Source organism: Ctenopharyngodon idella, chromosome 19 (assembly GCF_019924925.1).
Source record: "Ctenopharyngodon idella isolate HZGC_01 chromosome 19, HZGC01, whole genome shotgun sequence".
In the NCBI taxonomy this organism is placed as follows: Eukaryota; Metazoa; Chordata; class Actinopteri; order Cypriniformes; family Xenocyprididae; genus Ctenopharyngodon; species Ctenopharyngodon idella.
In genome coordinates, this window is record NC_067238.1 from 31,971,749 (window position 1) to 32,449,248 (window position 477,500).

Consider the following 477,500-nt stretch of genomic DNA (forward strand, 5'->3'; position numbering starts at 1 on the left):
CTTCTGAAAAGCACAATGTGCTCTGATTGGTCGGCTGGAGCGGCGTGTTGTGATTGGTGTTTGGGAAATGTCCCGCCCCTTACCATAACAGCCAGTTTCAACACACTACTAACTAACTCAACCAGGCCCCGCCCCTTTATTCTGCATATGAATTATTTAAATGAGGAATATTGTGTCAACCACAGTTACAATGATGTGATTTAACATTATGAAGGAATTACAACTTCACGCTCTCGTCCTGCATGGCCCATTTGCACGTAGTCTGGATGCTTCTGGGCCAGAACAACAGTCTCTCACATCAAAACTTGGCCATGGGGCGCCGATTGCCTCATTCCAAACAGTGGGTACGGGTGAGGCATGCATCACTGTTGCCATGGCGCCTCTGTCCTGGTCCTTAAAAAAAGACATCACCAAAGCACACAGCAGAACCGGTCCCAGTGGGGAATTACACAGACAGCCAGTGCAGAACTCAAACAGCGAGCGAGCAGTGTTGTTGGGCACAAATTGGATGGAAGGCATTTTATCTGCCTTGTTGAACTTGGCATGGTGTGTCTGCTCTATAACAGATGTGTTTGCTGTGGAAATACTGTATGTTTGTCCTCACTGCAATTTATCACGTAAACTAGGAAATTTACAGAATTTTAACACAATGTACTGGCAGTTCTGTGAGGCTTTATATGGCTGCCAAGGTTTTTAGGCAAATGTGAAAGAAGACAAGCTGAACTTGGTTTTCTGATTGTAATTCCAAACATAATTGAGCTGATCACAAGTAGAAATAGAAAAATCTTTTTCTGGGCAAATCACACAGAAACAACATGTACTTTTGGATTTTATTTTTAGCAGAAAGGAAGATTCTGAAGACTGTAAAAAAAAATAAAAAAAAAATAAAAAAATAAAAAAATAAATAGTATAATATTTATTTATTATTGACTTATTTTACTTTAATTAATATGATTGATATTATATTAAAATATATTAGTCTTTTATTTATTTATTTTACTTTAAATTAATATATTAATATAATACCAATTAATTAAAGTAAAATAAATAAGTTGATAATAAATAAATATTATACTGTTTATTTATTTATTTTCTTTTTTTTTAAAGTCTTCAGAATTATCCTTTCTGCTTAAAATTATATACTTATTTATTTATGGAAGCTTGTTTCCGCTGTGAAATAATAAATAAATAAATAAATAAATAAATAAAATTGCAATTGTGAGATATAAAGTCAGAATTGCTTGATATAAAGTCAGAATTGCGAGTTATATAGTCAGAATTGCAAGATATAAAGTCAGAATTGCGAGATTTAAAGTCAGAATTGTGAGTTAAAAAGTCAGAATTGCTTGATATAAAGTCAGAATTGCTTGATATAAAGTCAGAATTGTGAAATTTAAAGTCAGAATTGCAAGACATAAAGTCAGAATTGCTTGATATAAAGTCAGAATTGTGTGATATAAAGTCAGATTTGCGAGATATAAAGTCAGAATTGCGAGATTTAAAGTCAGAATTGTGAGTTATATAGTCAGAATTGCAAGTTATAAAGTCAGAATTGCAAGTTATAAAGTCAGAATTGCTTGATATAAAGTCAGAATTGCGAGTTATAAAGTCAGAATTGTGTGATATAAAGTCAGATTTGCGAGATTTAAAGTCAGAATTGCGAGATATAAAGCCAGAATTGTGAGTTATATAGTCAGAATTGCAAGATATAAAGTCAGAATTGCGAGATATAAAGCCAGAATTGTGAGTTATATAGTCAGAATTGCAAGATATAAAGTCAGAATTGCGAGATATAAAGCCAGAATTGTGAGTTATATAGTCAGAATTGCAAGATATAAAGTCAGAATTGCGAGATATAAAGCCAGAATTGTGAGTTATATAGTCAGAATTGCAAGATATAAAGTCAGAATTGCGAGATATAAAGTCAGAATTGCGAGATATAAAGCCAGAATTGTGAGTTATATAGTCAGAATTGCGAGATATAAAGTCAGAATTGCGAGATATAAAGTCAGAATTGCGAGATTTAAAGCCAGAATTGTGAGTTATATAGTCAGAATTGCAAGATATAAAGTCAGATTTGCGAGATATAAAGTCAGAATTGCGAGATATATAGTCAGATTTGCGAGATATAAAGTCAGAATTGCGTGATAAAAAGTTGCATACATTTTTCCCCTCCCCTTTCACCAGGTTTTTTCCCTTTAATTTTTGACAAATAGTACGTCTCCCATAGCAATTGTCTGATAACTCATTTATTAGTTTATAATCTATAAAAGTGCATAAAATTGTGCATGCATATACATTGAATATATAGAGAACTTCATCAAAAAAGAGAAAACAGGCCAGAGATGACAGGCTCTAACATCCTTTCTGAACTCTACACGGACGGCCCGGCACAGACTTGCTGCCTCACTCGTGGCATTGTGCTGTCACACTATTCAACACTGTATAATTCAGAGGCCCCTTTTGTGTCTGTGCAAGTTGTTTTGTGGTCGAGCAGTGAGAGGGAAGAGAGGAGAAGAAAGGATACAAAAATAGAGTGATGGGAGGAGAGCGTGAGGGAGTGAGAGAAAGATTTCTGCATTGGTAGACAAGACCATAAATAAGTCGTATAAGAGAAAACGATTAAAAACCAGACCTATCCACGCAAGCCTCACGCTCTTAAACAGCTATTAGTGCGGCTCTGTGCATGAGCTCGTATCTCACCTCTCAGATGAGCACAGGAACAGATCTGTAAATGACATGCTTGTGTCAGAGCGCTGATACACAGAAAATCAGTCTTACAGACACAAGCCAGAGATCCTTTCACACACACATTCACTCAGTAATGCATTCCCCTCAGGCATTCTCTCAGCTTTTTAAGAGGAGTGCGGAACAAGATGTGGCTTCCTGCCAATGTCTGATGGTTGACATCTACGCTCTTAATATTCCTTTATCTGGACTGACTTTTAGGTTTATGTTGAATTACAGACATCATGAAATGGTCTGACTAACGCGGTTTTCTCTTGACATTTCCTGTTGACGTATTTCCTGTTGGGTGAGACGTATTGAAAAAGGTTGTCCCCTTTTTAAACAGGCTTTACACTAGGACCGGGCAATATGGTATAAATAAAGGATATTTACCATTAATGGTGAAGGTAATGCTTTCCACATGTTTGTTAGACCTTGAGAATGAATGTAAACATGTAAACTTGTTTGTTTACAATTAAAGTACACAGAGTAGCTATATTTTACCCATGAAATTTATTTTATTTTTCCCTAAATTCTGTGTTTTCCATTGCATTTTTGTTGTTGTTGTTAAATTTAACAATTTAATCAAGCATTTAAAATGTAATCAAACGAAAATTAAACAATTAATTTACAACAAAACATTGCATTTTTATTTTTTGTCAAATAAGATGGCGCACAACAGAACTGTATAAAGGGGCAGAGGCCCTATTGTTTTCCTAAAGATTATTTTTATTATTATTATTATTATTATTCCGACTTCTCGGGCACTTTTGAGGCCTTTATCATGCTCGAAAACTCTTGAAACTTTGCACACACATCGGAATCATTAACAATTCACTTCAAACTTTATCAGTATAATGGCAAAACACAGCAGATGTAGACCGCCGAAAGATTCTTGATGTCTTAAATACTGTCGCCATGGCAACGAATCAAATATTCTTGGGTGTTTTTGTGGCTTTTAGCATGCTTCAAATTACATGAAATTCGACACACACATCAGAGTTGTCAGCCAGTAGAAATGGGCAAAGCCTTAGAAACAGGCGTGGAGAGGGAGCTCTGTAGCGCCACCTTTTGACAAAAGAATGGTTTAAAATCATTTGCATGAATAAGAGCATGATCATATAATATAACGCTTGTCAAATTATTATGGAAAAAACGGATGCTGCGTTAATTGCGTTAAATATTTTTAACGCATTAAACTGAAAAACTTAGTTGCATGTGTTAACGCACTAATATTTTCACGAAAAGTTACATTGTAAAGTAATTTTCTAACAAGGCACCGAATTGAATACTTGCAAAGAAGTTAGGGTTAGCCCATGTATGGCTTTGCTGCGTAATGATATGATTATTGCATATTAACGGCATCAAACTGACAAAAACAACCAGCCAAACCCTGATCCCCTGATGTTAGCTAATCAGAAACCTTGGAGATGCTTCTCTCAACCTCAACCAATGGCGTTTGCTGCAGCAGTGTTTTGGAAGCAAATCATTACTTTGGATTGCAGAAATCACCACTAATAGCGGCGTCCCAATTCAGAGGGTGCATCCAAAGTGCGAATGCACCACAGCGGCTCAACGAAGCCTGTCCCAATTCGAAGCCTCCTTCAAATACGGCCTATAAATGCATCCTTCTTTCCCTGCAGCCTGTCCTATCCCAAGATTCATTGTGCACGATCTTGTCACAAATGCCAGATTACACTTTTAAATGCAAGTATTGGGTTTCAGCTTACTTGAATATCTAATGATACAAATGCAGTTAAAGCTGTTCAAAAGTTGACTTGTATCTTACCGAAATGTGATTTTATAGATAGTTTATATCTTTACTGTGTACATAAATGGACCAAGGTGAATATTTAGACAGGTTGTGAACCCTCTTTTGTTTTCAAAAAAGTCCAGTACAAATGTTATTGCAGCTAGGTGACAAGAGTAATCCTTTATAGGCTAGACCGTACCATTTGACAACACTCGGTTCCATCTTCGTGGACTGTAGCCTATGAAGTCTGCAGCCTCTGAATTGCGATGTGGCTAATATCTATTTCGTCCCAAGAGGTGATTAAAACACACTGTGAACTTCTGAGTCAAGACCTTACCTGTGCAGTTAATGCTTTAAAGTGCCTCCATCACAAGGGTAATTGAACGTAAATTACACACAGTTACTACTTATTGAAGCCATAGCCGTTTTCTACCTCTGATGGCATAATGTGGAACGATCTTTGACCTGCTACTATTAACCACCAGTTCAGGTTGCTTTCAGATTGATGAGAGTGAGGGAGGCTTTATATCGCTGTCTTCAGCAATTATACGCAGCCCTTCCTGACAGACACACCCCTGGTTCGAGGTGGAATGTGAGAAGCCTGGACGAGGGCCCAGACGAGGCAAACATGATGCTGGCCAGGGTTCAGATGAGCCCCAGAGGGGCATAAGGGGGGTGTCACGCTGTTTGTGGCCGAAAACCGCTAAACCACAATGCAGACATAATATCCAACCACATGTCGCTTAGATATGAAGCACACGATTGTTTCTTGTGCCTCCGTTAAAACCTAAGAAAACAGTTATTGAAAATCAGGACATGACGACAAAGTCTCCTCTAATGAAAAACGTCTGCAAACGTGCTGCTGCTAAGGTATACAACAATTTTTTTTAAAGGATTAGTTCAACCAAAAATGAAAATGATGTTATCAGCTAATCAACCTTTATGTCGGTCTTTTGTGGGACACAAAAAGAAAAATTTAAAGAATTCTGCTGGTCACTTTTTTCCATGCAAACGCACTGAATGGGAACTGAAGCTTCAAAAAGGACACATCTCCTTGTTTTCCAGTACAAATATCTAATCATTCTTAAATACATTTACTTGAGAAGCAAAATGACTTGAGATATGATTATGAAGTCTTGTTTTCTGAAAAATAAATAAATAAAATGAAGTGAGTTTGTACTTAAAACAAGAACAAATATCTGTCAGTGGAGTCGGAAAAATCATATTTTCCCTTTGAATGAAGTTTATTTTTTCTGACTCCACTGGCAGATATTTGATCTTGTTTTAAGTACAAACTCACTTCATTTTGATGATTTTTTTAAGTCTTTTTTGCTTCTCAAGTAAATGTATCTTGGTTTAAGAATTTTAAGATATTTTAAAAGAAAAGCAAGACAAAGTACTTAGCAAGAATAACATTTTTGCAGTGTGTCAGGAACATACTAAAATGTAAGTTTATACAGTATAACTCTCATTTACACATTCATTATAAAAGTAGAGATGTCTGATTCACGAACAGAGTCAGATTTTTTCAATGAATCAGTTGATTCAGTTCATAAAACCGATCTGAATGATTCATTTATGAATTGAACTGATTCAGCTCTGAATAAATGGTTCAGTCAGGTTAGTCAGTCAAGGTTATTGGCGAATAACAGCTTAAATTTCAGTGTGTTTCTCATACAGTAATTTGATATGATTTCAGAAAGCTTGGAATACAGCAAACAAGTCATATGGACAACTTTTTTATGACACTTCTGTTTCAAAGTCCATTTTCCCATGGGCATGACAAAAAACTACTTTTGTGATTCACAGAAAAAAAGAAAGTCATACAGGTTTAAAATATAAAAAATAATATGATCAATAAGTCATGACAACATGTGTTTGTAACTCATCAAAATTCAGGTTATACAACATTCAACTATGCAAGATTTAAAAATAATGAGTTGAAATGACTTGAACAGCCAATTTGATTATACTTAATTTAAAGCAACTTCTAAACTGAACTGAAGATTTTAAGTTGAATTTTTTTACAGTGCAAAAAATGACAGATTTTCCATTTTTTGGTGAAGTATCCCTTTAAGGTTTGAAAACAAGTTCTCTGCAACTATCTTGCACCGTCACTAAGGTTAAGCTTACAGACCAATATATCGTTTTAATGGAGATCATAATGCAAGATTGGCGTCAGATAACTTCATGTGCGCTTTAGCCCCACTGTGCAGAACGTTAACAATATCAGTGGAAAAAACCTGATAAAACAAACTACTCCCCGAGATCTGGCAGGGAGAAGCAAGACCTGTGGCTTGCATACAGCACAAGTGTTACAAAAACCATAATGTGAGAATGATAAGAGAAAACATAACTCATCCAAATACTCTAATCCACACAATTACGCACACACATTTTTGATTTCCCGTTCTTTCTCGACTCGCTCCTCTTCGGTTTCCCACAGGGAGGGAAACATTATTGCTCATTACTTATCTGCCTCTCTTTATTCAACAATTTTGCAGTTCGGCCCAAGAGTCATTCAGAGCACTTTTGATGCTTTGATTTGATTTCTTGGAATAGTTGATGTATTTTAAGCTGAAATATTGGCTAACAAGGACAGATGAAGACTTCTCTCTTGGGTTTATTCATGTTAGAAGGTTCTGTTTGTAATGAACGAGAGGAGTAAATAGATATGGACTTAGTATTAGTGTGTATTTAGTCAAGATATTATCATCTGCTGTGAGGATCACGGGTATATTTATGCTTTATTAGAACATTTTCAATTATTCAAACGGTTGAATTGCATTTCTAAAACTGGATGAGGAGCCAAAGCAATATCCTGAAATATAGAAAAACATCTGACAATCTCTGAAATCAATGGCACACTTGCATATCAAAATGTTATGTTAAAAGACACTTTAACAAGCCAATATAATAAAAAGTTAAACCCAAGTTAAAAATAAGAAAATCCCACTTAGATTAAGAAAAGGCTCGGATTTGAAAAATGTCCATGTCAATTTCTGGTCCAAAACAATTTGAACATAAGGTACCATATTTTAATAAAAAAATTAAAGGGATATTTTTAATGCCAACAGTAACACCATTTTCCAAAGAAAATACTCCAGGGCAACACAAACGCCAAAAGATATAACAAAATATTCTCATTTTTATTCAGCGCACATTAACTTTTAGCCTGAGGCACTTTTCCCCCCTGCAAAAACATGGAGAACCAAAAGCCCAAAACACCTAACGTAAATAAAATGACAATTAAATTCACATTAATCCTAAAGCGAGCTGCACCAGTGGACAATTTATTAAAGTCACAGATGGAAATCTGAGCTCATAAATACATTAAGCCGCCTACTATGAGGTGGGATAGTTTACAAAATTAGACGTTAAATGGCGTATTTAAGTTTTGGGGTATAGATTTCAGGAGGTTTCTCTGCCCTTTATCAAGCAGACATGGCACAGTTAGCTTAACGACCCAGATGAGATACAGCTTGGGGAAAATTGCTTCAAAAAAGTAGCAAGGAACATCAAGTCAGACTAAATTATTTTTTGCTGGAGCCAGGTTGAGTTAGTTAGTAGTGTGTTGACAAACTGTCCAATCGCAACACCAATCACAACACACTGCTCCAGCCGACCAATCAGAGCACATTGTGCTTTTCAGAAGGAGGAGCTTCATAGAGACAGGAACTAAACAGAGCGTTACTGACAGACTGGGAAGAGAGGAGCTGCAACATTCAAGCATGAAATCCTGCAGTAGAGCCCAAAAACACAATCAAGACTTTGAGAAAATGGCACAATAAGTCCTCTTTAAAACTGAAGCAGTGACGTCTCTCTGTGGCGCTCAGATAAATGTGGCACTGTTGCGTGTAAAAGCTATAAAACAGGAAGGAAGATCTTTTTAGTGAATGTTCACTTCGCTTCATCCAGCTTGTTGCTTTTGGCAGCTTCTATCAGCAAAACAAACTCTGATACAAAGGAAGTCACCCTTAAAATAGCTCAGCCCTGCTTTGGCTTCATAGACGTGCTGTGTGGCCGAGTGAGGGTCCGGTCTTCATGAATACCATCAGTGAAGGAAACCCTCTTGAGCGTCGGGATTAACCTTTCCGTTTTACTCTAGTCACTGATGTACAAATGGGGTCGAGCAGAACAATGGTGAATTTCACAGGGCCAGGGTTCGAATGTGTGCTTTTAAATCTAAAGTGCTGCTTGGCAAGACGCTCTATCCTCAGAAACATGAGCTCGGAAAAAGTTCTCTTTGAACGCGGAGTGTGAAGATCCATCACTTCCAGTCCCCTGACGACTCACACATGTGACACGGAGCTTGAGCTTTGCTCAAAATGGACCTCGAGCCCTACTGACAGAATGAATATTATGCCCTTTAAGTCTACATTCATGCTTGAATGTTCATTATTTTCCTCATATTCTTCATTGTTGCAGCTCTTCTCTTCCCAGTCTGTCAGTAGCCGCATTACCCTTTAAAATTGCGCAAATTGAAAATACGCCCAATGGAAATGCGTCAATTTTGCAAAAACTCCCATAAAAGTTTGCTCACATGTGGTGGATTTTCAGGCAATTCGAAAAAGGAATATTTCACAAAACTGCAATGGAAACAGTTTTTTCGCATTTACAGGACACCTGCTGTATGTAAAATTCGATTATTCTTTAAAGAGGGCACGGTATGTTTGGACGAGAGTTCTTCATTAAACTCATAAAAGAAAAGCATTACGGGACTACTTGATTCTAAACAACAAAGAAATGCCACAATTTGAATTTATCAAGCATTTATTAAGCAAAAACACCCAGAAACTCCTCATACGAGGTCGCTTCCAAGTATAAGGGGCCATAAATGCTTGGATGACATTCCTACATCTTCTTTGATTACAAATAATGGCTAGTGGAATGGCTGGGATATACGTAAACCTACTAACATCCGTTGCTAAGATGATTTTTAAAATGACTTACCGTGAGAGGAAAAAAAGACGTTTTAGTCACATAACATTGGTTAATGGAAACCGCGTTTTTTTTAATCATTATTTAGAAAATATCACAAAAGTTTTGCGCAAATCTGTAATGGAAACACGGCTACTAACGCTCTTATTTCCTGTCTCTATGAAGCCCCTCCTTCTGAAAAATGTGCTTTGATTGGTGTTTGGGAAATGTCCCGCCCCCTTACCATAACCGCCAGTTTCAACACACTACTAACTAACTCGACCAGGCCCCGCCCCTTTATTCTGCATATTAATTATTTAAATGAGGAATATTGTGAAGAAAACTCAAGACTACAATGGAGCTCAGAAACAGTGACACTGATATAGTTATAAATGTCTTCATTGAACAATTTAATGCGTCCTTGCTGAATAAAAGTATTATTTTCTTTTAAAACAAAGTTGGACTCCTTTCACCTTGAGCGGCCAGAAGGAAAGTCAAATGGGATTTGAATGACATGAGGTTGAGTAAGTGATTAGATATCCAAGGAACTGAATAATACCTTTCTTTGCCCTTCTCTCAAATTTAAAAGCATCCCTTCATTAAACAGATGATAGTTTAAGCATTTGAGATTAGCTCTACGTCCACAAGAGGCCAGTTTCCTGTAACAAATGATAAAAGATCAACAGTCTCCCTCTTCGGACCGTGCCTGCTTCTGGGATAATCCCTGGACAAACAGAAGCCACCTTTGACTGGACAAGAATGTTATCGGGATACTCTCTTCCCCCGTCCCAGCAGAATTCCTCAGCGAACGTATACCGACCCCACACAGACCCCTCCGCACCTCAGTCACTATCTGCAGTCTTTCATCAGCCTGCGGCTTGAGTGGTATTAAGAGTTACTCCGCAGTCACGGCTCACTTGATTAAGACAGATAGACCGGCGCAGGACACTTCATCTTCTGTCCGATGAAATATGTTAACTGCATCCTCATGTTCCTCCAGCACAATTAGCCTGAATGAGGACTGAATCCACTAAAACAAGCTTCTCTTGTGCTATCCGTCCTGTTGCATTTCAAACGTTAAGTAGAGCTACCGAACAAGACATGATGTATTAACATCGACTGTGCAGGTATGTTTTTTCCTGCATAAAGTATATCAGTGAGGAGGAAACTAGCTTATACTCCTTTCGCTATATTTTATGATAAGCCCGTTACTCACTGGTGTAGAATTCAGACCGCATGTACTGCCAAACTGCTTTTTTATGAACTCTGACATACTAAAAACGTTGTACGTCTTCTGATAGCATGCATGTCCTGGTAAAAAGGCTTTTTATTTTTCCTTCTTTCATGCTCTTTGTTTTTAACCATTGCACCATAATATTATTTCAGCCGACTCTGTCTAAAATGCAGCCAAAAGAGATTTTGTAAAGGGATCATACAAGTGTCTGCAAATACTAATCTGTAGCTGTTTTATATCCATCAGTGTAATTAAGTTGGACGGCACTGCGAAATGAAGAAGAGAATGGAAATGCTGAGAAAAGCACGAGGGATTTGACCGTTTGGAAGGAATGATTTAGATCAATTAGAGATCCGTTCATGTTGCAGCCATGACTTCTGCTTAAAAACATCATGCTAGATTATTTTTTTTAGAAAAGGACTGGGCCACCCATTCTATCACGTCAATTCAACAAAAATTAACAGAGCATGAACAGGTTAAACTGTGGGACCAACCAGTTTACATGTAGCGTGCATTATACTTGAGTTAAAAAAAAAAAAAAAAAAAAATGACATATATATATATTTTTTCTTCACACACCCTCCCTGTAATCCATCATATTTTAAATGTGCATGTTATATTTCATGAAGATAAACAGATGGATTTAAGTAATTAATCTCATACAACTCACCAAGATCACAATATTGATAAATAACAGTGTGTTTTAGATATGGTTTGTTTGTGTAATGAAACCGACGAAGTCAATGTTAGATTAGTTTGCCATGCCAAGAAACTTCTGGTTGTTTCTGTAGGTGTTTCTGTTTTAGAAGCAATTTAATGACTGACCGCTACAGTAAACCCATTATAATTGAACTACAATTATAATTATAGTGAAATAAAAACTGAATAATGTAGTCATGTAAATTATCATAAGCATTTTTTTCTATTATACATGAATGTATAAAATTACTACACAAATGCATGCAGCTATCTAAACAAATTACACTATATATATATATATATATATATATATATATATAAAGTGTCTATATACAATTGAGGTCCAAATGTCTGAGACCACTAATAAAACAAATATTTTTAAAATACCTTTTGTGTTTTAATCATTTAAATATTTAATATTTATTTTAATACATTTCATAACATATCAGTTTGGGCTCAGATTTTTGGACATTTAATAAATATTATTATTATGTTTTAATCAAATATAACAAGTCATTTACTGCATGTCAAAATATTTTTGTCTGTGATATAAATTTAATTCCCATCAACTTTGCTTAAAGGTTATGAAAAACAAACTCTCAATCATATATTGCGGAGTGTTGCTCAGGGAACAAGCTGATGCTTTTAGAAACCATTAAAGCCGTGCTGTTATCTCTGCCAGGACAGTTAAAGTTTAGCCCATAATAGACGGGCAGATCCTCCTCGCTCTTCCTTCAAGCACTCCCGGGGGTCTGCCTGACTTCCTGTCATTAAAGAGACAGCGCACCCGACTACCATCTGGGTGACTGACAACCCGCCATCAGCACAACGTGTGGAGTCCACCTGAACATCTGCGAAATCAGCCAGACGCTGGCCGAGCGAGACACCCCTGCCAGGCGCTGACGTCGTGCGGCGTGAGCAGACAGCGGCTGAACAGAGCGATCGGTGTTGATGTAAATCAGGTTTCTGACAGCTAAAGTGGCCAGCGTAATGCTTTTAATAAGACAGGTCTGTTATTGTAAAGCTCGTTCTCTGCCTTGTTGCAAAACTCGCAGTGCAGTGACCATAAAACACGTCCTTACAATCTGCCATCTGAACATCAGCCAAGAACACAGTTGAGAAAAAAAAAAAAAAAAACATCTGAGAAGTTTCACTGTTGTCTAAACAATTTTAGACGACAATCGAACGGCTGAAGTGCTCAGCGTCAGGAACAGCACTGATCCCTGTCGGCTTTAGACTCGTAAACACTTCTAACATGTACACACAAGTCTTTCTTTCACAGATTGAGAGACAGATAGAATGATAAAATGATAAATAGAATGACAGAATGATAGATAGAACGATAGATAGAACGATAGATAGAACGATAGATAGATAGAACGATAGATAGATAGAACGATAGATAGAACAATGGATGGATGGATAGATAGATAGATAGATAGATAGATAGATAGATAGATAGATAGATAGATAGATAGATAGATAGATAGATAGATAGATAGATAGATAGATAGATAGATAGATAGATAGATAGATAGATAGATAGATAGAATGCTCAAAAATTTTAAAATTTAAACTAAAAATATCTGGGTGAACTATGCCTTTAAAACTTTATTGTCTCTTAGCTGCTTTATACGGAAGCTTGTTTCCACCACTAAATAAAAAAATAAAAAAATAAGTTTAGAGATTTAAACTCGCAATTGCAAGTTATAAAGTCAGACTTTATATCTCGCAATTTGGACTTTATATCTCGCAATTCTTACTTTGTATCTCGCAATTCGGACTTTATATCTCGCATTTCAGACTTTATTACTCGCAATTCTGACTTTATAACTCGCAATTCTGACTTTATAACTCGCAATTCGGACTTTATATCTCGCAATTTGGACTTTATATCTCGCATTTCGGACTTTATTACTCGCAATTCAGACTTCATAACTCGCAATTCGGACTTTATAACTCGCAATTCGGACTTTATAACTCACAATTCAGACTTCATAACTCGCAATTCTGACTTTATAACTCACAATTCAGACTTTATAACTCACAATTCAGACTTCATAACTCGCAATTCTGACTTTATAACTCGCAATTCTGACTTTATATCTCGCAATTCTGACTTTATATCTCGCAATTCTGACTTTATAACTCGCAATTCGGACTTTATAACTCACAATTCAGACTTTATAACTCGCAATTTGGACTTTATATCTCGCATTTCGGACTTTATTACTCGCAATTCAGACTTCATAACTCGCAATTTGGACTTTATATCTCGCAATTTGGACTTTGTATCTCGCAATTCGGACTTTATATCTCGCAATTCGGACTTTATAACTCCCAATTCGGACTTTATATCTCGCAATTCGGACTTTATATCTCGCAATTCTGAGAAAAAAAGTCACAATTACCTTTTTATTTTTTATATTTCATAGCAGAAACAAGCTTCCATAGCTTTAGACTCAGTTTTGCACATCCAAGTCTTAGTTTTCACACACCAAGCTTTGCACTTCAGTTCAGACTTTAAAAGCATGTAATCTTTCCTCTCTGCTGCTCTACTGACTCCATTCACTCCTCTCAGCTCACAAAACTATGATAATTGCAATAATTATGCGATCATCCATTGCACAACCTTGCAGAACTCACCTTTTGTAACCACTGTGTGTAGTTCTCCATGACGTTCTCCAGCTGCTGGATCTTCTGGTTGGAGAAGTCAGCTTCAGGTTGAGGTGCGTCCCGCTGAAGTGTGTTGGCATTGTACGTCGTGCCCGCTTTAAACTCTCGACAAGCTCCTCCATCGCCCTCCGGAAGGATAAAAGTGTAGCTGCACTGTCCGTGTTGGATCCGGTGATATTTCCGACCGCTGCTGCTGTTGCCGGTGGATTTCGCCGTGGAGCTTCTGAGTCCTTCTTCTGCTGTTCTTCTTTGCTCAGCTCCTCCACAGTCTGCTACCACCAGCAGCGCCGCCAGGGACGCGCAGCGCCACACAAACCACATGGCAGGAGCTGGAGGAGGTCGCAAATATCAAAGTTCGTTCAAGGGTTCAGTTGGTTCCTTTAGTCCGGAGTCAGGTGGAATCAGTGCAAGCAGAGATGTTGGGACGGCGTGATCACGTCCAGACTGGACCGGTGCCTGGAGGTCATTATCGATCCTGTCACCTGCTCACAAAACACTAATATCTACTTGGTCTTTTGGGGAAGACCTGAAGCCTTGAGAAACTGCATGTGAAACACAGCTAGGCAGTTATGAAGAAAGCAAGACAGCGTCCATGAAGATGTAGTCTGGAGTGTTGTCAGACCTCCCCTGGCGCGCTCTCTCTCTATGTTTCCTCTGTGTGTGACCGTGCGACTGAATGACTTTGCTCTGGGCTTCTAGCATGCTCTGCGCCGGCCCCTCGCAGTGACTGGAGAGGAATGTGTGCGTGAACGTGTGTGTGTGTGGGTGTGAGAGAGAGAGGGAGAAAAGGAAAGTGAAGCGTAGCGGGACCCCAGCAAAGAGGATGTTCTTAGTGCTTGAGGATCGTTTTACAAGCCTTCTGACCCTGTGTTTGTGTAGTAGCCCTGCCTCCCGTACACTGAACCTTCAGTAACATACACACACATTTAATGGACAGCTGATCAGCTTCTAAACTACATTTGATTGCATTAAAGGGAGAGTTCACACGAAATTGTCATCATTTACTGTATGCATTCTCATGTTTTCCATAGTAATCCATATGACTTTCTTTTCTTTATGAAGCACAGAAAGAGATGTTTAGCAGAATGTCCTTGCTGTACTTTGCCTTAAAATAAAAGCGAATGACCATTGCTGTCAAAGTATTTTCAGAGAATAGGTAACATGAATTGTTTTTTTTATATGGTGCTTTTATGTTTTTTTATAACTTGACATCATCCACTTTTATTGTATTGAGGAAATGCAGCATTTTTCAAAACATTCATTTTGTGTTTTATAGAAGTCAGGTTTTCATAAAAACGAATTGAAAAAATCCTGTAAAAATAAATGACATACAGATGGATGGATGGATGGATGGATGACAGACAGATAGATAAATAGACAGACAGACAGGTAGATAGAACAATAGAACGATAGATAGAATGATAGATAGAACGATAGATAGATAGAACGATAGATAGATAGATAAAAAAATAGAATGATAGATAGATAGAATGATAGAATGATAGATGATAGATTGATAGATAGAACAATAGAACAATAGCTAGATAGATAGAACGATATATAGACAGATAGAACAATAGAATGATAGATAGATAGACAGACAGACAGACAGACAGACAGACAGATAGATAGATAGATAGATAGATGGACAGAACAACAGAACGAACGATAGATAGAACGACTGAACGATGGACAGACAGACAGACAGACAGACAGACAGACAGACAGACAGACAGATAGATAGATAGATAGATAGATAGATAGATAGACAGAACAACAGAACGAACGATAGATAGAATGATAGAACGATAGATAGATAGATAGATAGATAGATAGATAGATAGATAGATAGATGTAATGATGGAACGATAGAATGATAGAACGATAGAACGATAGATAGAACGATGGATGGATGGATGGATGGATGGATGGATGGATAGTGTAGATGATGGATGGATAGATAGAACAACAGAACGATAGATAAAAGGAACGATAGAACCACTGAACGGTAGAACGATAGACAGAACCATAGAACGATAAAATGATAGATAGATAGATAGATAGATAGATAGATAGAACGATATATAGACAGATAGAATGATAGAACAATGGATAGAACGATTGAACGATTGAACGATAGATAGATAAAAAAATAGAATGATAGATAGATAGAATGATAGAATGATAGATGGATAGATAGATAGATAGATAGATATTAAACTCTTTTTCAATGTCCTCATAACTGTATGAATCAGCACATGGAATGTGACATTGTGCAACTCTTCTATCAGAAACACGAGCCTCACAGCATCTCCTACTGTTTTCATAAAAACAAAGCTGAAATCCAGCTCTGGCCTGATGGAGCAGCTGCATCATCATCGTCATCGTCATCATCATCATCATCATCATCGTCATCATCATCGTCAGACACCACAGCGGAGCAGGAGTTCTATTCATACTGATCTTGAACCAGTTTTCCCCACTCAGAATCCAACCAGCTATTGTGAGATAAAAACAAAGAGCTGCTCTCAAACCACAACCCAACAGTTGGCAGGGTACTGTGCTTGGAGACAGGAGGTCAAAGGTCAAGTTCCAATTAAAGTCCCTCACCCCCTACTATGGCAACGTAGCTGGCAGATAAAGACTGAACGATTCTTAGTAAACTGACTATGAGACAATGACTCAGTAATACTCATAACAGCCCTCCTCCTCCTCCTCCTCGCGGTTTCTAACTTAGATGTAGGCGCTCCAAGATAACGAGCCCAGAATAACTCTGAGCCGTCTTAACTTAAAAGCATGAGTAAACATTTCTCTGAAATCTGACGCCACACCCCCGTATCTAAACTATAGGCGTCTGTCTCAGTACCATATAAGCAGCAAAATACATGAATTTCGGATTAGATGATAACTGTTGAAAATGATCAAATATAGTAAATTTAGACAATTTTTATCTGGTGGGTTGTGACCCAAAAATGAGCTGCAAGTCACAGACAGCAGAGAAAAACAAGGCTAAATGAGATAAATAATAATAATAATAATATTAAATATTAATATTAAATAAATATATATATATGTTTAAATAAATAAAGGGAGGAGAAAACGTGCATAATAAATAATAATAATAATATACAAAAAATAATGTCCATCCTTAGTTAATTATTTTAATACTTATTAATAATTATAATAATTAAATAATAGTTTAATAATTGTTGAGTCTATGTCAATATCAATGAATCCTGAAGTAAAGCCGGTTGAAAACCACAGATTTAGAAGAAAAGCGACTCCAGCTTTAGTTTCCCACTGAATCTGAGTCTCTATATCATGTTTACAGTGTAGTAGGTCAGAACTTCAAAGACCAACATGATGAACACTATGTGATTTGGCGTTTACTCAAGTTTTCGGGGAAATGCACAAACCGTGCATATTTACACCGTCATAATTGATTTGTGTAATCTACACACCAAAGTCTAGGCTGGAATGTAAACATAGAACATGCTGCGAGAAAACAAACATCTTATTCATGCTGCCGGTTTTAACTGCTTAGACTCCCAACATCTTCATCACAGACCACAAAATATATAACATCCCAGCTAACAGAAGTATACGTTCTAAAAACGTTCTCATTAAGTTATGAAAACGTTATTTCTCTACATTTTAAATGTTTTATAAATGTTTATTCTTGGTTATACGAACGTTAAAGGAACATTCCATTTTATCATTCTTCAAACATTATGGGAATGTTACGGTAACACTTTCTATGAAGACCGTGCTTATAATGAATTATAAGCAAGTATTACTATTTTATAAACATATAAGAACAGTTATAAGAACAGTTATGGTTACATTTATATTATTTATATAATTAATTATAAGTCATGCATTTGCTTTTTCAATGCTCATGCTCATAATCTATTATACACTGATTTATAAGTATTAATTAGTCAGTTGTATGGTTCCATGAATGTATTTATAAAGATGCAGCCTGCATTGCTATAATGTTTTTACATTATAGTTTCAATGACTTTTTATTCACATTTATTTCTGTTAAATTAGTAAATATATTGTTAATAGCTGTGTTGTGTTCTTATAAATACTTATTGTGAGTAATAATAGTTGCTAATCTCTATAAATGCATCACTGATGGCTTTAAGTGAAGTGAAAACACATTTTCCTAAACCAAATGTTAAGAAATCGTGAAGATGTGCTCATTATACATTTTAAGTTGCTTACTTGTAAATGTAACTAATGAACAATAATTCCTGTAATAAAATAATGAACTTTGATTATGATTATGAGCATGTGCATTGAAAAAGCAAATGCATGGCTTATAAGTAATTATAAAAATAATATAAATGTATCTATAACTGTTCTTATAATGCAGTATAGGTCTTAATGAGGCTTTATAAATATATTTATAGAATAGTAATACTTATAAATAAGTATAAATTATAAGCATGGTCTTCATAGAAAGTGTTACCAATGTTAGTTTTGAATGTTCTTTGAACATTCCGAAACAAGTAGTTACATTTATAAAACGTTAGATGAACGACCTACAAAACGTTTCAGGAAAAAAACATGCTGTTTTTGTGTGTGTCCCTTTAAATGCAAATTAGCTGCTGCTCCCGGCCCCCTTTCCAGAAGAGGGCGGAGCTTTAACAGCTCGCGCTTCGGTCGCTCAACAACAACAAAGCTGGAGAATCTCACGCAGCCAAAATGACGACGGTGTTCAACCTTACATTGTTCAAACCGGAGTCGACACTGATGGAGAGACTCAGGAAAAAGTTATAATTTTTAGACATTTCTGAATGGTTAGTGGATAAATTTATGTAGTTGCTGTGGAGTTGATTCAACTCATCGACTAGCATGTGCCGTCACGTTAATCTTTTGTGCAAATCCAGCGTTGAATTGACCCTCGTTTGTGAAGCAGTCCAGCGTAAAATGAACAACACTCTACAACAACAACTCTTCCTCTTCTCTAAAGCAGCCCAACATGGCCCCGCCCCCTTTGTTGTGTGTTCTCGGGGGCGGGGATTATGTACATTTTAGGGTTTGTGATGTCACCAACCCAGGGGAAGAAGCTTGTTGTAGTCCTTAAACAGCGATTTCTGTAAAAGAAAATATCTCCCTTTACATTGAACTTTGAATGTCGTAAGTTTGCAGATGTTGTTTATGCTCAAACAGCAACATTACACACTAACTAAAGTTAAAAAAGTGAGATCATAATCTCACTTTAAAGACCAGATAACTTTGAATTAACTTTACTGGAAGAGCGTTTGTTCATAACTTTGAGAGAACCTTGCCAGAACATTCCCTGTTAGCTGAGATTGTTCTTTAAGCTTTTATTACACACTGAAGACGTTTTAAATGCTAAAGGTCATGTGTGTTCAAGAAAACAAATAAGTGCTTAATCATAAAAAATTGCAACTGTAGCAATTTTTACAGTAAAAAAAGAATTATAATTCTGTAGCTTGAAGACAACTCCAGCATAACGGCATAAAGAAGCCGGTGCACAAAACGCCAAAGATAACAATGACAATCTGAATGTGACGAGCTCTTCATTGTCTCAACTGCTCTCCTGCGGATAGAGTCTGGCAAAACATTTACTCACAGGGGGCTTCTCAGTCGATGACGGAGCTGAACTGATGCCAGCGGACTTATTCATCCATTTCACTGGATAATTACCAAGCACTAATATGTCACACAGCCGCATTCTTCCGTCTTCAATGGACCAGTTCATCCCATCCATAACCGAGGCCTCTCAGTTCATCAGCTCCCCAAGGGGGAAAACAGCCTCATTGAAATGTGTCACACTAAAGGCTCTCGACATCTCATTTGACAGCATATCAAGCCCGGCAAGCTCAACACATCCAATTGAAAGTGGCGTTTCAATGGCTGGTGCACATTCGAATGTTTTGTGGTGAATATGCAACCATCTTCTTTCACAAATCCGGTGACGATTAAACATGCACAAGTGGCTTTCTCACAAAGAAACGATTTGGCCTGCAAAAAGAATAAAAGACAGAAATAAAAGAGGAGGGAAAATAGCACTCATGACGTGTCCGAAAGAGAAGAGAAAGACATGTTTAGTCTGCTTTCTTGCACCTCAGTCTAATTCTATAGGACAGACGGTTTGATTGGTTCTTTAAACAGCTCGGCGTGGCACATGCCGACCGGGATGATGTCATGAATGACAGGCTCAAGCTCCTGCTCGTCTCAGGCCGGATCTCTTGGGCAAAACCAGCAGAGATCTAGGTATGTCAAAGCAACCCTCTGTCTTCCTCACTGATGGGAAAGTTCATGTCAAGTTTACGGAATGTGCGCTCTTGTACCTGCCAATCAAATGCTGTACAGCACATCGATGTTTATAGTTGTGATTATAGTGTGCAGATGTGCCGATGTGCAAACGACGGCATCACCAACTGCAGCATTATTACTGGCATTACGGGGCCAAGCACAAAGAAACAAGCAAATCATCAGTAAAATATAGCATTTTATTTCATTTACTTTATTGTAGTTAGTGGCAATTTAATATTTTGTTCAGTTATAGCGCCACCAACAGGCGCAATCCCACCACTTTTATATGCGTCCTCAGAGTGTGCCCATAAATAAGTGTGTCAAATTTGGTGAAAATATCTCATTTCGTTTAGAAGCTACAGACATGTATGTGTATATATATATATATATATATATATATATATATATATATATATACATAAAAAATGACCCGTACACAACTTTAATTGCATTTTTTTTGCCACTTACTACCAACATTTGGGCTTTAATGTATGGCCAACGACCTTTGTTTCCGAATTTCCTACAGTGGTTTCGTCTTGATTGGATTAACGGTTTCAAAGATATTCGCAAACATTGTTTTAATGCTAAATCACAACGTTGCACAAACCATAAGGCGAAACCTAGCATGTTAGGAATTGTTGGACTCGGCAAGGATTTAGGAATCTAGGGAGCCCCAGACATGACATGCAGGAAAAAAATAGTAGGCTAAATCGTGTTAAAAAAAAAATACAGCATTTTGCTACAAAATGCAAATGGCCGATGCCCAAAATGGCCGACATGGTAAAATTGGATATCATTCAACTCGGCATGCTGCCCTAAATCTAACAAGGCCCGCGAAACCGTTCGGATGTTATTAGCAAACAAAGCCATTTTTGCTATCTCTGGACCAGTAGGCGGCGCTGTGCTGGAACACACCATGTAGCCTCATGTCATGCTTGTAATGACATGTACCAAGTTTGGTCAGAATATGTTAAAGCGTTGCAAAGATATACTGTAGCCTTGTGTCAAATTTGGCATGCTCTTCTTCAAATTAGTTTGACCGTTATTCGTGAATGGTTGGGTTTATCAAAAAGCTTTTGATAACTTTTTGCCAGCATAGTCTGAAGATGATCTAATTTGATTTTCCTGAAAATTGGAGCAACCGTCTAGGAGGAGTTTGAAAAAGTAGGTTTTTTGGTGGGAAAATTTGGCGGGAAAAGTTTCATGACGGAAAATGATGGACTAGGGTGCAATTGAATCGAACTGAGCCAAGGAATCAGCAAATTTTGATTCTAACCCTTATTGTTCAAAAGTTATTAGCATAAACATGAGAGTGAAACTTTGAACAAGTGGTGGCGCTACAGAGTTTGATCTAGAGACACCAAATTTGCTGTAGTTAATGTTGGGACTGTCCTCTACCAGTGTGCCAAACTTTCCCACAAGCGGTTCTATTGGCCGCAGTAGACTCCCTGAGCAGAAGAAGAAGAATAAGAACACCAACAGATGCGACAGGTGCATAGGACCATTTGATTTAAAATGGTCTTATCAAGTCATTTAAAGGTACAGTTAAAGCCCCGCCCACTTCCAGCTTCATCCAAATACAGATACGAATAATTTTGAGATTGTTACAGACACATCTAGTAATCAGTAGCATGGCACAAATGTTTATGAAGTGAGTAGGAAGCAAATGTGCCACCCAAACAACTTCAAAAGCCCTTCATTTCCAATGGCAGATTTTATTTATCTTCATGTTTAGCACTGCTGCCGTTTTCCGTGAATTTCCCTTCTTTTAAAACCGGACTTATCTGGCTACTATTTCACCCAAGGAGATTTATTTCTCATTACCTTTATAGTTTTGTGAAATGCAAGCTGACAAATGAAAGTTTATAGGATTCCCATCTTCACTGCAGCAATAAAACTTGACATCTCCCCAAAACATGCTTGTACAGTGCACTGCGTGTGTATCTTCATCCCAGGTGCTCGCTGATGTACGATCTCTGAGCTGAATGTTTGGGTTCTCAGATCTGTTAGCGCTCGTAATCTCTCTGATCAAGGCTGCTCTTGCTGCTATCGGTCTCTTTATCTCTCCAGGCCACGGGAGGAGCTGCTCCTCATAAGAGTGTTTACAAAGAATCTGGAACCATACTTCATCTGTCTCCCTCCCTGAGGTCAACACGCATTTCCCGTTCCTCCACAGAACCGGCACGCTACAGAGACGTGGACTGGGAAAGAGGAAAGACCTCTAGAGATAAAGTTTGCACTGAGGTAAAGTTGTTCGAGGAGAAGGTGAAGGTCATAATATCATTCTTGCATCGCAATTTAAACCATTAATCTTTTAGTTCCAACTGGTCACATTTAATTTTAATACATTTTTAAACTTATTTGAAACTTGCAAGTGTTAATTTTGGACTCTGTGTGAATCTAATCAGTGGAAAAGCAACAGGTAAATGTCCTCATACTCAAAATTGCTACTAAAAAAACTATCAATCTGTTAACAGTAAGTTCCCTTATAGAGTGAAAAAACTAACAGAGCTCATGGGACATTTCATGTCATTTTACAGTAAAATCCTGTTAAATATACAGTTTTTGAAAGTAAAAAGAACACAAAGTAAACAAAATGAATAAAATCCGAGAGGTATATGACTCGTCCATAGACAGCAATATAATCAACACTTTCAAGGTTCAGAAAGGTACTAAAGACATTGTTAAAACAGTCATGTGACTGCAGTGGTTCAACCTTAATGTTATGAAGAGACGAGAATACTTTTTGTGTTCAAAAACAAAACAAAAATAACGACTTTATTCAACAATCTCTGTCATTATCTTATGCAGGTGATGCACAGTGAAGGCTTCAGTGTTTACATCCGAATGCCGGCTCAGTATTGGCCAAAGCTGATCACGTGATCAGCACGACGCATGCATGTGAGCCGGCCAATAACGAGTCGCCATTCTGACGTAGAACCTGGAAGCGCTGGACGTAAACAACATATGAGAATGACACAGAAGAGAAGAGATTGTTGAATAAAGTCGTTATTTTTTTGCGCACAAAAAGTATTCTCGTCTCTTCATAACATTAAGGTTGAACCACTGCAGTCACATGACCGTTTTAACGATGTCTTTAGTACCTTTCTGGACCTTGAAAGTGTTGATTATATTGCCGTCTATGGACAAGTCATATACCTCTCGGATTTCATCAAATATATCTTAATGTCTTACAGGTGTGGAATGACATGAGGGTGAGTAATTAATGACAGAATTTTCATTTTGGGGTGAACTAACCCTTTAAACGTGGTGCATCAGAAAACAACACTTTTAATGTTGAAGTTTCTTTCATTTTATTAACAGTAAAACTAGAGATATGACAGGAAATGATGAGGTGAACAGAATCAGGCTGGATTCAAACCTGCATGAGCGCAAAAAACTCAAGCTGTTTGGATCATATGTGCTAACCTCCGCACTACAAATCAGGCCAGCAGTGAATGGTGGTGTGACCTGGAGAAACCACCTCGCCGTCTCCCTTCCCACAGAATTTACTTGTGTAATTATGGAAACATGCTGTACTGTCTTCTGCGGTTTGAGGCAGTTCCATTCATCGGGTTTCCCTGATTACACACATTATCCGCTAATCAGAGCGCTCAGATCCCTGTGTGTGATACTCTGCTGCTGGATGGAGGTCTGTCACTTCTACACTTCACCGCCAAAGTAATTTGATCTCTTTGAGGACAGAGCTGCACATTTAAATGGCTCTGAACGACACACATTTGTCTCCAAACACACTAACTGAAGACATTTCTAAAGTTATCCTGTATGGAATCAGCTGAGATCATACACGGGTTTGACGTCTTAAGAATCCCGGCTATCTTCTTACCCAACTAATTTCGCGTTGGCTTGTGTTTTTGCATTCGGTTTGGTTGCTACTCCAAACATGATGCCATTTGTCAAGGTGGATTTTCTGCGGCTGGAAGGCTGCTTGCCATCTTATGGGTCATGACATCATGCTGAAATGGGTTTAAATACTTTTCCTGGTATTTGAAAACTGCATGCACAGCATTTTCAATATCAGATCACACACATGTGGTTGTTGAGAGCACAATGACTTCAGGTCACACACACTCTGTGGATATTACTCATGCAATATGAAACACCCCAAACTGATACACCCTTTCATCAGAAACCTCACAAGGCAGCAGGTCAAGTCTTCACAAGTACCAATGTGTACCACCATGACTGTTAGGGCTGTGCGATTAATCAATTGATTTTCGACTTCGTTTTTGTCTTCCACTGATTATGAAACAAGATAAAAAAGGTAATATCATTTCGTCCAGCGCACCTTTCTTTCCTTCACAGCGGTGCGCTTTCGTTTCTCCCTAAAAGCCCAAACTTAACATCTAAATCAGCCAAATAAGAGAGTGTTGTAAAATGCAGTCTACTCTTGCTAAACTGAGGGATGCGTTTGATATTTAGGGGTTCAAGTGCGTAGCTCTGAAACCCTATTGTAATTGTTAAATTTTCCAAGAAACATCATTCTCCCCTAAAATTGTTTGGGCAGACCAAAGCGTAAGTCATAGAGACTTGAAACTATGAGGGCTGGTAGTACTCACACCGTCTACAACGTCACCAAGGCTCGCTCTGATTGGCCAGACGGGGGCGCTACAGCCGTCAAAGGAACGAAATGGTCCATCACTCTTAAACCGGCTCAAGTGTCTTATATCGTTGGATTCCTTGGATCAAGATGCATGCCTTGGATTCGCTTGGCAAAATTTTCGGGTATTTTGGATTTTTTGGAAAACCTACTTTTGCGAACTAGTCCTAGGTTTCTGACCTGATCGGAACAAAACCAGTGCAGCAAGATTCTCTGGAGTCTGATTGTCAATAATTAAAAAAGTTGACATTTCAATTCACGGTCCGTAAGGGCCGCCAAAACTTCAACTTGAAGTAGGTAAAGCCACTTTTACTAAAATGGCTATAACTCGTGAACAGAATGAGATATTTTCACCAAACTCAACACACCTATGTAAGAGTTCATTCTGTGGTCGTGTGCAAAAGGACACAGTGACTGGCCACTTGGTGGTGCTATAACAGGAAAAAGAACATGAAAGCAGCTATATCTACTTAACCATTAGTCCAATCGACTTTTTGTCATGCACTGTCTTCGTTGTCGAAATTGACACATCTAAAAAAAAAACTCTACCTAGAGGCCTGTGAGAAATTAGAAAGAAATAGGCCACTGGAGGGCACCGTTGTGTTTTTTAAGTGTGTTTTTTCACGATTTTTTGCATACGTACCACATGGTAGAACTCCTCATTCTGAGCAACTTTGCCTCTAGGACCGCCTCTATCCATCGAATTGTTCATTAAATATTGGAGATTATTTAAAAAAACAACTTTGGTGAACTAGTCCTAGATTTTTGGCTCAACCTTGATAAATGTTAAAAAGCTTTAAAACCCCAAAAATCTCCTATGGTAAATTACCTGTATTGGCTGTAAATGCTCTTTTCCATGTATGATTGAGACAGTTACAGGCTTGCTAAATAAAACAAAAAATCTTTTTACGCATATGCTTAAAGGCCTTAAAATGCTTGAATCCCGTTAATTGCTGCTTGCAGCTATATTAAACAGTGTTATTAAAAGCGCATTAAGCCGTAAAAGAGACACTGTTCCCCGGGCGTCTTTCTGAGCGCACTCCGAGTCGGAGCCGAACGCAGCTAAACAAATAGGCTTCGGAGACGCGTCTAAAAGTGTGCACACAAAGTCAAAATGCCTTATTGGAGAGTATTCACGTAAACAGTGGGTTATGTCTTAAGCAAACGTACACAGTTGAGAAACGCGTGTGTATCAGCATATTGGATCCGTGCATTCACTCTTAAAGTGACAGCAGCCTAATAAACCTTCTGCTGCTGTCTGTCATTAATGATAATCAAACAACAAATGACAAAGGAAAATCAATCACTGATCTTGACCGAATAACTTAAGTAGCTTTAATTTATATTTAATGTGTATAGTAAGACTATGCAGTGTTATTTTACATTTGATTATTAAATGTTTTTGTTATAGTCTATTACTTACAGTATCTGAATAGTATACATCTTCCTGAAAAAACTTAAAACACTGTTTATTTAATTTGTATTTCCGTTCTGTTGTATTTATTTCTCCGTTTTGTTTGTAATTCATTGTAATGTCATTTGTAATGACTTTTTACTTGCATCTTGGAATTATTTTGAGGAACTTTTTCTTACATTAGTCAACCTAGTATTAGTTTTTGCTGAAGTATCGATAATCGTGATTTCAATATTGACCGAAAATAATCGTGATTGTGATTTTTGCCATAATCGAGCAGCCCTAGTGTGTGTTATTAAGAATCAAACTGAGAATAAGTTTTAAATTCATGCAACTTTCAGTGGGTGTGGCCAATTGATTCAAATTCTATCTCAAAAACTGAAAATGGAGCTCTTTCTTAATTTCCTAATTTTGCCTAAACCTGCTGTTTGACCTCGTCACAGATGATGTGCTGATTGTACAGTAAAAGTGTGTTTTGTCACATTAGGAAAACTAATGCTAAGGTCATCTCATACTAACAAGAACATAAATGTAGAGTCTCTTTTCCTCTCTCACATGAAAAATAGACATAAACAGTCTGATAAATCTCTCCCATCCCTGCATCATTGAGAATTACAGACCCCACAGAAGTCAGGACAGGGTTTTGTCAGTTCTGTCACTACTGTGATCCTTTATTGGTCCTTTAATAGCAGTTCAGACGGACAAAAATGATGTAGAGCATCAGGCTTCGCTCATCAACAGAAAACTGTGGAATAGAAAGCAACTGACCACTTCAACTTTCTAAGTCTCTTTTGCTCACCAAGACTACATTTATTTGATTAAAAATACAGAAAAATTGTGAAATATTATTACAATTTAAAATAATAGTTTTCTATTTTAATATACTTTAAAATATAATTTATTTCTTTGATGCAAAGCTGAATTTTCAGCATCATTACTCCAGTCTTCAGTGTCACATGATCCTTCAGAAATCAATATGCTTCATATTTTTGCCGAAACTGATACATTTTCAGATTTTTTTTAATGAATTTTGATCAAAAGAACAGCATTTATTTGAAACAGAAACATTGTGTATGTCTTTACTGTCATTTTTATCTATTTATTTCTGAATAAAAGTATTCATTTCTTTAGAAAAAAAGGTTTTGAACAGTAGTGTACATTTACAAATCGTCAGTCCCAGAGTAGCAGTGTGTGTTTTTACTGTGTATACAATGCATGCCTTTTTATATACATATATAATTTGTCAAGTCATTCAGTCAAATGTGATTGTTGTAAATTGCGGTAATTATCTGGCAAGGTTTTGAAAACTACGAGGTTGTGTTTCACTGAAACAGGCCCAAACACTCATTATACTATAGAATATGAATGGAGACAAATGAAAAACAGTGGAAAGTCAATAAACACACTCAAGTTAAACGTTATAAAACATACTTTTAAGAGTCTCACCTACTCTAAAAATCATTAAGCAAGGATCATTTCAAACCCAAACACCTGGACTGTCAGAGCTTCGAAACAGACAAGACGAATGATCTCCTAAATCCTTAAGCTTCCATTACATGGATCTGGACTGCAGCATGAAAGCTACTCTGCCACAGACACAAACAGTGACTGGATCAAACATTGATAACAATCACATTCACTCATTCACCATACCTGATATTTGTTACCTAACAGAAAGTGAGGCATCATGGGAACAGGGAACATGGCGAGATGTCCAGGTCAGATCCTGCATTTGGTTTCCTGCAACGTCCGTTTCTTCCCATTTCATTGGATTCCAAAGAGCGAAAAGTTCGGAGCAAAATCTCACTCAATATAGGGGTTCAATATAGAACTCTAAGGTTCTTGACTCAATTTTATGTCAATTATGTCAGTTTCTATATAAAGAGAAATTATTTAAATGATTGCATAAGTGGATAAAGCAAAGCTCAACTGGGACTTATATCTGATTGTAATAAAATAAAATGTCACAACTTCAAATTCTATGCTTACTGATATATGCTCTCTGTGAAAATGATCTCAGATTGTTTTGTGCTGAAGTATGACCATATCGCAGTATCATTCTCTAACATTTAATTGAACAGGAATTATTTCATTTGATTCCAGATGAAAAGTCCGATTGTTTTTAACTCCATGCCCTGGAATGTCAAGCAACAGTAAGTCATTGGACACGTCACACAAATCACTTTCACACAGTCTCTCTGTATTTTGACGTGTCCTTGACACGGTAAGCTCTTATTGTGCATTCTTTCAGGGAACTAAGATGATTTAATAGTTTTGTTTTTGGTTTCATCATTACCCCACCCAGATATCGACCCCATTCATAGAACGGGAAGGCTAAAGTTTGAGTTAAAGGAATTTGTTTCATTTGCATGTTGTTGCCAATTGAAATTTCCACTGACCCCAACAGCAGCACATAAAATAAACTCCACATAGATAGGTTGTGTTAACCTGAAGATTTTATGTATTTATGTATTTTTATGCCCTTTTACGAAGTCTTGATGTTGTTTTTGTGCTCTACTAGAACAGGTTGATTATTTTCCTCATATCCTCCATTGTTGCAGCTCCTCTCTTCCCAGTCTGTCAGTAACGCTCTGTTTAGTTCCTGTCTCTATGAAGCCCCTCCTTCTGAAAAGCACAATGTGTTCTGATAGGCCGGCTGGAGCAGTGTGTTGTGATTGATGCCAAGACCGGGATTGAGAACCACTGAATTAAAAGGTTCCATGGATGTTAAAGGGTCTTCTAATTAATTAAAATAACTAATAAACATGTAAGTATTATGCTATCTAATATCTAATATAGAGGCCTCCAGAAGATCTCTCTGACCCTTAACTCTTTAATCTATTGGAGTGTGATTCCTGTATAAAACATGGCGCTAGCAACACCAAGATCACGAGTTTGAAGGAATGCATGAGCTGATAAATGTATACAATATAAGTGGCTCTGGATAAATAATGCATTAAAAAATGTAAATAAAATCAGAAGGAATGTCCATGGTGCATGCAGTATATCTGCCCTTATTATGAGGTAGAATGGGGAAATGTACTGATGAGAACACAAATAAAAGAAATTCTCTTACATGACATCCAGCAAAACTGTAGTGTCTAAAGCTGCTTTTCCAACGTCAGGCCAAACCGTTCTCGATTAGCCAACTGCGATGAGAATTATGGGCTGAGAATGGTTTGTAATCAGAAATATAACTGAAACCATTCCTCAACGTTCTTAGAACCGTTCGGCCCGCCGGTGGAAAAGCGGCTTAAGTTCCTCAGATATCCAACATTACATGTCAAGGCCACCCGCTCCACATCGCTGAGATTTCATCCCTTTTATCCAAGAATCCACAGACAGAAATGGGACAAAGCCAAGCAAACCTTTCAAATACAATCCAACACAAAAGCTGTTAATCAAAAAGACATTTTATGAAGGGGCGGCCATACATTATGCTCTGCATTACACAGCATTTCACTTCAAGGCATTCTCAGAAAGAAAACAAAAAAGAGTAAGACCCAAGAAAGCATGCTTTGTTTCTGGTCAAAAGGTGAAATCTCCGTAACAAATGCTATGACTAACATCAGTGGGAAAATAAATAAATTTTCCAGTGAACGCTGCGTTGAGAGCTGGTTCATCCCTTGAGCCGTCTTTCTTATTACTGTAGACATTTATAGACCCTAGCAAACTTGATGGAGATGAATGATTATGAAATTGAGCCCAAGTGAATTCTGAGCACCAAGTCGTGGGGCATATTCTCCTCAGAGCATGATGGCGATCTATTAAATAAGTCATTGCGTCAGTGTTGCTTTTTATTGCTCAAACACAATGGGGTCGGATAACTGTGACTCCTCTTTGTGAGGCCATTCTAACACATTGGGGACTTAAAACCATTAACCTCAATGCAAAACATGCATTGCATGACAGATCGACACATCTTTGCTAGAAGGCTAAGAATTTGTTTTATGACTTTAGCCATATATCAGCCATCACACATTCAAAATATTAATACTGCTAAAAAACAGAGCTGCTTGACGAAAAGGAGGGTCTTGTTGCGCTTCCAAATGAACTCTGGAGTTCAATTTGGTTCGACTGAAATATGAACACAACACGGACCAAAGACATCTAAACGAACCAAAAACGGGACATGATGTCACAAGATGCAACCCTAAAAAGACAGAATTCTCAAGCATATCTGGAGTTATGGTTGACAAACCTAGCTGAATGGAGAAGTTGCGATGAAGTGTTGTATTGGCTGAGACCACAAGCAGTTCTGTCTTCGCAAGGTTGAGTTGAAGGTGGTGGTCCTTCATCCAGCAAGAAATGTCTGTCAGGCAGGCCGAGACGGAAGCAGCTACCATCAGATCAACTGGCTGGAATTAGAGGTAGAGTTGTGTGTCATCAGCATAGCAGTGATAGGAAAAACCATGTTTCTGAATGACAGATCCTTGTGATGACATGTAGATGGAGAAAAGAAGCGGTCCCAGCACTGAGCCCTGAGGTACCCCAGTAGCTAGATGTTGCTTTGTATCCTTTTCTTTTTTGATTATAAGCTTTATAAGCTTGCATTAGTTAGTGTTAACTTAATTTATTTTATATTCAACTGATTGAAACATTCATATATGCCACTAAAAACTCAGTACAACACCGTTCAGCATATTTGTTTTACAAAACAAGTTGTAAATAATTTAATGTAGAGAGTGTTGCCTCCAGGTTAAATGTCCATCTGTGGTTACTCACAAAAGATGTCATATCATACTCTATGTATGCAAAGACTTTTAGCATGAAAAAATAAATAAAATCTAATTTGTGAGGAGAAAAAGCACAAATGCCCCAACACATGGTGTATAACCCCGTGACCTCAGGTCAGGCAATCAAACTGGCTTGTATTTGTTGATCTTAGTTTTCTGACAGTTTACCAAACTAGGAGCTTGTTAGAAAGAACATTTCCTAGTTTGCACAGATGGGTGACTATGTTACTTGTTTAAAAAAATCAAATTGACAGGCTCTCAAAACTAGCTGCAGCCCAAATGTTTACTTATACTGTCCGACAAAAGGGAAGACTTTTATTGCTTTATTTGTGCCGGGACAACTATTTTGTTAATTAGTTATGGTAGTAAGCACACATTACTAAGTTATAGCTTGAATAATGTACTAAATTACTTAAAAAAAAAAATTGAGAGAAATACCTCTCAGGGCAATTTTCAAAATACAAATTCCACTTTATCCAGAGTTCTAAGAACAATTTTCTAAACACCCTTTTTAAACATTTGTGTGTGATCACGAATATTAGATACGCTCTAATAAATGAATTTGCACACAATCTCCACTTCTGAATCAAGGGTCAAAGATTGCAGTGAAAAAGAGCAGAAAAGTCTTTCAAAATCATTCATTTGACATTCTTTCAAAACTTGAAACAGATCATATCCTGCAAGAGGAAATAAAACAAAGCATAGAATTCCTATTTTCCAGAAAGAGGTTTGGATCTGATCACTGACATTTTAAAAACATCAATCTCTAACAGGAAAGAAAAGATGATTGATAGAAACATTATGCGGACTGATGATGGAGATCATGGTTTTGACCCATTGTGATCAGACTGAATGCCAAGAACCAGGTAAAGAAGAACAGACAAGCAAAGGAAGTGCAATCATAATTCCGATATTTCCGGCCAAAAGCAAAGTGTGTTATCAATACAGTCCAGATATGCTTTATTAATATTCCCCAAAGCAACAATGTATTTGCACAGTCCAACATTTAAAACCTTTGTTTCCAATTTTTATGAAGTCAAGCTCAAACTTTCATTATTCACTTTCATTATAAAGCTCACGCAGGCCTTTTAGTTACTAATAACCCTGCTGTACAACACAATAATCAGAGTTTGAAAATTATTTGAATTCAAATTGATTTATGGAAGCATGATATTATGTCAAACAGCCAGAGATCTCAAAATAATGTGTCTGTGGGTCAGAGAGGGAACATCACTCGCACATTAAAAGCCTGGATGAGACAAGAGGTCACGACTACTGTCCCTTTCTGTTTATTACTCAGCATCAGTTTCGGAAACTCTCAGACGTCTTTGATGTGCGGGAAACACTCGAGTCGGCCTGGAATCTGAAATATGCCAGACAAGACACTCTCTCTGTTTTTCCTCACTGAGCCACAGTTGATAGGTTTTGTTTTTTCTTGCCTTGACTCATATGCAAATATGTGTGCACATAGTCAGTGAGCAGAGACCAGCAATGGTTTAATGGATCCATTACATGTAGTAAAAGAAATCATGTGAAGGACAAGTAAAGAAGTGAGCCAAAACCTTGAACTCAGTTAGCACTGGCTAACTGAAGTGACCGTGCCAGAGTCCCAGATCATATTCAGATTCACTTAATGTAAGGAAATCAGGTTATCATGCAACCAAGGAGAACATATCTCTCTTAAAAGACCTTAAAGGGGCAGTTCACCTAAAAATAAAAAATCTGCCATCATTTGCTCATCTTCATGTCTTCACAAACCTGTAAAGGCAAGCTCACACTTCACGACTTTTGGCTGGATTTTACTACCAAGGTCTGCGACAAACACCCCGGATCGCGGGGAAAAACGAATTGTTTTAACCCAGCGGTTGGGTTAAATGCTTGCGTAACTTGACTATTATTTAAAAATTACTGTATTTCTTGCTTAAAATGAAACCAAAATATGCTGGAAATTAACATTTATTATAATATGTTTAATGAATAATAATTAAACAATAAACATTTATTAAATTGCTTAAATGTTCACCTTTTGATTATTATTGTTGCCTCTAGTAATTATGTGTCTGATTTTTAATTTCCAACATATTTTGGGTTCATTTTAAGCCAGACATGCAATCATTTTTAAACAATAGTTGGGTTAAATAACACTGCCCAGCAAACATTTAACCCAACCGCTGGGTTAAAACAACTCAGATGCTGGGTTTGTCCATTTGCAACCCAACTTGGGTTGTTTTTAACCCAGCATTTTTTAGAATGCATGATGGGAACCTCTAAAGATTCTATATATGAAGCGCCTGATGGAACCCGTTAAGCTTCTTGACAGAACCTATCAAGTGCAGACTTATGCTCTTTATGCGTTGCCAGGAAAGGCTGTTGGCCCACAAAGATGAGATCCTTGGGACCAGGCCTAGCCTGTTTGTCACTGCCACTTTGGGCAAAGTCGCACAACTGAGTTGCTCATTAGCACAGGCCAATGGTTAGAGATACACCTGTCCGACCCGTCGCATGCTGCAGTCTTCATGGGAACAGCGAGAGGAGCCAAACCGATCTTCCACAACTTCGGCCAGGCAGAGAGACATCACACGGCATGATGAATCACTGCTTCTCTGGCATATGCTGTGAAAGGCTTTTGATTACAGCAGTAAAGTGCTCTCTGGGGAATTACAGCACTAAATAGCCATAAATTCGAAGGGAACATACTGTCAGCGATGGCTAAAACTGGTCCTAATGATTCCCTGACTTGCCGTGTACCTTCGATGGCATACTAGTCCAGAAAGGAACAGTGAGCGCAGATGCCTGGTTGGTACATCAACAGATGGAAAGTGTTCACCATGACCCTTGACACACATGAGACAATTCATGATATGCCTTCAATCAATCAATCAATCAATCAAATGTAAAAGAGTGCAAAAATTATGAATATTCTAATAATAATAATAATTAATAATAATGGTTTATGCATGTAGTAAATGCTTTATCCAAACAAAATAAAATATAATAAAATAAAAAAATAAAATGAAATAAAAAATAAAATAAAATAGAATAAAAAAATAAATAAATTAAAATAAAACCAAATAAAAATGTAGTAGATGTTTTATCCAAAGCAACAAAAAAAAAAAAAAAAAAAAAAAATGAAATAAAAAAAAAATAAAATAAATAAAATAAAATAAAATAAAATAAAATAAAATAAAATAAAATAAAATAAAATAAAAAGGTTGAATAGGTTCCCTTGCTATATTCAATGCCAAGATCAGTCAAACACATTGTGGGACATTTACTGTATAGATTATCCACAATCAAACTCCCCCTAGTGGTTATAGTGGCATTCACACCACAAACTCTTCTCTCTTTCTCTTTCTCTTATATATATATATATATATATATATATATATATATATATATATATATATATATATATATATATATATATATATTAAACTGTGAAAGGTGGGGTCCAAAAGTCTGAGACTATATTGAAAACAAATTTAAAATCATTTTATATCATCATTTTATAAATTTAATATCATTTAAATCTTTAAGATTATCTGGTGCTTAACGAAAAAGAAATATTAATAAGATTAATAAGATATCTGCCTTATTTCTAGGTCACTAATCAAGCAAGGAAATTTGTGACACTGATCATGCAAATCAGATGAGATGACAAAAGAGGGACAAACCAAAAACTAAGACATTTTTTGTTTTTGTTGATTTTTTTTAAAAATTTAAATTTTTAGCTAAAACTGTTATTTAGATATATTATTAGCAATAAAATGAGATTTTTAAAAATAATAATAATAATAAAATAAAATAAAAAATAATCAAATGAGAAAAATACAGTACATTGTATTAAATTATTATACTGATCATATAAAAAAAACTTTATTAAGTTATATTATTCTTCTCAGTGATCGCAGACTGGACTTCAGATATTTGTGTGCCGATGTCTGTCCTGTGAGGACGTAAGTGTGTCTTTCTTTGAATGTCAGGTCAGTGGAGTCATTTGACCTTTGTAAATTTATGACAGCATAAGTTTCACGCACAATCATAGACTTGCAGGCATTTCCTGACCGGCACTAACAGATATCTATAGACATACTGCTTCACTTATAGACGCACACGCCAATCAGCTTCAACAGAATTAAACAGAGCGCATTTATGACATCAGATGACTGTTTGCAAACATACTAGTGAAGATGTACACTACTGTTCAAAAGTCTGGGGTCAGGAGTTCTTTTGTTTTTTGAAAGAAATGAATGCTTGTATTCAGGAGGGATGCATTAATTTGGTTAAAAGTGACAGTAAAGACATTTATAATGTTACAAATGATTCTATTTCAAATAAATGCTGTTCTTTTGATCTTATATTCATCAAAGAATCCTGGAAAAAAAAAATGTATGATGGTTTCCACAAATATATTAAGCTGTTTTCAACACTGATAATGATCAGAAATGTTTCTTGAGCAGCAAATCATCATATTAGAATGATTTCTGAAGGGTCATGTGACACTGAAGACTGGAGAAATGATGCTGAAAATTCAGCTTTCATCACTGGAAATAAATTACATTTTTCTATATATTCACATAGAAAACAGCTGATTTACATTGTAAAAATATTTCACTGTTTTTCCAGTATTTTTAATCAAATAAACGCAGCCTTGGTGAGCAGAAGAGACTTCTTTATAAAAAATTAAATAATCTTACCGACCCCAAACGTTTGAACAGCTGTGTGTTAATATAACCGATTGTAACAATGTATCATATGGTTTCGATTATTCTAAAACATACAAATATGCAACAAATGTGTTCTTTTGTATCCAGCTGTCATCACACTGTTGCTATGAGGTGAAGGGCAGATAAATACCACAGACAGTAATACGTTACAAGAGTAAAGGGTCACAGGTCTATTAATAGAGATATGAAATGTTTGGCATCAATAGTGCACATAGTTCATGCGATGTCAATCAAATATGCATTACAGTAGAGTGTATTTTTCTTGTCTAATTATCAAGACGGCATGGGGTTAAATCAGAGACGATGGCTGAAAAGCGGGGGTTGCTGGGAGCCCGTGTTTATCTGCTCTTTTGTGTCGGGTCATGAGGCCTTATGGACGCTCACCCAGTTGGCAGTGAACCCTAGCTGTAATTCCCAGCATCCAGTGTGGCTCGTCCATTCAAACAAGAGCTGGAATGAAGGAAGCTCCAACAGGCCGCTGGGAGTCGTGCGCTGCTCTGAATTTAGATGACTGGAACAAAAGCCTAGATTCTCCATTAGAGCTTTGAAACTGGTTCATCACAACGATGTGCGTGCAGAGAGCAACTACAACTTGATTTATAAAGATTTGTGGGCTTTATTCAGCTTCAGCATCTGCACAAATATAGCATTAAAACATTTTTCATTGCTTGCCGATTGCATAAAAATTAAGATTCATTTGCTGATAGTCTGGCAAATTGTCATTGGTGTCAATCATTAATCACTGAAGTACAGGATGTAGTGCATTTTTATTTTGATCTGTGCGTTTTATCACACAAAGTGACCAATATCAGGTTTCCTGCCAATCATTCTCAAAGAAATCGGAGTCTGGAACCAAATATCTTGGACCAAGCCAGTTCAACATGCTTGCAGATAATAAAGATGATGATAAAGTGACTGCAATGGTTTTATCCACATTTCCTAATCATATGAACCTGGCATACATTTATCAAAACAAATCCCATTAAGAAGTTGGCACTAAAATTACTTTTATTTTTACTTTTAACTGCTGGACCCGTCCTGTGTCTAAAGCCATGGCTCATCTATAGGTTTGGGGTTTTGCAAAAAAATATATTCTAAGCAAAATTGTGGAAAACTGAGAACAAAGATCATGCTGGTATGCAAACCAATCAATACGACAACCCTTTTTCCCCCAGTGGCCATGGTTTCAGAACTGATTTTCATTGTAGACGTTTACAAAATTAAACAGAGTTTTAAGCTATAAAACCACAACGCTGATTTATAAATTTTCTTTAGTTCTTTGCTGATTAATAATACATAACTACACTCTAAAAAATGCTGGGTTAAAAACAACCCAAGTTGGGTTGTTTTAACCCAGCAATTGGGTTGTTTTAACCCTGTGAATGGGTTGTTTTAACCCAGCTATTGGGTTGTTTTAACTCAACGAATTGGTTGTTTTAACCCAAAGAATAGGTTGTTTTAACCCAGCTATTGGGTTGTTTTATCCCAGCTATTGGGCTGTTTTAACCCAGCGAATGTGTTGTTTTAACCCAGCAATTGGGTTGTTTTAACCCTGCGAATGGGTTATTTTAACCCAACTATTGGGTTGTTTTAACCCAGCGATTGGGTTGTGTTTAACCCAGCTATTGGGCTGTGTTTAACCCAGCTATTGGGCTGTGTTTAACCCAGCTATTGGGTTGTGTTTAACCCAGCGAATGGGTTGTGTTTAACCCAGCGAATGGGCTGTTTTAACCCAGCAATTGGGTTGTGTTTAACCCAGCAATTGGGTTGTTTTAACCCAGCGAATGGGCTGTTTTAACCCAGCAATTGGGTTGTTTTAACCCAGCGAATGGGTTGTTTTAACCCAGCGAATGGGTTGTTTTAACCCAGTGATTGGGTTGTTTTAACCCAGTGGTTGGGTTAAATGTTTGCCCAAACTGCTGGGTAGTTTTATTTAACTCAACTATTGTTTAAAAATTACTGTATTTCTTGCTTAAAATGAACCCAATGTTGGAAATGAACATTTATTAATAAGTTTAATGAATAATAATTAAACAATAAACATTTATTAAATTGCTTATTAATAAATGTTCACCTTTTGATTATTATTGTTGCCTCTAGTAATTATGTGTCTGATTTTTAATTTCAAGCCTATCTTGGGTTCATTTTAAGCCAGACATATAGCCATTTTTAAACAATAGTTGAGTTAAATTAAACTACCCAGCAGGTTGGTCAAACATTTAACCCAATCGCTGGGTTTGTCCATTTTCAACCCAGCTTGGGATGTTTTTAACCCAGCATTTTTAGAGTGTACAATATATTTAAGATATATTACAAAATATTAAATGCACAAAAGCTTTTTGCAAACTCAGTATTGCAAATTTTGATTTAACAATGTCATTCCCAATACTGGTGGGATCTCCAGACAGTTCAGGGGTATGAAAGAGTTAAAAAGAAACTGTGAAACTCATCTCTAGGACTGGATAGGAACATGTCCGTCATTTTTCAAAGACATGAACTTCAAATGCACATGTGCTAGATAACATTATTCAGCTCAATTTAGAGAAAACAAAAGCCTTGAATAACATCAAGGGCACGATTGAGTGAGAGAAACGGACCCAAAGACAGCGATAAGATAAATCAAGAATAGGTTTACAGTGTGTGGACAGAGATTACCAGTAAAACATCCACTTTAAAGCCAATAAAACAGTTTAATAAAGGTTAATTCCAATATCGACAGAACACTCTTTTAAATGAGTGTCACATAGTAGCTTAAAGGTGTTGGATAAGTGTCTTTTTCTCCTTTTCTTTCCCTCTTTTGGCCCAGGGACATTTTTACACCCTCTATTTCTGTCACATGTACTGCACAGGACCTTTATTCAACAGGCTGGAATGACGGTAATCTGAAACCCCCAAATTATTTTCAAATATTGGTAGAGTCAGATTGATTCTGCCAGGCGTTAACCACTTTTCCGATTTGCTGTGATTCCTGATTGGACCCCTGGGAGCTGAACCTGTTTACTATATAAAATATAATTGCGTTCACAGTGAATGAGGTGTGATCGAGTCCCGCCTTCTAACGAAAATTCAATAACCGATTTATTGCAATTAATGGGCGACTGTGTTAACAAAACTTGAGTCGGACAAGCGCTGTGCAAATCCAGGAAATGATACATCCTCATTTATTTGTAATTATGCTGTATTGCTCCCAGATGCAGTGCATTATGGGCAATCCATCAGGGCTTCACCAATTGAGCTGGGGTTTGTTGTCCAGCGCTGACACGTTCACCTTCGGTTACTCGCTGTTTACATTGGCCTTGGTGAGCGCACAACTGTCTGTGTGACATCACTAATGCGGGACAAATCCTGAGCGGTTGCTATGAGTGTCAGTGTATGTCTTTCTGCGATGTCCTCTTGGGAATCTAAACTCAGCTTTCAACAAATAATCTGTTAACTTTTTACTCGCCATTGACGAGAATTTCCGTCATAGACGAGTGTTTGTGTTTCCACTGGTATATGGTAGGGGGCGCTGTTGAACATCTTCTGAAAGGGTACACAGTGCTGGGGAGATTACTTACCAACTGTATACAAATTACAAGTTGAAAATTGTAGTTAGTAATTTATTACATTACACGTTTTATAGGTAATATAATCGGATTACTTTTGACTTTACTTTTCACGTTAGCTTGTTCATCACATAGATTTGAATAGGATAATCTTGTACTACAATGATATAAAAATGCAAAGACTCTAAAATACATTAAACTACATTATGTCAGGGTTTCTCAAACTTGGGTGGGTGAAGAATCAGCAGGGGTTAAAATTAAATCATAAAAATACAAAATTTTAAAATAAAAACAATCAAAATGAAAAAAAAAAAAAAAAATTATATATATTTGTTATGCTGTTTGGCCTCTGACTTGTGTAATTCCACAAAACTGGAAGACTTTCTAAACATACATATGCAATAGACTGTTTTAGAAAGGATGATTTAAAAGAAAAAAATTTAAGAACTAGTGCGAATCATACTTTTCTGCCATTTTGTGAATATTAAGTAACCATGTAATCGATACAAAATGTCACTGTAGTCTGATTATGAATATTTTAAAATGTAATATAATCTAATTTCAAATTTGGTAACACTTTATTTTAGTGTCATTTTTACATGTAGTTACTATATTAATAACTATAAATTATGCATAATTACATGCAACTAACCCTAAACAAACTAAACCCTACTCCTAACCCTATAGTAAGTACATGTAGTTCATTAATATTACTTAGTACTCAAATGTCACGTGATTTCAGTAAACGAGGCTTCGTTACATCATAAGTGTTTCGAAACATTTCTAAATTTCAATAGTTCACGTGACTTTGGCAGTTTGATACACGCTCCAGACCACTGATTCAAAACAAAAGATTCGTAAATCTTCAAAGCTTCATGAAGCAGTGCTTTGAAATAGATATTGTTGAATAAATTCGTTATTTTGTTTTTTTGGCGCACAAAAAGTATTCTCGTCGCTTCATAACATTAAGGTTGAACCACTGCAGTCACATGACTTTTAAATATGTCTTTAGTAGCTTTCTGAGCATTGAAAGTGTTAATTATCTTGCTGTCAATAGAGGCCTCACTGAGTCATCAGATTTTATCAAAAATATCTTAATTTGTGTTCCGAAGATGAACGAAGGTCTTACGGGTGTGGAACGACATGAGGGTGAGTGATTAATGACAGAATTTTCACTTTTTGGGTGAACTAGCCCTTTGATGTTTGATGATCGCGTTATTTTACATCTGCATCAGAAATGCTTCTATCACTTGTTTCTGCTTCTTCTTCACCTGTGTTTTGATCCGAAGATTCAGAAGATGCGTAATAGCACCTCCTACCACATAACAGAGAAAAAAAATGGATTGCCGGAAAAACTTGTCAATAGCAGGGGAAGCATTGTGTCATAAATAACGGAAAATCAAGTCAATGGTGGGGAAAGAGTTAAAGTACAAATTACAAACTATCATGTAACCGCTCTTCGAAATATGCCAATCAACATTCAGAGCATCTTCAGGGACTTTTTTACCAATCCAGCGCTCTTTTGTCCTCTAACTGGCGCTGATGGCATCTGCTCAGAATCTGTATTTTCATTCCAGCTGTGAATGGAGGCTTTGTGTGGTATGAGGGAAACCTGCTCTCTGGGAAGTGTCAGAAGGGTAGTACTTACATTGTTATCTGAAGATAGAGGCCAGAAATGGTTTCCAGACTCCTGCAGTTCTTTAGCAGAAACACTGGACTGATCTGCGGGCACGTGCAGCACTCCAGAAGTTTATATGTTCATAAAGACTTTCCAATTGTTTGGCACCATTTTGAACTTTAGGCATGTCGTTTCTCGAATTGAAATGAAACTTATATTGGCATGTTCGTGTCAGCCAAGTTCGTTCTATTAACTGTTTGTTTGATTCTAACCTGGTTCAGAATGTCACTCTAATAGACTGTGTTCAGATTGCCAGCATATGTTAGCAGCCCTGGCACATGTTCAGTTCTTTTAACCTTTACCTTTGGAGCACAATTGCTCTCAGAGCACTTAGTTGAGCAAGCAAATACTTTCCCTCCAGTTTGAGACAAACGCAGCTGAGATCGGCAATGATAGCGAGCTGTTTCTTACATATCCTCCAGTAAAGTGCATTATTTCTCATTGAAAACACCTCAGGAAAAAATAATAATGTGTGGGTATGAAATCCATGAAAATACTACACTCTAAAAAATGCTGGTTTAAAAACAACCCAAGTTGGGTTGAAAATGGACAAACCCAGTGGTTGGGTTAAATGTTTTCCCAAACTGTTGGGTAGTTTTATTTAACTCAACTATTGTTTAAAAATGACTATATGTCTGGCTTAAAATAAACCCAAAATAGGTTGGAAATTAAAAATCAGACACATAATTACTAGAGGCAACAATAATAATCAAAAGGTGAACATTTATTAATAAGCAATTTAATAAATGTTTATTGTTTAATTATAATTCATTAAACTTATTAATAAATGTTCTTCCATTAAACATACTTTTGGTTCATTTTAAGCAAGAAATACAGTCATTTTTAAACAATGGTTGAGTTAAATAAAACTGCCCAGCACGTTGGGCAAACATTTAACCCAATCGCTGGGTTAAAAAAAAATCCAATCGCTGGGTTAAAACAATTCATTTGCGGGTTAAAACAACCCAATCGCAGGGTTAAAACAACCCAGTCGCTGGGTTAAAACAACCCAGTCACTGATTTTATCCATTTTCAACCCAACTTGGGTTGTTTTTAACCCAGCATTTTTTAGACCATTTAAAAGTTTGGGGTCAGTATTTTTTTTTAAAGAAATTAATTATATAATAAAGCAAGGATGCATTAAACTGATCTAAAGTGTCAGTAAAGACGTATATAGTTATTGGTGAGCAGAAGAGGCTCTCAAAAACATAAAAAAAAATCCCACTTGAACAGTAGAGCACATATATATTTGTTTGAGACAAACTAAGCAGTCTGAGCACTTCTGCAACAGGAAACTAGTGTTAGTCTTACATGTAAACTGTTCCAGAGTGTTTTTGTTAAGTTTGGTTTAGTTTTCTTTTCAGGTGTAGAATACTAAACCCTTTAAAACAAATCGACAAGGCCTAAACTCTCCAAAACAGTTGCAGTAGCTAAAAAAAATAAAGTTGTGTATAACTTTTCACAAACAAAAGTGAAAATGACGTCTGTGAACGGTCCCTACAGACAGCTCGGATGTTCTTCTAGTCCCAGGAAGAAGCTTGAAATGGTTTTCGCAGAATTTCTTCAGGCGAGACCCATAGGGACTTCTTCAAAACATTCAAAGACACTTTTCATCACTGGCCAGTTAATGACCTTCAAAAGGGAATTTCTAGCCGAACAAGCTTGTTCTTCATTCCTGTATGGCCATCACCAACATTTCAATACGAATCTAATTTCTAAGTCATGGATGTTAGGTATTATGTATGGAAACAATGGGTGACTTTTCCCTTGCCATGGTTGTTTTCTTGCAATTTGATGAGAATGTAATAAAGTTTTGTGACGTTAACGATACAGTCCATCTGTCTTCTGTCACTGATAGCAGTCGTGCTATCAAAAAAAAATATATAAAAAAAGAAGCAAAAAAAAAGTTGCTTTTCATTAATAATCTGCAAAAATAAAGTTGCTTATTATTAAAAATCTTACATAAATATTTGTGCTTAAAACAAGAACAAATATCTGTCAGTAGAGTCAAAATTAAACTTCATTCAAAGGGAAAACAATCTTTTTTTTATCTTTTACAAAGCCTTTATTTGCAGGGCAGGGCTACATATTAAAAAACACAGAGGAATAAAAGTTTGTTTTACTTCATCGGCCTGATATTTGTTTCCGCTACGGAATAAAAAATAAAAAAGGTAACTGCGATTTTATATCTCGCAATTCTGAAAAAAAGAAGTTAGAATTGCAAGATGTAAACTTGCAATTGTGAGATAAAAAGTCACAATTATCTATTAAATTGTTTTATTTCATGGCTTCCATAATTTAAAAGATCTAACCAGTCAAAATGATGTGGTTTTGACCCCTGAATTCACCCTTTGCCGGGGGTTTGATTGACAGGTGATCTGACCAATCATAACACAGAATCCACCATTTTGTCCAACAAACAAACCAGACAGGAGAGTTAATAAATTAATGTCAGTGGACTTGAACTTTAAAAATGAAGTGTATTAACATCTTTCTGCAGTTGAAACCACATACCTTCTAATGTTCATTCATGTTTATTTGGTTCTGTAACTAGTAGTAAAGAGGAAGAGATGATCGTTCACACTACAGCAATCTGTCACGAGACATTAAAGAGCCACAAAATGGTATTTACTGTTTAAATCTCTTAAAAAAAAAGTGACAAAAAGTCTCAGCTTTCAAATTGTTTCATACAAATTGTCGGCACGTTTTCAGTGTCCTCTTTGCGCCGCAATGTACTTTTTACTGCGTGAGAACATGATGTGTGGCATGAGAGCGTCATGGCCTGTCAGACGTAGCAACAGTAACTAATGTGGATGGGTCTTTGCGAAGGGTCAATTGAAGCAGATTCACGTTCTTGTTATCTGGCGTGTCACAGAAATGTCAGATTTGATCCCAACGCCAGACACCACAGGTTTGAATTAGAGCTGAGAATGCAAAACACTCCGGTCTAGACTTACAGTGATGGAATGTCTCTTGACTCACACACACAGTCTTTACAAACACACACACACACACACGGACAAAAAGAGAGAGCAAACAGTGAGCTGATGCTGTGGTGAATCCACATGTCTGTCTTCAACTAACGAATCTCCACAGAATATACGGCCCAGTCGAGATCGTTTAATGCTCCACAGTCAAGATGTCTTTCCTACGTGTAGAAAAAAAGTCAACATTAAATGCTTTGACACTAATTCTTGCTCAACTGCAGGGAAATTCAAAACCGATTCCTCAGAGAAACGTTACCAAGTGGGAAACTCATACATTTAACCCCAAACTCCAGCTTTCAGATAACCTTTGCTGTCTCAGTCACAGAGGATCTTCACGACCACAAATGAGCTCCAGTATCGATACGCCAGCATCAAACTGACTCTGATTAAAGACTCTTGAGATTAGGGATTAAGGCTTTGTGTTTTAGGCCTGACGTAATGGGCCAGACAATCTTCTTTATCAGTGGTGCGGTGTCCAACTCATCTTGAGGGGTAATTTAAACCTGCGGCTTTGAAAGCCCATTCATCAGAGAGGCACGCGAGCGGTCCGGAGCAGGGCCAGATAGAGGGCCTGAATGTTAAAGAGGAACTATTACGCTCGTTTCCATCTTTCTTTAGTGTGTAAAGTTGCTGTTTGAGCATGAAAAAGCTTATTATTATTCTCTATATCAGTGTCAGTGTTTCTGAACTCCCTGAAACACCTCCATTGTAGTCTTGAGTTTTCTTCACAATATTCCTCATTTAAATAATTCATACGCAGAATAAAGGGGCGGGGCCTGGTTGAGTTAGTTAGTAGTGTGTTGAAACTGGCGGTTATGGTAAGGGGCGGGACATTTCCCAAACGCCAATCACAACACACTGCTCCAGCCGACCAATCAGAGCACATTGTGCTTTTCAGAAGGAGGGGCTTCATAGAGACAGGAACTAAACAGAGCGTTACTGACAGACTGGGAAGAGAGGAGCTGCAACAATGGAGAATATGAGGAAAATAATCAACATTCAAGCAGGAAAACCTGTTCTAGTAGAGCCCAAAAACAACATTAAGGCTTAATAGGACTCTCTCAAATGCCACCGGATCACTCTGCAAATAGTTTGACTAAATTATGCAAATGGAAGGGGTATCTAATCTCTATGCAGAAGTGCTGTGGTGGGATGATCAAAGTTGAGAGTGTATTCCTCTCTTCTCCAGACAGTGATTGGCTAAGGAAGGCAGATAGCCTCCTTTGACCCCACAGGAGAACAATCGATCAGCCGCTGCTTTATCTGGGCCGAGGTGACGGTGAAGATGAGCAAGACAGACAGTCCCTAAGAGGCTGATAATAAGAACAAGATATTCAGAGTGTCAAGACTGAACCCAGACCAGCTATTATTTGGAGGGGGGGAAATATGGTACATATTTTTCTCAGAAAAGGGATTCTTGACTCAATTTTAAAGAAACTGAGTTCTACATAAAGAAAAATGTCTTAAAGGGTTAGTTCACCCCAAAATCATTAATTACTCCCCCTCATGTCGTTCCACACCCGTAAGACCTTCGTTCATCTTCAGAACACAAATTAAGATATTTTTGATGAAATCCGAGAGGTATATGACTCGTCCATAGACAGCAATATAATCAACACTTTGAAGGTCCAGAAAGGTACTAAAGACATCGTTAAAACAGTCATGTGACTGCAGTGGTTCAACCTTAATGTTATGAAGAGACGAGAATACTTTGTGCGCAAAAACAAAACAAAAATAACTTTATTCATCAATCTCTTCTCTTCTGTGTCATTTCATACGTTGTTTACGTCCAGCGCTTCCAGGTTCAACGTCAGAATGCTGACTCATTATTGGCCGGCTCCTGTGTCAGAATCACACTCCTGCGTCGTGCTGATCACATGATCAGCTTTGGCCAATACTGAGCCGGCATTCGGATGTAAACACGGAAGCCTTCACTGCGTCACCTGCGTAAGATAATGACAGGGAAGAAAAGAGATTGTTCAATGAAGTCCTTATTTTTGTTTTGTTTTTGTGCACAAAAAGTATTCCCGTCTCTTCATAACATTAAGGTTGAACCACTGCAGTCACATGACTGTTTTAACGATGTCTTTAGTACCTTTCTGGACCTTCAAAGTGTTGATTATATTGCTGTCTATGGACGAGTCATAAACCTCTCGGATTTCATCAAAAATAGCTTAATTTGTGTTCTGAAGATGAACGAAGGTCTTACAGGTGTGGAACGACATGAGGGGGAGGAATTAATGACAGAAATTTCATTTTTGGGTGAACTAACCCTTTAAAGTATTGCATAATACTTTCATGTTTAATGGGTTATATGTAAAGTATGTTTACAAGCTTTTTAACTTTAAGATTTAATGAAAATAAAAAATGAATTCATTAATTAATTAAAACTAAATCCATAACACACTCTTAGAAGAAAAGGTTCTTTATAGAAGGGTTCCATCATGGGATCATTTTATGGATTTAGTTTTAATTAATTTATTTTTAATTCATAGTTTTGATTAAATTTTACGAATTAAACAGCTCATAAACATACTTTATCAGCAGAAAAAAAAGATGAAACCTGTTAAACAAGTATTATGCAATCATTTAAGACATTTCTCCTTATATAAAACCTTTATGGAATAAAGAGTCTTTAAAATTGGGCCAAGAACCTATAGAACTATATAGAACCCCACTGAACTATATATATTTTTATATTTTATTTATATATATTTTTAAGAAAGCTTTAAAATATGTTATATTTTGTCTTCGCTAGTTCATTTTAAAAGGTCCTGCAGTGTGAGAGACAAAAGATGTTTTAAAAGTCCAAATAGTCCATGTTGCCTCTCAATTAATATGAGGTTATAAAACTGCATGCATAATAATTATACAAAAAAATTGCAAAATGCTTCTTGAAATAGTTTTAGTTGGAGATTAAAAAGTCACACTGCTGGACATCAACTTCCAAAATGTGAAAAATACAGTAAAAACTTCTAAATATTCACAAAGATAATGTTTTAAATATCATACAATTACTAGAACAGTAGTTTTAATAAAGAAAATTATTAAATTAATTGTTCACTGAAGACAGGTATATTTTTTCCCCAAAGATCCTCTCTAATTTCCAGCTCTAAGAGAAGTGATTCAATCCCACTGACACTCTCTTTCTGTCGTCTCCGTCTTCACTAACAGCTGCATTACAGACAAATCCCGCTCTCTCTGTGTGAAGAGGTAATGGATTGCGGCGTTGGGAATAGTAGAATAGAAGGATAAAATGTAATAGAAGGGGACAAGGTTCTGACATGTGCTTGGGAAAAGGATTTCAGAAACAGGCTTTGAGGAAAAATCAGTTTTACACTCGAGACGAAATTGCAAACAGGTTAAAATCTAAATAAATGTTAAACATATCAATTAGATGTGAATAAATGAGTGAAACCTGATACACAACTGCCCTCTACTGGTAAAATAAGAAAGCACATCATCCATACTTCAGTCACAGGTTTTGCTTTTTCCACTTGTTTTAAGATTGTGAAAACAAAACAATGCACAATTATCACATTAAAACACTTTATAGTGTCAAGATCAAATCAATCAGAAAACTAAACCCATCACTTCTGAGAGATAATGACAGCAGTGGAGTCGTGATGGTGTGTTTGTGTTGTAAAGATGAGCTATGTGTGGCCCTTAAGGGCCCTAAAGGCCTGTGGGATACGGATGCAGACGTCCTGTCTGCAGGAGGAGTCACTGACAGTCAGTCTCAAACCCCGAGGGGCTCTGAAAGTTTGGGGGTTCGTCCACTGAGCCCAGTGTTTGCATCTAATTCTTCTCTCCTTAGCTTCGGAAAGGATGTGGAACTGGCATAATGAATTATCTTCTGAATATTTAAAGTGACTTGATGTGTTTTCCCTGCGGAAATCCACAGCTTGAAAAAAAAAAAAAAAGAACTAAAATAATCCATCAACATTTGATGGGATGAACTCCAGCAGCTCCGAGCTTCAGCCTCCAGGCCTTCAGAGGCATTACGGCTCGGCATGAGTCACTCTTAATGCTGTTAATACCATTAAACACTTTCTGTTCCTCTGAGTCATACAGGTTTATTTATTTATTTATTTATTTATTTATTTAAATGAGTGGATGTTTTAGAGCAGCAGTTCTCAACTGGTTTTGCATCAGGATCTCGATGTGTTTGGGTACATTTAAAAAAAAAAAAAAAAAAAAAAAAATTATATACATATATATATATATATATATATATATATATATATATATATATATATATATATATATATATATATATATATATATATATATATTTTTTTTTTTTTTTTTTTTTTTTTTACTTTTTTAATTACATTTTACCAATGAAAAAATATATATTTTTGTGCCAAAATTATTAAAATTATAGTAGATGCACAGCCTTTAAAGTTAAAAATTAAATAAATATTTAATATTATATATATATATATATATATATATATATATATATATATATATATATATATATATATATTATATACACACATATATATATATTATATAAAAATTGTCCTCCCAAAATATAAAACAAATTGTTATAACATCCATTCTGCAGTTTTATTTTTTATTTTTTATTTTTTTTCTTGCAATCCTTAAAACCCATTTCTGGACCATGACCCTCCAGCAATTTTATTATAGTTTTATTAATATTTTGAATTAGCTTTTATTTTTTACATTTTTAGTTTTCATGTTAATTTTAGTAAAATTTTTAGTCATTTAGTTATGTGCTTTTGTCATTTTATACGTCAGTTTTTTAAAATTTTTTATTTAGTTCCAATTAATAATTTTAGTGCTTCAAGTTAAACTAAACAAAAATTATAAATGTTCCCTTGGTATTTAAACAAATATTTATGTTTATTATTATTATTATTTCAGCTTTACTTCAATTAGCAGAAATCTTTTTACTACTTTCAACAATATTAACCCTGCCCACCAGTGACAGAATGACTGCTAAAATCACAGTACTGGTCATTTACCAGCAGATGGCGTCATTGTGATGTTGTTTCTCAAACTCCTCCACATTTTTCTCTGTGTGGCGACTGGGACAAACACCTGGCAACCTATCAGTGCAGCTCCTTTTTCAGCATAATCGAGTGAGAAGTGAGAACACGCGGGTACTAGCTGCAAACAATTAAGAAAACACCAGGCCATTTACTCTCTGTTTCCTTAAAAATGCTGTGAGTGGGAAGACAGAGGTGCTTGATCATATCATAGACCAGGTTTGCGTAGAGCAGAGAGTATATGACGGTGTGGATACAGTATGTATGTAAGCAGGTAATCTTGTGTTGCGGAGACCCTGAAGATCCACTTAAATGAATCTCTAATGTGCATAACATCATCAATGTATTAACAACCTTGAGTGGATGTTTCATCGGTCTAATACAGAATGAGATGGAACAAAGAAAACAGCACGCTTTAATGAATTACTGCTTTATTAATAACTAAAAAGAACCTATGCACTGGTGTTATGATGCCCCGTGCCTTTGTTGTTTAATGAAAGTGCATGTTTCATTATGAATATCAGTTCCCCCTCTGGCTTGTGCCTGGAGACAGTATGGTGATGATATTATTCCAGAAGACTGGCTTCAAATGAGACGAGATGAAAGGAAAAAGAACCATTAAACAAAAGCTCAGCACTCTATTGTTTTAAGCGAGGATGAGGTAAGCGGCAAGCTATTCCATTGTTCCTTCAGAGAATAAAACACACCTAAAACAGATCCAGAAGCCATCAGTTCAATCAGGTTTGACAGAGGAAAATTCCTAAACATTCCAAAAATGAATCATGAAATGTGTGTGTGTGTGTGTGGGTGTGTGCGGCTGGTGGTTGTGTATTGTGGCCGAGCCAGTAGAAGCTCCATGTTGAAAATGTTCTCTGAAAATATTTGTGCTCAGTTGCTGCCAGGCTGATTTAGCCCAGAGCCCAGACAGAATTCCCAGAGTTCTGTTTGGGCTCCACGAGCTGGAATTTCATTGGCTTGAGGCTGAATCTGACGTCTATGAGAGACGTTCTTCGTTCTTCTCTGTTCTGATCGAGGATTAGAAGAAACCTTCTCCTCACTGCCCAGTCAATGTTTGCGTCACAACATCGCTTCTAATAATCTAATTAAAGCGATAACCAATGTGTCTTGTGACTAGTGTTTATTTAAAGGCACAATATGTAAAGTTTCACCACTAGAGGTCGCCTGTTCAAAACAAAGGCATAGTTTGACGACGCCGAGATTGAGCGTGGAATCATGGGAGATGTTGTCTTCAACTCACAGCCTCTGGAAAAGAATCCGACGGGACTCATGAAATCATGTTCATGGATGAGATTATTAACGTTGCTGTAGTATGAAGCAGAGCAGGGCGAGTGCTATTGGAGCTGAACGAGGCCGCTGGAGCGATTGCTAATGAGAGACGAGCGCGACACGCCTCGAGAGCAGCGGGACTTTTATTATGCCACAGTCGTCGCTTCAGCTTCTTCCGCTCATGCGTATGTGGGGTAAATCAGCACTGTTTATCATTAGATACATTTGAGAGTGTTGAAAATGATGTTATAACGTTACTCTGAGCATTCGCTCAGCGGCTGCTGTGAGACACTTGTTGCACACTTCAGTAAATTAGATCGATTTTAGAAAATCATATTAATACAAACAAGAAAATAAGAAATCGAGAGTAACGCGGGTATGGTCAAGTCAACAAAATATATAACACTGTTCTAGTGGTTTTTGGATATTTGAATCCAAAAATCATACATATTGTGCCTTTAATGGAGGCCTGTTAAATTAAAATAATAATAAAAAAATAATAATTTAACATTTATTTTAAAGTATTTTAATGTATTATTATTTCATTTCATATGTATTTAAAAAAAAAAAAATTAAATTATTTAAAATAACTATTAATAGTAATAATACATTAAACTATTTTTAAAGTAATAATTAACATTTATTTATTAATTTATGAATTCTACTGCTGCTTCAGATGTCATATTTATTCTTTTAACCAATAATAAAAAAAAAAATGCACAGTATTTTATTGTATAATCAGTGAAGGAAAACTGACCAAAATGAAGGCATCTTAGTAGACAGGATGTTACACAGACATTGGATTTGGATGGATCTTGTTGCCTTCCTACCGCCATATTTTACAGCTTTTGGATACAAAGCTTACCTACCAACATCTGCCTTACATCAGGCTGGATTATTAAATTATTATACTACGGGGCTGTTGAATGCTTGAATCTGATTGGCTAATAAACATTCTAAGGTTTGCACTTCTTTTCAGGGAACCGCACAGATAAAGTAGTTCCAGGCAGGTCTTGACCGCATTACATGTTCATATCACTTCGCCAAATGATTTCAGTTTTTACAGCCTACAACAGCAAAAGAACCAAAACCCACAACGACACTGACCAAGAAAATAAATATAGTAAACAATAGGATAAAAACGACCAATTATTTCCATGTTTTTTGCCACAAAATTACATTAAAATTATGTACGGAAAGCATGTACTCTCTTTCTCCCGCACTTTCAAACACACACAAACAGTACAGACGCACACTCAGCGCTGCTCTGACGATTAAAAATAGTAAGATAGTTTAGCTATTTAAAAGCTACAAGACATTTCTCACTAGTGAGGAAAATAACGACGCTGTTCTTGAAGCAGATAAACTTACAGTTTCGCTATTAGTAGAGACGCTGCTGCCGAACACTGTTGAGAGACGCACAGACTCAGGTAATTCACACAAGCTTAATCTCTCTCTATAACTGCATTAATAACTGCATTATTCTGCTATCAGTGGCTCAAGCCTCTGTCACTAGCTCTAAAATGACGTTTTGGAATTAGCAACAGAGGCGTAGGATGAGATGCGGAAAAAATTAATCCTACACAAGAGCATTTTAAGGACAAAAATAAATTATCTGAACAATGTCTTGAGGTGTGGTACCCGTAGTATAAGTGGAATAAGTGATTCCAGTACTGCCACAATTATGTAAAGAAAACTAACAATCTACAGCTTTGTGTATCATCAGACCACCCGGTACCTTCTCTTTATCGTTACCTCATCTTCATCAGCTGCTATCTTTTTAATGAGAAACATTTCCTTGCAAATGTGATCAAATGAAGGTCAGCCAAAGGCCACAACTGCTGCTCTTCCTTGAGCAAAAGAAGGTTCTGCAGTTTCCAGCTGCTTCTGAGAGCTGTGATCTAGAGATGAAACCAACAAAAGGAAGAGGTTTTGGCGGGGGAAAACGACAGCAGGGATCCATATTGCGCATTCCAGCTTTATGTTTGTCTATAAAATCTCCTGGAGCGTTTGAAGAGGATGGGAGACTGAGCGAGCAACAGGGGAATTTCCTATACAGTGTCACAGAGCAGAAAAAGAAAGGGGAAAAGATTCTTCCTCTCACACACACTTTGTTCTCTCTTCTGTTAAACCACAAATCTAAATACTAACTCATATGCAGGAAAAACACAAATACTCTAAAGCCCTATTCGGACGGGACTAGTTTTCCCAGAGGATGTTAGCGAAATTCTCAGGCATACTTTGTGATTTTATGCTGCATTCACGTGAAGTTGTGATTATTCAAGTGCTTTGTAGTCGGAAAGAATGGGAATCATGGAGGACACCAGGTTTATTCTTGCCTATTTAAGAGCGATTGGAGAGCAAACGGCTCCTAATGCTTTTGAATCGCTCTCGTGGCACTTTGGTGTCATTCGCCGATCGCTCTGCGCAGCGCAGATGCATCTCGAACAAGCCTATTGGCTTTCTTAATGAATGAGTCATTGAATCATTCATTCAACCGAGCTGTTCAAATGGATTGATTCATTCAGTAATGGAACTATTTTCGTTGACGAAATAGAGCAAAACAGGTAATACTGTGTCTAAAATGTGAGTCACTTCATTGTTTTTTAAACTGTTGTATAAAAACAATATATGTAAATATGCACTACTTTAATGACAAGACAAGGAGATGTAGTTGCAGAAACAAACTAATAAACATAACCAGTCACAAAAGCAATTGTTGTTTAAAGTTTGTGGCCTGTCCATCTCAGTAACTTGGGTATCGAAATTATCCGCAAACATCCCAGTGGTAAATACGACTTGAGAGGGTGTTCATGTCCAGTTTTTAACAAGGAAACTATAGTTACATGTGAAGGCAGCATTAATCCGGTCCAAATCTGCCATGTCTGTGTTTTTCTCACAAAACCTCAGTAAATCTTCCAGAGCAAATCAACTCAACGGTCCTCTGAGAAATCGAATCCCATCTAAAAGCAAATGTCTGATGTTGTATTATATCGTAACACTTCTCCTCGTGTGTTTTTTGACCTACCTGAGCTACCGTTTGCCCACCAATCTAGCAAATTAGCAGCTAACTGAAGTTTCTGTGGCACAATTGAGTTGCTACAGTATTTTAATTAGTTTGCAACGGTCTAGAACTCTCGAGACCTAGAAGAAGGTCAAGCAATCCATCACAGTGAGGACAAAAAAACACATTTGCCAATAACAGTTCTCAATTTCACTTAGACATGACTTCATCAAACCAAAACATCAGCACAAATGTCCCCGAGGAGGCATTTAAACGTGAGCGTCTGACCCAATTGGCCAAAATGAAACTTTTTTCCAAGTGTTTTTCTCTTGTCTCAATCCCTGAGGCTGGTCCACCCCTCCTTCTCCGTCCCCACTGCTATCTTCCTCTCTGTTTTACTGTCTAGACGCTGATTGGAGCCCTTGGCTATGACAAAGATGATGTATTACAAGTGATACTTATTGGCCAAACTTTGGATGTCGGTTTAGCCCACTACATTTTACACCTTTCTTTCAAGGATGAAGCTCAGCCGTTCAGTCAGTTTTGATGCTGTTCCTCCATGAGCAGGTCAGTGTCACTCTGTCAGAGCTTTCAGTTTAAATGAGACGAGAACAGAAGGTGTTACATTGCCTCTGTGCCTCTCTTCTTACAATCTTACAATCTTTATGACAGCATTTTGACAGTTAGCAACTAAAGCTTTAAACAAAAACTAAATATTTCATTGGGAGGAAAAAGTCTTGTGCTTAAAACAAGAAAAAATATCTGTAGCTAAAGTCAAAAGAGTCTCTCCAAGAGTCTATGATAGTCTGGTCACGGAATCATTGCTTCAATATATGAGATTGTATACCCACCAAGTCTGATCGTTTAAAAATGTAAAATGACACCACTACGAGATGCAAAAAAATTCAGAAGAGCGTGTGGGCGGAGTCTCTCTGCAACCGCACTGCACTCGCAGCCAAATAAATTCAAACTCACAGCCAATCAGAAGAACGTGTGGGCGGAGTCTCTCTGCAAGCGCACTGCACTCGCAACCAAATAAATTCAAAATCACAGCCAATCAGAAGAGTGTGTGGGCGGAGTCTCTCTGCAAACGTTTAGCACTCACATCCAAATCAATCCAAAATCACAGCCAATCAGAAGAGTGTGTGGGCGGAGTCTCTCTGCAAACGTTTAGCACTCACATCCAAATCAATCCAAAATCACAGCCAATCAGAAGAGTGTGTGGGCGGAGTCTCTCTGCAAACGTTTAGCACTCACATCCAAATCAATCCAAAATCACAGCCAATCAGAAGAGTGTGTGGGCGGAGTCTCTCTGCAAACGTTTAGCACTCGCAGCCAAATAAATCCAAAATCACAGCCAATCAGAAGAGCGTGTGGGCAGAGTCTCTCTGCAAGCGCACTGCACTCGCAACCAAATAAATTCAAAATCACAGCCAATCAGAAGAGTGTGTGGGCGGAGTCTCTCTGCAAACGTTTAGCACTCACATCCAAATCAATCCAAAATCACAGACAATCAGAAGAGTGTGTGGGCGGAGTCTCTCTGCAAACGTTTAGCACTCACATCCAAATCAATCCAAAATTACAGCCAATCAGAAGAGTGTGTGGGCGGAGTCTCTCTGCAAGCGCACTGCACTCGCAACCAAATAAATTCAAAATCACAGCCAATCAGAAGAGTGTGTGGGCGGAGTCTCTCTGCAAACGTTTAGCACTCACATCCAAATCAATCCAAAATTACAGCCAATCAGAAGAGTGTGTGGGCGGAGTCTCTCTGCAAGCGCACTGCACTCGCAACCAAATAAATTCAAAATCACAGCCAATCAGAAGAGTGTGTGGGCGGAGTCTCTCTGCAAACGTTTAGCACTCACATCCAAATCAATCCAAAATTACAGCCAATCAGAAGAGTGTGTGGGCGGAGTCTCTCTGCAAGCGCACTGCACTCGCAACCAAATAAATTCAAAATCACAGCCAATCAGAAGAGCGTGTGGGCGGAGTCTCTCTGCAAGCGCACTGCACTCGCAACCAAATGGATAAGCACATAATCAAAAATCATAAATATTACACCATTTTAGTATTAATAATAAATTCATACTCAGTGAGTAAAACAATTTGTCATAGAATACACTTGTTTGTTCACAGTTTGAATGTTCTTGTTTCATATTCAAACTCACAATACAATCTTTTAACATTAAATAAAGCACATAATCAGTACCTAAGATTATCAATGTCATACTTTGTATGTTGTTGTTCCAGCCGTGACGTCACAGAAATGGAAACCGTTTCTAAAATAGAATCGTCACGTTTTGCCATCACAGCTGGTCAGGACAAAAACTTTAATTAAAATGTATGATGCAACATTGCATCGCGTCTGGTTAGGACAGGGTGGAAGACACGGCGTCATTGTCTTGTCCAAACCTTAAATATGAGCAATTTTAACAGTTGCTCATGCATCTGTACCTGTCTTACTATTGATGCATTGTGGATAGCTCAAATGCAATTAATAGAACACTGTTAATGACTTGCATGGCTAGATGTGTCTTAATGGTTCGATGCTAACAGCATCTTGTGCAAGGATTATGTTTGCTAGATATATGAAGCTCATTGACCATCTGCTTTATGAGGGCTTTTAATCCTTGTGTGGCTGATTACATTGATTTGTGAAAATGGCAGTATAGGATGCAGGGAGCTGAATGTTATTAATGAATTTCAGGAAGCCTCCTATTAAAGGGGACATATCATCAAAATTGGAATTTTTCCATGTTTAAGTGCTATAATCGGGTCCCCGGTGCATCCAAACTTTGTTTTGGCAAGCCTTTCTCTGCAAACATGTGAAAAAATGAGCCACTCAGATTTCGCTCCCCTTGTGACGTAGGAAGGAGATCTTATTATAATATTACCACCCCTTGATCTGCACGTTTCCACCCACGGCGCCACCATTTTGTTTTTGCAAGCAACAACAGTGTACTAGTTCTAATGGCATGGTAAAAGTTGGAGCAAAGTATGCTAACTGTTCTGTCGTTGGCTGCACAGACGAGCACTGAACACTATTTAGAGTCTCATTAGCTTGGATAGCCTGCAAGTTGACCCTGGCAAGATCAATTGCTAAAAAAGGAGCGTTTCTGTCTGAGCGATATTTTGGAAAAATATTAGACCATTCACAGCATTTGATAGCAATCATAAACGTTAGTCTGGCTCTGTTTGGCAAACAGGTGCGCTATGTATAGAGGGCGTCCATATGGGTTTTGCACAAAAGATTAACATGACGGCACATGCTAGTGGATGAGTTGAATCAACTCCACAGCAACTACATAAATTTATCCACTAACCATTCAGAAACGTCTAAAAGTTGTAACTTCTTCCTGAGTCTCTCCATCAGTGTCGACTCCGGTTTGAACAATGTAAGGCTGAACACCGTCGTCATTTTGGCTGCGTGAGATTCTCCAGCTTTGTTGTTGTTGAGCAACCGAAGCGTGAGCTGTTAAAGCTCCGCCCTCTTCTGGAAAGGGGGCCGGGAGCAGCAGCTTATTTGCATTTAAAGGGACGCACACAAAAACGGCGTGTTTTTGCTCACACCCAAATAGGGGCAAATTTGACAAGCTATAATAAATGATCTGTGGGGTATTTTGAGCTGAAACTTCACATTCTAGTGACACCAGAGACTGATATTATGAAAAGGAGCATAATAAGTCTCCTTTAAAGCAACAGAAAGAGAGGACTGTTCTTCTGCAGTGTCTTACATGGCTTGCTTTCAAATTTCAAATTAAACATCCTCCAATGTCAAGGTCTTTTCCAAGCTTTCATGCATTCTTATACAGATTCATAAAGTATTATAATAGATGCTTAAATTCTGTAGGATTTCTAACCCAGAAACTCACACACAGCTCGGCTCCCTTGAGAATTCAGCCTTCAAAACAACCTCTGAAAGCAGCACCTTTAGAAACTTGATTTAGTGGCTCGGTTAAACAAACCTGTCATGTACAAACAAAAATGTCACACACACACACACACACACACACACACACACAATTACCCAACTTACACCACTGTTAGATGCCACTGCATTTGTAGCATTCAGGGGGATATTATTTTTTGGTGGTGAAGAACATACTTTATTGAAGATTGTTTATCAAATGTAGTATATTTCAGACACACTGGTACCAATGCAAAATAATAATCTTCATTCATGCAACAGATGGAAAAGCTCCAAAACAAGCCATCCAATCACATGTCTCCAGCGATTGAATGATTGCCCAGAATGATGCTCAGCGACCAAAAACACCTCGCCATCAAAACCAGCTGGACGCTTCTCCTCATGGAGCTATTTTTGATCAACGGCTCTTTTGATCCTGCTATTATATACGAGTAAGGTAGCGTATCTCTTGAAGCGAGATGGACCACAGGTGTGAAGAGGCCATTTGCTTTCAGCTCCAGTGCTTTGGAGAGTCTGTAGAAGCACCTGGACCTTCTCACCGGAGCTTTCTAAACAACCATTTCTCAAACCACACAGCAATTACCAGTGCAACAGCAGGGTTTAGAAAAACGACAAATAGGAGCGTATACAGACATGCACGTGTACACACACACGCACACACACACACACACACCCACCTCTCCAACAACTGAAAACAGGCTGAGAGGATACAGTAATCGAAGTTTAGTCTTGGCAGGTGGGTATGTTTGGACGACCTTTGTGTGAGTGAGGGTCTGCTTACCATCCGAGCCAGCTGTGTTGTTATTTTATCATTCACGAAGGTGACCGGTTGCTTTCATAACTTACCATGTTGCCATAGACACGGCTGTTTGCTTTTTAAGGTGCACCTGCAGGAAAAGTTTTGCTCGTAAGTCAGCAACATTTTCCTGGCTTAAGGCGAACACAAATATTTGGAAAGAATATTTTGACCTTCTGTCACTTTTTTTTTAAATGAATACAAAAACTGTGTTTCGTATTTTATTTATTTATTTATTTTTTTTCTAATTTAACAAAAAAGTGAAAGAAAAAATATTGACCATCTGAAGATCCATATTTATGTATGTGGATTTATGAGCGTGATTGGGAACAAGGAGACAAAAACATTGACACACACACACACACACACACAGCTTACCTAATTTTCTATGAATTTTATATCAGTTAACGGTGGGATCTAATTCTATCCATTTTCTTCTGCATTGATTTACTGAAATTCATAATAAAGTTGTCTCTTGAGCTGTGCCAAATCGATAAAACCCTATTAGATGCAGTTGTGATCACTGGAGAAAGAAAATTGTCATTAGTTCTTGATGAAAAAGGACCTTGAAAATTGGATTAGATGTTTCACAAGTTCACAGTGTGAAAGAGCAGCGAGGAAAAACGACAGACAGCTGTAGATTCCTGTCTGTAATATAGAGGAAGAGGAGAAGCTTGTGGGAGAGAACTGGGAATTATGGGTAAACATTATTCAAGATTTATCATTAAAACTAACTCAAATTTATTTTTACCAAATAAAAACATTACTTTTATCGGTTACTATCTATCTATCTATCTGTCTATCTATCTATCTATCGTTCTAACGTTCTATCTATCTATTGTTCTATCATTCTTTGTCTCTATCTATCTATCCATCTATCGTTCTTTCTCTCCATCTATCGTTCTTTCGCTCTCTATCTCTCTATCTATCTATCTATCGTTCTATCTATCATTCTGTCTCTATCTATCTATCCATCTATCATTCTTTCTCTCCATCTATCGTTCTTTCGCTCTCTATCTCTCTATCTATCTATCGTTCTATCTATCATTCTTTCTCTCCATCCATCCATCCAGCCGTTGTTCCATAAATTGTTCCATTATTCCATTGTTTCATCGTTCCATATATCGATCTATCTATCGATATATCTATCTATCATTATTTCTCACCATCCATCCATCAATCTGTCGTTCCATCAACCGTTCCACCGTTCCATCTATCCATCCGTCATTCCATTGTTCCATCGTGCCATCTATCTATCTGTCTATCTATCTGTCTATCTATCTGTCTATCTATCTGTCTATCTATCTGTCTGTCGTTCCATCCATCCATGTATCTTTAAGTTAGATATTGTAAAATCATTAAAAGATAAATGTCAAAGTCACATATTTTGTGGCTTGACATTGTAATCATTTAGACCTTGAAAATATAGACCGCAGTGAAAACGACCATTTGTCTGTACATATTTTAATTGATGTTTTGGGCTTTTAAATCAGAGGGTTTTGCAGAAGCATGTGTTTTTGTGTGATTGAGTTAGGCGGCAGTGTAATTAAGGCTGATTGTGGCTGAAAAGCAGAGATGTGGTTTCATCCCTGTGTTTAGTGTTGATTTGATTATGGAAATGAGGCAGCGTCTTGCACTCGGCGCAGTGTGATGTGGAAAAAAAAATGAACTGATAATATGACCAAGTTTTTAGAAATCAGTTTCTGTTTCTCAAAGATAACTTGTCAGACATATTCCTCCGTCACGTATTTGTAAAACTTAATACATGTCATTTCAAGGTCCTATATGCTTTGAGAGTTGTACATTGTGTTTTAATGAGGGAAGCTCATTAATATTCATTGAAATATTGCTATATCCCTACACCCACTAAGTGACCTGAGCATAATGTTAATATAACTGTATCCACTGTTGCAAGTTGCATTCTTTAGACCACTAGAAATCTTTGCTGATGTTTCCGGTATAATTTCAGGACTCAGAATGGCACCTAAATAATGAAGAGGAACCACACAAGAGCCAACTTTCCACATAAATATATATTAGAAATGAAATGAACATGGAGGAAGCGAAAGCAGTGGAACTGATGGGATGATTACATCCCTCCACCCCCAACTCACTTCCTCTCAGTGGAAAAAAGTCGTTGTTGTAAAGAGATGACTTCCTGTATTAGCTTCTTCCTGTCTCTATTCATTTCCTGGTGACTACATCAGAAGCTGAGAGTCTAAACTTAAAATTCACCTTCTGTTGAGGTGAGGGAACTAGATCAAGGTTGTGTGGGTTACAATTTACACTATAATCTGCAGTGTAATAAAATAAAATAAAATAATGCTTCTGCCATAGATAAACTGTAACCATTAATAAAATCAAACAAAAAGCATTCTCAGAAATGTGTTAATGTTAATAGAATATTTGTTCAAAGTTGTCAGATCGTTAATAACATTTTAGTTGGATGTTCATCTAACATTTTTAAATGTTACTACTTGTATCAGAAAGTTCAGAAAAGATTCAAAAGTAACGTTCCCATACTGTTTGAGGAATGATAAGACAGAATGTTTCCTAAACATTCGCATAACATTGTAACATTTTTAAAAATGGACGTTTGGAATGTTCAGAGAACATTCAGAAATAAAACGTTCTTAGAACATATTTTTCTTACCTGGGTACATGCATGAAAAATGATATGAAAAGCCCAAAGCGCTAACATAATATAAATCTGATTCAAAGTAGCAGTTCAGAAGCTGAATGCTGTAGAGCTGCATCATCTCAGCCGGGGTGCAAAGCTTTCAGCACAGAAATGACATGACATCCAGCAAACCACAAATCACCTGCCAAAACAACATGCTGCCACTTCTGAAACAAAGACACACACCTGTGACTCCGGCAGCTCTGGGTTCTTATGGAAAAGAGGCTCCAAATTGCACATTCATCACACTTATTCATGCAAGTCACACATTTTTTTCCCACCATAATAAAAAAGAAGTGCCTCTATATATGAGAGGTCTTTCCAGCCATGCGATATTCTACCAATATCACCAGAATCACTCCTCTGTCAACATTCTCACAGTGAGTGTCATGGCGGACGAGCAAACCCACCATGTTTTTATAGATACTACTGTTATTTTGGCATGTAGTTTTAAGAGTTTTTTTTTAGGCGAGGATATAGTTGTTTAGACCTCAGATATGCAAATATATGTAAACATAGCACCTATTTGAAAATTTGTTTAGACGCTTTCGGAGATGAGAGCTCAAGGCCGTCAGCAACCGCTCAGTGCTCGAGTACCCGCAGAGAACAGCTTCATCTCGGACAGTCCTTCGGGAATTTGCCACTCCTTTGTACAGATAGATAGTGTTTAAACATGAGGTATAATTCGTTTTGGGTATATCAAACGGGCAATCTTATTAATCTATTACTTGTTCCAGAGCTAATATATTTGGCTTAAGGACTATATTAAGTTTCATAACTTTATATTTACATTGAAATTAAATCCTGTACTAACTAGAGCACTGCTTTTGTATATTTGACTGAACTGTTTGCTTGTGTTTATTTCCTATTTTACTTCTTATACTGTTATCATAGCTATTGTTGTTAATTTAAATATCATTGTTCAATAAATAATATTTTATATAAATAACATCCTGTATTAAGAGTCCGTTAGTGATTTTGGCTTCAGTGAAAGTTACATTACAAAGACTGTCTTTATGAGTGAGTGAGTCAGTCAGTCGCAGAGACTTTTATATTGAAATGGACTGAAACAAGGAAACAAGGATGTTGTTTTTACTTTAAACAACATCTTATGAGACGCAACTGACAAATGCATTGACTAGCGCTGTCATGGGAAATCTTCTTAAATGGTAAAAAGACAAAGACAAAGATTTTGATTTCCTCAGCGGACATATTATGAATATAAGGCGATCTGTCTCTCATAATACTCTCATATACAGTGAGTTTCAATAAAGCGACTAAACGTTCCTTCGTTACTAGTTCTAAAGTGACGTTTTAGAATTAGTAACGAAGGCTTGAGCTCAACTGTTAAACTGTCAACTTGAGATTTGAATCCGTGGCGGAAGGAAGTAGTTCCTCACAAAAGAGGCTTTTAAAAGACACTTCATCGTTGTTCTTTATTTATACACTCATGCCGTCGAACTGTTGTATAAACGCAATACCACACTTGTAACCGTGCGATATGGCTGTATATCAGCACGCTGTGATTACCTACAGCCAAAATATACAACTATATCGCACGGCTACAAGTGTGATATTGCTCTCTCTCTCTCTCTCTCTCTTATATATATATATCTTATCTATATATATCTTATCTATATATATCTTATCTATATATATATATATATATATATATATATATATATATATATATATATATATCTCTAAAGGCAGAAAATGATTGAGCGCAACAGAAATAAAACTGAATTCAGAATTCATTGTGAATGTGAGAAGGTAAATATTTGATTATCTCGTTCCTGTATATTCTCTGAATATTCCCTGTCCTCAATTTAGCACTGCTCATAAATGACTCTTGGAAAAACAAAATACTAACAAGAGTTTGGTCAAAAGCTAACAGGCTCTTCATGGTTTTACCGCCCGAGTTCTGATGGATGAAATTAGACTGTGCAAAAAGCCTCTGTAGCAATGAGAGAATTTAACAGTGAGCCCTAAAACAGACACTCATTTCACCCTCTGAGCGCACGTGTCTGTCCTCATATGACTAATAGTTCTCCAAATCAATATTGATGGGCCAAATAGAGGTCTTCTCCTTCTGGGAAACCCTCCACAACTGAAGGACACTGAAAATGTTCATTAAAGTCCTGCCAAAGACTCGTGAAGATCTTGAGATCTTTTGAGGACACAAGAACTTCCCCCATTTCCCCAATCCACCCACATGCCATTATTGCTCAGAAGGAGTCATAAATAAATGCTGAGAGAGTGATACACATGTGAAAGGAAGGGTCAGTGAGCTTGTGGGTGTGGGAGTGTACGCTGAGATCAGATATAAACAGCAGTTCACACGAAATGAAGCTTCTAAGAGCTATTTTATCATGTGTGCAATCTCTGTGTGTATGTATGTCATGATAATCACAATATTGTAATACTGCGATACTGCTGCAACCGTTATGTTCATGTTTTTTTTCTTGTTTTACACTTCATGCATGTGCATTGAATGTTAAATAAGTTAATAATAAGAGTGAAGAATGTATTTTTCCAGCCAACTGGCTCTTTTTTATTTAATTAAGATTGTGTACCATTGTGATTTGTACAGAGGCTCCATAGATGTACACTAAACAAGCCTAAATAAGATGAGAGAGAGAGAGAGATCAACTGAGCACAGGCAATTACCTGCGTTTGTCCTTCTTCAGGTCAAGTCATATATTATATGAAAAAATAAATTTGCCATGTCCGAAGAGGAAAGCGATAACTTTGTCGTAGCATCCTTTCAATGTTAACCCTTGTGCGACCTTATGGACATTTTTGTCTTTTTCAGTTTTTTTTTTTTTTGTTTTTGATCATTTTGCCTGTTAATGTCAACTGCATAAATTTTGGCATAGGTGTGTATTTCTATTGGAATTTCACCCCCATTTCCTTTAATAAATCTATGTTGCACTAGGTACACAAAATAGTTCCACTCAGGACCTTATAGGACAAAAATGTCCCCATTGGAACCCATTAAAACTGCAATTTTTAATTCCAGGGCCATTTAACGATAAAATGATGCAGTCTTTGTTGATAGGCTTTCATTCTGTTGGCAAGGCTTCAAAATTTTAATTTTTACTATTCTTTTTTTACCAGATGGTGCCATTTTCTCGGGTTTGGCCTATAAAGCAAATGCCTCATTACTGTTTTCTGCTTATGCATATTATAAAGCCATTTAGATAAATTATGCAACTATAATCGTGTGGCTGTGTTGATATGGATGTCAGAGTAGGGTTTGTATGCGTGTAATAAATTGTGCTTGTAATATTTGAGAGAAAAACTCTACTGCAAATCACAAATCCAACCACTGTGTGTACCAGTGGAGTTTTGCTGGCATCTAATGGGGGAAATTTGGTACAGCACCCAAACAAACTCTTACTGAAAGCTCATTTTTTGAGATATCAACTTCAAATTTGGAACACAACTTGTTTAGATTTATGGCTTTGGTTTTCTAGCAGTTTTCAGTTCAACATTTTTTATAAAATATGCATTTTATATAAAACAATGTTCATAAATCATTTTCATAAAGTTAAACCTTTTTTTTGCTTTCACTTTTTAAGCTTTTTTTACTTCAACAATAATCGGCCAAGGGTCTTCTTTAAAATGAGACCAATCTTAAGTCTGTGCTCCCAAGCTTAAAATTTTTATGACAGTTTTTTGACACAGACATTTTTGTCCTCTATGGATCTATGAGTAACTTTTTTTAATTGATGCACAAGGGTTAAAATAATTTCAAAACCTTGTTTCATTAACAACTGAATCAGCGTTTTTGAATATATTAGTTGAATGAACAGTTTAATGACTCACTCAAAGACAGTCCCTTGCCGCTTGCACTGACTGACAGCCTGTCTGGAATGACAAGCAGTGCTGATACTGGTGAAATATCCGCAATCTTAAGACAGCCTCTCATCCAGTTAGAGTCGAGGATAGGAACTAACTGTTATACATATAATAATAGCCCAACAAGCTTATTGTCAGTATTATGTTCTGCTACGTGGACCCTTATTTTTACATTCTGTTGTGTTTCCTTTAGTTCCTGTTTCCCCGCTCTGTTTAGTTCCAGTTACTTTCCTTTGTTCTATCCCAGTTCTCTGCAGTGGTCAGTATCTATCAAAAGCGGTCCAAGGAAGGAACAGTGGTGAACCGGCGACAGGGTCATGGGCGACCAAGTCTCACTGATGCACGTGTCGAGCGAAGGCAGGCCTGTGTGGTCTGATCCAACAGACGAGCTACTGTAGCTCAAATTGCTCAAGAAGTTAATGCTGGTTCTGATAGAAAGGTGTCAGAATACACAGTGCATCACAGTTTGTTGCGTATGGGGCTGCATAGCTGCAGACCAGTCAGGGCTGTTTTGGCAGCAAAAGGGGGACCAACACAACATTAGGAAGGTGGTCATAATGTTATGCCTGATTGGTGTATATACACATTTATTGCACTGTATTCTGTTTAATTCATAAATAGAAAGAGGAATGAGAGGTGTTTAAACAGCTGCAACTTCTCTCACCGCACTAATGCAGTTCACATACTCCAGTCAACACTAACACCTTCACCGCTGCCACACGACGTTCAGAAACATTTCTCAGACCACGTCCCCCTTTTGCGGCTGCTTTCATAGGTGAAAAGAAACTTTGAGATGATCCATAAACAGCATACCAGCATACATGAAACATCAACTTGCAAATCAGTGTAGATATTTGCATAATAACCCCAGTATAGACTCACATTATACAGTACATCCTGAAATGTGGAGAGTTATTATTAGTAACAACAACCTCAAAGCACAATAGATCTGTGTGTACTGTATATATTCCTCTTTAGTGGCACATTCATGTGCTTTATTGTTGCTAAAACACCATTTTATGACAGAAGTGCTGTCTTAATGTAATCTTTATGCTGTTAAGCGGTAAAATTTATTCATGGGCCTTTAGAGAAAAGGCCGTGAACAGCAATACAGAGTCTTAATGAGAATACTCATATCAGCGGTGCCGTTCACGTATTCTCACTTCGGGAACAGACGACTACTGTAAATTAGTTCTCAACTGCAGCAGAGTCACATACATTGGATTGGAAGAACTAGTACTTTGTGTTTGAAGACAATTGCTGTGGTCAAAATAGCACACTAACATTTAGCAATGTCGTTAGCTGGCAATTTTATCTGAAGCATCTACTATAGGGCCAGTCCCACTTTATCAAATCACAATGGTGATCATAGGTTATCAACATGGTTTTTGAAGTCCACAGTATGCGACTGAATTGGTGATTCAATCCTCCCATCAGCCTGAGCTTCTCCTTTTAGCTTGCAGCTAATATACAGTCACTCTGGGCTTCTTCGTTGCAAACCACAAAAGTCTCTAAGGACCGTTTAATATTAGTTATTAAGGCACAGCAGGAGCTCTGATGGTCGAGTAATGGCTGCTGGAAATGGAGTGAGATTAGTGACAAAACACTCAACACTTGAACTACAATCAGGGCCTGATGGCCTACAATACTATACGTCTAATCATAATGAGATAAGTCTCAAGCACTGTACAGTCTAGTTGTTTGTGACAGTGCTGAGGTCATATGAAACATTTTCCAAAATAGGAAGCATGTGATTTTCCGTGCCTCCGAGAGCCTTACAGAAATAAATCTGTCCAAAATTATGCACAGATGGTCAAATTGCTCTTAGTGTAATTCTCAGTCTACCGTGATAGCAATAAATGCAGTGCAGGTAAATTGCAATGTTTTCTATGGAAGCTTGTTTCTGCCACTAAATAAAATAAAATAAAAAAGTAATTGTGACTTTTTAATCACAATTCTGACTTTTTTTTCTCGGAATTGCGAGATATAAAGTCAGAATTGTGAGTTATAAAGTCAGAATTGCAATATAAAGTCAGGATTGTGATATAAAGTCAGAATTGTGGGTTATAAAGTCAGAATTGCGATATAAAGTCAGAATTGCGAGATATAAAGTCAGAATTGCGAGTTATAAAGTCAGAATTGCGATATAAAGTCAGAATTGCGAGTTATAAAGTCAGAATTGCGATATAAAGTCAGAATTGAGAGTTATAAAGTCAGAATTGCGATATAAAGTCAGAATTGCGAGATATAAAGTCAGAATTGCGAGTTATAAAGTCAGAATTGTGAGATATAAAGTCAGAATTGCGATATAAAGTCAGAATTGTGAGATATAAAGTCAGAATTGTGAGTTATAAAGTCAGAACTGCGAGAAAAAAAGAATTCTGACTTTATAACTCGCAATTCTGACTTTTTTCTCAGAATTGTGAGATATGAACTCGCAATTGCATGTTATAATGTCAAGTTGTGAGGCAAAAAAGACTGATGTTTTTTCTCAGAATTGAGAGTTTATATAATGCAATTCTGACTTTATAACTCGCAATTGTGACTTCATATGACGCAATTCTGAGGAAAAAAAGGCAGAATTTACGTAATTCACGCAATTACCTATTTATTTTTTATTTAGTGGTGGAAACAAGCTTCCATAGTTATCAGATCAGTAAGAGCTACACTGCAAAAAAAAAAAAAAAAATCGAGATTAAATCGAGATACATTTACTTGAGAAGCAACATGTCTTCAGATATTAAGTCTTGTTTCATGAAAAAAGTATCAAAATGAGCAAATATCTCTCAGTGGGGTCCGAAAAAAAAAACTTTACAGTATCTACAGTCAAAATCTATAAACATGCTTTACACTCCAGTTTACACTGTCTGCACTTCTTCTACTGCACCAAAACTTACTATCTAAAGTATTAAGGATTAATCCACCCTTTTTATCTCTGTGTCCAATCTCAACGGGATCCCTTTTGTTGTCATCGCAAACAACAGAAGTGGTAAAATATAGTCAATAAAACCCCAGCAGGCTGATGTGGGAACAGTTCAGACAGATTTATAGACTGATACATCACACAAACTAACCTCTGGATTTACGGTTTTGTTCCTTGTCTTTTAGCTTGGGACACCCACTAGGCCTATGGCTATTTCTATTAGGCTCAGTAGAAGCTACATTTATGGGCCTAAATGAGTCCGTCAGGTACCTTAAATGCACAAAGCCAAAACATACCGCAGGAATGTTAAATGCTGATTCAAAGAGTTCATAGTGGGTTTTGATGGGGACAGAGAGAGAGACGCACAGTTTGACCGAACGTCTTTCGGCATGCGCTCACAAATGTTCCAAATTCCTTGTGGGCAGTTAATGGTCGACAACATAAACTCCACTGGAGTTGCTCTGTAGCTCCTAAAATGTCTCGGTCGCTCCTTCGCTGCAGGAGACGATTCATAGGTCTCCGTTACCTTTTTTTTCCCCCTCCGTGTAAACTCAAACTGAGGCCTGCAAACCTCCGTCTCACAAACTCTAATGATGACCATCTTAATGCTAACTACAGTGATCCAGACGTCTTAAAGAGGAACTATTACACCTTTTTTTTTAGTGTGTAATGTTGCTGTTTGATCATAAAAAAAGCTCTGCAAAGTTCCAGTTATTCTCTATATCAGTGTCATTGTAGTCTTGAGTTTTCTTCACAATATTCCTCATTTAAATAATTCATATGCAGAATAAAGGGGCGGGGCCTGGATGAGTTAGGGGCGGGACATTTCCCAAACACCAATCACAACACACTGCCCCAGCCGACCAATCAGAGCACATTGTGCTTTTCAGAAGGAGGGGCTTCATAGAGACAGGAACTAAACAGAGCGTTACTGACAGACTGGGAAGAGAGGAGCTGCAAAAATGGAGAAATAAGGTGTTTTCTGAACATTATTCTTGCAAAACCAAGACTGTAAATAGGGCATAATAGGTTCTCTTTAACTATACTTAGTCATGTCGAAAAATTAGAGCTTATTTAATATAGGGTAAATGACTGGGCAGTCCATTTGTTTTTACACGTGCCTCACTGTAAATAGTGCCTCGCTTGCATAAAGTCAACAGCCTCACCGCTTGTGGCCTTGCGATTGTAGCTTTTTTACAGTACGGTAATGGCTGAATAGACAAATGACAGTGATTATCTGGGGCTAGGCTGAGGCTTTGGCTCCCCACTATATAATTAGACCTCAGCTCAACTTGTTTTTTGACATTCTACTGGAACTGGATGGTAGACGGGCACACGGCGGCCAAAGAAAACGTCCACCGTCTAATTTAGGAGCAATCCGAGCCGCTAATGTCAGCTTCTATGCTGGGACTTTTCATGGAAGATTTTTCTTGATGTTTCAAGTGTGTATGTCTATATTTTTTTCCTCTTTTGTCCGTGGTGTGACCGTCCCAGAAACCCCGACCACAATGACATGGCAGGCCTAAAGGAAGCTGAAGTCATTGCTCTGAGGTAGTTGTGAATGATTGGATACCTTCCTCGTTACTCACTCGGGAAAGAAAGAGCACTCAAAAAAAATAAGGAAAGACGTGCACAGAGGTCTGTTTACTTAGTTAGTAAAAGGATATTTGCACAGCAGAATTTGTACACCTGTTGAAATGGAATGTGTGCCTGAATATGCACGTTTCATCAGGCTTTCAGCACCATAAGTAAAGACTCTGTAATCCACCTCCCCTCCTATCATCATTGCCCTCGCCCTCCTACTACTACTGAGTACACTAAGTAGTGTTGACAGCGTATGATGATGCCTGCAGTACGAAGCCAGCCACCACGACCTCTTTTCACACTATATACACCTTTATTGATCTGTAAAATAAAAAACGTGAAATGAAAAAGCCTTACCATATATCCTACTGTGTCTCAAAGATGACGCAAATTTACAAACCCAGTTGACATATTTCAGCAGCCAAGTCGTTTGCCCCGTATTTTCTGCTGTTTAGAATCAGAACTGATGCCCGAAATGTGAATGAATCACTCTTTGGAGTTGATTCTTTTCAGTGGTTCAGCCAAACGAATTAGCAAAGCAATTGGAATTCGGTTCGCGATTCACGATTCCATATTTAACAAGTTATAAAGTAAAATACGTAGCTTCCATTAGACCGCCTTCCGTATTCAACTTAGGAAGAAAGTGTAACTACTTTCGCAGTTCAAATCACTTACGCTACATCCTACGCCTTCCCTATTCAACTAACAAAAAAAGTAAGTTGAATACGGAAGGTGGTCTGGTGGAAGCTACATATTTTACTTTATGACTTGTTAGATATGGATATTTTTCTTACACAAACCAAACGCATCGCTTCATTTCAGAAGGCCTTTATTAACCCCCCGGAGCAGTGTGGAGTATGTTTATGATGGATGGATGCACTTTTTTGAGCTTCATACTCGTTGGTCCCGTTCGCTGCCATTATAAAGCTTGGATGCGTCAGGATATTTATTAATATAACTTTGATTGTGTTCACCAGAAAGAAGAAAGTCATATACACCTAGGATGGCTTGAGGGTGAATAAAGCTTGGGGTAATTTTCATATTAAAGTGAACTAAACCCGCTGGTTTTGATTTGGATCACTAATGCCGAAAACGTGCATTTTGTTCACATATTTTGTCTTTTAAGATGGAAAATTGACTGGCCTGTAATGCAGTTCTGTGGATGTTTTGCCCGCCAGCCAGTCACATGACTGAAAACAATGATGAAGTTGATATTTACCTACAATCCGTTGAAATCAAACCTGAAATCACGCTATCGGCTGTCAGCAATAAAGAAGTTTTACCTGCATGTGAAGCATGTGAATAAATCTGTATTTCAGGTAAATATTCTAACAAAACAACAGTGCGCAAAATCTCTTTAAAAGAACCTTGATACCCCTACCATGTATGACTTTACAAATGCATCAGTTTAACTGATGCATATTATAGTTTTCTATATATAAAATTTGTGAATATTGAAGCATAGCAAAGACTTTATATATAGAAAGACGGTGCATTCGTATTATTATGAATGGGAGAAAGTGCAACGCACAATATGGCGGAATAAGTCCCGCCTTCTAAATAAGAGCCAATCGGCGATTGGTAAAGTCATTGCCGTTAGAAGCTCCGGTTCCTATAGTCAGGTGTTTTCTTCCTATAGAGACGCGCACTTAGGACTGCGCATGCGCATTATCTTTAACCAAACTGAAAAATTTCGTTTTTTGTCATGATTCGAGCATTTAAAAACAAAATTTATGAGACAAGTTATTGTCAGATTCCAATGGTGATATCAAACATGAAATTTAATCGAAAGCTTGGCGAACAGCTTTGGAGAATTTGATGTTTCCCCATTCAAAGAGATAGGAGCTGCGCTCGCATGCCCGAGAGGCGTTTCTAAGATGGCCGCTGAGTGAAATAAATTGTCTTAAAGGGACTTTGAGCATAGGCATGTGATACTGCTGTGGGCGAAATGAGCTTAGTAACTCTGCTGAAATTACTTCTTTGTGAATCACGGAGTAATTTGTATTGCATGAACAATATAACAGAATGGAGTATGCAGGAATATTGTTCCTCTATTTTCGCCTCCCAGCATTAGATTAATGTTGTTGTGGTTTTTCTTTCTCCCTCATGTGAAGTTGTATCTCCACTGGTTCAAAACTCTTCCGACAGCCAGAAATAATTACACATATTTCCTTGTTAAAGTATTTGAACACCTGACCATGTCAAAGATCTAAACATCTTCTGTCCCTTAAATATTTTGTCAAATTTAATTATGTTTATACTGCCAATAAAAGTGTCACATGCTACTCTCATCTTTTAACTCTAATATTTCCCCAAATCAGCGCAGAAAATGCAAAACAACTGTGTGTTTCATCTTGGTCTGCTGTAAGATCTTTCTATATGCAGCAATTGAAAAAGTTATAAGTAATGAAAATAAACAAATAAAATGATTAATCATTTTCAGCTTGAGAAAGAAAGGGCCGTGAGTCAGTGCTTCAGCAGAATCCAGTCTGGATCTTCAGTCCAAAGTCTGAGGGGGAATTGATTTGTTTGTTGCTAGTTTTTGACCCATTACGTCTGGCGCTTTGTCTCCTCAAACGCCTGCTTCTTACGGGACATTAGTCTTGTTCAGGGGGGATTTGCTCACTTATCTGACTGATCTAGCACATCTCATCCATCTTTTGTTAGAAGAAATTATCTAGCAGAATGGCCCTCGGAATAGAAAAAGAATATAATTGACAAATGAATGATGCAGTGTGGTTTCGATTGGCTTTTTCAGCAAACTGAATTCATTGCGAGCTTCTGAGTGGATTTGTTGTTTTGAAGTCGCCACGATGAGATAACCTGAGGTCGGCTCTGATACTCGGATGAAACCGCTTTCAAACGGCAGAGTTGCGAAAACGCAAACAATTATTTTGGATTCCATCTAAAATGTTTTCGAAAAGCATCGGCCTTGTGAAATATGCCTCTGAAAGCTGAGTTTGGTCTGTGTTGGCCTTCAGCACAGTGAAAGGGAATCTTAATGGACAAAAGACTTGAAGTATTAACAAAAGGCCAGTCCTTGAGTTTTGTGGCATTGCGATGCTTGTGTAAATTCGGTTAGGTCAAAATAATGTTAAAGATGCAGATAAGCTTCTTGTCCGTTGTGGTCCTTAGAGATTTTGCATTTGTGGTGTTTAAAGTAATGGTTTCACTTGCTACATGGAAAATAGAAGAAGCTTTTTAATAGTACCTCCATAGTGTGCTCTTGGTAATATTGCTACTGTAATATTCCAGGGTAGTTCAGTCTCTGCTGCATCTTCATAGGGTTTAATTTACTTTGGTACTTTAATTAGTCAGAGTGAGTCAAACTTCTTAAAGCCATGTAAGAATGAGCGAATCCCCAAACAACATCCCTCAAACTTTGGGTAGCAAGAACAAACAACATTCTCAACTTTCATAACACTGGATTACTTTAAAGTACAGCTACTTTCCCGAACCCAAAATGAATGGAAACCTTTTAAGTGGAGCAGCCCCTGATGGTAATGTATTCCAATAAAAGGAGAGAAAATAGAAAGCTAATGAACATTGCTCCTCACACCACAGACTAACATTGGAAGTAGGGAACATAATGATATACACTAGAGATGACTCCAAGATGATGTGTCTATATAGACTGCTTGTGTTAATTGGCATGAAAAGCAACTCACCTTCGGAAGACACTTTTGATCCCCACAAAAAATACACCAGAAGAGCTTCTCCCATATTCAATATTACACAAGGTGGATTCTAGTTTTGAGATCCATATAATGCGCATTTCTGTACTATAAAAAGAAAGTTCCCACAACTTATGATCAACTGTCATTGTCCTTTGAGAATGTAAATAACAAATAACTATTATAAATATAGCTGCAAGCAGCAATTAAGGCACAAGTCATGCTGGAATGGCTGGGAGCATCACACTGACTGCAATTAAAGCCATAATATTAAGATGATTTTATGCAAAATGACTGAAAAATCAAACAGTCACTAGTAAAGATTTAATGGTTTATCACTTTCGACCAACAGGTGGCACTGTGGCCAAATTGATGTGGTATACAAAAATTATTTCATCTATAAACACAAAATCTATAACTTTTTGTCGGCACAGTTTGAAGATGATACGATTCGATTTTGGAGAAAATTGGACAAATGGTTTAGGAGGAGTTCGAAAAAGTAGGTTTTGAAAGAAAATCAAAATGGCGGACAGGAAGTTTAGCCAAATATGGCAAAATTGGTATCCATGTTCTCGGCATGACCCAAGGAATCTATCAAGACCTGTTCATTACAATAGGCTAATTTATTCAAAAGTTATTCGCATTTTTGTAAATTTTATTATAACTTTTGAACACAAGGTGGCGCTGCCCCAAAACTTTCTGTACTGTCAGGGCATTGTGCCAAACAAACATATCGAGTTTTGTAACGATATGCCAATGCGCTTGAAAAATACAGCATTTTACTACAAAATTCTAATTGCCGATGCCCAAAATGGCAATATGGGAAAATTGTATATCATTCAAATCTGCATGACACCCCAGATCTAATGAGACGAACTCATTCTCCTGCCTGCCTTTTCTTTATTTTGCTTTCTTTTGTCAACCTGTTGAAGACTTTTTCCTTTCATAATTTTTGCACAAACAGTTCAGAAGTTATAAGCAAAAATAGCCATTTTTCGTATCTCTGGACCAGTAGGTGGCGCTGCGCCAAAACGCAGCATGTAACCTCAGGTCATGCTTATGATGACATGGGCCAAGTTTGGTTTGAACATGATAAAGCGTTGAGGATATACAGCCTTACATCTATTTTCGCAAACGCTACGCAATATTTGTTCGCAAGTTTTTTTAGAAAATGGTTTGAATAATCGACTTGAATTCCATAACTTTTTGTCGTCATGGTCTGAAGATGATCTGGTTCAATTTTTGTGAAAATCGGAGCAACTGCCCTGAGGAGTTCGAAAAAGTAGGTTTTTCGAAAAATTCAAAATGGCGGGAAAATTTGGGTGCAATCGAATCGTATCGAGCCAAGGAATCAGAGGGAAAAAAAGAATGCTTCAAATTTCTTTAATGGTTCAATTTCTTATGGTTCAAAAGTTATTAGCATAAACATGAGTGAAACTTTGGACAGGTGGTGGCGCTAGAGGCATTGATTTAGAGACTACAAAATCGTTGTGGTTAATGTTGAGACTGACCTCTATCAGTGTGCCAAATTTCAACTAATAACTTTCCCACAAGAGGTTCTATGGGCTGCCGTAGACTTCCAGAGCAGAGACGGAAGAAGAAGAATAAGAACGCCAATGATCACCTTCGAGGCTTGGCCCCTAATTAGGAAATTATTCAAAAAATGTAAATAGATGAAAGTTTGAGGTAAAAGCAAGTTTTATAAAACCCCTGAACACATCACAGCAACTCGACTAAGAGTCTCAAAAATTTGAAAAGCGAATCCCGTGATGATTTTTCACATGCCTTCAATTAGGCTTCAAATTGCAAAAAGGAAACAGCTGATTAGGTGCATTACTCCAGAATGACTCCAGTTAGCAAACAGCATGTGAACTTTGTGTTTCTACAGCAATGACAGACTGTGCAGCATGTGAATGTCACTTTGAGTCAGTCCTCCACCATCTCATTTAAAAGGCAAATTAAAAGTGCAAGATGTTATCCAATGTAGTAAATGTCAAAAATCTGCCTGTGACTCTGAACATTCATTTTTGAAGGACTGGCATCACATATTTGTTATGAGAGTGTTTAAATTGCTCATCTTTAAATTGGCTGGCATATATAATGTGCTTTGGAGTTTTATGTAATGAAGCTCACATGTGCTCACACATGATAAAAAAATAAACATACGGAGATCGAAAGAGACACAATGCTGTGTGTGTAAGTATGTAATGTTGCTGTTTGAGCATGAAAAAGTCCCTCCAGCGAGAGTTCTTCTATATATAAGTGTCACTGTTTCTGAACTCCCTGAAACGCCTCCATTGTAGTCTTGAGTTTTCTTCCAGGAACACACACATCACAATATTCCTCATTTGAATAATTCATACGCAGAATAAAGGGGCGGGGCCTGGTTGAGTTAGTTAGTAGTGTGTTGAAACTGGCGGTTATAGTAAGGGGCGGGACATTTCCCAAACACCAATCACAACACACTGCTCCAGCCGACCAATCAGAGCACATTGTGCTTTTCAGAAGGAGGGGCTTCATAGAGACAGGAACTAAACAGAGCGTTACTGACAGACTGGGAAGAGAGGAGCTGAACAATGGAGAATATGAGGAAAATAATCAACATTCAAGCAGGAAAACCTGTTCTAGTAGAGCCTAAAAACACAATCAACAATATTGCTTCTTTAAATATATTACACAATCTGCATAACAATGCTTTCAAATAAGAATATAATGCTCTGTTTATCTCACGTTTAAATCCAATTCTGATGCATTCCACAGAAATCAGCGCAGAAAATAAGTCTGCAGATTCCATATAGCTATGAGGTTATACATTATGCATTTAATTCAATAAATATATAATTATACAAGTAAAACATGTCAAATAAGATGATGGAAGTGAAATTTCATGCTGCAAGGCTTGATGCAGCTTAACGTCAGTCATATTTGTGATTTGTGCGCCGCAATGAAGCAATTAAAAAACCCTGACAGCTTAATTAATTAATTGATCTGACTATCAAGGGTCTCTGTGGGCGACAGTGAGAGAAGGTGTGTGTGTGTGTGTGTGTGTGTGAGAGAGACAGAGAAGGTTGTGTAACGTGGACGGTGGATGTCATGTTGTCCCTATGGGGACACGCTGTCTTTTGCCCTGTGTGAGAACTGGATGAGAACAGCTAGTTAATGAGTGTCACAATGTTAAAATGTCATCTGTGTGCTATCTGATAATGAGGCCTGTCACATTGTTGGTGCTTGTATCCGGTCTGTGTGTGTGTGTGTGTGTGTGTGTCTATGTGTCTGTGTGTGGGTGTGTGGAAAAGGATGTCAACAAAGGGGACATATGTGTGTCGCACATTGTGTCTTTATTTGATCTCACATGCACCAATGACTTTATAATAACCTGCATCTTTCATTTCTCTAGTAATAGTTCCACATAAATGATCTCAGGGGTTTAGACCCCATGTCAACATATTGCAGAGAGACAGATCATTCTATCACAGAGAGAGAGAGAGAGAGAGAGAGAGAGAGAGAGAGAGAGAGAGAGAGAGAGAGAGAGAGATTCTTTCAAAACCAATAAGAAAAGGAGGATTTTTCTTAAAGGGACAGGCACTCAGCAACTCTAGATGCTAAAAACAAGTGTGTTGTGGATCATTGCATTAGTTTAGTCTAGATTCACCCATGGTTCAATTTGGTTTCCCAGCGGTTAGTCACATGCTTTTGTCAATCAATACATCCAGTTACATTTCTTGACCTTTTAAAGGGGCAATGGCACTTATCGGAAACATTTTTCTAACAGTCTGTCCTTCTGTACTGCGTCAATATACAGAAAAGAACAAATTTCCTCTTATCTGATACTGGCCTTTTTCTTTGAGCTAAAGTAGTGACACTGATCCAAAATACACAGAAGCTATCTAAATACGAGTCGTGTGTTTGTTATTGCAATATCAGTATCAAAAACTCCCATGAAGCATTATGGGTAAGTATTACGGTCCTGCAAGTCTAATATTTATATTAGACTGAGGAATTAATACATTTCAGCAAGGAAGCATTATATTGATCAAGTTGAAAGTATCACAGTTTCCAGGAAAGTATAAAGCAGCACAACTGTTTTGAACATTAATAATAATAACAATAATAAATGTTTTCCAAATCAGCATATGAGAATGATTTCTGAAGGATCAATTTAGCATTGATCACTGGGAATAAATTATATTTAAAATGCAATATTAAGTAAAATTATATAAATAATGAATATTTAAAAAGTTTTCTATGCATCGTCATTCTGATTTGATGACATCATTTGCAAAGCTTCATGTGATTCATGTGATATATCAAACTTAAAAAAAAAGGACAAAAGTGCAATTTTGTCCTTTTTCTAAGTTTGATATACTTTTTGCTTCAAAGTGTCAAGTTTATTGAATATATTTTATGATTCAACTGTGAGCTCTTGGAACTCATAGAAAACTTTGAAAGACTGTTATGAAGAAAATGAATGCGAAGAGCACTTCCTGAACCAAGGCCACTGAAAACGTCTCTCTATGGCATGCTATATTAACAGTTTTGAGTGTAAAACAATGAAAGTATTTCAGATGCAGGCTAACAGGAAAACAATTTTCTTGTTAAAGTGTGAATTCTCTCGTTTCATTCTTTGTTTGTCTAATGTTTGTCTAACTTTGCTACTTTCAAGTGGCCGGTTGTTGGGCAGAATAAGCTGCAGCATGTCCAGACCTTTTTGTCGTCTAGTCAAAGAAGTCAAAGAAGCTAAAATATTTGATTTTGATAATTTCTCGCATAAATGAAGAAAACCAAAACATTAAATGCCATGGATGTATATTTACTGAGTAATCCACTATTTTGTAGAGGGGGTCCAAATGACAATTTTCACCTGACATTTGGAGCCAAATTACAGGGGTGTAAGAATGACTTTAGAAAGATGGCAGCACCATTATTTTATATTTGCACAGAGATTGGTAGGTCTATATGTAAAATATGTTGACTTTAGCAATCTTTGTTACTTTATATGCCAATGTTGATAGTTCAAAAATAGAAGAAAAGCAGTTTTCATGGTTTCTTTCCCAAAGTTTGCATACCTGTAACTCAAGAAGTATTACAAATATCTTAATATCCTTTTAGATTTTGGTTCTCGACAAACTTTTCTTTTGGTATCTCCATTTTGAAGGCCCTATAATGTTTAATTCCTGAGATATTGGGATCTCAATATGGCTGCAAGAATAAATTTGCACACATTTTCAATGGTCAAAAACCAAATGTGGTACAAAATAGTGGATTACTCAATAATTGTTCACCCAAGACAATATAATATTTTGGCTTTCATCGCTATTTATGTTTGTCTTCAGAAAAAAATTTCTACAAAATAAAAAATTTTAGCTGGGGAAGTTTCCGAAATGTGGTTTATTTCACACAGAAAAACCCATTTATTTTAATACTTCAATTACCAAAATTGTTTTATGCAGTTCATTTCTTTCTCAGTGAGTGTTCAATGAAAAAAACATGACAAAGTAACTTTTAATAGAGTCTGATTACTGTTTTTGATTTCGATTAAACCACTGTCATCTTTTAGATGTGGAAAACCTCTCATTCCAAAAGACGATTAACAGATGGTAAATAAAAGACACGGGTTGCCCTTTCAGAGACCCAGAAGAGTCATAAAGAACCGAAAACTCTTTGTACATGTTGGAAAGACATCTTAGGATCATATTCTGAAGTACAAACAGCTTCGACAGATGCATCAAACAAGCATAAAAACTACAGTGACAGTTGCTGTACACTTTTCATGGACGTGTTTACGCATTCTTCACTTACAAGACAGGCGACGCATTGTTTTTAAGAACATGCTATTCATTTAGCATAATGACAAATGCAAAATTTACAACTGTACATTTAAACATTAATATAAAACATTTCTCAAACAATAGCTTGAGGCTTTTTTTGGCAGGAAAGGGTTGGTTTGGCTTGTAGGGAGTGTGTAATGTACCACTGCATTTGTGTAAGTAAGACCTTATCCAGACTATCTGAACCAAGCCAAGACAAACAGGCCAACTTGTACTAGTGGCAACCAGCATATCTGCATCTTCAAATGCCACCATCTTGATCTGCTATAAGCTTCTTTACCCAGCATCCACCCACATGCACGTTATCATACTTTAGGGAAAGGCAATTACAGCACCTCAGAGCTCAGGGTACTTAGATGAAAAACAAAAGACCGTCTGGAGGAGGTACGACAGGGATTTTGAGGTGGAGAGATATTAGGCATGAATTTGTCTGGCACTTAAACCTCCGGCAGTCTCTTTGCGTACAGTTTGGCTTTACTGGGCTTCTGATAAAAGTAGGGGAAAACCAGACAGGAGAAATGAGCCCATTATAATGGGCGAACGATTGCTTAAATGGAGTCGCAGACATGTTAAACTGAAAATATGCCTGTCTCCTTGGCAACCCAGCTAAGGGCAAAGAGACTTCTTGTCAAGCACAAATATCAGACGTGGAGATTTGTGTTATTGAAGGCAAAGGGGGAATTACTCGCCAGCATTGTTTGACTTGCTGGAGCAGGTCCCGTGTGTAAGAGCAACATATCAACAAGATGTAAGATCTTAACTGCCGAAATAACAAGCCTGAGTCGCTGTAAACAGCCAAAATAGAGCTTCGACAGGAATTAAATGTACTTCCCCCCCTAATTCAACATTAAAAAGTTCAGTTGCTGCCTTATTTTTAAGTATAACCAAATCAGTCATTTAAATCTTGCCTAGTTGAAACTTGTAATTGCTTAAGATATTCTGATGAGTTAGTAACATGTCATGATGTAGGTGTAGGTTTGTAACTAATTTGCATAATGCCAGCCTGTGGTCTTCATTGGCTGAACAGTGTCTCCTTTGCCCCGCCCTCAAACACTGTAGTTGTCTGAGACTGGAAGAGTTTGGTTTGTGTTGAGAAGATGCTGTTTTCAGCGCTGCGAATCAACTTTGATGCACTTCAGAAGGATGATTCTCGTGCTGGAATTGATATGGAAAAATCGACACCAACGTTCATATCACTATGTATTAAGCGCTGATATGAAAAGCCTCCAGAGCTGAAATTCACATATGGGAATGGGCGTTTTGTTTCCGACACGTGCTGTAAACGGTCGACCGATCACAACAGACTGGGCCGGCTGACCAATCAGAGCAGAGCAGGCTCTCGGAAAGGAGGAGTTTTGAGAGACTGAATCTTTGAACGAACCGTTTTCAGACTCGGAGAAATGAGTTGATGTGTAATGTGTATAATGAAAAAATTAAAGTGTTTTTTAACCTTGAATGCATAATTCCCTGTTTCTGGTTTTGTCTTGATGAGCTTTCAGTACACTTATCTTAAAAGGGTTAGTTCACCCAAAAATGAAAATTCTGTCATTAATTACTCACCCACATGTTGTTCCACACCCGTAAGACCTTCGTTCATCTTCAGAACACAAATTAAGCTATTTTTGATGAAATCCAAGAGGTTTATGACTCGTCCATAGACAGCAATATAATCAACACTTTCAAGGTCCAGAAAGGTACTAAAGACATCGTTAAAACAGTCATGTGACTGCAGTGGTTCAACCTTAATGTTATGAAGAGACGAGAATACTTTTTGTGTGCAAAAACAAAACAAAAATAACAACTTTATTCAACAATCTCTTCTCTTCCCTGTCATTATCCTTACGGAGGTGATGCAGTAACACAGTGAAGGCTTCCGTGTTTACGTCTGAATGCCGGCTCAGTATTAGCCCACACTGATCATGTGATCAGCATGATGCATGTGTGTGATACTGACACAGGAGCCGGCCAATAAGCAATAAGAGTCAGCATTCTGACATTGAACCTGGAAGCGCTGGACGTAAACAACATATGAGAATGACACAGAAGAAGAGATTGTTGAATAAAGTCGTTATTTTTGTTTTGTTTTTGCACACAAAAAGTATTCTCGTCTCTTCATCACATTAAGGTTGAACCACTGCAGTCACATGACTGTTTTAACGATGTCTTTAGTACCTTTCTGGACCTTGAAAGTGTTGATTATATTGCGGTCTATGGACGAGTCATAAACCTCTCGGATTTCATCAAAAATATCTTAATTTGTGTTCCGAAGATGAACGAAGGTCTTACGGGTGTGGAACGACATGAGGGGGAGTAATTAATGACAGAAATTTTTGGGTGAACTAACCCTTTAAGACTAGTTTTAGTCAATGTGTGAATTGAAGAAGTTAGAAGAGATTTCCTGTTCGAACGCTTCCTACAGTATCTGAGAACACTTTGCTCTTCTCTTTCTCTGTGTTCTGAAGCAGACGGTGGTGTGTGGGCCAGAACAAGCGGCCTCCTTGTGCACCTCTGTTTGCTTGAAGAGGTGTTTTCTCACATTGCTGCATTTCACTGGCTGTCTTAGCGAAATCACACCTCCCTCATGTTCCCTGGACACTGCGTGCATGTGTGCGTGTGTGTGTGTGTGTGTGTGTGTGTGTGTGTGTGTGTGTGTGTCTTTTATGGACCTCACTGGCTTCTCTGAGGGCAACTAATGGACCAAGGTATGCAATGATTTCCTGTTTTCTGTATCAAACTGCGCAAAGGAAATGTTGTGACTCTGGCAGCTTTATTGGAAAGTAAGGTTTCACTTTGCCAGCACAATTTATTTATACACCATACTGAGCATTTGTTGTGTTTTAATTACACGCCTCCATATATGCATTGTCATTTTATTATCACAGCTTTAAATAATGACAATGAACATATTTAAGTTATTTTTATGGAACTAAAAGCCTCAGCAGGAGTTATATTGGCATGAACGCATGTTTCAGCACCTACCAACAGTTAATGTAACTGATAGTTATGAATCTAGCAATGTAGCAAGAAAATTTTCTGTTCATTTGTGCAAGTAGGATGTTGTATAACGCCTCCTAATGAGAACTGAGTTCTTCAGGTCAATGATCCACCACCTGAACCACTGTGCTAAAGTAACTAAAATGCCAAAAATACATTCAAGAATGAAAGAAACTATCTGACCGACATTCCGAAGATATTTCTGTTTCCCCAAATTAAGCATGTTTACCTCCAAACAACTTGTTTATTCCAGTGTTTGGTGTGTCCTGCGGTGCAGCGGTTCTCTTTAACGCAGTGCCGCTGATTAACTAGCAGCAGGTGAGTGTAACAGGCCAATTAACTTGCTGCCAACTCACCACCGACTTCATCCAAATCACACACAGCACAACAGGAATCTGTTTCGGATAAATTATTACACAGGCCACCCGGTTGCTCATCTTCCGAAAGGTCTAAACGGGTTTATAAAGCATCTGCACAAAAATGTTAAATGATGTTTAAAATGCCTGAGATGTTTTAAATGCTGTTTGGCTTCAGAGCTGGAGCTTCCATCAGGAGTTCACTGGCTCATGAGCTGGCCATCATTTTATCCAGTGTCTACTGTATTTGAGATTTATTACAGTAAGTCTGTGGATGACGCCATGTCTTGTCTGAGCTGTCTCTAAAATAGCTGTGTCTGCTGTACCGTTTTCTTTCACATGTTTGGCCACTATATGGTGCTTTTCAAGAACCAGAGAGCCGTCCAGTTTGGTGGTTAGAGTCCACATTTTAGACCTACAATTATGCTGTTTTAAACCTCCTCCATAAAGTTCAAGTTTGTTGTTATATGCATGAAAATACAATAATGAAATACTGGCTATCTGCTATGCTAAGTAGTGCAAATAACAGTGAGATTATATTAAAAGAGACAAAAGGGAGTCTTAGACATGTACATTTACAAAATTTCTGCTTTTACAATTCAGTTCAAGTTGTGTGACATTTTTATTTCTGAGTACTGACCCACATTTTATATAAAACCCTCACAGTTAAGAAATTGCTATTCAAGAGAATACAAAGGACACCTCAGAAATGGCATCTAAAATGGATATAATATTTTAAATAATTATATATATTATAATTATAAATAGTAAAATTAAAAATGAATTAAATTATTTAAGTTACATATTAATATATATATATATATATATATATATATATATATATATATATAGTTAAAAAAAAAAAATATATATATATATATATTTATAATTGTAATTACATATATAAATTAAAATTACAAATATTCAAAGTAAAAATAAATTATCTAATTTAAAAATTATATATATATATATATATATATATATATATATATATATATATAAATAAATAACTAATATTTATAATTGTAATTATATATATTACAAATATTCAAATTAAAAAAAATATATTTTATTTAAAAATAAAATAATTTAAACAAATTTAAATAAAATAATAAAATAATTTTAAATAACATTTAATTTTTATATATAAAAATTAAGAATAAATTTAAAATTTATTATATATATATATATATATATATATTTATTACAATTTTAATAATTATTTTATATTATATAATAACAATAATAAACAATATTATTATTATTTTCAAATAAAATATACTGCTAAAAGATCTGTTTCAATTAAACAGTTCACAATTTTCAGTTCACAATTAAAATTGTGGATAAAGAACTAAATGTCACCAATATAAATATTACAAAATAAATACATTTTTCAATTTTTTTTTTTTTTATATTAAAGTCATCTATATTAAAATTCATTTTAACAGTTATTTTTACTTTTTTTTTTTTTTACTAGTTATTTCTACTAATTTTACTTTTTTGTCAAGTATATTGAAATATATGTTGCATTTCAGTGCTTTGAAATAAAATCACATTTTTGTGTGATTCTGTGTAGTAATCCAGTCAAATGAGAGGTTTGGTTAAGGGTTTGGCTGCTTTTGAAATATGTTTCCGTGACCTTGCATGTTTTGAATGAATGAAGGCACTGCTGAGAGACGTAGGGAGTGTTCTGGTTTGATAGTCTGGGATCCAGTAGTTTTGAACACCATCTCCAGATGTTAAAGGGTCGGTTGCTGTGTTGTGCGGGTGGTCTTTGATGATGCTTCTATCATGAACTTCCTAATCAGATGAGACAGCCATCTCAGCTAGTAACTAGTTAGTTTTCTGTATGGCTCTACGGTCAGTCACCACACCACGCTGTGATGCAACCTGTCGGTGTGTCTCCAGCATAGAGTCTGCTCAAATTAATAAGGTTCTGAGGAAATGTCATAGTCCCCTTCAATCATCTTGAGTATAGGAGCTGATGCGCTTTTTAAAATCACACAAGGGGTTCTCTGTGAGATGAATGCAAATCATTTTGAAGATACTGATCTTTTTCATGTTGATGCTGATAAGGGCATGGTGGTAACCTAGCACAACAGTTGTTATCTTTCTCTCAAATAATGGTATTAAAAAATCCCTGCATATTTGTTTGTTATTCAGAGGTGACAGGACAGGACTGTGTGTATTGCAATGAAGAAGTGTCATCTGAGGATCTGTTGGTTCAGTACTTTGTCTGGAATGGTGAACTTAACCCTTAAAAGCATACCTTGGGGGGCTTTATCGACCTGGGACATCATTCGCTACCCTCCTTTTTTAAACTTAGACATCAACATTCTTAGTATTCCTCAACATATTTATTAGAGGTTAACTGATTGATCGGTTTTGCTGGAATAATCGGTTATCAGTGATCAATCGGTCGAACTCTAGTGAATGACATTCCAGGTTGATAAAGAAATGAGGTATACATTTAAGGCTTAAGGTCACCATTCTAGACAAAGTATTGGACCAACAGATCCAATGTTCCATTGTCCCATTGTTCCACCAATCAGTTATCGGTGCAGATTAATAAAAAAAAAAAAACAATCAGCATAACTGATCAATCGGTCGACCTCTAGTGAATGAAGTCCTGGGTCGATAAAGAAAGAGGTATGCGTTTAAAGCTTAAGATCACCATTCTAGACACAGTACTGGACCAACAGATCCAATGTTCCATTGTCCCATTGTTCCAGCAACACAGTACTGGACCAACAGATCCAATGTTCCATTGTCCCATTGTTCCAGCAATCGGTTATCGGTGCAGATTAATCGGCAAAACTGATCAATCCAAAATCCATACAGATAGTTTTTCCAGGTTACATCCATTGCTGGAATGACTGAGAAGAGTCCACTGTCATTATATAGTTCGAGAGTGAATATAAAAATTAAATAAATGTGTTTGTTTTCATTCAGCATCCATTTTAAAAACTATCGGTTGGTTAATCGGTTATCGGCCAGCGAGGTTCATTATCTTTATTGGTAAAATCCACTATCAGTCGACTTCTAATATTCATTATAAACAATATAACAAGAAAAAAATATTTAAAAATATTCTTTTTTTTTTTTTTTTTAAAAAGAAGTATATATATTTATATTATATAATGAATGTTCCTTTAATATGACTAGTTAAGAAGGTTATTGTGTTGGTGATTTATATACTGTAGGTTAGTCCCTTTTGCTTAACCATGAGTTGATTCCACCATTTTTCTGATGTTCATATTTTCAGCTCTCATTTTAAATGACATTTACAATCCATGACCGGAAGATGAACTGCTGCTTCATTATTTTGCTGTATTTATCAACTCTTTAGAAATGTTATTAATATCACACTGTCATCTCTGATTGGACGACTGACCATATGTGGTTTCTGATTAAAACATCTTAACATGCTCGACTTCAGGATATAATTGTGAAGGGTTTTTTTCTCAGAGCTGATTGCTTACACAATTGTCATTTTGCTGCTATAAACAGCAGCCACAATATACTCTTTAAAGAGGACCTATTATGCTTTTTTCCCATGTTCATCTTTCTTTCAACTCCCGATCAATTCCACCTCCACTGTAGTCTTGAGTTTTCTTCCGGGAACAAACACGACACAATATTCCTTATTTAAATAATTAATATGCAGAATAAAGGGGCGGGGCCTGGTTGAGTTAGTTAGTAGTGTGTTGAAACTGGCGGTTATGGTAAGGGGCGGGACATTTCCCAAACACCAATCACAACACGCTGCTCCAGCCGACCAATCAGAGCACACTGTGCTTTTCAGAAGGAGGGGCTTCATAGAGACAGGAACTAAACAGAGCGTTACTGACAGACTGGGAAGAGAGGAGCTGAACAATGGAGAATATGAGGAGAATAATCAACATTCAAGCAGGAAAACCTGTTCTAGTGGAGCTTAAAAACAAGACTTTGTAAAAGGACATAAAACGACCTTCTCTTTAAGCCTGGAGGATTGTGCACATATTTTAGGCACAATTTTTCATCAGTAGCACATCATAGATTTTAAATACCTGGTGTGTAAAATGAAACAACATGCTCCCAAAGCACATACTGTACATGCTCTGCAAAACATTTCCCAGAGGAACTGCATGGCCAGATTCATTACACTGTGGCAGATGATGAAAACATATTGAGCTCGATGTAATGCGGCGCTGGAAAATTCAATGTGATTTGGCCAAAATAGAGTCTGTTGGTTTGGAACTATTAAAAAAATATTTTATATGCTTTCTGACTATACTTTTAAAGTGTTAAGGATAGTAAGAGGCCACTTGTATTTTTAAAAAGGGTATTTCTTATTTTATATACAGTATATGAAGTCATATATTAGCTGTTATGGTTTTAAAGATTCAGTGCAGGCATATAATGATAGGAAACATGTGAGAGCTTATTTCCTCTCTTTTCCTCCACGCCTCAGGCCTCGGTTACAAAAAGTCAGCGAAGGCTATTTTGTTAGGGCAAAGATTGTCTGGTTGGGAAAATAGCTATGTTGAGATAAATATTATAGGGGGGAAAAGAAAATTAATTTTTAATTGATTACATTCCTGGTGGATTAACAAAAAATTCCGACTGCAACCTCCCCTTTCCATGAAATGTCACAATGCTGGAACAATTATGGAGCCTCACATTCCCAGACTCAAATGAATCCGAAAGCTATTTCTCGTAAAATTACCTGAGGCCCAGTTCCTGAGAAGGGCATTTCCTCCAGACGAGTCTGATATGAACAATAACACAGTATATTGTCGTTTAATAGTGTGATTAGAGTAAAAACAAATGTTTAAACAGGAGTGGAACGTTTTCCCCTCCTTCAAATGATATTCCGATAAAAGCACGATCACTTTCATTGTTCCCACAGAATAAAGGTGAGAGAGAGAGGGGATGTTTCATAAACAAGGATGAACTGGGTCTCACAAAGGGACATTTCTCATTTCAGAACTAATAAAGTGTCTCTCCACCTTTTTGTTTTTGAATGCTGCACCAGAGCATCCAATATTGCTCTATTCACACAGCTGGAGGCAGGAACAATATGTCTCCTCGATTGATCCTTTCTGTAAAATTTGATGTGAACATAAGAATCTGGTGCTTATGAAACTGCATTCATACCAGCAGACTGAACAAGAAGTTACAGAGCACGAACAGGAAGTTATTTCTGCGTACCCAGACTAAACCTCATAAGGTCGGTCCATCGCAGTTTATTCTGGCCAAGAACCACCACACTCTTCAAATAAAGGTTTTTACCATGAAAAAAATGGTTCTTTTCAGAATTGATCCCTGAAAGGTTCTTTGGGGAACCAGAAATGGTTCTTCTGACATCATTGCAAAAACCCTCTTTTGGACTCTTTATTTTTACGAGTGTTTAGACTGGAAGAAACAGTTTGATTGACAACACTCATGGATATCTAGTAGTTAACTTGCTACTAAGTGCTTCAAACTAACCTTTTTCAAATATTTGATACCAGTAATAAGCCAAACTTTGGCAAATCCAGTGATAATGTTTTCTTCAACTAGTCAGCAACTATGCTAATTTAAGTCTCACAATTTTTAAAGGTATAGTTTACTGCGAAAAAGTTTTTCTTGCTTAGTATTTTTGTCTTGCTTTTCATTAAAAATATCTAAAAATTCTTAAATCATGATGCATTTACTTGAGAAGCAAAATGACTGAAGATATTAAGTGTAGTTTTTTTAAAAAAAAAAATCAGAAAAATCAATTTAATTCAAAGGGAAAATAAGATTCCACTGACAGATATTTGTTCTTGTTTTAAGCACAAACTTGCTTCATTTTGATGATTTTTTTCAGAAAACAAGACTTCATATCTTCAGTCATTTTGCTTCTTCAGTAAATGTATCCTGATTTAAGAATGTTTAGATATTTGTGTTGGAAAAAAAGACAAAAAATGACATTTCTGTCACCTTCATGTGAAGATCAGAAGAAATCTTGAAGAATGTTTTTTGTCCATAAAATGAAAGTCAGTTTCATCCAATGTTGTTTGCACCCCATTATGAAAAAATATCTTCCTTTGTTTCTGCAGGAGAAAGATAAACCAGATTGGAACGACATGAGGGTGAATAAGTGACTGTATTGTCAGTAACAATAACATTAAGTAACTACATTAGAAATATTTTTAATTGTTAGTTCATGTTAACTAAAGCATTTATTCATCTTTTCAGTTGTTCGTTTCAACATTTACTAATACATTATTAAAATCAAAAGTTGTCGCATGAGGTTTCTCTTTCACCTGTGTTAGTTCTTGTTTCCTTTGCTCATTAGTTGTCATGGTTTCTAGGCATGTTCCCATTTGTTCCCATGGTTACTCATTTGTTAATTGATTAATCTCACCTGTTCCTTGTTTTCTCCCTTGTTTGAGTCAGTGTATTTTCAGTTGTTTCTTTCCTCCTGTTCTCGTGTTTTGATTATTTTTTGAATTACTGTGACAATGAAAAGTTGTATTTTTATTAAGTAACGTTAACAAAGATAAATACAGTAAAAAATGCATTGCTCATTGTTAGTTATGCATTAACCAATGTTAACTAATGGGACCTTTTTGTAAAGTGTTACTGATTTTTTTTTTTCTTCTATGAACCATATCTTCAAATTAGAGTTCAATATAGAGTATAATATATAACAATTTATATATACTGTAAGCTGAATGTTTTTGATTCAATAAAAATAATTGTTTCATAAGAGTCATTCATTCAGAAATCAGGCTGCGTCCGAAATTGCACACTTCCCTACCATATAGTAGACAAAAGACAGTATGTAACAAAAGAATATCTGAATTCACAGTACTCATAAAAGACTAGGTGAAAAGTACCTGGATGATACACTACTTCCGAACATATGATGGATGCTTTACTATCCCATGAGGCCACGGGAGACGATTTGTGAATGGCAGTGAAGCGACACTAGTAGGTCACATGATCATGGCGAATGATTACATTCATACTACACACATTCATACTATTTAGAATGTACCACAAAGTAATTACATATTCAAGACCTACCTAAGAGAGTATGCGATTTCAGTTGTTGTTGATTCACTAAAGAACCGACTCATATGAATCATTTGGGAATCGGACTGTACATACAGCACAGATTCACTGCAGAATTAGTGCAGAAAACTCAGAATATTTTAGTATGCTGCATTTTCAGAAATATGTGTGCATAAATTATTAGCAGAACATCATTCTTTTTACATCATTCTTTTTATTTTGAAACTGGTTGTGAATAAGAACCGGTTCTAGGTTACAAATACTATAAAGAACCGAAATATACTTCAAGAATGAACATTAGCTTTTAAGTTAAGCACAAGTTACAACAAATTTCCAAATGCGCAGACAAATGCTACATTAAATGCACTTTTTTAATCTCTGAGAGGATTTAGAGTGAGAGAATGAGAGGATTCTGATGTGCACCACGTTCCACAGATGTCGTTTATGTAACTGAGTGTGTGATGAAATGATTCAGTGAAATCCACTTCACCTTAGAGTAAAAAGATTCTTCTCATTCCATTAATGTCTCAGGTATTGAGAGGTTTTTTTTTTTTTTTTTTTTTTTTTTTTTTTTTTTTTTTACACACACACACACAAATCCATCACCGCTATTTAAATTTAAAGTTCAGACACTACTTTGGTCTACACTTTTCATTCTCAATGAATTGAAAAACAGTCAGTATCTACTCCTGTGATGACTTTAAGACAGGCTCATGCATTAAATGACAGTCTGCCTTGTGGACAGAACAGAGATGCCATTTTGTTCGCAGTTCAAGCTCGCCAAGGCCCTTTAAATATTCATTCATAAACTCCTGAAGCCATCAGTCCACATCAAACACTCAGCCCACAGAAAAAGCACTGAGCAAACGTGGGCATGCAGAGCAAACAAGACCATATGCACACAGAAATATGCCTAAATATTTATGCTCTTAAAATACCAAAGTCCTTCTCAGTTCGTGAGCTACAATATGCATTCTAACAATATTTACATATTTATTTTTACCTTTTAATGCAGAAATGCAGTAAAACCTGTTAATTGATGAAGTCTAAGATAGTTTGCTATATATGGTACACATTGGTGTTGTAATTTTACAGTATTTTTTAAATAATTGATCATCAAATCATCATATTAGAATGATTTCTGAAGGATCATGTGACACTGAAGACTGGAGTAATGATGCTGAAAATTCAGCTTTGATTGATTTTAAATATATTCACATAGAAAACAACTATTTTAAATTGTAATAATATTTCACTGTTTTTACTGTATTTTTGAGTTTTTACTGTATTTTAACTACATAAAAAAAATCTTAATTATTCCAAATGGTAGATTTACTTTTTTTTTTTTTTTTTTTTTTATCTATTTAATGCACGCTTGCTTAATAAAAGTATTAATTTCTTAAATCGAAATGACTAAAATAAATTAACATGTTAATTAATAAAAAAAAAATAAGCCAATTGAATATATTAATAAAACTATAATTAAACTAAAATAAAAATAAGACTGGGACAAGGGCTGTCGAATGGCAGAAAATCATATGGCGGAGGTTTTTCTTAAAATAATTATTTAAATTTTATTCCATTTCTGACTTTGAATATAGCATATGAACTATTTCCTGGTACTTTTATGGTGTAAGAGGAAAAAAAAAACGAAAAATAAAATTGATCCAAACTGGTAAAAACACGTCACAATATTCCTCATTTAAATAATTCATATGCAGAATAAAGGGGCGGGGCCTGGTTGAGTTAGTTAGTAGTGTGTTGAAACTGGCGGTTATGGTAAGGGGCGGGACATTTCCCAAACACCAATCACAACACACTGCTCCAGCCGACCAATCAGAGCACACTGTGCTTTTCAGAAGGAGGGGCTTCATAGAGACAGGAACTAAACAGAGCGTTACTGACAGACTGGGAAGAGAGGAGCTGAACAATGGAGAATATGAGGAAAACCTGAAAACCTGTTCTAGTAGAGCCCAACTGGCTGCATCACCAAGGCATTTGCTGTATTCGACTCGTATACCTGTGTATTTATGCCTATAGCTGTCTGGGATATTTTTACCACTAATAAAGTCTTGTAATGCTTTTAATAGAGTTCTGCTGCTGATGTTAGTGATGGCAGGTGGAGTTATAAGGTCAGTCGGGAACTGCTCACAGCCTCTTATTTCACACCTCCAAATTGTTCAAGAAGCGTGTGAGAGAGTCTGTCAGCTCGGTAACCTGTGCAAATCCTTCTCCCACACAAGTGCTTATACCTGCACGGGCTAAAAGGGAAAACAGCCAGTCTGCAGTCTAATGGGTTAGAGGCAGGGTGTAATTTTCGCATTTAGATTCAGTGATGTGGATGAACCTGGCCAATCAACAAACAACAAACCCCCGAACACAAACACTGGGCTGCCATGGTGGTCCGGCAGGCTTTCAAAACGGCTGGCATCTGGTGTGCTGCCTACACCTTTCCTTTATCTTCTTTTTCTCCGTCTCGTTCAGTCGTTTTTGGTGTGGAGTGCCCCAGTTAATGCACTTTGGCATGACAGATTTATGCTTTTAATTAGAGGGACATTAATAAGAGTGTCAGGTGGTGATGAAGGAATGAAATGAAGAAGGATATATGCGACTAAAATGCAGACATCAGGGCTGTGGAGGATGAAAAGAGCAGCGAGCTCACAGAGATCCTGTCTCGCTGTGCTTTAAAATAAACTGGAGCACAAAACAGAGCAAGAAGACACTCAGTATAGTGTCACGCTTAATCTTGTTCTGGCTTTGATTTCAAACATTTAACATACAGATTCCACAGACTTTCTTTTGTGGATGATTCTACTTTTTGTTTTATAAACTTTATACTATAAGAAATGTAACTTATTTTGATTTGGGCTTGCTTAGTTGGGGAAACTGCATTCAAATCAATAATATTGATGAATATTAACTGATACTATTTAATGAGATATACAGTATACCATTACATTATATTGGAAAGAATGGTAATTTTTATTTTTGTGTTAAGTATTTAACTTGCACAGCTGAAACAAAAGTGCAAAGCAGCTCTTCTTGCACACCAAAAGTTCAACTTTACCTATAACGTTAACACTATTCCCTTTCTCTAATGTTAAAAACAGCGGTTTCTTAGCATGGAGGGATATTCTGGAGCAGGTCTAGTGGAGGTTAAAGCATGCTTATCCACAAGCTAATATCTTGACACAGTAGTTTTACAATATACCTCCACCACACAACCAGGGTAAGCATTTCTCTCTTTTTTCCATCTTTTCTCTATCTTTATCTCTCCCATGGGTGGACTGAATAAATTTCCCACTGTCTTTGCCGCCCTGACCCTCTGCTGATCCATCTTCTTTGAGAGCAGTTTAAATAGTGAAGGCAAACACTACACCGCAGCAGCAGGCTGCCATCTGTAATATTAATGTCACTTACCTCTGCACAGCAATACGTGACAGACAGAGACTGAGAAGAAATCATCATCTCTTATGAAACATGAAGACGCTGACATTAAAACCCTCAGTACTTGTCTTGACTGTCTGATTGGTTTTATTTGTCCTAAATGTGTGTTTCTGTGTAACTTTTTTTCTCAGCTAATCAAAATAAGCAGTATTTATATACTTGTGGTGCAATCAGCCAATCAGCATTGTCATGACATCATCAGCTCCCAGATAATGATTCCCATGGCATTTACAGCTTATCTGATCAAAAACTTCCATGTCTTCAACTGAACGAACATGAGCAAACATTTCAAATCACATTCTTTCGAAACACAAACAGATAGTTTCCTGGTAATATTGACCTCCTTGGTAAACAAAGAGAGACAACTGCTCAGTTTAATGCAGTGCTTCTCAACTAGGGAACATCAACTATTTTAACTGGATGCTAGATGGCTTCAAAACATCAGACAAAGACGAAACATGCTTTAAAATAAATCAGTCAATTGCTCTATGTAAGTAAAAAGTATGTTTTTAAAAATCCCCCCACAAACTCCTGGGAAATTCAGTCATTGAAATCTCTGGAATTAATTATTATCTATTATTTTATTATATTAAGTATGTTAATATATTAATATTTATCTGAAATTAAAAAAAAGTTTGAAAGCGAGCAGCTTTGTTATTCATTTTTAAGAGTGTAGTTCTATTATGACTTTTGGAAGAGTTTAGCATGGTAACGGATATGACAATGTAAATGTATTTGGCTTTGGCGGAAAAGATCTGCTAAGCTGCTACTGATATCTGCTGCTGCTGCTGATTGTTGCTGCTGTTGTTGAGTATTGCTGCTGATGATGATTGTTGCTGCTACTGCTACTGATATTGCTGCTGCTATTGATTATTGCTGATATTGATGCTGATATTGCTGCTGATGATGATTATTGCTGCTGCTGCTACTGCTGCTCATATTTGCTGCTGGTGTTGATTATTGCTGCTACTGTTGCTGATTATTGCTGCTACTGCTGATTGTTGCTGCTGCTGATGATGATTATAGCTGCTGCTGCTGCTGCTACTGCTGATATTTGCTGCTGCTGTTGAGTATTGCTGCTGATGATGATTGTTGCTGCTGCTGTTGATATTGCTACTGCTGACTGTTGCTGCTGCTGATTATTGCTGCTATTGATGCTGATATTGTTGCTGCTGTGGATTATTGCTGCTACTGCTGCTGATTATTGCTGTTGCTACTGCTCATATTTGCTGCTGGTGTTGATTATTGCTGCTGCTGATGATTGTTGCTGCTGTTGATATTGCTACTGCTGATTGTTGCTGCTGTTGTTGAGTATTGCTGCTACTGCTGATTTCTGCTACTGCTGCTGCTGATTATTGCTGATATTGCTACTGATATTGCTGCTGCTGCTGTTGATTATTGCTGCTATTGATGCTGATATTGTTGCTGCTGTGGATTATTGCTGCTGCTGCTGCTGATATTTGCTGCTGCTGTTGAGTATTGCTGTTGCTGCTGCTGATTATTGCCAATATTGCTGCTGCTGTTTATTATTGCTGCTATTGATGCTGATGTTGTTGCTGCTGTGGATTATTGCTGCTGCTGCTGCGGATTATTGCTGCTGCTGCTGCTGATAATGCTGCTGCTGTTGAGTATTGTTTTTGCTGCTGATGATGATTGTTGTTGTTGCTGCTGATATTGTTGCTTCCACTGCTGATTGTTGCTGCTGTTGATTATTTGCTGATATTGTTGCTGCTGCAGAGCAAGTACAGAGACTTGCTACTGCCAGTACATAGACACGCTGTTGTGAGCATGCAAGACATACTGCTGCTACACAAATAGAATATAAGAAATTACCCGTAGCAGATCTATACAGGTGGAGCTGGGGAAGGTGGAGGGTTTCAGAGGAACTCCACTCTGCTACAGCAAACACTGACTAATTAAATGTTGAGCAGCAAGCTGATTGGCTGCAGATGCAACAGGAACTAATCAGCTTGTGCCATGCAGTGAACGATATGATAGCTGCATTAAGAAATCATCAGCCTGCGCCATCTACAGCTTCATGACAGAACTTGGTATTTAAATAATATGAGTAATCTGAAGAAGTAGAGGAGAGAAAGCAGATAATCCTATGGATTAATGTGGAGCAGAGAGTAGGAAATGGAATGAACAGTGCCTGAAGGAGGAAAAATGCAACGGGAAGGACAGCAGAAAGCGAATAACTGTAACAGCTGTGCACCAACACCGCCCAGAAAGAAACAAAGGGAGACGTATCATCTGATGGAAACAGCTCTCTGGAATGAAAACGTCACCTTGAATAAAGCTTGAATTCCTCAAACAGAAACCTCCCTAAGCCAGACAAGACCATAAGAGCCACAAACCAATTAAAGCTAGTCACATTTTACCCTTTCTGGAGCAGTAAAGTCAAGTCTATGAGCATACGAGTCACATGCAGGAGAAACAAACCATACAGATGTCAAAACATCGGGACCAAGACAGATACTTCTACAGTAATTCCAGAAAAGACACGTATTAGACAAGCATTAAAATCTATTTTGGTGAATGTAGGTGCATATAAAAGCTAAAAAAAGGCATTGTGGTGTAGTTGAAAGCGTTGAGCTGGGAAAGACTTGTGGAAGGATTTATTATCTAATCTGAAGTTATACATATATACATAAATTCCTTCTTGATTTAAGCATTTTCATGTATCTGCATCAACAGTTATAAAGAATATATAACAAAAACACCCTTAAGCTGCTTCATAGTGAACACATAACAGACTAAATATTGTGTCTGAAAAAAATATCAAGATTCTGCTGGTGTATCACCCTGCCGTACCTAGAGATCAGACATGTTTAGTAAGCAGGGGATGATAATCAGATCTAGTAAGATCTGCAAGTCTGTCTGAAGAGGTTTTATTTAGTCGCAGTTTCTTTATCGCAACTCTCTCGTGTGCGAGATGCTTTTAGAAAGTGCTCTGCAATTTTGTTCTGTGTCAAATGTTTTGTTGTTTGTCATTTTAAGTCCCTCTAACCTTTTTGGCACGCTTAGCATGAGAGCTTTTAAACACGTTTCTGTTTATGCTTTCTTTCCTTATCCATTCTTTTATTTACTGGAGTGCTCGAGGAGAAGTGTGGGGAATAAATTCATTTATTTCTCCAATGCTGAAATGAGATAAAATCTTTTGTCTCAGAGGCAGTGAATGCAAAAGGGAAAAAGCTGTTATGAAGGAAAATAGTTTCCACTAATATAAATGCATTGGTGTCGAGGCTTATTGGGTTCTCCAGTGGATCTGTTTATCAGAGCAATTATTCTCACAGTAATGCTGTCAGTTTCATGCAGTGTAGATGAATCTTTATGGCAGAATATGAAGCAGAAGTTTTGGATTTACTTATTCATGTGATTTAGAAACTTCACAATCACTTAATTTTGTAAATTATCATTCTGTTAAGGTGCATTTAAAGCCATTTCTCCTTATATAGAACCTTTCAAGAATTGTCTCGTTTTTTTCCTCTCTCAAACTTCTCTCTCTCTCTCTCTCTCTCTCACACACACACACACACACACACACACTCTTTCTCTCTCCTTTCATCTCGTCAACCGAAATACCTGTCAGTTCTGCATTTAAAAACAGCAGCTGTCTTTATGTGCAATCAGATGAGGAAGACGACACTGTCAGAATAACAGGGACACAAACACACACATTCACAGTAACAGCAAACAGTCTATCAGGAGCCAAAACTTTGACATATTTGTTGGACTTTTCTGACGTATTGGTTGATTTGATGCGCATATGATATGCCCATAGTTGCTTATTTGCAACTTCTTTACTTTATTTGCTCGTCATGGATTTGAGGCTATACGTGGAGTCTTATCTATAGACATAGAGAGTTTAGTGCTTTTAAATAGCGCTGTTTGGTATGGAAAATTATCATTTATTTATTATTATAAATTATTAAATTTAGAATCATTTATTCTAATTTATAATGCCAAGTATTGAAATTAAACATGTAAATGACAGTGCATGAACTAGTAAAATGTCTTGAATTTAATTAAAGGTTGTAGTATTATTTGGTGGATTCTTTAGCATGATTTTTAGGAATAAAAATACATACATTTTTAACCGAAATATCTGTAATTATTCTTTTTATTTATTTAACCTCACATCTGTGCTGTATAGCTTCATAGTTCATGTATTTTTCTCTCTGTTATTAAGATCTATTTACATTTATATTACATATAAAACTTTATAAAATATATAAATTTTTTTTTTTTTTTTTTTTTTTTTTTTTTTTTTTTTTACACAAAAAAATATTAGACCGTTTTTCCACATCATAAATGTTTCTTGAGCAGCAAATCATCATATTAGAATGATTTCTGAAGGATCATGTGACACTGAAGACTGGAGTAATGATACTGAAAATTCAGCTTTGATCACAGGAATAAATTACACTTTACTATATATTCACATAGAAAACAGATATTATAACTTATAAAAATATTTCACATTTTTTACTGTATTTTTGATCTAATAAATGCAGCCTCAGTGAGCAGAAAATACTTTTTTCAAAGACATTAAAAAAAAAAAAATCTTACTGACCCCAAGCCTTTGAACAATACTATATTTTTGAAAATTCAGATTTGCGAACTATAATGTGTAAAAAGAATAAAAATGTGTATCATTACATGTCATGTAATGATGGATTAAAGTAATACAACAAGTAACATAAGCATAGTCTCTGAGAGAAAATTATTTGTATAATAAAGTATAAACATTAATCGCACACACTCACTCTTTATTTATGCATAATGCTATGTATAATTGTAACGAATACACATGCAGTTGTATGTATGCGCATTAAAAACTCACACAAAGGAAGGTTTTGGAAACCTGTTTGAAACTCATATTTTTTCAGTTCTCTTTGGTGCCACTAGGGGTGCTGCTGCGTATCTATAACAGGCTCAACAGGAACATGGAGACTATGTAGGCCACATTTTCAAAAACGTGGCAATTCTTTGTTGATTTATGACGTAGGCAGTATCTTGGTTACAATAACATCTTGTGTACTCTTGTGGCCCTCAGCTTTCTCTGCCCATAAAGCTGCCCTCATTCCAGCACGTAATAAAAGAGGAAACACTATACAAATGACTGTCACCTCCCAGCGGCCTCAGGAAATCAGACAACCTCATGGTGTCTGGAGGCCGCGGAGGGAGACGTGGCTTTATGTGTGTGTATGATGTTTCACGTCAATGATTTGTGTCTAGAATTTATGCCAGAGTCATTGCAGTCAAAGTGTCCGGTAAATCACAGCCACAGCTGGAGCTTTAATCCTGATCCAGTTAAAAGAAACCTCACAAAACATGAAGAAAGCCCAGGGACACTTATAACAAGACCGAACGAAACACTGTCCTTGATGGACTAGATGACACAACAAAAGAAACTTCTGAAATGTGTTGGGTTTCATTTACTGTATTTGACATCATAATGTTTTATAATATGGGGGAGTTTAATGAGGATAACGTTCGAGTGCTTGCTTGTCGGATTTTGCTAAATAAGCTATATTAAGCCTTCTAACGGCCTAGTAAAAAAACCTGAAAATGCGCACAGCAGTCAGTCATCAATATACTGGATTAATTCCTCAGGCGCTGTAGAGATTTGACAGGCATTGGGAGCTAGAGATGAGCTCTTACACACACACATATTCAATGTTCAAATACGCACGGTCATGACCTTTCGTTGCCTCCAGAACCATTTTTGTCATCAGTCTTTGATGAATGACATCGGGCGCATAAAGAGTAGGAAGAGAAGACGGGATTCAGGAGTGAAGTTCAGGGAGTGAAATTTAACTCCAGCTGCAGTCCGTCAGAATTTAAGCAGCTTTATGAGGTTCCTTCAGAAATCTGTCTTGTATTCAGATTGGCTGGTTAGCTCAGTTTCACTTTTATGAGGTCAGTTTTTTTTCTTCATCTCTCTGCCTGATTAACGAAGTTTTCTTTAAGTACGTTAAAAAGAGAGTCCATAAGGAGACACGGTGATGGGGAAAAAATAGCATGAGAATTATATTTTAATGCTGTTCTTTTGCAAAAGTATTGCGTTCCCCTGAGAAACTGAATATTTTCCTCTCACCTCATTAACATTTTGTGAATGAACTTATTATTCGGGTCCTATTATGCCTCTTTTCACAAGATGTAATATAAGTCTCTAGTGTCCCCAGAATGTGTCTGTGAAGTTTCAGCTCAAAATACCCCACAGATCATTTATTATAGCTTGTTAAATTTGCCCCTATTTGGGTGTGAGCAAAAACACGCCGTTTTTGTGCGTGTCCCTTTAAATGCAAATGAGCTGCTGCTCCCGGCCCCCTTTCCAGAAGAGGGCGGAGCTTTAACAGCTTGCGCTTCAGTCGCTCAACAACAACAACAAAGCTGGAGAATCTCACGCAGACAAAATGACGACGTGTTCAGCCTTACATTGTTCAAACCGGAGTCGACACTGATGGAGAGACTCAGGAAGAAGTTACAACTTTTAGACGTTTCTGAATGGTTAGTGGATAAATTTATGTAGTTGCTGTGGAGTTGATTCAACTCATCCACTAGCATGTGCCGTCATGTTAATCTTTTGTGCAAATCCAGCATTGAATTGACCCTCGTTTGTGAAGCAGTCCGGCGTAAAATGAACAACACTCTACTACAACAACTCTTCCTCTTCTCTAAAGCAGCCCAACATGGCCCCGCCCCCTTTGTTGTGTGTTCTCGGGGGCGGGGTTTATGTAAATTTTGGGCTTTGTGATGTCATTAACCCAGGAAGAAGCTCATTGTAGTTCCTACCAGCCGTTTGTTGTAGTCCTTAAAAAGTGATTTCTGTAAAAGAAAATATCTCCCTTTGCATTGAACTTTGAGCGTCGTAACTTTGCAGATGTTGTTTATGCTCAAACAGCAACATTACACTAACTAAAGTCAAGGCCCATATTTATGTTTTAATGTACAGTAAATATCCTGAATGCAGTCAGGATCTCAAACACATACAGCCCAGCTCCACACTTTTTACGAAAGTTTCTTCCTCCTCAAGGTCAGTGATGCATTTAGCCAACGTGTTCATTTCCTTTCTGCCGCCGCAGCATGTTCTGGCTAAACGCAGCAGTTTTCATACACCCCAAGTAATGAGTGATGGAGTTGGATCACGACGGACGAGAGATGTAAAGGTGGGAGGTTAAAGCACAGAATTTTTCAAGCATTAGCCCATAATTCATCCCATTGTGAACCCAGTGATTTCTGATGATACTATGACATTTACCAGCCAACCACAAGCCAGGCTTTAGTATAAATAGACACACAAAAATCTTGCAGTGATGTAAGTCACAACCACTAAATTATCAGCCTTATTCAAAAAAGCCACAATGTCTGGCGTCAAGCTTTTAGTCACAGAAAATGTGAGGATTTTGCCTTGTTGTGCCAACTAGTTCTTAACGACGCATGTTAGAGCCATAAACATTAAGATTTTTTTTTTACATTAAGAGTGATTTTGTGTTTTTTGTATTGTATCACATGACATCGGCTAGTTTTATGCATGGTACTTATGCATAAATAATTTGAAGAAGAATAAGGAAGAAGGAAGCGGTTAAATAGTTTAGTAAAAGTAAACTACAAGTTATGGTTTCATGCGTCAAACCCCTGTGGAAATGGAGAAGAACAGAAAATGGTTCAGATCGCCATTAAAATGCATTTAAATGTGTATCGGAGATGTTTCTCTAAGAAGACCACAGGGAAAGCGGTGCGAGCCTCCATTCGTATTGCCAGATCTTTCTAGAAAAAACAGCAAACTAAAACAAGCCCATCATAAACCGACATAAATCTAAATGCTTCAAACAGGACCAAAATATTGCAACCCACACCTGTCCACTTTAATAACTCCAAAAACTTGATTTGATTTACAAGCCAAGGCCCAAAACACTTATAATAAGTGGACATGGCAACACTTCAAGAGCGTGAATCAGCCTTCCAATACAAAAAAAAAAAAAAATGTCTCCGTCAACCAAATACATTTTTTTGACAACAAATGAGAATTAAGACACTTCGGCTCAGACTCTTTTGTGTTTCGGCTCTTCTGACATATAAAATAATTATGCCCAACTTTATTGCTGTACAATATTTAACTGGCACAAATCCCAGAGGCTCGTGTCCTGAAGCGCTGCTGGCGGCAGAAGAGTGTTTCCTGCTGGAAGATGGAGATGCTGAGATTGTCTTTGATTTCCTGTGTGAATGTGGAACCAGACGCCATCACAGGGTCGTCTGTCGTCAGCGCACCTTATAAAACCCTAATGAAAGGTGGCAGGGACAAGGCGAGTGTGTGTGCGTGTGTGTGTGTGTGTGTGTGTGTGTGTGTGTGTGTGTGTGTGTGTGTGTGTGTGTGTGTGTGTGTGTGTGTGTGTGTGTGTGTGTGTGTGTGTGTGTGTGTTTACGACAACAAAGGGGAAATGAAAGCCCACCAAATGCCCTCTTTCTCTAATCTCAACATAGACAGTGAAAACCAACAAAAACACACCTCTGGAATAATGGAACTAAACATGGGATTTTCTTTTTTAATGTTGTAAATGTTGCATTCATAAAGTTTTGATGAAATACAGATGAGGACAGCATCTGTATTATCAAATGGGATTCCACAGATCATACCTTAAAACACACAAACATTAAAAATTGAGGGTTGGGAAGATTTTTTTTTTTTTTTATGTTTTTGAAAGAAATCACTTACCAAGGCTGCATTTATTTGATCAAAAATACAGTAAAAATAGTGAAATATTATTACGACTTAAATTAGCTGTTTTCTATGTGAATATATAGTAAAGTGTAATTTATTTCTGTGATCAAATCTGAATTTTCAGCATCATTACTCCAGTCTTCAGTGTCACATGATCCTTCAGAAATCATTCTAATATGATGATTTGCTGCTCAAGAAACATTTATGATTATTATCAATGTTGAAAACAGTTTTGCTGTGAAATATATATGTCATACGTTTTATTTTTCAGGATCCTTTAATGAATAAATTTCAAAATAATAGCATTTATTTGAAATATAGAAACTTTTAGAACATTATAAATGTCTTTACTGTCATTTTTAATCAATTTAACACATACTCGCTGAATAAAAGTATTCATTTCTTTTTTTTTTAAACTTTTGAATGATAGTATACTGTAAAAAAAATATATAGTACAGTTGATTATTATTTTCCAGTTTAACCCTGTAAAGCTCATTTGAAACAATTTGTATTGTATAAAGCACTATAAAAATAAAGCAGACTTGACTTCAAGTTTGTTCATAATATATTATAATGTAAACTTACAGCTTGAAATGTAAAAGTTTTTTAATAAATGTACAAATAATCTTTAAACAAAATTCATAATATGGTGATGAATGATACCTCAGCTTATAGAGGAAGATATGTGCTATTACTTTTCTAGGAATTTGACGTATGATTTTTTTTTATCTAGAAGATGATAAGTGTTATAAATGACAGAAAATCTGAGTTAACATTGTTCTAGCGAGTTATACAGGGTTCTGCTTCAGAAAAAAAAAAAATCTAGTTTGTCATAAGCTCATAAAGTGACTTAATTTCTGACATCTAACATCTTTCCCAGATCTTATTACTGCACAGAAACTGAACGGAAAAGGTCAAGCATTGCCCGCTAAACGTTCACCCTCTGTGTCCGAGAGCTATGTTTAGAAGTTAACTCGAGGTCACGGTGAGGTCACGACCAGCCAGCCTGTGTTTACCGCTACACCAGCTATTATGCAGGTTTGAAGGGTCAGATCAAGTTACTGCCAAACACTCATTTATCACAGAGCCACGATAAACAGAAGACACCATTTGTCAAATACAATACTGGATCTCAAATCGTTTCCTGATGCTGGGTGAACTTCCTACCTCAGCATACATGTCATTCTGTGTTTAAAAATAAATGAATAAATGTCTGACACAGACACCCCTGTCAGAAAATATTTGGAAATACGTGATGTGTGTACTTTTTATGCACTGAATGAAAAAGGATAGTCTAATGGTCCAGTGGCATGAATTCAAATTTCATTAAATCTTGTTTTGGAGAAAATTACCTAAAACATTTTTTGACATCCTTCGACATAATTAGTATATTTATTCAAATAACTAAGACATTGCTAACAGGGCAAGTAAAAATATAATACATAATAATTAAAGTCACCATGAAATCTATTCTTATTGTAATTATAAATGATTTATCGGTGCACATCATTTTTTTTTAATTCATGTCCCTCATAATCTTGAAACAGAATATCTTCCCCTCCCTCTTGTGTCATCATCTCTTCTCTGATGATGGGGGCGGGGCAACCTACATTTGTTCTTGTTTGAGAAGCCATTTCCCTCGTATAGACGTCACAACTGGTAAAAAATGGGCCAAGCCCAAGTCTTTTAAAAGTAATTTTAATCAAATCACTGGACAGGAAATTAGCAAGAATTGCAAAAATACTGTAGATAAAGTAACTTAGCACGGAAAAGCCATCCCCAATTTGCTGACAGCTTTTTACAGTGTTGTTCCACTCATGTTAATGGCTTCAAACAGTTTATGAGTAGTTGAAAAATGTCTCCAGTTCGTTTGAGTTTAATGTGAGACCAGAGTTACGACGCTCATTGCAAAGAGAGATATTTTCTTTTACAGAATTCTCTGTTTAAGGACTACAACGAGCTTCTTCCCGGGTTGGTGACATCACTAACCCTAAAATTTACATAAACCCCGCCCCCAAGAACACGCAACAAAGGGGGCGGGGCCATGTTGGGCTGCTTTAGAGAAGAGGAAGAGTTGTTGTAGTAAAGTGTTGTTGACATGCCGTCATTTTACACCGGACTGCTTCACAAACTTAACGCTGGATTTGCACAAAAGATTAACATGACAGCACATGCTAGTCGATGAGTTGAATCAACTCCACAGCAACTACATAAATTTATCCACTAACCATTCAGAAACGTCTAAAAGTTGTAACTTCTTCCTGAGTCTCTCCATCAGTGTCGACTCCGGTTTGAACAATGTAAGGCTGAACACCGTCGTCATTTTGGCTGCGTGAGATTCTCCAGCTTTGTTGTTGTTGAGCAACCGAAGCGCGAGCTGTTAAAGCTCCGCCCTCTTCTGGAAGCAGCAGCTCATTTGCATTTAAAGGGACACACACAAAAACGTTGTGTTTTTGCTCACACCCAAAAAGGGTCAAATTTGACAAGCTATAATAAATGATCTGTGGGGTATTTTGAGCTGAAACGTCACAGACACATTCTAGGGACACCAGAGACTTATATTACATCTTGTGAAAAGAGGCATAATAGGACCCGTATAATAGGTTCATTCACAAAATGTTAATGAGGTGAGAGGAAAAAATTCAGTTTCTCAGGGGAACGCAATACTTTTGCAAGAGAACTAACCATTCAGAAACGTACAGTTTCATTCTAAAAGTTGTAACTTCTTCCTGAGTCTCTCCATCAGTGTCGACTCCGGTTTGAACAATGTAAGGCTGAACACCGTCATCATTTTGGCTGCGTGAGATTCTCCAGCTTTGTTGTTGTTGAGCAACCGAAGCGTGAGCTGTTAAAGCTCTGCCCTCTTCTGGAAAGGGGGCCGGGAGCAGCAGCTCATTTACATTTAAAGGGACACACACAAAAACGGCGTGTTTTTACCCCCAAAATTGTGCTTCTCCAAAGACAGCTCACTGCGACTTCTGACTCCAAATGACGTCACATATAGTCAGCAATGCAAATATCTAGGCTAATATCTGCTGTACTTTGGGAATGATGGCCGTGCGAGACACATTCCTAAAGTCTGAGGTGTTAGAAAGGGTAAAGGTAATCTTTTACTGGCCTCACGGCTCTGTGAGCCTTAAAAATACCGTACAACAGCCAGACTGCTTTGACTTTTATGAGGGTGCGATGAATGGTTCGGGTCTCGCAACGTAAACACAGACTGCCGAGAGAATGTAATGTTTACATGTAACAAGTCAGCCCTACTTCTGCCCTTTGAATGAGGCTGAGACTTTAATTCATCATGCAAGAATCCTTGTTCATAAAGAGCCGTGTGGATTTTAGATGATTCTTCAGTGCTTTGTAAAGAGGAAAACGAATGAAACTGTGGCACACGAGTATTTCTGGCAAGGCAAAATGTTTTTTTTCTCCCTTTTTACAGGATAATGGGCAGATTTACACACTTGCTTTTTGTCCAAATGCTCACTGCAGCATGACCTGACAAAATGAATTCAGCTCCAGTGCTAAAGGACAGAGAAAGCGAGAGATAGTGTAAATGGGGTGGGAAACAAGAGCCAATCACATCTCTGGGAGGGAGAGGGACTTTTTTTAGGCCGAGCTGCTGCGTTTACGCAAACAGAAAGTGCCACACACACACACACTATGTAAGACTATGTACACTAATATTGAAATCAACACTACTCAGATTTTCTGGAAGCATGTCAATGGCTTTACAACTGTACAGTTCACATAAGCAAACACTCACTCTACTGATCCTCCAGCCAGCTGTCCTTCTGTGTTAAACTATCTGCTCTGTATTCCTACAGGAACCAAGTGTGTTTAAGTGTTTAAATATATGTGGTTTCACTCTGTATTGATACGAATGATCTCTCTACCTCACTGTCAGTTATATTTGAGTGTGTGCAGAGCTACTGAAGCCAATTTCCACCTGAAGCCAATCTCACAATATGCATTTATATCTTGCGATTGCATGTTTATAGTGTAATACAGTGTTCCCAAAAAGTATTTAGATACTTTAGGACACTTAAAGGTCATTCACACAGAATGTTTTTGTGTTTAAAGAGACCATATGCTGCTATTTTAAAAGGCCAATGTTTTGTTATTTGGTGTGCTAGAATAGATTAACATGTTTTAATGTTAAAAAAACACATTATTTTTCACGTACTGTGCATTATTGCAGCACCTCTATTCCCAGTCTGTCTGAAACGCTCTGATTGAGATCCGGTTTCAACAAAGCCCCTCCTTCTGAAAAGCCCAGAGTGCTCTGATTGGCCAGTTGACCCACTGTGTTGTTGTGATTGGCACATTTTCTCTTTGGTTGCAATCATGACTCACTGGTTTGCGTTAAGAAAAACAAGCGCATCGTATGGTTATATAGCATGCTTGAGTACTCAATAGCTTCCGACAGCGCCAACTAGTGGTTGAAGTAGTCGACTACCTCCCTAGTCCATGCAAGCCCTAGTTTACAATCGCTTTAGAAGCCTTAAAAGCTGAAGCTCGATATTATGTTAAGAAGCGTTACATTTCCATCACGCGCTTGAGGTGTTTGTCCAATCACAGCACACTGGGTCAGCTGGCCAATCAGAGCACTCTGGGATTCAGGAAAGAGGAGCTTTGTAGAAACCAGAAGTCAGTTCTCAGTAAAATTGGAGGGATGCGTTTTTTAAAAGCTGAACTTTTAACTTGAACGTACATTTTTTAGGACACCATGTAATGAGTGAGATGCTGTGAAAGATGCAAGGTCAAAGATGTCCGTCTAGCGCACAGAAAAATCAATGGAAAAGCAGCACTGTGGGATGCAAAAACGCGATCTTTGTAAACAGCCATCAGATTTCAAACTTGGAAACTCTGATTTCGCCCTAGTTGCAGGTATGACGTCACACAAAAATTGAGATGTACATGATTAATGAACAACACGCACTTTAAAACAAATGCAAAGCTTAAAGAAGTCAAAAAAAAAAATTATTTGTACAACAGCAAAACTAATTTTAGTATTGCAGAGCATTACGTTTCTTCCTCAACTTTGCTGGGAAATTCCTTTTTAACAGTTAAACACATGCAAAACTTTAGGGTTTTAGCCATTTGCTTTGTTACATGTCATGTTCTGAGCATCATGCAATGAAATGACTTTATGGTTGCAGGTCAGAGATGGCAAATCGATATATCCCACATCCAACCTGTGAGTGCGAATGAGGGTTTGATTTTGCATGTTGCTCAGATGACTTTCTCTAGCTTGATTTGTAGCCCTACTGTAGTCTGCAGGTGTAAGGTTTCCGCTCTGGTTCCATACTTGACTGTGGCTGATCTTATAACCTAATTCTGGCTTTTTCCCAATTATATACACCCAGACTCCAATAACATACGACCATACACAAGCCAACTCTCTTTAATTTTACAATGTGTAACTCATTTTTATAGCATCCCCCCAACCCCAGCCCACACATGCACCTTATCAGATTACACCATAATCACTAAACCCACATTTATATTCACAATTAAATCACACACAAACTCTTGTGTTGACATAAGCACACACACATACCCTCATACATATATCAAGTCAAAATCTGCTAAGGGGTTATAATGGAACAGTTTTAAAAGGTTATTTTTCACTAATATTTACAACAGGATCTGCATTTCCACGGGTTTAAATAAAAGATTTTGGTTATAAGACAATAAAAACAACTTTGTGCATCAAAGACACCACTTTTCTTGGACTTTCCAAAATTCCAAAATCCTGATTTGACTATTTTCAATAATTTTCTATTCCTGAGTGATCTTGAGACGAATCAGTCATCCAATTTGACTCTCATGCTGATGATGTAATATATATTATTATAAACTTAACACGTGATTTTTAAAATGTTTTTATAAAGTTTGATCACTATCTTCTCAGTTGTTTAAAAGATTAAGGCAATTATCAATCTTTGACAAAAATGTTTAATTTTCCAATAAAATATGATACATTTTTACATGATTTGTTACATTTAATTACCCCTTAGCAGATTTGGACTATATGTGGCCAAAAGAGATGTCTGGCCTTGGAAAAATGACATCTTCACCCTTTATTCAAATATTCTTAAATAATAGTTAAAGATTTTGTAAGCATATTGCATAGATGTGCTTGTTTTATTTGTGATAATAATGCAGTGAAACATGACAAATTGTGCGCCATAATATTTGTCCAGGCTGTCAAAGAAATTATGAACACATGCAAAAACAAGAAACAACGAACTATTAATAACTGATTATGTTGTAGTCAATGTATGGTTTTTCCTGTGAGCTCATATATATATGTGTGTGTGTGTGTGTGTGTGTGTGTGTGTGTGTGTGTGTGTATTTCAAGATCAAAAGATAAAGACAAAAGATTGAGCTTTTTTTTCTAATATAAATTTAGCTTTCAATCTCCCTCTGCCCCACCTGGTAATGCTTTTTTTTTTATGGCAGCCTTATAAAATCGCAAGGATGGAAGAAAGTTGATGATGTGCTGTGAAAAGCAAGGCTAAAAGAGTGAATTTAAGGGTTCTAGGTGAGGTTTTGTGAGGCAGAGGATTTAATGTGCTATTTCAGATAAACCATGAGTGACAAAGCACTTAGCGGCAAAAGCCACCAAACAACATTTTATAGAGAAGCCGCGGATTAGACACGGATTAAATTAAATAACAGAGTTCTGATGAAGCGTCTTTATTTAAATAGCTCATGGTTATTCATAAAACAATTACTGCATACTGAACCTTAAAAGCCACACTGACAAAACACCACAGCAGAGCCAACGTCGCAACAGATTATAGAACGGCATTTGTCGTCCACGTCTTGGGAATGCAAATCAAGATAAAGAGCCGGGATGAGAAAAGGCAGAGTGAAACTCAGAGGAGGAGAAAGAGTCAGAGGGAAGACATGTCAAATCATTGGCAGTGTTTGTTGTTCATTTCAAGCCCATCGCGAGGAATCGAGTTGGTCAGAATCCCTTTGATGAAGTGAGAGCTACGGCGCCTCGATTTATTTGATGCTGCTTTGATAGTGTCATTCGGCCCCTCTTTTATCCAGGAACATATTCCGAATCTTTAGAAGAGCAGCAGAAAATCAGGAGGGATGATGAGAGGTGAAGGAAAGAGGCTATACATAATCCATAACTAAAATGTTCAACTTCATTTTTTTATATAGTAGGGGGTCTTTTTTTAGCGATGGATGGATGGATGGATGGATGGATGGATGGATGGATGGATGGATGGATGGATGGATGGATGGATGGATGGATGGATGGATGGATGGATGGATGGATGGATGGATGGATGGATGGATGGATGGATGGATGGATGGATGGATGGATGGATGGATGGATGGATGGATGGATGGATGGATGGATGGATGGATGGATGGATGGATGGATGGATGGATGGATGGATGGAGTTAATCTGTTGGGGAAGCTACTTTAACATGCAGTAAACAATCACACACTGTTAATTAACACAAAACGAGTCTAAATCTGCATTCAGGAAAGCAGCTCTTGGGGTAATTTCCGTTTGCGTAACAGGGGCTTTGTTGTTTGTGTGACACTGGAGTGGACTGTGGTTTAGAGTGAAGTGAAGTGAAGTGAAGGAGTTCAGGGTCAATCCTACTTGAGCATGGTGATCCCACGACATAAACAAGCAGCAAACAACAAGAGCTGAGAGCCAGAACTGAGAGCCAGAAGCCAGCAGTCCGTCCACTGCAACCCATAAACCCACGCTTGCACAGACATTTTGGGGGAAAGGTGCTCAAGTGAAAAAAGGGCACCCTTTCATAATTATGTATTAAAATTAAGTTACACTGTTGAACATCTTACACTAATTAACACGATACACGATATGGCTATATGAAATCAGTATCAACATTATCAAAATCCATTTACACTTCAATTACAATTGCCTAAATAATGTTATGAGATTAATGTTCTAAATATAACATTTTGAATATAGAAATATGAAATGTTGGGAAAAATGAAATGAACTATTATAGATGAAACTAAAACCGCCAGTAGGTGGCAGCAAGTTTTAGAGCCCTATCATACACCCGGCGCAATGCGATGCCAGGCGCAACGCAAGTGTTTTTTGCTAGTTTCAGTCAGACGCAGTTATCATTTTCATTTCCTGCGCCACGTTGTTTAAACAGCAAATGCACGGCCATTTGTTCGCCCATGGGCGTGCTGGTCTGAAAACGAGGTTCAGGTGTATTGTTGGCGCGTTGCTATTTTGAGGCAACTGAAAACGATTGTGCCATTAACCAACAAAAACCTGCTCTAAAGTCAATGGCGCAGTATTTATTTATTTTTTGTTATTTAAAGAGCATGTTAGTAATATGTGCCTATAGGTAGGTGAACAATCGAAGGGTGAATCTGCCATTGGTGCAAGCGCAACTGGCTTTTAAAGGGAATGGGAGATGAGACTCTGATTGGTTTGTTACACCCGAAACACACCCATGACTCATTAAGAGACTGGGTACAACCCTTTTGGACCATGCGCCTGGCGCGCTGACTGTTTTTTCCCTCGTTAAACTAGCAAAAGAGGATTTGGACACTCCATAAGTGCACCTGCACCATGCGCTTCAGACCATGAGCTTAGATCGTTAAAATAGGGCCCTTAATGTAAATAACAAAAGTGAAACATTCAAAGTGAATAATCGAATGAATCAATCAACTGATTCATTCATTCTTTATGATGGAGTCATTGAATCATTGACTCACCTGATTCATTCAAAAACGTTGAATCATTCAAGAACGAAACACCACTGTAGCTGCGTCCCAATTCAGAGGCTGCATCCTTTGAAGGGTGAATGTGTCACAGCGGTGCGACGAAGGCTGTCACAATTCGAAGGCACCTTTAAATGTGGCCTCGAAATGCATCCTTAATTTACCGCGCAATGAAGGATACAACAGATCCTTCACAGCCAAGCCTCCCCCAGAATTCATTGTGCACCAGGGACGAATGGGATTTTTTTTTGAGAGAAATTGCTGGATTACACGTTTAAATGTGCGTGGACTTTGAAGTCTGCGTCCTTTGAAGGATGCAGCTTTTGAATTGGGACACTTTGGGACACATTTCTGCTTTGTTTGAAACTATTTTGATGGCAAAATAGAGCAAAAACAGGCAATGTTGCTCTTGCTTGTATGATACTGCTTAACTCAATGTTATGAAAAACAAAACAAACTCAGATCGGGGCAATTCATATCTTGAAGTTTTTGGTTATTTATATTAATTTTGATGACATTTCCGACCTTGCACAACACCATTTTACATCAATGTCAGACTAGCATGCTTAGCCTAATTGGAAAGTTTTAAATCTTAAAAAAAAAAAAAAGCACAGTTTTATACATTTGACCCTGAATAATGAATCCGGCCAATCAGCATTTAGTCAGCTGAGATGAGTTAAGGGGGGGTTTGTAAAGTTTAATATCACAGCTGCATTTCAGACTGCAAATAAACACTCCTGCTATAACTCAAAACAGCATAACAGCCTTTCGGCAAGTGAAAATGACCCGTTTAAATGCAATCCTTGTTTTTAATTAAACATCCATTTAGAACAGGCCATTGTTTGTCTGTATACAGTAGATTTTCCAACAGCTGAATGATTTAAGGCCTCAGTCGCTGCACGGGAAATGGAAGTAAACTTTGGGCTACGGCTAATGCGGAGCAAAGAATAAAAGATTAATGTTGTCATTACTTTTGAGCTTTGGCTCATTAGCCCTTCGACGCTGATGCATGTAATCCAGTACAGTGCTAATTAAGTCATAATTATTTTGATTGCTTGTTTTTAATTAGTCAGATGAAACAAAGCTAGTCCAAAGTAGTCTGCTGTCTGAATCCGTATTGGGCCATGAATCAATTCTGTGACAGTCTTTCTCTTATTTGCTAGACTGACCACACTCTACAAACTTAAACTATATGATGTACTCAAGTTATTTACTGAAACATTTAAAAGCATCAAGTGCAAATAGCCCACCTTGTTGGCAGAGGATATTTACACTAACTCCGCCCACCGTCGTCTGGTTAAGCCAGACAAAATTACAAAAGAAACCTGCCTGATAACAGGGTCATGTGGAGAGCGAGGCGGGTATCTTTAGTTTTTGACGTGACCGACCAGAGTTCGAATTCACCTTTTACCAAGCTCTTTTTGTTATTATTGCATATCATAGTTATTTATTATTGTGATATTTACAAAGCCACTGTATTGTTTTTAGAGTGTATAAAGAGAGAGATGGCGGTGGCAGGAGAGTGAGAGAGATGTTGAGATAAAGCAAATGAGAAAAAGAGAGGGAATGTTTGGACGAAACAGCCACAAGCCAGAACGGGGGGATGGTCACATGTTGGAAAGCCCTCATGGGGCGGCCATCTTGAGAGAGCGTGTTTGAATGTCCCTTATTGAAGAGATGCAGGCACACATGTGTGCTTCTGATAAGAGCAAGAGAGAGAGAGACAAGGAAGGAGCGAATTTCACGGTTCAGCTCTCTATCTCCACATCACTTTGCCACAGCTGTTATCCTCTCATAGAGTCGTCTGTCATGTGCCACAGCAGCCTGTGAGAGATGGTGATGTTATGAGCGTCTGTTGGCATCGGACGCACTGGTCAGCGGAGGATTATGGGCCGGGCGTCGAGCTGAGGGGCTCGCAAGTGTAAACTTGATACACACTGGAAAAAAAGATTCAGTGTGGTTCAATATAGAACTCTTCTTGACTCAATTTTAAAGACTCTTTATGCCAAAAAGGTTCTATATAAGGAAAAATGATTGCATATACTTTCATGTTTAATGGGTTACTTCGATTTTTTTCTAGTGAAAGTATGTTTACAAGCTGTTTGAATCATATCATTTAATTAAATTAAAAAAAAAAAAAAAAAAAAAAGAATGACAAAATGAATTAATTAAAACGAAAAGCATAAAATGATCCCATGATCGGAACCCCTAAAAGGTTCTAAGTGCCTGATGGAACACTTTACAGTTCTATATGGAGCCATGTGAAATTTCATTAAAAATTATAATGATCTATATCACAAATATGCTTGAATATAAACTAGAAGTAGTGTGTAATCTTACATGTTTACTCTTCATTTTACATCATAACTAAAAAAAATTTAAATATAATGAATTTATTTTAATTTATTTAAATACTTACAAACAGTAAATTATTTTAAAATTATTTTAATATTTATTTGTAAATTATTTAAACTATTCTAAATATTATTGTAAAAAAAAATTAAGCCCACTGTTAATTGACAAACAGTGCCTGAACGCATCCCATTAATATAATTAAAAAAATGCATACAAACAGCACAATAAAGTTAACATGCACACGCACTCACACACACGCACTCACTCACACACACACGCTCACGCACACGCACACGCACACACACACGCGCACACACACGCGCGCACACACACACACACACAATGTATTATGGGCAGGTTATCCTGTGTTCGAATCCCGGTTTTAATTTTATTTTTTTTAAAGCAATAAATAAATAAATAAATAAATACCATATGTCTATCCAAGTACCATAATATAATACTGATGTTTCAATGTGCAAAGAAAGGTTCTTTTTTTATTAAAAAGGTATTAAAATGTTCTTTACACTGAGGGGAAAAAAAAAAAAAAAAAAAAAAAAAAAAAAGTTTATTTTTCGAACAGATCACTGACATTTTCCTTGGGGAACCAAAATGGTTCTTCTATGGCACTGCTGTGAAAACCACCTTTTCCAGTCTTTATTTTTACCATGGTACCACTGCAGGGACATTAATCAAACTATGTCAGAGTTACACATTAATACCTGAATTTCGTAATCCCTATTAAAAGAGTTGTTCAAAGACCATGAAAAGAAAAACACTTTCTTTCCCAATAAATGTGTCCGTGTACATCAGGCAGGTGTGTGTTGGTGTTATTCCACGAGCTCCTGCTGTCACTGAACACACGCCTCTCTGGACTGGATTAACAGCCTGACAAACCACCGCTCTCGGTTCCTCCCTGCGATGGGATGGTCAGTCAAACCACCTGTAGTGACCTGAAATCACTGCTACCACACCAGCTAACCGTCCACTTTCCCTTCAAGCGATTCACACAAACAGTCAGCAGTAATTGTCCCCGACTGTGTGAATCACACTCAAATCACCACCTGTCCCTGAAAACAGCGCCATATTAACCAGCGAGTGCATTTGTAAAGGGTTGGAAGGGATCATAAATGTTAAGGATCACGTCACAGTGTTTGTCCAGAAACTAGCAATTTTCAGAGACCTTCAAAATAGCTCTTAGCCAGTAAACTGTGATTTGAAGGTGACTGTGGCGGTCAGATGTGCTGAAAATGGTGTTTGCGTGTGTGTGTGTGTGTGTGTGCGTGTGTGTTTGCGTGTGTTGATTGTGTTTAAAAGCAGAGCTAAAGCTGAAGAGTCTCTTATAAATGTAGTGAGGTGAATATGAGAGCATCATGTAATCAGATTAGCTGACTTATGTAATGTGTTTCTGAGACCCTTTAATTTTCACTTCTCTCTCTCTCTCTCTCTAGCTCTATTTCTTATTCATCTCTCTATCTCTTTCAATCATCAACAGGTTCAGACATAATTGGCATGACTGATTCACAGACTCTACTGTTCAAAAGTCTGGGGTCAGTACTTTTCTTTTGGAAGGAATTAATACTTTTATTCAGCAAGAATGCATTAAATTGATCAAAAGTGACTTTAAAGACACTTATAATGTTGCAAATATGTTCTCTTTTAAAGAAATTCTGTTTTCCCCCCTTTCTATTCATTAAAGAATCCTGAAAAAATATATCACAGTTTCCACAATAAATAAATAAATAAATAAATAAATAAATAAATAAACAGTTTTCAACATTGATAATAATCATAAATGTTTCTTGATCATCAAATCATCATATTAGAATGATTTCTGAAGGATCATGTGACACTGAAGACTGGAGTAATGATACTGAAAATTCAGCTTTGATCACAGGAATAAATTACACTTTACTATATATTCACATAGAAAACAGCTGATTTAAGTCGTAATAATATTTCACTATTTTTACTGTATTTTTGATTAAATAAATGCAGCTTTGGTGAGCAGAAGAGACTCTTTCAAAAACATTAAAATAGAAATCTTAACGACTTTTGAGTGTATAATATTGCTAAAATATAAATAAGCAAACAAAAACAATGATTATATATATATATATATATATATATATATATATATATATATAAATATAAATATAAATAATCATTGTTTTTGTTTGCTTATTTATATTTTAGCAATATAGTATATGCCAGAATAATTCTAAGAGTACAGAGAGAGAGAATCATAATTATATTTATTCAGTTTTAAGTAACATAGAAACACGTGATTTTCCCAAAATGTTTCTCTTGCATTTTGAAATTTATGAAGGAAAAATGTGCCTGAGTTTCAGTCTCACCTTGTGGTGACTGTAAATTCATTCTTCTACTCATGTCTGTTTCTTCTGTGGCTAGACTGTGGTGAATCTGTCACACATACAGTGAAACATTAATCACACGAATTACTCTGTATTTGAGTTCACAGCACGTTTATATGTGTGAGTCAGAGTGTGTGAGATAAGAGAAACAAAAAGAGCATCATATTAATGAAAAGAAATCCCTTTAGATTAGATGCATTCGGACAGAGTATGTGATAATCTGTCCAATTCCTGAGAAACCTTGTTAATTCTTTAGAGAGTGTGAATCTAATCTGAATCTCTCTCACACACACGCGCACACACACACACACACACACACACACACACACACACACACACACACACACACACACACACACACACACACATTCACATCAATATCATTAGGGCGTAAAAACACCCATGTACTTTTGGACCCCATTGACATTAATTATATGTGCAAAAAACATTTTTCAAAATATCTTCATGTTCCACAAGACAAAGAGAAAAGGAAATTTGGATAAATGACACAATTTTCATTTTTAGGTGAACTATATTTAAATCTACATGCTCATTTCTCACCTTTGCATCATTTAACTTTAATAACTCTGTTACATGTAACCTTTAGCAAATCTCAAAATCAATATCCATTTTCATACTGAACATTATAATGTTATTGTGCCTGCATTCACACAAACAAATTTATATACAGGCACTTTACACAAAAACATGCGATGCAAATACAAACTACTATTAATATATTCAGAAAACAAAACTAATAAGCAAGCAAAAGCGGACCTAAAAAAAAAAAAAAAAGCATCTTAATTTGAGATTTAACAGCGGTGCATAACCAGCAGCAGTTCATCTTTCTTTGCACCATCAGTGGAGCAGAATAACCTGATTTATATTTACTACATGTCCAACCATTTACCTGCTTCACGTCTAAATGAATCATTTGCTTTACACACACAAATCAGGTAAAATGAATTCAATCCACCCACTCATGAAGCATCGTCTCCCACAGATACACAGATGAGAGGATTTCAGTCTTGTTACGAAAAGAACTATTATGTAAATCCAAAGCAATTACAGTTTTTCTCTATCAAAATTGCAATAATACGACACATTATGCGGTTGTGATTGTCGGGGCGCTTCAGGTGACTCTGTAATGCCACATTCAGCCGCCGACATTTAATTGCATGGGTTTGATTTTCTCTCCAGCAGGGCGTTGGCGAGCTCTTCATTAAACAGCGCTTCGTTCTGAGAGAACGGATAAAGATGAATTAAAGGACAAAAACACGGATGAAAGACAGATAGAGAGAGATGACAAAGAGAGACGGCGGGATGAGAGAGTGAGAAGGAAATCGCGAGGAACGATGGAGAACTTCTTCTAAAATCAAGCAGCATCGAAGCAAATCAGAGAGAAAGAGAGTAATAAAGGTGTGTGTGTCTTCTGAGCTGAGTGTGTGTGGCTTTTGTATATGAAATCCCAAGAATCCTTGAGGTTTGACTTTGAACTAGTAGTACTGTTGAAGTCTGTGCAGAGGTTCTGCATTTACTTATTTCACAATACAGTCTTTTCACCCTCTCTTACATGCCAGACTTGAACCTGTGTCATCAATATGAGCACCATGACTCAACATGTCTGAGCGATCCGCTGCACTGGACTGACATTTTTGGTTAAAAATATATATATATATATATATATATATATATATATATATATATATGTTTATTATATACTATAAAAATATATTTAAGAATATATATTATATAATTTTTATTTTATATATATATATATATATATAAATAAAATAAAAATTATATAATATATATTCTTAAATATATTTTTATAGTATATAATATTATATATATATATATATAAAAAATATATATATATATATTTTACAATGTATATGTAATACACACACATATTAGATATACATTGTGAAAATATATTTAAAAATAACACTTATATTTCTTAATTAAATATATTAATAAAAAATATATTTAATAAAAATTTAATATATATTAATAAAAAATATATTTAATAAAATAATATATAATATATATTTTTACAGTATATATATATATATATATATATATATATATATATATATATATATATATAAATATATTTTACAATGTATATGTAACACACATATTAGATACACATTGTGAAAATATATTTAAAAATAACATACTTATATTTAATTATTTTTAAGAAATATATATTAATAAAAAATATATTTAATATATAATATATATTATTAAAAAATATATTATATATTATTTTATTAAATATATATTATTAAATATATTTTTACAGATATATTATATATATATATACACACACACACACACACAAATATTTAATAAAAAAAATGTGTGTTTAGAGCTGCTCTTAATATATATCCACAATATATAAGTGTGTATATATACACATATGTATATATTTATATACATACATACATACATGCATACATGTCATACATGACACAGGTTCAAATATGACCTTTAATTTTTTAAACCACATTTATTCCACGTACAAAACATTATACACAATTTGATTTCTTATAGTTCAGTTGATCCATGACCAGATTTCTCAATTTATAATCACTTTCACTTGAATGTGTGACATTATGAATCTGGTGTGACGAAGCCTTTATTCCCATGTCTGATGATCAGAAAACGACGGGATGAAGCGCTCTGCACTCTCACGATCATCTCAGACTGAGAAAATAACATCAAACCAACGTCAAAATTAATGACACAATCCCACGACAATCCCTCTCTCGCTCTGCAGCACTAAGTGTTTTAGATCCTGACAGTGATGTCATCGCTTAAGCCACTTGAAAGCCGACTGTGCCGACTGTTTATGTGCATATCTGAGGAAATGAGACCTCTGTGTTGTAAAACCTCAAGAAAGGCCCATCAGCTCCCAGACTTTACTCTAATGACTTCACATAGATGTGCTATGTATAGTCCGAGAGAGCGAGAGAAAAACGTGCAGGAACAGCAGGATTTTGTTTGGGTTTCCCTAATGTGTTTCCTGTTCTCCGAGTCTCAGACGGTCTGCTGGAGCGGTGAGGGGGGGCCGGTTCTCCCACAACTCTCTTACTGCGTAATTTGGTGCTAATGACCAAGTGTCTTTTTATAGGCTGCTACAAACAGCCACTTGAATTTTACTACACACAATTGTGTGTGTCTTATGAGCGCTAATGGCGAATGCTGACCTTTGACCAGTTTAGTTCACATCCAGATTAAAAATGAAAACCGATCCTGGACGAAAGTTCATTAGCAAAATGCATCTAGTGTTTATCATTTCAATGACACAGCCACATCTATTTGTGTGCTACAGACATTTATTGTGCTGAATAACTGTAACAAGAATTAAACTTTAATCTCTACATGACAGTGATGTCAAATTCAGAAGAAAAAACTGTGAAAAATACTATTTAAAAAGGACCAGTGATTGTGTAACACCTCAGTTGAGATGGTACAGATTATAAGGTCAGCTATTAAATATATTAAATTCTGTGCAGCGACCCACGGCATCGCTTTATACCAGATAATCGCTCTAGAAATATATAATACTGTACTAGGAACACAAGTACAACTTATGCAATAAGAGCAATTCGTTTCTTCTATTTTTTTTTTTTGGTATTGCAGTTCTCATAATTACCAAATGATTTGAATAGGTATTTTTAATGAAAAGAAATGCAATTTTTAACGTTTATTTTACCCACAAAAGAATATAACTGGGTGCTTTAAAGGGATTTAAAGTGATAATATATATATATATATATATATATATATATTTTTTTTTTTTTTTTTTATAATTTTATAATTTAATTTTTTTCCCCACATGCACGCACAAAAAGGGTCAATGACGTGACGGGTAATTTTTTTGTCCAAAGGCCTTAATAATAATAAAAAACAAAGATATGACATCCAAAGTATGTAAGGTAGTACAACTAGATCTCTTTTACTGAATCCAAAAGGTTTTAATTATATTTTGCTACATATAATTGTATTTTAAAGATTCTGAAGTGTCAAAAGGTCATTCGGTTTAACCGTCCAAAGGCCAATACAGCCATTTCATTTGTGATTAAAATATCTTAAAATGTTATAAATGTATATATTTTTTATTCTTTCATGATTTTATAACATCATATATCAACATAGTGCAAAATGGTATTAAAATTATGTGTAGAAGTCGTTGCTTTGTTATGAGAAAGAATGTACGGAAAAATGAATTTCATTGATGTCATTTGGAGTAACCAATATAAAGGGGCCATTTTGGATCAAGTCATGCGGTCAGTATCATGTGACAGGATGTGACATCATTCAGACACCTGCAAAGGACCACATGGTCATGAAGCAAAGTAACTAACTCTCTTTTAACTATTTGAAAAATTCATGTTTTCACTTGTTCATACGCATGTCCCGAAACATCAGGTCATTTGGTACAACCGCTATAAAACATGGAAAATGTTGTAATATTTTAAAAACTTGTACTAAATATAAAATGTTTGATTGTCCTTTTGCTAGATATCAGCCTGTTAGCATTGTTTGAAAATATCGTCATTCAATATAACCAAAAGTGTCATTCGGTAAAACTGAAATTTTGGTTAAACCGAATGACTTTTTTAGTGACAATTTTTGTCCATCTTGTAAAAAATGACAAAAGCAGTGTTAATTGATTATAAAAACCACATAATCTAATTATTAACACTTAATAAAACTTCAAAATGAATTATATCTCCATTATGTTTTTTTTTTTTTTTTTACACTTTCAAAAACCTTATTCGACAATTACCCACATCCATATATATACATATACATATACATATTATATATATATATATATATATATATATATATTACTGTGTAAATACTCATCTGCCTTTGAGGTAATAAAAAATTCTGATTCATCTGGAGTAAAAGGCTGATATCTGATGCTCACAAACAGGTTCAATATTACAGACTCAAAGGCATCAATAACATCTAACGACGTTCTTCAAAAGCAATGTGCCATATCAGCATGAGACGTCGAAGGTGTTGATGCATTTTTTTGATTATGCTCAAAGGTGCGAGAAGCTTTCTTGAAGAAAGGCATGGAAAATACAAAGCAACCTGGAGCGTTATTCACTTCAGCGGTGAGGAACAAGATTGAGGAGATACTGACGCTCTCTGAGGATTCCTGAAGAGGACAGGGTTTCTCACTTCTTTCAAAACAACTTCCACCGCCTTGGATATTATGTACTGCATATCATTTTAATGTGTGGGAAGAAGGGGCTTTTGAGAAAAATCACCATGATACACAAAATCCTTGGCTACATACGGGCGTCATAATGCCAACGAGACGTAACAATGTCTAATACATGTAAAAGAGAATGTAATATCTTTTTATAAATAAGTTAAAATGCATTATAATATTTTCAGACACGTTTTTTAATACATTATACTTTCTAAAGGTGTTCAATGGATAATTATAACTATGGTTAATCATTTTATTTTTGATGAAACTGACAGGTATGAATGCTGTTGGCTTTGTGAACTATAACAAGATTCATTTGCAATATTTGTTTAATCCATACAGGAAGAGGAAAAAGTTTCAGTGCTGCGCCTGAGATGATCTCATCAACGGCTGACTTCAACCCAAAGCTGTGAAACACGCTTACAACGTCCAACTTCCCACATTCTTCAAACTGTTCTGTGTGACTGTACACACGTCGGGAACGTGTCTGCACTTGTTAGAATGTGTAAATGAGACACTCCCAAACGTTGATTAGACGTCGTCATCTACAATGAATGGAGAGGAGCAGACAATTCACAAAGAGAGAAGCTGATTGGATGAGGTTCACTTTAGAGTCCAAGCACATCAAAAACAGCTCATTTATTTAGATAGTGAAGAAAATCAAAAGTAGAGACAGATAAGCAAATCCATCCTCAGGGTTTTCAGGGTCATCTGAAGGAAAGGTACAGGAGGACTAGAGGCCCCGAGGGCATTTCAAACACTCGAAAAACACATTTCACATTTAAGGATTACTTCATGACTTTTCATAACCTCGTGAGAACTGACTATGAACGTAATTTCAACTTGATAACAGACATCAAACTTCCTGCATAAAAATTGTTACATTACTTTTGTTTGGAATCTCAGGCACAAAATATGAATAAATGCAATACATTTTTACGTGTTAAGATTTTCTGATTGTCCTACGCACTGCAGAATTATTCCTGTCAGTTACTGACATACATTTATATTATTGTTTTTTATTCTACAGTGTTTCACAAATGTGAACATAAAAATATATTAACAATTCCATTAATAATAAAAACATTTACGTGTAACCGATGGCGATATAATTTCTATACCTGTTACATTCATGTATGCATTTATAATTTCTATACCTGTTAAATATGCATTTATAATTTCTATACCTGTTACATATGCATGTATGCATTTATAATTTCTATACGTTACATATGCATTTATAATTTCTACACCGTCACATATGCATTTATGCATTTATAATTTCTATATGTTACATATGCATGTATAATTTCTATACCTGTTAAATATGCATTTATTCTATCTATCTATCTATCTATCTATCTATCTATCTATCTATCTATCTATCTATGTGTGTGTGTGTGTGTGTGTGTGTGTGTTCTATTATTTAATAATAGTACACTGGCATAATTTACTGAATTATCCTTAAACTTGTTTGTAACAGCTAGTGAGTTAACAATGGAGTTACTCATTTAGGATTGTGTCCATTAAACAAACATTGTGAATCCAATTTTTAACGGGGAAAGACTGGAATTCATCTTTGAATACATGATTACTTGGAAACCTCTCTGGATAAATAATTCTCATTCTCATCCGTGCTTCAGTCACGACAGGATCCAGACCTCTTGAATTGCTTCATGAAGCCACACAATAACAGCTGAGACTGAAGGAGGGAAAATCATTGAGGCTGGATTTTATCTGGTCTGAAAACACTTCGAGACAGCTCTCTCTCTCTCTCTCTCGCTCTCTCTCTCTCTCTCTACATGCCGTCCGCAGCAGAGAAGACGCTGATCCCTGCTGTTATTGATGCACCGTTCTGTGACCTGCTTTTTTTCCACTAGCATTATCCACACAAATGATCACTGCTACCTGCGGCTTAGGGTTAGAGGACAATACCTACTGCAATCATAGCCAGACAGATCAATGCGGCACACCGAAACACACCTGATAGTTAACAGATAGTGTTACTCATGCCTGAGGCTAGAGAGTTTATTGTCAACAGCTACTGACATCATGGAAATTGTCTTAAATCTTCATTTCACCCAAGAGTATCGTCTGAAAATCTGATAGCAGAGGTTAAAGTTTAAATGTGCAGTTTTAAAGTGCCCCTATTATGCTTTTTCATGCAGTGTGTAAAAAAAGATGTTTGTGAACATAAAAGGTCTGCAAAGTGCTTGACAAAAAAATAAAGTTATTGTCTCCTAAAAGAAAGCAGCAATTCTGAACTGCTGAAACGAGTCGTCATTAATTCCAGTCTCACTTCCTGCTGAACCAACGTAGGCTTATAACTAATGTGCATAATGCCAGCCCATTGGCTGAACGAGAACAATGTCTCCTTTGCCCCACCCTCAAACACTGCAGCTGTATCTGAACCTGGAAGAGTTTGGTTCGTGTTCACGTCAAGAAGACGCTGTTTTCTGCGCTGCGAACACACTTTGATGCACTTCAAAACGATGATTTGAATTGATACAGAAAGATAGACGCCACCGTTCGTATCACTGTGTATCAAGCACTGAGGAAGATCCGGAGCTGAAATTCAGATATGCTAATGTGCGTTTAATTTCTGAGACGCACTGTAAGCAGTCGACCAATCACAACAGATCGGGCCGGCTGACCAATCAGAGCTCATAAAAGGAGGGGTTTAGAGAGACTGAAACTTCAAAATAACTGATGTAAATAACCCAATTGTTGGGGTTTTTACTCATAATCACTGTTTTTATTGATTGAAAAGTATCCAAGTAAGACCAAGTGTAAATGCCCTCCATGACACACCTGTGAAGGTGATTCAAAACGCACACAAGAAACTACAAATGGAAGGAACATTTGAGCGAGTGAACATGGATGAGACCAATGAATGAAGCAACCGCAAAACTCAAACAACAACTGCCATGTAAGTATATGAGTCAATGACATATACTTCAAGCGAAATCGAAGACGAACTGGTGTGACGTCATTTCAAAGAAAATCAGGCCAAAACAAAGTTTGTTTGGTGGTCGTTTCGGGAGAAAACTAGATTTTTGCTGCCGTTTTTTTGAAATTCTGGGACTTTTATCTATTCTCAGACAAAATAAATGTAAAATTGGCACTTTAAATGAGCTAAACTGAAACTTCAAGTTGGCCTGTTTAAAATGATATATGGCATCAACACATCTCAAAAAAGTTGGGACAAGGCCATGTTTACCACTGTGTGGCATCCCCTCTTCTTTTTATAACAGTCTGCAAACGTCTGGGGACTGAGGAGACAAGTTGCTCAAGTTTAGGAATAGGAATGTTGTCCCATTCTTGTCTAATACAGGCTTCTAGTTGCTCGACTGTCTTAGGTCTTCTTTGTCGCATCTTCCTCTTTATGATGCGCCAAATGTTTTCTATGGGTGAAAGATCTGGACTGCAGGCTGGCCATTTCAGCACCCGGATCCTTCTTCTACGCAGCCATGATGTTGTAATTGATGCAGTATGTGGTCTGGCATTGTCATGTTGGAAAATGCAAGGTCTTCCCTGAAAGAGACGACGTCTGGATGGGAGCATATGTCGTTCTAGAACTTGGATATACCTTTCAGCATTGATGGTGCCTTTCCAGATGTGTAAGCTGCCCATGCCACATGCACTCATGCAACCCCATACCATCAGAGATGCAGGCTTCTGAACTGAGCGCTGATAACAACATGGGTTGTCCTTGTCCTCTTTAGTCCGGATGACATGGCGTCCCAGTTTTCCAAAAAGAACTTCAAATTTTGATTCGTCTGACCACAGAACAGTTTTCCACTTTGCCACAGTCCATTTTAAATGAGCCTTGGCCCAGAGAAAACGCCTGCTCTTCTGGATCATGTTTAGATATGGCTTCTTTTTTGACCTATAGAGTTTTAGCCGGCAACGGCGAATGGCACGGTGGATTGTGTTCACCGACAATGTTTTCTGGAAGTATTCCTGAGCCCATGTTGTGATTTCCATTACAGTAGCATTCCTGTATGTGATGCAGTGCCGTCTAAGGGCCCGAAGATCACGGGCATCCAGTATGGTTTTCCGGCCTTGACCCTTACGCACAGAGATTGTTCCAGATTCTCTGAATCTTTGGATGATATTATGCACTGTAGATGATGATAACTTCAAACTCTTTGCAATTTTTCTCTGAGAAACTCCTTTCTGATATTGCTCCACTATTTTTCGCCGCAGCATTGGGGGAATTGGTGATCCTCTGCCCATCTTGACTTCTGAGAGACACTGCCACTCTGAGAGGCTCTTTTTATACCCAATCATGTTGCCAATTGACCTAATAAGTTGCAAATTGGTCCTCCAGCTGTTCCTTATATGTACATTTAACTTTTCCGGCCTCTTATTGCTACCTGTCCCAACTTTTTTGGAATGTGTAGCTCTCATGAAATCCAAAATGAGCCAATATTTGGCATGACGTTTCAAAATGTCTCACTTTCAACATTTGATATGTTATCTATATTCTATTGTGAATATAATATAAGTTTATGAGATTTGTAAATTATTGCATTCCTTTTTTATTCACAATTTGTACAGTGTCCCAACTTTTTTGGAATCGGGTTTGTACATATTTATCTAATGTGGACGGAGTCAGGATGTTCGACTCAACGTATATCAAACTAGACTTAATGATCCATAAATAAAATTTTAAGATCATAATTATATCTTGATTTCAAATGGTATATATATAGCGATTAAATGCATGGTGACTGAGAACATTTAAAAGGAATGCGAGAACGAGGGAGGTTTGATAGGGTTCACGGTCTCTGAAAATTCCCCTCAGGCTCACTTTGTTGAGATAACAGAATGCTGTCACCGGGGGCAACGACGGCCACGGAAGTCGGATTACAGTGTTGATTGTGAGTGAATCCGTGTGGGTGTTTGCATGTGCGCATGGAGAATTCCCGGTTCCCCTTCTCACCTGCAATCTGTGCCACAGGCATCAAAGACGCGCTGGTGACCAGATGAGACCATCATGCTCAGTTAAATCAAGGCACGATTCATATTGCAGACGGCAGCGCCGGAGATGCTGTGCATCTGAAGAGAACAAGCGCTACACAATCAAAGTACACTTTAAAGGGATGTCAAATCTCAAATGAGAACACCCCGACTGATTTCTCCACCCTTTCAAACAGCAGGTAAAGAAAGATGAGATGCATCTTGGTTATACTACAAAAAAAGAAATTCAAAGGAACTTTGTTTATATTATTTTTCTTATATATATATATATATATATAAAAATAAAACACACACACACACAATTTATTAAACAAAATATTGTATTTATAAATACATTTGAAATATTTATATTTAATATTATATATATTATTATTATTATAATATTATATATTTATATTTTATATTTATAAAAATATTAATTAATTAATTAATTAAAGTAGTTAAATATAAATATTTCAAATGTATTTATAAATACAATTTTTTTTTTTTTTAATAAATGGTGTGTGTGTGTATATATATATATTCAGATTAAATAATAATAAATATAATTAAATTTAGAAATATTTAAAATACATTTATTTATTAATGCTAAATCAATTTATATATTTATTTTAATATATTAATTATTATACACAAACCATTTATTAAATATATATTGCATTTATAAATATATTTTATATATTTATATTATATTAATATAATTTAAAGAATTATAAATTTAAAATATATGTATTTAATAAATACATAAATATATTAATAAAGTGTGTGTGTGTGTGTGTGTGTGTGTGTGTGTGTGTGTATGTATGTATGTATGTATATATATATATTATATATATATACACACACATATACATACACACACACACACACACACAAACCATTTATTAAATAAATGTATTGTATTTATAAATATTTTCTAAATATTTATATTATATTAATATATTAATTAATATTACTTTACATATTTTATATATATATATATATATATATATATATATATATATATATAAAAAATAAATTAATACATCAATTAATTTAATAATTTTATATTGAAATATTTATAAAGATTTTTATAAAATATATTTATTTAATGGTATATAAAATATTTATTTAATAAATAAATATTATTAATAAAATGTGTATAATATTATATACATTTATTAGATACACCATTTATTAAATAAATATATTTAATTTATTTATAAAAATATTTTGAATATTTATTTATATTAATATTTTCCCCCTAAAATACATTTTAGGGTGAAAATACATTTTCTGGGAGCTTTTTGTTTTTCGATGCCAGATAATTTTAAGTTTAGAGTTTTGTTCAAAAAAAAATATTGTCCTCATATTTTGATGGTTTAATCGAATTTGTAATCGAACATGGTCATTAAAAACAAAAATCCCCTCTGGACATCACTTTGACACTAAAAAATGATCACAGTTCAAAAAATGTATTTAAAATATAAAAAAAAAATATTGCAAAAATAATATTGGCTGAATAAATTGTAAATCTGTCAACCCTGTTACTATACAAAAGCAGAGCTGGATAACATCTTCCCCTATCCTTTACAAGGCACCAGCAGCCATTCAAGCACCATCTTCTCTCTCTCTGAGTTTTTGTGTTTGCAAGAACACAGAACATCAGCAGCAGGTTTGACTGGACTGTAGCATCGTGGATGGCTGAAGGACGGTATCAGGAATGCTTTTGAAGAGGAGAGGAATGCATGAACAGAGGCTGTTGTGCTGAACTTCCTAAAGCCCTCAGAGATTCATGACCACGGGGTGTTTCGCCTCGTCTTGTGTTTATCCAGTCACACTCAGTGAAAACAGTTGGTTGGTTGTACTTTTCTGCCCACTCAGCGCTGCACATACTGCACTCTTTATACTCAGACACTGTGATCCATAAGACCATGTGTAATCGCTCTGTCATTTATCAATACAACAGCAGATGAGTGGATTTTTGTGTGTCCTTTGAGTACAAATACTGGAAAGGCCAAATTACAGAATTACAAAAAGAACATTGCCGTCATTAACTCAGACGCACCTAAGAGAATAACGCCGCCAGACAGCGAATATGACAAATTACTGCAAATATACTCGTGAAAAGGCTAGTCGAAGGGAATCGAAGACACAGAGGAGCAAATCTTCGGCTGATTGCTTAATTTGTCAGTATATCTGACAGAAAAATAAAAGGATGAGAGTTGAGGCTAGTTTCTGTCAGTAGTCATTGATCTGTGGTGACAGAACATGAGAGATCGAGCGCTACACGAGTTTGATTGTGGAGAGACAGGTTTTGTCAGATGATTCATTTAAAGAGACCATCATGCATTTCTATTATTATTATTATTATTATTATTGAACTTTTTTGGTCGAGTTGCACTTTATAAGCAATTTTGTTGCTACAAAGATATTCATTAATTTGTGTTTCACTTTAATTTTCCATTTCTCAGACTATTAAATAATACATTTAATCTGCCAATGCGTCTTCAAGAAATTTGGGTCCCATATTGTTTTTAAGTGCTCCATCTTGACTTTCTTCTTCAGTGTGAACGAATGACCACTGTAAACATTGTAAACATGGACAGTCATTCATTACGTCTGAAATCACATACTCTCAAGTAGGGTTTTTTTTTTTTTTTTTTTTTTAATAATTTGAGCACCAAAAGTATGTTCTATATAGTATGAATGAGTGTAGTATGAATGTAATCTGGATGTACTACATTCAACACAACGTCATTATCATGTGACCTACCAGCCAACTCAGGGTTGCCAGGTTTTCACAACAAAACCCGCCCAATTTCTATTTTAACCTAGCCCAAAACTAAAACAATCGCGTTTTGGTTACCCAGTTTCCCAGTAAAAATCGCGTTCCAGAGGGTAAAATCTGCATTTTTGCCTACTATATAGTGGGGAAGTATGTGATTTCAGACTAGGGCTGCACAATTAACCGAATTTCTAATCGCGATTAAGAACACAGATGGCACGATTTCGTAATCGTTCAAAGGCGAGAGTACAAAAAAAAAAAAAACTTTCAGAACGTTTTTTTTCCAGCTGTTGAACGATAAAACACTGACAGCCAATCAGAATCTATTTTAATTTAAGTGCTCGCGCATTTGAAATGGCCGACGACATTACGGAGAAGTGAATTGCGAAGGTCCAGAAAAAGCTACCACTGTTTAACAAGACTTTTCAAGGATACTTTAAAGAAAATGGATATATGGAAAACAATCGGTCATACCCTCGGAATAAACGGTGAGAAGTATTAACGATGAGATCATTATGCCAGGCTAGCAAACAGTGTAACATAAAATGACCTCAGGTATCCAGCGCTAGTTTCGACAACATTGTCTATCTTCCTATGAAGTTTCAGTGAAAAAGACTAGGTGTTGTTTTTATTCCAATATATTGACTTCGTCAGCTAAATTCACTGTTAGATTAGATCGATTACACTAGCTATTCACACTGAGGACATCTGCTGGTTAAAGCGTGTAAATGCAACAAGAACAGCAAAAAACATGTTGTACTCAGACCATTATCATTCAACAGACCGTTTTCGTTCAACAGACCGTTATCATTCATTGGTGTGAACGCAAATATAGTTATCATTATATTTATAGTTATCATTCTTGTGTGAACAGGCCTTAACCCAACACAAAAGGAACTACCAGTGATGCAAGCGTACGCTGATTGGTCGAACAAACGTGAAACACCAGCACATGCCATTTTTAAAAAGCCGTGTACACAGCCTATATATTTACTCCATGAACTAACTCTACAAACATGGAAAACAGTGATAGATGGACCTCTCGACCTTACGCTAAGGAGAAAATCCAGCGCGGAGCAGACCAAGCGAAACATGATCATGTATTTCATTGGGTATCAGCCACACAGCAAAAGCTAATACTTTTTCATATACCATCTACTTTCTTTGTATAACAGTTCATAACATATTAGACTGTTAAACAGATCGTAAACTAATGAAGATGGAGAATGCGAGCACTGTCAAAATAAAAGTCACAACAACATGCGCAGTTTATGTCTCCTCAGAGTTCCTACTGGCGGTGCGAATGCAACCAGGAAAACGGCCCTAGGGGAACATTAGTTTACGGGGAACCGCCCTGGTGGCTAGTTCCTAGAACAACAGGTTTGAAAGCCCCTATTATTATTACATGCATGTGTTTAATTTTTATTTTAAGAAGAAAATAAACCAATGTATAGTTGACATGAGGCTTAATGCTACAGAAAAGCAATAAAAAAAAAAAATCAAAAAAAAAAAAAAAATAATCAGGAACAGTGTTTTATTTTTACATAAAAATATGGCATGCAGTTGCTTCAAACAATAGTATAAAGCTATTCAAAACATCATTCAATGTAATTGTGATGATCGTAATCAATAATCGCAATTACAATTTTAAGGGAATAATCGACAATTAAGATTTTTGTCATAATCGTGCAGCCCTATTTCGGATAAAGTTTTATCGAAACTACTGTAGATGAACTAGTCATTTTATATTGTCTTACATTTGATGTGGTTCAAATAATGTAGTTTTTTTTTACTATTTATTTTAGTTTAGTTTTAGTTGTTTTCTGTGTTTTATTTAGTGTGTAGTGTTAGGGGCCGTTCACATACAGTAGTGGCCAAAACTGATCTCTGGCCTGGGAAAATTGACATTTTCACCCTTTAATCAAATATTATTCAAATATTTTGTAAGCATATTGTGCAGTTGTGCTTGTTTTATTTGTGATAACGCAATGAAACATTGACAAATTATATAATTTTCTTTTTCCTCATATTTTGTTGGTTTAATATCCCATCAAATATCTCCTCCAGACATCACTTTTGGACACTACTGTACTGTAGAACACATTTCTCTATTCTACTGCACTACTTTTCCATTGTTTTTCAATGTAAACAATGGACGACTTTAACCGTTGCGCTCACATCTAGTGTCAGCATCTCGCGCGTGACACGGCATTCCAAAGTGCCATTTCCTGTTTAATGAAAGTGATTTGAAAATTAGAAACCTTTTTTTAAAATTACTTTTTGACCAACATAAAACCTGAATATTCATGATGAACGTCTTGAAGCAGCTAATCAAGCTCCCATGAAAATGACAGGCAGGTGTGTTGTGCTAGACGAAGGTAAATCTCCAGGATTGAACACCTTCACCATAAAGGTTAACAAAACAGCTCTAAACATGACATCGCCTCGATCCTAAATTACCGGCTCATTTACTGACGAGCTGTGCAGGGCTCATTTGCCAGATGTCATCGACACAAACTGCTTTGAGTTCAGCGGCTTCAGCATAACCATCTCAAGTGCACTTCAATACATTTGTATTATTTTTACTCCACAGCTTTGCTTTTAATTAAAATTTAATCATCATAAACGGACCCATCAGAGGGTCTTAATCACAACAAACTTTAATTTGCATCGAGGCCACGGCGAGCTTTGCGTATTAAAATTAAACCACGCTATCATGTTGCTGCATAGACGGGCTCAAAACGCCAGAGAGCTTGAGTTCATAAGAAATGATTTTCCAAATCCTATCAAGAGGAACCAAGGTGCCATATTGGCATTCATTACCAGTGTGTGTTTAATCAAGAGCGGGAATGATTAAGTGGCAAACTGAGAAGTTTGTCATTTCTATAAATTGAGTTTGTTGTCAGGGATCTTCTTCAAGTAATTTCACTTTCAAACTTAAAACTCCTCCTCACTTGAGAGTCGAGGATTATGCAGGGTTTGGTGAAAAGCACCTGCGCCGCAGATTAGAAAAGGCTTAAATTCGACCCTTCCTCCAACAGAAGCGCCATTAAATCCGCGCAGGTATTTGTTGTTTGAAGTTTCGCTGACATTCCTGACCTCTGCTTTAACACCTCATTTAAAGAGCCCTCGAGGGTTGAGTGGAATAGTTTTCATTAAAACATCTGTACCAAAGTCTTTCCATAATAATATCCATTATTTAAAAAAACGACATACTTCTTTCCTTACGGGTTACTGCAGTCCTTTAATAGGTCCTGACATCTGTTCTCCACTGAGATGAGATTGGGTTTAACATGATAATGAACGACCTCTTATAGAGAGAAATGTCAGCTGCTTGATTAAATCGCATTGTAAAGGTTCGAGCTCCCGACGCGACACTCCCCGAACCTCCGCGAGATCCGCAATGCCCTACCAGAACACTCCCACCCACAGGGACCAATTATTCTGGCATCAAGCCATTTTGCGGGGGAGTGTGTTTTTCTCTCAACCTGTCAAAACTTTAATCCGGGAGAGTGGATCCTTCCACAAATGAACATTGAATGGAAATATCCCTAGTGCGACAGCTTTCAGACAGAGCCGGTGTGTGCATTCAAGAGTCTAAAGGCCCATTCACCCCAAGAACCATAACTGTAACACAGACATCCCATCATTCCCAGAAATACCTCCCTTAAATGAGTTTGTCTGATAATAATAAAGATATAGTTCTAAAAGAATAGCAGAGTCCTCACCACAACTATAACGATAACGGCACAGGGAAAAGATGTTGGAATTTTTCCAGTTCATGAACGGCAAAAACTTTGACAGCCAATCAGAATCCACTCTACTTTAAAAGCTCAAGCATTTTAAAGTGGCAGAAGACAAAAATGAGTTACCGTTCTTAAGGCCCGTTCACACCAAGAACGATAAATATAAGGATAATGATAAAGATATAGTTCTAAAAATTGTTCTAAATATTAAAGAATAGCACTGTCCACACCACAGCTGAAGATGTAGAGAAAAGATGTCATTGGGATCACTTTCAGAATGATTTTTTTTCCAGCTGTTGAACGATAAAACACTGACAGCCAATCAGAATCCATTCTAATTTAAGGGCTCGCGCATTTAAAATGGCCGACGACATTGTGGAGAAGTTAATCGCGGAGGTCCAGAAAAATCCACCACTGTTTGACAAGTCAAACCCCTTTTCAAGAAAACGGATATATGGAAAACATTGTCATACCCTCAGAATAAACGGTAAGAAGTATTAACGATTATGCTAGGCTAGCAAACAGTGTAACATAAAATTACCTCAGATATCCAGCGCTTGTTTCGACAACATTGTCTTGCTTTCTTTGCAGTTGCAGTGAAAAAGACTAGGTGTGGTTTTTATTTCAATAAATTGACTTTGTCAACTAAATTTACTGTTAGATTAGATCGATTACACTAGCTATTCACTCGAAACATAGCATGCTGAGGACATCTGCTGGTTAGAGCCGTGTAAATGCAACAAGAACGGCAAAAACATGTTGTTCACACTTTGAAACCGCAGCGCATGAGCTCAGAATAAACAGACCCTAATCGTTCGTTGGTGTGAATGCAAATATAGTTACCGTTCTTCGTGTGAACGGGCCTTAAAGGGTTAGTTCACCCAAAAATTAAAATTATGTCATTAATTGCTCACCCTCATGTCGTTCTACGGAACACAAATTAAGATATTTTTGATAAAATCCGATGGCTTAGTGAGGCCTCCATTGACTGCAAGATCATTTACACTTTCAATGCCCAGAAAGCTACTAAAGATGTATTTAAAACAGTTCATGTGACTACAGTGGTTCAACCTTAATCTTATGAAGCGACGAGAATACTTTTTGTGCACCAGAAAAACAAAATAACGACTTTATTCAACAATATCTAGTGATGGGCGATTTCAAAACACTGCTTCATGAAGCTTCGAAGCTTTACGAATCTTTTGTTTCAAATCAGTGGTTCGGAGTGCGTTTCGAAACACTTATGATGTAACAAATCCTCGTTTACTGAAATCACGTGACTTTGGTAGTTTGATAAACATGGATCCAATATAAAATATTGAACTTTTAATTATATTAAAATGTTCCTTGTGTTACACTTATCACTCATAATATACACTCTTATATAATAACTTATATAATCACAATGTTATTGTCATTGCATAGGAAAACGTGAGTATTTTGTAAGTATTTTGAAAACATTATCCATATAAAACCCTCCTTTACTAAGTATTATGAGATTGTTTACTTACGGTTAGCTGCTGTCAGATACAAAAAATGTGGAGCTCCCTCTTTCAACAAGTTTCTTTGCGAACTCTCCATTACACTGTGCCTCGTTTACATAACGATCTTCAGTCACATGCTTCGAACAAACATATAATCCTTCAACGCCATTAAAAACAAACCATCCACCTGTTCCTGTCGCGGGTGTCTTTCTGAAGTCTGTACAGACACAAGAGCTGTTTAAACTGGACGCTCAAAGCGAACACTCTTTTAATCTTATATTTAAGCACGTGGAGCACATCAGATTGAACGCGTATCTGTATAGAATGCGTTCTGTTTGCTTTTGACGCGACGCTCACGACACGTCCGGTGCAGTCAAGTGGGCGGGGCCTATGGTGCGATGACGTAAAACTATCTTGCTCATAGAGGCTGACTGAGAATTCAGCTTTGCCATCATATGAATAAATTAAATTTAAAATATATTAAAATAGAAAATACATATTTTAAATATAGTTTTGAAAATATTGAATATTCTCTCTCTCTCAAGGTTGTGACCAATATAAATATCATCATGCTTTTTTATTTGATATTTTAGTACAGTGAAGTACAGTATTGTTTGGAATGCCACATGATCTAAATGAAATGTTTGCCAAGAAATTACACCTGCTGTCTCCAAAATACACACTGAAGGGAACTTTTGTTTATGCATCAGAATAAAGCCTCAACATTAGGGCATCAGAATGGAAAGAAACTGAACTTTTGAGGTACACCAGCTTTTGACTTATGGATTTTCTTCTGCCCTTCAGTCATAAGCTCTTATGAAGCCTGAAAGTATGTTTACTTTGGATGGCATTTCCTTGAAGTTTCTGCATGGTTTGGCATCCATGGTTGGCCTCTTTACTGAATCAGCCCTGTTTCTCAAAGAAAAGCCCCGGTGGCCTTTTGTGCTCCATATGCACTCCCTCTTTCTGCCCCTATTGAGAGAAACCCCTATAAATTAAAGGGACACTGTGACACAGACACACACAGACACTGGGCACTGATCAGGCAGCCGTAAATTCAGGACTCATAATCTGCACAGCTGAATGGATGAGAAAGAAGGCTGAAATGTTCTGATGAGACTGGCTCAGAGGCAGATGCTACAGATCACGGTGTACCCATGTACATCTGCCAAGGCTAAGGCCAGGCTTGACCCCTCGATTATATGGGAAAACAGCGTCATTGAAAGCAAACACAGAGAAAAGAGAGTTGAGGAGCATACTAATGTTTACAGGAGCAAGAGCAGGATGGATTTCATTATTTCAGAGTTTCTCTCTCAAGGATTATACTTACGCTACAATACCCTCCCAGTAAATAATAATAAAAAAAGATACAGCAATTTGGTTGCTTTTAGTGTAATATTCAGAAGTATGTTTCCACAGTGTCAGTAATTTATATTCCACCAGACCTTGACACTGATCTAAATAAGAGAAGCACTGCGATCAAGCACCGGTACAGTAATCCCAGAGGAGAACCAATAAAGATTAATAAATACAGAGGTAATCTGCACTGCTGAGCCCATGTGTAAACACTCTCCGCACAAATCCCTTCAGTTCCCATTTTACTGTCCCTGCGAGATTTTCCAGACACATTTATTCATACATGTCACTCCAACTGTTTGCTTTTAACACACTGAAATAATTAGATGGATGGATGGATGGACAGACAGATAAAATGGATAGACAGATCGAACAATAGACAGATAGAACGAGAGACAGATCGAACGAACGACACAGATTTAACGAAAGAGACAGATCGAATGAACGACCGATCGAACCACAGAGATCGAATGAACGACCGATCGAACCACAGAGATCGAACGACAGAACAAACGACAGACAGATCGAACGATAGACAAGGTTAAATCTGTCATTTATTCTGTCTATCGCAGAACGAATGACAGACAAAATAGAAAAAAAAACGACAGAACGACAGATTGATTGAATGAACAGACAGATCAAACGAATGACAGACAGATCGAATTAACTAATGACAGACCAAACGACAGACAGAACGAATGACAGACATTGAACAAACGACAGACAGAATGATAGACAAATCAAACAATAGACAGATCGAACGACAGACAGATAGAACGAACGACAGACCAAACGACAGACAGATCGAATGATAGACAAAGCAAACGACAGTTCGAACGACAGACAGATCGAATGACAGAACAAACGAGACAGATCGACTGATAGATCAAATGACAGATAGAACGAATGACAGACATATAGAATGAACGACAGATAGAACGGACGAGAGACAGATTGAACGATAGACAGAACGACCGACAGATTGAAAGACAGATAGATCAAAATGAACAACAGATCGAACGATAGAACGAATGAACAACAGACAGATTGAATGAAAGAGACAGATCGAATGAACGACAGACAACGAACAACAGACAGAAAGAACGACAGATAGAACGAACGACAGACAGAATGAACGACAGACAGAATGAACGACAGACCGAACGAAAGACAGACAGATCGAACGATAGAAAGACAGACCGACATAATGACAGATTGAACGAACGACAGACAGAACAAACAACAGATAGACAGATCGAACGATACAGATTGAACGAACAACAGACCGAACGATACAGATCGAACGACAGACAGATCGATGACAGAACATACGAGACAGATCGAACGACAGACAGAACCATACAGATCGAACGAACGACAGACAGAACCGTACAGATCGAACGAACGACAGACAGATCGAACGACAGACAGAATGACAGACCGACCGAACGACAGACAGATCGAATGACAGACAGAATGACAGACCGAATGAACAACAGACAGAATGACAGACCGAACGAGACAGATCGAACGACAGAAATCGAACAATACAGATCGAACAAACGACAGACAGATCAAAAGACAGACAGATCTGACAATATATAGAATGACAAACAGGACCAACAATAGATAGATTGAACGATAGACAGATTGAACGACAAATCGAACAACAGACTGAACGATATATAGATAGATAAATAGAATAGATAGAATGATAGATGGATGGATGGATGACAAACAGATGGATGAATGGATGCACAGGCAGATAAAAATGACAAGCAGCAAGTTTAGGCCACAATGTTTATTCAGTAGTGTTGTTTTAACTTATAGGTACAATACTGTCTGCTTTTGTACAACTAAAAAAAGTCACCATTTCATTCTGCTGTGCTAACACAAGAACCGTCACTCCAGCCACTCACGACGTACACATCGCGTCTAAATGACAGACATCTGCACGTTTTCAAATGGTAGGCACTTTTAAGGCAAGGTTTAAAACATTTGTGAATATACATTTATATATAATTCTATATAGATTTTTTTTTCCCCATACATGAATAAGTAATTGGATGCAAAGGTCAGATGTATACTCGAAAACAAAACTAACAGCTAACAATGAAACAAAACAAAACTCAAATGTGGCCAAAGGAATACACAGCAATGTGAAAATCAAACGAGTCTTTGGGTTTGCAGATGTTTTCTCAGTACCTTGCTTTGTTCAGCTCCAGCTTACATCAGGTGAGGGTCTGTACAGTCACTTCGGGGTGTTGGTCACAGTCAAGATACACAGGGATTCACGCTTCTCAAGGCAACTTCACAGCCTTTATATGGATCTAAAGAGCGTGAGTTGAATAGGGGACGTTACTGGCCTCCGTAATGGTTTCTGATGAGCATTTAACACCACGGATGAACCTCATTTCAAACTAGTTCACTGGAAACGGTTGATTTCAATGGTGATTCCAAGATGCCAGTTTGGAAAACGGCCCCTGTAACAGTAAAAATCAGATCTACTCTCTCCACGAACTAATAAAACAGATCACTGCAGTGTGACGTGAGGATAAATGTGGGCTTTTCATCAGTGAAACATCAGAACGGCGCTCTGATCAAAGGAAATACGTGTCTGGAGGAGGGCAGGCCGCGTCCGTTCGCCAGGATGAGGCTGTCGAGAATTGACGTATGCGAGGGTTCAAATGGCACTGGTCGTTTCTCTTAACCTACAAACACTCAAGCGGCGATGAAACTCAAATCAAACGGGTCTTTTATCGTATTTTCAGTTCTAAGCACCAAAGTTAATGTGAGCTGCAGGGAAACATTTACACTGAAGAGTTATTAGACTACAGAAAGGCATTTTTCAAACATCCGAGAAAATGATAAATTAATGAAACACTTATGATCAACATCAGACATGCTAGGACAAAAAAAGAAGATGATGAGAAATGAAATCAGGACTGATACAGAACAATTATATTCAATTATTCCACTTTAAAATTTTTCTTTACAAATACATACTGCTACAGTTAAAAAGTAGTCAGCGACTAAAAACAGCTCCTTTGACAGAAGACGGATGCGGATATCCTCGCCTTTTTTTTTTTACAGCTTTTTCAAATACACAGAAAATAATGTTTAAATACAGAGAGATTTGCCAAAAAAAAAAAAAAAAAAAAAAGAAGAAGCAATGTTTGCTTTTTCATTCTTTTTAAAAAAAAAAAAAAAAAAAAGAGGAAAGAAAAGCTCTTAATTACAATACTCTATGCAAAAGCTTTCCTTGCGTTATTTATTTTTTTCCTCAATCATGTCATATGATTTTTTTAATGCAGAAGGAGTTTGTCGTAGTCACTGATATTAGACCATCACTCTGGCTGATGAAGCGAGTCTATGCGTAAAACTCCTTGGTCGGAGCTTTCTGATAGGCCGCTCCGGACGGCTTCCTCTCCCCGAGGTCGTAGCTGCCTTCGTCCTTCTTTCTCATGCGGTACACCAAGAGGAGGATGAGGAAGATGGCAAAGAGGAAGCCGATAACTCCACCCGCAATGACAGCTGCAACAGAGGATTTAGGAAGGCCTTAATTTCAATTATGATAAGCACTGGTTTCTCACAGTATATGTCAAATATCATTCCTGTCGGACTACGTGACTAAAGCGTCATCTGGGAGTCTACGGCTCATACAAAGCAGATCCAGATTATGTCGATAATTAAATAAGGAACCCCTCGACAATGCTGGAGGGCTGAGAGATTGAGCGAGAGGAAGTGTGTCGACCCAAAACAGGCAGACACTATTTCTTTTCTCATTGTGGTTCACAGGATATTAAAGCTGAGTGTGCTTAAATTAAGAATTTGACCTTTGCACATCAAGAAATTGATCTGTTATTTTGAGCGAGTTGTATGGTAACATGTTTTTTATGCGTCTCTCCTAAGACAAAAGATTAAGTGGCCGTTCTGTCTGAAATGTGCAGCGAACTCTTCAAACTCCCAGTGAGAGATGCAACGAGAGTTTAAGAAATCATGAATTTTAAGCAAGTATTCTTCAATGACATCACCTAATATAGTAGCAAAATCATTATAAAAATATTTATGTTCACTACCGTTCATAAGTTTGGGGTCAGTAAGATTTATTTTATTTAATTTTTTTGGAAAGAAATTAAAGAAATTAATACTTTTATTCAGCAAGGATGCATTAAATTGATCAAAAGTGACAGTATAGACATTTATAATGTTGCAAAAGCTTTATATTTCAGATAACTGTCTATTCATCAAACAATCCTGAAAAAAATTGTACACAACTGTTTTCAACATTGATAATAATCATAAATGTTTCTTGAGCAGCAAATCATCATATTAGAATGATTTCTGAAGGATCATGTGACACTGAAGACTGGAGTAAGGATGCTGAAAATTCAGCTTTGATCACAGAAATAAATTACATTTTAAAATATATTTAAATAGAAAACAGTTATGTTAAATGGTACAAATATTTCACAATATTACTGTTTTTTCTGGTCAGCCTTGGTGAACATATGAGACTTCTTTCAAAAACATAAAAAAAGTTGTTCTGACCCCAAACGTTTAAACAGTATGTATATATATATATATATATATATATATGTGTGTGTGTGTGTGTGTGTGTATTATATATATATATATATATATATATATATATATATATATATAAAAAATATACACACACACACACACAGTATGCTGGCAAAATGAGTCGGAATGCACACGGGTTAATTTTGAGCTACAGGCAAAACAAGTGAAAAATTTTGTTTGAAATTGAGGTTTTCACAAAAATAAGTTCATTAAGCCCTCGTCTAGTGATCCCAAAGCGCCAAATAGCAATTAAACATCTAAAAGTATCTTTATTTGTACGTTTTCTGAGAGGAGTACCTTTCCTTTGTCCATGAAAAATGCGTTTTTCTCCGCTCGCTTCTTCCTCTCAGCACAAGTTTGGTATCGACGTAAAGCACAGCATTCCAACTTTGAGAATACTCATAGCGAATTCTCGATGGCATGAGTCTGAACCAATGAAATGTGGTTTTCAAACTCATGCTGATGTAAAGAAAACGATCTTCCTCGCGCTGACTGACAGATCCGAAGCGCTCACACAAAGATCCTGATATACTCACAGAATTACAGTATTTCAAAAAATCTGTTTTGGCGAGTATTCACACAAACATTATCTGTTATGTTTTAAGTGAACGTTTGGGGAAAAACATCTGATGTGTAACATAGTAGATCCGTTTTAATATATAGGCTGTCTGTTTCATTAATGTTAATCAAACAATTGTGGAATCATGGAAAAACAAACGTTGAATATATATATTTTTTTCCTATAGAAATGGGTTTTGACTTCGTTTGTGCCATATTTGGTGATATTACCAGGGATTTTAAGGCTAGATGATTTTGTTTAGGAACCTTCAGAAAACTTTAACTAAATTTTTCAATGTGCGAATAACAATAACTCATTTTTGAAAATTTGCTCATTGCGACTCATTTTGCCAGCACGGGTCACATATATATACTTTTTTGTCAAAAAGTGTTCAAAAGTGTCTTGCAGTGCTGCTGTAACTAATTAATAGGAGTATTTATCAGTTATAATTTACAGACCTGCCAAAACCTCTGTCCTCTGGAAGAGATTTTCCGACTGGACCTCCTGGGAGGCTCCAGGGAGGCTGGTGGTGCTCGTGACGGGGTTTCTACGTGAGTCTTCTGTGGCAGGAACTGGAGACTAAAGGGAGGGAAGAGGAGGATGTGTTACAAGACTTTATGACAGCACTGGACTCTCTCCTGGCTGCATGACTGCACATTTATGTGATTTACACTCAGAGATCCCACTGTGACCAAGAGACCCCATTTACACCTGGTTTGAAGATGGTTTCGGGTGATCGGATACATCTCAAATAACATAAAGGACTCTCTAATACCCTGTCAGTCAACCACTGCACTGAAACCATTGTTCATTTTTACACTTTTTTTTCCCAAAGATAAAAAGGGCTCCACTAGAACAGGTTTTCCTGCTTGAATGTTGATTATTTTCCTCATATTCTCCATTGTTGCAGCTCCGCTCTTCCCAGTCTGTCAGTAACGCTCTGTTTAGTTCCTGTCTCTGTGAAGCCCCTCCTTCTGAAAAGCACAATGTGCTCTGATTGGTCGGCTGGAGCAGCGTGTGTTGTGATTGGTGTTTGGAAATGTCCCGCCCCTTACCATAACCACCAGTTTCAACACACTACTAACTAACTCAACCAGGCCCCGCCCCTTTATTCTGCGCATGAATTATTTAAATGAGGAGCATTGTGAAGAAAACTCAAGACTACAATGGAGGTGTTTCAGGGAGTTCAGAAACTGTGATCAAGTTTTTATAGCTGGCACCCACCTCTATCCTGATTCGTTTCTTTGTGTCTTTGGGAGCATCGCGTGCTGTCGATGTCTCCACTTTCGGCGTGAAGTCTTTGGTGGAGTCCTGTGTGGGCTCTGCTTTAGGCACGATGAACAGTGTGTTTACTGTGGCAACTTCCACAATATCCTCTCCAGCTCCTGAAAGACAAACACATGCTGCGACATCCAACATGAAGGGATCAGACTGTGCACCTAGAATCGATGAGACACTCCTTACCCGATCCTGATCCGGAGCTGAAGTCGTCGTCATCTTCAGGGTAACCTCCTGACCCGGCGTCCTCCAGGTATAAGTCATCGGTCAAGGAGGGCGATTTGGCCGCAGAGACTGCTATCTGCAGAGGTAAAAGTTAATAAGGAGTCATAAAAATGGAGATTAAGATGTTTTTCGGCTTTCACTGCCTGTCTCTTATTGCTCAAACCCCTCGACTCAGAGGACCAGAGGCTATGAAATCGATTTTTTTCTCCCAGTAATGTGTTTGAAACTACTAAACTGCCCATCTTGCCATGCGATGAATGAGTATTCCCTTTCTGCTCTGCTTACTGCTGAAATCTGAAAGTCAATGTTTTCTGCCTTAACACGTATTATACATGGCCTAACCTTCTCATCAAAGACTCAAGCCCAGCAGACACAAGTAAAATCTGCTCCATAACCGAGAGTTCAGAATGAACTGCAAGCTCAGCCGTTTCTTTATAACCACTTTATGACATTTTAAAGCACAGAAGAAACTTTCTAAACCGGTTGATTCTCAGGAGCACAAGTTACCGCACCACCTGCGGAAGTGGCGAATTTACTAAATATTTGCACCACTTTTGCAAGTGGTATTTGAGTGGAAAAACACAACTAACCCTTCATGTGAATGTGCTGAAAGGGCAGTTGAATTATGTCATTGCCATTCATTTCAATGCAAACACTCCTATTTTCTGCCAAATAGGCTCATTGTTCTGTATTTACTAAACTCACTCGTTTGCTTAGTGCAATTAACGCTGTGTGATTAAACAGGATTTTATTAAGAGAGGCATTTGTGTGCATATTCTAGCAATCATGGCAGCAGTTATTCATCAAATGATGAACAAATAATGGAGAAGAACGTTATAATCGTGCATATATTCAGACATGCACACTTTATGCATTTAAAGAGCGTATTCAGGTGTATATTATATATATATAAAAACATAAAATAATCAAATATATAAAATATATAAATATTTAAATAAATATAAATTTAATGCAATGTCTTATATTTATATATTTTATATATTTGATTGTGTTTATATATATATATATATATATATATATATATATATATATATATATATACACCTGAAAAATATTAACTTTAAGTTGATCTTTTTTTAATCAACTAATTGATTATAAATAAAATGTAATAAAATAGAAATATAAAGTAAAATATTACCTGAATATACAATATATACCTGAAAAAAGCTACTTTAGGCACATAGTTTTTTATACCCACCATAAGAGTACTATTAGATGTATAGAGCTGAAGAGAAGCATAAAACTAAATAAAAAAAAATTAATAAAAAAATTAAATAAAATAATAAAATTGGATGATCCTCTTGTGAGGGACTTCCTTTCTAAAATATAAATACAGCCATATATCTTAATGTATGCATATTTACACTGTGAAAAACAAATATATTATCTATATATATATATATATATATATATATATATTATATATATATATATATATATAAAATATTCACTATAAGTTGATCTTTTTTCTACCCATGATAAGAGTACTATTACATGTATAAACCTGAAGTGAAACAAAAACTATAAAATAAATGATTATGTAATAGAGTAATATAATAAATACAACAAAAGAAAATAAAATAAAAAAACTAAAAATAAATAAATAAATAAAATTAAATAAAATTTAATTATAATAAAAAAATAATGAAATGAAATGAAATGAAATGAAATGAAATTAAATTAAATAAAAAAATTAATAAAATAAAATAAAATAAAAAATAGTCTGAAAACCCTGAGCTGGCAAAAATTGCACTGTACATACAGGGTTTAGCACAGATTTGTAGCCGCTTTTATTGTGGTTTTGTGAACAGCGTCCCAGAATGCTCTGCTGAAATACTTGGTTGGACAGCTGACATTGTGCTTTTTAACTAAATAAATACATTTCAAATATCCGTGCCAAATTTTAATTGCACTGTTCCAGTGTAACACAGATTGGGATACAGCATCAATCCTCATGACTGTGCATTAACTATCAGAAGAGGTTTTTGTGGTAGTGCTAATCATGTTCCTTTGTGTTATTTGGTCTTTGTGGAGTGGTTTACAGGCCCCGTGACAACCAGCACTGAGCCTCAGCCCAACCCTGTCCGTGACGGTCTGTCCATACGGATGCGGCCCATAATGTGGTCACCATAAATCACACTTGAGCCCGGGAATGAAGCACAGAGAGTCTGCAGCACATGCTGGAGTCTTTCTTTTAAGGGCCGTCCCTGTTCTCAGCTGATAGAGACACAGAGTCACGTAACATTATTTTTTGAGAAAGAAAATATCTGTTGTCAACGAATGTATGTAAAACTCAGTAATGTTACACATGTTTGTAAGACCTACTATCTTCTTTAAAAAGAGCCTGAGCTGTTTCACAAAGAGGTAGAGCTGCAGAGAAGATGCTGAAAGGACACAATGATGAAACAGAACAATAACTGGCTCATTCAAAAGCAGCGGTGACGTCCCACAGAAAAGCATTCAAGCCAAAGTCCTGATCAAAGGAGGAATTTGTTCAAAGCAACTTTATCTTAACCTCTCTAACCCAGCATGGCTATTCTCTCGGTGGACAATTGACTCGGCCGGCCCACACGACACTGCTGTTGATCTGGTCAAACTCTTTCTCCACTGATTGAAATGCAAAGTACAAAGGACACAATTATCTGGGCCACACACACGGCGCATCAGCTGTGCTCGATATCTTGAGTCAATTCTTTCTGTCAATGTGATTCTAGTCAAAGTTCTGCAGTGAGGTGTCTAATGTGTCTTCGGACAATAAACAGCCCACGCAGCTCTTAAGATGTTTTCAAGACCTTTTGAAGGAATGCATTTTACTTGAGTGCTCTTGAACGATTAGTGTCTATCTTTAAAAAACACAAACAAATTGCAGCGGATCGATGAGATGCTTTTGTGCATGAGTTGTGTATTTATATTCTGTGATCAGCATGAGAAATGGAAATGTACAACACAATTAGTGATGATTGCTTAGTCAAGAATCACCATTACTATCTACTGCTTATATTACGAGTTATTAAACTGTAACTCAGTTTACATATATGATATATTATTATTTATAATACATATTATATATGCCTTAATTTATAGTACTTAGTAAAAAGATGGCATTAAAAAAAAAAATTAAAATATACTTGCTTTACATTGTTCCTACATGTTTTTGGTGATTTAATGGAAAAATTACAATATAAAATATTACACATTTTAATGTTAGATGTTTATATATATATATATATATATATATATATATATATATATATATATGTATATATATATATATTATTAAATATTTATATATATATATATATATATATATATATATATATATATATATATATATATATATATATATATATATATATATATTATTAAATATTTATATATATAAATTATATATAATACACACAAACATGTATAAGAAATAAATAGTTGAATATATATAGGTATTTAAATAAATATGAATTCACTGGAATATTTATATTTGATATGTGTATAACATATTAACATATAAAATAAATTAAATTATGTAATAAATTATTTAATATTTAATAGCACAAACACATATTATATTATATATATAAAATAGCATAAATAAATAATCGAATATATAAATATTTAAATAAATATAAATTCAATTAAATATTTATATTTTATATAATATATGTATAACATATTAACATTAAAGAAAATTATGTAATAAATTATTTAATATTCAATAACACACATATATATATATAATTGAAAATATAAATATTTAAATAAATGTAAATTCAATTAAATATATTTTGCAAAATGTATGTATAACATTTAATTTAATATATACACATACATATATACACACACACACACACATATATATATATATATAAAATAAAATATATATTTATTTAATTTAATGCAATATTGATATTTTATATATGTGTAACATACATTATATAAATACAATTATTTAATAAATTATTTAATATATAATAAAATGTATTGTATATTATAATATTTTATCTTGCACAGTTTTGCTTAAATAAACACATGCAGTCTAATGTTTTTGGCCCGCTGCTTCTCCCTGTTTTGAGCGTCCTGTCATGATTGCAGCATGTTAAGAAAAAAAAAACAAATGATTGGGGTCACGTTCACCGCCCTAATTATACAGGACATCCCTAAGACTGATTAGTCGACTAGCCGTTTGTCCCTAATATATATGCACATCCCAACCTGACACACATTTGTTGTGGTTTACTTCTTCCAGCCGGGTCAATGGCGTCACGTACCACGTGTAAATAAGTTGATCAGCGAGGACAGTGACGCGGGGCGGTAACGAGCGCTGGAGAGTGACCTCATCAGACAGGAATCGCAGTAATGAAGGGGCCAGCAGTTTGTGGCCCCCGTTATGAAACAGTCACAGCATTTACTTTTGTGTGTCTCTAATGAACAGGCAACCAGCAGGAGGCTGCTCTGTTTCCATAGTGAGACCGAGACGGAGAAACCAGGGAGGGATGAGCGAGAGGACATTGACGATAAATGGAGCGGCTGAGGGAGGGAATGGGGACGTGAGGAAGCGAGAGATTACCGCTGCTAAGGACAATCTGCTGCCCTCAGGTTACATTGCTAAAAGCCTGTCAAACTGCACATCTATGCCTAGCAACCTCTGAAAGGCAAGAAAGGCTCCTGCTGTCTGACATACGCTTTAAGCCATGTTATTGTTAAAGAGGGGGAAATGGAGAGAAGGACAAATGTGGCAGAGCTTTACGTGGCCCGGCTGTCGCTTGAATGTTCAAATAACCTTATTTTCCTCATATTCTCCATTGTTCAGCTCCTCTCTTCCGAGTCTGTCAGTAACGCTCTGTTTAGTTCCTGTCTCTATGAAGCCCCTCCTTCTGAAAAGCACAATGTGCTCTGATTGGTGTTTGGGAAATGTCCCGCCCCTTACCATAACTGCCAGTTTCAACACACTACTAACTAACTCAACCAGGCCCCGCCCCTTTATTCTGCGTATGAATTATTTAAATGAGGAATATTGTGACGTGTTTGGAAAAAAGCATCATAGGGCCCCTTTAAAAGACAATATTTTGGACTCTATTTTGTTACTTTTATCCCTCAAAAGTGATGAAGCCTGTAAGCTTATCTATCAAAACAGCGAGGAACAGATCTACACCACAATCAATACTGAAGTCTTGTGCAGCGTTCATGAGGGGGTTTGAGGATTAATCACGACTGGGTGGAAACAGCTCTCATGTCACGGCCCAAAGACAGAACGAGAGCAGAGTAAAGAAGCCAAGTCTGTAATGGAGATTAGAAATGTGCATTGTGAACGCTCGAATACTCGAAAGATAAATCAACCGAATAACACTTTCTGTGTTAGAAAAGTTCTACTTGTGGTACTGTATGATTATTTTGCTTTACCTTTCAATAGTCTCTTCTGCTCACCAAGACTGCATTTATTTTAATCAAAAATACAGTAAAAATTGTGAAATATTATTCCAATTTAAATCAGCTGTTTTCTATGTGAATATATAGTAAAGTGTAATTTATTCCTGTGATCAAAGCTGAATTTTCAGCATCATTACTCCAGTCTTCAGTGTCACATGATCCTTCAGAAATCATTCTAATATGCTGGTATAGTCTTTACTGTCACTTTTGATTAATTTGATGCATCCTTGCTGATTAAAAAGATTAATTTCTTTCCAAAACAACAACAAAATCTTACTTGACCCACACTTTCGAACAGTAGCATTTACTGACAATTATCTTTTCAACAATAAAATGTAGTAATCTTAGTTAAATGTATATTCCCTGAATGCTTCTTTATACACACATTTTAATAAAGTAAAAAATTAATTTAATAAAAATTAAATATGATTAAAATAAAATATAATTTTACATTCCATATATGTCTTAATTAAATATTAAAATAAAGAACCACATTTAATAAAAAAAATATGAATAAATTAAAATATAATTTTATATTTTATTATAATGTCTTCATTAAAAAATTAAAATAAAGTACCATATTTTTTTATAAAAAATAAATAAATGCAATAAAAAATAAATATGAATAAAATAAAGTATAATTATATATAAAAAATAAATATACAAAATATAAAAAAATATAAAATATAAGTGTCTTCATTAAAAAGTAATGAATTTAATAAAAAATAAATATGAATAAAATATTATTTTACATTCTATTATATACAATGTCCTCATTAAAAAGTTAAAATAAGGACCATAATTTTTTTAAATAAAAAAATTAATTAATAAATAATATTTAATAAAATAAATATGAATAAAATAAAATTATATAACAATTTATATATATATAAATTGTATGTATATGTATATATATATATATATATATATATATATATATATATATATATATATATACATATATATACACACACACACATACATACACACACACACGTCTTCATTAAAAAGTTTTAAAAAAGTACCATAACTTATTTTTTTTTTTTTTTTTTCATTCAAGATGGAGAAGCCAAATTCTAACTTGTTTTCAGAGAACATACAGATTTTTTTTTTGTGTGTGTGTGTGTGTGTGTGTGTGTATGCATTTCTATTATATTAATTGCAAAGACATTTTTTGTGCGCTCAGTGTATAGTTCACAGTATACAGTTGTTTGGTTTCCCAACTCAAACCAAATAAAACTTCACACAATTAGTGTATTTTCATGATTATTGCCGTCACTTCTGAGTACTTGTGATGATCCCTAATGAAGAATGAACCACCAAAATACTGAATGCATAAGATTTAGCAACTGTTGTATCTTCTAAGTCACCAGAAACACACATTAGTGATATCTGAAGCTGCATCAACTCAAAGACACATATGGTTAATCAAACGGCCTTTTCAAGCATCGATTTAATCAGGAAATGCTGCACTGTGGAAGAAGAATATAGGGGTATGATCTCTCTGAGGTTTTATTGCCTTCCTCAGGTTCATAATCAGGAACTAATTAACAGTCTTTCAGGAAAAAGAGCAGAGGGGAGCTTCTCCAGGAAGTGGACACCAATCAAAGTCAAGCCCAAACCCGAGCGGGTCTGGAACGCGTCCAGGAGGAACGTTTGTGAGCTGACATCATTCACGGTCTGATCTACAAACCAGAATCTCCTCATCGGTCCTGCGAGACACATGAGGCCTTTCCTCTTTCTCTGCGGGGAGGGTTAAGAAATGCTTTGAAGCCGACTTTGACTGATCAAGGGATAGGAGCTACATAAACGTCTAGAAGTTTTAGGGAAGTGCTCATTGAGCTCTAATCCTCAGTCTAACAGCACACAATGAAGAATTAACCGTAGACCTCCAACATATAAGCCTCCACAGCTCTGTGCTCCAGAGGTGACTGTATTAATCAAAAAGAAAGCCACGGATTCATTCCAGGCTCTTCATTCACACAAAGAAAGACTCCATGGTGAAGTTTATAGTACTTCATCGCCATATTTCAAGGCCTGTCTTCATGCAGAATTCAAAAAATGAAGCATTTTTTAAAAACTGAATAGAAAACGGAGACAGCTGCCGCTGAGAGTGCTGAAAAAGGACCATTTATTACCGGCAAATCTGGGATCCAGAGAAGTAAACAGGGGAACCGAAGATCTCAGCAGGTCTACGCTGGCAGCCGTTCATCCACAACCTGCTCTCATCGTTCGTCAAAAGTGCTCGTGAAAGCATGTTGGGCAGAGAAGCAAGTGCACTGGCCCAGCACAGATTAATACGCTCTCAGATTCCAAAACAAACGGCTGTCTGACATACGCAGGCCGGCGCCACATTCCTGGGCTAGTGCCCCATGTAAGGATACGAAGGGTCTCCTTGCCGTAGCTGCAGGGGCAAACACTTTTGCAACAACAGAGGAAGCACTCTGACAGACCTTGTGCAAAACATGAGGGTCTAATTGGGCTTTCAAAGGACAAAATGTACTTTAAAGTAGTGCTGGAACCAACAATTATTTTGCTAATTGATTATTCCATCGATTAATCAAATGAAAAGTTCAAAAAAATACTCCAAACAATGTGCAATTGTAAAGCCGATGAAAACAAATAAAAGCTCCCAATTCAGAGGCGGCGTTCTTTGAAGGCTATATTTAGCTATATTTTATCCATGAAATCCATTTTATTTTTCCCTGAATTCTGTGTTTTCCTTTTTATTTTTAGGGGAATCTGTGTTTTATGATTTAATACTGAACACAGAACAACTGCATTTTTATTTTTTTGTCAAATAAGATGCTGCACAACAGAATTGTATAAATTCAAAACATGGATGAAAAAATATCTTAGTTGTATGATATTCCTTAGAAATATTATTATTAATAATGAAAAATAATAATTATTAAATAAATAACTATTGTTATTATTATCACTTTGAGAAGTACATTTTAGTATACAGTAGTGATATATTTCTGTCATAATTTCTTCAAATTAAACCCTTTTTCTTTTTTTTTTTTTTTGATGGTTTGTCGTGATCTTAGTTTCAGTTTCAGTGTGTTTGACGGTAGTTTTTCTCAAATGAAATGGTGAAAAGCTTGTGAAGTGACTCTCAGAGCAGCTCTGGACATGTTTCATGTGTTCATATCTTCATATATTGAGACGGATATCTATATATTAAACAAAATCATGTCAAAATGCCCGCCTTGGCACGTATCTTCGTAAACATAGTCAGTTATGTCTTAAGTGAATGTAAACCGTTGAGAAAGAAAACGCATGTGTATCAGTATATTTGATCCGTGCATCAGCTCTTAAAGTGACAGCAGCCTAATATTTCTGCTGTCTGTGTCATTATTGTTAATCAAACAACAAAACACAAAGAACAAACACTCGCTGCTCTTTACTGAATAACTTTTGTAACTTAAGGATTAATCGGTTTCATTGCTGGTAAAAAAAATATTTTTCTTAAGTCAACCGGTCATTGGGAGGTGTGGCAAAAAGTTAGATTTAGGCCTTGGATATAACTATAAAATCTAAGTTATGCACTTAGAAAAACACGCTTTGAAAGCAACATCACACATGTCTGTCAAAGCACATGAAAGGGCAAGCCACGATAAACATTTATGCTTTTTGTTTCGGACATGTTTGCGTCATGCATCTTTCCCGCAGCTGGTCAAACTAAGGTTATGCATCAAATACAGACATTAATATTCATTTTAGGCAGATCATAGCTAAAGCTTTCATGTGCAAGCTTATATATGGCTTCTTGGCCACATGTCTACTGCCTGTAACCTGGCCTAACACCTCATAAAGGGCCGGACAGCCAGGCCAGAGAGATGCCGGCCCCTGAAACTGACCGGGGCCATTAATACCTGATCCTGTGATGGATCAAATATGTAGAGGCATTCTGACAATATCTGACAGCATTCTGCCACCGCTTCACATTAAAAGGAAAGACTGCATATCATAATTATCATGTATGTAAAGGTCATCTAAGTAAATTCTCATCTTTTTGATTAGATTGAAAGACTCCATTAAAAGGTCTGAAATAGTGTTAAAAGATCTCTAGTAATTATGTGACTGATTTTTAATTTCCAACCTATTTTGGGTTTATTTTAAGCCAGACATATAGTCATTTTTAAACAATAGTTGGGTTAAATAAAACTGCCCAGCAAACATTTAACCCAATCGCTGGGTTTGTCCATTTTCAACCCAACTTGGTTTGTTTTTACCTCATCATTTTTTTAGAGTGTGTGTGACTTAATTTCTTCTGGGGAACATAAAAGAAAATATTTTGAAAAATTGCTCATAGAATGAAAGCCAATAATAGGGTGCAATGTTGTTTTGGACTCCACTGATTTTCATTCTCTGAACTAAAACAATTCAAACACTTCCAAAAGGAGCAAACAGCAACTTCAATGAATGATCTCAGCTTTGCAAAAATAAAAATAAAAAATTGTTTTCCGCCCCCCCTCCAGATACATCATACTACAGCTATGACTTCCTGTCTTGCTCCCCTGAGAGGATGAATAACAATTTCATGGTTTCCAGGCCAAACCGAAACAAATGACAATCTGCCCGGAGGTGTACAGCCTCTAGATTATTATCTGATCTATAATAAAGCACAATACAACTTCAAGATTGCCAATATACACTCCAAGGTCATATTTGTTCAAGCAATTATCCATATCACCATTGTTTAGTTTGCCCGTACAAACTTCAGAAATGCAAACTTCATGGGAGCCTCTCAATAATTAACTCTTAAAGTGTATTTTAAAGGATTTTCTGATCTAAGATTGCGATCATGGTGGTTTGCTCTCATCTCCAAGTCTTCTTATAGCTCCACGGCGACGCCTGACCGGTGATTCCTCGACCCAGTTAAACAGCTTTTGATACTCACTAGAATTTTTTTTGTGAGCCGTGAAATGCTATATGCTGGGAAATGGGCTTCGCCCTCCCAGTCATGTTTTGAATAAAGATTAGCAGTTAAAGTTAAAGCAGATAAAGTTATGGATTTGCAGCAGCGCAGCAGTTCTGTCCCCTCTGGTTAAAGAAGAAATGGGACAAGTGTGCAAACCTCGGAGGGTTTTGATTTCATAAAACACCTCGCATGCATCTGCATTTCTTCCCAGCATGAGGGATGAATACAAATCAAGTATCAGAGACTGATAAAAAAATATATTATTAAATCAGCGTATGCCTCCAGGAGAAAGAATCAACAACTTAAAGCCTTACTTTATATCTCTTGTGTTGAGGTTTAACATACAAAAATTATTAACAACATATATATATATATATATATATATATATATATATATATATATATATATATATATATATATATATATGAACAATGGCAGAGATTTCATTCATGCATGATATGGTCTGGATGAAATACCAAATATTTATAAAATGTTTACAATATTTTTGCTGATATAAAAATCTACAGATATAGCAAAAATGGCAATGTTTTTGATGCACTTTAAGTACTTATAAATTTTTTAACTGTGTCCCTTATTTAAACCTCAGAGGTTTGAACTGTGGAAAATAGTTTGAATAAGTTATGGAAATATCTTCTTTAAAAGTGAACAAATCTGTTGAATGAATGATTCAGTGACTCGCTCATAAAGGCTTCACTTGTTTCATTGCTTTCTTTGCCGTTTTTGCACTTCTGTCTATCTTGTATATTTGTATATTATTCATTTCTTCTTTTTATTATCTGTGTCTTGTCGCTGTCACTCTGTTGCACTGTGGAGCTTCTGTCACTAAAACAAATTACTAGTATGTGTAAACATACCTGGCAATAAAGCTCTTTCTGATTCTGATTACCGGATGAATCAGTGTTTTTGAATGAATCTGTTGAGTGAATGATTCAATGACTCACTCATAAAGACTTCACTTGTTTCATTACTGGATGAATCAGCGTTTTTGAAACAAATCTGTTGAATGAATGATTCAATGACAAACATTTTTTAACAGTCTCTTGTCGCCACCTACTGGTGTAACGATGTAATTGATACAATCTTTATTTGAAGCATCAAGTTACATTCAAAAGGCGATTTACTCTATTTTGATCGCTACAGTAGACATTGTTTATATTCAAAATATAAACTTTTATCCCACTACTTCTGTGATCATTTCAATTATTATAACAGAAATAAATGATACTGTGTGGTTGAAAAGACTGTCTGCGAATCTGTTTCATATATAGGAATAAGATTGCAAGAGTGTTTGAATCGAGATCGCAACGTTTTACTGTTCGTGCAGCTCTACTAAAAACTGTTTAAATGTAAATTCTTTGCTTTGTCTAGTTGGGTTCGCAGCACATTGACATTTGACCTCAATGTGACAAACAGCGTGTTTCCCTGAACCGCTCTTCAAGATGTTGTAACAACTCAGGTTTGCACCGACACAGACATGAATCTGCCAAGACAGGAAATGAAAGCTCAGTACAGCTGGCAGCTTCTCTCACAGGAGCCCAGAAAACGCAAGGATCAAGGTGGATGTTTTAGGAAACAGATGCTTCGGCTGTACAGGGTCCATTCTGAAGCTCCTCAGAGAGAACAGCAGCTAAACGGCATTAGTCAGAATGAGCAGAGCTGGACCGGCTGGCGTGAAGCACCTCACCGCTCTGCTCCGTCAGCGTTTGATAGACATTCGAATGCTTGTGAGGAACATGCCAGATCTTTAAGAACAAGAGAGGCTGCTAGACTCTTTTAAAGGAGTGATTTTAAAGCTGACAGGAAAAAGCAAACACTGACTACAACATAATCAGTTACTAATATTTCGTTGGTTCTCTCTTGTTTTTGCATGTGTTCATAATAAGCCTGGACAAAAATTATGTCGCACAATTTGTCATGTTTCATTGCATTATTATCACAAAGAAAACAAGCACAACTATGCAATATGCTTACAAAATTGTTTAATAATATTTGAATAAAGCAAAAAGATGTCAATTTTCCCAGGCCGGACATCACTGCAAGTAATTATAAAATGTATAAAATAATAACAGGTATTTCAAGAACTTCAACTTACCGAACAGGTTGGTTCTTACAGTACAAAAATGAATCACATACCGAATACTTAACACTTTAATACCTGGAGAAGCAGAAGGGACGCACATGTGGCCACATGAATATGTAACAAAGGATAAAACACACATGTTCCTGAGCAGACCTTTGCTCGGGCTGCTCAGTGTTGGCACTGCATCATGAGATGGATAAATGCCGCCTTTCAAGCCAGAACATGTCTGGCAAATCCCCCAGGTTTCTAGAAACACAGGTGGTGTCTTGGGAGGAACCCGGGAGGATGGCATCTCTACAGCATATGTCATGCGGACAAGCAGGGTCAAGAAGCAGGATGGCCTGCAGTGTGAGAGAGTTTCAGGCCACTAGACCGAATGGGCCCATGCTGCACTGCCACTGAAAATCTTACATTCATTCATCTTAATTGCTTTTATATTGTTTTGTTTTTTTTTATGAATGTATGGAGGTACATTTTTGTAAAGAAACATTTTTGTAAAGAAAATATACCTACACTATAGTTAAGATTTTTTAATGTTTTTGAAAGAAGTCTCTTCTGCTCACCAAAGCTGAATTTATTTTATTAAAAAATACAGTAAAAATTGTGAAATATTATTATGATTTAAAGTAGCCATTTTCTATGTGAATATATAGTAAAAATGTAATTTATTTCTGTGATCAAAGCTGGATTTTCTACATCATTACTCCAGTCTTCAGTGTCACATGATCCTTCAGAAATCATTCTGATTTGCTGCTCAAGAAACATAATATTTGTGGAAATTGATACTTTTTTGTCTGGATTCATTGATGAATAGAACTCTTCTTACTGTTGAGTCCTGCCATTTATTTTACTGCAAATTGTTATGTGGAAAGTGTCACACCCTTTCAACACACCGACTGAAAAGGCCTTGACAAAGGTAAAACTGTCAGTTACATATTATCCAAGATAAAAAGGCCTATTGAATTCGATCCATCTCTGATGTAATATTAACGCCACTGACATGAGGGCATCACAACAACAATCTCACTTCTTCTTCTTCTTCAAAAAAAAGGAAGATCTGGCATGATTTGTTTAATCATACAAAGCTCCTTCCTATAATGCACTGGGACTGAGGGTCAAAATGTGGCATTGTGAGATTAAAAGATAACACAAACCCCAGCCTCTCTCACAGAGTTTCCCTGAGTCTGCATTGATAAAGGCTTGTCTTCCATCAGCATTAGGCCGGGGCTTTGTGCTCAAACTACCCCACACAACCCCTAAAAACTTCAAGCTTCCTGAGGGACAATGATGTATAAATTAGCTGCCAGTTCAAAGTTTAATTTAATCCAGATTTCAGCCGCTGCTGAAGTGGAGCAGAATAGCTTGGGATGCTTTGTCCAGTCTCACGCCTGCTTCCCCGCCTCCCCTTCTCCGACAGGAAGCTCTGGAAGGCTTCTTTAGTTTCAGCTCATTAACCTCTCAGTGGTTAGAGAACCCCGAGCATGCAATAGTCTGAAACAGAAAAGCAACAAAGGGCAGGACACGACAATGCCACAATGTCTTCCTGAGAACATTAAGGAGACGAGCACTGCCTGTTTTCTAACACTCTCTGGACTCCTGCGGTGTAGCAAAAGGTGACCTATTATGTTTTTTACATCTTCAACTTTCTTTAGTGTGTAATGTTGCTGTTTGAGCCTGAAAAAGGTCTGCGTTTACAAGGTTATTCTCTATATCAGTGTGAGTGTTTCTGAACTCCCTGAAACGCCTCCATTGTGGTCTTGAGTTTTCTTGCAGGAACGAACACGTCACAATATTCCTCATTTAAATAATTCATATGCAGAATAAAGAGGCGGGGCCTGGTTGAGTTAGTTTGTTGAAACTGCCGGTTATGGTAAGGGGCAGGACATTTTCCAAACACGCACTAAGCACTTGACCAATCACAACACACTGCTCCAGCTGACCAATCAGAGCACATTGTGCTTTTCAGAAGGAGGGGCTTCATACACTAAAAAATCTTGGGTTATTTTTTCTACCCAAGTCCTAAGGTGAGCCTTTTGGCTCATTTTTTGGGTTATTTTTTCAGCGTTTGGGTAGTTTTTGTGTTACCCAGATCCTGGGTCAGACGTAACAACCCAGCGTTTGGGTAGTTTTTGTGTTACCCAGATCCTGGGTCAGACGTAACAACCCAGTGTTTGGGTAGTTTTTGTGTTACTCAGATCCTGGATCAGACATAATAACCCTGTGGTTGAGTTATTTATCTCGGGCTTTTTGCGCCCTCTTCAGGAGAGAGCAGTGCAGCTCCGTCAAATTGGTGCGTGTCTTCGGTAAAATACAGGTTTGTGTACATTTAATTTTATCTATAAATTCGTTTATTGTTCTGTATATTGTTTAATTTTATGCAAAGCAACATACAGGGGCGCGATGTGAGTCACCTAAACGAGTGTTGCGTCGGTCTTTTTCGCGTCATGGAAACACCTGATGCCTTACATAAAATGTTATGATTTTATTCAAAAAAAAGGATGTTCAAATATGTTCTCAGAATTTTACAATGATTATTTATGGACAGGTTATGGAGTCAGTCACAGCATTTTTCGGCTGTGAAATGCAGATCATTCGAGTGAAATGCAGGCGGCGGTCTGAAGTTAGCAGTTCCCCCGCCGAACGCGAGCCATCTCCAGCACAAGATCTCAGTATTACAGTACAAATGAATCAACCCATTATGCTGGGTTAAATAAACAACCCAATTTGTTGGGTAAAATTAACCCAACATGTGTTCTGTCCTATATTACCCAGCCCTTCGGTCCAAATTGGGTTGTTTTAACCCAGTGTTTTTTAGAGTGTAAAGACAGAAACTAAACTGAGCGTTTCTGACAGAACGGGAAGAGAGGTGCCGCAACAATGTCATTCAATCCGTTTTTTCATGAAAACCTATTCTAGTAGACCCCAAAAGCAAAATCAAGACTTTAAAAACTAGCTGGCCTCTAAGTGCCGGTTAGTAAGATTTCACTAATAGCATAGGAATCTAAAAGTGGGAGTTCTTTCCTGAAAGTTTGTGCTGACGCAAACTGTTTTTCGCCCATCCGTTTACATAGGCATCAAAAATGATGACCTGCCAGAGTTGTTCATCACTTGGCACTGCAAATAGGCCCTTATCTGCCGAGATAAAAGCTGGAGGCGATTTCGACGCTTCAGTGGCTGATCTGTTCCAATCCTCACTCTGTCGCAATTGAATTCCCATCCAACCTTTGCCTTAAGAGGATTTGTCCTCAAGGGAGTCAGGAGGCCATGGCATTTGGGAAGAGGGGGGATGGGGAAAAAAAACTTTTTTCCCCAAAATTGAGAGAGGTGAAAAAGAACAGACCTTAAAAGTAATGAAATGTGAAAGGGTTGTCTCTTTGTCCCATTTCAAACAAGTTCAATGGAAAGCCGAACAGCAGGATATTAGATTGCAGGGTGAAGTGATGTTTTGCTGGCGCAGACATCCATCTGGTTTGCTCGTGTTGTTTTGGCGGAGAGAAAAGATGTAGCACATATTAATAAAGTGAAAGAGGGATGCAGGCCACAGGAGAAAGCAGCAGGTGGTGATTTCTGATCCCATTATGTGGGGCTAATCCACAAACTAAAGCACAGTCTTGTTACAACCTACAATTTCTGTTCCAGAAACAGCAACACCTTCGCTTGAAGTGGCCTCGCTCTCGTCTACAGCGAGAACATCTGTTGTTTCGCTTCATCCATCAATCAACTAAGAGATGCAGTGGATTCTGGTAGCCTATGATCATAAAGTGCAGGTCATTTTTTCAAACCGTGCTGTAGATAAAACACCATGCTGCTCTTTCACACACGTGCAAAGTTGCATTAGGGATTAAAGCTTTGCGAAGGCATCAGGGTTATAGTGGCACATGCAAGAGCTTAGTTGGATTGCTAGGGTTCACAAATCAGGCCACATGCTAAAGGAGCAACAAACAAACCTATATATGTCTTTCAGTAGAACAGTACTGAAACAATACGGTCAAGAAACATGCAGGATAATGCAATAATCAAACCAAACATAGCCTTTACTGACTTTGAATCAATTCACTATGAAAGTAAATGCCTCAATGATACTTCTTTTGAATATCAGCCAATAACTGATACAGAATGTTTCCAACACATCCTTATTAGGGGTTCCTAAATAAGAGATTCCTAGCATAGTCTTTACTTTTTAATGTACTTTAATTCAAATAAAATTCACATGACAATTTCTGTAAATTTAGCAGCATTTTTCCATCTAGTGCTCATGTGTGAACAAGATTCATCAAATACGAAAAAAAAATCAGCTGCAGAAACAGGACAGAAACTGAAACGAAAGAACTTTGTGTGTGAACAGCAGATGTAGAGCATCTTGAATGATCACAGAAGCACTAGCATAAAAGTTTGTAGTTCGGATATAAACACTGATGTCTACAGCAGCAGTAAATCACCTTTTGAAAATAACTTTACGCTTCAAATCAAGATTGTATCAATTACATCATTACACCAGTAGGTGGCAACAAGTGACTGTTAAAAAAATATTTGTCACCGAATCATTCATTCAACAGATTCGTTCAAAAAGCGGATTCATCCAGTAATGAAACAAGTGAAGTCTTTGAGTGAGTCATTGAATCATTCATTCAACAGATTCGTTCAAAAATGCTGATTCATCCAGTAATGAAACAAGTGAAGTCTTTGAGTGAGTCATTGAATCATACATTCAACAGATTCGTTCAAAAACGCTGATTTATCCAGTAATGAAACAAGTGAAGCCTTTATGAGTGAGTCATTGAATCATTCATTCAACAGATTCGTTCAAAAACGCTGATTCATCCAGTAATGAAACAAGTGAAGGCTTGTTCGAGATGCACTGGCGCTGCACAGACCAATTGACGTATAACATCAAAGTACCGCGAGAGCAATTGGAGACCAAACGTCTCCTTGTGCTTTTGAATCGCGGTACATTGATGTAATATATATGCCAATCGGTCTGTGCAGCGCAGATGCAACTCGAACAAGCCTGAAGTCTTCATGAGTGAGTCACTGAATCATTCATTCAACAGATTTGTTTCAAAAATGCTGATTTATCCAGTAATGAAACAAGTGAAGTCTTTATGAGTGAGTCATTGAATCATTCATTCAAACTTATTTTTTTCTTCAAATAGACTGCAGCAATTCACATTTTGTCAGAACATCTAGTAAATTACATGTTATTTTGTTTAGTTCTCTATTCAGAATCGTGGAAGAAAAATTGTTTTTCTTAATTTATCCAGAGTCATGCAACTCCAGTTTGGACCATATTTCATAAAGAAAACTGATTCTACATATATCTAGTCTTCCTGACAAAAGAAACGGGAGGATTCTCAAAGCATTTGGCCAAATTTAAATTTATATTTCATTCTATGTAAATAATTCAGCTTTGGCAAACAGAAATAGGTCCTGTCCCAGAGCTTGTCTGTGCTTTAAATCTTTGATGATGAGCAATAGGAGGAAGAGGAGGCGATGGTTCATCCCGTCAGACCGCCAACGCTGCAGAGTTTATCAGGACATGCGAGACTGTTGACAACTGCACCACAAGAAACAAGCTTCGAATCTCGGCCAAACCTCACACGCTGTTCTGCCCTGCTCGCCTTGCTGTAATTCAAAAGGAATGTGTGTGGTTTGAACCAGTCGCCTTTTCCAGTCCCAGATGCATTGAAAACCCCTTTCGCCATATGACTAACCTTCAAACCAGCACTGAGAGCCAGTCTGCTCTAATGTTTGCTGATAAGGCTCATTTTGGTTGTTGTATGGAAACACAGACACTTTAAAGGCACAATTGAACAGTAAAGCTAGATGTTTGTCAGGCTAAACGGTAACAGAAAGAAGTCTAGTGCGACCAAAGAGGAACCACCATGTGACGTTTATTAGTGTACACAACGTATAGTCAACACTTAGTTAATTATACCTTGTAATACAAGCCATCTTCACATTTAGTCAGTTTTTCCATGAAAGGAGCCACAACTACGCAGAAATATGTTTGTGATCTCAGTATTGAATGTGTCAGATTTGTTCTGTCAGTGCAGCGTGAAAAAAGAAAACAAAGCGATATAGACTGAGGAGTTTGACGACGGTGATATAAAGCAGAAACAGATTCGGAAAACAACAAAAGGAAGCTCACAGTGCCAGAAAGCAACGTTTAATGTCCTACGGGGCCTATATGCAATAACAAGGGACACATGCAAGTTATCCCGAATGTGATGGATGGGTCAATAACAAATTAAGAGAGTCCACAATAAAGGAAATGAAAAACAAATCTATAGTTTGAAACACATGTGCCTAGCAACATACTCTGTGTATTCATGTTGGTTTTGAAAACTTTTGCATCTTTTTTCAAACGCTTAAAAATAAATAAATGAAAGTACACATGATTTCTTAAAATGTTTGTAAATACATTGCATATATATTTTTATTGTAAATAACGTGCATATGTAATTTATTTATTAGAAGTATAAGAAAAATTTTATTAATTTAAACTGAATCCATAAAATGATCCCACAATGGGAACCTCTAAATGGTTCTACACATGAAGCGCCTGACGGAACCTTTAAGATTCTATACAGAACCTTTTCTTCTTCGGCAGAACAGCACCATTTTCCACAGTCAGGTTCTCGACGGCCGGTTCAGTGCGGAGCGTGTCAATTTCATCCGTGCGAACAATGACAACGCACTCGTTTGGACCGGCTCATTTAAACAGTGTGACGGAAGGCTACCAGACGAGAAAGAGCTCAGAATGCAGTTTTCAGCACATAAACGGGTGTTAACAGACTGCATTAGGCCAGATTAACGGTGGCGCGTGGGGCTGTCGAATTAATGTATCCGAGCACATCAAAACTCCCGAAGGGTCAGTATGCTTTCTGAACCACAATGATTAAAGATCAACAAAACCTCCTCTTGGGCCGCTTGTCTCACTGCCGCAATCGCTTTCCATTCGATGTACCCACTCGAGGTCTGATCAGGTGGACACAGCTGAAGAAGAAATTGGATATAGTTGCAGCCACAGTATCAGTGGGTGAAATCGATGAAGGGACCAGATTTCAGAAAGTTCAGAAGTTATATAGTCTCTTCAACATAACCTCAAAAACCTCCCAGGATGCTTGAGTGTGTTTTAAGCAAGGCCACATGTCATGCACTAAAACAATGCAGAGAAAATGTGTGTAAAATACTCTGCAGATACGGTTTATAACACTTCCCATAATAACCACTTGTCAGTGAGATGTGGAAATTAAAGAAACGCTTGAATACACGCTGGGAAAATATCACCTTCACCTATGGTTAAATGGTGAAATGATTTGTGCATTTTAATTTGGTGCATTCATAGAAGTTAAAGAACGCTCACATATATTAGCAGAAGCAATCTGGAGGTATCTGTGGTTCACAGGTTCATCAAAACAGTGTGTGACCTGCTGACAGCATGTCTAACTACTTTGAGTCTAAAAGGATCCTGCTTATTTTCAAAGAAAAATTTAATGCTTACCATGAATAAAAAAAAAAATATATATATATAAAATAAAATTCCTGTACAGAGAAAAGAAACTGCAAATGCATAAAAAAAAATGAGTTAAAAAGGCAAATGTAGAAAATGTAACCATTAACATAAAATAATTATTAAAATATATTAATAAAATAAAAATTAAAAGTGTGTTTTTAGGCTTAAAGTTAATGTTAATAATTAAAACAAGCAAAAACAAATTAATATTAATGACAATTAATAATTTAAATTAATTAATTTTATATAGAAGAAAATATAATAAAATGACTGTACAGAGGAAAAGAAAATGCAAATGCATAAAAAAAAAATTAGTTAAAAAGGCAAATACTTATGTCACAAGTCTGTGGCATATATATTCCAGAAAATGTAATCATTAACATGAAATAATTATTAAAATAAAATTAAATAAAATTAAAAGTGTGTTTTTTTTAGGCTAAATGTTAATGTTAATAATTAAAATAAGCAAAAATAAATTAATATTAATGACAATTAAAGTAAAGAATAAAATGCAAACGCATTAAAAAATGTATGAATTAAATGCAAATATACAAATACTTCTGTAACACAAGTCTGTGGCATATATATTTCTGGAAAATGTACTCTTTAACAAAACAATTAGCATACAAATTAAAAGTGTGGTTTTTTTTAGGCTAAAAGGATCTTGTTTTGTGGCCCCTGATCTTTATAAAGTTGAATATTGCTGTTTGTTTACTCAAGCAAAAGAACAGAAAGCACCAAATTCAGTCACAATCACGACTGACTCAGGTGAGGCAAGCTGTTTATTTCTTGCAGAATCAGATCTATTACAGACGCACAACTTCAGACTATGAGAAACACACACTACAGCACACAGATGGCGTCTCACACTGTTCCTACATTTAACCTGCAGTGGCGGTTTCTACACTCATCAACTCACTTCATCTTTTCCCATTATAAAAGACAGGAAAGAGCCACGACAAGACTTATGAATCTCACACGTTCCCTTCAGGCACAGCGTCTCACTAGACTGCCTGTCTTTTTATATTGTACTTTTGAGTCTCAACCACAGTAAAAGCTGAATTTTCAGCATCATTACTACAGTCTTCAGTGTCACATGGTCCTTCAGAAATCATTCTAATATGATGATTTGCAGCTCAGATTTTTATCAATGCTGTTTTCAGGAGTCAGAAAGTTCAAAAGAACACCATTTATTTAAAATAAAAACATTTGTAACATTATAAAAGTCACTTTTGATCAATTTAATGCATCCTTGCTGAACATATGCACAATAATAATGTGAACATGAACATGTAAAGAAGCATTTAAACACAATTCACTTCAGTGATTTAGGTTGGCATGTGTTTATAACAACTGCAAGAGTTCACATGAACCTCAGACTGCTTTTCACGTGAATTCAGTGTGGTTAACCGGTGTGCAGAAACCCACTTTCACACCAACCAAACTCTGACGTCAAACAGATTCGCGTCTGTCCCAAAAGCTGCAGTGTGAAAGCAGTTAAAGCAAACCCCCTTGCATTTCAGCCGCTGTTCTTAAACCACAATCCTCCAAAGGAACTTTCCATTTGCTAAGCTAATAAAGAGCAAGAACAGTCAGAGTGGGAGCAAAAGGAGCGCGCTTTAAATGGCAGCGTGTGCTGAGGGTTTTTTCCCCCACAAGTCTGTGTGTTCACATTGGGGGGGCTCTGGGTCACTGCTTTGCACCCTTGAGGCTCCTTACAGTCTACAGTAACCGGGCCAAAGCAGCAGCACTTTCAGCACTCGCTCTTCCACCGCTTCCTCGGCTTGCGCTGTTTGTCGATTCCCACTGGTATGCATGACTTTATCCCTGTGAAAGAACTGCCTCCAACTCTCGGAGGAAAAAAAACACCCTGAACAGAGCGGCTTTGAAGCGAACGCACATACGTGATGCAGATGTTTGCGGTGCCGACGTAAACAAGCACAAGGCATGTGCCATCGGAGCACAGCGAGGCATATCTGCTTTTTTCCCCTCCCCTACTCTGCCTCTTCATTCTTTCCATCTGCTGGGAAAGAAGATAAAGAATAATGCCACTGTTCTTTGGAGTAACCGAAGACAGGGTAATAATAATGACGAGCTTAGCTGCAGGGAGAGAAGAAGTCGGCTGATGACAAAACAAGAGCACTCTGGGATTCCTTTACAGGCCTGGCGGCCCAATGCCTGCTGAGACCATTAAGGATTATGCAATGTGGAACAGTTAAAAAAAGAGCCCCTCCAGGGAAGAGAGGTGGGATGCAAGATTTTCTCCCACGTGTCCACTTTAAATGCACGCTGGAGAAGGGAAAAAAATGCCTCATTTACACTGCCGTTCGGAGATTTTTAAATGCCTTTAAAGGTCTCTTCCGCTCACCAAGGCTGCATTTAGGTGATCAAAAATACAGTAAAAACAGTGATATTGTGAAATATTATCATTTAAAATAACCATTTTTACATTTTAAAATGTAATTTATTCCTGCACTCTTAAAAATGCTGGGTTAAAAACAACCCAAGTTGGGTTGAAAATGGACAAACCCAGCGGTTGGGTTGTTTTAACCCAACAATTGGGTTGTTCGTTAAATTTTTTAATAAATGTTCATTTCCAACATACTTTGGGTTCATTTTAAGCAAGAAATACAGTAATTTTTAAACAATAGAGTTAAATAAAACTACCAGCAGGTTGGGCAAACATTTAACCCAACCGCTGGGGTAAAACAGCCCGTTCGCCAGGTTAAAACAGCCCATTCGCCGGGTTAAAACAACCCAACTGCTGGGTTAAAACAGCTCAACTGCTGGGTTAAAACAGCCCAACTGCTGGGTTAAAACAATAGGGCTGGGTAAAAAAAATATCGAAAAGCGCTATATAAATAAATGAAGATATGTACTGTTCCTTATATATATCCAAAATAATCGATATTGAATCAAAACGAATTTAATCGAAACGAATTGCAAGCTTGTAAATCGAAATCAAATCGAATTTTGAAATTTGTGCCAATACCCAGCCCTATAAAACAACCAATTCGCTGGGTTAAAACAACCCAACTGCTGGGTTAAACCAGCCAGTTCGCTGTGTTTGTCCATTTTCAACCGAACTTGGGTTGTTTTTTAACCCAGCATTTTTTAGAGTGTGTGATGCAATATTGGATATATTTTGAAAATCTTTGAATTATGAGATTCCAAATTTATTCATTCAGAAAGGCGTTAAAACAATAACAGAGCACATGTCTCCATCCAAAGTTGTTAATTTAACTTGTGAATAAAGCAGCGTTTCCATTCCCTGTGTTCAAGAGAACAAAATCATCACTTCCAGGGAAATTGGTGCAAAATATCAGTAATAAAAATGTAAGTTGCTTCAATCGGGCTCTTTTTCCCTCCATCATAAATGAGTTTGTCTCAGAGCGTCTCAGAACGCTGTCATGTTCTCTTGCGCTCGGATGCTGGTGTTTGGGAACACAATCGTGTGAGACGCTTCTGGAGGGAATTAAACCAAATCATTCTGATGACAGACTTTGACTCAGAACCAGCAAACCAACATTTGAGACGCTGCGATGTGATTGGTCCGCTGGTTAGTCCAGTTATCCAATCACAGCCTCTGCTGAGCCAAAGTCACGTGAGGTTTTGAGGGATTTATTCAGTAAATGCTTTCCATCGTAGTTTATGTGCACGTCTTCTTATTGTATCCGCCTCAATTGAGTGCATTTTTAAAATTTATGCACATCTTGGCATTTCTATCCAGATTTTTTATGCAATATCAAAAAAAAAAAAATGAGCAACAAAAAAAAAGGTGGATGGAAACATAGCTAGTGTTATACAAAAAAAACAACACAATTTTGTTTGTATTAATGCTTATATTGCATGCAAAACAACAGTGCCAAGCTGATTTGAAAGACTGCGTTTCAATGATTGTCATTTTTAAAGATGTTTTATTTCCTCGCTGTTTAAAGGTGCTGACAACCTCCTCGCTGATTCACGGATCTGTTTTCATTAACACACTCATCACCACTTGCAATCAAAACCTGTACACTGCATCTGCCAAATGCCACAACATGTTACACTATTATTATTTCATAAGCCAAAGCCAATATTCCACCCTAAACCATTAATATTTACAGAACACTTCTGGGCCCTTATCTCGCAGACTCAATACATTTTTCAGCACACAGAGTTAGTGCGGATGTGTGACCATCCGCCTTGCTAATCAGGAATAGAAAAACAGCCTCAGCTGAGAGAATACGGTCAGCATTTCATTCATTTAATCATGTAACCATCATATAAAGCACGACGCACTGGATAGAATGTAAAATAGTGACAAAACATGTTTGTATCAGTGGTTTATTTCTGACACTAGTTTCTTTCTAAACACGATTCCCTTGAGACAAGGGTGCAGTGACCTTAAATGAATAAAATCTCCATTTCGAACGAAGGCGGTGTTCACACTTCCCACCAAAACATCATGCAAATTACAAGGTCGAACATCTGACCGCAGACAACACAACTCTGACCGGTCCGTAGCGTACAATTTCAGAGAAAGCAGAGGTCATTCTCATGCCACATTCGCAGAAAAACCATTTCTTTTTGTTGAGGGGACGGTGTGTTCTCACTGGAGGTTTCAAGTCAGGTAACTTTAATTGCTCTGTGTACATGATGTTGGTATAGAAAATCTATGCTGGGTCTCTTTCTGCCTTGATGCCTCTAGGCCAAAGTGAGTGAGTGATTGAGGTCCTAATCAATGGGAGGAGACAGTACAAACCAGCATGCCAGTCAACTATGGAATTACAAACGCGAGTGCCAACCCTCTGGCATTTCATCAAAAAATTACTGGCACTGGATTATTCAGGATCTACGTTCATCACATGCATTGCCAATTATTTGTATAATAATAAGGCAGGCAGAAACGCAACCTGCGAAACATTAATGAACGTCACTTGCAGTGCTCCAGAACATACATATTCCATTCTGATGAGAGAAAGCCATCAAGGATCGCATGTGTTCACATTCCAGCAAACCGAGCCAAGTGTGACCGAGAGAGAGTTAGTGTCTGATTTACAGCTTCTGCATGTTAAGCTGCTCTGAGAGGCACCTGGTCACTGTAAGGGAGAAGTTGGACACTCTGAACACAAGAAATGTCTGGTGAACGGACAAAATGGGTGCCTGAAAGCATAGGTTTGTGGTCCTGAATTAAAATTTCCTGATAATTTACTCTCCCCCATGTCATCCAAGATGTTCATGTCTTTCTTTCTTCAGTCGGAAAGCAATTAAGGTTTTTGAGGAAAACATTCCAGGGTTTTTCTCCATATAGTGGACTTCAATGGGGACCAACGGGTTGAAGGTCCAAATGTCAGTTTCAGTGCAGCTTCAAAGAGCTCTACATGATCCCAGACGAGGAATAAGAGTCTAATCTAGAGAAACCATTGGCTATTTTCTAAAAAAAATTAAAATTTATATACTTTTTAACCACAAATGCTCATCTTGCTCTGCGATGCACCACGCATTAACGTAATCACGTAGGCATGAAAAACTCAATCTCATTTTTTCCTCCAACTTCAAAATCCTCCGACATCGTTGTTTTACCTTTTTTTTTTTTGGTAAAGGGTGTTTGACTTGGTCTTTGAACGTTCGCTTTGGAGCCTACGTCATGCATGACCTTTCCAACATGATTACGTCATGCGTGGAGCATCGCAGAACAGTGCAAGATGAGCATTTGTAGTTAAAAAGTAAATACTTTTTATTTTCTTTTAGAAAATGACAGATGGTTTCTCTAGATTAGACTCTTATTCCTCGTCTGGGATTGTGTAGAGCTCTTTGAAGCTGCACTGAAACTGACATTTGGACCTTCAACCCGTTGGTCCCCAATGAAGTCCACTATATGGAGAAAAATCCTGGAATGTTTTCCTCAAAAACCTTCATTTCTTTTCAACTGAAGAAAGAAAGACATAAACATCTTGGATGACATGGGGGTGAGTGAATTATCAGGAAAATTTAATTCTGAAGTGAACTAATCCTTTAAGTTTATCTCAGCAATGCACATTTACAAATGTGTAAATCTATTTATGTAGCGTTCATCTAAATTCAACAATAAAAAAAAAAAAGTTTAATCAAACCTAAAACTGCGTCTGAGATTCTGGTGAAGTTGACTATATATATTTCTCTGCCATTAATTTTACAGTACATCTGTGAAAAACTATCAAGCTTCATTCCACATTTTCCAAAACTGCCATAAACATCAAATACTGTTCATTAATGTTACTTAATTAGGCTATATTCTTGTTAACAACACTATATTTTTAAATCATAATTCTGTGTATTAATGTGGTGTATGTGAAACAACAATGCCAAACACTGCTGTGATTCGCGACACTTGATACATTACATCATCTGCCACGATACATGTATCTAACACATCACTTATCGTTTGACACATTGTAACGCACAGTATGAATCAGCGCAGAGAAACACTGTTTGACTGGTTACTTTATAACGTGCTGTTTGACTTTACGCTCAACTACCCCCCAGCAAACCGCGTATTGTTCCCGGTTGAAACTCACCCTTTCCCCCGAAAGAAAGGCTGTCAAGCCGAGGGTTAATATCATCCAAACGTTCCTCATAATTCCTTAGTCTTCGCTCGTGAAAACGGAAAATATCGTCCCCCTCGTCTGTTTCCACTTTTGGAGAAACTCTTCCCTCTCTCGCGCGCGCTCGCTCTCTCACAGGACTCAAATCCCAGCGGATACGTGTTGCTTTTTGTCTGCTTATTCCTCCGCGCACTTCTGTACACTAAAATAGGTCGCTTTCGCGTCGAGTCTACGACCGCGTGCGATTAAAGCTGCTCTCGTCTCGTAAAGGTGAGTTTAACGTGAGGTCTCTCGGCCATATGTCTGAAGAAGTGAAGCTCTGCTGTCGGAGCCACCCGCAGGACTGAGAGGAAAATACGGGTCAAACGGAGGGAGAGCTTGAGCAATGATTGACAGAGAGCGCGACCATATGGGCGCGTGGACGGAGAGAGAGAGCGAGCGAGAGAGTAAAGTTTTAACTTGTTTTATTTTTAAGACTCCATGTCTGATTTAAGTGTCAGCCGTGTATTTTTCTTTCTTTCCAGTTATTCAGATACATTTCATTATGTAAAACATTTTATTTTCAATGAACAGGTTAAACTTGTCCCCCCCAAACCGGTCTGAACGGACTGAATCGTTTGGAACGACTCATTTCTTCACTGAACCGCGAATCTTTAATTCGCGAAGATGGATTCCCATTTATATTTTAAAACAAAAGTGTAAAATTCAACAATTGTATTCTGAAGGAGTCTGTAAATGTGAAACTACCTGCTCGAATGAGGTCAATGTACATTAATTCTCAATGCAATGTCTCCCCCTAATGGACACATTTTGCGCAACAGTATCATAGATGATAATAAATAATCCTGTTTTTGATTCTTAATCTTCTCTGGATGGCCATGATCTTCAATTACTGACCACGATCTAGGAAACAAAATTAAGTGCACTTGTTTTTGTAACAATGCGATGCATTTGAAGGCATTATGAAGCAGTAAATTTCTTTGGGATAATTGGACTCGTGTTTCCTGATCTTGAGTGCTTGCCAAAGGTAACCAATTAACTCCCTCTTCTCACTTCACAGACCTGGATTATTAGCTGTGGCATCTTAGATTACCGCCAATTAAAGGATTAGTTCACTTCACAATTAAAATTTGACAATTAAAAATGTCATCCAAGATGTTCATGTCTTTCTTTCTTCTGTCGAAAAGAAATGAAGGTTTTTGAGGAAAACATTCCAGGATTTCTCTCCATATAGTGGACTTCAGTGGGGTTCAACGGGTTGAAGGTCCAAATGTCAGTTTCAGTGCAGCTTCAAAGAGCTCTACATGATCCCAGACGAGGAATAAGAGTCTTATCTAGAGAAACCATCGGACATTTTCTAAAAAAATAAAATTTATATACTTTTTAACCACAAATGCTGATACTATAAAATCACTAAACCATTAGTCTAATAGTTGATACAGGAGAAAAGTAATGTAGCGCATTTTGTTTATCCATGTAGGCAAATGTGCATACTTGGTTTCATATTTTCAATGATTATTTTTCCATGAATCATATCCATCCGCTAACATAAGGATGTGTTGATTATTCTTATGAGGTTTGAATTTAAAGGGATAGTTCACCTAAAAATTTATTCACTCTCAAGCTGTTCTAAACCTACATGAAGTTCATTTGAAGAATGTTGGGAACTAAACAGTTGTTGGTCCCCATTGACTTCCACTGATTAGGAAAAATACTATGGAAGTCAATGGGGACCAGAAAAGTAGAACAAATTGTTATTTATTCTCATTATTAAATATGATTCTAGCCAACCCCTGTGGATAGTGCCAACAAAAATAAGTGAAAGAAAATTGCATGATATAAAAACACACAAAAGGTAGTTTCAATGCATTGATGATTGATGTATTGCATTTATTCTGCTCGACAAAAAAACGAAATAGTTTGCATTTACAGTACAAGTATAATTCAACCATAGCATGATTAAGTACTACCTAAGAGAGCAGGGCAGTTTACGACATCTGAAGCCCTTAAACAGGTGAGGGAGCGGGGGAACGCTGGGTTATGATACTGCTTAGGGCCGAGCGCCGGCTTGACTTCCTGGGTTAAAGGTCAGGAGACAGAGAGTGAGAGGATGAAAGAGAAGATGGGCCAGTAAAAGCATAAATCTTCACTTGCAGTTGCTTGAGCACAGAAGTCGATCAAGTTGCTTGCAACAACCTCACATAGAGGAGCTCTAAGATATCTTCATTAAAAGTACACTAAAACTGCAGAAGAACACTGTAGCCGGATCTACTTCTCTCCGGAGTCACTCCGTCCAACATAATCTGAATATAAACACTTATTATAGTGATTAGACACTACAGGATAAGACAAAAATATGGTTTGGAAGATGGGCTCATGATGTACTCGCTCATTATATACATTTTATACATTTTAAATAAATAAAGTTACATAATATAGTGTAATAGGTGCATTTTTCAAGCAAATTTAGTATAAATGTGTATCAAAACTTTTTTTTTAATCTGGGTTCTACTATTCTTTGGTGTTAAAAGGATTTTATTATTATTATTATTATTTTCTTTCCATAAATTAATGATTGTTTTTTTGTTTTTTTTTAAAGAAGCCAGGCTTCTTTAAAATGCATTTTAAAAATAAAATATTATAATATAAAATAATTAAATAGTGTATATAAAAATAAATTAAACAATATTTACTAAAAATAATTTAAAAAAAAAATTAATGAAAAAATACCATTTTAAAATTAAATATATTTTAATTAAATAAGAATACTGAATAAAATAAAAAATATTATGAAATAAGTTTCATTAGTCATAAATGTTATTATTTCTTTTAAGGAAAAAAAAATTATATATATATATATATATATATATATATATATATAATAAAACCATAAAATATTTAATTAAAACAATCAAATTTTAAATACTAAATACAAATTTAAATATATTTTAATTAAATAAAGATAATATTAAATAATTTTAGTTAATAATAATAATAATAATAAGTCATAATTAGTTCATTAGTCAAACATGACTATATTTTAATTTTACCCAGTTTTCTTGTGTTTCCATCGAGTGGACACTTTCTTATCTATTATTCAGTGCTGTTTGTCAGGGTCCACAACCTCAGACTTCTGTGAACTCCTGATCTTCTGATTCATTCAGGGCGGGGTTAAAGCTGTCTGAGCGAAACAAGCGGCCAATCACCACCTGGATGCCCTTCAGGCCCCGCCTCTCAAAGGTCACCCATCAGTATAACTGCAAACATACACTCAGTACTGTTTGTTTTCCAGTACTTTAAACTCACAGCTTGTTTACTTGACTACACTTGACTGTTTCACCTGCTGTGAAATTACAGTGAAAGTAATGTAATTAACCTGGAATATACTGTAATTTCACACTAAAATGTTTAACAGTGCATGTTACTGCAGTCATCTGCCTCTGTAAAGGACGACATGCTGTGTTAGGCTGCTGATAGCTTACATGCACATCTTAATTGTGCCATTTCAGTAATTAAGCACTGCTCCTTTAATAATTTCATGCTTTTTCATAAGGCTTAATTCAGGCCCGGCTCCAAATTCAAACTCACGAGAGACTTTGGTCTTTTCTCCAGAGCTTTCTTCTCAAAGAAGTAAGAGAAGTAGAGCACGAGAAACACGTCCAGCTCGTTCCTCCTGCCAGTATTTTGGCAAACATATTTGGAATCAAAGAGCTGCACTAATAGAACTACAACCGAAATGAGCTTTTACTGTTGGCTGTTCATTTAGGGTATAAGAAGCTGATATATTAGACAAGAAGAAATCTATAAATATGAGTAAATATTAAAAGTATGAAAATACAAAACCCTTCCTCAAACAGTATATTAAAGGGGTCATGAATTGAGAAATCAACTTTTCCTTATTTAACTTTTGATATATCAGAGGTCATCGTACTATAAGCATATCCTGTAAGTTTCAAAACTGAAAATGTCCTCGTTAGTCCAATAAAAGCTTTTATTGACACCAGACCCAGCGAATGACTCATCCTGTCATAGATAGGTGAAACTCCGCCTCCACAGAAGAAATCAACGCCTACTTCATCATTGCAACATTAGCCCCGCCCACCTTAGTGAGATGAGGAGGAGAGAAGAGCGATACAGGATTAAAATAACATTACCTTTCAAAGGATCCTAATGCTAGGAATATGGTTATTTATTTTCAACAGTGTGAAAGTCTCAGTTGAGCTTTATTTATTTGTATTCGGTTCATTTCACTGTAGATTCTTTGGTAAATCAATCACATTTCGGCGCAAACAGACTTATGCGATATGGACTCGACAGTAATGCAACAACATGTGAGTAACTGTGTTCATTCTAATGCCTGATCTGATATTAATGATTCATGTACAGTCAGATGTCTATGTGTCAGTAAAACAAAACAGTGACTAAACGCTCAACTTCACCTTGTTTCTCTTAGTAGGATGAAAAGAATCTGTTATTTAAACAGTGATTAAATTATATATAGAAAGTGATCAAAGAACGCTCCCTTTACAGTCGCTGGAGCTGTCAATCAAACAGCGCGAGTTGATTCTGGACTCGCGCCAAAACTTGAGTTTACTTAGCTATTTCATATGCAAAGATGTTAGCCAATCACAGCAGTGGGCGTTTACACTGAAGTCTCACAGCAGACACGCCCCTTAAAACAGAGCGTTCAAATAAGAGGGCTAAAATCAGGGTAGGAAAAATGCCTTTTATTACTGAATTATGGCAATTTTTGTTGTAAAAAGCATACTTACATTATAAGTGCACCCCAGGAAACATTATAAAACAACGCAGTTCATGAATAGAATAAAAATAAAAACATACTTTAGCAGCGATAGGAAACCCCCCATTCTCCTGTTCTCGCCACTGCAACATGTTCAATGTACATTAAATCATTATGGGGAAAAGGCCATTTTTCATTGCTCATATTGTTTTCATTATGAAGCAAAGTACCTACATTTAACATCCTGAATCGTGACACATGCCTTTTGTGAGAGTTTTATTGAGGTCTTGAAGGCAGAGTCTGGCAATGTTCCTTTGAAAAATGAAACTGAGTAAATCAATTGCTCAGAATAATACATCAAAGTCCTTCATAATGACCACCATGCCAGGAGAATGAAGTTATTATGCCATAATTATTTCCTGATGTCTGCCAACCATACGAGCTGATGTTGAAAAACAGCTTCTGAAATGCATTTGGTATGTTGATGCATTTTGTTGTTTTCTTCTTGGGCTTCTAAACTGATTTTAGAAAAAAAATGAACCAAACAGTGACAGACTGTTAAAGAACAAAATTAATAAGGGGAAATGAGTAAGACTTTATTTTTCTCTCTTGATCATATTAATGGACGTGTTCTTCTCAAAGTTCCCCTGTGGTGTAAATCGAGTTTTAATGTTGTTTATATGTCTATGTGGTGTTTTTAATATGCTAAACCATGTGCAAATTCAAGAGTATTTTCTCCTAAAAACTGCAGTGATCTAAACGTGGTTTGAAATCGCTGGTGTTTCTGACGTCACTACCTTGTAACCAATCACGTCAACGTGTGATCGTCAATGAGTGGATCTCTGAGCTGGTGTGTGTGAGTGGAGGCGGGGCTAATTTGCATATTCATAGAACCGGGTATACTAAATGAGGCAAGGGTGTAGAGTTAAATTCAAGCTTTTTTTTTTTTTTTTTTTTTTTCCAAGGAAAAAAAACATTTGAATATATAATTTTGGTGATCAAAGATTAGTTTTAAAGGATAAAATTATCGACTACAGGGGAACTTTAAAGTTTGCTGAACTAATTTTTTTACAATAATATATATATTTTTAAATAGAATAAGGTGATTTTTCAGATCAATCTGTTTGACTTGGATAATGTTACTTGATTTAAATTAGAAATTACTCAACTACATTTACATTTATTTGCCCTAATAATATAGGCTACTGAATCATCGTCCTGTAGGCTTACATGATTTTCTAGGACAGTCTAGAACACGTGACCTACCGGTTCCAGTCGGTTTTGTCACATTCACCCACATTACATTCATTACAGTAAAGTCCAGAGCTGGAAGCGTCTACGGCAACCTAGCGACAGCAAGTAACGAAAGCGACGTGTTACGTTATGTGTGAAGCCACGCCCACCACGCACAAACTCTTCCTGTTATGAAACCGAAGCATATGAGAAGCCGCTCTTCTGGTGGTCGCTGAATTGGAAAAGCGAGGTAACAAATCTCAAATCTTATCAAACATTTACAGTATCGTCTGCAGATTCGAATTGAATATTGATTACCTTATTTTGGCTGAGTATGCTCAGTGTTTTTTTTTTTTTTTTAAAGACTGGTGAATTGCATTGTACAATGCAACAAAAGTAACACATAGCCTATGTTTTAAAGTTGTGTAACATTTATGCTTTTATTGGCCACTGACAGTCCAATAATAGTTTTTACCAGTCAGATGATGAATTTATTAAGGTCATAGTAATATTGTGTCAGTTTCAGCACAAACAGAAGTAACAACTCACAGATGACATGATATATAATGCTTTGTCATTGTGATTCTGTAAGTAGATCAGGTGATTTTGCACTGAAAAATCAGACATTTTTGAAGCCTTGTTTAGGTAATTAATGTAGTTGTTACATTTTACATTGGAAATCAAAGTGTGACCTCACACAAAAATTGATTAATAACAACAGTTAACAAAAATGACTAATCAAACATTGAAATTTATTAATATTGAATTGTGTTGACCCAGCAGTATACAGCATTATTAATATGACATAGACTGAATAGTAAAATTAAGCATTTAAATGCAGAAACAGCAGAAGAAGTGTACTTTACATACTTTACATATTTCATATAGTCTGGATAGTATTTTCTTTATCTTGCATAGTTTACTTCATGCTTTTTGAGTATGAGTGCATGTCATTAAACCTGTCTAACTTGTCAAATGCATCTGATAATTATAGATTAATATGTGTCACAGTAGCTTGGTTAGATGCACAACATTTGACGTCAACTATGGAAAGCATTTTCCGTATTTTTAAACGTTCATCAGCCTATTTATTTTGCTCTCCTAACTATGCATGCTTGTCTAATTTGCATTTTATTATTTGCAACCGTCTGCTACCCTGAAGAGAAGAGAGGACATGTCTGCCCAGGCGAACCGGGTCATGGCTTTATCCGAGTGGGAGGACAGGTGGCAGGAAGGAAGAACTGGTTTTCACAGACCTCAAGTGCACAAGTAATCACAGAGTCACACGTTTGGTCACTAATATAATCATGCATATTAAAAAGGACCTATTAAGCTTTTATCCATCATTCTTTAGTGTGTAAAGTTGCTGTTTGATCATGAAAAAGCCCTGCAATGTTCCAAAGTTATTCTCTATATCAGTGTCAGTGTGTCTGAACTCCCTGAAACGCCTCCATTGTAGTCTTGAGTTTTCTTCACAATATTTTTAAATAATTCATACGCAGAATAAAGGGGCGGGGCCTGGTTGAGTTAGTTAGTAGTGTGTTGAAACTGGCGGTTATGGTAAGGGGCGGGACATTTCCCAAACACCAATCACAACACACTGCTCCAGCCGACCAATCAGAGCACATTGTGCTTTTCAGAAGGAGGGGCTTCATAGAGACAGGAACTAAACAGAGCGTTACTGACAGACTGGGAAGAGAGGAGCTGCAACAATGGAGAATATGAGGAAAATAATTCAAGCCGGAAAACCTGTTCTAGTAGAGCCTAAAACAACATCAAGACTGTAAAAGGGCATAATATGCTGTCTTTTAACATATCTCATATAGCTGCAGGATTTAGACGCCATCATGTGTCGCTTACGAATGAATAATGTTCATTTTGAATTATCCATAAATGTATAGAGGAGCCACACAATGTTATCAATGTATTGTTAAACTCTAAATCCCTCAGAGATTGACAGAGATTTTTTGTACTTTTTGGTAGTTTGCTGGAAAACAACTTGGACAAAGTCTTATGTGGACGAAAGGAGGTTCGATTCTTCTTCCCATTATGCGGAAAAGCTGTAGACATGAAATGGTACGAGGTCTGTTTCAATGAATAATGTTAAAAATCTTCTTAGTGCTCCCTGAAATGTTCATATATTTTCTCAGGCTGGCTGATATGGGTCACACAGTTGTTGGAGTTGAAATTTCCGAAAAAGGAATTAAACAGTTCTTTGCAGAGCAAAATCTTGCTTATAATGAAGAACCAGTATCGGCTATTCCTGGAGCAAAGCTTTTCAAGGTATTTGAAGGTCTCGTATTTGTCATCTATAGTGTTTTCAGGGCACAAGCCAATGATAAAATTACAGTACCCATAAATCATACATTGAGTTACTATCCACTAGATCTGCAAAAGATGTCAATCTCGATTCAAACACCCACATGATCTAATTCTTAAATGACAATGATTCAGTAATGATCACAGCGAACATTCAGATCTGTGTTCTGATCCAGAGAGATCAGTTGTCATGTATAGCTATGAAACAGCTTCACAAACAGTCTTTTCAACCACACAGTATCATTATTTCTGTCTTATAATAATTCACATTATCACAGAAGTACTGGGAAAGAAGCTTATAGTGAGGATATAAACACTGATGTCTACGGTAGTGATCAAAACAGAGTAAATTACCTTTTGAAAGTAACTTGATGCTTCAAATCAAGATTGTATCAGTTACATCATTACACCAGTAGGTGGTGACAAGTGACTGTTAAAAAATGTGTTTGTCCTTGAATCATTCATTCAAGAGATCTGTTTAAAAATGCTGATTCGTCTGGTAATGAAACAAGTGAAGTCTTTATGAGTGAGTCATTGAATCATTAATTCAATAATGCTGATTCAACCAGTAATGAAACAAGTCTTTATGAGTGAGTCGTTGAATCATTCACTCAACAGATTTGTTCAAAAATGCTGATTCATCCGGTAATGAAACAAGTGAAGTCTTAATGAGTGAGTCATTGAATCATTCACTCAACAGATTCATTTAAAAACGCTGATTCATCCGGTAATAAAACAAGTGAAGTCTTAATGAGTGAGTCATTGAATCATTCACTCAACAGATTCATTCAAAAACGATCATTCATCCGGTAATACAGTATATTCAAAATAATTCATTCAAATGAATTAAATATTTTTAAAATGGTCTGCAGCAATTAACGTTTTGTCAGAACCTCTAGTAAATTATGTGTTATTTTGTTTAGTTGTCTGTTCAGAATCGTGGGAGAGTCGTACAGCTCTTATGGTTCACTTTACTGTTTTTTGAATGTTCATTCATTATGATCCATTATCCTCTATAGGTAAATAACTAGAAGAATAACAAAGTGCTTTAAACCAGTGTGTTTGTGACTGTTTTTGTACAGGTAAAATAACTGGAAGTGAATGACAGAGAGCCTTGCACATTCAAGTTACAAATGGCCGTGTCACTCTTACATTTAAAATAATGTGACTCGTTGTATTGTTATGATGGCTTTTGGCTGAGTGTCAGATTAATACAGACGGATGCTCACAATGCTTCAGCTTTCCTTAATGGAAGCAGACGGCGTGATGTTTCTGTGTCACGCTCTCTCAGCTAATGCATTTTCCTTGTTTTCAGAGCGTAGATGGAAAGATCTCCATCTATCAGTGTGATTTATACAAGTTCTCCAGGTGCGTTTTATACTTTCCAATTTTAGATGATAAAACGTCACATGAAGCACATTTAAATGCCTCTTTTGGTCTCACAGTGCTGTTGCAGGAAAGTTCGGAGGGATTTGGGATAGAGGAGCGCTGGTGGCCATAAACCCATGTGACAGGCAGAAGTACGTATTAAATAATCAATATTTCACATCCATTTATTTATTTATGGTTTAAGTGGGATTGTATTTGAACATACTCTCTTCATCCTAAAGGTACGCCACGCTCCTTATTTCTTTAATGAACAATGACTGCAGATATTTGGTGGACACAATGGAATACAATCCTGAGCTGTACGAAGGTGATGTTAGGAAAGAGTCATTATTATTCATTAAAAATCATAAGTTTGGGGTCAGCAAGGATGCATTAAATTGATCAAAAGTGACATTAAAGACATTTATAATGTTAAAAAAGGATTTGTATTTTAAATAAATGCTGTTCTTTTGAACTTTCTATTCATCCTGGAATAACATTTATGATGGTTTCGACAAAAATATGAAGCAGCACAACTGTTTTCAGCATTGATAATAATCATAAATGTTTTTTGAGCAGCAAATAATCATATTAGAATGATTTCTGAAGGATCATGTGACACTGAAGACTGGAGTAATGATGCTGAAAATTCAGCTTTGATCACAGGAATAAATTACACTTTACTATATATTCACATAGAAAACAGCTGATTTACATTGTAAAAATATATCACTGTTTTTAGTGTATTTTTAATAAAATAAAGCAGCCTTGGTGAGCAGAAGAAGAAAAAAAAAAGTCTTACCGACCCCAAACTTTTGAACGCTAGTGTAAGTGTTTTGTATATAGTATTTGATCTTTTCTGTCGCCACATTTGACATACAGGTCCACCATTTTTTGTATCAGAAAAGGATGTAAAAAATGCGTTTGGTGAGTTTTGGTCACTGTTCTGACCCACGTCATCTTAGCTATTTTTTGTCATGCATAATCAAATGTTTCTTTTTTAAAGCCAGTAATGATGGCAGTATCTCTCGTATTCCAGGAGGGGGCTGCGACATTGAACTGATTCAGTCTGTCGATGGATTTGAGGAAAGACACAAATCATGGGGACTGGATTCACTGACAGAGAAAGTCTACCTTCTCACTCTAAAAGCCCAATGATCAATCACTAAATCAGCTAGAGGGAGATTAAAAAAGTAAAGATTGTTTAATATAGTTTTTTTTTAATAAAGTGCAAAAGATGCATAGGGTTAAAATGGGACAAATTGCATTTTTTTCTATTTTCATAAAAGTAACCTGAAAGTTACTGGTTTCATATTTGAACGTAATGTAAAATATTTTAATAAATCATTAATGAATTATTTTAAAAATATGTTGTGTTTATTTCATAACTGGACTAGAGGCAATAAGTGATGTGAGTTCTCAGTTTGACCACAAGAGGGCAGTAGTTAGTCATTTTCTTGACAGGTTATTTGCACGATTCTTTTAGCCTACTGTACTCCAGTTAGTGTTCCTGACATTATGAGATTTTGATGTAATCAGTGGTATTTTATAAAAATGAACATATTATTAGGTTATTAGTATTTTTATTTAATACATGAAGGTTCAAATACTTGAAAGCGTCTGTTGAATACATTTAGAAACTGAAATGTGTGTTGAGTTTAAAAGCATGTAAACAAGCAATAATGAATTTCTTTGATTGGTTACACTGTCTGTTCTGTTTGAATCTGTTGAAATTTGGCAACAGACTTATTAAGGCAGTAAATGCATTTTGTTTTTCCAAATATTTCTAGCTCAAAGGCACTGAAATAAATACAGTTAAGGAATTATTAAGAGAAATTAATGCACACTCTAAATAATGTTGGGTTAAAAACAACCCAAGTTGGGTTGAAAATGGACAAACCCAGCGGTTGGGTTGTTTTAACCCAGTGGTTGGGTTAAATGTTTGCCCAATGTGCTGGGTAGTTTTATTTAACTCAACTATTGTTTAAAAATTACTGTATTTCTTGCTTAAAATGAACCCAAAGTATGTTGGAAATGAACATTTATTATTAAGTTTAAAGAAAATTGCTTATTAATAAATGTTCACCTTTTGATTATTATTGTTGCCTCTAGTAATTATGTGTCTGATTTTTAATTTCCAACTTTTGGGTTCATTTTAAGCCAGACACATAGTCATTTTTAAACAACAGTTGAGTTAAATAAAACTACCCAGCAAACATTTAACCCAACCGCTGAGTTAAAACAACCCATTCATTGGGTTAAAAGAACCCAACCGCTGAGTTTGTCCAATTTCAACCCAACTTGTTTTTGTTTTTAACCCAGCAGTTTTACACAGTTGAGTCAACACTGCTTTATTCCACGCTTGAAAATCAGTGCAAAAACGCAATGCTGCATTAAAGCCAGACTAAACTATGCCTGTTCTGACCCGCCTCAGCTCCCAGTATCAATGTATACAGTTTTAATAGCCGTGTAAGTGCATTTATGCCACCTCCAAGCAGCCTAAATATGATCTTTGCCGTGTAAATTTGATTTTAGATTACGAATCCCATCTCTAATCAACCGTGTTATATAAAAAAACAAAACAAAAACACTCGGGGAAATAGTTTGGCAACATTCAAGGTCTTTTCTGGTTCACCGCACAGCTTCGGCTCGCGACCTCCGGCGACAGTGACGCGCACCGCTGTCCAGATGTGCGCCTGTTTACTTTAAATATAGCTCGTGCTCGGGCACCCCGAGTCTCTGAGCCAATCACGAACGCCGGGGGCGGGGTCGACTGGAATGTTGTGGATGCGAGAAAATGAACAATGTAGCCCCATATACTGATGCTGTAGCGGATAATATCTATATGAATCAACCTCTAGAAGTAGAGAGAGAAGGATGTGCATCTGAACGCGACTGAACGGGATTTGTGGAGCGCACCATTGAGCGTCAGCTGAAGTTCAGGGTGAGGCACTGTCTGTCATACACAGTCTTATGTTGCATTGTGCCTCTGCATCGCATCAATGCATTCATTTTATTGCTTATGATTTCATGCGATTTTTTTTAATAATCAAGAACGCGCAATTACGGGGAACTTCATTGTTTGCGGCCGCGCGCAATCCACCCCAAGGGCACTGCGACCATTGTTTCCTTGTCATATTTCATACACAAGGCAGCGACAGCTCCCATCCACCAGCTCGATAAAATATTAACGTGGCTGCTGGCGTTTCTGTGTGCTTAATGACTACATATACAGGCGGAGGTCTCATCTCATTCATACACATGATCTGACGCGCAATTAAGGTAAGAAACCCACATTATTATCGCGGAGGAACGCCTCTTTCTGTCTGGAAGCCGACAACTCAGCTTCAGGATAATTGCAGCCCCTAATGGAATATTAATATTTGCCCCAAATCTGCTTCTATATCATTAAAGAGTGGGAAGAGAGGGCGGGCACGCGGGAGGAGGTGTGAGATTACGCGCGCGCCCGGTGCGTATGCTTGCGCGAGTCGCTCTGTAACTCAATCAGCTTGTTGAGCTGGTAAAGCGAGAAGACACGCGCTTCAGAGGAGAGGAGGAGGTGGAAAGAGAGACGGGGTTTTGAAGGCAGCGGAGGTGTCTGTGGTGCGGTTCAGGGGTGGACTGTGTGGCACGAGAGTTGTTGCGTCACGTAATATTGTGCTGGTGAAAACAAGCAGAGCGGTTTGACAGAGAGAGGAGAAAAGGAAGCATTCAGTATCGGGAATGATGATGATGAGGAGGAGGAGGAGGATGAGGATGCAGCCATAACGAGGGACCAGCGTCATAATAACAGGTAACGCACTTAATCCGACCTTTGCGCAACAACAACAGAGTGCAGAATATTAACAAGTAGAAGTGTAGCAATGGTGAATATTAATTCAATTCAAACTGCGCAGACGTGACGAATATTTAGCGATTTAAACTTAAAATGTTACAGACTCTAAAAAATGCTGGGTTGAAAATGGACAAACCCAGTGTTTGGGTTAAATGTTTGCCAAACCTGCTGGGAAGTTTTATTTAACTCAACTGTTGTTTAAAAATGACTATATGTCTGGATTAAAATGAACCCAAAATATGTTGGAAATTAAAAATCAGACACATAATTACTAGAGGCAACAATAATAATCAAAATGTGAACATTATTAATAATTTAATACATGTTTATTATTTAATTATTATTCATTAAACATATTAATAAATGTTCATTTCCAACATATTTTGGGTTCATTTTAAGCAAGAAATACAGTAATTTTGAAACAATAGTTGAGTTAAATAAAACTACCCAGCAGGTTGTGCAAACATTTAACCCATTCACTGAGTTAAAACAACCAATTTATATATATATAAAGATTCAACATATCTAGCAGAGCAATAATAAAAGTAATAAAGTAAAAATAATAATAATTATATAAATATATATATATATAGTATTATTATATATAATATATGTGACTCTGGACCACAAAACCAGTCATAAGTCACACGGGTATATTTGTAGCAATAGCCAACAATATATTGTATGGGTCAAAATTAGCGATTTTTCTTTTATGCCAAAAATCATTCGGATATTAAGTAAAGATCATGTTCCATGAAGATATTTTGTAAATTTCCTACCGTAAATATATCAAAAATGTATTTTTGTGAGTGGATATGTGTTGCTAAGGACTTCATTTGGACAACTTTAAAGGCGATTTTCTCAATATTTTGATTTTTTTTTGCACCCTCAGATTCCAGAATTTAAAATTTCAAAATACTGTCGTATCCTAACAAACCATACATCAACAGAAAGCTTTTTTATTAACAGCTGTAGGGCTGTGATACCCTAATGATGTCATCTTATTTATTTAGTTTTTTATTTATTATGTTTTGGTCATGACATAATAAGACAAAATATAGGATGATAACGCTGTAAATACAAAACAAACCTAACAACAAAGAACACTGTTCAGAGGACGTAGTCTGGATGTTGAAGACTTAGAGATGTTCGACATCTCAGCAATCACAGGTGTGTCCGGATCATCACAGCATTTTAATGTTGAGCGCAGTAATTGTCTTTTTAATTAGATCCCAAGATACCAAGAAGTGGTTAAGATTCAACAACGCTATCAAAGCTGAGTCAGAGCTGTAATGGCTTTTTACAAGATGAGGCTTTGGAAAAGAAAACTGACTCTCACTACTGGCTTTAGCTTCTAAATAGATTTTTTTGTTGTTGTGCCATTATAAGAGCGCTGTGTGACACGAATGAAGCGTCCACCCCTGCAGTGGAGTTGAAAGAGCAGGGAAACCGGGAGGGGACGGAAAAATGGCTGGAATCTCGGCCCTTTTGACAGGCTCTCATAACTCACTCCATGGCGTCATTTAACAAAATGTGTATGACTTCATTTGGGCCAGAGGAAGGTAAAAGAGAGGAGGGGCTTGAGAATGAATAGCCAGGCATTGTGGCACGGAAAGCCCGTGTTTTTTAGTAGGTCTGTGACATTTAAAGGCGTTCATACGGTTGTGACTTCTGCTGATAACCTCCAACTGTCCCAGCCCATCCTGTTTGTTAGGATAATTAGCCCTTGTGGCATGTGTGCGAGGAGCATATTGTTTAGACATAATTAATCAAGCCTGCTGGTAATTATTGTTGTCCATAAATTAAAACATGAGGCTAGCAGCGGGTGTTCAAGAAGATGCAGCCATCATCCTAATAACCACCAACGAAAACAACTTTTCACTCTGCCAATCCTTCCTGGCTTTTCGTGAGAGATTACTGCAGAACATCATGTCAGATTTTTCATAAACATCCTCTGCTCTGAAATTACACTGACTCTGGTCATTTGGGTCTGTGTTTTCTCAAAAGCCTGCAGCGATGTCCCAGCAGCTCGACCGCAGGCTCAGCACGGGTCAGGCTCGCACCGCAAACACGCAGCAGGACTAGGCTGGGCCGCTGGCTTCCACTGCGCCGTCGACCTGTAATCACAGCGTTTCGGGTTTAATTTTAACTCCGGCTCACCCACCTCACCGCACCATTTGTATTTCTCCAACATCAGCTGCCGCTAACATTATTTTTGCACGTTGCAATTCAAGGCAGCTGAAGCAAAAAAAAAAAAGAAGGTCTGCTGTAACAAGAACACATTTAGTGTTTGATTATTTGACACTAGATAATACTGATCACACGGGCCTAGTGCTGCTATAATCAAATCCAGGTTGGAAAACTAGTGGTTAAGGATGTGGATGTGTTAAACAAATGATTTGAACAACCTCACGTAAGGGAAATATATTAACTGGAGTGTTAATGAGCAAAAATCTTAACGCCAAATTGCCTAAGGGATTAAAATAGTGTCCTTCAAATAGTGTACTGTAAGTTGCATTGGTTATAGTGTCTGACAGCTGAATTATATATATATATATATATATGCTGTTCCGTCGTACAAAAACAGCAATATTGTAAAAATATTAATACAATTTAAAATAACTGTTTTCTATTTTAATATTTTAATGATCCTTCAGAAATCATTCTAATATGCTGATTTGCTGCTCAAGAAACATTTCTGATTATCAATGTTGAAAATATATTTTTGATAAACACAAAATTTGATGCATAGAAAGTTCAAAAGAACAGCATTTATTTGAAACAGAACTTGTTTCGTAACAAAGTAAAAGACTTTACTGTCACTTTTGATCAATTTAACGCAACCTTGCTGAATAAAAATATTAATACCTTCTTTAAAAAAAACTTGTATTGCAACTATATATGTAATCAGATTATTGTTAATCAAAATAACAAAATTATTAATATTTAAAATTATATTTTGTAATATTATATTGTAATATATTATATAATTGCAATTAATCGCATCCAAAATAAATGATATATTATAGCTATATATAAAATATGTATATTTATATATAATCAAATTTATATATAAACATAAATATATAAATATGCATGTAAATCTTTCTTAAATATATACATGCATGCATTAATAATCGCGATTAATCGTTTTATATTATATTATATTAGTCAAACAATTAATTACAATTAATCGCATCCAAAATAAAAGTTTGTGTTTACATAATAAATGTGTGTACTCTGTATATTTATTATGTATATATAAATACACATGCATGTATATATTTAACAAAAATATATTATATATATATATAAACTCTTTATTTTTATATATAATATAAATTATATATAAATATACATTTCTACATGTAAATATTTCTTAAATAAATACATATGTGTGTGTATATATACATAAATTTACACAGTACACACATATATTATGTAAACAAACTTTTATTTTGGATGCTAATAATAATCGTGATTAATCGTTTGATATTATATTATGTTATGTTATGTTATGTTATGTTATGTTATATTATATTATATTATATTATATTATTACAGAATATTTTAATAATAGTAACTCTGATTATGTGTGTAATATTTTTGTTTAAATATTTTCTCATATCCCAACTTAATACGCAAAGCCAAATTTTTTGAGTTGATTTCTCCAAAAATGACTGTTTGTGTAGTTTGTTTGAGAAACCTGAACCGAGATGTGTTTCCCGAAGCCAACTATGGTCGCAAGTTCCGTCATTACCAACACAATTCAACGCAACTTGCGATAGTTGGCTAACGATACTTTTGGGAAACACACCCCAGTCCGACACAGCCAATAGCGTGAGTTTGGGGGCGGAGCTAACTGTTCGCTTGACCAATGGCAGACGGGGGAGAGTTTTAGAAACCTGTTTGACATTATTTAGTGCAGAATCCACACTTCTGACCTGTAAAAGCAAAAGAATATGCAAATATATACAGTGCGGTTTGGATCTGTAAGGGTGACGTGTTCTCCAAGCAGGCTTTTTAGCACAGTTCTGATTTATTGGCCGTAGAGGGAGATGCGCCAGGGGAGATAAGCTCCATGTCCAGCTGTCACACACTCATCATGTGAGAAAACGACACGGGAAACGAACTCCCCAGGCTTTACAACGGCTACATCCACCTGCTCGCTGTCCTTCTCCATATTCACTGTCCATTGCCAACAGTTGTAAAGACACTAGCGTAGTTTTTCCCTCGCACAAGTGGAAAACACTTGTTCTGAAAAAGCTAATGAAGTGTCCAGAAGACAGATCACTCAAAGTTTGGAAGGCTGTGTTCACTTATTCAGCTGTTTCCTGTCGTGGTGATTGAGCAATATGCCATCGCATCTCGATCTCATTACACCGCCTCCAGCCTGTTTCTGCAGCCCTGCCCGCTGTGATGTACGGTACGAGCGCAGACGTACAGTGGCAGTGAGATGAGAAAGACAGAGCGTTGATGAATGAGGAAATAAAAAGTAATTGTGATAGGAGGAGGAAACTGAAAGGAAGAGTGAGAACGAGAGAGAACACAGTCCCTCTGGCCTTCTGTCAGCTGGACGCAGGCTTGGGAATTGATGGAATATTTGGAATGCGGTTACATAATCCGGATGTATAATATAGAAAATACTGCAAAACACAGCTGGATTTAACTGCAAAAATGATCTTTTAACTTTGCAATTACTATTTTTTTTTAATTTGTGATGGTTCTTTTAATCTGTGTTTCAATTCACTATATCTCTCTCTTTGTGTTTCACTGAGTGCGTTGTTTTGTGGGGGCGAAAGTAGAGGTACTTTTTGCAGCTATATGCTTCTATATGAGTTATCATTTTGACATTTCATTAAATTTTTTATGTGCAGCAGGGAGAAAGTTATTCTATTGCTTTTGGTGGATCTCGGCAGAGTGACCTGAGCATTCTCTTGGAGGCTTATTGGTCCTGGGTATAATAATAATAAAAAATTATTTATACTGTATAAATTAATATAATACAAAAAATATTTAATATATACATATATATATATATATATATATTTTTTTTTTTTTTTTTTTTTTTTTTTTTTCTATATTATAGGAAAATCTTCAAACTTTTATGCAAATATTATAAAAAATTTGTTAAATATTTTGTAAGCATATTGCATAGTTGTGCTTGTTTTCTTTGTGGTAATAATGCAGTGAAACATGCCAAATTGTGTGACATAATATTTGGTCATATAAAGAAATTATGAACAAAAACAAGAGAGAACCAGCGAAATATTAATAACTGATCATAATTACTGATTTTATGCTTTTTTTTTTTTTTTTTTTGCATAGTAAAATAAAACCTGTAGCTGTAGTTTGCCTTTTTTGCTAAATAATTGTAGTGTTTTGTTCCTCCCGCAAATTTAAGATAATTAAAAAAATTTAAAATATGTTTCTCATATTTTAATGGTTTATTCAAACAAATATATGTATGTGTGTGTGTGTGTGTGTGTGTGTGTGTGTGTGTGTGTGTGTGGTCAAACGATTAATTGCATCCAAAATATAAATGTATATAAATATAATGTATATAAATACAAACGCAGACATCACATACATGTAAATATTTAATATTTATATGCATAATAAATATACAATACGCACACATGCATACATATATTATGTAAACACAAAGTTTTATTTTGGATGCGATTAATCGGGACAGAACACACACACACACACAAACACACACATATATATATATATTTGGGATTTTTGACAACCTGATCCATGTCATGATAGTGAAAATCTTAACTGCAGTTCATTTTCTAGAGAAAATTGAGATTAACTTCAGATGTGAGGCATAAAAAGCCAAACGAAAGGTAAGAAGGGAAATCAATGTCCTAACTAAGGGAGTCATGCATTAATAATGAGCAGCTTGTAATGGAATCCTCCGCATCTGTTTCCCGACAAATATGTGCTTGGCCTGCAGTGTTTCGTGAGGGAGCTTTACCGTGAAAACGCAGGTCTTACGCTCGCTTCGTGATCACACACACGCTCACAGAAAAGAGTACGCACTGCGTTTAACATCATATTCTCTACCTGTCACATATTATTAATGCATACAGGCGGAATCTCCATAAGCCTGCATGCATAATAACACACAGGCCCTTTATATGATTTCATAGCTTTAGATTAGTTTGCGCTCGCTCAGACTGCTTAAAGAGATAAGAGAGAAACTCTAGAGGAATTTAGCAGAGGTGGAGAAGAGGCAAGGGAAGAGAGGCAGGTGAGACCTGAAAGCTGTCTTTGTGCGTCACCTGGCAGTAGAAACACTGACCTTCTCTGTGAGACGCCGCACACAGACACAGGTACACAGTTTGATGAGAGGAGGGCGCTTTCCTGACAAACACCTCCCCTTCAAAACCGCTGCATGTTTCCCGGCAAAGCAAACAAACTATCCGAAAAGAACCTCAGTCTCCCTACAGATTACCTGGCATCAGACGCAGACTCGGCTCTCACTTTCGATTTAGGTTACTTAAAGCTGCCTTATTTTCACCCCCTTCATCTCTCCGTTCAACTGGAGCATGCCGAGGGTAGATGCTATCACAAGCCAGCTCATGTTTTGCATGTTCACTGCAAACACTGCAGCAGTGTGTGTGTGAAAACAGCAGAACTGACTCAGACCGCAAGACTAAATACACCAATTTTAAATCAAGCATGGCTTCATAACTGGTGCACACGAAGTCTTTTGTGCCAGCACAGGGTTGGGCATGTGCTGATGAGACCCCTGATAACACTCGTGGAGAGCTTTGATGTTGTGCTGAAACTCACTGGTTTTGATTTGTTAACTTCCCCTTCTGAAACTGGCCTTTTGTATACAGTAGTGTTCAAAAGTGATGTCCGGAGGGGATATTTGTTTTTAATGACCCTACAAGTTTGATTAAACCATCAAAATATGAGGAAAAACATTTATATATTTAAAATATGATGGAAGAACAAAATGCTAAACTTGGTTAAGATATTTATCTGACAAAATTATTTGGTAAAAAAGGCAAAGTTCAGCTACAGGTTTTATTTCACTATGCAAAGTAAATGCATAGAAAAACAACAAGCAGTTATTAATATTTCATTGGTTCTCTCTTGTTTTTGCATGTGTTCATAATTTCATTGTATAACAGCCTGGCCAAATATTATCACAAATACAACAAGCACAACTACAGTATGCAACAAATTTTTAATAATATTTGAATAAAGGGCGAAGATTCCGAGGCTGGACATCACTTTTGGCCACTACTGTATGAACTGCAGAAGAATAGTTAACCCAAACATGAAATTCTATCAGCTTTTAGAAGAAATTTTTTGAAAAATGTCTCAATGTGAAATTCAATGGGGTTCAATTTTGGTTTAGACCACAGTAACCACAGTTTTATTGTGTGGACAAAAACATAATTCAGAATATTCTTCAGAAGATCATTAAAGGGGACATATCATGAAAATCTGACTTTTTCCGTGTTTAAGTGCTATAATCGGGTCCCCGATGCATCTACCAACCCAGAAAACATGGAAAAGGACAACCCAGTAACTTTGTTTTGGCATGCATGTGAAAAAACAAGCCGCTCAGATTTCACTCCCCTTCTGACGTAGGAAGGGGATCTTATTATAATATTACCGCCCCTTAATCTGCACGTTTCCACCCACGGCGCCACCATTTTTTTTTTCGCAAGCAACAACGGTGTACCAGTCCTGACGACATGGCAAAATGTCGTGTCATTTGCTGCACAGACGAGCACTAGATTTAGAGGAGAGTTTCTGTCCCAGCGATATTTTGGAAAAAATATTAGACCATTCACAGCATTTGATAGCAATCATAAATGTTAGTCTGGTTTGTATGACTCTGTTTGGAAAACAGGTACACTACGTATAGTGGGCGTCCATACGGGTTTTGCACAAAAGATTAACATGACGGCACATGCTAGTGGATGAGTTGAATCAACTCCACAGCAACTACATAAATTTATCCACTAACCATTCAGAAACGTCCAGTTTCATTCTAAAAGTTGTAACTTCTTCCTGAGTCTCTCCATCAGTGTCGACTCCGGTTTGAACAATGTAAGGCTGAACACCGTTGTCATTTTGTCTGCGTGAGATTCTCCAGCTTTGTTGTTGTTGAGCGACCGAAGCTCCGCCCTCTTCTGGAAAGGGGGCCGGGAGCAGCAGCTCATTTGCATTTAAAGGGACACACACAAAAACGGCGTGTTTTTGCTCACACCCAAATAGGGGCGAATTTGACAAGCTATAATAAATGATCTGTGGGGTATTTTGAGCTGAAACTTCACAGACACATTCTGGGGACACCAGAGATCTTGTGAAAAGGGGCATAATAGGTCCCTTTTAAAAATGTAGGAATTTTATTGCATTAAATACAAAGGTTTTCTTATAATTAACTTCACATTTCTGAGCTATTTTTACTGACTTTTAACCAAATGGTGCCACTTATTGAATATTTTGTTGTGTAATGCAACAATGCACATTTTATTGCATACAAATATTTACTGCACTGTACATGAGATTATCTGGTAGTCATAACCACTGCTTTTTAAAAAATGTACTATTTGCGACATGCCTGAAATATGGCCTTTCATACTTTTTAACGCTCTGCCATCCATGATGCATTGCTCACTCACAAATGTGAATCTGTTTGAGGATGGCATAAGAGGCAGTGCGGATATAAATGAACAGAAGGCTGTGTGCTGAAGTGTGCTCTTATTTTCTCTGCTAGGGAAACGCAGAGGGGATTTACTGAGCCATGCAGAGAGAAGGGCTACCAAGAGAGAAGAAACTTCCACTTCTGTCGCATGGGCTTGCCGTGCTGTGAACGGAGAACGAAGAGGCTTGAACGAGCGCATGGACAAGTGGACATCGGGGCTATGCTGGAGCTTCGGCCCCTGTTGTCCACCCCGTCTCCGCCCTGCTGAAGCTCCCGGCGCGGCCCCGGAGCACAGAGGGTGAGAGAGACCTCATGCAGGCACGCAAGAAGTACGTGCTTCTGGGCCTGTGCACATGCTGCTGGCTGCTGCTCTTTTACTGGGGCGGCTTGCAGGAACGGCTCCTGGGTCTCATCACCTACAGGAGGGGGGAGGTGGCGCGGCCCTGGCCCGACTGGTTAGATCGGGCCCTGCTCCCGGGCTTTGCCGACCAGGCCGAGCTACAAAATGACGGAGGACCGGGCGACTCGCCCAGGCAGCGGAGGCAGGCGTGGGCCGGAATCTACAAGGACAGTCGCTGCAGGATGGAAACTTGCTTCGACTTCGCCCGATGTCAAGCTCCGAGCGGCTTTCGGGTCTACATCTATCCGCCGGAGAAGGCCGAACGGGTGTCGGAGAGCTATCGGAAGATCCTCACCTCGGTGGCGGAGTCGCGGTATTACACGTCGGACCCTCGAGAGGCATGTCTATTCGTGTTGGGCATCGACACGCTGGACAGGGACCAGCTGTCGACGCAGTTCGTGCCCAACGTGGACGAGCGGATTCGAGGCTACCCTCTGTGGAACGACGGGCGGAACCACGTCATCTTCAACCTTTATTCCGGAACCTGGCCCAACTACACCGAGGACTTGGGCTTTAACGTGGGCCAGGCCATCCTGGCCAAAGCCAGCCTGAACACGGAACACTTCCGACCGGGCTTTGACGTCTCAATCCCTTTGTTCTCTAAAGAACACCCTCAGAAGGGCGGCGAGAGGGGCTGGTTAGTTCGCAACACCGTCCCTCCGAGGCGGAAATACTTGTTGATGTTTAAAGGTAAACGTTATTTGACAGGCATCGGCTCGGACACTCGCAATGCTTTGCATCACATCCACAACGGCAAGGATATCGTCTCCCTTACGACGTGTCGCCACGGCAAGGACTGGGAGAAGCACAAGGACGCGCGGTGCGACCATGATAACCAGGAGTATGAGAGGTAAGTCATGTGAATGAGTTTCTGTACCTGTAGCATGATGAGATCAGTTTCAGTGACTCAGTGGAGTTTGTCAGTGACACCCCGGGCTCTGAACTCAGGTTCCTGCGTGTTAAATACAAGAAGCCGCTATCGGTTACCGCGGGGTGTGGGTTACTTATGTAACACACGGAAAAGTGTCAAGAGTGAATAACGCTGAAAATGTATCAAGTGTTCTCTCGAGGATGACATCATACATGTGTTTAAAGAGACTTTGACTTGCTGTGACTGTTAGTTTTCAACATTTCTCATTCATGAAACATGAGCGGAATGAATGCGCTTTCGCTAAGCCCCGCCCACCTTGGTTACTGTTGCTAACTCAGACTTTACAGAACATGAAATATGAATGAGGATTTCCATGATTGTCAGTAAAATGTGCTCATGAAGTGGTAAAATATTGGATATTATTTCCTACATGGACTGGAATGAAGTATGACATTGAAAAAGTCTCAAGATTTATTTGAAGAAAGAATTAATGCTTGTTTCCTCTCTAGGTACTGTTTGTTATTGTCGTTTTATCATATTTAAATGCTAAATCATGCTAACAACATGTTAATTCATGCTAGCGATGTGCTTAGTCATGTTAGTAATGTGCTAAAACATTCTAGCAACAGGTTAAATCATGCTAGCAAAATGCTTAATCATGTTAGCATTGTGCTAAATAATGTTAGCAATGTGTTAATTCATGCTAGCAACGTGTTAAAATATGCTAACAAAATGCTAAATCATGCTGGCAATGCGGTAAGTAATGCTAACAATGTTAAGTCATGCTAGCAATGTGTTAAGTCATGCTAGTAATGTACTAAAACATGTTAGCAATGTGCTAAGTCATGTTAGCAGTGTGCTAAAACATGCTAGCAACATGCTAAATCATGGTAGCAACATGTTAATTCATGCTAACAATTTGTTAAATCATGCAAACAATGTGCTAATTCTTGCTAGCAAAGTGTTAAAACATGCTAGCAACACGATAAATCATGCTAACAAAATGCTAAGCAATGCTAACAATGTGCTAAGTCATGCTAGTAATGTACTAAAACATGTTAGCCAACATGATAAATCATGAGAGCAGTGTTGTCATACTAGCAATGTGCTAAGTCATGTTAGCAATGTGCTAAGCCATGTTAGCAATGTGCTAAAACATGCTAGCATATGCTAAATCATGCTAGCAAACATGCTAATTAATGCTAGCAGTGTTAAAAAATGCTAGCAACATGCTAAATCATGCTAACATGTTAAATCATGCTAGCAACGTGTTAAGTCATGCTAGTAATATGCTAAAACATTCTAGCAACTTGCTAAATCATGCTAGCAATGTGCTAAATCATGGTAACAATGTGTTAAGTCATACAAGCAATGTGCTAAGTCATGTTAGTAATGTACTAAAACATGGTAGCAACATGCTAAATCATGCTAACAAAGTGTTACAAATGCTAGCAATGTTCTCAATTTACACTGAAATTTGTTCTGCTCGTGTTTAATGAGCGAGGCAGATTGAGTTTATATGATTGGAGTCATGTGACACAAAAAGCTTCAACTTTAATTATTCTTTAGAGGACTGTAAATAAAACATTTATTTACAAAATAAATGTATTTACATTTAGTTGGCGTGTACAGCTGTTCTGTGAGTCAAACCACAGAGCTTCAAGCATTTTTTGTACATTTCCGAATTGTTTTGTAACGCACACATGACCCAATGGAATTAAACAGATTTTGGATGGAGAGATAGAAGAAATATGTGAAGGGAAGGGAGGAGAACTAATACAGGGCCACAAAACGTCCTCAGAGAACGTGTATCAAATCCACCGTGGGTATTAAAGGATCTTAATGGTCTCGAGCAGTTGAACGGTGCTTTGGGCTTGTTTGCTCTTGGTTTGTGGTGGCGAGAGAGTTCCACTCAGCGCTGGATGAATGTGTTCATTTATTCCACTCGATAGGTTCAGGGTCTCCAACGTAGGAACAAACTTGCCATACTTGTTAGCAGTACAGGTGTTAGGTGGTCCGTGGTCCATGTGAGGAAGTCAAACATTCATGAAATACTTTATTTCTTCTGGAATGAACATGGCGGTTTGCATCGTGGAGGTCTAAGCGGGAAAAGTGTGTTTCATGCACTGGCAGGGAGGATTGGAGCGTGAACAAAAACTTATAATGGCAGTTTGAGAGTATCATGATTTTAGCAAGAAAATTCAACCCCAAAATCGTGTCTATTTTTGTTTTGATAATTTAGTAACTTTAATAAGTTTTTATAATAAATATTTATATTTATTTTTATTTATTTTACATTTAATATTTTTTTCTTATAATTTCTGTTTATTCATTTTATAAATAAAAGCACATTATTTATGTATTTATTTATTTTACACATTATTTTAAATGGATAAACGTGAACAAAACACTGTGAAATCGCTTCAACATTTATGTGATATTTGTATCTGTAATATATAAAATGACCACATGAACCATGTTTGATATTGTAAAATAGCCATAATATACTGAGTTGCACTCCTGAGATCAGTTGAATACTATATTATAGTAATTTACATATTTGATCGAAAATACCTTAATTTTGAGAAATATTTATTCTATGTGAATATATAGTAAAGTGTAATTTATTCCTGTGATCAAAGCTGAATTTTCAGCATCATTACTCCAGTCTTCAGTGTCACATGATCCTTCAGAAATCATTCTGATATGATGATTTGCTGCTAAAAAAAATTATCAAATATCTTTATATCTTTTGTGACATTATAAATATACTGTTGACACATAACTCTTGACAGGTAGTGTATATATATATATATATATATATATATAATGTTTGACACATTTCCGTCCAACTCTTTGCGGAGTTTCGAGGCGGTTGGACACAGAATGTCAGCGGCTCAGAGAATTGGGTCTGTCTCTTATTTCACTGCTATGGTACCATTAGGAAGCTAAGGTGCCAAACTCAGAAATAGCACTTAGGAGGTTCTCTCAGGTTAATGATCACCAGCATCTGCTACTTCCACAGATTAACCTGAAGGCACACAGAGCATCCTACTGAACTCCGGCCCGGGGCGGAGAGATAGGGATGAAACCAGGAATGAGAGAGGGGAACTTGCTGCAACCAAATGGCCTACATTCATTCACTTTTCAGGGCTCTTTAAAAAAAAAAAAAAAAAAAAAAAGGGGGGGGGGGGGGGGGGGGGGGACTTGCATTGTACTGGGAATGTAAATGAGAAGGAGTGAGAGAGCTTGTGGGAAGAAAAATAGGGCAAGCTGTTTCGGGACAGTTTTGGGACACACACAGACGGAGGATTATACTGCAATACTGATTATACTCTCTTCAATACCACTGTAGACTTCTGGGAAGGCATTAGAATGCAGTTGTGTGTGTGTGTGTGTGTGTGTGTGTAATAGTAAAATGCGGTACCTTTCTTGACAGCTAACAAGGTCTCCATGACTACACTCCTACCATGTGCGAGACATTTGAACAGAAGAGGTCATTATTCTCAATTCTCAAGGAGAAAAGAAGAATAATGCGCTGCCTTTTCACATCTACTACTGGAAAACTCTCTCTACTGGCGTATTCTTAGGGAATTATCACCTTCGAAGTGAATGTAAATGAAAACAACTGCGCTTAATGAACTTAATAAGGACCTTAACGACGGCCTCTCCGCTCCGTGACCTTGTGTGTGCGTATTTGCGTACAATCTTTGGCAGGGCGCAATAAGAAACGCTACACCCCACTGTAATTAGGGGGATGTGAAATTGTACCCCTAGAGGGAGTGTGGTTTGTGTGGCTCGTGCACAAACTAGGTTTATTTAGAACGAATAAAGAGAGACGGAGAGGGCCGTCCATCTTCTTCTCTCGTCTTTTGTACGCTTTCTTTTTTTTTCCCCAAGTTCCTCTCATTTTCTCTCACCGGGATTCTTCCCCTCCACTCCCCCTTCTCTTACCTCACCGCTCACCAATCCCTTGACCCTCTTTCCCCATCTATCCAGGCCAAGTCTTTTACATACACACACACACACACACACACACACACATTTGCTTATTGGTGCACAGAGCGAAACATGCTAATTTGCTCTTCATGCATGGACACTTTTTTCAGTCAAGCATGCACCTCCGACACAAAGACAACACATGCTCACTCATCAGTGCACTAAACATGTTCACTCCTCTTCATAACCAGGATAAAGACATGAGGGGTTAAAGGCCATGACCTACATTTCCCAGGATTCAGTATAGGCTAATCTCAAACCTGATATATAAATGAATGGTAAATTATAGACTTCATATATATATATATATATATATATATATATATTACAAATTTATTATATATATATATACAAATTTATTATATATATATATTAATATATTTTAATTATTTTAACATAAATGTATATATATTATTAAAATAATAAATGTATGTTATATTTTCCTGTTCTTTATTTTAAATCTTTATTTTACAAATACATTATATATATATATATATATATATATTTATATATATATATATATGAGCAAAGGCGGCTGTGAAAATAAATCTGCATTGTTTATCCTTTTGATCTTTCATTCAAAAAATTCACAAAATTCATCGAAGTAGAACAATTGAAAGTGGGGGGAAACTCACATTATGAAATAAATGTTTTCTCCAATACATGTTGGCCACAATTATTGGCATCCCTAGAAATTCTTATGAGTAAAATATCTCTGAAGTATATTCCCATTCATATTTACATTTTTTTAGCACACCAGGGTGATCATGAACATGAAATTTTCCAGCCATGACTTCCTGTTCCACAGGAGTACAAATATGTGTAAACACAAAGGCCAAATTCCCTTAATCATTCATCACAATGAGAAAAACCAAAGAATATAGCTCTGATGTGCAGCAAAAGATTGTTGAGCTTCACAAAATAGAAAATGGCTGTAAGTAAAAAGCTAACACACTGAAAATCCCCATTTCCACCATCAATAATTAAGAAGTTCCAATCAACTAAAGATGTTACAAATCTGCCTGGAAGAGGACGTGTGTCTAAATCGCCCTAATGTGTGGTGAGGATGAACGTTTGACAAAGACTCTCCAAGGATCACAGCTGGAGAATTGCAGAGATTAGTTGAGTCTTGAGTCTCAGAAAGCCTAAAAAAAAATGATCAAACAGCACCTACATCACCACAAGTTGTTCGGGAGGGTTTCAAGAAAAATCCTCTGCTCTCATCCAAAAACAAACGTCAGCATATTCACTTGTCAGACACGACTGGAACTTCAAAAGGGACCGGCTTCTATGGTCAGAATAAAGTAAAAAAAAAAAAAAGAGCTTTTTGGCAGCAAACCCACCAGATGGGTTTGGTGCACACATGGATAAAAAGTACCCCATGCCCACGATTAAATATACTGCTGGATCTTTAATGTTGTGGGCCTATTTTTCTGCTGGAGATCCTGGACATCTTGTTCAGATACATGGTATCATGGTTTCTATCAAATACTAACAGATAAAAAAACAAAACCTGACCGCTTTTGCTCAAAATCTTATAATGGGCCATGATTGGATCTTCCACAGGACAATGATCCAAAACAACCATCAAAACCAACACAAAAATGTGTCACTGAGCACAAAATGAAGCTTCTGCCATGGCCATCCCAGTCCCCTGACCTGAACCCTAAAGAAAATGAGTTGAGTGAACTGAAGAGAAGAAGCACCAACATGGATCTGGGAATCTGAAGGATCTGGAGAGATGCATGAAGGAATGGTCTCTGATCTCTTGTCAGGCGTTCTCCAAACTCATCAGGCATTATAGGTGAAGACTCAGAGCTGTTATCTTGGGAAAAGGACGTCGCAATAATTGGGTGGCAATAATTGTGGCCAACGTGAACTAGAGAAAAACATTTATTTCATAATGAGCTTTTTCCCCTATTTTCAATTGTTTTACTTCAATGATAAGATAGAATTTTGTGAATTTTTTCTAACGAAAGATCAAAAGGATAAACAATGCAGATTTATTTTCATAGCCTTTGCTCATATTTACTAAGGGTGCCAATAATTGTGGAGGGCACTGTATTATAATATATATATATATATATATATATATATATATATATATAATAATTATTATTATTATTTATTTATTATATTTTATATTTATTAGAATTTATATATATTTTATATTTGTATTATATTTTTATATAATAAATATATTATATATATATATATTATATATTTATATATTAATATATAATCATTTTAATGCTATTTCCTTTTTTAAAATCTTTATTTTACTTTTTCCTACCAGTGAACCATTGCTGCCCTGGAATAATAAGTATATATATATCTTTTTTTTTTTTCCAACTTGTACATTTTATCAGTACACCCATGACCCTGGTGTTGAGCTACAGGAACATCTCTACTTAATGTCGCCCACGCATTTTGGTATCTCACAAAATGTACTGCAGTCTGTTTCAGGCATAGTTGCTGGTTCATGCTGTATTGTGTTGTGCTGTTAAACTAGGACGTTGAGAGCTGTCAAACACAAATCACATTCTGCACCCGATAGGCAGCTCTAGACATGCACATATCAACAATCGAACTGTCAAACTGACTCTATCGATGCTCCTGGTGAGCAGGCTGTCAGCATTCTCCAAAGGATACTATTATATAATATATTTTATTTTTAAAACCTGGAGAAATGTATAGTTTAGAAGCGGTTGAAATGTCGCATTCAACAACAGACTCGTTCATTAGACCAGATTCCCGAAAGACTCATTACCACCATGAGCCACATCAGTCACATATATAAAATTGTATATTGTATATAAAGGAATTCAATTTTCCAGCATTTAAGGGGCAAAAATAGAATATTATTTATGTGCCTTTTGAAAAAAATCATTCAACCAATCAGCTTCCACTTGTAAAACTTTTTCCCTCAAGGGCAAACGCTTTCCATGTTAAATGGTGTGTATGTCAGAATAGCAGCTCGTAATTTAGGGCTCTAATCGGTGCTTTATCTCGCTTCGCAGAGGAGGATTGAGAGAATCCATCCGTATCACGTCTGTTATTGTCTGTCTCTGCTGGAGCTGAAAGCTTTTGAGGAGCCGAAAACTCCAGGAGACTGATGTAAAGACATCCTGCATCCTCTTACCATGTCTATTATTTAAAGCATGAAGTGCCCTGATGTCCTGTGGTTTACTTCTGATTGTACAAATATACACCAAATGCATGTTTCTACAATCACACTGAACATAAACAGACTAGCTTTGAGTGTCCAGATGATGTAGTGGAATGAAGCTTCCATTGATTTTTCAGGGATAAATAGAGACTGTTTGAAGGCTTCTTTAGAATGGGAAAATAATCATTTTGCTTACCAAGAAAATGCATGTGACCTTCAAAATGTTTATATAGAATTTTATTGACATAATTACCTCTGTCAGGTAATATCATATAGGAATGACCAATATTTTGATTGTAGAACGGTTCGTTCTAAGTGTAACAGACGTAGGCCGGTAAGAGCTGTGCGTGTAGAGACTGCGGTCTTTAGCCTCCTTGTTAGAGTGCCCGACTTCCATGCCGGCGTTCAAGTCCCGCTTAGAGTGGGCGGTCCTCAAACAGGAGGGGTTACATTGGTGCCATGACCCGGATGGAGTGAGGTTAAGGGGAGTGAGTGTAACAGACGTAGGCCGGTAAGAGCTGTGCGTGTAGAGACTGCGGTCTTTAGCCTCCTTGTTAGAGCGCCCGACTCCCATGCTGGCAGACACAGGTTCGAGTCCCGCTTAGAGCGGGCGGTTCGAACAGGAGGGGTTACATTGGTGCCGTGACCCAGATGGGAGTGAGGTTTAGGGGGGTGAGTGTAACGGACGTAGGCCTGTAAGAGCTGTGCGTGCGAACCTCACTCCCCTGATCTCAAGAGGTGCTCTAGTGACTGCGGTATTTAGCCTTCTTGTTAGAGCGCCTGAATCCCATGCCGGCGGACCCAGGTTCCAGTCCCGCTTAGAGCGGCTGGTTCGAACAGGAGGGGTTACATTGGTGCCGTGACCCAGATGGGAGTGAGGTTCAGGGGGGTGAGTGTAACGGACGTAGGACTGTAAGAGCTGTGGCATGTAGAAACTGCGGTCTTTAGCCTCCTTGTTAGAGCGCCCGACTCCCATGCTGGCGGACACAGGTTCAAGTCCCACTTAGGACGGGTGGTTCGAACAGGAGGGGTTATATTGGTGCCGTGACCCAGATGAGAGTGAGGTTTAGGGGGGGTGAGTGTAACGGACGTAGGCCGGTAAGAGCTGTGCGTGCAAACCTCACTCCCCTGATCTCAAGAGGTGCTCTAGTGACTGCGGTATTTAGCCTTCTTGTTAGAGCGCCTGAATCCCATGCCGGCGGACCCAGGTTCGAGTCCCGCTTGGAGCGGGTGGTTCGAACAGGAGGGGTTACATTGGTGCCGTGACCCAGATGGGAGTGAGGTTCAGGGGGGTGAGTGTAACGGACGTAGGCCTGTAAGAGCTGTGCATGTAGAAACTGCGGTCTTTAGCCTCTTTGTTAGAGCACCTGACTCCAATGCGGCGGACCTGGGTTTGAGTCCTGCTTAGAGTGGGCCGTTCGAACAGGAGGTGTTACATTGGTGCTGTAACCCGGATGGGAGTGCAGTTAAGGGGGGTGAGTGTAACGGACGTAGGCCTGTAAGAGCTGTGCATGTAGAAACTGCGGTCTTTAGCCTCCTTGTTAGAGCGCCCGACTCCCATGCTGGCGGACACAGGTTCAAGTCCCACTTAGGACGGGCGGGTTCGAACAGGAGGGGTTATATTGGTGCCGTGACCCAGATGAGAGTGAGGTTTAGGGGGGTGAGTGTAACGGACGTAGGCCGGTAAGAGCTGTGCGTGCAAACCTCACTCCCCTGATCTCAAGAGGTGCTCTAGCGACTGACGCTAGTGACTGCGGTCTTTAGCCTTCTTGTTAGAGCGCCTGAATCCCATGCCGGCGGACCAGGGTTCGAGTCCCGCTTAGAGCGGGTGGTTCGAACAGGAGGGTTTACATTTGTGCCGTGACCCGGATGGGAGTGAGGTTTAGGGGGGTGAGTGTAACGGATGTAGGCTGGTAAGAGCTGTGCGTGTAGAGACTGCGGTCTTCAGCCTCCTTGTTAGAGTGCCCGACTCCCATGCCGGCGGACCCGGGTTTGAGTCCCGATTACAGCGGGTGGTTCGAACAGGAGGGGTTACATAAGATTCACTCTCCCTAAACCCCTCCTTTGCCCTTCTTTTCTCTGCTCTGATTGGACAGATGGCCCAGTCTGTTGTGATTGGTCGGAAACCAAATGCTCATTAGCATATCTGAATTTCAGCTCTTCCTAGGCACTTGATATACAGTTATACGAACAGTAACGATGGTGTTGGTTTTACCGTATCAATCTCATCAAAGTGGATTTGCTTTGGCAGCAGAATACAGCGTCTTCTCGACATGAACAACACGAACCAAACTCTTCCAGTCTCAGATACAACTACAGTGTTTGAGGGTGGGGCAAAGCAGACACTGTTCGCAGGCAGCCAATAGGGCTGACATTATGCAAATTAGTTACAAACCTACATAGGTTCAGCAGGAAATGAGACTGGAATTACTGACAACTCATTTCAGGCAGTTCAGAATTGCTTCTTTCTTTTGGGAGACAATAACTCCATTTATCTTTAAAACTTTGCAGACCTTTTACATTCACAAACAGCTTTATTACACAAGAAAGATCATATTTAAAAAAAACAACAACATCTAATTCATATGGAAATAGCTAAAATTGACCTAGTGGAATCCTGACTAAGCATAAGTAAACTTTTTTCAATATGTGTTCAATGGATATTTCATGTATGCATTGTAAATGCTTTTAACGAATGGAATCCATGACCTTTTGACTACTTAGATGAATATCTGTTAAATAAGATTGTTTACATTCATTATTTTATGTGGAAATTGCAAAATGAGCTCCACACTGACCTTTAGCGTGATTCCTCAATTAGGTGCACTTGTTGCAGCAAAGATCATATGAAGGGTATGGACACAGCTGGTCATTTGCAGAAGGTCAAGCACACCTAAGCCCAGGCCAGCAGTGATGTTAGACCCAGCCAGAGCCATGCTTGCTATATCTGAACACAGGAGCTTCTGGCTAGATAAACTGTCAGGCTCAGAGTGTTAAACACAGGCGCCGTGACGTGCCCTAGATAAGCCTGTCAGCCAGGCAAATGAGGAACGTATTCAGCTTTATGAATTAATCATTTGAGAATTGGTTGAACTTTTACTTGACAAAGGCCTCAGTGGCAGCGTTCCCTCTCCGCTCACCTGTCGCGGTTAGATAGTGCCGCTATCACAACAGCTTAATGATGAAGTATCTCTGCGAGGTCTAGACGCCAAGTGTGCGCTGTATCCATGGAAACAGTGGTCTAAACCCATATATACCAGATTCAAAGCCTGCATTTATGAATAATCCTGGGGAATGGAACGGATTACTTCCTTTTAAGTACCACATAGAAATTCCAACATCAGCCTACCTGTAAAACTAACTATGATTCGAATATGAAAATGTGTATGTATAACTATCCATTAGTAGATCTGCACAGAATCTCCTTTTTGTTTATACATTTTCTGGTTGTGTGGGGAATTCTGTAGAAAGGAATCAAAATAAATAAAATAAAATAAAATACAAATTTATTAAAAGTATCTGAGAGCGCTACACTCTTTTTATTAAAGTTTAAAGTTTTTGCAAATATTCCAAAACAGAATAAAATTAAATTAAATTAAATTAAATCAAAAAAAAAAAAAAAAAAAAATATATATATATATATATATATATATATATATATATTAAAAGGAGCTGAGAGCGCTACACTCTTTTTATTAAAGTTGAAAGTTTTTGCAAATATTCCAAAAAGGAATAAAAATAAAATAAAATAAAATAAAATAAAATAAAAATTAATTATAAGGAGTAAGGAGCTGAGAGTGCTACAATCTTTTTATTAAAGTTGAACGTTTTTGCAAATATTCCAAAACGGAATAAAATAAAATAAAATAAAATAATAATAAAAAAAATTAAAAGGAGCTGAGAGCGCTATGCTCTTTTTATTAAAGTTGAAAGTTTTTGCAAATATTCCAAAATAATATTATTTTTTCAATAATATTAATAACAATTATAATTAATATTATCTTTATTTATTTATTTAATAATTTATAATTGTAGTTTAATACACTATTATTTGTAGTAGTACTAGTAGTAGTAGTAACAATAATAATAATTCTGTGGAAATGTATTTAACTACAAGATGATTATAATGAAGAATATTTAATGTTGATATTTCTACAAATATTGTCAACTATCAGTTGTTAATGATGGAAAATCAGGTTTGCCATTTTAAGAGCGCCCCCTACTGACATAACATAACAAAACATTGATAACATTTTGATAAAGATAACATTTTACAGGTGAGAAATAGTCTAAAATTCAGCTCATAATTTATTGTCCAGTTCTATTTATCAATGATTTAACATCAATAAGTGGTACATGTTGTTTATGCATGTTGTCCAGTTTAAACACCATGACTTCAGTAGGCTAATCTGGTCTACTCTTATTTACAGCCGGTTTAGGATTATTCAGTATTATGCGTGGATGAATGCTGAAGTACTGCATGTCATTTAGTTTGAACAAGCAGGCGTCTTTGTGTTGTAACTCTCTGGTTCACGGCCCATTCCAAACACATAATTCCCTCTCCCGCTGCATGCTGTTGTTTGCCTAATTTCCATAAACGTTGATCCCCGGCAATCTCTATTGTCTCCCCCTTGTTTTCTCTTCTCATAACCAAGCCCTCATTGTTCACTGCCTGCCGGTCTCTGCTCTCCCTGTAACTGACCGGCCGGCATTCTGTACCGATCGGACATGCATCCTGTACATGTGGATGTTTTGATATTTTGGGAGCACCACTACACGCCCTGTCTTTTCTCAGTGTGTCCCCGCATAGCCCAGTGAGCATGCTGTCCTCTCCGTCCCCAGCTGTCTCTATCCCATCATCCCCCTGCGGCTACATTGGCGGCAGTGCCCGGCACACGCCTACAGTTGGGAATGCAGAAACCAGAGCCTCTCTCTCTCTCTCTTCAACCCCTGCTCTCGTTCACCATCTCACATTCTCATGTTCTGGGTATGGATAAGAGCTGACCCGTGCTCACAGGCTTCCACACCCTGTTCCAAGACCTACTAGCCTCTCTGCCGGCTGCTTACATGAGAATCTCCTTCTGAAGAGCATCAACTGAAATGGAACCTTATGAGAGACTGATTTGGAACGTTCATATGCAACAGCGTCACACCACAGACATAACACTCTATCTATCTATCTATCTATCTATCTATCTATCTATCTATCGTTCTATCTATCTATCGTTCTATCGTTCTATCTATCGTTCTATCTATCATTCTGTTGTTCTGCCCAACCATCCATGCATCCATCCATTGACCTATCGTTCTATCTAACGTTTTTCATTCTATCTATCTATCTATCTATCTATCTATCTATCTATCTATCTATCTATCTATCTATCTATCTATCGTTCTATCTATCGTTCTGTCCATCCATCCATCCATCCATCCATCGACCTTTCGTTCTAACTATTTATTGTTTTTCATTTTATTTATTTATCTATCTATCTATCTATCTATCTATCTATCTATCTATCGTTCTGTCCATCCATCCATCCATCCATCGACCTTTCGTTCTATCTATCTATTGTTTTTCATTTTATCTATCTATCTATCTATCTATCTATCTATCATTCTATTGTTCTGTCCATCCATCCATCCATCCATCCATCGACCTATCTATCTATCTATCTATCTATCTGTCGTTCTGTCTGTCCATCCATCCATTGTTCTATCTATCTATCTATCTATCTATCTATCTATCTATTGTTCTATCGTTCTATCGTTCTGTCCGTCCATCCTTCCATCATCCATCCATCCATTGTTCTATCTATCTATCTATCTATCTATCTATCTATCTATCGTTCTGTCATTCTATTGTTCTGTCCATCCATCCATCCTCCATCCATCTATCGAACTATCATTCTATCTATTGTTTTTCATTTTATTGTTCTGTCCATCCATCCATCCATCCATCCATCATTCTTTGTCCATCTATCTATCTATCTATCTATCTATAATTCTATTGTTCTGTCCATCCATCCATCCATCCATCCATCCATCCATCCATCGTTCCATCTTTTGTTCTTTCTGTCCATAAGCCCTAACAAAGAAATAAAATGAACAAATAAAAAAGCAACTTTTTTCAATATTATTTGGTATTGAATGAAATAGATGTTTCTTTATAATCAACGTTTGTTTTGCCTCATCCGCTCTCTTGCATTTATCAGTGTGTCGTGAAGCATTCTGGAACAACCTTCTGGAACAACCTTCTGGAACAGCGTCAGGACAAAATTGCACCTGCGAGGTTTTACATCGCCTCCTGACGGAGCACAGTGGTTTTGGAACACAGTGGAACAGATCAATTCTCTCTACTTACGCAGAAGTTCAACGCTAGTTTGTTTATTTTCATAGTCTCTCTTTCTTTCTCTCCACCCTCTCACAATAACTCTGATCACCTCAACCTGCGTCACACTTCTGCATTTCCTGTCTCCTATTGTTTCAATATCTCTGACTGAGTCTCATTCTGCGCAAAAACCTCTCTCTCTCTCTCTCTCTCTCTCTCTCTCTCGGCAGTAATGTGATCAGGTGCAGTGAGTGAGTTGTCTCCACTCCAGTAACTGCATTAAGCACCTCTCTTCTGTAGCATCTGCCCCCATTGTCCGTATCACTGCTTGCAAGGCCAGGGTCACAAAGGCCAAAGCTGTTCCTGGAACACTCACACACACACACACACACACACACACACACACATGCACACACACTCCATCACAGGTTTGTAATGGAGGCCTGGCACCCTCTCTCTCTCTCTCTCTCTCTCTCTACCGTCAGTACATGCAATCTATATTCATTTATCTCCAGCACAGTGGCCCTGAGGACGCCAGTGAATCTATAGATCAGATAACCCTGCGAGCCGCATACACACACACACACACACACACACACACACACACACACTGCTCCCTGTGAGAGAATCTGGGCACCAGCTGAAGTACAAATTCTCTTGATTAGCCAATGTAATGTTCTGATTATCAGACAATGTTAAGATTAGTGCTGCGTGGAGATAAACAAGTCATTCTACCAAATGGGCCTTTTCCAGTTTGATGAGCTGATTTTTAAAATACGTTTTTAAGTATGTAAAATGTTGGTAATTTATTAGATAAATAATGTGTTTACATATTGTATTGTGCATTTTAATATATAGGCTATTTAATATATGTTGGCATATCATTTTGCATTTGGAAAGATAACAGGATATTCCAAAATATTTTATATTTAATAACAAAATATTTAATTAATAAATAAATAATATTATAATGATGCCGAAAAATTCAGCTTTGCATCACAGGAATAAATTACATTTTACAATATATTCACATAGAAAACAGTTATATTTAATGATAATAATATTTCACAATATTACTTTATTTTTTATCAAAGTAATGCAGCCTTGGTGAGCAGAAGAGACTTCTTTAGTGAGCAATAAAAAATCTTGCTGACCCCAAACTTTTGAACGGTTGTGTGAGAGCAATCATAGAGTATACTGAGGAAAACCCCATTTTAGACACGCCCCCAGAGTGGCTCTCTAGTATTTTTGGGCAGCGTTCAGTGTGTTTATTCCACTCCAGTGGATTACTGTGTTCTTCGTCAACCTGAAACTTCCTCTCTAGCTCCTTATAATGAGGTGCCAACCCTGAAGTTTCCACTGCCGTGGCCAGTAACTGCACATGTGCGTTGATTCACTCACACATGCACCTTTAATAAGCATCTATTTTGAAGTTTGGTATTTCTACATAATTCTTCTCATTCAAGTGTCCTACCCTGTGCACGGTAGCTAGTGACCCTTGAAAAAAACCAGGTTCCCTTTACACTTCAAATCAACTTCTCACTATTCCAAACAAGCTCTCAGACTCATAAACAAGCCCTGCTGTGGGTCATTTTTCACAGAAGTGCCTCGCTGCTTTTTTGCTCCGCTGCCCTCCTTCTTGGAATAATTGAAGGCTGTTGAAGTGGAGTGTGCAACTCTTGGTTTATCTCGGCTAATGCACAAACTGATGCCCGCGTCAGTCTGCTTTCCATTAATTGGAAAGTCTCCTTAACAAGGCAGCCTGGCACACAGCGGAAGAGCATGAATGATGTGTGTAATGGCGCATCGCGCGCACACACGCACGGAAAACACTGAGGAAGAGAGTCGCTCCGGTAGCGGCGGTGATTGACAGTGCCAAGCTGTGAATGTCTGGCTCCCTGCCAGTTGTTTCTCATTTATGAGCTCAGTCGCCCTCCTGCCCGTCTGTTCGCCTTTACTAGATTCACTTCCATCAGAAACCCAACCAAAATAAGTTCCAAGAATGTTATAAAAATATTATTTCTGAATGTTCTCTTAATTGATTTAAAAATGTCTTTTCTTGGTTAAACGGGAGCATTCCATCAAACATTATGGGAACGTTACTTTTGAATGTTCTCTAAAAGTTCTGAAACAAGCAGTGACATTTAAAAAAACGTTAGATGAACATCCAACTAAACGTTTCAGGTAAAAACATTCCATGAACGATAAATAATGTTTTGTGCTAACGTTTTGAGAACATTATTAAAGACCAGGTAACTTTGAACAAACGTTCTATTAACGTTACTTGAAGAATCAATCAATCAATCAATCTATCTATCTATCTATCTATCTATCTATCGTTTATTCTATCATTGTATCGTTCTATCTATCATTCATTCTATCGTTTGTTCTATCTATCTATCGTTCTATCATTCTACCTATCTATCATTCTATCGTTCTATCATTTTACTGTTCCATCCATCCATCCATCCATCCATCTCTCTATCATTCTATCATTCTATTGTTCTGTCCATCCATCATTCTCTTCATTCTATCTATTGTTCTTTCTGTCAATAAGCCCTTACAAACAAAATAAAATTAACAAATAAAAAAAAATCGCTTTTATAACATTTTTTTTCAATATTATTTGGTATTGAATTGAATAGATGCTTATTTATAATCAGCGTTTGTCTCGCGATGTTACTTTGAGAGAACCTTGCAACAACGTTGTGTCTAAAGTTCTGAGAACGTTCTCTGTTAACAGGGAAGAAAGTGAAGTTTCCTTCACTCCAGAATGTTCCAACAGGCTCATTCATACAGTAATGCATTGATTCGTGAGGTGCCTTAGTGCTCCTGTTTGAGCGTAATTGCTTTTAGAAGACGTATCGGAAGCCAAAGTGGCGTCAGCGCGAGTCAAACTGTCTGTTGACCGAAAAGCTGAACTAAATAACTGTCTCTGCTCTTAAATATAGTATGATTATAGCAATGTTTTCATGCTGTGATTCACATCCAACAGTCCGGACTCCCTGCGGTGGAAACCCAGGGTCACATTCTGGACCGAGAGTCTGGGTGGATTATTTCGAGATGTACATGCATGAATAGTTCAGTGCCGTCCAGGGGAACGGCCATCTGATGGCTGAATATATCAACCCTGAATTTTCCATTAGAATAGAACACAACTAGGCTTTTGCAGTGGGCAAAAACAAGAGCTGTGTTTACAGCCTGAATGATGGGTGACATTTCCAAATGCTACATGCAAATAGACTCGCCGCTGACCTTATCATACTCTGCTTTTGGACCGTTCGCCCAATGCCCGGCCGAACTCTTTCTAATTGACTCCAGGACCGCCACGGCAAATCAATCACAAATCAAGGTTATTGATTGGCTGTCAGCACTGTGCGCGCTGATTGGCTCCAATAAGAGAGATGCCAGATTCTGAGCATCACATTTGGACACTATGATCCTGATAGCTTTTTGGGTAAAAATCTCCCTTTAAAATACACTGTTTATACTGCAAAACATTTCAGCATAGAATTCTAATTAAAAAATAAAAATAAAAATATAAAAATAGTCTAAGAACATTTTGCTGACATTCCCATTAAGTTCTGAAAACATTATTGCTGAATGTTCTCTAAACATTCAAAACATCCACGCTGTAAAAAAAAAAAAAAAAGCATTTTCATGATTTGTTATCACAATCAACTTAGATTATTAATGTGGTTCAGATAACATAATATTTTTAGTTTCTGTTGATTAAACCAATCACCTTCATTGTATCAACTCATATTTTTAATTTCAATGAACTCAAAATTTTAAGACAACCAGGTAACTTACTTTTTTTAAGTTAAACCAACAATTCTTTTTTACAGTGCAGTTTTTTAAGTGTTTTAAAAAAAAAAATTTCTTGGGGATACGAATGTTAAAGGAACATTCCATTTTGCAAACATTATGGGAACGTTACTTTTGAATGTTCTCTGAACATTCTGAAACAAGTATTTACATTTAAAAGTGTCCAACTAAATATGTTCCATGAACATCGCATAGATGTTTTTGTGCCAACGTTTTAAGAAAGACCAGACAACTTTGAATGAACATTCTATTAACGTTACTGAATAGACTTTGGGAGAACCTTGCCAGAAAGTTCCCTGTTTGCTGGGTTAGATGTTTGGACAAGTTGAAGTTTAAAACAATGAAATAGCTCTAGTACAGTCGGCATCTTGAATATTAATGAAACAGGCCGGGATTTATGTAAAGTTCCCATCAGGCAGTGCTGCTGGGCTGGTAAGTTGACAGCTTTGGTCCGTCAGCTGTTTGCAGAGTTTCACGTCTGAATCTTTGTCAAGGAAAATTTGGCTCCCCTTGAACTGACCGGAGGGCTTGGATCAGGATGGCAGGCGTTACATCATGTTTCCCTTCGTGGTGCAAAAACAGTTGTCTGAACTGTACGGCAGCATGCAACTTGTCGCTATGTGGCATACGCTTATTATGAACTGTAAAACAGGATTATTTTGCACCCATATGGCACGCAGATGTTAAATAGATGCTGGTGTCTTTGTGAATATTATGCTATAATCATGATCACAAGTGAGAAGCTGATGCAAATTGACACCGCTCTGCCTCGCTCCCTCTCCACTCATTTCCCTCTGATTCACTTATTTCTTGTAGCTCATTTTCTTCTCCCCTCAGTGTGTGTGTGTGAGCGTGTGTGTGTGTGTGAGTGTGAGTGTGTGTGTAGGTTTGTAAGTAAGCTGAGATAGCAACTCACTCATCTGCAACTTCAATTACTTGTCAACAAACAGCCAGCTAACACTCATGTGTCCCAGTGCGCTTTTAGTCACTCCCCGCCAGCTCACTCACACACACACACACACACACACACACTCACACACACACACATGCACTCGCACTTACACACACGCACATACACACTCACACATACACTCTCACACATGCACTCGCACGCACGCACATGCACATGCACACACACACACTCACATATACACACACATACAACTCACACACTCTCACACACAACTCACACGCACACACACTCACACATACACAAGCACACATGCACACACAAACTAACATGCACGCTCACCCTTACACACCCTCACACACGCACACACAAACACTCCCTCTCTCACACACACACGCACACACACACACACACACACACACACACACACACACACACACACACACTCACACACTCTCACACACACACTCGCACACACTCTCACACACATGCACTCACACACACACACACACACACACTCACATGCACATTTTTTTTTCTTTACAGTTACCACGCATTATTTATGAAACCATTTTAAAAATGTAATTTTAGACCAAATTTGTTAACAAGGCCTCAAATAGGAGCTCAGAAATCCTTTATTAACTTGAAAAAGATGCTTTGACTTTCTGCTGGTTGTTTTGAAGTTGAACCTGTTTAAAAGAGTCATTTGTTCGTGAATCGGGCTACACTTGTTGTGCTGTATGTTATGACATGAAGATTTCTTTCCATTATTTTGTGATACACAGAATCACATCATATTCAATTCAGAATGTAAAATATGACTTCATACAGCAAACTCTAGCTGCATCCGAACTCGCATTCTTCCCTACTGCAACATGCCGAATGTTGTCTGGATTACATTCATAATGCACACACTGATGCTTTATAGAGCATACTTTTTAATGCTCACTAAGTAGGCTAATTACTTACTCAGAGAGCGGGTGATTTTGGACGCAGCCGTTGGCTTTGAGTAAAAGATCAATGTTGGGATTTTAAGGTTTGATACAGAGATCGATACGCTTTTGTAGACCCTGTGCTGAGTTATAAGGCATGTGTGTGTGTGTGTGTGTGTTTGTTTTCACGCCTCAGCACACCCTGACCTGCACTGACTCAACACATTTGCTGCTGACACGGGCAGTGTTGTGATGTCATGTTGACATATGTCTCTTGTGTGGGTAGGAGTGTCCTTATGGACAGAAAACACTGCCAGGCTGCATGTCTCTGGGAAGAAAAGGAGGCAGGCATACTTGTTGCAGGTTGGCAATTTACAGCATTAATGTAACGCAGACTGTGGCAGGAGACGCTTTCTGAGAAACAAACAGCATCTGAAGTGACTCTAGCAGATCCATAAGAATGTTCTGAAAACGTTATTTCTGAATATTCTCTGAATATTTCAAAATTTGAGTGAAAGACAAAGTGTGGGCGGAGGTGATCATCAATTGACGTCACAAACAGTAAGTGATGGACACTAACTGCAGTGTGTGTGTGTGTGTGACTCATACTGTGACAGGATTGTATCAGAGCCAGACAGATGTGGTCGTACGAGGATGAGTTCTGTAACCATAGTGATAATGAGAATATAGAGGTCTCTGTTAATTGCTGAGTGTGGCTAGTCTTCCATCTGTCAGCTGTCACACACACACACACACACAGAAAGTGTGAGGGCTGCAGTTAGTATCCGTCACTTGCTGTTTGTGACGTCGATCGATGCTCACTCTGCTCTACTTTCATATTGAACAAACAGAATGAAGTATTTAAGAGGTTTTCAGATTGGTTGATGCCACAAACCCACAAATATGATTATCCACTTTTGATGATTTCCCTTCCTAAAATATAGATGCATTTATATATTTTCATACATAAAGATCCTTTTATTTTTATATTAGAAATAATACTTTTATTCAGCAAGGACGCATTAAATTGATCAAAAGTGACAGTAAAGACATTTATAATGTTACAAAAGATTCTGTTTCAAATAAATGTTTTTTTTTTAACTTTAAATTTTTGAAAGAATCCTAAATAATAAAATGTATGATGTTTTCCCACAAATATATGAAGCTGTTTTCAACACTGATAATAATCATAAATGCTTCTTGATCATCAAATCATCATATCAGAATGATTTCTGAAGGATCATGTGACACTGAAGACTGGAGTAATGATGCTGAAAATTCAGCTTTGATCACAGGAATAAATTACACTTTACTATATATTCACATAGAAAACAGCTGATTTACAATGTAAAAATATTTCACTTTTTTTTTTAATCAAATAAATGGTGAGCAGAAAAGACTTTCAAAACATGTTTAAGTTATTCTCTGAAAAAAATATTTACTTTATAATATGTTTTTATTATTTTCTATTACCTGAAGAAAAACATAAAACTATGTATTTCACTAGAATAAAATAATTGGGATTAATCATATGATTTCCAAATGGTATTAATTTAAAATTTGGAAAAATTTTATTTATTAATTCATTTAGTTATTTATTTGCTTGTTTATCACCCTAAATAGGAGCAGCTTCTGGTGGTTTTATGATTTAATATTTCAATTTTTAAAAGACAAGGAATTCAAATCACAGCATTTTTTACTTTACGAACTTAAAAGTGAAATAATAATGAATAATGAACAAATGTTAGTATTAATTTAGCTAAATGCTAAAGCAAAGAGTACACTACAACCGTAGGTCTAAGGGTGCAGAGCCGGAGCGCGTTACAGAGACTGAACAGACTCTGATACACCATGACCTCCATCACCGGTGAGAGCTGGTCATCAGAGGCCTTTGAACCGACCCCAGACTCTCTGCTGGACAGGAGGTGAGCAGGTTCAGGCCGCTGGTTCTGGATCTCCGACAGGCTGGATAAACAATATCCTCCTGCTCCTCTCCATTAGAGTCCAGCCAGAAGGTCAGACTCACCGTCCGAGTAATAGATAATGAAAGAGAATTCCTCACATTCTTACTGGAGTGTGTGTGTGTGTGTATGATTGAGGCACAGCTAACAAATTGTGAACGTTGAGGGAACCTTCCATATCAGTGTCAGTGTTTCTGAACTCCCTGAAACGCCTCCATCTTGAGTTTTCTTCATAATATTCCTCATTTAAATAATTCATACGCAGAATAAAGGGGCGGGGCCTGGTTGAGTTAGTTAGTAGTGTGTTGAAACTGGCGGTTATGGTAAGGGGCGGGACATTTCCCAAACACCAATCACAACACACTGCTCCAGCCAACCAATCAGAGCACAGTGTGCTTTTCAGAAGGAGGGGCTTCATTGAGACAGGAACTAAACAGAGTTTCACGCTGATTAACGACGTCAAACACACACACCCTTGTCCTGACCTCTAATAGAGTTATTTATCTGTTCATCATGTTTACACAGGTGTCACACACTTGATCTTCCTCTCTGCATGCTCAGGCAACACACACACGCACAGCAGCGCACCAGACTGTTATAGGAGAGATTTCCACTAGCACGATTCAAAGTCTAAAGGAGCACAGAGGCGTCACGTGACCGATGAAATGAACATATCCCGCCGGGCTGAACTATAATAGTCATTTTTGGAGCTGCGGGGGTCAGTGTGATTACTCCAGCGGAAAATCAATAATCCGCTGAGAAATGAATGGGAGTCTTATTGAGGATAGCGTACATATTTCATAGGCTTAATCATATGCTAGTCATCGGTTAACAGTTTCTTCCCTGGAAATTTTTTTATTTGTGGCAAAGCTAACAAACATCCTGTTACGTTACGAAAAGTTTATTTCTGAACGTCCAGTTTTTTAAAAAATGTTTCTTGGTTATGCAAGCGTTATGGGAACATTCCATTTGAACTTTTTGCAAACATTATGGAAACGTTACTTTTGAATTTGGAACATTCCGAAACATTTAAAAACGTTTAAGAAAAAACATTCCATGAACGATATATAAATACTGTTTTTGTGCTAACGTTTTGAGAACATTGAACAAACGTTCAATCTTTGTTTGTTCTTAACTTTGAGAGAACCTTGCCAGAACGTTCCCTGTGCTCAGTGAAATCATAAGTGTAAATGTGCGGATGCCAGTGAAGGTGTAGCGCTGATGATTAAGGCTCACAGGTTATAGATGTGTCAGGACTATAAAACATAGCGGTAATGTGAATTACCTGTCAGCCGTTTCTACGTGATAGATTCTTCTACGTGTTCATCTGCTCAAAACAGGATATTTAATCTCTCTGCTGCTCTCTTTCTCTCTCTCTCTCCTTATCCTTCTCTTCTTCTTGCCAACTGTGACAGATGAAACATATTTATCCTTCAACCACACATCATCTCTCCCTCCTTCAGTCTCTGTGATTCTCTCATCTCCCTCTTATTTGCACTTTGGTTTCGTTTTAGTTCGGAAATATTGTTAAATTAACATCAATTCATTTATGGTTTAAAATAAATAAATTATATATTTTAAGCAAGAAACATACAAATGTTTATTTATTTATTTAGTCATTCATTCATTCATTCATTCAATAATGATTTTATGTGGTGTACATTTTTCCAGTGTTTCAGTAATGTTTTTTTTGTTTTGTTTTTTAAAAGTAGTTTTAGATAATTTTATAATTTATTATCTAACATACAATGAACCCTTACAGTTGTGATTTTGACCCGTTTTGACAATTTTTCAAATGTATAGAACAATTAAAATCATGCAACAATGTCATAATTTCATATGAAAATGTAAAAAACAAAAAAAGTGAAAAAATCTAATATTTTTCTTATTCATCCTTTAATTGCCTATTTGTAAAAAAAAATATATATATATATATATGTGTGTATTTATATATATTATAAAATACTTTTTATCTGTTTCCACCCTTAAAATTGTGATTTTGACCCATTTTGACCATTTTTTTTAATTTATAGAACAATTAAAATTATACAGCAATGTCATAATTTAATGTAAAAAAAAAATAAATAAAAAAAATAATATTTTTCTTATTCATCCTTTAATTGCCTATTTGTGGAATAAGAAAAATATATATATATATTTTATAAAATATTTTTTTATCTGTTTACACCTTTAAAAATGTGATTTTGACACATTTTGACCATTTTTCGAAATTTTAGAACAATTAAAATCATGCAGCAATGTCATAATTTCATGTACAAATGTAAAAAAAAAAAAAAAAAAAAAGTAATATTTTTCTTATTCATCCTTTAAATGCCTATTTTTGGAAAAATATATATATATATATATATATATATATATATTTTATAAAATATTTTTCGACCTATTTTTTACTCTATTTATGTATAAGCATGCATGCTGAATTATATAAGATTTACAAACAGCCACAGAGAGAGAGACGTCAAAGATCGACAGAATTCAAGAGAAAACAGAAGCAGATTGAGACAGAAGAACAGAAGATGAAGCGTTTTCTCTCTGTTCAGCCTCCACCTGTGTTGGGAGTGATGTTAGCGCAGCTGCAAACGTCCAAAACACTGTTTGTTTAAGCTCAAAAACAGTTAAATGAGTATTTTAAATGTCTGAAAGAATGAAAGCAGGATTAACTGGCGTATTATCAGGGAATGAAGTGTATCCCGCACTGATGTAATGAGAGAAAACCTGTTTATTTAGCATTGTGTGCTGCCAGGTTTTAAGGGGTGAGTGGTTTCTAATGGAGTGCGCAGCTCAAGCGGCCCAAAGCTGACGGATGAAAGGAACAGTTTGTCTTGCTTTGTTATTTGCTGTTCTTTTGATGGCGAAAGGACACACAGATGCACTATATGTACAATTACAATACACATATGCTCATACAGTCTCTCTCTATACACACTCCCACAGCCACACAAACACATACATCTCAAGCGCCTCAGAAAACAGATTTAAAAATCAACGTCAATATATTTGTGAAGAAGTGAAACATAGAAGAAGAGGGAGTAAGAGACAGATAGATGGCCATTGATGTGTAAATTTACAATAAATAATTCAACAGTGAACCAGGAAGAACTGAGATGTTTTCAAACTCTCTCTCTCTCTCTCTGTCTGTTTATTTTCTCTCTTTCCTCCTCTGTGTCTTTGAGTAACAGGCCTTTAGGAGTCCATGACTTCATTTCACTTTCCTTTGCATCTATTATTTTTAGAGATTTGACTCTTTTATCTAAAGAAACACATTTTTAAAAATGCTTTTCTTAGCATTTCTCAGTATTTTGGTCTAGTACAAATATCTAAACACCCTTAGAGCAAAATAAATGTACTTAAAAAGCAAAATGGCAAGTTATTAAGTTATTAAGACTTATTTATGGCTAATGCCTTAATTCAAATAATATTTGTTTATATTTTTAAATTAATTTATTTCATTTTATTTGTTTTAAGAATAAACTATAATTGTTTTTATTATTTAATTTAATATAATTTTTTTTTTTGAATAAACCATAATTGTTTTGATTATTTTATTTTGTATTTATTTTATTTCATTTGTTTTTGAATAAACCATATAATTGTTTTGATTATTTTATTTTAATTTATTTTATTTGTTTTTAGAATAAACTATATATAATTGTTTTTATTTTATTTTATTTTATTTATTTGTTTTGAATAAACCATAGATAATTGTTTTTATTATTTTATTTATTTTATTTTATTTTTTATTTATTTGTTTATTTTTATTTGAATAAACCATAGATAATTGTTTTTATTATTTTATTTTATTTTAATTTAATTTAATTTATTTGTTTTTTGAATCAACCATAGATAATTGTTTTTATTATTTTATTTTAATTTAATTTATTTTATTTGTTTTTAGAATAAACCATAGATGATTGTTTTTTTATTTTCTTTTTATTATTATTATTTTTTTTTTAATAAAACATAGATAATTGTTTTTTTTATTATTTTATTTTAATTTAATTTATTTGTTTTTTGAATAAACCATAGATAATTGTCTTTATTATTTTATTTTAAGTAATTAATTAATTTTTATTTTATTTGTTTTTGAATCAACCATCATTTAATTTAATTTAATTTAATAGTATTTAGAATAAACCATAGTTAATTTTTATTTTATTTATTTATTTATTTATTTTATTATTGACAAAGCGGGTATTTTATACTGGGAAAACAGGACCAAAAAACTAAGTGTCAGTTTGTCCAGTATCACTGTGTCTTCCCTTGAATCAAAGCCATGAATTTGGTTTGTTCAGCAGTTACAGGAATGTAAAGAATCCATGCATGCACTGGCATCAAAGCTCTCTTTACCTTGTAATCTAAATATTGTAGCTTAATTATTCGGTTTGTTTGAGCCCATCATAATGTATGTACAGTAATATAAACACATGCCATGTGTGTTTGTCTGCAGCATATTTTACATCAACGAGAGATTCAGCTCAGAAATATTTCACTAACTATGTATCATTTCAATTATGGTGTGGTTACATTCCATACTGTAACGTTTATATCAAGAATTTGTGTGTGTGTGTGTGTGTGTGTGTGTGTGTGTGTGTGTGTGTGTAATAGGATCAAGTGGAAGAGGGTTGTATCAGTCCAGCTTACAGAGCTTAAGATCTTCATTCAAATCCCACCATAATTAAGAGACGGAGAGAGAGAGAGATGACCGATGTAAAGCTTAGCAGAGAAACACACTAGACTTTATATCGAGATTGTGGGAAGCGTCAGCTCCAGATCCAGGACAAATGCTGGATTGAGGCCTGTGGTTTCCTATGAACAGAGCGAAAACACTGAACTTCAGGGTTGCCAGGTCTGTGTGACAAAAACAGCTAAATCACAAAACTAGGCCAAAACCAGCCCGATACCAACCCATAAAAATAAACACAGATTCCCTATTATGCCAGATTTGTATAATGTAAGTAGCAGCAGTAAAATTTAAAACTTTCACAAGCATTAAATATGTATTTTAAAATGTGCAAAGTTCGACTGAGGCATGCTGTAGAGGTTGCTTGCATGGATAATATGAATACATAAATATATTCTGTGCTGCTTTTACTATTCCAGTCTGACTTCCTGCTGAACCTACATAGGTTTGTAACTAATTTGCATAGTGCCAGCCCATTGGCTGCCCACAAACAGCGTCTGCTTTGCCCCGCCCTCAATCACTGTAGTTGTGTCCGAGACTGGAAGAGTTTGGTTCGTGTTGTTCATGTCGAGAAGACGCTGTTTTCTGCTGCCAAAGCAAATCCACTTTTGATACGGTGAAACCGACGCCATCGTTACTGTTCCTATCACTGTGTATCAAGTGCTGAAATTCTGATATGCTAATGAGCATTTGGTTTCTGACCAATCACAGCAGAGCAGGCTGTCTGAAAGGCGGGGTTTAGAGAGACCACATCTTAGAACAAACCTTGATTATTGATTATTATGAGAAAATTAAACTGTTTTTTGACCTTGAATGCATGTAAACCTTTTGTAGCCATTAAAATATCACAATGTGGCACTTTAAAACACGCATACACCGTGAACAGGAGTAAACAGTGTTGGTGTAAATGTGTGCTGAAGGCTGATAACAGATGAAGCGGCGAGAGCTAATGCGACCGCTCTCAGTGTCGCTGCATTGCTGCATGACTCATAAAGCAGGCGGGTGAAAGGTGTGTGTTCACACGGGGCTCTGGGACGCCAGCCAACGCTGTCTGGAGTGTGTGACAGGAAGTGACAAAATGAAGAAGACGGAGGCTTATCATGCTGTTGTGTAGTAAAAAAGATTCTCGGATCAGATTAAAGCATCTGCGTGGACTCATGCCCGCACACACAAACCGCGACATCCAGCAGAAACAGTGAGGAAAACGGCATCTGGAAAGAGTAAGAATTGAAGAACCACAACAGAGAGAGAGAATGGATGAATGTGTGTATGTTTGTGTATGTTACAGATGGCATCCAGTTTCTGCTATAATAAGATGAGGTTTGGACTGGTCCCGTTTTTCTCTCCCACATTTTATCCGTTTATCCGTCTCCTTTTCTGCAACAAGATCATTTTATTCAACTAGGATTGTAGCCTAAAGAAATCACAAATTCAAAACTTGCTTGATGAGCAATGTGAAAAAACTGAGAAGGCTGACGTAAAATGAGTAACATTTGGCTCTCAATGGTTCACAATACATTAGGAGCTGATAATAACAGATTGTCTGACTCCAGGGATAGAAATAGTCTTTTGAGACACACCCTGTGCCTTATAGATTTGTGATGTTATTTCGGCCTGCCATGTAATCACGCTTTAGCCTCGAGATGTATAATGCAGGCTGAAATGGACTGCTTTTGAAATGTACGTGAAAAATATAACAGCTCATTTAAATGGCCTACATGTGCTCTTGAACTCATGACTTGTAGATTAGTGTAAATTATGGCCTTTAATCTTTTGAATGGGGATATGAAATGTCCCTCAGCCAACAACTAGGCTATATTACAAAGTCTTGATGTTGTTTTTGGGCTGTACTAGAACAGGTTTTCATGTTTAAATGTTCATTATTTTCCTTGTTGCAGCTCCTCTCTTCCCAGTCTGTCAGTAACGCTCTGTTTAGTTCCTGTCTCTATGAAGCCCCTCCTTCTGAAAAGCACAATGTGCTCTGATTGGTCGGCTGGAGCAGTGTGTTGTGATTGGTGTTTGGGAAATGTCCTGCCCCTTACCATAACCGCCAGTTTCAACACACTACTAACTAACTCAACCAGGCCCCGCCCCTTTATTCTGCGTATGAATTATTCAAATGAGGAATATTGTGAAGAAAACTCAAGACTACAAAAATGTTCAGAAACAGTGACACTGATATAGAGAAGAACCTTGTAAACGCAGAGTTTTTTCAGGCTCAAACAGCAACATTACACACTAAAGAAAGATGAACATGAGAAAAAAAGCATCATAGGTCCTCTTTAATTGAATGGTTTTGTCCCCGAGCTGCATTGTATGCGATATATACACACAGCCGAGCACAAACCAGATTAAATATCTAATCCTGCAGACAGCAAGAGAAGGACAGAAGGTGTGCGTGAGAGAGAGAGAGAGAGAGGGAGATAGGGGAAGTGAGAGAGTGATTTACACATGACCTTTGTCCCTCTGCAACGGATGAGAGATGAAGATCAACAGTCCACTAGTGGCTGTCTGTCAAAGACGACAGGACACACCCCATCTGTGTGTGTGTGTGTGCATGTGTGCGTGTGTGTGTGTGTGTGTGAGTGTGAGACGGCTTCAATCTGTCTAGTCTCTGCATCAGTGCTTTATAGGCCTCAATAACCGCAGCACAGAGACAGAGCCTAAGGCAAGGCGTACGAGTTCGTCCTCTACATCAACTAGTTTTGCTTCAGGACCCATTGGACATCAATACCTAACCACCGTATTTCATATAGTCAGGGTCATATTTTCTTTTACCTTGCAAAATACGATTGCTTTTTGGGAATAAATGGAATGTTGCACAACCGGTCTATGTTAGCAGATGTCTGATTTGAGATTCTATCAAGTGTCAGATGAATTTGCAGTGAAATACCATAGACTTTGATATCAAGATATGGGAAGCTTTTTCTTTTTTACTTTAATACTGTAACTTTTCCCTCTGTGACTCTATCAGAACAGACTGTTTGTGCTTTTTAGGTGTGTGTGTGTGTGTGTGTGTGTGTGTGTTTATATAAACTACCATTCACAAATTTGGGGTCTGTAAAATGTTTTAATGTTTTTGAAAGAAGCTGCATTTATTTGATCAAAACTACAGTAAAAATATTATTCCGATGTAAAATATAATTTATTCCTGTGATCAAAGCTGAATTTTCAGCATCATTACTCCAGTCTTCAGTGTCACATGATCCTTCAGAAATCATTCTAATATGATGATTTGCTGCTCAAGAAACATTTCTGATTATCATTAGTGTTGAAAACAGTTTTGTGGAAACCGTGGCACATTTTATTTTTCAAGATTCTTTGATGAATAGAAAGTTCAAAAGAACAGCATTTATTTTAAATAAAATCTTTTATGTCACTTTTGGTTGATTTAATGCGTCCTTGCTGAATAAAATTATTCATTTCTTTCAAAAAAAAATCTTACTGACCCCAACAAATGATTTACTTATAGTTTCCTCTGCATATTACATTGGGTTTTAACACTGAAAAATTGCACACATTAAATTTAACCATCTCATTCGTTAAATTTGCCAGCCCTAATAATACAGACTATGTAGGTATACAATGCATAATGCAGAAGTTCACATCATCAGCATTCACCAGTATGAATACTATCTTTCACACTCACCACTTTCAGCACAAACAGCCTCTCTTTCACACACACACACTCATTCACTCACACACACACACACACACACTCAGAGGCCTCCGGTCCACAGCCGCTGCTGACAGCTGAGCAGCCGGGGAATGTTTAGCGGCTCTGATACACAGACAGCACAACAGCTGCCCCCTCAGTGCTCTCAATGACAGAGAGAGAGAGAGAGAGAGAAGCTACTGGCACTAGCCAACCTGACAGGAAGTAGCAACCTGAAACGGGAAATAAGTAAAGAGCGAAATAGAGGTGTGGAGCCAGAGGAGAAAGAGAGAGAGAGGGATTTCCTCCATATTACATCTTAAATATTTCACACAATTTTCCCCATGCAGAAGGTAGATATCAGAATCAGATCTGCAGGTCATGTACACACACAGACTCTCTCTGTCTCTCTCTCTCTCTCTTTCTCTCTCTCTCTCACACACACACACACACACACACACACACACACAGAGTCTGCTATATATGAGCACAGATAGCAGCAGACACACACCTGCAGGCATCTATTCTTAACCGAGTGTGGCATGTGCCTGAGTCTTCCCAGCTAACAAAAATATGTTTTGAGAATGTTTTGCTGACGTTCCCTTTAAGTTATGAAAACATTATTTCTGAATGCTCTCTGAGCATTCAAAATTTCCATTTTTTTTTTCTTAGTTTTGTGAATGTTAATGGAAAGTTCCATTTTGACAAAATTCATTCAAAAACACTAATTCATGCAGGAACGAAACAAATGATCAACTTATAGCTTCGTCCAAAATTGTATGCATGCATACTGGCATACTGTGAGTAGTACTACATTTGACTAAGAACTTACTTGGTGTGTATAGTACGGATGAAATGATGAACTGATGTATGACCAACATTATTCATTCAGGAACAAAACAAGTGACCGTTTTTGAGTGAGTCAATGAATCATTCACTCAACTAATTTGTTCAAAAATGCTGATTCATTCATGAACGAAACAAGTGACCGTTTATATGAGTGAGTCATTGAATCATTTTCTCAACTGATTTGTTGAAAAACGCTGATTTATTCAGGAATTAAACAAGTGACCGTTTTTATGAGTGAGTCACTGAATCATTCACTCAACTGATTTGTTTAAAAACGCTGATTAATTCGGGATCAAAACAAGTGACCATTTATATGACTGAGTCATTGAATTATTCTCTCAACTGATTTGTTAAAAAACGCTGATTCATTCAGGATCGAAACAAGTGACCGTTTATATAAGTGAGTCATTGAATCATTCACTCAACTGATTTATTCAAAAACGCTAATTCATGCAGGAATAAAACAAGTGACTATATTTATTGAATGAAATATCTGTATATATTTAGTTTTTTTCCTGTTTTTGCTTATATAATTTTTGATTGATCATTTACTTATATATAATTTAATTATAATAAAGGGATTTTTTATCATTATTTTAACATATTTTTTTTTTTATCATTTACTCACCTTTGTGATTTTCTTCCACATCCTGGCTGCTCTTTCCCATGGGGACAGATGCTTTTGAGCCCTAAAAAGTACAAAAAAAAAAAAGTTAAAAGTCATCTGTATGAATCATGTACTACATTCAAGGCTTCTAAAATCACGTGACAGCTTTGTGTGAGAAACAGACTGAAATTTAGTCTAGGACTATGACTAGACTGTGCATTAAGTCCCTGATAATACACACACATTCCCACATGACAGAAGTACAAAACCTGAGACATCATATTGTTGTCCCATGACCACTTTATTGAAACACACACACACACACACACAGATATCCCAGCAGAACTGGTCGTGTTCCACACGCGGTGCGCGAATGCTGTTTATTAGCTCTTGGAGACCAAAACACTGTTAAATGATTTATTTGTTCCACTATTTGTGAGTAAATGGCTTCATTATAATACTCTAGAGCAGACAGAGGAAGAACACACACAGTGGGGGACGGCAGCGGGCCAAAGCTACCGCACACAGCCACACGCGGCATTATAAAACACTGTGCATATAAACCAGCCGTGCCTTGTTTTTCATCATCACACACTCTCAGAGACGACTGATGCATTAGCTAATAAACAGCAGTTCTCTTAACAGGTAGTAAACAGAAGAGCAGATTAGAGCATCTACTAACAATCCAGCCTCTTACAACAGCCAAGTGCATAAAGAGCTGTGATGATTGCAGGGTAAACAACCAGAACATTCTCTGCTGAAAACATCTGCTCACAACAGTGCACATTTTTCAGGCTAGTTTATGCTAGCTGGTTATTTGTGCAGAACTACTTCCTTCTGCCATGGATTCAAATCTCATGTTGACAGTTTAACAGTTGAGTCCAAGCCTCCGTTACTAATTATAAAACATCACTTTAGAACTAGTAAAGGAGGAACATTGAGTCGCTTGTATTTTGTAGATAGAGTATTATGGTATTGTGTGAGAGAGATCAGCTAAACGAGTGTATTACCTGCATCTGATTAGCATTCCTTCCTCAGGTCGATATCCATAATATTATATCCATTATAAAAAACATCAGTTGGAATGTCCACTGAGGACATCTTTGTCCTTTTAAAAGTTAAGAGGATTTCCCACAGCGCTAACACAACTTTCTTGTTCTGACTCACTCATAAACAGAGTCTTTGCCGCCATCTAATGGCGTAATAATGTAACTTTCACTAATACTATTGACAGCCCCTTTCTCAATACGGCATATTATTTATATAAAATGAACAACATTATAATAAATGAACAATAGCCATTATGAAAGACATAAACACAAACAAACAATAAACACAATCAAATAAATAAAACACACAAGCAAATAATTCAGTCAAATTCGTACAAAAGTTGCGCTCTAGTACAGGGTTTAAGTTATAGCCAAAATATAAAGTTATTAAACTTACTTTTCCCTTTAACCCAAATCGTTCTGATCTGGAACAAGTAATAGATTTATAAGACCAAAGATTGCCTGTTTGATATACCCCAAATGAATGATATCTCACTTAACCATTATCTACATAAGGGCCAGCGGCAAATTCTTGAAAGACTGACCGAGATGAAGCTGTTCTCTGCGGGTAGATGAGCTCTGAACGGCTGCTGATGACCTGGAGCTCGCATCTGCGAAAGCATCAAAACAAGTTGTAAAATAGGCACTATGTTTAAATATAATGTGTTTGTGTGTGTATTTGTGTGTGCGTGTGTATGTATATATATATATATATATATATATGCGATTAATTACGATTGTGTGTGTGTGTATTTATGTGGGATTTATATGTGATTAATTGCGATTAACTGATTTGACAGCACTAATATATATAATATATATGAATTGGGTTTATATATCTCTAACAGAAAAAAAAACACTGATCTATATAAAGTTCTGTTTCTGAGATTTTATTTTATTTTGTTTTATTTGGTGCAGTGTATTACGTGGAATGTACAGTCAGCCGGTCATTATCACAAAATAAAGAAAGTTCAGCTGTATTTTTTAATGGTTCTGTGCAGAAATTTAATACAAACGCTGTATGTCATTTTTATTTATTTGTGAAAATGCACTCTATTTGCATGCTCAAAGATACAAAATGAAATGTAACAGTAGGTCAAAGAGAGATGTATGTTCGCAGTGTTTCCTCCACCGGCTCTCCGGGAAATCAACACCCCTCCTGCTAAACAGAGATAGAGACGCTTTCATACACGCGTGTTTACACTCCCGTTGGAGGTTTCACTCAGGGCCAGGCGACGTGGGCTTGTTCTGCGGGGCTGATGGGGAACATTGGGTTCTTTCAGCGCTGTAACGGTTCAGAGCTGACCTGGAGCCAAACAAAATGAGGGCTCTTACAGTAAAAACGACACTCAAATGATATCCAGCAAGGGCCAAATTACACACACAGACACACAGAGTTCTAACACCAGAAGAAAAACATTTTTATGTGTCGATGAGAAGTTCACTGACATGACATGATGTTGAAAATGAGAATATTCAAAGCTGGAGATTGATATAAACACTAACTACAGATTTCAGCAGCGCTACACCTGCATTTGCCTGCAGTCTCTCAATTGTATGGATTTATGATCGGTGTTATTTTAGTATTATTTATATGCTATTAACACTGAACTGACCTCAGCTGAACAATGACATTATTGTCTTTTTAGAGCTGATTTACAGCAGATTTGAATCATTATTTTCTTGTTTATCCCTGTAAAGCTGCTTTGAAACAGTCTGTATTGTATAACGCACTATAGAAATAAATATGACTTGACTTCTATTATACTATTATTTTAGTTTTAGCTATTTTGTTGTGTACTTTTGTCATTTTTATAACTTTTTCCAATTATTTATTTAGCTTTAATGTATTTTAGTTTTAGTAAACTTATTTATTTCAGTATTTTCTTTTCTTTTGTTATTTATTCCAGTCTTTTGTGTCGTATATCCGAGTGAGACGCTTTTCAAACAAGAACAAATGTAGGGCGGGGCTTGATTTTGTCTGTGGGGAATTGATTGGATGGTTGTGGTTTGCTATTGGTGGATCTCATGTGAGTGACAGGTTGCCCCGCCCTTGTTATCAGAGAAGAGAAGAGACACAAGAGGGAGAAGATATTCTAATTTATGAGATTATGAGGAACATGAATCAAAAACAATGATGTGCACAGATAATATATAATAAACACTGCAATATTCCATAAGAATTGTTTATATTTATGTTTTATTTCAGCTTAGTTTTAGTTAACAATAACAACACTGATGTCCAAAGTTACTCTACAAAGCACATTTTTCACTTTCCTGTGACTTTCAGCAGACAATTAATATTGAATATGTTAGGTCGCATCAATAAAATGTTTTTCTGCGGAGGGCAGATGGCAGCGCGGCTCTTGCTGTGCTGACAGAACATCTATCTGGGATCAGATCTGTTGTACAATACCCAATCTCCATACTCATTAACACACTGCGGGTCAACCGCAGCTTTCTTCCCACCTTCACCCTCACTTATCATCCAGCGGTGGCAATCACACAAAGCTTCTGGATTCAGCGTATTCTTAGAAACCATAAATGGTTGCCAGGGACAACAGCTTGAGGAAAAGACGACGGCTCGCTTGGATCAAAACACTCTTCTAGCGCGGCTGCATTTTGAGTAGCGGCAGTGTGGGTCTCAAAGAGCCTCTCTTTAAACAGCCTTTCAAAGGTTGCTCTTTGCAGTGGCTAATAGGTTTCCTTAATGTTGGTGTTTTTTATTTCACTTTCGGCTTCTTTGACACTTTGATCGTACAGAGAGAAAAGAAATAGGAAACGGGGGAACTGGATTAGGAAATATTCAAACTCCTTTCGCTCATGACCATTATATTATATTATATTATATTATATTATATTAAATCTGAACAGTTTTCAACATTGATAATAATCAGAAATGTTTCTTGATCATCAAATCATCATATTAGAATGATTTCTGAAGGATCATGTGACACTGAAGACTGGAGTAATGATGCTGAAAATTCAGCTTTGATCACAGAAATAAATTATAGTTTACTATATATTCACATAGAAAACAGCTGATTAACATTGTAATAATATTTCACAATTTCTACTGTATTTTTGATCAAATAAATGCAGATTTGGTGAGCAAAAAGCATTAAACAATCTTACCAACCTCAAACTTTTGAATGGTATATTAAGTATATTAAGTCAGTTTTTCTGTTCAGCCTTTTTATGTTTATAATTCAGTTCATTTTAATTAATACATTGCACTGTTTGATTTAATTAAGTTTTTGTTATTTTTATACACACACACACACACACACACACACACATACATATATATATAATAAATAAACAGTATAACTATAAATAAATAAAATAAGTAAAACACTTTTAACACTTTTGGATCAATTAATGTAAAATCTGGATCCTGTTGTAAACTAAAGCACTGTGACCTTTGCCATATTTGATCCTTTAATTTATTCTTTCCCATTTTCCTTCATAGATTTGACTACCAAGAGCTGCTCCACAACTCCACCTTCTGTCTGGTTCCTCGCGGTCGGCGCTTGGGGTCGTTCCGTTTCCTGGAGTCTTTGCAGGTAAAACATTTTTAAATTGAGCTGAAACTGAATGCTTCACAAGCCTTTTAGAGATGCGAGAAAGGTCTGGTGAATTATGAAAACAGTCAGGTCTCGGAGTCTCCCAGATAAACAGCACATTAGCCGTCGAGTGGAAAAACTTCCCAGGCGCGTATATTCTTGGACGTCCTGCCGGTGTGTGTGAAAGGGCCGGAAGCTCGCGGAGGTGCCCTCGCTGAATGGATGAATCCGCAGAACGCTGGGTTTGGCAGCGGCTCGTCCCTCACACTGATTCCCCGGCTCTCGCTCTCTCCGCTCCTCTGTCTTCTTCTCCATATAAGCCCCTGTCTGAGTTCCATGGATCTCTTTTCTTTGGAGGCAGCCAAAGCCACAGAAAGAACTGGCAATTACTAGCGCTGCAGAAAGCTCTAGAACAGAGGTTCTCAAACATTTCAGGCCAAGTAGCTTCTAACTGGGGGGTAAAATTGGGATTTTAGATACAAAACATTTTCAATATCAAAGGATCCGGCCCTGTTCAACTGCTGAATCCAGTCACAGTTTTTTCAGCAGTAGGCAATTGGACATTTCTGAGCTCAAGCCTACAGAATGTGAGTGACGTAATGCTATATTTTGATTAATATCCATATTCCTGTAATTAAGATTATTATGCTGCTGTCTCATCAATCCCTTTTGCAGATTCAGCATCTAAAAAACACATTTAGAAAGGATTTCAATGCAAATTCACGTCAAAATTCAAAACATTAAAATTTTAAAACATCAATTCTAAATATATTATTTTGGAATTCTGTCTAATCTGTCTATAAGAGCTTGGAATTTTGAGTGATAAAAAAAATAAAATAAAATAAAATAAAATAAAATAAAATAAAATAAAATAAAATAAAATAAAATAAAATAAAATAAAAATAAAATAAATGCAGTCACAGGTGTGTGTTAAATAAGTTATAATGTTAAATAAGTTACATTTAATATTAATCGTTATCAAATTGAACAGCAATTAATATAGTTCATTATCCTAACTGTAGGTTATTTATGTTTCTCAAACATGGCAGTTAAAATAAAATTATACTACAGAATTTAACCCTGTTAAAGGTATAAATTAGATCATTTTGTTTTAAGTGGCTAAATATTTTAATGCAATTAACAATGTCATTTTTGTAATTATTTAAATGTCTTACATTACATTTTTTTTGTATTTCCCCACATTCCTTTTTTTCATCTCTTGCATAATTACATAAAAAAATTAAAATGTACAAAAATGAAATAGGAAAAAAAATAAAATAAAATAAAGTACAATAAAATAAAATCTAAAAAAATGCAGTCACAATTGTGTGTGTTTAATAATGGTTTGAAATTATTATTATTAATATTAATTTAATATTAATATTAATATTCATTTTCCTGACTATAGGCATTTTTGTGGTTACAAATGATGTGGCAAATAATAAAATAAAATAAAATAAAATAAAATAAAATAAAATAAAATAAAATAAAATAAAATAAAATAAAATAAAATAAAATAAAATAAAATAAAATAAAATAAAATAAAATAAAATAAAATAAAATAAAATACAGTCACAGGTGTGTGCTAAATAAGTTATGAGATTGAACACCAATTAATATAGTTCATTATCCTAACTGTATTTACAAGCAGCGTGGCATGAAATAGAAATAGAATTAAACTATAAAACAAAAATAAAAATAAAATAAAACAAATAAAAAGATTAAAACATAATATGCGCTGGCGCATGCATTTTGCAGCGGTATTGAACGTGGCTCATCCAGTCGGTTTTATAAATGTATATGGATCATAAATACATTAATTTAAATAAAATGTCTCAGCTCTGTAAATTCCAACATGCCACAGTATTCTGCTGTTCCAGAAGATCCTCCAGCCCCTGTCATCCCGACCTCTGATCTCATTCTCTCCCTCTGTATCTGCTGCTGATTCCTCGACACACAGAAAAATAGCTGTGCAAGCAGCCACACAAACGGATCAGTGCCGCGAGGGATCCGAGCTGGTCAGAGCATGAAACAAAGGCCAACTCCTGCATCTCTGTGGGCTTTAGTAGGCCAAGGCAGCAATCAGTCACCTGAAGCGATTTGTTGTGTCTCTAACACTGTTTAGGATGAAAGCACGGCTGCACGCTCCCGTTTGATCTCGGCCCGTTCGTAGGATTGCACTCTCTTGTGATTTAATTAAAAAGACCAGAATACCAGCTGAATGACGAAAAAAGGCAAACAAGGAATCTGGGAGGAAAAGTAGAGCAACATCAAGATGGAATAGTAAACAAGAGGGATGGAGAGCAACTCCACTTCAATAAATCATGGACCCATGCTTCTCTCCTGTTCGGGGGGAGGGAGACGGGGTAATTAACACATCTGTCTGGCGGAGTGTCTGATAAAAGTGCTGGATGGGAGCAGTGAGTCATGCACAGGCCCCTCCGAGACTTCTTACACATCCAAACTGCCTTTTCATCACATGCTATATATTCTATCTCATAACCTTGCCTAAAGGGGAAACTCAGATGCACTATATTTCTGTGCATTTGGGGTGAACTTGGACTGTGTGTGTGTGTGCGTGTTTTTTCTTCAGCAGATGAATTGTTTGTGCTGAAGCTAATTATAGTCTATGGCACTTTCTGTCCTCACAGGCTGCTTGTATCCCGGTGTTACTCAGTAACGGATGGGAGTTACCCTTCTCTGATGTCATCCAATGGAACCAGGCAGTCATCGAGGGCGACGAGAGACTGTTGCTACAGGTAACAGCCCTTCTCGTGTCTTTCTCCTGCAAAGGGAACATAAGGATGGAAAAAGCTGCTAATTAAAACATATGTTGGTAGTTGACAAATAACATGCAGGTTTTATTTGAATGTATGTGTGCTTAGATTTTGTGACTTTCACTATTTTTATCACCTTTTTGCAGTTTATTTAAATAGTCTTGCTGCTTTGTGACATGAATGTTTGGTAAATTTTTCATCAATGCATTAAGTGTCATGAACTAATAATGACATTCATGACGGTACAAAAGAATCTTTCTTTTGAACTTTATATCCATTAAAGAATCCTGAAAAATAAAATGTATGACAGTTTCCACAAAATTCTGAACTGTTTTCAACATTGATAATAATCAGAAATGTTTCTTGAGCATCAAATCATCATATTAGAATGATTTCTGAAGGATCATGTGACACTGAAGACTGGAGTAATGATGCTGAAAATTCAGCTTTGAATTACATTTTACTATATATTCACATAGAAAAATTTATTAGCATATGCTGTAAAACTATTGTTTATTGTTAGGCTATTTCATGTTAGATATTGCATTAATGTTAATTAACTAACTATTGATACAGAATATATACAGAAATATAATTATTTTATTATATGAGACAAGACTCTTTAAGAACTATTTGGTAAAATGTCTAAAAAAGTTGGGATTTTGATGAACTTGATAATATTGTTGATAATATAATTGATTATAATAATTGTGATAATTTTTTTAAGAAGTTTAAGAAGGTTTTAGAAGGTTTGTCTTTCGTTTATTGATTAACATTAAGTACACAGACAGCAGCAGGAATATTAGGCTGCTGTCACTTTAAGAGCTGATGCACAGATCAAATATACTAATACACATGCGTATTATATAAAGGTACTTGCCATGACGGGCATTTGACAATTTTCTTTGAATATGTCCGTTCAAGCACAAGAAGACGTGAAACAGAGCTCAATTCAGAATCGTGTGCTGTCCGAGGCATGGTTTTCTGTGCGCACGCTTCAGATGTTTGCGCACACAAAACTTCCCAAGCAGCGTGAGAGTAATGAATTGAGTTCCCTTTCGCGATTTCTTGTGCTTGAATATTTAAATTGGCAAGGCTCAAACTTTCGTGACGATGCAGCAGCATTTGTTGATGTTCATGTTCTCAGAGTTTTGCTATGTTAGGATTCTTGAAAATGTTGCCGACCAACTGGCGATTGACATCGTTTCATAAACTCGCCAACACCGATTTCAATTTATATTGTTGAGAAGTTGATTGTAAATGAAATGCCATCTTGTAATATTTTTGGTTTTCTTAATTAATAATAATATAAAAAAAAATTCAGCCCAAAATATTTTTAAAATCCGGACATGGTGTAATAAGAGGTTTTAAAAAGCACTTAATTAAAAATCAAGTGAAATACTGTTGAGATTAAATAGCTTCAGATGTAGTATCAGTGCAACAGACTTGTCACTGCAGCACATTTGTGTCTGAGAGAGTTTGTGGAGGTGGTCGACAGGTAGAAACTCGACACTGAGGTTTTGGACTTACATCATTGAGTTCTGTCACTCTGTTCCCTCAGGTCCCGTCTACGGTGCGGGCGGTGGGCATTGACAGGGTGCTGGCTCTGAGACAGCGAACACAGATGCTCTGGGAGGCGTACTTCTCCTCCGTGGATAAGATTGTACTCACCACACTGGAGGTGAGAGCTGGGTCATCTTAGATGTGTATACAGCGGTGCGTCTGACAGAGAGGAAGGTCTGACAGGGGAAATTAAACCAGCACAGGATGCCATACATCATTAGCACATACTTAGTCCCCTGCCCTTAGGTTAATTGGCAAATGAAATGTGAATTTTGCACAAAAGTATGGCTTAACTTCGCCCCCTGCTGGCCGACAGGTGTAAGTGATCACTCTGAAAACTGTTTTGATTTGATGTGATTGTATATTTAATGCTGCTGTTTTGATTTCTGTCAGATCATAAAGGACAGAGTGTACTCGCACATCTCCAGAAATAAATTCATGTGGAATGCCTTACCTGGAGGGCTGCTGGTTCTGCCCGAATACTCCACTCACCTGGCGCACTACCCCTTCTATTACTTCAACCTTGGTAAGCATGCACTGTAAATGATTTTTTGCAAATAAACAAATATTATTGAAAATACTATTACTTAAAAATTTGCAATGTGTTACTCGCCACATCTTTGTAATTATTGGTAAAATTTACTAGAAACTTGAGTAACACTTTATTTGGATAATCCATGTTTAGACATTCTATTAACTATAAGTAAATTTGGGACTACATGTCAACTAGCAGTCATTGGGCTATCTAGTATGCATATAGTATGCATAGGCTGCGTCTGAAATTGCATATTGTCTTGAGTAGGTAATTTGTTTGAACAAGTACTTACTTTAAACGTATGTTCTATATAGTACGAATGTGTGTAGCATGAATGTAATCTGGATGTATTACATTCACCATGTTGTCAGTATCATGTGACCAACCAGCGTCAGTTGCGTCACTTCACTGTCATTCCTCAAATCCTCTCCCAGGGCCTCATGGGATAATAAAGTGTCCATCGTATGCACACTTCAGAATCTTACCAGAAGCAGTCACATCACTGAATGTGAATTCAGACATACTTCTTTTGTCACATACTGTTTTTTTACCTACTATATAGTCGGGAAGTATGTGATTTCAGTTGCAGCCAAAGTGTCCTAAATGCAAGGACGCTCACTCTCTTTCCTCTGTTGATGTAGGGATCAGCCCAGGTCAGGAGTTCACTGCTGTAATTCATGCCACCTCACCTCTGGTCTCCCAGTCTCAGCCAATCATGAAGCTCCTTCAGGTCGTCTCCAAATCAAAATATTGCTCACAGGTCAGTAATATGGATCTTCACGAACTTAAAGTAGAACTGTCTTCCTATTGCACCACTAATGAAGAACATTTGCTCAGTGATAGTAATGCAGATCCACATTGATTAAGTAGTTGGACACAGTCAAAAGCCAACAGGAACATATCAGCCAGTTTGGTGCACATGCTGTGATGGTGATAGTGTGTGTTCTTGTTTGGGTTTCTTGTCAGATCATCATCCTGTGGAACAGTGAGAAGCCGCCCCCTCACCGGAGTAAATGGCCGCCTATGCCAGTGCCCCTTATCGTCACAGATGGCAGAAGGAAAGTGAGTATTGAAGTGAGAGCGCAGTCGAGTCGTGTCTGAGCGCTGGCGAGATCTTGTTCTCTCCACCTCGTGTCTCGCTCAGCTCTTTTCTCTGCCACCTTCTGTGTTCGCAGACGAGCAGCCGTTTCCTGCCACATGCAGCTATTGAGACGGAGGCGGTTTTGAGCCTGGATGAAGACACCGTGCTGTTGACCAGCGAGGTGAGTCTGCCTCTTCATCTCGCACACTGTTCAAAATTTTACAATATATTCCAGATTAATAATTGCAAGTAGGACTTCTCTTGTATGTAACTGCAATTGCATGTTTCAAACAGAGATGGCGACAAAGAGGCAAAACTTACTTACAGACTGCAGCTTTAATTTTAGTCAAGTTTTTTTAAGTAAAAAAAAAAAAAAAGCTTGTTTTTACTGTGAGTTTACAGTGTAGTTTTTGTTTTTTTGTTTTTTTACACATGTTCGTTTTATCTGTGCTGCTGAACTTAGTTTTGGTTTACTTTTAGCAGTTTATTTTGTAATGTTCAGAGTTTATCTTTTTGTTGAGTGTCACCATTGTTGTGTTTTTTTGTCTGTGTATCATTAAGAAAAACAATCTTCTGTTGCAAGATGGTGACATTTTTCAAAGACGAATTACTGTTGTGAAAGATCTACAAACAGTTAGGAATTTGAAACAAGTTATTGGTACATCTTCATGTTTAAATAATACTAAAATAAAGTCTTCATATTTAAGAAAATCAGCCAATTAGCTTGTTTTATATTCTAGCTTGTCATCATCTTAACAAATGTTTTCATTTGTCACACTTCTGACAGAAATTTGAATATAAATAAACAAGATCCAAGATCCTGTGCAAATGAAACACTGATCACCATAATGGTGACATCGAAACAATTACATTTCTTACAGTGGTACAGTTAAAGATAACTTTATGATGTGAATTCAGATTACACTGGTTAGACATGTGAAATAGCAAATTTATGTTTTTCCTTTCTAATCTGACTCTTCCAGATCAATTTTGCTTTCCATGTGTGGCGGAGTTTTCCTGAAAGGATTGTTGGCTATCCTCCCAGAAGCCATTTCTGGGACCCTGTAAAAAAAGCCTGGGGCTACACCTCTAAATGGACCAACGAGTACTCCATCGTCCTCACTGGAGCGGCGTTTTATCACAGGTAATTGGCCGCAGCTGACATATCCTAACAAGACACAACGTGTCGACGTCTCTTACACTTCATCAGGCTCTGTCATGTGATCAGCGGAGATAGTGTTGTTGATTTTGTGCTGATGCTTCTGCGTCTCGCAGGTACTACCATCACCTGTTCTCTCACTACCTGCCCTCCTCTCTGCGTGCGCTGGTGGATCGCACCTCTAACTGTGAGGATATCCTGATGAATTTCCTGGTCTCCTCTGTGACACACCTGCCACCGATTAAAGTGGCGCAGAGGAAGCAGTACAAAGAGATGCCGACCCTGCAGGTGAGGCTAGAGCAAACATTGTGTACTTACAGTTCCGCTCATAAGTTTACACAGCCTTCGCAGATCAAACAAGATACTAATAATTTTAACAAAAAAAGAGGGATCGTAAAAATGGCATGTCATTTTTTATTTATTACTGTCCTGAGTATAACTGAATTTACACAAATTAACCAGTTCAAAAGTTTACATACACTTGATTCTTAAAGAGGCTGTATTATGCCCTTTTTATAAAGTCTTAATTTTCCAAAGGTTTCTCATCTACACTTAAAACATAAAAAAACACCTTAATGATGTTAAGCCAAAACAGAGAGATAAAAATGTGTTTTCAAATTTATCCGGATTAATGTAAACTTAGCTTAAATCTTATTTTCTGTCCCCTTCTCAGGGCACTAAGATGGCACCATGGGCGAACCCTGAGCACTTTACCCAGAGGCAGGAGTGTGTCAACACCTTTGCGAGCTGGTTTGGTTACATGCCTCTAATGCACTCTCAGTTTCGCCTGGACCCTGTGCTCTTTAAGGACCACGTGTCCGTCCTACGCAAGAGGTACAAAGACCTGGAGCGTGTCTGAGCCAAGCGGAGACGGGTCACGGAATGATACTGACTTATCTCTACCCATCCGCTACTGGCTGCTAGCTTGTGATGGCCAGTCGGTGGACAAGAAAGGGGTTTTGGCCTCTTATGACCAGTTCTCAATATATGACTGACAGCTTCATGGATGAGAAAACATCGCAGATCTGTCAATCATTCCAGCTGCTGTTTCACTGGAGGAATTTGTAGCATTAAGATGCTGTGGACTAACACAAGACAGCGAGTCGCCAAGCAACTGAAGTGATAATTACATGACCAATAAAATAATTCCAAAATACAAACTGTGTGTGGATAAATTTGTAAAAAGTATCTTATTTTGGTCTTTCCTAAAACTACTATCCAAAATGGGTAGTTAACAAATACCATGGGCACTCTTTTCAACCAAGAAATCTGGTATTTTTGGTGACATTTCTTTTTCAGATAGTTTAAAGTTGAATTAGGATATTAGGATAAAAATTATATTAAAGTATATGGGAAAGTGTATCCTTACGGACGCACGAGCAAATGACTTTTCCAGATGATTCTAATGAATTGTTCAAAAAAAGTTCTCCAACTCGAGAGTTACTGGTTCTTTTTAGATGATCCTTCATGCAGAAGACAAAAAAACCATAGTGTAAGCACTAGTCATGCCAACATCATCGGCATGGCTTTGACAGCATGGCTACTTCCTGTTGCTCAAACTGATGCTAATTCAGTGCTTTGATGAAGCAGTTATTAATCAGAGCATTGGGATTCAACACTGTAAATGAGGCAGGTCCACAAAGAGCAGCTGAGTCTGATCTCATTTGTCAAGATGAACGAGCAGTGAACGAAAGGCAGTCTGCTGTCCGCTGCTATTCGTGTGAGAAGATGCACTAAGAAGACTGAGGGTTGACCAAAGATGGTCAGATGTTAGGAAGCGTACCGCAGTCATTCTGCATGGTGAGCATGACATTGACATCCCACAGGAGGTTCTTCATCTGGTCCATTAGCACCTTCATCTCCTGGTTCACAGTTGGTTCACCAATGGTTATATGGGTTTTAAAACACATAAAATCACATAAAATAAAAAAAGAAAGGAAAGAAAAAGTAAAAGCATGATGTATTGCAGTACACTAGTATGTTCAGCGACAGTAATGATAGACTATGAAACAAACCTCCTGAATCACCGCTGGGCTGCACAACTCCACCCGCACAGCTGCCATCTCCTGGCACTCGGTGTCTTTCTGTTATAACTCTGCATAGCCTTACAGAACGCGCTGATGACATGAGATGTCTGCATGAGAAGGTGCGTGAAGGTATAGAAATACATACATTGACAAGCAGGTAGGTCATCTTATCGGACTGAATGCAATGATTAGACAAACATCTTTTGGTCCTGAGGTTTCTACAGTAGATATATGTACAATAACTTTTTTGGAGTGTGTTGCAGCCATCAAAAAAATACTTACAAAATACAATTAAGTTGTTCAGTGAAAACATTGGAAATCTTTTCTTTGCACTTTTGTCAGTTAAATAAAGTTGAAAGAGAATTAACAAATCACTTTCTTGATTTGATTGCATTTTACAAAATGCCCCAACTTTTCTTGATTTGGGGTTGTACCTGCAACAGAATCTTTAAATATTAGAATTAAAGTTGAGGTTATAGAAAAGTATCAGAGGAAATAGGTATATTTAGTCATGATTTTAGATTCTCAGTTAAATGTTAAAAGCCATGTTAAAAATATACGTAAAACAATCGAGGCCAATCTTATTAGCTTTTAAGATCATAAGTACTTGTTTAGCATTTGATCATGCTTTGTTGCTTTTAAAATGTCTTACTGTCACAAACAGAAGAGGGGATAACAGATTCACAGATATTGGTACTTTATTATATCATGCAAACACAATGAATGAATCAGGTAAGCCAACTGTATCAGAGAAAGTCACTGAGTCACCACTTAGCTGGTAATAGAAAGTCTCTTTGTCCTTTGCATGTATAGAGTAGTGAAGATTGTCAATGCAAGGAAGATGATAATCAAGATGGGTATGTATCCACAAGGCAGGTAAGCAGTCATGTAAGTCCATACACATGGTAGAGAATGATAAGACTAGACAATGAGGGTAGGCAAGGTGAGTGCTTATATGTGTGTCTTGATGAGGTGAATCAGTGACAGGTGTGCCAGCTGAGTGCAGGCGAGAACCAGGAGGGATGATGGGAAATGAAGTCCAGAGTGTGCGTGAGTGAATGAGGACTGGTGTACTCGTGACAGAACCCCCCCAAACCCACCAACCCCCCATCCCCAGGAGCGTATTACAGATGCTCCAAAGCACAATTTTTCATGGGGGAGTGGAAGGAGGAAAAAGCCAGGGTGAAGAAGCGGACAGGAGGAACCAGAGTAAAAGTCCCCAGTAGACGGTCCAGTATCCAGGGTGGAGCAGAAGGCTACCACATCCGAGCAGATGAAACTAACCCCTGGAAAGCCAGTGAAGAGGGAGCTTAGATTGGACTCTGTGGCCGTGATGAGGGAGCTTAGATCGGCCTCCTTGTCTGTGACGAGTGAGCTCTGGGGTGGACTCTGGAGCAAGCTTCTGACTGAGCTCCTGGGCAGACGCTGGAGCAGGCTCCTGGCTGAGCTCTGGGGAAGACTCTAGAGCAGGCTCAGGGGCTGGGGCTCAAGGGCCGGTGTGGACTCTGGTGCCTGGATGGACTCTGGAGTGGGCTCAGGGACCGGGGTGGACTCAGGGGCTGGAGCCAACACTGGAGCCGACATTGGACTTGGCCATGCTAGGACTACTGAACTTGAAGGCATTGAGACCACTGAATTCAAGATCCCGGCAGGATGTTTAGAGGAGGGCCCTTTCTTCCTTCTCTGCCTCCTCTTTTGTGCTGGGGTTAGTGTGGTGGTCAACCTGGATGATGTGGAAGATTCTGGATTTTCTTTCTCTGGAACGGATTCTGGAATTTCTTTTCCTAGAATGGACTCTGGAATATTTTTCTCTTGAATGGACTCTGGAATTTCACTTTCTGTATCAGACTCTGTAATCTCTTTCTCTGGAACGAATTCTGGAATTTCTTTTTCTGGGACGGACTCTGTATGTGGGAACCGAAGAGTGGAGTGCTTCCTTAGAGCTGCCTTGACCGCCATGAGGGGAGGATCCGCTAATCTGTGGCCGTGACGAGAGAACTTTGATTGGCCATCAAGTCCGTGATGAAGGGAACTGTCATCGGTCTCTGTGGCCGTGAAGAGGGAACTTTGATCGGCCTCCGTGGCTGTGACAGGGAAGGCCCACCACCCCCTTAAAATTTCTTGGAAAGAGCTACGGCTGTGTGTGCACAGACATACAAAATACCCACACATACAAAATAGCTGTAGCCATCATGGACAGTGTTGTAGTTACTAAAGACTCGAGGATCGTAGGATCCTGCTGCAGAGCTTTTTCCTGTCTGAACTCTGGGGCTTGAGCAGGCTCCTGGCTAACCTCTGGGGTTTACTCTGGAGCGGCCTCCTGGCTGAGCTCTGGGGTAGACTCTGGAGCGGCCTCCCAGCTGAGCTCTGGGGCAGACTCTCGAATGGGCTCTTGGTTGAGCTCTGGGGAAGACTCTGGAGTGGGTTCAGGGACCGGGGCAGACTCTGGAGTATGCTCTTGGCTGAGCTCTGGGGCGGACTCTGGAGTGGGCTCCTGGCTGAGCTCTGGGGCGGACTCTGGAGTGGGTTCCTGGCTGAGCTCTGGGGCGGACTCTAGAGTGGGCTCAGGGGCCGGGGCAGACTCTGGAATGGGCTCCTGACTGAGCTCTGGGGCAGATTCTGGAGTGGGCTCCTGGCTGAGCTCTGGGGCAGATTCTGGAGTGGGCTCCTGGCTCAGCTCTGGGGCGGACTCTGGAGTGGGCTCAGGGGCTGGAGCCGACACTGGACTTGGCCATGCTAGGACTACTGATCTTGAGAGTGTTGAGACCACTGAATTAAAGATCCTGGCAGGATGCTTAGAGGAGGGCCCTTTCTTCCTTTTGTGCCTCCTCTTTTGTGCTGGGATTAGTGTGGTGCTCAACCTGGTGCTTGTGGTGCTAGTGTGGGACTGAGTGAATGCAGACGAGAACCAGTAGGGATGATGGGAAATGGACTCCAGAGTGTGCGTGAGGGAAGAAGGACCAGTGCAATCCTGACACATACAGATTGACAATTTTTGTAATTAAACAGATTGAATGTCTTTATATCTTTATATCATTGCCATATCTTAAGTACATATAAGATTCTAAGCTTTGCTCATTTTGTTCATTTTCACTGTGCAAAGCTTGTGTTCAAAATTATAACTGGTCTTTCCCCTCAGCCTTATGTAATTCTATCCTTACTCTAGTGGCCACTGTAAAATTTCATTTTGTAAAATATCTTTTGCTCAGAATGCATTCTCTGTGAAAGGGAGAGATTTCGGGATTAGTTCATTTTTTGTTTGTTATTTTGGCCAGGCTCTCCCCTGAAACTATCACTCCTATTTTCATTACTATTATTTTTTATATTGATATTTCTGTTATGGTTATTGTTACTTTTGTGCATTTTTTACTCTTTATAACAGAAAATTAAAAGTTAATACTGGTTGAATTGGTGGTTGTGTTGTTGATTCTGGGACAGAAGGTTGGACATCCTCGTTCTCTCCATGTTTCTTTTTTTATTTCTCATTTTTGAAAAATGTAATTCTTCTTTACTTTGTTACCAGCTCCTCAACCCTAGATGGGTAGCTATGTAACACTACACCTCCTCCTCATTGTGGATATCTAAATGAGCCTTTTTGATCCAGAAACATGAAATACAACATGTAATGCTGTAGTAATTTATTCATGTAGAAAGCAAAGATAAACAAAGATGAGTAAATACACAACCCCCTGGATCAAACTAGGGTTAAGAATCAGGTGCATTTTAAAAACCATTTCATTCCTTTACTGAATGTGCACTGAAACTTATCTTTTATCTTAAGGATAAAAGGTGCACAGGTAAAATAAAAACAATGAAAAAGGGGCAATATCAGTATTGCTCAGAAAACAGTAGTTTGGTATTTTGCTCATAGGATCAGTGGACTGTGGTGTAACTTCATCTCATTCCACTTAATCTGGCAATAAAAACAGAACAAAAATCATTAAGGGAATGTACACATAGTATAAACAGTACATATACTAAAAATGTCTACACACCATGTCTCTCTCCTTTTATTGCTCACCTGAAAATACCTCAACCTCACACAGTGTGAGATATTCATTGCGTCCAGGTATAAAAATGTTGACATATCGCCCCCTAATAGGCTTAAAAACAAATGTTTGTGTCTCTCCAAGTGGGATGGACACAACAGTCGCAGCCCTGTGAAGAAACACAGTAACAGAGAAATAGACAGCATGAATCATATTAAATATTCTTCTGTCAAAAGCAAGTGTGTATTAAAAGGATTTATTCAAATTTATATGATCTTTTTCAATCATTTTAACTATTTAAGTATCAAGAGAGAGACAATACTTACAGCTGATTATCGTTGCCATTATTTTCCAGGCTGTTGCCGATACGGATCTGAGCGCCATTTATTCTCTCTGGACAACAATCTCCACGATTAGTGATGTTAACCCTGGTTATCTTGTAGACTTCCAATAAGTCAACTCTCCACCAGGGGTTCCTGTCCGCATTAGTCGCACTGCATGATAGCCGACTGAAAATTGAATTCCTATTGCCATCGACAGCATTTTGAGCTCCTGATTGAGGGAATGTGGTAGACTGGACAGCTGTGGCTCCAAGAGCAAGATTCCCTGTTTAAAATGAAATACTAAAAATAAATTTTCATTTTTTGTACTTTAATGTGCTAAAGTATAATCCCAATATAATGGGCAAAATAATGCTGAGCTATGTACTCCAATTGATTATTACATGGCTCTCTGGAACACTTGATTCTGATTGGTCAGTCGTGACATTCTGAGGTCTGATATTTCCAGATAATGACCGTCATCAATAGTAACGCTGTATAACAGACAGCTCATCCGGGTTTCTGAAGCCGGTCTTTCTCTGATGTTTCTTGTATCACACCACAGACTCGCTCTCTCTCGTGTCATACAAACACGACTGATGCATCTCTGTTATAGTTATTGATTGTGTTGAAGTATTTTTAGTATGAGTGATTGTTATATAATATAGAGTGATTGTTTTTGTACACTATAATGGATGTTAAAGATAATAAACAGGCAAGAATTTCATCTCAAATCAATATGTCCATGTAATTATTTATTTGCTGTACATGACTGTACATTATCCCTTAAATGTTTGTCTTATTTGAACTTCTTCATTTGTCTTGCTGGGTACATTTTTTCTTCACGAAAGCTTTGCATTTGTTTGCACTCAAATCAATATTTTGTGTTCAGAATTATTTATTTGTGGCTAGTAGCCATGAAATAATCACCCTGTCAGGGTTTATTTTGCGATAACAACTGTTTGATGTACATTATCCCTTATTGGTTACCAAATGTTCAGTAAGAATATTATATATGTTTTACTGACAACAACATTCAAAATAATGAAAAACACTTACTTGGAACACAAATGTGTGGTGGTGTGTACTTATCTGTTAATAAAATAATATCAGTTATACACACATTAATAAGTACATGAACAAATTCTAGCACAGAGTTTTCTTCTCTCTTTGTCTCTTACCTGCAAACACCTCGACTTCACATAGAGTAAGGATTTCATTGTTCCCAGGTAAAAAAATGTTGACATATCGGCCATTAACAGGCTCAAATGAAAATGTTTCTGTGCCATTAGGAGCAGTGAAAATAGTTGCAACCCTGCAAATACATAAAGAACAGTGTTAAAATGAAAACCAGAGGCACATGTCTAAGAAATTCAATTCAACTGTATTGAAATCAAATGGTTTTGTACAGCACTCTTCACAATACAAATTATTGTTCATGTTTTATATTGCATTGCTACAAGAAACAATGGTCTAAACTTACAAACGTCTTATCACAGTCTGGATAAAATATGTTCAAGTAAAGTACATCTCCATGGCTGTGGCTCTCTGAGTGGTTTGTGGAGGAGGTTGAATTTTGCCTCCTGTTTTATTAAACCAGACTGAACATCATAAACATGGGAAGATGACAGAACAATTGAAACATTTCTTACAGCGCATTGTTGTTTCCGTTGTTGTCCAGACTGTTACCAATACGAATCTGAGCTCCTTTAAGCCGCTCTTTGCAACAGTCTCCACGATTAGTGATGGTAACGTTGCTTACACTGTAGACATTTCCAAGATCAACTCTCCACCATGGATTGAACTCAGGATTAGTGTGAGTGCATGAGCCCTTCCTGGAATCTGAGTTTCTGTTTCCATCTACTGCACGTTGAGCATCTCCTCCCTGTGGGTATGTGGAGGACTGCACAACCTTGGCATGAAGAGCCAGATTCCCTGTTCAATATGATATGAAATTGGAAAAAAAAAACTGAGAAGACAGGTTCAAAGCAATAAAAAATAAACAAATATAAATAAATAAAGTAATTAATTAAAAAGGTATCAATTACCATTTTTCAGCCTATAATTTTAATAGATTAATCTGACTGATATGTAATGATACACAATGGTTACAGATTTTTAAATCCAGGCATTTTTACTTGTATTATTCTAAACGTACCTTTGGAATCAGCGACGCACAGCCCAGTAAGTGTTAGAAACAAAATCACTCGTATGGCCATCCTGATATAAGACATAACAACACATCACCTCATCTCAGCATATGAAGGAATAATTTTCAATTTCTCATCCTCATTTAAACAAAGAAACACATATATTGCTATTATAATAAAGTAATAGTATAGAAGAACCCCATGACTTACAGTAAAATTAGTGTAATGTGACTAACCTGCCTCTTTTAAATGCCTTTGTTGACTTTGCTCTATTTTTAACTTATATAACTTATATTAATAAAAAAAAAAAAATAAAAATAAAAAAATCTAAAATGTTTTTTTTTTCCAATATTTTTTATTTTTATATATAAATAAATGGTTATTAGAGGTGAAATTTGTTTACAAAAGTGTTATGAAAATACACTGAAAATAAGTGCACGTTTGTGCGTGTAGCTGATATTTTAATTGCCATCAAAGCTTGCTAATTATTCATAAAAGAGAAATAGGCAGAGTTTAAAAAAAAAATGTAAAAAGATATTCATCATTGTGCAACACAATTTGGATACCACATGCCAACGCAACTTAAAGTACCCCTGTAGTCAATATTTTTTTCCCCTTAAAACTCATCTTTGATCATCAAAATGACATTAAACCATTTTTTCCTGTGGAAAAAAAATTGTTCATGCCTTAAAATAGCTTGAATGTAACTCTACACCCAGGCTTCATTTAGTATACTTAGTGTGATTGATTTAGAGTTTTGTGCAAAGAGTTTTGCAAATTTATCACTAGTGAAAGTGATACCGAATTTATGTAAAAAACGTTTTTTTTTTATTCCAATTATAACGTTACCCTGGTGTAGAGAGTGCATAAACATTCAACTCACCTGGAATACGTATCAACGTATCAACCTCACAGAAGACCTTCACAATTCAGCAGTTATCTGCTTTTAAACAAAATAATACGTTTTTATATAATAAATAAATGGCATTATTAATATTTGTTTATAAACAATTGCTATATTTATTATTTATCCAATATATTATTCATATAAGGAATATTATGTCCTGTCAAAACATTTCAAACCAAACATGTGCTATTAAACATAGATATGAATATTAATACATACCAGCAGTCTGTGAAGAGGGGCTAGCTGAATAATTTTGTGCTCAGAAATGATGCTCTATTTATTGTTGAATTAAGTCCCTCCCTAAAAAGTCTTATGTCATATCTGAAAAATCAACAATAAATTGACCTATTACAAAAGAGTCCCCATTTTTGTAAGCTGATATTGTGACAGCCCTAGTGCAAATTTGTTTTCTCCATTAAATAGAAAGATTTAATATATGCGGCCAAAGTTAACTTTATTTCAAGAACCACATAAAAACACAATATTCCATTACTGCATCTACAGAAAGTGTTCGTTACATATTTTTCTTGTGTTATGTTAATATTTAGCACATGTCGACTGTCGGACTTCTTGTCTCATGGATAGATTTTACCCTTGTTCTTTCAGTATTCTCATCTTCTGGCGTATATTTGCTTTTTTAACAGAACCTGACACAAATGTTTGTGCTTTCTGTTTTTCCACAATTATAAATTGCATTTTAAGTAATTATTACAAAAAAATCACTGTATATTATGCATCTCACTGAAAGGGTTATAAGGTAAATGATTATCACCTGGTAATTGTATGATGTAAATCGCTTTAGTGTCATATATTGGTTATCACATTGTTTTTATTGGTTTTATTTACTGTGTTTTACTTGTGTGTAATTATATTAAACATTTTTGGAAACATTAGTTAAGGAGTGCTGACCAACAATTCAGTAGGGTAGCAACAAATATTCATCTGTCCCACACTTTAAGCTATCGAATTGCTTTGGAAAACTTGGAATATAGTGCACCAAAACTTTTATGGTGCTTTATAACATTTTTTTATGTTTTAGGGTTGAGGAGCTGGTAACAAAGTAAAGAAGAATTAACATTTTTTTCACAAACTTGAATGTGCACAGTATTGGGTTTGAATTGGTCCTGACTAATACACGATCCAGCAAATAAGTGGCAGTATTGAGTACTGAAAATTGGATCTGTGCAGCAAAGCATTTCATGTAACACAAATACAATTAGCCTAAATAAAATGCCTTAAGTTGAAAGTACAATCTGGGCTGTCTTTTTCTCTCAACTCTTCAATAGGACAGTGAACTTGGGCTCAAAAAGTTTGGTGACCACTATCTTATATGATCTGACAATCCCTTAACAAATCACTTTGTTAGTGTGAAGTTCTTGCAGGCAAGTAAGTTGTATTCAGGTACAGTTCAACAGTATTTACTGATCAATATAATAATGTGCAACAGTATCGTTTCTCATGTCAGTATAAAAAAGTTGTGTGCTCAAAGTAAACAGTATTAATTTTCATTTGTGCAATGTTCATTTGTACTTTTTGGTTGTGTTTACATTCTCATTAAATAAGAGGAACTATGTAAAGCTCAGTAAATATAGGCTATTTGCACTAAATGCAATAGTGATTGACGCTATATTCTATGTACACTGAGTGAAAATAGCATATTTTCTTAGCTATAGATGCTATTTACACTAAGTTTAGCAATAGTTTCTATTTACATTAAGTTTAAATAGCAATAGTTTCTATTTACACTAAGGCTGCATCCAAAATTGCATACATTTGTCGCCATATTGCATCAACTCCGGCTCAGAACTACCCTTGGCCAAGATTGAGAGCTTGGAGATCGGACGGTAGTTGTTCATGTCTGAGGGATCACCATCTTTAAATAATGGGACAACATAGCAGCTTTCCAAATTTTAGGTATAGAATTCGACAAAAGATTAAAAAGTATGAGTAATTGGCTCTGCAATAATATCCACTGCCACCTTTAAAAGATAAGGATCTAGGTTTTCTGGGCCTATAGGTGTTTTGTCGTCAATGCCTTTCAGCGCTTTACAAACTTCAGTTACTGAAACAGGTTTAAAATCAAACACATCCAGATTTCCAACCACTGGTGTAACCACAGAACATGAGACAGTTGTATTTACATTTAAACTGTCAAATACAGACCCTGCATGAATAAAGTGTTTATTTAACTGGTTGATCATGGCAGCTTTATCTTTTATTTTATCTACGTCATCCTAAATATATATTCAGGAGGACTAGAGGCTACATGAGTCCCTGACAAGGATTTAATTGATTAACAGAATTTTGAGGGGTTATTTAAACTCTATGTGACTGACTTTAAATAAAAGTCTGATTAAGACTTTCTAATCATCAATGTGCACTTATTCCTTAGTGTTTTAAATTTCGACCAATCAGCAGGGGCGTCTGAAAATCTGGCTTGCACCCATGATTTAATTCTCAAATGAATTAACTCTGAAAGACTATCTGAAACCCAGGGATTGTCCCTACCGCTGATCCTGAACTTCTTAATGGGAACATGTTTATTAGAGATGGACAGAAAAATTGATTGAAAATATTCCCATGCCAGTTCCACTTCCTGTATTAGAGTTACTCTTCTAAGATCACTGTAGTATAAATCATGCAAAAAAAATGTTTAAAATAACTTTTAAAAATAAAACAGGGTTTTACCCTTTACAGGTTTTTGTGAGCAGTATTCGTTATAATTAAGGTTATAAGTAAGGTTGATTTATGTTGCACTTTAGGATTTGGCCTTGTTGGTGCATTAATAAGTTGCGCAAATTCTGCCTTTCAGAGATTTAGGACATTGGATCCATATGCAAGCTCATCATGCACCCCAGGATTAAGCAAATGCTTATTCTTCCTCTGCAGGAAATCACTAAGAAAACACCACCAGAACAATCAACACTCTATTCATCCTCACATTCTTCCAATTTTCCAGATGCTCCGAATCTACTTGCAATTCAAAATTTGATTCACAGCGCAGATACCTTTGTCTTTCTCCAATCTCCAAGTATTATACGACGACACTTTAATATCAAGCATAGCAAAACGGATCAGTTAATGAGCAGCCATTTAATTTTCATTGTTAATTTACCCATACCCCTCCAACCTAACCAGTCCGTTTCCTTATTTTTAGCCCACAGAAGTTCCAAAATGTAATTTCCTGCTGATCCCCTCTTCGTCAACGACAATAATACTCCCATCTCCTTTGAAACATTGGTTCCAAAGCCTTTTTCCAAACAGACTTAAGTTCAAACCTGTCACAAATACACAAGCTCATCAATTACCCATTCAACAATGTAGTTGCTGCGTACCTGCACCACATGAATCAATAACTCCACCTCCTCTCCTTCTTTCCTCTGCAATTGCAGGATTTTCCCCTCCACCCTAAAAGCTCCATCAGCCTATCTCTGTTCAAGTGGTGTCAGACCACCTAGCATGGGTTTCCCTTCAGGCTCTCCAGTTAAACTTTTATTTCTCACTGCCACAGCAGTGATTTCCCAGACTAAATATCTATCAAGTCACTGCCGCAGCAGAGACTTCTACCCTCGTCAAAAATAATCTTTTAGTATGCGTCAGACTAAAACTTTATTCCCCACTGCCAAGGCAGTGATTTCGGCCACAGCTCTCGCAACAGCCTTCAGACAAAAACTTTATTCCCCACTGCCACAGCAGTGATTTCTCTCTCTGTTCCTGCAGGAGCCCTTTCGTTTTCTCTTTTAGCTCCCGCAGGAAATTCACAGCACAAGCTGCCTTATTTTTTTATTTTTTTTCCCAATGCAGCAACAGCAAACAATATTCTGCTCATCTTTGGGGGAAGAGGGATTAAATTCTTTAAGTCTTCTGTACTTATTGCTGAACTACTCTTAGTTGACTGACCAGCTTGCTGTCCTTGTAAATATCTTTTTGGGGATTTAGCTCTGAGCCTCGGGTTTGAGCCTCCTTTGAGGCCAAGTTTGTTTACCACTAACTATTAAGACTAAATGGGCAGGAAAACTCATGAAATGTGGTTCCAAATGTAGGTTCAGGAGGAGTCTAAACATTCAGTCCTGTCAATCATCATTACGAGCGTATATAGCAATGGGAAGGCGAACTCGTGAAACTTACTAATGCTGAATAATGACATCCCAGTCAACACGTGAGATCAAGCAATGATCACAGTGACATCACACCATTCTCATACTGTGATACTGACAGTGTGATTAACATGTGAGATCATTGTGAAGCAGGTTGAGAGGAGGCAGTTCAAATGTCGCTCACCGGGGGGACATTATACTTCCTGTTTCTCAACACTGGAAAAACGTGGATACTGCAGGATTTGCTAGCAAACCATTTGTGCTGTACAGGTTGCGTTCTGGACTCAGCGTGGAATTGTTACACTGGAGAAATGGTGAGTGGTCTCTTTAAATGCTATTCACATACGCTCATATCATATTTTAATGGGAATATGCACTGTGGCCTGGCCCAGTGTTACCAGAGTACTGGCACATGGCCAGGTACATATGAACCAGCCATCTTGCTAACTCAGGCTAGAATCGCCTGGCTTCAGTAATCACACTGATTGCATTGACATATTGCTCTCTGTGTTTCAGGATGTGTCAGGTCTTTTCAAGATGAAAAAGAAATAGAGGTTAAGAAGTGAAAAGGAGTCACCAAAACGACACCAGAATCTGAATACATCTATCAAATAGAAATGTTTGTGTCAAATGCCAACACCAGGCTGAAAAGAATAAAAATAATTTTTTTGATATACTTTGTTGATGAAAAAAAATATGAACTTCTACATGATGTTTGTGATATAACTGACCAATATTAGAGAAATTTCAGGTCACAGTGAACTCACACTAAACTAACAGAATGAGAGTTTAACACAATGATATCACAGTGGTCTCACATGGTGAGCTCACAGTATGAGCGAGATGGTCCTCACTGCAGAACAGTGATCTAGATCCAACTCCTCCCACTTTATATATCACTAAACCTACCTGTCTCCACCCCCTGGATCTGGATCCAACTCCTCCCACTTTACATATCCCTAAACCTACCCGTCTCCACCCCGTGGATCTGGATCCAACTCCTCTCACTTTACATATCCCTAAACCTACTCATCTCCGCTCCCTGGATCTAAACCTACCCATCTCCACCTCCTGGATCTAGATCCAACTCCTCCCACTTTACATATCCCTAAACCTACCCATCTCCACCTCCTGGATCTAGATCCAACTCCTCCCACTTTACATATCCCTAAACCTACCCGTCTCCACCCCCTGGATCTAGATCCAACTCCTCCCACTTTACATATCCCTAAACCTACTCATCTCCGCTCCCTGGATCTAAACCTACCCATCTCCACCTCCTGGATCTAGATCTAACTCCTCCCACTTTATATATCACTAAACCTACCCGTCTCCACCTCCTGGATCTAGATCCAACTCCTCCCACTTTACATATCCCTAAACCTACCAATCTCCACCCCCTGGATCTAAACCTACCCATCTCCACCTCCTGGATCTAGATCCAACCCCTCCCACTTTACATATCCCTAAACCTACCCATCTCCACCCCCTGGATCTGGATCCAGCTCCTCTCACTTTACATATCCCTAAACCTACCCGTCTCCGCTCCCTGGATCTAAACCTACCCATCAACGCTCCCTGGATCTATATCCAACTCCTCCCACTTTACATATCCCTAAACCTACCCGTCTCCACCCCCTGGATCTAGATCCAACTCCTCCCACTTTACATATCCCTAAACCTACCCGTCTCCACCTCCTGGATCTAGATCCAACCCCTCCCACTTTACATATCCCTAAACCTACCCATCTCCACCCCCTGGATCTGGATCCAGCTCCTCTCACTTTACATATCCCTAAACCTACTCGTCTCCGCTCCCTGGATCTAAACCTACCCATCAACGCTCCCTGGATCTATATCCAACTCCTCCCACTTTACATATCCCTAAACCTTCCCTCTCTCCGCTCTCTGGATCTAAACCTACCCATCTCCTACCCATCTCCACCCCCTGGATCTGGATCCAACTCCTCACACTTTACATATCCCTAAACCCACCCGTCACCACTCCCTGGATCTAAACCTACCCATATCTACCCCCCTGGATCTGGATCCAACTCCTCCCTATGAAGGTGCTTTGAAACAGTCTGTATTGTAAAAAGCACTATACAAATAAAGGTGACTTGACATACAGTTATTGGAATGTAATCAGGTATCAGAATATTTCAGATAAACTAAGACATACACTTTCTTTTACTGCTGTTCTCTTCTGGAAATATGGGAGATTTTCTTTCATTTATTTGTTTATTTCTCATTTCAATTGTAAGGTGATGAGACAGTGCTTTCACTCGTCTGTATGATAATTAATGATCAGTTTTTATGGAGGTAAAAACATCTCTCTCACGCTCTGTAAAGTGTTTCATTGATAATTTTCCATAACACAAATTATACTTATTTATAAATCCATATTTATTTATAAATCCTTTTTCAACACAGGAAGACTTGATGAAGTATTGGTGCATTGGTTGAGTAAATTGATTCAGTGGCAGTTGTGTCTTCTCATATCAAAATAAAAGATTATTTTAATTATATTTGCACATTTCACAAATGCTTTTGAAGTGCATTCAAGTTAAACATTACATCAGTTTATTCATTACTTGTTCCTTGTGAACAGAAGTTGCTTGTGCAGGAAATTCTCATCATGTAATCGAATACTTAATGTGTGATCTTGTGATCAGGACGTTTGCATTATGTCACATGTTTTGCTGGAATAGTATGGATGTTTTGGTCTTAGAATTACAGAATTACAGTTTTGTCAAACTGTCTAGATGCAATTATTTTTTAATAAAACTTTTTATTTTATTAAAAAAAATTTATTTTAATTTTGTATTATTTATATTAAAATAAATAACACTGACCTGTACTTTTTTTTTTATCACTTTCTGTCTTTGAATACTACAGAGACAAACTTGCAGGCAAGTACAAATTCTAAAATATTTGTCAGAATAAGACACTTAAAAGACACTGTGTGATTCTGGGACAGAAAGTTGGATATCCCCGTTCTCTCTATGATTGACTTTTTTTTCTTTTTTGAAAAGTTGTTATCAGCTCCTCAACACTAGATGGGTAGCTATGTAACACTACACCTCCTCCTCATTGTGAATATCTAAATGAGCCTTTTTGATTCAGAAACATGAAATACAACATGCAATGCTGTAGTAATTTATTCATGTAGAAAGCAAAGATAAACAAAGATGAGTAAATACACAACCCCCTGGATCAAACTGGGGTTAAGAATCAGGTGCAGGAACAAAAAATCATTAAGGCAATGTACACATAGTATAAACAGTACATATAGTACAAATGTCTACACACCATGTCTCTCTCCTTTTATTTTTCATCTGCAAACACCTCAACCTCACACAGTGTGAGATATTCACTGCGTCCAGGTATAAAAATGTTGACATATCACCCCCTAATAGGCTTGAACTCAAATGTTTTTGTGTCTCCAAGTGGGATGGACACAACAGTCGCAGCCCTGTGAAGAAACACAGTAACAGAGAAATAGAGAGGGATGTATCAAAACATCATGAAGCATCAAAAACATATTTCTGTCAAAGGCAAATTTGTATTAAAATAATGTATTCAAAGTAATTTTATCTTATTTACTCATTTTCTAACCATTTGTGTTAAGTATCAAGAGAGAGACAATACTTACAGCTGATTATTATTGCCATTATTTTCCAGGCTGTTGCCGATACGGATCTGAGCACCATTTATTCTCTCTGGACAACAATCTCCACGATTAGTGATGCTAACACTGGTTACCTCGTAGACTTCCAATAAGTCAACTCTCCACCAGGGGTCCCTGTCCCAAGTAGTATGACTGCATGAACTACCACTGTAAATTGAATTCCTGTTGCCATCGACAGCATTTTGAGCAGCTGTTAATCCATCGTATGTGGAAGACTGGACAGCTGTGGCTCCAAGAGCAAGATTCCCTGTTTCTTCGTAAATAAATCACAAGCTTTAAATTACCATGTTTCAGCCTATAATTTTAATAAATTAATCTGACTGATATGTAATGATACACAATGGTTACAGATTTTTAAATCCAGCCATTTTTACTTGTATTATTCTAAACGTACCTTTGGAATCAGCGACGCACAGCCCAGTAAGTGTTAGAAACAAAATCACTCGTATGGCCATCCTGATATAAGACATAACAACACATCACCTCATCTCAGCATATGAAGGAATAATTTTCAATTTATTTTAGTCTATCCACCTTATTTGTCAATGCAGATTTAAGGTATCTCTGTGAATGTGCGAGACTTCCAATTTAGGAAAATAATGAGAAGAATATCACAGTGCAGTAAGCTATAAAAATAAGGTGGATAGGAATGCACGTTTGGCGCGAGTGCTCTGTATAAGAACACGTATGCGCGTGTAATACGTATGTAAATCTTTCTTTACAAAGTGACATCAACTACTTGTCTTGTCAAACAGATTCTTGTTGAATGTTCTTTTGTCATTATTGGATTGCAGTGAGTGCAACAAGACACTTCTAGACTACTATATACTATATCTTTACAACTTGAATTGTCCAACCAAAATGTAATTTTATTAGTAAAACCTCCAGTGCATATCATGCTCTCAAAAAACTAACAGATTCTTCACTAACAAGGCCTTCTTTATGTCAGAACAGTTGTTATTAATTAATCTAGCTGCTCTCAATTATCAACAAACTCACTTGATTTATCATTTTGTGTTTTTGCAAAGTACGAACGTGACATTTAATCTGATATAATAGTTTTGTGAAAGGAAACATAAGTAGCATAAAGTCCTTTTAAGTGAGATGTGTTACAAGTGTGAGTTTTGTAAATTCATCACTAGTGAAAGTGATACCAAATTGATTTAAAAACTTTTTTACTTTTTTTTACATTCCAATTATAACATTACCCTGGTGTAGAGAGTGCATAAACATTCAACTCACCTGGAATTCAATGTATCAACCTCACAGAAGACCTTCACAATTCAGCAGTTATCTGACTTTAAACAAAATATGCATATAATTTTTATATAATAAATAAATGTAATTAATAGTATTTTTTTTATAAACAATTGCTATATTTATTATTTATCCAATATATTATTCATATAAGAAATATTATGTCCTGTCAAAACATTTCAAAGCAAAAATGTGCTATTAAATATAGATATGAATATTAATACACACCAGCAGTCGGTGAAGAGTGTCTAGTTGAATAACACTGTGCTCAGAAATGATGCTCTATTTATTGTTGAATTAAGGCCCTCCCAACCAAATGAGTCAGATGAAACAAAAAATTAGCTTTTTTAGCAGCAAACACTTAAGATGGGTTTGGTGCACACAGGGATAAAAAGTACCCCATGTGTACAATGAAATATACTGCTGGATCTTTAATGTTGTGGGCCTATTTTTCTGCTGGAGGTCCTGGACATCTTGATCAGATACATGGCATCATGGATTCTATCAAATACCAACCGATAAAAAATCAAAACCTGACTGTCCCTGCTAGAACTCTTATAATGGGCTGTGGCTGGATCTTCCACAGGACAATGATCCAAAACAAACATCAAAACCAACACAAAAATGGGTCACTGAGCACAAAACCAAGCTTCTGTCATGGCCATCCCAGTTCTCTGACCTGAACCCTAAAGAAAATGAGTGGAGTGAACTGAAGAGAAGAAATACCAACATGGATCTGGAATCTGAAGGATCTGGAGAGATTCTGCATGAAGGAATGGTCTCTGATCTCTTGTCAGGTGTTCTCCAAACTCATCAGGCATTATAGGAGAAGACTCAGAGCTGTTATCTTGGCAAAAGGAGGTTGCAAAAAGTATTGAATAAAAGGGTATGATTAATTGTGAGCAGTGTGTATTAAAGAAAAAAACATTTCTCTCATAATGAGATTTTCCCCCCATTTAAAATTATTATTCTCCAATGAAAGTTTGGATTGTTGTAGATTTTTAAAATAAAAAATAAAAATGATTAACGATGCAGATTTATTTTCACAGCCTTCTTTGGTCACATTTACCAAGGGTATGAATCATTTTGAGCACAACTGTATATATATATATATATATATATATATATATATATATATATATATATATATATATTATACATTAAAAAATATTTCTTAAAATATATATTTTTTTAAATCCAATAAAATGGATCTCCTCTGTAAATTTCTGTTCATAGTCTCTTCTGTGACTCTCTCTTCACTTCATCACTAAACTTTGTAATAACTTCTTAAACTTTTTAATATTTTTCATTAATAGTAGACTTTGATAGTTTTTATTTTTGTCCATTAGTAAATTTCATCATCAAGCACTTCCTGGCCAAGGTTTCCCATGTAAACCTTCAGTTAATAGTAGTTTTTTTCCATATCAATTTATTTATGCATTCAATTGCAGAAACAACAGTTTTTTTTTTGTTTGTTTTGCTACATGTTTATTAAAGCCCCACACAATTCTCTGAGCCAGTGAAATAAAGTATAGTAAATAAATGATTTGTAAAATATGCTCAGTGTATCATGATTAATGAAAGAGCAATTAAGAATACATTTGAATAATACAGGAAAGGTTATTTGCAGAAGTAGTGAGAATATTTCTTTTGGAATATTTCAGAATCAGGTCAGGTTTGACTTTTTCATTTCCCCATATATCACTAAAAACAGAAATCTAAAACAAACCAAAAATGAATGCTTCAACTACTGGTAAAACATTAAAACAAGTCCAAACCTACCACCTGTATGTTATGGAGACACAATCTTATGTATAGCAGACATATAGAATGATCACAAAAACCTCATACACACAGATTGTTTGGATCAGTACAACATCTTAGACACTTCTGCAAAACCTTTTTTCACTCGAGCTCCCTGATTAGGTAGAATGAATCTGACTTATGATACTTCTTTTCTTTTCTTTAGTATTTCCTCTCTCTTTTTTTTTCTTTTTCTTTTTTTTTTTTTTTTTCCTCCAAGACATTGCTAAGATCGTGATGCGTGATGTGACTTGAGGACTCTGGATTTGACCTTTTCTGGATCATTTTTCCCTGTCTCTTCTGGTGAATCTCCTGGGAATCTTTCACTATGAAAGTAACCTCAGCAATGATGAAGACTGCACTCAGAAGTCCTAAAGCTGCTTTACAGTATGCTTAAGATATAAGCTTTTTTAAAAGAAAACCATTTTCTGGATTCTCCACAAGAGGTCACTGTACAATTGTAAAGGACATTTAAAAATATATAGTTTGTCAGTATCTTTCAGTATTATTAAACTCTCCCAGGCACTTTAGTTCAGCATAGTTTTTGTATTAGAATATATATATATATTACACATTTCGGGGTAAGATCTTTTGTATTTTACATATGTATGATTTAATACAGTGATTGACAATAATAAAAATATACAGCATGCAAATATCATGGAGAATCCATCCCAATGACTGTATGTCACTAAAAAGTCCATAAACAACCAGTTAATAAAGTCAATTCAATAAATTCAATTTTTTTTTTTTTTTTTTTTTTTTTTTTTTTGCATTGATTTGCATTACATTGCATTGCATTAATAATAATCAGCCTTCAACCAAAGACTTGGTTAAACAATTTGGAAAAACAAGCATTTTATAATTATGGGCATATTAGTATTTCATGTTCATGTAAATGGGACACATATCTAACATATCCTTCATTCGTATCTGTGTTAATCTATTATTTATGAAAAGCATACCTTTGGATTTTTTTTTTTTCCAAAGCTTCGCAGCTTACATAGAGATCTGCACCCAAAACTGATTTTGCATATACATCAGTGCTGAGAAAGAAAAAACAAACATGCAATCTTAAACTGATAATGCCAAAAAAAATCAAGTTTAACAAAAATCCTGATACTGTTTTATTTCTCACCTTTCCAATGCTTTTGAGCTCCCAAAATCACCTAGATTGAGGTAACCATCTCCAGTCAGGAAAACTTTCTAGAAACGCAACAGAAGACTGATAAATAAAACACATTTGGCTTAGTGATAGTTTGTGTCAAATGATTTACTGAGCTTTTGTCAGTGCCTACCTGAGGTTTATATCTCTGTGAAGAACACTGTTCTCATGGAGTTACTGCAGGGTCAGACAGATCTGCACATATATATATATATCATTTCTCTTTCCATGATAGGAATATAGAAAAACATTGTAATATCAAATACATATTTACTATCAAATCCATTTATAAAACAATTTCGTTAACTTCTTAACTGTTAGCATCCTGTTAGCGGGACGTTTGCCACTCTTTTTTTATTGCCTTTTTTCCTATCACATATTTTATTAATCATCATAAATTAAGTCTCATTAGAAGGCTCACACCCTCAGTATTTATCCTGTGAAAACCATTTTAAAATCAGACATTACATTATCATGAAAACAAATTCCTTTTAGCAGGAGTTGTCATGTTTCATATCACAATATCGTTAGAAAGGTGATATTGAGAGAAATTTTATTAAATAGTGACAGGAGAACTCATTAAATAGAATGTGGGAGACACCCGGTGATGTTTGATACAACACTTAAAGAAAATCTCCCGGGAACTTCAATATTTGTGATATCAACTTGTGATACTACTACTATCTACAACTTGGTTAGACACATGGGTTTGATTTTATAGCATTTTTTAGATAAATTTTGTAAAATATATTTTGAATAAAATAAATGTTTAGTAGACTACAGTACTTTTGCTTTACAGTAAATTTAAATAGCTTCAGATGTAGTATCAGTGCAACAGACTTTTGTCACTGCAGCACATTTGTGTCTGAGAGAGTTTGTGGAGGTGGTCGACAGGTAGAAACTCGACACTGAGGTTTTGGACTTACATCATTGAGTTCTGTCACTCTGTTCCCTCAGGTCCCGTCTACGGTGCGGGCGGTGGGCATTGACAGGGTGCTGGCTCTGAGACAGCGAACACAGATGCTCTGGGAGGCGTACTTCTCCTCCGTGGATAAGATTGTACTCACCACACTGGAGGTGAGAGCTGGGTCATCTTAGATGTGTATACAGCGGTGCGTCTGACAGAGAGGAAGGTCTGACAGGGGAAATTAAACCAGCACAGGATGCCATACATCATTAGCACATACTTAGTCCCCTGCCCTTAGGTTAATTGGCAAATGAAATGCGAATTTTGGACAAAAGTACGGCTCATTTGGCTCTTTAATGTTTTTGAAAGAAGTCTCTTCTGCTCACCATGCTGTATTTATCTGATCAAAAATACAGTAAAAACAGTGATATATTATTACAATGTAAAATTGCTCTTTTCTATGTAAATTTATTGTAAAATGTAATTTATTCCTGTGTTTAAAGCTGAATTTTCAGCATCATTACTCATCAATCAGGAGTGCAGAGCTCAGGGAAACACACACACACACACACACACCTGAGAAGCAAGAGTGTGAAACACATCACTGAAAAGACCATAGTGTAAACATTATTATTTACCAAGCTCAGTCATACCAACAACATCATCAGCATGGCTTTAGCATTACTTCCTACTACGATAGGTCCGGTGCGCAATGCACTGCAAGAGCAGTGAACTACTAAGAACTTCTATATACAGGTTCATAATTGATGAATGATGCATAATGTATAATTAATTCTAAAGTGAAGATCATGGTAACCCACTAGTAATGACTGAAGTATTACCAAATCCTTCAGAAGGAATTAATTATTTGGATCAGTAGTGAGAAACATGACAACTCTCTAGTAACTACAGACGCCATTGTAAACTTTTGAGGTTTTTGTAAAGTATTGGATAGTAATAACTCAAAAGTTACTACATAATTCTAAAGGAACTACCAAGTATTCTACAGTGAAGATCATGGTAACCCACTAGTAATTACTTAAGTGTTACCAAATACATCAGAAGCAATTACTGTACAAACTAATCAGAGTTTCTTGGTAGTTAATAGTAGTTACTAGAGTGTTAATAATGCATTACTCATTTGTTCCTGTGTAGTTATTCATTAATGAAGGATCAGTATTCTAAAGTGTTACCCACAAAGAGCAGCTGAGTCTGATCTCATTTGTCAAGATGAACGAGCAGTGAACGAAAGGCAGTCTGCCGTCCGCTGCTATCCACATGAGAAGACCAAAGATGGTCAGATGTTTACTAGGAAGTGAACAGTGGTCATTTACGCATGGTGAGCAAGGCACTGACGTCCCACAGGAGGTTCCTCATCTGGTCCATTAGCACCTTCATCTCCTGGTTCTTCTGCTTCATTTTCTGTTAAAAAGGATATTAATACATTTATTCAGCATGGATGCATTAAATTGATCAAAAGTGACAGTAAAGACATTTATAATGTAGAATTCTTAGAGTTCATGGATTCAATCCACAGTTGGTTCACCCATATGCGTGTTTTAAAACCAAAAAAGTCTATGAAACAAACCTCTAAAACTTCCTGTCTTTAAATATTAGAATTAAAGTGGAGGTTATAGAACTTTTAAAAGCCATGTTAAAAAAAATATATATATATATGCAAAAAAAAAAAAGAAATTGTTTAGCATTTGATCATGCTTTGTTGTTTTTAAAATATTTTCCCATATGTCATACAGACACAAACAGAAGAGGGGATAACAGATTCACAGATATTGGTACTTTATTATATCATGCAAACACAATGAATGAATCAGGTAAGCCAACTGTATCAGAGAAAGTCACTGAGTCACCACTTAGCTGGTAATAGAAAGTCTCTTTGTCTTTTGCATGTATAGAGGAATGAAGATTGTCGATGCAAGGAAGATGATGATGATCGAGGTGAGAGCTGGGTATGTATCCACTCAGAGAGTGATGAGACCAGACAGGAGCTGCGGCCCATTTGTAGGCTGAGTCCTCCAGAGGTTGCATTTGAAGGCTGCATACGTCATCAAGGACGTCTTATTTAAGAAAAGTAACTGTAATAAATTGACTGTTATTTCTCGTGAGGTGTAAAATACTGTCATTTCATTCTTACTTTGCAATCTAATGGACACTTTTCTTAAATGAGACTGCCTCGATGATGTATACAGCCTTCAAATGTGACCTCCAGAGGACGCAGCCTTTCAAAATGAGACACAGCAAATGAGGGTAGGCAAGGTGAATGCTTATACTGTGGCTGCATCCGAAAACCTAGGCAGCTGACTTGTTGCCTCGCTGCCCTGTCAGGCAATGACTTGTAAGGCAGCGTTTGTGCGTGAAGGCACCTCACGAAACTGATTTCGGACAGACTAATCAGACAGCGTAACAGTTTAATGATCTACCGCAAAATAGCGCAAGCTTTGGTGAGAACTAAACAAATATTTAATTACTACAGTAGTAATTTCTCGCTGGAAATTACATCAAAAGTGGAAAATGTTAGTCAAAAACATACATTTACACACAAACTGACCAGCAAACGCAAATTTCGGACGACATCTTTATTTTTCTAGCTGAACTGTCACAGAATGGAAGCACAGGATTGTGGGATATCAAAGGCAGCAAAGGCTTCATCTATGCTGCCTTCAAAAATCGATCAGATGAAGGTATCTCAGGAAACAGGAAGTGAAGCTAACATTGGATTTGGACGTGCCTTGATGCCTTCCTACCTTGAAATGTGTCCTCCAAAGGCAGCATTTTCCAGTTTTCGGACCAACCCATTCACAGGAGATTGCGTATCAATAGTGTAATCTCGTAGAATAGATATGCCAAAATGAGTTTTGGCGTGCATATGATACAAAGTTTTTCCCGTGCATATAATAAGCTTGGTAGTCTTGGGTAGGATTAGTGGTGTGGGGTGCATGCCTATTGTACGCCATAAAGTGCGTATCATATGCACGAGAAAAACTGCGTATCATACGCACGCCAAAACTGAGATTACACTCGAGTACTATTGATACGCATTCTCATGAGAATAGGTTCTTTCGGACACAGCCTATATGTGTGTCTTGATGAGCTGAATCAGTGGCAGGTGTGGGTGATGGCTGACTGAGTGCAGGTGAGAACCAAGAGGGATGATGGGAAATGGAGTCCAGAGTGTCGCGAGGGAAGGAGGACCGATGCAACCGTTACACATACGGATTGATAATTTGATCTCAGACTTACTAGTTTGTAATTAAACAGATTGAATGTCTTTATAACCGGGCCTTGAAAACTTTGGATAGGAAGCAAATAAGAAATCATTGTCATATCTTAAGTAAATATATGATTCTAAACCTTGCTCATTTTGTTCATCTCTATGTAAATCAAATGTTTAACTGGTCTTGCCCCTCAGCCTTATGTAATTTTTTTGAGAGATTGCAGTGGTGCAGCAGATCTGCCAGAGCGGCTTTTAGTGGCCACTGTAAAATTTTATTTTTTAAAACATCCATTTATACCAATTTCATTTTGTAAAATATATTTTGCTCAGACTGTCTTCTCTGTGAAGGGTGCAAAATTTTGGAATTTGTTACCTGATTATTTAAAATCTGCTCCAAGTTTTTAAGAGATCTACTAAGTCTTGGTTAATTCAGCATTAAACTTGTATTCTTATTTTTTATTTATTTGGTAATTGTAGTGTAGAAATTCTATTCTAGGGACGTCTTAAAGTCTTAGGCCCGGTTTCACAGACAGGGCTTAGACGAAGTCTGGATTAGACCTTAGTTCAATTAGGGCACCTTTATAAAAGTGCCCTAGAAAAAAATATTACTGGTGTGCTTCTTGAGACAAAACAATGGCACTGACATGTTTTAAAATATGTCAGCGCAAGTTGCTTTCATTTAAAACTGCTCAAACATGCATTTTAGTCTAGGACTAGCTTAAGCCTTGTCTGTGGAACCGGGGGTTAGAGTCTTTATTTAATTTATGGTTTTCCTTAGCCTACTTTTTAAATCCTGCAGGTACAGTATTCACCAAACAAACTGTGAATGTCTTCAGTCAAAACTGGATATGGGAATGTGCTTTTATTCTTTCTTTTGGCGGGAAAATGAACAAAGGAACTGATCGAAATACAAAGAGAAAGTCCAAACACAAACTGAAACGTGACAATAGTGTTGTGTTATATATTTATGTCTGTATATTTTGTGCTGTGTTCAGATGTATGTTTTTGTTCTCTCATAATAGGTGCTCTGACTGACCAGCTGGAGGCGATTGGATGGTTCTTTCTTGTTTTGGGGAATGTAAGTGGAGGGTGCCATTTTTGTTTGTAATCCTTTTTTCCTCTTTATGGTTAAACAGGGAGAGAGGGAAGCGTTATGCAATTTATTTGTCTGGATTATTTTTCTCCAGGTAATTTAGAGAGATTTCTGGGTTAGTTTTTTGGTTTGTTTGTTATTTTGACCAGGCTCTTCCCTGAAGCTATTTTCATTATTATTATTATTATTATTATTTTTTTTTTACTCTTTATGACAGAAAATGAAAAGTTAATATTGGTTGAATTTGTGGTTGTGTTGTTGATTCTGGGACAGAAGGTTGGACATCCTCGTTCTCTCCATGTTTCTTTTTTTTTTCTTCTCTTTTTTGAAAGATGAAATTCTTTGTTCCTCTCAACCCTAGATGGGTAGTTATGTAACACTACACCTCCTCCTCATTGTAAATATCTAAAGGAGCCTTTTTTGATCATGAAACATGCAATGCTGTAGTAATTTATTCATGTAGAAAGCAAAGATAAACAAAGATGGGTAAAAGATAGGTACATTTTAAAAACCATTTCATTCCTTTACTGAATGTGCACTGAAACTTATCTTTTATCTTAAGGATAAACAGTACATTGGTAAAATGAAAACAATGAAAAAAGTGCAATATTAGTATTGCTCAGAAAACAGTAGTTTGCTTATAGGATCAGTGGACTGTGGTGTAACTTCATCTCATTCCACTTAATCTGGCAATGAAAACAGAACAAAAATCATTAAGGGAATGTACACATAGTATAAACAGTACATATAGTACAAATGTCTACACACCATGCCTCTCTCCTTTTATTACTCACCTGCAAACACCTGAACCTCACACAGTGTGAGATATTCACTGCGACCAGGTATAAAAATGTTGACATATCGCCCCCTAATAGGCTTAAACTCAAATGTTTTTGTCTCTCCAAGTGGGATGGACTCAACAGTCGCAGCCCTGTGAAGAAACACAGTAACAGAGAAATAGAGAGGGGCGTATCAAAACATCATGAAGCATATTAAATATTCTTCTGTCAAAGGCAAGTTTGTATTAAAATTATTTATTCAACGTAATTTTATCTTATTTAGGCCTGCTCATTCTCTAACCATACTGTATGTGTAAGTATTAAGAGAGAGACAATACTTACAGCTGATTATTATTGCCATTATTTTCCAGACTGTTGCCGATACGGATCTGAGCACCATTTATTCTCTCTGGACAACAATTTCCACGATTAGTGATGTTAACACTGGTTACCTCGTAGACTTCCAGCAAGTCAACTCTCCACCAGGGGTTCCTGTCCGCATTAGTCGCACTGCATGACCCACCATTGTAATTTGAATTCCTGTTGCCATCGACAGCATGTTGAGCTCCTGATTGAGGGTATGTGGAAGACTGGACAGCTCTGGCTCCAATCGCAAGATTCCCTGTTTAACATAAAACAATAAACAATAACATTTTTTGTATTGTAATGAGCTAAAGTATAATTCCAAGATAATGGGCAAAATAATGCTAGGCTATGTACTCCAACTGATTATTACATGGCTCTCTGGAACACTTGATTCTGATTGGTCAGTCGTGACATTCTGAGGTCTGATATTTCCAGATAATGACCGTCATCAATAGTAACGCTGTATAACAGACAGCTCATCCGGGTTTCTGAAGCTGGTCTTTCTCTGATGTTTCTTGTATCACACCACAGACTCGCTCTCTCTCGTTTCATACAAACACGACTGATGCGTCTCTGTTATAGTTATTGATTGTGTTGAAGTATTAAGATTGTATTAAAGTATGTTTAGTATTAAGAGTACTGTAGTGTTTGCCTGAATGACTGTTTTTGTACACTATAATGGATTCTAAGATAATAAACAGGTAAGAATTTAAATCAATATGTCCATGTAATTATTTATTTGGTGTACCTGACTGTACATTATCCCTTAAATGTTTGTCTTGTTTGAACATGTTTGTTTGTCTTGCTAGGTACATTTTTTCTTCAAGGAAGTTTTGCGTTAATTACAAGTGAGCTAATAAAATATTTAAACTCAAATCAATATTTTGTGTTCAGAATTATTTATTTGTGGCTAGTAGCCTTGTAATAATCACCCTGTCAGGTTTATTTTGCAATAACAACTGTTTGATGTACATTATCCCTTATTGGTTACCAAATGTTCAGTAAGAATATTATATATGTGTTACTGACAACAACATTCAAAATAATGAAGAACACTTACTTGGACTACAAATGTGTGGTGGTGTGTACTTATCGGTTAATAAAAGAGTTATATCAGTTATACACACATTAATAAGTACATAAGTAAATTCTAGCACAGAGTTTTCTTCTCTCTCTTTCTCTTACCTGCAAACACCTCGACTTCACACAGAGTGAGGATTTCATTGTTCCCAGGTAAAAATATGTTGACATATCGCCCATTAACAGGCTCAAATGAAAATGTTTCTGTGCCATTAGGAGCAGTGAAAATAGTTGCAACCCTGCAAATACATAAAGAACAGTGTTAAAATGAAAACCAGAGGCATATGTCTAACAAATTAAATTCAACTGTATTGAAATCAAATGGTTTTGTACAGCACTCTTCACAATACAAATTATTGTTCATGTTTTATATTGCATTGCTACAAGAAACAATGGTCTAAACTTACAAATGTCTAATCACAGTCTGGATAAAATATGTTCAAGTAAAGTACATCTCCATGGCTGTGGCTCTCTGAGTGGTTTGTGGAGGAGGTTCAATTTTGCCTCCTGTTTTATTAAACCAGATTGAACATCATAAACATGGGAAGATGACAGAACAATTGAAACATTTCTTACAGCTCATTGTTGTTTCCGTTGTTGTCCAGACTGTTACCAATACGAATCTGAGCTCCTTTAAGCTGCTCTCTGCAACAGTCTCCACGATTAGTGATGGTAACGTTGCTTACACTGTAGACATTTCCAAGATCAACTCTCCACCATGGATTAAACTCAGCTTTAGTGTGAGTGCATGAGCCCTTCCTGGAATCTGAGTTTCTGTTTCCATCTACTGCACGTTCAGCATCTCCTCCCTGTGGGTATGTGGAGGACTGCACAACCTCGGCATCAAGAGCTAGATTCCCTGTTCAATATGATAAATCGATAAAAAAAAAGGATAAGACAGGTTCAAAGTAATACAACTAAATATAAAGAAATAAATCACAAGTTTTCAAGTAACATTTCAGCCTATCATTTTAATAAATCTGATTTATATGTAATGATACACAATGGTTACAGATTTTTAAATCCAGGCATGTTTACTTGTGTTATTCTAAACGTACCTTTGGAATCAGCGACGCACAGTCCAGTAAGTGTTAGAAACAAAATCACTCGTATGGCCATCCTGATATAAGACATAACAACACATCACCTCATCTCAGCATATGAAGGAATAATTTTCAATTTATCATCCTCATTTAAACAAAGAAACACATATATTGCTATTGTAATAAAGTAATAGTATAGAAGAACCCCATGACTTACAGTAAAATTAGTGTAATGTGACTAACCTGCCTCTTTTAAATGCCTTTGTTGAGTTTGCTCTATTTTTAACTTATATAACTTATATTAATAAAAAAAATAAAAAATAAAAATCTAAAATGTTTTTTTTTTCAATATTTTTTATTTTTATATATAAATAAATGGTTATTAGAGGTGAAATTTGTTTACAAAAGTGTTACGAAAATACACTGAAAATAAGTGCACGTTTGTGCGTGTAGCTGATATTTTAATTGCCATCAAAGCTTGCTAATTATTCATAAAAGAGAAATAGGCAGAGTTTAAAAAAAATGTAAAAAAAAAAAATATTCATCATTGTGCAACACAATTTGGATACCACATGCCAAGGCAACTTAAAGTACCCCTGTAGTCAATATTTTTTTCCCCTTAAAACTCATCTTTGATCATCAAAATGACATTAAACCATTTTTTCCTGTGGAAAAAAAAATTGTTCATGCCTTAAAATAGCTTGAATGTAACTCTACACCCAGGCTTCATTTAGTATACTTAGTGTGATTGATTTAGAGTTTTGTGCAAGAGTTTTGCAAATTTATCACTAGTGAAAGTGATACCGAATTTATGTACAAAAAGGTTTTTTTTTTTAATTCCAATTATAACGTTACCCTGGTGTAGAGAGTGCATAAACATTCAACTCACCTGGAATACGTATCAACGTATCAACCTCACAGAAGACCTTCACAATTCAGCAGTTTTCTGCTTTTAAACAAAATAATACGTTTTTATACAATAAATAAATGGCATTATTAATATTTGTTTATAAACAATTGCTATATTTATTATTTATCCAATATATTATTCATATAAGGAATATTATGTCCTGTCAAAACATTTCAAACCAAACATGTGCTATTAAACATAGATATGAACATTAATACATACCAGCAGTCTGTGAAGAGTGTCTAGTTGAATAATTTTGTGCTCAGAAATGATGCTCTATTTATTGTTGAATTAAGTCCCTCCCTAAAAAGTCTTATGTCATATCTGAAAAATCAACATTAAATTGACCTATTACAAAAGAGTCCCCATTTTTGTAAGCTGATATTGTGACAGCCCTAGTGCCAATTTGTTTTCTCCATTAAATAGAAAGATTTAATATATGCGGCCAAAGTTAACTTTATTTCAAGAACCACATAAAAACACAATATTCCATTACTGCATCTACAGAAAGTGTTCGTTACATATTTTTCTTGTGTTATGTCAATATTTATCACATGTCGACTGTCGGACTTCTTGTCTCATGGATAGATTTTACCCTTGTTCTTTCAGTATTCTCATCTTCTAGCGTATATTTGCTTTTTTAACAGAACCTGACACAAATGTTTGTGCTTTCTGTTTTTCCACAATTATAAATTGCATTTTAAGTAATTATTACAAAAAAATCACTGTATATTGTGCATCTCACTGAAAGGGTTATAAGGTAAATGATTATCACCTGGTAATTGTATGATGTAAATCGCTTTAGTGTCATATATTGGTTATCACGTTGGTTTTATTGGTTTTATTTACTGTGTTTTACTTGTGTGTAATTGTATTAAACTGTGATGTCCTTACATTAATGCACCACTAGATGGCACTCGAGTTTCCTAAGTTATATATATACATAGGAAGTAAGTGAGAAGAGTGAGAAAAGAATGCTGAGCATGTACATGCATGTTATCCTGCTTGTTCAAATTAGTTATTAAAGTTTCCTAAGAGGAATACAAAGTTTTGTGCTTCTTGTCTACATGAAGACATAACAAAATTGGCGACGAGGAAGTTTTTACAAGATATCCTGAAGATGGCATCAGTAAGTGCTCCATTTCCCAGTCCTTTTTTGCCTTGTCCCGGTGAGCCTGCTATACCACTAGTAACATGGCCTTAGATGTTTCAGAACTACATGCTTGTCATCAATGCTACTGGGGATTCCTGGCCAGAAGCCAGAAAACGGGCTTTGCTTCTTCACTGCCTCGGAACTGAAGGTCAGAGACTGTTTTATACATTGCCCAATACCGGTGACGATCTGGCAGATGCTATTAAAGCTTTGGAAGAGCACTTCATTCCAAAAAGAAATGTGGTCGTGGAAAGACACGCCTTCAGGAAACGAGTGCAGAGGACAGATGAAACGGTAGTGCAATACATTGCTGCATTGAGAGATTTGGCGACTGCTTGTGAATTTGCTGACAATCTTGACGATATGCTGCATGACCAGCTTGTAGAAAACATTGCTAACCCTCGCATTCGTGAAAGATTATTAGTGGAATCTAAATTGACACTGGAGACTGCAATTACAATTGCCACACAGCTAGAGGCCGCTGATGCCCAGGCAAAATCAATGGCTACAAGCAACCCTGCTCCAGTACAAGCCGTACATGCCACTCCTGCTTCTGGATGACAGCGTCCTAAGGCCAAATTCAAAGCACGTACCTCATCAAAACCCTCTGCTTCTGTTCCGTCAGCTCGGACATGCTTCCGCTGTGGCTCCGCTAGTCATCTTGCAAACGCACAGAACTGCCCTGCTGCATCTGCTAAATGTAAGAATTGCAATAAGACTGGACATTTCGCACGAGTCTGCCGTTCTGCTCCTACTCGTTCAGTGCATTCAGTTGAATTACCAGAGGTCTGTATTCTCTATCTACCTGGAGCAACTGACCGTTTGATGTGTGATGTGACCATAAATGCCACACCTGCTGTCACCCCTGTGTCTCTTCAACTCACAGTGGACTCTGGTTCATCAGTGTCCATCCTGCCAAAACAATTGTATGAGCAGCATTTTCACACTGTACCATTACAATCTCCTATTGCCCGTTTAGTTACTTACTTACAAGAGCCAATTTCAGTACTAGGATGTTTACCTGCAACGGTATCCAAATATGGCATTATTTGTCCTGCACACTTCTTCATCGTTGACAATGGCACAGCTTTGCTAGGCATGGACCTGATTAAGGGACTCCAGCTTCGATTTGATGGACACACTGTTCTGCCTCCGCCACAATCCACTTCAGTCTGTGCCCTCTCCACTCCTCCATCACAGCATGCTGCATTGGGCGATGTAAAAAATTTTACACACAAGGTTAACATTTCTGACTCTGTACCTCCTGTCAGACACAAATTGCGTCGCTTACCTTTCTCTGTGAGAGATGCTGTTTCCGCAGAACTGGAACGACTCTTGCACACAGGTGTAATTGAAAGGATTGACTCCTCTCCATGGGTTTCCCCAATTGTTGTGGTCCAAAAGAAAACTGGGGGGATCCGCATGTGTGTGGATCTGCGAGGGCCCAACAAGGCAGTTATAGTAGACAGCTACCCATTGTCACACATGGAGGAGATGATGACATTACGCAAGGTGCAACTGTATTTTCAACTATAGACTTGGAAAGTGCATACCATCAGGTACCTCTTCATGAAGACAGCCGGGACCTCACTGCATTCATTACACATGAGGGGCTCTTCAGGTTCTGTAGGGTACCTTATGGCTTGGCATCTGCTCCATCTGCATTCCAAAAGATGATGGTTGTCATTCTAAAAGGACTCCAGAATGTTGCAAATTATCTGGACGACATCATCGTGTGGGGACGCTCGCTACAAGAGCATGATCAAGCGTTAGAGAATGTGCTGCAACGACTCAAAGATGCTGGGTTGGTACTGAATGAGTCTAAATGTCAATTCAGAAAGCAGAGCTTGAAGTTTTTAGGACACATGGTGACGTCACAGGGTATTCACCTAGATCAGGAACACCTCTCTGCAATAATCGATGCACCTGCACCATCGGATGCTGTTCAGTTGCGTTCTCTGCTGGGCCTCCTCTCATGGTACAACAAATGTATTCCCAATTTCGCTTCTGTAGTGATGCCTCTGCGTGCATGCCTGAGAGATGAGAGTGGATTTCGCTGGTCTGGTGAAGCCCAACAAAGCTTGGCTGAGGTAAAAAAGCTACTGGTACACAGTCCTGCTCTTGCACTATTTGACCCGGGTCTGCCAGTGGTCATTTCTACTGATGCGTCTGCTTACGGACTAGGTGCCGTCTTCGCACAAATATGCACTGATGGTCAAGAACGTACTGTTGCTTTCGCATCCAGAACACTCACCCCAGCTGAACAGAAATACTCCACTGTTGAAAAGGAGGCTCTGGCGTGTGTTTGGGCAGTGGAAAGGTGGAGGACATACTTGTGGGGTCGCAGATTTACTCTGCGGACTGACCATCAAGCCTTAACGACGCTGCTGACCACAAAAGGGACTGATAGAGCTGGTATGCGCATAGCCCGCTGGGCTGCTCGGTTGCTCTGTTTCAACTACGCAGTTGAGTACCATGCTGGATCTGAAAACCACACTGCAGATTGTCTGTCCCGCTTGCCCCTGCCTCTTGCTTCGGATGCTGAGTCGGATACCGAGCCCGAGTTTGTTGCTTTACTGTCCACTGGTCCAACTGCCATTTCCCAGGATGAGTTTGCTGCTGCCTCGGCTCGCTGTTCTGAACTCTCTGCACTGCGCACACAAATTGCGAGTGGATGGCCTCCATCTTCTGCTGCTCTGGATCCTGTTCTTCGCCTGTACTACAAACTCAGACATGAGCTCAGTGTGCAAGCTGATTTTGTGTTTAGAGGGTCTCGATTGGTAGTACCTGGGGAACTGCGTGAGCCATTGGTCCGCATTGCACATGAGGGCCATCAGGGGATTGTGAGAACAAAACAACGCCTGCGCGAAATGTATTGGTGGCCCAAAATGGATATACTTGTGGCAGAGAAAATTACTGCCTGTCCGTTATGCCTTTCTCTGGATAAAACTGCGAAAGCCTCTGCTGTTCCACTCCAGCCTGTTCCTTTACCTTCTGCACCTTGGGAAAAACAACCACTCTGGTCAGTGATAATGGACCTCAGTTCACTTGCCCAGAGTTCGCTGCGTTCCTGAAAGAGAGGGACATTAAGCACATTCGCACATCAGTGTATCATCCTGCTGCAAATGGAGCTGTTGAACGCTTCCACAGAGTTCTCAAAAGTACAATTCAATCAGCAATCCTACAATCAGCACCATGGAAAACAACCGTGACTGACTTCCTGCAGATCTATCGCGCTACACCTCATGCTGTGACAGGCGTTTCCCCCTTCGAATTACTTCATGGAAGGAAAATGCGTACCCGCCTCAATGTCCTGAAACCCTCACCTTCTGGTCATGAGCCTAAACAACTGCAGAAGCGTGTTTCATCACATCAGGATGTCATGAAATCTCGCTTTGACCACAAGCATCGAGTGCGCCATTTTTCTTTCCAAAAAGGGGATAAAGTGCGCATTAAAAAGTCAGTACATGTCCCAAAAACCCATCCAAAATTCACTCCTCCAGTTGAGGTTAGGAAAAAAGTTGGCCCTTACACCTACCTCTTGGATGATGGAAAGAAGTGGCATGCATCGTGTCTTGCACCCGTGCCGACTAAAGCGCTGGATAATGGACTGACCATCAATGCTGAAAACTTGATTCCCTCTCATGTTCCATTGTCTGGAAATTCAGTGTCTTCTGATGCTTGTCCACGGGAGAGACGTCAAAGACGTGAGCCAGGTTGGCTAAAGGACTATGTCCATTAGTCACAGAAACTGACATGGAATTTTGCAACATACATTACACATACTCGAAAATTCAATATACACATACATGAAAATTCAAGTACTGAATAGTAGTTTTGTTCATATTGCTTATTATTTTAAATGCTCTTTTGCATTCATTTAATGTGTTGCTTAGTGTATCATTCATATACATGTGGAATTGTTGATACATTGCAGATTTTATGTTCTTTATTTCTGTTTCATGGCAATTGTCGGCTAAAGAAAAATTTATTTAACTAAGAGGGGAATATGTGATGTCCTTACATTAATGCACCACTAGATGGCACTCGAGTTTCCTGAGTTATATATATATACATGGGAAGTAAGTGAGAAGAGTGAGAAAAGAATGCTGAGCATGTACATGCATGTTATCCTGCTTGTTCAAATTAGTTATTAAAGTTTCCTAAGAGGAATACAAAGTTTTGTGCTTCTTGTCTACATGAAGACATAACATAAACATTTTTGGAAACATCAGTTAAGGAGTGCTGACCAACAATTCAGTAGGGTAGCAACAAATATTCATCTGTCCCACACATTAAGCTATCGAATTGCTTTGGAAAACTTGGAATATAGTGCACCAAAACTTTTATGGTGCTTTATAACATTTTTTTATGTTTTAGGGTTGAGGAGCTGGTAACAAAGTAAAGAAGAATTAACATTTTTTCACAAACTTGAATGTGCACAGTATTGGGTTTGGATTGGTCCTGACTGATACACGATCCAGCAAAAAAGTGGCAGTATTGAGTACTGAGAATTGGATCTGTGCAGCAAAGCATTTCATGTAACACAAATACAATTAGCCTAAATAAAATGCCTTAAGTTGAAAGTACAATCTGGGCTGTCTTTTTCTCTCAACTCTTCAATAGGACGATCTCGCCCTTCATCAGGCCCGTAGACAGTGAACTTGGGCTCAAAAAGTTTGGTGACCACTATCTTATATGATCTGACAATGCAAATTAACTGACAATCCCTTAACAAATCACTTTGTTAGTGTGAAGTTCTTGCAGGCAAGTAAGTTGTATTCAGGTACAGTTCAACAGTATTTACTGATCAATATAATAATGTGCTACAGTATCGTTTCTCATGTCAGTATAAAAAAGTTGTGTGCTCAAAGTAAACAGTATTAATTTTCATTTGTGCAATGTTCATTTGTACTTTTTGGTTGTGTTTACATTCTCATTAAATAAGAGGAACTATGTAAAGCTCAGTAAATATAGGCTATTTGCACTAAATGCAATAGTGATTGACGCTATATTCTATGTACAAAATAGTGAAAATAGCATATTTTCTTTGCTATAGATGCTATTTACACTAAGTTTAGCAATAGTTTCTATTTACATTAAGTTTAAATAGCAATAGTTTCTATTTACACTAAGGCTGCATCCAAAATTGCATACATTTGTCGCCATATTGCATCAACTCCGGCTCAGAACTACCCTTGGCCAAGATTGAGAGCTTGGAGATCGGACGGTAGTTGTTCATGTCTGAGGGATCACCATCTTTAAATAATGGGACAACATAGCAGCTTTCCAAATTTTAGGTATAGAATTCGACAAAAGATTAAAAAGTATGAGTAATTGGCTCTGCAATAATATCCACTGCCACCTTTGAAAGATAAGGATCTAGGTTTTCTGGGCCTATAGGTGTTTTGTCGTCAATGCCTTTCAACGCTTTACAAACTTCAGTTACTGAAACAGGTTTAAAATCAAACACATCCAGATTTCCAACCACTGACAAGGATTTAATTGATTAACAGAATTTTGAGGGGTTATTTAAACTCTATGTGACTGACTTTAAATAAAAGTCTGATTAAGACTTTCTAATCATCAATGTGCACTTATTCCTTAGTGTTTTAAATTTCAACCAATCAGCAGGGGCGTCTGAAAATCTGGCTTGAGCCCATGATTTATTTCTCAAATGAATTAACTCTGAAAGACTATCTGAAAACCAGGGAATGTCCCTACCGCTGATCCTGAACTTCTTAATGGGAACATGTTTATTAGAGATGGACAGAAAAATTGACTGAAAATATTCCCATGCCAGTTCCACTTCCTGTATTAGAGTTACTCTTCTAAGATCACTGTAGTATAAATCATGCAAAAAAAATGTTTAAAATAACTTTTAAAAATAAAACAGGGTTTTACCCTTTACAGGTTTTTGTGAGCAGTATTCGTTATAATTAAGGTTATAAGTAAGGTTGATTTATGTTGCACTTTAGGATTTGGCCTTGTTGGTGCATTAATAAGTTGCGCAAATTCTGCCTTTCAGAGATTTAGGACATTGGATCCATATGCAAGCTCATCATGCACCCCAGGATTAAGCAAATGCTTATTCTTCCTCTGCAGGAAATCACTAAGAAAACACCACCAGAACAATCAACACTCTATTCATCCTCACATTCTTCGAATTTTCCAGATGCTCCGAATCTACTTGCAATTCAAAATTTGATTCACAGCGCAGATACCTTTGTCTTTCTCCAATCTCCAAGTATTATACGACGACACTTTAATATCAAGCATAGCAAAACGGATCAGTTAATGAGCAGCCATTTAATTTTCATTGTTAATTTACCCATGCCCCTCCAACCTAACCAGTCCGTTTCCTTATTTTTAGCCCACAGAAGTTCCAAAATGTAATTTCCTGCTGATCCCCTCTTCGTCAACGACAATAATACTCCCATCTCCTTTGAAACATTGGTTCCAAAGCCTTTTTCCAAACAGACTTAAGTTCAAACCTGTCACAAATACACAAGCTCATCAATTACCCATTCAACAATGTAGTTGCTGCGTACCTGCACCACATGAATCAATAACTCCACCTGCTCTCCTTCTTTCCTCTGCAATTGCACGATTTTCCCCTCCACCCTAAAAGCTCCATCAGCCTATCTCTGTTCAAGTGGTGTGAGACCACCTAGCATGGGTTTCCCTTCAGGCTCTCCAGTTAAACTTTTATTTCTCACTGCCACAGCAGTGATTTCCCAGACTAAATATCTATCAAGTCACTGCCGCAGCAGAGACTTCTACCCTCGTCAAAAATAATCTTTTAGTATGCATCAGACTAAAACTTTATTCCCCACTGCCACAGCAGTGATTTCTCTCTCTGTTCCTGCAGGAGCCCTTTCGTTTTTTCTTTTAGCTCCCGCAGGAAATTCACAGCACAAGCTGCCTTATTTTTTTTATTTTTTTCCCAATGCAGCAACAGCAAACAATATTCTGCTCATCTTTGGGGGAAGAGGGATTAAATTCTTTAAGTCTTCTGTACTTATTGCTGAACTACTCTTAGTTGACTGCCCAGCTTGCTGTCCTTGTAAATATCTTTTTGGGGATTTAGCTCTGAGCCTCGGGTTTGAGCCTCCTTTGAGGCCAAGTTCGTTTACCATTAACTATTAAGACTGAATGGGAAGGCGAACTCGTGAAACTTACTAATGCTGAACAATGACATCCCAGTCAACACGTGAGATCAAGCAATGATCACAGTGACATCACACCATTCTCATACTGTGATACTGACAGTGTGATTAATATGTGAGATCATTGTGAAGCAGGTTGAGAGGAGGCAGTTCAAATGTCGCTCACCGGGGGGACATTATACTTCCTGTTTCTCAACACTGGAAAAACGTGGATACTGATGGTTCCCTTTCATGGGAACTGTCAACGCTACGTCATATGACGTTATGGGAAAGAGAGAAAGGGAAACTCCCTTCTACTCAGTTCCCATAACGTCATATGACATAGCGTCTAGTTCCCTATTCACGGAACCAGGGTTACACAAATAACCCGAGACGATTTGCTAGCAAACCATTTGTGCTGTACGGTTGAGTTCTGGACTCAGCGTGGAATTGTTACACTGAAGAAATGGTGAGTGGTCTCTTTAAATGCTATTCACATACACTCACATATCATATTTTAATGGGAATATGCACTGTGGCCTGGCCCTGTGTTACCAGAGTACTGGCACATGGCCAGGTACATATGAACCAGCCATCTTGCTAACTCAGGCTAGAATCGCCTGGCTTCAGTAATCACACTGATTGCATTGACATATTGCTCTCTGTGTTTCAGGATGTGTCAGGTCTTTTCAAGATGAAAAAGAAATAGAGGTTAAAAAGTGAAAATGAGTCACCAAAACGACACCAGAATCTGAATGCATCTATCAAATAGAAATGTTTGTGTCAAATGCCAACACCAGGCTGAAAAGAATAAAAATACATTTTTTGATATACTATGTTGATGAAAAAAAATATGAACTTCTACATGATGTTTGTGATATAACTGACCAATATTAGAGAAATTTCAGGTCACAGTGAACTCACACTAAACTAACAGAATGAGAGTTTAACACAATGATATCACAGTGGTCTCACATGGTGAGCTCACAGTATGAGCGAGATGGTCCTCACTGCAGAAGTGCAGTGCATTTGAAGTGCATTCAAGTTAAACATTACATCAGTTTATTCATTACTTGTTCCTTGTGAACAGAAGTTGCTTGTGCAGGAAATTCTCATCATGTAATTGAATACTTAATGTGTGATCTTGTGATCAGGATGTTTGCATTATGTCACATGTTTTGCTGGAATAGTATGGATGTTTTGGTCTCAGAATTACAGAATTACAGTTTTGTCAAACTGTCTAGATGCAATTATTTTTTAATAAAATAATTATTTTAATTTTTATTTTAATTTTGTATTATTTATATTAAAATAAATAACACTGACCTGCACTTTTTTTTTTATCACTTTCTGTCTTTGAATACTACAGAGACAAACTTGCAGGCAAGTACAAATTCTAAAACATTTGTCAGAATAAGACACTTAAAAGACACTGTGTGATTCTGGGACAGAAAGTTGGATATCCCCGTTCTCTCTATGATTGACTTTTTTTTTTTTTTTTCGAAAAGTTGTTACCAGCTCCTCAACCCTAGATGGGTAGCTATGTAACACTACACCTCCTCCTCATTGTGAATATCTAAATGAGCCTTTTTGATCCAGAAGCATGAAATACAACATGCAATGCTGAAGTAATTTATTCATGTAGAAAGCAAAGATAAACAAAGATGGGTAAATACACAACCCCCTGGATCAAACTGGGGTTGAGAAACAGGTGCATTTTTAAAAAAAAATCTAATCTCTTTTACTGAAATGGCTCTTAAGGATAAAAGGTGCACAGGTAAAATAAAAGTAATTTAAAAAAAAAAGCAAAAGCAGTATTGCTCAGAAAACAGTAGTTTGGTATTTTGCTTATAGGATCAGTGGACTGTGGTGTAACTTCATCTCATTCCACTTAATCTGGCAATGAAAACAGAACAAAAATCATTAAGGCAATGTACACATAGTATAAACAGTACATATAGTACAAATGTCTACACACCATGCCTCTCTCCTTTTATTTTTCATCTGCAAACACCTGAACCTCACACAGTGTGAGATATTCACTGCGTCCAGGTATAAAAATGTTGACATATCGCCCCCTAATAGGCTTAAACTCAAATGTTTTTGTGTCTCCAAGTGGGATGGACACAACAGTCGCAGCCCTGTGAAGAAACACAGTAACAGAGAAATAGAGAGGGATGTATCAAAACGGCATGAAGCATCAAAAACATATTTCTGTCAAAGGCAAATTTGTATTAAAATAATGTATTCAAAGTAATTTTATCTTATTTACTCATTTTCTAACCATTTGTGTAAGTATCAAGAGAGAGACAATACTTACAGCTGATTATTGTTGCCATTATTTTCCAGGCTGTTGCCGATACGGATCTGAGCACCATTTATTCTCTCTGGACAACAATCTCCACAATTAGTGATGCTAACACTGGTTACCTCGTAGACTTCCAATAAGTCAACTCTCCACCAGGGGTCCCTGTCCCAAGTAGTATGACTGCATGAACTACCACTGTAAATTGAATTCCTGTTGCCATCGACAGCATTTTGAGCAGCTGTTAATCCATCGTATGTGGAAGACTGGACAGCTGTGGCTCCAAGAGCAAGATTCCCTGTTTCTTCGTAAATAAATCACAAGCTTTAAATTACCATGTTTCAGCCTATAATTTTAATAAATTAATCTGACTGATATGTAATGATACACAATGGTTACAGATTTTTAAATCCAGGCATTTTTACTTGTATTATTCTAAACGTACCTTTGGAATCAGTGACGCACAGTCCAGTAAGTGTTAGAAACAAAATCACTCGTATGGCCATCCTGATATAAGACATAACAACACATCACCTCATCTCAGCATATGAAGGAATAATTTTCAATTTATTTTAGTCTATCCACCTTATTTGTCAATGCAGATTTAAGGTATCTCTGTGAATGTGCGAGACTTCCAATTTAGGAAAATAATGAGAAGAATATCACAGTGCAGTAAACTATAAAAATAAGGTGGATAGGAATGCACGTTTGGCGCGAGTGCTCTGTATAAGAACACGTATGCGCGTGTAATACGTATGTAAATCTTTCTTTACAAAGTGACATCAACTACTTGTCTTGTCAAACAGATTCTTGTTGAATGTTCTTTTGTCATTATTGAATTGCAGTGAGTGCAACAAGACACTTCTAGGCTACTATATACTATATCTTTACAACTTGAATTGTCCAACCAAAATGTAATTTTATTAGTAAAACCTCCAGTGCATATCATGCTCTCAAAAAACTAACAGATTCTTCACTAACAAGGCCTTCTTTATGTCAGAACAGTTGTTATTAATTAATCTAGCTGCTCTCAATTATCAACAAACTCACTTGATTTATCATTTTGTGTTTTTGCAAAGTACGAACGTGACATTTAATCTGATATAATAGTTTTGTGAAAGGAAACATAAGTAGCATAAAGTCCTTTTAAGTGAGATGTGTTACAAGTGTGAGTTTTGTAAATTCATCACTAGTGAAAGTGATACCAAATTGATTTAAAAACTTTACTTTTTTTTACATTCCAATTATAACATTACCCTGGTGTAGAGAGTGCATAAACATTCAACTCACCTGGAATTCAATGTATCAACCTCACAGAAGACCTTCACAATTCAGCAGTTATCTGCTTTTAAACAAAATATGCATATAATTTTTATATAATAAATAAATGTAATTAATAGTATTTTTTTTATAAACAATTGCTATATTTATTATTTATCCAATATATTATTCATATAAGAAATATTATGTCCTGTCAAAACATTTCAAAGCAAAAATGTGCTATTAAATATAGATATGAATATTAATACACACCAGCAGTCGGTGAAGAGTGTCTAGTTGAATAACACTGTGCTCAGAAATGATGCTCTATTTATTGTTGAATTAAGGCCCTCCCAACCAAATGAGTCAGATGAAACAAAAAATTAGCTTTTTTAGCAGCAAACACTTAAGATGGGTTTGGTGCACACAGGGATAAAAAGTACCCCATGTGTACAATGAAATATACTGCTGGATCTTTAATGTTGTGGGCCTATTTTTCTGCTGGAGGTCCTGGACATCTTGATCAGATACATGGCATCATGGATTCTATCAAATACCAACCGATAAAAAATCAAAACCTGACTGTCCCCGCTAGAACTCTTATAATGGGCTGTGGTTGGATCTTCCACAGGACAATGATCCAAAACAAACATCAAAACCAACACAAAAATGGGTCACTGAGCACAAAACCAAGCTTCTGTCATGGCCATCCCAGTTCTCTGACCTGAACCCTAAAGAAAATGAGTGGAGTGAACTGAAGAGAAGAAATACCAACATGGATCTGGAATCTGAAGGATCTGGAGAGATTCTGCATGAAGGAATGGTCTCTGATCTCTTGTCAGGTGTTCTCCAACCTCATCAGGCATTATAGGAGAAGACTCAGAGCTGTTATCTTGGCAAAAGAAGGTTGCAAAAAGTATTGAATAAAAGGGTATGATTAATTGTGAGCAGTGTGTATTAAAGAAAAAAACATTTCTCTCATAATGAGATTTTCCCCCCATTTAAAATTATTATTCTCCAATGAAAGTTTGGATTGTTGTAGATTTTTAAAATAAAAAATAAAAATGATTAACGATGCAGATTTATTTTCACAGCCTTCTTTGGTCACATTTACCAAGGGTATGAATCATTTTGAGCACAACTGTATATATATATATATATATATATATATATATATATATATATATATATATTATACATTAAAAAATATTTCTTAATTTTTTTAAATCCAATAAAATGGATCACCTCTGTAAATTTCTGTTCATAGTCTCTTCTGTGACTCTCTCTTCACTTCATCACTAAACTTTGCAATAACTTCTTAAACTTTTTAATATTTTTCATTAATAGTAGACTTTGATAGTTTTTATTTTTGACCAAGGTTTCCCATGTAAACCTTCAGTTAATAGTACTTTTTTCCATATCAATTTATTTATGCATTCAATTGCAGAAACAACAGTTTTTTTTGTTTGTTTTGCTACATGTTTATTAAAGCCCCACACAATTCTCTGAGCCAGTGAAATAAAGTATAGTAAATAAATGATTTGTAAAATATGCTCAGTGTATCATGATTAATGAAAGAGCAATTAAGAATACATTTGAATAATACAGGAAAGGTTATTTGCAGAAGTAGTGAGAATATTTCTTTTGGAATATTTCAGAATCAGGTCAGGTTTGACTTTTTCATTTCCCCATATATCACTAAAAACAGAAATCTAAAACAAACCAAAAATTAATACTTCAACTACTGGTAAAACATTAAAACAAGTCCATTAACAAACCTGCCACCTGTATGTTATGGAGACACAATCTTATGTATAGCAGACATATAGAATGATCACAAAAACCTCATACACACAGATTGTTTGGATCAGTACAACATCTTAGACACTTCTGCAAAACCTTTTTTCACTGACTCATGATACTTCTTTTCTTTTCTTTAGTATTTCCTCTCTCTTTTTTTTTCTTTTTCTTTTTTTTTTTTTTTTTTCCTCCAAGACATTGCTAAGATCGTGATGCGTGATGTGACTTGAGGACTCTGGATTTGACCTTTTCTGGATCATTTTTCCCTGTCTCTTCTGGTAAATCTCCTGGGAATCTTTCACTATGAAATGATGAAGACTGCACTCAGAAGTCCTAAAGCTGCTTTACAGTATGCTTAAGATACAAGCTTTATTAAAAGAAAACCATTTTCTGGATTCTCCACAAGAGGTCACTGTACAATTGTAAAGGACATTTAAAAATATATAGTTTGTCAGTATCTTTCAGTATTATTAAACTCTCCCAGGAACTTTAGTTCAGCATAGTTTTTGTATTAGAATATATATATTACACATTTCGGGGTAAGCTCTTTTGTATTTTACATATGTATGATTTAATACAGTGATTGACAATAATAAAAATATACAGCATGCAAATATCATGGAGAATCCATCCCAATGACTGTATGTCACTAAAAAGTCCATAAACAACCAGTTAATAAATTCAATTCAATAAATTCATTTTTTTTTTTTTTTTTTTTTTTTTTGCATTGATTTGCATTACATTGCATTGCATTAATAATAATCAGCCTTCAACCAAAGACTTGGTTAAACAATTTGGAAAAACAAGCACTTTATAATTATGGGCATATTAGTATTTCATGTTCATGTAAATGGGACACATATCTAACACATCCTTCATTCGTATCTGTGTTAATCTATTATTTATGAAAAGCATACCTTTGGATTTTTTTTTTTTCCAAAGCTTCGCAGCTTACATAGAGATCTGCACCCAAAACTGATTTTGCATATACATCAGTGCTGAGAAAGAAAAAACAAACATGCAATCTTAAAATGATAATGCCAAGAAAAATCAAGTTTAACAAAAATCCTGATACTGTTTTATTTCTCACCTTTCCAATGCTTTTGAGCTCCCAAAATCACCTAGATTGAGGTAACCATCTCCAGTCAGGAAAACTTTCTAGAAACGCAACAGAAGACTGATAAATAAAACACATTTGGCTTAGTGATAGTTTGTGTCAAATGATTTACTGAGCTTTTGTCAGTGCCTACCTGAGGTTTATATCTCTGTGAAGAACACTGTTCTCATGGAGTTACTGCAGGGTCAGACAGATCTGCACATATATATATATATATATCATTTCTCTTTCCATGATAGGAATATAGAAAAACATTGTAATATCAAATACATATTTACTATCAAATCCATTTATAAAACAATTTCGTTAACTTCTTAACTGTTAGCATCCTGTTAGCGGGACGTTTGCCGCTCTTTTTTTATTGCCTTTTTTCCTATCACATATTTTATTAATCATCATAAATTAAGTCTCATTAGAAGGCTCACACCCTCAGTATTTATCCTGTGAAAACCATTTTAAAATCAGACATTACATTATCATGAAAACAGCACTTAAATTCCTTTTAGCAGGAGTTGTCATGTTTCATATCACAATATCGTTAGAAAGGTGATATTGAGAGAAATTTTATTAAATAGTGACAGGAGAACTCATTAAATAGAATGTGGGAGACACCCGGTGACTATGTTTGGTACAACACTTAAAGAAAATCTCCCGGGAACTTCAATATTTGTGATATCAACTTGTGATACTACTACTATCTACAACTTGGTTAGACACATGGGTTTGATTTTATAGCATTTTTTAGATAAATTTTGTAAAATATATTTTGAATAAAATAAATGTTTAGTAGACTACAGTACTTTTGCTTTACAGTAAATTTAAATAGCTTCAGATGTAGTATCAGTGCAACAGACTTTTGTCACTGCAGCACATTTGTGTCTGAGAGAGTTTGTGGAGGTGGTCGACAGGTAGAAACTCGACACTGAGGTTTTGGACTTACATCATTGAGTTCTGTCACTCTGTTCCCTCAGGTCCCGTCTACGGTGCGGGCGGTGGGCATTGACAGGGTGCTGGCTCTGAGACAGCGAACACAGATGCTCTGGGAGGCGTACTTCTCCTCCGTGGATAAGATTGTACTCACCACACTGGAGGTGAGAGCTGGGTCATCTTAGATGTGTATACAGCGGTGCGTCTGACAGAGAGGAAGGTCTGACAGGGGAAATTAAACCAGCACAGGATGCCATACATCATTAGCACATACTTAGTCCCCTGCCCTTAGGTTAATTGGCAAATGAAATGTGAATTTTGGACAAAAGTATGGCTCATTTGGCTCTTTAATGTTTTTGAAAGAAGTCTCTTCTGCTCACCATGCTGTATTTATCTGATCAAAAATACAGTAAAAACAGTGATATATTATTACAATGTAAAATTGCTCTTTTCTATGTAAATTTATTGTAAAATGTAATTTATTCCTGTGTTTAAAGCTGAATTTTCAGCATCATTACTCATCAATCAGGAGTGCAGAGCTCAGGGAAACACACACACACACACACACACCTGAGAAGCAAGAGTGTGAAACACATCACTGAAAAGACCATAGTGTAAACATTATTATTTACCAAGCTCAGTCATACCAACAACATCATCAGCATGGCTTTAGCATTACTTCCTACTACGATAGGTCCGGTGCGCAATGCACTGCAAGAGCAGTGAACTACTAAGAACTTCTATATACAGGTTCATAATTGATGAATGATGCATAATGTATAATTAATTCTAAAGTGAAGATCATGGTAACCCACTAGTAATGACTGAAGTATTACCAAATCCTTCAGAAGGAATTAATTATTTGGATCAGTAGTGAGAAACATGACAACTCTCTAGTAACTACAGACGCCATTGTAAACTTTTGAGGTTTTTGTAAAGTATTGGATAGTAATAACTCAAAAGTTACTACATAATTCTAAAGGAACTACCAAGTATTCTACAGTGAAGATCATGGTAACCCACTAGTAATTACTTAAGTGTTACCAAATACATCAGAAGCAATTACTGTACAAACTAATCAGAGTTTCTTGGTAGTTAATAGTAGTTACTAGAGTGTTAATAATGCATTACTCATTTGTTCCTGTGTAGTTATTCATTAATGAAGGATCAGTATTCTAAAGTGTTACCCACAAAGAGCAGCTGAGTCTGATCTCATTTGTCAAGATGAACGAGCAGTGAACGAAAGGCAGTCTGCCGTCCGCTGCTATCCACATGAGAAGACCAAAGATGGTCAGATGTTTACTAGGAAGTGAACAGTGGTCATTTACGCATGGTGAGCAAGGCACTGACGTCCCACAGGAGGTTCCTCATCTGGTCCATTAGCACCTTCATCTCCTGGTTCTTCTGCTTCATTTCCTGTTAAAAAGGATATTAATACATTTATTCAGCATGGATGCATTAAATTGATCAAAAGTGACAGTAAAGACATTTATAATGTAGAATTCGTAGATGTAATGATGGGTCGAATGCGTGAGGATCCATTTGCAGCTTGTTTATTAAAAGTACTTACAGAGTAGACAGGGCAAAGGCAGAGACACAAACAGGGACAGGCAATGGTCGAGGCAGGCGGCAAACAAACACAGTCCAATAAACAGTCCAATGGCAACAGAAATACAATCCACAAGAAAACGCTCAGAAGTGATCACCGGGGCAAATCAAGACTTCGCAAAGGGTGTGTGTGTGTGTGTCTTTTATAGTCCAGGTAATGATTTGCAGGTGTGTGTGGCACTTGGTGATTGGTGTGGAGTGTGCAGGTGATTGGAAGGGAGGATTATGGGAAATGGAGTCCAGGAACAGACAGTGATCGTGACATAACGCCCCCTTCCGGAAGGCGCGTCCTCGCGGCGTAAATGGCACAGATAGGGAGGGGGGGTGGGTACATTGGAGACCTGTTGGCAGACGGGAACGGGGTCTCCAATGCAGGTCCAGGAACTCGGGCAGCCACGGGGGGTCAGGTGCCACGGGCAGCCACGGCGGGTCAGGTGCCACGGGCAGCCACGGCGGGTCAGGTGCCACGGGCAGCCACGGCGGGTCAGGTGCCACGGGCAGCCACGGCGGGTCAGGTGCCACGGGCAGCCACGGCGGGTCAGGTGCCACGGGCAGCCACGGCGGGTCAGGTGGCTTAGGCAACCACGGCGGGTCAGGTGGCTTGGGCACCCACGGCGGGTCAGGTGGCTTGGGCAACCACGGCGGGTCAGGTGGCTTGGGCAACCACGGCCGGTCAGGTGGCTTGGGCAACCACGGCCGGTCAGGTGGCTTGGGCACCCACGGCAGGTCAGGTGGCTTGGGCAACCACGGCAGGTCAGGTGGCTTAGGCGGCCACGGTAGGTCAGGTAGCTTGGGCGCCCACGGCAGGTCAGGGTCCGTAGCCGGCCACAGCAGTTCACAGGCGGTTGAAGACCGTGGGCGTGTAAGGTCCCCACCCGCAAGCTCAAGCAATTCGGAGGCCGCTGATGATCGCGGCCGTGCAGGGTCCCCACCCACAAGCTCCCCACCCTCAGGTATATGGCCCCCCCCCAAAAAGTTCTTGGGGAATTCAACGGAGGCCGTGGCGGTTTCGTGGGTAAGGATCTCGGGTGGCGCCGGCAGGGCGAAGAGCTCGGGTGGCGCCGACAGGGCGAAGAGCTCGGGTGGCGCCGGCAGGGCGAGGAGCTCGGGTGGCGCCGGCAGGGCGAGGAGCTCGGGTGGCGCCGGCAGGGCGAGGAGCTCGGGTGGCGCCGGCAGGGCGAGGAGCTCGGCGCCGGCCTCCGTGGCCGTATCAGGAAGAGCGGACTGCTCTGGGACGGCAGCGGGCTGCTCTGGGACGGCCTCCGGGCCTACAACGGGCTCTGGGACGGCCTCCGGGCCTACAGCGGGCTCTGGGACGGCCTCCGGGCCTACAGCGGGCTCTGGGACGGCCTCCGGGCCTACAGCGGGCTCTGGGAAGGCCTCCGGGCCTTGAGGGATGGAGGAAGCCTTCTTCCTCCTCCTCCTCCGTTTACATGGTTGAGGCGGTGGCTCTATGCCTACCTCCTCTGAGGGCGCTGCAGCGGGCTCACGGGTTGGAGCGGACTCGCGGACTGGAGCTGGTTCTGGAGTGGACTCACTGGCTGGAACGACCCCTATGTTCCCAGACACTGGCGGGGCGGCCATCTTGCCCGTGGGCACTGGCAAAGCGGCCATCTTGTCCATAGCATCCAGAGAATTTGAGTGCGTGGCAACCGGCGAGCTTGAGTGCGTGGCAACCGGCGAGCTTGAGTGCGTGGCAACCGGCGAGCTTGAGTGCGTGGCAACCGGCGAGCTTGAGGGCGTGGCAACCGGCGAGCTTGAGGGCGTAGCGGCCAGCGGGCTTGAGTGCGAAGCGGCCGGCGGAGGCTTAGGAATGCCAGCCGCTCGTGCTGAAGTCAGCGGTGGATCAGCCACACTGGAACGCAACCCACTCCGCTCCCAAACAGATCCAGAGACGTGATGTAATTCTAGAGGATCAACGGAGACTTGACTTGGCTCTGGAAGATCAGCAGAGACATGATGTGATGATGTTGTGGCCGCCATTTTGTGAATGCTCTCTTTAGAGGCAGCCATTACATGGGGGAACGAGGTGTCGCGTTCCTCCGCGACACCCACAGTAAACAGTGAACCAACAGTAAGCAGAGCAAAGTCCAGAAATTCCACGAACGACCCTCGGGGACCATTAATAAGTAAGTAGTCCTTCAATGGTTCGTTTAATCCATAGCCAAAGAAGTCAATGAGGGCACAGTCAGGCGGCAGAGAATCACAAGAGATAAACAGTCCAATCGGTAACGGTATAACAATCCACAAGAAAACGCTCAGAAGTGATCACCGGGGCAAATCAAGACTTCGCAAAGGGTGTGTGTGTGTGTGTCTTTTATAGTCCAGGTAATGATTTGCAGGTGTGTGTGGCACTTGGTGATTGGTGTGGAGTGTGCAGGTGATTGGAAGGGAGGATTATGGGAAATGGAGTCCAGGAACAGACAGTGATCGTGACAGTAGAGTTCACGGATTCAATCCACAGTTGGTTCACCCAGATGTGTGTTTTAAAACCAAAAAAGTCTATGAAACAAACCTCTAGAACTTCCTGTCTTTAAATATTAGAATTAAAGTGGAGGTTATAGAACTTTTAAAAGCCATGTTAAAAAAAAAATATATATATATATATGCAAAAAAAAAGAAATTGTTTAGCATTTGATCATGCTTTGTTGTTTTTAAAATATTTTCCCATATGTCATACAGACACAAACAGAAGAGGGGATAACAGATTCACAGATATTGGTACTTTATTATATCATGCAAACACAATGAATGAATCAGGTAAGCCAACTGTATCAGAGAAAGTCACTGAGTCACCACTTGGTAATAGAAAGTCTCTTTGTCTTTTGCATGTATAGAGGAATGAAGATTGTCGATGCAAGGAAGATGATGATGATCGAGGTGAGAGCTGGGTATGTATCCACTCAGAGAGTGATGAGACCAGACAGGAGCTGCGGCCCATTTGTAGGCTGCGTCCTCCAGAGGTTGCATTTGAAGGCTGCATACGTCATCAAGGACGTCTTATTTAAGAAAAGTAACTGTAATAAATTGACTGTTATTTCTCGTGAGGTGTAAAATACTGTCATTTCATTCTTACTTTGCACTCTAATGGACACTTTTCTTAAGTCAAGTCAAGTCAAGTCACCTTTATTTATATAGCGCTTTTTACAATGTAGATTGTGTCAAAGCAGCTTTACATTGATAACTGGTACATTATTTGGCTGCACAGCAGCTCTTAAAGAATAGTGTCAATGCAGGCAGATCAAAGCACTGTTGAATATCAAATGTCAAGTCAAATGTCAAGTGTCCCCAACTAAGCAAGCCAAAGGCGACAGCGGCAAGGAACCCAAACTCCATCAGGTGACATCAGGTGGCAGACAAGTGGCAAATAGGTGTTTAAATGGAGAAAAAAACCTTGAGAGAAACCAGGCTTAGTCGGGGTGCCAGTTCTCCTCTGGCCAAATGAGACTGCCTCGATGATGTATACAGCCTTCAAATGTGACCTCCAGAGGACGCAGCCTTTCAAAATGAGACACAGCAAATGAGGGTGAGTGCTTATACTGTGGCTGCATCCGAAAAACCTAGGCAGCTGACTTGTTGCCTCGCTGCCCTGTCAGGCAATGACTTGTAAGGCAGCGTTTGTGCGTGAAGGCACCTCACGAAACTGATTTCGGACAGTTTAATGATCTACCGCAAAATAGCGCAAGCTTTGGTGAGAACTAAACAAATATTACTACAGTAGTAATTTCTCGCTGGAAATTACATCAAAAGTGGAAAATGTTAGTCAAAAACATACATTTACACACAAACTGACCAGCAAACGCAAATTTCGGACGGCATCTTTATTTTTCTAGCTGAACTGTCACAGAATGGAAGCACAGGATTGTGGGATATCAAAGGCAGCAAAGGCTTCATCTATGCTGCCTTCAAAAATCGATCAGATGAAGGTATCTCAGGAAACAGGAAGTGAAGCTAACATTGGATTTGGACGTGCCTTGATGCCTTCCTACCTTGAAATGTGTCCTCCAAAGGCAGCATTTTCCAGTTTTCGGACCAACCCATTCACAGGAGATTGCGTATCAATAGTGTAATCTCGTAGAATAGATATGCTAAAATGAGTTTTGGCGTGCATATGATACAAAGTTTTTCCCGTGCATATGATACGCTTGGTAGTCTTGGGTAGCATTAGTGGTGTGGGGTGCATGCCTATTGTATGCCATAAAGTGCGTATCATATGCACGCGAAAAACTGCGTATCATACGCATGCCAAAACTGAGATTACACTCGAGTACTATTGATACGCATTCTCATGAGAATAGGTTCTTTCGGACACAGCCTATATGTGTGTCTTGATGAGCTGAATCAGTGGCAGGTGTGGGTGATGGCTGACTGAGTGCAGGTGAGAACCAAGAGGGATGATGGGAAATGGAGTCCAGAGTGTCGCGAGGGAAGGAGGACCGGTGCAACCGTTACACATATGGATTGATAATTTGATCTCAGACTTACTAGTTTGTAATTAAACAGATTGAATGTCTTTATAACCGGGCCTTGAAAACTTTGGATAGGAAGCAAATAAGAAATCATTGTCATATCTTAAGTAAATATATGATTCTAAACCTTGCTCATTTTGTTCATCTCTATGTAAATCAAATGTTTAACTGGTCTTGCCCCTCAGCCTTATGTAATTTTTTTGAGAGATTGCAGTGGTGCAGCAGATCTGCCAGAGCGGCTTTTAGTGGCCACTGTAAAATTTTATATTTTAAAACATCCATTTATACCAATTTCATTTTGTAAAATATATTTTGCTCAGACTGTCTTCTCTGTGAAGGGTGCAAAATTTTGGAATTTGTTACCTGATTATTTAAAATCTGCTCCAAGTTTTTAAGAGATCTACTAAGTCTTGGTTAATTCAGCATTAAACTTGTATTCTTATTTTTTATTTATTTGGTAATTGTAGTGTAGAAATTCTATTCTAGGGACGTCTTAAAGTCTTAGGCCCGGTTTCACAGACAGGGCTTAGACGAAGTCTGGATTAGACCTTAGTTCAATTAGGGCACCTTTATAAAAGTGCCCTAGAAAAAAATATTACTGGTGTGCTTCTTGAGACAAAACAATGGCACTGACATGTTTTAGAATATGTCAGCGCAAGTTGCTTTCATTTAAAACAGCTCAAACATGCATTTTAGTCTAGGACTAGCTTAAGCCTTGTCTGTGGAACCGGGGGTTAGAGTCTTTATTTAATTTATGGTTTTCCTTAGCCTACTTTTTAAATCCTGCAGGTACAGTATTCACCAAACAAACTGTGAATGTCTTCAGTCAAAACTGGATATGGGAATGTGCTTTTATTCTTTCTTTTGGCGGGAAAATGAACAAAGGAACTGATCGAAATACAAAGAGAAAGTCCAAACACAAACTGAAACGTGACAATAGTGTTGTGTTATGTATTTATGTCTGTATATTTTGTGCTGTGTTCAGATGTATGTTTTTGTTCTCTCATAATAGGTGCTCTGACTGACCAGCTGGAGGCGATTGGATGGTTCTTTCTTGTTTTGGGGAATGTAAGTGGAGGGTGCCATTTTCGTTTGTAATCCTTTTTTCCTCTTTATGGTTAAACAGGGAGAGAGGGAAGCGTTATGCAATTTATTTGTCTGGATTATTTTTCTCCAGGTAATTTAGATAGATTTCTGGGTTAGTTTTTTGGTTTGTTTGTTATTTTGACCAGGCTCTTCCCTGAAGCTATTTTCATTATTATTATTATTTTTTTTTTTTTTTACTCTTTATAACAGAAAATGAAAAGTTAATATTGGTTGAATTTGTGGTTGTGTTGTTGATTCTGGGACAGAAGGTTGGACATCCTCGTTCTCTCCATGTTTCTTTTTTTTTCTTCTCTTTTTTGAAAGATGAAATTCTTTGTTCCTCTCAACCCTAGATGGGTAGTTATGTAACACTACACCTCCTCCTCATTGTAAATATCTAAAGGATATTTTTTGATCATGAAACATGCAATGAACATGCAATGCTGTAGTAATTTATTCATGTAGAAAGCAAAGATAAACAAAGAAGGGTAAAAGATGGGTACATTTTAAGATCCATTTCATTCCTTTACTGAATGTGCACTGAAACTTATCTTTTATCTTAAGGATAAAAGGTGCACAGGTAAAATGAAAACAATGAAAAAGTGCAATATTAGTATTGCTCAGAAAACAGTAGTTTGGTATTTTGCTCATAGGATCAGTGGACTGTGGTGTAACTTCATCTCATTCCACTTAATCTGGCAATGAAAACAGAACAAAAATCATTAAGGCAATGTACACATAGTATAAACAGTACATATAGTACAAATGTCTACACACCATGTGTCTCTCCTTTTATTACTCACCTGCAAACACCTCAACCTCACACAGTGTGAGATATTCACTGCGTCCAGGTATAAAAATGTTGACATATCGCCCCCTAATAGGATGAAACTTAAATGTTTTTGTCTGTCCAAGTGGGATGGACTCAACAGTCGCAGCCCTGTGAAGAAACACAGTAACAGAGAAATAGAGAGGGGCGGATCAAAACATCATGAAGCATATTAAATATTCTTTTGTTAAAGGCAAGTTTGTATTAAAATTATTTATTCAACGTAATTTTATCTTATTTAGGCCTGCTCATTTTCTAACCATACTGTATGTGTAAGTATTAAGAGAGAGACAATACTTACAGCTGATTATTATTGCCATTATTTTCCAGGCTGTTGCCGATACGGATCTGAGCACCATTTATTCTCTCTGGACAACAATCTCCACGATTAGTGATGCTAACCCTGGTTATCTTGTAGACTTCCAGCAAGTCAACTCTCCACCAGGGGTCCCTGTCCCCATTAGTATGACTGCATGACCCAAGATTGAAATTTGAATTCTTGTTGCCATCGATAGCATTTTGAGCTCCTGATTGAGGGTATGTGGAAGACTGGACAGCTGTGGCTCCAAGAGCAAGATTCCCTGTTTAACATAAAACAATAAACAATAACTTTTTTTTTTTTTACTTTAATGTGCTAAAGTATAATCCAAATATAACTGGCAAGATAATGCTAAGCTATGTACTCCAACTGATTATTACATGGCTCTCTGGAACACTTGATTCTGATTGGTCAGTCGTGACATTCTGAGGTCTGATATTTCCAGATAATGACCGTCATCAATAGTAACGCTGTATAACAGACAGCTCATCCGGGTTTCTGAAGCCGGTCTTTCTCTGATGTTTCTTGTATCACACCACAGACTCGCTCTCTCTCGTGTCATACAAACACGACTGATGCGTCTCTGCTATAGTTATTGATTGTATTGAAGTATTAAGATTGTATTGAAGTATTTTTAGTATTAAAAGTACTGTAGTGTTTGCCTGAATGACTGTTTTTGTACACTATAATGGATTCTAAGATAATAAACAGGTAAGAATTTAAATCAATATGTCCATGTAATTATTTATTTGGTGTACCTGACTGTACATTATCCCTTAAATGTTTGTCTTGTTTGAACATGTTTGTTTGTCTTGCTAGGTACATTTTTTCTTCAAGGAAGTTTTGCGTTAATTACAAGTGAGCTAATAAAATATTTAAACTCAAATCAATATTTTGCGTCCAGAATTATTTATTTGTGGCTAGTAGCCTTGTAATAGTTACCCTGTCAGGTTTATTTTGCAATAACAACTGTTTGATGTACATTTTCCCTTATTGGTTACCAAATGTTCAGTAAGAATATTATATATGTTTTACTGACAACAACATTCAAAGTAATGAAGAACACTTACTTGGAACACAAATGTGCGGTGGTGTGTACTTATCTGTTAATAAAAGAGTTATGTACTTATTAATGTGTGTATAACTGATATAAGTAAATTCTAGCACAGAGTTTTCTTCTCTCTTTGTCTCTTACCTGCAAACACCTCGACTTCACACAGAGTGAGGATTTCATCATTCCCAGGTAAAAAAATGTTGACATATCGGCCATTAACAGGCTCAAATGAAAATGTTTCTGTGCCATCAGGAACAGTGAGAATAGTTGCAACCCTGCAAATGCATAAAGAACAGTGTTAAAATGAAAACCAGAGGCCTCGCAACACAATGCACGTCTAACCAATTAAATTCAACTGTATTGAAATCAAATGGTTTTGTACAGCACTCTTCACAATACAAATTATTGTTCATGTTTTATATTGCATTGCTACAAGAAACAATGGTCTAAACTTACAAACGTCTAATCACAGTCTGGATAAAATATGTTCAAGTAAAGTACATCTCCATGGCTGTGGCTCTCTGAGTGGTTTGTGGAGGAGGTTCAGTTTTGTTTTATTAAACCAGATGGGAAGATGACAGAACAATTGAACCATTTCTTACAGCTCATTGTTGTTTCCGTTGTTGTCCAGACTGTTACCAATACGAATCTGAGCTCCTCTAAGCCGCTCTTTGCAACAGTCTCCACGATTAGTGATGATAACGTTGCTTACACTGTAGACATTTCCAAGATCAACTCTCCACCATGGATTAAACTCAGTTTTAGTGTGAGTGCATGAGCCCTTCCTGGAATCTGAGTTTCTGTTTCCATCTACTGCACGTTGAGCATCTCCTCCCTGTGGGTGTGTGGAGGACTGCACAACCTTGGCATGAAGAGCCAGATTCCCTGTTCAATATGATATGAAATCGATTAAAAAAAAGATTCAAAGCAATACAAATAAATAAATAAATCACATACTTTAATTACCATATTTCAGCCTATAAATGTAATAAATTAATCTGATTGATATGTAATGATCCACAATCGTTACAGATTTTTAAAGGATTAGTTCACTTCTGAATTCAAATTTCCTGATAATTTACTCACCCCCATGTCATCCAAGATGTTCATGTCTTTCTTCCTTCAGTCGAAAAGAAATGAAGGTTTTTGAGGAAAACATTCCAGGGTTTTTCTCCATATAGTGGACTTCACTGGGGTTCAACGGGTTGAAGGTCTAAATGTCAGTTTCAGTGCAGCTTCAAAGGGCTCTTCGCGGGGGTCTTAAATAGCGAAACGGTCGGTCATTTTCTAAAAAAAAAAAAAAAAAAAAAAAATCATATACGTTTTAACCACAAACAATTGTCTTGCACTAGCTCTCTTCTTCCTCTTCTTCTTGTAGAATTCCAGCAGTGTAGATGCTGCTAAGTATTATTACTGCCCTCCACAGGTCAAAGCTTGAGCTAAATTGTCATACAATATGCTAGTGCAAGTATATAAGAACTACTTCAAATTTTGACCTGTGGAGGGCAGTAATACACTTAGCAGCATCTACACTGCTGGAATTCTACAAGAAGAAGAGGAAGAAGAGAGCTAGTGCAAGACGAGCTTTTGTAGTTAAAACATATATAAAAAACATATAAAACATTTTTTTTTTTTTTTTTAGAAAATGTCCGATGGTTTCTCTAGATAAGACTCTTATTCCTCGTCTGGGATCATGTAGAGCTCTTTGAAGCTGCACTGAAACTGACATTTGGACCTTCAACCCGTTGAACCCCAGTGAAGTCCACTATATGGAGAAAAATCCTGGAATGTTTTCCTCAAAAACCTTCATTTCTTTTCGACTGAAGAAAGAAAGACATGAACATCTTGGATGACATGGGGGTGAGTAAATTAGCAGGAAATTTGAAATCTGAAGTGAACTAATCCTTTGAATCCAGGCATTTTTACTTGTATTATTCTAAACGTACCTTTGGAATCAGCGACGCACAGCCCAGTAAAAAGTGTTAGAAACAAAATCACTCGTATGGCCATCCTGATATAAGACATAACAACACATCACCTCATCTCAGCATATGAAGGAATAATTTTCAATTTCTCATCCGAAATTTAAACACAGAAACACAAATTTTGGAAACATTTGATCACATTTTCTCTCGCTGTTCTTGCACAGTTACAGCAGTCAGAGAAAGATTAACATTAAATAGTCGAGTGTCAAACTGCCCAACTAAAGCAAACACTGATTTCTATAATGGTGACATCACAATAACTTTTTTTTTTTTTTTTTTTTTTTTTGAGGTCAGTAAGATTTTATTATTATTGAAAAAGTGAGAGGTGAAATTACATAACAGGAAGCCAATAGGCAGAAAAAAGGAAGAAAGACAGGAAAAACAGATATATACACACATATCATATATTAAAGTGCAAAAGTTATTCCACAGCCTTTCAATAAATGTAGGAAAAACAGGTATGGGTCAAGTCAAGTCAAGTCACCTTTATTTATATAGCGCTTTTTACAATGTAGATTGTGTCAAAGCAGCTTTACATTGATAACTGGTACATTGTTTGGCTGCACAGCATCTCTTAAAGAATAGTGTCAATGCAGGCAGATCAAAAGCACTGTTGAATATCAAATGTCAAGTCAAGTGTCCCCAACTAAGCAAGCCAGAGGCGACCGCGGCAAGGAACCCAAACTCCATCAGGTGACATCAGGTGGCAGACAAGTGGCAAATTGGTGTTAAAATGGAGAAAAAAACCTTGGGAGAAACCAGGCTTAGTCGGGGTGCCAGTTCTCCTCTGGCCAACAGTGCTTTGTTACAATTCAGGTTGCTATCATAAGTCCAATAGGATCGCAACATTAAAAGTATTTATTTCAGTTCCATCCAATATATATATATACCTGTTTTTCCCACATTTACTGAAAACTACCCTTATTGTAATTGTTAGTTTTCTTAGTATTTTTCCAGAATAGGAGTCAATGGTAGCCATATCAATGGAACATGAGAAAATGATTAAATTTGACACAATTGTAGAGATGGTCATGAATAGTGATTGGACCAATTGTGGAGTCTCTAGGACCAACTCTATAGCGCCACCCCCAGTTCAAAAATTCACTTTTCTAAAGGTTTCATCTTTTGAACCCTTTGTTCTAGAAAAAATTGAATTTAGTTCACACAGTTCCTCTGTTCATGCTCATGCCAATCAACATCTTGCATCAAGACTCCGCCCATTACAGTAGTGGCCATTTTGAAAAGTACAGTTTTCAGTTTTTTCGCTACTCCTCCTCCAAAATTAGTCCAATTTTTGGACTAAATTTGATCAGATGATTTTGGAACCAGTTGTACAGAATTGACTGAACAGTTTTTTTTATTCATCTTTGTTCAAAAGTTATGATATTGCGAACTTTGAGCAATCAAAATGAAAATTGGTACGCTTCATTGGAACCATGATCTGAGGGTCCATGCCAAAACAGCAAACAGCGCCACCTACAGGTCATGAGATCTGAAAAATGTCTATTTTTACTCATAACTTTTGAACAGTTTGTCCAGAAACATGATCTTGGTGTCTGTAGATTCCTTGTGTCATGCCGAATCCGAGGATTTTGGATCGGATGAATCTTTATTAGAGAGAAATTATCAATACAACTGATTCTTGTTGAATGTTCTTTTGTCATTATTGGATTGCAGTGAGTGCAACAAGACACTTCTAGACTACTATATACTATATCTTTACATCCTGAATTGTCCAAACAAAAGTTTAGTTTTATTAGTAAAACCTCCAGTGCATATCATGCTCTCAAAGAAACACCACTAACAGCTTCTTCACTAACAAGGCCTTCTTTAAATCAGAACAGTTGTTATTAATTAGTGATTTGTACTATGTTGTATTAAATAACAAATTTATTCAATAGTCACTTTTGTGATATAAGATATTTTGATATATAAGTATATTCACTCCATTTGATAGAATGAACAATTGCCACCTAATGAAACTCATTGTGCAATAAGTAACTGGGTAACACTTTAGAATAACTGCACGCTATGAAGCATTAGTTAAGCATTAGTAAATAGTTAGTTCATCACTTATAAAGCATTAATAGACATTAATAAGCAGTTTATAAATACACCTATAAATGCTTTGTTCTTGATTTATAAGCATATCTATAATGTGTTTAATAATTCTATTTTCATACTTTATTAATGATCAATTTATAATTTCTAAATTAAGTATCACATTATTTACAAACCAGTTATTTAGGAGTTGTCAGTGGTTCATAAGATCATTCATAAAGTGTAAGTAAATGAGTAATAAACAATTTAAATGTACATTTATGCATCTTATTATTTAGACATATAGTAATAGTTACTCAGTGTGTTAATAAATGCTTTATTAATACATATTCCTACTGTAATTCATGATTGATTCGGGTAGTTATAAAATATTTAGTAGTTGTCAGTTAACTATTTTTGTGAGCTCATCTAAAGTGAGGACTATTCATGCCTCGTAAAGCTTTTATAAAGGAGATTTAAAGGATACAGAACAAAGAAATATTTATTTCAAGGAAAAAAATTAAACTTTACGATAGGTAACTTGATATAAAATTAAAAGTAAACCTCTGCAATTTCACAGAAAGTAAAAATCCCTGTACTCCTCCAGAAAACATAACTGTGGAGTAAAATTAAACTAAGCTTTTGCAATCTGATATAAAAATGTTTTTATAAAACATTAATAATATAATAAAATATTTCATAGTGTCAAAACTACCTCAGTACTAAGTTTAAATCTTTAGAGAACAGCAGTGCAGAAGATCACTGAGCCTTTAAATCTCCTTTGTAAAGCTTTAATAGTAAAGCATGAATAGTGCTCACTTTAGATGAGCTCACAAAAATAGTTAACTGACAACTACTAAATGTTTTATAACTACCTGAATTAATCATGAATTACAGTAGGAATATGTATTAATAAAGCATTTATCAACACACTGAGTAACTATTACTATATGTCTAAATAATAAGATGTATAAATGTTATTAATCATTTACTTAGTCAAGTCAAGTCACCTTTATTTATATAGCGCTTTTTACAATGTAGATTGTGTCAAAGCAGCTTTACATTGATAACTGGTACATTATTTGGCTGCACAGCAGCTCTTAAAGAATAGTGTCAATGCAGGCAGATCAAAGCACTGTTGAATATCAAATGTCAAGTCAAATGTCAAGTGTCAAGTACTTACACTTCCTAAATGATCTTATGAACCACTGACAACTCCTAAATAACTGGTTTGTAAATAATGTAATACTTAATTTAGAAATAATAAATTGATCATTAATAAAGTATGAAAATACAATTATTAAACACATTATAGATATGCTTATGAATCAAGAACAAAGCATTTATGGGTGTATTTATAAACTGCTTATTAATGTATATTAATGCTTTATAAATGATGAATTGACTGTTTACTAATGCTTAACTAATGCTTCATAGTGTGCAGTTATTATAAAGTGTTACCGAGCTGTTTTATAATTGTGATTGGTTTACAGTTTTGTGCAAAGAGTTTTGCAAATTTTTCACAAGTGAAAGTGATACCAAATTGATTTAAAAACTGTATTTTAAAAATGACATTTTTATTTTCAATTGCAATTATAACGTTACCCTGGTGTAGAGAGTGCATAAACATTCAACTCACCTGGAATTCATCAACGTATCAACCTCACAGAAGACCTTCACAATTCAGCAGTTTTCTGCTTTTAAACAAAATAATATTTTATATAATAAAATAAATAGAATTATTAATATTTGTTTATAAACAATTGCTAGATTTATTATTTATCCAATATATTATTAATTTGAGGAATATTATGCCGTCAAAACATTTCAAAGCAAAAATGTGCTATTAAACATAGATATGAATATTAGTACATACCAGCAGTCTGTGAAGAGGGTCTAGTTGAATAATATTGTGCTCAGAAATGATGCTCTATTTATTGTTGAATTAAGACCCTCCCACTCAAATGAGTCTTATCAAATATCTGATTAAATGGAACTATTACAAAAGAGCTCCCTTTTTTAAGCCCTTTATTCTGATGACACAAATACAAAGTTTTGTTATGAAACTCTACATGGCACAGGCTGATAGGTCCTTAAAGGATTAGTTCATCCCAAAATTAAAAATTCTGTCATTAATTACTCACCCTCATGTTTGTTACAACCACGCCTCTCCCAGACTCCGTTTCCCAGAATCCTTCCTGTTCATCACCTGTTTGCACTTCCTTCATCAGCTTCCCGCTTCTCCCTGGATTCCCTGCACCTGTTCATTGTCATTAGCATTCCCTTTACGTTGGACTCGCTCCTTGCACTCCCTGTCCGTTCTTGTTGTTAACTACTGTTGATTTAATGTGTTGCTGTTCTGTTCCTTGCTAAATAAATACCCTGTTTTGTTTGAAGTCCGATTTCGCCTCATCCCTACTGCAGCTACCATTTGTGACAATGTTGTTCCAAACCCGTGAGACTTTCATTCATCTTCTGAACACAAATTAAGATCTTTTTGATGAATTCTGAGAGCTTTCTGTCCCTCCATTGACGGCTACACAACTACACTTTGACGCTTCAAAAATTTCATTAATAGATCGTAAAACTAATCCATATGAAGTGAGCAGTTTAGATCAAATTTTCTGAAGAGACTCAATCACTTTATATGATGAACAGATTGTTTGGTGAAAACAGACTGTGATGGTGAAATTAAGCTTTGTGAAGCACTGAGGCTTTTACTCGAAGCTTTTCAACACCGTGCACACTAATGACATCTTTTGGTCAAGAAGTGAAAAAGCTGCCTTTGCGTCCAATACGACATATTTTTAAATCAGAATACGAAGCAGTAACATGGTTGTGTGCGAAAACGAAGCTTTGGATGTCACATAAAATAAAACAGATGCCATACAAATAAGAATATATCGTCGCTGTCAGGAGGAATCCTCATATTTCTATATTTAGTCATTTTTGTTTTATTTTATTTTTAAAAATCAGTGCTATTGATCATCAGTTATGTGTTTGTTTGTTTGTTTGTTTTTTGTTTGGTTAAATATTTGTAAAAAAACAAACAATGAAAAGGATTAAAAAGAGCTTGTGACTAAACCTCATAACTCCATTAGATCCTCAAACTGTCAGTCAAACCTCATAACTTCGCCCATCTCTATCGTGAATGAAATGCCGCACGCAGTTTGGAGATCTCTGCTTGTTTGCAAAGCAAATGTAAATAAAGAACTGGGGGTATTCCAGAAAGCAAGGTTAACTTACCATCACATATACCCTGAACTCTCAGTTGCGATCAAAAAAAAAAAAATGATCGCATTACTCTCATTTTGATGTCTCTGCGCTGGCTAATAATCCAACTAGGTCACTTAGGTCTGGGGATCTTGGATTACTCTGTGCCCCAAACTATGGAACAACTTACCAGTGTCAATTCGAACGGTACATCTCTTTCTATGTTTAAATCAAAGCTTAAATCTTATTTTTTTATCCATGGTATTTAATAACAAATGAATTTTACTGTGTGTATTTTATTTTGCTGTTTGAAGTTCTCTTTTTATGTATTGTTTCTAATGTACAGCACTTTGGTCAACCTTGTGGTTGTTTTATATGTGCTTTATAAATAACTGACTAACTTCTGTTACAGTAGGACCAGCCAGGAGACAGGAGATAGGTTAACAGGTCTTTATTGAACACAAGCAGAGTAGATGGTGACAACAGGTGAGTATGCAGATGCAAAGTTAGTGACTGATGAATGGTATAGAGAATGATACTGTCCTTTGTGGTTGCAGAGTGCCGATGGAGAATGATACTTGCTGACTGGAGACGATGACTGCAGACAACACTTCACACACAGACTGGAGACGATGGAGGGAACTCGGAGACAAAGGGAACAGGTAAGTAGCGAGGAGAGTCCTTGAGGTAAGCATACAGGTAAGTCCTTAGATGCGAACGAGACCGGACAATGTGACTGTGTGTGTGAGTGTCTTAAGTAGTGCTGGTGATGAGTGAGCTGATGAGGTGCAGGTGGCGGTGATCAGTACTCAGGGGAAGCTGTGCGCTGTGATTGGTGGATGTTGGAGCCTGGCGTGTCTGTGACAACTATCTAACTAACTGATTAACCCAAACCTTGCTTACTTGAGGTACGCTGGATCCAAAAACGTGTTCGGGAGTATAAATTCAGCCAACCCAGAGTATGTTCCCAGTTAACACACAAGGCATTCTCAACAGAGTGACGAATCAATGATTCACCATGGAAACAGACACTAAGAAAAAGCGCACCATTCTACTTCCTTCTTCTTCTTTTGTTTAATGGCGATTTACATAAACTACTTAGTGCACATCGCCACCATTTTTCCAATCTTTTCATTTAATAAGTAATCTTTATTCACTGAGAATGAGAATTATATTGTTTGTTTGATGCCAATTATATATTGTGTATATATATATATATATATATATATATATATATATATATATATATATATAAAACTGTAATTATATAACAAATTAAGTTACATTAATATAACTATATTAATTATATAACATGCATCTGAATACCTCTTAAGCAAACTAACCCTGGAACATAGCCTGCTATGGCTACTTACATATCCTGAAAGTTACCTCCGCTTTTGGAACCAAAAGTTGAGGTTATCCGCTTACGTACTCACATTCCCAGGTACTGTATGTCACATAAACTGCTTTCTGGAATACCCCCTGATGTTTGAATAAGTACAGCATTTTCTTTACTCAAGAAACACTATGTCTATAAAAGCTCATGTTTTTTTTGTTTTTGTTTTTTTTGTATTTGAAGAGTGGAGAAGTCTTAATTTGATATTTTTCCGTCTAGTTTTCCTATTTCATCCCAGTCAATACGCCACCATATGGGTTCCTCTCGCTAGAGGGCTATCTGTCAGGAGATCGTATATCAAATTAATGCGCTGCACCCACACGTAATCATCCTCTAAAAATACAGGTGCTGTATTGAGTTTAAAAGGGAAAAACTGATCGGAACGGTAAGTTTTGGTTGATAAATTAATATTGCCTCGTTAAAAGATATCTGTATATATTGTTTTCGATATTGATATTGTTATTTACCTTTCAATGTTATGTTATTTGCTTGCTTTTAAGTTAAGGCCATATATGCTTGAACTATAATAATAATAATAATAATAATTTGTATTTATATATTGCCTTTCCAACACCCAAGGTCACTTTACAAAGGTAGGTTTAAGGAACAATGAATGCCTGAATGATTATGAAATTAAGTAATTGCAACACTCCCTTTGTTCGTTATAAGATAAGATGTCTAAGCAACAGTTGTGAAAGTTAGGTTCTTGAGTTTGATACTTTTGTAACCAACCACAAAGTTTAACAAGAGGGTACACGGGGTGAAGAGAGCATGCTGCAACCTCAAGTAGAGGTGAGCCAGATGAAGAAGAGGAAGACAACAGCGTAAACAACAGAGGAAGGACATCCGGTGGATTAATTAAGAGTTAAAAAGACTGATACTGCTGTATGCCCGCTGTCATGCATGCTCAGCTCCCAAACAAACCACACACAAATCGTGTGTATCCTCACCCGTGATGTAGTGAGTGCAAGATGATTTAAATGCCTGTTTGCTCGCCATTGTGTCTTTTGCTTTGGAACTTGAACAAACAACACTAAATAAGACGACAATTCACACAGAGCGCTTGCTAAAACACAGAAGCTACACTCTAATAAATGCTGGGTTAAAAACAACCCAAGTTGGGTTGAAAATGGACAAACCCAGCGGTTGGGTTAAATGTTTGCCCAACCTGCTGTGTACAACTATTGTGTAAAAATTACTGTATTGATTGCTTAAAATGAACCCAAAGTATGATGGAAATTATCATTTATTAATATGTTTAATAAATGAACATACATTAATAAGTTTAATGAATAATAATTAAACAATAAACATTAATTAAATTGCTTATTAATAAATGTTCACCTTTTGATTATTATTGTTGCCTCTAGTAATTATGCGTCTCTTTAATTTCCAACCTATTTTGGGTTCATGTTAAGCCAGCCGTATAATAATTTTTAAACAATAGTTGAGTTAAATAAAACTGCCCAGCACATTGGTTCAAACATTTAACCCAAACGCTGGGTTTGTCCATTTTCAACCCAACTTGGGTTGGTTTTAACCCAGCATTTTTTAGAGTATAAGAATGTTTGGTCTGTGTGCGCTTTATAGCTTCCTGGTCCTGATGTCACCCAGCTGTCATGTCACTGGATGAGTTCACACACATGCTTCAGATGCAATCACGCAGAGGCGTTCCCAAAGCACCCTTGACACAGTGCTCGAAAGGAAACAAAACAAACAAAAAAAAATATTCTGAAGAATGTTTCATCTGTTTTTGTGCATCAATGAGGTTTAAAACCCAAGTGAATTTTAGTGAAACTGAGTAAATGATTGAGAATGAATCGTTTGAATATGAAGCAATCCCAAAATCCAAAGGCAAGACACATACTTGAACAACTCATCCAGATCATTGAGGAAGTACTTAGGCATTTTTCCTTTCTTCAGATCACCTTCAAAGAGATGTTCTTCAATGCCAGAAAGCATTGCTATGTCCAGAAAAAAAAAGAAAAGAAATATCATTAGACTATATAGAGAGGGTTACAGAAAAATAACACAGCTGTGATCATTGCAGATGCAGACAGTGTATTTTTAGAATGAAATTGTGGAAATATTTTAAACATTTGTACGTTTACTAAATGCATGATTAAAGCAAACTACACACTGGACATTAATTCTTTCTTCAGTGCCCCTCTGTCAACTCCTGGCTCTCCCTGTCACAATTCGTCATATTCCGGAAAAATGCAAAGTCATCAGAATTGTCCATTTTTTACAAGTTGCCTTTGGCATGCGGACCAATTCAGGTGCATCTGGTCGCAGTCATATCATATCAAGCTCATCCCGCAATGGAACGATGTACAGCAAGTTCTTCCCACCACCAGAAGCACGTTTGATCACAGATCCTGATGAATCACATTTTTTTTTACATCACGTGGATGGCCGGGTGCGTGTGCGTCTCTTACCTGGGGATCACATGGCACCAGGATGCACTATGGGAAGAAGGCAAGCCGGTGGAGGCGGTGTGATGCTTTGGGCAATGTTCTGCTGGGAAACCTTGGGTCCTGCCATCCATGTGGATGTTACTTTGACACGTACCACCTACCTAAGCATTGTTGCAGACCATGTACACCCTTTCATGGAAACGGTATTCCCTGGTGGCTGTGGCCTCTTTCAGCAGGATAATGCTCCTGCCACAAAGCAGAAATGGTTCAGGAATGGTTTGAGGAGCACAACGAGTTTGCGGTGTTGACTTGGCCTCCAAATTCCCCAGATCTCAATCCAATCGAGCATTTGTGGGATGTGCTGAACAAACAAGTCCGATCCATGGAGTCTCCACCTCACAACTTACAGGACTTGAAGGATCTGCTGCTAACATCTTGGTCCAGATACCACAGCACACCTTCAGGGGTCTAGAGGAGTCCATGCCTCGACGGGTCAGGGCTGTTTTGGCAGCAAAAGGGGGACCAACACAATATTAGGAAGGTGGTCATAATGTTATGCCTGATTGATGTAACAGTAGTGTATAATGAGATTTAGTGATATAACATCAACATCACAAATGACACAAAAGACAAATGTATGGTAAATGTAGTGAGACAAATGTATGGTAAAGATATAATAATATATCATTAATAATAAAAATATTAAAAATTACCTTATCAGCTTGTGATTAGTGTCTATATGGACAAGAGACAAAAGAGGAGGAACAGAGTATATACGCATGACAGCTGGACCATCCATGAAAGTACACCTGCACCATCCACACATTGATTTTATGCTGTCTCTCCACACCAATTTCTACAATCAGAAACAGGTCAACTGTAGTCATTTTGCACTTGATCTACTTACTCACCGCTCATCTCCTGACTCGCTCTCCCATCACAGACAATTTATTTTTCACTGCGAAATGCAACTGCCTTAGTATCATGTTGCATAGTCCACCAGTACTAATGCAAAGTGATGCCCGTGTGAAGATCATTCTAATGGCCTGATGAGGTCCATAATAATTCGTTCGATGGGGACCTGCATCAATGGTAACAGGTGCAATTTTTGCACTTTTGGGGTGGCCGGTGGATTTAAAAAGTGAAAGTTACATGACTTAGATTTTGTGCTCTGCATTTCACCCATCTAAGTGCACACACACAGAGCAGTGAGTATTTAACACACACACACACACCGTGAACACACAACCGTGAACACACAACCGGAGCATGGGTAACCTCAGTTGTGGGTAATGAGGGTGGAAGTGAGCGCTGTGTCATCTCTTAACATTAGTAAAATGCATGTTGTGTTGTAATATGGTACATTTGAAGAAGAAATTGAGCAACATCACATTCGCAATCATAGACTTGTCTGATGGGAACTAGGAGTCTTTCTATATATACAGATTCATACATAATAGTAGTTCTTTAAACAAGGAATCAATTTCAATTATACAAATAACTTGTATAATCTGCTTTGGAGTTTTGAATGCCCTGATTACATTTATTTATTTATTTATTTTTGCTTTATTTTTCTTTTGCCAGAGCTTCTGCTCTACATATTACAACAAAACATCCCAATGCTGCAACAACTGTCTGACAGCCTTGAGATATACGATCTTATCAAAAAGTCCTGCAGAGAAAGCCACAGGAGTGTCACAATCTCTTCATCATAGAAATATAATGACAGAGTATGTACAGTTGCAAGAAAAAGTGTGTGAACCACTTGCAGAATCTGTGAAAATGTTAGTAATTTTAACAAAATAAGGGAGATCATACAAAATGCATGTTATTTTTTATTTTGTACTGTCCTGAGTAAGATATTTTACATAAAAGATGTTTACATATAATCCACAAGAAAAAATAGCTGAATTTATTAAAATAACCCCATTCATAAGTATGTGAACCATTGATTCTTAATACTGTGTGTGGTTACCTGGATGATCTACGACTGTTTGTTTGTTGTGTGATGGTTGTTCATGATTCTCTTGTTTGTTCTGAGCAGTTAAACTGAGCTCTGTTTTTTGATTTGAAGATCAAGGTAAATTGTATTTAATTTGTCTTCCGGGAAACATGTAGGTATCTTCTGTTGCTTCCGAAGGGCAGTACTAAATGAAAAAAATGATATTTAAACGAAATAAGAAAAATTTGTACATCTTCATCCTGTTCAAAAGTTTTCACCCCCCGTCTATTAATGCATCGTGTTTCCTTCTGAAGCATCAGTGAATGTTTGAACCTTTTTTTTTGTCTTATGGATTATATGTAAACATCTTTTATGTAAAATATCTTACTCAGGACAGAACTAAATAAAAAATAACATGGATTTTGTATGATCTCTCTTATTTTGTTAAAATTTTTTGTTTAAAATTTTGCACATTTTCACAGATTCTGCAAGTGGTTTACATACTTTTTCTTGCAACTGTAGAAATACTGTTTTGAGAATTAATTAATTAATTAATTAATTAATTAATTTATTTATTTATTTATTTATTTATTTTGTCGTATGGCACAAATTACAAATATTAAAATCCATTTTTGTGCTTTTCATTTTGCTGTTTAGGTCGACTCCCATTACATTTTATCCCACCTAGCCCCAGAGATGAGCCCAACTGGTTCAATTAAACAAGTGAAAGAGTCAAGTCAAGTCAAGTCACCTTTATTTATATAGCGCTTTTTACAATGCAGATTGTGTCAAAGCAGCTTTACATTGATAACTGGTATATAATCAGTCAAAAATCATGAAGGTATGGACTAAAAAAATATAGTATAATGTGCTGTCATTTGATATCCAGGTGTAAATATGCTACTGTAGTTCCCAATTTAAAGGGTATAAATAAACTAATTGTCACGGAGTCAGTTCCCACTACCAACACTCAGCACACATCGTCACCGGATCTCCACGCTCTGCCCACTCGTTCACAATCACCAGAGTACTGATCAGCGGCACCTGCACCTCATCACACCAGCACTATAAGAACACTCACGTCCCACACTTCAGTGTCTGGTTTTGTTTATACATACCTGGACTTCTTACCTCTCCTCCGATGTCTCCGTGTTCCCACTCCTTCGTCAAGTCTTGTCTTCCCTCGTTGATACTTCTCCAAAAGAGAAAGGACTCTGTTATTGCTCAGCTAAGTGACTATACTCAACGTGCTCATATCTGCAAACTACTCACCTGTGTTGTTCCTGTGTTCGTGCCTCTGTTTCTGAATAAACCACCTGTTGAATACTTACCCTCTTGTTCCTGTCTGGGTCTGACACTAATGCATTAATTCCAATTTCAGCTCTTTATTTCTTCTGAAGACACACAACCAGAAGATGTGGCAGCAGTAGAAACCTTGTCTACTGAAGATAATGCAGTGGATGACTTTTTTTTTTTTTTTTTTTTGTACTGTGGAGAAGTCTTAATTTGGTATTTTTCCATCTAGTTGTAGCCAGTATACTGTTCTATTTCATTCCAGTCAATACGCCACCATATGGGTTCCTCTCGCTAGAGGGCTATCTGTCAGGAGATCGTATATCAAATTAATGCGCTGCACCCACACGTAATCATCCTCTAAAAATACAGGTGCTGTATTGAGTTTAAAAGGGAAAAACTGATCGGAACCTCTGCTGACTGCTTGAGTTTTGGTTGATAAATTAATATTGCCTCGTTAAAAGATATCTGTATATATTGTTTTCGATATTGATATTGCTATTTACCTTTCAATGTTATGTTATTTGCTTGCTTTTAAGTTAAGGCCATATATGCTTGAACTATAATAATAATAATAATAATAATAATAATTTGTATTTATATATTGCCTTTCCAACACCCAAGGTCACTTTACAAAGGTAGGTTTAAGGAACAATGAATGCCTGAATGATTATGAAATTAAGTAATTGCAATACTCCCTTTGTTCGTTATAAGATAAGATGTCTAAGCAACAGTTGTGAAAGTTAGGTTCTTGAGTTTGATACTTTTGTAACCAACCACAAAGTTTAACAAGAGGGTACACGGGGTGAAGAGAGCATGCTGCAACCTCAAGTAGAGGTGAGCCAGATGAAGAAGAGGAAGACAACAGCGTAAACAACAGAGGAAGGACATCCGGTGGATTAATCAAGAGTTAAAAAGACTGATACTGCTGTATGCCCGCTGTCATGCATGCTCAGCTCCCAAACAAACCACACACAAATCGTGTGTATCCTCACCCGTGATGTAGTGAGTGCAAGATGATTTAAATGCCTGTTTGCTCGCCATTGTGTCTTTTGCTTTGGAACTTGAACAAACAACACTAAATAAGACAGACAATTCACACAGAGCGCTTGCTAAAACACAGAAGCTACACTCTAATAAATGCTAACCCTAAACAACCCAAGTTGGGTTGAAAATGGACAAACCCAGCAACTGGGTTGTTTTAACTCAACTATTGTTTAATATTGTTTGCTTAAAATGAACCCAAAGTATGTTGGAAATTAACATTTATTAATATGTTTAATAAATGAACATACATTAATAAGTTTAATGAGTAATAATTAAACAATAAACATTCATTAAATTGCTTATTAATAAATGTTCACCTTTTGATTATTATTATTGCCTCTAGTAATTATGTGTCTAATTTTTAATTTCCAACCTATTTTGAGTTCATGTTAAGCCAAACATATAGTAATTTTTAAACAATAGTTGAGTTAAATAAAACTGCCCAGCACGTTGGGCAAACATTTAACCCAAACACTGGGTTTGTCCATTTTCAACCCAACTTGGGTTGGTTTTAACCCAGCATTTTTTAGAGTATAAGAATGTTTGGTCTGGGTGCGCTTTATAGCTTCCTGGTCCTGATGTCACCCAGCCGCCACTGGACGAGTTCACACACATGCTTCAGATGCAATCACGCAGAGGCGTTCCCAAAGCGCCCTTGACACAGTGCTCATTTTAATCGTGAGAATCTGCTGTAAATAATGATGTGCCGTTTTCTACGATCTGTGGATGTTTCATGAAGTTATGAGAAAAAATGCCATGTGAAATCTACATATTTGTATTCAGTTAGCGGCTGTGTGCTGTTTTTGTTGTAAACGCATATTACTCACTCATTGGAGGGTGAAAGCAATGCAACAGGAACATATTGGAGGCTTGATCTGAATGTTTAAAGTCTCCGATTTTGTATGCAAATAGAATTATTGTGCTACCTATTTGGTTTTAGTTTACATTGGCTCTTAAACAGAGAAACGCAAACGGGAGCGCCGGCGCTCCCTTAGGTCTTAAAGGATTATTAAATCCACAGATACAGTATATCCAGAGAACAGCAATCCAACACAACTTTACCACAGGAGGTGGATGGAGGTGACAACCAGTAAATAGCCTTGAGCAGAGGAAGGTGGCAGATGATCCTGACCACAGCCAAGATTGCGACCATATTGGTGCAGGTAATAAGGATACCATGGAGACCAGAGCAGGTGATGATGACGTGTCAGGTGGAGCCCACTATGCAGAAGTAGAGCCGAGGAAATGATGGGACGCCGATGACTTGGGCAGCCGTGATGGAGCCGCAGTGATCCCCCGAGATGGAAGGGGGGATCTGGAGGGCAGAGAATGAGCTGGAGCGACAGAGGGTGGAGGCGGAGCCTGAGGGAGGGTGGAACTGGCAGAAGACAAAGGGGTGGAGGGCCAGAGAGCAGCAGACAGCCTAAAAGTCCACAGTGGAGGTGTGACGATGGAGTCGAGGGAGGAAGAAGAGCAGGTGCAGGAGCCAGGGCGATGGGCCAAGGTGGGACAGAGCATTCCGAGGCTGAAGGCGTGAGGTACAGTTCAACTGTAGTCATTTTGCACTTGATCTACTTACTCACCGCTCATCTCCTGACTCGTTCTCCCATCACAGACAATTTATTTTTCACTGCAAAGTGCAACTGCCTTAGTATCATGTTGCATAGTCCACCAGCACTAATGCAAAGTGATGCTCGTGTGAAGATCATTCTAATGGCCTGATGAGGTCCATACTAATTTGTTCGATGGGGACCTGCATCAATGGTAACGGGTGCAATGGCACTTTTGGGGTGGCCGGTGGATTTAAAAAGTGAAAGTTACGTGACAGGTGTCCCATACTTGGAATCTATGCTCTGCATTTCACCCATCCAAGTGCACACACACACAGCAGTGAGTATTTAACAAACACACACACCGTGAACACAGCTGAGCATGGGTAACCTCAGTTGTGGGTAATGAGGGTGGAAGAGAGCGCTGTGTCATCTCTTAACATTAATAAAATGCATGTTGTGTTGTAATATAGTACATTTGAAGAAGAAATTGAGCAACATCACATTCGCAATCATAGACTTGTCTGATGGGAACTAGGAGTCTTTCTATATATACAGATTCATACATAATAGTAGTTCTTTAAACAAGGAATTAATTTCAATTATACAAATAACTTGTATAATCTGCTTTGGAGTTTTGAATGCCCTGATTACATTTATTTATTTATGCTTTATTTTTCTTTTGCCAGAGCTTCTGCTCTACATATTGCAACAAAACACATCCCAATGCAGCAACAACTGCCTGACGGCCTTGAGATATACGATCTTATCAAAGTCCTGCAGAGAAAGCCACAGGAGTGTCACAATCTCTTCATCATAGAAATATAATGACAAAGTATATAGAAATACTGTTTTGAGGATTTATTTATTTTGTTTTTTGTCGTATGGCACAAATTACAAATATTAAAATCCATTTTTGTGCTTTTCCTTTTCAATCCCAATTTAAAGGCTATAAATAAACCAATGCATTAATTCTAATTTCAGCTCTTTATTTCTTCTGAAGACACACAACCAGAAGATGGGGCAGCAGTAGAAACCTCGTCTACTGAAGATAATGCAGTGGATGACTGGGCAAGCTCACAGGCATCTGATTGGGCAAGCTTTGACAGAGCGTAGAAAATTTGTTGAAATTGACATTTTTGGAGAAAAAAAAAATCTAATTGCGATTTTTCTGATTAATCTAGTTTATAAAACCAATGAAATAAAATAAACAATACCAGGTCGGTTTTACTTGTTTGTAGGGCTGCATTATTTAACCCAGAATTTTGTGCTAATATATTAATTTGCCTAATATATTAATAATAATAATAATTATTATCATTATTGCTAAATAAAAATATGAAACCGAATAAGAAATGTTACTATTGTAATAACTTTCATTATTAAAAATAAAAAATAGAGTATTTAAGGATAAATATAACTATAATAATTTGAAAATAATATTTTTACAGAAAACTGGTTTAGTGGAAGTCTGGGGAACGGGCGGCGGCTTGTGTGGGTGTGTGTGTGTGTGTCTCGATGTCACGGCTGAGCTGACTGAGAGAGAAAGAGAGAGAGAGAGAGAGAGAGAGAGAGAGAGAGAGAGAGAGAGAGACTTCCTTTTATGAAGATGATTCCTTCCTGCTGCTTCCTTCCCAGAATCAGGAGTTGATTTATATTGAGTTGTTTGAGTAAGTGAGCTCAGGATTTTGTGATGCACTGTTTCTTAATAGAAAGAGATTTGAATGTGTTGAACATGTTTTGACTCTCTTCGATATTTTATTTATGTTGTAAATAGCTTGTTTCTTCTGCATCTTTATTTCTTTCTTGTTTTTGGGAATGTAAATGGAGGGTGCCTTTTTTTTTTTTTTTGTAATCCTGCTTTTCTCCTGTTTATGGTTAAACAGGGAGAGAGGGAAGAGTTATGTAAATTATTTGTCTGGATTATCTATCTTTCTCCAGGTAATTTAGAGAGATTTCTGGGTTATTTTTGCCTGGATCTCCTCTGAAGCCATTGCTCCTATTTTCATTACTATTCTTTTTGATATTTCTGTTATGGTTATTGTTACTTTTGTGCATTTTCTTTTTCTTTTTTACTCTTTATAACAGAAAATTAAAAGTTAATATTGGTTGAATTGGTAGTTGTGTTGTTGATTCTGGGACAGAAGTTTGGACATCCTCGTTCTATCCATGTTTTTTTTTTTTTTTATGAAAAATGTAATTTTTCTTTATTGTTACCAGCTCCTCAACCCTAGATGGGTAGCTATGTAACACTACACCTCCTCCTCATTGTGAATATCTAAATGAGTCTTTTTTGATTCAGAAACATGAAATACAACATGCAATGCTGAAGTAATTTATTCATGTAGAAAGCAAAGATAAACAAAGATGGGTAAAAGATAGGTACATTTTAAGATCCATTTCATCCCATTACTGAATGTGCACTGAAACTTATCTTTATCTTAAGAATAAACGGTGAAATAAAAACAATGAAAAAGGTGCTATATTAGTATTGCTCAGAAAACAGTAGTTTGGTATTTTGCTTATAGGATCAGTGGACTGTGGTGTAACTTCATCTCATTCCACTTAATCTGGCAATGAAAACAGAACAAAACATTAATTTAAGGGAACGTACACATAGTATAAATAGGACAAATGTCTACACACCATGTCTCTCTCCTTTTATCGCTCACCTGCAAACACCTCAACCTCACACAGTGTGAGATATTCATTGCGTCCAGGTATAAAAATGTTGACAAATCGCCCCTTAATAGGCTTAAACTCAAATGTTCTTGTTTCTCCAAGTGGGATGGACACAACAGTCGCAGCCCTGTGAAGAAACACAGTAACAGAGAAATAGAGAGGGGCATATCAAAATGGCATGAAGCATATTAAATATACTTCTGTCAAAGGCAAGTTTGTATTAAAGGGATTTATTCAAAGTAATTTTATCTTATTTACTCATTTTCTAACCATTTGTGTAAGTATCAAGAGAGAGACAATACTTACAGCTCATTATTGTTGCCATTATTTTCCAGGCTGTTGCCGACATGGATCTGAGCACCATTTATTCTCTCTGGACAACAATCTCCACGATTAGTGATGCTAACCCTGGTTACCTCATAGACTTCCAACAAGTCAACTCTCCACCAGGGGTCCTTGTCCCCATTAGTCGCACTGCATGACCCAAGATTGAAAATTGAATTCTTGTTGCCATCAACAGCATTCTTAGCAACTGTTAATTGATATGTGGTAGACTGGACAGCTCTGGCTCCAACAGCAAGATTCCCTGTTTAACGTAAAATAATAAACAATTTTTGTTTTGTACTTTAATGTGCTAAAGTATAATCCCAATATAATGGGCAAAATAACGCTAAGCTATGTAATCCACATGATTATTACATGGCTCTCTGGAACACTTGATTCTGATTGGTCAGTCGTGACATTCTGAGGTCTGATATTTCCAGATAATGACCGTCATCAATAGTAACGCTGTATAACAGACAGCTCATCCGGGTTTCTGAAGCTGGTCTTTCTCTGATGTTTCTTGTATCACACCACAGACTCGCTCTCTCTCGTTTCATACAAACACGACTGATGCGTCTCTGCTATAGTTATTGATTATATTTAATTATTTTTAGTATTAAGAGTACTGTAGTGTTCGTCTAGTTGCCCAAATGATTGTTGATAAATGTTTTTCTACACTGTAATGGATTCTAAGATAATAAACAGGTAAGAAAAAACAGTTTAAACTCAAATCAATATGTCCATCTAATTATTTATTTGGTTACCAAATGTTCAGTAAGAATGTTATATATGTGTTTCTGACAACAACATTCAAAGTAATGAAAAACACTCACTTTGGGTTAGAACACAAGTGTACGACGGTGTGTAGTTTTCTGTTAATAAAATAATAATAGTTATACACACATTAATAAGTACATAAATACTATCACAGAGTTTTCTTCTCTCTCTGTCCCTCACCTGCAAACACCTCGACTTCACACAGTGTGAGATATTCACTGCGTCCAGGTATAAAAATGTTGACATATCGCCCTGTAATAGGCTGAAACTCAAATGTTTGTGTCTCTCCAGATGGGATGGACGCAACAGTCGCAGCCCTGTGAAGAAACACAGTAACAGAGAAATAGAGATGGGCGTATCAAAACGGCATGAAGCATCATAAATATACTTCTGTCAAAGGCAAGGACTTATTCAAAGTAATTTTATCTTATTTACTCATTTTCTAACCATTTGTGTGAGTATCAAGAGAGAGAGACAATACTTACAGCTGATTATTGTTGCCATTATTTTCCAAGCAGCTGCCGATACGGATCTGAGCACCATTTATTCTCTCTGGACAACAATCTCCACGATTAGTGATGCTAACCCTTGTTATCTTGTAGACTTCCAGCAAGTCAACTCTCCACCAGGGGTCCCTGTCCGCATTAGTCGCACTGCATGATAGTCGACTGAAAATTGAATTCCTGTTGCCATCGACAGCATTTTGAGCTCCTGATTGAGGGTATGTGGTAGACTGGACAGCTGTGGCTCCAAGAGCAAGATTCCCTGTTTCTTCGTAAATAAATCACAAGCTTTAAAATACCATGTTTCAGCCTATAATTTTAATAAATTAATCTGACTGATATGTAATGATACACAATGGTTACAGATTTTTAAATCCAGGCATTTTTACTTGTATTATTCTAAACGTACCTTTGGAATCAGTGACGCACAGTCCAGTAAGTGTTAGAAACAAAATCACTCGTATGGCCATCCTGATATAAGACATAACAACACATCACTTCATCTCAGCATATGAAGGAATAATTTTCAATTTATCATCCTCATTTAAACAAAGAAACACATATATTGCTATTGTAATGATAGAAGAACCCCTTGACTTACAGTAAAGTCAGTGTAATGTGACTAACCTTCGTCTGTTCTTTGGATTTTAAATGCCTTTGTGTCAGGGGTGGCTGTGTTTACACAACATCATTTTCAACTAAAAACAGAAAACTTATGCATTTTGGTGGCCTGAAAATGCAAACTTTCTGAAAGCAAAGTTTCTGAAAACGATACCATTGTCATCTCTGTATAAACTGCAAAAGTGGGAATCTGTGAAAACAGTGATGTCATGCACATGCGTATTACGTGTTTAGTCTATCCACCTTATTTGTCAATGCAGATTTAAGGTATCTCTGTGAATGTGCGAGACTTCCAATTTAGGAAAATAATGAGAAGAATATCACAGTGCAGTAAGCTATAAAAATAAGGTGGATAGGAATGCACGTTTGGCGCGAGTGCTCTGTATAAGAACACGTATGCGCGTGTAATACGTATGTAAATCTTTCTTTACAAAGTGACATCAACTACTTGTCTTGTCAAACAGATTCTTGTTGAATGTTCTTTTGTCATTATTGGATTGCAGTGAGTGCAACAAGACACTTCTAGACTACTATATACTATATCTTTACAACTTGAATTGTCCAACCAAAAAGTAATTTTATTAGTAAAACCTCCAGTGCATATCATGCTCTCAAAAAACTAACAGATTCTTCACTAACAAGGCCTTCTTTATTTCAGAACAGTTGTTATTAATTAATCTAGCTGCTCTCAATTATCAACAAACTCACTTGATTTATTATTTTGTGTTTTTGCAAAGTACGAACGTGACATTTACTCTGATATAATAGTTTTGTGAAAGGAAACATAAGTAGCATAAAGTCCTTTTAAGTGAGATGTGTTACAAGTGTGAGTTTTGTCCCAAGAGTTTTGTAAATTCATCACTAGTGAAAGTGATACCAAATTGATTTAAAAACTTTTTTTACTTCTTTTTACATTCCAATTATAACATTACCCTGGTGTAGAGAGTGCATAAACATTCAACTCACCTGGAATTCAATGTATCAACCTCACAGAAGACCTTCACAATTCAGCAGTTATCTGCTTTTAAACAAAATATGCATATAATTTTTATATAATAAATGTAATTAATAGTTTTTTTTATAAACAATTGCTATATTTATTATTTATCCAATATATTATTCATATAAGGAATATTATGTCCTGTCAAAACATTTCAAAGCAAAAATGTGCTATTAAATATAGATATGAATATTAATACACACCAGCAGTCTGTGAAGAGTGTCTAGTTGAATAACACTATGCTCAGAAATTATGCTCTATTTATTGCTGAATTAAGTCCCTCCTAACCAAATGAGTCTTATCTGATATCTGAAAAATCAACATTAAATGGACAAAAGAGTCCCTCATTTTTGTAATCGGATATCGTGACAGCCCTAGTTTGAACCTTATTTTGGGGTTTGATTATTCCGACATGCAAAGCAACAATCACTCACGTGATTGGACAGAAAGTAAGGCTTCGTTTTGTCATCGATCAGGTAACTATGTGAGACCAATACACTCCCTGATACAGGGCTTGGAGACTGTGCTGCGTAATTGATATGCACCGCGAAGCTTCAGTGTTATTCATAATTTTTTGGGTGTTTTATAATGTTTTTGCCATTTCCGGAGCTTAACAAACTTGAACATGCACAGTATCAGATTTGGATTTGTCCTGACTGATACATGATCCAGTGGCAGTATTGAGTACGGAGAATCGGATTGGTGAAGCAAAGCATTTCATGTAATACAAATACAATTAGCCTAAATAAAATGCCTCAAGTTGGAAGCACAGTCTGGGCTGTCTTTTTCTCTCAACTCTTCGATAGGAAGACCTTGCCTTTTATCAGGGCCGTAGACAGGGATCTTGGGCTCAGAAAGTTTGGTGACCACTCTCTTACGCTGTACATTATGATCTGACAATGCAAATGAACTGACAATCCCTTAACAATAAATTCTTAACTCCAACTCCAACTATAAGAATTTGAGTTGTATTCAGGTACGGTTTAACAGTATTTACTGATCAATGTAATAAGGTGCTACAGTTTTATTACAATTTTTAAAAAATGAAATTGAAACACTTTTCCTGGTACACAAGACAGAGACATGATTAATATGTTGTTTTGTAGTTAAAAAGGATGTGTGCTCAGTGTAAACAGTATTCATTTTCATTTGTGCAGTTAGGTACTTTTTGGTTGTGTTTACTTTCACTAAATAAGGAGGAACTATGTAGCGCTCAGTAAATATAACAAGTGCAAAAACCAATAGATTCTATTTACACTAAGTGCAATAGATGCAATCTGAGATTCTACAGTATTTACACTGAAGTGAAAATAGCATATTTTCTTAGTGATACATGCTATTTACAGTAAGTTTAAATAGCAATAGATTCTATTTACAATAAGACTGAATCCGAAATCGCATACTTCCCTCCTAGTAGGTGAAAACAGTGTGTGACAAAAGTATTTCTGAATTCACAGTACTCATAAAAAGAAGTACCCGGATAATCTACGTCTTTTGGCAAGATTCTGAAGTGCGCATACGATGGAAACTTTACTATCCCATGAGGCCACGGGAGAGGATTTATGAATTAGAGTGTCAAGCTGTGTCCGAAAATGCTCCCTATCCACTATACAGTGCACTATATTGGGTGTCTGCCATTTTGTAGTGGTGTCCGATTTCTGAGTGAACAATTTCATTCCCTACTTTCGTTCATTACTTTATAACCACAATCCTCACTGATTTCGAGTGTACATTTGCTGTACACTCGAAATCAGAGAGGATTGTGGGTATAAAGTAGTGAATGAAAGTGTCTTAATTTGAGGCACTGTTGTTAACTCACAAAACTGTAAGGAAGAGATAATTTGGTGGATGGTTTAAAAAATATATATAATATAATCTGTAGGTAGCGTATTCATTCTAATGTATTCATAACGGTCGCCTGAGGGCACTCTATGACCATCTGTGAGCGTGAGTTCTAACGAACTAAAAATAAACAGGACTAAAAATAAATACATCAAATACATACACTTGTTAATATGTGTTTATTTTTGTTTGCAGTTTTTAAACAGTATTTAATGGTTATGAACACAAATTAAGCATGACAACCAATTAAGTTATATAGGCTAGCTAACGCATGAAACCACAAAGCTGGCACGGAGGTATGTAGGCTATAATTACAAAATAAAGTCATTATGTTTGTTATTGTTATTAATATTATTTTATAAAGTAAGTTACATTTAAGATAAAAGTCGTTTTATCACTACGTGTGACAAAGCCGTTTCTGCGACCGCTCCAACTCTCCGACACACAGTGTATACGCCAGCATCTGAATTCACTCACTTTATTTCGTTCACTCCTTGCAGATATAGTGCACTCAAATGCCATACACTATATAGGGATTAGTGAATGAGTGAACGAGTGAGTGATTTCGATCTACGCAACTGACACTGGTAGGTCACATAATGTTGACATCATGGCTAATGTAGTATTACATTCATACTAAACACATTCATACTATATAGAACATACTTTTTTTAACAGTCGTGAAGTAATTTCTTATTCAAAATAAGTACCTACTCAAGAAAGTATGCAATTTCGGACACAGCCTAAGTAAAAATAGCAGTTTCTCTTAGTGATATGCTATTTACACTACGTGAAAATAGTGATGGATTCTATTTACACTATGTAAAAATAGCAGTATTTTCTTTTCAATAAATGTAATAAATGTAAATATCCATCCATATTCAATATCTCATCTAGAATCCACACATGTAGGTTCCAGAGACCTGTATAAAAAAAAAGAGCTGGCAATGGGAGGACTACGGAGAGTCAAACAAGTCTACCTATGTGTCTCCGAATCGACTCCAGATCAGCAGGACCACCTGGGGATGGAGCCTCCATTTTCCCGGGAGAGTGAACTATTGTTAGAGCACATCGGCCACACGATTGAGCTTGCCCGGAATGTAAATGGCACAGAGCGACCTCAGCCACTGCTGACTCCAGAGGAGGAGATGCTGGCGAGTTGCGACATGCGACGTGAACCTAGACCACCATGGTGGTTAAGGTAACCACCATCATGGTGTTTTCCATCCAGATCAATAAGTACTCACCCTCATGTCGTCCCCTTCGTTTGTCTTCGGAACACAAATTAAGATATTTTTGATGAAGTCCAAGGGTATCTGAATCATACATAGGCAGCAATGACATTGCACCTTTTGAGGACCAGAAAGGTACATAGAAAGACATCGTTAAAACCGGGACTACAGTACAGTATTCTTGTAGCTTCATAATATTAAGGTTGAACCACTGTAGCCATGTCGTCGGATTTAACAATGTCTTTAGTACCTTTCTGGACCTCAAAAGGTGCAATGTCGTTGCTGCCTATGTGTGGATCAGATACCCTCAGATTTCATCAAAAAAAAAAAAATTATAATTTGTGTTCCGAAGACAAATAAAGGTCTTAAGGGTTTGGGATGACATGAGGGTGTGTATTTGATGACAGAAATTAAATTTTTTGGGTGAACTAACCCTTTAAGAGGCTGCTCTGTGAGATGGGGCATTGAGAAAGCAAACTTTGTCGGCTTCCTTTATCTCAACAAGTTTCAGCCAGAGATGACATTCCTGGACCACCAAGGTGGACATCACCTGGCAAAAGGCCTGCATGGTGACTTTTGTCACCCTAAGGGTGAGGTCAGTAGCTGTACGCAGTTCTGCATCAACCCTGGCTTAGAACTACCCTCTTGCAGCTCCTTTAGTGCTTTGGCCTGATGGACTTGCAGGAGGGCCATAGCATGCAGGGCGGAGGCAGCCTGTCCATCAGCACTGTAAGCCTTGGCAGAAAGGATGGCTGAGAACTTACAGGCCTTGGATGGGAGGCAGTGGCGGCACTTTGCGAGCAGTAACGCACTGCAATTGCACGCTCTACCTGAGGAATCTACACATAACCACCACTGAGGGTAGTGAGAGCGGAGGAAGCAAGTAAGCGGCTTCGGGCAGTAAAAGGGCAGGAGGATGCTGTGCAACACACCCCGCACCGAGAAACCAATCATCCAGTCACAAGCATTCAGGACAGGGTGGATGGTTCCACTCAAGCCCAACGCTCGCAGCAGCCCAGGAAAGTATGGTCGTCAATTCTGGATCAAACTCAACCTGCACCACTCTTAGTCTTAATCCCCAGAAGACTCAAGGCCTCCGATGCAGCAATCAACATCTGCTCCTCCGCAGGGGCTCCAAAAAGAGACACTGGGTCCCTCATGCAAAGGACCCACAGACTCATCGGGGAGCATCACAGCCCGCGATGTATGTGAGGAGTGGGAGGCCCGTGGGGACTGGCCCAGTGGAAGAACTTCCACTATAACTGTCATATCATCCTGTGTATTAACTGAAGTGGTCCTCTGCTGTACAGAGAGACCAGACCAGGGAATAGCGGAGGGGACTCCACATTTTTCAAGGTATTGGAGTCGCAATGGTCATGTTTCCACAGTAAGAACGAGTCACCAACGAACGCTGTGATTTTGACTGTCAGACAGGGCCAGGATTCCAATCCATCTTTAAAAAGACAAACGCGTGCTTGCTCTTTTAGGGAAATTGCTCTTTTTATTGTTGAAGCACCCAGGGGTGAGATCACTGCACTTATCTGTGCATGTTTGCTCTTTTAGCGAAAACACAGCTGAATGTGCCGTATAGCCAATGCAGAACACTACCAAACTAAGCAAGGGCAGACTGGCAGAATGCTTTGTAAACAACTGCTCGGCTCTTAAGCAAAAAGCTGAATGAGTGAGTTTCCTGCAAGCTTATAAATTTGTATGTCCCGGGGAGTGGCTTGCCACTCACTCATCAATCTTCATTGGCCTGTTCTCTTACGACCAGATGGTGATTGGGCTCCCAAGTGACACCCCATAATGTCAGTTATTCAACGTAATGTTAAACGTGACTGACTGAAAGGGAACCTAGAATACTGTCTAACACTTGAGGGCTTCTCTGTCAAGTCTTCATCATCAGTTAGGAACCTGGGTGTGCTATTTGATATCAATCTGTCATTTAAAAGCCTCATTTCTAATATTTGTAAAACCATATTTTTCCATCTCAAAAATACTTCTAAATTATGACATATACTCTCAGTGTCCAATGCAGAAAAGTTAATTCATGCATTCATGACCTCAAAGCTAGATTATTGTAATGCTTTACTGGGTGGTTGCCCTGCATGCTTAATAAACTCCAGCTGGCCCAAATTGCAGCAGCTAGAGTTCTTACTAAAACCAGGCAGTATGACCATATTTACTGATTCTGTCAACATTGGCTCCCTATTAAATATTGCATACATTTTAATATCTTACTGATTACATATAAAGCCCTGACAGGTTTAGATCCTCAGTACTTAAGTCAGCTCTTATCGCATTACAGTCCTTCAAGTCCACTGCAATCTCAAAATTCTGGCAAGTTCAAAATACCTAGAATATTAAAATCAACTGCAGATGGTAGATCTGTTTCCTATTTAGTGCCCAATCTCTGGAACAGTCTTCCTAGCAATGTTTTGGAGGCAGACACACTCTGCCAGTTTAAATCTAGATTAAAGACCCATCTCTTTAACCTGGCATACACATAACACACTATCATATTTCTATAATTAAAATTGCTTAAAAGACAGTTATGCTACTTTGATTAGGGTAGCCGGAACCGTGAACACTTCCCATAACATCCGATGTACTTGTGACACCATAAGAAGAAGGACATCTACGATTATATTAGTCTGTCCGTCTCACCCTTATCCATATTAAGACCAAACAATGGACCTGCACCCAGGAACAACCACAACACAGCCCTTCATGGTCATCAAAGACGTTGATGAGATGAGCCCTCAGGACAGATCCTTAGCAAAGACCTTGGTGACTAGACATTTCTCCATTTCTGTCACCTGATGGAGTTCAGGTTTATTGCCACTGTAGCCTTCAGCTTGCTAAGTTGGGGATAGGAAAGAAAATGTAAAAAAAAAAAATCTATCAATATGACTGCACTGACACCATCGGATGAGAACAAAGACTTGAACTGAATTAAGCTGAGCTATTGTCTACGGTAGAGCTGCTCTACAACTGAATCACATTTTGCGTCATTGACAATGTTATTGTAACTAAATCTACATTGAACTGACTAATGCTGAATAATGACATTGCTGCCATTTGTAGAACTTCTTATAGCTGAATTGAACTTGCTTCAAAATTTTATGAACTTCACAGTGTTATTGATCAGAACTGAACCAACACTGAACTGATTTGAGCTAAATAATGACACTACTGTCTTTTAGCTTTACAGCAGTATCTGAATGGTCTCCATAGCGTAATTGCAATAATTGATTCTGCTATTTTTCCTGTTTATCTCTGTGAAGGTGCTTTGAAACAATATGTATTGTAAAAGCACTGTATGTTAGTGGGAATAAAAATAAAAGAAGTGGGAAAAGATTAATTTATTTATTACATTTGCACATTTCGCAGATGCTTTTATATGAAGTCATCCAAGTTAGACATTTCATCAGTTTATTTGTTCCTTGTGAAAAGAAGTTGCTTGTGCAGGAACTTCTCATCATGTGTTCAAATACTTAATGTGTGATCAGGATGTAAATAATGATCTTCTGCAGTTGAGTAAATTTAAATTGCATTTAGTTTTGTTTGCATTGTGCCACATTATGCCACATTGTTTGCATTGTGCCACATGCTTTGCAGGAATAGCATGGATGTTTTGGTTTTGGTCAGAATTACAGAGATTTGAGTTTTTGTCAAACTACCTAGATGCAATAATTATTTAATAAAGATTTTAGGTTACACTTTATTTTAAGGTGTCATTGTTACAGTGTAATTATATATTTAAGTACTGAGTAATATTAATTAACAACATGTACTTACTATAAGGTTAGGGTAGGATTAGGATTTGGTTAGTTGCATGTAATTATGCATAATTTGCTGTTATTACTATGGTAAGTACATGTAACATATGTAACAAGGACACTGTAAAATAAAGTGTTATCTGATTTTAAATCATAATCTGCAGTTTTATTTATATTAAAATAAATGATGCTGACCTGCATCAGTTTCCATCGCTTTAGGAAGTCCCTTGAGGGGAATGAGACGACAGGATTTGGAAAACCGGTCAATGACCACTAGGATACGGGTATTACTATCAGAAGAAGGAAGGTCTGTGATGAAATCCACTCCTAGATGTGACCATGGTCGGTTGGGAACGGGCAGAGGATGCAGCTTGCAAGATGGAAGATGGCGAGGGCTCTTAGAGATGGCGCATTCAGCACATCCCTGCACATACCTTTGCACATACCTTCTCACATCCCTGGCCATGTTGGGCCACCAGAAGTGCTCTTTCAGCAGCGAGAGGGTTTCATTGGCCCCTGGGTGACGAGTGCCCAGAGATGAGTGTGCGGAGTGGATAAGTGGAGTGAGTTGAGTCCGGGTGACATAGTGCAAACCAGGTGAACAGTCCGGCAGAGTGTTGGCGAAGGCATTGGAGGAGGGGACTGAGTTAGCGGGCCACTGAATGGGGCTTACAATTATGTCCTTGGAGAGTATAGGTTCAGGATCTTCACTGGCTTCTTCAGGAGTGTACAGACGAGATAAGGCATCAGCCTTAACATTCTTGGGACCAGGAAGGTAGGAAATAGTAAATTGAAGCGTGTGAAGAATAATGCCCAGCGAGCTTGCCATGGATTCAGTCTCTTGGCTTCTCGTAGGTATTCAAGGTTTTTGTGGTCAGAGAGTACTGTGAAAGGATGTTTGGCACACTCCAGCCAATGCCTCCACTCCTCGAAAGCTAGCTTGATAGCTAGGAGTTCTCTGTTGCCGATGTCATAGTTCCTCTCCGCCAGGCTGAGTTTGCAAGAGAAGAAGGCGCATGGATGGAGTTTGGCTGGGTTCCCCTGCTGCTGGGATATCACCACTCCTACCCCCGGTGGTGAAGGCGTCTACCTCGACGATGAAGGGTCTTTCTGGGTCTGGATGGACAAGGAGCGGTGCACGTGTCAAGTCAGTTGAAGGCTTCAGTGGCAGATGGTGACCAGGACAAAGACTTGGGCTTGTTTCTCAGGAGACGGGTGAGTGAAGGCTATGGAGCTGTAGTTCATGATAAATCTCTTGTAGAAATTAACAAAACCAAGGAAGCGCTGGAGTTCTTTGATGGTGGACAGAATGGGCCAGTACTTAATGGCTTCTACCTTCCTCTCGTCCATCTGGATGCCACTGCTACTGATGTTGTATCCAAGGAACTGCATTGAGGGTTGCTGGAAGGAACACTTCTCGGCTTTGAGAAACAGATGGAATTCTCTCAGGTGTTTCAGGACCTCCGCAACATGGTGGTGGTGTTCGACCATGCTCCGGGAGTAAATGAGAATATTGTCGATTTAGACCAAGATGAACATGTGAAGAAACTCCCGGAGCACCTCATGTATGAAGTCCTGGAATATGGAGGGGGCGTTGACCAGGCCATACGGCATAACAGTACTCGTAGTGTCCAGTAGGGGTCACAAAAGCTGTCTTCCACTTGTCCCCCTCATGTATCCGGATGAGGTTATAGGCGCTGCGGAGGTCCAACTTGGTGAAGACAGTGGCACCGCAAGAATGTTCTAAGGCCTCTGGAACAAGGGGAAGAGGATACCTGAACTTGACTGTAATCTTGTTGGGGGCTCGGTAATCAATACAAGGCCACAAGCCTCCGTCCTTCTTGGCCATGAAGAAGCAGCTCGAAGCAGCAGGGGAAGTTGAAGGACGAATGTAGCCTTGTTGTAGTGCCTCTTCGATGTACTCCTCCATGGCCTTCTGCTCTGGGATGGAGAGTGGGTAGATTTTCCCACTGGGCACTGGTTCACCCGGAAGCAGATCAATGACGCAGTCCCATGGCCTGTGTGGAGGCAGCTTAGAGGCTTTCTTCGGACAGAAGACATCTCTGAAGGGGGGAAGAACATCGACTGACTGTTTCTCAATGGGACTCTCGATGGAGGTGGAGCAAACTGGAAGGACCTTGGACCGAGGAAGTGGAGGCTGAGGAGTGAGAGGGAAACAGGTGTCGCCCCACTTCAGGGCTTCGCCGGAGCTCCCGGAGATGATGGGATTGTGCTGCTCTAACCACGGGTGCCCTAAAATCACATCAGCGGTGGAATCCTCCAGAACCAGGAAGTGAAGGTGTTCAATATGTAGCAGTCTAACTCGGAGATGAAGGGGTCCTACACTGTAGCGTACTTGTTTCCGACTGAGAGGTCTTCCCGTTATTGATTGGACCTGGTAGATGGTCATCGTAGCGGTGGTCTTGAGTTTGAGCTGGTGGCAGAGGGTACCAGAGATGAATGAACCAATGAGATTCATTCTTCATGTGTTACGCAGCATGTTTGAGCTTCTGCAAGAACCAGTGAGGTTCATTCTCATGTTAGGCAGAAAGTTTGAGCTTCTGCAAGAACCAATGAGGTTCATTCATCTTGTGTTACATAGCATGTTTGAGCTTCCTCAAGAACCAGTGAGGTTCATTCTTCTTGTGTTACGCAGCATGTTTGAGCTTGGTGGGGGAGGATCTGTTTGGTGTGCCCATTGGATCTCATCCATGATGTCCCAGCGGAGGGGTGCTACAACCACTGATGAGGGGAGAATGGAATCTTGGTTATTTTGGAAAGACATAGGATCATACCTTCAAGAGATAGCATATGCTTTACTGTTCTTGCTTACAGGACGGTAGGTAACTGCGAACCTGAATCTGGTGAAAAATAGAGACCAACGGGCTTGTCGTGGATTGAGTCTCTTGGCACTCTTGATGTATTCCAAGTTCTTATGGTCAGTGATAACTTGAAAAGGATGTCCCGCTCCCTCTAGCCAGTGTCTCCATTCCTCCATTGCCACTTTCATAGAAAGTAATTCTTTGTTACCCACATCGTTTCACACCGTGACTACTGATGATGTATCCCAAGAACGTAGTACTAGTGGTATGGAACTCACATTTCTCAGCCTTGATGTAGAGCTGGTTCTGTTGGAGCCGAGTTAGGACTGTCTTGACATGTTGAATGTGTTCTTCTTTGTTTGGGAATAGATTAGGATGTCATCAATGTATGCAATGACAGAATGGTTTAACACTCTGGAGTCGGGAAACTAACATGATGCGTGATCTCTTGTCTCCCTCTGAACGAAGTCCAATCTGATAGTTCTCAGAAAATGAACTGTAACTTAGTGAATACTAATGACACAAAAATGAGACTTATGTCTAAAGAAACATTGAAATGTCAGGTTTTAAATGCTGTAAGTCAAATCGAAAACAAATATTCGAAAAAAAAAAAAAAACACAGGCAAAAGGTCATAACAGGAAGCAGGAACAATGGTAATGGAAAGAATGCTAAGTGAGGCAGGTAAGACTGGCAATACTTTGCAAAGTGTGAGTGGAAAGCATGGCTCTTTATATCTAACAAACTGGAAGTAACTAGAAGAAATGGAGTGTAGTCAATATTCTGGTGAGAGCTCCCTCTGCTGGTTGGAGAGAGCAGGCATTACAACATATTAATTTGACTAATATATTAATAATAATTTTTATTATCATTATTGCTAAATAAAAATTAAACCAAATAAGAAATGTTACTTTTGAAAAAAAAACTTTCATTATTAAAAATAAAGAATAGAGTATTTAAGGATAAATATAACTATAATAATTAGAAAATAATAATATTTTTATTTTAAAACTAGTTTAACGGAAGTCTAGGAACAGGCTACGGCTTGTGTGGGTGTGTGGCTCGACATCACGCTGAGGTGGCTGAGAGAAAAAGAGAGACTTCCTTTCATGAAGATGATTCCTTCCTCCTGTTTCCTTCACAGAATCATGAGTTGATTTAAATTGAGTTTCTGAGTAAGTGAGCTCAGGATTTTTTGATTCACTGTTTGATTCACTGAAGAGAATTAAATGTGGTGAACATGTTTCGCTCTCTTTGATATTTTACTTATGTTGTAAATAGCTTTTTTTTCTGCATCTTTATTTCTTTCTTGTTTTGGAGAATGTAGGTGGTGAGGGTGCAATTTTTGTTTGTAATCCTGCTCTTCTCCTGTTTATGGTTAAACTGGGAGAGAGGGAAGAGTTATGTGTCACAAGTGAGGCTCCCGCACTTCCTCCCCCGCACCACCGGAGGGAGCCTTCACCGGAATATTGAGATCATCATTCAGACTACATTTCCCATAGGCCCTCATTCCTGGGACTGATTGCACACACACCTGCACCACATCACACTCACACTATTTAAGCAGCACGCACACACACACACACTGCGAAGTCTTGATTTGCCCCGGTGATCATTTCTAAGCGTTTTCTGTGGATTGTTATACCGTTACCGATTGTTTATCTCTTGTGATTCTCTGCCGCCTGCCTTGATCCTTGCCTGTTTACTGGACTGTGTTTGTTTGCCGCCTGCCCTGATCTCTGCCTGCTTCCTGATACCGTTTGTCTGCCGCCTGCCTCGACCATTGCCTGTCCCCGTTTACGTCTCTGCCTCTGCCCTTACCTGTGTATTTACTATTCTTAATAAAAGCTGCAAATGGATCCCCACTCTGTTGACCCATCGTTACATATGTAAATAATTTATCTGGATTATATTTCTCGATGGTAATTCAGAGAGACGTCTGGGATAGTTAGTCTTTTGTTTCTTTGTAATTTTGGCCAGGCTCTTTCCTGAAGCTATTGCTCCTATTTTCATTATTATTACTGCTATTATTATTATTGATATTGATATTTCTGCTATGGTTATTGTTACTTTTGTGCATTTATTTTTACTCTATATAAGAATATTAAAAGTTAGTGTTGGTTGAATTGGTGGTTGTGTTGTTGATTCTGGGACAGAAGGTTGGACATCTTTGTTCTCTCAATGTTTTTTTTTTTTTTCTTTTATCTTTTTTGATAAATTTGGTAACACTTTATAATAACTCACGCTATGAATCATTAATTAAGCATTACTAAATAGTTAATAATAATTTATAAAGCATGGTCCCTACATTAATTGATATTAAGCAGTTTATAAATACAGCTATAAATGCTTTGTTCTTGATTTAGAAGCATATCTCTAGTATGTTTAATAATTGTATTTTCATACTTTATTAATGATCAATTTATCATTTCTAAATTAAGTATTACACTATTTACAAACCAGTTATTTATGAGTTGTCAGTTGTTCATAAGATCATTTAGAAAGTGTAAGTAAATTATTAATATACTATTTAAATGTACATTTATACGTCTTATCATTTAGACATGTAGTAATATTTACTCAGCGTGTTAATAAATGCTTTATTAACACATACTGTATTTCATGATTAATTCAGGTAGTTATAAAACATTTAGTAGTTGTCAGTTAACTATTTTTGTGAGCTCATCTAAAGTGAACACTTTTTATGCCTCGTAAAGCTTTACAAAGGAGATTTAAAGGCTCAGTTATCTTCTAACCAGAAAAAGAAACAAACACATCACAGAGTGATAAAGAACATAGAAATACTTATTTCAAGATGCAAAAAATGAAACTGTACAACTTGTACACTTGATAAAACATGAAAAATAAACCTCTGCAATGTCATATGAAAATAAAAAAAAGAGCTAAACAAGCAACAAAATGAACTAAAAACAACAAAATGTACAAAAAATAAAATAAGAAAGCAAGTGAATATAAATAAAAAATAAGAAACAAAATGAATATACATCAACAAAAGCAACAAAATGAACAAAAAAGCAACAAAATAAAGAAAACAAGCAAAATATTTTAGTGTAGTAAGAAGGTACTGCCACGAAACCTGTTTCAGTTTCATGGCTGATTGAAAATTCAGTGCAAACAGCAAGTCACAAATTAAGGCTTTTCGCACTGGAATAGTTAAGCTTGGGTCATTATAAAACCTGGGTAAATGGAATCCTGGGTTTTCTTGCTTCATGTTTCACACTGCTTATACTTTACCATTCATTCCATACTGCAAGGTGCTCAGAAAGCAAACTCTCAGTCTGATTTTATTTGTTGTATTTTGGAACTCCTGTAAGCCAGTGTTGGCACTGGTAAAATTTGTATTCAACAAAGTTTACACTTCACAGAAATGTATTTTTATATCAGATTGCAAAGGCTTTGTTTTTATTTTACTGCACAGTTATGTTTTCTGGAGGTGTACAGGAATTTTTATTTTCTATGACATTGCAGAGGTTTATTTTCCATGTTATACCTGTTACAAACGAGTCTCCCGCACCAGATCTCCCGGATCGCCAGAGGGAGCTCTCGACCGAATATTGACTTAATTTGAACTCCATTTCCCATGAACCCTCATACCTGGGACTGATTGCGTTGCACCTGCCGCCAATCACACACACACTCAGACTCTCATAAAACACGCTCTCACACACACTTCTGTGCGAAGTCTTGATTAGCCACGGTTATCATTTCTGAGCGTTATTTCTGTACTACTTACCTGTTGTTGACTTGGACTGTTTATCTGTATTCTGATTTCTGCTGCCTGCCCTGACCCTTGCCTGTTTATCATTGTGCCTTGCTTGCCACCTGCCTCGACCCTCTTGCCTGTTCATTGTTTATGTTGCTTGCTGCTTGCCCCGACCCACTGCCTGTTCTCTGGATTTGTCTCTGCTGTACTGCCCTTTGTTTGAATAAACTGCAGATGGATCAATACACTTCTGACTTGTCACAATATCAAGTGTACAGCAGTAGAGTAGAAATAAATATTTCTCACTTTAGATGAGCTTACAAAAATAGTTAACTGGCAAACTATTAAATGTTTTTATAACTACCTGAATTAATCATGAATTACAGTAGGAATATGAGTTGTTAAAGCATTTATTAACACACTGTCTAACTATTAATATATGTCTAAGTAATAAGATGTATAAATGTACATTTAAATAGTATGTTAATCATTTACTTACACTTTCTAAATGATCTTATGAACAACTGACAACTCCTATAAACTGCTGTGTAGATAATGTAATAATTAATTTAGAAATGATAAATTGATCATTAATAAAGTATGAAAATACAATTATTAAACATTATAGATATGCTTCTAAATCAACAACAAAGCATTTATAGCTGTATTTATAAACTGCTTATTAATGTCTATTAATGTTGTATAAATGATGAATCGACTATTTACTAATGCTTAACTAATGATTCATAGCGGGCAGTTATTATAAAGTGTTACCAAAAATTGTATTCTTCTTTACTTTGTTATCAGCTCCTCAACACTAGATGGGTAGCTATGTAACACTACACCTCCTCCTCATTGTGAATATCTAAATGAGCCTTTTTTGATCATGAAATACAACATGCAATGCTGAAGTAATTTATTCATGTAGAAAGCAAAGATAAACAAAGATGGGTAAATACACAACCCCCTGGATCAAACTGGGGTTAAGAATCAGGTGCATTTTAAAAACCATTTCATTCCTTTACTGATTGTGCACTGAAACTTATCTTTTATCTTAAGGATAAAAGGTGCACAGGTAAAATAAAAACAATGAAAAAGGTGCAATATCAGTATTGCTCAGAAAACAGTAGTTTGGTATTTGGCAATGAAAACAGAACAAAAATCATTAAGGCAATGTACACATAGTATAAACAGTACATATAGTACAAATGTCTACACACCATGTCTCTCTTCTTTTATCACTCACCTTCAAACACCTCAACCTCACACAGTGTGAGATATTCACTGCGACCAGGAATAATATTGTTGACATATCGCTCCTTAATAGGCTTAAACTCAAATGTTTTTGTGTCTCCAAGTGGGATGGACACAACAGTCGCAGCCCTGTGAAGAAACACAGTAACAGAGAAATAGAGAGGGGCGTATCAAAACGGCATGAAGCATATTAAATATACTTCTGTCAAAGGCATGTTTGTTTTAAAAGGATTTATTCAACGTAATTTTATCTTATTTACTCATTTTCTAACCATTTGTGTAAGTATCAAGTGAGAGACAATACTTACAGCTCATTATTGTTGCCATTATTTTCCAGGCTGTTGCCGATACGGATCTGAGCACCATTTATTCTCTCTGCACAACAATCTCCAAGAATAGTGATGTCACAAGCCAGGCTAGAACTCGGGTCTCTGGTGTGGTGGTTGAGATACCTGCCACAAGGCCACAGAGACTGTAATGTTGGACCCAAACGAAACACTCAAGGCAAAAATCCAACAAAAGTTCTTCTCAGACGGAGGTATTAATAACATAAGAGATAATGGAAAAACCACATGGGAAAATAAAAACTCCACGAGGGGAGAAAACAAAACTAGAGAACATTAATAACCAAATAACTCAGAACACCTTACTTGAGATAGCTTGGAAGGACTTGGAGGAACAAAGCAGGAAGCACGCAGCCAAGACTCAAAAACCAAGTGAGGAACCAGGGGAAAAAACACAACTAAAATACCCTAGGAGAAACAAGGCACAGGTGACCTGGATAATGCTAACAAGGACCCACGTGGAAGAACTAAGGCAGAGGGGAACACAGGGGACCTCTAGAGGCACGGAGACAAAGTACAGGAGGTAGGATGCTGACAGGACCCCCTCCTCTAGGAACGGCTCCTGACGTTCCTTCCAGAACACCCCGGCCTCCGGGTGCGAAACTCTCAAATCAAACTTGGGTCCAGGATGTCTTTGGCTGGAACCCAGGAGCGCTCCTCTGGCCCGTAGCCCTCCCAGTCCACCAGTATCCGGTGTACCGTGTAGGCTGGCTGGCCGTTGATGATCCTGGGAGGTGGAGGGGGTCTGTGTGGGGGGGCAAAGGGAGAAGACAAGACAGGTTTTAGTAATGAGACATGAAACGTGGGGTTAATTCTAAGGGAACGAGGGAGAAATAAACGATAAGAAACAGGATTAACTTTCCTTGCTATGCGAAAAGGGCCAATGTATTTCTGGGAAAGTTTCTTGGACTCGACCCGGAGGGGCAGGTTCTTCGTAGCTAGCCAAACTCTTTGACCGGCTCGGAAATTAGGGGCTGTCCGGCGGCGGCGATTAGCCTGACTTTGGTATCTCTGGGAGGTCCGAAGGAGGGTATGCCTAGCCTTCCTCCATGTTAGCCGACAGCGTTGGACAAAGCGCTGGGCTGAGGGAACACCAACACCAACTTGCGCCTCTTCCTCTGGGAATAATGGGGCGGTATATCCAAACTGGCATTCAAAGGGGGATAGTCCAGTGGCCGAGGACTGGAGGGTGTTGTGGGCATATTCAGCCCAAATGATATAGGTGGCCCAAGACGTGGGATTACTGGCCGCCATACACCGCAGAGTGGTCTCCAGATCCTGATTAATCCGTTCCGTCTGGCCATTAGACTCTGGATGGAACCCAGATGATAGGCTGGCTGTGGCCCCAATAAGCCTGCAGAAGGCTCCCCAGAACCGGGACGAGAACTGGGGACCTCGGTCGGAGACAATGTCCAGGGGAATACCGAATATCCGGAAGACATGGTTCATGAGGAGCTCTGCAGTCTCCTTGGCCGAAGGCAGCTTGGGCAGGGGAATGAACCAGGCAGCCTTAGAGAACCGGTCTACAACCACCAGGATGACTGTGTTGCCCTGGGATGGTGGGAGTCCCATAACAAAGTCCAAAGAAAGGTGCGACCATGGCCTGCGGGGGACAGGTAAGGGACGGAGCAGTCCCTGAGGACGCTGATGTGTAGACTTTCCTTGATTGCTCACGGGGCACGCCTCCACATAGACCTTAACGTCATTCTTGATGGACGGCCACCAAAACCGCCGCTGGAGGAAGTCAAGTGTGCGAGCAGTTCCTAGATGGCAAGTCAAGGGAGACTCATGACCCCACTGCAAGACCTGGGCCCGGGCAGATAGAGGAACGAACAGGCATCCAGCGGGACCACCTCCTGGATCGGGCTCACGGGCAAGGGCCTCTCGCACCACCCTTTCCAGTTCCCACTGAAGGGGCGCGACAATCCTAGACCTCGGAATAATCGATGTCAAAGGCTTCTCTTGTGTCTCGGGAGAGTAGACTCGAGACAAGGCATCCGGCTTGACATTCTTGGTGCCGGGTCTGTAAGATAGGAGAAACTGGAATCGATTAAAAAAAACAGAGACCATCGAGCTTGCCGAGTGTTCAACCGCTTAGCCTGCTGGAGATATTCTAGGTTCTTGTGGTCTGTGAGAACCTGGAAAGGGTGCAGAGCCCCCTCGAGCCAGTGGCACCACTCCTCCAAGGCAAGTTTTACCGCGAGCAATTCACGATCCCCCACGTGGTAGTTGCGCTCAGCATCCGACAGGCGGCGGGAAATGAAGGCGCAAGGGTGTAATTTTCCATCCTCACCCCTCTGAGATAGGATGGCCCCTACCCCCACCTCTGAGGCGTCCACCTCCACCACGAAAGGTTTTTCTGGGTCAGGGATCAAAAGAATGGGAGCGGAAGTGAAGCGGCGCTTGAGATCCTCGAAAGCCCCTGCTGCCTCTGGACCCCAGTGAATCTTGGCTCCTCCTCCCTTGGTAAGCGCCGTCAAGGGGGGCCACCACAGAGCTGAAATTCTTAATGAACCTCCTATAGAAGTTCGCAAAGCCAATGAAACGTTGAACCTCCTTGACTGTGGCAGGTATGGGCCAGTTGTGAACCGCCTCAACCTTCTTAGGGTCCATCTCCAGGTGGCCAGGAGTGACGATGAACCCGAGAAACTGAGCCTGGGTAACATGAAAATCACACTTCTCGGGCTTTACATAGAGATGATTGTCAAGGAGTCTCTGGAGAACCCTGCTAACATGCCCCTCATGCTCCTCCAGTGACCTTGAGAAAATGAGGATATTGTCAAGGTATACAAAGACGAATTGATTAAGCAGGTCCTGGAGAACATCATTAATCAGTGCTTGGAACACTGCGGGGGAATTGGTGAGCCCGAACGGCATCACAAGGTACTCATAGTGGCCCGTGGGGGTGTTGAAGGCAGTCTTCCATTCGTCCCCCTGCCGGATACGCACAAGATGGTAAGCATTGCGGAGATCCAGTTTAGTAAAAATGGAAGCCCCTTGAAGCAGCTCAAAAGCCGTGGCCATGAGAGGTAGGGGGTATCGATTCCTAACCGTGATCTTGTTGAGGCCCTGGTAATCAATACAAGGCCTAAGACCCCCGTCTTTCTTCTCAACAAAGAAGAAACCCACCCCAGCCGGGGAAGTAGAGGCACGGATGATGCCAGCTGCCACGGACTCCTTAATGTAGGTATCCATAGCCGAGCGCTCGGGGGGAGATAAGGAGAAGATCCGACCCCTGGGAGGGCAGGAGCCAGGGAGCAGATCAATAGCACAGTCGTAAGTGCGGTGAGGTGGTAAGGAGGTAGCCTGGGACTTGCTGAACACTGCCTTGAACTGATGATAAACACTAGGGACTTGGGACAGGTCGACAGACTCTTGAAACTCAGAACTAGGGGCTGGGGGACTCTGACGTAGACAGGTGAGTTGGCAAGTGGAACCCCAGCTTAGAATGGTGCTAGTGAGCCAGTCGATATGGGGATTATGTCTTCGCAGCCAAGGATGACCCAGGATAATAGGGTACTCGGGGGAGTCAATAAGATAGAAGGTCTCCTCCTGCTGGTGTTGACAGATAGTAAGTTGCAGGGACTGAGTGGCCTCTGTTACTTTGCCCGGTTCCAGAGGTCTGCCATCCAAAGCGGTAACTGCCTGGGGGTGAGGAAGAAGTTGGGTAGGGATCTTAAGTTCCTTAGCAAAGGTTAGATCCAGGAAGTCGCCTGCGGCACCAGAATCGATCATAGCCTGGACCAGATGCTGGTGGCCCTCCCAGGACAAGGTGGCTGGAACAGCTAGGACGGCGTTAGCAGGAGGAGCTCTAATCTTCCCCATCACAGCCCTCCTGTTGCTGGGCGGAGACAGGCGTTTCCCGAAAGCTCGGGGCAAGTGGAGCGGAAGTGGCCGGAAGCACCGCAGTAAAGGCAACGACGCTCCCTCATGCGACGTTCCCTCTTGTTGGGAGAAAGCCTGGAACGGCCCAACTGCATGTCCTCCGGGGAATCATGGAGCTGTTCAGGAGCTGGGGAAGCCCTGGACGAAGGAATACAAACTGGAGAAACAGACCTGCTCAGAGGAACTTGGGACTGAGACTCCTTGCGGCGAGCCGCCCTCCGCTCTCTCAGGCGATTGTCTAGGCGGATGGCCATTGCTATGAGGGACTCGAGATCCTCAGCTGGTTCTCGAGTGGCTAACTCATCTTGAAGGGGCTCAGACAACCCTCCCTGAAAGCAGACCCTCAGTGCCTCATCGTTCCATCCGCTCTTTGCCGCTATGGTCCGAAACTCAATGGCGAAATCTGCCGTGCTACGGGAACCCTGACGGAGAGTGAATAGGCGCTTGGAAGACTCCCGACCACTGACAGGATGATCAAACACTCGCTTGAACTCTTCCACAAATGCCGCGTAGGACTCACAACAGGCACCCTGAGATTGCCACACTGCGGAGGCCCAAGAGAGCGCCTTGTCAGAGAGAAGGGTAATAATGTAAGCAATCTTGGAGCGGTCTGTGGGAAAACTTGAGGGTTGGAGCTCGAAGGTGAGGGAGCACTGGGTGAGGAAACCCTGGCAGGAACTGGGATCTCCAGCAAAGGTTTTTGGAGGTGGTAGTCGGGGCTCCACCACAGGAGAAGGCCTGTCGCCACTCTGAGGTGATACAGAGGAAGGTGAAGAACCAGGGAGGCGTTCAAAGAGCTGGCGGATGGAACTCATCACATCGGCCAGGAGTTGAGAGTGTTTGGCCATTAGCTCTTCTTGTCGGCTGAGAACGGCTTCATGGCGCTGAAAAGATGCCTCGTGTTGAGCAATCACTGCCAACAGATCCTTGGAACCGAGTGTCTCTGGGTCCATGAGCGTCTTGGTTTTTCTGTCAAAAGCCGGGCTAGAACTCGGGTCTCTGGTGTGGTGGTTGAGATATCTGCCACAAGGCCACAGAGACTGTAATGTTGGACCCAAACGAAACACTCAAGGCAGTACTCCAGGCAATGTAGATTTAATTAAAAAAAAAAGTATTTTCAAGCAAAAATCCAACAAAAGTTCTTCTCAGACAGAGGTATTAATAACATAAGAGATAATGGAAAAACCACATGGGAAAATAAAAACTCCACGAGGGGAGAAAACAAAACTAGAGAACATTAATAACCAAATAACTCAGAACACCTTACTTGAGATAGCTTGGAAGGACTTGGAGGAACAAAGCAGGAAGCACGCAGCCAAGACTCAAAAACAAAGTGAGGAACAAGGGAAAAAACACAACTAAAATACCCTAGGAGAAACAAGGCACAGGTGACCTGGATAATGCTAACAAGGACCCACGTGGAAGAACTAAGGCAGAGGGGAACACAGGGGACCTCTAGAGGCACGGAGACAAACTACAGGAGGTAGGATGCTGACAAGTGATGACAACCCTGGTTATCTCAAAGACTTCCAGCAAGTCAACTCTCCACCAGGGGTCCTTGTCTGCTTTAGTATGACTGCATGACCCAAGACTGAAAATTGAATTGAATCCTTGTTGCCATTGACAGCATTTTGAGCAGCTCCTATGTCATGTGTGGAAGACTGGACAGCTGTGGCTCCAAGATTCTCTATTTAACATAAAATAAACAATAACTTTTTTTTGTAATCCAAATGATTGTTACATGGCTCTCTGGAACACTTGATTCTGATTGGTCAGTTGCAACAATCTGGGGTCTGATATGTAAGGAATAATGTACATCCAGCCGGTTGTTATCGCAGAATAAACCCCAATAGGGTGACCAGCCTCTAGGGGCTTATTCTGCGATTACATGGCTACTTGCCACATAAGTAAATAATTAGACATGAAATATTGATCGATTATTGATTGACATGAAATATTGATTGATTGAGTCGAAATATTTTATTACATCTTTAAACGCAAAGATTCCGCGGAAAGAGCAGTTGCAGAAAGTTCAAACTAGATGGACATTTAAGATATACGGTACAGTCATACCACATATTGCACGGCATTTCGCCACATAAATAATTATGGGGATTAGAGATACTGATCTGAGATGAAACTGATTTAACATTGTACGTATTAGTTATCTTATAATCCATTGCAGTGCACAAAACAATAGACTCAAAATGGCAGCAGCTGCATTTGTATGAAACAAAAGAGAGCAATACCGGATGACATAATTAAATAACCGTACACAAAATATTGATTTGACTGTGTTTATTATATTTATTTTTCTAACAGTTGGAGAGAGCTCTGGGAAATGGAGGCAATTAACATCAGCTTCATCATCAGAGCCACCTATGATGTGCTCCCATCTCAAAACAACCTCCACCAGTGGTATGGCGAGGACCCAACCTGTGCCCTCTGCCCAACTCCAGCGACTCTCAAACATATCTTGACTGGTTGTAAGACAAGAGGAATACCACTAACTCCTTGTCCCTGAGAGCAACCAATTCCATCACAGCCCCAACCTTCATCCGAGAGGGACAGGAAAAGCCCAACTATCCTCCTACCAAATCAGAAGCTGGACAACTAGCTATGGCCTGGGATTGGAAGATGCTAGTCGATATTGGCCAGCAACTAATCTTTCCACCCAAGATTGCAGTTACCACCCTTAGACCAGACTTGATACTCTGGTCCTCTTCATTGAAGTCTGTTTACATCATAGAGCTCACAGTCCCATGGGAGAGTTCAACAGAAGAGGCCTATGAGCGCAAGAAACTGTGCTACATAAAACTGGCAGCAGATGCTCAACAACGAGGATGGAAAGCTAAAGTCTATCCGTGTGAAGTGGGATGCAGAGGTTTTGTGGCTTCGTCCACCATCAGATTGCTGAAAGACCTAGGCATCTATGGACAGGCTCTGCGACAGACAATTAGATCAGTCTCTGAAGCAGCCGAAAGAAGCAGCCAGTGGATATGGATTAAGAGGAAGGACCCTTGTTGGGTTCAAAGAGCATCAACATGACCCGCTCACTAAAATCCCCCTACCCCATACTCCGCTTGAGAACCCAGGTTACAACCCTCCAGGAGAAGGTGAAAGGTATGCGGTCAGTTCTAGGCTTGACTCAGGGAAGAGGACGCCCCCTGCCTTGCATAGTCCCGTGGGCTGCGCCATTTAAACAACCAGGCAATTCTCATGATTGGACATGGGACTCAGGTTTGATCACCCTGTAGCTGGCCACCTTTGATGAGGGTGTCTAGTGTTAAAAGGCCGAAACACCCCCTGATTCAAAGGTACACTACTGATGATGTATCCCAAAATTTACCGCTCTGATGAGGTGTCCCAAATTTACAGCTTTCCCACGTTTGAGATACAGCTCTCACGCCACTCTCAACATCAAGGCAAACCTCATGTGCATACCACCCATTGGCACAAAGGACAGTTTACCATCACATCCTGTGTTTCATGATTCTTCTAAATGTTTGTCTTGTTTGAACTTGTTCATTTGTCTTCTTCACAGAAGCTTTGCGTTTATTACAAGTGAGCTAATAAAATATTTAAACTCAAATCAATATTTTGTGCTAGTAACCATGTAATAATCACCCTATCGGGGTTTATTTTGCGATAACAACTGTCTTGATGTACATTATCCCATACTGGTTACCAAATGTTCAGTAAGAATATTATATATGTGTTACTGACAAAAAAAATTCAAAGTAATGAAGAACACTTAATTGGAACACAAATGAACAGTGGTGTGTACTTATCTGTTAATAAAATAATAACAGTTATACACACATTAATAAGTACATCAGCAAATTCTATCAAAGAGTTTTCTTGTATCTCTGTCACTTACCTGCAAACACCTCGACTTCACACAGAGTAAGGATTTCATCATTCCCAGGTAAAAAAAATGTTGACGTATCGACCATTAACAGGTTCAAACACAAATGTTTCTGTGCCATTAAGAACAGTGAGAAGAGTTGCAACCCTGCAAATACATAAAGAACAGTGTTAAAATGAAAACCAGAGGCATATGTCTAACAAATTCAATTCAACTGTATTGAAATCAAATGGTTTTGTACAGCACTCTTCACAATACAAATTATTGTTCATGTTTTATATTGCATTGCTACAAGAAACAATGGTCTAAACTTACAAACGTCTAATCACAGTCTAGATAAAATATGTTCAAGTAAAGTACATCTCCATGGCTGTGGCTCTCTGAGTGGTTTGTGGAGGAGGTTCAATTTTGCCTCCTGTTTTATTAAACCAGATTGAACATCATAAACATGGGAAGATGACAGAACAATTGAAACATTTCTTACAGCGCATTGTTGTTTCCGTTGTTGTCCAGCTTGTTACCAATAGGAATCTGAGCTCCCATAAGCCGCTCTCTGCAACAGTCTCCACGATTAGTGATGGTAACGTTGCTTACACTGTAGACATTTCCAAGATCAACTCTCCACCATGGATTAAACTCAGCTTTAGTGTGAGAGCATGAGCCCTTCCTGTAATTTGAATCTCTGTCTCCATCTACTGCATGTTCAGCATCTCCTAGTGGGTATGTGGAGGACTGCACAGCCTCGGCATTAAGAGCTAGATTCCCTGTTCAATATGATAAATCGATAAAAAAAAAAAGGATAAGACAGGTTCAAAGTAATACAAATAAATATAAAGAAATCACAAGTTTTCAAGTAACATTTCAGCCTATAATTTTAATAAATCTGATTTATATGTAATGATACACAATGATTACAGATTTTTAAATCCAGGCATTTTTACTTGTATTATTCTAAACGTACCTTTGGAATCAGCGACGCACAGTCCAGTAAGTGTTAGAAACAAAATCACTCGTATGGCCATCCTGATATAAGACATAACAACACATCACCTCATCTCAGCACATGAAGGAATAATTTTCAATTTCTCATCCGCATTTAAACAAAGAAACACATATATTGATTGTAATGATAAAGTAGTATAGAAGAACCCCATGACTTACAGTAAAATTAGTGTAATGTGACTAACCTGCCTCCGTTCTTTGGATTTTAAATGCCTTTGCTGAGTATGCTCTATTTTTAACTTTTATTTTCCATCAAAGCTTGCTAATTATTCATCGAGATAAGTGTCTTGTGTTATGTGCTTGTTGGCCAGAGGAGAACTGGCCCACCGACTAAGCCTGGTTTCTCCCAAGGTTTTTGTTTTTCTCCAATTTTGTCACCTGTTGGTCACCTGATGTCACCTGTTGAAGTTTGGGTTCCTTGTTTTACAATTTGGTAAAACTTTATAATAATACTGTTGTAGTGAACTAAAATTTTAGTTCAAATAAAATGTAAAAATCTGCTCTTGACTGAATAACTTTTTTAGCTTTAACAAGGATGAACCTATATTTAATTTACGCATTATAGTATTTTGTACCTGAATACTACTGCTAGACATGAAGAACTTGTTTGTTTAATTTGTATCTTTATTCTATTGTATTCATTTGTGCTACTTTAATGCTACAAGCACCAAACTCTCCACAGACATGGGCCCTGATGTGTAGTTGTGCGCTATATCTTTTCAGACTGATCAGACTTACAGTTTTCAAATAATAATTTATCAAAACTCAATTTTTCCATAGACTTACATTGACAGAGCAAAAATGTGCCCTCTAGAGGAGCAGTACAGTCCACTGGAGGGAGCCGGATAAGAAATCATCTTGTTTTCAGCCCAGTCAAATGACAAATAATGTTACAAAGAACACTTCACAAGTTGTTTGTTTATGTCAACTGGAAATATTGATCGGACGACGTCTTACACAGTTTATGGGTAAGTTCTTCACTGTTGTAAACTAATTCGATCATACATTGTAGCAGACGAGCCCTGCATTATATCAGACCAGATTATTTTCGATTTGGTCAGTTCGTCAGTGTTTTAAGGCTTGCCAGTTTGAACTATTCTAGCGAATGTATAATATACAAGCAAAGGAATACATGAAAGAGATACATTTAATGATTTTGAGCTGTTTTGTTTGATAGTACAACCACTCTGGGTTTTCAGTCTCTGAGACAGACTGAGGGTTCTCACTCTCTGGAACAGACACCGAACTGGGCTCAGGGGCTGGAGTCGACACTGGACTGGGCTCAGGGGCTGGAGCCGACACTGGACTGGGCTCAGGGGCTGGAGCTGACACTGGACTGGGCTCAGGGGCTGGAGCTGACACTGGACTGGGCTCAGGGGCTGGAGCTGACACTGGACTGGGCTCAGGGGCTGGAGCTGACACTGGACTACACTGGACCACTGCTCCATGGTCTAGTCCCACCAATGCTCCACAGCCTGCCACTGCACCACGATCCAGGCCCACCACTGGCCCAAGGTCCAAGTCTGCCCATGCTCTACGGCTCAGGTCCTCCCACGCTCCACGGACCTGGTCTGCCTCTACTCCATAACCCAGGCCCGCCATTGTCATACCGCGGTCCAGGTCCTGTCTCCCTGCACGGGCCTGGCCCACCATCCCTCCCCCAAAACCGCCTCCACTCCACCACTCTCCTGGACTTAATGCCTTGTTTTGGTTAATGTTGGGCTTCGGGAGCCGCCCTCAGAGGGGGGGGGTCTGTAATGTCTTGTTTTGGGTGTCATGGTTCTTGTCTTATTTTGTAGTTTTATTCTTGTTGCTTGTTTGTGCCATGCTTCCCTTGCTCCTCATGTTCTCCCTTAGCTTATGTGTCATGTTCTGATTGGTTGTTTATGGTCATGTGGTTTTCAGTTCTGTTCTGTCATTGGTTCCCTTGTTCCTTGTGTCACTTGCTCATTGGTTGTCTTAGTCATGTGTTCACTTAGTTCTTGTATTTAAAGCCATTGTCTTCCCCATGTTACTTGGTGGTGTATTGTTAATGTAACCCTGCTGTCTGTGAGTGTTCAAGTAAAGTCTGTTCAGGTCAAGTCTGCTCATTGTCAAGTCTGCTCATGTTCAGGTCAAGTGGTTGCTTTGTTTGTTTGTCCACTTTGTTATAATAAACTGCACTTGGGTTTATCAACTCGCCTTCAGAGGACTGATCGTTACAGAGTAATACCCGATCCAGCAAAAAAGTGGCAGTATTGAGTACTGAGAATCGGATTGGTGAAGTAAAGCATTTCATGTCATTCAAATACAATTAGCCTACATAAAATGCCTCAAGTTGGAAGTACAGTCTGGGCTGTCTTTTTCTCTCAACTCTTCAATAGGTAGATCTTGCCTTTCATCAGGGCTGTAGACAAGGATATTGGGCTCAGAAAGTTTGGTGACCACCCTCTTATGCTGTACATTATGATCTGACAATGCAAATGAACTGACAAACCCTTAACAATAAGTTCTTAACCCCAAAAACTATAAGGATTTGAGTTGTATTCGGGTACGGTTCAACAGTATGTCCTGATCAATATAATAATGTTATACAGTATCATTAAAATTGAAACGCTTTTCCTGGTATACAAGACAGAAACATTAAAGGATTAGTCCACTTTCAAATAAAATTTTCCTGATAATTTATTCACCCCCATGTCATCCAAGATGTTCATGTCTTTCTTTCTTCAGTCGAAAAGAAATTAAGGTTTTTGATGAAAACATTCCAGGATTATTCTCCTAATAGTGGACTTCAGTGGTCTCCAAATGGTTGAAAGTCAAAATTAGTTATAGTGCAGCTTTAAAGGGTTAGTTCACCCAAAAATGAAAATGTCATTTACAGTGGGTACGGAAAGTATCCCCTTAAATTTTTCACTCTTCGTTATATTGCAGCCACTGCAAGGAGGAATGGCAGAGGATCCCCAAATCCAGGTGTGAAAAACTTGTTGCATCTTTCCCAAAAAGACTCATGGCTGTATTAGATCAAAAGGGTGCTTCTACTAAATACTGAGCAAAGGGTCTGAATACTTAGGACCATGTGATATTTCAGTTTTTCTTTTTTAATAAATCTGCAAAAATGTCAACAGTCCATCAGCACTGTAAGACTTGGCGGCAAGCATGGCTGAGAACTTACAGGCCTTGGATGGGAGGCAGTTTAATGCACTGCAATTGCACACTCCACCTGATGAATCTACACGTTACCCTTGGCTGCCCCACCATTGAGGGTAGTGAGACCGGAAGAAGTCTCAATCTCAAAATTCTGGCAAGTTGAAAATACCTAGAATATTAAAATCAACTGCAGATGGTAGATCTGTTCCCTATTTAGTGCACAATCTCTGGAACAGTCTTCTTCACGTTGTTTTGGAGGCAGACACACTCTGCCAGTTTAAATCTAGATTAAAGACCCATCTCTTTAACCTGGAATACACATAACACACCATCACATTTCTATAATTCTATAATATCTATAATTAAATTCTATAATTTCTATAATTAAAATCGCTTAAAAGACAGTTATGCTACTTTAATTAGGGTAGCCAGAACCGTGAACACTTCTCATGTACTTGTGACACCATAAGAAGAACGACATCTACAATTATATTAGTCTGTCCGTCTCACCCTTATCCATATTCAGACCAGATGGTGGATCTGCACCCAGGAACGACCACAACACAGCCCTTCATGGTCAGCAAAGACCTCGATGGGACAAGCCCTCAGGACAGATCCTTAGCAAAGACCTCGGTGACTAGACATTTATCCACTTCTGTCGCCTGAGGGAGCTTGGGTTTCTTGCCACTGTAGCCTTTGGCTTGCTTAGTTGGGGACAGGAAAGTCAGATAACTTTTTTCAAAAAAAAAAAAAAAAAAATCTAATTGACCGCACTGAAGCCATCAGATGAGAACAAATACTCGAACTGAATTAAGCTGAGCTATTGTCTACGGTAGAGCTGCGCTACAACTGAATCACATCTTGCGTCATTGACAATGTTATTGAAACTAAATCTACATTGAACTGACTAATGCAGCCATATCACCCTGTAGCCCAAGACTAGTTGCCCACTGAAGCTAAGCAGGGCTGAGGCTGGTTAGTACCTGGATGGGAGACCTCCTGGAGTTTTTCCTGCTGGAAGAGGTGTTAGTGAGGCCAGCAGGGGGGTGCTCACCCTGTGGTCTGTGTGGGTCCTAACACCCCAGTATAGTGATGGGGACACTATACTAAAAGCACCGTCCTTCGGGTGAGACGTTAAACCGAGGTCCTGACTTTCTGTGGTCATTAAAAATCCCCAGAAAGTGAAGGGGTGTAACCCAAGCAGCCTGGCCAAATTTGCCCACTGGCCTCTGTCCATCATGGCCTCCTAATCATCCCAATATACCATAGATGTTCACAAGTCTTTCATCTGGAGTCCGAGTCAAGTCTGGAGTCTTTTGTCATGAGTCCGAGTTGAGTCTTAAGTCATTTAAAAAAAAAAAAAAAACTTTTTGTGGACGCGATGTCGTCGTTCCAGTGTCTTTAATTGTTTTCCCGCATTCTGTGTATCTAGCCGATCTGACATGTTAATAAACCCAAACGAAAGAACATTAGGCACGGTGGCTCCCATCATGTTTCATGGGACTCTTATGACATTTCAGAGTTTACACGCAATACATGGACATACATAATCAAATTCTATGACAAGAGTCCGATCTACCACGACACCTAGGGAAATATATGTGACGCAGATATTATAAAATCATTCAAACACAACACAAATTCTTTATTTATTATATCAGTAGTTAAGGGTAAAAGACTTGAGTTGTTTTTAAAATAGTCTTTTGTGTCGAGTCGAGTCAAGTCTGAAGTCATTTCAGGTCAAGTCCCAATCAAATCTGAAGTCTTTTAGAATGCAACTCGAGTGCGAATCGAGTCCAAGTCACTAACTCGAGTGCCCATCTCTGCCATATACTGATTGGCATCGTCACTCGGTCTCTTCTCCACCAACAAGCTGGTGTGTGGTGGGCGTTCTGGTGCAATATGGCTTCCGTCACATCATCCAGGTGGATGCTGCACATTGGTGGTGGTGGAGGAGATTCCCCCTTCCATATGTAAAGCACTTTGAGTACCCAGAAAAGTGCTATATAAATGTAACGAATTAGTATTCATTCACTCATATTGTGGTTGAGTAAACTGATTCAGTGGCAGTTGTGTTTTATATCAAAATAAAAGAAGTGGGAAAAGATTATTTTAATTATTATATTTGCACATTTTACAGATGCTTTTATATTGAAGTCATTCAAGTTTCATTTCATCAGTTTATTCATTCCTTGTTCCTTGTGAACATAACTTGCTTGTGCAGGAAATTCCCACCTTAATGTGTGATCAGGATGTAAACACTGATCTTCAGGTTCTGCCGTGGGGTAAATTTAAATTGTATTTAGTTTTGTTAGCATTGTGCCACGTGTTTCGCAGGAATAGCATGGATGTCTCAGAATTACATTATTCGAGATCTTGAGTTTTTGTCTAACTTTCTAAATGCAAAAATTTTATTTAATAAAATAATGAAATCATAATCTGTTTTATTTTAAATACATTTATAAGAATATTTATATAAACATAAAACAGATGAAAGTCTCAATGTATACAAAAATATACTATACACACAAAAAAAAAAAATTCCGGTATCATTTTCCCATGCTACTTTGAGGTGATCTGAAGACACTGTAGAATGAGAAACAAACAAAGAAACAAATCGTGTCACCAAATGTTTGTCCACAGGATGTTGGCCCAAAAGATCATACATATAATGATCCTGAGGCAAATCCTGAAATTCAGTAAAAGAATGTTTTATGTAGTGGCACACTTGTACATATCGGAAAAATTGTAATTTGGGAAAGATCAAAAGGTGTTCAAAGGTGGCAAATTTTCCATCTATATAAAAGTCCTTGACAGTGGTTAGTCCTTTGCCTCTCCACAGTGAAAATACCTTATCCGAAAAACATTTTTATTATTGGAAATGGGCAGGTGCACAGAAGGACACGTAATATTCAACGCTGTCTTCATTTGTTTTAAAATTCTAATGGAATTAAGCAAAATTCTTACATTGTAGTTTCTTTAAAGATACAGGATTAGAAAAAAAGAATAGCAGCTAGGAAGCATCCAACAACTGACCTAGCCTCAATATACAGCCACTTTGGATGTGTATCCATCAAATTATCGGCAGCTTGATCGCTAATCCGGCAGAACATCATAGCCCAATAATAATGACGGAAAACAGGGAGCGCTAGACCACCTAACTCTTTCAGCTTCTGCAAATGGGCCTTAGAAATTCTATGCACTTTTTTTAACCCTAAATGAGTAAAGTGATCCTCTGTTATTCTAAAGGGTAATGAGAAAGAGCATCCAGCCATTCACCCAAAGGCATGAATACACTCTTCTCCCAGTTAACAGAATAACCAGAAAAAGAGCCAAAAACCTCAAGTGATTCCATTAAAAGTGGCAAAGCAGAAGAAGGATCACTCAAACATAAAAGCAGATCGTCTGCATATAAGGACAGCTTAACCTCAGTATGACCGTATGATTTACCCCTGATCTCAGAATGATTACGAAGATGGATGGCCAGGGGTTCTCAAGCTAAATCAAATAACAGTGGGCTTAAACAACAGCCCTGTCGTGTACCACGCTGAAGAGGAAAAAAAGAAGACCCATCCGAATTAGTAAGTATTGCAGATCTGGGGGAAGAATAAAGCATTTTTATCAATAGTTTAAAATTCTCACCAAAACCAAACCGATCCAGGACAGAAAACATAACTCCATACACGATCAGTCGGGTTAAGTAATCTCCATACACCAACAAGATTCATGGATTTTATCAAATTATTTAAAACACCACGCAGTGCATTCGAATAGGAATTGATTTCTGAAAAAGTATAGCCACACCTCTAGCTTTAGAGGAAAAAGTGGCTTGATAAACTTGCAAAATCCAATTTGCCCTAAGCCGCGTCTGTTCACTGGGTCTAATATGGGTTTCCTGAAGGAAAATAATGTCAGCCGACAATGTAAAAACACTTTTCCCCTCTTAATCAAGTGCACCATTCCTCTTACATTCCAACTAACAAATGTAATATTCACTCCAGCATCACTAATATTAGTAATAGTGCCAGTCATACATCATCTTCAAAAACATAGCAAACACAAAATCAGTAATAACCGTAACAAGAATAAACATTATCTGGTGCAACAGAAAAAGAACTCACGAACTCCATGAACCGAAGCAGCAAGCATTCCCCATCATCTCAGAGACAACAAGAGTGCAAGACTAACTTAGCTTACCTTAGCAAAAAAGAAGAGCAGAAATTATGAAAAACACACAAGGAGTACTCCGGAGTACACATGGAGTATTCCGCTGCACAAATAGTCAGTAATCAGAATCACGTTAACAAAATGTTCCAAAAATAGTCCACTTCCATTAGTCAAGGTCCATACTCACACCAAGCTGAGTAAAATCAGGACTCCAATGAGTTTTGCTGGAGGTGCTAGGTTAAGACCATGCTTCCCTCTTCCAAACAACCTGACTTCTTCTACACTCCTAACAGTTTAAATACCTGGGGTTTTAACGCTCCAGCGTTCCCTAGTGGTGAGTATGATCAAAAATAGAAGGGTAACAGGTAACACTGTTACAAGCTTTCGTTACCGAACTAACCGCACGTCGCCGCGCTGTCACCGGTGTATAATCAGGGAAGATATGAATCTGCATTCCTTTATATTCCAGAGGAAACTTGTCCCGGCTCAGACGGAGGATTAAGTCTTTATCCCAATCATTGTGGATCCATGCGATAATGGTGCGAGGTCTCTGGCTTTCAGTCGGCTTGGGTAACAGCGCCCGATGAGCTCAGTCAATCTTCACGGGTTTGGGGAAGTTGCCTTGGCCGAAAAGTTCAGTAATCAAGTCCGAAATGAACACTGAAGGGCGCCCCCGCTCCTCACCTTCGCTTATTCCCACAAATTTGAGATTCAGCCTTCGAGAACGTCCTTCCAAGGCAGTCAGTTTATCCCAAAGAGATTTGTTTTCCACAGTCTTCACACACCTTTTCGAACTCTCTCCAAGGTGTAAATCAGTACCGTTCAGGGCACCTTCTATCTCCACCTTTTTTTGTTTAACGCTGGCCTGTTCTGACTGCAGGTTGACCAGCGTAGCATCCAACGTATCCAAGCGAGCACTTAATGCTGTCATCTTGTCCTCTATCAGCTTTTTTAAATCAACCCCTTGGGCACCGATTGCGGCAAGTATCGCATTTACATTTCCCTGTGAGATAGGATCACCTGGGTTGGCGTCCTCCTTAGTTGCAACAGTTTTTGAAGATTTCTTAGACGCCATTTTTCTGACAGAACGCGTCAGCGAAGTAATGAAAATCGCCCTTAACGCACTTAAATTTCACGAAATATTCAAAACAACTTACTAAAGTTGACTCTCAGTAAGTCATTATCACTGTGAAGTGGATTGACGGTATTTTAATTACAAAAATATTCAAAATGTAATGTCAGTGGAAAGGAGCTCAGAAAAAAGCGGCTATTCCATGATATGCACACGTGCGCCCCCCCATAATCTGTTTTATTTATATTAAAATAAATAACGCTGACTTGCACTTTTTTTTATCACTTTCTGTCTTTTGAATACTACAGAGACAAACTTGCAGACAAGTACAATTTTATAAAATATTTGTCAGAAAAGGACACTTAAAACACTCCAAATACTTTTGCTGCTTGTTCAGTTTACTTATTTGAAATGAGTTGCAACGTTTGATTTGATTGCATTCAACTCACTTAACTGTAAATGAAAGTTAAGGTATGATGCTTTTGAGTTGGGATAACATGAATCATTTTTATTGACAGCTGAAACTAGACAGTGGATTTCCCAGCATGCTCTGCATGGGGATTGGATTGAAAAGCAAAACTCAAAACATCCTCCATTACATTCATGCTTGTCAGTATATTATGATCTTACAATTCAAATTAACTGACAATCTCTATACAAAACACTTTGTTAGAGTGAAGTTCTTACAACATGTACATGTTAACAGGATTTGAGTTGAATTCAGGTACAGTTCAGTTCCATTTACTGATCAATGTAATAATTGTTATGCTAACATTTCAATTTTAAAATAATAATACCATTATTTATGTTCCTATATCACAACACTTTTCCTGGCATACAAGGAAAAATTACTCAAATAATCAAATGTTGTGTAGTTTTGTCATGTCAGTATGAAAAGGATGTGTGCTCAATGTAAACAGTCTTTCATTTGTGCAGTTTAATGTACTTTTTGGTTGTGTTTACAGTACTTTAATTAAGGAAGAATGATAGCGCTCAGTAAACATAACATTGGCACAATGTACACAATTTACACTAATAAAAATTAAAGACCGTTTACTGCTTATAGGTTTGGAATTATTTTTCTTTTTTTATTATTATTAATCAGATAAAAAAAAATCTAAAAATTATACATTAAAAATGATTTCTTAAATTAAAAATCTTTATTAAATTTTAATACATTTTATCCATTAAAATGGATTACCTCTGTAATTTCTGCTCATAGTCTCTTCTGTGGCTCTCTCTTCACTTCATCACTTCACTTTTTAATAACTTTTTAATATTTTCATTTTCATTAGACTTTGATAGTTTTTATTTTTGTCTATTAGTAAGTTTCATCATCAAGCACTTCCTGAGCAGCGTTTCCCATGAAAACCTTCAGTTGATGTAGATTAGTACTTTTTTCACTAATTAATTTATGCATTTAATTGCAGAAACAACAGTTTATTATTAGTAGTATTTTTAGTTTTGCATTTACAGTATGCTTAAGATGCAAGCTTTATTAAAAGAAAACCATTTTCTGGATTCTCTGCAATTTGTTTATTTGTTTTTTTGTTTTGTTTTTTGCATTGCGTTGCATTGCATCAATAATAATCAGCCTTCAACCAAAGACTAAATAATTTAAAAAAACAGCATTTTATAATTATGGGCATATTAGTATTTCATGTTCATGTAAAGTGGGACACATATACATTTTTTTCTTTCCATGACTGGAACTTTATATAGGTTTGTTGCAGCTTAATTTACTGTCAGGAATATAGAAAAACATTGTAATATCAAATATATATTTACTATCAAAAGTGTTGTTAATCAAATCCATTTATAAAATGAACAATTTCGTTAACTTCTTAACTGTTAGCATCCTGTTAGCAGGACGTTTGCCGCTCTTTTTTTATTGCTTTTTTTCCTATCACATATTTTATTAATAATCATAAATTAAGTCTCATTAGAAGGCTCACACCCTCAGTATTTATCCTGTGAAAACCATTTTAAAATCAGACATTACATTATCATGAAAACAGCACTTAAATTCCTTTTAGCAGGAGTTGTCATGTTTCATATCACAATATCATTAGAAAGGTGATATTGAGAGAAATTTTATTAAATAGTGACAGGAGAACTCATTAAAAAATTAAATAGAATGTGGGAGACACCCGGTGACTATGTTTGGTACAACACTTAAAGAAAATCTCCCGGGAACTTCAATATTTGTGATATCAACTTGTGATACTACTACTATCTACAACTTGGTTAGACACATGGGTTTGATTTTATAGCATTTTTTAGATAAATTTTGTAAAATATATTTTGAATAAAATAAATGTTTAGTAGACTACAGTACTTTTGCTTTACAGTGAATTTAAATAGCTTCAGATGTAGTATCAGTGCAACAGACTTTTGTCACTGCAGCACATTTGTGTCTGAGAGAGTTTGTGGAGGTGGTCGACAGGTAGAAACTCGACACTGAGGTTTTGGACTTACATCATTGAGTTCTGTCACTCTGTTCCCTCAGGTCCCGTCTACGGTGCGGGCGGTGGGCATTGACAGGGTGCTGGCTCTGAGACAGCGAACACAGATGCTCTGGGAGGCGTACTTCTCCTCCGTGGATAAGATTGTACTCACCACACTGGAGGTGAGAGCTGGGTCATCTTAGATGTGTATACAGCGGTGCGTCTGACAGAGAGGAAGGTCTGACAGGGGAAATTAAACCAGCACAGGATGCCATACATCATTAGCACATACTTAGTCCCCTGCCCTTAGGTTAATTGGCAAATGAAATGTGAATTTTGCACAAAAGTATGGCTTAACTTCACCCCCTGCTGGAAGACAGGTGGAGGTGATCACGCTGAAAACTGTTTTAATTTGATGTGATTGTATATTTAATGCTGCTGTTTCACAGACAGGGCTTAGATTAAGCCAGGATTATGCTTTAGTTCAATTAGGGCATTTAAGTAGCTTATATAAACATACACTAAAAAAAAAAAAAAACATTACTGGTGTGCTTCTTGAGACAAAACAGTTACACTGACACACGTATGTCAGTGCAAGTTGCTTTCGGTTAAAAAAAAAGCTCAAACATGCATTTTAGTCTAGGACTAGCTTAAGCCTTGTCAGTGAAACTGGGGGTTAGTTTAATGCTCTTAGGTTAATTGACAAAAGTGTGGCTTAACTTTGCCCCCTGCTGGCAAACAGGTGAAAGTAAAATCAGTGTAATTACTGACTGTTCAAAAGGCATGAAGTTAAAGAAAAGTTTTTTCTGTTATTATATTCATAGAGTGTGACAGTTTTTAAAAGCATACGCAACCGTTCAAAAGCTTGGGGTCTGTAAGATATTTTCATGTTTTTGGAAGAGACCTCTTCTGCTCACCAAGATCAAAAATACAGTAAGAACTTTGTAAAATAGTATTACAATGTAAATCAGCTGTTTTCTATGTGAATTTATTGTAAAATGTAATTTATTCCTGTGATCAAAGCTGAATTTTCCATAAAAGTCCATGCACACGTAGAGAATGATGAGACTAGACAATGAGGGTAGGCGAGGTGAGTGCTTGACAGAGGTGTAAAGTACTTGAGTAAATTTAATTAGTTACTGTACTTAAGTATCTTTTTGGCTACTTTGTAATTGTACTGAGTATCAAAGATATTGGCAACTTTTACTCTCTACTTGACTACATTTTTGAGCAAGTAAATGTACTTTTTACTCCACTACATTTGTTATTAATAATGCAATTACACATTACATTTTTCATGGCACCTAACTTTTTCTGCAGCAGTTTGTTTCTGATATAAAGAAGCGATATCGCCATCTAAGTGCATTGAAGGTACTATATCTTGTGCATTTTGCCTTTACTCCCCCAAAACTTGTCAACAAGGATACTTTACGTGAATGTGAGCGCATTAGCAGGTAGTTTCTGATCGCATGTGTTTGATTTTTGAGATGAGGAAAAGACTGCAGCTGGTGATGAGGCTCAAACCAGCACATCCATTAGACTTTGACTATTTAATTTTACTTAACATTGTTTTATTTATCCGCTATATTGGCAAGACCATTTTGACAGATAATGGTTTACTCATGGCCTTTCTGTGCACTTCAGCTCAGCTGAGACTTGAGAGTTTGTAGACGTTTAAAAGCTTGTGTCGACCTTGATTTGTTGCAATATTGAGGTATTCAGTTTTATATTGATTTTAGAAAATAAACTTGCATTTCTCATCTTACAAATCAATTGCTTCTTATTTTCACTCTCAAGTGTTGAGGACTAGTGCATCTTTGAGCCTACATTCAGCATGAGTAAAATACTTCAGTACTGTTAAAATCAGATACTTTAAGACTTTTACTCAAGTCGTATTGGAATTGGTTACTTGTAACTTGTAGTGGAGTCATTTTCGATGTAAGGTATCAGTACTTTTACTCAAGTATGGTTTTCAGGTAGTCTTTACACCTCTGGTGCTTCATGAGCTGAACCAGTGGCAGGTGTGGGTGATGGCTGACTGAGTGCAGGTGAGAACCAGGAGGGATGATGGGAAATGGAGTCTAGAATTGCGTGAGGGAAGGAGGACCGGAGCAACCGTGACACATACGGATTGATAATATGGTCTCAGACTAACCAGTTTGTAATTAAACAGATTGATAACCAGGCCTTGAAAATTTTGGATAGAAAGCAAATAAGATGATATTGTCTTTCAAATTGCCAAAGTCACGTGAACCATTGAAATTTTGAAACGTTTCAAAACACTGAAATCACGTGACTTTGGCAGTTTGATACATGCTCCGAAACACTGATAAGAAACAAAAGATTCGTAAAGCTTCATGAAGCAGTGTTTTGAAATCACCCATCACTAGATATTGTTGAATAAAGTCGTTATTTTGTTTTTTTTGGCGCACAAAAAGTATTCTCGTCTCTTCATAACATTAAGGTTGAACCACTGCAGTCACATGACTGTTTTAACGATGTCTTTAGTAGCTTTCTGGGCCTTGAAAGTGTTAATTATCCTCACTGAGCCATCGGATTTTATCAAAAATATCTTAATTTGTGTTCCGAAGATGAACGAAGGTCTTACAGGTGTGGAACGACATGAGGGTGAGTAATAAATTACAGAATATTCATTTTTGGGTGAACTAACCCTTTAACGTCACACATTAGCTTCATGAGTCCATTTCATATCACTATTGCATGTCTGAGGGCGTACATTTTTTATAGTGTTGTGTTATACATTTATGTCTGTATATTTTGTGTTGTATTCTGATTTTTTCTTCCTCCATCATAATAGGTGCTCTGACCAGCTGTATTCAGCTATTATCGCCATGAAAGAGGAAGTTGTTGTAACTCAAGCATACAATGTCCGACCTGCCCTAAACTTCACATGTGTGATAAGAGTCCTGGCCTAAAGACATCTATATGCCAATATTCAGTTAGTCATAGCGCCACCTGCTGGCAACAGGAAATGGCATGCTTTACACTGTAATTCACTCCCAGAAACACATTTCGATATGCAACGAAGTACCAAACATACTAGAAACACTTGGCTAAGTGCTAATGTTTAACGCCACAAAACAGGAAGTTGTAGTATACAATGTCCGATCTGCTCCAAACTTCACATGTGTGATAATAGTCCTGGGCTGAAGACATCTACATGGCAATATTCAGTTACAGTCGAAGCCCCACCTGTTGGCAGCAGGAATCGTGGCACTTTTTAAAATTACTTTGCCATAATTCTCCTGTATTTACTCACTTACATGCATGTCGCTCACTGTTCACTGTTTCCGGAGGCCAACGGGTGGCGATGAGCCCGGGTGCGAGGGCCCTTTCATCATTTTTTAATGGTTATTGTTACTTTTGTGCATTTTTTTTTTTTTTTTTTACTCTATAACAGAAAAGTAAAAGTTAATATTGGTTGAATTGGTGGTTGTGTTGTTGATTCTTTTCTCATTTTTGAAAAATGTAATTCTTCTTTACTTTGTTACCAGCTCCTCAACCCTAGATGGGTAGCTATGTAACACTACACCTCCTCCTCATTGTGAATATCTAAATGAGCCTTTTTGATCCAGAAACATGAAATACAACATGTAATGCTGAATTAATTTATTCATGTAGAAAGCAAAGATAAACAAAGATGGGTAAATACACAACCCCCTGGATCAAACTGGGGTTAAGAATCAGGTGCATTTTAAAAACCATTTCATTCCTTTACTGAATGTGCACTGAAACTTATCTTTTATCTTAAGGATAAAAGGTGCACAGGTAAAATAAAAACAATGAAAAAGTGCAATATCAGTATTGCTCAGAAAACAGTAGTTTGGTATTTTGCTTATAGGATCAGTGGACTGTGGTGTAACTTCATCTCATTTCACTGAACCTGGCAATGAAAACAGAACAAAAAAATCATTAAGGCAATGTACACATAGTATAAACAGTACATATAGTACAAATGTCTACACACCATGTCTCTCTTCTTTTATTACTCACGTGAAAACACCTGAACCTCACACAGTGTGAGATATTCACTGCGTCCAGGTATAAAAATGTTGACATATCGCCCCTTAATAGGCTGAAACTCAAATGTTTTTGTCTCTCCATGTGCGATGGATGCAACAGTCGCAGCCCTGTGAAGAAACACAGTAACAGAGAAATAGAGAGGGATGTATCAAAACATCATGAAGCATATTAAATATACTTCTGTCAAAGGATTTATTCAAAGTAATTTTATCTAATTTACTCATTTTCTAACCATTTGTGTAAGTATCAAGAGAGAGACAATACTTACAGCTGATTATTGTTGCCATTATTTTCCAGGCTGTTGCCGACACGGATCTGAGCGCCATTTATTCTCTCTGCACAACAATCTCCACGATTAGTGATGCTAACACTGGATATCCAGTAGACGTTCAGCAAGTCAACTCTCCACCAGGGTTCCTTGTCGTAGTTAGTATGAGTGCATGATCTACCATCGCGAATTGAATTCACGTTGCCATCGATAGCATTTTGAGCAACTGATGATTGCGGATGATCTTGTGTGGAAGACTGGACAGCTGTGCCTCCAAGAGCAAGATTCTCTGTTTAACATAAAATAATAAACAATGTTTTCTTTTTTTTTAAACTTTAATGTGCTAAATTATAATCCCAATATAATGGGCAAAATAATGCTAAGCTATTTAATCCAAATGATTATTACACGGCTCTCTGTCACAGCGATAACAACTGTCACGTCCTGAGATGTATTTTATTTGTGATTGTTCTATGTGTCACGATCACTGTCTGTTCCTGTCAGTTCCTGGACTCCACTTCCCATAATCCTCCCTTCCAATCACATGCACCAATCACCAATTGCCACACACACCTGCAGATCATTACCTGGACTATTTAAGACACACACACACACACACCCTTTGCGAAGTCTTGATTTGCCGTGGTGATCATTTCTAAGCGTTTTCTTGTGGACTGTTTCCTGGTTTCCGATTGGACTGTTTATTCCCTGCGACCCTTTGCTGCCTGCCCTGATCCTTGCCTGTACCCTGTTTCTGTTTGTCTGCCGCCTGCCTCGACCATTGCCTGTTCCTGTTTATGCCTCTGCCTTTGCCCTGTCTGCTCTGTAAGTCCTTTTAATAAAATTAGCTGCAAATGGATCCACATTCTGTCGACCCATCATTACAGAAGACTTCGCCAACACATGGATTCAGCGGCTTTCCTGAAGAACAATGGCCCGGTAGGAATATCGCACAATTGTTATTAGGACTCACGCAGGGCACACGATCGATTGAGGATTATATCACTGAATATTTGAACATTGCTTATTGGTCAGATCTGCCGGACTGCGTGCTCATAGACTTTTTCTGTGAGGGCATCAATCAACCACTTAAAAAACAACTAATTCGTGAGGGACCCCGCTCCTCCCTTAGTCATTTTCTGGAATTTACACTATTGACTGTTGGCTCTCCGTTTACTGTGGGTGTCGCGGAGGAATGCGACACTTCATCCATTCACGTAATTGCTGCTGTGCCAGAGGACACTCACAAGGTGGCGGCTACAACAACAACACCAAGTCAAGCCACAGTTGATATTCCTGAGCCCAGTCAAGTCACAATTGATCTTCATGAGCAAAGTCAAATCACAATTGATCTTCATGAGCAAAGTCACGTCTCTGCTGATCACCCAGAGCCACGTCACGTCTCCGCTGATCTTCCAGAGCCACGTCACGTCTCCGCTGATTGCCCAGAGCCACGTCACGTCTCCGCTGATCGCCAAGAGTCACGTCACGTCTCCGCCGATCGCCCAGGATCACGTCACGTCTCTGGATCTGTTTGGGAGCGGAGTGGGTTGCGTTCCAGTGTGGCTGATCCACCACTGACGTCAGCGCGAGCGGCTGGCATTCCTAAGCCTCCGCCGGCCGCTTTGCACTCAAGTTCGTCGGTTGCTACGCACTCAAGCCCGCCGGTTGCTACGCACTCAGGCCCGCCGGTTGCTACGCACTCAGGCCCGCCGGTTGCTACGCACTCAGGCCCGCCGGTTGCTACGCACTCAGGCCCGCCGGTTGCTACGCACTCAGGCCCGCCGGTTGCTACGCACTCAGGCCCGCCGGTTGCTACGCACTCAAACTCTCTGGATGCTATGGACAAGATGGCCGCTTTGCCAGTGCCCACGGGCAAGATGGCCGCCCCGCCAGTGTCTGGGAACATAGGGGTCGTTCCAGCCAGTGAGTCCACTCCAGAACCAGCTCCAGCCCGTGAGTCCGCTCCAACCCGTGAGCCCGCTGCAGCGCCCACAGGAGGAGGTAGGCACAGAGCCACCGCCTCAACCGCGTAAACGGAGGAGGAGGAGGAAGAAGGCTTCCTCCATCCCTCAAGGCCCGGAGGCCGTCCCAGAGCAGCCCGCTTTTCCTGATACGGCCACGGAGGCCGTCGCTGAGCTCCTCGCCCTGCCGGCGCCACCCGAGCTCGGCGCCACCCGAGCTCCTCGCCCTGCCGGCGCCACCCGAGCTCCTTACCCACGAAACCGCCACGGCCTCCGTTGAATTCCCCAAGAACTTTTTGGGGGGGGGCCATATACCTGAGGGTGGGGAGCTTGTGGGTGGGGACCCTGCACGGCCGCGATCATCAGCGGCCTCCGAACTGCTTGAGCTTGCGGGTGGGGACCTTATACGACCATGGCCTTCAACTGCCTGTGAACTGCTGTGGCCGGCTACGGACCCTGACCCGCCGTGGCCGCCCGTGGCACCTGACCCGCCGTGGCCGCCCGTGGCACCTGACCCGCCGTGGCCGCCCGTGGCACCTGACCCGCCGTGGCCGCCCGAGTTCCTGGACCTGCATTGGAGACCCCGTTCCCGTCTGCCAACAGGTCTCCAATGTACCCACCCCCCCTCCCTATCTGTGCCATTTACGCCGTGAGGACGCGCCTTCCGGAAGGGGGGCGTTATGTCACGATCACTGTCTGTTCCTGTCAGTTCCTGGACTCCACTTCCCATAATCCTCCCTTCCAATCACATGCACCAATCACCAATTGCCACACACACCTGCAGATCATTACCTGGACTATTTAAGACACACACACACACACACCCTTTGCGAAGTCTTGATTTGCCGTGGTGATCATTTCTAAGCGTTTTCTTGTGGACTGTTTCCTGGTTTCCGATTGGACTGTTTATTCCCTGCGACCCTTTGCTGCCTGCCCTGATCCTTGCCTGTACCCTGTTTCTGTTTGTCTGCCGCCTGCCTCGACCATTGCCTGTTCCTGTTTATGCCTCTGCCTTTGCCCTGTCTGCTCTGTAAGTCCTTTTAATAAAATTAGCTGCAAATGGATCCACATTCTGTCGACCCATCATTACACTATGTGCCTCGTGGTGTGTTTTTGTTTTGTTTCATTTTTTCCCCCCATGTCTACTGCTACCATTCTCATGGAGGTGATTGGGTTCCCCTCAGCTCCACTGATTGGCTGCAGCCTGGGGAAAGCCAGCATATGAAGCCGGCACTGCCTCACAGCAAGAGGAAGAGGGTTGCAGAGGGTAACTTGCCACATGGATTTTTTTCCCCTCTTGCTCCAGATAACTTTATTGTGTTCTGTTGCTGACAAGTGCTAACCAATGGGGGTACTGTGGATTTAGTTGAAAACTTAGATTTTGTTCAAAATTTAGATTTTATTTTAATGAAACCCGTAGGGAGGTGGGTGCCATTTTTGATTGAAACTTCTTTTCTCCTGGTTATGTATAGTAGGAGATATAGGGAAGTTCATCTATTATTTATTTTCTTCTCTTTTTTAATGTAAAGGTAAGTTATGGTTAAAACTGAGATAGAAATGTTTTTATTTGTTGTGTTGACCTTTGCCACCTCCTGAAGCTTATGTTTCCCTTTGTCTTTTTCTTTTGATTCAATAATGTGTTACTGGGGCTGGAGATGAGAAGTTCCTGTGCTCTCTCTCTCTCTCTCTTTCTCTCTCTCTAAAATTTGTTACTGCTATGCCTACTACCCCTAGACTAAAAGAGGGCTAGCATGTAACAATGCACATTGTCCCTTAATGGTTACCAAATGTTCTGTAAATAATGTATTCATTAAAAATATTATATGTTATATTATGTGTTACTGACAACATCCAAAGTAATGAAGAACTTGGACCTTATCCTTATGTTAATAAAATAATAACAGTTATACACACATTAATATGTACATAAATTCTATCACAGATAAATTCTACATAAATTACAGTACATAAATTCTAGAAAATTTTTTTCTTTTTTACTTTCATGTGCATAAACATATTCTATTACAGAGTCTTCATAAATAAATAAATCACAAGTTTTCAATTACCATATTTCAGCCTATAATTTTAATCAATTGATCTGATATATATGTAATGATACACAATGGTTTTAAATCCTGTAATTTTTACTTGTATTATTCTAAACGTACCTCTGTGATGAGCGACGCACAGTCCAGTAAGTGTTAGAAACACAATCGCTCGTATGGCCATCCTGATATAAGACATAACACATCACCTCATCTCAGCATATGAAGGAATAATTTTCAATTTCCATCAAATTTTAATTGCCATCAAAGTATGGCACTTATTCACGATTTTTTTTTTTTTTAAACATGAGAATTACTCATCATTGTGCAACAAAATTTGCCAAGGCAAATTACACTGCTTGACTTATTTGTAAAATAGGAGTGAAAGGTTTGTTGATGCTTTGAGCTCATTGTGACTTCTCTGAATGTTGAATAAAGCATGGGTATGATGTGTGTAAGAACTGAGAGTTGATCAGACATAAATATCTCCTTCAAACTGTGAAAAAGAGCCAAATTCCAAATCGACCCTAAATCAGAAGATCTTGTTATTTTGGAGTCAGCCAGTCCAGATAAGCAGAGATTGTTGCTTAATCCCCAAGACAGAGACTTAATTTTTTTTTTTTTTTTAAACAGACATCTAAGTAACCTCTTAAACGCAGGACCAAAATTCCTCTCTAAGAACAACAGAGACTACCTTTACATATCAAAATGCATCAGATCATTCCAAAACAATGCTGGACGAACTTAAAATCAAACACCGTTCAACTGCATAATTCTATATCATGTCTACAACCTATATATGGGAGTATTATGCTTAGATCACACATAATTGTTATAACTTCTGAATGGTTGATGGGAGGTGTGTTTTGTTTACTATGTGCGTGAATGATTTCTCATTTCTTGAATTATTGTATGAATCAAATATGTGTAAAACGTATTGTACTCAATCATGTTTACATTTTACAGTACTAGATCGGGAAAGTTTAGAGACTATGTGACTAAGATAAGAACTGTGATTCATGTACGTGGAGGAGAAACAGTCACACCCCAAACTAAAGACAGTCTAATTGGTTGGACCTCCTCCAGGGTGGTGGACAAACACCTCAGATTAAAACTCAGGACATGAACAAAGAATTAGGTTACGGTACGAACAGCATCATGCAAGTCATCTGACTACTCTCGTCTTCTGTTTCTTCACTTAGTTTCTCGTTTTCTAAGGTGAGTTTTTGCAGCAAAGCTTCAGTCCACGACTCTATAGTAGGGCTGGGTGATAAAACGATAATGATAATTGATAAAGTATACAAATTGTTACTGCAGCAATTTTGTAATTGTTGGATTGCAGTGAGTGCAACAAGACACTTCTGGACTATTATATACTATATTTTTTCACCCTGACTTGAATTGTCCAAAACAAAAGTTTAGTTTTATTAGTAAAATCTCTTTTGCATATCAATGAAACAGCTTGTAAACAATGTGTCACGTACTATAGCATTTACCTCAGAAAAGCCATCCAGTGTCCACAGCTAATTAGTGCGCAAGAGAAATGAACTGTTTCGCTAAATATATGCACTATATTAGCCCATTTATTCATTATATTTTACTTATCCTGTTAGTGATGTCTTGATTATTTAATGTATGTTTAGTTAAATCTGTCGTAAAAATGACAGCCACTGTATATAAATGATTATATTTCAACAACGAATTGGAATAAAACAATTTTATAATTAGATTTTGAATTTAATGCAAAAATTGCCTTATGTGCAGCTTACATGTTTTCATACAATTTGTTATTTGAGTGTTGATTATTATATCTAAAAATAAATAGCAATTGAATTTAGGCTAATAATTTGGGCTCAGTTGTTTACCTTTAGTAATGTTCAAGTAAGGATCCCTACATAGTTTATAGCATTTTTTATCCTTAAGAAACGTTTAGTTATAATTTAATTTAATATATTTAAAGACAGAGACCCAATTTGTTCCACCTGCTGTACCAAACCTTGACTTCAAAACTGAGGCACGTACCGAACCAGGAGTTGTGTGTACCATTAAACCCCTAGTTTTTATTAATTAAAAGTGATTGGTATAGTGATTTGTACTATTAATAGTGCATGTTGTATTAAATTACAAATTATTCAATAGTCAGTTTAGTGATAAAGTATAACTGAGTACATTCACTCCATTTGATAGACTGAACAATTGCCACCTAATGAAACTCATTGTGCAATAAGTAACTGTGACGTTTTTAATGTAATTTAATCTAGCTGCTCTCAATTATCAACAAACTCACTTGGTTTATTATTTTCTGTTTTTGCATAGTACAGTATGAACATGAGATTTACTCTGATATAATGGTTTTGTGAAACATAAGTAGCACAGCTATTGTAGTCTTTTTAACAAAGAGTATCACTAGTGAAAGTGATACCAAATTGATTTAAAAACTGTATTCAATACATTTTTATTTTCAATTCCAATTATAACGTTACCCTGGTGTATGGAGTGCATAAACATTCAACTCACCTGGAATACGTATCAATGTATCAACCTCACAGAAGACCTTCACAATTCAGCAGTTATCTGACTTTAAACAAAATAATACATTTTTATATAATAAATAAATGGAATTAATAATATTTTTTATAAACAATTGATAGATTTATTATTTATCCAATATATCATTCATTTCACGAGTTCACATATAATTAAATAGAGTTATGCATATTTGGCGTGCTGTCCAGGGGGAGGGCTCGGAATTTTGGCCCGAATCCAGAGTACTCTCTCCGATGTGGTAATAATAGATAGAACTAGAAGTGAGGAGGTGATGGATGCTGAAGAACTGTCAATGAACAGAGGTGAGTAGCTTTTCACTTGTGTTAATAAGGTTAATTATTTGCACCTGCTCCTCCCGAACTTTGTAAATAAAACATCATATGAGGAATATTATGCCCTGTCAAAACATTTCAAACCAAAAATGTGCTATTATCGTATTTTATCGCCCTACAATCCTTCACGCTCTTTAAGATCACAAAACTCTGGACTTCTGGTTGTACCTAGGATAGCTAAGTCCTCTAAAGGAGGGAGAGCGTTTTCACATTTGGCTCCTAAACTCTGGAATAGCCTTCCTGATAATGTTCGGGGCTCAGACTCGCTCACCCAGTTTAAATCTAGATTAAAGACACATCTCTTCAGCCAAGCATTCACATAATCCATCTCATATCAGATCAATTGCACATGACTATCTTTGCTTAATGTTATGAACAGCAGCTACACTAATTATTCTCCATTTGCTTTTCTGTTTTACCTCGGGACGCCCGTCCCGAGGTGACTAGAGAGTACATCAGTTTCAGTTTGGATCCAGCCTCTTAAGAAGACCTCAGATGACTAAAACTTTGGAAGAGACGGCGCTAACTCCTGCGATGACTTCAGAAGATGCAACATCTGGATCAACACGCACATTCGCAAATTTCTATATATCCTAATTATTGTTAATATGTAATTCATTTTTCCAGGAGCTCTTTGCTTCTACCTTCAATTAAATTGCTAACAGTGATTGTATGTTAATCGCCTAAATTATTACATTATTAGCTAACTGCATTCTCCAAATTGTAATGTTGACATGCATTCTCTGTAAAGCTGCTTTGAAACGATATGTATCGTGAAAAGCGCTATACAAATAAATGTGAATTGAATTGAATTTTAAACATAGATATGAATATTAATACACACCAGCAGTCTGTAAAGAGGGTCTAGTTGAATCATATTGTGCTCAGAAATGATGCTCTATTTATTGTTGAATTAAGACCCTCCCAAACACATGAGTCTTATCTAATATCTGATTAAATGGAACTATTACAAAAGTGTTCCCTTTTTTAAGCCTTTATTCTGATGACAAAATTCAAAGTTTGTTATGAAACTCTAGATGGCACAGGCTGATAGGTCCTAAAAGGGTTAGTTCACCCAAAAATTAAAAATTCTGTCATTATTTACTCACCCTCATGTTGTTCCAAACCCATGAGACTTTCATTCATCTTCTGAACACAAATGAAGATCTTTTTGATGAATTCTGAGAGCTTTCTGTCCCTCCATTGACGGCTACACAATTAGTCAAGTCAAGTCAAGTCACCTTTATTTATATAGCGCTACATTTACAATGTAGATTGTGTCAAAGCAGCTTTACATTGATAACTGGTACATTGTTTGGCTGCACAGCAGCTCTTAAAGAATAGTGTCAATGCAGGCAGATCAAAGCACTGTTGAATATCAAATGTCAAGTCAAATGTCAAGTGTCCCCAACTAAGCAAGCCAAAGGCGACAGCGGCAAGGAACCCAAACTCCATCAGGTGACATCAGGTGGCAGACAAGTGGCAAATAGGTGTTTAAATGGAGAAAAAAACCTTGGGAGAAACCAGGCTTAGTCGGGGGGCCAGATCTCCTCTGGCCAACAGTGCTTTGTTACGATTCAGGTAGCTATCATAAGTCCGACAGGATCGCAACATTCAAAGTATTTATTCCAGTTCCATCCAATTGAGGATTGTATTCATCATGGTTGTTGAGGAACTGTGTCGTGGCTGTCGTGTCGATGAGGCCCTCACAGTGGATGATCTAGTTGACTCAATCTCTGCTGATACTTCAGGGCTACGTTATGGTCGTGTCAAGGCGCAGGTCCTTGGTCTCACCTGGATACGGCCTGGATCCGGTTGACTACGGTGAACCTCGGGATAACCAGAAAGACTAATATTAGCGTAGATGCCATTCTTCTTCTGATGTAACGAGTACATCAGGTGTTATAGGAAGTGTTCCCAGTTCCGGCTGACCTAATTTATGCAGCCTAATAATCCTTTAACAGATTTGAAAATATAAATTGGTAATGTGTTACGTGTATGCCAGGTTAAAGAGATGCGTTTTTAGTCTAGATTTAAACTGACAGAGTGTGTCTGCTTCCCGAACAATGCTAGGAAGATTGTTCCAGAGTTTAGGTGCCAAATAGGAGAAGGATCTACCGCCTGCGGTTGATTTTGATATTCTAGGTATTATCAGCTGGCCTGAATTCTGAGATCGCAATAGACGTGAAGGACTATAATGAATTAGGAGCTCGCTCAGGTACTGGGGAGCTAAACCATTTAGTGCTTTGTAAGTAATTAGCAAGATTTTAAAAATCTTTACGATGTTTAACAGGAAGCCAATGCAGTGTTGACAGAACTGGGCTAATATGGTCATACTTCCTAGTTCTAGTAAGAACTCTAGCTGCTGCATTTTGTACGAGCTGTCGTTTATTTATCAGGTGAGCAGAACAACCACCCAGTAGAGCGTTACAGTAATCTAGCCTTGAGGTCATGAACGCATGAACTAACTGTTCTGCATTTTTCATTGAGAGCATATGTCGTAGTTTAGATATATTTTTAAGATGGAAGAATGCGGTTTTACAGATGCTAGAAACATGGCCTTCAAATGAAAGATTGGTATCAAAGAGCACACCCAGGTTCCTAAGAGACGACGAAGACTTAACAGAGCAGCCATCAAGTGTTAGACAGTATTCTAGGTTATTACGTGAAGAAGTTTTTGGTCCAAAAATTAGAATCTCTGTTTTTTCTGAATTTAGTAGTAGGAAATTACTGGTCATCCAATTTTTTATATCAGCTATGCATTCTGTTAATTTTGTGAATTGGTAAGTTTCGTCAGGGCGCAAAGAAATATAGAGCTGAGTATCATCAGCGTAACAGTGAAAACTAACGCCATGCTTCCTAATGATATCTCCCAAGGGTAGCATGTACAGAGTGAACAGCAACGGTCCTAGTACTGAGCCTTGCGGTACTCCATATTGAACTTGTGATCGATATGACATCTCTTCGTTTACTACTACAGACTGATAACGGTCAGATAAGTATGATTTGAACCATGACAATGCAATTCCACTAATGCCAACATAATTTTCGAGTCTATTTAAAAGAATATTGTGATCAATAGTGTCAAATGCTGCACTAAGATCCAGTAACACTAATAGAGAGATACAACCACGATCTGATGATAAGAGCAAATCATTAGTAACTCTAATGAGAGCAGTCTCAGTACTATGGTCCGGTCTAAATCCTGACTGGAAATCCTCACAGATACTATTTCTTTCTAAAAAGGAACATAGTTGTGATGATACTACCTTTTCTAGTATTTTTGACAGAAAAGTGAGATTTGAGATCGGCCTGTAATTGACTAATTCTCTAGGATCAAGTTGTGGTTTTTTAATAAGAGGTTTAATAATAGCCAGCTTAAAAGTTTTCGGTACGTATCCTAGTGATAAAGATGAATTGACGATATTAAGAAGAGGATCTATAACCTCTGGAAGCATTTCTTTCAATAGCTTAGTCGGTATAGGGTCTAACATACATGTTGTTGATTTTGATGATTTAACAAGTTTAGACAATTCTTCCTCTCCTAAAGCAGTAAATGAATTGAATTTTTCCTCAGGGACACTACAATGCACTATCTGACGCGATACTGTAATAGACGGTTGCATGGTTATAATTTTTTCTCTAATATTATCAATCTTGCAAGTAAAGAAGTTCATAAAGTCATTACTGCTGTGCTCTTTGGAAACATCAGAAGTTGAAGCTTTATTTCTTGTTAATTTAGCCACTGTATCAAATAAATACCTAGGGTTGTGTTTATTTTCTTCTAAAAGTTTTGAAAAATAAGCAGATCTAGCAGATTTTAAGGCCTTTCTGTACTAAATCATTCTCTCTCTCCACGAAATGCGAAATACTTCTAGTTTTGTTTTCTTCCAGCTGCGCTCCATTTTTATGGCTGCTAACTTTAGGGCCCGAGTGTGCTCATTGTACCATGGCATTGGATTAATTTCCTTAATCTTTTTTAAGCGCAAAGGAGCAACTGAGTCTAATGTGCTGGAAAAGACAGAGGCAATAGTTTCTGTTACAACATCGAGGTCTTCTAAGCTTTCTGGTATGCTAAGGCGATGAAACTGATCAGGAAGATTATTTATAAAGCGATCTTTAGTGGTAGAAGTGATGGTTCTACCATATTTATGGCATGGAGGCAGTTTAGCCACCTTGACTAAATGTAGTATACACGAGACTAGATAATGATCTGAGATGTCGTCACTCTGCTGCAGAATTTCAACAGCATCAATATCGATTCCATGTGACAATATTAGATCTAAAGTATGATTACGACAATGAGTGGGTCCTGACACATGTTGTCTAACACCAATAGAGTTTAGAATATCTGCGAATGCCAATCCTAATGCGTCTTTTTTATTATCTACATGGATATTAAAATCACCAACAACAAGGACTTTATCTGCAGCCAATACTAACTCCGACAGAAAATCAGCAAATTCTTTGATAAAGTCTGTATGGTGTCCTGGTGGCCTGTATACAGTAGCCAGCACAAATGTCAACCTACATAATGTTACGTAAAGTACCATCACTTCGAAGGAATTATATTTGAAAGACTTTTGACTAATACTGTAAATATTACTATAGATTACAGCAACACCTCCCCCTTTGCCTTTCTGACGGGCATTGTGTCGATAATCATAACCTTGAGGACTAGACTCATTTAAAGTAATGTAATCGTCCGGTTTTAGCCAAGTTTCTGTCTAACACAGCACATCTAGATTATTATCTTTGATAATAACATTAACAATAAGTGATTTTGAAGAAAGGGATCTAATATTTAACAACCCGAGTTTTATCATTTGTTTAGCATTATTATCTCTATTTTTTATTTGTTGAACATCAATTAAATTTTTACCATTAAATGAGTTTGGAAGTTTTTTGTTTTTACCAATTCGGGGTACAGACACAGTCTCTATTTGAAAATATCTAGGTGTAAGAGTTTCTATGTGTTGGGAGTTATCTGAATTACTGAATTACTACTTTGATGCTTCAAAAATTTCATAAAGATATTGTAAAACTAATCCATATGAACTGAGCGGTTTAGTCCAAATTTTCTGAAGAGACTCAATCACTTTACATGATGAACAGATTGAAAAATGGAATAGCTGCCTTTGTGTCCCATACAACGTATTTTTGAATCAGAATACGAAGCAGTCATGTGGTTTGTGTGCGAAAACGAAGCTTTGGATGGCAAATGAATCAAGCTCCAGTACAGTGCTTCACTGTGAGATGTTTGAGTTTTTTGATACAAGCTTTGAAGCCTCAGCGTCAAACGTAAAATCACTACTAGCTGCCAGAGCCAGTGTTGCCAAGTCTGCGGTTTTCCGGTGGAATAGGGCTATTTTTAAGTTGTTGCCTTTTAAGGGTTGATTTCTAGCTACGTATGTACGATTTCGGCGCTCCAACACCCCCAAAACACCCCCCAGATGTACAAATTTGGCTGCCCTATGGAGAAAATTGCATTGGCCTATTTTTGGGCTACTTTTGTTGCACCCCCAATAGTATACAGCTGCAGATACACTACATTGCCAAAAGTATTGGGACACCCCTCCAAATCATTGAATTCAGGTGTTCCAATCACTTCCATGGCCACAGGTGTATACAATCAAGCACCTAGGCATGCAGACTGCTTCTACAAACATTTGTGAAGGAATGGGTCACTCTCAGGAGCTCAGTGAATTCAAGCGTGGTACCGTGATTGGACTTATTGCACAGGTGGCAACCTTTCGTGAAATTTTCTCACTACTAAATATTCCACGGTCAACTGTTAGTGGTATCATGAAGTAGAAGCAATTGGGAACAACAGCAACTCAGCCACGAAGTGGTAGGCCACGTAAAATCACAGAGCGGGGTCAGCGCATGCTGAGGTGCACAGTGTGCAGAAGTCGCCAACTTTCTGCAGAGTCAATAGCTACAGACCTCCAAACTTCATGTGGCCTTCAGATTAGCTCAAGAACAGTGTGTAGAGAGCTTCATGGAATGGGTTTTCATGACCAAGCAGCTGCATCCAAGCCTTACATTACCATGTGCAAAGCGTCGGATGCAGTGGTGTAAAGCATGCCGCCACTGGACTCTAGAGCAGTGGAGACGTGTTCTCTGGAGTGACAGATCACGCTTCTCTGTCTGGCAATCCGATGGACGAGTCTGGGTTTGGCGGTTGCCAGGAGAACGGTACTTGCCTGACTGCATTGTGCCAAGTGTAAAGTTTGGTGGAGGGGGGATTATGGTGTGGGGTTGTTTTTCAGGGGTTGGGCTTAACCCCTTAGTTCCAGTCAAAGGAACTCTTAATGCTTCGGCATACCAAGACATTTTGGACAATTTCATGCTCCCAACTTTGTGGGAACAGTTTGGGGATGGCCTCTTCCTGTTCCAACATGACTGCGCACCAGTGCACAAAGCAAGGTCCATAAAGACATGGATGAGCGAGTTTGGTGTGGAGGAACTTGACTGGCCTGCACAGAGTCCTGACCTCAACCCGATTTAACACCTTTGGGATGAATTAGAGCGGAGACTGCGAGCCAGGCCTTCTCGTCCAACATCACTGCCTGGCCTCACAAATGCGCTCCTAGAAGAATGGTCAAAAATTCCCATAAACACACTCCTAAACCCTGTGGAAAGCCTTCCCAGAAGAGTTGAGGCTGTTATAGCTGCAAAGGGTGGGCCAACACCATATTAAACCCTACGGATTAAGAATGGGATGTCATTAAAGTGCATATGCACGTAAAAGGCAGGCGTCCCAAAACTTTTGGCAATATAGTGTAGCAGTGCCAGGCCAGAAGTTTCAAAGATTATAGTTTATAGCTCCAGTGAAGTCAGGCATAGGTAATCTGTCGCCCATGGCGCTGCAGGTCATTAGATCTCTGCTTGTTTGCAATGCAAATGTAAATAAAGACTGGGGGTATTCCAGAAAGCAAGGTTAACTTACCGTCACATATACCCTGAACTCTCAGTTGATTAACCCAAACCTTGCTTACTTGAGGTACGCTGGTTCCAAAAACGTGTCCGGGAGTATAAATTCAGCCAACCCAGATTATGTTCCCAGTTAACACACAAGACATTCTCAACAGAACGATGAATCAATGATTCACCATGGAAACAGATGCCAAGAAAAAGTGCACCATTCTACTTCCTCCTTTTGTTTAATGGCGATTGATTTACATAAAGTACTTAGTGCACATCGCCACCTATTGGTAGTTGTGCAATCATTTTTTAAATCTTTTCATTAAATAAGTAATCCTTATTTTTACTGAGAATAAGAATTACATAGTTTGATGCTAATTATATATATACGGAGCACCTTATGTTCAGAGAGTAATTTGCTATGGCTATTTACATATCCTGAAAGTTACCTCCGTTTTTGGAACCGAAAGTTGAGGTTATCTGCTTGCTTACTCTTATACATTCCCAGGTACTGTTTTGGTCGATAAATTAATATTGCCTCGTTAAAAGATATCTGTATATAATGTTTTCAATATTGATATTGCTATTTATCCGTTTCAATGTTATGTTATTTGCTTGCTTTTAAGTTAAGGCCATATAGGCTTGAACAATAATAATTTTTTTTATATAGCTAGTGCTTTCACAACACCCAAGGTTGCTTTACAAAAGGTAGGTTTAAGGAACAATGAATGCTTGAATGATTATGAAATTAAGTAACTGCAATACTTCCTTTGTTCGTTATAAGATAAGATGTCTAAGCAACAGTTGTGAAAGTTAGGTTCTTGAGATTGATACTTGATAATTTAAATATTACAATAGTATATTAAATATTACAAATGATAAAGTCTGTTATTCACCCTCATGCCATTCCACAGCCAGAGAAACACAAGAACGTTTGATTTAAAAAAAAAAATGTAGATAGCTTTTGACATTGCCACATTTAATTTTGTCTCTGTATATAGTTTAATTTGGGAATGAATAAATGATTACATTTTGGCCTGTTCATCATACAGTGATCATATGGCTTCAGAAAACAACACTTTTTGGTGTTTTTTTTAAGCTTTAATGTGAGTCACTATTTCCATTACCTTTCTCCACAAAAGCTGGCGTCCAATTCTAATTCTGAAACTGGAAATATTCCTGTGCATTTTGGACACTGGGTCTCAAGTGCCTAAACATTAAAGAGAAAAATTTATGCAGGGCTAATTTTGTAAAAGTAATTAATAATTGACAGTGTTCAATTGAGCTTTAGCTTGTGTACCTCCTGAGGGTGATGTTTAACATTGGATGATGTTGCATCATTGGAAGGTCTAAGGCTTTGCCTTGAAGATGCTGCCTCCTCTATCAACATCAAATCTTCTTCCTGCAAACTGAACAGGAAAAAGTTTTGCTATTGACAGCATTGTCAGTGGACAGGTCTTAAAGATAGTAACCTAAAGGCTCATCACAACATAGTTTTACCTCAATTTCAGAGTTTTCTGAGTTTTGCATGCTGTCACACTGGTCAACAAATCCAATGTCTGGAGTGGCGTTAGAATCTTGCATTTTTCACAAGTTGCCTTTGGCACGCGGACCAATTCAGGTGCATCTGGTCACAGTCGTATCATATCAAGCTCATCCCGCAATGGCACAATGTACAGCAAGTTCTTCCCACCACCAGAAGCATTTTTGATCACAGATCCTGATGAATCACATTTTCTTTTACATCACGTGGATGGCCGGGTGCGTGTGCGTCTCTTACCTGGGGAACAATGGCACCAGGATGCACTATGGGAAGAAGGCAAGCCGGCGGAGGCAGTGTGATGCTTTGGGCAATGTTCTGTTGGGAAACCTTGAGTCCTGCCATCCATGTGGATGTTACTTTGACACGTACCACCTACCTAAGCATTGTTGCAGACCATGTACACCCTTTCATGGAAACGGTATTCCCTGGTGGCTGTGGCCTCTTTCAGCAGGATAATGCTCCTGCCACAAATCAAAAATGGTTCAGGAATGGTTTGAGGAGCACAACAACGAGTTTGAGGTGTTGACTTGGTCTCCAAATTCCCCGGATCTCAATCCAATCGAGCATCTGTGGGATGTGCTGAACAAACAAGTCCGATCCATGGAGTCTCCACCTCGCAACTTACAGGACTTAAAGGATTTGCTGCTAACATTTTGGTCCAGATACCACAGCACACCTTCAGGGGTCTAGTGGAGTCCATGCCTCGACGGGTCAGGGCTGTTTTGGCAGCAAAAGGGGGACCAACACAATATAAGGAAGGTGGTCATAATGTTATGCCTGATTGATGTAACAGTAGTGTATAATGAGATTTAGTGGTATAACATCAACATCACAAATGACACAAAAGACAAATGTATGGTAAAGATATGATTAATATATCATAAATAATAAAAATATTAAAAATTACCTAATCAGCTTGTGATTAGTGTCTATATGGACAAGAGACAAAAGAGGAGGAACAGAGTATATACGCCTTGCGACGCATGACAGCTGGACCATCCATGAAAGTTGTAATGATGGGTCAACAGCGTGAGGATCCATTTGCAGCTTTTATTTAAAACATAGCACAATGCAAACAAGGGAAAGGCAATAGCGTAAACAGGGACAGGCAGGGATCGTGGCAGGCGGCAAAGAAACAGGGTCTACAACAGGCAGAAATCAGGGCAGGCGGCAGGCAGAACACAATCCAGAAAACAGGCAAGGATCAGGGCAGGCAGCGGAGATTCACAAAGGGATAAGCAGTCCAAACAGCAACAGATAAACAGTCCACAGGGAAACGCTCGGAAATTATCACCTAGGCAAATCAAGACTTCGCAGTGTGTGTGTGTGACTTAAGTAGTGTGAGTGTGATGCAGTGTAGGTGCGTGCGCAATCAGTCCCAGGAATCAGGGCCCATGGGTAATGTAGTCCGAATGAGGGGTGATCAGAATTCAGGTGACTGCTCCCTCCAGCGGCCGGGAGGAAGAGCCGCGGGAGCCGTATTCGTGACGAAAGTACACCTGCACCATCCACACTGCAAAAAATGCTGTTCTTACTTAGAATTTTTGTCTTGTTTCCAGTCCAAATATCTAAAAATTCTTAGATCAAGAAGCATTTTCTTGACAAGTAAAAATTATTTTCTTGTTTTTAGGAAAAATAAGTCAAAATTAAGTGAGTTTTTCCTTAAAACAAGCAAAATAATCTGCCAATGGGGTAAGCAAAATAATCTTAATCCAAACTGAAAACAAGATTATATAGCTTATTTTTGGTTTGAAATAAGATTATTTTGCTTACCCCATTGGCAGATTATTTTGCTTGTTTTAAGGAAAAACTCACTTAATTTTGACTTATTTTTCCTGAAAACAAGAAAATAATTTTTACTTGTCAAGAAAATGCTTCTTGATTTAAGAACTTTAAGATATTTTGACTAGAAACAAGACAAAAACTCTAAATAAGAACAGCATTTTTTGCAGTGCACACATTGCTTTTATGCTGTCTCTCCACACCAATTTCTACAATCAGAAACAGGTCAACTGTAGTCATTTTGCACTTGATCTACTTACTCACCGCTCATCTCCTGACTCGCTCTCCCATCACAGACAATTTATTTTTCACTGCGAAATGCAACTGCCTTGGTATCATGTTGCATAGTCCACCAGCACTAATGCAAAGTGATGCCCGTGTGAAGATCATTCTAATGGCCTGATGAGGTCCATAATAATTCGTTCGATGGGGACCTGCATCAATGGTAACAGGTGCAATTTTTGCACTTTTGGGGTGGCCGGTGGATTTAAAAAGTGAAAGTTACATGACGGGTGTCCCATACTTAGATTTTGTGCTCTGCATTTCACCCATCCAAGTGCACACACACACACAGCAGTGAGTATTTAACACACACACACACACACACCCCGTGAACACACAACCGGAGCATGGGTAACCTCAGTTGTGGGTAATGAGGGTGGAAGTGAGCGCTGTGTCATCTCTTAACATTAGTAAAATGCATGTTGTGTTGTAATATGGTACATTTGAAGAAGAAATTGAGCAACATCACATTCGCAATCATAGACTTGTCTGATGGGAACTAGGAGTCTTTCTATATATACAGATTCATACATAATAGTAGTTCTTTAAACAAGGAATCAATTTCAATTATACAAATAACTTGTATAATCTGCTTTGGAGTTTTGAATGCCCTGATTACATTTATTTATTTATGCTTTATTCTGGTCTACATATTACAACAAAACACATCCCAATGCAGCAACAACTGTCTGACGGCCTTGAGATATACGATCTTATCAAAGTCCTGCAGAGAAAGCCACAGGAGTGTCACAATCTCTTCATCATAGAAATATAATGACAAAGTATGTAGAAATACTGTTTTGAGCATTTATTTATTTTATTTTTTTTTTTGTCATATGGCACAAATTACAAATATTAAAATCCATTTTTGTGCTTTTCATTTTGCTGTTTAGGTCGACTCCCATTACATTTTATCCCACCTGGCCCCAGAGATGAGCCCAACTGGTTCGATTAAACAAGTGAAAGAGTCAAAAATCATGAAGGTATGGAGAAAAAAAAAAAAAAAAAAAAAGTATAATGTGCTGTTATTTGATATCCAGGTGTAAATATGCTACTGTAGTTCCCAACTTAAAGGCTATAAATAAACCAATGCATTAATTCTAATTTCATCTCTATTTCTTCTGAAGACACACAACCAGAAGATGGGGCAGCAGTAGAAACCTTGTCTACTGAAGATAATGCAGTGGATGACTGGGCAAGCTCACAGGCATCTGATTGTATCGGAGAGGGAGAAATTTACATGTGGGGCAAGCTCTGACAGAGCGTAGCAAATTTGTTGAAATTTTTGGAGAAAAAAAAAAAATCTAATTGCAATTTTTCTGATTAATCTGATTTATAAAACCAATGAAATAAAATAAACAATATCAGGTTTGTTTTACTTGTTTGTAGGGCTGCATAATTTAACCCAGAATTTTGTGCTAATATATTAATTTGCCTAATGTAATATTTATTATTATACAATTATTATTATTATCATCATTATTGCTAAATAAAAATATTAAACCAAATAAGAAATGTTACTATTGTAATAACTTTCATTATTAAAAATAAAAATAGAGTATTTAAGGATAAATATAACTATAATAATTTGAAAATAATATTTTTACAGAAAACTGGTTTAGCAGAAGTCTGGGGAACGGGCGGCGGCTTGTGTGGGTGTGTGTGTGTGTGTGTGTCGACGTCACGGCTGAGCTGACACACACACAGAGAGAGAGAGAGAGAGAGAGAGCGAGAGCGAGAGCGAGAGAGACTTCCTTTTATGAAGATGATTCCTTCCTGCTGCTTCCTTCCCAGAATCAGGAGTTGATTTATATTGAGTTGTTTGAGTAAGTGAGCTCAGGATTTTGTGATGCACTGTTTCTTAATAGAAAGAGACTTGAATGTGTTGAACATGTTTTGACTCTTTGATATTTTAATTATGTTGTAAATAGCTTGTTTCTTTTGTATCTGTATTTCTTTCTTGTTTTGGGGAATGTAAATGGAATTATATTATTTTTCTGGATTACCTTTCTCCAGGTAATTTAGAGTTTTCTGAGTTAGTCTTTTATTTTGTTTTTTTGTTGTTTTGGCCAGGCTCTCCTCTGAAGCTGTTGCTCCTATTTTCCTTATTATTATTTTTGATAACGATATTTCTGTTATGGTTATTGTTACTTTTGTGCATTTATTTTTACTCTATGTAAGAAAATTAAAAGTTAGTACTGGCTGAATTGGTGGTTGTGTTGTTGATTCTGGGACAGAAGGTTGGACATCCCCATTCTCTCCATGTTTTTTTTCTTTTTTTTTTTTTTTTTTTTCTCTTTTTTTAAAAATGTAATTCTTCTTTATTTTGTTACCAGCTCCTCAACCCTACATGGGTAGCTATCTAACACTACACCTCCTCCTCATTGTAAAAGTTTGGGGCTGACCAGGGAGGTACTGGCTTTGGGGAACCATAACAGCAAAGAAATCTAGAGGGTGGGATGGGGCCTTGATTAGAGGCACTCTCTGGAACAGGCTCGGGGATTTCAGTCTCTGAAACAAACACTGGACTGGGCTCAGGGGCTGGAGGACTAAGCCGACACTGGACTGGGCTCAGGGGCTGGAGGGCTGAGCCGACAATGGACTGAGCTCAGGGGCTGGAGGGCTGAGCCGACACTGGACTGGGCTCAGGGGCTGGAGGGCTGAGCCGACACTGGACTGGGCTCAGGGGCTGGAGGACTAAGCCGACACTGGACTGGGCTCAGGGGCTGGAGGGCTGAGCCGACACTGGACTGGGCTCAGGGGCTGGAGGGCTAAGTCGACACTGGACTGTCACTGTCAAAACTTTTTGAATTTTCTCAGTAACCTCAGTGTATTCAGTGAATTGAAAATCAATGTGCCTACATTATCTGCTCCATTTTTTCAAGGCTCTCACATAGTGATTTTTGTTTGACTGCATTGGCAATGTTAGAAACAGTACCTGTTGCACCACCTTCAGCTCAGACTCCAACACCAACACCTGTGACAATCAGAGCTGCACCAAGAGTGATTCCTCCAGCTGCTCCAATCACTGCAGCTGACAGACCGGCTTCAGTGCATGAAAGAAAAAACAAACAAACATGTAATCTGAAACTGATAATGCCAAGAAAAATCAAGTTTAACAAAAATTCTGTTACTGTTTTTTTCCCCTCACCTTTCCAATGCTTTTGAGCATCCAAAATCATCTAGATTGAGGTAACCATCTTCAGTCAGGAAAACATTCTAGAAACACAACAAATAAAACACATTTGGCTCAGTGATAGTTTATCTTACTGACCCCAAACTTTTAAACACTACTGTATGTTACAAAAGCTTTCTATTTCAGATAAATACTGTTCTCTTTAACTTTCTGTTCATCAAATTTTTCTGTTCAATGATTATTGATAATAATCATAAATGTTTCTTGAGCAGTAAATCAGCATATTAAGGATCATGTGACACTGAAGACTGGAGTAATGATGCTTCTGTGATCAAAGCTAAAATTCAGCTTTGATCACAGAAATAAATTACACTTTACTATATATTCACGTAGAAAACAGCTGTTTTACATTGTAATAATATTTCACTGTTTTTACTGCATTTTTTGATCAAATAAATGCAGTCTTGGTGAGCAGAAGAGACTCTAAATCATTATGATCATTAAGTCTTAATTATTCAAAACTTGTAATGTACTTACCTTAAACATTTAACTAACAATCATAACACTTTATTTAAAATACGTTTCTTTGCTGAGAACCACATCAAAAACAGCAACATCCACTTACAGTTTTTTTTATTTTATTTTATGAAATCATTCTGAATGACACTGAAATATGTTACATACAATGCAATATGAATACAAACAGACTCTTGACAGTTCAAGCTGATATACGTGACTCTGGTCCGCAGCTTGATCGTAGTGAAGAAGGCAGTGCATAATATTTCCTACAGCTGCTGCGGAGCGTCACGACGCACAGACAATCCAACAACTGTACAATACAATATATGGGCTACACATAAACAGCCTTGACGTATTTCAGGTGGAGTACGTGTATATATGTGTTGATGATGGTGAGGATATACGTGCAATAATGATGCTTTTCAGTGAGCATGTGTAGGTATTTGTCCATGAAGGGAGAGCGTTCGGCTCGTCCCGTCTCTCTCTTACTAGGGCCGGAATGAAGCGGGACGGAATTTCATCTCAGTGAAGGGAATGGAGAAATTCTTGCCTTTCCACTCAGTCCAGATCACTCCCTGAAAGAAATCAGACATGCACACGCATCTTACAACTGCATTCAAGATATGTTGAAAATGTGACATTTAATATAAAAATGCCCATATTTTAATTAAATGCAGCAAGATCTGTATTAATAATAATTCAGAGAGAGAAAAAGAAATCAATTCGCACATGAGACCATGAATCATCTGACGAGAGCTTGTTAACACTGCAAAAATTGCTTTTCTTACTTCGTATTTTTGTCTTTTTTTCAGTCCAAATATCTAAAAATTCTTAAATCCAGATGCTTTTACTACATAAGTTAAATGACATAAGATATTTTTTCTTGTTTTCTGGAAAAAAAAAAATAGTTTTTGCTTAAAACAATCAAAATTATCTGCCAATGGGGTGAGAAAAATAAAACAAGATTTCAAACAGAAACAAGATTATTTTTCTCACCCCATTAGTAGATCATTTTGATTGTTTTAAGCAAAAACTCACCTCATTTTGATTTTTTTTTTCCCAGAAGACAAGAAAAAATATATTATGTCATTTTACTTATCTAGTAAAAGCATCTGAATTTAAGAATTTTTAGATATTTAGACTGGAAACGACAATACTAAGTAAGAAAAACATTTTTGCAGCGTGTGCAATGAGACAATGAACAATCAAGAAAGTCTGTTTTCTAAAATGTGCAAAACTAGGAAAGCAAAATGAGGCTCTCCAGTTGTTAAAAAATCTTTTATACAGAAAAATAAATGTGCATTTGATTTTTTTTTTTTTTTTTTACATCACATCGATGCACTGGTTCATATGGATGTATCGCCACACCCTGATCTATATGTATGAACGCATGTGTCGTGAGTCAGTCGGCGGCTGTACCTGGTGGTTTTTGTTGGTGTTGTACAGGCCGTTGAGGTTTGCCTCGTGGCAGTTCTTGTACCACCAGCCACCTCTGTAAGACATGGCACAGCGCGTGATGAACGGCTGAGGGTCTCTGTCCCGCGTGGAGAACGGCCGGCCGTCATGGTACGACATCGAGTCGCCTGTTCAGGAATAAAGGCAGACTTACATAAGTATACCATACTACATCTCTACAGCCTCTTCTTTCCAGGCTAGTTCAGCTATATGCACGTTTAGAGACTCACCGGCTGTGCCCGAGTATCCCGAGACTCTGATGGTGTAGTGTTTTTTTGCATTTTCCACGGAGAACGAGGAATAACGTGCGTAAACGGACTCGTCTCCTGCTCTCAGGTCAATTCTGAGGGTCATTGGACTCATCTTAGTGAAGTTGTGAAGCAGCTCGTTTCCTAAAGCAGGAGAAGACACGGTCAGTCCACTGGGGTCTAATGGTTATAGTCAGACTCGAGGGTTCGAGTCTCAGTACTGGCAGGAAGGAGTGAATGAACACTCATTCCACCCTCATTACCCACAGATGTCACGTTCACCATCACAATCAGTCCACTAGAGGGCAGCGCTAACCTTCTTCACCTGTTTGACTTGCATGGTTTGCAATGTAAACCTACAAACCCAGATCTGGGCTGTCAGTTTGGTGCTTTGTAATGTTTCAGAGGAAACTAATTGATTGAATTTCTCACCAAGCCAGAATTCCCCATCCAGTGCTCCGAATCCACTGCTGTATTCCCGCCAGTTCCGGAAGAAGTTTGTCTTCCCATCCTTTCTTCGCTGAAAGACCTAGACACACACAAAACACACAGATAAATGATAAGCCACTCAAATATATACTTTGCCAACATGGCTAAATATGTTAAGTTCGTTAAAGCAAACATCACTATTATTGATTTAGAGATTTAAACAAACTGCTAACAAGCAACTTGTCATTTGTGCTACACATGAATGAAACCTCAAATCAAATGTGGTTATTTTTGACTAGTGAAGTCAACAAATCAGTGTTTTTGAAGTAAACAACTCGCTCTCGTTCACTTTCATTGGCCCTGTCCCAAATGGCACTCTTAAGTAATTCAGGGGAACTGTTACCACAACTTAAATAAATGCATGGTTGCAACTTAAAAAATCTAATTTATTGTTTTAATTAAACCTTTTCCCCCAGTTTTACAGACAAGGCTTAAGCTAGTCCTAGACTAAAATGCATGTTTGAGCTGTTTTAACTGAAAGCAACTTGTACTGACATATCTTAAAATATGTCAGGGCCCATTGTTTTGTCACAAGATGCACACCAGTAATGTTTTTTTTCTTGTGAACGTTTATAAAAGCTATTAAAATATCCTAATTGAACTAAGGCTTAAACCTGGCTTAGGCTTAAACAGGGCCTTTAAGTTGCAAACATTATTTTGTAGAGTTCTGTTAACATAACGTTGATCATTACATTACTTAATATAGTCTGGAATTTAAACTCCAATTTTTGCATTAATTGGCTTTTCTTTCTTTTTTTTTTCCTTTTTTTTAATTAGGTTGTAGTAACTTAATGAAATTGTCTTGATAACCTCAGAAATTAGGCAGTGGATTTCTAGTTCCCAGCTTGCTTTGCATAGGACTGGATAATGAGAATAAATGTCGAAATTAAATGTTAATTTATTCGCTTTTAGTGAAGGGAAAGACCTGTTAGTGTTTAATCCTGTTATGTTCGACATTTAAAAGAGTTTCTGTAATGTTGAAGTTTTTGTGGTTGTCATTGTGCTGTAAATACATGAGGGTAAACACTACATTGATTCGATAAGCAATGACTGCGCTAATGACAAGTAATAACTTACTTGTTCATTAAATATATAAGTTAAATAAGTTGTTAGAATATGCTGTGATAGCTGTTGATTTAAATTGAAATAGATAAGATGAACTGGTTCCAGGTCTACAACTCTGCTAGCTGGAGCAACTTTTTTGAGTAATCAACTTAAAATATTTTGTTTATGCTACAAATTAAGTTCCTCTAACTCAATGTAGCTTGTTTGTTGAATGTAAATTCACTCAAAGTTGTCATAACTCAGAAAAATGGTTGCAAACTGTTGTTTTTTTGAGACAACACATTATTTTTTAGAGTGCACTTTTGGTCCTGTGCACTTAAAATGTGTTAAGTCCAAGAGACCGTAGGGTGTCCCATTTGTCATTTTAGGTTTGAGGAGGGTGCTCGCGAGCATCCCATTCGCGGTCGATATGCACCCTCGATGCGCACTTTTGCTGAGCCGCATTGAAGCGAGCTTCGCAGCAGACTTCATCCCGACAGGCAAAGCGCTGTTACATCACGAAAGTGCGGACTCGTAGGAAGTCCGCTGTGGAGCTCACTTCAGTGCACATCGAGGGCGCATATCGGCCGCAAAGGGGACATGATTACAATCACGCGACTGCCATTGTAAGTCCACAAGACCGAAAGTTCATATGAAGTGTGCCATTTGGGACAGGGCCATATTGGTTTGGATCTACTGAACAAATACACTCAGCTTTCATGAATCAGTCATCATGTTCACATTAGAAAAGTTGAATGTGTCAAAATAAAAGTCCCAAGACTGGGAGAAAGTGTGCACCTGTGACTCTGTGTGTAAAAGATAAATTACTCATAACGCTGAATGTCATCCATGGTGACTAAGCATGGCAACATGAAGTCTTCCACCTTTTCTCGTACCGCCCGATCACTTATTTCTAACATTAGTAGAGATGTGACGTGACCCTCGTACCATCCAGCCGCCTCCATCCGTCTCCATGTCACAGTAAACCATCACTGGTTTTCCCTCTCTGCCCTGCGGAAACAGCTCCAAGATTCCTGACTCCAGCACTCCATTCTGCTGCTCCTGGGAACAATCAGTGGGAAACGGGAAACGGAGATTCCCTGAGGAGAACAAAGTAGCACTGTAAAAACAAGACTTTTTCTTCACAGAAAGATGAATGCAGCTCATCCTGACTTGTGTGGGTTTTTTATGGGGTTTTTTTGGCAATTCACAATAATAATAATTCAGTAACACTTTACAACAAGGTCTCATTTGCTAACATCAACATGCATTAACTAACATTTGCAGTGAGTGATAGATCGCTGTTGGATGATTTCTAGCAGCAAATGCAGATGTTTAGAGATGGTCAGTACCAGTGCTGAACTCTGTGGAGATGGCCGTCGAGTCCAGACCGCCGCTCACGGCCCGCAGACGAGCCGTGTATGTGGACGACGGCTTCAGCCTGCTTAACTTCAGCTCTGTTGCTGTGGGCTCAACAATTACTTCCTGTGCAGAACAAACATATCCAGGCGTTTAATGCTCAATCTTAAGACAGCGGTGGGTAAATGAGGCTTTATGGGTCATAACTCACACTGTAAATCATACGCTTGGTTTTCTGACCTTAATGTCCTGGTTGTCCGTGTAGTAGCTCAGCTTGTAACCAGTGATGGCCGATACAGGTGGTTTCCATGACAACACTGCGGTACGAGGCATCACCTGACTGGCCTTCAGATCACGAGGACCATCCACTATTTTACCAGCACCTGCGACATACAAAGGATTCGCCTTGTACATAAACAAGTGCTATTACAATAAGAAGTGTCTGAATCCATCACGTCCTTCTGCATCCATGCCAAATATCAGACAAGTGCCATTTATGTTGATGAAAAATCTTCAAGCAAAATATTTCCTTGTAAATACTCTGAAAGTGATTCCAACGATATCGTTCCTCTGTGTCGTTATCGGTATAGTTGTGGATATTTAGAACGACTTTTAGAACTATATCTTTATCGTTATAGTTGTCGACCTTGGTGTGAACGGGCCTTTAAAGGGGACCTATAATGCAAGATGTAATATAAGTCTCTGGTGTCCCCAGAATGTGTCTGTGAAGTTTCAGCTCAAAATACCCCACAGATCATTTATTATAGCTTGACAAATTTGCCCTTATTTGGGTGTGAGCAAAAACACAGTTTTTGTGTGTGTCCCTTTAAATGCAAATGAGCTGCTGCTCCCCGCCCCCTTTCCAGAAGAGGGCGGAGCTTTAACAGCTCGCACTTCGGTTGCTCAACAACAACAAAGCAGGAGAATCTCACGCAGCCAAAATGACGACGGTGTTCAGCCTTACATTGTTCAAACCGGAGTCGACACTGATGGAGAGACTCAGGAAGAAGTTACAACTTTTAGACGTTTCTGAATGGTTAGCGGATAAATTTATGTAGTTGCTGTGGAGTTGATTCAACTCATCGACTAGCATGTGCCGTCATGTTAATCTTTTCTGCAATTCCAGCGTTGAATTGACCCTCGTTTGTGAAGCAGTCCGGCGTAAAATGAACAACACTCTACTACAACAACTCTTCCTCTTCTCTAAAGCAGCCCAACATGGCCGTGTTCTCGGGTTCTCGGGGGCGGGGTTTATGTAAATTTTAGCAACATTACACTCTAACTAAACTTTTTCATGCTCAAACAGCAACATTACGCACTAGAGAAAGATGAACATGGAAAAAAAGCATCATATTGTAGGTCCTCTTTAAAATGATTCTCTACACCTGTGTGAACTTGAAGAGAACTGACTTCATACATCCACTAATAATCACTGACACAACAGCAGTCATTGAGGAAAAGTCACATTAGTTCCGGCTCATATTCGAGGCTCTTGACCTGATGAGTGAGTGAACAGCTGACGCTCATGCTGACCTGTGGTGCTGAAGACTGTGGTCGCTCTGGAGCTGCTCAGGTCTCCCCGTCGGCTCTGAACACTCACACTGTACTGCGTGGAGGATCGCAGGCCCTGCAGCTGTTGTTCTGCTGCATTGCCAGAGACTTTGATGGTTATTCCAGATCCAGGTGCTTATGAAGAGATGAGAGGAAAAACACAGGCGTGTCATTTTTCAGCAATATTGAAAAGTGTGTCAGTACTTTCTTTTCTGACAAAGTATAAACAACATTTTAGTATCATTTAGAGGGTATATGCTGAGATATGCAACCTCTGAGTAGTTGGGACACGTTGAGTAGCTGAGAGTATACTGCTTACCTGTGTCTGAACTGTACACTATGATGTAATGGTCGACGGTTGCCAGGGCGGGTCTCCACAGCAGCAGCGCTTTACTGTCGGTGACATTTATGGCCCTCAGGTCTGTTGGAGCATCAGGCACTGAGGGAAACACGTTTGATGAAAATCACCAACAGAGATGAAGGCAGTTATCGTGCTGTGACTTGAAGTTTGCTTTTGATATGTCTGAATGGGGCAAAAACTTTTTATGAAAATGTCGATTTGTCAAACCGTTTTCGAAAAACGCACAAACAAATTTTACGTAGCGCATGCAAAAATAGTTGTAAGGCTGTATCTCCTCAACGCTTTATCGTATTCAGACCAAACTTGGTCCATGTCATCACAAGCATAACCTGAGGTTACATGCTGCGTTTCGGCACAGCGCCACCTACTGGTCTGGAGATACAAAAAATGGCTAGTTTTGCTTATATGAACGGTTGGCCCAAAAATCATAAAATTCAAGGTTTCGTTAGATTCTGGGCATCATGCCGTGCCGAATGATATCCAATTTTCCCATATCGGCCATTTTAGGTGTGTACACCATTTTTAATTTTGTTGCAAAATGCTGTATGTTACGAACGCATGAACGTATCATTACGAAACTTGGTATGGGTCATTGGCACGATGCCCTGAAGGAGTCTGAGAAGTTTCAGACCAGCGCCACCTAGTGTTGAAAAAAAATTACATGCTTATAACTTTGGATGTAGTTCACTCATTTTCACTGGAGTTATCTCCTTAGATTCCTGAATCCTTGCCAAGTCCAACAAAACATGCTAGGTTTCACCTTATACTTAGTGCAATGTTGTGATCTAACGTTTAGAAAACATTCGCGAATATCTTCGAAACCATGACGAGATGAAACCACTGTAGGAAAATCATAAACACAGGTCGTTGACTATATGCTAATGGCCAAATGTCAAAATTTTGATAGTATGTAGCAAAAAAATGCTATCAAAGTCAGGTGTGGGTAATTTATAATGTGTTCATACATATACATGTCTATAGCTCCTAAACAAAATGAGACATTTTCACCAAATTTGACATGCTTATGTATGGGGGCACTCTGAGGACACACAAAAAAAAGAGGTAGGACTGCGCCACTTAGTGGCGCTATAATTGAACAAAACATGAAATGGCTCTAAATACAGTACCACTGATCTGACTGACTTCAAACTTGACATACACTGCCTTTGTCTCAGTTGCTATCATAGTCCATTATGACATTGTTGGTTTGCTGCTAGCTTCCTTGTTTGCTTCTGATGTGCTTGGCCCCTTAATCGCTGTTTGCAGCTATATTTTTCAGTTATTCTGCTTTTTATACTGTACATTTCAACCCACCAAATTAGCTTAGTTGCTGCCTTAAATGGATTTGCAAAAATGATTTTTAAACACCTTTTCTGACATGTTTCCAGTATTGTCATGTCACACCATTCAAAGAAACTAATTGCAATTCTGTTTGCTGCTACTATTTGAAAATTATACAATCTGCAGCTTTAAAATTAAAATAAAATCAAGGTAACACTTTATTTTGATGCTCCCCAACAGACATTCTACTGACTACAAGTAACTGCATGTCAAGTTAGTCTACTAAACCGAACCCTAACCTCACAGTCTTCTAATACTCTAATGAGACTGTCACGGTTCATCAGTCAACCCGGTACAGACTTTCATTTATCAGCCTTACAGCTTGCCTATAATACTCTATTTAGAATGACGTGAAACTCACAGGTGGTTACAGTGCCTTTGATGGAGTCGCTTTCGTCTTGTCCGAGCACAGACATCACGCTGACTTCATAGGTGGAGCCGGGCGACATCGATGAGAGATCCAGACGGAGCGTTTCTGAGTTCACGCTAACAGAGATCGGCTCACCTGCCATCACAACAACAAAGAATACATATGCATATTTCACACTTTCCATGAGCAGAGTACAAATTCTTGAAAGTTCCCATTCTTTTCAGCCAAGACAGTTAAATGTGGTGCTTAAAGTCATTTTTTATTTTTTATGGAAAATATTTATCGGTGCACATCATTGTTTTTAAATTCATGTTCCTCGTAATCTTAAATTAGAATAACTTCCCCTCCCTCTTCAGTGACATCTCTTCTCTGATGACGAGGGCGGGGCAACCTGTCACTCACATGAGATCCACCAATAGCAAACCACAACCATCCAATCAATTCCCCATGGACAAAATCAAGCCCCGCCCTACATTTGTTCTTGTTTGAGAAGCAATTTCACTCAGATATACGACACAATAGGGAAGAAAAGAGCACAACTTCTGTTTCATGCTCACCTTAACCTGCATAAAATGTTAACTGCCAAACTCAGGAAATCAAAATAAATATTATATAGGTTTTATGAGGTTTACAATTTGTTCAACCCATAATCATACAATAAAAGGACTGTGGGACACAACATGCTGGCAGCTCCGTGAATGAATGTGACGTGTGTTTTTAATGGGATTCGAGCCTCTAATCATTTTAAACCCTCTTCAAGGAAAGTGCCAGTCTTTTGAAACTGAGGTTTACGTTACCTTCTTGTACTTGAGTGTGTGTGATCTTGAATCCAGACACCTTGCTCTTGGGTTTGGTCCAGGACACGGTGAAAGAACCGTCGGTCACATCGCTGAAGACAAGATCAGACGGAGGCTCCGGGCCTGAACAAGCAGGTACAGAACATTAAAAACCGGTCAGAATGAGCAAGAGAAAGAGATGGAAAGAAAGAGAAAAGACAAGAAGTTCCCAAAACAGAGTTCTCACAAAAAAAAAAAAGGATAAGAAAGAGCAGAGAAATTTAAAGAGAAGAAATTTAAGGATAAAAGACGTAAGGATGAATACAAAACCAGAATAAAACATTGTTAAGCAGTACTTTACTTGCATTCACATTTCTCTGTTCTCTGTGAAAACCCTTACATAAGGCTGGCTATGGGTTATTTCAGTGAAAACATGAGTGTATATATGTGCAGTCGAAACATATATACAGTATATAGGCCACGGCCTATACAGAGCCCCACAGAAACTTCACTGTTAATGACTGACATGAAATCCTGCACAGAAAACACAAGCATGATATTATGATGCTGCTCTTTTGAACCTGGAGAGGAGAAGAAAAATGCAAAGACGAAATGAGTGAGGAAGTGAAGGAAACATGGTGAACAGCCGTCAAGTCATTTCATTAAAAAAAAAAGCACAGTTTGTGTTTTGTTGGCCAACATGGAACAGGTTATTTGACATGAGACTGAACCGCTGTCGTTTGTTTGAGATGGAGGGGTCGACCGCGGTCTTACCCTGGACGGAGGGTGAGTGATGAAGGACACATGAAGCAGCTGACTGTAATCTTACCCTGGATGAGAGAAGAATGGTGATGAGAAGGAATATGTCTTAACTGTATCAGCATCTCCTGGATAGTCAGGAGATTACCGTCCGCAGAAAAACATTTTGACTGATCCCTCAGTTTGTAAAGATGAACAAAAACATATTTACAGTAAAGAAGCCTAGAAAGCATTTCCCAAGGTTTAAAAGCAGAAATGTAAAGCTTGTAGTTTTCTTACACCACCAAATAAAGAGTTAGTTTTGAGAGAACTGGCAATTCCAGTAGATGAACCGAACAAAATGATTCAAAATTAAACTACATTTAGAACAAAAATACCATCCTTACATGTGGACTTAGTTCAAATCAGATAAAATTGCCATGCAGGCTGTTTATATTGATTTTACACAACTATTATTTCTCACATAAAATGTGGTTAATTCAGTTTGATTTGTCTTCATTTTTACAAACAGAAGGACAAGCTAAAATTATTTTCTGTAGTAATGGTGCCGTTTTTAACCCAGGATTTATGAACAAAGTAAATTGTTGCATTAATAGCTCTCAAATCCGAAATAAAAAATGTTGTTAAATTAATTCAACTTAACACTAATACACTACGCATGTATTGAGTAATGGCCTGAAATAGTTGTATTTGTATAATCCAATGTTAATATTAGTCATGAAGAGTTAGTTATTACCAAATGAATGGAGACAATGTTAAGGTGAAACTATTAATCAACTCTTTTTTTCTGTTGATATTCAAGACACACATTTGCCTGATGAGACTGTGTGTGGACAAAATTACATACTAGACTTCATTATTTAGTATGCTTGTTTCTTAACTCTTTCCCCGCCTTTTTTTTTTTTTTTTTTTTTTTTTTTAAGTTGCTATTCAACACCAGCATTTTTGATAATTTTCACAAAACTTTCATGGCCCCTAGAATATTATGAATATCTGAACTATCTGAACTATCAATATCAAAGGAAAGAACAGAGCCTTTTTGATTTGCTGTTTAATCTTTGATGATCGCATTATTTTACATGCTTCTATCACTTGTTTCTGCTTCTTCTTCGCCTGTGTTTTGATCTGGAGATTCTGTACTCTTTCAGATGATGCGTAATAGCGCCCCCTACCGTATAACAGGGAAAACATGGATTGCAGGAGAATTCCGTCAGTAGCTGGGAAGCGTTATGTCATAAATGCCAAAAAATTCAGTCGATGGCAGGGAAAGAGTTAATGCTCAGTATGTAGCCCACACATTGTCCACAAAAGACCAAATGCACAGGGTTAGAATTGAGAACAAAAGCTGTTATACTCAAACATTTATTAATATTTACACACTGCACAAATTTTAATCAAATCTTTGCTTTGATTAAAAGCCCTTGATAGTCAAGAGTATACTGAACACTTAAAGGCATGGAAAGTGCTAAGCAGTAAGACTGAAGGTAACTATACTTGGACCATTTACAGATTAAGGTTTAGCAGTACTGACTTCTGGTTTTGGGTACCTGTATGAATGACGAGGTTGTGAGTTTTGGAGCGAAACGCAGGTCCCTTCCCAAAGATGGACACAGAGTACCTGGTCTGTGGGCTGAGATTCGTCATTTGGTATGAACGGGCCGATCCAGGGAGAACTGTAGTCAAGTTTCCTCCACTCTTGTTCATCTTTGTTCTCTGTACATTGGGTACAAGTTCAGCTTTTCCTTTCCTCAAACTATTTTTCTTTGCTGCTGTTGTCTTAAGTCCCGTCCCATCATCAACCTCTTCCTCGCCGTTCGTCTCTTCATCTTTTTCCATCTCATCCTTTTCTTTGTTTTCTGGTCCAAGCTCAGTTTGAGTGATTACGAAGTGTTTAAACTTTTTTTTCGGTGCAGCCCATGTTAGTACAAACCCTGTTGACGTGGCATTGTTGACCCCCACATGCTCAATGGAGCCATCTGTTTCGCTCAACACATATTCTTGAGTCTTATTATCGTTTTCCGTTAGATGGTCTGTGGAAAAAGAGCTATCAGAGTTTCCTTTTCCATGCTGACTGAAGTTTGGGCCCACTTGAGTGGTACCACTGTGTTGTATTTGGGAACGTCTGTTGGCTGGATGTCTACTGGCGGCCCCATTGGTCCTGTTGATTACTGCATTCGGTCTAATCCTAATACTAGTGCCATTTTCTTTAGCGGGGGTTACGGCAGGTTTTACAGGTTGGATAGGATTGACTTGGCTGATAGTCCTGTTGTTTCTCATAATCGGTTTTGAAGGAAAAACTCGTCTTATGGGTCCTCGGGAAGGTTGTTGAGGCGGCTCTAGAACTGGCCTTGTACGGTTTTGAAAAGGACTGACGTTGGGACGACGAGGAAGGGAACCCCTAAAAGGAGTCCGACGAAATGGCATCAGATCGGATGCGTCAATGCCTCTGTTTTTTATTGCAGTGTCTGGTTTCAAGGGATTTTGACTGGTAATGGAGGAATCTCAGTGCTTGTCTTGTGAGCAAGTTCGGGAGTTGAATCTTGGATTTCTCTTGTGGCTGGAAGTCTTGAATTCGGCACTTTCATCTCTCCAAGGGGTTCTTTTGCAAGACCAGAGGCAACGGGACTAGGCAAAGATGGACGCTTACCTTTTTGCGTCTCTAAAGATGATGAAGAGTATGTCGACCTAAAAAGTGGTCTACCTACTATTGGTGGGTGTTTTGGTCTTGTTGGCTGTCTGGGAATTGATAATGAAGATGCCTGGATAGTGTTTTTTCTTGGGGCTCTTTCTGCTGTCGGCTGTTGATTCGCTTTCTCAGGTTGAGCTGATGTGGAGATGTGATGTGAGGAGATGTGGTGGTGAGGGACAGGTACAGTGTTGTCTCAGGCTGTCTCATTGAATAGGGAGTGGTGTTTGCATTGTTTTCATCCACCTCTTCATCAACCTCTCCTTCTTGCTCTTTCACACTCCTTCTGGCCTCAGAAGTCTCTTGCTCTTTAGGTTGAGCCTCGTCCAGCCCTATAACCCCCCTTTCATTGACTGTAGACCTGCCTGTCAGAAGTTTGTGCAAGAGCTCATTTCCATTTACATGGCCAACTACAACTGTGAGGTTTTTAGACAGCACATTGCCATCGGACATGTTTCCGTGTATCTTCCTGTACCCAACCAAAACCTTCCGAACACATTTTGTCCCATTTATATAGGCTGTTATGTTTTTTTCTGTTGTAATTGTAGGCTCTTCAGTCGATTCAGAGATGTTTGTGAAAGGTGGTGGGGTGGTAGATGGGGTCGGTATGTGTTTCCGAACGGTGTCATTTCTGGGGGTCTCGACAGATTCCACTCTAGAAATGGTTTCAATGTTTCCCTTCTGAGATCTTGTCTCTTTCATTGTCAGCGCCAATGGTTTACCACTGGAAACGGGATAAGGTGAGTCTACATTCGGTCTCAGTGGATACCGTGTTATTGACCTATTTGAAGAAGGAACTAGAATTCTCCCTTTCAATCCTCTCTGGGAAGAATTTAAATGTTTTAATCCTGGTCTTCTTGTGATATCTGGTAGTGTACCGGGTTTGGGAAGAATCCCATGTGGTCTTTTTTGCCCAGGTCTAATAAGTGAGCCTGGTCTGAGTCTGCTGGTATTTCCTGTTCTTTCTGAATTTTCAACCTTTCCTTTAATCACCTGCTTTCGCAGGAAGAGTGTTGTGTTTGTGAACCTCGGTGTCTTTTGTTTGTTGTTTCCAGGCTCCACGTCAACCTGCACGTTCTCCATCCCCATGGCCATCCTGGTTTCAGGCACTGGGACATTCCCTAAAGGCACGAATGAGGTGTAAAATTTGCAAAATGAACTCTAAACGGCTCAGCTGCAAAAGGAAATCCTGTTAATAAAAATATGGTGTTAATGCAACAGGTTAAGGGTGGGGTGGCCACTATCCGTTTGACCGTCATTTCTAAAGTTAATGCAGCATCTGGAGGTTTTCATTTTCTGCAAGAAAGAAGAAAGGTAAAAGCTTCCTGAAGAAATAGAAAATCTGGCATTGCTGGTTAGAGTGAAGATATTGTGTGGAGGGGAATAACATTCTTAAAATAAAACAACGATCCAGTCATGCACATTTTCACCAGGTTCTTCTCTTTGCCTCGCCACACATAAAACTCAATTCCAATAGCCCAGACATTTCCACAGTGAGGTCACTGGTTTGTAAATATGACAGACTGACTGGTCTATACACAATCAGAGCGGGTCTTGTATAAATTCATCTGGTGGCTATAAATACGTTTCATACTATGATGACTTTTCCTTGTACTCTCATAACCTGTTAAGTCTTGCTGTACCATTTACGCTTGACATGCAAAGGGGCCTGGATTCATATCAGGGGTTTCATTGGTCAGTAAATACCAGCAATTGATCATTAAAAATTCCCAATGTCTGAACTGTCAGATACAACGTCTGGTAAAAAAATATCAGCAGCAGACATACATTAGACAAAGTATGTTCATAAGTGCCCGAGATGTATTGCGTGCTTAGAGTACAAATTATCTTCCATCCCATTTCTACAAAACAACCTTCTTAAAGGGACTTCAGTGTCACTTTTCTTTGAAATATCAAGGCTGAGAAATGGTAATATATCAAAAATCAAGATACATTTACTGGAAAAGCAAAATTATTTCAGTCGTTAAGTCTTGTTTTCTGCAAAAATCATCAAAATGAAGAGTTAGTGCTTAAAACAAGAACATGACAGCAGAGGATTTGACTGTCCACTACTCTTTATACCTGCTTAATTTGCTTGTCGTAACAAGTTTGAAGTCACGCCGCCATGTTCCACATCATTCTGTGAGCTGTTAATAAGAGTTTAAGTTCAGTTTCATGCTGTAATTCATCATCCTGAGACTCACCGGGAGTGGCCTGTACGGATGCGGGCCGGCTCCGGTCGCCGCCTTTCTCCGCCACTAACGAGATGTCATACAAGCGGCCCGGCTGCAAGCCATCGATCTGGGCCGAATCTCTCTCCGGGGGCAGGTTTAACTCTGGAAGTCTGCCGGATCCATCTGTCTGATTGGGTGCAACGGAGAGGACGTACCTGTCAATCTCCCCCTGCGCCTTCTCCCATTGGACAATGACTGATGTAGTGCTTGTCTTCACAACGTGCAAGTCTTTTGGCCCAGAGATCACTGTCCAGAAATGAATCACTGGTTAAAAACATCATAAGGCGGCTGCTGCTCCATACGGTCCAGTTTGCATAGACTCACGTGTGGTGAATTGCGTTGTGCTCTCCGTTCCCATCACGCCATCTTTCTCTCCAGTGATGCTGACCATGTACTGCTGTCCAGCGGCCAGTCCGACCTGAGTGTACGTGTTCAGTGTGCCGCTGATTATGGAGCTTATTTTCTGCTCAGTTTCTTTCTGTAGAGAGAGAGCAATGTGAAAATCAGTGCGCCCACATGAACATACCGAAACAAACTACAAACTGCATGAATACTGACATTTGCAGTATGTTGTGTTTCTTGTTTAAAGTGGATATCTACAACATATTCAGCCTGCTGTTTATTTACTGCTGTGATACAAAGAAGTTATAGAGTGACTTAATTTATATTCTGTTTCAACCCAAACATGAGAATTTTTGAGTTCACTGCAAAAATTGTTCTTCCTCAGTATTTTTTGTCTTGTTTTCCAGTACAAATATCCACATATTCTTAAATCAATTTGCAAAATAACTTTTTCTGACCTCACTAATAGATATTTCAGTAACCTTCCACTATTAACATGAACAGAAGATCAATATCACCTGTTTTCAGAAAGACTGTAGTAAATGCTTTGTATACTTATTTCTGTTTAATGCTGATTTAATTCACTCGCTTCCAAATATTATCTTCATCTAAATCTACAAACATGGGCGTAAACTGTACTGCAGGTTCATTATCGGAATGAAATGTGGATATATTTTCCAATTCAGAACTGGTTTGCCGTTATAAGTGTTTGCCAGGCCATTGCTTTACAGTTGTTATGGTGTTGTGGATGGTTGCTAGGGAATCGCTAGGTGGTTGCTGGACAATTTTAAATATCTCTCTCTCTTTCACAAAGAAGGTTTTTTAGTACTAATGAAATATAATAAAGAGCAGAATATGCCAATGTATTCTCAAGCTTCCACAGAGAATAATGGGAAAGATATTTTGGTTCCAGTCTCAAAAATCAGCTTAATGAATGGCTTTATTGATGTTCTTTATCAACACTATAGAAAATGTGTCCAAACTAAACTGCACAGTCAACATTCACAACAATTACAACTACTTATACTACAAGAAAATGATGTTCTTCCTCAGTATTTCTGTCTTGTTTTCCAGTACAAATATCTAAACTTTCTTAAATCAAGATACAGTTACTGGAGAAGCAAAATGACTGAAGATTTTACTGAAAAATCATCAAAATGAAGTGAGTTTGTGCTTAAAACAAGAACAAATATCTGTCAGTGGAGTCGAGAAAATAAACGTCATTCAAAGGGAAAAAAAACATGATTATTTTTCTGACTCAACTGACATATTTGTTCTTGTTTTAAGCACAAACTCACTTCATTTTGATATTTTTTCAGTAAACAAGAGTTAATTTTGCTTCTCCAGTAAATGTATCTTGATTTAAGAATGTTTAGATATTTGTTAGACATAATTTTTTTTGCAGTGAATGAACAATGACAGTTTCTATGAATCCGTCTGTGATTGACACAATCCCAGTCATGGCTTACAGAAAGTAAAGGGTTTTCCTCTGGTAATTCTTGCTTGATGAGGGAGTTCCTGAGTTCCAGTTCAGTAAAACATTCATTAGCTAAAGGCAGCCAATATTTTACACATTACAGAACTAATACTATAGTAATATTTAGCTCATATATTGGCAAATCCGTTCTCCAGCTCTTTATTAGCCCTGAGTTCAGTTTCAGGCCTCGTTGCCAGTTTGCCGGTGTTCTCCGGTCTTCTTTCTTATAATATCGTAATTGTGTCCAGCTGAGAGTGTGTCTGTCTGCAGAAACAGAGCAGGTTATTGAGGGTGTCGTTCTGCCTGTATCGGTCATTGATCAGTGAAGAGCTCTGACTGTTGTTGTTGTTGTGCTCCTGCTATGTCCGGCAGCTGTTCTGTGATGTCATCTCTGTTTTTGACCGTGTTTACGCTTTCCTAGCAACAAGCATCCCACATCTGCCTCTCTTTCTCTGTAGCTGCTAATGGCTTTTTTTTCTTTCACTGCATTTCCTCAGCCTGAACTCTTTCTCTCTGCTCAATTCCTCTGATGCATTTGTGTCATTCTCTGCCTACTTTCATTCTTGTTCTCTCAATTGTTCTTACACCCTCCCATTCATGTTTTGTGTGGAAGAAATGTGCCTTTTCTGCACTTTTCATTGTCTCAGTGTCTCTTCAGTCAGTGTAACTGTTGCCGATAGCATTTTCAAACATCTGTTCTTGCAGCGTTTCCCTTTGCTCTGTGTCTAGTATGTTATGACGACCAGTGAGCAAAGGCCAATAAACATCAGTTTTATTGTTGTAGGTGTGGTCGCTGATCTGTGTTTGGTCAAGCATGTGGATGTGAACTGCACTTTCTGAAAAGTCACATCGAGAGCTTCATATACGGACAGATAAATGTAAAGTGGCGCCCAAAAGTCTGAGAGCATTAATGAACATATTTAATACAAACTACATTATACTGTATGTGATCGGAGTGAAAATTTGAAATGAAAAATTTACATGAATCTGATAATAATTGCCTCAGTATACTGTCACACTTTTGCTTTAATGACACTTTTACATCATCAGTGTCGCTAATTTAACTATTTGATTAGTGACCCTGAAATAGCGCAGGATCTCTAAACTTAAAAACATTCTATATTTGCTCAGTTTAAATGAAATCATTCCATGTCTAAACCAGTCAATGAGCAGTTCATTGGAGAGGTAGAGAAAAGCTCAGAGACTGCAGGTCTGAGTATCAGAAAGAACTGATGATGATGGATTCACATTTGATAATTATAATACACATAGTTCTGGACCAACTAACCGACTAACCATCCAATCAACCAACTGACCGACCAACCGGCTGATATACACCGATCAGGCATAACATTATGAGCACTGACAGGTGAAGTGAATAACACTGATCATCTCTTCATCATGGCACCTGTTAGTGGGTGGATATATTAGGCAGCAAGTGAACATTTTGTCCTCAAAGTTGATGTGTTAGAAGCAGGAAAAATGGGCAAGTGTAAGGATTTGAGCGAGTTTGACAAGGGCCAAATTGTGATGGCTAGACGACTGGGTCAGAGCATCTCCAAAACTGCAGCTCTTGTGGGGTGTTCCCGGTCTGCAGTGGTCAGTATCTGTCAAAAGTGCTCCAAGGAAGGAACAGTGGTGAACCGGCGACAGGGTCATGGGCGGCCAAGGCTTATTGATGCACGTGGGGAACGAAGGCTGGCCCGTGTGGCCCGATTCAACAGACGAGCTACTGTAGCTCAAATTGCTCAAGAAGTTAATGCTGGTTCTGATAGAAAGGTGTCAGAATACACAGTGCATCACAGTTTGCATAGCCGCAGACCAGTCAGGGTGCCCATGCTGACCCCTGTCCACCACCGAAAGAGCCAACAGTGGACACGTGAGCATCAGAACTGGACCACGGAGCAATGGAAGAAGGTGGCCTGGTCTGAAGAATCACATTTTTTTTTTTGCATCACGTGGATGGCCGGGTGCGTGTGCGTCACTTACCTGGGGAACACATGGCACCAGGATGCACTATGGGAAGAAGGCAAGCCAGTGTGATGCTTTGGGCAATGTTCTGTTGGGAAACCTTGGGTCCTGCCATCCATGTGGATGTTACTTTGACACGTACCACCTACCTAAGCATTGTTGCAGACCATGTACACTCTTTCATGGAAACGGTATTCCCTGGAGTCTGTGGCCTCTTTCAGCAGGATAATGCTCCTGCCACAAAGCAAAAATGGTTCAGGAATGGTTTGAGGAGCACAACAACGAGTTTGAGGTGTTGACTTGGCCTCCAAATTCCCCAGATCTCAATCCAATCGAGCATCTGTGGGATGTGCTGAACAAACAAGTCCGATCCATGGAGGCTCCACCTCGCAACTTACAGGACTTAAAGGATCTGCTGCTAACATCTTGGTGCAGATACCACAGCACACCTTCAGAGGTCTAGTGGAGTCCATGCCTCGACGGGTCAGGGCTGTTTTGGTGGCAAAAGGGTGACCAACACAATATTAGGAAGGTGGCCATAATGTTATGCCTGATCGGTGTATATAAAACATTAAGCTCTTGTAGTGCATGCCGCCACTCAACGAATCAGAACTGATAAAAGATTTTAGATAAAAGCTTCAGCCAGATCCATAAATCTAATTAGTAACTTGTGATAAATTGGTCTGTGAATATTTAAAAAACAAAAATACAGACTTTCACTGGAGCATATAATGCACAATCATCTGCAGATGTGGAGATAAAGGCAGATCATCCAGAATGATATATGGGGTTCATCTGCAACGCAGGCCAAATGTGAAAGCCCCAAATTCCCTTTGTGTTACGAACTGAGGCCACTTAAATGACCTCATCTCACTACACACGTTCTCAAAAGGTCTGTAAAAAGAACGCTGATGGTCAAGAGCACTTATACAGTTTTGATTGTGCACACGACTTCTTTTGAATTGAAAATGCTAATTGAAACACAGCTCACTCTACATTCCTCCCATAATACCTCATTTAACTCTAGTACACAAATATTTGTCTTACACCAGCCCTCAAGATGGTTTCCATTCTGACCAAGCTTGCAACTGATTTATTACGTTCGTCATTAGTAGAGATGGAGGTGTTGACTTGGCCTCCAAATTCCCCAGATCTCAATCCAATCGAGCATCTGTGGGATGTGCTGAACAAACAAGTCCGATCCATGGAGTCTCCACCTCGCAACTTACAGGACTTAAAAGGATCTGCTGCTAACATCTTGGTCCAGATACCACAGTCCATGCCTTGACGGGTCAGGGCTGTTTTGGTGGCAAAAGGGGGACCAACACAACATTAGGAAGGTGGTCATAATGTTATGCATGAACGGTGTATATCCAACATCGAGTGATGTCAATATATCAAAACATTCATCACAAACTCGTCAGCAGTGAGTCTGTATGATTGAGGCTTGAATCTTTAGATCTGCGGATTAAACTGAAGCGCTTCAAATACTGATGCATGCAAAAATAAGAGTTCCAGCATGTTGGGATATTTCAGAGATTACAGCAACATCATAGTTCGCTCCTGAAGAGTCTGATGAGCCTCTCACTGCTAGCGCTTACATCACCGCACATGTTTCTAATGGACAATTACTGACAGAAACAGGCCATCAAACTCAGCTGAAGCATCAAGACTGCAGTCGTAGTCCAGCAGTTAAGGAAAGCTTGAGTGGTAATTCCATTACAATTATAACTAGTGCTTAAAGCTACGCTATGTAACTTTTTACCATCATTCGTCTGTGCGTGTTTCCACCACACCCGTAAAGACACGGTCAGGCTTACATGCAGCCACAACAAACGAATCTCGAACAGAAAAGTTTGCCCGTAATAAATCACAAATCAACATAATTTGCATAGCATCACATTTGCAGTGCATTGACTAGATTCACAAAACACTGAAGTGAAGGTCCAATAACGGTCAGCACTGATGCTGACATGTGCTGTATGTCTTCTATGTCGGGTTACAGTGATGTGTGTTGGGTTACAGTGGTGTGGGTTGGGTTACAGTGGCGTGTGTTGGGATACAGTGGCGTGTGTTGGGTTACAGTGATGTGTGTTGGGTTACAGTGGTGGGTTACAGTGGTGTGTGTTGGGTTACAGTGATGTGTGTTGGGTTGGGTTACAGTGATGTGTGTTGGGTTACAGTGGTGGGTTACAGTGATGTGTGTTGGGCTGGGTTACAGTGATGTGTGTTGGGTTACAGTGGTGTGTGTTGGGTTACAGTGGTGGGTTACAGTGATGTGTGTTGGGTTACAGTGATGTGTGTTGGGTTACAGTGGTGTGTGTTGGGTTACAGTGATGGGTTACAGTGATGTGTGTTGGGTTACAGTGATGTGTGTTGGGTTACAGTGATGTGTGTTGGGTTGGGTTACAGTGATGTGTGTTGTGTTGGGTTACAGTGATGTGTGTTGGGTTACAGTGGTGTGTGTTGGGTTACAGTGGTGTGTGTTGGGTTACAGGTTACAGTGATGTGTGTTGGGTTACAGTGATTTGTGTTGGGTTATGGGTTACAGTGATGTGTGTTGGGTTACAGTGGTGTGTGTTGTGTGTTGGGTTACAGTGGTGTGTGTTGTGTGTTGGGTTACAGTGGTGTGTGTTGGGTTACAGTGGTGTGTGTTGGGTTACAGTGATTTGTGTTGGGTTGCGAGTTACAGTGGTGTGTGTTGGGTTACAGTGGTGTGTGTTGGGTTACAATGGTGTGTGTTGGGTTACAGTGGTGTGTGTTGGGTTACAGTGATTTGTGTTGGGTTACAGTGATTTGTGTTGGGTTACAGTGATTTGTGTTGGGTTACGGGTTACAGTGATGTGTGTTGGGTTACAGTGATTTGTGTTGGGTTACAGGTTACAGTGGTGTGTGTTGGGTTACAGTGGTGTGTGTTGGGTTGGGTTACAGTGGTGTGTGTTGGGTTACAGTGATGTGTGTTGGGTTACAGTGATGTGTGTTGGGTTACAGTGGTGTGTGTTGGGTTACAGTGGTGTGTGTTGGGTTACAGTGGTTTGTGTTGGGTTACAGTGGTGTGTGTTGGGTTACAGTGGTTTGTGTTGGGTTACGGGTTACAGTGATGTGTGTTGGGTTACAGTGATTTGTGTTGGGTTACGGGTTACAGTGGTGTGTGTTGGGTTACAGTGATGTGTGTTGGGTTACAATGGTGTGTGTTGGGTTACAATGGTGTGTGTTGGGTTACAGTGATGTGTGTTGGGTTACAATGGTGTGTGTTGGGTTAAAATGGTGTGTGTTGGGTTACAGTGGCGTGTGTTGGGTTACAGTGATGTGTGTTGGGTTACAGTGGCGTGTGTTGGGTTACAGTGGTGGGTTACAGTGGTGTGTGTTGGGTTACAGTGATTTGTGTTGGGTTACGGGTTACAGTGATTTGTGTTGGGTTACGGGTTACAGTGGTGTGTGTTGGGTTACAGTGATGTGTGTTGGGTTACAGTGGTGTGTGTTGGGTTACAATGGTGTGTGTTGGGTTACAGTGGTGTGTGTTGGGTTACAGTGGTTTGTGTTGGGTTACAGTGGTTTGTGTTGGGTTACAGTGGTTTGTGTTGGGTTACGGGTTACAGTGATGTGTGTTGGGTTACAGTGATTTGTGTTGGGTTACGGGTTACAGTGATGTGTGTTGGGTTACAGTGGTGTGTGTTGGGTTACAGTGATGTGTGTTGGGTTACAGTGATGTGTGTTGGGTTACAGTGGTGTGTGTCGGGTTGCAGTATGTTGAGATGTTACATGCGTGGCTGCTGAGGCAGAGATGGGCACTAAACATTCATACGGCTGTAAATCAAGCAGAGCTTCTGTCCAAAACACATAGCTTGTTTTTCCATTGCCAGATTGAGCTCATTTTATGTCTGTGTAAAAATTAATTTGTTTTTCCTTTGGAAAAGACACTCGGCCAGATTTAAGTTTGGGCTGCTGTGGGAGCTGTAAAATACTTTCTGTACCTGATATTATCAGATGAGGAGGGAAAAAAAAAAGAAAAATAAAGTGGGTGATTCTCATTTACAGTTTAGCAATAAAAAAATAAAATTAAAAAAAAATATTGAAATTTTATTTAAAGCTGCAGTCGTAACTTTTTGGTTAAAAATGATCCAAAATAAATTTCTGAGCAAGTACATAACCAGCCAGTGCTCAATCTCCTTACCTTAGCCCGATTCACAATGGCAAGCTTGTAATAATGTTTTATAATAAAATCGGTACTGGTGGGTTTCCACAGGAAATTCGAGCATGCAGCCGTTCGTCTTTGCGTCATTATGTCATGGCTGTTTACATAAAGAACGAGTCCCAGCTAGTAGGCTATATCATGTGAGGATCATGTATAGCTTTTTCTCACAGCAGCTGGAATAATTAAACATCCACTTTGATGGCGGATTGTATGGTATGAGAAATGAACATTAGAGATTAGACTGTACAGAAACTGAAATCTACAGGTAACGCTAATACACACTAAATACAGTCACGCAATGCTGATGTTAACATTAACAATTTGAGAACAAAGTATAACAATAAAAATTTGCATGGTTTGACGTGATCCGAGCTAAGTGATCATTAGATTTAATCACCATTGGTAATGCGATTTATTGTAATGCTTTTTTTTCCTCAGTTGGTCAGAAAAAAAGTGGCAGATTTGTTACTTGCTTGTTCAGATGACATTCCCTGGTGAAAATTCTTATTTTGGTCATACTTCCAAGACTACAATCTGTGATTCTGAAGTACAGTATCCACACCGTGTGGTGATTGACAGCAAACATTAGATTCATCCGCGCTGAGGAGCCGTGCCGATGCACAACCCACGTAAAAATGATAATTCCACAAATAACTGCAATTGCAGGTTTCAAACAGAGATGGCGACAAAGAGGCAAAACTTACAGACTGCTGCTTTAAATCAACATAGAAAACAGTCTGTCCAGCAAATATTAAATCCTTTAAAAGATTACTCCTCAATATTTTTGTCTTGTTTTTCAGTACAAATATCTAAGCATTCCTAAATCAAGATACATTTACTGCAGAAGCAGAATGACTTCAACCATTAAGTCTTGTTTTCAGAAAAATTCATCAAAATGAAGCGAGTTTGTGCTTAAAATCAGAACAAATATCTGTCAGTGGAGTCAGAAAAATAAAGTCACGTTTTTTTTTTTTTTGTTTTTTTTTTTAGAAAACAAGACTTAATATTTTACAGAATTTTGCTTCTCCAGTAAATGTATCTTGATTTAACCCTTGTACGTCCTTATGGACATTTTTGTGTTTTTTAGTTTTGTTTGGGGTTTTTTTTGTTTGTTTGTTTTATCATTTTACCTGTGTTAATACCAACTGCATAAATTCAGGCACAGGTGTGTATTTTTATTGAAATTTTACTATTTTACCCCCATTTTACTTAAAAAAAAAAAAAAAATCTATTTTGCACTAGAAACACAAAATAGTTGCTCTCAGGACCTTAAGTTCAAAAATATCCCCATTGAAACCTATTAAAACTGCAATTTTTAATCCAGGGTCATTTAAAATGATGCAATCTTTGTTAATAGGCTTTCATTCTGTTGGTAAGGCTTCAAAATTATTTTTTTTTTACCAGATGGTGCCATTTTCTCAGGTTTGGCCTATGAAGCAAACACTCGCTTTATTCCTGTTTTCTTACAGAGCCAGTTGGATAAATTATGCAGCTATAATTGGGTGTATTGGTATGGATGTCAGAGAGTGGTTTATATGTGTGTATCGAAATAAATTGTGTGTGTGCTTGTAATATTTGAGAGAGAAAAACTCTACTGCAAATCACAAATCCAAATTTGGTACTGCGCCCAAACAAACTCTTACTGAAAGCTCATTTTTTGAGTTATCAACCTCAAATTTGTAACAACTTATTTAGATTTATGGCTTTGAATTTCTAGCAGTTTTAGAGTTCAATATGTTTCATAAAATATATATTTTATATAAAATAATGTTCATAAATCATTTTCATAAACTTAAACCTCTATAACTTTTTTCTTATTTCACTTTTTAAACTTTTTTTTTTTTACTTCAACAATAATCTGCCAAGGGTCATCTTTAAAATGAGACCAAACTTAAGTCTGTGCTCCCAAGCTTTATATGACAGTTTTTGGAAAAAGACATTTTTGTCCTCTATGGACCTGTGTGTAACTTTTTTTTTGATTGACACACGGGCTAAGAATGCTTATATATTTGTGCTGGAAAACAAGACAAAAATACTGAGGAAGACATTTTTTTGCCATATATTTAGCTGAAAAAGCAGTTTTTTTATCTGATCTCATCCTTAAAATGACTAATAAAAGATTGATTTTATATTGACTGGAAAGACCGGTCAAGTTCACCCTTCATCTTTAAATCTATTGATATTTGCTATTATTGTTGAGGAAGGATCTGCAACAGTAGTCTGAATCGATACTGAAATCACATCAGCAGTTCTTGTGTCACGTGACATGCAGGCGTGTTTACGTGCCGTGCTGGTGAAGGTGATGTGGTAGGTGTCGTACTGCACAGCCGCTGGAGTCCAGGACAGCGTGACGGAGGACTCGGTGATGTCCCTGGTGCTGAGACGAGAGACGCCCGCCAGCGCTGGACACAAAACACAGAGACAAGTGTACAACGCTCCCATTCAAAGCCATCTGTTTCTACTTGAAGCGATAACTGCAGTGCTGCATGTCCGATTACTGCTGACCCGCTGCTGAATTCATTCACCAACAGCACTAATAAAGACACAACGTAATGTTGGCGTATAACCACATGTGCAGGTTATTTAAACACCTCCATATGGAATATAAAGCGCTATTTAAAGTGTCTCTAAAGTTGTTATACTTTCTGATCCTACCCAGCGGACAGATGCAGTAAAAATCTTAAAGTTCAGATTTTTTTTTTTTTTTTTTTTTTTGAGGTTAAATAATAGTATTTGTACACACACTGTAAAAAAAAAGATCATAATTTTAACTGTGAAAAACCGTAAATTAACATTCCCAGAATTCCCTGCGTGATACTTCACATTTGATGTATTTTCGTTGAAATAACCGTTTCTTCTTAGTTTTTTCTAATCAGTTATGTACATTAGGGTTTAATGTTACGTCTAATGTTGTTAAATTGTTTATTGCATTTTTTAATGTCATGTGTGTTGCAATGATGGTGTTTAGTGTTTGTGTAAATGACACTGTGACACTCTGATTCGTCATGTGACTCTCATCACCATTTGTATTGGTTGTTGTTAGTGTATTACAAAGGTACAAAACAGATGTTAGTACTTCACTAGGTTGGTAAATTAACATTATATCAGTTAATGAAATACGTTTTTTGTTTTTTTTTTTTACTGTAAATTTAAGTAAAATCTGTAAAACCTAAACTGTTGCTACAATATTTTTTACAGTAAATTTCTGGCAAAGCACAGTTTGTTTGTTTTTTTTGTTTTTTTTACAGTGTGTGTTTTAGAGGTGTATGACTGTATTCTACACTCTAAAAAATGCTGGATTAAAAACAACCCAAGTTGGGTTGAAAATGGACAAACCCAGCGACTGAGTTTTTTTAACCCAGTGGTTGGGTTAAATGTTTGCCAAATGTATTTTTTATTTAACTCAACTATTGTTTAAAAATGACTATGTCTGGCTTAAAATGAACCCAAAATAGGTTGGAAATTAAGAATCAGACACATAATTACTAGAGGCCACAATAATAATCAAAAGGTGAACATTTATTAATAAGCAATTTAATAAATGTTTATTGTTTAATTATTATTAATTAAACTTATTAATAAATGTTCAGTTATTAAACATATTTAATAAATGTTAATTTCCAACATACTTTGGGTTCATTTTAACCCTCTGGTTACTGAAAAAAAAATGTATTTCAAAGAAATGAATGTACTATATTTTAATTCGATAAGGTTTTTTATTTAATATTTTGTATTTTTAGGGGACTTTGTGGTGCTAAATTATATATACACTGTAGTTATAATCCATTTGTCATAAATCTTGAATGCTTTAAGCCTTAATTTTGATCTCTTTTCAAAGACAACTTTTGGCAAATTATTGCTGAAGTGAAAAAAGTTAACTTAAAGTTTGGGCTTTAAGTTAACTTAAAAAGTTACAGAATTTGACGTTTATTGTTATGAAAAATGCACAAAAACACTATTTTTAATTTTTATATTAAATATATATTTTCAGGAACACGTTTTAAACTAAAACTGTGAGGATATCAAAGCCATAAATCTAAACAAGTTGTGTTCCAAATTTGAGCTTGATATCTCAAAAAATGAGCTTTCAGTAAGATTTAGTTTGGCCGCAGTACCAAAAGTTTTCACTAGATGAAATTTGTCTCCCATTCATTTCCAATGACATTGATGAGCACAAGTGTGACTATTTTTTCAGGACCATTTAAACTTTTCAAATCATGCTCATGATTTTTTTTTTTTTTTTTTTTTTTTTGTTCACATAGCAAGTGCCAAAACCTTATCAAGTTTCGTACCATTCCAATTCCAAAAATGACTGAAGAGCACCAGAGGGTTAATCAAGCAATACAGTCATTTTTAAACAGTTACGTAAAACTACCCAGCAGGTTGGGCAAACATTTAACCAAACCACTGGGTTAAAACAACCCAATCACTGGGTTTGTTGATTTTCAACCCAATATTTTTTAGAGTGTAACAATTAATGTATTATAAAAGAAAAGATTTTAATGGGATTATAAGGAGATTTTGTGTAGAATTACAGTAATAAACAGTAATTATAGGATAAGAAAATACTGTTTTTTTCTTTTCTTTTTTTTTTTACATGTTTTTCTGACAGAATTTTTCTGGTTTTAAACATTTTCTGATGCCCATGCTGCCAGAAAATTACCCTTTCTTATGTTTTTTTTTATTTTTATTTTACAGTGTACAGTGCATCACTCACCGACGTCACAGTTTTCCCCAGTGAACCCAGCCTGACACTCGCTGCAGTCGGGCCCCGTGAAACCCCGCCGACACACGCAGCGGCCCCTCACGCAGCGGCCCCTGTTACTGCAGTTGTTGGGGCAGGTTTTGCTGGAGCAGTCCTGACCAGAGAAGCCCACGTCACAGACGCACTTCCCATTCACACATCTGCCCTTGTTATTGCAGTTACTGGGACAAGCCTGGGACGAGCAGTCGGGTCCAGTGAAGCCGCTCTCACACTCGCACCGGCCGTCGATACACACGCCCCGGTTACTGCAGTCTCCAGGACAGGATCTGGACGCGCAGTCCGGTCCAGTAAAGCCGCTCTCACACACACACTTCCCATTGACACACTGTCCGCGGTTGCTGCAGTTATCTGGACATGTTTTTACAGAGCAGTCCGGCCCAGAGAAGCCCGGCTCGCACACGCACTGTCCGTTCACACAGCGGCCCCTGTTACTGCAGTTCCCCGGACAGGACCTCTCAGAGCAGTCCTGACCCATGAATCCAGAGTCACACACGCATTTTCCGTTCACACAGCGGCCCCGGCTGTTGCAGTTCCCAGGGCAGGACCTCTCGGAGCAGTCCTGACCAGCGAATCCAGAGTCACACACGCATTTTCCGTTCACACAGCGGCCCCGGCTGTTGCAGTTCCCGGGGCAGGACCTCTCGGAGCAGTCCTGACCAGCGAATCCAGAGTCACACACGCATTTTCCGTTCACACAGCGGCCCCGGCTGTTGCAGTTCCCAGGGCAGGACCTCTCGGAGCAGTCCTGACCAGCGAATCCAGAGTCACACACGCATTTTCCGTTCACACAGCGGCCCCGGCTGTTGCAGTTCCCGGGGCAGGACCTCTCGGAGCAGTCCTGACCAGCGAATCCAGAGTCACACACGCATTTTCCGTTCACACAGCGGCCCCGGCTGTTGCAGTTCCCAGGGCAGGACCTCTCGGAGCAGTCCTGACCAGCGAATCCAGAGTCACACACGCATTTTCCGTTCACACAGCGGCCCCGGCTGTTGCAGTTCCCGGGGCAGGACCTCTCGGAGCAGTCCTGACCCATGAATCCAGAGTCACACACGCATTTTCCGTTCACACAGCGTCCCCGGTTGTTGCAGTTCTCCGGACAGCTCCGTATCCCGCAGTCAGGGCCGGTAAACCCGGCCTCACACACGCACCTGCCGTTCACGCAGCGGCCCCTGTTATTGCAGTTCCCGGGACACGTGCTGGACGAGCAGTCCGGGCCACTGAAGCCTGCGTCACACACACACTTCCCATTCACACACCGGCCCCGGCTGCTGCAGTTATCCGGACATGTTTTTACAGAGCAGTCCGGGCCGCTGAAGCCTGCGTCACACACACACTGTCCGTTCACACACCGGCCCCGGCTGTTGCAGTCATCAGGACAGTCCGGGATACTGCAGTCCGGCCCACTGAATCCTGAGAAACACACACACTTCCCATCGACACAGCGACCCTGGTCACTGCAGTCATCCGGACACTCGTCAGTCGAGGGACCAGCGGTGGTACAGACCGCACCTGTGGAGAAATAACACCACGATATAATGGCCACAGCTTCAGGAGTCACATCTGCATGTAAACACAGGAGCGAAATTATGATCATGTGTTCCAGAGAATGCGATGATTGACACCATTGTAACCATGTTTGGCATGCTCTATTTTTGACAAAAGTAACCAAAGAATTATGTTTTGCAGTGAATGGAACTTTTCTATTCTATTCTTTTTAGTAGAATCAAATGAAAAATGCATCCTGAATATATGCAAGAAAATGCAAATTCACTCTCTGACAGTAGGTGGTGCTTATAGAACAGCAGCAGCAAGCGTTTCCTTGATTACCGCTGTACACAATGCAGCGCTGCGGAGGTAATAGGACAAGAATGCTTCTGAAAACAGTTCCCTTTCATATATATATTCATATAACCCCAACCCCCATTTCAGTATATTTTTCTTCCTATACTTCGCAAACAGTGAGCTTTTGCTCTGCTGGCACATCTGTGTTCTATGGAAGCTTGTCTCCACCATGAAATAAAAAGGTAATTGTGACTTTTTCTCTCACAATATCTCTCAGAATTGTGAGTTATACAGTCAGAATTGCGTGATATAAAGTCCGGATTGCGAGATATAAAGTCAGAATTGCTTGAAATAAAGTCCGGGTTGCGAGTTATAAAGTCAGAATTTTGAGTTATAAAGTCAGGATTTCATGATATAAAGTCAGGATTGCGAGATATAAAGTCAGAATTGCGAGTTATAAAGTCAGGATTTCATGATATAAAGTCAGGATTGCGAGTTATAAAGTCAGGATTGCGAGTTATAAAGTCAGAATTGCGAGATATGAAGTCAGAATTTTGAGTTATAAAGTCAGAATTGCTTGAAATAAAGTCAGGATTGTGTGATACAAAGTCAGAATTGCGAGATATAAAGTCAGAATTGCTTGAAATAAAGCCAGGATTGCGAGTTATAAAGTCAGAATTGGGAGTTATAAAGCCAGGATTGCGAGATATAAAGTCAGATTTGCGTGATATAAAGTCACAATTACGAGTTATAAAGTCAGAATTGCTTGAAATAAAGTCAGAATTACGAGTTATAAAGTCAGGATTGCTTGAAATAAAGTCAGGATTGCGAGTTATAAAGTCAGGATTGCGTATTATAAAGCCAGAATTGGGAGTTATAAAGTCAGGATTGTGAGTTATAAAGTCAGATTTGCGTGATATAAAGTCACAATTACGAGTTATAAAGTCAGGATTGCTTGAAATAAAGTCAGGATTGCGAGTTATAAAGTCAGAATTGCTTGAAATAAAGCCAGGATTGCGAGATATAAAGTCAGATTTGCGTGATATAAAGTCAGAATTACGAGTTATAACGTCAGGATTGCGAGTTATAAAGTCAGAATTGCTTGAAATAAAGCCAGGATTGCGAGATATAAAGTCAGATTTGCGTGATATAAAGTCAGAATTACGAGTTATAACGTCAGGATTGCGAGTTATAAAGTCAGAATTGCTTGAAATAAAGCCAGGATTGCAAGTTATAAAGTCAGATTCCCACACAAATGACATTTCCAATTTATAGCTGTTTGACCGGTACATCTCTATTTTCTGTTATTGTTCAAAATCAAATCATCCCCCGTGCCGAATTGGACACCGTTGTGGGCCGTATGTTTGACACCCCTGATCTAGTAGGATCTCATTTGATTACAGCTGAATATCTCCCAAAAGGATCCTTTAGGATCGGTCAGGATAGGCATTGTTTTGAATTTCTTGACTATGAGAAGCTTATGAGAGCCTGGGAAGGTCTGGATTGGTGGCATTCAGGAAGGGCTTTACCTTTGCTCTGCTGGGAGGTGCAGCATCCATCCGGACCTCCACATTTCTGCCTCAGATCCGACACCTCCTTCTCCAGTCTTTCAATACGCTCACGCAAGGCTGCAAAGTCCACCTCGCACTGACCACAACCTGAGCCTGATCCGGGCAGCAGACGGATCCGATGGGTCAGGACCAGAGGAGAATCAGGGTCCAAGTCCATCTCTCTCTCTCTGGCCCCGTCCTGTGTGCATGTGTCTGAAATAACAACTCTAACAGGCTGGGATCTGAGATCGCTGGAGACGCGCTGAGCTCCCGTCTGGATCGAGAGGGAAAGCAGGAGGAGGAAAGGCAACACAAATGCCATGTTTAAAGGGAGGAACACCTCCAAAATCAATGGATGATGTTTTGTTCGTGAATGAGAAGGTATTTTATTACAGTACTCAAAACATTTAGATTTAGTTTTTGCAGATGAACCGTTGGCTGAACTCTTCTCTTCTCTGCTCTTCAAGCGTCTGTCCGACCTGTTTCACACAAACACAATTTCAGTTGTCATGCAGGATTCAATATTAGACATTCACCTGAAGTCGACATAAAAACAGCATGTGCAACCCATTTTACTTGCAAGTTTCATGATGGTTTGAGGCAAAAATAAGAGGGACTGTTGAGCAGATTTAATTTTGATGAAAGATTTCAAAGACAAGCTTCTTTTTGATGAATGACACATAATGAGAGCAGGAAAGTGTATTAAGAGAGTAAACAGGGTCGATTTTAATTCCATGTTGACTTTAAATAACGCTGTCAATGGAGCGACACAGAAGCTGCCAGATCAAATCAAGGAAAGTAAACGCCATGATCCTTTCCTGCTAAAATTCATTTAAACTGCTGAAAATACCAGTTCTGCTTTCCGTGACTTTACCTTTGGAAACAAAGGAGAAAACAAGCTTTTGATGTCATGTTTTGCCCAGATATCGTGATCATGACCAGAACTGTTTTTGTTTGGATGTGAACTATGGTAATCATGTTGTTTTGGACATGATTTCATACCATACACTGTAAAAAAAGGATGTTTTTCCTCAGTATTTCTTTCTTGCTTTCCAGTACAAATACTTAAATCAATTTTTACATTTACTGGAGAAGTAAAATGACTGAAGATATTAAGTCCTGTTTACTGAGAAAATCATGAAAATGAAGTGAGAACAAAAATCTGTCAGTAGAGTCAGAAAAATAATCTTGTTTTTCTTTTGAATTAAGTGTATTTTTCTGACTCCACTGACTTGTTTTAAACACAAACTCACTTCATTTTGATATCTTAGTATCTTCAGTCATTTTGTTTCTCCAGTAAATGCATCTTGATTTAAGAATGTTTAGATATTTGTGCTGGAAAACAAGACAGAAATACTGAGGAAGAACATCATTTCTAAATAAAATACCACAAATGTTTGTTTCATGCCATCTGCCTGTAGTTAGAGATGGTTGTCAGGCGACAGGTCAGTTAAAGGACAATCTGCAGGTCTTTTCTCATGGTGCTGATGATGAAAAACACACATGGAGCTGAAGGGGAAATATCACATCACTCCTCAGGATTGACTGAAAATTATATAGATTGCAGGCTGATAGGAAACGAGCTGTGAGGTTCGAATTGATTCATGTCTTCTGTTATTGTAATTATCTTTTTTAAAAGACCATCTATAAACGCAGCTCTTATCTAATTATGATTTCACAAAAACTTGCTTAATTTGTTACAGCGTTGTTACTAAAAGTATTAAATCATTTTCATTAATTGAAATACATGTGTTAACGGTTTTATCCAAAGCAAGCAGGTAAACATTTTATCAGTTCATGTATTCATTTTCTCAGGTTTTTCTCGCCACATTCAAAGAAAATGACTGTTTTTATGGTTCAGCTTCTGTAAAGCTGCTGTAAAACAACACATATTGTGAAACACACTATAAAACTGAATATTTCAGCTGTTGTATCCCTTAGCCGCTCCTGATGATTTTTCCTTCCCATCTCATCATTTCTCTTCATTAACAAACGTCATCATTAATTTACCCTCAAATGAGCTCAGAATCTCTAACGGTTATTCTTCTCGACTGGTCTTTTCTTCTGAAGTCAGAAGCCCCGGAGCTCATATTGACAGTCTAGACGGAGACAGATGGACTGTAATACGCTGCACATTTTGGTGATAAAAATGTTATGGCCAGAGATCACATGATCACTATGCCCTGACAAGATGAAAACTCCTGCTCTGACCGTGATTGTGAGCAAAACATCTTCAATCCAAACCTCAGAAGAGCATCTGCAACAAGCAACTCTCTGATGCACACCGACATTAAAGGCATTTTAACAATATTACAGCCAAACCACCATTTGTGACGACATACACTCTAAAAATAATGTTGTCTCAAAAAAAAAAAAAAAAAAGTTTATCAATTTTTTTGAGCTATGACAACTTTGAGTGAATTTACGTTCAACCAACAAGCTACACTGAGTTAGAGGAACTTAATTTGTAGCTTAAACATACATTTTTAAGTTGATTACTCAAAACAATTAAGTCACTCCAACTACCAGAGTTGTAGACTTGGAACCAATTAATCTGATCAACTTCAGTTCAAATCAACAGCTATCACAGCACATGCTAACATAACTTATTTAACATGTATATTTAATCAACAAGTAAGATATTATTGTCATTAGCGCAGTCAATAGTGTTTACCTTCATGTATCTACTCTTCAGCACAAAAACTTCAACATTACAGAAACTCTTTTAAATGTCAAACACAACAGCATTAAAGGATTAGTTCACTTCCTGATAATTTACTCACCCTCATGTCATCCAAGATGTTTATGTCTTTTTCTTCAGTGGAAAAGAAATGAAGGTTTTTGAGGAAAACATTCCAGGATTTTTCTCCATATAGTGGACTTCACTGGGGTTCAACGGGTTGAAGGTCCAAATGTCAGTTTGGACAGTGACCTTTCCAACGTGATTACGTAATGTGTGGAGCATCACAGAGCAGTGAAAGATGAACATTTGTGGTTAAAAAGTATATAATTTTTATTTTTTTTAGAAAACGACTGTTTTCTAAAAAAAAAAGTTTCTCTAGATAAGACTCTTATTCCTCGTCTGGGATCATGTAGAGCTCTTTGAAGCTGCACTGAAACTGACATTTGACCTTCAACCCGTTGAAGTCCACTATATGGAGAAAAATCCTGGAATGTTTTCCTCTAAAGCCTTAATTTCCTTTCGACTGAAGAAAGAAAGACATGAACATCCTGGATGACATTAGGGTGAGTAAATTATCAGGAAATTTGAATTCTGAAGTCAACTAATCCTTTAAACACTAACAGGTCTTTCCCTTCACTAAAAACAAATAAATTAACATTTATTCTCCTTATCCAGTCCTATGCAAAGCATGTTGGGAACTAGAAATCCACTTTAAAAAAAGCCAGTTAATGCAGAAATTTGAGTTTAAATTACGGACGATATTAAATTGATGTAATGATCAACATTATTATGTCAACAGAACTCTACAAAATAATATTTTAAATAAAAGGTTTAATTAAAACAATAAATTACAATTTTTAACTTGCAACCATGCATTTATTTAAGTTTAAGTGTCAACAGGTGCCATGAATTATTTTTAGAGTGTACATTGCCATTCAAAAGTCTGGGAGATTTTATAATGTTTTTCAATGTCACCAAGACTGGATTTATTTGATCAAAACTACAGTAAAAATTGTGAAATATTATAACAATGTAAATCAGCTGTTTTCTATGTGAATATATAGTAAAGTGTAATTTATTCCTGTGATCAAAGCTGAATTTTCAGCATCATTACTCCAGTCTTCAGTGTCACATGATCCTTCAGAAACATTTATGATTATCATCAATGTTTTTTGTGGAAACAGTCATTCATTTTATTTTTCAGGATTCTTTGATGAATAGAAACATCATTTATTTGAAAGTTTTTTATAACATTATAAACTTACTGACCCCAAACTTTTGAACCGTAGTGTAAATTCAAAAAATAAATGGTTGATGAGAGACTCTTGAATATGAGCTGCAGTGAACAGATGTGCAACTCTCTCACAAACCATTCTGATGCTGAAGATCTTCAGTACTGAAGTTTGTGATGGATTAGCGCATGCATCAGAGGGTTAATATCAAGCGTGAGCATTATTTGATGGTCTTACCTGCAGAGCCGCTGATGCTTCCTCACACCCGTCCTGTCAGTCGCTGCTCCTCACGGCTCAGGAAAACTCCTGACTGACGGGGGAAGAAAGAGGAGAGAGAGAGAGAGAGAGAGAGAGAGAGAGGGAGGAGAGCAGTAAAATTTCCTCATACTTGAAGAATGTTTCCTCTCTCTCTCCTCTCCTCCGCTTCTCTGATGTAATTCTATGTGCTTTACTGGTCCCTGCTGGGCGGATCATTTCGATGGAAAACATCTGATTTTTTCGATATTTTGAATGACCATTTGAACGTTTTATGTCTTTGAACTCATCTCTAGATGGATCTCCATTGCTTGGCCTTTTAAAATCCTATTTGTGCGTTAATTACATGAACCTCGTCTCACATGAACCTGTTCCTGATTACATCTCAGTTTGCTTCAGGACAGAAACATCTTTCAATATTTACATGTTGATTTTAAACTGCAGCTGTGTGAACAAAAGGGCAAATAAATACATAATTATGTATGCAACAGAATCACAACACTGCAGAACGTTTTTTATCATTTCATTTAAATTATTTAAATAATTCATTAAGAATACTGCTTTGCAAATAGATCCAGACTTCAGCTGTCCTTTCCTGCATCTTCCATCGTGCCTCTTTCTATTCTTCACTCAGTTTCTCTCCTTCATCTTTCCCAGACGCAGAAACTCCACACGTAAAACAAACAATTGAGCGTTTTCTCACTGGCAGCTTCTTCATTTGAGTCTGACGTCAGCGCAGTGATGCTCATTTCCACCTACAGACAGAGAGAAAGGTCAGTTTTTCAATGGCGGTCAGTGTTCAGAGGTGTAGATGTTTCAACACTATCCCAAATCCCAGTTTAATGTGTGACTCAGTGACTCAATAATTCAGCCATCGGTAGGTTGCGTTCCTGTAGGGAAATACTTCTGTAAAACATTGATCTGTCTGTTTGAGCGGTTGACCTGTTTATCTTTCTCACAATACTGTACTACATGTGCATAACTCTTACAAATAAAGCTTCCAAAAGAGGGTTTTCACAGCGATGCCATAGAAGAACCATTTCTGGTTCCCCAAAGAATCTTTCAGTGAAAAGTTGGAAATGAAGAACATTTTAATAATTTAAAGAAGCGACTATATCCCACAATTCTGCCTTTATATCCCACAATTCTGACTTCATATCTCACAATTCTGACTTTATTTCTCACAATTCTGACTATAACACACAAATGCGACTTTATATCTCGCAATTCTGACTTTATATCCCGCAATTCTGACTTTATATCCCGCAATTCTGACTTTATATCCCGCAATTCTGACTTTATATCCCACAATTCTGACTTTATAACACATAATTCTGACTTTATATCTCACAATTCTGACTTTATATCTCACAATTGCGACTTTATATCCCACAATTCTGACTTTATATCTCACAATTCTGACTTTATATCTCACAATTCTGACTATAACACACAATTGCGACTTTATATCTCACAATTCTGACTTTATATCCCACAATTCTGACTTTATCTCACACAATTCTGACTTTATCTCACACAATTCTGACTTTATATCCCACAATTCTGACTTTATATCCCACAATTCTGACTATAACACACAAATGCGACTTTATATCCCGCAATTCTGACTTTATATCTCGCAATTCTGACTTTATATCTCGCAATTCTGACTTTATATCCCGCAATTCTGACTTTATATCCCACAATTCTGACTTTATAACACATAATTCTGACTTTATATCTCACAATTCTGACTTTATATCCCACAATTCTGACTTTATATCCCACAATTCTGACTTTATATCCCACAATTCTGACTTTATATCCCACAATTCTGACTTTATATCCCACAATTCTGACTTTATATCCCACAATTCTGACTTTATATCCCACAATTCTGACTTTATATCCCACAATTCTGACTTTATAACTCACAATTCTGACTTTATAACTCACAATTCTGACTTTATATCCCACAATTCTGACTTTATATCCCACAATTCTGACTTCATCTCTCACAATTCTGACTTTATATCCCACAATTCTGACTTTATATCCCACAATTCTGACTTCATCTCTCACAATTCTGACTTTATAACTCCCAATTGCGACTTTATATCTTGCAATTTATATCACACAATTCTGAGGGGAAAAAAAGTCAGCACTGCGAGATAAAAATGATAATTATACACAATTATGCCTTTATTTTGTATTCAGTGGCGGAAACAAGCTTCCATAAACAAAGAACCTTTATTTTTAAGAGAGTGTATGTTAAATGTTTTCACAGGAGATCTGAAAACGATCACAAAGAAACTCGACACTGTCATTTGTCGAAGGAGGTAAATCTGATTCTCCATGCTGTCTCAAATAGACACACTTTTAATGATTATTATACAGTAAACTGCACTGATGTTTGAAACACACGAGAAGGTTTTGTGGATTTGGAGTATTTTGGAGAGTTAAACTCTCTATAGACTCACTACAGCTTGAAAACCAATAGCTCAGAATGGAAACAGAACTAAGTGTTGCTGATGTTTTCCAGTTTCAGCTCTGCAGAGAAGACCATTTTTTCAATTAATACATCATCACACAGACGGTGTCCATTAAATGTTTCGTCAGCTCAACTCTTTAGCTCGACTTTAACTACCAGTCAATGCCGTTTCTAAACACAAATGTATATATCTTACGCAGGTGTTGTTGAGCGCGACCAACAAACCGTAGAGTAGCAGAAAGTGAGGAGGAGGGGATACTGCAGCGTCTGATGACTGTACCTTATGTGTGAGTTTCAGTGCTGAATCCATGTTGAAAGGCCTGTTTAGCTTCACGGACACTGAACAACAGAGACGCCACAGTAAACACAGGCGTCAGGGGAGTTTGCAGTGGATTGTGGGGGACCTATGACAGCAAAAACCGAAGGTCAGATTTATATTTGTTTTGCAGAGACACAAACTGATTGGCATAGTGATCTGATCGCTAGAGACCAAATGTAAATCCCCCTACAGTACAACTGAAGACTCAAAAAATGACTTAAAATGAACTAAAGTCCTGTAAGCCAAACAGCATTTAACAATGGCATGTTTCCAATAGAAGAATGACCAATTCAGTCATCAAGTTATTCAAAACCTGTATGATTTACAAATGGAGAGGTTTAGTAGAATGTTCATGCTGCTGTTTTCCATTTAATGAAAGTGTACCAAAATGGGCCCGTCAAGCTCTAAAAATTACAAAAATGCAACACAAAAATAGTCCATGAAAACGATACTGTAAATACTGTATTAGATCAATTTGGCATCACTGTCATAACAGCTTTCATTAGTTTAAATTACTGCAGATTTTTCATTTCTGGGTCAACTATTCCGTTAAATACATTTAATTCAGGCTTTGTTGACAGAAAAATGGGTGTGTTCGTTTTATTTTGGCATTATTTACATTGTACTCGTGTTATTTAGCTGCTTGTAAACAAATCCTACACTCTAAATGTTCATTTATTAAACATTAATAAATGTTTAATAAATTTTTAAGCAAGAAATACAGTCATTTTTAAACAATTGTTAGGTTAAATAAAACTACCCAGCAGGTTGGGCAAACATTTAAAACAACCCAATCACTGGGTTAAAAAACCCAAGTTGGGTTGAAAATGGACAAACCCAGCAATATGATTAATAAATGAGCATTTAGTTTAATGAGTAATAATAAACATTTATTAAATTGCTTATTAATAAATGTTCACCTTTTGATTATTATTGTTGCCTCTGGTAATTATGTGTCTGATTTTTAATTTCCAACCCATTTTAGGTTCATTTTAAGCCAGACATAGTCATTTTTAAACAATATTTGAGTTAAATAAAACTGTCCAGCATGTTGAGCAAACATTTAACCCAACCGCTGGGTTAAAACAACCTAAATGCTGGATTTGTCCATTTTCAACCCAACTTGGGTTGTTTTTAAAGTGCTTTTTTTTGTGTGTGTGTGTGTGTGACATTTCTACCTGATACAGCAGAGAATCAGGATTTACATGATTTTATTTTCATTTCATTTCATTTAATTGAAACAGCAGGATTAATCACAATTAAAGCATTCTGAGAAATGATATGTTCTTCGGTCCAAAAAAAGGAAAATTTATTGGTGACATACAGTAAGTTTCCACACTAAAGCAACAGACGTGAAGCATCTGATGTACACAGTACTGTTTAAATTAAATACAGTTTATTATAAGTGACTGATTACAATGACGGTTATCATCAATTTCATGACATTGTCCATTTTGTTGCTTGTATGAAACTCATTTTTAATTCTACTTCATTAAATTAACATTTGAATTACAATTCCATATCATGTTTGCTAAATGACTTAAATTCAACTCAAATGTAGAAACTGAATTTAAAAAACATTCTCAGATCAATTCTGTACATTTGTTTTTCTGAGGACTGTGCAAAGCAACTGTCAGGTTCTCAAGGTGGGAAAGGAAGGATGAACCTGTTCATTTCGTCCAACAAACAGAGGCTGCCGCCAAGCGGCACACGTTACACGAAATGAAGGTTTGTAAGGAAAATTCTGCTTTGTCCATTTTCAGAAGGCAAAGAACAGACTGGAAGAACATCAAGAAACCTTTGAGACTGCTGGCTATCACCCCTCAGAGAGACAGGGAGAACAGAAACCAAGTGCACAAAGGCCGACAGTCTGACTTTACAAGACAAGGACTGACATTTCTTCTTTAGTGCTTCTCTTGCGCACCATATGGTGATTCTCATCTAATAAACTAGTGGAAAACCTGGACTCAAAAGAAAAACATGAGAGCGGATGTTTTCACAATGTCTCAATACTGAACTACTGCATCATTTAGAGCATCATCCATCGTCAATCAATCATTTCAAAATATATTAATAACCCATGACATATGTTTTAAATTGTTTTGTGCCTATCCAAAATGTTTCGAGGTTGAATGCTTCACAGGTGAAGGTCAGTTCAAAGCAATATAATGTGCAATAACAGCATTAACTAGAACACATCGTTACACAACGCCACAATATTGCAAAACAAGTAACAAAAAACACCTCAGAAACAAAGACAACTTGTCATTTTTGTTATATCACTATATATCCATAAATCACTCACTATATATCACTGTATATCCATATATCACTCACTATATATCACTGTATATCCATATATCACTCACTATATATCACTGTATATCCATATATCACTCACTATATATCACTCACTATATATCACTATATATATATATATATATATATCACTCACTATATCGCTATATATCCTTATATCACTCACTATATATCACTATATCCATAAATCACTCACTATATCGCTATATATCCATATCACTTACTAAATATCCATAGCTATATCACTCTCTATATATCACTATATATCCATATCACACACTATATACAGTATATCACTATTTATCTATATATCACTCACTATATATCCATAAATCACTCATTATATATCCATGTCACGCACTATATATCCATAAATCACTCACTATATATCACTATATATCCATATATCACTATATATCCATAAATCACTCACTATATATCACTATATATCCATATATCACTCACTATATATCACTATATATCCATAAATCACTCACTATATACAAACCCGATTCCAAAAAAGTTGGGACACTGTACAAATTGTGAATAAAAAAGGAATGCAATAATTTACAAGTCTCATAAACTTATATTTTATTCACAATAGAATATAGATAACATATCAAATGTTGAAAGTGAGACATTTTGAAATGTCATGCCAAATACTGGCTCATTTTGGATTTCATGAGAGCTACACATTCCAAAAAAGTTGGGACAGGTAGCAATAAGAGGCCGGAAAAGTTAAATGTACATATAAGGAACAGCTGGAGGACCAATTTGCAACTTATTAGGTCAATTGGCAACATGATTGGGTATAAAAAGAGCCTCTCAGAGTGGCAGTGTCTCTCAGAAGTCAAGATGGGCAGAGGATCACCAATTCCCCCAATGCTGCGGCGAAAAATAGTGGAGCAATATCAGAAAGGAGTTTCTCAGAGAAAAATTGCAAAGAGTTTGAAGTTATCATCATCTACAGTGCATAATATCATCCAAAGATTCAGAGAATCTGGAACAATCTCTGTGCGTAAGGGTCAAGGCCGGAAAACCATACTGGATGCCCGTGATCTTCGGGCCCTTAGATGGCACTGCATCACATACAGGAATGCTACTGTAATGGAAATCACAACATGGGCTCAGGAATACTTCCAGAACACATTGTCGGTGAACACAATCCACCGTGCCATTCGCCGTTGCCGGCTAAAACTCTATAGGTCAAAAAAGAAGCCATATCTAAACATGATCCAGAAGCGCAGGCGTTTTCTCTGGGCCAAGGCTCATTTAAAATGGACTGTGGCAAAGTGGAAAACTGTTCTGTGGTCAGACGAATCAAAATTTGAAGTTCTTTTTGGAAAACTGGGACGCCATGTCATCCGGACTAAAGAGGACAAGGACAACCCAAGTTGTTATCAGCGCTCAGTTCAGAAGCCTGCATCTCTGATGGTATGGGGTTGCATGAGTGCGTGTGGCATGGGCAGCTTACACATCTGGAAAGGCACCATCAATGCTGAAAGGTATATCCAAGTTCTAGAACAACATATGCTCCCATCCAGATGTCGTCTCTTTCAGGGAAGACCTTGCATTTTCCAACATGACAATGCCAGACCACATACTGCATCAATTACAACATCATGGCTGCGTAGAAGAAGGATCCGGGTACTGAAATGGCCAGCCTGCAGTCCAGATCTTTCACCCATAGAAAACATTTGGCGCATCATAAAGAGGAAGATGCGACAAAGACCTAAGACAGTTGAGCAACTAGAAGCCTGTATTAGACAAGAATGGGACAACATTCCTATTCCTAAACTTGAGCAACTTGTCTCCTCAGTCCCCAGACGTTTGCAGACTGTTATAAAAAGAAGAGGGGATGCCACACAGTGGTAAACATGGCCTTGTCCCAGCTTTTTTGAGATGTGTTGATGCCATGAAATTTAAAATCAACTTATTTTTCCCTTAAAATGATACATTTTCTCAGTTTAAACATTTGATATGTCATCTATGTTGTATTCTGAATAAAATATTGAAATTTGAAACTTCCACATCATTGCATTCCTTTTTTATTCACAATTTATTCACACTATATACAGTTTATCACTAAATATCCATATCACTCACTATATATCACTATATATCGTCTGAGAAAATGCATTTAAAAAAATCTAGCTATATAGGCTTCATAAACAAGTCTGACATTTAATTTCAGCAAAAGCAACATTTAATAGAGCGAGTCAGAACATGCAAATTAGCTGAAATACTGCTGAAACAGGCATTTATTTTGCATTGTAACATTGTCTGTTTGACTCTAAACAGCTAGATCTATCATGTAGCGTGACTTGTTTCAGTGTTGTCTGGGAAGGAAATCATCATGAAGGAGGGATGTTGATGGTGTCTGTCGTCGGTGTGGAGGGAAGTGTTGGTGTCGAGCTGTCACTCACATATGAGCACAGAGAAACATTCACAACCTAAAAGGCCTCCATTGTGTCTGAGAAATGCGTCAAAGCTGACCATTCTGGAGAAGAACACGCACTGAGAAAAATCCCAGCAATGCTGACAGAGGGAGTGAGAGAATGAGAGACTTGGAGGTAGAAAAGATGCTCTGAGAGCGACGGAGTGAGAGAAAAGTGACGTTCACAATATGATGGACTCTTGAGTTAAAGTCCCCATGAAATCACCTTTTTATGGAATATTGCATTTTATTCTAAATGATTTATCGGTCATTATTGTTTTAAATTCATGTTCCTTATAATCTTGAATCAGAATAACTTCCTCTCCCTCTTGCAGCGACATCTCTTTTCTTCTCTGATGACGAGGGCGAGGCAACCTCACATGAGATCCACCAATAGCAAACCACTACCATCCAACTTCCGTTTCATGGCGACTTTAAACATGTCAGTGGATAATGTGACCGGCAGAGGATGACCAGATACGTCATCAAGTTTATAACATGGCCAACTACCAAACACATGGACAGCACTGATTTGAGTGTGATGATTTTATGACGGTGAGACGAGACTTTAAACGAGCACAACTATGAAGGAAATTATTTGGCAGGGACGACAAACACATTTTAGCATCATTATATTTAAAAAACAAAAAAACAATAGACTAACATTGAATGTTGCCACTGACCAATCAGAACTAATTATTCAAGAGAACAATGTAACAAATATTATAAATCATGAAATTATTAAAGCTAAGCACAATGTGTTGACTTCACTGCAGAAATGATCATGGTTTCCATGGGAACTAGTGTACATGAACCCGTGAGAGTCAGAGTCAAATAGTGAGTGTTTGTTAAAGCTCGATTCTTCCTTTTGCTGCAATAAAGTCGCACAAAGCCCTCATGGGTGCTCAAGGGTGTTTCTCACCCACAGCCATTCATTCTGAGAGAGAACCGGCCTTTTTCTGACAGAACAGAGTATGTCAGAGGTCGCATTCACATCACCAGCCGATCCGGCCAGTTCAGTGTTTTTTAATGAGGCAGTTCATGTGACTTTCTAAATGCAGCCCATATATCACACATTATATATCCATATATCAGACACTATACAATCGCTATACATCCATTTATCAAACACTATATATCCATATATGGATGCATATCGATATATAGTGTGTGATATATGGATAAATAGTGTGTGAAATATGGATATATAGTGAGTGATATATGGATGTATAGTGTGTGTGATATATGTATATTGATATATAGTGAGTGATATGGATATATAGTGATATATAGTGAGTGATATATGGATGTATAATGTATAGTGTGTGTGATATATGTATATTGATATATAGTGAGTGATATATGGATATATAGTGATATATAGTGAGTGATATATGGATATATAGTGATATATAGTGAGTGATATATGGATGTATAGTGTGTGTGATATATGTATATTGATATATAGTGAGTGATATATGGATATATAGTGATATATAGTGAGTGATATATGGATGTATATCGATATATAGTGTGATATATCACTCACTATATATCCATATATCACTCCCTATATATCCATATATCACTCATTATATATTGCTAAATATCCATATCACACACTATATATCACACACTATATCACTATATATCCATATACCACTCGCTATATGTATATCCATATATCACGCACTATATATCTATATATCACACACTATATCACTATATATCCATATACCACTCGCTATATGTATATCCATATATCACGCACTATATATCCATATCACTCTCTATATCACTATATATCCATATATCACACACACACAGCGATATATAGTGAGTGACATGGATGTATAGCAATATATATATTATATAAAAAACACTATATATTGCAATACATCCATATGTCACTCACTATATATATCCATAAATCACTCACCCTATATATATATATATATATATATATATATATATATATATATATATATATATATATAAAAATTAAAAAATAAAAATCACTCATTTATTTATATATCACTCACTGGCCATTGTCCAATAGAAAGACAGGGAGCATGACATACATTGATCAAAAATTATTTCTGAAAAGCTTGGACTGGTTCCTGTGCTGGATTGAGAGCGTTCCTCTCGGACCCTTTCAGACAGTGTTGTGCTGTGTGTGTAACCCCGGGTGTCTGCCTGTGTTAGATTAGTGATGCATATTTCGCAGCAGCTGTAAAATCCATGAGTGCAGAACATCTGGCCCTGAAGGGAAGCCCTTTATAGGGGACACATGAGTGCAGACGGAGCCTCAAACACAGCTGGCAGCACAATCCCTTCCAGGTGAGAGTGTTTCAGCTTCTGATTCTCACATTTAACATCAACTTTCACCTGAGCTCTGCTGCACAACAAAAGTACAAAGGTAAATTAATGCCAATAACTTAATTCATTAACATATAGACTCTAATGTATAGGAGTTTTTTACAACCCATGACCTCCAAAATCTGAGGCCAGAGTAGAAGTAACTTTGATTATTCAAACCCAAACACACTTTAGAGCTGGAATATCAGTGGCAATATGTTAGGAAATGTCTCTATTTGCATTTAAAAACTAGAATTCTTCAGAGGGTCATTTGACCTCTATTACCAGCTGCCCTTTGACCTTGACATCTCTACTTATAGTAAATGCAGTGGCCATATGAAAGCCAGTTTGATTGGTTTGTATGCATTTCATACGAGGCCATATCTAATGATTCAGCCAGAGAGTCGGCTTGTATAAATGATTACGAGTTTAACATGGTTGCATAAACTACTAAGACTAGTCTTACAAGTTAGTCATCACTTTTTTTTCTACATAAAGTTACATAAAAACATAGATCGGGCTAATTTGATGAAAAGTAAGACTGATTGCACTTTGACTCACTGCTAGTTGGTCACACTAGTACTTGTTTATGCCGGTTGTATTTCTCCCACTAGCTGGACTGGCCTGTGTTGTTTTACAGGTGTTGAACAGGCCGAGCGCTCGAGGGGTGAGACGTGCAGCCGTGGTTAATGTGTGGCAGCAGTGCTGCTCCAATAAAACTGACCTGAGTTCAGAGGAACCATCACCTCTCCATCCGGGACGCAGAGTTATGGACGCATTAAAGCTGACCTGAAGACGTCAGAGAAACGCAATCTGGCCCAAACACTCAGGTCCTGTTTTCATCTGCGCAGCAAGACAGATCTCAGATCAGTTTTCCATGCACTCAGTGCGGCAGAGATCAAGGTCAGAGTGAAAACCGCTGCTGGTGGATCAGGCCAGATTCTGAGCCGTAATGTGTTCTGCAGTCCATCCGAGGACGAGAGCGTAACGTTTGGCAGCTCAGGATGGCTTTCCCTACACAACACGGCCATAACGGCGCTTCTCTAAGCGAAAAGCCATCGCTGACCGCTGGTTCTGGTTTGTGCTGGTCAACAGACTTCATCAGAAGGAACTGCTCTACCATAAACCAGCCTGGATGTTTTTCCAGCAAGGATGACACCCATGATCCATTTTTGCAGATTTTTGCAGCGCTTTATACAAAACAGATCGTTTCAAAGCAGCTTCAAAATAACTTTAAAGGATTAGTTCACTTCAGAATTAAAATTTCATGATAATTTCGTCACCGCCATGTCATCCAAAATGTTCATGTCTTTCTTTCTTCAGTCGAAAAGAAATGAAGGTTTTAGAGGAAAACATTCCAGGATTTTTCTCCATATAGTGGACTTCACTGGGGTTCAACGGGTTGAAGGTCCAAATGTCAGTTTCAGTGCAGCTTCAAAGAGCTCTACATGATCCCAGACGAGGAATAAGAGTCTTATTTAGAGAAACCATCTGCCATTTTCTAAAAAAAAAAACTAAAAAAAAAAAAGTATACTTTTTAACCACAAATGCTCATTTTGCACTGCTCTGTGATGCTCCACGCATTACGTAATCACGTTGGAAAAGTCATGCTAATCCTTTAACTATAAGAAGAGTCATTTTTCAGATCAATTCAGTTCAGTTCAATAACTGTGTTAATTTAATTACAACCTGGATATATGAGGAATTTTAAAAGTGTGATTTCTAGAGCTGGAAAAGGCACGGAAATTAGTAAATCTTTAAAAGTCATGGATATTTCTTTAACAAATAAACATTTTTCTAATTATTGTCAAGCTTTAAAATATTTTATCAGGTAGAAATTGCTGAGAAATTGCACAAAATAATCACCAAGGACTAGAAAAGTCAAGCAAATTTATTTTTAATAAAATGTAAACCCTGAAAAACATTCAGTTATTGAAACTGCTTCTGTAATTGTGGATTTTTGTTATTTTAAATTATATATAATATTTTATTTAATTATCTTAAGCAAATGTTGTATAATAAATATAATTTAGAATATATATAAAAAATTTAGATTGCCACTCCTAGTTTCTGTAAATAAAAAAGGTTATAAATGATCAGTCTTTTCTCTTTCACACTGAGGGGAATCGACTCAGAGAAACAAGACAATCTATGCTTGGAAATCAGAAAGGAAAGATCTCAAACGCTCAGACGTGAGATTATTTTCCATGAGCTTCCATTAACATGCTTCCCACACACGACTGGATTCCTCCTGGGTTTAATAGCAGAATCAGCGCTCGTTTGCGGTCGTTAATTGTGGCGCTGATTACACTGCTGATGGCCATTCAGCTCTCAGGTATCTCACAAAAACAAAATGCAGTCATTTGGGTTTATATACTTCAATATGACGTGTTAATTAGGAAAGGTTGGCAGAAAAGCACAGACACAATGAAGTGAGCAGTGTTTCCACATGTGGAGATATTTAGTGTCCGTCTGAACGGCTTCTGTCTTAAACTGCTGTAATTGAAGAGGAAGAGCGTGAGGAAGCAGTCGTTTACAGTCATTAGTGCTCAGCAGAGAACAGCGCTGCTCATTTACATAATTCCTTTTTTTTCTTTTTATGACATGGACACACACACACACACACACACACACAACTGGTCTTTCACACTGTTATAGTCGGTCAAGTCTCCTTCAGCTGTAAACACCACACACACGTGAGTTTCATGTGCAACACATGCATATGAACAGAGTCCATACACACGCCACGCACCGATTCACTGCAGTAAATGACACACATGTGCACACAGACACACGCTACATAAATCACAATTAACATGTAAATCTCACACAGCTGCATTCAACACACACAGACAAATGTGGCACATTCTATGATCCAGATACTCTTCTGAAGAAGTGCACTGGATTGTTATGAATGTGAACTTGTAGTGTACTTCACTACGTAATAGTACGCTGCAAAAAAAGAAGGAAAAAAAAAAAAAAACTATTTTTGTCTTGCTTTTGTTCTTAAATCAAGATACATTTACTGGAGAAGTAAAATGACTGGAAATATTAAGACTTACTTATTAAAATGAAGTGAGTTTGTGCTTAAAATGAGCAAATATCTGTCAGTGGAGTCAGAAAAATCAACTTCATTCAAAGAGAAAATATTTTTCTGACCCCACACACACACACACACACACACACACACACACACACACAGCAGGAGTTTCAATAATCCTTCACTGTTCTAGCTGGTTGATTTTATTGGTGCCTCGACTGTTTATAAGCGACACATGCTCTCACACGACGCCGGCCAACGCAGCACACACACACACACACACACACACACGAATCTTGACCTGCAGACCATGATCCAAGTCCAATGCTGCACACTTCCTTCTTTATATGTAAACAGGCACCTATATGTCTGGAAACATGATATTTTTGATGTCCATCCTGACAAAATCATATCATACACAATGATATTACATATGCACAAAGAGAAACCCACAGCGACTGAACGGAAAAATAGAGCCAACAGGGGTGATGAGATCTGACATACGCGAGTCGTGACATCAGCCCTCTGAACCACACAATAAGAAAATAATGTCAATGATGTCATGATCATCGATCCGTCAGAATCGATCAGAGTTCAGAGTCGCCTTTCACTTCGCTTCATTTCAGATAATGGGTCTGATTATCTCTCAGTGCATTTACTCATTTTCTTTGAAATTAGAGTCAAATGTTTGCAGTTTCTTTGCTACTTAACCCTAAAACTTTCAGTGTGCTTCTAGAACTTGAGGGTTCTTGACTCAATTTTAAAGAACGCTTTAAGACAAGAAGGTTCTATATAAAAAGAGAAATGTCTTCAATGATTGAATAACGTTTAACCTGTTTTTCAGTTGAACAAGTATGTTTACAAGCTGTTTATTTCATAAAATTTCATTAAAATTAAAAGTGAATTAAAACAAAATTCATTAAAACTAACTCCATTAAATGATCCCATGATGGAACCACTGTAAGGTTCTATATATGAAGCGTCTGACGGAACCCTTTAAAGTTCCATTTAGAAACTTACGTCATTCTTAATGTTCTAGATTTTGCCATTTGAATCATTTATTTATATTTATTGTAGCAGCACAAATGCATGGGCTCAATGAATGCCATATTATTGATTAATAATCTGAAAGTGATTTATGATCTAACAAGTATCTTTTTCCCCAGGTGCTGTTTGAGTCACTTCAGCATCTATATGGTCATATTTTAAAGTAAAAAAAACAACAACAAAAAAAAACAAACAAACAAACAACAACATATGTCCACAGAACTACTCTTGCAGTACAGCAACAACTTAACTGCAGTTTTGGGTGTTGCTCTTGTTTCTGACCAAATAACAGAAAGAAACCTGCATAATACTAACACACACACACATTATTTTATATATATATATATATATATATATTATATATATGGGTCAAAGACATTTAGATGTCGGCATCAATAGAAATTTACAAAAGTGATTTTATATACATAGAAAGCACATTAAATGTAAGTAAAACGTCTAATTTTAAGGTTTCAAATAAGTTTTTGAAGAATAAAATGTCAAAACGTGGGTGAAATAATGTTCCATCGTCATTCAGTGTAACACTTATATTTATATAAAAACTGAAACAACACTTATTCTGACCTGTACTTATTAAAATATATAAAGGAATAAGTGAGCATACTAAATTTTATTGCATTTAAAATGAGTAAAAAATTCTTGCTGACGAATGGGCAAAACCTTGGATAGTGGCAAAGTTTACAAATGTAAAATTAGAAATAATTAGCATTTGGGGTGAAAGTAATTAGTATTTAATATGGCCCAAAATAGATTTTTGTTGTCAATATGCCTGACAAGATTGTTACACTAATGACATTTTAGTGGGTATCTTCTGTAAATCATGGTAAAAAATACTTATTTTTTGCTCATTCTGATGTATTGAAAAACAACAATTCAAAGCTGTATTACACATTGTTTTGATGCTAGAAAACCCTTTTTCTTCTTTGACCCATATTATATTATATTATATTATATTATTCACACAAGCCAACTGTAGAGCAGTACTAATACATCGAACTCAAACCTGTTAGTTTCTAGGAAAAGAAACAGTTAAGTAGAACTGATCTCTAGCGCCCTCTTGCTGCAGGAGATTTAATCATATATTTCTACTGTGTTTTCACAGTGTTGGATATGCAATGCAAACCCGCACACGGTTGTCAGTGAGGAAGAAGAAAGACTGCAAGAACTTCAAAAAACACCAAATTAAGCAGAACATTGAGAAATCTGACACTATCTGTGAGTAAAGAGAGAAACTCCCGAGATCTTTGACTGAACAATGTTCCTTTAGGTGAGATTTCTGAAATATTCCATTAGAAAATGGTCACAGGATGGGCAAACATTATTTTTTCTATCACTACTCCAAGTCTACATAAAAGGACTCAAATTAAAACGACCTGCATTCACTTCATTTTCCTGAAACTATGATTCACTCAAATATCAGCTGTGATTTTGACCACAGGAAAAACAAACACGGCTTTGAACATTCGCGCATTATCTGTCAGAAATGAGGCGAGAAATAGTTCAGAATAATGAAATGAGCTTCACAATAGATCATGTTTTACACTCAACTCTGTGAGAGAGCTATATATGGCAATTTATCTGTTTAAAAAACACCTTACTCACCTGCTGAGTCATAAAAACACCATCATCTCCGCGTCGCTTTTACAACATTTCAAATCCCTCAGTTCTGCCATCTCCGAAAAGCCGAGCCGGTGTTGATTCTGGTTTTATTACGAGCTCTGTCGAATTCTCTTTTATCCAGCAGACTCTCCTCTGGTCAGCGTTTGTTTAAAACGGAGATTTAGCGGCTCCATATCAACCTTTTTCGCTCGTTTTGACTAATAACCTCCGCCAGACACGCTTACAGCAGCCGGAGCAACTGTTCTCCATTTACGGATATGACGAGACACACAGGAATGTAGGCAATTTCCCGCGAAAACCGTCCCCTCAGGTCTAAAATATAAACTCTTATAATAGGCTTACAATAGTGAGTCAGGGTAAGATAAAAACACGTTTTGGAAGAAGGATTGATGATGTATTGACTAAATTGATTAAAATTTGTTTATTTTGAAAAAAAAAAAAAAAAACTTACATAGTGCACCTTTAAATAATTAAAAAAAAATGTTTACTTAAATAAAAACGCATTTATGTAAAAGTGTAGCCTACCTTTAAACTGAACGAAAATTAGAAATGCTGCTTTGGCAATGAACTGAAATAAGTTAAAGTTGAAGCAGAAAAAATATTACCTGGAAATAAACAAGAACTAAACTAAAACTGAAATAAAAATAAATTATTGCTTTTTTGGTTTATTTAAAAAAATGACAAAAGCACATAAAATTACTAAAAATATATAGAAATAAACGCTAATTCAAAATATTAATAAAAACTACAGTAACACTTTTGAATGGTTTCATTAACATTAGGACACACCCACGGGCAAGTGACGCGTGTAGGCAATTTCCCGCGAAAACCGTCCCGTCAGGTCTAAAATATAAACACTTATTATAGGCTTACAGTAGTAAACCAGGGTAAGACAAAAACAAGTTTTGGAAGAAGGATGTATGATGTATTGACTAAATTGATTAAATTTTGTACAAAAAAAAAAAAAAGTTATATAGTGTATTTATATATATATATATATATATATATATATATATATATTAAAAACGGTTTACTTAAGTCGCATTTATGTAAAAGTGTACCTTTAAACTGAAAATTAGAAATGTTGCCTTGGCAATAAACTGTAAAACAGTAAAATTATTTCCTGGATATAAACAAGAACTAAACTAAAACTGAAAATAAATTGCTATTTAGGGTTATTTAAAAATGACAAAAAGCACATAAAATGAATAAAAATGAAACAAAAATTAACATGAAAATATAAAAATAAACACTAATTCAAAATATTAATGAAACCTACAGTAACACTCTTGAATGTTTTCATTAACAGGACACCTGTCAGATCACTTCGGTCTTTTGGTTAACATTCACGCCCACCTCTCTCCTCACGCTTCACTCACAACAACACAACTTAGTATTTATCAAATTTATTTTCTCCTCTACAAACGAAGACAGTAGTTCAAGACAGGAAGAGAAAATGTGAAGCATTTTCCTTGTGAATGCTCGTTTAAATAAAAAAGTAAAAAAGCAGGTTTAAATTTACATAAATCATCCCTCCATCACAGATAACAGAAGCATGCTAGAGCATTGCATGATGGGAAAGTTTCATCATCATCATCATCATCATCACAGATACATTTGAAAAGAAGTCATGAAGATCGCAGACGGAAAACAAAAAATACCTTTGATCAGAAGATAAACAACTTCACAGAAAGAAAAGTCTCTGCAATGAAAATGTACATCGTTTTGTTCCCTTTGTGTGTGAACGCAGATAACAAAACCAAGAGACGTTTGGACTGCTGGTGGAGCGGATCGGCAAACAAACGCTTCCCGCACCTGTCAATCAAAACTCATTCACTAATAAAAACTGGTACACAGATCCATTCTGGATTGTATCGAGTCTTTACAATAATAACTTCAGTTGAATAAACATGAATTTCAGCAAATATTACAGATGTGATCGGATCATGATAGTGGTTTGTAGCAAAAGCAGCGACACACTGAAGACCAGACGTCTGCAAACTAAAACATTACAGGCAGAAGATTCTGTAACGTCCTAAAATGTGTTTTTACTGACGTCAAAAACCACAAGCTCCAATGAGAACGGACAATCTTCAGCAAACCTCCTGATTCATATCTGAAAAACTCGACCGTGAGAAAGATTAAAGTACATACATGTAGAAACGCGTGACGGAAATTATTTCTTATGTTCAAATATTTATATCACACACATCTAGTAGAAGCACATTATTTTTTTAAATAATCTCAATAAAAATCTGTAAAAAAACAAAACAACATACGTATAAAAAAAAAAAAAAAAAAAAGACAGCAGGTGATGCACTGCATACAGGAACAGAAGGTCTGAACACAAACAGGAAGGAAGGAAGGAAATGTGTGGCACACGCCACGGCAACCGTGTAAGTGCAACGGACTGAAGAAGCGTCACTTTAGCGTGTCTGATGTGGAAGCGTCACACGGACCCGCTCTGGCTGATCAAGTAACCCGATCCCCTCCGCCTGCCGTGGGACTGCTGGGTGCGGCTGCGGAGGGAGGTGTGGTTGCCGTGGTGATGATGGTGAGGAGGCGGGGCGGGGGGCGGGTCTCTGAGAGAGGGCGGGACTACAGAGGATTTGATTGGGATGATCCTGGTGTCCATCACCTCACAGTCCACCTGCATCATCATCTCATAACCACCCTGAGACGAGTTATACACCGAATCTACAGACAAAAACAACAACGTGTATGAGAGAGAGAGAGCGAGAGCGAGAGCGAGAGCGAGAGAGAGAGAGAGAGAGAGAGCGCGAGAGAGAGCGAGAGAGAGAGAGAGAGAGAGAGAGCGAGAGAGAGCGAGCGAGAGCGAGAGAGAGAGAGCGAGAGAGAACAGATTGAACAAATAAAACATGGCATTTAAAGCAGCAGTTCTGAAGATTTCTGACTCCGGGGCCCCTCAGCGTTAAAGACAATCTTTGAAGGCCCCGCAAGAATTAAAAAAAAAAAAAAAAAAACCCCTCTCAATTTTTTTATTTACAGAAACTAAGACTGGAAATATAAATTAATTTAATTAAATATTAATATTTATTTAAATATATTTATATTAATATTCTAAATCATATTATAAAACAACAAAAAAAACTTAATTATTATAAACAAAAAAAATTAAATTACACAATTACAGAAACTAGGACTGGCAATAAATTAATTTAATTAAATATTTATATTTATTTAAATATTCATTATATTTATAAAACAACATTTAAAAATACTTAAAATAATTAAATAAAATTATTATAAACAATTCCACAATTACAGAAACTAGAACTGGCAATATAAATTAATTTATTTAAATATTTAATTTATATATATTTTTATAAATATTCTAAATTTATGTTGTTTTATAAATATATAAAACACTTAAAACACTTAAAATAGTTTAAATTATTATAAACAATTAAAAAAAAGAATTCTGCAATTACAGAAACTAGGACTGGCAATAAATTAATTGAATTAAATATTTATATTTATATATTTATATATATTTATATAAATATTCTAAATTATATTTATAAAACAACATAAAAAAAAAAAAACACTTAACACATTTAAAATTAAAATTAATTTCTCACAATTTAAATTATAAATAATTTATATAATATATACATATTTTTTATTTATTTATTTTACATCATATTATATTTTATTTTATCTCATATATTTTATATCATATATCCTCATATATCCAGGTTTTCCAGGTGAATCCTGGTTCCTTAGTAAAATGACATGTATTAAGTTTTAGCTGTTTTTGCTTATTTTACAGTATATTCTGTCTTATTTTAAACATTTTAAGTCATCTTGAGGCCCCTGGCTGAGAACCACAGATTTAAAGGGTTAGTTCAACCAAAAAACAAACCACTGTAAAACAACATGAGGCGTTTCTCAAAATATCTTCATTTGTTTCAGAGAATAAAGAAAACACACAGGTTTGGAAACGCATGAGGGCGAGTAAATGATCATCTGTGTTCAGCTGAACTCACCGTTGATGGCCATGGCAGGCATGACCAGAGACATTTTGGGTCGAGATGTTTTATTGTGGCTGATGGCAGGTAACAGCAGGTGATCCTACGAAAGCAAGGAATGAAATGAGCATCAGTGTGTGTGAGAAAGAGGGAGAGAAAGAGAGAGAGAGATATGCATTTGTGTCTGGCTCTTCCTTACCCGTCTGAAGGACACGACGTAGAAGGTGTCCTCGCGCCGGTCGATGGCGTCCAGGAAGTCGCTGTAGCTGATCTCCGGCCCCGGCAGCACCTGCAGCTGACTAACCATGCACATGTTTAATGAGTTTACCTGACATCAACACCTGTTTTACTCAGAGGCTGCTGGGAAATAAAGTTAGAGTTACCTTTCTATGGATCGATGAGCCTGAATAGGAAGGTACCTGGAGAAGTTTGTCTTCCTGTGCTGAGCTTTCTGCTGATGAACAGGAAAGAACACAAAGCGTGTGATTCTCTGTTTCTGTTTCTAACTTACACAACAGAAGCTGCTCTCAGAACGACAGTAAACTGAGCCGCACTTATACAGCACTGAAGTGATTTATATACAGCAGCCCGTCATCACATAATAAGAGGTTTGTGTTTGAGTCACGGAGCAGCTGTGGTTTCACACCTGAGCTATTTTAGTCTTCTTCACAACCTTAGGCTTCCCATCAGACTTCCGGTTGCTCTGATGTCGATGAACCCATCCGCGCAGCTCATCCGCCAACCTGACGACAAACACAGAGAGATCAAACACATGAGCATTACATGTACAGAGGACCAGAAGAGTAGGGCTGTCACGGACGATTACTTTGGCAATCGGTCGATTATTTTGACAATTAAATCGAGTAATCTGATTTTTTTTTTTTTTTTTTGTGGTAATAAAAATAGACCTAAGCTATGGAAGCTTGTTTCTGCCACAGAATAAAAAATAAAAAAAGATAATTGCGAGTTTATATCTTATAATTCTGACTTTTTTCTCAGAATTGCAAGTTTACAGGTGCTGGTCATATAATTAGAATATCGTAAAAAAGTTCATTTTTTTATTGTAAATTATTTTAAAAAATGAAACTTTCATATATTCTAGATTCCCTACATGTAAAGTAAAACATTTCAAAAGGTTTTTTTTTTTTTTAATTTGTTGATTAGAGCGTACAGCTAATGAAAGTCCAAAATCCAGTATCTCAAAATATTAGAATATTTACATTTGAGTTTCATTAAATGACCATCCCTACAGTATAAATTCCGGGTATCTTTTGTTCTTTGAAACCACACTAATGGGGAAGACTGCTGACTTGGCAATGGTCCAGGAGACAATCATTGACACCCTCCACAAAGAGAGTAAGTCACAGAAGGTCATTACTGAATGGGGTGGCTGTTTACAGAGTGATGTATCAAAGCATATTAAATGCAAAGTTGACTGGAAGGAAGAAATTGGGTAGGCAAAGGTGCACAAGCAACAGGGATGACCGCAAGCTTGAGAATACTGTCAAGTAAAGCCGATTCAAACACTTGGGAGAGCTTCACAATGAGTAGAATGAAGCCGGAGTCAGCGCATCAAGAGTCACCACACTCAGACATCTTCAGGAAAAGGACTACCAAGCCACTTCTGAACCAGAGACAACGTCAGAAGCATCTTACCTGGGCTAAGGAGAAAAAGAACTGGACAGTGAACAGTGGTCGAAAGTCCTCTTTTCAGATAAAAGAAAATTTTGCATTTCATGTTGAAATCATGGTCCCAGAGTCTGAAGGAAGACTGGAGAGGCACAGAATCCAAGCTGCTTGAAGTCTAGTGTGAAGTTTCTGAAGTCAATAATGATTTGGGGGGGCCGTGACGTCTGCTGGTGTTGGTCCATTGTGTTTTATCAAGTGCAAAGTCAATGCAGCCATCTTCCAGGAGATTTTGGAGCACTTTATGCTTCCATCTGCTGACAAGCTTTATGGAGATGCTGATTTCCTTTTCCAGCAGGACTTTAGCACCTGCCCACAGTGCAAAAACCACTTCCAAGTGGTTTGCTGACCATGATATTACTGTGCTTTATTGGCCAGCCAATATGCCTGACCTGAATCTATGGGATATTTTCAAGAGAAAGATGAGAAACAGTCGATCCAACAATATACAGATGATCTGAAGGCTCAATAGTGCCTCAGCAGTGCCACAGGCTGATCACTTCCATGCCACACTTCACTGATGCAGTAATTTGTGCTAGGAGCAAGTCATTTGCTGTAATATGTCCTGCCGATCAAGTATTGAGTGCACAAAAGAACATACTTTAAAGAACTTGAACTTTTCTGTTTTGCAAATCCATTTTTTGATTGATCTTAGGAAATATTCTAATATTTTGAAATACTGGATTTTGGACTTTCATGAGCTGTACGCTCTAATCATCAAAATTAAAAAAAAAAACTTTTGAAATGTTTTACTTTACATGTAGGGAATCTAGAATATATGAAAGTTTAATTTTTAAAAATAATTTATAATAAAAAAAATTAACTTTTTGATGATATTCTAATTATATGACCAGCACCTGTATCTCAATTCTGACTTTATAACTCACAATTCTTACTTTATATCTCACATTTCTGACTTCATAACTTGCAATTCTGAGGGGAAAAAAAGTCAGAATTGAGAGATAAAAAGTTGCAATTACCTTTTTTTTTTTATTCAGTGGCGGAAACAAGCTTCCAGACTAAGCAAAGACCTACGCTTTAAATGACTTAAAATACATATATAAGGCAATAATATTTGGTTCAAATTAAGTATCAAAAGCAAGCAATCATGGTTCTATAGAGCAACACTGTTAAAATGCATAAAAATACATAACTTAAAGGGTTAGTTCACCCAAAAATGAAAATAATGTCATTAATTACTCACCCTCATGTCGTTCCACACCCGTAAGACCTTCATTCATCTTCAGAACACAAATTAAGATATTTTTGATGAAATCCGATGGCTCAGTGAGGCCTGCATAGCCAGCAATGACATTTCCTCTCTCAAGATCCATTAATGTACTAAAAACATATTTAAATCAGTTCATGTGAGTACAGTGGTTCAATATTAATATTATAAAGCGACGAGAATATATTTGGTGCGCCAAAAAAACAAAATAACGACTTATATAGTGATGGCCGATTTCAAAACACTGCTTCATGAAGCTTCAGAGCGTTATGAATCTTTTGTGTCAAATCAGCGGTTCGGAGCACCAAAGTCACGTGATTTCAGCAGTTTGGCGGTTTGACACGCGATCCGAATCATGATTCGACATAACGCTCTGAAGCTTTATGAAGCAGTGTTTTGAAATCAGCCATCACTATATAAGTCGTTATTTTGTTTTTTTGGCGCACCAAAAATATTCTCGTGGCTTTATAATATTAATATTGAACCACTGTACTCACATGAACTGATTTAAATATGTTTTTAGTACATTAATGGATCTTGAGAGAGGAAATGTCATTGCTGGCTATGGAGGCCTCATGGAGCCATCGGATTTCATCAAAAATATCTTAATTTGTGTTCTGAAGATGAACGAAGGTCTTACGGGTGTGGAACGGCATGAGGGTGAGTAATAAATGACATTATTTTCATTTTTGGGTGAACTTACCCTTTACGTACATTATGTATTATAATAAATGCCTGCAGAGGGCGCCAAAGGCCTGGTGGTGTTACACTTTACAGCAGATCAAATCCTTGTTTTAAAACTGACCAAATGACATTTAATTCAAATGTTCACTTAATCTTTAATATTTGGCAACTTCTTTACGATACTACAAATAAATACTACAGCCACATTAATGTCTTGAACAAGAACACGTGGACATCGAAACTCAGAACGAGGGTTTAAACTTTTATTTTCAAATCGCAATGAACAGTTTGCATATTTAGAAATATACTGATGTATTCTCCTGTGTTAGCATAGGTTTATAAATGATTTACCTTACGCTCTGAGACGCACATAACCAACACGCATGCAAATAAATAAAGCACATATTTATATTAAATTTGCAGCACATACATTTATTTCATTAAATCGCAGCCTTTGTGAATTCACAATAGCACTATGCTATATTATGGTTTTTAAATAGTTTTAATACATTGTTTATGTTGTTTTTGGGATTCAATGTGAAATTATTACAATATAAAACTATATAAACTTTTAATGTTAGGTGCGAATTAATTACAGATCAATGTGCGATCAGTTAGTGTTCTGCAGACTGACCTGAGGGACTCGGAGCGATTGAACTGCCGGCAGTCCGGAGAGGAGAAGTACCGGTCGATATCCTGCAGGAGCAGCTCCTTCACGTCACTGAACACAGCGCTCTGATTCCTGAACACAGAACACACGCGACGCTCTCACACACGGACACAACGACTTTGTGTGTGTGTGTGTGTGTGTGTGTACGGTCAGTCTCACCTGAACTGATATGAGAGCGCAGGCTCTTTCTCCAGCTCGGCTTCTCCTTCCTCTCGCTCCATGTTCCCGCTCGGCTCCTGAGAGCTCTCAAACTCCAGCAGGTGTCTTCCTGTCAGAGGCACGGCCGCTTCCTCTAACCCCGCGTCCAGTGTCCGCTCTTTGAGACTGAGGACAGACAATACTTCTGAAACACAGTTTGCCATGGATTTGATTCTGCTTCCTGAACAATTCCATCAATAATCCTTTTAGTGCTTGTATTGACTTGCATACTCTTTTATACATGACCTTTTTGATGACATAAACTAACGCATTAATGCATGCATTTTTTTAGTTTAACACGTTAAATATATTTAACGCAGCATACGTTTTTTTATATGCGTTACATTATATTAAAGAGTTGTGAGAAAAGCACATCAGATCCGCGTCATGTTCGGCAGCGGCAGCTCTTAAAGTGACAGTAGCCTAATAAACCAGCTGCTGTGATGACTGTCATTAATGAAGACTAAAGTGTTTGATAACTTTATTCAATTTCTGTATATTTCCTACCTGTTAGACAGGAAGGCCACAGGAAAATATGACATTTATTATAATGGGTTTATGAGAAAATAAAAGTTCACTTAATTATTTTTTTTAAAAGCCTAATAAATGTTAAAATTGATAGCTTTCAGTTATACTGTAATGTTGAATGTCTATAATTAATGTTAAAAAAAGATTCATTGGTACAGTGTTAGTATCAGTGATACTGGCCTTCATTCAAAAAAAGATGCCATTAAACAAATATTTAAAATATACGGTCTTTAAGTCATTTCTACATTAGTTTTGAGAGTAACTGTGAAATTAATTACAACATAATGCAAATGTTTTAAATTGTGATTAATTAGTTAATTTTTTAAATCGATTGACAGCACTACATATATTTAAATTCACACTGTCATATAAACAAGCAACGATTCACGTCTCAAGTAAGCAACGCAGAAGTAGTCCGCAGTGGTTCAGTGAATAAATCCTGAAGATCTTGATGACCTGGTTTGGTGTGTTTAATAACGGTTGGAAGCTGGTCCACCAGGACAACTTTAGACTATTCTGTGTGTTTTGGATTGATTCATTACAAAGAACAGATTAAAGAGTCATTTTTTGGTGAACTGGAACTTCACTGGTTAAAAACACAGTTATCATGATGTTCCACCTGTAGGGCTCTGTGATTTCCATGAAGAAAATGCCGAGAGAATCGCAGAATCCAGTCATAAAAACGGAATTTACTGTTTAACGTGGAACGTCATGGAATTTGTGATAATAATAATAATAATAATAATAATAATAATAATAAATTAAAACTTATTTAAGGAATAATCACAATTTTTCTTTCATGTTTTAATTTTAACAGTAAAGCTAAAACCAAAAGTTTAATTAAATGTGATTAAAAGAAATTCATGTTTTATGCCTTTATTTGATCGCCAGAAAAATGAAGATACGCTACACAGAATTTCTGAAAAAACAAAACACTTCATAGAAATGATTTTTTTAATTAGTAAATTGTTGTTTTTATGAATTCAGTTACTTATTATTTTTAATAATTACAATTTAATCAAACCATTAAAATGGAATCCAGAAAACTTAAAACAGAAAACACAGAATTAGGTAAAAAATAAAATGAAAAAATAAATAAATAAAACGTATTTTATAAGGCCCTAAAAAAATGTATTTTTTAAATTAATTTTTTTTTAACTTTTAATAAATTGTTGTTAAATTGTACAAGTTTCATGGTTTCAATTAAACAGACATGCTTTTTGATTACTAAAATTTAATTTGTCCATTAAAATGAAGTGCAAAAAATTAAAATCCAGAACAATTAAAATGATGGAAAAAAACAGAATTTGAAAAAAAAAAAAAAATAAAACAGATTTCATAGGGCTCTACAACTGCATTGGAACTGAACAAGAACGGTTCCCAATTTCCCACCCTATAGTCAGAGGTGTGTTTCCTGCTAAAGTCGTGTGTGTTTGTGTTTACCTGACGGGGCCGAAGGTGAAGGTGATGAAGAGGAACAGAGCCATCACGCACACAGCTCTCTTATTGCTGCCGGATTCAACAGCCTGTTTTACACAACAAACAATTAGACTGTATGAAAATGCACAAAAAACACTTTATTCTGCAGGTGGGTGTGTGTGTGTGTGTGTGTGTGTGTGTGTGTGTGTGTGTGTGTGTGTGTGTGTGTGTGTGTGTGTGTGTGTGTGTGTGTGTGTGTGTGAGAGACCTCTTTCCCGGCGAGCCTCAGCCGCAGCGCCTGGTTTTCTCTGCGCAGACGCTCGTTCTCCTGCTGCGCCTCCCGCAGCTGCGCCTCCAGGTTCTGCAGGTACTCCTTCTTCTTCTTGCGGCTCTGACAGGCCGACTCTCGGTTCTTGATCATGCGCTGCTGCCGCTTCAGAACCTTCATCTGAGGACCACAAACATGCATACGGCGTCACCGTTACAACAACAGGACTGCGATTGTGTGAAAATCCCGTTATGTCACTCACGTCTATGTCACTGCAGCTGCTGGCAGGCAGGCTGGACGCGGGGATGATGGGTTTGCTCGGGGCCGGGGCTGACGGGCTGCTGCAGTGAGGCATGCTGGGAGAGAGAGGCTCCATCTTCACTATAGCAGGAGCAGAACCCAGACACACGGACTGAGACAGAACCACTGCAGGGACAGAGAGAACGCGTCTGAGACGTCGGCTGCAGAACGCCGTCGTTATTACTGACTTTCTCATAACTATGACCAAAGCATGATTTTTGTGTGTGTGTGTGTGTGTGTGTGTGTGTGGCAAAAATGGGCTTCCATAAATATGAGCATCTGCACTAAACTGCATATTATTGCTCAGTTTGGGTCTCTGAATAAAACTCAGGTGTTTTTCCTCCTCGAGTGTGAGCTCCACTATGAAATCTTTTTTTTAGATTTTGTTCAATAAACCGTTCCATATGAGTAATGGCAGTTATGTCAGGCTGCTTCAGTCAGCTGATCTCACCAGGTGTGGCGTTCTGGTCGATTGGAGAAACAGGAACAGGAAGGCTCTGCAGGATCAGGGCTTTGGCCGGACTCGGGCTCGGAGCCACAGGCAGCGGCGTCACACACACGGGTTTGGGCTGGAGCAGAGGTTTGCTGCTCAGAATGCTGCTGGCCTTCAGTGTGGCTGCGGAGGACAGAGAAACATCAGGAGCCGCTGACGGTGGAACAGAAAACATTCCAAGCGGAGAACTCCTTATTGCCTTTTGAGTATCAGTAAATGAAGAGAATAAAGAGAGCAAAGAGATTCACCCCAGCACAATCACCAGAGGATCAGTCAACACTCTCAGTGTCACGTTACTCAGGAAAGAGTCACCTGACCCGTTTGCTCACTCTATGTGTGTGCAGACCTGTGGTTTGTGCATCGAGGCTGGTGAGTGTGAGTGTGTGTGTGTGTGTGTGTGTGTGTGTGTGAGTGTGAGTGTGTGTGTGTGTGTGTGTGTACAGGTTTGGCTACTTTAGTTGTGTACTTGCGAGGGCCAAATGTTTTCACTTATATAATGAAGTATTATGAAAACTGGTCCTCACTTGTTAAAAACGCTTCTAAATCGACCAAAACATGTTTTTATTTAAATCTAGTGTTTTGCACATGATTCTGTGATGGGTGAGGATTGGATTAGGACACAGAAAAAACATCATTAACCTGATATAAAATCAACGGAAGTCTATGCAATGTCCTCACTAATATAGTGAAACACACAAGTGTGTGTGTGTGTGTGTGTGTGTGTGTGTGTGTGTGTGTGTGTGTGTGTGTGTGTGTGTGTGTGTGTGTGTGTGTGAGAGAGATGAGAGTGAGTGAGTGTGCGTGTGTGTATGTGCACGCCTGCGTATGTGCATGTGAGTGAGTGAGCGTGACTGTGTGTGTGTGTGTGTGAGTGTGTGTGTGCTTATGTGACTGTGTATGTGCGTGTGAGTGAGCGTGACTGTGTGTGTGTGTGTGTGTGTGTGTGTTTTGTGAGTGTGTGTGTGAGAGAGAGAGAGAGAGAGAGAGAGAGAGAGAGAGAGAGAGAGAGAGAGAGAGAGAGAGAGAGAGAGAGTGAGTGTGTGTGTGTGTGTGTGTGTGTGTGTGTGTGTGTGTGTGAGTGTGCTTATGTGACTGTGTATGTGCGTGTGAGTGAGCGTGACTGTGTGTGTGTGTGTTTTGTGAGTGTGTGTGTGTGTGAGAGAGAGAGTGTGTGTGTTGTGAGTGTGTGAGAGTTTCTGAGTGTGTGTGTGTGTGTGTGTGTGTGCGTGCCTGTGTGTGTGTGTGTGTGTGTGTGTGTATGTGCACGCCTGCGTATGTACGTGTGAGTGAGTGTGTGTGCGTGTGTGTGACTGTGTTTGTGTGTATATGTGTATGAGTGTGTGTGTATATATGTGTACGAGTGTGTATGTGCGCACCTGCAAATATGCGTGTGTTAGAGAGTGTGTGTGCATGTGAGAGTGTGTGTGTGTGTGTGTGTGTGTGTATGTACGCGCCTGCGTATGTGCATGTGAGTGCGTGTGTGTGACTGTGTGTGCAGACCTGTGGTTTGTGCGTCGAGGCTGCTCAGCGTCTGTACGGTCAGGGCAGCAGGAGGATGATGCTGTGGAGCGACGCTGGCGACGGTCACCTCCACACTGGCCAGCGGCGGCGACAGCACGTCTCCATACATGTACGGCGGAGTGGGCGGGTTCTCACTTTTCACCATCACCTGACAAAGACAGACAAACAGAGACTGAATAAGTGAGGTGTGAAGAGAAAACAGGACCGGTGAGAGAAGAGGATGTATGCTCAGCTGAAGATAGCAAGAGGAAATAACATGCCAGCAAACAGACAGTGCTGTTGAATACTGCCTTTAACCATTTAACTACCTGAAATACTTCATTTATTCATTCAACTGTAATTATAAAAGCAATATTTTAAAGTTTGTGTGTGTGTGTGTGTGTGTGTGTGCCAGTCAGCATAAAACATGCCTTCATAGGGCATTATTAAGAGAACATGGGAGAACTATCCCTGTAACAGGAACAGTGTGGATTGACTGCTGCGTACCTGAGCTTCAGGTAAAGACAGTATGGAGCTGTCAGAGGTCAGAGACGACGACGGTGACGGAGGTTCGGTCTTCACCTGGAAAACTGCAACACACACAACTTACTCGCATGCCTTCATGACAGTTACGCTGTAGTTTTACTAAAAAAAAGAAAAAAAAAAAAAGAAAAAAAGAAAGGCAAAACTCGTGTTGTTTTAATGTCTATAATGATTTTAATGTACTAACTAGAGCTGTAAATAATGTACCCTGAAGCAGATTAAGCAGAATATTAATTCTTACTAATAAATACTGTATATCAACAGAGAGCGTGGGTGACTTACACATGTCCACTGGCAGAGGTTGTGTTATTGTCATTTCATCCTTCATGACTGACATTTCACCTACAAATAAACACAGAGGCAAATTACGCTCAAATATTCCACCTTATTTTACACGTAACAGCGAATGCAGCTATGTATGAACTGAAGGTGCGTGACTTCCTGTGTCATTCGCTTCAGGATATTTTTAGCTGTACAAAAAGCTGTTTGATATTGCAAACTAGTATTTCTTCTACTATTTTAATGCATTGTAAACACACTGGTTTCTAGTTTCTGCACTTTGTTATTCTTACAGTTATTTATCCAGTTAAGAAAGAGTTTATATCTCAATATACAGTAGCAGTTGCTGATTAAACAAACAGTTCAGCTCTAAAACAACATCATTAATCATCAAACACTAATGTTTGCAGGTCAGAGTCCTTCTGAAACTCTCCATATGATCACAGACGGGACTGGACTGATAGCTGGTCAAGATCAACAACGTACCATTATATTATATAAACATTTTTTTTGTTATATATTATAATAATGATAATAATAATAATAATTATTATTATTATTATTATTATTATTATTATTATTATTATTATTATTATTATTATTATAAATATACATTAGTATGTAATGGATAAAATTTCTCTCAAATTTTCAGTTTTAATGGTTAATTAATGATCAGAAAGGATGTCTAATCAATTGAATTTGTAAACCTTTACCAATTCGGTCATCAAAACAATCAAACAACATTCCAATCGCATCATTCCAGGCTTTCTGAGGCGCTGGAGTCACACCTGTGAGGTTGAGGTCCAGGTTCTTCCATGGTGACGTGGGGTTATCAGGGTCCAGCGTGAGGATGAGATCCCGGTCCAGCTGAAAGAGAGAGAGACACACGTGTCATGATGAACAACAAACCACCAGATCAACTCTCCTGCTGCGTTCCTGCTATTACGCCATATTTTTAGAGTCCACAAACAAACGTCATAGTTAAATCACCTATTTATTTGTCAAATAAAGCACTGAGGAGTATTAGGTTAACTGAAAATGTTTAGTGATCAAAACACTGACATATAGTCTATTATCTGTACTTTAGAAACCTAAAGGATGTTGTTAGATTGAGGGTCAAAATCAAAACTGATCATTCTTTTTTTAATGGAGTGGAATATTGCAGCGTTTATTCTTTATCGGTGTGCACATCATTATTATTTTAAAGGGGTGGTTGATTATGATTTGACTTTTTTAACTTTAGTTAGTGTGTAATGTTGCTGTTTGAGCATAAACAACATCTGCAAAGTTACAACGCTCAAAGTTCAATGCAAAGGGAGATATTTTCTTTTACAGAAATTGCAACAAATGGCTGTTAGGGACTACAACAAGCTTCTTCCTGGGTTTGTGACATCACAAACCCTCAAATTTACATAAGCCCCGCCCACGAGAACACACAACAAAGGGGGCGGGGCCATGTTGGGCTGCTTTAGAGAAGAGGAAGAGTTGTTGTAGTAGTGTTGTTCATTTTACGCCGGACTGCTTCACAAACGAGGGTCAATTCAACGCTGGATTTGCACAAAAGATTAACATGACGGCACATGCTAGTGGATGAGTTGAATCAACTCCACAGCAACTACATAAATTTATCCACTAACCATTCAGAAACGTCTAAAAGTTGTAACTTCTTCCTGAGTCTCTCCATCAGTGTCGACTCCGGTTTGAACAATGTAAGGCTGAACACCATCGTCATTTTGGCTGCGTGAGATTCTCCAGCTTTGTTGTTGTTGAGCTGTTAAAGCTCCGCCCTCTTCTGGAAAGGGGGCCGGGAGCAGCAGCTCATTTGCATTTAAAGGGACGCACACAAAAACGGCGTGTTTTTGCTCACACCCAAATAGAGGCAAATTTGACAAGCTATAATAAATGATCTGTGGGGTATTTTGAGCTGAAACTTCACAGACACATTCTGGAGACACCAGAGACTTATATTACATCTTGTGAAAGAGGTCCCCTTTAAATTCATGTTCCTCGTAATCTTGAATCAGAATTTCTTCTCTTCTCTGATGACGAGGGCGGGGAAACCCGTCACTCGCACGAGATCCATTAACCATCCAATCAATCCCCACGGACAAAATCAAGCACCGCCCTACATTTGTTCTTATTCGAGAAGCCGCTTCACTCGAATATACAGCACAATAAGAGAAGAAAAGAGTGCAACTTCACTTTCATGACGACTTTAACGGTTTCGTTTAAGAAAAAATATTTACAATCCAGACTGTGGGTGATGATTGACAGCTCAACCATTTCCTTTCAGAAGCCACACACTTACTCAGCTCAGTGTCTGTGGTGTGTGTGTGAGAGAGAGAGAGAGTGTGTGTATGTACCGATGTGTTATACTTCAGTTCTCCGGTGAAATCCTCCTCCATATCCTCACACTGATACAGACAGGCATCTGAGAGACAGAGACAAACACACATTATATTATATACATTATTTCAGACCCCCTCTGATGATTATTGTAAATAAAGCCCTTTATCTACAGCAGTCGACCCTTCATCCAAATGAAAGCAAAACCCTCCGTTCTCAAGCCGCTCTAACAATAACGTCCCACCAAGAGAGACAGAAGAAATGAAAAATGAGCTGCTTGAAACAGAAGATCTCAGCAGGTGAAGCTGCTTTTGTATCATTTCCAAGGACAGCTGAATATGTGACGCTTTCTGAATGAGATTCTCTCAGTGTTCAGAGAAAAACATGCACTTTATCATTTTTTTTACAGTTTATATGTTAATATTAAACCCGGTAATGTTAATAATACATTCATTTTAATAGCTGGTTGGTTTGGTTCGTGTATTATAACACTTTAACAGAACTTTTTTAAAACCAACACCTAATGCACTCTACAAACCACCATAGCAACGCCCTGGCAACCACCTACAATCCACAGGCATCACTGCAGCACTTCTCACTGGCATATTTTTCTTCAGCAAATTATGTAATGTACATTCATATAGTCAGGAAACTGATTATATCACAATTTGATTATTCTTTTATTTTTATTTTTTGTAAATTAACAATCAAGGGGTTAAGAGCTTGTGCACGTATTCCCCGTGCCATGCGAAAACTATTCAGCTAAATATAAGTGGTCTTGAGGTAAACCAAACAAACTAACTGATTCGGAGTCGACTCTCATCAGTTCAGGCGACTCCCCCTCACTTTAGATCATTATGAATCGCGAACCGAGCCTCTCAGGGGTGAACCTGCAGTCTTTAACTGGTTCTTCAGCGGCTGAACTCACCCCAGTCCTCGCTGGTCAGCAGGTTATCGGCGCAGAAGCGGCTGTCCGGGTCCGACAGCAGCAGCTCCGCGGTCATCATCGCACACAGCCGCGACTCCGTCCACAATCCGCCGGGAAATCACACAGGCGTAGCCGATTTCACATCAACCAGCTTACTTTTACACGCGCAGGGGAGTCCATCAGTTAGTGAAACACCGGAAACCATGAAAAAGATGACTGTATTGGGTCTGTTTAATGGTTTAATTCGCCATACCGCTCCGTCACTCGCCTGACACAGACAAGGAAATTCATTTCCCTAACAAGTCCTGCCTCTTTTTGTTCCGATCAGCCAATCGGAATGCAGAACACTCTGGGAAAGCTATTGGATGAGGGATGAGCCAATGGTCTGCTTCTCTGGCGGGAGGGCGGGCTGTAGTCGCAGAGTGACTGCTGCAGTAGCCAATGAAAAGGCGTTTCGAATTCACAGGCGATTGACGGAATTTTTGACCAATTAAATCATATTATTATTTTTTATTCAGCGATCAACATAACTCCTTTCACTGTATTATTGTTTTTCGTGCCGATTTTCTCGCTGTCGCATAAAGTGTATTTAAATTTGAACAGACTCTGTGTATTATTAGTTAAACATAAGCGTGTTTGTGGAATGTTCTTGAATCTGTGACTCTTACACAACTCACACGTGGAGTCGAGCGTGAGAACTCTGTCAGCTGATTCCACACCCACTATTACATTTAGGAAACCCTGGAGGGACACTTTTCAAACATGCTTAACCCACTGCAGAGGATTTTGGTACTTTGTAAAATCATGATGAAAACAAATGAGCATTTCTAAGAACTAACTTCACTTTTCGGAGTCATTATTTAATTATTAATGAGAGAAGCGATGGGCGGGGCCAGTGGCTCTGGGCCCCTGTAACTGTATCATTTGTTTGTCCTACAGAAACATCATCCCTGATCAGTGACATATTTATGAGTGAAATAACATCATGATCAATCCTGTTATCTGCCTCTCCATCCCTCTGGACAGTTTAGGGTTTCAGCGTTTGTTGTTTCAGACTGCACTGTTTATCATTAAATCTTCTCAAACAATATATCATCTAAAAGACTTCTATATTCAAGCACTATTTCACAATAAAGTGGCACACACACACACACATGCAATCTCTCTCACACACCCACATACAGAGAGACACACAAACACACACACAGACGCACACTCTCTCACACACAGTCACACACACTCTCACACACGTACACACACAGACACACACATGCACTCTCTCTCTCACACACACATACAGAGAGACACAATCAAACACACACACACACACACACTCATACAGAGACGCACACTCTCTCTCACACACACACAGATACACATTCTAACACACAAACGCACTCACACAAACATACACACTCTTACACACACAAACGCACACAGACACAGTCAAACATACTCTCACACACGCATTCTAACACACAAAAAGCACTCTCTCACACACACACACACACTTACACAAACACACTCTCACACACACACACACACACACAATCTAACACACAAACACACACACACACACTTACATACACAAACGCACTCTCTCACACATACACACACACACAAACACACACGCATTCTAACACACACAAACACACAAACACACTTACACACACTCTCTCTCTCACACACACTTACACACACTCTTTCTCTCTTTTACAGACACACACACACTTACACAAACACACTCTCACACAAACACACACAATCTAACACACAAACACGCTCTCACACACAAACACACACACGTGCGCGCATTCTAACACACACAAACACTCTCTCTCACATACACACACACACACTCACACACAGACACACTTACACACACTCTCTCACACACACACACACACACACACAAACGCACTCTCTCTCTCTCTCTCTCTCTCTCTCTCACACACACACACACACACACACACTTACACACACACTCTCACACACACACACTTACACACACTCTCTCACACACACACACACACACTTACACACACACTCTCACACACACACAGTCATACACTCTCTTACACATGCACACACTCTCTCTCACACACAAACACACACATAGTCACACTCTCTCTCTCTCTCTCTGTCACACACACACACACACTTACACACACACTCTCACACACACACACTTACACACTCTCTCACACACACACACACACACACACACACACACACACACTTACACACACACTCTCACACACACACAGTCATACACTCTCTTACACATGCACACACTCTCTCTCACACACAAACACACACATAGTCACACTCTCTCTCTCTCTGTCACACACACACACAGACAGAGGGAAGCGTTTGGGATCAAGTGGAAAAAGAGAAACACTCCCGTCAGTCCTCTGAGCCTCAGACAGCTTCAGTCACAGAGATGAGATTCATTATTCTAATCTGGACGTTTCTCTTCATCTTCCATCTGACCACAGAGAACATCTCAGGTAGGACACGCTCCCTCTTCCAAACTCTGATGAAGCGGCTTCATTCCTTATTTTCTGCTGTCAATGTTTGAAGTGATTCAGTGTGTCCATGGGTTTTCCTATCAGAATAATCTTGATGATTATATTCATAAAGCCTGCAGCAGAACATCTGATGATTTGTCATTTATGAACACATGAAAGTATGATGCACTTTTATATTTCACATCTCAAGTAGGTTTATCTTACTGTATGTTGAGAGATGGAAAGCTCTCCATGAACACACTGTTGTGTATAAACTGGCGTTTAGAACCAGTTCACCTAAATTCCTAATCCAATATAACCTATAAGAAATATAAAATTAGTCTCAGTTTAGAAACAAAGAACGCAATATTAATTTCCATTTGATAAGGAGTCACAGAAGCTCAGTCCATATACTTCCTTCTGATAAAGTATAAATAACAGCAGACGGAGGAAGTACAGTGACGCTCAGCCTCGACTCTAAATGTGTGTCGGCACACTTTAATATCAAACTGACTTACAGAAGAAGAACGTTCTTCGCTTTCAGACAAAATATTGACAAAAAGTTATGAACAAACGTTCTTCCGGTAACGTTAATAGAACGTTCATTCAAAGTTATCTGGTCTTTAATAATGTTCTCAAATCATTCGCACAAAGACATTATTTACACATCGCTTTAATGTTTTTAAAACATTTAAACAAACTGAAACGTTCATGGAACATTCAGAAATAACTTAATGAGAACATTAGTAAAACGTTCATGTTTTTGTTAGCTGTGAATAAAATGCGATCATTACTCGTGCTGTAATCTGTACTGGTACAATCAATAAAGCAATTACATTTTATTTCATGTTATTTCTTAATAATATTACTAATATTTCAATTTCTATAACATATGGAAGCTTGTTTCTGTAATGAAATAAAAAATAAAAAAGGTAATTGCGATTTTTTTATCTCACAATTCTGACTTTTTTACTCACAATTGTGAGTTTATATCTCATAATTGCAAGAAATATAGTAAGAATTGTGAGTTATAAACTCACAATTGCAAAAATAATGTCAAAATTGAGAGTTATGAACTCGCAATTGTGAGATATAAATTTGCAATTCTGACTTTTTTCTCTTTTGACTTTTTTTACTCGCAATTGCGATATAAACTCGAAATTCTGACTTTTTTCTCACAATTCTTTTTTCTCTTAATTTGGACTTTTTTACTTGCAATTGTGAGATACAAATTTGCAATTCTGACTTTTTTCTCTTAATTTTCACTTTTTTTTACTCACAATTGAGATATATAAATTCAAAATTCTGACTTTTTTCTCTTAATTCTGATTTTTTGCTCGCAATTGTGAGATATAAATTCGCAATTCTGACTATAACTTGCAATTGCCAGTTTATGTCATGCAATTCTGAGAAAAAAAGTCAGAATTTCTAGATAAAAACTTGCAATTACACCTTTTTTATTTTTTATTCAGTGGCGGAAACAAGTTTCCACAGGATTGTGAGTGAATCACTGGACATCCTGATCTGCATGTAAACCCACAGGCACAGGACAGTTTAAGGAAAGCAATGCCTTACAGACAGTTTTTAAATATGAAAGTATAATCTCTGACCTTTGACCTCTCTCAGTGACAGTGAGTGCTCCAGAAAAGCATTCTCTTGTGCTGATGTGCGACAAAGCTTCAGACATCGACTGGAGCCACGGGCTGAGAAGAGTCATCGCCTCTAAACATGGACAGCAGGTGTCTTACCTGGACCAGAGAAAACACCAGCTGCTTTCAGATGGCACGCTCCACATCAGAGACCTGCAGCCGTCCGACGCAGGACAATATTACTGTAACGATCAGCTGATCGCAAATATCGCCGTTCTCAAAGGTGCTTCAATCATTATGAACCCTCACACTGCAAAAAACTGTTCTTCATCAATCTTGTTTTCCAGCACAAATATCAAGATACACTCTAAAAAACCAACCAGTGGTTGGGTTATAAAAATGTTCATTTATTAAACTTATTAATAAATGTTAATTTCCAACATGCTTTGGGTTCATTGGGTTAAAACTACCCAATCGCTGGGTTAAAACAATCCATTCGCTGGGTTAAAACAACCCAATAGCTGGGTTAAAATAACCCATTCGCAAGGTTAAAACAACCCAATTGCTGGGTTAAAACAACACATTCGCTGGGTTAAAACAACCCAATAGTTGGGTTAAAACAACCCAATAGCTGGGTTAAAACATCCCAATAGCTGGGTTAAAACAACACATTCGCTGGGTTAAAACAACCCAATAGTTGGGTTAAAACAACCCAATAGCTGGGTTAAAACATCCCAATAGCTGGGTTAAAACAACACATTCGCTGGGTTAAAACAACCCAATAGTTGGGTTAAAACAACCCAATAGCTGGGTTAAAACAACCCAATAGTTGGGATAAAACAACCCAATAGCTGGGTTAAAACAACCCAATAGTTGGGATAAAATAACCCAATAGCTGGGTTAAAACAACCTATTCTTTGGGTTAAAACAACCAATTTGTTGAGTTAAAACAACCCAATAGCTGGGTTAAAACAACCCATTTACTGGGTTAAAACATCCCAATAGCTGGGTTAAAACAACCCAACTGCTGGGTTAAAACAACCAATTCGCTGGGTTAAAACTACCCAGTTGCTGGGTTAAAACAACCAATTGCTGGGTTAAAACAACCAGTTCGCTGAGTTAAAACAGCCAATTCGCTGGGTTAAAACAACCAATTTGCTGGGTTAAAACTACCCAGTTGCTGGGTTAAAACAACCAATTCGCTGGGTTTGTCCATATTTAACCCAACTTGGGTTGTTTTTAACCCAGCAGTTTTTAGAGTGTACATTTAATGGAGAAGCAAAATGACTGAAGATATTAAATCTTGTTTACTGAAAAAAAATCATGAAAATGAAGTGAGTTTGTGTTTAAAACAAGAACAAATATCTGTCAGTGGAGTCAGAGAAATCATCTTGTTTTCCTTTTGAATTAAGTTTATTTTTCTGACTCCACTGACAGATATTTGTTCACTTCATTTTGATAATTATTGATATCTTACTTAATTTTATTCTCTGACTGTTTCCCCACATTGGTTCTCGTTTGAATGTGTGGATCATTCTAAGACTAGAACAGCGTGAGTTAAAACAACATACTAATTCCTTTTTTTCTCCTTTCTTCTTCCCAGGCCAAAACTTCACCATTCTTGCAGGCACAACTGTTTATCTGCCATGTAAAACCTCTGATAAATTTAAGCAGAGATGGGCATTCAAGCGAACTGCTCAGTCCAGAAAAGAGTTCATTTCCACGCTCTATAAAAACAGCACAGTGAAGAAAGAGAGAGACGATCCGACGTCCAGATTCACTCACACCATCAACCACCTGATCATCAGCAATCTCCAGCTGCAGGACTCGGGCCTTTACCTGTGCAACAACAGAGAGATGGCCTTCCTCACTGTGACCACAGGTGGCGCTAGAGGACAACACACACTCACATTTACAGATAGGAGTTTCACTAGGATATTCCTGCAGGAAATTGATAAGACCTCCCAGATGACAGGGAACGTTCTGGCAAGGTTCTCTCAAACGTTCTTCCAGTAACATTAATAGAACGTTTGTTCAATGTTATCTGGTCTTTGATTATGTTCTCAAAGCGTTAGCACAATTAGCTACATTATGTTTTTTAATGTGACAGTTTAGTTCGTCCAAAGTCTTGTAAATGTTTACCCAACATGCTGGGCAGTTTTATTTAACTCAACTATTGTTTAAAAATTACGTCGGGCAAACATTTAACCCAACCACTGGGTTTGTCCATTTTCAACCCAACTTGGATTGTTTTAAACTCAGCATGTTTTAGAGTGTAACCAAAAAAATATTTTTAAAACATTTAGAAAGAGGAATCACAGCTGTAGATCATCGCTAACGTTTCACAATCAGTGTCTCAACTCTATCTTTCTTTACACTTGAACTAATATCGTGTCATCTAATCTAATCTAACACAAATATTTCATTAGAATGATCAATATACAATTCATTTTACTTCCCAGACAACAGGAGTGAGATTGTATTTTTCTTTCTCGACAGATGTTAACAACAACAGTCCAGAAATGAATAACAATCGTAAGTTCTGTTCATTTTTGTTTTACTATTATATACATATACAGTTATGCTAGAAAGTTTGTGAGCACTTAAAGGATTAGTTCACTTCAGAATTCAAATTTCCTGATAATTTCGTCACCGCCATGTCATCCAAAATGTTCATGTCTTTCTTTCTTCAGTCAGAAAGAAATAAAGGTTTTTGAGGAAAACATTCCAGGATTTTTCTCCATATAGTGGACTTCACTGGGTTGAAGGTCCAAATGTCAGTTTCAGTGCAGCTTCAAAGAGCTCTACATGATCCCAGACGAGGAATAAGAGTCTTATCTAGAGAAACCATCGGACATTTTCTAAAAAAAAAAAAACATTATATACTTTTAAACCACAAATGCTCGTCTTCCACTGCTCTGTGATGCTCCACACATTACGTAATCATGTTGGAAAGGTCACGCGTGACGTAGGCGGAAGTACCGCGGTAGGGCGGAAAACTCCATTTCATTTTTTCCTCCAACTTCAAAATCATCCGATATTGTTGTTTTAACTTTTTTTGTAAAGGGTGTTTGTCTATGTTTTTGAATGTTCACTTTATAAACACTGGATCGGTACTTCTGACCTTTCCAACATGATTACGTAATGCGTGGAGCATCACAGAGCAGTGCAAGACGAGCATTTGTGGTTAAAAAGTATATAAATGTTTATTTTTTTTAGGAAATGTCCGATGGTTTCTCTAGATAAGACTCTTATTCCTCGTCTGGGATCATGTAGAGCTCTTTGAAGCTGCACTGAAACTGACATTTGGACCTTCAACCCGTTGAACCCCAGTGAAGTCCACTATATGGAGAAAAATCCTGGAATGTTTTCCTCAAAAACCTTCATTTCTTTTCGACTGAAGAAAGAAAGACATGAACATCTCGGATGACATAGGAGTGAGTAAATTATCAGGAAATTTTAATGTCAACTAATCCTTTAAGAGTTTTCTGTATTTCTGAATAAATTCAACCTACATCGATTTCAGTTAGACAAATATTACACACATCTACAGGAAAAAGATCTTTTTTTATTTATTTATTTTTTTACTATATATTATTGCTTGTCTGCTTGTAAGGTGACCTTGGGTGTTACGAAAGGCGCCGTTAAATAAAATGCATTATTATTATTATTTATTATTATTCATTTAAAGAGAGAATGCTGTGTGTGTGTGTGTGTGTGTGTGTGTGTGTGTGTGTGTGTGTGTGTGTGTGTGTTTCAGTGTCCATCCTGCTGGCTCTGTGTTTACTGGCGATCATCTGCGTCTGCGTTCTCTCTGTGATACTCAGCTGCAGAAGAACCAGAACAAACACTAGAAAGGAATCAGGTGTGTTTGACTCGGATTCTTCCTTGTTTTGCATTTTAAAATACAATTTACCAAGCAGATCTAGTTAATGTTGTTTACAAATGTACACACACAGGGCCGACAGATCATACATCAGGTCTGCCGCTGCACAGCATGACAGATGAAGGTAGGCGGAGTTACTGTATGACATCATCAGATCACATGCCTCATTTCAACACTGGAGCGTCCGAAATTGCATACTCCGAGTATGGGTACTTATTTGAAACAAGTACTCACTTTGCAAGCACTAAATAAGTATGTTCTATATAGTTTGAATGTACTACATTCGCTGTTATGTGACCTACTAGTGGTATTCATAACAAAAAATGAAAAAAGCTCGCCTACTATATAGTCGGGAAGTGTGCGATTTCGGATGCAGCCAGATTAAGCAGATAGGAGATGTGTTGGACTTGAAGCGCTTCACTTTCACGTCCAACACTCCTATAGGTTCATCGAAGGTCATTATGTCACTAGGTTTATTTATTATGTTTATTTCATTGTCATTTATCAGGCCGCTGGATGCCGGACGCTCACGAGGATACAGTGAGTGTTTTCTCTCTCACCTCAAAACTTTCAGGCACCAATCAAACAGCAAAAGAAGCTTGTTTTTGATCAGTGAAACTGTGTACTTCAAAATTACAACAGTTTGGTGTTTCTTTAAAGGGGTCCTATTGTGCTTTATTACATGTTCTTATTTCTTTAGTGTGTAAAGTTGCTGTTTTGAGCATGAAAAGTTTCTGAACTCCCTGAAATGCCTCCATTTTCTCCCGGGAACGAACGCGTCACAATATTCCTCATTTAAATAATTCATACGCAGAATAAAGGGGCGGGGCCTGGTTGAGTTAGTTAGTAGTGTGTTGAAACTGGCGGTTATGGTAAGGGGCGGGACATTTCCCAAACACCAATCACAACACACTGCTCCAGCTGACCAATCAGAGCACATTGTGCTTTTCAGAAGGAGGGGCTTCATAGAGACAGGAACTAAACAGAGCGTTACTGACAGACTGGGAAGAGAGGAGCTGAACAATGGAGAATATGAGGAAAATAATCAACATTCAAGCAGGAAAAACAACATCAAGACTTGTAAAAGGGCATAATATGGCCTCTTTAAGAAATAATGTGCATGATATTATAATAATATAAGTGTGTGTGTGTGTGTGTGTGTGTGTGTGTGTGTGTGTGTGTAGGGCGAGATGCAGTACGAGTCTCTGGATGTTCAGCAACAGAATGTCATTTACTCCACACTTCTCATACGCCCGAAGAGTTCATAAAAACAACGCTCTCTTTAATGCATTAATCTGCTCATTTACTGTTTACACTGGACATGTACAGTAGATAAGTGCAATATTGAGTGATTTTCAATTATACGTACATACTATATAAACAATATAATTAAATAACACCTTAAAGAGGAAATAAATCACTGTTTTAGCTTCATATGCCATCATGTTTGAATTTTAATATCAATGCTAGCTTATATATAATCAAAAAAAATCAAATAAAGAAGAAACCATAGAATATAGCAGGACTAATATAGCAAATATGTAATATACACTACTGATCAAACGTTTGGGGCTTATGCATTAAATTTATAATAACATTTATAATGTTCTAAAAGATTCTATTTCAAAATAAACACTGTTCTTTTAAACTTTCTATTCATCAAAGAATCCTGAAGAATAAAATGTATGACTGTTTCCACAAAAATCTGAATTGATAATAATCATAAATGTTTCTTGAGCATCAAATCATCATCTCAGAATGATTTCTGAAGGATCATGTGACACTGAAGACTGGAGTAATGATGCTGAAAATTCAGCTTTGATCACAGGAATAAATGACTTTTCTACTATAGGAAACAGCGGTTTTAAATTATAACAATGTTTCACTGTTTTTACTGTATTTTTGATCAAATAAAAGCAGCCTAACATTTGACCAGTAGTGTATTAAAGATTTTTTATAGCTATAGGTATAGGTATAGTCGACTTCTAAGCGATGTGAACTCTGTGGACAGTGAATCAGGGCGTGTGTTTGGCGATGGTTGCGTACGTCACGTTCTCTGGAGCCGGAGCGGCTGCTCTGGAGCGCCGGATGAACCGGAGACTGGAATACTGGACCTGTGCTGCCTGGAAAACAACACTTCCCCGAATGAATAAATGAATATTCGTCTTACTCTCAACGCAGTCGAGCACAAAACACAATACAAGCTACACGGACAAACAAGAGAAGAAAGGAATTCCTATGCGGATACCATTATTTCCACCCAAACTCAGACCCACCTGGACATTTGAGTTCTCCTTCACACAGCTGATGCAGGAGACCACAGAAGAATCTGAAAACAGAAAGTGAGATGTGTGATAAGCACATGTGTGAGAAACACACATCTAAAACTCTGTATGGAGGGAATAACCTTCATGTAAGTTATGTTTTATGAGCTGAAGCTTCACTCACTTTTTCTGTAACAAAGCACACAAGCGCAGAGAAAACCACAAATCCCGCATGTGATGCAAACACAAAGCCAGAGCGACCAGCAGCCCATGACATCTGAAGTGTGCCGCTGCTGCTCAGCGTCTGAAACACCAGAACCACACGAGTCACCAGAGCAATGGAAAGAACAGTTTCACTGGAATAAATGATCGCAGAAAAAAGAGAGCAGCCCAGCGGCAATAACTCTATGAACACGCCTGCTTTACTTTCTCAGTTTTGTAATGACCAGCTATCTGAGGATGAAGACGGTTTGCATGAAGAGATGATTATTGCATTAATGAACTCATGTCTTGTCAACAAATAAAGCATTCACGTTTTAATTGGGGAAAAAAATAAACAAATAAATAAAAAATAAATAAATAAATAAAAAAATAATCAAATAAATGAAAATAAAATAAATCAATAAAAATAAAAAAATAAAATAAAAAACAATAAATTATAAATAAAAATAAAATAAAAAACAAATTAAAATAAATAAATAAAATAATCAAATAAATAAAAAAATAAAGAAACAAAAAAATAAAATAAATTAAATAAAAATAAAATACTACAATAAACAAAAATAAAATAAATAAATACAAAATTAAAAAATAATAAATAAAAATCAAAATCAAATACAAATAAAATAAAAAACAAAAAATAATAAATTAAAAATTAAATAAAATAAATACAAATAAAATAAATCAAAAACAAAAAAAAATAAATAATTAAATAAAAATCAAATAAAAAATGTAAAAACTAAAAATTAAAAAATAATAAATAAAAATAAATTAAATAAAAAATTTAATGTAAATGTAAAAATACATAAAAATGAAATAAATAAAAAATAAATAAATAAAATGAAGTTTAAAGTTTAAAGTGCACAAAAATTATTACTTGGAAATAAATAAATAAATAAATAGGCAAAAGCACGTAACAAAATTACTAAAAATAAACTAAAATTAAAATGAAAGCTAATATATATATATATAATTTTTTATTGTTATATTCTGTATATTTCTGTTTATCACCTGGAGATTTGAGGCTGTTTGATTCATCTGACATCTGTTTAACCTTTATGACTTTATGTACTTTGTATTTATTACAAATATGGTGATTTATTATGACATATGGCTTGTGAAAATATTTCTCATTTAGCAGGAAGTCTTAATGCAACCAAAAAATGATACAAAGTAACCAAAGGATGTTTTGCTCAATCTGAACCGCACTAACCTGCAAACGTGAGTCTGACAGCAGTCCCAAAAAGCATCTTGTTCAAGCTGACGCCAACAGCGCAGAAGTACAGGCCGAGATCCGCCTCTCTGACCGCAGAGATGACCAGACTCACAGACTCCAGCCTGCTGTCGCCGTCCAGCTTCAAGTTGCTTCGCTCCTCATTGTACTCAACAATAAACGTGTTCTTCTGCACGTTTCCTCTCATCGCAGATACGAGTAAAGTAATCTTCTCCGAGTTCAGCCGGTACCAGGCCATCACAGAGCTGGAGTTGGTGTAGTTGCTGTGACAGGGCAGAGAGGCGTTCTGCTCGCGCCGGACGCTCACATTCACAGTGGGAACACACATGAAACACTGCAGACTGAAGCCTAGGGTGAAAAAGACCAAATATAATCATTCTCGAATCTAAATCAGTTACTGTAAATGATCTAGACATCAGTTTACTCACTGACTAACAGGATTACTCTGAGGCTCATCTTTCAGTCTGATGTAGTTTGACTCTGAGGTGGGAACCAGGGGTCTTACTTATAAATGCTTAAGTTCACCACCTCCACAGGTCAGGTCTGAACTTAAACCACAGCGGGGTGTTTTCAGACGAAGAATCTGTCTGAACATCACACTCAGGTTTCATTTACGAGGAAAAAGGAAACGACATTTAACTCTATGAGGACCATACATCACGCAACAAACATCATGTGTCATACATGACAATCTAAGACAGGCAATTTCTGGAATTTCTGTTTGTAGTTGGACTTTATCCCTGAGAAATGAACCCATGACTGTCATCTGTGATTCTGTGCTGTAGGAGCAAGTGCCAAACAACTAGAGCTAGATGAAGTTTCGGTTTCGTGTTTCATATCAGGAGCGCTGAAGGTGGGATTCTGAAACTGAGCATTTCATTTTATTCCATTACCTTTCTCTGTCTGTCTTCAGCGGCCTAATCCAGCGAACACGGAACATTCTGGCAAGGTTCTCTCAAAGTTATGAACAAACATTCTTACAGTAATGTCAATATAACGTTTGTTCAATGTTATGTTCAGCATAAACAACATCTGCAAAGTTACGACACTCAAAGTTCAATGCAAAGGGAGATATTTTCTTTTACAGAAATCGCTTTTTAAATGGCTGGTAGGGACTACAACGAGCTTCTTCCCGGGTTGGTGACATCACTAACCCTAAAATTTACATAAACCCGCCCACGAGAACACACAACAAAGGGGGCGGGGCCATGTTGGGCTGCTTTAGAGAAGAGGAAGAGTTGTTGTAGTAGAGTGTTGTTGACATGCCGTCATTTTACGCCGGACTGCTCCACAAACGAGAGTCAATTCAACACTGGTTTTGCACAAAAGATTAAAATGACGGCACATGCTAGTGGATGAGTTGAATCAACTCCACAGCAACTACATAAATTTATCCACTAACCATTCAGAAACGTCTAAAAGTTGTAACTTCTTCCTGAGTCTCTCCATCAGTGTCGACTCCGGTTTGAACAATGTAAGGCTGAACACCGTCGTCATTTTGGCTGCGTGAGATTCTCCAGCTTTGTTGTTGTTGATCGACCGAAGCGTGAGCTGTTAAAGCTCCGCCCTCTTCTGGAAAGGGGGCGGGAGCAGCAGCTCATTTGCACTTAAAGGGACACACACAGCGTGTTTTTACTCACACCCAAATAGGGGCAAATTTGACAAGCTATAATAAATGATCTGTGGGGGATTTTGAGCTGAAACTTCACAGACACATTCTGGAGACACCAGAGACTTATATTACATCTTGTGAAAGGGGCATAATTGGTCCACTTTAAATATTTTAAAAAAGTTTTTTCTTGGTTACACGAACGTTAAGGGAGCGTTCCATTTTATCATTCTTGAAACAGAATGTTAGGCTGAATGCTGGTAAAGTGGTCCGTTTCAGATCACATCATTAACAAACAAGTGTGAACAATTTCGTGTCGTTGTGCTGTAAATGATGATAACTGTGTTGTAGTTGTGTTTAAGTTCTGCCACTCATGTTTACTGTGTGAAATGTGTTTTAGTGAGTGAGAATGTGTTTAGAGTTAGCATTAATTTTTGCAAATTATGTCTAACAGCCTGAACGTGATTAAGGTTTTGAAGAAAGAGTGATTTATTTGACAAATGGGTTTAGGCCTTTGAGAATTTGTTTTAGAGAAATATGTATTTCTGTGCCTTGTGCTCGTTACTGCCACCCAGCGGACAGACACTAAACTGCGTTCATTAAAAAGCTTTTCTTCCAGTGTTGCCAATTTAGCAAATTTTCAGACTACCCTTGCATCTTTTTTTTTTTCTTTTTTTTCAAAAAAGCACCTAGTTAATAAGAAAATAGGAAAATGTAATTGTTCAAAAAAAATGTGTAACTGTTCAATAATGTATTTAATATCTGATCATAAAGATGTTTATATTACTTTTACAATTTTTTTTAATGAACAAATCTAAATTAATATACTATTTAAAATATTTTTTTGCGTAATCTACGCGATAACGCAGTTTTGCGTCATCGCGCAATGACATCACTACGTCATTTGGCAACTTTTAGCAACAAATCGACCCGCCTTTTTAGCAGCTTCCCCTGAAAATTAGTTGTCAACACTGTACCACTTGCTATGACCAACACAATAACACCAGAGAGAGAAAGAAAACGTCGTGCTTGCTTAAAGGTGCAGTAAGCGATTTCTGAGAAACTGTTGATGTCTAAAAAAAAAAAAACACGCCAACAAACACGCCCCTCCCTCAAATGCACGAGTGGATGTCTCTATCACCGCTGAAGCGATGCACAATAATGCTACTCAAAAAATAAAGCGAAGATGACGAATCAATCAACAAGATAATGAACATACAGCTCCCAGACAAACACTCAAAAACAGCTCATCTCAGTTCTGTGGAGCAAAACAATGTTACTCACGTGGAGCAGAAACAACTCCTAGAGCTTCTGCATTTGAAATCGATCATCTTTCAAGCGTCCAAATGCTTTGTGAGAAACTCGAGCCAGAGTTGACCAAATGATTACAACCTTTCTGCGTATAAAGCCTAATTATACACCAAACTGGCCATTTCAGATTAGTGGATTCTTTAAAACAAATGAATGACAATTTTACAGGATTTATGAATCAAAAAAATAAGAAATTAACATTCATTTAGCTACATTGAACAAATGTTCAAGTCAACATTTTACTAATACTTGTAGTTTAACATAACATACCGATATAAGCAACTATTTTTTTTACATTAATACTGTATAAAAGTATTTTGTACGTTATCTAACCCATTAAGTAATGTTAACAAATGAAACCTTATTGTAAGGTGTTTATGTATGCATAATTTTGACAGATTCAACCATGCTGTAAACTCTTAATGTATTCACTGCACAATCATCTATCTCAAATCTATGCCACGTGTTTTCATATTCCTGTCTTTACATGAGGTCAACACTGAGATACACAAACTTCAGAATAACCTTTTTATCATCAGGCAATGGATACATAAAAGTCTGAGTCAAGTGTACAAGTCAAACACGTTTATTGAAGAGTTTATGCTTTCTTTTGTGCAGCTTTCTGGAGCTTCTTCACCTCTTTCTTGATGATCTTGTTCCTCTGCAGAGAGAAAAGACAGATCAGCTCGTGTTCATGTCGCAGCATCATATACGCCTCACTATATACATACAGACGAAACATACCATTTTCTTGGCCTTCATCACCTTGAAGCGATCAAAGTCTGACATTGCTGCCCGCTGTTGAAAGAAGTTTAGCATGATTATGAAGCAAATCAGCACACAATTCATTCACAACACGAATCACTTCCATCCAGCTAACAGTAGTGTGTATGGAAGCTTGTTTACACCACTAAATAAATAAAAAGGCAATTGTGACTTTTTAAATCTCACAATTGCGAGCTGTGAAGTCCAATTCTGAGGAAACAAAGACTTTTTTCCTCAGAATTCTGACTTTATATTTCGCAAATCTGACTATAACTCGCAATTCTGACTTTATAACTCACAATTGCGATCTATAAAGTCCAATTTGGAGGACTCGGATTCTTCTCAGAATTACGAGTTTATAACTTGCAATTCTGACTTTATAACTCTTAAATCAGAATTGCGAGATTAAGTCACAATTACTTTTTTATTTTGTATTCAGTGGCGGAAACAAGCTTTCATAGGTGTGTAAGTGCAAGAGAGTCTGGAGGAAAAGCACCTTTTTTCTGGCCTCAATTTTCTTGGCCCAGCTGCTTTCTTCCCACTTCTTGTTGATCTCGGCCTTTTCCCAGGCGCGTCTCACATACTTCTGACGGGCGCTGAAGGAAACCACAACACGAGAAGATCAACTAGAGCTCAGGGAAACAAAACCTTCCCTTTTATCCAACACTGGACACCTCATTATATTCTCGGCATCTAGAGTTTAGATGCATCTGAAGTGACCCGACGCCATTGGATATTTTCAAAAATATAGCTGTATGTGTTTAAAGTTATTTTCATTAAAAAGGCTTTATACAAGTTTGAGTTCCCTTTAAAAAGAGAAAAGTTATCAATTGCATGTAAAATGTTACAAACACACAATTAAAAGAAAAAGTTTGACATTTGAAAGTGAAATGTTCAGATACAGAAGCTCTGCTGATAATAAAAAAGCAGCGAAACAAGTAGAGAACAAACACTGCGTCTGAAATCGCACACTATGTAGTAGGGTACTACATTTGGATTGAAACTAACTTCGCAACTGTTAAAATCAGTGCACTCTATAGTATGAATGTGTGCAGTATGATTTAAATTCACCATGTCATTATCATGTGACCTGCAGCATCACTTCAGAATCTCATCTACTGTTTTTCGAATACTATGAAATCAGACATACTGCTCACTTCACATACTGTGTATATAGTATTTAAGAAGGCATATTGGCTGTATCCAAAAATCGCACACTTCCCTACTATATACTAAATGGAAAAGCAGAAGTAGTAACGAAACGATAGTAGTATGTACTCAAAAGAGTAAACAAAACCTACTACTTGCGGCAAGATTCTGAAGAATGCATATGATGGACATTTTACTATCCAATGAGGCCACAGGACAGGATTTGTGAACGACAGTGAAGCCACGCAACTGACGCTGGTAGGTCACATGATAATGACAACATGGCGAATGTAGTACATTATCATACTACACACACTCATACAATATAGAACATACTATTTTTTTTTGGTGTCACAAAGTACTTATTCAAAATAAGCACCTACTCAAGAGATCATGTGATTTCAGACACATCGGCTCACCTGTGAGGAACTTTGATGACATAGTCAGTGAGCTGCAGACACTTGAAGGGCATCGCCTGCCTCTTCACTCCAGTGCACGGGCCGTCTACCAGTGCCTGAACACAATTCAAAATAAAACTCAGTATGCAAGTACACAAATCCATCATGTGTGATTTAACCGTGACATATGATGCTTCGTAAAGTGAAGTGAAGGTTACGACTTGACGTCACACAGTACATCAGTGATTAAACTCACCCTGTTTTGGTCAATGACATCTACAATCGCCACCAGCTTCCCCTCATGAGGGCCGAAAGCGATGAATGCGACGCGGCCGATCTCGACAAAGCGCTTGAACACCTGAAAAAATAATAATGCGTTTGTCAATGTAAAACATCCCAGTGACAGCACTGCAGATCTTATACGCCTTGTATGTGTCTAATAATGTTTCCAGAACATGTGACTTTAAATGTATACATCAGCCCGAAATTGGGTCTCCCAAGTGATCCCATTGGTTCAAATTGATTTATAGGTACTCTCTTTTCAAATCCTACAAAATCATGTAATACCATTTCAACTACATTATAATGACCATTTATGTCTGTATTAGGTAGCTTTTATACTAGCATAGCATACAAATAAGCGATTAACCTCTTAATTTAAGTGTTAAATGTCCAAATAATTAAGTTACAAATAAAACAAACTAATAATGTTCAATTATTCACTTAATATGCTTATTATTAGGCTATAACAGTTAATCAAGTGAAGGAAATTACGTTCAATTGGTTTTATTATGCACTGATGCGTTTTCGTACGCATTATATAGTAAGCTATGCGTATTTTAAAAGAATATAATTCGTATATACTAAGGATAATCATTAACTGACAGTTTGGGGAGACCCGATCTGTCACGACACCGGTTTCTCTCAGGCTCTGTATCAACAGTACAGCTGTCCCGCTCGTGCCCGTATGAACGAGATCGAGCGCAGCACATCCCCGACATAAAACGTGCTCATCTCGGGGGCTTCGGTAGCGTAATTTAACATAATTTGGTGTTTATGTTGAACACGAGTCTCCAGCCTGACGGATGAAGTGTCTGTAGAGTAACTCCGGCCTAACTCACTCACTCACTTCACCACGTTGTTTCGAGACGCATCTGACGCTCAATTTCTCACCGAAAGCGCCAAAAACGTCATTTATATTCCAAAAACTACTGTATATATGGGCATTAAGGTATTAAAATACATTTCCGATGATTTCTTCGTCTGTGACACTGCAAAAAACACCATTTTAACTTGATTTTAGACTCCGAGTAAGTGAGTTCACTCACCATGATGGCAGACCGTGGTAGAAAAAGGACGAAACGACTTCCGCTCTGGAATGAAGAGCCTTCCGTTTCAGTACTGCGCATGCGCGGCGATTCAAAGCTATACTTTGCAGCGATTTCTTTTCATTTTTTAAGTTTATGTCATACACGATCAAAGTCGTGCTGTGACAATTTCTTTTTTTAACCTTTTTATCTTTAGAAAGAATAAACAGAGGCGAGTTAAAGCAATAAAACAAAGAACAGTGTTCATATTTTTTTATGGAATTACTTTTATGTCTTTATTATTCAGTGTTTGAAAGCAAAAATAATTATATTGCAATTAAAAAAATAAAATACTGCAAGTAAAAAGTATTCTTAAAGCGGTTTTATTAATAATAAAAAAAAGTAAAAAATGACAAAAGTAACTGCATACATATTATCAGAGACCACGTGATCAGGAAATTATGAATAACTCAGTTGTTTTAAAGCATTTTGAAACAAACTGTACAAAAGACAAAGTGAACTTTTTTTTTTTGGGGAAAATCTCCTGTAAATAATGGCGTAGCCGAAGCGTTTAATTACCATTTGAGAAATTACATTTACTAATGCATTATTAAATAAGTTGTATATGTCATTATTAAACGGACCTGAGCTAATATGAATAAACAACGAACAGTTTATATATGTTAATGCATTAATTAATGGGATTAACTTACCGTAAAGTGTTCTCAGGACATTAATGAAGTGATTTATTAATGCTGAATCTTTCACACTTTGTTTATAGAAATTAAATTAAAATCTGAAAACAAGTCTCTGTTAAAACACTTCCAGAAGTTAAAAAAAAGTGCATCAAAAATGCTTTTCAATTGGTTTTGTGTATTTGTAAAATAAAACCATACACTTCAGGACAATTAAAAGGGACAAACTTTATTAATATTCACAATTAAAATCATGAGATTTATGTATTCAATCATGTAACAGACAGTTAAAAGTCTTAATTAAAAATTAATGCATAAATCATTTTACAAAGTCCAATCAGTTATTCAACGACAGCCCACAAAAGACTCGTTATAGATCTCCATCTTCTTGAGCGAGCTCCGGCGGGACGTGGGCTTCTGTTTGAAGATGGGGGAACGCAGGAACCGCGTGTCTGTGAATTTATCACCACGTCGAAGTTTCCTAAAAAACATAAAAGGTTGGTTAGAAACGCCTGAAGCTTCAGAAAGAGAAGGGCGGGTGCGAAGTGAGGGACGTACGAGCTGATGGACGGCTCCTTGTAGTTGACGGAGCTGGTGCAGCGGCGCCTGCGGCTGGAGCTCGGGGGCGTGTTCGGAGCAGACGCCGGCTTCTGATAGGCTGCGGGGGAGAGATTGCTCACGTCACTCAAAGCCACGCCCAGAAACGAGCGAACAACCAGCCCGCCTGCAGAAACACGTGTGCCACACATCAGTCTTCCTTCTACACCGAGAAACGTGACGTTGGTGAGTGAAAAGATCAAACATGTGGTGAGAAACACAGGAGACAGAGAAACTCCAGAGAAAGCAGCCCACATGAAAAGGTTGATCAAATATCAAGGATTTTACCTTTTCTTCTGCCTCTATCCATCACCAAAGGCTTTTGATTTTCCTGATCGGATGAGTTGCTGGGACACTTAGGGAATTCAAATATTGGGCAGTCAATCATCATAAGCTCCGCCTCTCCATCAGGAATAACAGGGATGGGAGACTCCAGAGAAACAGCAGGAGGCGCTGCAGGGAAACAGACGTTATTTATAGTTATTGTGTTATTTTAAATTTCATTATGTGCTATTTAGGTTTAATTCATTTTTATTTCAGTTTTAGTTATTTATTTCCAGTTAATAATTTTGCTAACAATGAGCAATATATTTGTTACAGAATTCATTAATCTGTTAAATAAAAACACATTGCTCATGTTAGTTCACAGTGTGTTAACGAACAATAACAAATACAGCTTTGATTTCAGTAATGTATTAGTAAATGTTGAAATTAACATTAAGATTAATAAATGTATTAATAAAAGTATTTTTCATTCTTAGTTCATGTTTACTAAAGTAGTTATGAAACATTATTGTAAAGTGTTACCATAAGTTTTTTCAACTAATATTTATATTTTATTTTATTGGTGTGAATCTTCACTTGCCTCATGATTCAATTCGAATATGATTCAGAGAGTAACGATTCGATTACAACTTTTCCTCTCATTCTTTATTAATAATAATTACATTAAAGGGTTAGTTCACCCAAAAATGAAAATTCTGTCATTATTTACTCACCCTCATGTCGTTCCACACCCGTAAGACCTTCGTTCATCTTTGTAACGCAAATTAAGATATTTTTGTTGAAATCCGATGGCTCAGTGAGGCCTCCATAGACAGCAATGCCATTTCCTCTCTCAAGATCCATTAATGTACTAAAAACATATTTAAATCAGTTCATGTGAGTACAGTGGTTCAATATTAATATATTAAGTGACGAGAATATTTTCGGTGCGCCAAAAAAAACAAAATAACGACTTATATAGTGATGGACGATTTCAAAACACTGCTTCATGAAGCTTCGGAGCGTTATGAATCAGCGTGTCGAATCAGCAGTTCGGAGCGCCAAAGTCACGTGATTTCAGCAGTTTGGTGGTTTGACACGCGATCCGAATCATGATTCGACACGCTGATTCGTAACGCTCCGAAGCTTCATGAAGGACCAAAAATATTCTCGTCGCTTTATAATATTAATATTGAACCACTGTACTCACATGAACTGATTTAAATATGTTTTTAGTACCTTAATGGATCTTGAGAGAGGAAATGTCATTGCTGGCTATGCAGGCCTCACTGAGCCATCGGATTTCAACAAAAATATCTTAATTTGTGTTCTGAAGATGAACGAAGGTCTTACGGGTGTGGAACGACATGAGGGTGAGTAAGTAATGACATTATTTTCATTTTTGGGTGAATTAAACCTTTAATAATTACAATATAGTTCTTTGTTATTTTTGTCTTTGTTATTAAAAATGAGAACAAAGATGCAAATAAACAAGAAACAAATTAAATTAACAGTGCTTTTTTTTTTATCAGATTCAGCAAAAGACCAAAAAATGCAATTATTATTATTATTATTATTATTTAAAAAAAACAATTGTATGGTAAAATTAAAAAAGCAAGTATTTAATAATAATATATTACATTGTTATAATACAGAATTGTTATAATTATTAACAGCAACAATAATAATTATCATTATTTTATTTCACAGAGCAACAGTAAAGTTAAAACATTTATGATTGCCTTAATGTGTTTGCTCTCAAACAAACTATTGAGCTCTTCTTTTGGCAGGAAACCGCAGGGAGATTTCATCACTCCTCTGTTGACAACAACAGCTTTATAAACGATTCTCATTATGAATTTGGTTGTCGCACGTTGTGTTTCTAAATGCAAATTATAACTGCCTCAAACACACCACACTTGCAAAGCAGCATTTACTGTGAATCGAAAGTAAAGATGAACACAGTGCTGAAACATGCAGCGCCTCAGACTATATATTTATATAATTACATCACAACCGTTGGGATTTGATGACGAATCGTAAAATCTATTATATTCCACAGCTCTATTAATAACCCTGGAACAGAAAGCAATAACCTTCAAGAATTATTCATCTGCAGATACCAGGGCTGGGCGATTTTTCCGATTAATTCGAATGTAATGTTCTGCCATGATTTTATTATTTTTAAATCAAGAATAAAAATGTTAGCAAACCACAGGACAGCACTGACAAAAAGTTATTTATTTTTTTATTACCTTTTATGTCCAAAATGGAATATTTTACGAAAAAAAAAACGTTGCAACATTTTACTAAAATCAAGATTGAATACATTTGGTCAAAATCTCCTGTTATAATAGATGAAGTGCTACGCAGGCTCTGATTAGACGTCAATACTGAACTGAACTGCAAACTGTTTGCCCTCTCTCTCTTCACCGTTTCACATCTCAGACCTCACATACATAAAATATTACCCTTTAAAGACATAGTTTTTAAAGTAAAGAGTAAAGGAAGCACTGTACAGTACTTTCTGAAACAACCAGTTCTTTATTTACTCTTGTAAGTTCACAAGTACCCACCCATAAAAACACTTTCTTATTAGATCTATGCAAATCCAATAGGTGACCTCAGAAAGGTGAGTTGTCACTGAAAGGTGAGGAGTTTGCATCTATGGGAAAGTATTAACAGGATTAAAAAATGAAATAACCATCATGGAAAATTACGTCGGGTAGAGGTTCTGAATTTCAGTTTCGAATACTTTTCGATTAATCGTCCAGCCCTACGTTATTGCATTGAAAAAACAAGACACAGCAAAGTTACTTTTTATTTTTAGAATGCCATTTCATGGGTGAGAGGATGCAAAAGATGCAAAACACGAGTGCGACAGCCAAACAATTCCACCAAACATAAAAACAAAAGGAAAAATAGTGCAATGGAATGCAAAAACCTGTAAAGAACGACTACTGTGTTTGATGTTTCATGTTTGCATGATGGTGACAGGCTGAACGGTGCTGTTATTTTCTGTTTTTACAAAGCATTTGCTGTTAGTAGTGTTTAAGTTAAGATTCTACAATATTTGCCATCATATGTCATGCATATTTCCTGCAAAGATATTTAACAAACAACGAGTCACTTGTTTTACAGTTACACCATGTTGATCACTTCAGGTGTAGTGTGAATAGAATCATATTGTAGTTACATTTTTAAGTTAACTAGTTAAACATTTATATATAAAAAAATAAATAATAATAAAAAAAAAGATTTTATTTTTTTGCCATTTCGCCCAGCCCTAGCAGATACCACTGAAAATCAAAAATGTGTTGTTTTTTTGTTTTGTTTTTTTAAAGTAAAAAAACAAAAGGGGGTTTACCTTGGCTTGGCTCTGATTGGCTGGGATTCTCAGAAGGAACACAAACGGGTGACTGTGGGTCAAGGTGCAGGTCAGTTTCATTCACCTCAATCCTATTTCTCTCTGTGAAACATTAAATGATTAAAACAATGAAATGACATTGAAATGTTAGTTTCATATATAACTCAAAGCACTGTACCGTACCCGTGCGCTGCCCTTGGGAAGCGTTTCCTCTGGCCTCTTGAACGGACCGTCTTTTGGAGCGAGCGCGTCTGGCCGGCGGACTACGAGCTCTTCTGGACTTCCTCTTCGGTACGTAAGGAGAGTCATCTTCATCCTGACCGTCTTCTGAGAGGCTGCGGTCGGTCTCCATGGCCTCGTCCTCTTTATCTGCCGCAGCATCTGGTGACGGTTTCTCCGCAGCTTTGTTTCCTGCTCTGAACGGCGTCAGATGGACGGCCTCTTCACAGTCGAAGTCGAAGGTGTCGTTGCCTCCCAGCGAGGAGTTCAGGCGGTCGGCAGGCGGGAGCGGCGCTCGTGCGCGACTCTGAGAACGGTCCCGACTCTTGGAGCGTGCTCGGGGTTTGGGGTTCTCCCACGGCTTCTTCAGCGGGGCTCGGTCTGGTCTGCGGCCCCGGGCCGTGGCTTGGGTTGGCTTCTTCTTGTTCTGTCGGGCGGGCCGCTGAGGAGGCTCAGGCGTCGAGTGCTGAACGGCCGGGAGCTCAGCAATCTCCAGCTCAAACTCACAGTTCGGCCCTGCCTTTTGATCCTCGTCCTGTTCATTCCGCACCTCCTCCAGTGAAGTGTTTTGCGCCACCTCCTGTCTGGCATCAATAGTTTCTTCTCTTTTTCCATCCAGTATGTTGCTTCTCCCGACAGAGGCTGAGTCGAAACGCGAGCTCCGCCTCCTCACGGTCTCAGAGCGTCTCTTTCGCCTCGTTCCTACCGTGGGCGGCAACGAAACCTGTCTGTCAACACGGCAACCCGAAACAGCCTCTGCAAACATAAACGGCACAGTATAAAACCCCAAACATACAGAAACGTCTATAATGATGATCTGGTGACGACGACACACGCAGCAGTACCTGCAGTCAAAGGCGGATCCTGCATGTCCGTCTCAACCACACAAACTAGCCTGTGACACAATAACAGAAACAATATGGTCACCAATTAAGTCGAAAAGCTGCTTTTTGGTAAAAAATTATAATAATCATAAATGTTTCTTGAGCATCAAATCATCATATTAGAATGATTTCTGAAGGATCATGTGACACTGAAGCCTGGAGTAATGATGCTGAAAATTCAGCTTTGATCACAGGAATAAATTACACTTTACTATATATTCACATAGAAAACAGCTGATTTACATTGGAATAATATTTCACTGTTTTACTGTATTTTTGATCAAATAAATGTAGTCTTGGTGAGCAGAAGAGACTTCTTTCAAAAACAACCCCACACTTTTAAATATAATTTTTCTATTAAAAGCTTTAGAGCTTGTTCTTTCTCACCGAGGACTGACGGGCCGAGCTGGACTCGTCTCAACAGGAGCAGAAACCTACAAAAACAGAAAGCAAAAAGAAATTACCCTGCAGTGCAATACTTTAACAGGGCATTATTTTACATGCCCATACACAAAAAATTTTAATATACATTAATGCAACATCCTGCACCTCATTTTAACCCATGTTTCCATCCATGAAATCGTACATATCACCACCTAAAGGAGGACTCCGTACACCTCTCACCTGAGCGCTTTCAACAGGCCCTCGATCTCGAAGCGTCCGCTTCAGCATCAGCAGGTGGAAGACGAGCGCTTGCCTTTCTTTCTTCAGCTGCAGGATGACTCCCTGCGCTTGCCGTACCTTCTCCCGCTCCATCTGCAGGGCCACGGCCAGAGCTTTGTTATTCACCTGGACGCTCTTCAGCACAAACGGCTTCACCGTCGCTGTGGAGGACAGAATGAAGTGATGGATTAGACCAAATTAAACTGATTTATGGTTCCTTAAAAGTCACCATCAAATCAAAATTGATTTTTTTATTTATATTTTTATTTTATGGAATATTATAAATGATTTATTTTCTTAAAGGGTTAGGTCACTCAAAAATGAAAATTCTGTCATTAATTACTCACCCTCATGTCGTTCCACACCCGTAAGACCTTCATTCATCTTCAGAACACAAATTAAGACATTTTGATGAAATCCGAGAGGTTTTTTTATCCTCCATTGAAAGCAACGAAATTACCACATTCAAGGTCCAGAAAGGTACTAAAGACATCGTTAAAACAGTCATGTGACTGCAGTGGTTCAACCTTAATGTTATGAAAAGACAAGAATACTTTTTGTGTGCAAAAACAAAACAAAAATAACTTTATTCAACAATTTTTCCTCTTCCCCGTCAGTCTGTTACGCAGTTGGCGCAGTTCTGTGTTTAGGTCCGAACGCGTCAGTGTCAGCATCACACGTATACATCGTGCTGCTCACATGATCAGCGATATACTGAGCCAGCGTTCTGACGTAAAACCTGGAAGCGCTGCAACGTAAATAGGTTGTTGAATAAAGTTGTTATTTTTGTTTTGTTTTTGCGCTCAAAAAGTATTCTCATCGCTTCATTACATTAAGGTTGAACCTCTGCAAAATACCTTAATTTGTGTTCAGAAGATGAACGAAGGTCTTGCGGCTGTGGAACGACATAAGTGTGAGTAATTAATGACAGAAGTTTCATTTTTGGGTGAACTAACCCTTTAATTCATGTGCTTCGTAATCTTGAATCAGAATAAATTCCTCTCCCTCTTGCAGCTCTGGTGATGAGGGCGGAGCAACCTGTCACTCACATGAGATCCACTAATAGCAAACCACAACCATCCAATCAATTTCCCACAGAAAAATATCAAGCTGCGCCTCACATTTGTTCTTGTTCGAGAAGCCGTTTTGTTACAATAAGGGGAAAAAAAAAGAGCGGAACTTCTGTTTCATGCCCACTTTAATTTTGTTCCAAACCTGTGAGACTCTTTCTTCTGTAGGTAAACAAAAGGAGATGCTAGGTTGAATGGAAAACGCTACAACGAGGCTGTCATTTCTAAACTCCACAGAAGAAAGTCAATCAGATGTGTTTGGAACAACGTGCGTCAATGACAGAATTCACATTTTTTGGGTGCACTATCCCTTTAAGAACTGGGAGATCGGTTTCAATAGACCTGGTACTGGTACTAACAATACCATAAAACACAACAAAGAAGTCTATAAACATAAAAACACATCAAACGGCACGAATATGACAAACATAAAGCGCATTACTCGCACCTGTGTTTTTGTTCTTCAGTTTTGACAGGCCGCGGCTGGCAGCTGAAGCGCTGGCGAGACGTTTGTTTCTCTTTTCCTTCATTTTTTCCTTGATGTCGTCCAGACTCTGCTGGAAAGACTTCTTCTGCACTACCCGCTCCCGAGCCATGGCTAAACCGCGCAGGAACCGCGTCCAGTGAAGAGTCTCTCAGCCGATTAAGGGTTAAACTTTACCTCCATTTTACCCTGATCTTGACCTAAACACGGCGCACGTCTTACCCAGTTGTTTGCCGCTATCATAAAAGGTGAATAAACAGACACTTTAGAACGGATAGTGCGTAAATTATGTATTTTATGTGAGATGCTTCTCTGGCGTATTTCCCCCGTCCTGGAAGTTGATGTTCGAAATCATGCGCTGCGCGCTCTGATTGGAGGAACAAACGTCACTTCCGCCGCGACTAGTTCAGACGTCATCTGCTGCAGTCAAAAAGATAAATAAAAAACGCCAATACTCTAAATGAATGTGGAAAGATTTCCTCTATTTATTTATTATTGAGAGCATTGACAAAAGATTTTTGTTTTACTTTGAGGAAAATGTAAATAATCTTATTTTGTTAACAAAACTGTATATAGCCTGTCCTACATAAATGTAAATTTTCAAGACATAAACAACTTTTCTATGTTTTGCTGGCTGAAGTACAGCATTACTTTGGGACTATCTCTAACTCATGTCATGAAACAAGAAGAGATTATTGAAAAACAATTGATATACAGGTGCTGGTCATATAATTAGAATATCGTGAAAAAGTTCATTTTTTTATTGTAAATTATTTTAAAAAATGAAACTTTCATATATTCTAGATTCCCTACATGTAAAGTAAAACATTTCAAAAGGTTTTTTTTTTTTTAAATTCGTTGATTAGAGCGTACAGCTCATGAAAGTCCAAAATCCAGTATCTCAAAATATTAGAATATTTACATTTGAGTTTCATTAAATGACCATCCCTACAGTATAAATTCCAGGTATCTTTTGTTCTTTGAAACCACACTAATGCGGAAGACTGCTGACTTGGCAATGGTCCAGGAGACAATCATTGACACCCTCCACAAAGAGAGTAAGTCACAGAAGGTCATTACTGAATGGGGTGGCTGTTTACAGAGTGTATATCATAGCATATTAAATGCAAAGTTGACTGGAAGGAAGAAATTGGGTAGGCAAAGATGCACAAGCAACAGGGATGACCGCAAGCTTGAGAATACTGTCAAGTAAAGCCGATTCAAACACTTGGGAGAGCTTCACAATGAGTAGAATGAAGCCGGAGTCAGCGCATCAAGAGTCACCACACTCAGACATCTTCAGGAAAAGGACTACCAAGCCACTTCTGAACCAGAGACAACGTCAGAAGCATCTTACCTGGGCTAAGGAGAAAAAGAACTGGACAGTGAACAGTGGTCGAAAGTCCTCTTTTCAGATAAAAGTAAATTTTGCATTTCATGTTGAAATCATGGTCCCAGAGTATGAAGGAAGACTGGAGAGGCACAGAATCCAAGCTGCTTGAAGTCTAGTGTGAAGTTTCTGAAGTCAGTAATGATTTGGGGGGGGCGTGACGTCTGCTGGTGTTGGTCCATTGTGTTTTATCAAGTGCAAAGTCAATGCAGCCATCTTCCAGGAGATTTTGGAGCACTTTATGCTTCCATCTGCTGACAAGCTTTATGGAGATGCTGATTTCCTTTTCCAGCAGGACTTTAGCACCTGCCCACAGTGCAAAAACCACTTCCAAGTGGTTTGCTGAGCATGATATTACTGTGCTTTATTGGCCAGCCAATATGCCTGACCTGAATCTATGGGATATTTTCAAGAGAAAGATGAGAAACAGTCGATCCAACAATATACAGATGATCTGAAGGCTCAATAGTGCCTCAGCAGTGCCACAGGCTGATCACTTCCATGCCACACTTCACTGATGCAGTAATTTGTGCTAGGAGCAAGTCATTTGCTGTAATATGTCCTGCCGATCAAGTATTGAGTGCACAAAAGAACATACTTTAAAGAACTTGAACTTTTCTGTTTTGCAAATCCATTTTTTGATTGATCTTAGGAAATATTCTAATATTTTGAAATACTGGATTTTGGACTTTCATGAGCTGTACGCTCTAATCATCAAAATTTAAAAAAAAAAACTTTTGAAATGTTTTAATTTACATGTAGGGAATCTAGAATATATGAAAGTTTCATTTTTAAAAATAATTTATAATAAAAAAATGAACTTTTTGATGATATTCTAATTATATGACCAGCACGTGTATGTAAGTTCTTTAATCTTTTTCTTTGATATGTGATCTGTTCTGATCTATTCTGTTTTAATGGCTACTTTCTTTGTTTATGATGTTCCTAATAAAAAAAAAAAAAAGATCAAATGCCTTATATGGACTGGCTCCAAACCATTTTTTCTTCATTTTATACATGACCTCAAACAATATAGTTGTGTTATGTATAAATATAAAGGATAATGCATTATGTATATTAAATATACTGTTTTCCCTTTTTTATTGTACTCCAGCACATCTATCTATCTAGCATAATGTAACAAGTTCAACTTTTTCAATTGTTGCTCATTGTATATTATAAATAAAAATGTCTCTGTTTTTGTTTATGAAAATAAGCTCACGATAATTAGTTTCCTTTTATTTACACACACGTGATTTCCCAGTAGATCTACAGAAAACTGAACTGTTCTCACACGATTTAGTTCTTACAATTCATAATGTAGTACTGCATAGAAAACATTACTATTTTTAGAAAGTTCTGTGTTTATTCCTGCACAACTTTAATAAATATTTACTTTGTCCGAATGGGCTCTGGCATAATGGTGATCAAAATAAATAAAATGTCTTTGATCTTTCTTCAAACTTAGAGTTTGTTGCACTATGATAACTTTTTAAACTTCCTCTCAAAGATCATTTACTGCAAAACAGCTTCTGCAATTTTAACCCATCATCATCGACGCACGATCATCCGTAAGATCTGAATGTCAGTGGGTCAAAACTGTATATTTTCACCTTTCAGGGTATTTAAAAAGGGTCATATAGGAAAGTGTTTGTGAACAGAGTGCGCTTTATTAACTCAACCTATGATGTTGTGTCTGCTTTCCAGTACATTTGATTATGCAAACCTAAAGTTAAAGTTAGCTACATTTCCTTAAAATTATGGATTATTATTCGCAAACTATAATCACAAAACAAAACTGTATTCCATTTGTGAGAATGATTTGTGAATCATTTATTTTTCAGGTCAGCGGAAAAATAATCTTGTTTTCCCTTTGAATGAAGTTTGTATTTCTGACAGATATTTATTCTTGTTTTAAGCACAAACTCACTTCATTTTGGTGTTTTTTTCCAATAAACAAGACTTAATATCATCAGTCATTTTGCATTTTTAGATATTTTTAAAGAAAAGCAAGACAAAATACTACAAACATGCAGTAAATTCTGGGGGAAAAAAGAGGAGGATTTGCTGCAAAACAATAAAAACACATTAAAAAATTAATGTACACAATGTACTGTTTTAATTTGACGGAATTTTCCGTATTACAGGTGTTTTGCCAGTACATTATCCATTTTTTTAACATATTTTTTTGCACATATAAAAATATTGTCTCTCTTGGAAGCTGTGCAATGAACGAGAAGTGAAAAACACCGGAATCAAGATGAAGCGAGACAAGGGACCAACAGAAGTTCCTGAAAAACAAACATAATTTTTAGTCATGCCGACTAATAGTCAAATGCTCTGGATATCTCTTATGAAGAATAGGTGTTACCTTGATAACTGAAAACATCACTCAGACTTGTCATATACACATAAAAATGATTTTGCATATTGCAATGGCTCCAGTATTTGAGGAAGTGTGTATATAAAGCATGGATGGATAGATGGATGGCACTGCTGTTGACAGAAACCTAAACGACCTACTGGATACAAACACCTGAGAAGATGAGACCTGTCCTCTATGTCTATCTGCTGCTCTTCTCTGCTCAGGTGAGTTATCATCACATACATCAATCAGAAATGTTTCTTGAGCATCAAATCATCATATTAGAATGATTTCTGAAGGATCATGTGACACTGAAGACTGGAGTAATGATACTGAAAATTCAGCTTTGATCACAGGAATAAATTACACTTTACTATATATTCACATAGAAAACAGCTGATTTAAATTATAACAATATTTCACAATATTACTATTACAAAATTAAAAATGACATTAAAATTTAGGGTAGGAGATAAGAGAATGTCTCCATTTCAAGGTTTTTATCATCACAGGACGATGTTGTGAAGCAGTCATTTTCTAATGTTTTTCCCTTGGTATAATAACACTTGTTGGAATTGTACTGGTCAGACGAAGTCAGAGCAGTGAGTAGTGTAACATCTAGACGAACTCTGAGCATTGAAATACATAACTAAGATTATTCAATAAACTCTGCTCTTTTTATTATCATCACTTCGTCTTCTGCTTCTACTCTTCTTTGGCTTTAGTCAACTCTCAGGCTGATAGAAGGCTGTTAATAGAGCTCTTGAGGTACCAGACAAGACTTTCTGTTGACAGGTTTGCTGGGTTGCACACACCAGACAAACGGATATCTTTTGATGAGATCCAGCATCCGGGGTTGGATTTGATATTTCTTACGTGGAGATTTTATCCGATCAAACAGAGGGAAATGCGTATTCACTTCTGTACAGTAGAGGGCGCGGCTCAAACAAACCTTTCAGCTGTGCAGCTATTCTGGACTGCAGAAGAACGGGACGCAGAAGAAGAAAGTTCAACACTCTGGGTGCTTCTCAAACAGAAGACTAAAGCTCCATATCTCGGCACGTTCGGGTCCGAAGATGATAATTAAAAGTATCCAAAAAGGTTCCAATAACAAAAGGACTTTATTAAACAAAACAACACAGGTAATTCCACTGACGATGAGCAAATGAAACAGCATGTTACACATGAACAATACTGGACAATGAATTGAAATAAAAGAGGAACTTACATTTACAATGATAACAAACTCATGGGCAAACAGGTGTGCTGAGACTGAATGAGTGTCCATAGAAACTAAGGTAACACTTTATTTTAAGGGGACATAGTTACTACATGCACTTACTATATAAATAAGAGTAAATTATGCATAATTACAAGAAACTAACCCTGAACCAAACCCTAACCATAACTCTATAGTAAGTACATGTAGTTAAGTAATATTACTCAGTAATTATTTGAGTAAGTACAATGTAACTACATCACCTTAAATAAAGTGTAACCGAAGCTAATGACTGGCGGGCAAAAAGGAACACGGGAAACTGAAGAAAAACAAACTAACAGTCCATGAAAATAAAAGTAAACAATAGAACCAGCATTACACCCCCCCTCCTGGAAGGCGCGTCCATGTGCCGTAAACAAAGTCCAACTGAAGAGGGAGGCGGGTGCTCTGGAGGAAGACGAGGGGCCGTTGAAGGGCTGGAGATTAGAGGTGATAGTGGCGGAGAATACCAATGCGGTGATGATGGTGGGAGGAGCCATGGAGGAGTGGATGGTGGAAAGGCCCATGGAGGAGTGGACGGTGGAAGGATTCAGGGTGAAACAGATGGCTGACGAGGTCCTAGAGTGACCCAAAAGATGGCGACCCACAGTGGCAGTGATGGAGGGAGAAGCCAAGGTGGTTGTTTGAGCCCAACTGACAGCAATGATGCCTAGAGATGTAGAGGCCCAGGCGGAGTCTGTGGGACCGAGACCCAGTAACGCCAAAGGACTGGGAGGCCAAGGCAGAGTCCCAGCATTGAACGGGGGAGCTGGAGCCAGGGTGCTGGAAGATTGAGAGGATGCCGGTGTGAGTGAGGGAAGTAGGAGCCCAATGGAGTCGTAGGGGTGGAAAGATAAGGGGCAGCCGAACCCCCGGAAGTCTGTGGCGATGGTATTGCGATGACTGACCAAGGTGAAGCCTGTGGGACAAGGGAGCCCAGTGGAGCTTGAAGGATGACGGTGCCGGGTGGAGGTGAGGGGGCGAGGAGCCAGGGTGGAACCAATTGGTTGACGGGCCGAGGCGGAACTGAGGGCACAGAGGGACAAGGCAGAGCCCAGGACTACTTATGCCAGGGCAGAGCTGGCATGTGGAAGTCCCAGGGCAGATCAGGGATGAATGGCAGGGCTGATGGTAGAGTTGCGGGGATAAAGGGAGTCAGCGGAGGCGGAGATGAGGTAATGGCTGGCCTTGGTGGAGCGTGCAGGAACAGAAGTCTGGGTGTGGAGGCAAGCTTAGTGATGGACAGGGATGGTGGTGATGACAACAACAACTCAGAGCTGGACAGGACTGGTGCTGACAAAGAACACACTGCGTACAGAACTGGTGGAGATGAAGAACTTGAGCTTGGCAGGACCAGCGATGGCGAAGAGACATTAGTGCGGGGGGGACCTGTGGCATCTCTCTTCGGAGTGGGAGGGGTGGGAGGGGGAGGGGAGCACTACCTCCATCTCCCAGTTGATCAGCCATTCCTCCTCATCCAGCACCACCAATATTCCCACTGGGACAGATGTTGTGGCAGGCTCACACACCTGTTCACCTGGGACTTCAGACCTTCAGACTGGGAGGCCAAGACGAATGGGCGAGGTGGAGCAAGGGTGCCGGAGGATTGAGCCGATGCTGCTGTGAGTGAGGTCAGGGGCATATCCCAAGGGAAGAAGGAGCCCTACAGATCCGTAGAGGTGTAAATATGAGGGGCAGCCGAAGGACCTTTAGTCCATGGCGATGGTAGAGCGACGACTGACCAAGGTGGAACTGGTGAACGAGGGAGCCCAGTGGAGCTGGAAGGACGACGGTGCCGGGTGGAGCCGAGGGGGCGAGAAGCCAGGGCGCAGCCGATAGGTTGACGGGCCGAGGTGGAGCCTGGGACACCTCATGCCAGGGCAGAGCTGTCGACCGAAAGCCCCAAGGTGGATCAGGGCTGAATAGCAGGGCTGATGGTAGAGCTGAGGTGCTGAAGGGAGCCAGCTGAGGTGGAGACGGAGAGGAGGGAATGGCTGGCCTTGGTGGAGTGTGCAGGAACGGAAGTCCGGATGTGGAGGCAAGCTTAGTGATGGACAGGGACGGTGGTGATGACAACAACTCAGAGATGGACAGGACTAGTGGTGACGAAGGACTTGAGCTGGTCAAGACCAGCGTTGACAAAAAGACATTAGTGCAGGAGGGGACCAGTGGCAGAGAAGGTTTGTGGGTGGATAGGATGGGAAGCACTACCTCCATCTCCCAGTCGATCAGCCATTCCTCCTCATCCAGCACCACCGATATTCCAACTGGCACAGATGTTGTGGCAAGCTCACACACTTGGTCAGCCGGGACCTCAGTCCTTGCATCCGGGACGGACTTGGCATCTCCGATGTGGGCATGGGCTCAGGCATAATGTCCGTGGTGGGTAATAGCTGGGTCTCACAGTCTGTGGTGGGCTCTGGTTCCTAATCGGTAGTGGGCGTGGCAGTGGGATCCTCCTCTTCTTCTTCTACTTCTTCTCATCATCCATCAGACTCCTCTGCATACTCCTCTAAGTTAATTTCTCCTTGAAAAACAAAAATAACGGCTCAGTTGAGCTTGTGAAAACAACCATAGGGGCCACATTAATGGATGCAATCGCTATTGTTTTCGCTTTCAGGTCGTTTATTCTATCATGTTCATGTGTAAAACATAAATAATGTTTTCGGAGATGAAGGCATTCATGTTATCTTTTGTTTGACCACAGACGGTTGTCATTCAATGCACTGTATTAATAAAAAAAAGCCAGTGACGTAGCCATGTGCACTTACCAGAGGATCTCATTCTAGTGTTTAATGCTGAGGAGGACACTAGCCTACAAGCCTGTGAAGGACTGGACTAGGAAGGACACACCCTCACTAGGATGCAGTCTTCAGTTTGAGAAGCACCCTCTTACTTCAGCGAAATAAACAAAAAATGAAACACAAGTGTGATGTTTATCTAGTCATTTTGGCTTATTGGCATAGTTGAATTGGATAATCAAAAGTCAGCAGCAAAGACATTGGTTAATAAAGTGAGATTAAATACATAAAGTACATTTGTGTAATTTATCATTTAATTATTGCAGGTTTGTGTAATATTCTGAGTTTGCATTTCACTGTTTTATTCATTTTGAGGGATACTGAATCTATTATATATACTGTATATATAACCATGGCCAAAAGTATTAGCAGTGACCAATTTTGTTTCACAAAGTTTGCTGCTTCAGTGTTTATAGATTATTTTTTCACATGTTTCTATGGTATACTTGAAAACAATGATAAGCATTTTCAGGTTTCACATTAAAAAAAAACACATCAGAAATTCTGTTGAGTATTTCAAATGACAATTTTATCAATAGAAATTATCTCATCTGAGCTTTATCTCTTCCTAACAGAAAACAACTGGACAGATCAATAATACCACAACAGTCAGTGATTCGACTGTAGCCTCACAAACTTCCTTGCAAACAACGACCTACTCAAGCATCGATACCACACATACTCCAACAATGACCTTCAACACTTCAAGCACTCCAACAACAACCTACTCAAGTGTGGATAACACAAGTGCTCCAACAACGACCTTGAGGACTACAAGCGCTCCTACACCGACCTTCGAGAGTACAGGCGCTCCAACAACAACCTACTCAAGCGTCAATACCATAAGCGCTCCAACAACGACCTTGAGGACTACAAGCGCTCCTACACCGACCTTCGAGACTACAGGCGCTCCAACAACAACCTACTCAAGCATCGATACCACAAGTGCTCCAACAACGACCTTGAGGACCACAAGCGCTCCTACACCGACCTTCGAGAGTATAGGCGCTCCAGCAACAACCTACTCAAGCATCGATACTACAAGCACTCCAACAATGGCTTTCAGGACTACAAGCACTCCAACAACAACCTACTCAAGCATCGATACCACAAGCACTCCACCAATGACCTTCATGACTGCAAAAGCTCCAACAACGACCTTCATGACTACAAAAGATCCAACAACAACCTTCACGACTACAAGCACTCCAACAACAACCTACTCAAACGCCGATACCACAGGCACTCCACCAACGACCTTCACGACTACAAAAGCTCCAACAATGACCTTCACGACTACAAGCACTCCAACAACAACCTACTCAAGCGTCGATACCACAAGCACTCCACCAACGACCTTCACGACTACAAAAGCTCCAACAATGACCTTCACGACTACAAGCACTCCCACAACAACCTACTTAAGCGTCGATACCACAAGCACTCCACCAACGACCTTCACGACTACAAAAGCTCCAACAATGACCTTCACGACTACAAGCACTCCCACAACAACCTACTTAAGCGTCGATACCACAAGCACTCCACCAACGACCTTCACGACTACAAAAGCTCCAACAATGACCTTCACGACTACAAGCACTCCAACAACAACCTACTCAAGCGTCGATACCACAAGCACTCCACCAACGACCTTCACGACTACAAAAGCTCCAACAATGACCTTCACGACTACAAGCACTCCAACAACAACCTACTCAAGCGTCGATACCACAAGCACTCCACCAACGACCTTCACGACTACAAAAGCTCCAACAATGACCTTCACGACTACAAGCACTCCAACAACAACCTACTTAAGCGTCGATACCACAAGCACTCCACCAACGACCTTCACGACTACAAAAGCTCCAACAACGACCTTCACGACTACAAGCACTCCAACAACAACCTACTCAAGCGCCGATACCACAGGCACTCCACCAATGACCTTCACGACTACAAAAGCTCCAACGACCTTCACGACTACAAAAGCTCCAACAATGACCTTCACAACTACAAGCACTCCAACAACGACCTACTCAAGCGCCGATACCACTTCATCAGCTCTTATTAGCAGCAAAACTCCAAACACTCAATCCCAGAGCTCCCAGAGTCTATCCACTCCTCCCTCCACGACCCAAACTGAGGTCAAAAGCAGCACCACCATGACTACAAACCCAGCACAGACTACCCAAACCACTGGCTCCATCGCAGCTTCAGCCCATGTCCACTTTGATCCTCTGCTGATGTCTCTGATGATTCTTGTCATAGTGGAACTTTAATGCAAATTGTTTGATCCTTAGTCGCCCGGGAATTATTATTAACTCTCATTAACTATGTGTGTTAATTATTTTGTAATTTGTAGTCAGGGTCTTTCTGTGGAGGTTTAATGTCTAGATAATTCAAATTTTGTGTGACGCAACACTGACCTCATCTTGTACTGATCTGAACACAGCCTTACTAACTCCTGTTGATAGAACGCCACATTTATGACAACAAGTAAGGACATGACAAACAGAATAGATTTTGGAGTAAAACTTGTGATTTCCATTTTTCAAATGCTTGTAAATTTGTTTTATGTTGAATACGTACAGTTGGGTAAAGGGACATTCAGCTGGATTGTTTTCTGAGTCTCATTTGTTGGTCTGAAGTGTGTCAGTAATTTTTATGATAGTTTTTTGTGCTTGAGCTCCTTATTGAGCTTTTTACCTGCTGGATGTGTGAACCTTTTGTTTACCTCCTGCTTTTCAGAGTAACCAGGAATTTGTGCAGCACATTTCATTATAACCGTTCATAATACATTCAGTATAACTTTTCGTGCTCAACTAGCCAAATGCAAATCTTCATCTGATGTATCTGATAAGCACAGGACATTTCCTGCAAATTCTTTTTCAATTTATTTGACACATGGTCATTGTCACGAACACCAATAAAATTGCATATAAACATTATATAGTATATAAAAAAAACCATTTCCTTCTAAACTTTTAAGTTCACTTTAATTCTCTTTCCAAAGACTCATGATTCCTCATCTTTATCACACCTCAGTTTAATGTTCTTCTAGTTCTGACACAGGGTTAGATTTGACAAAAATGTTTGAGCATTCCAGTCGTTCCACTGCTATCGAACCTGTCCTACTTTCATACAATATCACTGTTACTGATTTGGGCTTAAGAAAGACAAATCTATCATATTCTGTTTAAATATCTTTGGATTAAAAACACATGGCGACTTGATTAAGACCAAACTAACCATTGAGGTCACATGTTCATCGAGCTATTTATCTTAACTATCTATATGCCAAATACTGAAAAAATAATCTGTATTTTCATTTGTTGATTAGAATAAGACTTGTACTTAAATTCCTTAAATTGTCTTAGATTTATGTTTAAAACAAAAAT

General features: G+C 37.9%; 11 protein-coding genes and 4 long non-coding RNA genes across 49 annotated transcripts in view; 5 read left to right on the forward strand and 10 right to left on the reverse strand.

Annotated features, from left to right (window-relative positions):
• The window catches only part of angpt1 (angiopoietin 1), a 70,714-nt gene extending 55,873 nt beyond the window's left edge, over positions 1–14,841 (reverse strand). Inside the window, exon 1 of the mRNA XM_051873135.1 lies at positions 13,980–14,841. Within this exon, the coding sequence (XP_051729095.1) occupies positions 13,980–14,330 (351 nt within the window). The 5' untranslated portion in view covers positions 14,331–14,841. The remainder of the gene's footprint in view (positions 1–13,979) is intronic.
• A 121,147-nt stretch (positions 14,842–135,988) lies between these two features.
• On the reverse strand, positions 135,989–167,765 carry sdc2 (syndecan 2). Its single transcript, XM_051873295.1, has 5 exons — positions 167,378–167,765; positions 140,813–140,927; positions 140,573–140,733; positions 139,807–139,927; positions 135,989–137,736 (listed from the first exon to the last, which is right to left on the reverse strand). The coding sequence occupies exons 1-5, from the start codon at positions 167,435–167,437 to the stop codon at positions 137,573–137,575; spliced, it is 621 nt and encodes a 206-aa protein (XP_051729255.1). The 5' UTR covers positions 167,438–167,765; the 3' UTR covers positions 135,989–137,572.
• A 5,696-nt stretch (positions 167,766–173,461) lies between these two features.
• Positions 173,462–178,432, forward strand: tpmt.1 (thiopurine S-methyltransferase, tandem duplicate 1). Its single transcript, XM_051873582.1, has 9 exons — positions 173,462–173,628; positions 174,541–174,647; positions 175,362–175,454; positions 175,529–175,661; positions 177,013–177,065; positions 177,143–177,217; positions 177,308–177,393; positions 177,948–177,992; positions 178,105–178,432. The coding sequence occupies exons 2-9, from the start codon at positions 174,553–174,555 to the stop codon at positions 178,221–178,223; spliced, it is 699 nt and encodes a 232-aa protein (XP_051729542.1). The 5' UTR covers positions 173,462–173,628; positions 174,541–174,552; the 3' UTR covers positions 178,224–178,432.
• Positions 178,433–179,836: 1,404 nt separating this feature from the next.
• LOC127500934 (exostosin-1c) lies at positions 179,837–234,684 on the forward strand. Of its 3 annotated transcripts, none has more exons than XM_051872557.1 (12): positions 179,837–180,009; positions 189,656–190,833; positions 226,316–226,409; positions 229,061–229,168; positions 230,748–230,867; positions 231,143–231,275; positions 231,926–232,044; positions 232,251–232,346; positions 232,460–232,546; positions 233,349–233,509; positions 233,641–233,812; positions 234,198–234,684. In XM_051872557.1, the coding sequence occupies exons 2-12, from the start codon at positions 189,896–189,898 to the stop codon at positions 234,381–234,383; spliced, it is 2,214 nt and encodes a 737-aa protein (XP_051728517.1). In that variant the 5' UTR covers positions 179,837–180,009; positions 189,656–189,895; the 3' UTR covers positions 234,384–234,684. The 3 variants fall into 3 exon arrangements, with proteins under 3 accessions (XP_051728517.1, XP_051728518.1, XP_051728516.1); XM_051872558.1 differs by lacking the exon at positions 179,837–180,009 and adding an exon at positions 180,149–180,347; XM_051872556.1 differs by lacking the exon at positions 179,837–180,009 and adding an exon at positions 180,474–180,858.
• On the reverse strand, positions 181,595–226,306 carry LOC127500939 (uncharacterized). Its single transcript, XR_007926477.1, has 3 exons — positions 222,805–226,306; positions 221,816–221,876; positions 181,595–183,017 (listed from the first exon to the last, which is right to left on the reverse strand). It is a non-coding gene; the product is annotated as an uncharacterized LOC127500939 (long non-coding RNA).
• Positions 234,685–239,174: 4,490 nt separating the features above from the next.
• On the reverse strand, positions 239,175–358,828 carry si:ch73-359m17.2 (uncharacterized protein LOC799904 homolog). Of its 13 annotated transcripts, none has more exons than XM_051872567.1 (9): positions 358,818–358,828; positions 295,080–295,137; positions 291,362–291,426; positions 262,964–263,246; positions 241,042–241,175; positions 240,920–240,952; positions 239,867–240,146; positions 239,573–239,709; positions 239,175–239,464 (listed from the first exon to the last, which is right to left on the reverse strand). In XM_051872567.1, exons 2-9 carry the CDS (start codon positions 295,088–295,090, stop codon positions 239,460–239,462), a joined length of 948 nt encoding a protein of 315 aa, XP_051728527.1. In that variant the 5' UTR covers positions 295,091–295,137; positions 358,818–358,828; the 3' UTR covers positions 239,175–239,459. The 13 variants fall into 13 exon arrangements, with proteins under 13 accessions (XP_051728527.1, XP_051728522.1, XP_051728524.1 ...); XM_051872562.1 differs by lacking the exon at positions 358,818–358,828 and adding an exon at positions 312,409–312,437; XM_051872564.1 differs by lacking the exons at positions 241,042–241,175; positions 358,818–358,828 and adding exons at positions 262,493–262,626; positions 312,409–312,437.
• LOC127500938 (uncharacterized) lies at positions 273,023–275,285 on the forward strand. The gene is made up of 2 exons (XR_007926476.1): positions 273,023–273,110; positions 274,991–275,285. It is a non-coding gene; the product is annotated as an uncharacterized LOC127500938 (long non-coding RNA).
• A 4,900-nt stretch (positions 358,829–363,728) lies between the features above and the next one.
• On the reverse strand, positions 363,729–371,846 carry LOC127500937 (uncharacterized). Of its 2 annotated transcripts, XR_007926474.1 has the most exons (5): positions 371,659–371,846; positions 371,446–371,553; positions 366,401–367,160; positions 366,201–366,309; positions 363,729–366,110 (listed from the first exon to the last, which is right to left on the reverse strand). It is a non-coding gene; the product is annotated as an uncharacterized LOC127500937 (long non-coding RNA). The 2 variants fall into 2 exon arrangements; XR_007926475.1 differs by lacking the exons at positions 371,446–371,553; positions 371,659–371,846 and adding an exon at positions 367,351–367,972.
• On the forward strand, positions 368,413–371,762 carry LOC127500940 (uncharacterized). Its single transcript, XR_007926478.1, has 2 exons — positions 368,413–369,289; positions 369,401–371,762. It is a non-coding gene; the product is annotated as an uncharacterized LOC127500940 (long non-coding RNA).
• A 413-nt stretch (positions 371,847–372,259) lies between the features above and the next one.
• Positions 372,260–422,733, reverse strand: LOC127500865 (tenascin-X). 17 transcript variants are annotated; one of them, XM_051872435.1, is made up of 22 exons: positions 422,719–422,733; positions 409,859–409,982; positions 407,791–407,842; positions 407,070–407,142; positions 402,897–403,396; positions 400,410–401,094; positions 400,224–400,316; positions 399,538–400,130; positions 397,107–397,222; positions 387,160–387,313; positions 386,806–387,081; positions 381,178–381,300; positions 380,372–380,515; positions 378,628–378,747; positions 378,291–378,443; positions 376,998–377,140; positions 376,751–376,883; positions 376,347–376,498; positions 374,298–374,394; positions 373,848–374,009; positions 373,582–373,745; positions 372,260–372,737 (listed from the first exon to the last, which is right to left on the reverse strand). In XM_051872435.1, exons 5-22 carry the CDS (start codon positions 403,237–403,239, stop codon positions 372,651–372,653), a joined length of 3,738 nt encoding a protein of 1,245 aa, XP_051728395.1. In that variant the 5' UTR covers positions 403,240–403,396; positions 407,070–407,142; positions 407,791–407,842; positions 409,859–409,982; positions 422,719–422,733; the 3' UTR covers positions 372,260–372,650. The 17 variants fall into 17 exon arrangements, with proteins under 17 accessions (XP_051728395.1, XP_051728393.1, XP_051728391.1 ...); XM_051872433.1 differs by lacking the exons at positions 400,224–400,316; positions 422,719–422,733 and adding an exon at positions 400,317–400,409 and having other exon boundaries at positions 399,538–400,223; positions 400,503–401,094; XM_051872431.1 differs by lacking the exon at positions 422,719–422,733 and having other exon boundaries at positions 399,538–401,094; positions 402,897–403,191; positions 403,316–403,396.
• Positions 422,734–424,126: 1,393 nt separating this feature from the next.
• Positions 424,127–440,100, reverse strand: atf6b (activating transcription factor 6 beta). Of its 2 annotated transcripts, none has more exons than XM_051872443.1 (17): positions 439,799–440,100; positions 438,888–438,955; positions 437,313–437,391; positions 436,528–436,587; positions 436,210–436,292; positions 435,703–435,871; positions 434,161–434,325; positions 433,672–433,835; positions 433,410–433,589; positions 433,166–433,248; positions 431,156–431,320; positions 430,961–431,068; positions 427,375–427,471; positions 427,112–427,179; positions 426,928–427,027; positions 426,747–426,831; positions 424,127–425,433 (listed from the first exon to the last, which is right to left on the reverse strand). In XM_051872443.1, exons 1-17 carry the CDS (start codon positions 439,875–439,877, stop codon positions 425,186–425,188), a joined length of 2,001 nt encoding a protein of 666 aa, XP_051728403.1. In that variant the 5' UTR covers positions 439,878–440,100; the 3' UTR covers positions 424,127–425,185. The 2 variants fall into 2 exon arrangements, with proteins under 2 accessions (XP_051728403.1, XP_051728402.1); XM_051872442.1 differs by having other exon boundaries at positions 427,112–427,182.
• Positions 440,101–442,004: 1,904 nt separating this feature from the next.
• Positions 442,005–449,217, forward strand: LOC127500972 (CXADR-like membrane protein). The gene is made up of 8 exons (XM_051872634.1): positions 442,005–442,308; positions 443,935–444,180; positions 445,501–445,779; positions 446,397–446,432; positions 447,658–447,762; positions 447,857–447,907; positions 448,292–448,323; positions 448,968–449,217. The coding sequence occupies exons 1-8, from the start codon at positions 442,242–442,244 to the stop codon at positions 449,049–449,051; spliced, it is 900 nt and encodes a 299-aa protein (XP_051728594.1). The 5' UTR covers positions 442,005–442,241; the 3' UTR covers positions 449,052–449,217.
• LOC127500973 (uncharacterized) lies at positions 449,040–454,764 on the reverse strand. The gene is made up of 5 exons (XM_051872635.1): positions 451,929–454,764; positions 451,480–451,848; positions 450,232–450,351; positions 450,060–450,112; positions 449,040–449,906 (listed from the first exon to the last, which is right to left on the reverse strand). The coding sequence occupies exons 1-5, from the start codon at positions 451,954–451,956 to the stop codon at positions 449,799–449,801; spliced, it is 678 nt and encodes a 225-aa protein (XP_051728595.1). The 5' UTR covers positions 451,957–454,764; the 3' UTR covers positions 449,040–449,798.
• A 226-nt stretch (positions 454,765–454,990) lies between these two features.
• Positions 454,991–458,156, reverse strand: rpl14 (ribosomal protein L14). Its single transcript, XM_051872636.1, has 6 exons — positions 458,061–458,156; positions 456,989–457,090; positions 456,754–456,848; positions 455,682–455,781; positions 455,165–455,218; positions 454,991–455,081 (listed from the first exon to the last, which is right to left on the reverse strand). The coding sequence occupies exons 1-6, from the start codon at positions 458,139–458,141 to the stop codon at positions 455,019–455,021; spliced, it is 495 nt and encodes a 164-aa protein (XP_051728596.1). The 5' UTR covers positions 458,142–458,156; the 3' UTR covers positions 454,991–455,018.
• A 786-nt stretch (positions 458,157–458,942) lies between these two features.
• Positions 458,943–466,699, reverse strand: sgo1 (shugoshin 1). Of its 3 annotated transcripts, none has more exons than XM_051872633.1 (9): positions 466,247–466,699; positions 464,690–464,889; positions 464,453–464,499; positions 464,027–464,076; positions 463,146–463,937; positions 462,963–463,064; positions 459,620–459,784; positions 459,293–459,392; positions 458,943–459,215 (listed from the first exon to the last, which is right to left on the reverse strand). In XM_051872633.1, the coding sequence occupies exons 1-9, from the start codon at positions 466,392–466,394 to the stop codon at positions 459,080–459,082; spliced, it is 1,740 nt and encodes a 579-aa protein (XP_051728593.1). In that variant the 5' UTR covers positions 466,395–466,699; the 3' UTR covers positions 458,943–459,079. The 3 variants fall into 3 exon arrangements, with proteins under 3 accessions (XP_051728593.1, XP_051728592.1, XP_051728591.1); XM_051872632.1 differs by having other exon boundaries at positions 459,293–459,458; XM_051872631.1 differs by having other exon boundaries at positions 459,293–459,494.
• Between the last annotated feature and the right edge of the window lie 10,801 nt (positions 466,700–477,500).

Excerpts from the sequence above, each read along its gene's own strand:
- LOC127500972 (XM_051872634.1), top strand. The coding sequence starts at position 442,242 with ATGAGATTCATTATTCTAATCTGGACGTTTCTCTTCATCTTCCATCTG. Across the intron at positions 445,780-446,396 it reads CTTCCTCACTGTGACCACAG|ATGTTAACAACAACAGTCCA; the intron begins GTGGCGCTAGAG and ends CTTTCTCGACAG. Across the intron at positions 448,324-448,967 it reads CGGACGCTCACGAGGATACA|GGCGAGATGCAGTACGAGTC; the intron begins GTGAGTGTTTTC and ends GTGTGTGTGTAG.
- si:ch73-359m17.2 (XM_051872559.1), bottom strand. The coding sequence starts at position 335,993 with ATGTCTTATATCAGGATGGCCATACGAGTGATTTTGTTTCTAACACTT. Across the intron at positions 310,853-335,917 it reads GTGCGTCGCTGATTCCAAAG|AAACAGGGAATCTTGCTCTT; the intron begins GTACGTTTAGAA and ends TTATTTACGAAG. Across the intron at positions 289,465-310,261 it reads TGAAGTCGAGGTGTTTGCAG|ATAAGTACACACCACCGCAC; the intron begins GTGAGGGACAGA and ends TTTTATTAACAG.
- sgo1 (XM_051872631.1), bottom strand. The coding sequence starts at position 466,394 with ATGGCTCGGGAGCGGGTAGTGCAGAAGAAGTCTTTCCAGCAGAGTCTG. Across the intron at positions 464,077-464,452 it reads GCTCGGCCCGTCAGTCCTCG|GCTAGTTTGTGTGGTTGAGA; the intron begins GTGAGAAAGAAC and ends ATTGTGTCACAG. Across the intron at positions 459,216-459,292 it reads AAGGAGCCGTCCATCAGCTC|GAAACTTCGACGTGGTGATA; the intron begins GTACGTCCCTCA and ends TATGTTTTTTAG.
- LOC127500865 (XM_051872425.1), bottom strand. The coding sequence starts at position 403,239 with ATGGCATTTGTGTTGCCTTTCCTCCTCCTGCTTTCCCTCTCGATCCAG. Across the intron at positions 387,082-387,159 it reads CACAACGCAATTCACCACAC|TGATCTCTGGGCCAAAAGAC; the intron begins GTGAGTCTATGC and ends ATTTCTGGACAG. Across the intron at positions 374,010-374,297 it reads GGATGGGGAATTCTGGCTTG|GAAACGAGCTGCTTCACAAC; the intron begins GTGAGAAATTCA and ends CTCCTGCTTTAG.
- LOC127500934 (XM_051872557.1), top strand. The coding sequence starts at position 189,896 with ATGCAGGCACGCAAGAAGTACGTGCTTCTGGGCCTGTGCACATGCTGC. Across the intron at positions 231,276-231,925 it reads CTTCTATTACTTCAACCTTG|GGATCAGCCCAGGTCAGGAG; the intron begins GTAAGCATGCAC and ends CTGTTGATGTAG. Across the intron at positions 232,045-232,250 it reads AATCAAAATATTGCTCACAG|ATCATCATCCTGTGGAACAG; the intron begins GTCAGTAATATG and ends GTTTCTTGTCAG.
- sdc2 (XM_051873295.1), bottom strand. The coding sequence starts at position 167,437 with ATGAGGAACGTTTGGATGATATTAACCCTCGGCTTGACAGCCTTTCTT. Across the intron at positions 140,928-167,377 it reads CCTTTCTTTCGGGGGAAAGG|ATAGCAGTCTCTGCGGCCAA; the intron begins GTGAGTTTCAAC and ends TTACCTCTGCAG. Across the intron at positions 137,737-139,806 it reads GAGGACAGAGGTTTTGGCAG|CTGTCATTGCGGGTGGAGTT; the intron begins GTCTGTAAATTA and ends CCTCTGTTGCAG.
- tpmt.1 (XM_051873582.1), top strand. The coding sequence starts at position 174,553 with ATGTCTGCCCAGGCGAACCGGGTCATGGCTTTATCCGAGTGGGAGGAC. Across the intron at positions 175,455-175,528 it reads AAAGCTGTAGACATGAAATG|GCTGGCTGATATGGGTCACA; the intron begins GTACGAGGTCTG and ends ATATTTTCTCAG. Across the intron at positions 177,394-177,947 it reads CAATCCTGAGCTGTACGAAG|GTCCACCATTTTTTGTATCA; the intron begins GTGATGTTAGGA and ends TTTGACATACAG.
- rpl14 (XM_051872636.1), bottom strand. The coding sequence starts at position 458,141 with ATGCGCAGTACTGAAACGGAAGGCTCTTCATTCCAGAGCGGAAGTCGT. Across the intron at positions 457,091-458,060 it reads TACCACGGTCTGCCATCATG|GTGTTCAAGCGCTTTGTCGA; the intron begins GTGAGTGAACTC and ends TTATTTTTTCAG. Across the intron at positions 455,082-455,164 it reads TGATGAAGGCCAAGAAAATG|AGGAACAAGATCATCAAGAA; the intron begins GTATGTTTCGTC and ends TTCTCTCTGCAG.
- atf6b (XM_051872442.1), bottom strand. The coding sequence starts at position 439,877 with ATGATGACCGCGGAGCTGCTGCTGTCGGACCCGGACAGCCGCTTCTGC. Across the intron at positions 436,293-436,527 it reads ACCTCTGCCAGTGGACATGT|TTTTCCAGGTGAAGACCGAA; the intron begins GTAAGTCACCCA and ends TGTGTGTTGCAG. Across the intron at positions 431,321-433,165 it reads TTCACCTTCGGCCCCGTCAG|TCTCAAAGAGCGGACACTGG; the intron begins GTAAACACAAAC and ends GTCTGTCCTCAG.
- LOC127500973 (XM_051872635.1), bottom strand. The coding sequence starts at position 451,956 with ATGAGCCTCAGAGTAATCCTGTTAGTCA. Across the intron at positions 450,113-450,231 it reads TGTGCTTTGTTACAGAAAAA|ATTCTTCTGTGGTCTCCTGC; the intron begins GTGAGTGAAGCT and ends TTCTGTTTTCAG. Across the intron at positions 449,907-450,059 it reads AGGAGAACTCAAATGTCCAG|GCAGCACAGGTCCAGTATTC; the intron begins GTGGGTCTGAGT and ends GTTGTTTTCCAG.